The 576,716-nt window shown below is 37.6% G+C and overlaps 6 protein-coding genes and 1 long non-coding RNA gene across 8 annotated transcripts; 4 read left to right on the top strand and 3 right to left on the bottom strand.

The window, feature by feature from the left end:
- Positions 1-57,456: 57,456 nt before the first annotated feature.
- On the top strand, positions 57,457-59,328 carry LOC110484793 (SRY-box transcription factor 17). Its single transcript, XM_021555728.2, has 2 exons — positions 57,457-57,766; positions 58,029-59,328. Exons 1-2 carry the CDS (start codon positions 57,475-57,477, stop codon positions 58,952-58,954), a joined length of 1,218 nt encoding a protein of 405 aa, XP_021411403.1. The 5' UTR covers positions 57,457-57,474; the 3' UTR covers positions 58,955-59,328.
- A 7,302-nt stretch (positions 59,329-66,630) lies between these two features.
- SOX17 (SRY-box transcription factor 17) lies at positions 66,631-68,451 on the top strand. Its single transcript, XM_077787058.1, has 2 exons — positions 66,631-66,922; positions 67,185-68,451. The coding sequence occupies exons 1-2, from the start codon at positions 66,631-66,633 to the stop codon at positions 68,108-68,110; spliced, it is 1,218 nt and encodes a 405-aa protein (XP_077643184.1). The 3' UTR covers positions 68,111-68,451.
- Positions 68,452-122,918: 54,467 nt separating this feature from the next.
- RP1 (RP1 axonemal microtubule associated) lies at positions 122,919-284,291 on the top strand. The gene is made up of 57 exons (XM_077784119.1): positions 122,919-123,557; positions 124,920-125,091; positions 137,807-137,970; positions 139,896-139,982; positions 142,574-142,706; positions 147,143-147,294; positions 147,919-147,997; positions 148,655-148,730; positions 150,294-150,370; positions 150,457-150,488; positions 150,630-150,759; positions 151,828-151,931; positions 153,860-154,033; positions 154,776-154,988; positions 156,080-156,257; positions 157,918-158,049; positions 162,780-162,982; positions 166,124-166,213; positions 168,152-168,284; positions 168,550-168,701; positions 170,970-171,124; positions 173,692-173,750; positions 178,123-178,286; positions 186,730-186,955; positions 196,869-197,023; positions 197,662-197,740; positions 200,518-200,599; positions 202,669-202,724; positions 202,884-202,916; positions 208,772-208,941; positions 215,200-215,419; positions 216,691-216,845; positions 218,714-218,927; positions 220,214-220,404; positions 221,917-222,127; positions 227,273-227,424; positions 230,158-230,236; positions 231,732-231,863; positions 232,340-232,521; positions 233,057-233,143; positions 236,713-236,845; positions 239,452-239,591; positions 243,973-244,225; positions 250,620-250,861; positions 253,356-253,482; positions 255,108-255,256; positions 267,814-268,021; positions 269,570-269,629; positions 269,937-270,115; positions 270,668-270,890; positions 274,041-274,195; positions 274,333-274,408; positions 276,539-276,617; positions 276,828-277,113; positions 278,676-278,754; positions 281,483-281,558; positions 284,222-284,291. Exons 1-57 carry the CDS (start codon positions 122,919-122,921, stop codon positions 284,289-284,291), a joined length of 8,457 nt encoding a protein of 2,818 aa, XP_077640245.1.
- A 10,228-nt stretch (positions 284,292-294,519) lies between these two features.
- XKR4 (XK related 4) lies at positions 294,520-518,309 on the top strand. Of its 2 annotated transcripts, XR_002467809.3 has the most exons (4): positions 294,520-295,491; positions 429,617-429,816; positions 500,161-502,325; positions 502,933-518,309. XR_002467809.3 is itself a non-coding variant. In XM_021555686.3 (3 exons), the coding sequence occupies exons 1-3, from the start codon at positions 294,653-294,655 to the stop codon at positions 501,105-501,107; spliced, it is 1,986 nt and encodes a 661-aa protein (XP_021411361.1). In that variant the 5' UTR covers positions 294,520-294,652; the 3' UTR covers positions 501,108-518,309. The 2 variants fall into 2 exon arrangements, 1 of the variants encoding a protein (XP_021411361.1); XM_021555686.3 differs by having other exon boundaries at positions 500,161-518,309.
- Positions 478,303-484,357, bottom strand: LOC110484766 (uncharacterized). The gene is made up of 3 exons (XR_002467810.2): positions 484,227-484,357; positions 483,833-483,934; positions 478,303-478,330 (listed from the first exon to the last, which is right to left on the bottom strand). It is a non-coding gene; the product is annotated as an uncharacterized LOC110484766 (long non-coding RNA).
- A 12,697-nt stretch (positions 518,310-531,006) lies between the features above and the next one.
- On the bottom strand, positions 531,007-551,427 carry LOC110484765 (DGAT1/2-independent enzyme synthesizing storage lipids-like). The gene is made up of 7 exons (XM_021555687.2): positions 551,328-551,427; positions 547,396-547,726; positions 544,931-545,095; positions 539,427-539,620; positions 537,219-537,279; positions 535,288-535,427; positions 531,007-533,289 (listed from the first exon to the last, which is right to left on the bottom strand). The coding sequence occupies exons 2-7, from the start codon at positions 547,721-547,723 to the stop codon at positions 533,185-533,187; spliced, it is 993 nt and encodes a 330-aa protein (XP_021411362.1). The 5' UTR covers positions 547,724-547,726; positions 551,328-551,427; the 3' UTR covers positions 531,007-533,184.
- Positions 551,428-555,827: 4,400 nt separating this feature from the next.
- Positions 555,828-573,928, bottom strand: LOC110484805 (DGAT1/2-independent enzyme synthesizing storage lipids-like). Its single transcript, XM_031504181.2, has 7 exons — positions 573,870-573,928; positions 567,931-568,261; positions 566,804-566,968; positions 564,174-564,367; positions 558,478-558,538; positions 557,916-558,055; positions 555,828-556,033 (listed from the first exon to the last, which is right to left on the bottom strand). The coding sequence occupies exons 2-7, from the start codon at positions 568,214-568,216 to the stop codon at positions 555,929-555,931; spliced, it is 951 nt and encodes a 316-aa protein (XP_031360041.1). The 5' UTR covers positions 568,217-568,261; positions 573,870-573,928; the 3' UTR covers positions 555,828-555,928.
- Between the last annotated feature and the right edge of the window lie 2,788 nt (positions 573,929-576,716).

The raw sequence follows: 576,716 nt of genomic DNA, 5'->3' as shown, positions 1-576,716 counted from the left end.
TTGTAAATAGCCTCTCTCTCTATCTGTCTTGTAAGATCCCTTCAAACACAGAAAGGCCAGAATTATGTCACCCTGAAACTTTTCCCTCTTCAAGCTGAAGAATCCCAATTCTCTCAGCCTTTCCTCATAGGACAGGTACTCCATTCCTCTGATCAATGTGACATAAATCCTCTGGACTTGTTCCAATGGGTCCATGTCCTTCCTGTGCTGGGGACCCCAGAGCTGATGCAGTGCTGCAGGTGGGGTCTCACCAGACTGAGACAGAGGGGCAGAATCCCCTCCCCTTCCCTGCTGGCCAGGCTGCTTTTGTACAGCCCAGGAAACAACTGGCTTTTTTGGCTGTGAGCTTGCATTGCCAGGTCACCTCCAGTCTCTCCTCCTCCAGCACCCCCAAATCCTTCTCAGCAAGACTGTTCTCCATCTCTTCATCCCCAGCCTGTGCTGGTACTGGTGTGGCACTGACCCAGGTGCAGCCACTTGCACTTAGTCTTATTAAACCTCATGAGACAGCTGTGGGCCATTTTTTGAGCTTGTGAAATTAAATTCCTAGCTAGATTGAGCAGAACAAGGCAACCCAGCTGGAAGTTTTGTGGTAAGTGTTGAAAATTCCTTAGCAGGAAAACAAATTATTTTTCTTTAAATAAAATTGCTTATTTGACAGAACTTGGACTACTCAACAAAACTGTTTAGTGTTTATTTGAATATAGCTTTATGAGCATTGTTCATAGCAAAAGGAAAAATAAACTCATTGCTGTTAAAAAGCTATCCTTTAGGGGCAGTCATATACCAACATTCTGTTTTAACAGGAATAAGAAGTATCTACATGTACTAGCAGTGCTTTTTGAGAAAACAGCTGCATGGAACAGATGACAATGAATCTTTTTCAAAACACCATGGTGATTTCTAGTTCTTATTCAAATTCTCATCTTAATTAATCTATGATTAACTAATGAAATTATACATTTACACAGCAGGGCCCAGCCTTTATGCTTAATTTATAAAGGCCATGATATTTAAATTAAAACCATCAAAGTCTGGTAATTACAACTTCTTTTAGCAGTTAACACCTTCTCTTCAGAGGTAGTATTTGTACACCTTTTTAAACAGAAGCATTGTTTGTATAGGTATTTTAAGCAGAATTTCAAACTAAAACTACAGGGTTTGAAAAAACAACAAACTTCATGGATATACTGCTAAAAATTATATTCCATTTTCAATTCATGGGAGAAAATTTTTAATTACACTTCTTTCTTAGTTGTTTATCCTCTTTCCCTAAAAGCACTAATGATTTGAATTCAGAGATGTTGAAGGATAACACTTTTGTAGTACAGACCTGCTGATCTGGAACATGTATTATTAATGCCAAATTTCTAAAGATAGAAACAGCTGATAGTGCTCTTGTCATTCACAGCAGGTGAATCTAATACAAAATCTCCAGTCACTCTTGCATTCAACTAATATGTTGTTCTCAGATTGGACAATGGAACATTTTTCCTCAGAACACTTGAATTTCATTAATAATTTCTGATATATTCTGATAATCATTTTATTTTTAACTGAAAGAAACAAGAACACTGCCCACTATTGCTATAATTTTTAAAACAGAAAGAAAGCCTCAGGAGGTTAAAGATACAATTTTATGCAGAGTGAACTTGATTGGGTATCTTCTGAAGCTTTTGGTTTTAAACTGAAGTGCAGAACTCAGGTCAGGTTTCTTGCTGAAGCCTGATTGTTTAGTTTTATACCCTTTTGGAAACATAAGTTCATTTTCCTGTTATTCTGTGGCTGAATTGCCACCTGAGTCAGGAAAGAAATTATTTCTAGGATGGAAATGGAACTGAAGTTGTTGATAATCAAGATGTTCAGCTGTTTTACCATGGCTGGCAGCCAAGGACTAAGAGACCTCTGCAGAAAAAACCCTGTGTTAACAAATTTACATAGCTAGAGAGAAGAAAGAAACCTTCCAAAGGCCTTATAATATGCTAAGATTATACTATTTCTACAGAATATACTGTCCAGCATTTCCTTCCATTGTATTGTAGGTCTTCTTTGGGGTGGAGGCTAGAACCAGTTTCTTTAGGAGACATTAACAGTCTTCTTTCAAGCACCTGCTCTGAGTGAGTCTCAGAAGGATTCTATTATATATGGAAGCTAGAGAAGCTGTCATCAAAAACCTAATTCAAGACCTGAAGTAGCTTACATATGTACATACATACATATATATATACACACACATGTAAATTTGGAATGGCCTGTAGGTCTAGCTATAAAACATATAATAGCAAAAAACATATCTAGCTTGGAGCAAATACTTTGATTTTGTGCAAGACAGGTAATTTGGAAATTTCTTATTACAAACAAAACAAGTGTTACTCAAGTCCTTGTCTTTATTTGTATTGTATATTGTTGCTAAAATAAAATATAAAACTGCTTGTTGAATCTGAACAGAAAGTCCTAAAAGTCCTCATGAGATCAAAATGCTTAAATTTTAAAAATACCGTACTGATATTCATGTGAAGTGCTTTAATATCCACAAAACTATATATTCTGTCAGAAATGACAGAAAATTTCTAAACAGCTGTTGATATAAGTTGATGGTACATTTCATTTTTACTGAGCCACTAAAGACAACATAACTCTTTAAATAGTGCTAGTCCCTCTTTATAGATAATTTAAATAAAGCAGAAGGTGTGACAATTAAATACACACCAAATCCCAGGGACTTGAAAGATTTTTTGAACTTTCCTGCCTCCAAACAGAGGGCAACTTTATACTGAAAGCATTTAAGAAGGGACTTTCACTTGTGTATATTATTCTATAAATGAATCTTTCCAGCTTTCTTAGCTTTCTTCTCAGACCATAATACCTTCCTTTTATGAGTACTGCCACACCAGTGTAGGTCCTTTGTTGATTTGCTTCAGTTTGTCCCTATTGCAAATTTTAAAATGCATTATATGATGCATTATCCAGCTTGCTCTTTTTATACTTTGCACGTTAGGAAGATATGGAGGAGCTAATTATTTCACTTTCATTAATGAAATCCCCTTATACCAGACTTTAGAGCCACTGAGGTACAACCTACTCATCTTAGCAACCGTTCTTGTAGTGTTTGGGAATGGTATCATCCATCTTATATTTTGTATTTTTAGTTAGGACAATTCATTTACATAGCAAAACCCCACATGGTGAGTTTTAAGAAACTGTAAAATAAAATTCTTTAGAATACAGAAATAAAATCCTGATAGAGGATAGTGTGTCCAAACTCTCATTCTGAAGGTTTACAATTCCTATGTTGAAATTACTTCAGGCAAAAAAACTAAGTCAGAACCAAAGCTTGTCCAGCTAAGCCATTGCCATAGTCATACCAGTGAATTTTCTGCAGAATTCATGGTCCTGCATTGCCCATTCTGACTGGGTGTCAGGTTACCAACCCCAGTGCTAAAAAATATATGTATACCACAAGATCAGAACAAAACCAGCCATTTCGTTTAAAGCCATATATGCCAACAGTTTAGTCTGGATCCTCTATTGCAATACCTGAGGCATCCATAAATATTCTGCTTCCCTGACCCACCGCTCTGGCACAAAGGCACAAGTAAACACCAATTATATCTTGCATCAACAACAACTTTCATTAAATGCCAATGCATTAGTATGGTGGAGTAGAACTGGTTGCTGATGCTCAAAATTCAGGTATCAAGTTTGAACATCCACTTGATTACAGCTGCTCCTTGTAACGAAATTAGTCTAATTAAAATCATACAATTTAGTGACCTGATTGCAGCTTCTGGTTTGAATATTTTGTATTGTTTTAACAACTGAGTTTGCACTGATAATACCTAGAAAAAAAAGTGGGTGAAGAAATTCTATCTGGGACCACTGTTAAGAGATGGAAATAGGACAGTCCTGTAATATTTATTTTATTAGGGTATATCGTGGTCTATTAAGATGTGCCTTTTTAAGAAGGAAATGTTTTTCTCCATATATTTTAGCTCAAATGCCTATATAATATTTCTATTCAATTCCTTCAAATGAATAAAAATATATTAGTGGTGTAAACCTTTATGTTTAATGGCAGGGGGTAGGAAAAGCAGAGGGTGGAAATCAATCTTTCCTGAAAACATAATAGAGCAATAAAGGATACCCATGCTCAAGCACTGTTGGCTGCTTTATGATTTTTTTCTTGGTTCAAACAAAGCTTATTCAAAACAAGGATAAACATATCAATGCTAATTTTATATAAGACTCTTCCTTGTATAGTAATTTCACCTATTCTATTCATATGGCAAAGAGCAGGATTTCTTTGATCTCTTCCTGCCATCGATGTTTTGCCATTTAGGCTCCTACTTAATGCCTTTTGTTCTGGTATATATTTGCTAAAAGTGATAGATCATTCTGTTTATAATCTACATAACTGTCTATATTTCTGCCAGATGTCAGCTACTGTTCTTTCCTGTTAAAGTTCTCAGGAATATATCCCAGTAAATAACTCAGTACCAAATGACAACAAAATAAGTGGTGGTATCTTGGGTTCCCATGTGAAAATCTCAGTATGAATTGAGAATATTTAAGCTTCACTCATAATTATGTACTAAGAAAATAACCAAAATAAGGTGACTTCTGTGGAGTGGGATTTCTCTGAAGATGGTCATACATCAGGAAGATTAGTTGTTCTGCCGTACTCAGGATCATGAGATACAGTCCACACATCTATTATTGCTTGTTGGAATGAGAGATGATGCTCTCATGCCTGTCTGGGTTACTTGCTTACCTCCCTACTTGCTTAAACACCCCAGAAATATGTGACTTACTGCTGCTTTTCTGCCAAAATATTGCAGTCACCACATTCATCAGTCTTCTACAATCAGTACTACCTTATCCAATTCTACTACTTACCCAAATCTCTATTTTTGTCTTTAAAAGCATAAGAAACAGATTACTTTTTTATGGGTGGAACTAGGGTATGAATGACAAAAAGATATCTGTGACTTCACCAAAAGGAACTGAGGAAATTTTTCACATTAAACTGTTTTCTGTTTATTTGACATTATTAGTGCTTATCACAGTATCATTCAGGTCTTTTCAGGCTTTGTAAAAAAAACCCCAAGACCAAACCAAAACAACAACCAAATAAACAAACAAAACCACCAAAACAAAACAAATTATCTCTTTTTCTATTACCTGTCTGCCCAACTGGTGGCCTTTCTGTGATGGACAGTGAATCATCATACCTGCTGATAGACATGGGACCATCAAACACAGGAGTGTGTGTGTGTGTAATGTTTTCAACATTTGCCTAAAATAAAATCTGCTTAGCTCATTAATCTCATGCAGAATATTGTGACCTCTTTTTCCAAATGTTTGTAGTTATCTGTGATCTGCACCAGATGTCTAGGAAGATAAAACTGAAATTTTAAGTTATTAAGTGAGCGGAGAGGGTGTGTAACATGTCTGATACTGAAATGATACCTAAAACTTCATTTTCACTTCCTCATGGTAAGCTTGTTAATGCTATTACTAATTTTGCTAGAATTAGTATCCAGTATATCATCATACTTGCACTTTTCTCAAGCACTGAATTTCACTTTGCTTAAAAAACACAAAGCAATCTGGTGATGAAAGCATTTAAGAACAGATTAGGAAACCCTGGATTAGAAGTAGTCAGCAGCCACAGAAAATGGTGTTACACAAAGTGGGATGGAGAAATGCCTGGGGGAATTTTGTGGCTTCAGATCATTATCTAGTAAATCTCCTGAAAGCTCCTTAGAATTCCCAACCAAATTCTAATGGAAAACAACAGGCCCACTAAATAGTTCACCTTACAGTTTTATATCCCTTATTAAGCCAACTCCAGCCTTCAAGCAGGAGGTAAAGAGGTTTCAGCTAATCCAGCTGTTCTGATTTTTAAAATGGCATTTTTAGTTGAGATTTCTTCTGGTTCTCTACATTAAATAAGGCATATTTTTCAAACCATGTCTATAATAGCACACAAGAGGGAATAGGTAAATAGCTGTATCTGGTCTGAAAACATTTTTTTATGGAAGAAATTCAATAACTACAATTCAAAACAAGAAAATTAAGTAATATTTGACTATTAGGAAGACAACAAGCAGGGATAAGAAGATCAGGGAGGGCCCACAGAACTTAATTATTGGACTAAAGAAGTAAAAAAATTAAGCCTCTTTCCATTTACCTAAATATTTTTTAAAGGTATTTCTAAAGTATCCTCCAAACATCATTGTGCTGTTACTTTTTACATGATCAGATCCTCTGTCCTCCAACTTGGTCATCTGAATTTCAGTTTACTGTATCATTTTTCATCTGATATTACAGCCAACATACAGACTTAGTTTTGCTGGGTGTAATCTTATGAAAAATAGATTTTAGCTGTCTTCTTGGAAAGGAAAAGAAATGTGTTTGCTAGCCACAATACTGAGAAGAGCTGTCTACTTGGCTAATTAGACATATATTGGGTTTGGACAGCATATGTTTCTGTCTCTTCCCTAGGACTCTGCTACCTGTACATGGAGAAAAGTACCTGTAGAGGTAAAGCTGTCAAATTTAATTTATGGAAAGAAAAATTAGGCTGAACTTGATCATGCCTTTGAACATACCCCTTACTGTAAACAAAATATTGTTCTTTTCATGATGTATTAGCATTAACTTTTTATAGCTGCTGCATACACAGGGAGTTGTATGCATAGCAAATGGTAGCTGGCAAAGCTTTTTGAAGGCCTTGTTTGCTCTGACTTGCAGGATTTGTGGATATACTTTCAGTTCATTTATTTTGGCTTGTTCTTAAACTGTACTTTGATGTTCAAGTAAGTGTAAAAATTCATTTTGGGTGGAGCAACTCAATTTTGCCTCTGTTCCAAATTAATAAAAATCTCTAGATCATGCCAGAAACTGTCCTAGTTTTGCTCCAAACCTGATCTAAAATTGGGCCAGGTTTTGTCAGGCTCCACTAACTTTCCCATTATAGAAGTGCCACACAATGTTGCACAAGTTTTCTGTTAATGGCAGCAAAAAAGAATTACTTTTAGGCAAGTGTCATGCCATGAACCAAATTCTTCTCTCTTACTTCCATTTGAAAATGGTTAAGGTTATGGAATCACATGATTAAAAACCTTCTGGAATTTAGCTCTATATTTTTCACTTCTATAGAGAATGTAGCAAATAAAGAGTAGTTCATAAATTAAAGCTACCTCCCAATCTGCTTTTTCTGCCCCAGCAATACTTACTCAAAGCAGAACAGGTCTCATTGACCTTGGCAGCACAGGTAGGTAATATATTTTCACAAAAGTGAACTATTTTTTACTTTTCTCCAGCGGGAATAATCTTTGACTCTTCAAAGGTACTAAATACTCCAGTGTTTAAGATGTATTTTCAGTTTTCTCAAGTACTGATTTTTTCTTTATGTTCCTGTTGAACTGGTCTCTTTTGCTGTAGGTTGGACAAGATTCTTGGTTATTCTTCCATAATTCAAGAGAGTGCAGTTGAACAATCTCACTGGTTAATTTGGAATGAGTTCCTGTGCAGAGTCAGGCACGGATCCCAAAGCATGGGCACAAGTTTACTACCGTGAGTAATTGTAATTTTAGACAGGTTTTTGGAGCTGGTCCTGGTTTTGATATCTTGCTTTAATTAAATGCAGTGGGCACTGGCCTGCACCCTTTATGTTTTGGATGTCCTCATACAACAGTAAATGTTTTGGCTTCCATTTAAATATATAAGCATAAAATAATAGCAACAAAAATTGAAGTCTCTCTGTGTCTGAAGGTCATAAAACCACTGAGATGTGGCCATATATTTTTACATTAACTGATTTTGAGATCTAGTGAGGAATATTTGGACAGAATACTCCTTTTATTTCTTTCTTTTTGTTCTGAAAAATATTTTTAAAGTCAGAGGAACAGACAAAATCCTATAAAATTCATAGTGGAACCAAGAGAGACACTAACACTCTCTAGGCTACTTGATATTCCATGAACAATAAAATAAGAAGAATAAATGAGTTCTGAGACAAATATTAAGCAGTCTCATTCATCATCATGATTCCTGCATTTGGTATGGATCTGTTCTCTCTTTCATAGCTGTCCTACCAGATATCACTAAAATCATCTCTTTCAGCACCAGAATTTTTTTAGAGATAATCTTTCTAAACTACCAGAACTCAGGTTGCCAGGTTACCTTCAACACCCTCCCCTCCCCAGTATAAGTGAACACCAGAGCAAGATCTTCAACATCAGGAAGGAACAAAATTAATGATGAAATTGAAAATGAATGAACACTCAATTAGGCAAATAGCTCTCCTGCTGCCCTCATTTTCAAAGGAAAAATTTAAAATGTCTTTATTTCATCACAGCGTGGAACAGGAAGAAAATATAAATTCCCTCATTTTATGGGATGGGAAAATGACTTTGTCAACCCAGCTTAGATGGATTCTCTAACCTACTTTGAAAACCTTTGGTGGTGTAATACAGAGCAACAACCCAGGATTTCCCAGTGTAGGTGGCTCTTTACAAGTCGAATTTTGTTAGAGCTTTCCCTTTCTCCTTAAGTTGCTCCCTGACCTATTTCCCATTGGGCAGTATATCAGGAAGCAGGTGATGTTGGTGATGTTTGGAAACATACCAGTGCAAACTAAATGACTTGGATTCAGCTCTGGTATGGTGGAGCAAAACCAGCATTAAATCCGTTTCCTTTGGTGTGCCCAGGGTCAAACTAAATTGCTATAAACAAACCAGTCTGCATCCCAGAAGAAATGTTTATGTGAAATTGTACTTTCCCTGTTGCCTTCCCCTGCTTCCCTCTTCCCCTTACAAAACTGCTAGAAGCAAAATACAAGCACAGCAAATGAGGATTTTTTTTTTTTTCCCCAGTAAGTTTAAAGAGACAGTAGATGGGATTTTACACTTGTAGCTGTTCATCTTTGGAAAAGAGTGTAGTTGCTAAATACAAGAGGCTCTGCTGCTCCCTTTGCTGCTCAGTCCTCTCTCAGGCCTGATAGTGCTTCCTTCCTGACCTCTCGTGGCTTCCTGCCCTGAGCGTTATCGCAGCAAAAAACTTGACACTGTACTGGCCGTGCCACTTGGAATGCACTTAAATTCAGCAAATGGAAATACCCTTACCTTCACATTTACAAACAACTATCATCTGCAGATCACTCGGTAATTTCCTACTGATACCTTTTTTTTTTCCCTTTTAGATATGTGTTGAAATAGAGAAAAGAAGGAGAAAAATAAACACAAGAAGGAAAAAGGTCAAGTCCTACTCTTTCTTTTAGGCTCACTTTTCTGCAATCTGGGAATGCATCTCAGAATGATGAAATCAACATTGCAACTACTTTAACAGCCACTTGCCAGTTTAGATCACTTGAGCAATAGATCCCTGGATCTAAACACTTCAAAGGGAGAATATTGCAGAAGTTCAGTATGCAAACGAAATTAAGATGGTGCATCAAAATCTAATGTAATTGCAACCCCAGTGCAAACAATGCTAGTTTTACCCTAACAGGAACTAAAAAAACGCAATACCACAAGCAATACCTCATAGGACTGTAGGGATGTCAAAAGAACCATTCTACTGACTTTAGTTGACTAGACTCAGCTGTGCAGACTCTAATAACTTTTTAAATTAAAACACTGAATTTTCTAAAGAGAAGAGTTTAAGTTGCTGTCTGGCCAATTAGCCTTTAAGCCATGAGAAACAAGTTAACATCTAAATGTAGGAATAATCTATGGGTCACATATTTTAATTATAAAAACGTATTTTACAGAATTTCTCATGTGTACAGAGACCTGATTATTATCATATTTTAGGGTCAGAGGAGACTATTAACAACCACTAATGCAAACTCTGGCATTCACAAATCTTAAACATTATCAACTTTCAATTTGATTGCCATCATAAAAACTTCAGAATAACATTGTGTCAAATTCTCCTATGGGTGAATTTGGGAAGCATTCCAGTTATGTCAAATTCCATGAGTTTCCAGTCATCTCAACATTTTATGGTCTTCCTGGTACACTAAAGCACTGTCTACTATCAAAAGCATATTCCTATTGTACCTATTTGTAGTCCAAATACTTCACAGTCACTTTGAAAAAGTTCAGTAGATTGCCTTTTTAGTCCCTTTCTTCAAAGTCTATTTTCCAACTCCAAATTATTCTCTTGCTTTTAAAAATTATGTCCAAACTTTTCACGTATTTATCTGAAGTGCTAACATCAGAACCAGTCATAACATTTGAATAGTTATTTCCTTAATACAATATACAAGATGTGATATTACCATTTTATTCTTACTTAATACTCCCTGTTATTTATAGAGTTCCATGCTGCCTTGCAAGCCTATATTTCAAAAAAAAGTAGACTCAATTATAAATTCAGAATTGAATTAATATTGAATACATTTTATATCTGTAGTATTATTTTGTTAATCTAATCTAGGATTTTCAAGGTCAAAAAACTAATATCTACGTTTATCACTATTAGGAAATAAGGGGCTTGACTCCACTGAAGACAAATGTAGCAAACCTAAACATGGTTGGCAAAAATGAAAAAGAAAAATTGTTCTATGAAATTCCATATCAAATTACCTGAGATAATATGTTTAAATTTTAGGGGTATATTAGAATATATCAACATATTTTGAATTCAAAGTTTAATTAGATTTAATTTTTTTCTTCTCTTGACACCACTTAAGAAAAAATAATTGGAAAACATTTAAAGGATTGTCATGAGTGATTAAATAGTTATTTTAAAAATAGATTAATTCATTAAATTAACTTTTCATTAAATAATTTGATTTTTTGGAAAAAACTTATCAGATATTTGATAATATTTTTCTTGAGGTATAATTTTACTATATAAAAGTATCTATTTTTATATTATATGTTTATAATTGTTTATAACAACTAATAATATTAATAAGCTGAATAATATGGGTTAATTAGGAGATTTTGGTAAATTATTCTACATCGAAATCCCCCTATAACATATTTTTTTGATCTTGGTAACATACACACATATATTTATGTATGTAAATGCCATTATATTACTTTCTGCTTTCTTTTTCCATACCAGATTTTGGTAATATTTGCTAATCAATATTTTACGGAATATTTTCCTGTATTTTCCAATATTTGTAAATGTGCCATGAGACTTGTGAATGCTTTTGAAATACAAATATTTTATGGTAATGAGTGACAATGAGTGGATTTATTTCACAGCCTAAGCAATGGGGTCCAATCTCCCAATGTATGTGATTAAGCAAATTGAGCTGGCACCTCAGCCTCCCTTCAGTTCACAAAAGAAAGGATTCCTAAGTGGGAGTTCCCTGACCAATCTTTCCTTAGGAAAAAGAGATAGCAATACTTTAGAGTCATAACCTCATCCAGTTTAGGCACAACCTCCTTCCTGATTAGTCAGTTGGAACATTGTAATTAATGACATCATGGTAATGATGAGAGAAGAGTACCTGCATTAAAATACCCAGAAAAATGGTCAACCCAGAGGCTGGATTCTCTAAAATTAAACTTTTGACTGAACAATATTGTTTCTTTTTGACTGATTTTGCAAATAAGCTACTGGAATATTTAAAAAAAGGAATGTGCCTCACATATCTAAGAAAAATGGTATTGAGTGGCTTAAAATCTTCCATACTCTCTTAAATAAGCCTATCTGTAAAATGTCAAAGCATGAAGTTTTCCAGGAACTCTTGCATCAGCTTGAGGGATAAGGTTAGACAGAACATGCACCATTTAACTGGAATCCCCTTTATTTCCACACTTGGTAAGCTTAATTCCTAAGTGATCCTTAGTAATGCAACTCACACTTACTGACCAAAGTTTCTGGGTAATGTAACATGAATGTATTGCAAGGTTTGATCCAAAAAGAGATATGATAAACACTCTAGAGATTAATATAAAGAGAAAATACTTGAGCTTTCTGCTGAGGTTTGATATTGAGCACATCTGTCCCTGTGCCCTGCTCCATATTCCATTTGTGAATTTTAGGTTGAGGTTGTATTCTCTGGATCCCAGGATTGGGTACTGTATAAGAAGAGAGACTCTGTGGTTGGTCTTCCTCCTGATTTGTCCCAGATGAATTGATGGAAAGTGATGTAAAATGAGCAATTTAAAACTATATGTTCACTGGCCAAGGAAGATGAATTTGTATGTGGGCAAGTGAACAATGTTGTTCTTCACCAAAAAACCCACGAAAACCAAACAAAAACCCATTTCTACCTAAATTTAAATTGGAAACTTATTGCCTTTTATTTTGTATGTCATGGCCCTCAGAAAGTCACATGCAGCTGTCAATATATAGCATAAATGTGTATTTTTGATACAGGCAATTTTTTTAATTAACAAAAAACCACCATAGTCTGCAAAAAATTAATCTGACAAATGAAATACAGAATTAGGTTCTCTATTCTTACCTATTCAGCTAATTATGTAGTACCCATCACTACAGTATCTGATAGCTGCATAGTCATTCCTGGATTCTATTTTCATTAAATTCTCATGACACAGGGAAATAATCCTCACTTTAGAGTAAACAGTGATTCACTGATTTTCTGTTGAAGGTTAGTATTATGAACTGTAATATTTGAGGATGAAATATTATAAGGGATTTTTAACCTATACCACATTATGAACCATGGTAGTTGCTGGCAGTTGCTAAAATTAGACTACCTTACATATGGGAGTGCTTTTAAAAAAATCTGACTACTCTTATAACTACTAAAGAATTCTGAAATTCTATAATTTTATTCTGTGATATATGCTAGTGTGGTATCTGCTAAAGAAAGAATTTTTCTTTAAGACCTTTCTCCTAAAGCTAGAATAATGGTTATCCTTAAAAGACTGGTTTTGTACGAACATCTGTGTATTAACTCATTGGACACAATAGAAACTTATAAAACAAGGTAATCTTCACATTTGCAAAAGCTAGATAAGGCTGAAGGATTTTGAACTGTTCTAAAGAGAGCACGTCATGTGACAGTAGCTATTTAGGACAGTTTATGTCATAGGGAATAGGACTGAAATTAATGTGGATTTTTATCATGTCTTACTGTACTTCCCTCCAGATACTTAGTAGTAGTCTAATAGTGCTGTGCCAGAATTCCACGAGTTTATTAATATTCCCTACACATTGTGTTTGTTTCTGTTTTTTAAAGTTATTGCCAGATTATAGCCTGTCTGTGCCTGATAGTGGTTGTGTTTGTATATGAGCACAGGGTCATCTGATAACAAATTGTAGCACTGTGCGATAAGCAATGTTTAAAATGGGTGCACGCCAGAAACCTATGGCTCCCAGTATACTTTTAGAAAGTCCCATCAACAAAAGAAAGAGTTCAAGGTATTTCGGAAAAGGTCATTGATTACAACCAACTTCATGATCGTTCTGGATGTGTTCCTTCCTGCAGAGACATAATTACATTTGTTTTACAGTCAAACTTATTTTCAGCTTTGGGCAAGGACAATTGCTTTCAAATCTGATTTTTGACTCACATGTACTAGTTTAAGAAAGCTGTTAGCTCTGAGTCAGTGAAGAAGCAGTAATGGCCCTGAGATCTCCTTTGGACCTCTCAAGTTTGAATTTATAAATGAGTGTTGTAAGTAGCTAAAAAGAATTGAGCTTGCTGATCTTGATTTCTTCCAGGAATTATTTATTATACTGGAGTATCTTCCAGTACAAGGACTTTTCCCTGTCTTTTACTGCAGAAGTTCATGGATCTGTGTCATTTTCCTTTTTTAGTTTCAGCTGAAGCACAGCATTTTCTGAGAAAATCACCAGAGCTGTAATCCAAGTGAACCTGTGGTCTCTTTTGGATCCTATGAGGATTGGATAACCTTCCTCCTCTGCCTTCACTGAACTCTTTTACATATTGTGGTTGCAAGTATTTTGAACCTAACACAAAAAGATAGATGTTGTCATATTTCCAAGGTAGTACAAGGTGTCACAAAAGATAAATATTTTTCTTAAGTGTGACTCTTACCTAAAGAGTGCATTTATCTGTAAGGCTAAATTTATCTGCATTTATCTGTGGTCTTAACAGTAGGTAGTGGATGCCTCAGGCTTGTAATATTTGGGTTTACATCCCTGTTTGTGGTTAACCTGTTGTCAGAGTTGTATCATGACTGTTGTCCTAGATAGGAGTGGGAATAGTATCCAATGTGAACTGCACCAACACAAACAATATTTCAGATGCTTTCAGAGCCTTATGTTCACTGTAAATCTTCCTTATGTTAGTATGTCTTCATCTACCCTGTGTCTCTGTGCACAGCCTACGAGGATTGAAACAATTTGCCCCGATTCATTTTCATTAATTGAAGACATCAGTGTTTTGTTTTGTTCCTTTCTTTTTAATCATATACATTAGAAGTCAACCTGTCGATTAGCAACTTTACTACTACACTGTTTGAAAAAATGCATTGATCAAAGATTTTGATAGTCAATGGGGAAATCCTGTCAGGTTATGGAAATTTAGTTGATCCAGAAAGAAGATATAGACAGAGTATAAGACAGAGTTCTTTGCTTTTCTTTTAAAATGACAGTGGTTTCCACAGATACAAATATTATCATCTTTCTTTTAGTTAAATTTTACTATGACTATAGGAAAAGGGAATTGTGATTTTGTTTTCTCGGTTCCTTAATGTGCAAAACATGGGTAGAGGTTTTAGTAAAATTCTGTCTATTTAAAAAACTCACAACCACCAAGTTTTTGTTTGCTTGGTTTTTTTGATGACAAAAATACCAACAGATTCTTCTCTGAAGAAAAACACACTGTTGTGTATTTCACTGTTTGGAAACAGACCCTGCCTTGTGGCCATGAGTGCCACGTAGTGACAAAAATTCCAGTGCTCTTTTTACTGCTCCAGTTGAGTGATGACCAAAGAAATTGTCCAAATCAGAAGAAATACAGGGAGCCACAACACAACTGGGAAGAGGAAGGAAATGCCAGTAGAGGTAATGGCCACATCTGTGTCTACAGTGCTGAGCAGACCTGGCCTCTGGTCTGAAAGGAATAATCTGTCTCCCTTACAAAGAAAAGCAAATTTTATCCTCCCAAAACAACAAGGAAGATCTAATTCAGGGTCTATTAGAGCCAAGGGGAAGACTCACTCTAATTCCAGTACAATAATAATACACAATCTACTTTGAAAGCCTGAAACCAGTAATATTTTTTTTTTTACATTTGACTTGCGTGTTTTGCTGGTATGTTTCAATGTTAAACTACTCCATATCAGGACTAGTTGCTACAGTTTCCTCTGCAAGCTTCTTTTTTCTTCGTTTCTTTCAAAATAACATGCCATCTTTCCAACATAAACACCAAAGGGAAATAGATGAGCGAGTACGTAATCACAAAACTATCTCAGGCAGCAGGCTTCTGAAATGTGTTAAAACCTCAATCACAACATGCTTGTGCTCCTGCCAGTGCCTGATGAATATCCTTGCCATTTATCCTCTCTTCTGGCCACTTCCCTTGGAATACTTGAAATATAATTAGCTTTTTCAAACATAGTTTCCTATAAAACAGCTGCAGCCATTGTGCAGTTGTCCAAAAATAAGGTAATACATTGCACATAATATCCAAAAGGATTTATGCTAAGTTGTGCCTTTGTTAACTGAAAGACAAGTGTGAAATTAAATACATTTTTGTCTTTTTTTTTTTTTAATTGCAGGGAAAATCTCCAGAATTTCTATTGCTGGTGGTTTGTTGGGTTTTTTTCCCTTACATATAAATATTTGTGACTTAAAAAAGGGGCTCTGGGTGCCGTATTTTTGTGTACCTAACTTGCATGTTGATGCCCAGCATTACTTCTCTCAGCACCCTCCAGCAGCTGGGTCACTAAGAGGCTCCTGCAAGTCCCAGCTCTCTGCAGGAATTAACTGGTATGAGATCAGACTCTCCTGGTGCAGGTGAATGCCCTGAAAGACTCCAGAGCTTTTGGTAACCTCATGCATGTTCTACTTCTTCTGTCAGGAAAACCTGAAGAACAGATTTCACAATAAAAAGTTTCTTAGCCTATATTTTTTCATGGATCATAAAGCTGGAAAGTAGGGTAATCAGGTTTGAATACCTGTAAACCACATGGTATGTTTTTCTGATTTAAATATTATGTATTTCTAGACAAAAATACCCATGAAAAATTAAATCTGTGTCATTTATGTGTTAACAAGGGATGAAAAGGAATTATCAGGAAGGCAAAAATGCACTAAAATGTTTAGAACATGGAAAATATGCAGGACCATTTAACTTTTTCCTTTCACTCTCCTCTGTCACATTTTCCTTTCTGTTGCAAACTCCTTCTTCCTCTAGACTTCTATGTTGTCTTTGCAGTAGACCCATAAACTACAGAGCTGAGAAAAACCTTTGCATTGCTTTCTTTCAAAAGCTGAAATTGTAGCCCTGTATGAGCTTTCACTTTCTCAAGATAGATTTGTCTACTCTTTAATTTTTCTTACTATACCATTTATTTTTTTATAAGGTCCCAAATCACCTTGTGCCACAGCTTCATAGCTGCTTTGTGACACACATATGTCTCTACTCCTCATGTATTTCAAAGAGCACTGTAAGGCTGCAAGTTAAGAGGTTCCTTGAAATTCTTCTCGGAAAGACTTTTATCTCTGTCATTTGTGGCACGTACGTTTTGTAAATAAACTGGAGTTTTCACTTCCCTGCTTTGTTATTGGAAGCTGTGATTTGGGACTGGAGCCATTCTGTCCCTCTGTGAAAAGACACTTGTTTATGTGTTGTCTAGAATATTGGGGCCTGCTTGCCAGGGGATGTACAGTAGATGTGACATCTCAGCACAGCCTATTTTGTCTGCCCTTGCCCTGATTTAAACAGTTGGGTTGAGAAATATTATTTTTTCCCACAGCGGGTGTCTGCCAGTAAAAAAAGAAAACATTAGCTTATGCTTTTATACCAATCGGATGCTATAAACCTCTTGGTTTCACTTATGGATTTTCTACATAAACCTGATTTGGCATGATGTCTTCCAAGAGCAAAATTTTTATTCAGCTGAAATTTCTGTTTATAAAGTCCATCTGATCCGAATTCTGTAATATATAGAGTATTTAAATTGCATAACACCTTGCTAGCTACTAGAAGATAATAGTAGCTTAGAATTTTTTTGTTTCGGTTGGAGCATCCATTGCTTATCAGCTGACTTATAGAAAGGTGACATTTTAGTCCTGCAGGAATATGATCCTTGTGTCTTCCCTACTTGAGGCTGCTTAACATTTTGAGTCTGTTAATGAAATACTGTGGTAACACAGACCTATCTCTGAAATGGCACTGCTAAAGTAACAAATTAGGGGAGGAATACCTAGTTCAGGTGTAACAACTGTGAATAATTGGCCCTTTTCTATAGGCCTCGCATTTATAGCATAATTAAGGTAAAAATGAAGGTTAGGAATTTTCCTCTGCTCAGCTCAGACCTCATTCCATCCTCAGTCTGATCCTTGACTGAACCAACTTCAGCAACTCAGAGCACAATTCTACAGAGCAAGGGTTCTCAGAAAATGGCATACCATCCATATCTGTGTTAGAAAACAAATGTTCTTTGTGGCACAGAAAAACCTGAACTTTGGTAGCAACTGTATTTTCTGGAAATGGTGAGGAGAGATTTACTGTTCAAGATACACTCCATTTGTCCCGAGTATTCTTGAATACTATTTGTAGGACAACTCCAAAACTGCATTTTGCAGTAAAATTCAAAATAGTTGTGAATCTTTAGAAGTGATGAGCAAAACAGCTGCATTATGGGGTTAACACAAGAATCCTGGCTGAAAACAAAAGATTAATTAAAATTGTCTTTCTATAAAGCGATTATGACCTACTAGAATGTAAACTTTCGGAATAAAATTTCATTGGTTCGTATCTGTTTTAGTTCTCTCATTTGGTCTCTCATCAGATCTACAAAGTGCTGCTTTCTTATGACTAGAGATAATTATATAATGAAATCCCACATTATTTCATTGTTTTTCAGATTTTTATTCTACTGTACTGGGAAGTGATTTTCACATTGAATATTCTTCCTTCATCAAAGAAGAAGAAAACACCTTACAAGAGCTTTGCTTTCTCCTTAACAATAGATATCTAAACCCAACAAATTTTGATAAGCACAAATAACCACATTTCACTAAAATCACTCAGGTTCAGTTGACCTGTCATTTAAAAACCACTGTTTTCATTTTGGCATTACATTGAAACTGGGTCTCGTGCCATGAATCAGAGTTAAATCACGAGGAGGTGTATTTTAAAGTGACAGGTATAATTTCCAGACACAGCCTCATTGTTCTGAATTAAATAATTATCTGAGGACATAACCTAGCACTCTTTAATGTGACCTTGCTTGATAAACTCTCCCATGATGTTTTTTTAGTGCCTTAAATTATGTTTCATCTGGAATAAGTATTGGAAAAAGTATTAAGGAACATATTTAAAAAAAACAAACCCGGAAGACCAATTCTAACATTTTCTCAGCGAGACTGTGCTGAGAATATTCCAAAACCAGAAGTGAATGAGGGTCTTGCTCTCTCTGTTTGAGAGGCAAATAATCATGAGAGAAGTGGTGGTTCACTTTTCTTTTTCATGGGTCCTCCTGTCCTCACATGAGGAGTATCTGTGATTATTTGTTCACATAATTGTTTTTCAAGATACAAAATCATATCTTTAATACTGTAATCTTTCTATTTTTACTGCCTAAAAAAGTGTTGTGCCTGTATGTCTAAAAGAGCTTTGAAATATTTCTGTTATGAAAGACTGGTTACTGTGACAGCTGTGGTCACGACTGCTGTTGTGGTTAGGCAGGTCACTGGCAGTCCTGAATCAGTTCAGTAGAGCTTGGAGAGATTTTTTTTGCAGTTCAGATTTACTTTCTCTTATACTGTTCTCATAAGTTTGCTTGAAGTTAATTCCTATGATACCAGTTCAAGTTGCTCTTTACTGAGATTTGACCTGAGAATGCTAAGTAGGGAAAAACCAAAACTAAAAACCAACCAACCAACCAAAAGAAACCCCAAAAAAAAAACCACAGAAAAGAAGGAAATTTATCAATATGGGAGTATTTCCTAAATGGAAACAGATCTAATGGCACTCAAAGGACATTGATATATTGTAAACTTTCCTCATTTGCACTGCATAGGGTAACTGTCCTAAAGCAAGTAATTTTGCATACAACCAAGTTAGGAGATTCTTTTATGTTTTCTCTTGCCTGACTTCTGTAAGGTAACCTGGGAAACATGAGAACACTATAGAAATAAGCACCTTATTCCAGTTGATTACTAAAAGAGATGCTTGCAATGTCAACCCCACAAATTCAATGTGAATTTAATCTTCTCTCTTATCCATTTTGCCTTCTTAGTCTTCATTGCGTGTGACTGATCTGAGAAAGGACTATTAATAACTGAATCAGTACTTGAAGACAGTGTCTAGTGTAGCTAAATGAGGAAAGATATGTGTTTTCCAATCATCACCTTAGCTAAAGATGTGCAACAGAAAGTAGACATAATTGATTTCTTGGTGTGGCTTAATGTCACAAAAATTACTAAATGGTAGGGCTCACATTTTCTAGCCATACAGTAAAGATTTTTACTGCCAATCTGAGGAGACCAGGATATGTAGTGGAATTTTTTTTATCTGCACATATAAAATATCATCCAAAAGAATGACAGAGTTCTAGCCCAATCTCTTCCCAGCCAAAGAGGAATACATGTCTCACTTTTTCAGTGCCTCAATTACTTAATAACTTGTGTATCTCAATTTTTAGCATAGATTTTTTGATGTTACATAATATTAGACTTCAGCTTGGTACAGTGTTATGAAAAATGCTTTTAAGCACTATGACTCCTCTGATGGCTAGCAGTTGCAGCATTAAAAAAAAAAAATCAAATAGGATTACACCTCTATTGTTCTAATGAAAAGCAACTGATTGTCTCATTGAGAGTCCAGAATTCTGACAGAGACTTGTGGTCATTAGACATAACCTACCAAAATTGGTTTTTTTACTAAAACAAGGTGAGAAGACCCTAAAAAATAAATTAATAATTTCTGTAAAGTCTGACTAAAAGGTAAAGCCTGTCTGCCTATTTGTTTGCTTCATTTTGTTGAGGTTTATGCTGTTTTTGTTTTGTTTTGTTTAGAGTAATGTTTGTAGTTTCACATAGCATGAGCTTTAACTCACAATGACTTTGAGTGAAGTTTGAATTCTTCACTGCACAGGACAAGACTGAACATTGAAGTCAGATTGTGAAATAACGTAGATAGCTTTGAAAGTAAGATGACATAACACTTCAAAAGATAAATTCCAGTATGTTTCCTATTGTCTTTGTTGTCTAGGACTCAAAAATTAGCCTCTGACACCAGAATACCATCCAGTCAAAGTACCTGTAAAGCATTCAGTTATTAGTTGAACATGAAATCACTGAGAACATTTTTATTCATGTAACATAAGAAGACAAAACACATTTGTGTTGCTCTGTGTTTTGAATGTGCTGTTTATGGAGCTTTTTAATACCAGAAATGTCTTTGTGTGACTTCAGTTTAATTACAAAAAAGAAAATATTATATTGCAAATTAAAAAAAAAAAATATATGTGGCATTCTCCTTATTGTTTTATAGCAAACAGTAAACCAGAGAGGTATGGACTTTTTCATGCCTTCTGCTCCAAAGTGGAGAACTTTACAAAGTGGAAAGCTTTACAACACCTTTTAGGGGGGCTTGTATTTAGCACAATTTTCAACAAAATGTCACTTAACTGGAAATTTGATGCATTTTGTTTTTTAAACTGCAATACATTTTGTACCTGGCTCAGGACAGAAGTTATTCCAAGTCTTTAGAAAGTGTTTTAGAAGTTTTGTTTATTTTTAAAACTTCTTTCTTGATCAAGCAAGCAGAATCAATATATGAGATGTTTCTAAGATCCTGGAATGTAACTTTAAGAAATTACAACAGCTACAAATCAGGAGCCAAATCCCTGCCTTACACAAAATGTACCAGTGATAAATGAAGGTCTTACTGACCTAATAAAATGCTACAGATTGATATTCCTTTTGTTGAGCAGCCTGTAATTTCATTAATTTTATTGACAGTAATTAGAACAAGTTGAATTTATGGTGGCCATAAAGAAAAGTTAGTCAACCACATGAAAATGTCAGCATGCTCACTTTGGTATGAGAAGACTGAAGAGATTTTTTTGGGGGCGGTGGTTGCTGAGCTGCTGTCTTCATTTTGCTGTTGTGTTTGACAGAAATTTGTGAAGTCTAGGGAATGTTGTTTTCAGTGTCTCTTTACAGTTCTGTTGGTAAAACCGAAAATATATTTTTGTAGCCTTGTGACTTTGGACCTTTGGTGGCATTTCTTAAAATTGTTAAGAGAGTTCCTGGTAGAACTTTATGACACATCAAGCTGTCTATTCAGCTGGATTGTAAGAAGCAAACTTTAAATTAGGGCCTTCTGTTCTTCTTTCTGTGTGTGTTCAAGTAAGAATGTAATGAAACCGTGCATTTTTTTGAGCTGAGCAAGTTGCCAGTTCACTGGTTTGTTGGAGACTTGCCTGTGCTGAGAATGCAAGACCAGGCCTGCTTGTATTAAACACATGCCAAAATTTCTGTATATACCCGTGCAAAAAATTAGCACAGGTTGCTACTGGTGAAGAACTGTGCAAACAAGTAGGGGTAATACTATAATAAATTTCCTTGCCTAGACAGAACAGCACCTCCTCTAAAGAGTGAATGTGAAAATAGTGAGTGAATATAGGTCCATATGCTTATTTCTTCAAAATGGGCATCTTTTCTAAATAAACTAATGTTCTTATTTAGCACAAATTGTGAGTGAAGACTGTGTAGTTGAAACTAAGACATTTTAACTAGAAATTAACTGGAGATAACATATACAGAAAAAAATTCCTAAATCTTGTATCAGAATGATTCTGTACTAGAGGTGCTACTGGGTAGTAAAATACTTTCAAAATTCACCAGATCTCAGATCATGTCCTGAAAAAAATATGGGCAGATACATGAAAGTTGAAAATAAACTCCAGAAGGTCAGTGAAATCAACAAAATATTTTTGGTGAGAAAGTTTCAAAACAAAATTTCTAGAAGAGAAGTACTTTTAAGAATGAAACATTTACAATGCCAGGTCTTAAATATAGAAGGAAAGGATCCACTACAGCTGTGCCAGAGAGATGGTCGTAGTGGTTTGTTATAAAAGACATGAAAATTGTAAGAGAGTATGCAAAAGATCTCAAATTTTGGGAAATTTAAAAATCATGAAATCTTTGTTTACTTCCAGTACAAAACAAGTTTTTATTGCTGATTACATTGGACAAATTGGTTGAGCTTACCTTTCCTCTGTCCTACTCTCCCAGCTTGGAGGACAAGTGCTCTAGTGGTGAACTCACATAAAAATATGGAGGTTTTATTTGGGTCTTTCTGAAAAGGCTTTTAATTTCTATTTTAACTTGATGAACAGAAAAAAAAAAATGTTTGATGTCTCATTGCAGTAGCCATTTTCTTTTAGCTTCATCTCTCTGGTTCAGCTGAAATACCTCAGCCTTGAACCTCCCTTGGCACAGTAGTACAGGGGGTGGTAACAGAGTAATAGTATAGACAAGTGATGATTTAGTAACTCTTGTTTTTTAAGCTTGGTGGAATCAAATCTTAGCAAGACTTTCCTAAAGCAGATTTCTTGCTGGTGGCCTGTCTTCACTGCTTCTGTGGTTTAAGAAATTTAAATTAAATTCATAGTAGTATTACTGCATAACAGGTTATCTATAATCAGGAACCTTTTGCTATGATGAAACTATTTTAGAAACTATGAAGATATAAGCAGGATAGAATATTGGGTTTGGAAATGTATTTTAAAATTTTCCAAAGTCCTAAGATGGCTTTATTTATTCAAATATGCAGGTGTTACTCCCAATCAAATACTTGCTATGAAAAGAATTTCAAACATTTTAGAGAATGGCTGTATCACTGATATGATCCATCCTGTACAAGCTGATCCTCTGAAGAGTGAAAAATATCTAAATATGAAAAACTGATTGCTATAACTTGTTTCATAAAAATCAAACAAAATATTATCCATAATCAAAATATTAAATATGTTGCAAGTGGTCTCCATGGGGCAATGTTGTCTGAAAATACTATTTCTAGGTATGTACTGCATTAAACTATGACCTGTCCGTAGACTGCAAAATGAGTGTTAATTTATATGTATCTGCAATCTATTCTTTTTTTGTTGTTGTTGCCTGAGCTTCCCCAGTGCAATTGAAAACAATTTTAAATTCAGTTTATGTTGGGGAAGTTAATTAATGCATATAATTCTAAATGTGAAAAAAAGAAATGTGTTTAAAAAGGAAATAGTTACCCCTGGAATCCTGTGCATTTAGTGTACAAGAAGAGTAAATTGTCACTACCATGTTATAGATGCTGTTTGGAGTAATAGAAAACTTGGAGCAGTGCCTCTGAAACTATTCCAGTTAAACCTGCATTACTTTATTTCCTTACATTGTAATGCTGCAATGTCTGTCAGCAAAAATGTGTCAGCCTCCCCCTCGCCTGATTCCTTTGTGCAGATAAGGTATTTGAAAGTTGGTAGCTATGTATGAGATTGTGCCTGTGGTAGGGCTCCTATAGAGCTGGACACACACCAGATATAAAAATAAAGAGTGCACATAGAATTAAATCATTAAATTACATCTGCTACAACTTTGATACCGTTTTTTTCAGTTTACATTAAGCAAAGATATGGTCTGTATATCATTGAATCTTAGGAAGCAAGAAATATATATCCTCTAAGTGATTCATTTTGCTTTTAGACATACAAATATTTTTTCATCACCTAGATTTGCATTCTTGCCACCCTACTTCATTTGAAAAGAAACTTTATTTCCTTTGTTTTACTTATCTTGTCAAACCTTTGTACTATTGTTTTGATTTTTTACAAATAGAACAACTTTTCACTAAAAAACATCATCCTTCTCAAAAGTGGTAGGGATGAATTCCTGTTTATATATTTATATATAATTTCTGCTCTATATATTTAGCATAACCTCTGTTTTAGTGAATCAGCATGACTGTTTCTTTCATTGTACTATGGGTTCCTTTTTCCAGGAACTTTTCCTTTTCCTTTGAAAAGAAAGTACAGACTTTTCTGGGAAGCACAGCCTACCTGCAAGCCCCTCTCCATGCACTGGCACTCTGAATTTCCCTGTCCAGGTATCTGTCACAGGAACACAAAGATGACCAAGTGCAATGCAGAACTGCTTTTTTTCCTCTACCACTGTAGTACAAACCAACATTTTTCCAGGTTCTTCCCTTCATGTCCTCTCTTATGTGAGGTTGAAGGGCAAAGGAAAGGCAATGTTATGATCCAGGATGGCTTTTGCTGCTGTTCAGACCAGCCTTTTCTTAAGTATCTTTGATCTTGTGCAGCTGTTAAGGTTGCTATAATTTTGTGCTTATTTCTGACAAATAAGATACTGAATTTTGAACCAAAATATTCAAAAATATCTGCATATTCAATGTGGACTTCAGTCTTAAAAGAAAAAAAATGTCCTGCAGATCACATCTTTGAAAGGGAAGAGAACCTGAAAATTTATTTTTCTGCCGGAATTTTCTGCTGGAATTTCCTTCTTCCATCACACAACAGTGATCACACTGAAACTGATCACACTTTGCACTTTCTCAGGCCTCACCCAGGTGCCCAAACCACTCACTTTAAGGAATGAAAAAAATTCCTCTGAGTTTCTGGGTCATGGTGGGTGTTTTCTGAAGCTGAGGTTTTTCCAAATCTCACCAACAACTACAACACTCTTCTGAGTCATGTTGTAGAGTTTTAGTATTTAACAAATACTAAATTGTAAGAACATAGTAGCTATATTATTTGGCTGAGTGACTTGAAATTTCAGTTGTTTGGAAGAATGCCATGGCTCTATGTGTCATATAATTTTCATAAGTAAAATTAAGGAATTTCAGATACACATAATTTCCACCAGATTTTAAGCTATAATGTAATCAAGAGTCTCTGCCACTACTGAGTGTGCCACAAAATGCAGTAGTAGAGGTTAAAGAAGTCCTTTTCTGCCACTAGTTCTGAGCTACATAAGTTGGGCAGAGACAGCCCTCATGTTTTTCTTCTCCTTTTTCTGAAAGGCATTCTGAAGACAGGAATGCAACTTAAAATGCAAAGAGTTGAAGGGAAAGAAAGAGATGGCATGTGATGAGGGAGATCATAATGTTATTGGAGGGACAAAGGTGAGTTATAAAAACAGGAAGAAAATAAAAATTGCATTAAATTATTTAGAATTAGAAAGCAAATATGTAGGTCGGAATTGTGTGCTAAGTGAAAAATCTATAGAGCAATCAGAAAAATCTAGAAGTTGCTTTCCAGAACCTGGAAATAAAGCCAGTGCTGTCAAATTTCCTTATTTTACCCATATATGCTCTTCCTGCTCCCATCATATCAGTCCACAAGAGGGCTTAGCAGCTTGGGCTTTCTGCTGGTGTTGCTGAACCTGCCACTGGGCAGATGTGGAAGAGGCAGTGGTACTACAGGAAAATATGTGCACAGATCACTACTGTGTGTGGTGTGGATGGATGAGAATGCAGCAGAGAGACTGGGCTGATGGAGGAGCAGAATGCTGACAATAGGAGGAACCCATGAAAACCCTGAGAACATGCAAAGGAAGATACAGTTGAGATGTTGGTGTCAGGCTAAAAACAGTTTGAGAAATATTTTCAGAATTAATTTGATAAACTGCCTCTTGTTTGTAGTTACAAAACATATTGAGGCTTCAGCTCCCAGCTTTTTTCTGACCCCATTCTGCCACGTGCTCTGTGGGGCTTTTTGTTCTTGATGAAGTGCCATGTGATCTTTGTTACCTGCAGCTCTGAATATTGATTTCTGCTCTGTAGTGTGTTACTTCACAAGTCTCAAATCCACCAACCACTGCAAGACATTGATCACAAAATTCCTTGCCAACCACTTTGGTCTAAAATTATCACTTAAGCTATCACACCTGAACCCTGTGATGCTCTAACTTAGGCTTCTCTGGGTGAAAGGGCAGAGATGAAAGAATTCCAGCTAACTTACTGTTCTAATCCTTCTTGATCTCATGACAAACATTTATTTTTATACCTCTTCTGTTACTCCTTTTTATTCAAGAACCTTCCTTCTTTCACAATTCCAGCCTTCATCTGTTGGAGTACTACCAATTTTGCAAAGAATTTTTAATTTTCTTTCTGCAAGTTTTGGAAAGATGCTCTTAGTAAATTCTGTAGAAATCAACAGAACAGAATCTGTCTGTATTTTAATTAATATACAAATATAGGCTGCATCATCATTGGTACTATACAAAGTATTATAATAAAACGGCTTTTTGAAGGTGCTACAGAAGAGATCAAAAGCTTTCCAAAACGTGTTTGCATTTAGCCTGGACTAAATTCTGATTTCTGTCAAAATATGAAAATCTTTGTTTCACATCAATGAAATGGACAAGGAACAGCAAAATATTTTATTATCTTCCTCTTCATTTTCCTTTATTTCAAAAAATGACTAACAGTTTTCAAACATTGATATTAAGATATTTAGCAAAGCAGATCCTTGGTGAAAAGTAGTATAAGAATAGATCAATGTGAAACCAGAGCCCAAAGTTCTTTCTGCAGAAGGCTGCAGAAAATCTAACAATGGTAATACCCTCATTAATTTGTTGCTTAGAAAATTACGAGACCTGACTCTAATTCTTCCTGGTTTTAGATTAATTAGAAAGTATCTTGACTCTGCAAAGCCCATATCTTAAGTTCTTGTGCAGAGCTCCCTCCCTTTGGCATAGTAGTTCTTACTATTTGAGCCACATAGAATTTGCTGAAACACAAGTTATTCTGCACTTGTTTAGAATGGCTGGCAGAGCTGTAAGGCAGAGCAGGAGCCTGAGCTGGTAGAGAAAGTGGTGCCGCTATTGCTGCCGGGCAGAAAAATGCACCGATGTGGTACAACGCTGAATTCAGGTGACTCATTAAATTTAACTGCATTTTAATCTGTTCAGTGTCTAAGCTTACAGTGCCCCTTGCTGCCTAATTCCTTGGACTCCTACCTCTAATAGTAGCACGAGTGCGACTGTCGAAGTTTCCCTTGTATTGAATTTTAGAGTTAGCACCTGATTTTGAGATCAGCACCGACGCATGTACATATACACAGACATATCGCGGTCCGTCATGTTGTTTCTATCGTGTCTGCTTAAAGGAAGGAGCCGGAGAGGAGGAGACCGCCGCGATTCCTTGGGGAGCAGCGTGCCTGCAGGGCTGCCCCGGGGGCAGGCAGCGCTGCAGTGTCTGCGTTCACAATGCTGATGCAAGCCTGATAAAGCGTGTAGGTCACGGTCAGGAGTACCCGAGAGCGGACTGCGGCGTGAGAGCTGATGCTCCCCGCTAGCAGCCACTGTTTGCTTTTCGCTGTTGACTCAGAGCTGAGATGTTGTCTCTCGTTCCCAGGAAAGTGCCACCACCTTACGCTGTGCGTGCAAATATTTACTGGATCTTTGGACAAGCTGCTGGATCAGTGCAAAGCAGACAGGAGAAGCGCATGCAGACGGGTTACCATGGGGTCACGTCTAGGCTGCCAGCAGCTTTTATACATTGCCGCTGCATAAAAACAATGGGTGCCACAAGGAAGAGGTTAACCCTTTGGGATTTCATCTCTACTACAACTTCTATAGGAGTCAGCAGAATCCTGTGTGCTAGTTTCTGTTTCTCGATTGCTCAAAATAAGCAATGGCTTTTTTGTGTTCGTTGAGCTCCAAACATACTACGTAAAAGAATTGTGATGTTGTCATCCAGAATTAATAATTTTTAAATGTTCATATACCACTCTGATTATTTTAATATGCTGATACACGCAATAAAATATTTTATTTATGATTTTACCTCTTTTTAAAATGATCACTTCTTGGTGACTCTATTGGCTTGGCTGAGAAACTTGAGATAATTTAATTTATATTATATTCTCTTAGAACATATCAAAACTGTTTTAATCAAGCCAAGCTTTAAATAAGTTCCTATTTCTATTTTCTTTGAAGCCTTTCCCTTCTGAATGGCATGACTTAAAAAATATGGTGTGACAATAAAGTATTCTTCACACTTTCTTGATTAAAGAGAAGCTTGAAAATTCCAATCCTAGAAGTTCAAAATTAAAGACCAGTAAACCCCCTACTTTTTAGACATTAAATGTAAAGTTAGTGACATTGCTTATTTTTGAGATCTGCCTCAGAATACGAGTTGTCATTAAACTCAGGCAAAACAGTTTGAATTTTGGGGCTTTTGACATTTAACAATATATTGATTATGCATCCTGTGGACAAGGTCATACTCAACACATCTTTTCTGTGGATTCAGGTTAAGTGTAGAGCCTTAAATATAAAACCACCTCTGCATATGCTCTTTAGGAACTGAAGCCTTAGTGCTTAGAAGCTGCTATAGTGATTGTACATACTAAGACAATAAAAATAAAGTTACAAAAATAAAATAAACTCAAGTTATGTTGCTACTCAGAACTATTGCTCTATCAAATATTACTGCTATACCAAATAAATTTTTATTATTTAATAATAGCCTTTTGTAAATATTTTTTAAAAATAAATACAGGAAGGTAACTTACTGATGAAATACTCACTATTTTATCATAAAATGAAGCTATGAAGAAGTATTGCATATCATTTTTGAACTTATTTAATTCTAATGTAAAAATCAGGAAAATTATATATTTTTAATATTTATATAGAAATATGCTCCTAGTTTTACACTAATTTCCAATTATTTGAATAAATATCTAATATTCTTGAAAATGCAAATGTTGGCATTTTTACTATTTAGCTGAACCTACTGTTGTTCTATTTTCTACCCTTTCAAAAGAACACTTAAGGACATACTTGAGTCCAGTATGATGAGCATTTCTGTATATGCCTACAGGCATTTTAGTAGGTATAAGAGGTGTGTTCTTGGGGAAGCAGCCTGGGGTGTGAAATGAGGATTCTCTGGAGCAAAGGTAGCAGATGTTGGTTGTTCTGTATTATATTTTCTGATTGGTAAGGGTTTTTTTGCATGGTTTTGTACAGGGAAATAGCTTATCAAACTTTTAATATATTTGATTTATCACTACTGAAATGCATAACTCAAAAATTTACCCAACACAATACTTGCTGTGGGACTTGAAAGTTTTTTTTTTTTTTCAGAGAACCTGAAAAAATCAGAGCAAATGGTGGGTGGGAACACACTGATGCCACATCCTTGAACTCCTTTGTGTGTAAAGAACAATGTCCGTTTTAAACAGAACATATATCTTAAATAAACCTGGTAGAATTAAAGGGGGTAAAAATTAAGAGGATTTTAGAAATTGGCTGGTGAAGTGGATCTTTTCTTCTGTATGATGGGTGTCGGTGACAGTAGCTTGCCACTGTTTAAAAAGTGAATGTAATGTGCGTTTTGGGGTATGGAAATATGACTTCTCCCAATAATCCTGTCATCAGCTCATTTATTGCTTGTGACTTTAAATAGTTCCCTGAGAGCGCAGCGCGAACACCACAGCAAAGAGGGGGCGGGGTGGGGTGGGGAAATAGAGAGGGGACTCGTAAAGAAGAAGTCATAAAGTCTGGAGCTCTGGCCAGATTTCCTTTGGCAGGCGAGGTGCGGCCGGGCTGAGCGCGGCGCTGCCGGGGGCGCGGCCGCCCTCCCCGCAGAGCCAGCCCCGGGCTGGCCGGGGGCCAGGCCGCCAGACGCCAGCGCCGGGCTCCCAGCGCTGGGAGAGGCCGGCCCGCTCCCCTACAATGGCATTATCTCGGGCCAGGCTCGGCCGCAGAAACTCTCGATGCTTCCTGTCCCCGCAGCAGCGGCGCTCCGTGTCCGCTCTCCGCCGCCCGCCCGCACGCTCGGCAGCGCTCGCTGCCAGCCGAGCCGCCCAAACGCCGCGAGCCGCCTCTTTCCTGGGATTCACTGGCCCTGCGTGCTGTCATGCCCTGTATTTTTAGTCTCTTCTGTCACGATCCACAGGATCATGAGTCACGCGGGGAAAAGAGAATAAACTTCCATTTCAGGTTCTGAAATGGCAGGGCCTTATAGTAAAAAAAAATATATATAAAAACTCTTTAATAATCTAACACTTCTTTGCAAAAATTTAAATTTAATTTAAAAATATAAATTTAAAAAATTAAAATTTGATTTAAATTATGTCTAAAGGGAGCAAAATATTTAAAAACAATTCTTCTGTTTGGCTTAATATTTATTATGGTAAGGTTTTGAGAAATTGTTAGAATCATTTAAAGTGAGCTGTTTTATAGGCAGAAAACCTACTAAAACAGACCTCTTATTTTGCATCTTTAAAAAAAAAAACCTTCAGAACAAGTCCAATATTGCCTTTTATGCATGTTTCTGACTTGGTTTTGTCTCATACTCTTGAGAGCTATTATTTTCCCACTGGTGGGGAGAAAGAATGTGTTTCCGATTTCTATAAGATGTCTAGAAAATATTAGTAACTGAGTTATTAATAGTTATAAACATTTTCATTCATTATAATGTAGAAAATTAGTATCTGTTTAGAATTAATGCATTTTTAAAAGGAAGTTGTTTTAGAAAATATAATTTTATATATATATATATATATATATGCATGTGTGCATTTGTACTGTGGTATGATGCACCAGGGTCACCCACTTTCACTGAAATTAGATATTTGTCTAGCTAAATATCTTCCTGGTGGAAGGGGGGAATAGGCACTATCAATAGTAGTTAAAAAGCTTAACTTCTTACTTTGATTTCTATACAATAAGTGAATCTCATTGCAGAAAGACACAAATATCTTTCATGTTTACTAGTGCTTAGTCTTAAATATTTCCTTGCAAGCAAGAGAATGTCCATTATGTTAAGAGGACTGTAGAGAGAGGATAATTCATGTCTTATGAAGTGCAACACTTTTATTAAGACAGTAACTGTAGCATAGGTAAGGTCTATAATGTCATCACTGGTGTTGTGCAACTGTGAGATGATAAATATATATATAAGCCAGAAGTTTTAAAATGTTCCTTTTTTTCTCCAAAAAAGAGGCCATTATACCCATCATTCTTACCAGTCAGGGTAGTGCACTCATCATAGGATAACGTGGTTTTGTGTATATAGTTTGACTCAGACGGCATTATTTGGAAGAGGGCAGTTTGAAAGACCAAAGAAACAGAAAGAAATTTGTCATGTTTATAAACAGCTTAACACCCTTTTGATTTTTTATTTAATTCTTCTGTACTTTGCATTTTTATCTTAAAGGAATAAATTATTGACTTTCTTCTATCTCAGGGAACTTCTAGTAGAATTTCAAGTGTAGAAGGTATCCTGAGGGAGTGAAAGCATTTAGTATTTGCCATATATTTATTATTTGATCACTGGCTAAATCCCTGATTCTCCTTACAAAAAAGAAGGATGCAGTGGTTTTTCTGTGGTCTGGGAATACGACAGTCCCTCCTTGTACTGAATCTCATAGCTAAAAAAAATAGGATTCAGATTATTAAAATCAACATAATAGTTATGCAATCTATTAGATAGATTGTATAGACATACAAAATATGCAAGAACACATTGAGGTACTGCTTGTTCTAAATTGGTAATGAAAGTCCTGTGGTGTTTTATCAGTTATTTCAATGTGACCTTACTCATCAGTTTTATGAATGTTTTATTAATGTTTTATACTTATTTTTCTACTGGACCTGTAGTAAGACTAATATGATTTTTTTTAAGATTTAAAAAATATACTTTTTTTGCTGGTTTACTGAGAAATCATTCTTGCATTTGGATCTATACATGTAACATTTTTACAAAGGCAACTGTACTTTTAGAATCATATGCATGCCAATAAGATCAGTCCCTCCAGCTTGGTTCAAGTTAATTTTACTAATAAAAGGAAAAAAATCATCATTTTTGCACAAAAATTTTATCATGAACTTCTTTCACACGCTGTTACTTGCACAAGTGCAGTTTTTGCTGTGTTACAGCCCCATCAGACCATCTAGTCCTCCACTCTGAATTGCCAATTTGAAAATTAATTATTTCTGCAGGTTTCAGTACAAAAATTGGAAGTGTTTATAACTATCAGAATATTGGATGCAAGCAAATATTTTACATAAAAAATTTATCCATGCCAAAAATCCATGTATTTTTATTTGTTTTTTGAAAAGTGTCTAAAATATTATCTGAAAATAAGAGAATAATCTGAAAATATTAACTGGAAAAGAGTTTATAAAGTCACATCTATGGTTGCATCTTGCTCACTGGTTGAGATACAGCAGGTTTATGGTTCTTTCCCTTGCTTATATTTGGCATAATTTGGTTTTGTTTGTTTTATTTTTTCACTATGAAGACTTATAATGTTTCTTTTCTTAAATGAAGACTTGAAGAGAACTGGTTATTCACTGGTATATGAAATTCTTCATTCTTGGATTTCTGTCAGTGTACCTGTCTTGTCTATGCAAAAACCCCAACTGTAGTTGTATAGATAATTGTCTTAGTGCCTTATCATATGAATTACATTCTGTAAGAATAAATAGATATATGACTGACATCAAACCCATATTTCCAGGATCTGTAGAAAAATACTTATGTGACATAAAGGGGAAGCAGTATTTATCTGAATAATTAACATACATTGATCTTTTATTAACATACATTTTCTTCTGTTACATCTACAGAATCCATTGCAATTTATGGATTGTATTTATCTCTTTCTTCTGTCTATATATAACTTTAGCTCTTTCTGAGGATGGCATGTTTGTTCATTTAAATGTACTGAAGCTTATTTTCATGTTGCCGATTTGGTAATTGATAGCACAGGATTCAGTCATTGTTTACCTGGAAGTTTAGTCTTAGCAACTGATATGAAAATTTTTGTTATTGGGCTGTATTGATACCTCTCTTATTCTGTTTTAAACCAATTCTTGTCTGTCAAAACAAGCTAGAGCTTCATTTTGATTATCATGCAGATACATGTTTTGACTGCCTTTATCCCTTTATATATATATAAAATATATAGTAGATATATTTATATACATACATTTATATATAATATGCAAATATATATATATAACTATATAATATTTGCACATGATATTTTCTAATGCATTTGGTTTAAATATTTAGCTAGGAATAAAGGGCAATCAGTTCCATTAAAACTGACAACTCCATGTGATACACTAGAGCTGATCTGAGGTTTATGCAAGGTTAGCTTTTGCAGTAGTGGATAAATAGATGTGGAGAAAAGGAAGGGAGAGAAAAGGATATGGAGGCATCAATGAATACTTTGAAAGTCTGGACATAGAAAATAATAATTTCAGATGCGAAAGGTAAGGGATCAGCTGATGTTTCAGTGAATGAGAATGAAAGACATGCCTGAGAAATTGGCTTTCAGGGGGCTGTTGAAGATTTGGGCAGAATACAGACAGATACACTTCTGTCCTGGTCTCATTCTGCTGAAACACAGGATCTTTACCTTTTTAACCACTGCATGACTTTTCCTTACAGTCTTCAGTTGGCCCTGACTTCCTGGACTGCTGGGAAAAAGTAATAGAATAGATCCCTCCTGTGAGGAAAAGGTAATAATATTTTTGAATTCTTATATCTGCATAGCACGCACTTCAACAGCTGTTATAAAAGTGGTCAGAATTTGTACATCCCACCTCCATGTTGTCCTTGGTATAACTGCATACAGCATTGTGCTGTAAATTTTCACAAAGATTGCCATAGACATGTTGAAATTATTGGTCATTAGAATCATAACTTTTGATTTAAGAGGAAGACCTTATATAACACTTCTTGAGACTCTCCCTTGAGCTACTGAATGTGTGTGATTGTCAAAACCTTTATAGACCTGAGAATTACTCACTTTTAAAGTCAAGTCAGGAAGTGAAGTGACCAGACATTATTATTTTCCATAACTTAGGAGTCGAAAGATTTTAGTGAGAAATTGCAGGAATTCAGGAATTTTATTTTTGGGGGTTAGGGTTAGATTTAATTTTTTCAGGAAAATAATAATTAAAAAAAATAGTTATGCAGTTCTTGTGAGATTCCACTATTGCAAACAACTTAGTTTGTCAAATTTGGGATGTTTTGATGTTTGTGAGGCCTCCTGTTTTCATGCTACTTCCCATATCCAGGTCAAGGACAGGAGTGAAAGGCAGTCTTCCCATGACTGTTGAAGTCTCTTTGAGATAATTCCAGCACTTAACCAGTGTCTGACTAAGTTATTATTATAAACACATCACTATAAATTAAGATGAGAAAGAATGAGTGAATAAAGGGAAGAGGAAATGACTGAACTCATATTTCTGAAAATGCTCAAATGAAACAATTCTCAATGTGATGGAATTCTTGAAACTACTTTGAAATCCCTACTCCAGATTTATCTCTAGTGAAAATCTGAACCTGGTAGTGTCTTGTTATATGTGAATTTGGCCACTAGCTTTAAACAAATCCATTGCATACCTCCACCCTTTCCTCTGAAATGTCCCTCCTTAAAATACACCACTTGCAAAAGACTCATCGCGTTCAGTTACCATAAAGAGATTTGTTTGTCAGCTTAGTAACTGATCATCTAAACACAGCACATGGCAAGATTAAAAATAAACCAACATTGCACTTGGACTATAATACTTAATCATTTCCGATCAACTTTTCCATAAACGTGTGTTTATTTTATGTTTTGCTTCTTGGACTGTGCATGTAAATACAATGTGTGTTGCAAAATTATTCTTAGATGGATACTTAGGTTATAAGCTTTGGGGGACGGCAGTTTTGGTCATTGCTTTATGAAGCACTAAATTGGAATTATTATTTACTGAAATTGTTTGAAAGAATGGTAAAAAACTGTTTTAAAGCTACATAAAAACTTTCAAAAATGTCTGCTTTGAAAGGGTTTGGAGTTTTTTGGTGCAAAAGAGGGGAAATTTAGATTAGATGTATGGAAGAAATATTTGCTGTGAGGGTGATGAGGCGCAGGTTGCCCAGGAAGGTGGTGGATGCTCCATGCCTGGAAACCTGCAAGGCCAGGTTGGATAAAGCCCTGAGCAACCTGGACTAGTGGGAGGTATCTCTGGCCATGGCTGGGGGGATGGGACTGGATGATCTTTAAGGTCCCTTCAACCCCCTTAACATTCTATGATTATGTCTTCAGTCTGCCAGATGTTTTCAGAACCTGAAATGGAGAGCAGATGAGGAAAGGAGGCTCAGAGCTGAGGCTTTTAGGCCTCTGTTGTACATGTGAAACAGAGCATTTAAAATATTTTATTTCTGTGAGGAAGTATCTAAAAAGAGGGTCATGTGTCATATCAGAGGGATATTTTAGTCCTTAAGAATTACTACTTTCCACCTTTGCAGACTGTGTCAGATCTTGTTCAGCTTTAGTGGAGTTTTTATAAGGTAGCATTTTTTAATCAGTGTCAATAAGTGCTTGCCTTCTGTAGTACTAGTCTAAGTAAACTACCAATGTTTACACTAAAATTGATTCTGTTGCCTTAAGAGTTTTAAATTAACAAATATTTACAAACATATTCAACTGCAACTTTAGATTAGTAATGCCACAGATACATTTTCAGGTTCATTGAGTATGTTGTATCTGAAACCCAAAAGCCTATGTTTGGATAACACTATGATAACACTTAACACCTAGACTTTATTTTTCAAAATCAATAAATTAGTCACATGTGCAAAAGAATGAGTGCAAACCAGAAAAATATGGTAGAATTAGACACATTAATATTTTTTTAAAGATCTGGATGGGAAAACAACATTTACATAGTAATGGGAAATGTCTCTTATTTCATGCACAATTATATGGATAGTTAAAACCTGGTGGGAGAATTGTATTTTAATAAAACTTTTGCTATTAATAGTAAGTTTCTCTCTTCTTACATTTCAGCTTTAAATAAGAATGTAGTTAATAGGAAGCAATGAAAAATCCAACCAGCTACTTTGAAAAGCTTGTAGAATTGAGGTGATGATAAGTGTTGGACAGATAAGAAAATTCAGCACAAGATCAAGACAGAGATGGACAAATGCCAAGATAAACCAGTAACATTATAAAGAGATAATATATCACTTTTTTCATAGATATACATTTATTCACCTTGGGATACTCCCAATTATTTTTAGGACATTACTCATTTCCTAGATGACAGATTAGAGATGTTACATTGTCAAGTCCTTGTAACCAGTGAAGGAAAGTTATGGAAAACCCCTGTGTCCTTCTGCTTTCTTTAATTTGCTAGAAAATTGTCATGTCTCCAGACTTCTACTCTGAGGCCAAGAAATGTCCAGCATTTGAAATCAAATTAAATTATTTGTCCATCCAAGAGTCACAGTAGATGTCCTAAAGACCTTGCATGAAAATAGGATTTGGAAAAGGCCATGCAGATACTGTTTGCTATTCTTAGTAAGCAAGGTGATTGCATGTTTCAACTTTCACCTTTAAACCAGAAATTGTAATAGCAGACCTTGAGCAAAATAATCTCATCACTAAAAATATACTATTGTAACAATAATGTAGTTTTTTACAGCTAGATTTAAAAAGACAAATTCACTTACAAACAGATTACATCATCTGTACCTCAATTTGATTTCTGGAGCTAAAGGATATTTGACAAAGCAGTTGAAATCTCTTTGTTAATGTTTGAAAAGTAAATTTCTGTAAAAATATGAGTAAGAATCTGAAAGCAAAATATTTTATTGAATAGATATACAGCTTGAAACAATTCTTTTGGAGGAAGAGTAGTGTTATTTAAGGAATATCTACTGAAAACTTCAGTACATTCTCAAAAGAAAAATATCAATCTGAATACAAAATTTAGGCTTTTTATATGGAGACCTAGAGGTCTGCAGCACTGAAATGCCACTTATTTTTAATATCATTCATGCAAACCACTCAATTGCTTTTCAGAAGGATTTTGCTCAGTATCACAAAGCAGCCTTCAGTGCATCTATCCTGCATAGAACAGATGCTGTTATTTTCTGTGGTTTGGAAAGTGCTAATTATTTTACAGAAACTTACAGAGCTGGCAGTCTCACTCGCTTCAGATGTGACAGAAAAGAAAGCAGTAAACAAAAGATGTTAAGGGGAAGGAAAGTTGGAGGATGTGATTATAAGATGTAGTAATGCAGGAATTCTTGACCTTGGCACTGAAGTAATAAAAATTTGCAACTCAAAACTCATATGTGCATGAAGGTAAGTTTATTTTTAAATGAGAAGGTGTCTTTAGATGAAGTCACATTGGGTCTTTAAGGATTTTTGAAAATAAAAATGCTCCCCTTAACCTTTTAATTGACTACTCTCCTGTATGAAAAATGTCAGTTAAAAAAATTTAAAAGCTGTTTGACAGATGGAAGTCACTATGTTCTTTGTGAAATAACAGACTGCAACAGGGAGTGACAAACAGAAATATGTAATACAAAAAGGGAAAAGAAGATATTTCTGCCTTCTCAGTAGCCTGCTGTTTGTCCCATAAGAAGCAGATCTTACAGGACCTTTCTGCTCATTGAGTCATATTGACACCATGAGGGATATTGTTAATAATTTTCAAAGCTCTCTCACAGGTAAGGCTTTGGTTTTCCCCTATGAATGGATAGATGGAACAGAATTTTCCCACTCACTATACAATGCCCCCAAAAAATTACCTGACTCAACAATGATATGGATAAATATGTTAACATTTTATTATTTTAATGCTTATTGATAGCCTTTCTTTCATATGACACACTGAAAGTTTTTCTCTATGACATTTCAGTCAAAACATCACACACTGTAAGAATGTTGCAGGCACTTCAGGGGTATGAGAGATTTTTACTTTTTCAGAAATAGTTTTGCTTGATTTTGTGAAAATTTTTCTTTTACAGCACGTGCATTTTAGATTAACTTGTGGTCTATTAAAGGTTAAGAAAAATGCTGTTCTTAAAAGTATTCTTTTTCCCTTTTATGGATGAGCACCAGGCTTTAAGACATCAGTGTAAATAGAGTTTCCTGTTCCAGGGAAGTTTGGCTACTGCAGGAGCCCAAAGGTCCTTTGGGAAAAGCTTGATAGGAACTATGAGTTGAATGTGACCTGAGGCTCCAGGAACCGAAGAGCCAGAACTGAGGGAAACACATTTCACAGCCCTTTTGTGCAATCTTAAGTCCCAAAAGCACTTCTGGGAAAGTAAACCCTTCATCATACACACAGCATTTCTTGCTAGATGAGTACTTATGCTAATGGCTTTTAGAAATTGTTGTTATCTGTAGATCTGTGACTTCTTTCCTTGTAGCTTGCTGTAACTTCAAAAAAATCAGCAGATTTGCAGAAATGCTGAGAAGGAATAGAGATGCTGAACATTTCTCCATGGCTGCTAGGCATTGTGCAGTATCCAGTCCAAGCTGCATTTTTGCATTCATCACGTTCAGAAATTTTCTGAAATAGCCTTGAATTCCTACAAGAATTCTGTTCCATTAGAAATGCTAATTTATCAGAACTGTGTGTTTGTTTATTCAGAACTCAGTGTGGCATTTTTTTCTCCTCCTTTTCTCTCCCTCTCCCATTTACAGCTGGACAGAATTTTCTGGGCAGAAGGAAGGAGCAAAGTGAGATGATTTACTGTGATGCAGAGCAACCACCACACTTCTGTGTTAACAAGGTTGCTTGTGTGAATATCACTTGGCTGCTGCATTCCTTTCTTCACTTGACTAAGTTTGAATTGGAACTCTGTCACAGATTTTCCAATATGACATGAAATGAATCATACAACCTCAAACTCTGCTTTTTATCGTTTTAAAGGGAGTAAGAACACGCAGCGGGTTGTTTTGTTTTGCTGGGTGTGCTTTGGAAAACAAAGGCATTATCCCCTGTCTCTGAAAGTACTGCTGTAATGCAAATAATTGAAACATTAAAATAATATGGAATATTTGAGGAGCAACACTCAATTGTTTATTTAATGTTTCCATTTGCTTTCTTAGTACTGGTTTCTTTCTTTTAGCATTATCAAAAATAATGCTTCAAAAATTAATTAACATTTTGAAAGAACTCAAAATATATTTTGAAAAAATAAAGCAGATAAATTGCATTAATTGAAAGGATTGGAATGAAGTAATATATTCCAGCTTTTCCTCATAACTGCTCTTTGTGTTGCAAGAAGCTGTCATTTGGAAGTCTGAAGAATAACTTGCATCATTAGAAATTAATTCAGTTAGATTACCTCAATTTTATAATGCTGAAATTAAAAATCATACTTTTTTTTTTTTTGTGACCAAAACTCTAAAAACTAATGTTCTCTCTCATTCTCCAAACTTTGGGGATGTTAGGCAGTTTTCTATAAGCGTTATTCATGTGAAGAAAAACATTGGGCGTGTGCTTTCTAAAGACCTCAGTAAATCAACAAAGCTATACATAGCACAGTCTGATGTAGTTACCAGCTGATATTTCTGCAAAGACACTCGAAATGAGAGAGGAAATTCCAAACTTCCTTATTATTCCAACATGCTGAGCTTGCTAGTCAATAAAAGATTTCCAAGTTTTATTTAGTATATTGGTGGCATTTGGCTGGTTCCAATGGCATGTATCCTTTGTTTCCTACTCTGTGTTAGCTATTAACTGTTCATTAGAGTTGCATTTCTGAAACTCAATTTTTATTATATGAGATACAGCAATCAAACCGTTTCCATTTAAGCATCCCAGCTACATCTTCTTTTGCCTGTTAGCAGGCAAAACTAAAACTATTATATGTAATACTGCTTCTTTCCCTGTTGGCAGAAAGCAGTATTACAAATAATAGTTTCATGGAGAGTGTATCTCTTTTGTCTCTGCTTTTTGTTTTATTAAAGAATACTGAATGTAAAAGGGGACATTAATCCTAAATATTGAATATCTTTGGATTTCTCTTTTCAAGCTTTCATTCATATCATCATAAATCAGTCAGCTTCTGCAAACCCAGGCAATTTGAGGTGAAGAATAATGAAAAAAAAAAAAAAAAGATAAAATAATCAGGCTGATGGGAAAAAAATGTGGTTAGTAATTTAACAAAAAAACTCTCGGTTGGTATAATGGGGAATTAAACAAAAGCAAAATTAGTTTACTCATGTTAGTGGTTAGAAGGCTCATGTGATTAAATATATTGCCTTTGACTAGAATGGGCACATATTTAAACAAAATAGGAAATATCATCCTACTTCCCACACACAAGAAAGACACAATTGAAGAAAAATGCTAAATAATCCACGTGGATGTGGCTAAGATGTCAAAGAAAACCAACAGGCAAGGAGTGATTAATAGACAGTGGAGCAGACACTCAAAGAGACATTTAGTGGAAGGCTGTCTCTTACCTGGAAGGAAAAATCATTGCATAAATAAATTTGGTATTTAGCTCCCACCTTTACTCTCTGAGGTGCAATTTTCAGCTCTGTGCTGGGGCACAGTATCAGCACATTTCCAGCTGTGTAACTGTCAGCCAAGCACATGTACCTTTTGCATCCTTCTTTTTCCTTGCTTAGCAGATGTGACTCCATTTTAAAAACAACCATGTTTTATTTAGTGCATAAAGGTGCTAACAGCACCTTGAACTCAAATTAAGATTTTTAAATAAGAGGATTAGGATCTATTAGAAGACATGGAATGGTACTGACAGAATTTTCCCTTCAAAAATGCAGAGGCAGTTTAATTTTTCAGACATGAAAACATCCTAGAATTGTTGTCATGGCAAAAATTAAAGGCTCTGTATGTTAACTGTTAGATTCTTGTTGTTAATTTATCCTGTGGACAGTGTTCATTTTCATTTCCTTTTATTTTATTCTGCTTCAGATTTAAAAGCAAAACATTCCTTTTCAATTTTTCCAGGCAGAAGAGCAGTCAATACTTTTGTGGTAAGTTTTGTTGTTGTTGATATCATTGCTCCAAAATAAACAGCAAATTCCTGAAGTTGGAAGTTTTTCAGGATTCTTTGTATGCACTGCAATCCTGGATAAAATCACACTTAGCTACATCTGCTTATTTTTTATGCAGATAGTCTGGTTGGAATTGCTGTACAGCATTGTTGCCAGGTAATTCTGAAGCAGGAATGTACATACATTGTTCATAAACTCTTTGGCTTAAAATTCTTTAATCGTTCCCTTAAACAGCCTTAGAACAAGTTCTTTGTCAGACAATCATACCAAACTATAAAGCTTGTCAGAGTTCAAGTAGGCAGCATTTGATCATGGGGGTCCAAATTAAAAGCTGTTTTGCATAGCAGTGTGTGAGTTAGAGTGCAACATTTATTGAAGCAGAGCTGAGAGACTTCAGCAGAGAAGTCTTGAAGAAGAACCTGACCTGTCAGGTTCCATGATACTTGCAGAAAATATTTTCTGTTTGTATAACTCTGTGATTTCTATTCCTTAAACAGAATCTTCTGTAAACTTCTTGTGCATTAATACCTATTAGAAAATAAATCCCATGGATTTTTTTTATTGTTCTATTCTCACACTCTTTCTTGTAAATCTCTTATCAAATATTTCATGTTGTGCTTGGTCATAGCCAAGCACAGGGAAGCTCCAGGGAAAGGGTGCTTGAGCACAAGAGCCTATAAAATGAAATTACCTGTACCCTACTCTGGGCCACCATGGTACTCCTACAACTTGAGAGAAATTAGCCATATTTTTTAATATTTAATTTTCTACATTTTATTATCTAGGATACTCTCTTCACTCCCTCAAAGATGCGGTGTGTGTGTTTTCTTATTCCCATTTTGGTGTAAAATAAACAAAATTCCACAAATGTGTTCTTTCAATGTCAGTTTCATCTGTTTCAATAATAGCTGTTGTGTATTTGAGATATTCTTTGCAGTCAAATTTGTCACTGGCTTGATTCCAAATAACTGAGGGTAGTATGCTGAAATAAAATTCAAATATAAAGTCATAGGATTTGGCCAAAGCCATGTTTTTATGTGGACTGTGGCATTAGTCTCTTTAGCAAGTGGAAAAAGCAATAACTGATGCTGTGAATGTAACTGCCTAAGTATAGCAGTGAGCTGTAAAAGCTACAGTTATTACCAGAATTATTTTTTAATTGCTGAACTCACAAATTTTTGGAAGCATTCTTGGTGTGCTCTAGGTAAAAAAACAAAACAAGAAATAAAAAACAAAAAACAAGAAGACAAAACAAAATAAAAACAAGCAAACAAACAAAACCCCTAAACAAATCACTTTGTTTCTAAGGGAAATAAAAAATCTCCCTAGAAATTTCTATACAGTAAATCAAGTTGTTATCCTTTTGAAATTGTCAACAACATCCTGAATGCCAGCATGATCTTCCATCATACTTATTCCTATGCATCCATCTTCTGAAAAATGAGACTTTTTCCAATTTACAGTTAAATCCTCACAGGCCACTTTTTTTTCTTTGATTCCTCTAACTATGGGAAGCATGAGAAAGCTGACCTTCCATTTCCTCACCCTCTTCATTGTACATCAGAAGCTGGTATTTTTGTCTGCTGCAGTTCAGACAATGTCAAAGTGGAGGGGATCAAAAAAAAGAGAAAAAGAAAAACAATAACTAGGGCTGTCTGCCCATCCTTCCACTGTGTGAACAGGGAGGGTCTGAGGCAGTACTTTTCATGGGACAGGATTTCATAAAGACTTAACACATTTTAAAAATATTGCTTTGATACCTCAGTAAAATGGGTGATTTTGTGGGGGAGACTTTTAGAAGCGCTTCACAGTTATGCATTACTGTACATAGAATTGGTACCAGTGAAAGAAATATTTTTGTTTTAAGCATAGATACTAATGTAAACAAGGCTTTGGCTACTAATACTCAGATTCATAAGCACAGTTTTATAGTCCTATAGTTTTAAAAGGTTGGCTGATAGATCTGGACACATATTTTAGTTCTGTGAGTTTCTCATTAAATGAATTTCTATAGTGTTACTTACTTCATTAGATAGTGTTCTGTATTTAATGTCTGTGGCTATTCATCTTGGAAAGAGGGATGCACTACTTGAGCAGAAAAATGGTACCTATTTCCTAAAATTCTTAATAACATCAAAAGTAGTTTTACTGTTATTTGGTCATTTGATGATAGTCAGGCTTTTCAAGAGATGTTTTGTCTGTGATTCAATATGATTGCATCTTTATTTTGCTGAGAATTTTTTTAACTTTTCTAAAATCTGTATTTAAAATGGTAGTTATACATTAAGGTATAAGGTCACTTCAAAGACAGCTTAAAGAAACACAGGTTTAATTTTTTTTTATCTCTGTCACAAGGTTTATTTGTTGATTCTGAAGGAATTAAATTGATAAATGCAGTGCTCAGGTAGTACCCTGTGACATTTTAACCCGGGTTCAAAGCTTCTCTTGTGGTTCAGCTCCCTCAAAGAACCTTTGATGTTCTTACATTCATTCACCCCTCATTTGCTATTGTCTTAAGTATTTACTTTCTGGAGTTTATTTAGGTAAGGTATTCTAAGATGTAGCAGTGTATCTTAAAACAAAACTATGGTAGGATAGAGATGCTTACAGAGATGTTACTTATCTGTCATCTGTCAGGTACTTACATATAAATTGCAAGGTAAATACAAAACCTATATAATTCTGAATTATTAAATGGGAGGAAAAACCTGTATATTTCCTTGAAAGATATTTCTGTCATTTTCTCTTTTGTCTGCTTTTCAAATTTGAGTATTGGTTTTAACTTTATTAACTTCAACATTTGAGTTGAAAAAAAAATCCTTGAAACTCATTTGAAAAATAAAATTTTCAGAATATACTTACTTGGGTAGTCCTTATAATTTTAAATATTAGTTTTTCACAGCTTTGTGTGAGCAATTAGTAACATGTGTGTGCAAAAGATTTATTCTGTTCTGTTCACTGGAAATACTAAGTACCTCTTGAGGCATTTGATATCTGAGCTGACTGGGACATCTGCCTTATCCTCATCGCAAGGCTGACCAATAGCAATAATGTACATTCTGCATGAAGCTGAAAATTAAACTAGGAAGAAGTAGCATGGTTTGAGCATGCAATGCAAAATCAGAACTGGACAGTTACAATGTTTTCTCAAGGGGCATACTGCAAGAGATTGTTTACATAATTCCTGGGTATAAAATCTGTCTATTCTATTTTATTTTAGAAATGTTCCTTTCCCAATCCCTAAATGAACAAGGCTGTATCATCATGTTGAAATGGCAAAATAAAGATTTAAATATAAATGAAGATAAATTATCAAGTTCTAAAATGAAAGATAAATATTAGCATAATTTTTCATTTTACATTTCACTCAGAAAACTTAAGGCTAGAAGGAATTTCAGGGTCTGACTAGTCTTCCCCCTCCCAGGTTGCCCAGATGGGTTGTGGAGCCTCTATCCTGGACAGCTGGCTCTAGGTGGCTCTGCTCCAGCAGGAGATTTGGACCAGATGACCTCCAGAGGCCCCATCCAACCTCAACCAGTCTGTGATTCTGTGACCTGAAGCAAAATCAGTTGTGGGTGTGCCATTTATAACACCTATTTGTCAGCTTTATTTTAAAATAGATTTGATCTCTCTTTATAAAAAGTGGAATGCTTTATCCACAGACAATATATTCCAACTCTTCCCTGTCTTCAGCTTCTTCAAAACATTTTTCTTATCATTATAGCTAAATTTTTCTTAATGCAGGTTAACTATGAAATTATTGTCATAGTTAACTACCCTCAGTGGATATTAACCTAAACTGAACCAACTGTCTAGGGAGGTGAAAGCTCTTGTCTTTTGGAAGGTTGCTTCACAGGCTGGAGAGAACATGCACAGCTATGTGTGGTGGCTTTTTTCTCTTCTTTTCCTTTCAGCAGCATGATATTGTTGACTGGTGTTTACCTGTCATCTACAATTACACCTCATGACATTTTTCTCTGTTATTGTTTCTTACTTTTGTGTTCCTCGTATTTAATATAGTTTATTCATTGCAGCCCTACTAAAATATCTTGAATCTGTTCATGTTGAGTTTTATCTACTTTGTTTAGGCGATCTGTAAATGTAAAGATAATTTTAATTAGTAATGTTCTTGAAATTTCTTTATGCCCCTCCTCATTTTCTGAAAGTTTGTAAGTTTCATAAATATATACCCTCTTCAATCAGCTTGGGAAAAAGTTCATTTTTACAACTGGCTGATACATATAAAAAATTTAATCTAGAAAGCCTTCCATTTTGATAGTGAACCACTGATAAACAATGTCTGATTTTATTTTCCAAAGAAAATACACATAGAAAAATTTATGTTGAAATTCTTCTCTTTGTAAGATTTGCTACAGAGGAAAAAAGATATCTGTGAAACTTAGTGCAAACAACATGTATCTCTAATGACTATACTTATTTATAGAGGAAGGATTCAACATTTCTATGTAAATTATATTTAAAGGAAACTTTATATTTAGTTGTTGCTTGGAAGGGAGGTATAACTGCAGTTTAGTAATTTACAACTGGAATCACCTAGAGGTTAAAAATGTAAAATAAAATACACCTTTTTTCTCCTTGGGGGTTCTCTCTACTTATCTTTAACAAATTATTTCAAATTTCTTAGTTAAGAGCCTGAAATAAGGCAGTATGAAGTCACTGTGTAAACAAAACTATAAAGAGCCAAAAGAAATTATCTAAATTGGAATTTTACCCTTACTGAGTCAGCAGTACTTAGACAGCAGTAGCAGTGTAACTATAAAAAGTTACCTGACTAATCATTTGCTAGTTTGCTTTTCTTGTAATTAGAGATGTTGGTACAGTTTTAAAATTAATCTTTAGCCTGACATTGTGCTTTTTGTAGTGAAAACATGGAAAAAATAGGTACACTAGTACTGGTTATGTAGTCAAATGTAGTATACAGTAAATAGTGATTTATATACTATAGTGTATATATAAAATATAATGCCATCTTTGTTCTATGTGCATTGTTTGCAGCTTTGCAGCTTTCTAGCCTCAATATGAAAAAAGGTAATTAAACTTAAAAGAAAGGAGAGTCAAGCTGCAGTTCCAGAACAGCTCACAGGATGCTCAATAGAAATGAAGGTTTGGGTTCCTCATGACTCAGTTTCTTTTGGACTATTGATTTACCTTTTTCCCAGTTGACTGTAATCAACTTGTTATTACTAATCCCTCACCAGGCACCCCACCAAAGACAAATATGCTAAAGACTCCTAATGATGCTCTGATTCTGCCAGAGTTTTAACAGGAATGCAGGAGAAAGGGAGTCTAAAGCCAGTCCCTTTTAGTTCAGCATGGAACTATTCTTAAAATTGGAGAAGGGAAAGGGACAGGCACATGATCCATGGCTGCCTTCTGCTCTGCTGTGACTCTGGACAAGTTAGGTAGAACATGCGTTTGTCCTGAATTCCCAAAGGTCCAGATCAGTGTTAGTAATGCTGACATATCTTTGTAAAGCATTTGTCGGGTGAAAAATAGTATTTAAATGCCCTTTGGAGTGAGATGATATTAAAAAAAGCTGTGTTAGAAACAAAAGGCATGAATCCTTTTTTTCAGAATGTGCTTAGTTACAAGGTAGGAGCAGTAAGCAGAGTCCTGATAAACATCACTTCCCGTTGATCATCTAGTGTTTCAGTCACATAGGCATTCCCAAAGAGTATCTCCTTGAGTCTTGCTTTAATTCTTAATCCAATGGCCATTTGACTTGTGACAAAGGGTTGAAGCTGCAGCTGCTTCTGTGATCTTGGACTGCTCAGTTGTAAACTCTTGAAAATCTTCTGAAATTGTAGAAATCAGCTTCTTCCTTCCTGTGTGATTTTTCAGTTACCCTTGCAGTTATTCCATGGAACTGAGGTGTGGCTCCTCCTCTTAAGTTTATCAGAAAAAGGATTTAAATACTTCAAATCAAGAACTTTGGGGTTTTAATAGTTTGTTGTTGTGAAATTTATATAATTGATTTTGATTTGTTGTTTTCTGGAGAATCATCTTAATACTGTTAACCTCACATCTAACCCTTCTTTAAAGATTCAACCTGTTTATCCATTTTTAATTACTTTTACCAGAGCAGTGTAAAATAATTACTTCTTGAAAGACAATTTTCCCTAGTGAATGTATTACACTTGTAAAACAACTAGGATACATATATTGATTCTGGCTGGAAATTCAAAATGCAACCTTGAACACTTTGTGATCTTCCTAGTGGTGTGTTCAAATTACTTTTGGTGTCAAGTACTCTATTTAATTCACATTATCATTATTATTTAAATTATTTCTGTTAAAATATATTAAATTAATTTGTGACTAAGTTATATCACTGGTATTTGCAGAGATGGAAAAGTATTTTTTCACAGTATCTCTATCAAATTTTGTCATAGAAATATGTATTTCTACTCACCTCTTATTTCAGCATTGTTGGATAGATTCTGACCTACAACTATAAAAATAACTACTTTAATGCATGGCTATTTTGTTCATGAAATCACATTAAATACATGTGAACCTATAAACTCTTGTTGTGTGGGTAAAGAGGAGCAATAATCTCATTTGTGAAAGCAGCCAATAATCAGAAATCTCTGTCCTTGTCTTTATAATAAAAGTTTATTTTAATACTAATTAAGTATACATCTTGGACATCTGTATACCTCAGTATGACATTAGAAGTTTTTGCAAACTGTGCCATTGCAGCTATCTAAACATTCACTGCTTATAGCACTATATTAAAAACCCTGTTATTTTTTTACTATAGTACTATAGGAAAAAATACATGTCCTATACCTCTTCTGGTCACTATGATTTTAATTATTGATTATTAATATTGATTTTAATCCAATCAATTCAACACGTGAAAGTACATCTATAGTAAGCTGGGAGAGTATTTTTGCCAAGGCTGTGCAAGTAATCTGCTTCTGCTTCAGAGGGCATCTGAACATATATCACAATCTACCAGTTTTCAAATAGAGGTTTCTTGAATTTCTATTTTATTGAAAATCACTATCAGAGGAAAAATGGTTTTGAGTAATTTTTCTCTTTGGATAATAATTCATACTTACTAATCACTTGGGGGTAACTGAGCAGAAGTAGTTGCTATGGAAATTTTGAAACAAAATTTTGAAATTTTAAAATTTCACATTGAGCCAGTGACACAAAAGGCTGTGGCTTATAAAGACATGCAGAAAATCAGTAATCATACCACCAAAAGATCTGTAACATAATTCTTTATTGTAAAGATTGCCTGTGGAATATTTCACCATTTTGTGTGTGCTTAACACTTATAGCTCCTCTGAGCCAAAAAGCTGTATGCACCTGACAAAGGGATTTCCCAGATTCCATACTCATTCCTGTATGTAATTGAGTATGTGAATATCTTTATTTTATCTTCTTGTTTCAACTTGGTGCTGCTGTAAAGTGAAGTTCTGGTAGGCTGATGTCTAGCCAGAGCTGTGTTGAGATTCAGTATCTATGATGGACCAATGAGTCCCCATTAATGTGGAACCTTTCCAAAAACAGGTGATAGCCTGAGTTCTGTAATCACACCTTTAAATAAAAATTAGTTGACTGTATTTTAGGATGTTTCTGAAGCTACATACTGCAAAGAAAATTCTGAGAATTAGTTTAAAAAAAAAAAAATTGTACAGCTATTAATTAGCAATGTATGTAGTATAATTACTTACCCAGATCAAATCTTTGTTGCTTGGATTTTGATATGGAATTAGTCTGAGAAGTGGCAAAAAATGTGTGGCTGCACTATTGCAAACCTGAAAGGGAAATCTTAAAAGTTTTTGCACCAACAAATATGCCTTCCATGGAAAGGAAATAATCAATGGGGCTTGATTTTTACTTATCAATAGTTCAGGTCTGTGCTGTGGCATCTACTACTGCTGCCTCACAATATTTGTGAAAAGTGCTGAGGAAATGCATTAACCAGTAACTAGGAAACAAACATGAACACAGAAGACTCCAAAAGCAAAAGTAGTAACTTAAAAATATCTCATGACATTAAGAAAAGGAAAAGACAGATATCAGAAGGTATGAAACTATAGATAATCTTCTAGTGCCAGAAGCACATGCTTACTGATGTAACTATGTCTTTGCTGGCAAGATTTTCCTGTTTGCTTGCAAGATTTTGCTGTTTAGATAGGCAGCAGGGGAGATTTGCTGCTAAACAGATCATGTGCTTACCTGAGTAAAGATTTAAAAAAAAAAAAAAAAAAAAAAAAAAAAAGCCAAACCAAAAAAGCAAACCACCTAGCAACACAAAAAAAACCTCCCACTTGTACAGCTCTGCCAGGTTCTGAAAGCTGCCAAGGGACCTCTGTATCATGCCCTGTTCCAAACATTGTGTGCACACACAGTCTGGCCCTGGAAGGAGCTGCAGCTCCTTCCTGAGCAGGACATGTTCCAGTGTTAGCTATGAGCTCAGACTTAATTCTGTGCTTAGGTGAAATGCAAACTATATTGTTAACATTTTACAGTTGGACTTTAAAGAACGTATGAGATACACTAATATATTAGAAGGCTGATTCTCCCCTTGAGGAAAGGTAAAGTGAGAAGGGTCTTTCTTTGAAAATATTTTATTTTTCTATTGAAATAAGCAATACTTTTCTTGCAAGAACCTGGCTTAAAGTATTCAATGGCAATATATCATGAATACAGCCTAACAAATAGTAACAAGAAGCCTACCTACACAGTAAAAAATGTTTACCTCTGTCAGTGACATGCTGTAGATACATAACTGCTTTCTCCCAGATATATTCCATTTGAAAGTCCAATGAGGCAACTTCTTCAATAAAGAACATTTTGTGCTGCAGAAAGTACTAACCAAGCAGCTACAAAAACCCTTTACACTCTGTCCTTTCCTGTTCACAGTATGTCCGTGTGCCTCCCTTAGTTGGCAGCTACTCCTCCCAGCAGCTGTAGAGTTTTTAACGGGGTTATTCTGAGGACCCAGCAGTTTGGCTCTACTACAAATGTCGGCTTTTGGGGAAAATGGGCTCCCTCTGGTGAGTGGCTAAGTGGTTGTCAACTGAACTACCTTCGTGTTTTGGGGTTGTCTTAGTTCAGATTTTGGTTTCAAATGGTACCCTCACGGTGCTTGAGCACTTGCGTGTACTGATACATAATGTGTTCCTAGAGACTGTCAACACTCCTCATCTTGATTTCCTGGAGTAGCAGAGGGCTTGCAGTATAAATCTTGCAACTATTCACCAGGTGGGAGGGAAGGCTAGGAGACTGCTGCAAAGAGATGCCTATGGAAAATTAGGTATTACATTTGTGTCAGATCATTTTGGTGTGCTTCAGTTCCAACTCTGGCCTCTGTAGATGGTTAATATTTCTTAAGTATTTTTCCTTTCATCCTGTGCTGAGTGACTTACTACCTTTACTTTTTGCAGGATGCAAAAAGAAGCATGAATATGCAGTCCTTTTGTGACAAGTGTATTTATACACATAAACCCAGAAATTAAAGTTGTCTAGTAATCCACCTTGCTTCTTCAATTAAAACTTCTTCAGGCTGTGATGGTAGAGGTCTGTTGACACTGTATATCTAGTCCTGCATAAACTGTCTCCTAAACAAGACTTGACTAATTTTTTTAAAAACTGAAAAGGCCATTAAATTTGTCATTGAAACAAGGTTTATAAATTGCATGTTTGTGCAACTTTCATCTAGAACTCAGTTAAACAGGCATCCTATCTTAATGGAACAGGTAAACTGGAGATAGCTGGGTAGAAATTGTCTTAGATCTTGCAGGTTGTTTGCAGTAGGAGTGAGGATCTCTAGTCCTTGATCTAGCTACAGAGAAAGTTTGAAATTCCTAGTCTTCTTTTTTTAAGTTTTCGGTTCTGTGTGATAACCACTCTCTCATCCTTTCAGTAAATACCCTTCAAAAGGTGTTGTGAAGATAAAAAGGTGACGTTAAGGGGACAAAGCAAGAGGAAAGGGGACTTTCAGCCTTGGATTTTATTCAAACAGAAATAGGCCAGGCAAGTGAAATAGGTGTGACTGCTGAACTGCAGCTAGGTAATTCTGAACACACCTCAAGCCCAGGAAATAATGACTGGATCAAAAAAAACCACCCACCTGCATTGTTCACCTTGACTCAGAGGCTTGTGAATCTTAGCTGTCTTTTTTATATTGTTACTTCTTGTGCCAGGCATGATCCCATGAGGGGCTGTCCTTCTCTTTCACAGCTCAGTGGCAGCCAAAGGTGTTTAGAATACTGAATATTAATTGTTCTAGGCAGAAAAATTGTAGACTTCATTGTGCCCAATAGAAAAAGTAGACGTGTGTCAGTCAAAATACTGCAAATGTGGTAGTGTTAGAAACATGATCAGCTTGACTGCTTTGGATTTGGAATATGTACAAATCTTTTTGTTACAATCTGCAACTTTAAATTGTATTTAAATGGAACCTAGTTGAGACTTTAATTAATATTAATAAACTAATAAGAAAATAGTGAATATGAAAATAAAAAATCACTTTCTCCATTAAGATCACCCCACGAAAACAAATATCATAAAACAAAACAGCTGCAGCTATCAATAAATTAAACCAAACTAATTTCTCAAACCTTCCAATTGCCTGATGAGTGAGGTTTTTTTCTTTTTGTAGTTTATCTAACTAAATAAATGTAAAGTATCATCTATTGTACACTTAGTCACTGAATGTAATTGAAAAGATATTATGAAAATCCAGAACATTTCCACTGGGCACATTTAAAAATTAAAACCTTAAACAATTTGGTTTGTTTTTTGGTTTTGTTTTTTTTTTTTTTTTAATTTGCTAATCAATATCAAATTTTGTATTCTTATGTTTTGATTATAGAGAATTTTGGTAAGGTAACTGAACAGGTATTTGTAAACAATATTAATATTGCTTCTAATTTCAGGGATTATGAATTTATTTTAAAATTAATGTATCATATTGTCCATTTCAGAAAAAGGTTTTATCCGTCTTTAGTGTTGCTGAGGATCTGAATCCACTCCAAATTTCTGTGTGATCTTACCTGCTCTCCACTGCTGATTCATCACAACTACAAATGGGGAGATGTTGATGTTGATTAAGTATTTGTATTAGTGCTTCTAACTCACTTCTGCTAAATAGCTAGCATAGGATTATTTCCTTATGCTAAATCACTGATCATCTCTTCTGTAACAATAAGTAATTAGCATATTAGAAGTAACTACCCAGTTCCAAGTCCAGCTACTTTCTCATTTGTATAATAAAACACTTTTATTCTGGCTAAGACAAAGAACTTCACCCTTTGAAACTACTGTAAAATACTGCTGCCTACTAAATAAAGCAATGTATAAATATGTATTGCAAAACTGCAATCACATTACATACAGTGTAAAACCCACCTTCTAGAGAACTATCTATGATAGTCTTCTGGCCTTATTAAGAATATTCTAGGAGCTGAGTGATGCCAGTGAAGCTTTTTTTTTTTTTTTTCACTTCAGTGTATTGGTATCTAACATGTCAGAATAAATCTTACAGTAAAACAAGTTAGCAGTAGCTCCACTGACATAAAACCAGCATATATACAGAGGCTGGGCCAAATTGCCTAGGTCAAATCACATCTCTGAACTTTTGGAGTGGGTCCAGCATTGTATAAAGCATTCATTTTTTTCCTTTTTTTTTTTTTTTAATTTTATTTAATTACTTGTAGATACTTAAATGTTTAAAGTAACAGGACTTCTGTTCTTGGAAATTCAAGTGTAGGCTGGTCTCAGCTACTATACTGCTTCATGGTCTGTGTAACTCATTCTCAAACCAAAGGGCACAGAAGTCAGTATGAAGTTGGAAACTCATGTAATCAAACAGTTGACAAAGGAATATGCAACAGGTCAGTGATATTAGTCTCATTAATTTATATTAAAGAAGTATGTAAATTTATTCATATAAAGGGTGATGAGACTTAGGTCTAGATTATGCTGTTAAGCTGTTTGAGAGAAGTGTCGCTTCTATGCTTTACTCATGAAAATAATGTTATTTCAGAGTCATTCAAACTTTGCTTGGGTCTGTCTGGAAGAAGTATTACAGAAGTACTGAGCACTTGTACCAGTTGAACATGTCCCTTCCCACTGGTTCCCATATATTTGGTTTCTGCCTTCAGAAGGGGGCAGGGAAGGCGTTACAGGCGCCTTAGAGCCAAGCCCAAGCAGCCACGTCGGCGAGAGTTAACCCCTTCCTAGGAGAAGCCACGGTCCAGGCTCTCTCCTGCACTGCAGGTCCTCGGGACGTGTACCATCAGAATTCACCACTACCTTCATTGCAAAGCCCTTTCCTTCACACTAGGAAGTTTTGCTGACCGTCCTTCACTGCAGTGCTACGGGCATGGTACATGGCATTTTGTAGTTGAAAGAACGATGGATGGAAAGATATATGCATATGTATAAAGAATGTATTTCCTAGCACCGAGGAAAAAGGATGAGAGAAACAGGACGGTAATCCAAGGCTCTCCCTCCTGTGTGTTTGCCAGACCCAGGGCTGAGCCTGCCCAAAGGGAAGCACCGCAATCCCTGCACTACCCCGGGAGGGGAGCTGGCTGCTGCTGAGCCCCGTGTAGACAAACGCACGACATTTCTCTCCAGCCTCTTTCAGACTTCCCGCTTCAACTCGGCATCCCGGGGCTGCGGGAGGGCGAGCGGTCCCGAGGGGGAAAGGGCCGAGCGGGGCAGCAGCGGGGCCAGCCTGCCCGGCCGGGCACATCACCTGGCGGGGGCACCTCGTGTCCGCCGGGAGGCGAAAGCGCTCTTACCTCGGAATGGGAGTCGCGCACGTCCCGCTCCCCCCGCCGGACTCCCTTCAGTCCCAAAATGCGGGGACACCGTTGCTTAACACCCCCCCAGGCAGGCGCGCACGGATGCAGGGAGCTCGCTGTGCGAGGCCGTGCTGTCCCACAGCCGACTGCCCGTCCCCGAGCCCGCGGCGGCGGGACACGATTCCAGCCAAGCGGCTCCGCTTCGGATGCTGAGGGCAGCTGAGAGCCTCAAGCTTTCCTCAGGTCTGTGTGCATTTGCTGTAAAGCAACTTGCAGCTTAAAGTGAGACAGGTGACTTTCTAGATGCTGGGGTCAATTATTTTGCTGTAAAATAGTTAATGATGTTTCCATAATTAGAGTTTCTGAAAGGGATATTTTTCATTTTTGGGGTTTTGATTTTTTTCCCATTCAATAGTGGGTCCTTCCTGACCATTTGCAATACATTCACTTTCCTAACGCAAAGTCCCAGAAAGTCTTCATTCGGGGAGACTTGTTGTACTATGCAACGCTGTCTGGCTCGGCTGCTTTCATTTGGTGGTTTTGAATCGCTCTGAGGAGGCATAGTGTGCTGTCTTTAAATACACGGTTTGTAAAAAAAGGCTCTTGTCTTGGGAAACTGCTCGGTTTGCAGGAAACCCTCCGGATGTTTGCTGCTTTTCATGTGGCATTTGTGGTCGGCTCTGATAACGCTGGGAGCACCACTTCCAACACCGCATTCTGTAATGGACCTGAAATAGAAACACATCTCTCGCCGGAGGATCCCCACTCCGCGCCCCCGCGCTGTGTACCGGCGGGTTTAAAAGGTCAATAAATCAGAAGGATGAACTCTCGGTGGCATTGTTAGGTTGGGAAAGTTAACGAATGACCCCAGGAGTCGTGCGACCACGGAGGTTTCAGGAGTGTCAGAAGAAGCTCCCTATTAAACGCTGCGGGGAAGCGAAGTCTAAGCACAGAGGGCAACTGGACCCAGAAGCAGAGCAGTGCTGTGTGTTTTAGAGTTACAATTCGAAAATACCCAAACAGTAAAAATAAAATGGTAGAAAAGAAGGGAGATAATCCGTTTAGGACGCCAGGGGCACTTGAAGGGTCACAAATTGCCAACATTTTCTGTACAAACCAGAGAGCTTTTACTTTCTCGGCTGAGATTCAAAACACACCTTTCTTTCTTTGATCCCAGATCAATGAGCTGTAGAAACAGTTTCAACAAATCTCCCAAACAAAGTCGACGGCAGTTGCTTAGTTTATTACCTCATGTTCATTATATAGAAAAACATTTTCCTTTCTGTGGAAAGTGACAGCCCTAAAAATTTCTGCAAGCTTTATGTGCAAGCAGTCCCTCTACTCGCTGAACTTTTTCAGTAAGAGCCTCTACGGTATTTTTCCCCTTGGCTCAAGAAAATGTCTCTGCTAATTACAGTGAAAGGGAAATTTTGGCGTTTTAACAAGACCAACTGGTTAAAAAAAAGGTAATATTCTCTCCTACGGTTTAAACTCCTGGTTGGTCAGTCTTGTCCGAGTCAATAATGCAGCGTGAGCTGGGAGCTGCTCTGGGAAGCAATGGAAAAGGACCGGCTCCTTAGAGCAACGCTTTGCTGCCTACTTGGGTTTTGTTTTGTTTGGAAGTCATGTTGCTTATTCCCTCAGCTGAGTTATCTGCAGGGAAAAATACACATGCTTTCTTCACACATGAGTTTTCTTTAAACACGATTTTGATACTGTTTAATTCAGAATTTTCCCTGGGTATCGGCCGTGCGTCGGTGCGTGACCTGTCTCGGGGTGGCTGGCCTGGGACTGAGGGCTCTGAGTCCCGGCACGTCGGGTCGGGAAATGTCACAACCTCAGCCATAAAACTAAAGCCATTAGTACACCAGCCTTACCCAGGTATGCCCTAAGGTAGTGTCCCAAAGGCGCTGGACTAAAAACGAGTGAAAAAGCACTTTATTCCTGAGGAGCGTTGCTGATTATCGCCAGTTCTGGGCTGACGATCGGCTTTTCCAAGCGCAGTGTCACCGTTAATCTATTTTACAATCAATTCTAAGTGCATAATACTGTTGCAAGAATGGTGTTATTATATAATGGTTTGAGATTAATTTAAACACACATATATGTAGAACCACTGTTTTCACCTCTGCTGCTTTTTATAGCACGTAATATAAGTACAAAAAGCTGGGCTGTTTGAATCTCTGCCTCTGTGTTGGACAAGCACATGTGTTTGAACGGAGGAAAAGAAAATTAAAACTTTTTGGTTTGGTTTAGGCAGATCTCAGTCTTTTGATAATAGTTTCTGCTCCTTGCAACAGGGATAAATATGCTATACTATTATGCTAGAAACATATAGCTTGTTTATAATCCCTAGAAAGCACTAGGGAGCAGAAAGCTAAATGTATAAATGACTGGAAAATTGTCTTTACCTGTGTTAGCCCCTGGCAGTTCCTGTCCGCTACTGCGATCTTCTTTTTAAAGCATCTGTCCGTCAAGTGTAAAGGAGCAGGATTTACGTTGTGCGAAACAGGAAATTCAATGTTAGAATACGTTAATGGTTATTCTGACTTCATTCATTTAATTTCAGCGAGAATTCTTACAATATTGGTTTATTTGATCAAAGTGGCTACCCAAACAAAGGTGTCCTTAACAAAATAAACCCCTTTGATCTTGCGTTTAAAGCTGAGCGGTTTCTCAAATAAGCATTGATGCATTTAATAGCACCACATAACAATGCAAATATTAACCAAAGCGTCCATGAAAACTCCGTATTCTACATTAGTTTGTATGCCAAAGGAGAACATAAATGGTGTCGAGATAAAGTTCTGTTTATTCTGAAGTGATGTACATTTTTCAAACATCTGTTTGTAATTACAGATTATTTGGGCAAATCAGAGAAATCCTGATAAAGTAATGCAACAAGCAATAAGTACAGCAAAGTCCAAAGAATTAATAATGATTACAAGGAATATTAATGCTATGACAGACACTGAATAGCTTTATTAGGAAGTGTGAAAAAGTGAGAGAAGATATGTATCAAAGGGTTTACACTGGGTTCAGCATCCTACTGTCTAGGGATGCTGAGCTCATTCATGAACTTCAGAGGTGAAATATGCTCAAGTACGACTACAGAATAAGAAGGTGAAGTGTGAGGCACAGATGATGACTTCTCCTATTGTTCCCAAGCTACGTCCAAAATATAGCCGCAGGAGAAGCCGCTTGTGCCTCTCAGAGCGTTACAGGGTATCTCGGCACAGCTGTAAATACTCTGTCCCTTTCCCATCTTTTGGCTGTGCTGCGCTCAGGGATGTCCACCGGCGCACGGCCTCGCGGGCCGCTCTGCGCTGCCCCTGCGGAGGGCAGGGCTGAGCCGGCGGCGCTCACGAATGCGCTGCCGGTGCCCCGAGCCACACCCGGCACGGTGCCGCGGGGGCGGGGGCAGCGCTGGCGGGGGCGGAGGCCGCGATGCGCTCAGGTGCCGGGCCCCGCCGCGCCGGGAGGAGCCGCGGGGCCGCCCCGCGGGGCAGCGCCGCGGGAGCCACGGCCGCCGCCCGGCGGCGCGCCCGCCCCCGCCGCCCCATTGGCCGCGCCGCGGCTCAAATAGGGCCGGGCCGGGCGCCGGCTCCGGCAGCAGCGAGCGGGGTCCGAGTGCCGAGTGCGTCCTGCGGCCGGCCGCAGCTGCCGGCTTTGGCGGCGGTCGGCAGCGCAGCGCGTCCCGTCCCATCCCGTCCCGTCCCGTCCCGTCCCGGCGCGAGATGAGCAGCCCCGATGCGGGCTACGCCAGCAGCGACGACCAGGTGCAGGGGCGGTGCTCGCTGCCCATCATGATGCCGGCCATGTGCCCGTGGGCAGAGTCGCTGAGCCCGCTGGGCGAGGTGAAGGCGAAGGGCGGCGCGGCGGCGTCGGGGCCGTCGGGCGGCCGGAGCAAGGGCGAGGCGCGGATCCGGCGTCCCATGAACGCCTTCATGGTGTGGGCGAAGGACGAGCGCAAGCGGCTGGCGCAGCAAAACCCGGACCTGCACAACGCCGAGCTCAGCAAGATGCTGGGTGAGCACGGGAGGGCGAGGAGTCCCTAGAGGCGGGTCCAGAGGGCGAGGAGCCCGGGGGAAGCGCAGGATCGGTGGCGTGGGCGGCGAGCGGGGGGATCCGTGGGCTGTCGGGCCGGGGTCCCGGGGTGGCGGTCGCGTCCGAGGGCGAGCGAGGCTGGCGCACAGCCGGTGCGGGCTGCGGGCGGTGTCGGTATCGTGGGGAGCGGGCGTGGGTGCCGGTCGGTGAGCGGGCGGTCTGACGGTGTCGGTGGTGGGTGCAGGTAAATCGTGGAAGGCGCTGTCGCTGGCGGAGAAGCGTCCCTTCGTGGAGGAGGCGGAGCGGCTGCGGGTGCAGCACATGCAGGACCACCCGAACTACAAGTACCGGCCGCGGCGGCGGAAGCAGGTGAAGCGCCTGAAGCGGGTGGAGAGCGGCTTCCTGCAGCACGGCCTGGCGGAGGCGGCGGCGGCGGCGGCAGCGGCGGGGCCCGGGCTGGGCGGCGAGGTGGCCGGCGGCGGCAGGATGTGCGTGGAGGGCCTGGGACTGGCGTACGGCGAGCAGGGCTACGCGGCGGCGGGCGCGGGCCCCTACCGGGACTGTCCGCCGCTGGGCGCCGCGTTCGACGGCTACAGCCTGCCGACGCCGGACCCGTCGCCGCTGGACGCGGCGGAGAGCGAGGCGCCCTTCTTCGCGGCGGGGCTGCAGGAGGAGTGCGCGCTGGGGCCCTACGGCTACGGCCCGCACCCGGCGGCCGCCGAGTACCCGGCGGCGTCCGAGAGCCCGTCGGGCGCGGCGCTGCGGCGGCACCTGCCGCCCGCGGAGGCGCTGGGCGCGGGCGGGTCGCTGCAGGGGCTGCTGGGCTGCCCGGCGCCGCTGCACGCCTACTACGGGCAGTGCCAGCCGCCGGGCCCGGGCCGCGGCCCGCCGCCGCCGCCGCCGGGGGCCCTGGGGCAGCCGTCGCCGCCGCCCGAGGCGGCGCCGTGCCGGGAGCAGCTGGAGCAGCTGCGGCCGGAGGAGCTGCTGGGTGAAGTGGACCGCACGGAGTTCGAGCAGTACCTGCGCTTCGCCTGCAAGCCCGAGCTGGGGCTGCCCTACGGCGGCCACGACGCGGCCGCGCTGTCGGCGCCCGAGGGCGCGGGTCCCATCTCGTCGGCCGTGTCGGACGCCAGCAGCGCCGTCTACTACTGCGGCTACCCCGACTTGTGAGGGCTCGCTGGGCACGGCACGGACACTGGCAGGGAAGCGCCCGGCCCCGCTCCTATTTATGTAATTTATTTGAATCTTGAGAACTGACAGGGTATCCGTGACCTGCTCGAGGTTTAAAAGGTGATGTGCCATTTCGCTGTCCAGGTGGTGCAGGTTTTACCATCACTGTCCGACAGTTGCATATAAAACTGTTGCTGCGGTGGAATCATGATACTAGGGGCACACGAAGAATATAATTTCTGAGATCTTGTTAGAGATCTGCATGCTTTTGTATGTTTTACAGACTGCTGTGTTTTATATGATGGATTTGTACAGAATGATTTTGCACTTTTTCAATAAAGGGAAAATAATAAAACTGGTCTCTGATAACTCCTCCAAGAGGTCTTATCATCCTTTGTAATTGATTGTTAATGCCTTTTAAACTACTTTTGCAAGTGTCCCGTGCACTAAGCGTTAGGTTCTCTCACGCTTTGTAGACAGTCTTCCTATGTTTCTCCTGCTTCAGATATAGACAAAAATTTTAAGCCTTCAGTAACTGTCTACTTTAGGCTCTTGGTTTATTTTTTTTTTCACTTTATTGGTGCTTTTTTATAGTGATGATTAATATGACTGAATTAAAAAAAAAACCAAAACAAGATGCCTTTTACTTTTGACGTGTCAAAGGTCTCTATGAAAGCGCCTGCTGAAGTACATTAGGATTTCGTCCTTTTTTAATGGAAGCAGGGGCTCATTGATGAGACGGGTGGAGAAATGCTGGTTTAAGCACCTTCTGGGACAGAATGCCTTTCGTGTCCCTGTAGCTGCCTTGCTGTGCCGGCTCGAGCGGGTGGCTGTGTAGCAGATCTCCGTTGCGGTGAGCAAGATCTGTAAATCAGGATTCAAAGTAAGTGAAAAATTACAACATGAGCCTCCAAAGGGGGAGGCCGGCCGGGAGCAGCCCACTCGGCACCCTGCCACAGCGGCACCTTCATCCGTACCTCCCTGAATCTTACCTTTTTCTCTCCTAAAGAAATCCCTTGGTTAACATCATCGCATCTGGAAATAGAACTATCTCCGTGTTTGAGAAATGGGCACCCTGTCATTAAACTTGGGCGAAAAAAAAAAAAAAAAAAGACCTTTCCATTTAGATGTTAGTACTGAGTCCGGCTGTGGGATGGGACTGATAAATTAATTATGTCTATTGCTTAAATGGGGGGAGGAGGTAACAGTTATCAGGGTCGTTTGCTTCCTAAGATAAAGCTGTGGAGCTGAGCACCGGGGAGGAGGGGGCAGGGACCGAAGTGGCAGACTTACCCACTGATTACTCTGTCTTCCTCGAGGATGGGAAATTAAATTGGGTCCGTTTTCAAATTACAATTAAAGAGACTTACGTTTGCATCCGTGAAAGATAAAATAGATGCAAACTGCCTCAATCAATGAGATTTCAGAGCAGCCTCCTTGGCAAAAATCGACTCAGTCATTGTGCACTATTAGTGAGTCTTGAATCAAAAGGCATTCAGGCCTTTAATATTTAGTAAAATAGTCTGCTTTCTAGTTTCTTAATCTTCTCATTTTACTTTTCAGTCTTCAATTCTAAGAAATATACCTAAAATATCCATTCTGTCACTCTCTTCACTTCTCTCCCAACTGTGCGTGAGAAAAATGATGTAATTCTGAAATAGGTGATACTTCAGAACAGGGACATATATTTTCTTGATACTTTAATTTGGAAAAAAAAATACATATCTGAAACATAGATAGCTAAACCCAGGAAAAAAACGTGCATGAGAGATGGTTTCATGTTTGGTTGAGTTTTCCTTTTATTATGGTATTTAAACCTACAGGATTAAAATAATTTTGTCCTTTTCACACATATTCACAGCTTTCTGTAGGAAAATCACTTTGGCTAGTTTGGGAAATAAATCACAATAAGTTTTTCATAACTTCAGTCACCATTTCTTTTCATTTTTCCTTTAGGTGCAGGTTTTGCTCCCTTCTTTTATTCTTCACCCCAACTTGTCAGACAGCTGAAGCCCGAAGCAGACGTGAAACTGTAAGTGGCTCTTAATGAAGGTTGAAAACTTTCTTTTCTTCTTTTCTTTTTCTTTTTTCAAAAGGGAATTACACAAAACTGAAATAAATACACAGGTTTTGGTAAGAGTGTTGACCCACACAACAGTCCAACACACCACAAGAGTGTGTCAATCTGTGTGTGGTGAAGATGTGGCAGATCTTCCAGTAATCCTTTCCATAGAGCTTTTGCAGACTCAAGTCTAAGAAGCATTATTTTCCTGTATGTAGCCAGATGTGTAGCTCTATATTTTTTTTAGTTTTTCTTATGAGAAGAACGGTCTGAAGCTTGTTTGAAATGTCTGAAATGTGCAGAAGAATGCACTGCCAATATGCATGAAAGCAAAGTATTCTGAATCTCCATCCAAGCCCTACTTTCCTCAAAGCATCTTGACTTTCTGATTCTAAATTACAGACACCCAAATCTGTCCTGTAAGTCCTTTTGAAAGCATTAAACCTTCCTCACTCCCCATGAGTGCCTATCACAACAGGCACATTAAAAGAAGAAGCCCAAAATTATTAATTTTTTTTTCGCGAGTGCTTTCAGAATCAGGGTTCTCGCTGTCAGGCGGTGAAAGCAGTTGCTATGTGCCTCGAGGGCTTGTGGAGAAGGCTTTAAATGTGTGACAGAGACCGAGGTGGCTCCTGGCCGCATTCTACAGGCAGAGTCGGGGTCTGTCACTGCCACTCGATCAGCACACAGGGCAATACGCTCCCTAGAAACCGCGCTTCTGGTTTACTCTTAAAAAGTAAACCACAAAGACAGGATGGCGTCTGCAAAACATCTCTAACCTTACCCAAACTTTTTCTCTCTTTAAACAAAGGCATTACCTGGGCAGCGCCCTCCAGTCCCTTCCTACAGCAATGGTGAGTGCTCTCTGAAGTTCACAGAGATCACTTATACCCCAAAGCCCAGAATGTATTCAGCTCTTTGTCTTTTGTTTGGTTTTGGGGATTTTCTGTCCCTCTTTCATTAATTCACAATAAATCACTAGTAACGTTTCGATTTTTCTTAACACAGTCAGGTCCCTTATGTTGGTGTCACATTGCAGCTGGAAGAGTCATACCAAAGTATGTTGTTTTATTTCTGAGTGGGTTGGTTTGCTTGTGCGTGTGGGTTTTTTGTTTTGGTTTTTTGGTGTTTGTTTGCTTTGATTGGTTGGGTTTTTTTGGTTTTTAATTTTTTTGCTATTTTGATAATTTTGTGTGTGTGTGTGTGTGTGCTCTCTGTCTTGCTGAAGTATATGGATAGAAAAGTAAGTGGGTCTAATGTGCCTAAAAAGGGACTTCAGACCAAGGTATTAAATTGAAGTCAGCTCAAGGTTAGTCCATATAGGGCAGGTGGCAGGAAAGCCAGAAGGTCAAAATACCAACTAACTTGCTAACGCAAAGGAGCTGGAAATGTCAAGAAGCAGTGGTTTTGTGCTCTAAAAAGCAACAACAAAACAAAACAAAAAACCCAACCCATAACAAACAAACAAAAAAACCCCCAAAACACCCAAAACAACAACAAAAAAAACCCTCAAAAACCCAACCTCCCCATTAACATAGCAGATTTATGTTTCTGTCCATTTCTGTAGCTGCGTGCTTTTCCAGCTACAAAGATGGTAATCTCAGAGGACATTAGCAGCAATATTGCTGACGAATTTCTCCTTTTACACAAATTTAGTTTACTTATGTGGCAACCCTCTCCCAGTCGCTCCTGAGAAGGACGACAGAAGCCCCTGGCAAGTGTTAGCATGCCAGCACGGGATCCGGAGCCAATACCCGGGGCACAGCTGCGTGGGCGGCAGGGACAGGCCATTCGCAGCCTTGTGACAAGCGACATTAGCGTGCATCAGGTGGCTGACTGCGCTTATCGCTGCACTGAGGGACGAGAACGACTGGCAGAACTGTGAAACCCAGTAATTACACACCCACATTTGCTTAACGTTAAACAGTCAAGTAATGTGTTGACTAATTAAATGCTTGCGAGATCAGAATTCAGTCGCCCTCTTCAGATTTCCGTCTACAAAAATAAGAATTTCTTTCACCTCTCTCTGTGTTTGGACACAAACATAGTTTTAAATACCGCAACTGCCTGAGCATCTAAGAGAGTGTGCTGATCATCCAAGGCTTCTTGTAGACTGCTATATTTTAGTATTTTAAGTGTATAATTTTACCGTGAATTATTTACTCAGAAGGTCTGTCACATAGACTTCACCTAAGATATGAGTCTGGTTTCAGATCAAATGCTAAATAAATCCCCTTGCTCCTGATGACATCTGAGTGACTTCTCTCTGCTTTGGATGCTGCCAAACCTATCCTAGGTTTTGTCCATTGCACTAGGAAAAAACCCTCAATAGTCCACACCTTCTAAAAGAAAATTATTGCACTTTCTACACTGTAAAATGACAGATTATGAAGGCATTTACAAAGAAAGGGGTAGGTTATTTGTTTCCCTTCCCTGCTTTGAGGCTTGCAAAGCTACCCGGATGTCGCTGCTGTTAACCCTAACGCACAATCTGTTTCTGTTCTGGATTATAGGGTCCCATAGGTGCTTGTGACGCCCCAAGGGTGAAGATCGGGTGGCATTACATGCTTGTATGTATTTCTGGAACTCGTTTCAATTTTTTTTTTAATTTTGTTTTTCCCTCCTGATGTGTGCTGCTGAATCTCTATTTTTGCTGCTCGGAAGTCACTCGTGGAGCTGCTGGTGGTGAGGTAGAGCTGCTTTGGGGGACAGGCCCGACTCACTCATGCCGTCAGGTTGTTACGTGGTATGACTGACTGAACGAATTGCGTGGTGCAGTCCTTGTGGCTGCGTGATTCTGCTCGCCGGCACAATGACCCTGTTGACATGGTCAGCTGTGAATTGCCCCATTTCGCGTCTGCTGAAGAAAGCCTACGGCAAATTTGGGAGGTCGAGTGTCTCCTGCCCCAGTATTCGGCACTCATCCCCAGCGTGTTCCGAGCAGGGGCAGCGGGCACCAGTTACCAGGGTGACCGGGCTGGTACGGGAGGCCCAGCCCATGGGTGCAGCACCCAGCCCGCCGCCCTGAGCCCCCACCCGGCAGCCTCGGGGTAGGAAAGTCCGCGGTGGCCCCTCTGGAGCGCTGCCGAGCAGCGAGAACGACAGTGCAGTGGGGTGTATGGAGGGGTGAAACACGGATGGGGTCACCGTGCAGGCGGCCGGGAAGGGCAGCAGAGCGGCTCCAGGCTCAGAGACAGACGGTTAAAAGCAATGCAGACTTGTAAGACAGGTCCAGTCGTCCCTGTCCTCGAGGATGTCAGTATTTTCTCAAAAAAGAACTACTCCAAGTTAACTAGCTGCCTAGTTTTTATCCTAGGGAAATTTAAGGTACATGTCCAAATAATATAAGTGATCCTTTTTCATATTGTGTGTATGTGTGCGTGTTAAAAAACAGAGCAGGGAAGCTATTCTTGTTGGGATAGGACACAGGAAAATAGTTTTAAACTGAAAGAGGCTCCTTTTAGATATGCTAGAAAGAAGCAGGGTTACAACGAGGGTGGTAAAACACTGGAAGAGGTTGCCCAGAGAGGTTGTGGATGCCCCATCCTTGGAAGTGTTCAAGGCCAGGTTGGGTGGGGCTTTGAGCAACCTGGTCTAGCGGAAGGTGCTCCCGCTAGACAAGGGAGGGGGTTGGAATTAGATGATTTTTGAAGTCCCTTCCAACCCAAAGTAGTCTATGATTACTTCCTGTAGGTTAAAGGGTTAATATATAAATATATTCAGATATCTGTCCAAAATAAATTATTTCAAACTTGGTCTGACATCATTACCATTACCAATCGATTGTTTCCCAAATAGGTATTCTGCCCCCCAAACTTTTCCCAGCCTGCAGGCATTTACATTCTCTTTTCTGGGTTCCAGACCTATGTGGAAGATGAAGTACTCTAACTCATGATAGTGCGGCTCTTTATAAAGAACTAACACAGAATTTTATACTCTCGACTTCAAGCAAAACATGAACACAGAGACACCAGGAAAGAAATTGTATGAGTATTTAATTCCTATGTCCATCGCTGGAGAGAAGACTGGGGTTCCCCGACGGCAGGAATCTGTCGAGGGTGCTCCTGCTCCCTCTTCCCACCCAGGATTTACGGCAGTGCCTGGAGAGAGCCCAGCCCAGCCGCCCCACTTACGTGGTGGAGATAGGCTGTCAGGGAAGAGCGCGCCTTATTGGAGGGGGGAAAAAGGGCGTTAATGACCGGCAAACTTAATTAATGAGGGCAGGATTTATTCAGGTGGTGGGTTTCTTTTTTTTTTTTTTTTTTCTTTTTCCTAAATCGCCTGCAACTTCACGCCCTTTCTGTTCAGATAAGATGTGATCTCACGCATCAAGGAACAGATATGTCTTTCAGCTTGTCCAGTTATACTGGTGCACAAGAAAACGCGCCAAGAAACACATCCCAGGTTGTGCTAAGGTTCGCAAGTCTTGCGACTGCTCGTTTATGGGCAAACTTTCTCTGCATTCATCCTGCATGAAGTGTGGTACTGCTAACCCATCTTCCGAGGTACGCATTGAAAAATAGGGTTGTTGGTACTATCGAAAATACGATCGAATATTAGAAAACCGAAATGGGAAGAATTATTACAGTTTATGAGAATGTCCTATTTATCAAGACCTCTCTCAATATGATGGCAGTAGGATAGTTGTAAAAATAATTAAAACCGCTTCGAACTGTTATTGGGAAAAACAAACAGTAGTTGTCTTTACAACTACTCTATATATTCCGATAAAATGAGGGTCGCTTAATTTTGAAGACGTCGTGATTTAATAAAACCAACTTGCCAAGGAGGCAAAGCACAGAGAAAAAACTGATGGGCAAGGGGACCCTGCGAGGCAGCGACAGCGACAGCCAGACGGGAGAAAATCTGTCTCTCTTCAGCTACGACTCCTTATAGCTGCAAGCGGAGAAGCAACGAAGCATTCCCGCGCCGCTCCCTCGGAGCAGTTGGTTACAGGGGAAAGGAGCAGAGGAAGGGCAACAGGGGCGGTTCGGACTAAAGAGTAAGAAAGTGAAGTGTGAGGCACAGATGATGACTTGTCTTCTCATGACCAAGCTACGTCCAAAATATAGCCGCAGGAGAAGCCGCTTGTGCCTCTCAGAGCGTTACAGGGTATCTCGGCACAGCTGTAAATACTCTGTCCCTTTCCCATCTTTTGGCTGTGCTGCGCTCAGGGATGTCCACCGGCGCACGGCCTCGCGGGCCGCTCTGCGCTGCCCCTGCGGAGGGCAGGGCTGAGCCGGCGGCGCTCACGAATGCGCTGCCGGTGCCCCGAGCCACACCCGGCACGGTGCCGCGGGGGCGGGGGCAGCGCTGGCGGGGGCGGAGGCCGCGATGCGCTCAGGTGCCGGGCCCCGCCGCGCCGGGAGGAGCCGCGGGGCCGCCCCGCGGGGCAGCGCCGCGGGAGCCACGGCCGCCGCCCGGCGGCGCGCCCGCCCCCGCCGCCCCATTGGCCGCGCCGCGGCTCAAATAGGGCCGGGCCGGGCGCCGGCTCCGGCAGCAGCGAGCGGGGTCCGAGTGCCGAGTGCGTCCTGCGGCCGGCCGCAGCTGCCGGCTTTGGCGGCGGTCGGCAGCGCAGCGCGTCCCGTCCCATCCCGTCCCGTCCCGGCGCGAGATGAGCAGCCCCGATGCGGGCTACGCCAGCAGCGACGACCAGGTGCAGGGGCGGTGCTCGCTGCCCATCATGATGCCGGCCATGTGCCCGTGGGCAGAGTCGCTGAGCCCGCTGGGCGAGGCGAAGGCGAAGGGCGGCGCAGCGGCGTCGGGGCCGTCGGGCGGCCGGAGCAAGGGCGAGGCGCGGATCCGGCGTCCCATGAACGCCTTCATGGTGTGGGCGAAGGACGAGCGCAAGCGGCTGGCGCAGCAAAACCCGGACCTGCACAACGCCGAGCTCAGCAAGATGCTGGGTGAGCACGGGAGGGCGAGGAGTCCCTAGAGGCGGGTCCAGAGGGCGAGGAGCCCGGGGGAAGCGCAGGATCGGTGGCGTGGGCGGCGAGCGGGGGGATCCGTGGGCTGTCGGGCCGGGGTCCCGGGGTGGCGGTCGCGTCCGAGGGCGAGCGAGGCTGGCGCACAGCCGGTGCGGGCTGCGGGCGGTGTCGGTGTCGTGGGGAGCGGGCGTGGGTGCCGGTCGGTGAGCGGGCGGTCTGACGGTGTCGGTGGTGGGTGCAGGTAAATCGTGGAAGGCGCTGTCGCTGGCGGAGAAGCGTCCCTTCGTGGAGGAGGCGGAGCGGCTGCGGGTGCAGCACATGCAGGACCACCCGAACTACAAGTACCGGCCGCGGCGGCGGAAGCAGGTGAAGCGCCTGAAGCGGGTGGAGAGCGGCTTCCTGCAGCACGGCCTGGCGGAGGCGGCGGCGGCGGCGGCGGCGGCGGGGCCCGGGCTGGGCGGCGAGGTGGCCGGCGGCGGCAGGATGTGCGTGGAGGGCCTGGGACTGGCGTACGGCGAGCAGGGCTACGCGGCGGCGGGCGCGGGCCCCTACCGGGACTGTCCGCCGCTGGGCGCCGCGTTCGACGGCTACAGCCTGCCGACGCCGGACCCGTCGCCGCTGGACGCGGCGGAGAGCGAGGCGCCCTTCTTCGCGGCGGGGCTGCAGGAGGAGTGCGCGCTGGGGCCCTACGGCTACGGCCCGCACCCGGCGGCCGCCGAGTACCCGGCGGCGTCCGAGAGCCCGTCGGGCGCGGCGCTGCGGCGGCACCTGCCGCCCGCGGAGGCGCTGGGCGCGGGCGGGTCGCTGCAGGGGCTGCTGGGCTGCCCGGCGCCGCTGCACGCCTACTACGGGCAGTGCCAGCCGCCGGGCCCGGGCCGCGGCCCGCCGCCGCCGCCGCCGGGGGCCCTGGGGCAGCCGTCGCCGCCGCCCGAGGCGGCGCCGTGCCGGGAGCAGCTGGAGCAGCTGCGGCCGGAGGAGCTGCTGGGTGAAGTGGACCGCACGGAGTTCGAGCAGTACCTGCGCTTCGCCTGCAAGCCCGAGCTGGGGCTGCCCTACGGCGGCCACGACGCGGCCGCGCTGTCGGCGCCCGAGGGCGCGGGTCCCATCTCGTCGGCCGTGTCGGACGCCAGCAGCGCCGTCTACTACTGCGGCTACCCCGACTTGTGAGGGCTCGCTGGGCACGGCACGGACACTGGCAGGGAAGCGCCCGGCCCCGCTCCTATTTATGTAATTTATTTGAATCTCCTTGGGACAGTTTCACAGACTTTGTCTGGGTGGACATAAGCTGCTATCCTGGTGTCCTGCAGGCTACAGGCGTCGTTAGAAATGCTTTTCGTGTGGTGTTAACGAAATGTTTACATTTTTTTTTCCCCATTTCAATCATGTGCGTGATTATCAATATTTTTGCAGAATCAGCAGTCTTACATATTTGTCCAGAGCGTGTTTATCGTTGTGTTTTTAACTATATTGTGTTTTAGCATTTCCGGAAAATAAAGGAATGTACAGCTCTTTCTGTCATTCTTCTTGGTCACGTGGCTCTTGAGTGAGAGTAATTTTAAATTGAATTTATACTGCCCGAGGCAATGCTTTCCAAAGGCAGCTACGATTTGATTCTTTCACCATGACAATAGCTCTAAAATAGCCTCCAGGGCCTAAGGTGTTTTTTCCCCATGCATGGCTCTATTCTTATCACATAGCTTAATGGTCAGATCTCTGCTGCTGGTCTGTGTCTTGGAGTACAGAACATGTGATTCTACTTTTGTGCATTTTATATATTTTTTTTTCCCTTAATGCCAACTGAATTTGCATTAATTCATTGGGGAAAAAACCTCCAGTCTGCAGCAAAGGAATCTAAGTAAGTTTGAGATACTTATTTTAAAGTGGGCCTGGAAATACACTGGTTTTGGAAAATTGTATATGAGCAGGTGACTGCTGTATGTAGTGATTTTTGTTTGAACCAGAGGATTCACAGACAGGATTGAAGGTGCATGTAGAAATTACATTTCTTTCTGCCCACCTACCTTCAAGTCTGTTCATGCCATTTAGTGCCATGGGGGTTTCATGACCAGTTTATACCAGTGAGGAGAAAAAACAGTGCAGCTCAAGTGCTCATCTTGGCTACTTTCAAGGATCAGCTGACCATTGAAATGTTTTTATTTTGGCATGGTCACCTGTGCTGTTGTGCCACTTTTGCCACTGCAAGGGTACAACTGCATCATTGCTCTTCTGATGTTTGGAAGATGCTGGCTGGGGGTCTACTTACAATTATTGTGCTGGAGATTTTTAGATATTTTAATTTGCCAATGACAGTTCAAAAGTGATAGGCAACAATAAATATTTTTGGAAAGTGTACTTTATTCTACTTAGTCTACTATCCTCCAAATTTATTAGACTACTTAGTTGTGGGAGGAGAAATCCTGCAAAAAATCCATTTGTGCAGTTTATGCTTATAAATTGCAGAATTTTTTACAAAAATTATATGACGGTGACCATTTTTAAACCCATTATGGGCACAGAGCTTGCTATATTTTCAAACAAATCTAGTCAAAACATGGGATCAAATAATGTTTTATTTATTAATTCAGAAAATGTAATTTTATTTTGGTCTCAAGAAATCCCGATTATGTCCACTACCTCCAGTCTGGTTTTTAACAGCATGTCAATGAAGTACTAAAAAAATCACTTAACACAGCACTGCCTTCAGTGTCACAACATCTTCTCCTCTTCAACTTGACAGTGAGAGAAGTATGAAAGCCAGTGTATGATATTAAGGGGGTTGGATGCAGGATAGGAGATTAGGCTGTGTACATGTCACTGTTTTAAAAGCAGAGTCACTTCCACATAATATTTTTCGTCTAGATAGAAATATTTGATATTTTAGAATTGTAGGCTAGGAGAAGTCTAACAACAGTGAAAACTCTAGTTGAACAATTGGATTGTTCCAGTTGTCTCCTAGATGACCAGCCCTGCTGGTCACCATCATGGTAATCATACTCTACAGTTATGTGCTGCTAAAACTGTGGCAGGGATTCTTTCTCATACTCTTGCAGAAATGTTCTAAAAAAGCCCCTCGGAATAATAACAAAGACAAATTAGGTACTTTGAATAGATGTTTAGGTATATTGAAGTAGTATTAATTTTGTTTTATTGCTATTTTTGTATATTTATTCACTACATACATCCTAAGACATCTTTTTAATAGTACTGTAGTATAGCCTCAGTAGCTAGCTGAATTCTGTTATAAAATGCAATTAAAAATCCTCCTCCAGTAAAAGAAAATTTAAGAAGGGAAGTAAGCTTAAGTTAAAAAGTTCCAAAGTGAGGTTAAACAAATTCCAGGGTTAAGGTTACCAGCGCAGCTCCAATTAACCTCTAGTGAATACCATTATAATATCAGTATTAATTCTAAATGATACACACATTTTCTATGGAACTTCAATGCAGTTAATCCCTATCTTAAACAAGCCATAGTTTGAAGCCAAAATGCTCCCTAATTATAGCACTTAGATCACTTTTTCCTTCCCAACATCTAATTCCCAAGTCAATTTCCCGTTGCCTTGCAGTTACCATCTAATACTGATTTCTACCTAGAACTTCGTCCAGTATCTGCATGAAATGAAGCAGCAAATGAGGAATATCTCACCAAACTACAGCATCTAATCCACTGTGTGAGCCTGTTCTTTAATCTGGTGCACAGTGAAGGAACAAATATTGTCAGTGTGCTTTTGAGATAATAGTGTAGGAAGAAGAAATGATGCTGGGGCTGTGGAATAATTGGTTTGATTCTCATTCTGGGAATGACATCTGTTACTTTGCTTCTGTATTTTTTGTACCTTCCCTTTTGCTGTAGTCTCCTCTTGTACTCTGCCTGGTTTGCTCCTTTTTTTACACACATAAGCCTTTTTCCTTTTTTTTTAATAGGTTAATCACTCCCACCCGGTTCATCTATTCTTTCTATTCCCAAAATACTGAGCTTTTCCCCTTTGTCTGAAATCTACCTGTATTTTCTCCCTTTCCCTGGTGGCTTGCCTATTTTTTTTTTTTTTAACACCTATTTTTTTTTGTTTGTTTGTTTCTAGTTGCCCACTCTCTTTGTCCTTACTTCTGCTCCTCAGTGTTTCCTGATTGTTCCAGTCCCAACTGTGCCCTTTTTCTACCTCCTTGCAAGCTCCTATGAGGTAGCTTCATTTTTATAAGCTCTTTCTTCTGCCTTCCCACTTCACATTTCATGGTTTAATTCTTATTATTTTTAGTTTCTAGCTTCTTAAAGTTTCAACTTCGGACCTTAACAGCTTTCCATGGAGGAAATGTAATCACACCTCTTATATTGATGGACTGCTAAATATCAAAACTACTACAAAAGATCCAAACATTGATTTAATATGATTGAAAAAACAGATTTTCTCTTCCTCTATTTGCAGGAATATCTGACCAGCTTTAGCTGAAACTCTTGTACTCTGCTGGAGTCAGCTGACTAGCATGAAAAATTTGTGGTCCAAATGTGTTGCTAAAGCTGTAAAAAGCTGACTTCATGTTCTTTAAATGCAAACTTTTAGACGACTTTAGTTGCAGGCACCTGTATATCACTTTCAAAATCTTCTGAGTATAGTTCTCAAGCAAGTATTTTCACAAAGTCCTACGCAGGAATGTTCAAATTTGTCCTGTATTTGACGGCCACACGGAGCACTTTCTGGGCTGTGCGGGACGTGCTTGGCAGCTTGCCTTGTGTGCGGTGGGCACCGGGCTGGCTCCCGGGAGCGGCTGGGACCCGTCCCGGTGCGGGCTGGAGCGTCCCCCGCTCCGAGCCACAGCTGCTCTCCCGGAGCTGCTGCACGAGGGGTTTGTGGGCTGGAAAATGGGGTACGCCTTATCCCTGCTGGATCTTGGCTATCCCAGCCCACTCAGGTTATCTGAGCAGCTTCTGGAACTCTTAAAGGGACTGTTTTCTTCTGTCATGATAAATCAAGGGTCATCATATACCCAAGGCTGCCTGTGTGGTAAGCTGGAAATCAGAGTGTGGAAGCTTTTAGGTATTTTAAACACCTATAAAAAGTATTTTTATTCAGTTCCTTAGAGCTGTTCTGCAGACACCACATTGCTTTGACTAATTTTCCAAACTAATATTGTGAAAGCAATAATATTCCTTTTACAGCTATTATTAAATCTATTGATTGGTTTATTAAAAGTCTTAGTTTTTATTAAATGAATATGGACTTGGAAGAGGAATATATTAAGTATTTTAGCAATCACTATATTTATGGCTGCATATGCAATGATTACTACATTAATAAAAATTGGTATATAGATTTTAAATTTTGTGTTATAGATTGCAGTAAAAAATGGAGAAGACTAGGATAGTCAGTGGAGCATAAAAACTTTAACCATGGCATCATAATTTTAATGTCCAATTTACACTCATTGTCAGGTAAATTAAAAAACATTTTGTCTTATCCCAGTGTTTTAAAAATGCATTTAATTAAATGGGCACATGGTCATGTGGAGACAAGGGACTTCTCATGAGATGTCTTAATGTCCAGGTTGTATGGTGTATTTTGTATAGTTTGAGATTAATTGTAGTTCAAAGGTGTTTTTCTTAGATTTAATTCAATCATGAATATACCTTATGTATCACTACATATTGAAATTGCCACGCCTCTTAAAATATATTGATACAAGTTTTGAATTTTGAGGTAAAGAAACTGAAATACCCAAATGTCATGGTATATGTCACCTGATAGACATAAAATTGAAACACTACTCATGATGTCATGAATCCTTCAGTAGAAAGAATCTCAAAACAAAGAGTGTAAGGAGAAAATATACAACATTTCAAAGCAAATCTAGAAATGCCCTTTGAAATATCAGTAAGTATCTGAGACTTGAGCTACTGAGGCTCTTTTGTTATGACTCTGTTCTATCCTTTTAAAATAATTCATCTTTATATTATAGCTGTATTGTGATGCAAATTCCAGATACCTGACATTGAAAAATGTTGAAGTAAGATTTTAGAAACAAAGTTCTTCAGCAAAACAATTTTTTTGCTTTGTTTAAAGAAGGATACCGGCATCTTCTGCATTTTATTAAGCAATAGTTCAGAGAAAGTAAATTTCCATCCTTTTCCTTATCAGAGAGAACTCACTTCACAGAGTATTCCATAGAGTTATCAGGGGAATATAGTTTTTGTTCAAATTGAGGGTGGCCTCTACACTTACCCACAGAGAATATATTTAGGTACCAGCAAATCTTGGGTTCTTTCCAAGGCATTGTGGAATTACTTTATGGTGTCTGATTTACTTTAAAGCTTCTTGTTATTGCCACATAGAAAAAAATTTATCCTGCACACATCCTGTTTAAAACAAAAATTTGTCTTCTGTTGAACAAAGATAAAGAATATTAGAATGTTTTTCTGGGTAAAGGTTGTGTTCAAATTAACTGGAATGGTGAACCAATATTTGTGAATTCATGGAGCTGAACGGTTTGATACCATACAAATTCTGGTTTCAAATGCACAAATTAGTATTACTGGGGAATAGCTAAGGTAGAGTCAGGTTATGTAGTCTTGATTTTTTTTTCTTTTGGTTTACGCTTTCATTGTATTAATGAAAGGTGCCACTCCTACAAGTTTCTGTGAGCTAGGCTACATGTATTTCCTTGATTTACACATAGTGTTTCTGTATGTCAACCTATGACAGTTTTGCCTGTGCAAAATCAACAGTGAAAACTGGTTTCTCTGAGGGAGGTAAAGAAGATTTGCCCTCAGAAGAGTGCAATTTGTATAAATTTCTCATGCTTTTGAATTTGTTATGATGACTGAGAGTGAAATGCTGCAAAAACACTCACTAGTACTGATGCAAAAACCTTGAATCACAGTGTCCTGGGCTTGCTTTAAAAATAATGGATTCAATTCAGCGCTGATTTGGAGTTAGAGGTTAAACCCATAGAGAACTATTTAATGCATGGAAAACTTGCTAGAATTTGTCAAGATACAAATGCTGTTTGTTCTGTTCTCAGACAGAATTACCTAAGTTATTTCCCTATAAATACTACTGCAGAGCAGAATACTGGAGAAGGCCAAACCTGAGGCAAAACAAACAAACAAACAAACAAACAAAAAAAAAACAAACCCAAAAAAACAAATGAGAAAAGAGAATATCAATTTTGCTATTCCTGAATAGGTCAGAGTAATATCTCAGGGAATAACCCACTGGTTTGTACCTACTCATATATAGTCTGGAAATCCCTACAGGAGATGCAAAAAATAACAAGGGCTGTTATTTTGTTGCTGCATATTGAAGTGACCACAAGAGATCATCTCCTTTGATCAGTTCTTAGTGTCCTGCAAGGAATCTTAGGTGTGTTTAATTTACGAGTCTGATTTCCAATTACAGCCCTTAAAGGCTGCTCTACTAACTTCCCAGCAAGTGTAGCATCACTTAGACTCTGTATCATTAATGAGGGGCTTAGCTACTTTTACCCAGATGAGTTTCTTGTACTCAGGGGTGGGTATATTATATAAGCTTGGGTAATCACTTATCTTTTCAGTATAGTCTGTTCTGTAGTCATTTACAGGCTGTTCTAGTTGGGAGAGGCAGAAAACTAGGCTTTGTCTTTCAAAATCTGCAAAAAATCTCATCCAGATGAATTTAGTCTTAGGACAGACAATTTCCCAGAACAGCCTGTCACTCAGTGAAACATTTTCTTTAGAAAGTTGACAGCCTTGACAAGATGTCAAGAAAAGACTTAAATAAAAATTTTCTTCAGTGCAATCAAACTCAAGGCACCACTTCTAAAAGAAGAAAACAGTTGATTGGAAAACCTTGTTGTGAGGGTTTTACCCTGACTTATAAATCTGAGGTTTTTATTCCACTGTGTTCCAAGGTGACAAAAGAAGTCAAGTTAAGCTACTATTTTTTCAGGTTTAGTCCAGTTTTGCTCTTATAGTAGTGTTCATGGAACCCTCTGCTTAAAGTACCAGAACAGCAACGTGGAAGCACCTCACAACTTTTCTAGAGTGAAAATTGCTGCTACTAATTTGGCTTCATAATTTGCACATTTTAAACATGTGGAGTATAATCCGCATGATCTTTTCTGTTCTATTTATCTATTTTCTTTCTTCATAAAAAGAAAAAAAAAATCAAAGATGCACAAGGAAGCCTGAATAGCTGCTTTCCCATAGGAAGCTTCTTGATGAGAATGTAGTTAGGTTGATGCAAAGAAGCAGTCATACTGCCTCCCTTCCAGGGGAAGCCTCACCGGGGAACTAGATGGCCACTAGATGGCTGAGAAAGTAAAAGTAACACTTGACAACAATTTGTAGTAGCACAATCTTAATTTCTATAAAAGAAAGTTATGATTTAGATTAGATTTTATTATAAGATTAATGATTTATTATTAGATTTCTTTATTAAAAAGTTGCAATGTATTGTATGTAGTCTATGTTTAGAAGCAGAGAGGCAATTTCTTGCTTGTATAATTTATTTAGTTTTAGCAGAATTTTAAAAAATGGCATGGTGGTTACCTGAAACTTTTTAGGGCTAAGGGGTTTCAATGCATGAATACTCTTGCATTTCTAGCAACCTTAATACTGCCAGTCAGGATGAAGTATCTAGATTGACCTGGAATGCATGAAGTACTTCAGAGTGACTATTTTATGCTATCAAAATGTATGATCTGTGAATAATTCAGTCAATAAGAACTGACGGCTGTAGAGAAGCCACCTACAGCAGTAACACAACAAAACATGTTCAGACTTGTTCTGCTGCCTGACAACCTTGACATAATTGTGCTATTTCCTCTATTTGTCTAACATCCCCTGGCTACAACACACATCCTTGGGCAAGATTTTTCATTTCACCGTTCCCAAACGGCCTTCATGTAATTTGCTGTGCACACATGAGTGCAGTATTGCAGAAATAACTACGCAAATCCTCAGCGTCAGCAGGATAGTTAGTTGCCCTTCACCATCCACAATCCATTTGTTTGTTGCACTTTAGTTTGTATCTGTGTAACCCCACAGCTTTTCACTTTACACTATTACGAATTTATTTCACGTAGGAGAAATATTGGCTGCCTGTGTTCTCCTTTAGCTGTGGTCTGCTAATGGCAAGTGTGACTGGAAGTGCACACAAGATTAGAATTTTCCCTGAAGTGAAATACTAGAAATACACGTGATTCCTTCTGCAGTGTAACCTATACTGTTCCCCAGCTCTGCAAGCTGGAAAATAAGCACTCCCCTCTTCCTCAGGGAAAGACTGGGTTTCATTGCTGCTGTGTTTCCTGTATTAGTCACTTTTCCACTGAGAATCTCCAGAACACTTTTGCACTTGGTAGTGACAAGTAACTCCCCTTTCCTTTTGGTTTGCAGCCATGACAACAAGGTTACCACACCTAAAAGTGGTGCTGCCATTATTGGCACTCCTTCGTGGGCTAGAGTCTGGAACACTCTGTGGATGGCTTGCAACAGTAATATATATATTTCACAAGGTTATTAGGGAACCTTTTTTATATTCCAGATATTTTTCTCTCAATATAAATGTTTTTTGTATTTTATTGTGGTTAGAGAGCTGAAAGAAAACCCCACAGACTTTTCCTATGATCTCTTATCTCAGGTAAAATTGCATTCCTATAGAGAAAATCTTATCAAATGGTCTTCATAGGCAAATATGTATTGTGGTATATACTAATCTTTTCAGATACCTTTTCAGACTCTATTAATTTTTATTCATGGTTTAGAGAATCCTTACCTTTTCTAGGGATAAAATAACTAAATCTCAAAATAAGGAGCAGAATTTTTAAACATTGTATGTTTACAGTGGGTGACATTAAGATTGTCTTTAACTTAGTTAACTTTGTTGAATTTATATCAGCACTAAGACCACAGCACATTCTTGAGTTTCGGAAAAGTTTGTAATCATTCTGGTGTTCTATATTCTCATCTGCATCCTGACAAATACTCTCTCAATGTTTGCAATATAATTCTGAGTTTTGTGACTCAAATACCTTCCAGATAATGCTATACTATTCTAAACCTGAGGGCCTGACACAATCTGAGATGCCCTAGGGGTGGCTATTCAAGACAATAACACAAGGCTGGCACCTGCACCCTTGTAGGGGAGCATCCTGACTTGAGTATGCAATTGTTCCTGCAGCGTAAGTAGCTCCTTTTGGAGCTGAATTTATCACTGATCTGAGCCCTCCATAAGTTAAAACCTGTGAGTTATTCTGACCAGATAAAACTCAATTTCTGACGTTCCGTCTTCAGCTGCCTCAGGTGTTTTGTAAAATTACTCCAATTTGTAGATTGCCTGGAAATGCTCCAAGCTCCCCTTTGTGCCAACTGATGAATAACAATAACGGTGTTGTGACGTCCCGTATAAACAAACCACATGAACTTGACTCTTCATACTTCCTAAATTAGAACTGCAGTAACATCCAGGAATTACAGATATTTTCCAGTATCTATAACCTCTACGAGTTCTCATGGCTTACTTTAAAGCAAGAGAAACTAACTGATTTCCAAAGTTTATCTGTTATCCTTGATGACAGGAAGGCAAACAGTGTCACTTTCAACCATGAGTGTCTCAGCTTGGAAGGCTCATTTGTCAAACAAGTTTTTCCTCCTCTTCCAGCAGGAGCAAGGAGACCATCCCCTGAAGCATTGCACTGTATTTATAGCATCTTAAATACAAAGCACTGAGGAAGGAAAATTAATGGAAAATATAACAGTAGTCATGAGAGGACGAGAAAAATGATCCAAGTGGGAAGGTAACTAGGCAATTAAATTTGTCTATATTTGGCCTTTAAATCACTAGTTCTATACTTCTGGCTGTTAAAAATTTCAAAAATGATAGTTTGCAATGTCCAATTTTCTAAAAATAATGATGTTGGCACTGATGGAAACTGATTGTGCAAGAACCCCGAAGAAGATTCCCTGAAATAAAATAGGGACATGATATTTTTCTTAAGGAAAGCATGACATTTGCAAATCCTTTGGTCTAATGCTGATAATCAGAAAGATATTAAGCCAAACAATTAACATTACAAGTAGTGAGAGGATAAAGGAACAAAACAAAACCAGATTTTTCAAGAATAAATGTTATCAATTCAGCATGATTTCCTGTGATAGCAGAGTAAGTGCTTGAGTGTTTAAGGGAGAAGTAGTATATGCAGCTTGATGAAAGTAGAAGTTTTAAGGTTGTTACATGTTACTTCCCCTAAACTGGAGAGACATGGACCAGATTAAATCACAGATAATGACAGTTATCTATGCCTTTACCTATAAAAGTTCTTTCAGATGGAATCATTATACAGGCCCATTTCTTTACTTTTTTGTATTTAATAATGAGTCAGGAAATTTTAACAAAATGTCTGGATTTTGCTAGCTTGGGTAGGGCTGAAAACATTATAAATTATAAAATTAGAAGCTAAAATTATCCTGGTAATTTGGAGAAATAGCTTGATATCAGCAAGAAGAACTTCAATTAAGGAAAGCACAAATATAAATAAAATAATAACTGACTTTGTGAACTCTGTTACAAAGAACAGAGAATCTTAAGGGGGAGAATCTTAAGGCAACAGTTGAATGTGAATTAAGCCATTTATTCAGCAGAATACCGTGAGTTATGAATAGTTCTGTTAGAACAGTTTGAGTAGTTGCTGTTTCTTGGTGGAGAATTACTGCACCTCATCTGAGACATAATAACTGACTGCAGTTACATTCCCAGTCCCCTGCAGTGTAAAATAAAATACATTACCTTAATCACTTTCTTTTTTCATCACATTCCTACTGATCTGAATCAACAAAACTGCTGTATAAAAAAAGCAGAGGTCATCTTGGCAAGCATGAAGAAGAACACATGTGACTCCCAGGAGTTAATTATTTCACTATAAGAGACCTCAGGTGAGCACGGCATCTGTGTTTGCACACCACACTTGGAGAAAGAGATAACCTAAGGGTGGGAGCAGAGCTTTGAAAACATCATTTGTGAGTAGAGACTGAAGGCTCAATTTCTGCTTAAAAATGATGGTGACCATTAGCTCTCTTTGGTCACAAGGCAAAATTATTTGTCTAAACTTATTTCTCCCCCTAACATAAATGAAGTAACATTAATGTTTTCAATGCAAATGGAATTGTTCTGCATTTAAGAAATTGCTTTCACAATATAAAAATATGGTGTTATCAGTTAGTATTTCAGAGACTGTCATGACATGCATTTGGTGTTTTGCCTTATCACCAAAGCAACATTAAGTTCTTCAAATGTGTTATCAGGATACAACAGTAGGGATGCTCTCTTGTTTCTTTAATTGGACCCCAGCAGTGAGGGAATGGTGTGCAACAGACTGTGGGCAAAAGAACTGAGCTAGGTACAACTAAATACCACAGGGAATTCCTATCTGGTGGCTCCTCAGGGCAGCTCCCTAATCCAGCTGTACAGTAAGGGATTCCACCAGTTCCCTTTTCACTTGCTCCTCTAAATTAATTCCAGGTACTCAGCTCCCTCAGACTCCTCCCAATTTCACCATCAGTAACCTCACACACTCTTCCCCTGTACAGCACCTATACAGGAGCAGGCACCTCCTCTTGGCACTGGTAGGTAATATACTGTGCTGTTCATGAGATTATATATAATTTTACATAATTTAGTTTATTAAATATTTTACATGGTATTTCACAGGGAGCACCACATGCTGCCGAATATCTATAATCAGTTCCTGCAATATATGCTCTGTATGACTCCATTTTATAATTTGCATGAATATTTTTATATTAGTATTTTCATTAACAGGAGGAGTTATGCATGAAGGGGCACATCTTATTCTTAGAGGGTGACTGACCTCACTAATCTCTATAATGTGTGGTCAGAAAGTTAAAGTCATGGCTGTTTCTGCAAATTTAAAGTGAACATTTTTCTAGAGCAAAGATCAGACTTTGAATTTATATTTGATCTCACAGAGCAAGTGGGAAATTGTCAGTACAAAATTGGCTTGAATCTCACATTTTTACTCATGTAACATTATATTGTTTTAAGATTATCATCTGCATTGTGGAAGAGGACAACCAGAAAAGAGCCCACAGTAGATGCTGTATAATTAAGTACAATATAAAAGCTACCCAATTCAGAAAGGGATTGCAATTAAGAGACCAGCCATGATGAAAGTCAGAGATTTGAGTAAAGGAAGAATAATACTAATTTTTTTTTCCTATTTAAGAGAAGTTATGATTTTTGGAAGCATATAGGGAGCAAAACTAAGTATCACAGGATAATATTAGATAATATTATGTAAGATTTAGATAATATTACATAAAGTTTTACTTAGTGCAGGTTTCTTTAGTTGTAAATTTGACTTTATAATACTTGACCGCTTATTTCATTTGCAAAACAAACCTTTATTCAGTTTTCTGTATGCATTACAGTGGAAAGAAATGTGTATATATATGCATAAAAATATAAAAAATGATCACCTTTCATTCTTTCTCCCACTTCAGCTTACCTGGAAAAATGAATGGATAAGTATTTTTTACAACTTAGTGCATATTAAATAAAGTCCTTGGTACCTCTGTTTGCTGACAGTCTTCTGTAGAGAGTTCCTTAATAGCAAGGTGCTAGCTGTTGAACAGAGAAGGGCATGTCATGACAATCATAGAAATATTTAGGTTGGAAAAGACACTTTTTATCGAGGCCAACTGCTAACCCAGCACTGTCAAGCCCACACTAAACCGTGTCCCTGAGTGCCACATCTGCAGCTCTTTTAATTGTCTCCAGGGTGGTGAACCCACCACTCCCCTGGGTAGCCTGTTCCAATGCCTGGCAGTGCCTTCTGTGAAGAATTTTTTTCTTAACATCCAATCTAAACATCCCCTAGTACAACTTGAGTTTCCTCTCATTCTATCACTCGTTGCCTGGGAGAAGAGAATGAACCCCACCTCTACAAGCTCCTTTCAGGTAGCAGCAGGGTGATAGGGATCCATCTGAGCCTCCTTTTCTCCAGGCAGAACAAGCCCAGCTCCCTCAGGTGCTCCTCATAAGCTCCTGCCCCAGGCCCTCACCAGCTGTTGTCCTTCCATGGATACATCCAGCACCTCAAAGTCTTTGTAGCAGTGAGGGGTCCAAAACTGGACACAGGATTCAAGATGCTGCCACAGCAGTGCTGAGTACAAGATCCCTGCTGTAGCAGTTCTTTTTAGAGAAAAATAATAAGTGAATTTCAGGGAAAAATATCATAGCCCGAGAGCTGTTTTCCACTGCTGATAAAGCCTGCTCATTGTTGATGTTTTCAATCCATGTGTATCTGTGGATTTTTCTACAGTTATGCCTTCAGAAGAGAATGCAAAACAGAGATGACTTATGGTAAGTAAATTTTATTTAGTGTCTATTAGAGCCAAAGAAAATGACCTATATACACTCTACACTTGATTCTTAATTAGTCCTGTAGTGAATGTCCAGGTAGCAATCAATGGAAATGAAATGACTGTGTAGTATTTTGTGACATGAGAGATGGAGCATGGAAAACCTGGACTTGGACTGTGTAAACTCTCCCCAGTTGCTCATACTAATTTTATTGCCATGAACATGACTAATCCTAAAAGCACACACACACCTGATAACCTGTATGTACCTCAGACTAGGAAACAGGATCTCACTTAATTGGTGAGAAGATAGAAGAAAATGTTATTGGCTTGTCTCAAGATTTACTGGCTGTTTTCACAACTAAAAGCTTTGTAATTATTGACTTTAACCTTTTACAGGGACAGGTTATCATGTTATGCTCCTAGTTGCCAAATTTATTTAAATACATTGCAGTAGGGAGCAAATCTCTAAATCAAACATGGTAGTTGAATCATATTAGGAAAAAATCCCCAACAATATAAACAAATATCTACCATAGCCAGTCATGGTGAAGTATTTAAGTCTTCAGGAAATGTAAATTAGGTGTACATTTTCTTTAGATTAATAAAAACATTAAATTGGATTAAATTAGTTGTTTTCATCTTAAATGCATTTGCAGAAAAGGTGATAATATTATGTAAAGTTTTACTTAATGCAGGTTTCTTTAATTGTAGAAACTAAAGAAATGGGTGATGTAGATTTCTGTAGTTTCTTTAGTAAATTTGACTTTATAATACTGGACTGCTTCTTTAATTTATAAAACAAAGCTATATTTTGATTTTTTAAAAATTGTTTTATTCTTTCTTTAGAAGCACCATTAAAGTATTTTCTGGGAATATGTTTTATATTTTTTTTCATAATTCATTAATAACAGTTCTTGAATCTTGCTATTAGAAAGATTCACTGAAAGCCAGCCTCTGGGGTAAAGATTATTAATAGCAAACTTGAAAATAAAGTTCCTATTAATTTTAAAATACTCAAAGATGCATTTATGCCATATATGTGTGGAAATGGTTTTATTTGATTTGTGTTTCTCAAAAACTGAACAATTGGGCTCTTGAAAATAAGATATTAAATTGATAGAAATAGGCTAACAGCTGCTAGTCAGTTTTGAAAGCTTTGGTCTGTGTGTAACTGTTCTCTCATACACATCACTGCAGTACCCTGTCTTTAGAGACCTTTATAATGCTTGTGCAAGTGTAATGTGGAGTTTAACAAAATCAGTGTTGCATTGTTTGAAATACAGTAAATGCAAATGCTTGTCTTGTAGTATACCTTCATTTATTTTCTTTTATCTGTACACCCAACTTTCTGTAATGTTTTTCACTTGCAGAGTGGCCACCTATGGTGGCTGTTTATCCCAACGTGTATGCCCATGGGTAGGCAGCTTCCCTCTGTAATCCAAACAGAAATTTTCATTTAAACAAACCCAAGTCTGCTGATCCTATCTCAGCAGGTGTAAATTAAGAAACTTGTGAAATTGATGATAGCTTAGGGGCTTGCAAACTCCAGAGCTAAAATACTTGGCAAGATTGCATTAGGGACTGCTCTAATTAACAAAGGACATGCTAAACCAAAATAAAGGTAATTGCTGACAAATCATATTTAACTGGTGTAAAAACATTTTTCAAGATAAAACAAAATGGCATGCCCTCAATTCAGCAAATAGAAAAAATTATAATCACTGTAGAACCTTTTAATTACTAGAACCTTTTAATTAGTAGAACTGTTACTTCTACCTTAAAAAAGAGATGGTGAATTTTGTGCAGAAAATGAGTATAGGGCCACTTGGAGAAGAAAGAATCAAGAAGCCGATTAGTTTGGCATTTATGGGTCAAGTATTATGGTTCTCAAGTTTATAAAATTTGTCTTCCATTTGTCTGACATCCTGTTCTTGTATTCAAAGACCTCCCAAGTTAAAATCAGAAGTGTTGAAAAACTATTAAGAAGATACACTTTTTTTGATAGATACACAAATTATTTCATCTGGTGTTACTTGCAGAAGTCCAAATTAGAAAGAATACTTTACAAATAAAATGTAGTTCTGTGAGAAACTGTTAAGAGGTGGGATAGTGTAGAAAATTGCAGAGGGGAAGCCATTTTTTTCCTTTAATTCTTGATATCTTATCTCTCTGCGTACAGGTTTTGGCACATTTTGGGGCTGAGGGCTATAACCCATAAAATGCTGAAGTCAGTCTAGCTGTGTTTATCTTATGTGTCTGGGAAGACAGAGAAATTGTAAGGAACAGAAAGTCAGGAATTTTCTCAAAATGTACATCCTATCTTGAGTTTCTGCGCTTTGTCTGCTGTGTGTATCCTTTTTGGCAAAATAGTTTATATGTGGTAGATAATAAATGGAAACAATGTAATACAGATGAACAGTTATTTTGTGTCATGGCAATTATTTTTACTAGAACAGTTACTTCCATCCCATTTGCAGACATACACATAAACACGGACATTTATATTTTCTTTCTATGTTTTGCAAGCCCCTTCCCCAAATACTAGATTGATGTCTGCCCTCAATGTGATAACAGGACAAAAGCATTACTTGTGTTCAAAATTAGAAACTTTTTCAGTTTCAGTTTTTCAGTTAACTACTCTGGGTTGTATCTGTATATGTATATATGTATATATCATCCTGTATATGTAGCAGGATGTCTGCTTTTGAGTTCAGCACAATGGTTAAACTGCTGATTTTCTGCAAAGCTTGGCCTTCAGGAGGAATTTTTCTGAAGACTTGCTAACTGAGGCCTTAAAAGTCAGACTGTGTGCCCAAACAAAAACCCTCAACATAATGGAAGGCTGATGTGAAAGCAAAAGTGCTGTTGGAGCATATTTGAGTGTTCCATACTGGTTTGATGGGTTGAGGCTGGTGTTTGATGCCATGGGTGATGTAGATTTTCAAGTGTTGAGCTGAATAACTCATGTAGCATTTTAAGTCCAAAGTAGGACTTACTGCTCCACATCTTTTTTTGGGAGCAAGAGGATATTTTTACTGCATCATTTGGGTGATAGCTATGTTGCTGACTAATCCCTAAATGCTCCAGCTCATGGAGTTAAGTGTAATCTTGGCACAGTAGCTCCATGTGATCCAACATAACCCATTTCTCTCTGCTGCTGTCCTCAATGCAATTCTACACAATTGTAGAATTTGTAAAATCTAAGATCGATTGTACAGAATTTTCTAATTTTATACAGAATGTTTCTCCAACCTGTCTTGTCTGCACAAGGGCAAACTATGCTTTGTCTGCAGAATCACTTGGTCTTACCAGGATGTAAGAACTGTGGAAAAACACATGTGAGCCTCCTGGAGACAGCTGATGTGCTACGGAAAGGGAGGAGTCAAAGACCCTCAGTTTGTGGCTGTTTTGGTGACAATGTAGCCCTGCCATATGTTTACACTGGCTTAGATGGCAAGTACAAAACTAGTAATTTTTAGTGATTTAATAGAACAATAATTTCTTTCTGTTACATTATTAATAATAATAAAATGAGGCGGGGGGATTGGCATCACTTACTGATAAGGTAAATATGTTTCATTAAAAGCAAGTTGTAAACATAGAAACACAAGTGTGTGTTTGCAGGGCTGAAGGGAAGCCTGAACAAATGTGAGTTCTTAATTTCCTGGCATAACTTCTTGGGAAAAGATCTGTGGGAAATGGGGAATTTGCTGTCCATCTTTACCCGAGTGGAAGAACTGTTCTGCAAGAAAGTTCTGCTCAATGTTTGCCTATTCTGTTACAGAGCTGAGGTGTTTTTAGTGTTAATAAAACATGGTATAATGGCTAAAAACTCTGATTCCTTGCAATATAATTAAGCACACAATGCCAAAAAAGTTTGGATTTCAGGCTACTGCTGGGCCACCTGTCTTGGTTTCCTAACCTTCTGGCCTCTGTCTGCCCTTTAGATGACAGATTAGCTGTGAACATCCTCTATAAAAGGAAATAGTGTTCTATAAAATTCACACCAGGGTTTCCAATTTAGTACCAGTCAGGACATCCTAAAATAAAATTTGTTTCAAAAATAGGTTGAAGGGGGGATGTCAGGGTTAAAAGCAAACAATCCACTGATGTCAGTTAATTCTGTGAGAAAACATGCATGGAAAAGGGGTTTAGAGTCTTGTTCAGGTGCAGTAGTTTTTTTGCTGATGGGGAGTAAAGCAAGGCAAAACAATAATAGCATGTTCCATGAATCAAGAGTGATAAAGAAGAGTTCCTATAGAGCAAAACAGGAAGTTTAAAAAAGGCCAAACAATTGATCTGTGAGAACAGGAATGATATTTTAATTTTAACCTTTTTTGTTTTGGCTTTAATTTAGAATTTACAAAGTGATGCAAATCATTGCCAGTAGATAGCATTTTAGTGTATTCAATGCACACGTGTTCATACATGAAGAGATATGAAAATATTTTAAATACTTAATTTTCTTTCTGCAAATGAAATACTGGGAGTTTTAGATACCTGCGGTGTGTAAATCAGGATATTTGCTTACACTACTACTTGTTATCTTCCCGTATGTTTTCTTTCCCCGAGTCGTACTGCAAAACCTTTGTCTAAGCTTTTTCAAGAATTTTGTTCTAAGGACTTTCTTTGGTCAAAAATTGAACTGTACCATGGCATACAGCTTATCTAGGCATTTGAATCTTGAACACATTTATTTTTAAAATATTATTACCATTTGTCTATTTTAATAAGACATCCTTATGTAATTCATAATTAGATAAGATACAATCTGATAGTTTATCTGTGTCCTGTAGTGAAAATTATAGTAATATATAATTGAATAATGCATGATACAATATATTATGTAAGTGCATCAATTAAAAAAAAAACTGTATTACTTTAATATTCAGAATAATCTTAGAGTCTTATCTATTTCTCTTCAATATTGGGGAGAAATGGTTTAAGCAACAGGTAAGTGCTATCATTGTTAATATTTTTCTTCTGAATGTTTGGCTTCAACTTTCAGCCTTCGGGTCTTACTACATCTTTGTTACTAGCTTGAAAAATGTTGCAGTGCCTCTGTTTGCCATCCAGGCTCTTAAAGAAAATTATCAAATCATTGCTTCACCTCTTCTCTGTTAAGCTGAAAAGATTGAATCAATAAATCCTGCACTATCAAACCTCTAAATCATCTCTGTACACATTTTTTGATGCAATTGTTCTTGCTTAACATTATTTTTAACATACTAGCTTGAAAACAGGTTGTGCTTAAAAAAAAAAAATAAGGAAAGATGCAACACTGCCAAACATGGAGTTGAAGGAACTATTGTGCTCCTGATTTCTGCTCCTGTTTTGTAGTCTTCATTTTAAATATCTCAGAATCACAAAGGCCCCTCTGGGCACAGAATTCACTAAGACTCCATGTTAATTTGCCGACTCTTTTCAGTGTTTCTCATCACCAGAGCAGAAGTCATTGTCTTTGTTCCTATGCATGACTTTCATTTGCTTATCTTAAAACGAGTTGGAGTTGCTTGTGTCCATGTTACCATGTGATCTTGATTGCTCTGTGTCAGTGAACTCTACCCTTCTTGCCTTTTCCCAGTCTTCACATCTTCCCTAGTGACTTTTATTTCTTCCAGAAGTGTTAAGTTGGAGGTGATGAGAACTGTTCCTATAGATTCCCATTTAAAAAAGGTTTATGCCCTGATACCTTGTGGTTTTGTTAGTCCAGTGCTGAGCATACCCTGCATGTAAGCATGTACCAGTGCTTTTGGATGGGAGATACACAGCCAGCCTGGCTTTGGCTGCCATCTCAGCAAGAGTGATGAGAGCATTGGGTGGAGCAAGCATGAAACTGCTTTAATTTGGGGATCTGAACATGCTGCACTGGCTCGATTTGTTACTATCAGCTGGACTTGTAACAATATTAAAAAAAAATCTATCAAACCAGTTCCTATGATGTAACATAAACACACATAAATCAGCATGCAATTACTGTCCTTAGCTTTCTTACTCACTTAGTACTGCTGATGGCACTGTTTTATTTTATCCAGGAATTTTTAGATGTTGGCAGGTCCTATAGTATTGAAAATATCTCAGTTATATTTGCTGTTAATCATACAGACTGACTTTCCTTAAGTCTGAGTATTTTGTGGCATCCTCTGACCTGAAAATTGTGAAGCATTCCTCTGCCATTTGCTTTTCTAACACATGGTCCCAACCTGATTGAACAAATAATATCCAAATTTAAAGCTTTATATAGAAGCTTCCTTAAATATTTCTGAAAAAAAAAAATAGAATTTCACCAGCCTTAGGGTATGACTGTATCTGATTTATCATGCATAAAACAGGCTAGTGAGCTATTCATTGTACATTTCTTCTGTGCCCAAATTTTCACAAAAAAATTATGATAACACCATTACATTATCTTTATTCTTGGTTTACTTAAAAATAATTGTCACTTTTTACATTGCATTTATTTTATGATTCTTTTATGGTTTCTATGATTTTTTATGATTGTAATTAGATTTATTACATGTAAGTTTATTTACTTTTGGAATGATTTTTCTCTCAGATTGTGGCTTCTTGAGGAACTGTCTCATTTACAAATTATTATGCTTCAAAAATATTTTCTTGCAGCTATTGGTACTAAACTATGTTTAACTTTGTGGCGCTGAACCTTTAAGATAGCTGATACAGATATGAATCTTTATGTGCTTTTGTGTGCACGGTGTATACAGATAGATGGGGAGGGCTCTTTTGTGGTGTCTTTGGCAACATCAATTATGAAGTCTCTGACATGCTTCTTCTGCACCTTTTGTTTGGTCCTTAATTTCTGAAGATAAATTTTGAAGCACTGAGACCTGTTTATGCCTGTGAGGCATTGTAATGAGTGTAATTTTCTATGCAACAACAACAAAATAAAAGGTAAAACTCTTGATAACAAGATCTAGAAATGATAAATTGAACCTTATTGGCTCAGCTTTTATTATTAGTAATGTCTGCTAATCCTATCTAAGATTTCTGAATGGTCCCACTGTAACCCATATTTTCATGACTTTGGTTGCAATTTCACAGCTGTTCTTCCTCTTGAAGATGTGTACTTTTTAGAGGAGAGTGGATAACATCAAAGGAGACCTGCAGACTCTCCTTTCACATCCTTGATTGACTCAAGGTTTAGGCAATACCTCAGGGAAAGATGCTGCTGGGGGTCTCAAAGCAAGCTACATAATAAAAAAGTATCTGAGCTTTGAAAGTTCAGAGTGAACTTTAGTTGAGACCACGTTTTTTTGAATATAACACCCTGTAGTCTGATACAGAGCTGCTCGCTGCTGAAAGCCTTTTCCCTGCCCGATTGAGATGCAGGTTGCGCAGGACGCAGCATCTCCCCCTTCCCCACCGTCGGGCACAGCACCTCGGCTCTTCTCCCGGGAGCGCGGGGAACATTCCTCCCTCTGGATCCGGAGTGAAAACTTCAGCGCTTAGCCCGGCATCCCGTCTGAAGTGCTCCGGGGCACGGGAACCTGGCAATTGCCCGGCTGCTTTAGGATCACAGAACACACGATGTTCTGATTCAGCCCTCCACCTGAGGCAGGCAGAGAATAAAAAGAGGTAAATTTCTCTCCTTGCTTGATTAAGGCAGTTACCAACCCAAAACAGCCCAAAAGGCAGAAAGTCTGTATTATTTCCATTTCAAGTAATGCAGCTCCTTTATAAAAGCACAAATAAAAGGATCTTGTAGAAACAGTTTGTAAAACGAGGAATACTGGGAAAGTAGAACAACTCATCCTTGGCCACAGATGCTTGACCTCTGTATCCCTTTATTCGGATGGCTGCATTTTCACCTTTATTTATTTACTGCACTTGGACAAGAACAAGGGCACCCTGATGCTGCCTTTTTGTGCTTGGTTTAGTTTTGGTTTTTTTTATTTATTTTATTTTTCGTCTGTCATTGTGTTGTTCTCAGATATTTGTTGCATCTGTTTCCTGCTAAGGAAGCTTAGTGCTGCCTTTTGTCCAGCAGGTGGAAGACTTGCTGCAGTATGTATAGCTCAGCAGCCAGGCTATATATAAACATTTGAAAGAGGATACAGAAGGTTTAAGCCAGTGGGGCAAGGAGATGCTATCGAATTAATATTATTTTCAATTAATATTTTTTTTTTCCCAATCACTGTATTAGTCAAGGAGATAGAATGGTAAGAAAGGCAATCTCTGCACCAAAATCTGAACACCTGGAGATGCATCCAGGATGATGCCACTATGGTAAATCCCAGGACTAAAATTAGCTGTGTAAAGCCTGCTGGGTTTTGTTCTATATTCATTGTGTCATCACAGCTGTAAATATAACTCTTTTTGAGTTCATGGAATACACTTCCCATAAGCACTTGCAGTTGGCAGATTTAGAAAGACTTTCCTGAAGCACAGTGGGACAATACCATTACCTTTTATCATATTTTCTGATCATTTGAAAAAATTAGAGATATCTCTGTTTAGGTAATGTAGGGAAGGCCACAGGACTTACTGTGACTGATGTGCAACTGAGCAGACAAGATCTTGCTTCTGAACCTGTGAATATTACCCAGCCTGTTGCGTTATGTTGATCTTTTTAGAGATGCTCTAGAATGTGCTTAGAGATATCTGATACAGGCAGAAAGAGATGTTTAAATTTACTTTTAAGAAGTAATTAGCTGTGGGAAGAAATGTATCTGCATAAAGTAGCTAAGGGTTACTTTAAATAATATGTGGTATACATTGTATATATTAAAGTGAAGGAATTTATGAAGAGGTGAAATAAGATCTGTAGTGATTTTTTTGGCTATAAAGCTATTAAAAATCATAATGTGATTGGTATGAACTAAAGGAAAAATTGAAAAGTTATATTTTATGGATAAGGTAAGGTCTTGGTGTTGTGCAGAGAGCTGGAATGAGAACCAAGAATGAATGGATTTAACCTAATAGTACAGATATACTTTTGAGTACCTGGAATATGCCTGAAGTTGTGATCTTGGGTTTCAGATCTCAACGATTTCCAGTATTTCAATGACTTTGTGGCTTGGAATTAATAATTAGGCACAACATTGTTTTCATCTGACAGAGTGTGGTTATTTGGGAGATGAGGATGGTTGTGCTGATTTCAAGTGGATGAACAAATGCTACAGAAGAACAGGTTTTGGGGTGACAATGACATGTTGAGTGTTTTGAGAGGCCCTTTCAGAGAAAGGGGGAGACAAAAATGATGTGTTTCTGTTAGACTGTTAGATAAGATTGGCAGAAATTGTAGGAATCTGGCAAAGGGTAGGGAATGAAATTTGGTCATGACTCAAGGGAATAAATATACTTGTTTGTCAAGCCTGACTGTTTTTATCAAAGGTATTCATCTCTTACTCCTAAGAAAATTCAGATGGAAGATGATTGAGTTACCCTACTGAATGTCATAGCTACAAGGTAGGTTTTTAAATATGTTTTTTTCTAATTGTACAAAGGGTGATCTAGCTCTTCAGTGGTTTTGTATATAAAACTATTTCCACTTTTATGCTACTGTTTGCTCACCAAAAATTTAATATTTCGGTCATTTAGAATTCAGCATCCTGGGGTTGCAAAAATCCTACAGCTGTGTGTGCAATAGGAAAAGAAGCATGTTAGGAGTAGACTACTAGAGAGATACTCCTAACACTTATTACAATTCATGATGTAAATGTTGCGATAGATACATAATGTTCTTTCTTCAGGTCAATTATTGCATATTTTAAGCTCTGTTTGACTTGAAGAAGTAGTTCTTTGTTAATCTCTGTTTGCAATATGATGATACGCTATAGATGAGCAAGATGCTGTGCCTGGGCAGCCCCTCTGCTACTTGGGTCTCACATCTGTGAGATTGAGCTCACAAGAAGGATGAACGGCTCACAAGGGATTAGAATAGTGCTTCTGCTTGTTTTGTTGCTAAGAATGAGAATTTAAGGACTTAAGAGAGACATTACTGGATGAAACTTTCTGCTTGTTGCATCTTATTGAAGCAATTCAAGTGTGTGTTACATGATTTATAATGTTGGTATACAGAGAGAGGTGTGCAACCACTGCAGATGATTCAAGTGATAGGTATGCTTTTCTTTTAATAACAAAATATTATGAAACTCTTAGTCATTTTATTTAACTTATCACAGATGAACTTATCTGTAAGGTGGGAAACACTGTTCAGACAAACCCCGAAGCCTTTGTATTTGTTTGTGGAAGTTCTGTGGATTTACCTACAGCCATGAAAGATGATCTATGTTTTAGAGAAAATGTTTCTGTTCAGTGACAGTGAGCTGGGATCCCAGCTCTGCCCTTTCTTAGGTGAATAATCCTAGTCTTGTGCCAGACTCATGGAAATCACTTGGTTAGATTCTAGAGTCAGAACATATTTTTTTTCCTTTGCTTGCTTTGGCACAAAGCTTTAAGGGTGTGTCATTGATAGCTGTGATACAGATTTTGGCAAAGGAGGAAAAATAAAGCATTCAGATCAGCATTTTTGTTTCAGCTATGTATTTTCTCTGAATCAAAGAATATGAAGTAGAAGCACTTATTCTGACGACAGGGATGTCCCTCTCTTAAGACACTGGTAATACAGTAGCTGCTTGTTCCCCCCAGTTAAGTCAGATGCTTTCTCTGTGCCTGCTCTATGCTCCTGCCACTGGTTATATTGAAGAGCAGCATCAGCAATCAGCAGAGGAATTAGGTGTTGTTTTAAGCCCTGTGTTTCACTGTGGCGCCAAGTCAAGTACCCTGCTGGAGTTTAGTGTCTTCCAGACTATTTGACCTGTTTTAAAAATTGGTGTGAGAGGATACAAAAGCCCTAATTTAGAGAGCAGCAGAGTGTTTGACAGCAGATTCATGCGAGATCAGTATTCTGCCTTCTCTCTTAGTTGTTCTTCAACTAGTTCAGTACATTCTGCTTCTTATATCGTCAATATATCATTAATAAGGAGAAAGAAGAGGAACATTTTGGATTCATTGTTTCAATGTGTATGGCTTATGCTTGTTTTGCTGCTGGACATATGCTTGTGACTGGAAGTTTGGCATTTTATCAATCCCAAATCTTACTCAAAAAAGAAGGTGATATGTAGGATCTTTACTATTTTGTGCACAGAAACAGAGCATATCATAGGGGCAATGCTAATATTAATTTTAAAGCCCTTATAAATCTGCACATACCTTTTTAGTGCCACAGACTGTTATAAAGATGTATAAAACATGCCTGGTTTTATACAACTTGAAGTCATGAATCTAAGTATTTTTCATTTGGGTGCAATTCTCTGTTAGAAACAGATTTTCTTCCCTATTCTAGAAACTTGTACCGTATGGGCCTGTCTTAAATTTTGTCTTCTTTATATTTTCATTGTGGTGTAGCAGAACCTTTGGAGCATAATCAACACATTTATTTTTGGTAGAGTACTTTTACAGGACTGTAGAAACAGTCTGTCCTGTATAGCTGCCTACACTGGTGAGTGAGCCAGAAAACCTTTTAAATAAAAAAACAACTGCACAGTTTAACAGGGTATATGTTAAGATTAACCATAATTGTAATCAAATAGCCTTTCTAGTCATGTTCATCTGCCTTCATCTTTCTCAAACTTGAAATTCTTGAAGTGGCAAAGATGTAGTGTCTGACAGGCAATAGCATCACTGTGTTTGTGTACTTCCGTGTTGGCTTTTACAGGCATTGCACAACTGAGGCTGTTATGCCATTCATTGATTTTATGTAGCAAGACAGTGCTGTAGCTACCTCAGTAGATTGAACAGATTATCTGTGATAAGATTACTTATGAATGTCAGGGTGGGACACAAGCAGGTGGCTTTCTGAGGCCCTGACCTCTGGAGCTGCACAGCATCCCCAGGCAGTCCCTGTTCCCGGGCAGCTCTGGGGATCAGGCACCTCCCAGGGATGGGGAGCAGCCCTGCTGCAGCTCCTGGGGCAGGGTCTGGCAGCCCCAGGAGCTGCTGTGGCTGCTGAGCCCTGGACAGAGTGTGGGTCCTGGGTGCAGCTGGTCAGGGCAGGGAGCCCTCTTAGTGACATCAAAGCTCCAGCACTGAATGGCTGACTTGCTTCTTGATATTGAGTTTCATGCTGTCGTTGTTTTCAGGAGAGACCCTGTTAAAAAGACATGGGAAGAACTCAAAACCATCTGCAGTTTTGAAATGTGGAAAACCACAGAGCAGTTCACTGTATTTTTGGTAACAAGTACAGGTTTCTTCTGGAGGAAAACAGCTGCTGTATGAGACTTGAATCCTGATTGCAAGAGATAATTTGAAAGGTGTTAAAATGCCGCTGAATTTTTTATCTTCTGCCATATTATAGTTCACTCCTGCAAACAGGTATGACTTCATACACTATTTACTAGAATGCAGGGTATAAACGGGATGTTTTTTACATCAGCTGTTAAGTGGGAAGTGCTTGGGGATTGAAGTATACCAGGGGGATTAGAAACTTTATTTATGTACATCTTCAAAATTTTAACAGTTAAACTAGTGCAACTGTGCTTGAAAATCTTCAGTTAAAATTAATGAATACAAATCCAGGGTATTTTTTCTAATATCAGTTGACTCTAATTTGAGGCAGCAGGTATTAATACTTTGAGTGCCTTTTACAAGGCATAAGAAATTCACAGAAAGATACCTGAAAGGATATTTTTGTTAATTTGGTTTATTGAAACAGAAAAATTCTCTACAGTAATGGAATTTCAGTGGAAGTCTGGTAAAAAAAAAGTATTTGTGTCATTTGTCCAAATATACATTTATTCTTCGCAAAATATGTTGACAGATTTTGAACTTCAGTCCTTCATGCCAGTGGAGTACTTGGGGTCTGAACACACTGTGCCCTCTCTCTAATTAAAGTGAAATTTTCACTGAACAGTTCTTGTTTCTTCTGTGGCTAAGTAGGAGTTGTCTCTTGGCAGAGAATATTGATTTGGTGCATCAGTAGACTGTCAAATATTTCCTCTTTTACCTTGATACCAAATTTTATATTTTCATTCTATCTTTATTTTGCTTTCATTCCTGTTTTTTCTTCACATTCTGTTGACATTTACCTTTTTACATCAACAGTGAAGATAATGGCAAGGAGTAATTTGTTTTCTGACAGTATAGAATATTTTTCTTTTTTTTTCCTTTCAGTTATTTATGTTCTATTTCTATTATGTTTTCTTATGACTTTTTTATGGATTACTTTAAGATGTGCTTGCTACATGGTAAGTGCATATAGGGAGACTACAAGGGCTATTTCTAGAAGCAAATCTTGCCACCACACTGTGGTATTTGGCACAGGTGGCCTTGCAAAGATTGCTGCTTCTTTGATGTCTTATTGAAAACAGGCTTTGATGGGGTGGTGAGCGACAGGACCTTGTTCTAGGTTCTGGACACAGACTTTTCTTTGGTAATACACAAAGAGAGACATTGTACATCAGCCTGTGTCAACAGACAGAGCAGGACCTTAAGGGGTTCTGCAGTTTCCTTACTGCAGATGGAGGATGACTCCTGGCAGAGTTTGTCTAGCTTGCAGCTTGAATACTTTGTCATTTTTAGGACCCCAGTACAAAAAAAAGACAACAACAAACTGGAGTGTGTTCATGAAGGGCCACTGAGGCAGCTGGGGGAGCCTGTTTCATGTGATTTCATTGGGACAGTTTTTTTAGGGAGGAAAGGTCTCAATATTGATTTTCCTACAGCACAGGAGAAACACAAAGCCCTCTGACAGAGCAAAGAGACTTATTTCCCTGGGCAGAAAAATGAACCATGAGATTCTGCCCTCAGTGTAGCTGTGGGACTCAAGTGTGTGAAACCACACTTTAAATTTAGGGTAGAATCTCAATGCAGATTGCACTCCTCCCTTCACCCACTGGTGACCTCTCTGCAGGACCATTTCTATTACAGGACTCTCAGACCACTGAGAGATTTTTGCATTTGTGGTATCTGATGAGCCCTGATGTCATCGGGGATGAGAAGCTCTCTTTCACCTCTGGGTGGCACTGCTTAAAAATGCTTCTGTTTGCTTTAAAGATCTCTGTAGAAATTGTTTCACAACTACAGTAGCTGTCATCATCATGCACAACAGATAAACAGGTCAGTGCGGCAAGTTTCTGATCACAAACCACAGACACAGAGGGTGCTCAAGGGTTGTGTCACTTTGCATCCATTTTCTGTATACCACAATTTCAGGTTGCTGTTTTTCTGAACACATATTATTAGTATTCTGATTATTTTCCTGTATGTTCCTTGATAAAAAATTTAGTAGAGTTTTTACATGCACTGTTTATATGAAGTTACACTCACCTGCTGATAAATAATCAAGGGGGAATCAAAACAGGAAATACCATTCTGATCATCTCATCTACCTGTGATATATATTCTTACTGTGATATATGTTCTTACACATATCAAATATTATACCCTTCCACTGTCAGGGAAAGTTAAGAGTTGCATCTCCAAGCTTCTTAGAAGTCGTAATTGATCATCTGAAAGAAAAATCATGATATTAAAAAGAATTTTGGGTTTTCATTTTATTTGTATCTGGCTTGCAAGTTGTCAGGGCACTGCTGAGTTAGACTTTTCAGAACTGCCCATGTGACTACAATAAGTGGAGATACAGTTATTCTCAATGAAAGCTGAGAATCTCACTTTTTCTGGTATTTTAAGGAAGATAACACAGGCTACAGAAACCACAAGAGAACTGAGACCACTGGTTGTTTTTCCTAGACACAAGCTGTACAGATATTGTCACCTTTTACACCTTGGCTTCTATAATCCCATCTCAACAACGGGTCCTCTCTTTAAAGGAGAGAAAAGTTTAGGGCAGAAGCAGAGCAGTGTTCCCTAGATTCTGCAGCCATTTAGTTAGGTTGGAGAGAGGCTACGTTGTTCTGCATTTGAAACAGTCTGTCACTCATCTGTTGATGAAATGCAGAGGTAGCATGTGGGAGGAGGTCTGAAGATCAGATACACAGTGGGGGAAGGAGGAATTATTGCTCCACTTAAAAATAAAATCTTATGAGCTGAGTGTTTTTAATGGTAGATCACTGTAAATTTTGTAACTCTTAAAATAACTAATGTAGATTTAACTTACTTTATACTTCTCTGAATTTTTCCTTTTCTTCTAGTGCTGGAAAGAAAATCTGAAGAATACTGAAAAGAGAAGAAAAAATACCTCAGGACTTGGCCAGGATATATAAGCTTTGGTATCTTGCTCTTTAAAACCTGTTTCTATTTCAGAAAGAAGTTGTTGATCTACACACTGAAATATGAATACATTGTGTTGTGTATTTTAGGCATTATACCCTGATCCACCAACTTGTTCCTCTGTTTTCATGTAACTGCAAGAATTTAAATGAAACAATATTCTAACTACAGTGCTTTTCTGCAATATTCTCAGTAATACGTTATCATACCTGTCCGTAATTCCAAATGAGTAATATAGCCTTTTGTTACATAATTTCATAATTTGCATAGGTTGTTAGGGCTGAGTGTAGGATTTAGAATTGCTCTTAAGCTCTCCTAAATAAGATCTTGGATTTCCACAGTTCCTGAGCTTTCAGCAAGTCATGTATTCTTGAAACAGCAAAGCCTTTAACCTGATATCTAAATTTAGCAAATAAATCTGTACCACTGTGGTCAGAAGAATATGCCATTTCTTTCAGTTTCTGTACCCTCAAATAATTTGTCTCTCTGGTGCCTTAATTTTTGCATTTTCCCACATTTAATACATCTAATATGGTTTTGCATGAAAATCTTATAAAGGTTCATTAACTAAGGTTTGTACAATGTTTTGCACAATACTCACAAGCTATTATATGATTATAGGAGATGTAGAATAAGATCTTAAATAAACAACTTTCAAAAGATTTTCAAAAGCTCAAATATTTTTCTATAATGTTGAACTATATTGTGAAACAAAACATTTACAGATTACAGGATATCATTTGCACAGGACTCAAAGATTACCAACTGAAACTCTGACAATGGAATAATTAGGCTGTTGCTTAAGTATTCAACATGTGTTTGCTGTTGCCATAGGTAGTATAGAAAATTATACTGAGCTAACATCAACATTTATTTTCAGGTAGGGCAATAGCATTTGGAACACACTGTGGCTGGAATATGTGGGAGCAGAAAAAAGCAGTATCCATCACTTAAACAGTGTCTATCTGACTTTGGTTTTTCTCTCACCTATTATAACACTTCAAGGATAGCAGTTGCTAGCAACTTGCTTTCCAGCACCAGGTAATACCTCTTTCACTTGTCTCACAGTTATTATTCTAAGCATGCTATTATATCAGTAATATGAATTTATATTCTGATTACACTGCAGCATATTATATTTGTGGTTGTTTGGCTTTTGGTTGTTTTAAGAGATTGTCATTTTAACATTTTGATAAATGTTAATTTTTAAAAATTCATACATTGTTCTATCTGATATTTTCTCTGTCAGCCTAGGAAAGATGTATACCAATATTTTAAATTTGACTGGGAAAGTTAATCACATGTATACACACTCCATGTATATTTTTCTTACTCTTAATTCCATATCCACAGGATCAGTGGCCTGGTAACTTTCTTTGACTTCAGTCACAACCTCTTTTTTCTTCAGAAAGAGACTATTTTTATTTAAATGCTTAACCTTAGGTGTCCATATTTGAAAAAAATTATGTTAGTGATTATGAATATGCTTTCAAAATAGATCAGACTAGGAGATACCACTTAATTATAGGTCAGTACATGCTGCTAGAGCATGAGAATGAACAGTGCATATTGTGCTTTGTAACTGTCAACTGCATTTTTACCTATTGCATCTTTAGTCAATGCAGTACTTTGCTCTGTTGAAAGCTATTTTTTCAGAGTTGTTAGCAATTTCACTGCTTGAACATCTCAAATGAAATTAAAAGAGTTTAATTTGCAGAAACTTTGATTTAAAATGTTTGAAAATTCCTGTAAATGATATTGGAATATAGACAAACTAAAACCACAGCCTTACTAGCTTATGTGGTAAATTTTCTCCCACATTTTACTTAACTCATGAAAAAAGTAGTGTCTTATACTCAGGGGTTCCAGCAGTGATCTTGAGCACAGTAATTGTCTATTTTGTCTTTTTTTTTTTTTTTTTTTTTTTTAATATATATATATATCCTGTCACATAGTCTTATTGCCTCTTGGCTGAATATGGGATTTACATTACAGAGTAATGGTAGCTATTTGTCAGTGCTGCTATATAGGATTATAAATTCAAGTTCATGGATTTTTCTAGCCTGGCAAAATATATTAAGAGTATTCCATCCAAAATCCGTAAGAATGACATTGCTGAGTGACCAGATACATCTTAAAAATACTGCTTTCAGCACTGGAGAAAAACAGACAATAAAGCCTCTTCTTTCTCTCTAGACCGGTCTGAAAGATTTGCAGCAAAATGATCCAGCTTTGTGTGTCCCAAGCTCTTATTCTGGGAGATTGCATCTATGGCTGTGTACCTCCTTTAGGAACAGGATGACAAAACATAGAAGCTGTAGCTCTGTGTGATTATTGGAGAAAAACTTTGAAAAGCCTCCTGAGAGGCCAGATACTTGCTTTAGAAGCTTCTTTACTCAGACATCATGATGTGCTTGCTGTGTTAGTTGGGCTTTACTATGAATTTCCAGCAATTTGTTTGAAGTGTTCTGTTTTGAAAAGAGAACAAAGTCATATTCCTTCCACTAGAATTTTTTTAATTATACAGTTCTTGTTTTATTAACATTTCAGTTTTCACACAGCACATGCTGATGGAGACCACTCTTGTCTACACAGGAAAACCATAGAGTTATGAACAGTATAAACAGTAACATCAGCTGCAGAGCAAAGCCTACCTACCAGTGGGAAAGCAGGGTCTCACGGTGCTAGGCATTGTATGAACAACTTGTTGAACATGATTTCTGTCTCAGCACTCACTGGCTAAATATGGAGGGAAAGTGTGATGAAGGGATAGAAGCTTACCTGCCATACCCTCTAGGTCCTATTTTTTAATCTAAGTGACATGGTTTAGAAATATTGAACCATGAAGGACTGTAAGTATTAAGGTTGCAAAGCAGACTTTAAAGGTCTAAAAAGATAATCTAATTGATTAGGTGGAACCTCTTCAGTCAGGTACTTTATTTCTGTTTTGTAGTGCATGAAGCCAGTTTACTCAAAAGCAATAAGGTATCAATTTATGGCTAACACATGCAGTGGTTTCAGAAGATAAAAGACGTGTTTGATTGAAGGATTTGCTCTGTGTGAAGAAATAATTGTGTCAATTTTAATAGTATTAAATTGTTGCAAATAATTCTTGGACACAAGCCTTTGAAGTGCCAGGCTGGGAAAATGGTGTTTTTCCTTACATTTGGACTTGCATCTTGATGTAGAGAGATGTATTTTCTTGTTGCCAAAGAGCAAAGACGAAGGAGCATGTTTGGGTAATGCTATCACTGACCTCACTTTTGGACTCAGTAAATGGACACCAGTGTGTGAATGATCTTAGCTTTTTATATTGCTTTAGAATGAGAGACCTGTTGAGTTGTTTTGAAAGTCACACTCAAATTTTGTGTTGAAAAAATGAAAATATTTGTGCCCAATAGGACAAGAAACAATACGAAAAGCCATTAATCTCTCCAGATTAAGCAATAGTTAATGCATTTTACTGTGATTGGGATCATATGTACCTGCCTTATTGCAGATTGAATTCAGCAGTACAATTTTATTTCGATGTTGCTCCATCTTTGCTATGCAGAGATAGATTTGGAGCTGACATACATCTCAAAGCTGAGTATATAAACACAGAAAATTTGTCTTTGCCTTTCTAGATAAACAATTCTGGAGACTCAGAATTCTCCTGTGAGGTTCTTAGATCAGCGTCTTGGGACTGCAGACACAGTGGATGGATGGATTTAAGTGTTGATTGGTATGCTTAAAATGAAACTATATTCTACTTCTTTTGATTGTGCTTAGGGATGATTGCTAACACTAAGTGAACTGACATAGTCATATTCTTATTTATAGTGAAATTATCTTAACTAACCTAATGGTAGCAAAATACACACTCTCAGATGTTTATAAATCTTCTTTCCTACTATCTAAACAATTTTATTTACATATCAAATAGGAAGTGACTTGTTTGTCCAGTTATAAGCCTTTAAAAATGCCTTAAGGAGCCCCTTCCTTACTGAAGTGAATATTCAGTGCATTTACTCTTCATGCCATGGCAACACATGCTTTCAGTTTCTTGGAATGTGCTCTTCTTCCTTGGTATCAGTTGTGTCAGCACCACCTGGAAAATAAACAGCATCCTTGGAGACTGTAAACAAAACATGGGATAACCATAGAGCTTGTGTGATTGCATTTTGTGTTCTGGTGTGCGATAGAGATCACCCAGGAATGCCTTGTCAAGTCAGAGTTGCGCAGTATTCGGTGATACAAGTTGCAACCCATGTGATTTGACCCGAATGATAGCACAGAAAAAGTGTTTATTGTTGTGCAAGGAAGAGATTGTTTTAACAATAGAAATACAACTGAAAATAGATGATAGAAGAACTGTAAGATTGAGCTCTGTTTTTCTTTTTTTCCCTTATGCTTTCCTTATGAAATTCTTCAAATGAAAAAATAATTGTAAAATTTCCTTTTCTAACATGCACATATTATGTGGACAGTTCAAACAGACAATGCAAAACAAGGTGAAACTTTGATGACACATAGAAGAAATACCTGCTGATTGTTTAAAAACAGTTTGTAAAAGAGAATTTATTTCCCAAGAAAGTTTTATTGTAGACATATTAGAGCATAATTTTTAAAACCATTTTAATCCTCATAATTCCTTTTCTGTGTCTGTCCTGCTCTGCTGTTATGCTGGCCATAATCCTCCATATTTCATGAAAGCCTCTCCATTCAGTGGCATATTTCAGGAATTCTTTTCTGGTCCATTTAATCTCTCCCTGATCTTACAGGTGGGAGAGTGAGCAAGTGGCTTGGTCCACTGACCAAGTTGGTGGCTGAGATTAAACCATGACAGTGATACATTCTTCATTGTATTGGAAACTGCTCTGTTCAGATCTTAATTATGACTTAATCTGTGCTGGTATAGTTGACTAAAAAGAATAGCCTAAAGCAATGAGCAAGAAAAGAAACTACAATAAATTCAAACAGGAATTATACTGAGCATTAATTACTGTTTCTCACAACTGGCTTTCAGGCAGTGAATTTAAAGGAGAATGTTGAAAGCTTGGCATTTTTCCCCACAAAACTTGAAATTGTGAAAATCTTTATCATACCCATCATGGATGCTCAAAAGTATAAATAGATAAAGGAATAAGGAAAATCTAATGGAGAATATATTTATCAACAGCTGTTGAACACTATGATCTGTAAGCAACCTCTTAGAATGCCTCTCAGAATTTGGAATTTGGCAAGTTGGATGGGCCAGAGAAAGTATCTGTGATAGATGTTATATTTATTATCTTTCTACCTAAGATTCTGCTGATCAGAGATTCTTGCTAAGCTGCTTTTTGGTGTGGCTTAGCCCCAAAGGCTTAAGTTCAGAGATATTTTTTTTTCTTCACAAAGATGAAAACCTTGCTTTTGCCATCCTGACACAGGAGGATAGTAGCCAGTAAACGGTATTGTTGCTATGAAGGTCCAAATAAGTAATGATATTTTATCACAATGACTTAAAGCTAACTCTCCTTCCTCCACCCTCAGGTTTTGTTGACACATGACCCAACAGGACAGTTTTATTCTACCATATACCTAACGTGTCTGCTGCTGAAGCATTTCTGAAGACTACATGTCAGGGTGGAGCTGTAAGAGAAACCTTCAATCACAGATTGTTAGGGTGAACTGTTTGAAATGTGACACATTAGTAGCAGTGTTCAACGTTCCTTTTTAGCAGCACATTCCACATAATTTCTGTTCTGTACATGCCTTCTCTGCCCCTTAGCCACAGCACAGTGCTGTTTCGCGCCAGCATTGCTCCATCTGATGTACTTCTTTAGTAGATTGTAGGTAGTTCGGTGCTAGGCCTTAGCTTTGTAAATGTCACAAAGATGTCATTAATTTCTTTTGTGCCTAAATAAGAACACAGTCATCAGGAATAAAAAATTAATAGGAAACAATCGAACTGAGAAGACCAGAAAGAATGCAAGAACACAAGAAAATGTCCCAAAACTCCTGTATCTACTACTGCAGTTTCCAACAGCATGTCTGTGATACAGATCTTATCCCAGTGATTTACATTTGCCAAGCAGTAAAAATGTACTTTTTCAAACCAGTTGAATATGCAGGCCCACTCATCTTAAAAATAATTCAGCTTTGAGTTTGTATTTTTGTTCCTTTGACAGCTCTGTTACAAAGCAGTGCTCTTCTCAATATGAGGGTGCTTTGGTCCCCTTCTAAGTGATTATCTACTGTGCATCTTTTGTTAGTCTCTTCAGACAGCAAAGGTCCTGTTGTTATGTAGTGATCTAGGTCCCCAGAATCAGATGGTACATTCTGAGAAATTCAGACCATAATTGTGTTTTGTTCTAGTAGGACACATGGTGTAATAAGTTCAACATTATATTTGCACTTGGTTCCAAATATATTTTGACCTTGATTCTTTGCAGGAAGATGCTGAGGCCTTTATTCTAACAACATACTTCACTGTTAGAATCCGATACCTAAATTTCTTTTAAAGCTCAAAATTTACAGGAAGAAAAGGTCAAAGCAAGAGCTGAGAACTCAAACCTCATAATATAAAAAGCTTTAAAAATTTATTGAATTTTCTCATCAGCCTAAATTACAATTATTTTCTAAAGAAAAATTTTATCAGCATCTCAGAATCATCCAGAGAGAGGATTCTCTACTGCATTGTAAAATTTTAGATAAAAGCATTTTATAATTTTTTCATTAAGATACTGTACTATTTTAGCACACTTCATGTGCTATTTTAGTAAATAGAACATACTGTCTACCAACTGTGTAATTTATCCTACTTAACAGCTATACTTGTTCAGTTTAAGAAATTTGCTTAATTAGTTTATTTTATATAATTAGTCAGATCAGGAATGTAGCTGTTTCACATCAGTTTTGAGTTTCTGCATAATATTAACTCTGGTTAGTTATCATTCTAGTTATCATTTATCTTGTTTTTGAATTTTCAGAATTTTTATGAATTTCCATTTTGGCATTTTTATGAAAATAGGACAGAAGTGGTGTAGAGCTTCATTTATTGAAAAAAAGTACTTTTGAAATTTTTCTGCAATTAGAAAGCATTCAAACCCTGCTATGGATAAACAGGTAAAGGCATGTTTTATTGGAAGTCTGAGTGGAGTAACATCTAGAAAAGTTTGAGCAGGAGACAAATAATGTTGTTGAAAGCTGCTACACTAGACAGCTCATGCTAAGTTTGGTAGTAGTTGAAGGTGTTAAACATTGCACATGGTCTACCTGACTTAACCTTTTGGCTTTGGTCTTGTTAATCACTTAGGAGTTTTCCTCACTTTAATTTTGACTTCTGATAGGCCAGGCTATAAACATAAATTCATTTATGTACTTTAATCCACTGGGTCTTCCTGTCACATCAATTTGTAACGTATTATAATAGAAGCTGAACCATTCAGATAATAGGAGCTCTTCGATCAACACAGGGCACAATTCTCTGTGTTTGGATCATTTATAGCTCCACATTTATTATCATGTTGCTCCAGAACACTGAGTAATATCAGTTGGTAAATAAAATCCCAGGTAACTGAAGCAGGGCAAAAAGGATACTAGTGAACAGGAAATACTGAAAAGCTCTTGCCCGTTATGCAGTTTTCTTCATGTGAAAGATGCACATTCATGACCTTCCCTTTAGTTTTCTGGTTGAGAATTCCTTCTGTATTTCCAACTGATTCTAAATTTCTTGTTAGACTTGTTAGACAGTGGCCTGAGTGTTCTGTCTGTAGGTAAGTGATAAACCTAGACATCACTACTTGGGAAAGTGGCCTGCAGCTGAGACCTCCTCAGCAGCGCCACTTCTTGTGAGCATGACAGCTTGCCTTCTGCTGCCTTCCCACAGAATTTTCACTCAGGTTACCCAAAAGACATTTGATGGCCTGGTCACAGGTAGTCTTGAAGACAGACTAAAGCAGTAACATCTTTCATGTGGGAAAATGAGCTCCCTTAAAAAAAGGTTTGGATTGTGGTGGAAATAACATTTTTTTTTTACTTAGCTCAAATATGCTAATAGAACAACTTCTACCTTTCTGACTTTTCATCTTCTGAGGACAAGTTTCAGTAGAAAGGACAGTTTGTTGTTTCAGTTGAAAATTTACAACAATTTGTAGTGTTGAGTGTAAAACAAAAAGCTGATTTAAAATCTGTCATTAAACCAAAGAGCCTGTGCCATGCACATTTCTGCTTTTGGGAAGAAGAAAACAACATGTGACACAGAAAAATCAAAGTATTCATTACAATATTGGGGAATATATATACACTGTCCTGACAAGAACAGTTTCATGCCTTTGATATGATGGACAAATATGCACATAAAAATTACATTTTGGCTACTGGAAACTTAAGGAATTTGGATCAGTCTTGACTATCTTATTCAGACAGAACAAATTCCAGTCTTTGTAGTAACCAAGTAGAATCTTAATGAAAAAGTTTTTTCTGTGCAATTCTTTTGCAACTAAAATATTGTCAGTGTTGCATTCCTGTTGAAATTAGAACGCTAGATTTACTTTATTACACTCTTCTCTTAATGAGTGAGAATTCAAAGCATATTGTCAGCTACACTTTTAGGCAGACATTTTGCTTGAAGTACATTTTATCAACTTATAGGTGAACTTAAGCCAATTCAAAATATATTTCGTGGTTTAGCTTGTGACATTAAATTATTGGCCTTTCTACCATGGCAAAATTAAAAGAAATAAGGCTGTGACCATTTCATAAGAAGAGAGGGTGCCACTAGGACAGATGGCTTACTTGTGTTCAGATAGATAATTTTTTTTTGATGCAGTACAACACGTAGCAGCTTAGATGATGCACATTCTCTGCTTTCCAATTAGTCTTTCCAAAACTACCTTCAGGATTTGAATGTTCATTAACCTTGTTGTGAGAGCTGCTCAGACATCAGTCTTTAAAGGTTGGAACTGCAGTTATTTCAGTGAAAAATGAGAATCTAAACGTTGTGAGAGTTGCCTGCAGATTGTTTAATGATGACTTCAAAATAACAACAAGGGTAGTGAAAAAGAAATTAGCTAATTTATTCAGATTCTGACACAGCTTTTGTGCTGTTTTCAGACTGAGCTTGTGGTCCTTAAATTCCAATAGCTGTTATACAAACTTATATACCATGACAAAGCCTATCCTCATCTTTCTTTTGCAGGATTAAAAACTGTGAGTGAGCATGCATATCTAATGTTCTTAATTCATGATTTTGTGTGCTAAAACCCCCAGGCAATAACACATAATAAATCCTGCTGCCATTTGCACCTTAGTTTACTTGCTGTGTGATTAGAGATTACAGTAAATTTTAGAGAGGATTATTTGGATTTCTGGAAATGGGCTAGCCAGTAGGCAAGTTGCTTTCTCTTATATGCCAATGTCTGTTTAGAAGTCTTTGCATTTCAGTCCTCTGTCCATTATTACCCTGTGGAAAGATGTCAATAGGTGGCCCAGCAGCAATGGAGAGGAAGATTCTCTCCTTCTCCCTTTCCTGGAGACAGCTTTTGCTTTTTGGCTATTTCTGTGGCCCTGACACCTTGACCCTCATCTGATACATTTGCAACAGAAAATGACACATGGAACTATTATTTTGCCTCTAGACTGTTGCCTGTATGTGGATGAACAAATAATGCCTTAAAGCAGAAGGCTGTGCTGGTGAAATGACTTAATTTTTTTCTCCTCCCAGGTAGGAATAATTTCATTACTTTTTGCACTGAAATTGTATTCATTGGCTCTCTGCAGCTAAAAGGGATAAAAGTCCTGGGAACAAAGTTTACTTGGCATTTGTACATATTTAGAATGTGAAAGATATGTTTCCAAGTCTACAGATAGAAGGAAAAATTTAAGAAAAAACAATTCTCAGTACAAGAAAGACATGGACCTTCTGGCATGAGTCCAGCAAAGGGTCACTAAGATGATTAAGGGATTGGTGGAGCATCTAATATTTAAAGAGAGGCTGAGAGAGCTGCGTTTGGTTAGCCTTGAGAAAAGTCAGGGGGAGGTTGTTAATGCCTATAAATAGCTGGTGGGCAGGGAGTGAAGAAGATGAAGCCAAACTCTTCTTCAGTGGTATTTGGGGAAAAAAAACCAAAAAACCAGCACAAATGGAAATACAGGAAATTTCATTGAAACATATTCTTTTAATGTGAGGATGATGAAACACTGGCACAGGTTGCTCAGAGACAGTGGTGTCTCATCCTTGGAAATATTTAAAAGCCATAGACATGGTTCCAGGCAACCTGCTGTGGCTGACCCTGCTCTGGGCTGTGGGTTGGATTAGGTGACCTCCAGAGACACTTTCCAACATCAGCTGCTCCATGATTCCAAGTCAAAGCCCTTACAAACTGTCTTAATGGTCTGTTTATATTGATCTGAATGGACATCAATATCTGCTTGTTTATGTGTCTTAAGAGGCACTTGTAACAAATAAATGGATTTTTGACATACAGGCAATTTAGTCTGGATATTAAAGGACTAACTGATACTTCCTTTCTTGTAAAAGGCAACAATATTCCTTGTTCTGTTGGTGTAAGTCAATGCATTTGTCTGTATATTCTAGTCTAATTTTGCATCTATTTTAGAGTAATTATAGGTTATTACCGTTTTTATGAAACAAGAATTTGCACAACATTCATAATATTTGAGAAATTAGTCTGTGCTGGGATCTCGGGAAGTAAAAAAGCTGGAATATTTCCAGAAGATTATAAAATCTGGGTTTGTGTTATGATGTTCTCATGTAGAATCATAAATTTATTTGTTGTTGTGCAACATGAGTTTCTAAAGTCATCCTCTAAAGTTTAACCATCAACTTAATCTGAGCAGATGCAAAAATAATATTTTTCTTTCTTTCTTGCCTGGCTCAAAACCCAGTATGATCATTCAAGTGAAACAAATAAATAACTGTTTGCATTATAGGTAGTTAAAGAATAATACTATCAATCAATTCTGAAAATTAAGTCTGCAGCTCTATGTTTGTGTCACAGAAGTATTAATTCTCCTGAAGCTTTGTTCCGTCACAGGCCAAGTCAGAGTGAAAACCGTATGAAAAATGTTGAAGTTTGAAGTGAGTACACTGGGAAGTGATTTATCTCAGCAGGGAGGGAGCTAATCTCTTTCCAGTTTTTGTCTGGAAATTGATGGGTTTGTTTCATAGATAAGGCTCTGGCATCAAAGACAAACTGAAAAGAGGCACTGCAAAAGGCTTACGGGTGTGGACGGTATTTGTCAGTTCTAGCACAGGAGCAAATTTTGTCATCAGTTATAAATATCTTGATGAAGTTAAGTGATATGAATAATTTTTTATGACCTTTCAAAAGTACCCCTTTTTAGCTGTTCTCTCAGTCTGATATTAAAATGTGAGCAAATACAGAATGACACATGACTGAAGTTACAATTTTCAGATTTATATGTTTTGAGGTTGTCTTTGCCAGAGGTTGGGGTTGAAACAGAAATTTTCCTGAGCATTGTACAACCTAGAGCATTTTGCAATAGGATGTATTCCAGAAATATTGCAAACTTAATGCTTTAAAAAGTCAGTCTCATTCTTAGGTGTTAACTGAGAGCTCTTGAAATCACTGGCTCAAATTCACTGTTGGTATAATTTGTTTTACTCAAATCTCTACTTTTTAGAAAGAAACAGCAGGGTTCTGCAGGAGGAGTAAAATGGGCTTTTTTTTCCAGCATTTCTGTTTGTTGAAATTAACTCAACTTTGCCTGCCTAGAATGGACAGAGCTGCTCCCTCATGTCACAGATCTCTCAGGGTTTTTATTTTTCTGTCTCTGTGGGGCACCTTGTTTTGATATAACCCTTTCTTTTGAGTTTAAAGGAGTCTCTACTTTAGGACAGTAATAACAGAACAAAAGCCTCAGTAATGCAATTCTACTACTTCAAAAATTTTGGGAAAAAGATTTTTTTTCTCTCTATTTGTCCATCAACTTCACATTAGGATTCTGAACTGAGCAGGATGCGGTGGCTAAATTTGATTCTTAGATGGGTACAAATTTGCTATGCAGTGACTTCTTGTGACCTTAAACTCAATTTTCTTCAAATAGAAAAAGTTGCCCTTTTAAATTTAAATATATTGGGTAATTACTGACATTGTTGTGAGGAGGAAAGATTAAAGCAGTGATTTGACACATTCTTTGTGTAAGAGACATTACTCTTTATCAACATAAAGATACGAATCCTTCTTTTGACAATGTGAACTAATAATTTCAAAGAAGTACTTTTAATACTGAATAATGTTTGTTGGCTTTCTTTTGAGCATCTCTGTTACTACACCTGTGCTCTCCCAAAGGAATGCTTTACTTTTTCATGCTTTAGTAGTACCGAGTTACTTGTAGACATTTGTGGAAAAGCATGTTTGTAATATCACAGAAAGATCCACTTGATCTTCTGTTGTTGTAATTTGTTGCAGTTCCCTGGGCTTTTAGGAGAGTAAGGCCAGCTTATATCAGCTGCTATGTGGCAAACTTCCAGTTATGCATTTTTTATGTTCTTGTTTTAAATGTTAGAAAAAACAACATTTACTTTTTAAGATGTGATCATAATTCTGATTGTCCTTTTAAAGTCTAATCATGGTCTTTTCCCATCATGAAAGCATTTTTGGGATTTCAGTTGGGTTTTTTCTTCTCATTTTCTGTGAATCCAGAGTTAGTCTCAAAAGAGGAAAAAAATATTGGGCACCAACCAAGAAAAAATGTTCTGATCAGTTCAAAATATTTCATTTAAATGGTTTAATATGTTATTTTGATTGTGATTTTTCTTATTTTACCATTTTAAACATGTGGTAAGTTTCTAAAATAAGTGCCTTCAAACCAAAGAACAGAAATTTCATTTGCATTGAACAAAATTTCCTCTGAACAGTTTCAATTTAGACAACTTTGAGTTCAAAACCCTTGGTCTCAGTATTAGTTTTTGCATTTACTTGAATGGGATTACTTGGGCAAAGGATACAGTTTGTGTCCATTTGTGGACAGGTTGTCTGAAACCAGCCATACCAAGGCAAATATTGCTCTGACTAAAGACTTCCTATTATAAGAGTTTAGCCCTGAATCCTTTGAAGATAACTAAAGCAAAAAGTATTTTCAGCCTAATTTGTCCCTTATCTACATCTGCTGCTAGCAGGCATTGTGTTTAGAAAAGGAATATTTATGAGGCAGTAATTCTTATGAAACACCTTGATTTTCATCTAGATGAGCTGCACAAGCCAGGAGATGCAGTTCCTGAATTCAGGGATCTATGTTTCTCCTGGGGAGCTGCAGTGTGTTAGCCACTGCTGAGAGCCAAACACCCACCCTGCTGCTCACCCACTCCTCCTCAGGGGGCAGGGGAAGAAAATAGGATGAGGAAACTGGTGGGTTGAGATAAAGTTAGAGAAACTGCATACCAATTACTGTTCTGAGTAAAACAGCCCTGACTTGGGGAAAATGAATTTAATGTATTGCCAATGAAAATAGATTCAAGTAGTGGGAAACAAAGGAGAGCAATAAAACAAAACAGAATATTTTCTCTCCCTCTTCCAGGCTCAGCTTCCCTTCTCCCAGATCCTGCCACCCACTCCACAAGCAGTACAATGAGGCATAGGGATGGGCACAGTCAGTCCATAGCACATCCTCTCAGTCTCTCCTTCTATCTGATACCTTCCCTCTGCTCTAATTGGGTCCTTCCATGAGCTACAGTCCTATAGGGACAAAAACTGCTCTGGTATGAGCTCTTGCCAGCCCTCATTCAGATCTCTGCTTCAGTGTGGGCTGTTCAAGGAGCTGCAGGGGCGTTTCTGCTCCAGCATCTGTAGCACCTTCTCTCATTCTCTTGCATTGGTGCTAACACACTTGTTTCTCACTCCTTTTTTTTCTTCCTCCCCTGCCCATCCAGCATTTTTTTTCTTAAATATGTTGTCACGGATGTGTGAACATGATGGGTTTCTATGTGTCCTGTGTTAGGTGCTGGAGCTGACAGGAATCAGCTGTGTCCAGTGTAGGGCAGCCTCAGCCTCCTCCCATTCCTCCCTTTATCCCCCCTGCTATCAAAACCTTCGCATGGACAACCAATGCATGAGCCTGTCTGCAACCCTGACAATAGTGTTTTTATAAATAAAACAGGGATTATATCTTTGCTATATGACATAAAATGTAACATGGTATAAGACAGCTGCGGAAGTAACAAAATTTTGAACTTGATAGAATTAAAAAGCCCTTGCACTATCTATCTTATTCTGAGTGCACATACATAAACAATTAGGTCCTTTTAAAAGGACTGTTATTACTAGGTATTAAATATGCTTTTTGAAAGCAGATCAATTATGAGTCATTATTCCTTCTACGATTCTGTTCTCAAACTTTGAGATTTACACTTCTGTTCCCACTTGAATTGATAACAGAAACAAATATGTCTTGCATATTTGTGTAGTGTATGTAATGTGATGGGGAGCACATGCAATATGGAATGAAACTGAATTATTGATGATAGATGAAAGATAAAGCAAAATGTATCAGTACAACAAAGCTCTGATATATTTAAAATTAAGAAAATGCACAACTACATTGGGGAAGAACAAAAAACAGTGGTAAATTTCAAGCAAAATAATGGGAATTAAGAGCCTGATGGTATGTGCCTGTGTGGAGGGGACTTGGGTATAGCTCTGGTTTAGCACATTTTTTGGCCAAGATGGTTCTCACAAAAAAAAATGAGCCTAGTTTGAATTAGCTCCTTTTGTAGCATACAGGCATGTTTTATTATGTAGTACTCTCTCATCTTACCTTCTTGCTTCTGCAGCTATTTTTGGTTGCATCTTGACAGGGAACTTTTTTTTTGAGTTGCAAGCAAGTTTGTTGTTATTTATTGCAGTATAAACAACACAATGTATGTTAGGAATTATCTCTCTCAATTTATATTTTTAGTCTGAGAAAATCCTAGGAAGATCAGCAATTTAAGGGATATCAGTGGTAATAGAAAGAAGTATCTAACTGATATTTGTTTTTTAGCCCTGTAGTGGGGTCTTACAAAAATTATTTTTTGCCTCCGTTTTCCTCAGTTTCTGAAAGTAGGTAAAAATTAAGGACTAGTATCCAGAAAACACTCTGAACAATGCATATTACGTTTTTTTTCCCTGTAGTTCAAAAAGGTAAAGGAGTAACTCAGTTCAACTTGAGTTTATACATCTTGTAAAAATGATGCAATGACTTTAATAGCCTCTGATATCATAAGTTCATGGACGATGTGGCGTAACACGTACTGTGTTTTTCAAGCAGCAAGTCATCTTTCCAAAAGCAAAAATTAAGCCTAAAATAGCATTAAACCACTAAGACAGTCTAATTGCTAAGAGACAGTTCGCGTGACCAGATTATAGTATGTCGCTTCTTTTTAGATCAGTCTCTCCTAAGTAAACAGCCATCCTTCAGCAGCTGAGTATTTCCCTGTGGCAGTCTGCTAAGAAAAACACGAGGAGAGACCTACCCGACACCACTCTTTCCGCTGGCTGTGATTTATTTGGAGTCACAGGGGCTGCTTATCTGCCCAGATAGAGCTGCGGAGACTGCGCCTGCCCGCTTGCTCCCCGTGCAGGGTCCATTGTTCTGTCACAGCACTGCAGAGACTGCCAAGGGTTGACCTTGGCTCGTGACCTTATCAGAGGTGATTCTGTAAAAAATGTACTGGCTTGTTTCAGTACCATTCAAATAATTTTCTGCAAGTAGGTTTCTTTTCTTGACACGTTCTAAGTGGTAGCCACGACGATTATGATTCTAAGCAGAGGTTGCTCTGGAGGGGGTTTTGTTTCTGAGGAGTTTTCTATTTTTTCCATTCTCTAAGGCCTTGTGCTGTCTTCTGATTCTCTGAAGACAGAGATGCCTGTGCCTGAAAAAAGCAAGTGTCAGCTGCTGCTCTTCTGAAGAAAAGTGTAACTGCATAAATGTGCCTTTAGAATCCAATATTTTACTATAAAACATGCTTTATTTGTCACTGTGATAAGTTATCATTGCCAAAAGGGTTCAAGAATTGATCTGAATATATTTCTCCAATTTGGTATTCCTTTAGGCAGTATTAGATCTATATATAAATATACTGTTTTCCTTCAGCATAGTCTGAAAATCTGATCATTATTTCTCAAGTAGTGTTTGAAATTGTCAAGAAATTAAGGGACAATAACAAAAATTAAATCATTAAAATTTGTTATTTTTTAATTTGGAAAATTACTTGAAAATATATACTGCTCAATATTCAGTAGAGTGAAAATAACAGCATGAGTACATTTCACAGAGTAGCACAATATAATGCAGCTGTATCCTGAAGGGGAGTGGAGCACCTGTACATACCTTCTTTTCATCTGCAGTCACATTCACAGAATCAGAGAATGGGTCAGGTTGGAAGGGACCACATTGAGTTATCCGGTCCAACTTTCCTGTTCCTAGAGCACGTGGCACAGGAGTAGGTATCCAGATGATGTGGGCTCTCCCTGGTGAGGGAGAACCCACAACCTTTCTGGACAATCTGTTCCAGTTCATGGTCACCTGCACAGAACAGAAGTTCTTATATACAGGTGGAATTTCCTGTGCCTCAGTTTCTACCTGTTGCCTCTTGTTCTATTGGTTGATACCGCTGAGAAGAGCCTGTTGATGGGAGAAAGAAGGATTGTTTTGTCTGCCTTAAGTGAAGAATAATAAAAGTAAGAGGAAGGAAGCTTAGAAACATGTCAGCTTTCTGCTGCAATGGAGCAGCAGAAGCAGGAACCTTATAAACCTGTATTGACAGACAGGCCTTTCCACCACTGACCTTGCCTCAGTTTTTAATGATAGGTGAAACATTTTCTTCTAAGTGAATGCTTTTTCTTAGGTTTGTGGTATTTTATCATTGAAGAAACACCACAAGGATCAGTCTGGGGCCCAGTCTGATGAATAAATCCTTTCAATTAAATGGAAAAGGGACAGATCCTTTCCATTAAAAATTATATATACTGGATTTTATCTGTGTCAGGCACTGAATAGATGATTTGACTAAATTTGCTTAAGAGATAAAAAAAAAGATAGTGGGTTACCTATTTTTTAACTTGGCTAATGCATGCTTTTCCTTTTTTTTTAATAAATTTTTTAATATTTTATCTAGTCTAATGTTAATGTATCACAGGATGAAACCTTGAGTAGTCTTTCTTATGTTTTACTTAAAGAACTTGAAAACAGCAATGATACTACTTATCACTCTGTGGTCATGTATTCATCTCACAGACTTTCTACTAGCAAATAGTTTTATGGCTTTTGTTATTTAATTGTAGCTTGATTAAAAATTAACAACTTCAATACAAAAGTATTTTATTAAATAAAAATACATAATTTTGCTAGTGAACATTTAATTAAAATGAAGCAGTAAGTTTTGCTTATGTGTAATTTTTAGACAACATTACTGTGTAGAAAAAAATTTATTGGAAATATGTGGGGCTTGATTTACACAAGGGAAAACATTGATCTATGGAGAATTAGTGGTGATAGCAGGTAATATGATTTGATTATTTTTGAAGGAGGTGGACATTGCCTTTCTATTTTTTATTGAGTATATGTTAAAAAATGTTTATCAAGGTAATGTCATTTTTTTGGTATTATTTGAGATTAGAAATAAGCATTATGACAAAATTACAATGCAGAAAGAGAGGCTGGAAATCTCATAAAAAACCAAATATGGATCTAATTGGCTCAAAATTATATATATGTATAAGATCCTTTGGTAAAACACCAGTTCAGCATATGAGGGAGTTTAGAGCACTGTAGTTCCAAAGAAAAATAAAATGAAAGGGAAACAACAGATCTGGGAATTTACAAGAAAGACACCAGAAAATGACTATTTAATCTAAAATATATAAAAATAACTGAAGATATTTGAGTAGAGCTTCTCTTTGGGTGTAGGAATCTGTTTGTGTGTCTGCACATACCTAGTTAGACATAAATATGCATATGCAGAAATATCTACTTAAAATGTTTGTATGTAAGTGAGACTAAGTGCAGAAATGGCAAAACCAGGTCTCTTGGAGAGCTACAGTAACAGAAGTGGTGACTGACTTCAGCTTTAAAACTCAGCGTGGGAATCCTGGGCTGATACTAGGAACATATATTTGGTTCCATTTTTTACATCGAATGCTGCAAGTATGACAGCCAAAGAAAAGTCAGTGGTACTTGTTTTTTCTCAGATCTTCTTGCTTGTGCCTGCAGTTAACACAACTGAGCCAGACTTTTATTGGAGATTCAGGCACAGTGATAGAGTGGCTGGAGTGTTGGGTTGTTTCATCCAGGCATGCTCAGATTTGAGTTGGATATTTTGGCTTCTGAATCCTGAGCAGATACAGAGCCTTAGATGACAGGTCTGTACTTGACACTATTTTTATGTCTGTCAAAGAAATGGGTATTGAAACGAAGGCTTAAAATTAGGTGTGTCTTTCCACTGGGCATTTGTACCTGTGAAGTCTGTTGTGGAATTAGATGTTGTGCACCCATCAGTCTGTTCTTATACACAGCCTAGACAGGAGGAGCACTGAGCTTGCTCACTGACTCACAGGCTTAGATATATGGACTTAAATGCTTGCTCTACATCAGGCACTGAACTGGGTCTCTGGAGTGGAAAGATCCCTTTAACTGCTAGTCAGAGGAATAGAGGACAGCAACAGCTGGCTGCCTGGGCTGTGAGAGGAGATGGTCAGATTTCTTGAGGCAAGATTGGCAAAGTAGTGATGAGCTGTGCATTGCACCAAAGATAAGACATTAAGCAGCTTAGGGTTGTCAGAGCTGGAATGTACACGTGCCCAGCAAAGTTGTACTGTTAGCAATTTGGGAGCCTCAGGAGCCCGAGCACCTACAGGAATAGGCAGCAGATGTAATTTTTTACTTTAAAATTTTTTATTTTAATTTTGTAGGAGGCAAAACTGTAAAATATATAAGCCATCAAGGAAATAAGTCCAGATCCTAGCAAAAGGTTTTATGATGTCTTCCAGAAAGAACCAAAAGGTTCCCTCATAGTCACTTTAGTTTATGCCTCACAATGTCTCCACAAAATAGGAAAGCTGGCAAGGCTATTCTATGGGATTTCAGGTAGACAAACTGAAGCAAATGGCAAGGTAAGGTGATAACAGCTTGGTCAAGGAATTAATGTGCTGCTTGCTTAATTATTTTCTTTGGCCATGCTCTCTGGGAAATGCAAAGAATAATAGTTATAAATCAACAGATTGTTAAGAAATACAAAGAAAGTAAAAAATCACAAAAACGGGGTTGTGTGACAACCCTAGCTATCTTAATAAGTGAATTTTTCAGTAAAACATTAAGATTTTATAACCAATACAGTAAGAAATTTTTAATAAGCTGATAGCACTGATTAGATTTGCAGTTAGTGTAACATGACTTTTTTACAAATCATGGTGTGTTAAGGATGGTACACAGGCAACTGCATTATTAGTTTGGTGAAAGGGCTGTGCAGGTCATGAAGGCAAATATTCAAGGAAGAAAAGAAATTTTTTAAATGTTGTAAAATACAAAAACTAGTCCCTTTTTGTCCTATTTAAAGAATTTGAGAAGCTCTATAGGCATTCACATATCAGTGCAGTGATTTGTGTAAATATAATGAAAACAAAATGCAATCTAGGATTATTCTTTTTTCAGATGTTCACACAGAAAAAAAGTGTGAACATGGTTGACGCTTCCCTTCAGTTAATATATACTACAGAGCAGAAGGTAAGTGTAGATGATTCAATACATCTGAGGCAAGAAAATAAGGAAAACTAATCTGAGAATTGTGATGCATTTATATCTGAGGTAGGCTATACATACCAGAATTAAATTCTAGCTCACTTAAAGCTGATGGGTTAATTTGTACTTCTGGTAGGCCAGACATTTCCCAGAGGAATCTGTCTACTGCACACAAATGAGTATATACATTTGAGTTAAATGTAGTGGTGGTCAAAAACCAGAACAACTCAAACAGGAGTTCTTCAGTTCAGCTAACCATTCAGGCAGAGCTCTCCTAAAAGCAGAGCTCTGGTTTTATTTTGTTTTGTTTTCCTCCCCAGAGGCATACTTTTTTTCCTCATTCTGCATCCTCAGCTGTTGCTTATCAAATCTCTGTTGGAGAATTTAATGAATAAAAGTCTGTGAGGATTAACTTGATAAGAAGTTCATGTATATCAAAGAGTAAAATGCTGTTGTAATGTGATGGTTCAAAATCTTATCAGTAGTAACATATTAATAGTGCCACATTTTTTGGAAAGCTTTGCTGGAAAGGATGTAAACAGGCTGGGCACACTGCAGGGAACTTAACCCGGGCCTCTGCTTCTAATGCGATAATTTCCTTTTTAGCTTGATAGCAGTTTCCTAGTTCCATACTTTACTGTGTAGTCCAGTTAAAAAAAAAAAAAAAAAAGCAAGACTTAAACCAGAAATAGAAGAGGTTGCAGGGACTTGGAAATATAAGGCACATTATCAGCATTTTCTTGGGGCATGAGATCAACAGTAATAGTTTAACTGGTGTAGCAATTGCCCTTTCTAAAGAAGTGACTCACTCTTGAATGATAAAAATACTCAAGTGTTCACTGCTGCTCCCTATGGCTCTGACTTGAACAAAGGCTGTCCTTCAAGGACTGTAGGATTGCCAGGCAGGGAAGTCCTCATTGCACACACGGCCCTGACCCTGCTCCCACTCAGGATAATGCTGCAGAAAAGGCTGCTTATATTTCTCAACCTGGGATGCTGATTCTCTGCTAATGAAAAAAGAATGTATCAGCAAGCATGGAAATGTAATAGCTAACATACTTTTTCTTTCTTAAGAATCACTATCCTAGGTATGATAATGGTCCTGAGAAACACTGAGAACTTGCAGAAGGAGGTGGAAAATGGAGATTGTATTTAGGTACTTGTAACATTTAATCAGTTCAGTTACTGAAGCAAAGTCTATAGAAAAGGAGGAGTAATTGCTCAAAAATCAGGAAGTGTAGCGATAAAAATATTTGTTACAATTATTTTGATGCTGTATTTTTCTGGTCTCATGCAAAGGATTTTGGAGTCAGAAACTTTTGACTTTGAAAACTTTCACTAGGGCTTTGGTTCAGCCCAGGCTGGGCTGAACTCAGCAGGTTGTGTGCTTGCTTAGAGTGCTGGACTTAGGCCTTCTGCCTCATAGAATGGTGTTGCAGGCAAATGGCAGGCACTGGACCTTGAGCTGGCTGTGTCTCTTCCACTGCCTTCCCAGAGGACAACATTTGGGAAAAAATGGGAAAACTCCCACTGATGCCTGTGGTCATGAGAGTAGGTCCTCTGTACTTATCTGGCACTGTGTTCACAAAGAGCCAAACATGAGATTTCTTTTTGCTTCTTTTCAGTGAGAGAGAAGACCTCTCACTGAAACTTAGTGACAGTCTCACAGAGATATGGTCGTAATTCCAGTTATTGCTGAGTCAATAGCACTTAAAAAAATAGAACCAAAAGGGATATGGAGTACAGGTTAAGTGCAATATTTAGTATTAGCCTAGAACTAAAAATGTTTGAGGATAAACAGGCTTGTCATTTAAAAGTGAGACTGACAGCAACTCAGAAAAATTGTAAACATGCTTGCTGTTACAATTTTAATCAGTGAAATGTTTTCTCATGTGGCCTAATTTTGCTTGCTTCTATTTTCTGGACTGATTTTGTATTCCCCAATTTTTCTTTCCACAATGTTTACATACAAAGAACAACTGTTCTCCAGATATTAAGGCTAAATTCTTACTACAAAATTTTAATAATGGACATCAGCCAAGCTGTCCATGAGTGGATAAAAGGTGATTCTGTGTCAATATTGATTGCTTTAGGACAGTGATAATTTTTTTGTGCCTTGTTAGCTTTAAGCCTGAATAAAACATAATTTTACTGATGCTATTTTTACTATAAAGTTGATTTCTTCTATCTTTTCAAAATATATGAAGTGTTTGTAGTACAAGAATGAATGCAGTGGGCCTTTAAGCTACATATGTCTGGACAGAAGCTTTGCAAGCCTTTTGAAGTCTTAGAGAAATAAGAGGCATTTACACTGTCACATGGTGACACTTAATTGTCATCTTCACCAGGTCCCAGCAGTATGATCTCTTGAGTCCCCAGTCCTAGTGGTACATGGAAAGCACAGATGGATTAGCTGTTTATTGAAAGTGACTTTGCATGCACTGGAAAGTTAATGAGGGTAGCAACGATGTTTTAAATCCTACACTGTAGGGATATCCAAACCAGTATAAATTCCTGTTACAAGCATTTTAGTTTTAAGACATCAGAATAGAATTTGCACTTGTTCATCTTCTGAACAAGCATAAACAACAGAATACTGACTAGAATACAAATGCATTAGCTAAAATAGATTAAGGACCTAAAATATTATATTATGTTTATAGCAAAATATCTGTGCAATGTTATAATTTAATCTTTATTTGTACCTATGTATCTTATGAAAGTTGAACTGAAGTGGTATTTTGCAACAATAATAAATGCTGAATTCTCTACAAAGGAGACTGGTTAAAAATTCATTACAGTGGTAGTGTTTACTGAGCAGTGTTTTTGTTACTGTTCTACACAGCTAGTTTTGAGATCTTGGTGTAATCCTGATTAAGCAAAGAAGCTCCAAATCAGATTATACATCTGGTGGCAATTAGATGGAACCTGGGAACATAGTATTTCCACTGGAAAAAGAAAAAAAGTCCACATTCCATGGCATAACTAAAATACAGTTAAACATAAATCTCCTGTCTCTTCCTGAACTATATTCACACACATTAAAAGTCATGGCCTTTTTTAATGTAGAAATAAATAAGGCCTCATGGACAACAAAACTCCTTCAGACTGTCATGTTTTACTGACTATTGTTAGAGAAACTGTGCAACTATTTTCACTGAGTTATCTGAATAAAGAAAAATATGGGAGAATCTTTAGCACAAAGAGAATCAACTTGAGGAAGTGAGTGAGCAAAAGCAAGAATTAGTGGTAGCTAACAATTAGAGATATTTAATAAATAGTGTCAGATGGTGAGAGGTAGAACCTCCATTTTTAACATATTAAATTTTTTTATCCCTAAAGAATTTAGTTTGGATGATAAGCCTACTCTGACAACAAGGTAGATTAGATAACTCACATTCCCCACCCACATTTTTATTTTATGTGGTTATGTGACTCTCTTGAGCAGTCTAAGTAAATAGAAAATTATACAAATGAAATATTTAATAGGTAAATAGTGTTTTAATATGACAGGACTTGCTGGATGAGATGTTAGACATTCTGTTCTGAGCAGTGGCAGTCTGTGGTGAACCTGGACTGGTGACTCACATTAGCTGAGATTAAGCAAGTGGATTATGATGTTTTTCCTGGCTGAGCATACTTGAAATAAGACTAAGAATGTTGTTTCATGCGGCATAGACAACCACATGTACAATTTATAAATCTCTGAAAACAAGTTATATTCTCTTTTATTTACATAGGACTGTGGGTGAGTATGATAAAATTATTAAGTCATGCTTACCAGCTGTATAGCATTGAAGGTATTATGTATGTAGAACAAAGTGTTCCACTTAGTGTATTTTGAATTTAGATTTGCGCATGAATGTTGTGGTGGTTTTGTTTATAGAACTTAGGGAAAGATTAAATTCTGATTTCTGTTTGATTTTATTAGAGAATAAATTCCTCAGCATTTTAGTTGCCAAAGTATTTTAATAGACATCCTATTTCATGTAATATCACCTATTTATCAATTTTAGAATAATATAGTTAAAGTATTGATAGTATGTTTGTGATTAAATGAAAATATTTTATGGTGGCTTGTAATATGAAAAAGTAACTTCCATAATAAGTTGATTGTTCATTGTTGAAATGTTTTCTATTTGTAAAAGGTAATAATAAGGTATCTAAAAGATGCAGAAGCATTTTTGCTATTAAAATTAATGTTATAATCATGGTATGCCAAAGAAAGTCTTATCATCCATTTTGTTAAGGAAAACTTATTTTTCTTATTTTTGTACATTCAAATTATTTTGTGTTTACACTGAAAATTGTCTTTCTTCTTTATTGATATGTATTTTTCATCTCTGTCTTGGATTTCAGTATTTCCACAGTGTCAAGACTAAGTATAATAATTAGCTTTATGTAAAGTCTGCTTCTCTTTCAAATACTGATGTTTATGTAACTGAATGTTTTCCACAAGCACAAATATCTAGAACAGCTTCTGAGACTCTAATTCTAAAGTGATTAACATCAGTGGTCTCTTGAGAAAATCCACCTATTTTATCTCCTGTAAGAGTGAATAATCGAATCACACAGTTAAATGAAATTCCACTCAATTTTCACAAAGTGTAAGAAGCACAATAGAGAGCAGCTGAGGAGCTGTGATGGTTCATTTCTCTCTCTGGCCATTGTTGATAACAGAGCTTTTCCCCAGAGATCCTGGACTGGGCTCTCAAACTCCATCTTGGCCAGCTGAAATGGGGTAACATGACATTCAGTTCACTCAAGAAATTCTGTCATTGTGGCTTTCACTTAAGTAGAACATTTGGTCTGCAAAGAGAGTAGGAAAGTTTGTGTTGCAGCTAGGAACAAAAATGCCCTTATAGATTTCCTCTGGGCAGATCCAGCTAAGCAGAATGAGGCATGAAGCATGAAATGTCTGGTTCAAATTGTGTCCCTAGTCTAAACTCACTAATCAACCTCTCAATATAGAATTAGAGAGAAAATTTACTCAGCTAATGAGTAGATCTGCTAAAAAAAATGGACAACTGTAGCTCTCAGTGGTTTCAGTTGAAATGGGGCTCCTCCCTCCTACAGAAATAAGCCATTTCAGTAGCTGGGTTGTGTAAGCTTCTGCAGCCAACCTTCTTGCTTATTCCTTAATTAATTTTTTTTTTTTTTATTTTTCATTTTTAAGCTTTTAAAATGTATTTATTTATTTAAAATTGAATTGTGATTATTCAATTCATTCTTCGAGTACATCATTCTAGTGCAGACCTGTTGGGCTATTTTTTAGTTTTAGTACTTAGAGGAGTATATTTTACAGCAAAAATTATGTCTTATAATGTCTTATATTTCTTCCTGTGTTCTGATCAGTGCTCAAAATAATTAACTCTTAGTGAAGGCAAAACACCTGAGCTGAAGCAGTGTATTATTGCACTTCAGCTGAAGCAGTATTGGAAAAGCTGTAAGAACACAGTAAGATAAAATCTTGTCAAATCTTATCAACTTTATTTGAACCTTCACTGTCTTGAAGCAAAACATCTTCTTATCATTTTCAGAATTGATATGTGCAGTATTGAAATAATCAGAATACTGTGTTTCATAGCGTCATTAAAAAATACATGGTAACCAGAGATTGTTCCATTACTCAATATGGCAACTATATTAAGATTACATCATCAAAAAACTTAATTTATTTTGATGACAAGTGTTCCCTGAGCTGCTACGTAGCTTTTCAGTAAAGTCTACGAAAACTGTTTCCTTGAGGCTAGTTGACAATTTTTACCCTGTGTTCTAGTGAAAGTAAACTAATCATTAAGATAGTTATTTTAGTCACTTAAAGGGTTGTCATTACAGTATCTATAGTTAGATTGGATTAAAATGGAAAGATTGGTGCTCTATTTATAATCATGAAGACTATCAATATGGTTGTCAAACATAATTTGTTGTTTATAAGACCAGTATTTAAATGTTTTCATTTCAAGGCTACTTCTCCTGAAGAATACCTGAATTTTCTGTGTCCTTTTGAGGGACTTAAAGGCTTTTCTTTTGCTAAAAATGCCTTATTTTATCAGTAGTTTTTTCTTCTCAGTATAAATACAACTGTGTAGTAAATATGTGAGACAAAAAACTTGTAATAGAAAAGCAAATAATATGTCAATTTATGATAAAACTTCACTCTAACACATGTTTTGGGCCTTATTATGGTATAGTTATGTAAATCAGGAGATTTTCTCTATTTCCATGGTTTGGCTTGATATGAAACTAGTATATAAGATCAGACAGAATTGCATTGTCTTTCAGTTTAGCTATTTTGGACTAAAAAAAGCTTGTACCAAAGGACAGATTTCTTTCTCCTAATAAGGACTTTTCTTAAATATCTTAAATGTGAAATGTCATTAGCTTCATGCTTAAAGGATGGACTGAGAAACCACCTCCTTCTAAGAAACTGTCTCTTGTACCAAAACGATAAGAGATTTGAAATTACACGGGAGAGTTTGGGGAATACTTGCAAGTAGAGCTATGCTAACTTAATCTGACAGTATTGGAGTCTTTGTGAAATTTAGTGATAACAGCTTGAATCCATTTAAATCCAATGATTTTTGGCACAACACGCTGCTGTTGGTTTCTCATAAATCCTCTTCCTGCACCTTTCAAAATGTAGATCATGTTTTTACTAGTGACAGAGAAAGTTTTACATTCATCTTCTCTTTCTTCCAGATTGCTGTCAAAATGAGTGAAACACCTTCAAGCAGTTACTCAGCGAATCATCCAAACTCCTCCGAGAGCGAGCAGAGCTTATCCACGCGCCATTTCAATGTTACTGAACCTGTTGTGGCAAAACGGATTTGTTTCTATAAAAGTGGAGATCCCCAGTTTAATGGAATCAAAATGGTAGTTAATAGCAGGTCTTACAAGACATTCGATGCCTTGCTGGATAGTTTGTCCAAACGGGTCCCATTACCTTTTGGAGTAAGGAATATTAGTACACCAAGAGGGAGACACAGCATCACCAATTTGGAGGATCTGGAAGATGGAAAATCCTATATTTGCTCCCATCAGAGGAAAATGAAGCCCATCAACCTGGAACAGGCCAGCAAAAAGCCACTGCCCTGGCAGATCAGCAGGCCTGTCAGCGCTCGTCGTCGAGCTGTGCAATTAGCAAGGCAGAATGAAGATGGGTTTGGCCACCGAGAAAGCAGAATAACAACTCCCAAAAAGATGCTTGTTTTCAAAAATGGGGATGTAAGACTTAGGCGCACCATAGTTCTGGGAAAGAAAAATACACAAACATTTGAGGCCTTTCTGGATTATATAAGTGAGTTAATGCAATACCCAGTTGCAAAGCTCTATACCACTGATGGCAGAAAGGTGAGAAAAGGGATGAGTACTGACATTTGTTTTGTGATTTATTGTAGATTATTGTAAATAAAAAAGAAGTTGTATCCATGATTGAAACACGGTCCTGATGTATGAGCTGATGTGCTAAATTTCATCTGTTTGCTTTCCATGCTTTTTACCAGTTCAGAAGGGCTACTGGCTTGGAGGAAATATACTGGAATCTTGGCAACAGAGAGAAGTTAGTGAGGACACATTTCATTTTAAGGAAAAATGAAAAAACACTTTATTTTCTCTTACTCAGGCCTCTTTAAGGCATGCTCCCAACTATATACTTTTACCCATTTACAAAAACCTTCTTTTTGTCTTAATGTTGTTTATCTGGGATTTTAATGTTTGAGAACATGATAAATAGCATCTAATGTCTACAGGTACTTTTATCATTGCACAAATGCAGAGTGGTTTGCCATTAATGACTTAGAACTCTGACACCTTTTTGCCTATTATAGTTTCAAACCACGGGCCAGCTTCTCTACCTCTAAACTCAGATGGTGCAGCACTAATAATTCAGATTTTAGTCTCATGTGCTTTTGTATAATTTTATGTCAGTGATTTTTCTGTCTGTTGTTTAACCACAGGAAAACACTTATGGTTACATTTAGCAGGTATCTAGAAAGAGAAATCTGTGCAGAACTCAGAGAGTTCATAAGACATCTCCTGTTTACCATTCACTTTTTGAAATAATGTATTAGGTTGGGAAACTGTTCATATTACCTACAAGTTAGTGAAGTACGGTTTGTAAGCATTAATTTGCAATGTATTTTGGAATATGCAGTCAAAATTGTCAGACAAGGCTCTGAGCATCTTGATCCAGTCAGATCAGCTTTGAGTAGAGGGTTAGACTTCATGACCTCCAGAGGTCTTTTCCAAAGCTTAATACTTTGTGATGGTGTCCTATGTCCTTTGTAGAAGTATGAGTCAACTGCTTGTGCTGTATTCTGAATTTTTCCTCCATGTCTTCATATGTATATCTACTTCCAAATGCATATTTATATTTCATGACTATGAACTGTCACTGTGCAACAATGAAACAAAATTCCATGTGTAAACACTTAAATTGTAAGAAAATTTTGATCTGGATCCAAGTTGCTTCTTGAAGTAATTATCCAATATATTTATGTAACAAGATATATCCTCACAGAAATAGAATTGCCTTATAGGAATTGAAAAATTAATTCCGTGCTGTGATACATATTTAATAGATATTTAATAGTCTGCTGCAAATGAATGTAGAGACTAAGGAGAGAAGATATTAAAGCTTGAAAGGGATGAATCTCTTACACTATTTTTTGGTGGTTACTAAGGCAGAGAATTTAATGTTACTTTTTTTTCCAGGTTCCTAATCTTCAGGCCTTGATATTGTGCTCTGGAGCTGTAGTCGCAGCAGGGAGAGAGCCTTTTAAACCAAGCAATTATGAATCTCTTGGGTATTTGAGACCTGCTAAATTCCTTGGAATTGGAAATCGTGTGTACCCAAAAGTAAATGCCAAGTCAGAAAGTGAAAAGAGTAAGTTCTTTGAATTAATTTGTATTTTATTAATTTATCTCTCTTAGCATAAGACATAAACAGTGTCAATTTTACTAGGATCAAGGATATTCAGAAAGGCCAGTTGAAACTGTTTATATCTGATGTGACTCCTCTATAAGCTTATGAAAGATCAAAGTGTCAATTTTCTTTTTAAAATGCAAGTTTCTGCTAAGTACTTAGCTAGTATGCATATTTTGTTTCTGATAGACTTAGAAGATGGATGAAAATTTACAAGTATATTTCACTTTAATTTGTTTGATTGCCATTGTTATTAATTTTTTTGTGTCAGAATGAAGAACAACAGTGGTAAAAGTAAAACCTCAGGCTACTTCAGGCTCTCATTGAATTGCTTGGGCAAAACTTTTGTTCAGTTTTCAGAACTTAACAAGTGGAGATTTGGCTTGTCACGACTTACTCTTCTTCTCTTGTCACATGCTCCACATAAGTAGGAAAAGTAGCATAGCATCCATCCACTCAGAAATTCATCATGTTTTTGAAGCTGCTTTTGACCAAACAGAATATTATTCAGTCCTATATCCTTATAGCTGTTATATATTTTTTTAAAATAAGGTTAGGAAAAGATACACAAGTATATGCTTTCTCTTTGATTACTCACTGAATTGCTTCCCTGATAAGATCAGGAAGAGTGTGAAGTGGCCAGTGGATGATCAAGAGCATGAGGAGCTCTTGCAGAGAAGCCAGATGAATAGCCTGAGGAAACTAAAGCCAGATGAATAGCCTGAGGGAAATGAAATGCTGCAGTATCAGAGCTTTAGGTCCTGTGGGAATTCCTGACATTAGAGCATCCTGCCAGGCTGAGGTACTGTGTCCAGGATCTTCCTTAACCCAGAGGTACTCTTGCTACAGCTTCATGCTGTACTGGAGAACCAGGGAGCTCTGTAATTGTTACTGTACTGGGACTTTCTACAGTAACCCTGACAGTATCATGGAGCATTTAATATATGACATTTGATTTCCATTTGCTTGAGGGAGTTCCATTCACATTCCTTGCACTTTATTATCTCCCCACCAAGCTATTAATTTTAGTTTTTTTCAGCTTTCATGTACTTTGACTGGCACAGCTTGAAACCTGTTTGCAGAGCATAACTAATGAGGCAAGAGAGAATGAGTAAGAATGAAAGTTGAGAATGAAAGTTCTGCAGAAACAAAAATCCTACCTAGATTCTGCTTTGAGACAAAGACTGAGTCTTGCAATTGTAGAAAAACTGAGTTGTTGAATCTGATTATCTCCGGCTTCTAATTCTTAGTCAACAGCAATCACAAAAGGAGGGAGGAAAAAAAAAACCCTCTTTTTGTCTTCAACCTGAGAATTTAAAAAATATCAGGTGTAGGAGATAATCTTTGATGATATAAAAGCATGGAAAATGAAATTTCATCATCTTTGTTCCAAATTCATTTCCTGAGAGAGTAAAGGTGAGACTTTTTCTTTGTGAAGCAAAAGTTCTGGTCTGTGTTAGAGGAATTAGTACAAAGTTCTGTTTCTTATTTAGTTCATAGTAAAGCATATGCTTGAGAAGCTTGCAAAGCCATTTGTCTGAAGTTATAAACAAGCTTCTGTAACAGTAATATACTACTGGAAAAGTGAGACCAATTAAAAAAAACAAACCAACATAAATTCAAGAAATGTAGAGAAGTTAATATTACATGTGTTAAAATGCTTTTTGCAAGTGAAACCTATGTATTAAGTGATGGATTATATATATATTTAGATATCAGTAGCAATTGTTCATACCATAGTGTGGGTGTACCTGCACTGTTTCCCTTGCACACACAGAAGGCCTTGGAAGACAGCAAAACTTTATTCTTATGTTCTTTTAGCTCTCAACTCTTCAGCGACAACTGTGAGGGAGAGATAAAATAAATTTTTTAAAGACCCAAGTTATTGCATAGTAATCAAAACATATTGTGGGAATATATATTGTGTATGCTACCAGGTTTTGTGCCACATTCAAAAATCACTGAAGTCTAGAAGTATTCTCATAGGCTTTGCTGAGTTTTGCACCATTGTCTGCAGTACATATACACAAATGTGTTCCAAAATGTCATGATTTAACTTGAGATTTTACAAGAAGTTCAAGAACTTCAATGTTTACTTCTTCACAGAAGGATTGGATATGAACCCTTTCCTCACATGTTCATGACATTACAAAGAGTAGTTATTCTTGTACTGTAGATTGTTAGATTAAGCCCAAGGACATACATATTGACCTTGACTGACATGTTTTAGTACTAACTGTAAGAACTAATTGGAAGTGATATATTAATGATCACCAAAGCATGAAGAGGAAGTAAAGCTGGTAGCTTGAAGCCCAAACAAGTGGGCACCTCTGAATCCCTTGAAAAGCTCAAGGCAACCTCATCTCTTAATTAAGTATAAAAATGAGTAAAGTAAAATATGACACTTTTAAAAATAAAAAAGTATAATCTTTTTTAGACTTTGGAGCTTCAAATAAGACTGTAGTTCTGGCATTAGAAAGAACTTATTGTAAAATAAAAATAAGTTGACAAGCATTTAACTCCTTAATTCTTTATTAAGACTTTCTTACATATCTTTCCCTGAAAACTTCATAGATGAATAGCAAGATTACCCATTTTTTTCTGTACTTTCTAATGCAAAAAAAAAAAAAAAGTATGTAAAATAACAAACTTCATTAACATCTTTAATACTAATTTTTCTCCTTTCTTCTTTTTCATTTGTTGCCTGTCTGCTATCTCATCATCTGGATCCTTATCCATGATATTTGTCTGCTCTGCTTTCTGTCTACTGAATGAATCTGTGCTCTTTCAATGTAATTATTGGTAGTGAGAACTGAAATGGACTCTAGTTCAAGATCTCAGATATTCTCAGTTTGTTCTGATAAAGGATCCAGCAATGATAACAACTCAGAGTCTTCCTATGTTCTTGACAGCCATAATGGGATAGGAGGAAATCGGTCAGTTATTGGTGAAGATTTATCTGTGTCACGGTATCAAGATGACATTGAGAAATCTGTTCACATTAATCAAGATGGCAGTATCACAGTGGAAATGAAAGTTCGATTCAAAATTAAAGAGGAAGAAACCATTAAGTGGACAACCACTGTAAGTCGTGCTGGACTTTCTGATGACAAAAACATCTCCATTTGCAATTCTTCTGCAATGAAGGTGGAAGACTGCTCATCCAATATAAATATATCAGATTGTAAGAATCCAAAAGATGCTCCATTTTTGAAGAGCTGCAATAAAGAAGGGGAAGACTTATTACAGCAATCCAATGAGGAAGTGTCAGAAAAAGAATCAGAACCTGATTTGAAAACTGCTGATTGTAATGTCTCTAAGAACAATTCTGCAGATTTAGATGTAAGCAATGTACCTGAGGAAAATATTAAGCCTCACTTTTATAGGCCTCCCACCCCTGGGCCAAGGCGTGTTAGACAAAAGAAAGCAGTAGTTGAAAGTGTCACCTTGGTATCTGAGAAAGAGGTTCAAGAGAAGACAATAGGACAGTTTTCCTACAGTGAGGAAATAGAGAATGGAGAAAAAACATCTGAGTATTGCATGGTAGCTCATTCAAGCAGAAAAAAATCAAGTGTCAGTAATCCAAAGTTTAATGAGGTCAATGACAATGCTTTATTAAAGATGTCTTCAGAAAATATAAAGGAAGAAATGCTTTTTAAAGTAAGCCACAAAAGTAGTGAGTTAATAGAAACCACAAATAGGAAGATATTAGAAGTGCCTAATGAGAATGAATTGGTACAGAATATATTGGAGAAATCAGCTGTGGGACAAGGTGCATATAGTAGTTTAGTATCAACCTCCAAAGCCAACATCAGTGGTTTCACACCATTGTCAAAAACTTACCAGACAGCTAGACCAGGTACAGCAGATCACATCCACAAGTCATGTGATATTAAACAAATAAAAAGGTCAGTGAGTTCTTTCATTACATATTCAGAATTATGTCAGTCAAAAGAAGAAATAAAATGCCAAGCTGCTGATTTAGTAGGTGTTTCTCAGGATTCAGTGCATCCAGCCTGTGCTGGGCATAGCCAGAAGAAAGTGATGGCACCTCCATGTAGTAAGAGTCCAACGGAGAAAGTAAATCAAACAACTGGATTCTTTCCTACTGTTACTGAAAGTGAGACTCAAATCAATGCCAGGACTGAATCTGTGATGACAATGCCCATTGAGAATAACCAGCCTGCCTCATCCCTCACCAAAAATAAGAAGAAGAAAAGAAAATCATCTAGCTTTCTAGAGGAAGGTACATATGAAAGTCAAAAGCATCAAGAAATTTCAGGGATGATTAGAAGTGAGGGACTTCATATCACACAGGATTCCACAACAGAGGCTATGGATAAATATTCTGAAATGCCTCAGAAAAAAGGATCTGATTATTTTGTAAGAAACAATGATGGGTCTGCCAATTCAGACAAAACCATACATCCTGAAGGTGAGTTCAATCACCAGGATTTGGTGGAACAAAATGGATCACCGTCATCATCATCTAACAAAAAAAAAAGAAGTAATAACAAGAAGTTAGCCAAGGTAAAATTGAAGTCAGGCAAAAAAAGCAGTATCATTTCAACTGAAAAGAGTGAAGATGGTCTAATAACAGCTGATTCAAACAATGAATCTAAACACAGTCAGGATATGCTTAATACTGAGAAAGAAGGCACACATCTTATGACCAGTTCTTTCAAGCAGACACTTAACTCATCAAAGCTATTGTCAGAAGTGCCAAAAAATCTTAACTTTGAAAAAGAAAAGAATAATCTGGAACATTTGCTATCAAAGAAAGAGAAAAAGCAAAAGATGAAGAAAAATCTAGGTAAAGGTGTAAGTAAGAAAAATATGTTAGAAAGTGCCATTACACTAGAGGCTCTAAACCAGGAGTGTTTTCAAGAGAATGTTGTTGAGCATTCACGTGAAAACTACGTCCAAACTTGGCTGAAAAATTCATTCTCAAACTCTGTCTTACCTCCTATAAAGAAAAGAGAAGGGACTGCAGAGAATAGCAATGCCTGTTCTTCTCCTAAAGAAAATACTGATGCCTCTATAGAAAAAGAAGCTAGATTTAACACAAATAATATGCATGTAACTGGAAAAACACTTGGAGATAACCTAACAAGAAAACCATTAACGCCTATTGGTAAAGTGGGAATTCCAGAAGACTCAGACAAAGATTCAGATGAAAGACAAACTGACTCTTTGATTCATTCTAATGCATCTGTACTAGAAGAAGCCAAGTATTTACTAAAGGCGGAATTTCATCAGGATAGTAAGCTACATTTGTTTCATGAAGCACATGACAAGGATAAAAAGATGGCAGAAGTTGACATTCAAGTTACCAACCTATGTCAAATAAAAAGATCTGAAGTTGCTGTTCAAGCCGATTGCACAATTGTTAGTGAGAAAATTGGAATTGAAGTTCAGAATAACTGCATGTCTAACATGTTGCTGCATGAACTTCAATCAGCTTTGCTTGGTCTGCAGAAAGGACATAGTGGATGCGTTGGAAAATCTTGTGGGTTTTCAGATCTTTCTCCTGCAGCTTTTGGTTCTTCCTCCAATGCCCTCCTAGCTTGGCTACTTTTACTGAATCTGAGAGAGAGTTTGATTGGGACAATCACTGACAATGCGCAAAAAAATCCCTGTAGTTGTTCTGAAATCTTTACGCAGTTAAAATGTCTGAAACAAACTGCAGCTGTAGACCAAGCTGATGAGCTGAAGACTGTATTCTCACATCTCCAACAATCAACAGAAAATAACTTATTACACTTTAGGAAAGAACCTGAAAAGCAGGGCTCCACACATGAGAATATGCCCACATCGGAAATTCCTAATGATACACATTTGCATGAACATGAAGAATCAGTTGAGCCTTCTATTGCAATGGGCAGTGTCAATTCTGAAGAAGCTTTAAAATTAACTGGGGAATCAGAAAGCTGTTTTGATATAGAGAGGGATCTTTGTAAAGAAACAGAGACTTTAGACATGACTGCTCCCAAAACACAAGTAGATGGTCAATATAACAATATGATTTCAAATACCTGTAGCCTTCCATCAGCTGTAGAGACACCAGAAAGAAATGAAGAAATGCCTGGTAATTTATATGAAAAAACTCAAGATACCTCATTCATTAATGAAGAGTCAGAATCTTCAGTAGAACCTAACTCCACAGTTCACAGTGTAACTTCTAATGATAACAACTGTATTTTAGATCAGGATACTTCTGAGTTAGAAGGTGAAAAAGGCATTGTACCTGTTAGTACTGATAAAAGTGAAGATGAGGATGTTGATTCAAAGTCAGCAGATACTGACAAAACACCAAAACACCAACTTACACTAGATGCTGAAACCTCTGTAGAATGTAATAATGAGGATTATTCTGTACAGGGTGACAAAGAAGATGCAGAAATATCTGAGGAAACCTCTGACAGGTTATCTACAGTCTCTCCATTATCATTTCGTTATGAATCAAAGCAAATTACAGAATGTGACATGACCGAGGGAGAGCAGAAATTACAAGTAGAAGAACTGGAGAATAAAATGTGTTCTGACGCCTCTCAAATTAAAAAGTGCTTAAAAAGTCCTGCTACTTCAGACTGGTCAGATTACAGACCAGATACTGAAGAGAGTGATAATAACTTTAGGGCATCCAGTGACTTGACCAATGAAAGTGGAGAGGAAGCACTTGAAAAACATTATAATACTGGCTATGTAAAGAGAACTATTGAAAGACTCTATGGCAAGACAGAAGCTTCATTTAAGCCTGACTTTCACAAAGGATTTCCTTATATGTCAAAAGTATTTCAAGCAGATACTGAAGGATTCCACTCTGCAGTGGGGGAAAAAATAATTTATTTTTCTCAAGAATCTATGTCTTGTTCTGCAGAGAAATTGTCGCACTCCTCACTACCATCACAAGACTATCCAGTCAAAGAAAACACAGATGATAGTATATCAAGAAGAGAAAATACTCCTTTACCAGCACCACAATCTGCTCTTAACAGAGAAGAGACAAGTTATACTAATGACCATTTAGGGGAATCTCCAAATCAACATTGTCAACCTATCATTCAGGCTAGTGAAGACGAAGGAATATTGATAGATAAAGGCAAATGGCTTCTGAAAGAAAATCATTTGATAAGAAGATCACCACCTGAACGGAGTGGAATGTATGGTAATTTGGATACAACATCAATTGAAAGTGATGAAGTCCCATACTCTCACTTTGGCAATCTGGATCAGTACCCCGCCCTTGATGAGATACCTTCTTCAGAACTTGAAGACATGGTAAAACCCCCTGAAAATTTTTGCAGCTACTTCAATATGCCTCATAATAGTGATTCAGACCCCTTGCAGGATGAGTCAAATATAAAAGGCAAACCTAGTCGCAATGGTAAGATCCTTCCTGTACCAAACAAAGACAATACCAATCCATCAAGCATGGTAGGTTCTACTTCCACACAGGCTGACACCAATTTTTCAGCCTTTTCATCTGTAGAATTTAGATTGCCTGATAACAAGGTGCATCCATTGGAAAAACCTTCAAATGCTGTACCCATACAGTCTCAGCCAACAAATGTTAGTAATGTTGATAGAAGTGCTCTTCGTGAAGAAGATTCTCTGGATAGACTCCATGCGATATGTGGCCAACATTGTCCAATTCTGATGGTAACAGTAACACCAATTAATGAGGAACAGAGAGGATATGCCTACCAAAAGGCATCTGATATTGAGAACCAGCTGGGTTCATATTTGTTGGGCAAAAAGAGCAAACATTTAGAATGGTCAGGTCAAGACTTGACAGACAAAAATAATCATGTGTTTTTGAAGAATAACTCTATCAATAAGATTGTCAATAATATCTTTAAAAGGTTTTATGCTGATAACACCTTAGATTTTATTAGTAATTTTGGGATACTTGCATCCTCAACTTTGAAAGATACAAATATTTTAGGGGAGTTACAGATAACAAAGGATATGAATACAAACCCCATGGAAGCCAGAAATTGTCAAAACAGTGTATCCAAACACATACCCAGTGATCTTATCACAGGCACAAATACTGAGCTACCCAAAGGAAAGACATGTCAAACCTTAAGAATAAATTTAATTTCTATTGTTGTAGAAAAATGTTCTCCCATGTTGGCAGATCCAGAAGAAACCTGTCATTCTGAAACATTTCTGAGGTGTGACACTTCCTTAAATAGCATTGAACATAAAGCCTCTGAAAATCTGAAAAACAAAAATGCCTTTCCTACAGAAGAAGACAAAGAAGTAGTTTGCTCTTCTACAATGAAAAGTGGAAACGGTAAAAATGAGAAAGACTTGTAATAAAGATCATTACCTTAGTGAAAACATCTTTAGAAAAAGAAATCACATAATAAACTGCTGAACAGTGCAATCAATAAAACTCCCAGTGTGAATAACTAGATAGAAATAAGTTGCAATTGTATACCAGTGATGAAATAGAAATATTAATTAAACTTTTATGGGACCCACCCTACGAAGAAAATTGTTCTTCTAAGGCAATGATTTCTTGGCTAGGAAACAATTTTTCACTGAAATATGAACTGTGAAGAGGTAGTTGCATACCAATCATCTAATTTTAGAGAAATGATGGCTGCTTTTTTCAACTGAGAACTGAAATTTGTAATACGTGCCCAAGCTTTAAGATACGATATTGATATTCCAGGACATTAGAGGAGATTGAAAACTGCCTTTCAGTAGAAATGCTTTTCCCAGAAGAAAATCAACTGATACGTTTAATTTTAAATGAAAACTAGGAAGTACTCTTCAAATGCTGTAATACAATAACAAGTTGGAAAGAGAAGCCACGCTAATTTTATATGATATACATTATAAAATAGCTGTTTGAGATTTTAAAGGCCAGCTGTAGAACATGTATGTGAGTAAATAGATTTTTCCATGTAGGAGCATCCAGACACCAAATAAGGAGGCCTCTTTTTCTCAGAGGACACTAGAAAAGGGGCATATTTAGGAAGTGAGAATGGCAACTGTCAATGGATTTCCCGATTGCTCTTGCCATATTTATTTCCTTCTGAAACAGCACCACTTACTCTTTAAATTGTTCTACATACACTTAAAGTTTTAGTTGTGTGTTCTAACTTAATCTCTGTCTGTACTTTAGAGATTGTATTTGTGGTTTTGTTTTATTTTGGGTTTCTTTTTTTGTTTGATTTTTTGTAAATATGTTGAATTTTGAGAATCCAAGGCATATGCAATATGTTCCAGGATCTTTCAATCTGTTGTTAGAGTTTGGATACTTGTTTACAGCATTTTTTTAATACTACATGTATGTAGTAAGCACCTATGGTTTACAATTTTCAGTAAATGATGTTGCACATGAAATTGGAAAATATTTAAGGTATTTTGTGGTTAGGGAGAGTGTTTAGGTTTTTTGGTTAGATCTTATTTCCTAATACTGCACAGTGCCCCTCTTCATTGTTAATGAAGTCAGAGATATACCTGAAAAAATAAAGTGTTGCTTTTCAGGTAAAGAATGGCCATTCTGTACTCTTGAAGACTCTTGTCTCGAATAACTAGCATGTGCATGCTGTGATAAGTCCTGGGTCATGATCCTTTGGTTATCCAAAGGGACCTAATAAAAGGCTGATGCAAATTCCTCTTGGCCCAGAGCCCAAGATTATGTCTATGTGGGACAGAAGGCGCTTGGAAGGGAAGTAGAAGTTGGATGTGAAGCAAAAGGGGTTTGTAGCACAGGTAGGAAACCTAGAAGCACTGCTTAGTTTTTTTAGATGTCCAGTGGCTGATATATTCCCTCCTAAATAAATTATATATTTCTGTTGTTTGAAGCGGTGTCTACTATGTAATAAAATAATAACTCTAAATCAAGATGTATTGTCTAATATATTTTACACCAGATAGCTGTGTGTTATTTCCTATGCTGCCCTTGTTTCTGACATTCCTCTGTCTATCCCCACTTCCTTTGGTGTCCTCCTCCACACGTTTTAGAACTGCTCCAAGTGAGGAATCTCAATGGTATTTTTTCATCCCTTTACATGTTGATACAGAAATAAAACCTTTGTTTGAAAAATGCAACTCAAAATTGCTAGAATCCATCTGTATGTCATACAGAATTCTGTGCTGTAAATAATGTCTAAATTATAGGTAAATTAACAGCTATATATGTCTCCATCACAGTCTTTCTGCTGGATTTACAGCACTCTGTGCTGCATTCACAACACCTCAGTGTTTCCAGATCCAGGTTCAGGAGCCTTCAATCAGATCTTTATTACTGAGTTACTAAAGGTTACTGAGCAAACTAAGCATTGGAACATGAGATGTGAGGAACTCCCTCAGGACACAATTAGCAGAGATCATAGTAAGCAGTAAAATTAATATTAACTGAAAGACTTGGTTTTGATTTCTGTTAACTGAAAGAGAAGGAATAAAATGGTCACCTCAGAGCAGGACAAAAGGTTGACAGTGAGATGTACCATACTGTCATAGGATTTATATATTCATTAGTGGTACAGTGAAGATCAGAGAATTGTGGGATCATTTAGGTTAGTAAAGATCTCTGAGTCCACCCATTAACCCAGAATGGCAAAGTCCACCATTATTAAGCCATATCTCCAGGTGCTATATCTACACATCTAAATACCTTCAGGGCTGGGGACTCAACCGCTTCCCTGGACAGCCTCCAATGCTTGACAACCCTTTCAGTGAAGTAATTTGTCCTATTCAATCTGAAATCCAGTCTAAACCCCACCTGGTGCAACGTGAAGCAAAAATAGAGACTATAAGGTGTGTGAGATGCACAGATAAAATAAGATTGTTTTCATAGTTAAGATTGGAGAAGGCTGAAGAAAGAACCTCGCAATGCTAGAGGAATGCACTGATTGACAGAGGCAAAAACACCATGAGGAGTAATATGAGCTACTTTAATAGGATAGAAAAGCATTCTGTGAGTATTCTGAGTTTTATAGAGAGTATATCATACATCTGGAAGGAATTCAGTTTTTCTCTTGCCATAATTTAAAAAGAAACAGCCAACATAGCATACAGATCACAGTCCCAGAAACTCTTAGTTTATCTAGTTTATCTGCTTGCTAGAAGGAAATTACACAATTAGGTAAGTAATTCCACTTAGTAGTAAGTCTCATTTTAAATATTTTTCTCTGTAGTCATTACAGCTTCACCAGAGAGATGTTCTAGAGCTTGAGTCCTGCTTCTGATGTCTGTCTTGAATGTTTTCTAATTTCCATCCTCAGCATGCTCATGGTTATTTTATATACATGTGTCCCAAAGTCATCATAGTAATTTACTTTAAAAAGTCTTTTTCCTCGGTATCTATCAACAAAATCAGATATTTTCTCAAGTTTTTCTCCTATATAAATATTTTTTTCTATTTCCTCTAACCTGAAATGTATAAGTCATATTTCTCTTAATTATAAGGATGTCAGAGGAAAAGAAGATAATTTAATTTTTCAATGTATCACTATTAAACAAATACCTTGACTTTTATAGTACTAATAATAGAAAATGTCATTAATCTAATTGCAATGTTGATGCACTGTAAGAGTTATGGGGAATAGTTAATACAATTTTCTCACCTTGTGTCACAGATTAGGCCTAATCAGAACTAAGCCCCACTCAGCTGCTTGCTTAATTCCCTACCAGCAAGATTGGAGAGAGAAAAATAGAGAAGATTCATGGGTTGAGGCACACACAAGCAAAGCAAAACAAGGAATTCAATCACCAGCTAATTTGAGCTGAATTAATCATTTGGGTTTCAAGGGGCCTTAAGACCCACCTAGTTCCAGCACCCCTGCAGTTGTCAGGGATACCTTCCACTTAGACTCCATCCAGCCTGGTTTTGAGCACTTCCAGAGCTGAGACGTCCACAGCTTCTCTGCTTAACATATTCCAGTGCCTCACCACTCTCACAGTGAAGAATTTTCCCCTAATCTTTAATCTAAAACTGTTGTCTTTCAATTTGAAGCCATTGCCCCTCTTCCTGTACTACGTGCTCTTGTAAATAGTCCCTCTCCATCTTTCCTGTAGGCTTCTTTCAGTTACTGGAAGGCCACCCTGAAGTTTTCTTTTTTCCAGGCTGAATAAACCCAATTCTCTCAGACTTTCCTCCTAGCAGATCAGCTAGCTGACCTCATCTGGATTTTCTCCAACAGATCAAAGTTCTTCCTGTGCTGGTAAAGCTTCAGTGTGTTCCAAACAAGCTGTTACATCTGTGTAGCTGATCACACCTTTGCAGAGATACAGATCCTTTCTTAAACAGCTCTTTTTCAGTAGAGCTAATTTGCTTTCAGGGTCCCTAATGTTTAAAGTGACGAGTGCCAAGGCTGTCATTACACAGCACTGCATTGAGTAGAGCTAATATATTCTAAGTAAAGAGAACCCCGTATTTAATACAGTATTTCAAAACTGTCATTGAAAGGTGATATCTGTTCATTTAAATTTGACTTGGTCATATAGGACATTTAGAATAAAAGGTATGAATGCCGCCTGATGTTTCTTGACATGCCAAATATAGAAAACTCAATATTTGCCTGCTGTAATTTTGTGACACACATTTCTGTATTCATTGACACATTATTACTTAGAATTTTGATTACCAAATGCATTTTATTTAAGAATCTTGAGTTTAAGTAATTCAGCGAGTCTTTTTATCTTTTGATAGCTAGGAAATGGAATGTGTCAGTCCTCACCAGTGATGTACCATCTGCAGGAACAAGCTCAAAGGTTTATATTACATTGTATGGGGATCGTGGCAGTTCAGGTCCTCTTTTTCTTGATGGAGAGAAGGGAAAATTATTTCAGAGAGGCAATGAAGACATCTTCACAGTAAGTAATATATATTCATTGTGTTGCCCTCTTGCTTCCTGCCAGATCACATGACATTTCAAATTCTGTGTGATAAAAGGCAGCTTTTTGTGTATTGCCTATGTCTAGAAATGAGAAACAAGACTTAAATGTAGAGCTAAATTTAGTATCCTTTCCCACTCACTTATCCAAAATTTATTTGATTCAACATGTTTATTGTCTGTTGAAGAGCAACTACTGTTTTATTTGCATTGTGCCCAAGAAAATTTCAATAAACATACAACAGATACTTTTTTCATTTTCAAATTTGAAACAGGGCTACAATATTAAAAATTAAATGAGGAAGTGAAAAATTAGCATATGGAGTAAAATTTTAACCTTGTTAAACACCTGCTGCTTTATTGAAATAGAGGCAAATTTTATACCTGCAATAAATCTATCTGAAACTACTTCTGCTTACAGTTACACAAACAAATTCTTGCTCAGTCTTATAATGGGTGATTTAGGTGAGCCAGACTAGGTCCTTTATCACAATCTGCATAGCTTTAGTGTGTATATAGGGGCTGTCTACATGTGTCTGTTATAGGGCCATATGACAAACAGATGCTTCCATCATTAGTATCCAGTGTAGCAACTCCCCTTCTGAGAAAAGGTGTTTGATGCCAGCATTGATAAAGAGCTCACCTTTTCCACAGTTGCCTGTAGATGTTTGGGATGCAGGAAGTGCAGTTTTATCCCTTTCCTCAGAAGAATCCAGCACCCCTGATAAAAAAAATGTCATTCTCCATCCATGATATCAAAACCAGCCAGATTGAAAGGAGTGGATAAAACAAGTAAGCAGGTCTGACAGATTAAAAGACCCTCTTCACAGCAGATGTTGTTGGCTGTTTCCTGTTGCCATTACTGAAATTAATTTCACCACTTAAAAGTCACAATGACATTTAAGTGCAAAATATGGAGGACGGTCCATTGTTTGAGATCTAGGATTCCTCTGTTAGGCAAGCACCCATAGCATTGAATACAATTAAGGAGAGCCTACTCTGAAATGTATAGAAAGAGAAAAGGCTCTCTGAGTGCACTATATTTGCACATAACTGTGGTCTGTCCTCGCTGCTCTGCCTCTTTATAATTTATAACACCAAGTTCAGGAAAATCCATGATACAGGTAACTCAGTTCACACCCATCTATACAATGTCAATGAAAACATGCAAATTAATTCTATGGAAAACAACAAGAGAGAAAATCAAGCCTACATTGTAAAAAAATAAATTATACAGTGAGGAAGGAAGACTGATGGTGTACTTCCAGTTCCTTGAAGATAAGCTTTCTATTTCTACACTTAAGTTCATAGTAAGGTTGTTTGAATAACCTTCACATAAAGTTATTCCCTCAGCACCCTGTTATCTGTACTGGTCATATTCATACAGCCTGCCGAACAGCTAATCTTTCAAATACAGCTTTTTAACTTGATTTAATTGAATTGTTTTGTAAAAAGAAGCATCAAAGCTGAACACAATTGTTTCCAAAAAAATTGTAAGGCAGACACTCCTGGAGGGGTAGGGAGAAACTCAGAGGTATATGGGAGCCAAAATAATTTTTGGAGCAAGTTACTAGTATAGATGCTAAACTGAGACAGGTTTTATGGTCAAGACACTTTTGTTTTTTAGTTGTATGTATGGTCTCTATTCATCTCCCACTGAGGCAAATATTCAGCCAGGAATTACTGCAGGAACTTCCTGGATATTTAAATGGATTGGCAGGCCAATGTGATTTTTGAGAGCTCTCTTTTAGAAGACCCAAATATCTAAGAATTATCTGAAGTGAAATATGTTGGAAAGTCTGGTTTAAATGTCAGAATATTTAACTCCTCGAATTAAAAGTCTCACCTTATATTTACTAAATCAATTTCTGTCACATGTGTTTCATAATTATGTTTCTTTTACAGGTTAATACTAGGAACATAGGACATCTCTACAAAATTCGTATAGGACATACAAATGCAGGAAACTCCCCTGCCTGGCACTGCAAAGAGGTAAAAGCAATGAGGAAGAATTTTACCTGTCTGAAAGCAGTCACTATGACAGTGGGTTCAAAATATGAATAGAGGAAAAAAATCCCTAGGATTATATTAGCCTCATCAAATGCTTTCACCTTCATTTAAGGGATTACTTATGAAGGAATGGTTTTGTGTGGAGTTAAAGCAGCTTATGATGTCTGGGGTTGCCTGTTTGCAATTTAATATATTACATTTCTTTAAAAATGTGTGGCTGGGCAGCAAGGAAGACTGCTTAACTTAGCTGCTATAGTCTGAGTCTTCTACAGTCTTTGTATGCTACAAAGAATAGTGCCTGGAGTTTGTTTAAACCCTTGAAGTCATGGAACCCAGCCTAGACAAGTCCTCCCCAAATCTGTAGCTGATACCTATGGGTCCCTATGCACAGCACAAGAGTTACATTGCAAATGTTTCTAGTTTTGTGTCTCTGACAAGAAAAAGACAAGAGCTCCTTTTCCCTCCTTATGTAAAAAATATCTTGATGCAGGTTAAGCAAATATAATAAAGCAAAGAGAATGAGCTAGGTGCATTTCAAGGTTTGGTTAGGAAGCATGGTATAGAGGTTTCTGGACTGGAAATTAAAGGATCTGACTTTTATCCTAATATCCAGTGTGATACTATGTATGCCAATTATAGCCTATGCATGCCTGAAAACCTTCCATCTTTGTGGCAGAGCTTCTTATCTTTCAGTTAAGAGACTGCAGTTTATGAAGAGTTTTAGAAGCTGCTGGTAAACTCAATGTTTAAGTTATACTTCATGGTATATCTAGGTCTATCAAATGCAAAGTGCTCACTGAAGTAAAAATCTGTGGCTATGATGCTTACCTGGGCCCGTGACTCAGAAGGAAGAGATCTGAGAAGTGTTAACTGAAGTTTAGGCAAGATCTTGTGAGTTCACACCTCTAACCAGTTCATGTCTACACTGAAATATTGCCTATCTAGGACTAAACTGTTATCACTCTAAGAGATTTCCTAATAGAATTATAGGGATTATATATCTTTCAATTCAAGTGATTGATGACTGCTTGATTATAAAACTTAGCTATTAGTTTTCCAGCTGTACTGAGTTTTGGAGACAGACATTTAAAAATGAGACTGAGGAAGTCTAACAAAAAATAAAAGGAAAGAGAAAAAAATGAAAAGTTATTATTAACCTTCTTTCCACCTAGGATATATTAATTGAAATCAACAGTAAAATTTTAAACACTGCAACACTTCAGTGTGTCCACTAGTTATTTATTTATAAATTTTAATTGTCTTTTTATGGAATCTCAGTCAATCAGATACAGATTTTAGGGAGTGGTACCAGTGCCAGGTCATTCCTTCTTTGCAATTTTGGGCAGAAAATCAAAGAAAAGAAAAAAAACCAAAGGAAATACATTCAAACCTTACCGATAGTGTTTTTTATGGTTCAGAGACAAAGGAATACAGTCATTGATTTCTAGACTTCAAACAAGAGGAACAACCTACAGACACTTAGCATCACTGTTTCTTGGGAAACCTATATTTTTTTTGGGATTAACTAAAATGAAAAGAGCATTTTCTACAACTCAGAGCTTTTCTGGTAGTTATGTACATTAGTCCTCCATCAGGGTCCACATGGTTTCTGTGTCTGTATCTGCACCGAGATGATATCAGACCAGGAAAAAGTGCTGCTTTGCTAAGCCAAATTTCCCTTTCAGGTTTCATCACCAGATGCTGACAGGCTAAGGTGTTCCAGGTTTTTCAGATGAGAGGATTCTTTGTCTTTAAAGTTTAATATTCAAGCAGCAAAAGAGATAAAAATGTTTCCAGTAAATCTAAGTTTGTTCAATATTCAAATTAGGGAGATTAGATTCTGCAAAGCACAGGGTGGAACTACAAGTAGGAGTATTTTCCCTTCTCTCTGCCGATCCAAAATCTAGTGTAGATACGGGTATAAATTAGCATAATCAGGGACTATTAGAACATACAGCAGCCTCTGAAGTGCTTACTAAGGAATACTTTGAAGTACAAAGTAACCTCTTTTCCTCCTTCAGCGGGTTTGCATATGGTCTTTTTGCTGCTACATGCTTGAACCTGGGCATGGAAGAAAATAATGTAGGGCATTATGTAGGCCTCAATTGGTGCTGGGATTAGTTGGGGCACTTTATGGTTTATTTATGTCACAGGGAGTGCTGAAGAATTACAACCTGCCCCTTTAATTCCTGTTCTGATAAAAGTGTAAGGAATAGAGATACAAGCATTGACAAGCTTCCTGGTGAGAAGTTCTGTCTGTGGTAAGCCATGCCACCTAGTGCCAGCCCCCATGGATGTGCCAGCTGGAACAACAGCTGGAGCTTGTGGGAATGCTCCTGAGCTGACAAAAATGTGTTTCTTGGTTGCACCTGAGTTACTCTGCCCTGAGCTTTCAAATATGACAGTGAAAAGTCAAGTTTGGGCAGCTGGAGCAGAAATGCTCTAAACCCATAGTTTTGTGGTTATCTGCAAAGCTCTACCTGCACAGATTTCAACAGCATCCCACACATTTTATGTTCTGTTCATCTGCTCTGAGATCAGCAAGTTAAATTGGAATTGTTGGTGCTATTTAGGTGCAGTTGCTGAACCTTTTCTCAGGGGAGCAGTTCTCTTTCCCTGCAAACCGATGGCTGGCCAAGGACCAGTCTGATGGAGAAATATCTGTGGAGCTTCCTGTTTTACAGCAGGGTCAGCCTATTCTTCCAGGTAAGCACAATACAACATCAGCAAAGTCAGACCCCAGACTGTTGTCAGTACAGGTGAGTTCATTATTTTTCATCAGGCCCTCTATATTTTTGGCTGCCACAACACTTTTTCTACTTTGCTTTCTTCTTGCTACTCTGCATATTCCATATGCACAGTATACTGTGTACATTTTAACTGTAAAAAGTTAAAAAGCACTGAAAAGGAAATGAGGGAGACTTTAATGCTTTGAATTTCACATGTTCTTAAAGTGGACTCCTTGTTTGGTAAGATTTTCAGTGCTTATATTTGGTTTAAAATAAAGGCAATAGTAAAGACATGTCAGACGTAACCACCATGAAGGTAACATATGAGCCAGATCACAAACTCTGTTTTCAATAACTGAGAATTATAGCTCCAGTGTTGCTATTGCAGCTCCTGTTTAAGTGTCTTTATGGTAGGTGGCTCAGACTTCCAGAATAGTTTTAATTTTTGTATGTGGAATAAAACTTACGGAATAAATATTTCAGGAGGCTATAAGTGTTAAAATATACATTATTCACAGAGAGATTGTATTGTAATTCTAAAGGTGAATGATTCCAAAGGATATGAAAATAATTGGGTGTTGCTGTTGTTGCACAGTTTTAGTGTCCTGCTCTACCACACCAGTCCCTGATGTTGCTAATGATCCCTCTGCTTGATCAGTGAAAGGGGGTGGAAAGTCTGTGCTTATTCTTCCTGTCTCTCCAATTGGCATTGTCCTTTTCTGGACAATTTATAAGAAAATTACAAGAGCTTAGCAAGAACAATGTGTCCTGGGAGAGATGTGGGTGAAGGAGCAAGAATGCTGTGGCAGATTCTCATCCTATTGGGGTGTGATGCTAGAGGGAAAAATGCCGTAACACCACTGGTATTACTTGTGCTAGGACTTCACTAGAACAAGATCTACCTGGGACATGTCCTCTTCTCTTCCCCACAAAAGTCATATCAGCTGACGAGGACAAAACAAGATGAGAGAAACTTCCATTCTAAGTTATCTAAAAATTATGAAACCGCTTTTTCAGAGTGTTTAACAATTTATCAGTGCGTTATGGTGTGTCTATGATCCCTTGTGTTGATCTTGCAAAGTTGAAATTGTAACGAGTATTTCAGTGGTAACAGATATTGTGGGTGCAGGCTAGAGGAAGAGGATATATACAAATAAAATCGAGGGGCAAAAGTCTAGAAAATGGTCCATGGATGTGGGATAACATACCTTGGGGCGGTTACTCTTGTAATAAAGAGATGGGTGGCCTGGAGTTATATTTATGCTTCTCTGTGATGACTGAGCTCTGAGATTAAGAACCTGACAAGAAGATCATAAAAAACCAGGTTTGTGCCCCATAAGTATGTTTTAAGAGAAAAAGAATAATGGGAGAGATTTCCCCCAGTACTAGCAGATGTCAATGGCTCATAAGAGAAAGAGAGGCCCATCCACATTAACCAAAATGATTTTTGGTTTTGGGTGGTCATGATCTTCATGACAAAAGAAGCCTCAGACGCACTCAGCCTACTTCCTAACAGGTTTGGTCTTTTTGGTCAGGAGACCAATACTGTTTTTATAGGGGGACATAAAAACACAGTGATATAAAAGTCAAGTGCCTCCTCACCCCTTTGAATAAATGCTAATTAATGATAATTGACATACTGTATTGAATATACCCTATTTGCAGCGTATTTTCTTCCCCAAATGTTCTCTTGTTTAAATATCCTGAGATGTAGACCTCAGTTGGTTAGCAAATGGTGCTAAAAATGCCAAGATTCTGGATTCAATCCCTATATGGGCTGTTTACTTAAGAATTTTAGTCAATGATCCCTGTGGGTCCCTTCCAACACAGAATATTCTGTGACTCTCTGATCATCTTAATTTTTGGGCTCTTTCTGAGTAGCAACTTTCCTTGTTTCTGAAATGAAGGTACAATAAAAGATTTTTATTATGGAGTAATCTTCATGCATGAAAAGCACAAAGGCATGCTTACAACCAACCTCTCAATCTGCATTTTGTAGTTAACAATTTCTCTCTAACACAAGGGAGGAAGAAAAGAGCTTCTGTGCATTTCTACCAGCTTCAGTGTAAAAGGGGTCATGCAGAAGGCTTTGGAGAAGGCAGTTTCATCTCAGATTAGTAATTGAAAGACGGCCCCTATGTCTTTTTGCAAGTGTTATATTTCTGCATGAGACAGTGTAAAGGGAACACAGCTTTTAACTTCAGAGAAGATAGTTTGATAACAGAACAGTGAAGGGGTCTAGATTCAATGTGAAAGAGAGATGATGAGAGGCACTTTAAAACCAATTTCTGAATAAAAAGAGGCTGAAGCACTCTCTGATTTGACATTCTTTTTTATTCAAAGGAAAAACATGGGAATTAAACTGTTAAGAAGTGTTACATAGAGACTTTGTTGCTATAATGCTGGAGGAATGAGCAGCATTCCTTTGACGTTTTATCCTCTATCATTCTACTTTTTCCCTGTCTGCTCATGGTTTATGACACAGTCATTAATTATATCCTGAGAATAAATCAGGGATACACAGTGTTGGCAGCTGGTGGACCTTTGCTTTTCGTCTTGCAGGAATTTGAAAGTAGGTAGTTATTGAAAGAGGAAATTGTTGTAATAGAGCATTGTGGTCCTATGCATGGAATTGTTGGTCTAGAGACATTAATTCTCTCCTTCTTCTGTGGTCTGTTCATGAAATGTGTGTTCATGTGGGTGCTGCAAAGAAAAAGTTGGGCAGGTAAATAGATCAGGTGGTGACATGTGAAATTATGTGGGTAAAATGCTGTAGGAATTAACAGTTGCTAAATGAAAACTATGGTGAGTATTGAGACAGGCTTACACTGGGAAAGATAGTGCCTGATTATGCTGCTAGCTAAAGAGTGTCAAAAGCTTCTGTGTGTTAAATATGGCTGGCCTTTGCCACATATTTCAGAGGAGCTCAGAGGCTCTGGTCTCAAACTGAGTTAACTCTCATTCCAGAAGGAAACTAGCACTAGTGTTCTGTGAAGGCACGTTAAAACCTGTGCAGGCTGTTTAGTGTTTTTGCTAAATTATTACCATTATTCAAATTGAATTCTTTAAAGATAGCTTGTTTAGTAACAAACACAAAAAGCTCATTCAAATAAATGAGAGATAATAACAAAAAGAATAAGGATGAATGGAAAAATTGTAACACTGATCAGCCATCTAGCATAATTGCAGATATCTTCAGTGCTTATTAAAGGAAGGTGTTTGGCCATCAGAAGAGTGAGATCTGGAAGCAACCTCCTTCAGAGAATTGCAGCCAAGCTTCATAATGTGTTTCAAATAGAAACTGACAATTGAATGATGATAATGTTGATGTTGTTTCGAACCCAGTGGTTCAGAAACTCTTTTCTGCTTGCAAGACAGAGAAGCGCACGGACATCTACCCTTGGAAGAAGAGCTTGTGTGCCAGAAAATGAGGTTTTCTCTTCCCGTTTCATTCTTTCTGTACTTCATCTGGTCTAACAAAATATTGTTAGTGTATGTTGGCATAATTTTTTCTTTCCCATGTTAATACTGAACATTATGATTGTATGTTTTATCTTACTTCTGAATTTTAAGGAATTCCTACATCTGCATTTTAAGGAACACAGTTTTATACTGGTAGATATTTTTATGTAGATCATAAAATAGTCTTTAGCTTAATCATATTTTAATTCAAATTTAGTTTTACTTGAAATATCCATTCTTATTAAATAAAATTATTTATTGAATTAAATCTTAGTTGTTCCATTCTAAATGTATATACTTTAAAGAATTTCCATTTGGAATATAGAGAGATTACCTATCCCTGGAAACATTCAAAATCAGGCTGGACATGGTTCTGATGTAGCTGAGGATGTCCATGACCATGGCAAGGGCTAGATGGTCTTTAAAGGTCTTCCAAACCAAAGTATCCTATGATTTTGTCCTGCAGCATGAATTGCTAAAATAATAAAACAATGCAGTTTTCTGAGTTTTGAGGTCCTAGAAAGCTAAACTTATGGTGCTAGGTTTTAGTCTATTTGGTTAACCAGTGTATTCAAAATGTTAATGGCTCCAATTGTTTTTGTAGTTTTGATCTCATAGATTCTTATAGTGACAGTAATCTTGGACTTACATTATTTACTTTTCAGTTTATGATGATTTAAAATGATGGTGAAGGACCAAGATATGCTACTGGGCGTTTAGAACTAACTTCTCTTTGCATTCCCCACAAATGAGAGTCTGAGACACAATAATAAATGTAACAACCATAAAAAGCATAAAAGCAACTTTATATTTTATTTTATTGAATAGGATTTTTTAAGTTTTATACCCTGTCCTTGACACAGATATCTTTGGACTCCACAGCCAGCTAGATGTTATTGTAACTATATAATAGTGCTTGTGATATGAAAAGTTGTCATCTTTTATTGTCAGTGACTGTCTACAAAGTGCATGTGACAACTGGAGACCTGTGGAATGCTGGAACTGAGGCTGATATTTATATTTCTGTCTATGGAGAAAGAGGTGATACAGGATCAAGACAGCTGCTCAGGTCACAGAAACCCAAGAAATTTTTAAAAGGACAAGTAAGTGAAAAGGCATTTTTTGATATGTTTGTCTGGCTTTTCTCTCTTGGGTGGGTGGTAATTCCAAGAAAGGTGCAGTTAGAAAAGAGAGAACTACTACATTCCAATGGCTCCCCAAAATTCCCTAATTAAGTTCCAAATACTTTCTGAAGTCATGCAAGTGCTTTTGAAAGTGAGAATTTTCACTTATAAAATAGGTAAGCTGTGTACTTTTGGTTTTCATTCCTCTAAAAATTTGATCTAATAAACAAAGAGGAAATGAAATTTCATTTTATATCTGCATTTCTAATGTTGAACTCTGTTGTAATTGTAATTGTTTAGCCTTTGATGTTTTCAACAGGTTTCTCTTTCCTGACTCATCCCATTCATTTGAATGGCACTAGTCCCATAAGCAAAGTGATTGGGCTTGCTTCTACTTCTGTCTCAGGAAACCTGACCTTCCTGTTTTGCTCTCACTTTATCATCAGCTATTATTTCAAATGATGATCTGGACAAAAGTTATATTGACAAAGTTATAAGGGTTATATAAAACAAAGTCATAAGGGCTTTTGAGTCTTCAGAATTTCATGACTGAAGAATGCTGTGTATTTCAGATTTTTCTGAAATTCTGTTGGTTGATTACAGACTGACATCTTTGCTGTTGAAGCTGTGCACCTTGGATGTTTGTACAAGATTGTTATAGGACACAATGGACTTGGATCAGGTCAGAAATCTCACCTTTGCTCTACCCTTAACTATTATGTTAAGGACAGCATCTGATAGTAATTTTTTACTAATCCCTGTTAAAAACTGTGAGCAGGGGGAATGTTTTCATGTTAAGACATTGATTTTGCCTTGTATTAAAGTTAAAATGAGCTATTATAATTTTAGATGGATTAACATTATCAGTTGCACTGTAAAGATGCAATTGAAGATTTTTGTAACACTATCTTGTCATTAGACTCCCAATTAATAGTGAAACTTAAAATGCTTGCAGTCACAAGTTCTATTTTTCAAACTCTTGAACCTAAATACTAAACATAGCAACTTTGAGACATCATAAGCTACTATCTAATTTTATTGTTATTTTGATTGGCCAAACTAATAAGACTCATATGGTGGCAATGCTAAAGGACGGAGGGATGTAGCCAGGGAGAAACCCAGCAGCTTGCAGGCCCATAAGGAAGCTCTAGAGTACCTAGAGCAGGCACTATCCTCCCTCTAGCCATGAGGTTGGCTGTGACTCTTTAAATCTGCCAGTGGAGCTGCAGATTTTGCAGTTCCAGTAGAAGAGAGAAAACTATAGGAAGTCTGTCATAATTAAATGCATCAACTTTTCTCTCATGAACAATGTTCTGTCTTTTATTTTATTTCTTCTAAGGAAATGGATGGTTTCTGGACAAAGTTGTAATCAAGGATCCTATAACAGATTTGGATTATACTTTTCTTTGTCACAGGTTGGTTATGTTTGATTTGGGTTTTAGATTTTTAATAAATTTGTAACTACTCTTAGTTTTTCTACTGAAATGTCCTGTAAGGGGAAATATGTGTTTCCTAAGAAGCGAGTTGAGATGGTCTGATTCTTTTTGCAGCTCTAAGAGTTGTATCTGGTCAAACATCTGGTCTTTGAATTAGGGAGAAAGCAATAAAGCGTTCTGTGTGAGAACTTTCCATTCTTGCACCTTTTGAACTATTCAAGATAGGCTTTTATTACATATTTTCCATATCTAAAACCTTGTATCTGACACCAAGTGGATTTGTCTGTTCTTCCATGTCATGCAATGCAAGGCTTTCCAGAAGAGTGTCTTGCTGTCTCTTGGGCAAACTGTTCCTGATTTACTGAAGTTAGTATGGAGATTAGCTTGGGGTTCACTGAGCTCAGGATCAGACTTTAACATCCTGTGAAATGACAATCACAAATGTGGATGCCTGACCACATCCCCTTTACTCATTTGCTTTGAACCTGTCACTGAGCTGCAATGTAATTTGAAGCAATCCTAACTTTCCCTGCCTTTTCCCCTGCAGATGCTGCTGCTCTGATTCTTCTGTTCTATAACTCATTTACAGTTTTATCTATGCCTGATTAATTCTCAACACCTTGTGGAAAAATCTTAATCGATAAATATCAGTACAAATATTAGGAATGGTAAAGTCCAGTCACGTAAGAGTGTAGCTGCAGCTTGCCAGTGGCACCCCAATTCTATTTCCTCCTCTCACTTCTCTGAGTGAATAAATAACTGCCCGAGACAGCCCAGAGTGAGCGATGTGCACACTGAAACTGATTTATGTGTGAGTAAGGGCTCTCTGCCTATCAGATACAGCACCTCATCCTTGCCTGACCTAATTTTGAGTCTGTATTCTAGATGAGATGAACTGCTATGAAGAGATCTATAATGTTGGCTTCATACATAATTTAGGGAGAGTTCAAATCCATTTCAGGCAGAAAAATACAGAGTGTGTGCTAGTTATTGTTAGAGCTTGATGCGGTGCTTGCTATCTTGCTCTGAGTGTGTGAATGCTTTTGACTCAAATGGAGTTAGACTTAACTTGCATAAGTAGATGTGTACAAAGGCATTGTGCAACTATAGTTCAGACATTGTGAAAGTGTTGCCACTGTTGGGTTTGTCCCCTCGCATAGGGATTTTCAGGGCATGGAACTATTTGCATCTTGCTGTAGCCTTCTTGCAGACAGGAAGAGCAAACATCATGACCACTGCACAATTCATTATTGATCTGGGATGAATACGAGTTCTCTGATATGTAACAATTCAGTTAGGCCCTTTTACCTAGGTCTGGGAAAGCATTTATTTACGTTTCACCAAGAACAAGAAAGAAAAATAATTTTTTGCCAATGTTAATCTCTTTTTACTAAAGCTGGATTTTTGTATTGCTGTTTGTCAGCCTTGAGACTTTAATGCTTTATTTAATGAGACTTTAATAGCAAGTATTGTATAAAAGTGTCATGTATACTTTGGAAGTTACCAATAAAGGTTATTACTTAAAGGGGTTCTGGTTCTTAGGTGGCTGGATCAGGGACAAGATGACGGCAATATTTCTAGAGAACTGCCTGTGACAGATGCCAGCATGCTTCCAGGAAGTAAGTGAAAATTGGTGGGAAAGAAAACTGTCTCAAAGGAAATGAAGAATCTCTGTAAATTAATTACACTGTTTTTATCCTCACAGGACAAGAGCTGGAACTCAAGAGAGGAAAAGCTGTAAGAGTATACCCTTTTATTTTAATTTAAACCACTGAAATTATGCTTTGAGTGAAATCAGGTCAGTTGAATGCCTTGTATGACAAATTTCTGTGTATCATCTTCTTATAATTCTTCTCTGTTTGTTGTTTACAAAACTAGTGGGCTGCAGAAAAATGGAAATTTCGGAAAGGCGTTATACTTCAATTTTACAACAGGGTCACCCGTGGCTTCATTTGCCTCTACCCAGATAGCAGAGTTGATGCTCTTGGTGACAAGAAAAACAAACACGGTAAAGTATTTCCCCTGTGGATGTATGCATAAGAGATACAAGAAAGAAAGACTTTAATATTGAGATTCCTAAAATGGATAGGAGTAGATAATCATGCAAAACATTTTCCTTATTTAAAATATACATGTGTTAATAACTATAAGGACACAGAAAATATATGCTTAGTTTACACAAACACAAAAATTCTCACATGGTATCTTGCTACTGGCTTTCCTTTACCAAATTGAAAATCTTCCCATAGTCTGTAGTTTGATGCTCCCACAGAACTCACATGGCAAGGACAGCTAGAAAAAACTAGATCCATCTAAGATAACAAGTTCAAATTTAGGTAGAGTTTATTAATAAGGAGTATATATACATGTGTATATACATATATATATATATATATATATATATAATATATATATGTGTGTGTGTATGCATAAATTCATTTTATTCCATTTTTATAATATAAGCTGCATCTTACAAAACTGCAACATAATGGATTGGTAGAACAGTTGCTTAAAAAATCACTGTTGTGCCTGGGAACAATAAAAATGGCAAGAATTTGCCTTTCATCAGTATTTAGTAGCTATAAGAGTTAATTGTTTGGAAAATTGGCCAGATTTAAAATTTGAGAAGCCATGAGTTATGTTGCAGGATTTGCTTTACAAATTCTAATATGGATAGAGAAAATGAAGTCTCTTTTCTTACCTGAGAGCTTTATGTTCCCTACATCATCTGTTATTTATCATCTAAATTCATTGCTAGAGCCCAGTTCATTATGCTGGAGTTCTCAGCTCCTTTTTATGGATTTTTTTTTAAACATATGTGCTGATAAAAAGAAATTTGTTCCTTATCATTACCTCTCAGGGCTTTTCTCCTCAAGGCAGCAAAATAGACAGTAGTCCCTAGATGCCCTTTCTTGAACAAATGAGAGAATTTATTGATCAGAGAGGTCGAACTGTTGAGTTGAACACTTAATTAATTCTTTTTCCTTGAAAATTATAAACCATCAATTGCAATTAAATGCAAATATGAATTAATAGACTTTCATATTTCTGTCTTTTTTAAAAATTTAACTCTTAGGTCTTTTTCATGTAAATGTCAAAAGGAGAAATATATGTATATTCAGCAGTCATCAAATGCCATCTCTTGCTCTTGCTCTTGTCAGTGGCCGTGTAACTGGAAAGGTAGGAAATGCTGTTCCTGATTCCTGCTTCATAAAGATATGCCATTGTCTGATTAAAAAAAAGTTTTAAAAATCTGTCTAATAAATAACTGTACTTCCAATCAGATAGGAAGTGAAGAATTGCAGAACTGAACCCAGGAAATTACTGATACATAGGTGAATTTAGAGATAGGGGTTTGTTTTCTCACAGTTTACTTTTTATTTTTTGGTTAATTTATTTTGTTTAATTCAGAAATACCAGTCCATTCCAAGATGTCATTTATACTTTTTGCCACATGCTGACAAGCTACCTGGAATACCCTAATATCTCCTCTTTTCTGAAAAGGAAAAATTCTCTTGCTTTATTTTAAATGCCCCTTTTCCCTTTGTGTTTTTTATTTTTTTTCAAGTAACATGCCAGTCATAAGACAGCTGGTATAATCCAGGGTTTGTTTGGATGCATTTTGATTTGTTCTAGCACAGCTTCAAAGTTTTACTATAGCCTTTCCTCCTCAGCACTTCCAGTATACAAATAGATAAATGGAGCTGTAGAATTCAATTTCTTCTGATTGTAGAATCAGAGAATATCCTGAATTGAAAGGGACCTGCAAGGATCATGGAAATCTGACTTCTGGCCCTTCACAGGACAGCACCAAGAGTAGCATCACTTGCCTGAGAATGTTGTCCAAACACTTCCTGAGCTCCGTCAGGCTTGGTGCTGTGAGCACTCACTGGGAGCGCCTGTTCCGGCGGCCAGGCACTCTCTTTGTGAAGAACTTTTTCCTAATATCCAATTGGCATGACCTATCCCAGGAAATAGGAGTAATCCAGGTTCTTGTAAAGGAACGCCTTAGGGCTGGTTAGAGTGAAATGGCACTGGATGGTCAATGTGTGTAAATATTTGCACAGGGTTTAAATGAGGAGTGTAGGTGGGAATACCTCCCCTCCTGCAGTCCTCTGGTGAAAGGCCTCAGAAATGAGCCTGAGGGTGCTTTGGGAGTCTTTGATGTTTTATGACACCTGTAAGACATGATACCTGTTGCTCAGGCAGTGGAGGAACAAAAATGCAACACAAAATTGCAATCTGCCTTATAATACATACTTAATTGTACTTTGAGGACATGCTTACTCACTTGCTTCACAACTACTTCTAAAATTCATACACTTTTCCACTCACTTTTATAGATATATTGAATCTGATAGACAGCTCTTTTAGCTTTTTTTCAGAAGGTAGTGCCTTGAAAATGAAAAGTTTTCCTAGAAATATCAATTCTTTGTAGTCTTGAAATTTCTAAGATGATGTAAATAAGTATTATCAATTATTAGAGGGATTCTTAGCATTTTACATTGATCAAAATTCAGTTTTATTTAAATATGAGAATGGTGATGGGTTGATATGTTATGGGTTGAATTATTATATATTATATATTGATAAATGTTTTGATAAAATATTAAATTACATATTTTATAAAATGAGATCACAGAGCCTGCCAAGCTGAGCAGGAAAATATGGACTGTATTGTTTTACTCTTTCAAGTAATACTTCTGATTCTCTGAGTGTTTTCTGTGAGAGCAGTATAAATGAATGAGGGCATACACAAAGGCAAGAGAAGGTGAACTGGTGGCAAAGAGTTACCATGGCTCATTTCCTGTCTATGTCAGCTTCATACTTTTTTGCCATTTTTATAGGCTGTGATACATTCTCCAAGTGAGGCACCCAGGTATCTTTCATATTATTGCCAGATGTGTGTCATTGTACAATGAACTATTTCTGTCCACAGAGCCCACAATTTCACAATTGCAAATCTTAAAAAAGGAAAGATTTTGGTACTAGACTGCTAGTATTGTGGGAATTCGAACAGCACAGAAACTCTGTTGCGATGCTCTCTCTGTTGTTTGGATTTTGCCATATAGTTCATATAATTTATTATTCCTTCTTTAATATGTTAGGCCAAAGACAAGGCCTGCTGTGAGCTCCGTGTTCACTTACAACCAAACAGCCGTGCCATTCTCGAGTCAGCCAGCTACCCAGGTCACACCGTGGCTTTCAATCTCCAAGGCAAAGTAGCTGATGAAGCAACGGGATACGCTGGGCTTTCCAAAGAATTTGTTGTGCATGTCAAGGTAAGGTGGGAAGAGAAGAATTAGGAAGACCCTTCTAAAATTTGGTGTTCTAAAGCAGATTGTTTCTAACGGAGTTTCAGAGGTTTGCGAGGTAAAAAAAGGATCCTCTTCCACGAGGTGGAGCTCAGCTACAGTTTAACAGGTAGGCAGCCCTTGAGAAGGTTCCCTTTACTGCTCTCCCGGGATAGCGGTGCCGATGCTGCAGCTGGAACATGCAAATAGAGTGGGCAGTAACACAGAAAGATGAGACCCTGAACTTGCTAGTGAGACCTTCAAAAAGTAGCACATGAGAGCTGCTGTTGAAAAGAGACAAGTTCTTTAATTTGCCACTCTCCGTGTTCTCTGGATATTATGCTGAGCTGACTGAGCAAGAAAAAGCAGAGATGCTGCAAGTAGGGAAGGATTTCCACTGCTCTGGTTAGTGCCTGTGCAGAAAGCAGCAAATATTCAAAGACTGGAAGTATACTTGAATTACCCGAGACTGACTCTTTTATCTTTTATGCAAAGACATGCATGAGTAAGTGCTTAAAACTAAATGGTAGGAGCAGTTTCAGTTTCTTGAATTACTTGAGACTGACTCTTTGAGTGTACTTGAATTACTTAAGACTGAGTCTTTTATCTTTTATGCAAGGACATGCATGAGTAAGTGCTTAAAACTAAATGGTAGGAGCAGTATCAGTATCAAAATTTAATATGGAGAAAAGCTGTGCTGTTCACAGAGGACTTTTTTTCTGATCTAAAGGGTGTGTTTCATCATGGTGCCATCATTCTGCTCAACACAAGTCTCTGCCAGGCTCTGTCCCTTAGATCTGATGGGAGCTGCAGTGGAGCAGGTCAGCAGCAGCAGGAATCCTACTGGAAGGTGCATAAAATCGGCTCTGGACTCTGCATGTTCGAAAGTGTGCACAAACCAAGAATGTATCTGAAGATCAAAGATGACCAGTGTGATGGAACAGTAAGCAGTTATTGTTTGTATTTCCCTCTGCAGATAGTTTGAGTAAATTGTCAGTGATAGGAGAGACTAATTTTCTTGCATAAAAACTACAGAAATCTTTGTTCAGATTAAAAATGTTTCAAATATTTTCCTTCATTTGCCAAAGCAAAAGCAGAAAAAAATATAGCAAGAGAAGGTGTTGTGTCAATTTGGCAGTTGATGGAATCAGTAAAGATCTGATTTTATTATTAAACTATTGAGAATGTGGATGTAGTTAAAACTTATGTACTGCTAGATAGATGATGCAGATAAAACCCATTAAAGAATAACTAAGATGTGAGTGACTGAATACTTCACTGACTTTTAAAGTGTGATTCTGTTAATCTAAGTTAATAAATGTAAGAAATAGTTTTGCATAATTCTTATTTGGGAGTTTAAGACAACTGAATAAGAAATTGAACTGTGTAAGTACTCAGATATAAGGTCCATGAAAGTATTTTCATTGTCTCCAGTACACTTTCAGAGATTAAAATATTTGATCCATATTTTGAATATAGGCTTTGTGAGTATCTTATTTTTCAGCAGTGCTCCCACCAATGGATCAGGAAGTCCAGATAAAAAGTAACATTGAGTAAAGGTCTTGAAATTAAACTTGTAAATCCTATGAAATTGAGGAAAAAATGTGTTACATCTATTTAATACATGCTATATTATACAGCATTAGCAAATCTGGGCTATGAATATACTTTGTATAGAGATATCCTATGTGTTCTGATATAGATATTTTCACATTCCTTAATCCTCTGGAAACTGTTTAAGTGGGAAACTCCTTTGAATATATCCTAGCCCTTGCCTAAAGCCTAACAAATCAGAATGCTTTCACTTGGTCTTTCATTTACCTAACTTATGTGATTAGTCTTTCTGGTCATAAAGGAATAAACTGGGATTAGTTGCAGGTATGTCTCTGTGTGTGTAGTAATGTATCATGTTGTGAAGAATGTAAAGTTAATCTGAAATATTACTGGAAAGTAGTAATAATTAAGACTATTAAAAAGTTTTCTAGTTACATTAATTCAATTGTTGAATTCATGTTTCTGTTATCAATTTCTTAGGGCAAGGGTGATGAATACTGTCATTTTAAAATTGAGAAGAATTTGGAAACTGGATCTGTGAGTCTGGAATCAGTGCAAAATAAAGGGATATATGTTGGTCTTCTGCCAGATGGCCAAACTAAACCAGTTGTTAACACTGGAGAGAGAAATATCTTTTTCTACCCACAGGTCATCAAATGTATGTGATTCCTCAATAGCCTATGGTTTTATTCAGTAATTACTGTTTCTAATGGACAAAATTTAAAGCAGAAGTGTAAAATATATATTGACACATTTTGCCTTGGTTTCAGTAGCTTTAAAAGTGAAAATTTTATTTTCTTTTTTTTTTTAAATTTCTCCTACATATTCAGTTAGCTTGATTCCTTTATTTTAATAATAATAATACAGGAGATGTCAATTGTTTTACTACAAAGCTTTTGAAAATGAGAATTGAAACGGGGGACAAGATAAAGACAGCATTGACTTCCTGGGTGTATTCCCCATTCTGGGCACAGATTTTGGAAGCCTGGGAAGTGTTGTCTTGCTGCCAACTCTACCACGGTTTTTCTTGATTTTATAAGGATATTAGTACACTTTCAAGAAGGCCTGGTTGGAAGTGTTCAGTTTGTTTTTTAGTGATGTGAAATACATTGTACTCCCCATCCAGAATATTCATTATATTATTCCTCTTTCCCTTAGTCAGATTTGAGAGCTATTGCTCTCAAAATATTTCCTCAGTAGAGAGCTGATCTAATCAACTAGCCAGGACTCCGAAATTTGGTCTCAGCACACTCGGGATCACTGTCATTGGGTACCTGCTTGTCTTTTCCCCTTTCAGGAGAAAATAGTTTTTAATTTGGTGAAAAACTAGCTATGAAAGGTAGCCAACTGACTTAGATTATAACTGCAGAAAACACAATTCTACAGGAAATGTGTTCTTAACTGGTGGACTTCACAGCAGACATCAGGAAAAGAAACAACACGTGAAAAGGCTAAATGGACATCAGTTTGCACTTGAGAAGTTTCTTGGATTTTTTCCAAACAGAATCAGAACATACTTATCTTAACACAAAGAGTCTCAAAACCTACAACCACTCTTACAATTGCATATGTTCATATATACTGTTGTATATATATACAATTATACATATATACATATGTATATATGTGTACTGTGATGGAAGCATTATGAAAGTGACCACAAGCACATCCCTACTGTTCTGTCCCTGTTTGCTGCAGGGTGATAGAAATATTTTAATCGCTATGTCCTTGTAGAAATGAGGAAATTATTTTCCTTTATTAACCTTTGGAAAAGCAGTGTTTTCAATAGAAATTCTCAACAAGTCAGTGCTTACTGGAGTCATTAAATAAAGCTAAACATTACTTTGTTGCAGCCTTCAACCCTCCTGAATATTTATATAGTTGTCCACTAAAAGAATATAAAAAGGAACAAATATTTTCCATGCAAGCAATAAATATTGTTGGTCTGACATGTTCATATTAGCAATATCAATTTACTTTTTATTATTCAAATGGCCTCTAGCAATTTTCATTTCAGCATTTCCACTCTTAAGAAAACATATTGGTGGTGGAGAAGATTATTTTGGGGAAAGCTTCATGTTAACAAGTCATTTTATTCCTACATCAATGTTAAATTTTTGCTTAGATTTTTAAAACATTGAATGGACTTTAATTGGTATGTCAGTTCTGTTCCCAGTTTTTGTAGCATTCTGCTAACAATAGAGAAAGGATTTTGATGTCTATTGTGTGGAAGAACTGTGAGATCTGTTGTTAGCTTCTGAGAAAGAAAGAGCAAATGGCTTCCAGCTAGTTACAGATTTTACATTTCATTGTTTTAGTTGGCCGGGAAAAGCCTATGGGAACATCTGCAGCACCCAAACAAGAGAAGAAAGACTTCAGAGAATCTCAAATCCAATCAGCAGAAGCCCAGGAGCCAGTACCTCAAAGGCTTTCAACTTCCTCACCCTCAAGTAAGTGACAGTTTACAAACCAGCTGTGGTACATGTTTTATGCTTGTCCTCTGTGCCTGTTTGCAGAGACTTACCTTAGGAGGGACAATGAATGGCTTTTCTAGATTATTGGATTATGCACTCAAGCACACTACATAAAATGCATTTCCATTTGCTCTTTTTCTAAAAGGAGCATTGGAATGTGGTTTATTGATAAGACAACAATCAGCAGGTTGAGTAACTTGTTAAATAACTTCATTTTAAAAAATTAATTAGTAACCTATTGATTGAATATTTCTGTGGAAATTAAGAGGTTGATATGGTGGAGAACCCTATCTAAAGCTCACTGAAATAATGGAATATTTTTCATTTATGCTCTCACACTCATGTTTTCTGCTTTATGGTTCACTAGAGGAAAGAGGAAAGTTTTGATGCATTGCATGCTAGATTTATACTTATGATTTGGCAGGTAGGAGTTAGATAAACAATGTTCTGGTCATGCTCCTAGATTCATAGTCTAGCAGATATGTTTTTCTAGAATAAAATGCTTTCTCTTTAGCTAAAGAAGTTGCTTAAATAGTCTAATACAAGAATTTTTGGTATATTCAGCATTCAGCACCAAACTAAGGAACTAAACAACAAAACAAAACAGGGACTGATACATCTCTTAAAGAGTGGGGATGATCATATTTACTTCCTGTATCTCTTATTTCAATGTACCCAAAGACCCTGACAGTCTGAATCATGTAATTTCATTACAAAAAAGCAGATGGGGTAAATGGAAACTACAGAACTGCAAATATCACATGGAGGCACAGTCACATTTTGGAAACATATCTGTTACTATGAAAGAGATTTAAAGACAAGATTATATTGCAACTTCCAGTATGAGAGACATGCTTACTCAGTTACAGGTGTTCTCAAAGGCATTTATGCAGCAAATAATTCAGGTGTGTTGCTGATTTGGTTTTGAACTTGATCTTCTGATTATTTCAAGGTATATGTGAAAAGTTTGATTATGTGAACAAGACATTACATCTGTCATCCTTGTTCATAGGGTATAATGGGAAGTATCAAGCAAGATTTTAATTAAATTCAGTTCAACCAAAGTATTCTGGTTATAGTGAATCACTATAAATACTTAATTCTTTTTGGAAATATTTTTCCATTTTTAGCTCAAAACACCCAATATCTAATCTGTCAGACTTAGTCCTGTATCACTGTGTCACAAAGCCTTCCTGAAGTGTGGTGGTTTGTCAGCAGATATGCTGTGTCTGAAACCCATGACAACAATACACAAGCCATCAAACCTGTTTTCAAAGAAGCTGGATGTTTTTAGGTTTGGATACAAAGGATCCTTTTATAGAAGCAATATCTGCCGTGAAATTGGTTACATAGAGTCTATAGCACTTTGTAAGTAGTTTTTTCAGCATTCATAAATATAGATTCTGCTCATGGAAAATGAATAGAAATATCAAAGTTACTCTGTCTTTCAAATAAAATGATCATTTTTTAGTAAGACACTTTTCACTTAACATATGTCTTTTGACATGTACAGGTGAGCCTTGAGTTTTAAACTGATATTCATAAAATTCTTACTTTCTGTTTTTCACTCACAGTAAATATTTAGAAAAGGGTGCTGCTTGTACTGAGTATATAATAGAGCAGTGGTCTTTGCAGGCAAACTCAGAGCAGATTAGCTTTTAGCCTGACCAGACCCTCCTATTTATGTCTATGTCCGCTAACTGGTAGATGAATTTTGGTTTCTGTTTTAACAATTAATAATTGATTTAGGATTCATTAAACTGAAAGCCATGCTACAGCATTTGAGACTTCTCCTATTGCAGTGTGAGTTCTGTGTTCCTCAAGAAACTTCTTTCACTGTACAGAGATGATGTCAGGTCCCAGCTTTAACCTAATAGCTCAGATGTCATTAGCTTCCATGACACAAATGCAGTCTGTGACCCTGAGAACACCTCTATGGTTTGGTATTAACAAAGTGTATCTCTGAGAAATACTCTCTATATATCTATATATCCCCCACATTCCTTTCCTGTATGTCTGGCGTTATTAGTTGCTATTATTTTTTTAATATCTTTTACTTAGAATGTATAAATAAAATCTGATTTCATTTCCACCTCAGTTAACATTGGAAATGATGATACACAAAGGTATAATAAAAAATACATCCACTTTATTGCCCGAATGTCTGCTCCAGAGATTAGTTTTTCTGATGGTTCATTTTTTAAAAGTGTCACTCAAGCATATCATTTTCTCAGACAAGATAATTTTCCTTTTGTGTTACATTTAGGATAAGTAAGTAAATTTAAAAAAATGTATTTCTGTGAAGTTGTGGAAAGGGTTGTGACTTCAACGTTCTCATGCAGGCCTAATAGAATTAATTTTTGTCACAATAGATTTACAGCATGGTGTCATGAAGTGTGTAAAATCCCATGAGTAATGCAGGGCAACCATCAAATCTTCTTTTCAGACTGGAATATTTTTAGCCTGTAGCAAATCAATGCTACTGATTTCCATTTGTAAGAAGAGCCAGTAATTTATGAGGCAAAAAGCATTCCAAGCCTGTGAATTGTTTGTGCATTATTGTTCCAAGAGGTGGTAGTTTGAGGCTGCAGTAATTGTTTTGGGTGGCAACTGCCCAAGTCTGGAGTTCATGTCCTAACCACATGAAGCAACATGAGATTCCTTATGTTTCTTGAATACCTTTGCATTTTATGAACATTTTAATCTCTTTGATGTAAGAAAGTTGTAGTTTTGGATAGCTGGAAGGAAGTCTAGCTTTCAGAGTTATAGGTGAGAAGTTAGGTAACTACAGTTGCAGAAAATTGTATAGTCAAGTTCTCCAAAATGTTTATCATACCAAAGCAATTAGTTTGCTATAGTTCTTTCACTGAAAGTGAAAGTCACTGAAAGAGAAGTGTAATTAAGTTCTTTTTCTGGTGAACTCTAGATATTTGTCTCTTGCTTTATTATTGGAGTGTTGATTATTCTTTTTCCTGTCAAAATAATTTGCTCTCAGTCATGATGAAGAATACAATCAAATCAGCCAGTATTGCCTATTCTAAATCACTATGACCAATCCAAAGTCATATTACTTCTGTTAGAGGCACTGCTGTAAAAGTAATTTTACTACAGTTCTGAATTTCTTAAAAATTCATTAACCAAATATTATAATCTTTGCCAATGCTAAATTTCCTGTTGTTCTAGAAGCCAGTCCTTATTTATTGTAGACCTTTGTATGGATCCTAAGTCCTTTGCAATTCCTTGTGTTAATATTTCACATCAGTTAAGATATTAATGCTAGTGGATCATAATTCAGTTTTGGGGCTTTAGTTATCATGTTGATTTAAATATAGGACAACCTGATTACTCAACTGTATCATTCCTTTTGAATGCAACTTTTAAGAAAAAAGGGCTGCTGGTGATGATCGCTTTTTCATCAATTGCTTTTTTGTCTGGTTTTGGTTTGATTTTGTTTGGTCAAGTGTTTGGTTTTTTTTTTCCTTTCATGTAAGGGTGGTGTAATAAGTGAAGGGAAGAACTCCATCCAGAGAAACCCAGTACAGTATTTTAATCAAGCAAATAAAAAAGGAAAGGACTGTAATACCACTACATAACTTAGGCAGTGCAGCAGAAACATCCACAGTGATGCATTGGAAGTTTTTCAACAATTAATATTGGTGGCATATTAAAAATTCTCTTTGCAGTCACATGGAAAGTGCTTATGTGAACAATTTGGAAACCCCTGGAGGACACAGCATATTGGCAATGTGCATGTTCATATTTTCAAATTTGGGACTTATAACTGCCTCTTGTGTCAGAACAAACTATAAATTCCTGTCAGCAAGGATTCCCTCTTTTGGAGAGGGCTCCATGGTCATTGGAAAGTAGTGCTCCAGACATCTAATGTTTGTAATTTTCACTTTGATTAAATTACTCAAAACTAAATTCCTTTCCCCTAATAGAGTCTGATTTTTCCATATCTCCTGTGCAGAGGTGTCATTTGCTATCTCTGCATGTACATTTGTTTCTCTTAAGGGTAGATGGAAGATCACTGGGTTTTGCTCTAAAATGAAGCCTATATTTTACAAAATTTTATTTGCTTAGCCATTAGAGCTGTGAAATTTATCCATAAAGTGCTACTGTGCTGCTGTTGTCTCATTCATGCAGAGCATGCCTTAATCCAAATAATGGCACTGCATAAGTATGGTTAAGAAAAGCTATATCAAGGTATTTTTGATATTTTTCTTTTACAGTATTAGTTGCTATTTAATTTGAAGAAAGTTAATTTCCTGATTTCTTTTTTTATTTGAAATTAAAATTGTCTGTATTCCTAGACATGTGACTCTCCTAATGACGTCCCAACACAAGGTATTAGAGGAGAAATTTGACTTGTTTCTAAATGTCAGACTAAGAAACCAGAAATATCAATTTAATGGTCACAGTTCTGCACCACAGCATCCTTACTCTGCTCCAGAATATGTACAAAAAATATGACGATGGCGTGTGTGAGAGATAACTTGTTCTTTTCCAGCTGATTCTTGTAGCTCAACTAATCAGTACATTTTGGTCTAGACAAGAAACATAAATCAATCTTTTCAGACTATCTCACTTGCCATGAAAAAATACAATCCCCCTGCTGTTATGGCCTTCTTATGTGCTGAAGTTACAACAGCAACTGGCAGTTTCATGTCAATTTTCATCTCCCACTAACGTTCTGTATTTCACAGAGGAAATGAGAAATCCCCACGGTGGTGAGCGTCCCCTTCCTTTGGATGATGAATGGAGAGTGTCAATACTGACAGGAAATGCAGGAACTGAAGCAAGTGTCGCTCTTTGGATATATGGAGACAGAGGATTAACTGGACCAATAACTCTTGGCAAGGACAGCAGAAAGCAGCTGTTTTTTCCCATGCAGGAAGATGAATTTCAGGTAGCTAATGAAGGCTAAGAACATTATTTTAATAGGTACCTTTCCAAGGATTATCCTGGCATGTGAAAAGAAAATAATGTTTTTCTCCTATATTTACTGCATAAAATAAATCTGTATCTAATCTCCATGAATTCTGTGTTAAATCAACTTGTTATGTATAGTAAACAACAGAGGAAATATTCTTTCTTTTAAACCACCTCCTTCATATAGATGATCAAATGGGACAACTGCAGAAGTAAATTGATTTCTTTAAGGCAATTGATTTGAAACTAGCTTTAAAAACTATTTTGAAACAAGCTATGCCTGATATACGACTTGCATATTGTTTAGGGATCTTTAGTAATTAAGTTTTCAGGTATACAGTTTTCAAAGCATAATATAAAATATATGCTGTGGAACTCATTCAATTAAAGAAGAAAACCCATTTTAGAGCTGCCATATTATAAGTGATTGAAATGACAGAAATATTTACCTGTGGAATAACTAAAAGTCCAATGAAATCTATGTGTTACCATGTCGTGAAAACATAGGGTTTCTGCTTTTATTTAAGAATAACTCCACGTCTATCTTAATAAGGAAATTATGTCTAGGTAGACTGAGAGGAAATTACCAAAGGAGCTAAAATTTCTGTTTTGCTTAAACCTCTGTCTGAGATGCATGTAACATTGCTGTCTTCAGTAGCTAAAGCAGTCGTTACATATTTCATGATTTTTTCTGGACTCATCAACACTTCTAATACAATCTTCATACAATCCAAGATTGCTACTGTCAGTGATATTAATAATAATAATTCTCTCTATGAATAGGGCATAGGTAGGGAGACAAACTACCATAACATTCATTTTCTAAGCATATAGGCTATAGATTATGATCCACAGGGAATCCTGTTCTCCTAATTAGTAAATAATTTATAAGCAATGTTGGATAATGGCATGTTTGCAACGTTAATCCATATGTTCAGAAGAGATGGACCAATTTTTCTTCTCTAAAATGGATGTGGCCCATTATGGCTGTGTGCTGCAGATATTGATCTTGTGAGAGAGCAGGATCTTTCTCTCAGCACCTGGGGCTACTCCTAGGGTTTGTTACATCACATTGACACTATGGCTTTCAGGCATGAAACAGCAAATGTCATTGAAGTGCTTTTCACTCTTTAGTCTGCAAAAAAAGAAAAAAGAAAAAGTCTATGAGTAAGAGCTCTTTCTTCTCTTTTTCCCCTTAAACTTTATCCTGTACTTGTTTAACAGAACAGGTCTTGAAATGAGGATAGGGATGTAAGACATAAAAAAAGCTACATCTTCTTACCACTTCTGTCTTTGAACTTTTATGTTTTCACTGATATATTCTAGAACAGACAATACCAAATTTTATTTTTAAAGTAATCAACTTAATCACAGTTCTGTCCAGGAGTTCTAGGAAGAAAGCAGCTTCTGAAAGGCTAAAATAGTCCAGCAATTCGGAATTAGTTTAAAGTTCTTACCTTTCATTTATCAACAACATGTGCAACCATGAAATGTTTGAGTAGAGCTAACCTAAGAATTGAAAACCATTCAATAAGTGGCCTTCTCTTTCTTACCTTAGCTTACCCATGTGAGTTTTCATTGCCTGCTTTATCATTCCTAAGACAGTGCATGAGAAAAATCAAGACTACCAGAGTGCTACTTCTGGAAGACCTATACTTGTTTTAGGAAGAAAACATGCTTGCATTCTGACTCAGTCTACTACATTTTGTTTTGTGTTGTATTGATACATGAAATTATGTGCAACCTTTTTATTAACTAAAAGTCTGAAGAGGAATTTGTTAGAATAAACAGAGGACACGGTAGCCTTATATATGCAGTGAGCACCAGCTCTGTGAATGAGAATACCATATCCCATATTACTTGAGAAGTAGGTTAGTTTGTTAGTTTGTTTGTGAAATGAGGGAAAGACAATACCTGGGTATTTTTTTTTTCGATCAAACTGAATATATGCCCATTTGTTTGGTTAATGGAATTCGGTTGATGTAACAATATAATTTACTTGTGTGAAACCCAGAGATTCTGTCTCAAACCACCATTATGAAATTCCAATGTGCAATTCAACGTTCAGGAAATCCAAATAGAAGTTTTTTGCTTTTAGAAGTGTTTGACTAAAGCATGACAATGCTGTGACTATAACATAAAATATTCTTACATAAAAGCACAAAGAGCCAAAAGTTGATACAAGAAATCAAGGTAATTCTGGCCTCTGAAATGAGAAGAGTGCTTTTTGTTAATGAAAGTAAAGAATGAGTGGATAATATACTAGTAGGTGTTTCTAAGAGAATGAAGATAATTTTTATCCAATGCAAATAGCTTTTTCGATGTAAATGGTGGAAAGGAATAGGCTGTTACCAATCTTTTATGAATAGAATTATTATTTGAGAAATAACATAATAACACACTCTTCCTTTCCTAAAGGTACATTACAAATTATCTAAAATTATTTATGCTTGCTTCAAATAGTGGTTAAACTTCAAATGAACCCTAGATAAATGAGGGTTCATTTAAATTTTTGGAGATAGGGTTGCAGAGAATAGTTTTTATAAGTAAGAGCACACATAATGCTTGAAAAGGCAAATGAATGCAAATCATAGTCAGAAAGCAAATATAGCATCATTCTGAAGTTTTGCAGATGTTCTGTCAGCCCTTGGAAGCTATTCTTTGAGGTCTCCAAAATTTTATATCCTTCATGTTGACATATTAGGGTTTATGGTCATCTGTGCAGAATTATGAAAGATTTGTGACTTGTAGTCAGAGGATATAATTTTGTTTATAGGATGTTATTTTGTATTACTCATTTCTCTCATGAACAGCCCTCACCAACTTTTTTTACTCTTGAAACTTTGAAGAGTTCAAATACCTGCCAAATCATTCTCCTGGCAAGACTTGTGCCTCCAGTAGCTGTAATCTGGTCAAACTGGGACTCAGACAGCAATCTGCTTAGTCAAAACAGAAGCAATATGTTCTTTGAATCCTATAACCTCAAATCTGCCAATCAAATATGTGTTTTTTCTGAACACTCAGATACTACAGTGGTTCAGATAAATCTAGTATCAATTGCAAAGTTAACGATGTAATTCTATGTAGTGATATACTGTACTGTTCTGACTTTATTCAGGTTAAAATAAACAGCATTGGGAATATCTACAAGATAAGAATTGAACTTGATGGATTACCAAATGAGCAACCTGAGTGGAATTTACAGAGGGTGAGATTTTACAGTGATTTTGTTCCCTTTTAATTAAATTTATGTGAAATAAAGGCCCAACTTTTCATAAAGACATAGGTTTATGAATCAATAAATGCTGATTGGGATAAGTTCTTACTGAATTTTGTTCTTAGATTGCTGTGGAGATGACAAGAACTCTGATACAGTTCATGTTCTAAGGGATGAATTATGCGGGATTATTTTGGAATTATTCCTAATTCCTGCAGAGAACAATTTTATTGTATTGATGTGCTTGACTTAGTTTTGCCTTTTGAAAATTTGCCATACTCTTTGATTTTTCTTTGCTCTTCAGTGTGTGTTAGGGACAGTCTAGTTTTAAAAAATTGATGGAGCAGCAATCATTCCATGGCAACAACTTGCAAGGAATGAACAAAGTTTGCTTAAAGGTAAACAAAGTAAGTCATAACAGGCACCACCGTTTCATTTCATAATTATGAATATTTTCAGGGAAAAAAAAGCTGCTGGGTTTTTTCGATTTGGTGAATAAATTCTTCTTCTTTATTTTGTTTTAATTCTATTTTTCTCCTGATATTTAGGGATGTTCCCCAGACTAAATTTGTTCTAAATGCTTCTTAAGGCTGACACCCATGTAAAATGTATTTCAGAACTGGGATAAGAAATTTTTGTCTGTTTCTTGTGTTGAATTTGTAAAGGAAACAAGTTTATTCTTTTTCACTTGAATAATATTAAAAAGCTTGATTTAGGCAATCAGAATTAGGCAATAATAGCAGATTTTTACATTAACCCAAAGGTCTTAACTGAGAATGTAGTAAAACTGAATGTAAGCATAAATATTCCACTTTCCAGCCTGGTAGTTACTAAATATTTCTTTAATATTTTGCTCCAAGTTTAATAGGGTAAGCCAGGGATTTCAAAAACTTCATCTCAGATCAAGAAATAAACCATGTTGAAAGCTGTATTTTCCTGAAAAAGAAGTTAATATATGCAATTGTTATGAATCAGCAGGGGGGTCACTGCCAGTAAATATTAGAGATTAAAAATCAATGCTGCCAAAGTATTTAATGTTAGAATAAACACATGCTTTGGTGTTGAAAGCAGTGTTCATTTTACTTGAAATAATATTTTATTGGAAAAGTGAGATAGACACATCTATTGCCCTTATTCCCTTAGTGTTAGAATTTGGATGCAAGTATGTGTTTTCATAATTTTGTTTACAAGGCTTATGCATATTATATGCACACTCAGAAATGCAACTGCAGAAAGATAATTTTTGATTTTGTTTTGCTAGTCAAGACCTCTGGAAAACCCCTGTAGTAAGTATTGTAATTCAAGACCAACAAAACTGCTTTCATAAAAGATAATAGAGTGATGTAATTATAGGAAAAAAGGCAGCTATCTTACTATACAGCAGCAAATAACTCTAGAAATTAGAATTCTAACCATCTTAAGAATATATAGAGGGTGATGGTACCCAGGTTGTTTTTTGTTTTGCTGTAGAATAGTCAAAGAATATAAATTGATTTAATATTCCAATATATCCTCTACTTGTCAAAGTTCAGAAGGATGTAGATGATGAGTTTCATCCTGTTTTCATTCTAAAATAAAAAATCTGTGTCCATCTTTCCACATCTTCCAAAACCCCAGTGTCATGTAACAGCAGCTACCAGAAGGTTTTTAAGTCTTCAGTCCTCCAGGCAGTGTTACATAGAGGTGGTTTACTCCCTGAAACCAGACTTGATGGCATTTCAAATGGCAAACCCACAAATTTCAGCTACAGATTTGTTTGTTGCATAGTATTGGCCAAAATAAAAATATTTTCATACTGCAATTTTGTACACCATATATACTGATTGTGTTATTTTTTCTGAGATATAAAAAAATTATACAAAAATATGTTTTGCTGTTGAGAAGCAAAGCACTGGAACTGAGTTATATTTGGAATTGCATCTCCTTCAGGTGATACTGCAACATCTAAAGAGCAAGAAAACACTGAATTTTCCAGCAAACACATGGTTATCAAAGAATCGTGATGATAGAAATCTTCTATGTGAACTTCCAGTAGTGGAAGCTGGAAAACCTATCTATCCAAGTATGTGGTTTTTATTTATATATTGTTACAGTTATATAAAAAGTTATTTATATATTGGCTACCGGTTTTCAGTGTTAATGCCAACTGAATTGTGGTCCTAGCAATCTTAAAAGCAAATAGTTTGGCTGATTTCTGGAGAGTATCTTCCAGAAAACTAATTCCAGATCAGACATACTGACATTGTTATCATTAAGCTATAATAGTGACTAAAATTAGTTGTAATTACATATAACTTGAATTTTCTTATTTTGGTTATTTCTGGAAGTTGTTTTATACCATGTTTATGTCCACACCGGTGACTTGGAGCAAGCTGATACAGACTGTGCAGTTTATTTGTGTATCTATGGAAAAAGAGGAGATTCTGGTCTAAGACTTCTGCATAAAACTGGTACACCGGTGCCATTTCAGAGAGGAATGGTAAGTCTGAAAAACAGTTTGCTTAGCCTTGTGAATATAGTTAAGTAATTGTATACATATTATACAGGTTCCTAATAATAGTAATAGAGCAAACTACATAGGTTTAGCTAAATAACTTTTAAGAACTAAGGAAAATAAATATTTTTCTATTGACCCAGGATTTCATAGAATGAGTGAAAACATAGGCAGGAAAAGGGAAAGAAAAATTGTTTGAGGGCCTTACCCTCAGATGGTGAGAAGAGCTGCCTATGAATTTAAAACATGTAGTTTCAAAGTATGATGAGCTACAGATGGCTCCAAAAGACTGTACAGAAATTGTTCTCCATGATTTCAGATCTTTGTAGGTCCATTTGGTTATGTATTTATTTTACTGCATAATAGATTGTAAAGTATTGTGATTAATACAGGACAGACTTAAATTAATTTTTCTTTCAATTTATTGCCTCCTAGCTCTTCCAAAAGTAAAATATATGACATCCTGATTATCTGCAGTATGGTTAAATTGCAGGAATTACTGAATTTAATGTTATTTCTGCTACTAGCCACCTTGTGATTTGCTATTGAGCCTGTTTCTTCCTTTGTGGTCTTTGAGGATTAACACTTGTATGTATAACCAGTGGTATCAAGCTGTTAGTGTAACACTTAATTGCCAAATGAAAAGCAGTACCTAAAGTGCTAAAAATAGCCATAACCCACTGGGAAGCTCTAAATGTATCTATACTATTTAAAAATATATATGCTGTTACTAATGTATGAGAGATAAAATTCTATTCAAATTAAAATGCAGAATTTAAGTGGAATTTTCTGGGGGGCATTATTCTAGCCAGATTGATGGTCAGTTCAGCATATTATTTACACAGGGGCTAAGGGAAATGGTTCAAAGTGCACTTTGTTATGGAAATGGGTGAGTAAGACAGTGGATTGTTCAGAGCAGCAGAGCAGGGACTTGGATATATCATTTTTGGCAGAGATAGCAGAATGCTGACTTGAACAACTTTATTTCATCCCTGCCACAGATATTCTGAATTATATTGAGCAAATTGCTTAAAATAAAACTTTCCTGAGTGACCAAATTTTTCATGTTTATGTATTGCTGCATAAACAGTTTAACTTCTCTGAACAACCATAGCTGTAACTGAGTTCAAATAGAATTCTGCTCTGCACACCTAGTAAGCTCTTTGAAATGCTAAATATTTCAGTAAATTAACCCCTCTGTTTCTCAGTTGAAGCATCTTTGACAGCTTTTGGCAGCAAACTCCACACTTTAACTATGTAGGTAAATTATAAATATTATGCAGAAGGCCTTTCAAAAAAGAGATGAAGCCATCACAGAAAACCAGGGTGCTATGGGAGAAGTACAAAGGTGAAGTCACTGGGGAAATCAGTTCTATTTCATTGAGCTCTTTAGGTGTTTGCAGTAAATAATGCATAGAGACATAAAGATAATGAGGATAAAAAGAGATACTGATATCTGTTGTCCTCCTGAGCACACTTTGAGGCAGGAATCTTTCAGAGAGACTAGCTTGTGATCATATATTATCTATACACAAGGGATAAGTAGTCTTGCACAGGCAGTCTCAATTCTGCCATTTGCTGAGGACTGAGAACTTTACAGATATGAATTTTCCAGTGTATTTCTTTCCTTCATTTTCTTTATACTGAGAAGAATTATCTGGACCATTACATTTAGAGACAGAAAGCCTGTATGCTTTGTACTGGGACAGGAAATTATCAACCTGAACCTGATCAGCTTCATGCTTCTGTGAAAATAATTTCCAACTATAAGCACAGGCCTAAATGAATAACAAGGTGAAAATGCCATGTCAGATTTCAGTTTCTTTCAGCACAATAAATTGTAAGTAGAGGAGGTGAAACAAAAAAGAGAAAATTATAAGAAGGCCTGATTTAAAGTAATATCAACAAAAGTAATAACATCTTTAAGTCTTACTTACCTAGAGAAGAGTAATGTAAATGCTAAGGCATTGAAACAATACTAAAGGGTTGTGTGCAGCATTTTGCATGATGGCTGTAAAAGCCAAGTTTTTTGGGGATTAATGCTGCATCCTTATTTTGGCTGTGCCTTCTTATTTACTGTGACACTTCATCAAAAGACATTTAACTCTTCAGAACCAAACTCATTGAATACAGTCCAGCTGTTATGAAAACCAGTTGTACATTGTGGGAATTGATCAGGCTTTTAACACACTTCAGTTTTTGGACTGCCTTATTGGTGGCAAATTGCAGAGTGTTGTCTCCTCTGTCTCCCAGGTCAGTGTTTTTGAAGTGGAAGCTGTATCCCTTGGGAAGCTGCAGAAGGTGCTGTTGTGCTGTGAGGCCACTACCAAGTCCCAGCATTGGTACTGTGATAAAGTCATTGTCAGAGAAGCAGAGAGCAACTCGGAATATGTTTTCAATTGTGAAAGGTAGTTTTTACAACAATATTCTTAAATATTCTTCAATATGTATTGCTAAAAGTGTTGTGTCAATCGATGTACTGAATGTGAGTTTTTCTGGCAAAGATATTTTTTGATTATTTCACAGTTTCATAAAATCCACAAAGTGTGTTATTCCAGAGCAGATTGCTTGAATTAATTTTCTGTATGATGTGTAGCAAAGGTTAAACACTTATATTGAGTCTGTGTTGCTATAATTAAGAGTACAGCCTTATCTTAGAGGATCAGTGCTGTAAGTGTGTTTTACCTTTCAGGAAGGAAAGATAAAGCACATGAAATATTCTAAATTAAGTGTATTTCTAAGAGGGAAAGAAGATTTTCCATCCAAGACTGTCTTTACAACATAGCAGAGAGACAAATATGATGCCTGGTACTATTTTGTAGGTGTTCCATTTAAGTTATTAAATGAGCGTCTTAAAAGTCTATTGATAAACACTTCATTTTGCATTTTTAGAAAAATATGGTATTTCCACTTTTGGAGTTTCTACTTTACAGTCTCTCTCATAGGAGTATGCATGACTCAAGTGAAATAAAGAAAGTGAAAACAAACAATACCACTATGTGACAAGGCACCAGAATAAATAACATTTAATTAATAATATTTTATGAATGAATGTTGCCTAGCTATTTTGTCTGGATTTTAATGACCATGTTACATAACCTTGAACAGCTTCTTCCAATTCTTGGTGTCATATCCTCAAAAACAGGAATAAAGATGTTTTCTCACTTTGATTAACTCTCTAAATCTGAGATTTTTCTTCAACCAGTAAGATGCTTATAAATACAAGCATAAGACTGAGGATTTCTCTGAGCAGATTTGTATGCAGACCAGCTGCTGTTGCTAGCTATAGTTGCTACCTTTCTAAAAAAATATATAATATTTTATATGATATATTAAAAATATATCATATAATAATATATAACTATATATAATATAATTATATATACTATAATTATATATTATAATATAAATAGAATTATATATTATAATATATAATAAATATAAACATATAAAAATAAATAAATATTTATATTTAAATATAAATATAGATGTAAATATATACAACAATATATAATATAATAATATATAATAAATAAATAATATAAATAATATATAATATATAAAAATATATAATATATTAAAAAAATTTTCTTTGTGTCATAGCTATCTCTAGTGAGCAATATGGCTTAGGAATGATAAATGGCAGGGCACTTTGCTGTGTTAATTCTGTGATAATTAGCACCAGATGTTTATTATTCTGTGATAGAGAGTGTTAAAAAGAAACAAGTGTTTCTTTATAATGTCTAACTTCTCAACAAGGAAACCCTTCTACTGAAAAGGGATTAAAATAAGTCAGTGGTGGGGATCAGGTTCTATTCAAGCAGGGAGAAGGTTTTTAGTCTTCAGAAATCTAATTCAGTAATCTTCAGCTTCACGTTTATTTTATTTTACTGAGCTATTTTCTGATCCAGAACATGAAAAAAGTTCTGTCTTTGTTCTCATTTAACCAAAGGAACATAAGCATTTCATCTGTCTTAAAGACCTGATATTAGTTTCTGAACATCCAACACCTTCTACTCAATTTCAATTATACAGTATTTACTAGTTACTGATACCTTTTAGCATCAGAGATTTCAGAAGATACCTGTGCCATCAGTTTTTAGCAGAAGTAATAGAAATAAGTAGTTTAGTAAGAGAAAATTTATTTCTTAGGGAGTAGCTCTTATATGAATTGGCCAAGTAATGTTTTCAAGACAAAAAAAATTGGAAACTTTGTAAGTTGATCTGGACTTTTCTTGCCCAGCTTGTATTGGAATCCCAATAGGCTTCACAGGAGACTGAATGATTTAGGTCATTCCTGGAGAGTCTATGAAAGTGGATTGAGGAAATAAAAAACTACAGCTCAGGAGATTGGTGCATTTTTTTTCTGGTAAAAAAAGGAGTTGATTTTTTACCAAGCAAGAGGAAACAAAAGCTATTGATAATCCATGTCTGAATGAAAATTTTTCAAAATTATGCATAGCCTGGGGTAACATGACTATGAAATCTAAAGAATGCTTTCTTGATTTGTCATTTTTTGAGACTCATTTACCTGTCCTAAATTTATAGGATGAATAAGAAAGAGAAGTGTTTGGTTCCATCTTTATTTTAAACACTGAACTCTAGTTTTGAGAAATATTGCAATAGATACATACAAATTATACTTACCTCTCAATCCATAGTACTGAAAAAATGTTCTTTGCTATATTCTTGTGTTTAGCTATAGAAACAAGTAAAGTAGTGCCATATGAGTCTCTTAATATGATGCAAGTGTATTTTACACCTACATACCTCTTACATTTGTACAAAAGAAGTTTCTTTGTTGAGTCAAATAATTTCTACTGTAACATAAATCAAATACTAAAATTTTAGGAGTAGAGATCCATTGCTGTTAGGTGCATTCAATATGAAAATCAGATATGAACCATTCAGTTATATGGTAATGTAAATAAAAATTGATTCCTACCTGCTTTTATATTTTCTTTCGTATTCTTAGGTGGCTTCCATTTACGTCTCAAGGTATAACCCATTCAGAAATTGAACTGTACCCTCAAGGTAATATTTATTGTAACTTTATGGAAGTAAGAACAATAATTAGTAATCCTTTTCCTCTGGAGAAATCTGGGCAGATTTTGCACTGTAAATATCAGAGTTACCTGATTTTGAAGCTTGCTTTGCTATATTTCTGAGAGAACATGATTTATATAATTGATATAGGTGATAATGAGAAAGTAGTGCGGGAACGAATGAGAAAGAGTTTTCTTTTATTGGCTACAAAAACAATGTCTTTTTGATCTATTCTTTCAAACTTTTTCTGTAATATTAATGGAAATATCCTTTATTAATAGATTTTTTTTTTTGCAGAGTTTAAAAAAAATCAGCAGCTGAAAATGCAAGAAGCCAATGGTAAATACTGTTCTTGTTTTCTGATTTTAATGAAGACTGTTTCTGTTTCAGAACAAATTGCTTTACACATTTGTTGCAACTTGTATTTATTTTAAAACATTAATTATAGCAAACTATTTGGACACTTCAGTAAACCCTGAACTTCATATTTTAATTTAATAAGTAACTTTGTTTATGCTTTGTTTTTATTCTGTCATTTTTCTTTCGATAATGTTATTTTTCTTTCTGCTTTGAAGAATTCTTCTAGTACTTACTGGTGATCTATCTTAATTTCAGTTTTTTATAAGCTAACATTTAAAAACATGATTCTTTCTCCTGGCCTATATATAGTTTTGTTCTAAACAATAGTTTTTAATTTACTGTTTTACTTGTGATTTCATATTTGTTCAGGTTGACTTCTCTGTCCTGGCAACCAGAGCAGATTAAATTTTATTTCTTAATAACACATTAGAATTTTTCAGCTATGAGAAGTGCTTCATGCTGTAGGATGAACAAAGATCTAGAAGGTGTTGTGAGAAAGTTTGAAAATGTTTTTTCACAATTTGTTGTATCGATCAGAATATCCATGAGGATCCAAATGCTTTGTCCTAAACCTAGTTCCTATGGCAAGTGGGTAGCAATACAATTTTTGCCCAGTTATTTTATAAAACATTATAATCCTGTCCTGTTATAGGCTTTCTTTTGAATCACAAGTATCTTTGTCCTTTCTGCTTTCTATGCTTTTTCCAGCAGGCAGTAATTTGCTCTTTATTCATCACTCTTTGTGCTTTATCTGTTCCACACACCTCACTTTTGCATTCCCTGCTTTGAGAGATCTTCCCTTCCATAATTCAAATTCTGCACCTACAGATGGGTCTCTGGGCTGTGTCATTTAAGCTGTGGAAAAGGATCAACCAGAGCAAGGCAGCCAAAAGTGTATGTAACAAATAGCCTCTTGTTTGGGACACTTGGTAAAACATGCATCAGTGGGAAAAAAACTTGAAATTGTGCATTCTACACCTAGACCTAGAGGGACTGTTTAAATTCCTGGTTTAGTGGTTCATCTGAGAGTTTGTTAACTTATCTTTTTTTCCCATCAGCTTTTATATATATTGCATTTTCTTTCTGTGTCGCTTTTTAAAAAAACACAGAATTATTTTCCTAGGAAGCAGAGCTTTCTAGTGTATTGTAATGTTTCCAATAATATAGGAGATTGAAAAAAAAAAAACAACCAGAACAAAACATATGTCTAGACAGTCATCTGTGGCAAGTTACCACTTTCTGATGTCCCCAGAACCCCAGGTGATAGGTTGCACCTTTCCTCTATGTGTGCTAAAAGAAAGTTATGTCGTAACACCTTTATCTGTATTCTTTTCCTCTCAAAGTGTGTTCCTCTTCAGTCAGTAAGGAACTATTGGTACTCTAACTCACCAGAACAATCCAGCTTTTTATGCCAACATGAATTATGTTTTTGTAATACTTACTGTTTGCCTTTTCTATTTGGAAGCATGCAATGCACTGCAATTAGGATTTCTGTCATCAGAGAGATTAGAAATTTAAGGACTCTTTTCCTTTACTCACATGGTCTTTCAAAAACAAGTCCTTTCTATTTCTAGAAAAAGGGAACAAACCTCAAAGTCAGTATAGAGGAGTTCAAAACAAAACTCTTCATAATGATGCTTTTGGGGAAGTTTGATTCCCTTCTTTACCTTCGAGGGGTAGTTGTGTGTAAAATAATTTATAGATACTAAACTTATAATTGGGAGGTAGGAGCTGAAGTAGCTAGAAAAGACATCCTCAACAGTAACAACTGCATCATTTCAGAGCCCCACTGCTTAACAAAAGACAGACTTTGAGAGGGTAATACATTAGAAAGGGCCATCAAAACCACTTGAGGCACAATTAATCAATGAACATGTCAAAAAGAAAATACATTTTACCTGCTTTAAAAGGTGTATTTCTTTCTGAATGCTGCTTAAAATTCTAGGAGTAGTGGGTCATATTTTACCCCTTGTCTGCACCATCCTTCGTAAGCCCTTGTAAATGGAATAGTATTATTTTTCCAGTCGAATGGTTCAAAGGAACTTTGTCTTTGAGAAGTTAACATTATATTGCTTGAAAATGGAAAAGGCTGATTTTTTTGTAAACAAGCTCTTTTTCAATGGGGCAAGGAGCCCTTGCCTTATGCTCTTTTTTTCCACCATCGCTGTATAGAGGCTTTTCACTCTTCTAATTCATGTCTATCCTTTTGTTTTCTGGTGCTATGGTTCTTTTATCAAGAATGTGAGACTATAGAAAAAGCTGTGAAGATGCAGATTTTCAAAGGCACAAAAGAGTTTCTTACAAGCTAGAGTTTGATAATTCTTATTGAAAATTGGATAGTTCACTTCCTTTATGGAATTGTAGAATAGTTTGGGTTGGAAAAATCTTCAAAGATACCTAGTACAGACCCTGACATGGATAGGGACATCTTCCACTAGACTTGATTTCTCAAAGCCCAATCCAACCTGGCTTTAAACATTTCTAGAGATGGGACGTCCACAACTTCTTTGGACAACCTGTTCCAGTGTCTTACAATCCTTACAGTAAACAAACAAACAAACAAATATTCTTCATGTCTTATGTAAATCTACCTTCTTTCACTTTAAAACCATTCCCCCTTGACATATCACTACGTGTCCTTGTAAATGTCTTTGATTTTCTTTTAAGCCCCTTAATATATTGGAAGACTGTCAATAAGGTCTACCTGCCTGGAACCTTCTCTTGTCCAAGCTGAACAACAACTTTTTGTCACAGAGGAGGAACTCCAGCCCCTAGTAATTTTCATGGCCCTTCTCTGTGCCTGTTTCAACAGGTCTCCATCCTTCTTTTGTTGGGGAACCCAGAGCTGGATGCAATAATCCTGGTGGGGTCTCAACAGAGCAGAGTACAGGACACAATTTCTTCCCTCAGTCTGTGGGCCAGGTTTGATTGGACAGAACAAATGAGCTGTTGCTGTTTCTGAATTCCCAGCTGTGTATTTATGTGTATTTAAAATTCTATCACCTTCCCAAGCCAGACCTCTAAAGACTTGGAAAACAGGAAATCAAACTTCCTGCTCAAGTTCAATTTTTGTGGGGCAAATTACTGAATGATAATGAGGCTGGCCTAAGATAAATACTTCTGTTAGCAGATTTAAATCATGCAGGCATTACAGACAGCTTTCTACTAAGGAAACTGCAGCGTACGCTATGGCATTTATTTATAAGATGACTGTGGGCTGGTATTTCATTTGTTGTTTTTATTGAACAGAATGAATTTAAGTTGCACTGTGGAACTTGTTTCATACAGACAAAAGCTGCAATCAATGAGGGGTGGAGAAGCGTGCAATCCCATCTTTTCAGATGTAGAAATGCATTTTACAATTATGAATTGTTCTTTTTTAAAATAAGAATTATATTAAGCTGCTTTTGAATATTTAAATAATGTGCACATTGTATGGGAGCAGAAATGACATTTTAGTGTCAGGGAGCTTTATATAAAATGATTTTCAAATGAGTACTAATCTAATTCAGAATTTTCTACAAGAGCCTATTTTTTTAATGCTGATTTAAATATCATGGCCCCATCAGGCAAGTGGAACTCTGTTGATGTATCACATCAACATAAAATGAGAGGAAATTATATTTAATCAGATGCTTTGACATTTTTCCTGTTGCATTTCTTGGTTATACTATTGTCATAATCCAGATTCTGGGTGGTGTTCTGCTTCTGTGTTGACCATCAGGGTTATCACTAGAAATCTCGCTTAACTCTGTTCGTATTTCTTGCTTTAGCGCAGTGTCAACCTCCTCAATCCTTGATCCATAATTTGCTTAAGATGAGTTTGAATGATATAGTATTTGGCCAGTCCTATGTTGCCTCTCTTGACATCATTAACTTTCAGGTGCAGTGTAGTCATAGTCCTTGGGCCAAACTATGCTTTTATTTCCATCTTTCAAGTAAACTGCTTCTTATAAAGTAACATTTTTTAAAGCCTTTTTTTTTTTTTTAAACTTTACAGAAGGAGACTGGAAGATAACTGTAGTCACTGGGGATTTTGAAACAGCTGGCACAACAGCAACAGTATTCTTTTATGCTTATGGAGAAAACAAAGCTTCTGGTCCTATTATTTTGGGATCTGGGAAACAGCAGCTGTTTAATCCCAACAGTGAAGATACATTTAAGGTACAGTATGGCTGTTCCATAAACACCAGGGAATTAAAAATGTATGCAAAGTAGCTTTTCTCAAAAGTAAATAATAGAGGTAATAAAAAAGACTCAAAGAAACACGTAAGGATGATTAAGTAAGTATTTCTGAGGGCGTGGCTGACTTTTACAACTCTGAGTTTTGAATCCGGAGCTGTGTTCACAACTGCATGGGGCAGACTTCTCTCAGAATCTGCTTCATACTTGCATCTTCTTGATGTGCTAGTTTACATTAGATGTTCATTTGAAGAAGCAAAAAGAATATTCTTTACATTTATATATTAAGATAGTCTTGTTTATGGTTTGCATTACATATCCATCTTTTGAAGGGTCCATTGTAAATTCTTCCACAAACTTCCTTAGACTTCCACTGAAGCCCACTCTTGTGCAAACCTTTTTTTGGAGAAAGTAAGAAGGAAAGAGGAGGTGGGGGGTGGCTAGAAACAAGAGGTAAATCACAAAGATTAAGTTAACTCATGTGATTCAAATTAGTGTTGGCCTGTTCCTCCGAGCAAATGGAGACATTTCTCTCTGCTGACAAAAGTCTCTGAGATGTGCTTCAGAAACGTGACATTTCTCAGGACTTCTACAAGATCCTGTTATTCCTGCCATTTTCTCTACTTCATGCAGTTCCTCAGTCAGGACTGTACCTGTTGCAGTAGTTAAATCTGTGATATGTCACTTAGGTTTAAATAATTTATGTATAATAAACAGACGGTGGGCAATCAGTGACAGATGGGACAAAAAGTGTCTTTTGATACCAAAATCAGCCATATAGAAACTTTCTAGCACATTTTTTTCAAAAGGAAGTGTTAATTGATGCAGGGTGCTGGAAGAGATCAGCATAATATAATGGAAACAAATAAAAAAAGCCATGCCTCACAGAAACAATCAAAATACCATATAGTTTCAAAATCCTTGCCTTGTAGTCACACATACAAGCATAAGAAATCAGAGGGAAATGGCCCACAAAGAGAATGAGACCAAAGTGTATTGGATTGTCTTCATAAAAAAACAATAGTAGTCTGATAGAAAGCACTGTTAACTGTGTAGTGACTTGGATGCCTAAAAGTATACAATGAACATTCAATGAAGTTATAAATAATGAAAAAAGAAAGGTAATAAAACTTGAGTAAATCAGCTGGTACTCCTTTATAGCCTCCTGAGATTTCATTCTGGAACTTAATTTTAGTGTTGTTTCTATTGCTTTATAAAGCAAGTGAAACTTCATTAACTGTGACTATTTCTGATTAAGGTTTGCGTAAATGAAATTAAAAACTAGCCAAAGTCCATTGTAATTCAGGTATAATGTAACAAGGCTCTTACCCTTAGAGATTTCCGTGTGATAGCAGTACATGAAATTCATTGAAGGTAATTTACATTTTTGTGATGGGGAGAGTTCTTGTTTCTGACTGGAGTCCTGGGTTCTAGGTTTCCTCAAGACAGTCATCTGTACTCTATACAACATTTGCTCTTGTGGCTTAGAAATTTTTCCTACCAGATGGGTATATCAAGTATAAACAATATAGGAATAGGGATAAAACAGAATTTAAATCTGATGGATTTCCTTTCCTGCTCTGAATTGTCCCTGTGTGTTCAAACAAACTACTTCTGGGCTGTGATTTTCTGCTTCTGTTACTATTCAGGCATAGTTTTTAGGGCATAATTTTTCTGTTGAGAGCCATCCCTTCTCCAGTAGAGGAATATCAATCTACCATAAGTTACAGCTTTCATCACAACTCTGATCTGTTTCCTGCATCTTCCTCTGGTGCCATCACTGTACCTGAGTATTTCTCAGTATTTCAAAAATACTGATTTTGGCAGAATTCTGGCTTGCTCAAGATACCGGAGCTTTAATTATATTGTAAATTATATTGTCTGGAGCCCTGTATTCTGCATCATCATTCTTTGAAACATGCCGAATTATCTCTTATGACTATACACACTGTTTGATAAAGAAATTACTTTAAAAATATTCTTTTAATGTTTGGTCATGCTAAATATTCCCTTCTGTGTCAAAGAGAACTAAGCATAAGACTGTAAGCCTATTATCTTCTATAAAAACCAGCTGCAATCTCTCAATTTTTATTACTTCCATACATAATAATTCCATACCTTCAGGTACAAGTTCTGCTGTTCTAGTAATAATGAAGTCAGTAAAAACACTGACTGGTTCAGTATATCTGCTTTCAAAATACTGCTTGCCTTAGTGAAAGTGGCAGGACCTAGCATTTCCCTAGTAAGACTTTTTCCATTATTTGTTTTGTGAATTTGCTTCATTATCAGCTCTTCAATCTCTTTAGGGTGGTGTTGGTCTTAAGAATCTCAAGACATTGTCAATTTAAAAAAAAACCCACTATATTAAACTATTAGAAGTGCTGTAATTTTTTCTAAGAAATCTTCAGAATCTTCAGTTTAACCTTAGATTATATTTTGGGGTTGGTGTCTGTCTTTGTAAGGAAGGTAGCTGTTCCATGTTGGCAAGTACAGAACATGAAGTATGCATGATATTTTAGGACCATTGGAAACTGAAATCCATCCCTGATGTGATTTTTTTCTGCATGAGCTAATTTTTCTAACTTTTAAAGCTGGTGCCATATCTGTTTACATGTTTTAGAGTTTGTTCATCCACATAAACAATCCTTTAAGCACTCTATGGTCTAGGGTAAATAATACCAGAAAGTGATAGAGGCAGATGAAAAGCAGGACTCCTATATTACTTGAAGAGATACTTAATACCATAAAACTTAATAAATAGTGCTCCTATGATGAGACTGGTAAAGTGTTAAATACAGTCATTTTTCTTCCACTTTGTTTGTTAAGAGTGCACCTTCATGTTTTACTGCATCTCAAGAATGTGCTACACTTAGAACTTGATCTGTTGTTTTTCATTTTGGTTTCCTCCTGTTTAGATAAAATGATCAGTCATTTAAAATGACCTATATATGAATAATTAAAACTCCTTTCTTTAGAATTAGCCCTGCAGACTCTAAAAATCTGTTGTATTTCACTGTGAGCCTTTCATTCCTGTACTCTGGATCCATAGTCATTCTTTCATCAGTCAAAACTGAGATCTCCAAAGTAAAACGAGAAGCAGTGAGAAGAAAACTAAATGTTGCAAAAAATAGGTTGCAACAAATCCATTTTCATGCTTTTACTCATGATGTTCAAATAAGAGGTACTGAAATGAGCTCAGTTAGAATCCTTTGAGAGTGGGAATATTGCAAAAGTGAACATAAGCACTGATGTAGCGATCCACACTCTTAACTATGGGACTGACAATGCCTAAAAGCTGGACATTGCTTGTGTACTGCTATTTTCCAACTGTCCCTGCTTTCCATAATGACCATTTAGGTCCAGAAATAGTTGAATAAAACTTAGAGAAGCTCAGGGTTTAGTCAGATCTGCTTAAGGCAGCATAAAACAGTCATACCCATCACTGTTATTCCACTTGAAACTGTAACTGTGAAATGCATATGATAACAAGATGAACCTCATCCCTTACTGGGATGAAAGGGAGAAATATGTAAAATTATCTTCATCAGCTACAGGCTGTACATTAAAGAAAATTTAGCTTGTTCCAATAAACAACACAGAGCTCACAAAAAATCTTGGAGAAAAACACAGCTCAGCTCATCTTCAAGAAATGGGAGTGGGGAATGTGCTGTTACTTGTTAAGTAATTAGGCAGTATGTATTGCAGTATCTAGTGTGTGTGTGTGTGTATATGTATATATATATGAATATTTGTACTTGCTGTTGGCATAATTTGATTAACCCCACAGTAAAAATAAAGTTCTTCAAGAGCTTGAGTGCACTGGAAAAAAAGTGTTTTAACAGTCACTGTGCAATGAGCAGTATTTACCCAATCTATTTTTGTGACCAAAGCAGTATGAAGTAGGAAAAAATAATGCTGATCTTTGTGTGGCCTTTAATCCTACTCCTTACATCTCTATATCCACCCTTGTCATGACACTCTTACATTTCTGTGTGAGCACCTGTGACATATTCTACTTGCTGAGTTAGTATGTAACTGTGCCAAGTTTTTTGGGCACAAATAACAAATTGGCTGAATTCAGACATCTGGAAAAAGCAATCAGCATGAGTGGACCCTTTGTACTGTACTGGTATAATTGTTATTGTATTTTTGGCAGCAGTTATTAGCTGCATGTTCACAAATAAAAAATATCATCTGCTTCCAAAGATTTCTCTCTTATATGCCAGTGCTGTAGAAGTTAAACTGATGCAATCAATGATTTTTCTTTCTTTTGGGAATCCAACTGCTGTGCATGACTTCTCTGAAATTCTCTTAATGAAGTGGCCTTACATGAAATTAATAACTGTCTGCCAAGCACATTCTCTGGTGGGTGTGTTAGACATCAGGATTTTGGTGCAGCTGTCTCTGAAGTGTTGATTTATCCAAGTGATCTTCATGCTAGCCTGAGTTAATCTGAAAGAGATTGTAGATACTCTCTGCACAACAAGACAACAGTGATATTTTTTTACTTATTCTAGTAAATGAAAGAGAAATAGAGTAAATACATTTATTTTTTCCATATTTTTATGGAAGTATCTTTCCACTGGACCTTTTCCTGTTCAGACAAGGAACTTTACTTTTCACTTAGTTAAACATCTTAAGTACATGAAGATCGATCATACCAACTCCATTCAAAATATCACAGGTATGCTAGGGACCAAAAAGTGTATTTGCATAGCTCATTTAGAAATGGAATTAAAATTTATTCCTGGCATCCTCTTTAGGTAGAACTTTTTGCTGATAAACCTGGATTTCAATTATGCTTAGAGAAAAATTGTTAAATATGAGTTTTGTTAAGCTTCAATTTCAAAAATTAAGGCCAAGTTGTCTAACACATGATTTAATAAAAATACTCCCATTGCCTATGGTAAGATTATTTAGTCCTATAAATAGTAGCAATGAGCAAAGCTTATGGAGGTATTGTTTAGCAGGTCAGTCTAGCTTAACTGCTTGCAAACATTTAGAATATGACTAAATCAAAGATATTGTGTGTGAAAGCATGGCCCTTTTGAAAGTGGTGGACAGTTTTTTCAATAATTTTTACTGGTACTTGTGCCATGAAATATGATGTGATGTAACAGTGTAGAAAAATGTGTAACAGTGTAGAAAAATGTAACAGTGTAACAGTGCCTGTAACAGTGAAGAAAAATGCTACAAAGGCGATAGAATTACCACTATCATTTAGAATTACCACTATCATTGTAGTCACTATATTTTAAGCTTATTATGTGCTGTCACATAAGCAAGGTCTTTATGAGACCCATACCCTTTAGACCTTATGACAGGACTTAACACAAACTAATTAATGCAGCAGAAGGAGTTCCACAATCAACCAACAAGTTAACTTTAGATGATGATTCAAGTGTTTTGCAAAACCTTTTCATGGGAAGAGGCTGGCATTTGTAGAAGATTTCTCTAACAGGTCATCCCTAAGAGCATCACCATACCTGATGTTTGTGGTGTCTAGATCCCTTCGCTTCAATCTGTGTTTCCATGCCCTTGTTTGTCACCTCTGCAGTTTAGGTTTTATGTTCTATAGGTGGCTGATGTAAGCCACATCATAACAGAATTTGAGTTTCCCTCCATGTCCAAACTCTATTACATCACTGCAATTCATAATTTTTGATATCTCAATTAAATTTTAGAGAAGTAGCAAATAACACAAAATGAACAGAACATTTTAGAAAAAAAATACAGAATTTTGGAGTTGTGCCTTTTTCTGAGAATCTCAAAATTTATGAAAAGAGATTTGCAATGTCTCTGTAAGAGACATGAAAATGTTGTCCATGTATAGTTGAGAAACTGGAGCAAAATGGGTTTGTGAATTTTGTAGTTGCTCAGGAATCCTAAAGCAAATCCAGGAATAGAATCTAGCTGCTCAATTTTCAGAGCAATGCTTTAGTCCTGGAACTCATCCTTTCCTCTTTGGACATTTATTGCAGGCCTATCAGAATGGCTGTTTCCATATAAAAAGGAATACTACTTTTGCAGCTTTAGTTCCAACATCATAGAACAGCTAGACTGCAGTTTGTGTAAGCACGTTGTTTACAAGGGTGACAAAGTCAACTTTGTTCTGTAACTTTTTACAGAATGTTCTGGCTGTGAAAGTAGATTTCTAAATGCCAGGTTGTGTTCAAGTCATGCAGAAGTTCAAGGCAATTTATTCAACACAGGGAAGGAAAAATCAACCTCAAGACACTGTTTATGTTGTCAAAAGAATATCGTTAGCTCTACTGTGTTATGAGAATATTTTCCTCTGCATTTCACTGCAAGAGCAAATTTTGACTACATTTAATGGGATTCCAAGTGGCAAAAAATAACATGTTAGCAAGTCAATACCACTGAGAAACCAATATGATATCTGATCTGACATCAAGATTAATTGTTCCAAGCCTCAAATATGCAACTGGTACTGAAAATAAATGTCTAATTGTATTATATTGTCTTTCAGAACATCATATGCAATTGATTTCCCCTCTGCCATTGCCTAATTTCCACCTAAGAACATACATGACTTTTCTTCCCCAAGGTCACTAATAAACAATTATGCAGAAAACTAATATTATGCAAAAATTATAAGAGTATTACTAAGCCTGTTGTAACATGGGCAGTGTTCTGTGTTTTGAATTATTTTTGAGACTTTTCAGACACAGAAGTATGCCATTACCTCTAAGTCCAGCATAGTTTATAATACAAAACCCTCTTATTTTGTAAGTCAGTAGACAAGGATGCTTAATAATGTTTCCACTTTAGAATAATATGATAGATGAATATAATTTGAAGTTTTAGCTTTGCTTTTGAGCCAACTCATATGATACATACTAAAACTCACATATATATAAAATAGATATGCAAGGTTTCTTTATCAGTATTTCCATTTGCTTCATAGCCAAATGACTGATTAGCTGCTTCAGAAACTGAAAGGGGGTCTTTAACAGTTTCCTGGTCCTGACCAAGAATCATGGTAATTATTTTTGTATACAATAATCTGTGATGGCTGTGATGCTTCTCTTTCAACAGGGATTAAGCCAGAATTTTATCATGTACACAAGGTATCAGTGTTTTATTTACAAAATTGCCCTTTAACATTTCTGCACCACAAAGAGCAGCCACGAGAGCCCCACCTTTGTTGTTCACTAATACCATAATCCACTCAGTTTGCAATAAAGATTGAGAGTTCTAATACAGTTTATATTTATTTTCGAGGTAACCTTAGCAGTCTCCTGCCCACTGCAGAGGTCTCTGTTTTGCAGCTGGGTGACATTTTTTAGGGCAACTTAACCCATGTCCTGCCTATATTTGTGGCTTCAGAGTGGGTTTTTTTGGTCTGTTGTTGTAATTCTGCTGTGAGTATTAAGAGCATATCTTTGAGGTACATGGTTTTATTGCATTAATGCTATAATTGTATCTTCAGTTGGCACATCTTACTTTAACATACTGTTTTAATATAGCAAACCCTACTACAATGATTATGTCTCTATTCAGACTTTTTACTACTAGCATACATGTCATCCCCTCAGCCTGTGAGACTGAGTTTTGCCAGGCTTGCCTCAGGGATGTTTGTTTCCTTTTTGTTTTGATGTGAAATAGTACAAAATTGCTATAATAGTAAAGGAAACAACTCTTTTTTTGTTATTTTTTCACTTGGTGATTTTTTTCCCAATTACCATGACCTTTCAAACACAACACTGATAAAAAAAAAAAAGGTTGAAAGTGGTTAATCCTGCTTTTGTGCTTCGATTCCTGCCATCAGAATTGCCCAAAATACTTCTGCAACCCAAAACATAGTGGCTTTTATTTCAAGGCTGCAGTATTCAATGTGACATAGCCATGTTTTACTGTTTAAATTTGCTGCAGTGTAGCATCCCTGTAACATCAACACTTAGAAAAACAGTTAACCCTGGAACCAGAGCACATAAAAACATGAATCAATGAGAAAAGTAGCAGACAGATAAGTGGTAGGAATAATTAATAGGGCTCTGCTCATGGTAACTGTATGGACTTGTATCATTTGGTGTAGCAACGACTGAACTTAGTTCTGCTTGTTAAAGGATTTGTCTAGGAATAGAGATTTACATTATAGCACTAGAAAATGGATTCCTTGAAGACGTCTAGAAACAGACTGGATTCTCTGAGCCCTTTATTCACTTTAAATAATGGTGCACTGAAGTCAATAAAATTACACTTCCAGACTACTCCATATGTTTTTACTCTTTGTTTCTGGGATTCATTGTATATTAAGGCTTAGTTTTCTAACAAAACTCATTACTCTTGGCTATGTTAGCTGCACTGCACATTTAGCTTGCGTGCCCAGTATAAGGATGTCCAAAGACAACAGTGTAATTTGTTATTAAAATCTGGATTTTTTTTTTTTTTTTTTTAATAGATCAATCTCAGAGATCTTGGACAGCTATATAAAATCCGCATTGGCCATGACAACTCTGGAAATGATCCCAGCTGGTACCTGAAGCAAGTCAGACTTGAAAGAGTAGTCCCTGTTTCTGCTGAAGAGATTTGTCTCCCCATAGAGAGCTGGCTTTCTGAAGACAAGGATGAAGGTGATACATGGACAGAAGTGGCAATAAGAAACCCTGCAGAGGAGCTTTTACCATGTATGTGCTCAGTATTTTAGATCATGTGTTCATTAACCATTTCCTCTGAGTATATGACAGTTTTTCATTTCCTTCAGGACAACAAAAGCCCTCTTGCCCAAAAGCCAGTGTAACCATGAAGCAATCCCTTGCAGATATATTCTAGCTCCAGGAGAGGGAAGTGATCCTTTAACCCTACTCCTTTCCTTCCCAAAATCAGAATAATAGCTGTGCCCAGGGCATATTACCCTATAAAATATTTGATTTCTCAGAGTGCTCATACATCACTGGTAAATACTGCTCTTCAGAGAAAGACATCAGGTAGGAAATCAAGGTGTGTAATGTCATGTGGTATCCAGTTCATTTTAGCAAGTTTGAGGTCATCCTTTCTTGTCCTGAATAAAGCATACTTTACAATAAATCCATCATGTGAAGCATCACACACATGTTTTTCAAATCAGGCTTGAGTCACAGCCATTCACATAGAAATGGTTAGCTGCAGGATGACACTTTGGAACACCAAAGTTTATGACAGCTTTGATGCACTTTGTTCTCCCATCATATAAAGTTATTATTTAAAAAGTCCGGGGCCTTTATAGAAGAATAGGGATTCCGTATAATCACTACATGTGTCTTTTTTATTTTAATAGATTTTCTTTACATTAATAGAATGGCCAGTAATGTCTGACAGTGATATGTCTTACATAGATAGGTGCTACCATTTAGTAAATTGGATTCAAGCTGATTCAGTGAATTTTGCAAGGTGTGTGGGATTTAACATAAAAAAGATCACCCTGCATTTAATTGCAATCAAATAAATTGAGAAGAAAATATCCCAGAAGTGAAAACCCTTAAGTCCAAAGAATATAATTCTCTGAAAAAATTATTAAGACTGTGAATGTTTTATTGCAGAGGACAGAAGATGTTGAAAAACATGTATGAGCCAGCTCATATTTCTGCTTTGCTCTTTTCTTATTTTTTTTCAGAATTGTTATTAACTTCAATAAGTGATTTCAATAAAAGGAGGCTGATCAGGATGAACCAAGTTTTATGATCACTGACATGTACCACAGTACCATATGCCACTCACAGTGACATATATATCATTTACTGGTGCAATAAAAAATGGTGCAGAAGCCAGTTAATTTGTACAAACAATCAATTCAGCATCAATAATTCAAATCTGCATTATGCAGTCTGAAAAACTCATTCATAGAAAAGTACTAATATTCTGGTCTATATATATATTTATATATGAAAAATCAAGTCAGTTCTATCAAATGCTGGAAATATCTTTAAAAAGCAGCATATTTATGTAGTCTTTAATCATTGTATTGCTGCATATTTCCTTGTATTTGCAGGAAAGTTATTAAAATATATGTTTCAAGTATGAAAGAAAAGATACATTTCCAAAAGGACTTGGAAATATCTCAAAAAGTTAAGTTTTACTAATTAGTTATTGATTTTAGGAACATTTAAATTGAACATCAATACAAACTCAGCAAGGAGTCCAAAGCATTTTGTATTTATTTTCTCAAGAACAAGAAAATGAAACATTATCCATTTTAATTTCCCATTTAAAAGCTAATTGCTTACAAGTACTGAGCAAGCCACATCAAGTCACTTTCTCCAACAGAGGAAACTACATGCTGGCAATTACTTAATGAGGATTTGATATGATTTAGGAGTTTGTATTCTGTACTTTCAATTTAATCTGTGATCTTCTAGTGATAACAGATTTGTTTAAGTATAAAAGTAATGTGCTTGAAACTTTAAACAAAGCAAACAAATGTAAACTAAGCACAGAAGGCATTGGTCTTGTAATTGCTGTTCTTAAACACTTATCTCATTGCTCAGCTCCCCTCTCAGAAGAAATAGTAATTTTTACTTATTCTTTTTCTCCCTTTCCCCAGCTGAAATTTTCTATGCAACCAATATGGACCCAAAACCATGGAACAATTTTTTGACTCCTTGACTTTATTATTTTTCTAGCATCTTGTCTTAAGATCTGAATTTATTTCCTGCATCTGTTAGCTTTTCTTTACCTTCCTCTCTGAACTTACTTCTTATCCATTCAGATTTCTCACCTTGGTAGCCCTTGTTAGTTTTTCTCATTGCTCCTCAGTTGCCTAAAAAATCTGACACTAATCTGGTCTCCTAGTCCAAGTATTGATTTCAGTTCTTTATCAATCTCTCCATCACGCCAGTCTCAACTTCCTTTCTTAACTCAGGTTTCTTATCCCTCCAATGCAGGTCTGGTTTTGTCTTCTCTTTCCTTATTTTCCATGGCTTCTTTTTCTCTTCCTGTTACACCTTCTCTTTTGCTTTTCCAGCCCTGGGATCTAGAAAACACCTGCTCTGTCTTTGAAGTTGTCCCTGAATTCAGTATGCTGTTGTACTGTGTGATTCCTGGATGTTCCTTTCAGGTTTTTTTGATGGTTTGGTTGATTGGTTGGTTTGGTTTTGGTTTTTTTTTTTTTGTGATTCTTCTATGCAGTCTGTGCCTTTTTTTTTTTCCCTTTCTAGCAGTTCCAGATACATTTAGTTCACCAAATTTTACAGGTTTTCGGTTTTTACTTGTTGCTCCTTAGATATGGCTTCAACTCCTTGTTACACTCTGATGCACAAAATAAAAGTTATTCAACTATTTTCTAAGTGATAGGTATTGGAAATTAGTAATCATACCCTGAGTTGGGTAAATATTGAAATAAATCACTCAATGACAATAAGATAGAAGACTTTGAATGCTTTTGACTTAGCTTTCTGGCATAGGAATATTAGGGGGGGTCAGCCCAGATGTGCAGCTCAGAGTAGCTCAGTGAGGCTGCCACAGCTGCATGGCCCCAGGTCCAACCAGCAGCAAGGCTCAGCACATTCCCAGTCAACACTCACAGAGAGCACAGCTGTGTACCACACACCAATGTGTGCCAGCTGAAAAGATCACCCAGACACACAGAGCAGCTGCACAAACTCAGCCCCAGCAGCCTCATCCTGCTCCCCACTCTGGCTGAGCAGAACAGACGTCCAGCAGTGGGACTGTGTCTGTGTATAGGTGTGTACAGGGTAGATCCAACAGCTGGGCTCACACACTCTGCCTATCCCCAGTTGCCCCTGGATCCCAGTCTCTCCAGGTGCTGGCAACAGGACATAGGAGCCCCTGAGGCTGCAGACCTGCTCCAGCTTCTGGTACAGGCCATCTCCCTCATGCCCAACCCAGCAGGTCTCACCCCTAAAGATACCCACACCTCAGGGTGTCTCTGGCAGCTGAGTGGGACTCACCTGGTCCCTCCAACACTCGGCTGCTCATGTAGTCTTGCACTCAGAGAAATGGGCCTCTGACCCCTGGTTCCACTCCACTCACTGACAGTTTTATTCCCTTCAGTCTCTCAAGCTGCTGCCATGCAGGACTCCAAGTCCAGTTGCTGGTACTTGGACTCCCTACCCACACAAGCACACAGAGAACAGATGTGATCTATTTTTTAACACCACTTCCTTCCCAGGTCACCTAGATCCATCTGTTTCCCTGCCTTTAGTTCCTCTCCTAAATGTCTTACAAGTCCTCTGCAATCACAAAATCATCTTCTCTTCTGCCCTATATTGCATCTGATGCCTTGGGGCATCAAACCTCTTAAGTATGATAGGTACTCCAAGTTGCTCATCATGGTGGGTTTTATGCCCAGACTGAGACTCCTGGGACAGCCCTGCAGGGGCTGGCAGTGTGTTCCCTTTCTCTAAGTCTCTAAGGATTCCCACCTGCCCTTGTGCCCCTGTGATTGTGGAGAAGGGCTGTGATGGGCCTGGGAGAAGCCAGAGCAGGATGTTACCTGGACTGTCCCCTGCCTGTATTCCTCTGTACATGTGCAGAACTTTATCACAGATCCTAACAAGGGTTGTCTTCAGATATGGCTGAACTTTTGTTCTACAGGGGTACCTGATGCAAGAGGTATTGAATCTTCTTACTGCTATGTTTATATGAATATAAATGTCAAATGAGGATACAAAGGGGTAAATGTATCCTGTTCTTGTTCACATATTCAAAGGTATAACTGTATTGGTTCTCCAAGTAGAAAAGAATACTAAATCTTTGGAGCTGGAATTTTCCCTGCCTCTGTCTCAGTATTTGTCTTTTATTTCATTTCAGTACAGTGTGCAGGCAAATACAGAAAGGTTGGAAAGTGGCAATTGACTGAAATAGTGCAAAAGATGACCAAAGCAAATAGTAATAACATAAGTGTTATCTCTATAAAATTTTTATCCCTGTTCTATCACTCAGGAGGCACCAACTACATAAGTATATCGTCAAGCTTCTTTATAGTAAAATTCATTAGCAAGTGTGTTTTTTCAAAGCTGATAATTTTCTTTCATGTCATGAAGAATATATATATTTCCAGACTATTGCTCAAAATATTACTAGCAGAGATTAGAGAGCAGTTAGTGGAGATTAGAGTGAGAACAATAATTTTAATTGAAATGATACTGTTTTTGTATTTGTGTTTTCTAAATTAATATATGCACTACTTCTGAGGAAGATAGTCCCTCTTAACCAGTATCAGCCATTAAGAATTTGTTCTCTTTTGGCTTTAATGGTGCACTAACCTGTATCTTTACCCTTCATGGCAAAATGCCAAACACCCTTTATGAAAGCCAGGTGTAAACACCAAGTGACAAAACTAGAGATTCAACCTTGCTGTTTTGACAGATTGAGCCAAAATGACCATTTCATTCAAGTGGGCATGTCATATAGAAAAAAGGCAAAACCTGGAGCAATACTGTGCAATACCATTCTGGGATCTTGCTACGCCAGCATAAAGAGAGGACTGAATAGAAGCAGTTGGACAATTTTAATGTTGCGTGTCGTTTAACATCTCTCCAGGTTTTGTGCTCTTTGGCCAGTTTGTCTGTTTACACTGGCAGCCTGGTGGGAGTGAATTTGCTCAGTGAAGCACTCAGTGCTAAAATCCCACTTAGTTAAGTGTCCTATGGGCTCTTTATGGGAGTCGAGAGGGAAGTCTTCAGGCTTGTTCTAGTCTGTTCCCAGAGACTGACTGCCAGTTTGTGTCAAGATTGTTATCATTGGGCTCTTGGAATGTATTATCTGGTGTAGCTTCATCCAAAAAGGGCCTAGTTCTTTGTTCTAAAACCATTCCATGCTGCACACCAGAAAGAAGGAAGTAGAGCCAACCAGGTGATTCAGCAGTGTTGTAAGCAAACCAGTGTCACTAGGCACAGACAGCTATGGATCTTCAATTCATTTGCTTTTAACCAGAATTCTCAACTAATGACTGTACGTTTAGTGGAATTACTTTGAAAAGATCTGACAATGGGACAGAAGTTTGTACCAAAAGGAAGAGACCAATGTTTCTGCCATGAAAAGTTTCATTTTCAGATTCTCAACAATAAATTCTTCTTTAATCCTATTAGGTTTGTTTTCTTCTCCCAAAACATATCAACATACTAACTTAGTCTTTTGAGTGAAGCAACTGGAGGTATTTGCTTACTGTTTATATTTTCCAAAGGCAAGTGTCATAAGTCATTGAGTTCTGTACATTACTTCTTCAAAAGGAATTCATAATTATATACTGTGCCTGTGAACTGGGACTGATCTATCTCTTGTCATTGGTGAAGGCGCAGGTATATATCAATTTTCTGTATTGGAAACCCTGATTCTGGTCCACAGAATTGGAAATCTGGAAAAACGGGTTTTCCAACTCATGTTCTATTGCCCTTAGGTTACCTCTTCGTCATAACCAGGAAAATTTTCCTTCTTTTTTGTCCAAGGTAGTTCACTTCTTATGTTATCAATAGATGCCAGAAGCTGGAGCTGGGATTTAAAAAACTCCTGAAGTCTCATGATAGTATCTCAAAAGATAGAATTTTTATAGGCTGAGCAACTGGAAATTTGGTACTAGTACACTTGACTGCTCATATGACTCTATAGTATTTTTTATATATTTGGTTCTGTGATTTTTTAGCACAGTTATTATACTGCTTTAAAGTCTGCTTTTAGAAACTTCTCACCTCTGTCTGAAAACACTTTTGTTCCCTTTTTCATCTGTTTCTTCCATGCATCCATGTTACAGATTTTTCGGTTTGGTTTCTAGAGCTTATCTAAGGTTACCCTGTGAGCAATTTGAAGATTTCAATCACTTATTTTCTGAAAGGTTTCTTTTTTATTGAGTGCTAGCTGAGGTTTTTCCCCTGCTATTCTATATTAATTAATCCTCTTATATCCTTTATCAAAGTTACTGTGTTTTCCAAGACATTTCTGTTACTTTGATGTGCTCAACATTGGACAGATGCCTAGATGTGAGTCTCACAGGTCCCCCTCAATGCTGAAACCCTGTTTCCTGGCTTCTGTTGAGTGGCTGATTTTATGAAACAATTTTCAACTTTTTTTCTGGTTTTTTTTTTTTTTTTTTTTTTTTTTTTTTTTTTTGCCTATGGGTTTACCTCTCTCTGAATGTTGTGTCACCCCAGTTTACAGCTAGTGAGTGTAGTTACACTGAATCAGTATATAGTAAAATGAAATTACTACTAGAGAACAGGGGATCAGGCCATACATTTCTAATTTTCAGAGTTTTGGGATGGCTTTTTCTTCCTGCAGTGAAGGAGGTCTCTATTGCAGATGGGCCTGCAGCAGGGGCCTTAGAAGAGGTTGGTTACTCAAAAGAAATGAAAGCACAGTGTCAGAGGCTGAACACATTATCTAGGATTATTTCACTTTACTCTCTAAACAACAAACTGTGTTTTGTGAAAAATATACAGAAAACTGAAAATTGAAAAAATTTCACATATGGTGAGTCTTTTTGTCTCAGCAGTACATTCAATGAGTAGGTTTGTTCTGCTTGTATTGTCCCATCAAACAATTGGTGTACCTTGTTTTATCTGTTACAGAGTGGTACCATCACTCTTTTTCTTTGCTTTAAGCAATCTTTAGCTCAGGAGCCATTAGCACCACCACCTTTTGTAGCTGTTCTGCAATCTAGAGGAACTGCTTGATAAAACTTCAGCAATTTGAATCCTCTCAGTCTGGTCTGTGCCTAGTTTTCCATTTGCACAGAAAAGGTTTAATGTCCACAATCTATTTAGTAAATGTTTATATGACTGTGCAGGTGTTTCACCATAGTGGCCATGTTCACCATGTTCTAATTAGGCGTGTGTGCTGTGGAGAATGTTTTCCCTGCTTCATTTTTTGTGTGATTCTTATGAAATGCATTGTAACATATACTCAAGTTAAGGGGTATAAACATTCCTTTTTTTATCCTAATATAATAGCCTGTATTGTAGTAACGTATATTGATAGAAAAATTTAGAGCACAAACTGGTCTATTTTGTTAAGAAGGTTCCTGTATAAATAATGCAGATTGTGTAGCTTACATAAATGTCAGACCTAAGATTTTACAGATGGTGAGGGATGTATAGATGCAAGAAACTATGGAAAATATTTTCCAGTTTTCTACATTTCAAGATGTGAATGCTGTCTATTTCAGACTGATTTATTTAGGCTGATAGCAAAAAAAAGCTCTGTTTAATTATTAGATCATTATTGTCTCTCTGGTTACCACAGAGATGCACAGTGCTACAAAACGTAGTATAATTTATTTATCTGTTAATATCTTTGTGTTGTGTTATAAATACCTTTTGTTCTCTTCTCCTTTCATGGAGGAAAGGACTTGTTGATATTTTGGTTTTGTAAACAATTATTGTTAAATGGTTTCTTAAAAAGAAACCCTTGAATATGCTTTAAAATTGTGTTTATAGTTACTTAAATTTTTTATTTTTGATGATGGAAATTACTTGCAGTTGTAAGTAATACCGGTCTTTCTATATAAACAATCATAACATAAACACTCTATACCCTTCCATTTCCTCCCACAAATATTTTGCATTTTCAAAACTAAGAAAGTAAGTAAGACTGTAAAAGTGTGGAAGAGACTTCAAGTCAATATATCCCTTTTTCTACTACCTGCAGCATCTTGCTTCATGGGTAGTGCAGCCCTGTTATTGAAATATGTGGTCACAGATTATGATAATTTTTAGCATTTTTTGTTTGGAAATGTAATCTCTCTCCTTTTTCACTCCTAAAGATTTTTCCCCTTCATGATCAGCATGGCTCTTTGCTATGCTGCACATTTTCTGTCATAGTTTGCTACTATCCCTTATCCTCTGCCCTTTGGCCAGCTATGATTATATTAGCAGTTATGATATAAAATGTAATTTGGATATATAGCTCAATTATGCTAATTATCAGATCAATTTATCTTTGCTACTTGCTATTCATATCTAGAATTTGTTTTATCATGATTTATTAATGTTAAAAACCTTGAAACTACTTTTATAAGGCTCTTCAAATTTTTGAGGATATGTGTGAATTATTGAGATCATTTATATTTCACAAGCAATGCTGGTACACTAATGCATGGATGTGAGAGCTGCAATGAGTGCTTGAAATTACAGAAAATAATAAAATTGGTCAAGGAACACCACTTCTATTTAGAGTCCCAGTCATAATAGTGATAAAGAGTTGGAGACACGGTGTTTTCAGATAATTTTACACAGATTAAAATAACTACCTGAATTTGATTAAACATAGAGTCTATCCATAACATTTCTTCTATATTTTAATACATGTGGTGCTATTTTTCTCCTTCAAGTATTTGCAGTATTATTTTACTACTTGTTTATCGTCTCATGTGGGAATCAGGAGTAGCTGTTTTTCAGTGATAGTGGACAACATGATGTTTGAGTTTTATAAACTGACTTGGGAGCCAGTGAATAAAAAATGTATGAAATGTCAGATTCTAGTAGCTATCTGGTGGTGTAAAGGTAACAGTATTTTAACTAGTTTTTGTAGAGTATTGTCCAGTTTCAAGCATTTTGTTATATTGTTTTCATCTTTGTTTCTTCTTGAACGAATTCTGTTTGTTAGGATTTGTATTACCTTTCTTTGCTTCCAAGAACTGTTCAAATTATGCATAAATGAAACAGTAATCTTTTGTGTGATCTACTACATAGCAGCAGAAATGGCCAGCTGTGATTAGAAAAGAAAGACTGCATGGAAAAATTGCCATTAAAATATAAACAGGAATTTTTTTCTAAAGGCACAGAGAAAAAAACCTGAAATTAAGCATAATAGCATATGATCACTGCAAAGAATTTTTTAAAAATGAATTTGCATATCTGGATAGTAAAAAAAATAATATTAGTGTGGCATAGAACATCTTAAGACAGTAATTAAAAATATATTATATATTAATTTATTATTATATTATATTATATTATATTATATTATATTATATTATATTATATATTGCAAAATTCTTTGAAGATGTATATATTTTTTGTGTGTAAGATAATAATGTCTAGATTATAGGGAGAGGCATTAAAAAGTTGTAAATATATTTTAACTGAGAGCTGTTTTGAAAGCCCTATCATTCACTAGTGACAGATGTAGAAACCTTCAAAAGCAGGGTTCATTTTTTTATAGGTGTAGGAGCTGCTCATCTGCTTGTCTACCTTTGCATATGGGATGAAAATCTAAAACCTATTTTAAGATGAAATGAAGGTTAACAACCCAGATAATTGTTTTGCATAAATCTGGAGGTTGAAAATGCTTCGGTACCAGTGAAAAGTAGCTTTTATTTCAGATGATGACTCGATATATTAGGTGGTATCCCAGTAAATTGCAAAGAAACACTTTGTGAACTAGCAATGCATAACAATGTTCAGCATAATGGGGTTCTCCTAAGCTTGGTGTTATTATATTTTTGTGAAGAGAATTAAAAGATTTGAACCTAGAAGCTACAAATTCATGGATAGTTGTTGCTACTTGTAAACTTGAAAATCAGTAGAGTTTTCTGGAAAATTTTTGATGAGGAAACTTTTGAATCTTGTGCAAGCTGCAAGGATAATCTCAAGTTTTTTCTTCTTGTAGTGTTGGTGTATGAGGTCCATGTATACACAGGTGCTAAAGTTGGTGCTGAAACAGATTCCAGTGTTTATATCAACATCATTGGGACAAGAGGAGATGCTGGCAAAAGGAAGCTCCATAGGTCTAAGAATAATAATATTAAATTTCGACATGGACAGGTGAAGTAAAAACAATGTTGCTTCTGATAAATAAAATTAAATTATGGCTAGAAAACACTTTTGTCAAGAAATGTAAATATCTTTTTATTTACAAGGTTTATTCAAGCATTGGCTATTTGCTTTATTCAAAATTCCTTACATAATTGCATCATATAGATAATATTTATCTGTTTAATCAACCATTTTCTGAGAGCTTTAGATATTAGAATTTGGGTATTTTGGTCATTTGTATTGCACATATAGATAACATTCTAACAATATCATTGTTGTAGTCCTGAACAGATCATTGTACATTTGAGAAACAGGTTCTATTCTGTATTCCTGAGTATGTTTTACAAATTTGGTGAGGCACACAGGGCTGGAAAATACAATGTAGACACAACCAAGTAATTGAAATTAATCATTGTGTCATGCCAAATGTATCAGTGCTGTCCCTGTGGAGTAATTTTCAGGTGTTATTTACCTTAGAAAGTTTTAAAGGATCCTCCCTGTTTGGCCAGGATTAATATAAAACAACTATATTAATTTTGAAAACAAACAAACAAACAAAATATTACAAAGAAGCTTTTCTATACTATTAGAATCAAAGCAGTAGCTATGTTTAAGACTCTTATAACTCTCCTTGTATGGTTCCACAGATGGATATTTTCTGCATAAAAGCTGTCTCACTGGGAGACTTGGAGAGAGTTCTGATTAGCCATGATGGAGCTGGTCCAGGTAAGATTTAATTTCCTAGAGACCAGTCTGTTTTCAAGAGCTTTTTAAACCAAATGCACTTGTTTATGTTGTATGCTTCATAGAAAATGTGACAGAAGGTCTTGCAGTGATAAAAAGTCTTCCTGCAGGTTGATCACTGTGACGGGATGATGAAAAACTGTGGTAATGGACAGAAAAAAGGGCATGAGTTTAATGTCATATACTGTTATTCTGCTCTCTGTTTTCATGGTTATTTATAAGAAAGCATTTTTTATTTGCATGTAGAAAACTCTCAAAAGTGTGTCTCACACTGGTAAGACAATCTTTCACTAGACAGACAGTGAAAATTGTCCAGGAAGGAATTTAAGATATTCAGCAGCTGATTTGCTACCTGACAAAATTTGGGTAGCTATAGCACAAGGTCTTTGCTGCTTTGGGCATTTGTAGAAGATTTGATTATACATGTGATCTGTGAAAGTCCATGTGGAGGTGTTCCAGTGAGTCACATTGCATTAAGCTTGTAGGTTTTTGAGGAAAGAAGAAAGAATTTGGTAATGAGGTGAATTTTGGGTACAGGCTCTCAAAGAAGGCGACATCTCCCTGGAATTATGCAAATGAAGAGAAAGCTAGCATTTAAAAGCACCAAAAATGTAAATACTGCAAATATGCTTGCAGATTAATATCTAGGAAGAAGCTAAGTGAAGAAAAGGATTTTTAGGCAGTTCAGGGCTCCACTGATAACAGATTGGAAAAGCCCTTTTACCCTACTCCATTCTGAAATGTCCCCAGGCAACACCAATCTTGCTGTCTGTACTGCCCAAGGCTCTGAGCAGGTGTGTGACTGTTACAGAAACAGCCATAAAGTGGAGCCTTGGAATGCTGTGTAATCTTGTTTCCTGTAGTTCCATAGAGTTTGCTGCCTTCAGCAGTATGGATGATGGTGCACCTGAAAGTTTCGCATTGTCGTAACCCAATACATAACACAAGAGGCACTGTGGCGGAGCCTACCTCCCCTCTATTCCCCACAGCACCACACCATGCTCTTTTCTCTGATATCTCCTTTAACAGGCAGCAGAGGATCAGCATTACAAATCTGAAACCAAATTCAGCTACCTCAAGATGATTTTTGACATTGGAGTTCATATGTGTGGGTTCATATATGTGAAGGACTTTCTAAACAGTACAATGGATTGAATTCTATCTGTAACAAAATGTATGCCTTGGTCATTCAGAAGGTTTTTCATTGTACTCAGCACAGACAGATCTCACAGACATCTTTTGAACTGTACCTCAGGCTAGGCTTATATGGGGCTGAGGGGTTGAGAGCTGGAAAAAGATGGTTGCTCAGAGAGACTCAACCTTTTGGGGGTTGAGAAGGAGGAAGGAGGAGTCCTTCAGAGGTGGGGTACCTCTTTTTCTCATCATTTGCCTGAGTGACAGGACAGGAAGGCCTTAATTCTTGATTTGGCGTCTGTCTTGAAAGGATCCTAGAACATATGTTTTCTTTGGGGCTCCCATGCTGCAGGGCACAGATCTACTCCCACAGCTATTGTGAATGAGGAGAGTAAAGAACTTTTGTCCTAGAGAGGTTTGCTCCATGCACTACCTGGGGATGCCCTTTCTATGTGACAGAAACTGCTGCCTTCTAAAGACTTCCAAACTCAGATGCAGCCAGGATGCAAAGCATAAGGATAAATAGGATGATTGTTTCTGACCAAAACATCCTGCATGCCATTTTGCTGCAATGGTGTGAGCTGGGTAAAACCTTGTAAGCAATATGATAAATTGTGAGTGGTGCAGGTACAGTGAGATCAGGGTATTTGAGAAGGGCATCACAGGACAACCAAACCAGTCACTAGGATGGTCATTGGAAGTGATCTAAAAGATCAGCATGGATGTGCCAGCAGTTACTGCAGTAAGAGAAAAGATGAATTCAGTCATCCAGCAGAAGTGAGACTGCACAGTCCCATGCCTGCTGGTCTCATAGTAGCAAGGCTGAGTGTGTGTTCCCAGTTGACAAGCACACAAACACATTTCTAAGACACAAATGTATGCACATAGCTGGCCATGCAGACCAACACAGTCAGGAACTCAGCACGTACACAAACAGTACAAGTGGCCTTCCTCTGTTATCCTCTCCAGTTGAGCAGAACAACAATCCATCAATGTCAAATATAAAAAATATGTACAGGGTGGATGTACAAGGCCTCCAGTAGCTGGCCTTAGGCAGTCAGTCTTTCTGGCTGCTGGTTTTGGATCCTCAGTTTTGCCAGTTACTGGCACAAAGACAAAAAATCCCCTCCAAGGCTGTAGCCCCACTCCATTGGCACATGAGAGCATTCATTTTAAAGATTTGTTAATTAATATTTTTATATATGCAATAAGAAGTTCACTCACAGAGGACAAAAATTTCCAGCTTTCACACAAATCATATTTATGGGTATAAACATATTGGTCCCAACACCCTTGTGCCTGATTACAGGGAATAATCAAAAGATGTAGGCTGGGATGTGAATGGTGTTGACAGTTCAGAGATGTATGCATGTATTTGTCTCCAAGGGAAAAAACCACACCTCTTAAAATTAAAACAGGCAAAGGCAGAAAAGAATTGCATCTCTTAGGAGAGATGAAAAATAATAAAACTTTAATTCTGTTAATACATCTTATTTATTTAGATGAGATCTGCCTAAATATGATCTGTTTTTCTGCTAGAAAAAGATAATCTGGGCTTTTTTTCTTAAAATTTATTTTAAAAATAGTATGATTTCACATTATAAACTTTTGTCATTTCGGCACAGGCAGTGGATGGTTCCTGGATAAGATTGTCATCAAACATAAAGAAGGAGAGGAAGCTCACGAGGTTGTATTTCCTTGTAATAGGTATGTCATTCATGGAGAAAAAGAATTTGTTACCTGCCAGCAATGTAATGAAAAAATTTTAGAGCAGATATGTGCACACAAACTAGATGTTTGAACAATGCCCTGGAGTTTTTCAACATACAAGTAGTGCAAAATTTTGTAGCTGAAGACTAGGAAAAAGTTCCTATGTTGGCATAGAAGGGAGTAATAGCCTAATGCAGAGAAGTTCCAAACCAAATGTTGCATAAGAGGAAAGGTGCATGATATTTTTTTAATCTAAATTATATAGAAACCATGTAATATTAAATAAGTTTTCCGTTCTCAATCTTTTAAGAAGTACTGTGTGTAAAGATCTGAAATGACATAGTTGTCATTGTGGGATAACTTGCACAGTGGCAGTGCTGCCATGGTTGACTATAAACTCTCCCGCAGGAGAGGCAAGGAAGGAGGGGAGGTGAGGCAGCCCTGTATGTTAAGGGAGTATTTTGATTTTCCAGAGCTTGATGATGGTTGTGATAGAGTTGGGTGTTTATGGGTAAAGGGAAGAGGCCAGCAAGGCCAGTGCCATGATAGAACGGTCTAGGTCTGTTACAGACCAGCCAGCCAGGAGGAAGAGGCAGTCAAAATTTAATGTGAGCAGCTGGAAGAAATCTCACAATCACCAGCTGTTGTCTTGTGAGGGACTACAAATACAATGCAGCAGAGGAGGAGTTTAGGAGGTTCCCGGAGTCCATGGAAAAAACCTCCTGACAAAGTGAGGTAGCCAAGTACAGAAAATACCCACTGGATGAAGGAAAGATTGAGCCACTTAATGCCTTCTTCTCCTCAGTCTTCAACAGTATTTTCAGTTCTCCTTGTAGCCAGCCCCCTGAGCTAGAAGAAAGCAGTGGGAAGCAGAATGAACCCCACAATCTAAGCAGAGAGTCAGTGGCCTGCTGCAGCACTCAGACAAGTCTATTGGACTGGAAGTGATCCACACAAGGGTACTGAGGGGGATGCATTGGGTCACAACAGCCCCATGCAGTGCTGTAGACTTGGGGATGAGTGGCTGGAAAGCTGTCTGGTGGAAAAGGATCTGGGAGTGCTGGCCAACAGCCAGCTGAACACGAGCCAGTGTGTGCCCAGGTGAGCAAGAAGGCCAATGGCAGCCTGGCTTGGATCAGCAAAAGCGTACACCAAGGCTGTGATTGCCCCCTGCACTCAGCACTGGTGAAGCTGCATCTCAAATCCTGCATCCAGTTTTTGTCAACAATTGCTTTCTACTTTTAGAAACTGCTAGTGATCTTTTGTTTCTTAGGATGGAATGAGGAGATAGGTCTCAAAAGTTAATCAAGATATTTATTGCAAAAATGTTGAAATACAGTGGAGTTTAGACTTCATGCATAAGAGATTTATTCATAGAGTTTTGTTCCATACAAGAAATGAAATGTGTTATGGATCCTTGAGTTTAAACAAATACAACATCAACATGGAGTCGATAGAATAGAACCCGATAGTGAGCACGTATTTGTTTATTTTTAAATAAGTGAGGTTGGTGAAGATTGGGAAATATTATGTGAGTAAGAGGGTTCAACTGAAAGGAGTATGAATGTATGTTTGCAGTGAAATGATATTGCATAAAAGCTCCTTAAATTCACCAGTATAAAAGAAAATAAAGTAAGAAGTTCAGTTTGCTGCTGCAGATCTGCAAAAGTTTTAAAAACTTCCTGACCTACAGGTTTTGTATATAATTCTAAGTACAATAACTATAACTAACCACTGCTATAAAACTCCCTCACATGTACAGCTGAGTCTCTGAACCAATAAATAATTAGTATTTCATACAATGTACTCCATATAGTACTACTCACTTCATACAGCTACCATCAAAATTCTTATTTGCCTGGAGCAAATTGAACCAGATTCTTCTTATATGAATAAGGCCAACTGTGCTGAAGGTATAAAAGAATATTTGATCTTGGAAGTAGTTTTAAGGTGTAACTTGATAAAAGGTGTATAAAATATACTATTGGAGACAAAAGGTAATGATCAGATGATATATACTATACTAATAGTTTTTATTAATCTTATTTTTGTTTTCGCAATGAAAGATGGTTAGATGAATATCAAGATGATGGGAAAACAGAGAGGGAGCTAACTGCCAATAGTAAGTATTTTGTTAAAGAAAATTTAACACTAATTATAGGACTACAGTATATACTTAATGCCTAGTTATTACTAAAGAACCCTTTCAGATAAGACCATAACTTAAGAAAAAAGTAATAATAAAGCTAGCTCACAATTATTTTTCCGGTTCATATTTTAGAGCATGGCAGTTCAATGAAGTCATTTCTTAAAGGTAAGAGCTGTTTTCCAACCATTGTTTTCTATACCATAACTTTTGCTGTTTGAATTTAAATCAGTATTGCAAGAAATATGTGAGCAAATTATCTCATTTTTACGTGTATTTTCTTGTATATCAGCTGTGAGAGAACATGACAAACTGGCTGGCAATAGTCTTACAGGGAGGACTAGACCTTTATAAGCAATTGAGAAAAACCAGAAACCATTTCTGGTTTTCTTCCTACTTCTACTATTCTGTTCTGAAATCAAGCAGGAATTCCTCTGAGAAGAGATTCAAGTGTTCTTTTGTTTACCCCAATGTCACTGTCATTTAATACTTGGGGACAGGTCCCCTAGCAAACCTCAGCAAGTTGAAAAATATGTTGTGAAGTGTCACTGGAAACATTTTCAGGTCAAAATTCCAAAGTAGCCAGAAATAATGCAAGCTTAAACTCCAAATCCTCCAGCAAAGCTAAATGTTCTATATGCATTCAGTTGGCTAAATCTGCTTGAATTAATAAAAAGACATTATTAAAAAACTCCCCACTCAGCTGCTGTTTTTATATCTACAGTCTCATCCCTGTAATGCACTACTTACCATCTCCATGTTTCTTCTTAACCAGAAAAGAGAAACCAACTGACACACGTATTTTTTATGAACATTTAACTGTAAATGGCTATTCTGTGCAACTCTGTCTGGGAATTTAATGGGAACAACTAAATTTAAAAAAGTAGTGTTTCCATTTGTCCCTTAAAACAGTGACTTGCTTTCTGTAGGATAAATCCTAGTCTCTCAAACTAGTTCCAGTTTCAGCAAAAATTGAATCATTTGCATTCAATCAAACAGCTTAGTCAACAGCTTTATTATTCCACAAAAACATGACTTTGACAAGAGGAAAGTGATGAACTCAGGTAAAGACTTTCTCACAGAGAAAGTTGATTTTCACAAGTGACTTGCAATTGGATTCTGCATTCTGCTAAGTGCACACTTCTGAGTAACAGCCATAATATCTGTTTCACCTTATGTTCAGAAAATAGACTATACTACCAATTCAAAATTTTTTCCAGCAGTTTCATTTTTTCATTATGGTATAGTAAGCAGGCACAGATGCACAGGCTGCTCATTGCCTGTGAGTGTTAAGAGTGATCAGACTCAATATATTGATTATGAGGAGAAAGTAGTGACTTATCCTTAACCAGCTTTTGAAATGTCACACTCCCAAGATGTCCAGGAGGACCCAGACACCATTGAGACCAGAGCTTCTGAAAAAAGAGGTTATAAAAGAGAAGAACATTTTTATCTGTGAGTTAGCTGTATGACAGCTTAGCTTGAGCTGCTCTTCAGCCATCTTTGTTTTACCCATGGGCTCACTCCAGTGAGGAATTGAGACAGGTTAGAGGTTGGATTTTTATGCCTTACATGAAAAAGATGGTGGTTGGGACTGATTTTTCACAGTTTAATTTGTGTTGTCACATCAGTGGTCTCATAGACCATGCATGATTGAGCTTTGTAGGAGGGAACAATCACAAGAGGTTTGGAAAGATATCCTGTAGTGTTCTGTGTCATTCTATCAGGACTTGGTGCCAATGTCAGAGCTGGTAAGAGAACATTCCAGAGATACAGAGTCCTGGGAGAAAAAATAATTCCCTTAGATTTTCCTAGCGCCTGTAGCAGTGAAGATTCCACATGGTAGAATAGTGAAAAGCAGTCCCCTTCAGAGTGGGGGTGTAAACTTTCTATGTAACATAGATTTACTGAATAAGAGGCAAGTGGAAGTTCTGATGTTAGGAAGCCAATGTTTTAGGCACTCGTGGTCATATTCTGTATGAGCTGCACTCTGCAAATGGGCTTCAGGGAAAGTCATAAAGACTTGATTGGCATAATTCAGTGTTTGCTGATTTTCAGGGTAAGATCAATGTGCTTAGGTCAAGTTTAAAGCACCAGATACAGAACAAATTATAAGTCACTCTGAATGTGACTCAGAAATCTCATTTACTTTGGATGATGCTAGTAACATGTTCAACCACCTAGCCAAAGAAGAAACTTTGAAAGGCATGATAGCTAGGTAGGTTACTTGAGGGCTCTTTGTCCTTTTTCAGTCAGGCTGGCATTATGCCAGCTCTAATGAAGCATAGATCCCAGATCCCTGTGCCTGCTGCTGCTGGCTATGGATTCTGCCAAAATCCAGTCTGCCCATGTCAAGTTTTCTCAGTAACCTTTGTACATTTATACATTACAGAGAGGCTCTGGCAAATCAGCATAGGAATAGATTTATTTGTATGCCTCTGAATCCTCCTCATATATTTGATGCAAGATAAATAAAGTGTATTGCCCTGGTTGAGAGGGCAGATAGATGCTCTCAGCTCTCAAAAGAAGTTGATTTGAATGGGACTTTCTGTTACTTTCTAAAAGTTTCCTACATAGTAGGGATATTTTACTACTTTTTCCTTCTGTTTTCTCTATTTATTTTCCTTTTCTACTTCAAAATAGATGAGGTATCATAATAGCACATAGGAAAGAATTTTCTCTCAAAGCAAGGAGACAAGACACAGTATGTTCCAATGAAATCCTCACTGCAGTCAGCTAAAAGGAGCTGGCTTCTTGTAATGTGATGTCTGTAGGGTGTCCTGAGGTTTTGTGGATGGTAAATAAAGTGTAGTTCAGTAGCAGAGTTTGGTTAATAGATATTTATCGATTGGCTCTTCTGTTGTGCAAGGTTTTTGGTATTAAGTCTCATAGAAAATTTGTATCAAAGCAGAAAATATTCAGTATATTCTGCTGTGACTAATTTTGTTTTAGAATTATTCCCTACCTTGCAAGTACTGGATAATGGACTAAGCATAATCACAGGATTCCCAAATTTAAAGGGAATGGACCTGCTTCTAAAAAGCAAGAACAACAAAGTGTTTCTACTGCCAGATGAAGGCGGAAATCCTTAAGAAAAATAATTCAGCAGACTGACTGCTCTGCCTCCAGGCAGCACAAATTTCTACAATCTTCAGGAAATAAGCAACCAACTCCTACATCTTGCAAAGTGTGAATGTCATTCTAGGTCTTAAGACCAAAAAACACCAGAGTAAAAAAAACCCTGAAATAGTGTATTGTAAAAACAGTTCTGGAAATCCTTAAAAGATATATAAATAACTCATATTTTAAAAACCCAGAAAATAAACCTTCCTTTTTTAGCTTTCTGAATTATATGATGAAATGTTGACTTCAGGTTTTGTCATGCTCAGATTTCTATGTACAGAAATCATTGTGGGTTTGATTTTCATGGTTTTACTGAAGGAACTTTCAGGTTCCAGAGTGGTGGTTAAAGGAATTTCTGACAGGAAATTGTTATACTGATTCCATTTAATTTCTGAAAGTCAAGAAATGATCCCTAATTCTAACATATCTCTGGATAAATCTCTGTAATGTGAATAAGATTCGTGGTTATATCATTATAATAAAGAGAGAATTCTGGGACTTTTTTCCCCCAGAGTTCTGTTTTTCCCCTGCTATTCATTTTAGTGCTTCCTACATTGATGTCTCAAAGTAAATGGCTCTAGCTTTACACATAAGTTGTAGAAGTACAATAACACATGAACACAATAATCACTCTGAAAGGAAGTTAACACAGGTCAGTGATATCTGGGGAAAAGTCTTTTTTAATGTGCCACACAGATGAAACACAGAAAAATGACCTATTGAAGCCCAGCTGTCTCACTTCCACAACTTCACTCCTGGGGAGGTATAGAAATCACTGAACACAGTAAATACTTGGCATCAGTCTTCTGCCTCATGTAGCCTCCTCACCAAATAGATGTCTAAGTGAATAGAATATTAGACAAAGGATTTTTTGATTCTTCTGTCATGAGCAGTTTAAATGAATTTGTTGAACAGAGAGAAAATGCAGTCAGTCTCTGTTAGTTCATTTAATAATCTGTAGAAGCATTAGAAGTAAGTGTAGGACAATAAAGAATCACAGACATTAAGAGACCTTAAATCTGTAACCATTTATTTATTCCCTGGAAAACTCCTAACTGGTATCTTAGCCTTCCTACTGAAATAATAATTAAAAACACAATAATGGATATTAATTAAAATAAATCACCTTGCTCGAAATACCTTCTCTGAACATGCTGCCTCTTTGAGGAGGGAAACAACCAGTTATGCATCTGGGATTTCTCTTAAGTTAGGGCTTGATCTCTCCTGGAGCAGAGGGATAGTACAAAAAGAAAAAACAAATAAGCTCCACTTGAGAAATACAGAACTGCAAAATTATCTTAATTCCCCCTCTGCTGTGTTCCTGCAACAGCCTTCAAAATGGAGCCTGGTTGGACAGGATAAGAGATTCAGGGCTATGCTGGGAGTCTTTGTAAAAATTTGAAGCTCCTCATAAACCCTTGGAGTGCTCAGGAGAAGCAAAAGCTCAAATAATGCTTGACTTCACCAAGTGTGACACCCTGAAGAGTACCACATGCCAACCTGGCACAAGGAGATAAAATTCAAAGCTGGCACATATATCAAACAGCAAAAGTTCCTCATTAGGCAAAGTGTGGATCTTCCACACACTACATCTGACTCATTGCTGGAAATGACCTTAAAAAAAGAGTTCAGATGGAGGGATCCTTTCAGCTAGTGTGTTACTCAGAAGACTGGCTGTGAGATGAGTATTTGCCTGCTGTTTTGTAGCTGAGCCCAGAAGAGTCAGGGAACAGTAAGATGTAAGGCAGAAAAAGGTTCTATAACAGAGAAAAAAGCCCCAGGATTAGCTAAAAAAAAAAAAAAAGAAAAAAGAGGAAAATTATAAATTAAGGAAACCAGATCAGGCTTTCACCTAGTCTCCATCTTTAAGCAGGCAGAGAAAAACAAAAGGTAGGAAAATAGCACACAGTTCTGTAATAAAAAGTCACATCTAATTTATTTCTGAATTAAATTATTCTAAAATTCATTTTATCAGCATATTGTATTGTGGGATTACACATAATCACAAAATAGTTCTCTTTATATTTAGCAAACTATTTTATTATTACAGTATTAGCCACAGTCCAAACAAAAGCTTTTAATTTGCTTTCATTGTTAAGTTCCTCTTGCCTTTCAGGATCAAGTGTCTTTTCAACAAATAATACCTTTGAATTCAGAGGATGATTTACCTTCAAGCACTTAAGTAGCTTCCTAAACTATACTATCCTTCTAAGACACTGTATTTTCCCCACACATGGAGCAGCTTCCCAGTTGCATAGTGGACTTCTAACACTGTTACAAGTACAGGTGACTTACCAAAAAACAACCTTTAAAAGGCTCAAGCCATGAGGTGAGGTCAATGCAAATATCTCGTCAAGATTTCCTGAATTTTGTATTCGACCTCTAATGAGTGATCTGAGCAGACTGTACATGACAAATTATGTTAGAAAAATCTGAGAAAAAGAAGTTGAAGTTCCATTGTTTAGATAGTTATATATTAGCCAGCAGACCTTACAAATGTACCACATAGAAGTCTTTCAAAAAATTAATATTCTTTTCATGTTACATAAGAACATTCTAAGAACTGAAATTTATTAAAATAATTACTGTAATTAAAGTAACTATTTTGATACAGAGAATGCAAAAAACACCCCTAGGCAAAGTGTCTTTTCTCTGCTTCCTATGTATTAATTTCTGTTTTCATACCCACTTCAACAATTGTCTTGTGTTTATTAAGTCTGAGCTATACTTCAAGAGATTTAAAAAATTAATTATTAATTATTTATTTATAGTAAATGGGATGTAAACTCATAACTCTATAACTCTTCTTTCTGATAGTAACAACATTCATTGCTCTAGACTATTGATCCTAAAAATGTTTAATTGGTAGATTTATGCTAAAAATGTTTTTCCTGTTTTAGCACAATGGTGGAGAGTGTGGGTTAAAACAGATGGAGATTCCCCAGAGCCACAGGAATGTAAAAGGACCCTTGTGATTTATGGCTCAAAGGGCAAAAGTGATGAGCTTCTGCTTTCTCCACAAACCCCAGGATATGTGTGCTTTCTCCCCAGAGCAACTGATGAATTCATTGTAAGTCAGAAATATGCAGTACTGCAAAGAATTTATCATGACATTGCCCTCTACGATATAAATATAGATATTGATATAGATATATGTATATATGTATATGTGTGTGTGTGTGTATACATAACTACCATTATATATATACTGTTGATTTGTCTGCTAAAAAATGATGTAATTATTTACAAAGATGAAATGATGTAAGTATAGGTCTTGGGCCATCTCCTACTGTTAGTCCTGTTCTACTACAGCCACCTCCATAGATTCTTTTGTGGAATTTATTGCATTCACCAGCTCATCTTGCATTTTTTTCTAATTCCCTGAAGATTCTTGAGTTGAAGTTCATACAAAAGGCAATATACAATTATTTGTGAATGCAGAAGATGAAGGATTGGGCAGCACTCCCAGGGGACATAAGTGGGTTTTTCTTTCCTTCATTTCCATCTTTGTAAAGTAGTATCCACTCTCCACAGGGTTGTTCTGTCTCTCAGGCCAGCAGGCAGAGGATTTTTCTGTATAATCACAAATCACTGGAGAGTGCATTCATGCATATCAAAGTGTGGTGAACTCTGAAGCAATAGCTTATATATGGCCAGTATTAAAATCAACCCTAACACCATCCTGACCATTCATACACCTGACACACATGCTGATGATTTGAGAGGATTCATTTGAGGCACCCTTTTAATCTTCAAATTCTGTCCTGGCTTTATAGGCAGTCATTGCAAATTCTGTTGATTGTCATGAAGTACAGCTTCTAGCCAACAAGATGGGAGAAATAGCTTGCAATTTGAGGCAGTTTTATACAGCTCAGAAAGACTTTTCAATGGCTACAATGAACATTCTGAAAACAATGGAAAAGCTACATTTAGAAAATTATGTCAAAGCCTCATTGTAATGACCTGATCCAGGCTGAATTTTTAGTTTAAATAACAAGCTAAAGCAATTTAGGACCTTTATGGGGAGTAAATGAAAAGATAAAATGGCACTTCTTAAGGACAAGGAAGCAGCTGCTTATCAGAAAACACACAGGAAACACACTGAGCAACAAAACAAGCTTCCTATGCTATGCCATGAACATAAACTGAAGAGGTCAGTAGAGGCAGAATCTGTCTATGGAGCAGGAGCACCAGCTGACTGAATTTTGGCAAGCATCATTGCATAAAGCAGTGATGCTGCTACATCCAGCATGTTGGTAATTTCCCATGTGGCACTTATTCTTTGTTAAGGCTGCCTAATTTCAATGATTGGGTATTACACTAGGAGAAATTAGTATTTCTGTGTGTCAGTTGTGGTTGTCTCTCATAGTCTACCGTGCTTGGTACACAGTACATTACGGGTTGTAGCCTTCCACCCCAGCAGTTTTCTGAATGCTTGTTCATACTTTGCATAGACTTTGGGTTAGTGCCTGTATTTTCCCCACAGCTATTTGTGTCCTTGTTTTTATTGCTTTGTATGAAGAAGTTAGTACTATTTGAGCATTATTTACTGAGTGTGACATTTTATCTCTTTGTTGCATTGCTTACAGTGCAGCTTATAGAATAGCACTTCTGGTATAAAGGGGCATTTAGGGATTCATAAGTATCTCCATAAACACCTTCATACCTCTTTAGGTGCTTGAGACAATGAACCCATTTTTTTTTTGCTTTCCCTTTCTTTTTCTTACTAAGACTATGCAGAAGAATGCAGAAACTTCAGTTTTGTTTTCTCACTGTAGCAGCAGGCTGGAGGCATGAACGTGATATCACGAGGACAAGCTGTGAATTCAGCTTTCCAAAAAGCATGAATAAGTGAACTTTTAACCTTCCCCCAAGATCCTGGTTCTAGACAAACATCCTTAATAATATAGTGCAGTAAAAAGAACAACAGGTTATATGCTATAAGCAGCTCTCATAGTTTTGAAACAGTAAGCTTAATTTTTGATCTCAGAGATACATTTATTGCACATTGAGGACAGAAAGGCATGCAAATTCCTGATTTTACAGGTGTTCTTACATAAGTGTATGCAGAGATGTGTATCATATTCAGAATGATTTTTCCATCCAAAATATGCCAAATCAACTCCTATGAAAGAACAGGTGTAGTTTAATTGCACATAGCAAGCATAAAGAATAAATTAAAAGAGAGAAAATAGATGCATTCTCTTAGGTACAGTTGGGTTTTGGTAGTCTCAAAAATGAGTAGTATGGTAGTTGAGCTGCTTAAAAATAATTAATTTAATTAGAACATTAAAATAATTATTTTAATTATTTTTATTTTTAAAAAATAAATTGAAAAATTGGTGATTGCATCAATGTTATGAAATCTGACAGGAGTTGTAGCACTGAGGGCAGCATGGCAAGAAACCAGTGAAGTGGTAAAAGTTTTTCCTTGGTAGTCTGGTGATGATTGGAATCAATCATTGATCTTACATGGAATGAATAGATTTGTAAAGTATATGGGTCTTTCTCACAGTTATCTTTGTTTCTTGGCTGCTAGCAGAGTGAGTTTGTCAGAGTATGTCTTTGGAAGGTCCTGCTGTATCACACACATTCTGTTCTCCAGAGAATTTTAAAATACATGGCACAGAGTGTGAGATTAGGATGTCCAAAACTGTTGTCTGAAACACTAGCATGGGTAGTACAAAATGAGCAATAGTGCTCTTCAAGTAGGACTGTTGGTAAATACATGATAAATTCTGAATGTATTTTGTGTTAAGGATCAAAAAGGTGACAAACTTTCAAACCACATAATACAATTATCCAATTCCACAGTATGAGATGATGCTCCAAACAACAAGCAGAAGAATTTCTGGAGTATATGACAAATGGCTGTTCAGTTGAATTTTAGTAGGTTTGATGAAACCCTATTAAGTAGAATAATTTATGGGGTGGGTGGGTATGTGTGATTTGGTTTTTTTTTGTTTCTTTGTTTGTTTGTTTCTAACAGAGAAAATAATGAAAAGGAATTATATTTAAATATGCACCCAAACAGTAAAATTTACAAGGCTTTCATTACCCTAAGCACAATGTCTTTGAGAAGCCCTATGTGAGTTAAAAAGGAAAAACTTTAAAATGTTATGAAATTCTCTAATTATCTTTATCAGTTACCTGTCTCTGAAGCGCAGTAGCTCCTCCTAATTTTAAGAGCTATGCTCTTAAAGATTTAGGCATGTAATGGAAAACATATTGTGTTGTTTAGTATGTGACAAATCATGCCAACTCAGCTAAGATTTCAAGTTCTGAAGATTAGAGAAAACTATTAAGAATAAATAAGTGTGAAAAAATTAATCAAGAAATTATAATGAATGAGGTAAAGTATCCTCTTGCAAATATTCTTGTAAAAACAAATTTGCAAATATTCTTGCAAAAACAAATTTAAAACAAGGACATTCACTGGATATATGCTTTGATTATATGTCTGTCTCTGCTTCACAGCTCATGTTGCATCCATTAATAGACATTGGTGGAGGGAACAGACAATTTTGGATCTAAGATAGAATATCATATACCAAAGGAAAACTGCTTATACTAAATTGATCAGAAAAGGATTACAAGAATGATGTAATGGCAGCACTGGGTACAATGATGGATCTGAACAGAAAGGCTAATACTGGCCATAACTGTAAATGGAAAAACAAATCCATGGAAAATGGGGAACTATCTAATACCCTCATTTGAAAATAGCTGGTGTTTAATTCCACGGATCATAAACAGTATGATTATTAGTACTTGCTAGTTCCGTGGCAGTCAGGGAATTAATTGAAATTGTGATTCTAGAAACAAAATGGACAATTGTGGCTTTTAAATAGTCTATCCTGTATTTTGGGATTATTTTCCTATAAATCTCCTCTGTGCATTTCCTTCAAGGATTATAGCACATGTATTTATGACAATTTAGAATCCTAGTGAATTGCAAATTAGGGTAGCAGAAGACAAAGTAAAATATGAATTACATCTTGTCTTGTCACATAAAAATAACCAAGTTCTGTACTTTTGCAACTCCCAAATAGAGAGCTTTATGGAATAAGTTGTTCACAGCATTTAGAGTAGCTGTGCGATACAGTTATGAGATCCATGCATGAGAAAAAAATGTGCAGGAAATAATTTTAAAAGTCAGTAGTCTGGTTCTGAAAGAGAAGAAACAATTACTTTGTTGTCTGTGAAAGAACTGTAGTTTAGATGGGTGAAGAACCTGTGTACTCTCCTCTCAATGAACCCAAATAATTCCTGTTAAGTTTAATTAGGTGGAATGCATATTTTGCAAGGAATTAATCCACTTAGTCCACCTCAGCTAATGATACATAGCTAATGATATCCTTTGCAACATACACAGCATGAATGAAAAATCTTGATGCGAAACTCTGCCCACTTATTTCCCTTTTCACAGTGCAGGACTGGAGACCCAGTCAGGGACAGCTTTGATCTCTGTAAGCACGATGGCACAGAGACAGGCAGGGCAGGCTAGGCTTAGAGAGAGGACAAGTCTGGTGCCCTCTTTTCTTCAGTATAACTACTGCTGTGTGGCCTTTTTGTGTACTGTGGAGTTACAGTTCAGGAGCTGAGAGGCTCCGAGCAGCCCAGGGCTGTTATATGGGCAATGGAAAGGAACTCTTCTCTGCTCCTTGAACAATGCCCTGAGTCATGAAATTGTGTAGGAGTGGCATGGCAACCACTTATAATACCTCAAGAAATTCAGACTGGAAGGGATCTTTTAATCCATCAAATGCAATTCCTTCCTACTAAAGGCCTCTTTTCGTAAATTCTGCATCATAAACCCATCATAAAATTCCTGTAAAACAGTTTGGGCAGGGAGTTTTATTTTCAATTAATTATTCCTCTTCATACTCTGATATTTTACTATTTCTTATGTGCATAACAGTTACTAAAAATGATGTCCAACTCTTCCAAAATGACAAAGCACATTTTTTTAATACCTCTCTAATTAGAATTAGGTAGCTGGTACTTCACTACATGCTTGTGTTCACTGTGCAAATACACATGAACTAGCTTTAAGCAAGAGAGGTCAGCAGTGAAGGGCTGTCACGTTCAGAGCTCTGCTGAGAAGCAAAATAAATTGATCTGTTAGGTCTGTGCTCTGTCTTAGGAGCCAATCTGCTGGCGGTGCTGTCAGAGCCAAGGCATGATGGTGTAAGGCTAATTTCAGTTTATTATTGTGATGCTATAGGGTGCACAAAGGATTTATTCCCTGGAAAGTCACCAAATCTTATATTTTGACTGAGGTGGGGGAAAAAAAAGCATCAATGTGGGAGAAGAACAAAGCCACTGGCAATATTTTTTTTTATTAAGTATTTTGATACTTAATAAAAAAAAAATGTTGCCTTTAAAAATTGCTAGTTCTCAGTTGTTTCACTCAAAATCACTTCCCATCCTGTCTTTCTTGTAGCTACCCATTACATGGCTGCCACATTACTTCCCATTGTTCAGGAGACTTACCATGCAGTGGTTAATGTCATGCAAATCATTACTCACAATCAGCAACCAGTTATTGAATTTTCACATGTAGTATGGGAACAGGGCTGTGTTCTACACAATTATTTCTGTAACATATTTATTTTTATTCAGAAATATACCTTTCCTTTAATGAAGAATTGGTTGTAAAGTAGTTTTATGTTCTAGTCAAAACCATTTAGCAAAAGAGAATTTAGTAAAACTTCTTCACCAGTAGGGTTGTCAAGCACTGGGACAGGCTGACAAGGGCAGTGGTTGAAAAACCATCCTGGGGGTATTCACAAACATGCTGATGTAGCACTCAGGGACATGTTTTACTGGTGGATTTGGCAGTGCTGTGTTAACGGTTGGACTTGATTATCTTAAAGATTTTTTCCAACCTAAATAATTTTGTGATTCCAGGCTCATAGTAATCATCTTTAAATTAATACCTCACTTGGCTGCTGATATTAGAATCTTTAATCGTAAATGAATGTTCTCTTTATCTAGTAGGGTCACAACTTTCTCTGTTACCTTTTGTCTAAATAACCTAAATGCACAGATCTTACTAATTTTAGCTGTGACTCACTCCAAAGTTATCATGCTTACAGTACATATGCTTACAGAGTATCATGCTCGCAATACTAATAAAGGAGATAATCTCACCCATGATTATACCATGAAATAAAAATTATTGATTCTATCATCACACTTATACCAGCCTCAAACTTTTACATTATTTACCATTAAGTTTAGAAATCCTACACTGGGATTGGAGAAAATCTTTCTAAGTGAATCAGCCTTGACAGTACCCTCTTCCTCATGCTATTTGGTGCAGGTTGAGACTGGAGATCTGGGAGATGTATACAAGATTCGAGTCAGCTGTGATGATGTGCCAGGCTTTCAGGGCTGGCATCTGAAGTCTTTTCATTTACAAGAGTTGGATACGAAACAAGAACTGAACTTTGAGTGTAACTGCTGGCTCTCTCTTAAGAGAGGGAATAAGGAGCTGGTAAAAGAATTCCCCACAGTCACTGAAGACCAGAAAACTTTACCAGGTAAAAACACCAAGAAGACATAAGCACTGTAAATTAACTGTTTGAAAATATATCAGTGCCACAGATATAATATAGTGCTTTTTCTGGATTTGATGCCTTTAGTGGCTCTGTTGCACCTGTCTTCACATATGCACTGAAAGAATGTTGAAAATGATATTTTAATTTTCCAGTTAAATTGCATATTGAATTTTACAGTTGCCAAGTCTTCTGCATGATTTTAAATGAGAAAAACTGAACAATACAATTGGATGTTTTAGGGAAACAAACAGTTCAAAGCCATAGAAATTATTTGTTCTAGAGTTACTATTGAATTACATAGTTTACAATACCTTCACTTGCTGATATAAGTATCAGAAGTAAGGCTTATTTCACAGAAATAAGCCTTTTTTTCCTAAGGACTACTTTTTTTTGCCATGCTGAGAGGTCTCAGAGATGCCCTTGGAATGTGAAGACTTACATTTGTTCAGAAAATTTAGCAGTTACAGATGAGATAAAAGTAATTAGAGACATGACTGCTTTGCTAAACTAAAGTTCCAGAAGTTCAGATTCCTGAATACCCAACTCTATTAATGACCTTAAAAGAAAGTATAGTGTTACATTAGTTAAATGTTAACTCCGCAGAACTGTACATTAAAAATGACATTTGAAAAATTTTGGTTATATTTTTGTATGAGCCTGAATATATATGCAATTAAATGATCTTCTTCAGAAGAAAATCTGATCTGACTGTAAAAATGCATTCATACAGAACCAATATAAAGGCAAAGACTTTATAGTTTCATTCTTTAAGTTAATAAGTACATTTTGTAATTTTTTATACTTGTATGTCATGTCATGCATCCAGATGCTATGTTGCAACTGTTTCTTATTTAAATTTGCATAACCTTATTCTTTGACCTGTGCTAATTATCTATTTCAAAGATAATTCAGTTTTTAATTAGTTTTTAGTTTAGCTCCTGAACTAACTCAAATGAATTCTTATTTTGTAGATCTTGCACAATAAAACAGAATCAGGCAGAATTTGCCTACATTCATAAGTCTAAACTGTCCAATTTCCTTCAAATTTCAAAGAAAGTGAGTGGAAAGTCTTCATTGAGTTTAGCACAAAGAGATCAGATTATTTAATTCACTATGAAGCAGATTATTTTGCAGCTGCAGAAATAAAACAAAAATCTATAGTCTTACTAAATATTCTGTGTTGCTGCTTTATTTGTAAGTATAGCTTGTATTTAATCAGCTTTAATTTTTTTTTTTTTTTTTTTTTTGTACAGTCTATAAGTATGTTGTTTCTGTGCATATTGGTGACCGCTGGGGAGCAGGGACTTTTGCAAACGTTTATATCACTCTCTATGGCAAAAGAGGAGACACAGGTGTGAGGAAACTTCATACATCTCTAACAAAAGGAAGAAAATTTCAGAGAAATAAGGTAATGGCTCCATACCTCAGTCTTACATGTACAGGGGTTAGCACTGCATTAAGTGTTACTTAATGCCTGCTTGGATACATCTGGCTAGATATGCAAGAATTTGGAAACATTCACAGAATTTATCTTCCAGATATTCACAATAGACCAATTCCAGTGTTATTTATTTCCTATAGAAGAACACATCCATATGGCAATAAAGACTCCACATGAGCAATAGAAAGCAGATTAGTGGGGAGAACCTCTGTGATCATGCTTCTGACTTCTCTTCAAAATTTAGGACAGAACAGGGAGTAAAAAATTGAACAATTAGTGAAAAATTAGAGAAATTTCCACAAGACTTTTGCAGTCTATGATGTTTCTGAAATCCCACTTTGAAACACCAACTCAATATCAGCAAGTTTAGACAAAAAAAATCCACTTAGAAAAAGAATGCAAATAAACCCAGTGTTTCTAAATAATCTCTATAAATAAAATTCTTCTCTTGTGAATTAGACATTCACTCACTGAACAAGGATGTTTGAAAGTGTCCATTGTCAAGGAGAGGCTTAGATTTCTGTGAAATAATTTTATTAGATAACTGCCACAGCACTGGTTAGAGTAAAATTGGAATCAGTAATGAACTGAGACAATTTCTAAATTTCATTTCTGTGTACTTCTCAGAACTATGCCTATATAAGGAAGACAGCACTATAATGTAATTCTTTTAATTTATGTTCATACATGGATTTATTTCCTAAAATATCTTAATTAATTAAATTAATGATTTCTGCTCCCAATCTGCTGTTGGGTTCTGACTATTACTAGAAAAAAATAAGATCTTTCTGTTATATCTAAGTACTTTCACTATCAGTAGCAGAAAATTTGTTTCTCCAATATTTTATTTAAAAAGTAATAGGAAAAACACATAGGACTTTGACAACTACTGTATTCTTTTAGAGATGAGCTTGCTAATATCTTGGTTTTTTACTTGTTTTGACATCCAGTTTAGTTAGTGCCTACTACTGAATTATTTCATTTTTATTATGGTGTTAATTATATTCCTAGACTTTGCTGTTCAAACTCCAGTTTTTCATAACTTTCTAATCTTCAGCAGTTACTGTGAGGTCCATCTGGCCCCTGGTTGGGCCCTATACAGAACATCTGGCTTTCTTACAGAAATTTAGTGGGACATACAATTTCTTTCTTTGCATTACACATTTTTACTTATCTTGTCTTTCTGGTCTCTTTTCTCATCTATTGTTACTTGTGCTTCTCTCATGTCTATCTCTGCCTTCTCCATTCTGCTTCCCTTCCCATCTCTCATCTTTTACCCTTCACTTTCCTTTTAACTTCCTCCATTGCTCTTCTCAATTTGCTCCACAATTATTTTCATTCTGTAGGGAAAGTAAAAAGTCAGATTTTCTGACTACTGGAGAAGAATTATAAAGCTATCTTGGAGTAAAAACACTCTTCAGATTTCTAACTTTTGTTTAGAACTATTAATATCTGTATCTAGACTTGTATGATAAGCTTTAGAAATGTGATATCTAAAATATAGAAATTTCATTAGAACCAAAATCTTATAATAACTGACTGTCAGAAAGTTGAGGTATAATTTGTAAGCATATTACATTAAATGTAATATGAAATAATTGATGCAGTGATTCATATTGACCAAAGATCAAATGAAATTACAGTGCATAATTAATGATGAATATAGGATTAAATGTTAATTCTAATCAGTGTGTGCTTTCTTAGATTCAGCAGGGAGATGCCATGTTAAACTTCATAAGGAATCAGACTTTAAAAATTTTGAATTCTCAGATTAATTCAAGCCTATATTTTCCATGAAGTTTCAAGTAAAAATTCTGTATTTCCCTGTTTTGCAGGTGGATTCATTTTTGGTGGAAGCTGTTTCTCTGAGTCATTTGCAAAAAGTGGTCATAGGGCATGATGGAGAAGGCTATGGAGCAGGGATGTACCTCAAAATGGTAACAGTCAAGGAATCACAAGATTCAGACCAAGAATGGGTCTTTCCACTATGGAATTGGCTTGACACTCATCTGGGTTTGTGTGAGACTGTTTGTGAGATTGTAACAGTTGGTAAGTTCTGCAGAACTGACCTGCCCATTTTTATATGCATATATTTGACTACAGTTCATTTAGATGTCTATAGTATCCTTCTTTTATTGAAAATGTAATTTTTCAGTTTGATCTTAGTGTTATAGCACATCTGGTAAGGTCAAAGTTAGTATAATTCTGTCTTGTCAATGTGTTGCATATGGAACACCTGTCTTCCAAATTAAACACAGCATATTTAAATGAGAGATAAATAACCAAGCTTAGGATGTGCACCTCATGGGGATAAATAGCTTAAATTTTATGCACTATTTTTTGGCCTAGAATCTCATTTGAAATCTAAAGAAAAATTACTTCAGTGAAATGAGCCTAATCGTTACCTGTGAGAATATTCCGCAGCACAAAGCAGCAGTTCTGGTATGCTCGTTTCTGCTCATTTCACACCTACTTCTATTCCATGATTTGCACAAATCTAAACCTGGATGTACTTGGCAAAAGAACACTTACAGCAGGACCTCTAGTCATTCAGAAGTAGCAAAAGGTTTCTTGAATCCTGTGAAAAGAATTAAATGCAAAGGAAATGAACTACTGAACTTTGTTCAGAGGAAGTAAAACATAAGATATCCTTGATTCAGTTGTGTGGTTTTTTTAAGTTGTAGAAAGTAAATTTTCCTGAGCTGTTCCTCTTCATGGAATAATTTTCACTTTACCTAGACTGGTTAAAACAGAACTAAAATAAAGAATAACAATTAATGAAAAAAAAAAAAAAAAGAGAGGGAGTTAGTGATACTGATCTTCTGAGCATCTGGCAAACAACTTTGTGTGTTTGTTATAGGTTACCTGTCAGTCTCACACTATTACAACACCTATTATTTTGCTAGGTAACATCTGGTGACAAGAAAACTTCATTAGAATTTGTTCATTTTGCATTAGGTGCCTACATGCTACATATGGCTACATGCTCTTAAATGATAATTTACTTTAGTAACGCTGATTGCTTTTAAAAGAACATTACTTAGACTTCTAAAAGGTGACTAAATATTCTCTTAGCAATTACTTCCAAACATGACATTGGCATCAAAAATACCATTGAAATTAAAATTTAAACACAGAAAGAACATTAAGCTGCTAAATTCTTCACCAAAAAGATAATAAAGATATTGATGTGTTATTCTTAGTGAGCAGTTGCTATAGATACAACATAACCTGCAAAAAGAGCTTTATTTGTGTACTGTAAAGGCTGTGGTCCTGCTAGATTATATCATTCTCTCATGCTGTCATCTTTCCTTTTTTTTTTATGATTTTTAAAGGTAGAAGGTCGACTCTTAGTCCTAAACTACCTGAAATCAACATGAAGTCATCAGGTTTCTGGATAATGGATATCAGTGGATCTGACTTGAGTGCTGAAGAGGATCCAATACGCCTTTCTTTTATCTTCTACGGCAACCTGAGTCGCAAAAAGTTGCCACTTCAAGTCATAGGAAAAGCAATTCAGATCAAAGTACTTCAACCTTTTTTCTGTTGCAAGAAAAGCCTACGAATCATGTAGCCAATAATCCACTTAATTCTGAGATAAATTGTTTCTTTAAACTAAACTAGCAAATTGATTTTTAAGTCCTCTGTGTAGTTGGGCACAGATCATAATTTTTGTTTGTAGGTAGCAACACATGAACAACGGTTTCTGAATGAGCAAATTCTCCTAGTGTCTCATACTGAGAATGTTTAAGTGAGCGAATTGGTCCCTTGGTGCGCATTGCAGTGTATAGCACGCGGCAGGTACTGATTTACAGGCTTTGTTGATCCCACAAAAATCAGCAATTTGTAAGCATACAATATGCCATGGGATACTGTAGAGCTTTTGGGGCTGAGGATAGAGAAGGAAGAATCATAAATGAGATAAAATGCACAGAAGGTTAATTTTTCTCTTCTCTCTCATGTAATTTATTCATTCCTGCCATCAGTTTATCTGAACTGGTTTTTCTAGTATAGTTTCCCTTTTCCCCCCTGGTATTTATTGTCTCTTACTTTTTCCTCTTAATGAATTGAATTTTATGATTAAGCTAAAGAAATAATTTGTTGTATTTTGATGCTCCTCTTTTCTTTAGTGAAAGAGGAACTAAGCAGGTAGACTAACCACAAACATGATCCAAAATGAGGAGTACTCAGAGTGCTTTTCTGAGTTATTTCCAAGAACCTCTGGTGTGAAGATGGAAGTGTCCCTGTCAGAGGAAAGGCTGAAGTCAGGTCACATGGACTTGTACCATCTGAGGATATTTAAAATGAAAAAGCAGGGGAAAATTCCAAGAAGTATTGAATAGGAAAACACATCTCTTTTCTCTCTTTTTTTTAACTTACAGTGAAAAAAAATTTCTTTTAAACCACTAAGTATAATATCTAAGGCCTCCTCTGCTTTCACCTATTCAAGCAATGGTATGTCCTAGAGATGGTGCATTATCCCCAGTAGAAGTAGATAGGTTTTTTCTCTCAAGTATGAATGCAAGATTTTAATGTACGTCTTCTATGATCTAGAGTGAGGATGAAAGATCTCTTGGATGTTTCCTCAAAACTGGATTAGCTTTCTTTCAAATTTATGATTAATTGCATCACTTTTATTGTTGTAAGAAATATTTCTAACAGTGTCCAAAGTTTTAAAAATTGGCTAAATCTTCTGTGCCTGAAAACAATCTACTGAATTTGTGTAATATATATATATGAACATTGTGCCTTCTTCTGTGTATAAATTTCAGCAGTGACTGCCATTCCTTGTTCCTTAATATCAAACCTCAAGCATTCCCTCTCCTCATTCATGTTTTTAAATCAATTTTTTATGGATTAGAAATTAGTAATGTTGATCAGAAATTAGTAAAGTTTATTAGAAAATAGTACTAGTTATAAATCTGCTCCAATTTTTTAACTACTGAAGTTTGTTCAACTGTTGCATACAGCTGCCAACTATGTTTGTTCTGTCACAATTGAAATGAGATCCATTCATCTCGTCTTTCTCCTCACACAGGATGAACTGGCAGATATTGGCTCAATATACAAAGTTCAAGTAACTGGCCCACACAGTGAGCTAAAACAGCCATGGCACTTAGAGTCACTGCATATGAAGCACACAGGCACAAAGGAAGAGATGTATTTAGCTTTTGACTGCTGGTTCAACCCTAAGGAAGACAAATGTGTGGAGCTGCCAGCTCTCTATGCAGATCAGGAGCCTTTGCCTGGTAAGATATGTCCTTTTTTGTTACTGGGTCAGGATCTGTCTCTGGAATACCAATACATCTCTTTTGGGCTAAAAATACTGTGTGAAGATTTCCATAAGAATTTGATATTAAGTAATGTGATGGTTTTGTACATGCATTTACCACAAAAGAGAAATCATTGGTATGAGGATTATGAGAGATGCTCTAACTGGTGACCAAACACAGTATTTGGTTTCTTTCACATTAGATGATATTCCAGTTTTAACTCTTGATTATTTATTGTCTCTTCAAATTAATGCTATGTCAGCTGAAGATGAGTACAAAATATTATCTACTGTATGATACTATTTGTCTCTTCCTATTCACAAAGAAATGTATGTAATCTAGAAACAAAGTAAAGAAGAAAAAAATTGCAGACCCCCTACACAACAAAGGTAGACTTTTTAAAGTCTACCAGCCAAGAGATATTAGCCAGCAAAGATATATTTAAGAATTTCAATTACACTAGTGTTTTATTGATGTCAGTGAGAAATTCCTAGCACAGCAAGTGATACTCTACAAAAATACACATCAAGTTGCATGTTTCTCTGCTGTTAATAACACATGTGAACGATATGATGCCAGAGAGATAATTAAGTGATTTCTGCCAACCACCCCCAACCACTTCCCCTGGAACAACCAATTGTGTACTGATAACCTGATCACTACTACTTAAGGACAAGCTTTCCATTTATTCAGCTCATTAGAATAAAAAGGATTGATTGAGAAAGTAAAGATCATATATTGAGGCTTTTAGTGCCAGTTAAGAGGTTTATTGCTAGAGGCTATAGAACAAAGAGTGCCCTACTTAAATGGAAATTAATAGAAAAAGATGGAGGCAGCCCAGAAAAAGAAATAAAATAGACCACATGGACTTTTGCAGACCATTCTCTAAAGAGAGTTTCCTAAATCTTTCATCTAACTTAAAGCTGAAACTTGAAAGAAGCAGTAAAGACCCTTTAAATTTCTGGTTTTGTGTGGGTTTGCATAATTTAAAAAAAATTGTCACCTTGTATTCATGTACTGAAAAATCTTACCATTTTAGACTTTTGATCCATCAGATTCAAAAAACATTGAGTGTTCGATGTAATATGTGCTGGATTTACAATTATGAATATAGTAATTCTATACCTTATTAAAAGGCCCTATTTCCCTAATTTATTTAAGAAAAAATGAGAAGGACTGTAAATATGAACAATTATTTTCTGAATTCAAACTTGATAAATTTTTTACTGCATATAAAATGTCCAAAAATTTAAAAAAGTTAAAATTCTAGGATACACCTCTCAAAGCCTCTATAGTGCTAAGAGCCAAATGGAGATACTGTCTGAAAGCATTATTCTGATATGTAAAATAATTAATTATTGAGGTATATTAGAAATTTAGGGTGTTTTTCTTGGAAAATTTCAAGGAAAATATATATATATATATGCTCTCTTTCAAAAATGAATCTTCAGATAGGAGTATCTACCAGCCTAGAAAGTTTCTCACAAACCATTTTGTGGGGTCCCATGATTTACAACTGGAAGTGTTAATATCACTTTTATTCTTTGTGGTCCAAATACTACTTCAGTCTAAAATGTCTTCTTTGTTTTATTTTCATTTTATTCAAAGACACACACATAAGAAATTAATGCAATATAATAATAAAAAACCAATATGCATTTACTCTCCTATCTTTAATTTATGTTGTTTTTTTCTTTTTAAATGAACATCAGATGATTGCTTTCAGTTGCAATATGTTGTCTTACATCTGGAAGAGAAATTTTATAAATAGGATTGGGAAGAGCCAAAGAATGACAAGCTTGAACAGAACACCTTGTCTTAGTAGATTTTTGTTGTTGGGGTATGCTGTTCATACAGAACACAATGCTCCCAAACTCAGCGTAAAAACTTTTACCATATTTCCCAGCATCCCCTTTCTGTTATGACTCCTTTCATAGGGGCTACTTTGTATACTTTTAGTTCACTTAAATAGTGGAAAATTAATAGTAAATATTTGCTATGATTGCATTGGGCTTTAAATTATGCATCAATAGATTCATCAGATCCAGCTGAAAGTACTGACTCAGCAGAAACACTACATACATTTCTAAGCTAAGCTCATGGGTCTGTGTATTAATGATTCAAATATTAATGGACAAAAGCAGTAAAAATGTGAGCACTGTGCTTGCTCATCTACCCCCACAGAAATGGCCAGACACATGGACTAAAATATTTTGATCTTATTCATACAAGTAGCTTTTTGATTTCAACACATCCTCTCACATGGCCCAGTTACACAGATGAGGAAGGACTCTGAATCAACAACAGAGAAACTTCATATCCTAATTCCCCTAAAAGCAAAATGCCATTGGCTAAATACTAACTAAAGTGTCACCTGGACAGCTCATGTATTTTCAACCATCTGGAACTCTAGAAAGATCAAGTCTGTGTAGCTGTGCTGTCTTTAATTCAGCTATTTTGTCTTTTACCTGGCAGCACATATTTAACTCCCTTGAAGAAAGGAATAAGATATGTTAGGGCCCCAGGCTTGGAAAACTCTTGGTTTACTTCTTATTATCAAATATGAGTGATACCATCAATTACAAGAATTTTCCCAGTCCTTAGTTTAAATTATTTAAAAAATAATAGTCCCAGGTGGAGTCCCTGAAGCAAATATTGCTGCAGTGAAATAAAACTACATTTAAGCAGATTTTCTCAGACATAATTCTTATGAAATAAAAGGTAAAGACAAATAAATATATTTCAGAAGTTTATTGAAACTAGCAGAGTTTTACTGTCAGACTTATGCAGCCCTTATTATTTAATGAATCAATTTAAATATTAGTGTTACAGTCTACAACCTACTCTTTTAAATTGTTAATCCTGTTATGGGACCTTTTTGTTTTAGAGATAGAAAGAAATAGCTATACAAGATGTCACAATATTTGAATTCAGACCTTTTGATTATAACACTCAACATGAATAGCACCAACCTGTGAAAAGAGCTGTAAGAAAAGCTTAAAATAAATATCCTCAGAACATTTTTTCCCCTCCCTGTTTTCCTATCACCTACGCATAAAACTAAATGACAGCTTCAGCTTCTGGGTTCATTGAATCATTCTTAAACCTACTAGAACTTTCTCATAATTACAATGTTTTTAAAGAATGTACAGTTTGCTTAAAAATTTCTATTTTGGAAAAAATTTGATTGAAGAAGAAAAATATCCTGAGAATATCAGACATTTCCAGGATGTATACTCAGATATTCATGTATCCTGTGATGTACAGTAGACTGAAATATATGTTTCAGACTTGAATAATATGCATTTCTGTGCTCTCTAGCTTGTACTGTCAGCTGTGAAACTGAAAGTGCTTTGTTTCTTCTTGATTTCATGTCTGTCTAAAGCACCACTCCCCTCCTTTGCACACCAGAATTGCCTGGGAAAGCAGATATTGTAAAGCCAGCCAAGTTCCAGGGAGGGGCAGGAGGCAGAGTGAGGCTGGGAGTTTCTCCAGCATGTAAATGTCACATAGTCTAGATGTTTTCTGTGTTCTACCGCTACAGTGATGAAGGCTGTGGGAGAAAGGGCTGATAATTTTTGGCAGTCAAACATAGCTCAGGACTTGTAAAACACTGGATTTTAAGGCTGCTCAGTTCTTAAAAAAAAACAAACCAAAAAACAACGAAACAAACTCTTCATGTTTGTGATAAAAAAGTTCAAGAGATAATAAAAATGTTTTCAGATACATTCTTGCTTGGTACATGTGCACTGCTCATCACCTGCGCCCCAAATGTGGCTCTGCATTTTACAGTGGAGAAAAGTGTTGTCCTTGTAAAAATATTTAACAGTCATGTTTTACAAACATGTGTTGCTACAAGAGCATAGCTTTTATTCTTAGTCTGAAGAAATGATGCCTGTGGTTTGAAGCAGAGAAATATTTAGACCATCTAAATTTAGACTCCTGAGTTCTAGTGTTTATCTCTAGAATGTGTGGGAACCCATCAGAGGTGTTTTCTGTAGCACCTGCCTTCCCCTGCTGGCTACATAAGGATCTCAGTCCTAAAATAGCCACGAAAGTTAGATTCCTAAATTGACAGTGCCAGCTCATAACAAAAATGAGCCCAAATGAACACACTATACAAATGATACTTACTATTATAATTGAATTAGAGCACACAACATCAGAACGGAAATAAAATCTATCCCCAAAAAACCCTTCTTATTTTGTCCTGGGGTCCTTGTTGCTAAAATGATGCAAATAACAGTGAGCATTGAGATTGTGACCTGCTTCTGTTCAAGTGTTTCCTTGTTAATTGTTTCCATAGGAAACTCAGGGGCTGAAATAGGTCATTTAAAAAGTGAACATAGGAGATTTCCATGAAGTTTCATTGAGATGAATTCAGTCTGGCCTCATCTGCATCCCTATGTAGTGTGACAAAAAGAGGCAAGGAAGCAGAAGCTTTGTACAGGGGACATGTGTCTCTTCTAATCTCTGTACTATGACCACAGCTGAGAAACTCAGGAATACTTTCCCTTAAACTCAAAATTCAGTTATCTGACCTGTATTTGTGGGCTATTATATCAGTAATGGCAGGTTCTTTGGAGAATGATACAAAATATCAGGAGGCTTTTCTATTTATGTGTTAAAGCTGATGTTCAAAGAATTTTTAATTTATTATTTTTATTTTGTATTAACATATTTTAACTTAAAAACATTGTGATAGTATTATGCTCTAACCAGTGATAAATAAAAATAGAGGGATGGAAAATAAAAGAAATATCATTAAATAATAGAAAAAATTAGACTTTCTGAAGAGGATGCATGTATGTTTTTTTCTTATATGGAAGGGGGCAGTACACAAGAGATCCTGTTCCCCAGAGAGCAACAAGTAGCACTTATTTTCTGGGAGTGGTGGCAGACCAGAGCAAATCTTTAGCCTGTAATCCTGTTATGCAGCAAGAATGTGTTTTGGTTATGTGTATGTCACCAGAACTGAAGAGGCCTTGTTTGGTGGTACATTATGGGATTAGGGTGAAATCTGCAATTCTAAGAACTGGTATATAATGCAGGTGTCAGGCAAGATGACAAGTGTTTTCTCCTGCTGACTTTTTGGGTTTATTTTGTCTATTTTTCCTGAAGTTGTGGAGTATGAGATCCATTTGCACACAGGAGACCTGAAGAAGGCAGATGCCACTGGAGAGGTTTATCTTCGTATACTAGGAGAAAAAGGCGACTCGGGGAAGAGATGGCTTAACTCAAAAAACAGCCTGATCATTTTTGCTAGAGGGCAGGTAAAATAATGAGGAAAAATGTAACTGAATCTGTGTGTCTTTTTGTTAGAACTTATATTTTCAGAAAATCTTTTATGGCTAGAGTATCAAAAATATTAATGTTTTATATTCCGTATAATGATTGTCTCCATAGCTAACATATTTTTTTCAAGCATCATCACTGTTGTGCTACAGTAAAACAGTTAAGGTGATAAATTAATTCTGGATTGGACTAAATGACCTTTAAGAGTTCTGTTTTAATATTCCAGACTTCAAAGGCTGGGGAAACATCACTGCTTTATTAAAATATGCCAGTTTGTTAGAAATAATAATATTTCTGTAAGATAAATTTCTAGCCACTCCATCTAAAGTAGTCTATGAACTTACCTTGTTAACTTTCCTGAACACTGTCAGTGTTCCAAGAAGACTCTTATTTTTTTCACTTTTCAAAATTTTCCACTCACTTCTTGCTTTTTGGTAAACATACAGTTGCTTTTTGAGATTAAATGGCTTTTCCTAGAAGAGTAATTCCTTGAGTAGTTATTGGCAAAAGAACAAAGTAACTAAAACAGATTTCAGATCAAAAGGAAGCATCTCTTTCAAATCAGAAGAACTTGACTAGCTGATAGTTTATTAGATTCTAGTGTTTAGAATTTCAACTATGATTTTTTTTTTTTGTTTTGTTTTGTATTTTTGTTTTAAGGAAATTGTAAATGAAATACCTGGAAATCTTCTTTTAGGGAGGGTGGGAGAGAATATTTCACTCTTGCCAGCCAGCCTAGTGTAATTTCTTCTCTGGTGCAGAAAGCTAGAGAAATGTACTTGATATATGCTTCATTTATTCTTTACATATACCTATGTTTATTTTATCTGCTTTTCTTACTATTCTTGAAGATTCTAGAAGATACGAGGTTTTTGTATGAAAGGAAACCCAGATTTTAGTAATTATGTCCTCTGTATTTTCTTTCTCCATTGTGGAAGAGAATATGCATACCCAATGTCATGGTCATCAAGAACTGATCAAACTGGTAGATCAGTTCACAAGTTAAATCTGAAAATAATGACAGGATAGTAGCGCTCATTTTGCTTGAAGGAGTAATGTAGGGAGTTGTATAGATTAGTCTTTTTGATGATAACAGATAATAGTCCTGTGTAGTATGTCTTAAGGATAGTGTCAGAGAAATCAGAACAGCAAGACTGCCTGGTACAATGGATAAGGTATCAGTACAGGCTGGAAGAGGGACAGATTCCTCTTTCTTTCAAAATCTCAAACTGTCCCAACCTTTTAAAAAAACCTCTTTATTTTATAAGAATGTGTTACATTTTTGCCAAGAATAAAACTTGTAGAGAAAAACCTGAACAATAGCACTTGACTTCTGTGAATACTCATTCCTGTGGAAGTACTACTCATCTGCAAATTCACAAGGATTTTTTCTGTATAATCCAGATTCTGTGTCAGTTTTTGAACAGGCTTGTGCAGACTTGCTAAATCCTTCCTCTGAAATTCTAAAGGGCTTTTCTATATCCTAGGCTATAAGACCCTAATCTTCTTCGTATAGGAAAGATTTCGAGTAGCAACTCTTTGGATATTCAGTCTGTTGCAGTTCTCTTTACTCCAATGATGAATGCTCTGGTTTTAGTTATTGCTGTTTTTTCAAAATTATTCTTTTGATCAATATTATTCTCACAGTCATTGAAATTCTGGAACTGTGCCACTATGGGAACAATGCAAGGGTTTTATTATTTTTTTCCAAACCCAAAAACTACTCCCCAACTGTTATATTCAAACTTGAATTTTCAACCCAACTTCCCAAGACAACTGCTTCTGTGTTCAACAGAATAAATCATGAAATCACATGAAATAAAAGTCTTAGCTGTCGAGATTTAATTTTGCAGCTGGTTTCTCAAAAGATTAGATGAATCCATTCATAAACTGTATGCTTCCAAACCTCATTTTTTCAGGCCCACTTAAGAAAAGCCAATTAATATGCATTTTAAGCAATGTGCGCTCCCAGTGTCAATGCACATACTTCCGTGAGCTTTCCCAGAGATTACGAAGATGACTGTTCAAAGAGGAAGATGAGCATATATAGGCAGGAAGGTGAATAATCTATAGAGATTTATGATATAGAAAAAAGGAAAGGCTCCATGAAGTCTACTGATCATTCAAGTCTGTTGTATGTAGAAAATCTGGCCTATTGTAGAGATGATTTCAAGGAGACGTCCTTATCCCAAAAGCACAGTGGTTGAAATCTTTACAGATATAATTTACTTAATTCCCATTTGCATACCTAATTCCCACTAAATTAATTGTGAATTTTAGTGAAAATTAAATTGCTCCAGATTTTCAGAATTATTAGACATCTAGTATTTATCAGTTTCATTGCAAGTTAGGTTCTGGACCAAAGTAACTTTCAACACACTAAGATTTGTTTATTTCAGTCCATGAAGGTATGAGAAATGAGAATTTTATTGCTAATGTGTGTATCTGATTTTTCCAAAAATACTTCCTACTAAATACAGAGGCATTGTGAAACTCATAACTCATAATATCAACTGGATAAGAAAAGATAAGTTACAGTATATAATATTTCATTATGAAATCAAATAATTAAATGGCATAGATGAGATAAATTTGCTTCTATCAAGGTGCAAAACAATGATCAGACACACTAGGCTAAACTGATAAATACTCAAAACCAAACCCCTATTAAGTTAAACTAAAATATAATTTTAATTATTTTCATATTGCAGGTGGATATTTTCAAAATTAAATCTGTATACCTTGGCAAGTTGAATAAAGTTTGTGTTGGATTTAAAAGTCTAAGCAAAGGTTGGTATTTTTTTTGGTTAATGTAAGGTAATGATGTAGATTATTAGATTTACGTAATCCTAGTACTTCAAAAATGTCTGAAATTTAACACAAAAGTGTTAAAAAAATTTAGAAAACATGAAATTAATTTCCATTTTCTGTTGTTCATTATTTCTTTTGGATTATACATGTCAAGTATCCAGATTCAGCTGGATCTTGTGCAAGGGATTCCAAGGACATATAGCAATGTAAAATTGTAAATTTTAAATGAAATTGTTCTCCATTGAAGTTTCTATTTTTTATAAGCATAGTCAACAAAGCTTTTGTTTTTCATGAAGCAGTGTGCCATCATGCTTTTGAAACTTTTTAAAATTTTGACTTGCTGTACACTTTTAGATGATGGATATGTAAAAAAATGAATTTATTTTAGGGCTATATGCTTCTATGTAAAGATAAGAGCATAAAATTGGTTTATTAGATTGAGAAGTGGTACACAGAAGAGAGGCTGTTCTGGCCTCACAGGTTCTTGCCTTCTAATCCTGCATATGTGGGGTTGACTGGCAGATAAAAAGGCTGTATTGATGCCGCATGTTTTCTCATCCTACTGCTGACTCCAAAGCAGCTATTATAACTAAAAAACATTTGCTTATTTCTTGAAAATAAATATCAACAACAGAGAGTATCATGAATTGGTATTTTATTTAAGCTTTTGGCTACAATTTTGGCCCATTGTTTTTTAAAGACAAGAGAATAGAGATTCTACAGGTATTTTACTCCTGCAGGGTAATGTTGATAATGGAAATGATTGTTCCAGAGTATGATAACCTGAGTCTCTTGTTCCTTCTTCTTTTCTAAAAAAACCCCAAGATTACAAAATGACTTTGTAGGTTAAACTTGGACTCAGAAAAACAGGATGGGAGACTATTTCCTAGATGGTAACATTAAAATGAACAATACAACTTTCATTCACTTCAGCAAGACTGGGAATGTAACCAAGTTTACCAAGACTCAGAGATGTGACTCTTCAAATGCTTTGTTTCCAAACAATCATGGTTTCAAATCAAGATAAAACTAGCTGGTTTGTTCCTTATTATATAGAGTAGTATCTCCCCAGAAAGAAATTTCTGGATTTTCTAATGCCTAATGTCATAGAAATCCTGATCCTTTTTCCATTAGGACATTGATAATATAATTTCCTATTGGGGTTTCTTGTGTTTAGAGATTGCATACAGAAGCCTTTCTCTACTTTGAGTTGTAATAGATCATTACAGCAAATCTATCCCTACATTTAATTTCACAAGATCCGTAAAAACATTGACTATTTTGGATTGTAGTGGAACAAATAGAAACACATACACTTAGCCAATATATTTTCAGAAAATTTATTTCCTTAAGAAGTCTGTCAAAAGAAAACCTTCTATTGATTTGATGAAGGTAGAAACTTATGACTGCATACACAGAATATTTTGTTGCTTAAAAGGTATAAATTAATAATGTCCTATTTATTTTCAATCAGATAGGTGGTTTTTGGAAAAAATTCTTATAAAAGAAGTCTTCTACCCTTTTTCTGCACATGTTTTTTTTCACAATGGATGGATCAATAAACGCTCCAAGGAAGATTTTGTAGAAGTCGCAATTCCACTCAAAGGTAGTACAAGCAGAAATGTCCTTCACTTCCATTAGTCACTCCTGCATGGCAGAGCAGTTCACAGCTGGTATAAGGTTACTTCACACAATAGGAAGAACTTAGCATTGATACCCCAGTGGTGAGGGGCACAGTCCTGGACCAAGGTGAATCATGCCTTCTGTAAACAAAGGGGAAGAAATTATGCCTGGGATGGAGAAATGGCACAATTGAAAGAATCTCCTCTGGCAGGACATTTCCTGTCCTTGGAACAATACAAAGAGAAGAGGCATGGCCTCTGTGTGAGTGTGACATGGATCCACAAAGCCACTGGCCTGGTTTTCTACCCCTCCATGGGACTAACATGAATAATGAGGGGTTTGTGACTTTGTTGCCTGAATTTCCTGTGCTACATCCAGCACTACCAGGCAATGTAATCTTTTGGTTTATAATGCCTTATAACAAATATTGCTCTAAATATAGGTTTTCTTTTACTGCAGAAACATCTGTGACATCTCTTCCCATGGAAAATTTAGATACAAAAAGTAGAGGACAATGGCAAACATGGTTGCACTGCACACAAGTACCGGAAGATGTTCCTAACATTGAAATTGTTGCATTTGGAACAAAAGGGAAATCACCTACACAGAAAGTTCAAAATCTAAGCCATACTCCCTTTTTGGTTGGTTTCTTTTCTACTTCATACAAGTCTTACCAAAGAGTTTCAGTAAAATAAGGATTGTAGCCAATATGTATGACATTATGTGTACTGGTTGCTTGTCAGAGTTAATGTTTACACCTCTATGACTTAAATAAACACAGCTTGGAGAAGTTCTCACTGCTGGGCCAAAACATATCACTTAGGAGAACTCTCTTGAGGAAATGCCAAATTTGATGTGAAAAACCTCATTAACTTTGAATCAAGTGAGGAGAAAAGAACTGGCCTTGAAAAACAGAATTCAGTTGTACATTTCCTCCCTTTTGTTGTGCTGGCCTATGCTCTGCAACCATTTCCCTCAGTAAAAAATAGACATAATTTATGATACAAATGTTAGTCCAAATTAACTTGCACTCTTAATAGGACTTCCTCCTCCTAACACTAACCTCATTGACTAATATTATGACCTGTTGTATTTATCTTTTTTTTTGGGCTTAAAGTATGCCATGCAAACTGTTACATAATACATAAAGTTAATTATTACTATTTTTTTTAACAGTTGACTGTTGGTGATATTGGAGATATAACAAAAGTCTCCTTTGTGTTATGTGGTCCATCCTTGAGAAGAGGAATTAAACTTCACAAGGTATTCCAAATATAATGCATATAAACTTTCAATAGTTTTCAACATAACAGTAAATAACTTTTGTTGAGACACAGATGGTCTCAGTTACCTGGTATCTGCAGACGATTGCCTACAGCTTGCAGATCTCTTTGTGGGTAGCTCGACCTTGTTTGCACCTGTTGAAGTGCATGTTGTGATAGCTCTTCACTGGTGTGCACACCCATTATGCACATCATCCGTACATGGAAGACAGTGTTTCCTGCTGATGTTTGGAAATGTTAATTCCTGCATGGAAATACTGACAGTCTCCACACTCAGACCAACCTACCTGTGGAAGCCAATTAAGATAATATTCGGGGTCTATTCTTTGCAATATGGCCATCAGTGGGCCTCAAACCTCTGACTGTAGTTTAATAGGTCTTTAAGAATTGTCATAAAAAGGAGTGGAGAAGGGACTTAATGCTGTCAATCTTAAAATACAATTAGAATTTAAAAGTATTCTCAATACTTAAACTTGAAGGTTAATTCAAGGAAAAATTGTATCAATGAGCTCTGCCTATAGGCAAGGGCAAAAAACCCCACTGTGGACATAGCACTGAATTACTCTGAAGTAGAAGCATGCTTTCCTGAACTGTGCCACAGAGTCCCTTAACCCTGCTGTGGATTTGAAAGATCAAGGTGATTCCTTAAATGCATAGACTCCAGAAATCATTCTGATGGGAAATGCTAGAGACAGCTGCATTCCAGACTAAAATGTCAGTGGGTTTGTGGCACTCAAAGGAATGTTTTGTCTGAATTTATGAGTTCCTCTGGGGATAGAGGAGTTTATTTTACATTTTCTCCCCAAATGTGTTCTGCGTCAGCTAAATTGTGCTCTCCATTTAGGCTATAAAAATGGAAAGAATAGGTAAGCAAAGCTAATTTCTCATTTTAATATGCATCTCCAGGCCACTTGATAAAGCATTCCAAAAATATTTTGACACTATGTTTAATATATCCATTATGTAATATAAGGCTTCAGCCTCCAGACCTGGTGGCTCAAAACATGGCAGAAAATTCATAAATGTAATATTTTGTTTTCTGCTTTCTTTTCCAAAACAACTCTATGCAACTGGCTAAGTGATTTTTGTCTGTACTTTCAAATACTTCACAATTAATTTAATAATTGGTTTATTAGTAGTTATAAATTGTTGCAATCTACAAGAAGTCAGTAAGTTGCTATAGTCCTAAGTAGTTTCTTGTATGCATGTGCAACCCACAGCACAAGCCACATAACATCTATTGATTTTGCCATTAATATACTTATAATATCTAATGCTATTTTATTAGTCTATTTATAAATTAGTTATTCATGGAAGCATAATCTAAAATGTAACAAGCTGGTCTCACTCTAGTAGGATTCTTACAGTGCAGTAAAAAATAGAGATGCTGTATAGAAACAGAAAAATGACAGGCAGCAGTCAGGATGTGCAAGGATGTGAACCAGTGGTCAAACCCAGCCCCAACTAAATAAAATTACCTTCTTTGATTTCTGTCTATGTGAAAGAAATAATAGTCAAAGTTCCAGAATTTTCTCAGAAACACAGATTAAACTGCAAAAAGAAGATAAAATCCCTACGTTTTCATTTTGCTACTCTCTGTCTTCTCTATTTTGATGTTTACAGGGTTCTTCCAAGTACCAGAGTTTTTCCTGTTGTCTCCTACAGTTTTCTGCAAAATTCTGTAGTGAATTATATAACCTTAGCTAAAAATTATGTATTTTCTGTAGCTTCTGAAGATTTATTTAGTGTAGAATAAGTAGCTATTTCTTGCTCAAAACCAGTTTCTGGTCTTTCCTAAAATAGAATAGAAACCCATTTTTACATTTGTTTACAATATAGCAACACTATATGATTTGAAGATTAAGTTCACACTTAGATGTAATCTTAGAGCTAACAAGAATTTGTCAGGTAAGATTTATTTTAAGGCCAAAGTCTACATAAATCTGCACACCTCATTTTTATGAGTCCAGTTTCTGCAGGCTGTCTGCCTGCACATGGAGGTGAACCTTAGTGCAATTTTAAGACAGATAGGAGTTTGTGATATGTATGGATATTTAGGGTTGCACATATTGATAGAAGTTAGGGGAAAATATTTTTGTGTAAGAAGAAGTTATACATTTAATCTAAAAAAAATTTGTTCTTGCAAGTGCAAAAAACCCTTATTTTTGTAAATAATAGGACTGCAATTTTAGTAGAATTTAATACTACCTGAATAAATCTACCTTTTATCCAATTAATTAATGGTTTAATTCTGGAAATTGTTGTGGCGTATTGTTTACTTTCATCTAGAAGCCCTGTGACTTGTAAATCACTGGACAGAATGAATAAGCAGTAATGGAAAATGTTAGGTTATTGCATTTCTAAGAAGTCAAGGACAACACAGTCTGATGACAAAATTTTTGAGAACAAAACTGTCAAATTCCCAATAATTTCGTTTATGTCATTCAATTATAAAAATATTTATACACCTCACAGCTTGCAGTTCAAATCTGTGTCAGAAAACCTGTATTCAGGATTTCTAAACACTTGTATGTTTATTCTGTATGATGAACACAAAGTTTTGCTGTTGCAGCTGCTGTCAGTACTGTAAAGAAGTAGCCACAATAATTTTGGGAATCCCTGCCTAAGAATTCCAATTACTTACTGTCCTGATGAAATTAAGTTTTTGTTTCTTTTTGTTTCCTTTTGTTTTAAAGTCTTGAATATGCTATTTCTATACAAAGAGATCCTGAAGACTGAAGAAACTATTTCTGCAAACTTGCAGACATTGGCTATTTATGAAGTTCAATATTTCATGTAATAGTTACCACAAATGTTTCTGCATATACTTAATAGATTTTTACTCTGTATTTTATAACCTGACCTAGGATATGATCTGAGTTGACTTCCTGTGAATCTGATTTCCACCTTGACCCTCTCAGAGGAGATATGTGAGCTCCTAAGGCTGTGCTTCCTCAGCTGGTTTGGATGTTCTAAGTCCACACACTTGGAACCTAATTTCTTCCCTCTCCAATAAATATTTAAAGCCAAGTAGAATGAAGCTGGACCTAAGCTTGCCCATTCTATTGAAATTCATTCTTCAAATAATTTATTTCCACAGGTAGCCCTGAAAGACTGGACACCAATTTCTGCCAACTTTGAAAATCCTACCTGAGATATAGCAAGACTCATTTAAAAAAATAAAAAGCAGCAAACCAAATGTTTTTGCAAAATGGTCATATGCTATTAAGATTGATGTAACCGCGTTCATTCATTTGACATTCTGAAATTGCAAACACATACAGGTCAATTTAAGCTGTATCTCTCATTGGTTCTTTATAAATGAGTACTATGCTTGTGGCGATATACAGTGAAGAATACACCTATAAACATCAGGCTACAGAATTAGCAGCTTGAAGAAGCTGCTCTAACTGTTATTCAGAATCAGGTATCTGTTATAAAGTGTGTGCAGGAGTTAGTAAAAGGAAGAAATGTCAGTTTCTATTGTGATGGAAATAGGAAATTAAATAATTCAACTAAATTAATTTCTTTCTCTGATTCTGCCTGCAGCTTCAGCTAAAAGACTTGGACACTAAACAAGAGTTGAGCTTTCACACTGAAACCTCATATCTGTTTGGAGAAGATGGATCTGAGACCGTGGCAGAGCTTGCTGCGGTCAGACCAGACCAGCCACCACTCAGGGGTATGCTATTGAAATGAAAAATAAATACATGAGCAAATGCATGCACACACACAGAATTGTAAATTGCCTAATACGATGAACACAAGGCACAAGATTGCAAAGCATTTTATATATATTTTAAAAACACTCAAAATTACTTTTAACTATTCATTCAATAAACTGGAATCACAGAATCACTGAATCTTTAGGGTGGAAAAGATCTTCAAGATCATCAAAGCTCCAACCCATGCCCTAACACCTCAACTAAACCATGGCACTGAGTGCCACATCCAGTCTTTTTTTAAACACATCCGAGGATGGTGACTCCACCACCTCCCTAGGCAGACAATTCCAGTACTTTATCACTCTTTCCATAAAAACTTTTTCCTAATATCCAATCTATATTTCCCTTGGCACAGCTTCAGACTGTCCTCTGATTCTGTCAGCTGCTGCCTGGAGAAAGAGACCAACCCCCACCTGACTGCAACCACCTTTCAGGGAGTTGTAGAGAGTGATAAGTTGTAGAGTGACCTCTGAGTCTCCTTTCCTCCAGGATAAACAACCCCAGCTTCCTCAGCCATTCCTTACAGGGTTTGTGTTCCAAGCCCCTCACCAGCCCCGTTGCCTCCTCTGGACACACTCAAGCATTTAACGTTCTTCGCAAACTGAGGGGCCAGAACTGGACACAGCACTCAAGGTGTGGCCTCACCAGTGCTGAGTACAGGGGGAGAATGACCTCCCTGCTCCTGCTGGCCACACTATTCCTGATACAGGCCAGGACACCCTTGGCCTTCTTGGTCACCAGGGCACACTGCTGGCTCATGTTCAGTCAGCTGCTGACCAGTACTCCCGGGTCCCTTTCTGCCTGAGCACTGTCCAGCCACACCATCCCCAGCCTGTAGCACTGCAAGGGGTTGTTGTGGCCAAAATGCAGGACTCAGCACATGGATTTATTAAACTTCATCTTATTGGACTCTTCCCATCCATCCAACTGTTCCAGGTCTCTGCAAATTTACTAATGAAAGAGTCAATCCCCTCATTCATGTCATCAATACAAATATTGAACAGAATGGCCCCAGCACAGAGCCCTGAGGGACACCACTGGTGACTGTCCCCAGCTGGATGCAGCACCGTTCACCACCACTCTCTGGGCTTGGCCATCCAGCCAGTTCCTAACCCAGTGAAGAGTGCTCCTGTCCAAGCCTTGGGCTGCAGCTTTTCCAGCAGTGTGCTGTAGGAGACAGTGTCAAAGGCCCGCTGGAGTCCAAATAGACAACAGCAACAGCCTTTCCTGCATCCACCAGGTGTGTCATCTGGTCATAAAAAGAGACCAGGTTGGTCAAACATGACCTAACCCTCCTAAACCTATGCTGGCTTGGTCCGATACCCTGGCCATCCTGTAAGTGCTGTGCACAGGTATCTAGTTAAAGCATTTTCTTCTGCCTTAAAGCAACTGACATGTATTGTTTTCACTGGACTAAGTACCAATTTGAAAGTCTGAAAAACGCACAAAGCCCAGTTAGTATATTTGAATGACAGTTTTCAGAAAATGACTGATTTACACTTAATGAGGGACTAATTCACAGATTAAAAAAAAGCTGGAGCAAAGTCATAATGGCATGAATTACAAAGAGAAAATGCAGGGGCTTTTGAGGTATTCTTCAAGCCCCATTTCTGCCTCTGAAGCCATATTTCATTTCATCATTGTATTTAAAATATGATAACATCTTCCTTTGTTCAGATTATATTTTATGAAATATGTAGAAAATAATTCTCATTCATTACACTATGAACAGAAGTCTTGGTTAAAATATTTAAAACTTTTTGCATGTAATATCTAACTGGAGGCTAGACTGCAAATAGAAATATATCTTAAGAGTCTGTTATAGCATTTAATTCTTCACAGAACCCATTAAAAATCCTCTGTCATACTGCCTCAAGGAATATGTACTCATATTATAACTCATATATATACTCATAATATAACTCATGAGAGAAAAGTCATGGCAAGTCATCCTTTGTTGTGAAGAATAATAACAATGCATATTTGTAAAAATAGCTGAGCCATATCTGCTGAACATATTAAATCATGTTGGCCATAATTCTCAAAATATGAGATTGAAACACAGTTCAGTTGATCCAGAAAAAAAAGTGGTTTTCATCATATATGTCTGTTTTTTTTCCTTGGTAAAATGTTAGAGTCGTTAAATCCTAACTCAATTTAAGACCAATAATTCCTACAAGAACTCCTGTTTTTTGTGTTTTTTTTTTTTTTTTTTGTTTTTTTTTTTTTTTTTTTTTTTTTTTTTACAAAGCATGATAAAATCAGTCTGAGTCTTTCAGGTGATTCCAGAATCCAGAAGTAGAATATTTTCTTCTTCTGTAATGCAAGCATGGATTCTTGCATTGATTCATAAAAGACATTTCATCCCTAATGCTGTAGTGTGTGCTGTGAGATAGCTAGCATTCTATATGAAACTCAGAAAATTGATGTCAATTTCTATAACTTAATTCCTTGGTCTTGAAATTAATCTTGTACCTAAAATATATTGGTTTATAATGTTTTATAATTACATTTCTAATTATCTCATTTGGTAATATTTTGTGTTACTGATTTTTCATGGCAGAAGTCCTTTACATCATCAATGTCCATACAGGAACACTGCCTGCATCAGAAACAGATGCAAATGTATTTATCACAGTATTTGGAGAGAGGGGAGATTCCTGCAAAAGGAGACTAGGGCACTCACATTTTGAAAGAGGGCAGGTTGGTACTGAGTCATTTTCCTTACATGTTTTTTTTATTTATTTAATTTTATTATTTTCTAATTCCATATTTCTTTCCAATTATGAAATACCACCATGGATGTTACACTCTGGTAACCTGTGGAACGAATGTGCTACTTGCTAAGTATAAGCATTTTACCTGAATTGAGATTCCAGTTTAAGAATAGTTTGAGTACAAATAAATTTAAAATCCACAAACTCTCAGTAAATGTTCTTAGAATCTGGAACTCAATCCAATTATATATTAAATTCTATGGCCTAATTTTCATCCATTTGTGAAGCTAGTATAGAAATATCAGGTCTATTTTCTGTGACTGCTCCATTAATTTTTTTTTAATCACCCAGATGAAAGATTTTAAATGTATTAGCTACTATATGTTAATTAATCTGTTAAATTGCAAACAGGTAAACCTGGTTGTAAACATAACTGTCTGCTCAAGATAAATCCTATGAGATTTTCTGGTTAACCTTTGCTTATTACCATATTAATGATTATATCTGCACAGCATGCTCACCCATATCCTGAACTGAGAGCACTAGATCAATTAATCCTGTACAATGAAGCAGAATCCTCTGCTTTCATACTGTTTCTTATGCTCTTTTATGCCTGAGATGCCATAACTTTCCTAGGCAAACTGTTCTACTGCTTTCCTAGCCTTGCACTTAACTCTTCCTTCACTAGATTTATTATGTCTTCTTGAGCTTAGAAACTTAGAAACCAGCCACATCATTTTGTTCCAGTCATACTCTAGTCATTGATACTGTTTCTTCCATTAATTTGTATAAATTCTTCTATAGACATGATAAGTGTCCACAGTGTTGTATCAATTTAATTGCACTTGATCTGCTACCTGAGTAAAACTAAACTTTCACATATTATTTAAATCTCATTCCACATCTTCCTTTGGAAGACATGGTGAATGTTTTCTTCCATGTCATCTTCTCTTTGCTTCTCTCTTGCTTTATAGACCTCTACCCTCTGTGCACTTGTATTGCTGCATTGTTCTGTGCAAAGAAGAATGTCTCTTTAATCTTCCTACTTAGTCTTTTCTCTATGTTGTTCTGACTCTTCGATAATACTTCCTTTTTTTTCAGATGCCATTTTTTTCAGAATCCTGCTGTCTTAGTCCAACCTGTGCTATAACAATATAGGAAGAACTTTATGATGTTGATTGTCTGGATAATATTATTAAAAATACAGGTTAATCTTTGGTATTTCTGAGGGCAAATATTTATGGACAACTAGAAGGTTAATCAAAAATGTAAAGGCACATGGTCAGTGACATAATCTGGAAAAGAAGTCTAAAAAGAAATAATTCACGTGGCATTTCATACTGGTTGTTAATACAGAGTCAGTGATACAGCTGTTAGTGATAAAGAATTCACAGCCATTACACTGAGCTGCAGAGTGCTGAGTGTCTTCCCAAACAGATCCTTTGTTTTCAGGGAGCAATTTTTGTGCTGCAGACAATGAAAGTGTTCATCAGCTTAGGTATTTTGTGTGTTCACATTCTTCATTGTTCGATAGGTTCCTGGGAAAGAGTTGAGCAGTGGGATGGCAAAATGCTCTGACCATAATGAGCTATTTAAGGTAATAAATATTAAAACTGGTGGCAGAGTCTGCAGAAGAACCTCATACACAGTGAATGGGTAATAAAATGGCAGATTAAATTCTCTGTAGCTAAATGAAAAGCAGTAGCTGTGAGGAGGAATAACCCCTTAAATTTGCATGCAAAATGATGGGCTCTGAAATATGAAAGTAGTAGGATATCATCTCAGTAGAAGTAAAACAAAAGGAAAATCAAACAAAAAATTATTAGAAATTATTAAAAAACAAAAACAAACCCAAAAAATCCAGCCACTTCAAGGCATGAAACACAGTCATGCCTCCAAATGTGTTCACTAGTACAGATGCATAATAGACACTGTGTTTTGTTGATTCACTTGTCTTAAAAAGTGCAAGAAGAATGTCAAGTGGTATGAAATATCTTCCATACAAAGAACAGTGAAGTGAACACATATGGTTTAGTCTGGAAAGGAGATGATGATAAGAGGAAAGGTGAGTGAGATAAAAAAATATAAAATGGCATACAGAAAAGAAACATTTCTATTTCTTTGTGAAATAAAGGAGCTCAGGAGCATTCAATATAATGTGCAGGTGGCAGATTCAAAACAAAAGGAGGTGGCTTTTTGCTCAATGTGTAATTAATACATTTTACTTTCTGACACAAGATGTTGCAGATGGTAAAGACATATTGGTGCAAAAAGCCATTGCACATTGTCATGGAAGACAATTTTCCACTGAGACTGTTAAATGCAAAGATGTAATCTCTGGCTCAAGCAATCTCTGAACCACAAATTGGAAAAGGCTGAGAGACTTTATATTCAAGAAGCATCCCTATATATTTGCCCTGTTTTTCAGCTCTTCCATAGAAATCTGTTAGTGGTAGCTGTTGGCAACACTATACTAGATGGGCTAGATGGATTTGCAATTTAAAATACTACTACCAGTCTTACATTCCTTTTACATAGAAGTACATCAATAAAAACGTTGGAATTTTTTAGTTTAGTGAGAGATTCTAAGACTAGAAGGTGAAAGGACGGAATGTAAAAGGCAAGCTGTCTTGAGAGACAAGATTTTGTCAGCAATATCCCTGAAAAATGTGGAATGTAGAGGCAAAGAAAAAAAGTTAAGGAAACTTGATATATATATAAAAAAAAAATCTCTCTTGATTGAAAAAGAACATGAATATAAGGAAAATCTAGGAAGACAGAAAATTTCAACCAAGTGTAAGAAAACAGATTAAAATGGGTTTGCAAAACAGTTTAAACAAAATCCTTTTGGCTTTCATTAATTGTACTTCCAGTAGTGTGTTTAATACAGTTCCAAATATCTTTATACTGAAGGAAAAAAAGAAATGTAATAACATCAACCAAAAGTACATTCTTACTAATGCTGAGGGAGTAGGCAATTTAATGTATTATTATGAGAATTCATTGATAACAATGGGTGATTATGACCACTGTTGTTTAATGAATGTTAATTATTATCACAAAGAATGAAACTAATGATAGGTCCCTTTCTCAATTAGAGTTAGCTGTGAAGGAACATGAGTGTTAGCAATACAGAATATTTCCTGTAAGTCAAAGGTCATGTAGACTGACAGGAAAATTATATTTGGATTGGAACTACAAAGAATAAAATTAAAAAGCAATGAGTACTCCCAAAAAGTTATTTGCAAGATGTTCCTCCCAGCTAGATCTTATTTTGGGCTACATATACTTACATGCAGGGGTATATCTTGCCATGGTAACTGTTTGAGGATATCGTGGATATAACAAGGTATGAATGCTGGAAGTCCTAAGGCAGTGATAGGAATAATAACTTGGATGTATTCTTTTTCTGATCACATTGTGGAGAATAGTCTGATATCTGATACAGACAGGAAAATGGACAAGATGACATAATTCGTTCTAAAAATCATTTCTTCCTTCATTGCTTTCTGGTCCTCATCCTTTTTCCTGCCTGGTGGCAAATTGGCTGGCAACAAATAAAAATTATAGCGTCTGTTTCTACTATCCATCTGGGGTTTTTTTAATGTCACCCACACACATGGCCATGTATCTACCCACCCACTTATATTATCTTGCACAGAACACATTCATTCTCTCACTCACATAATTTATTCATCCCAACATGCACTAGTGCAGCTGCCATTTAGCTTTTGTTTACTGGTAGCCGTAGCAATATTTAAACAGATGTCTATTTACATCCGAGGAGCACATCAATTCTTGCCTGTATGCGTGTACAGCCTTAGTTATAGTTTCTAATGTCAGTATCTTCCTTTGTTTGCATAGTCATCCACAGTACTTCTGTTCAGAGTTGAATAATAGAACATTTCCTATTTGAATAATAGGATGTCTTAGAATGTAAAATACTTGAAAATGTTTTAAAATAAAATGCCTTATCTAAACAGAGATTTAAGTTATCAGGTTTATCCTTGTAACTTGAAGAACTCTCTTTGTTTCCTTTATGAAGGATTACTTGAACTTCAATTTTCATGAGCTTTCTCTAGATTTTTTGATCAAAGGTTTGTTTCTACCCAAAACAAGGGGAGGTTTTTGTTAGAAAACCTGAACTGCAGTGATCATATTGAAGAAAAGATGTATATATTCAAGGATCCACGTAGTTTCTGAACAGGTTGTCCAAATATGAATGTCAACCTATAACACTTTTCCATATTCTCAGAGAAAGATACTTCATCATTGAAAGGAATTTGTCTTTCTAAATGCAAACTTCTCAAAGACAGAAGATATATGGTCTAATCAGTTCACCATTCTTTTTGCCTCTATCTTCTCAGGTTTGTATCTCTGAAATTAGAGCAATAAACCTTGGACAGTTAAGCAAAGTGCTTGTTGAGCACCATAATGTGGGTTATGGAGCTGGATGGTACCTTGACCAAGTTGTCATCCATGAATCAGGCAAGACTGAAGAACAATATGTATTTCTTTGCCAGCAATGGTTAGACAGTGGAGTTGGTGATGCACAGATGGAACGAACATTGAAGCTTCTTGGAAAAGTCAGGAATGGAGTATTGACAGGAAAGATTTATGGTAAGGTCCAAAATCCTCAAAACTCCTTCCAGCTTTGGTTTTAATTGTAATCCATAATAATTTTTTTATTATTTTTAAAGTTGAAACCAAACTACAGAAACAGTATAGCTTGAATGTGAATTGCCTCTCTCACACCAATTGTCTCTACAAACAATTTCCTGAGATGGTAAATACAATTAAAATGCTCAGGGAAGAAAATCTAGAGCATAAGGGAGATATTAAGTGACAGAGACAATGAAGGTACTATGATTTTAGTTGAGGTTAGAAAAAAGCTGAAGCAGAAAGAAGTAGGTTGTTCCATATGGCATTCAATGCAGAGCAGAAGGCTCCTGCAACAGCGATGGAATCACAAGAGATACAAAAACTCTTTTAGCAAAATGCGATTTTCCCTTATGTTCATATATTTGCAGAAAGCATTTGATTTTATTTGCAGTTTTCTTTTTTACTTATATCAATGGCACAAGTTCTTGCAAACAGCTAGTTGACCTGAAGTCAATATTCTATCCAAACTGTTTAATTAACAAACAACCAAAATTCAGAAACAACTTAGACACTGAAAACATGCTTTGCCAGGATACTGTATTTTTTAGCTCTCTCATGTGTCTTTCTTGAAGAGGTGTAAAATGCTGGTTTGGGTCCATTTATGAAAACTGAATCAGAACTGATAGACCAAGCTATGTAAAGTTTAACTAATCTGGAGGAGTGAATTGGCATTCTGTATCAGCCATTTTGTAAACCGATCTTTATTAATTTCCATGATCCTGAATATTTCCTTTTATGTTCAGGGAATTTTATACTATACATAGTTGCAGATAAAACTAATAGATTATATCCTCATATTTAGTCATCTGTAGTTAGTCCACACATGAATATCGCATATCATCTAGGAAAACAGAAATAATGTTACTGATACTACAGAATAACAGAAAATCATGGAAATATAAGCATAGTATGAGCAGCTAGAGTAGTGACAATTTCAGAACAAGAAATAGCTATATTTCACCACTGCAAGTATTCTAGGTCTCTATTAAGTAGATTCCATAGGTGTCCTACATAGTCCATAGAGCAAGGTAGATGATCCCTGAGGGTAATTCAAAGAAGCACAAGATTGGTCAAAATCTGTCACATCTTTCTTCACTGATAATATGAAAAGTGAGAGAAACCTTGCATCCTTGTTTATGTACCTTGATTAATGTCTGAATATGGTTGTGTAAAAACAATTGCTTTCCTTGGTTTCCCACACACAGACATAGTCCTCAAAAATCTGAGTACAGATATGATAATAATTTCATGTCTATGGTTATTAATACTCAGTGCTGTATCTATTGAAAATAATTTTTAGTCTGGGTGCATAATAAATCCAGAAATAATATGACAAGTAAGCAGAGAGCCTAGAAGAATGGATAAATAAAAGACAAATCAGCAAAGAGCAATATACCCTAGGTGTGAGAACCCCGGGCTTGGTCTGGGGTCTCATGTGGTGGTGAAATTCCTCCTCCAACCCGTGCTTCCAATGAAAAACTCTGCAGCCTCTTGTTGTTCGGTCTCAAGGCAGTTTATTGAGAGTTATCTAAAAGATTGTCTTCTCGGGCTGCGGCTGTTTGGTCAGCAGCCCAGGCAGAGGCAAACACATACCCTGACATCCTCTCTGTCTGCTGTCTTCTTCTCTTCCCCTGCCCAGGGCTGCTGCTATCTTTTATATGATATATTACGTATAACATGTTTATAGTTTTCCCCCAATACCTACTACCTATATTACAAAGTGCTTTTCTACTCTAAACCAATCTGTGAGTGCCAACATCACCAAGAACATGGAGGCAAGGAAAGAGAAGAAGGAAGCACAGGATCAGCCCACTTTCCTCCATCTTAGAACTTCTGACTCCCATGTACAAAGTAAAACCCCCCTGTACAAGTGCTAAAACTCCCCTGTACAATACTAAAAAAATTTTCCCTCTGTTTTGTAACTACTTTTACTATACTATCTAACCCTTTGTGACTGCTTTTTCCACCTCCAAAGTTGGTAACTCATTCCATGGCTCAAACTCAAAATCACAGCTGTTTCCAGCTGCCTGCCAGGGTCTAAAATGCTTCTGACCAAGGCCTGGAATCTCTAAAAATGTCTGAGAGACATTTTGAGTTCCAACACCTAGGGGTCAGATGGATACCATGGAACTTACTAAATTTCAAGCTAAAACAGATTTTGTAAAGTAAGTCAAACAGTAATGGTTCTTCAACCCTTTACTCATTAAAAGAACCTTCAAAGGTGAGTAACTATTTAGGAACAATAGAGTGCAGACTGAAGATCATGTAGGTATAACCCTTAAACAAATGGAATACCTTGTCTCTCTTCTCATTAAGGAATCATAATGCTGGCCAGGGAAGCAAAAAGCACAGTTACTAATGGGATGAGCTTACTGGAAATCAGAATATTTGAAACATAAATTGAACTTTTAGTTCCATTTACTCAAGCAGTGACAATCAAGGTAGTTGTTAGTCCAGTGGCATATCTAATAACAAGGATTTAAAACAATTTTATGAAGACTTAACATCAGCAAACATAATGCCTCCACCTAAAGAATAGAAAGCATAACGTAGGTGACAATTTACCTAGTAATTGTTAAAATGAAAATCATTATAACACACTTTTGAAGAAATTAATAGTTGAGACAATAGAGGCAAATAGGAAATGAGAAGGAATGCACCATGGCTTTACTAAAGCTAGACTGTAAAACAAGAAGATACGACAGAAATGTTTTGCAGTAAGACAAATGTAATGACATTGAATCTGTCCAAATTCCTGTATTGAATTTTATTTTTTTTATGGCAAATTATTAGGTAATCACAAGAAAGTGAAAAGTAGTAGTAAAAAGAAGAATTGTAAAGAGCTGGAGAAGAGACAAGGAATATGTTAATGAGATCTTTTGTTGCTACAAAGCTGGGAGTGCTATCAGGACATGCAAAGGTTGGGAACTGAAGGACAGGAATTGAACAGAATTCTGTGGCAAGCAGCTTGTATACAATTAGGTGTAAACTCAACTAGCTATTTGAGCTCTCAATTCTGATACATGGTCCTAATTTCAATTGTTTTGGGGTTTTTTAAGAATTAGGAACCAAATAGTAACTAAGGGTCCAAAAACCAGTTTTGATCTGTATTGCCATGTTTTGTAATGATTTCTGCTACACAAATTCATCAGCAAGAGGACCGTGAAAAATATCTGGGTTTGTTATAAGATCACAGGATAACTTTGAGGCAGTAATGTGACATGGCTCTGGGGTTACTGTGACCCCACAGTGTATGTAGGCATTACCAGGGAAAATCTAATTGGATTACTGGCTTTACAGAGAAACTGTGATATTTCACCAGCAATGCTGTATGTTATTGTGGCCACCTGTCCAGAAGGACTAGATCAAATTGGAATAGTTGTAAAGAAGATATGATGACTGAAAAAATGGCAACTCTTTATTGTGAAAGAGTATTGGAAAAAAGTGACAGATTCAGAATAGCTAATGTAATGTTTAAAATGGACGAAGTAGTGATCTATCAAATTAATGGTGGTTTACACATCAAGGAGAGAGGAGAGTTATTTAAGCTAACAAAGTTGTCATAAAAATAAATGGTTTTCAGCAGTCCGCTAATGCCCTCCCAAGGGAATGAAAAGATTTCTGAGAAAGAAACAAAGAAATATTAGATTTTTAGCATTGCACTCTGTGTTGGGTTGACCCTGGATGGATCCAGGTGCCCATCAAGGTTGTTTATCCTTCCCCTCCTCAGCTGGATAGGAGAGAAAAAAAACACAACAAAAGGCTCATGAGTAAAGATAAAGACATGGACAGATCATTCAGCCGTTACTGCTGTGGACCAAACAAACTTGACTAGGGGAAATTAGCTTAATTAGAGTAGGATAATGAGAACTAAACCCAAATCTAAAAATACCTTTCATCTTTCTTCCTGGGCTAAAGTTTACTCCCAATTTTCTCTACCTCCTCCCATCCAGTTGTGTAGCAGGACAGGAAATTAAGCTTGCAGTAAATTTATCACATTGTCTCTATTACTCCTTCCTCTTCCACTCCAGCATGGAGTGACAAGAGATAGTCCTCCTCAAACTTCTCCAAAGTGAGGCCTTCCAATGTGCTGCAGTTCTTCCAGACCTGCTCCAGCATGGGCTCCTTCCATAGGATGTAGTCCTTCAGGAGTAAACCTGCTCCAGCACAGGCTCTCTCCATGAGGCCATAAGGTCCTGCTGGGAGTCTGCTCCAGTGCAGGCTCCCATGAGGTAACATCCTCTTTGGACATCATGGGATCCCCCATGGGCTGTGGGTGAATCCTCCACTGTGGACCTCCATGGGCCATAGGGACACAGCTGCCTCATTATGGTCTTCACCATGGGCTGCAGGGGAATCTCTGCTCACCCTCCATCTGCACTGACCTGAAGAACTGCAGAATTGTCTCTCTTGCATTTTTTCACTCTTCTCCAGCTACAATTATGCAAGTTCTTCTGCCTCACTTTCTTAAATTCCTTATCCCAGAGGTGCTCTCACCATCACTGATGGCTCAGCCTTGGCCAGGGGTGGGTCTGTCTTGGAGCAAGCAGGCATTGGCTCTGCTGCACAGGGAAGGTCTTCTAATGGCTTCTCACAGAAGCCATCACTGAAGCCCCCCTGCTACCAAAATGTGGCCACGCAAACCCAATACACTGTTTTATACTTAACTAAGGAGAAGGAAGGAAGCTGTTTTTAAATTGAATTTTAACAAATTTATCAGAAATTATACAATTTAATTCATATGTTATAGCAGCATATGGTGCTGTACTATCCAGCAGACATAGTCCTTCCATTCCTGGGCAGCTATATATTGATAGTTTAAGGCCAAGTATTTCAGTACTAAAGGGGTAAAATATCCTAGATTATCTCACATGAGATGTGATAAATTTTCATTTGACTTCCATTTTTTCACAACTATCATTGGTTTAATTTACATTTAATGTTCATAGGCATGAAAATAGATTTAGGATTATTCATGAAGTCATAACATTGAAGTTATTTTAGATGATTTTACAGATGGTGAGTACTAAATTTTTATGTCAACAAGTGCTGGATTTATGGTACAGATCCTCACCTGACCTAAAGCAATAAACCTTTATTCACATTAGTTATAGTAGGAGACAAATACTTTCCTGTTGCAGTTAGGAAGCTGAGGTGACTGAACATTCTGAAGCTGAGGTAGGAAGCTGGAGTTTATGAACATAAACTCCAGGAGTCTTTGATTCCATTACTCAGAGTAAAACAACCTGTTTTACAAAATAACTAATTGATATTATCAGATCAATACTGAACTAAGTCATGTTATTAAAAAAATTCTGTTCAATTCTGCAGCAGCCCAGGTGAACAAAAATTCTGATTTTCACAATTTTTTTAAAATTGGAACCATGACTTTGGTAACCCTGAATTTTTCATACATTCTATTAGCATGAATTAAAATATTAAAGCTAGTTAAATCAGTGACTTTTTTTGATGGAGTTCTTGATCTTCAAAACTGTCCTGTTGATTGAAGTTTTAACCAAATATCTGTTCCATACAAAGTTGCAGAAGTTACTTAGGAGTCTACCTGACATTCTGAGACTTCAGGGATCTGTCAATTCATCTCCAGTGCTTAAGTGACTAAATGCTTCAAAAAGACCTAGGAAAAATTCTCCTGGAGTGTTTCCTGAGTCCCTAAAGTAGACAAATCTGTGTGATGCTATATAGGACTATTTTTAATCTCTCAGCAAACATTACTTTTTCATAGAAGAAATGGATAAAGTTTTGTATTTTGCTGTCATGATAATTATGGTGAGGTGTGATAATAATATTCCTTTTCAAGAGCTGAACCAGTTGATCTCACCACCATATTCCTATAGTATGTATGCAGCATATTTTAACATGTTCATTTAAGTAAATCCCCAAAAAGTTAAAATGAAAATATTCTCTGACCAAAGGCAAACCTGATAACCAATATTATCTTGTAAAAAATATGCTGGTTTTGAATGGTGACTAGTGCAAAAAAATATTTGAAATCATCAGGGGATATTTATAAGGGTCAGGGGAAGAAATTAACAGATTGTCATGGCTCTTCACAAGTCTCTGATGTTGAACTGGGCAGTCTCATCTGCACTTTGTTCTTGGACTGGCACATCTCTAAAGTATCAGCTACCTCTATGAAAGCACTGATGTCCAAATTTGCTTTTCACTAAATCGATAACAGTGAGTGAACGTGTTATGTGCCAGTACTTGAGCTCAGTACAAAGGTAGGAATGGGTTGCTAGTCCCTCACTCCTCAGCCTGCTACAAATTGCTGTATTATTTTGGATATTCAGCAAACCCATTAATTTTTTTGTCTGCTGTTTTATTTCAACAGGGACTTGGGATATCCATGTCACAACTAGTGATATTTCTTCAAGTTCCGTGAACCCTATAATGTGTCTAACAGTATGTGGTGAAAAAGGAACTTGTACTTCAGTCATACTCCCCAAAGGATCCCTTAAAAAAGAGCAGATTTATGAGACTTCTATTGAACTAAGTAAGAAATTTAATACTATATTCAAAGTTCGCCTTGAAATTGAAGAAGCTGGAGAAGGAGAGACTTGGCATTGCCGTGAGGTAAAAATTAAAACCTAAAGTAATTATTTGTTTTGTCTCAATTATATATATATATTTTTTTTTCTTTCTATATTCTATTGTTATTTCTTCCAGTTTTCATTCCTGTCTGAGATTGCTAAATTTTTAATTTACAGAAGCTGCAACAGTTGTAGAGTGCTAACTTCAGAGACTGTTCAAAACACTAGGATAGCTATGGATAACAAAAATCTTATGAAATTGGATGGATTTCTGGAGAGCCATATATACAGATGTGCCATCATCTCTAGCATATCAAGTGATGTCTTTTCAGAACTGTACTCACTGGCATACATTGCAGTATTTACATAACTTCAAATTGGCTGTTACATGTTGTAGAGTCAGTGATCCATGGTGAATAATTAAGGCAGACACTAGAAATGCATTTTGATGAAACTATCTGCCTTTTATGTTGGCATGTGAAAAAAAGAAGTGAATAGCAAAAGTGACAATCTTTCTTCTGATATCCAGCTAAAACCTGACATCACACTGAAACTGCTGTGGCATTTCACTATACGAAGAGATGTCTTTATCTTCTTATGCTGGAAAAATAAAAACAATTATAAAGGAAAGATTAATCTTCTTTAAAATTGCAGACATGCTTTTGTCCATTAATGTTTCTATTTTATTCTTATTAAAAACTGGAGAAAAAATAATTTTTCTTCCCAATACATGGTATTACTGAGTTGAACTCCCTGACATTTAAATGGTAGGCAGGTTGTTAATTTCATCTTCATAGCCAGATGAAAAAGTCATGCAACAAATCTATCAAAATTAAGACTGCTTCTGGAGTATTGTAGAAGACAGTAAATCACAGGAAAAATTTCAGAACAGAAACTGGCAGCTGAAAACAGTGACATGTATTAGTCTGCTTTACTTCATTAGCTCAGAACAATCACTCAAAGCTCAGTTTAAGAGAAGTCAGCATCATTTACATAAATAAAGGAAAAGATGCACCCTTAAGTAGGAAGAGGTAGAGAAAGAAATTATAAATTTCCCTGCTTTGGGATACATGTCAATTATTTGGGTTTAAGGGAGACATTTCCTTTTATTCCATAATTTTTATAGCAGGACTGTCTGAATCCTTGTATAAAATAACTAGGTTGGTATAAGTGGTTGTAGATAATATCTGTTATTAAAGACAGCTTAGCAGTGTATTTACACTGCTGGTTAGAATCACCATGGTCATTTCTATGCTATTTTGTTTTGATTTTACAAGATTACATCTCCAGAAAGTCTGTGATTTCTGCATTCTATCAAAAGTAAATGCAGGTGTAGTTGGTTGAATTCCACATTTAGATTCAGACTTCATTGTTATAGCCATAACTCAAAATAATAATCCTTATTTTTTGAGGAAATTAGAAAATAATGCTTAGAAAAAAATTAATTAAGGTATGCCTTATTTCTGCAGCATGTAATAGCTAATATCTTCATTCTTGCTTCTTTAATTTCTTGAAGAAATAAAACACAGTAAATAAAATCTGAGTTTCAATAAACTGTTCAGGAATGTAGATATTATTATGAAAGGAAAATTGTTCTAGCATTATACTTCACAGTGCATTTAAAAAACTCCTTTCAGTGTGTCTGTCATAATGAAAAATACTGAGTCTTTCGAAGACAAAATAATGCTCCCATCTCCCAGTGACAATTCGTAACCAAAGTTGGTTTTGCTTACTAGCTTAAAGGTTTGGACATTTTAGTAAGTTAGTTCATGAAAAATTGAAATGGGTGAATTATATGGGCAATTTTTAAACCAGGGTTACTTCCTACAAAGTATTTTTAAATATGTTGTCTGTTCTAGGCTTAAATGGTTTAGAAAATAGGAATTTATCTCAGTGTAGCTGGTAGTACCATAGTGTTAAGATATCTCATTATTAAAACATGTTTTCTTAAAGAAAGAAGAAGCTTCTTAGTAGGATCACCATTTTCTTAGTTTATACACAATTTCATAGAGATTGAAATTAGTATCAAACTCTATATATTCAAGTGATACATATGTGCTGATATATATATATGTCAGAAAGTGTTCTTAATTTCTATATTTCAGTTTTTCCCAGAAACATTCCTTTTTCTTTCTCCTGTTACTTAGAATAAGAAAACATTCTGCACTGAAAAATATTGTGGCATATTGACATTTCTTACAAGCTGAAATGTGCCCATATCAACACTTCTTTTTCTTCCATATGCTGGATGAATAGGTTACATAAAGGAAACTTTTTGAACAATTTCAGGTTTTTTTCCTTCACTGCAGTCTCTGCAGCAAAAATGTTGACAACATTTTAATTACCTTTAATTGGGAAAGATATTTATTCCTTCTCATTTAAAAGGCTGTTTTAAAAAACATTTTAGAAAAATTATTTCATCTTAGTTTAAAATTTTGAAATTATGTGTCATAGCTATTTAATAGTTTGTATTTAGCTATAGTTTGCATTAGGGCACAACAGATGCTGAAATTATTTCTTTTTATTTCTTTGCTAAGGTAAAACTTCAACACAGAGAAACTAAAAATGTTCTAGAATTCCCTTTTTGTCATAACTTTGCTGATGAAGAAGGAGGAAGAGTGACTGAACTTCCAGTTCTTACAGCTGGGTCTCTTTTTCCAGCAGGTTTGTCATAAATTGGAAACACGTGGAGAGATTTGGTCAGTGATGATGTCCAATTTTCAGAGCAGTACCTGCAAAGGATTTTGCAGATATTTTCTGTTAATTTCTTCCTGATGATGCATGGCTAGGTCCAGTCCAGTCCAATGTTTAAAGCCAGTATCTTAGATCCTAAAACTGAGCATTGTGCACTCAAGTCTGATTGGTATCAGTTTGTGACACATAAAAGAGCAAGCATATGGCACTGAAACTATTAAAAGGGTTTTGAACAGTTCTCAGAGTTTAGCTTTTACTCAGTGATATAATTGGGTTCCTTCACAGACTGAGCAAGGGAAATACAGAGGAGATAACTCTTGTACTGTAATTTCAAGCAAGAAGGAGATCCATGCCCCTGCCAGCCCAAACAGCTCTCTTACTGTTTGTGTAGAATTGCAGACATTCTTTCTGTGACCCAGCAGTTGCATGTCATCCAACTCCATCAGAGTTGTGCCTTGGTCCCCTCAAGACTGAATATGTTTAGTTCTGTGTTTTTTATGAGGTTCTATAACCAAAGTTAGAGAAGAATGGAAGAACTCTTATCCTAAATGAATAGTCTACCATGATAATATCTTAGGCCACTCCAGGAGTTAAGGGTTTAGATCAAGCACAGAAGTAATCTGTACATTCTTGCCTCTTTTGCTGTGCTTTCAAAGCTGCTTTTCAAAGTTACAAAGCACTTAGGCAGAAGCTTCTTGAATATGAATTTGAGAAAATATCGATGGGAAACTCACTGGTAAAATTCTTTGCTTTTAAATACTTCTTAGATTTATTTATTTATGGAAGAACACAGATATTTAAATCTTTTAAAATGCTGCTCCTTTTTCTGAGGAGCATTTAACATGAGAAAAGGTACTTTTTCTTTACTTCTCCCCACATTTTTTTCTGCTTTTCAATTGAATGTTTTGGGGATGTGATCTCTTTCTTATTTTAGGGGCCATATCACCATTGTGTTATGCATTTCTCTGGGAGTACAAAGAGGAATTTTACATAAGCAGCTTTTCAAGGAGTATTCAGCTGAAGGGTTGTGTGTTCACACTGTGTGTTCTCTCACATGTAATTGCCTCTCCTGAGGCCAGTAACTCCAACTGGTACAGTGCAGAGTGAACAGACACTGACTGGACCATGATCCAGAAGAAATACAAGAGTTGCTTTCCTCCTGACAGAGGAAAAAAGCTTTCTTTGAACTCCATGAGGCTCTAAGCATAGATTTACTTGTTGAGTGATTTAGTATCATCCATAGCCTAGAAATTTTTTCATTGGAGTGTCATGTATTTAAATGCATGCAAGAGGTGATAAGAGTATTATTTACATGTTTTTATATCAACTTGTTATGTGTTTATTTTTAATTTTTTTTTCTTCTGCCTGGGTTTCAGGCCCACTCAAATTATTTAGCTTATTATTCATTATAATAGTTGCTCCTAAATTCTAATTACAATGCATCTATGTGTTTTTCCAAGCATTACACTATATTTTGGTCCTCTAATCACTCCAGACAGGATGAAAATTGAAAATGTAATAGAAATAATGTATTAAATAACATATGTTTCAACTGGTTTAGGTTTGGTAAACCTTTGCTCTCTTTTTCCCCACAGTGAAAATCTATGTTCTCTACATCACCACGGGAGCTATCCCTGGGTCAGGAACAGATGCAGATGTGTATGTCATGCTGCAAGGCTCCTTGGGAGATACTGGCAGAAGAAAGTTAATTAGAAAAGGAGATGAAACTTTCACTAAAGGAAAGGTATACTTATAAGTTCTGCAAGGTATTTTTCACTTTTAGAACCTGTCTAGTCACTGTGGATTTGGTAGGAATAAGGAAATCTACAAAGTCCAGTTCACAACACTCTGTGATTAAGCACGTGTCTATCAATATCTCAGTCTTATGGGGGAAATACCAATCCTTATGCAGCTAATGCTAGGAACAATGACAGCTAATAAAGTGACTATATCAATGCTTTTATATACAAATTTACATTCAAATTTTAATACCTCTTTTCTGCCCATGCCACTCTTCAACTATGCCACCTTTTCCCGATTTCTACTGTCTGCCCCTCAGTCTGACTCCTGGTCTCTCTCCAGGCTGTCACCACTACCCTCCATAGTTTTCTTTGGTGTACCAGGAGGGTCTTTCATTCACTGTCCAGGAGTGACTCTTGTAGCTCATAGACATAGATCAGTCAAGGTTCAATACTGCTGCCAGACATGCATTTCCTTGATGCATTGTCAGTATAAGCAGAAATTGGAGGGAGTTTAGGTGCTGAATGTGCTGCAGAAACATGGGTAGATTTACAAAAAAATGCATGTCTTTGACATAAAATCTTGTGCCCGTTGTAGAGGTCTAGACAGAGGGAGTAAAATTTTCAGCTGAAAAGATCACAAGGTATTTTGAACATGGAATAAAAAAATTGCTTGTATTTACTCTGGCTCTTTTTTGAAAACAAATTTGAGAATTGAAACAATTTTTAAAAGACTCTAAAACAAATATCTGTTACAGAAAATTTATGTTGGAATAGTTGAAGTTTAGAGAAAAATCCACCAGTGTCTTGTAACTAGTAAGTTATTTTTTTCTGTTGGTGTTGGCTGCCAAGAAAATGAGAGCTTCTCCAAGGATGTAAGCTTCCAAATCAGCCTAGACTGATAGCCAAAGCAGAGACATGGTATGGTATGTGTGATTAGAAGGAGCTCAGCTCCTAACTACCCCTAACCTCATCAATTCAGTGGGAATTGAAAGTGAGTATTATATTTCAGCCACTTGAAATACTTACTCATAAGAAAAATTGGAGAGTTTAAATCTTTATTTTTAAGGGATTAAATATTGTGGATAAGGCTACTCAGTTTTGGTAAAGCCATATTTGTCTTCCCTGAAGACAAATGCTGAAGTTCATGTTATGGTTTATTGATAAGCTGATTTAGCTGAATTTTATAGCCGCAGTCCTTTTGTCCTCATGACGTAAAGTTAGTTAAATATAAGTTTTACTAGATTCCTCCTTAAATCATAGTCCCACAGATTAATAATCTGATTTTTAGACTGGTAGTTTTTAATGAAGAGGGACCAGGGATGCACATCTAGAAATGTTGACTAAGTAAGCAGAAGTGAACCACAAAGATTTATAACCCAAAGGGTACTTTTATAGTATTAGCATCTACTTCAGTTTAGCTCAGAATTTGTCTCTCCTACAGAGTAAGATTCAGATCTGGCATGTAGCCATGTCTTCATTATTTATTTGACATTTTATAGGAGCACTGTGTGAATATAACACAGTATCATTATATTTCTAAATGTAGAAATCAGCACAGGAGGATTTTAAAGCTCTAAAAAGAAATGCTTGTAGATAAGTAATAGAGAAACACATAAAAGTCTTGATTCACTCAAAGTTCAGTGAAAATAAAGGTATTTGGTTAATTGAAAAGTATAAAATTATTCTGCAAGAAAGGCTCCTGCCTATGCAGCATTATTTTTTCATTATATGTTTTGGAAATTTCCCAATGTTTTCTTCCCTTTAAAAGTAATCTCCAAAAGGACTTTCAAGTGTAGAATGTCTCTTTCTATACCAGCCCAATCACATATTATGCCAAGAACCCCTGCAGACAGAGATTCTGCACTTGGTGGTTTAGGGGATTTTGAGTATAACAGGCAGAATTTGCATTTGGAATCTTAACAGTTGTTCTGACATTTTAAAATGTGCTTTTCCTTGCAATAATTTTTCCCCTGACTATACTGTAACAGCTAGTGAACTGGAACACTGTTTCTGTTCGAAAACACATCAAAATATGGTGTTAGTCTCACAGAATGTCAGGGCTGTTACAAGCAACAGTTTAGCCATGCAGAATTACATAGAAATATTTAAATATTCAGCAAAGTTTGCAGTGGATTGAAGATATTCTTCTCTCATCTAACACATTTTTATTTTCATGAGCTAAGTTACATGTTAGTAAAAGAGTGAATTAGAATCTTATATCTGAAAGGTTTCTTTGTGCCTTTCCAAAGTCCTTGCACCTGTGAGACCAACAGAGAACTTGTAGGTAAAGTAATGTGCATGATATGATTAATTCACCAGTAAGGCCCTGTAGCTCACCCCTGAGAAGGCAGTGCTGTCACCAGTGAGAGCTGAGCTTCTGGTGATCTCTCATACAAATGAGCATGAGGACTTGTCCTGCAACAACCATAGTCTTTCAAATTGTTATTACACTGATGCCTTGTTTGACATTCTCCTAAAAGCTGTGAGGACAGGCAACGCAATCTCAGCACACATCTTCATGCTTTCAGGAAATCCTAATAGTATTTATTCATTCTTTGTTTGTCAGTTTAAGCCTGATAGATGTTACCTGCTTATGAGCATTTTCTTGAACCAAGTATACTCGGTGCAGAAATTCTGTGAAAACCAGGGCCCACTTGTGTAAAATCCTTACAGTACCTCCATGTTGCTTCTGACACACAATATTTCTTTAGCAAATATAATTCTTGATGCTTCTTTATATGGCCTTTGATAGACTTGCTGTATGCTCTGTCCATATGGCTGTGAGTTATTCAAAAACTTCCTCTTTGAGAATGTGGGTTTTTTCAGATCAATTCCATCAAAAACAGTAAAGTACACTGAATATGTTATGACTGATATTTAAGTACTTTAATCTAGGCCCTATGAAATTGGCCAGTATTTTAAGTACTCCACTTTATAGAAGCACTAAATTCTCTGACAATTTTTGCTTCATTCTATTAGTATTTGAAAAGATATATTCTTTATCCTGCCCTATATTTAGACATCAACTGCTCAGGTTGGTGCCATGGTAACTGCAGCACATACAAAAATTTTCAGTGAGAGGTGACTGTTGGTGCTCAGTTTCAGTACTCACAGATTTAGCACTGACAATTAAAAAAATACTTCGGCAAAAAGTCCATGTGTGCCAGAACACACTATGAAGAATCAGAATGTGGGGCAGTGTCCTGAGGTCACAAGTAGGAAGCCAGTGATGTCCACATCCCACCACACTGACAGTGCTGCTATTTTGTGACTGCAGATAAACCTTCTCTTATGGAAAGTGTGCCTGACATAATGATTAAATAGGTGCCAAATGTCATTGATCCAAATGTATTAATCACAGCGCCAAGCTGTTGGCCAAGTTACTGTTATACTGAAATGAACACTACATCAATCTGGTCATCTTAGAATCATAGAATTGTTGAGGCTGGAAAAGACCTTTAAGATCAAGTCCAGCCATTGACACAGCACTGGTGAGTCCACCACTGAACAATGTCCCTGACTACATGTTTCCCTGGGCAGCCTGTTCCAATTTGACAATAATTTCATTGAAGAATTTTTTTCCAAATATCCAATCTATACCTCTCCAGGTGCAACTCAGAGTAATTTCCTCTTATGCTGTGGCTTGTTACCTGGGAGAAGAGACCAGCCCCAACCTGGTTGCAGCCAACCTTCCCCCCAGCCTCCTTCCTTTCAGTCAGTTATAGATAGCAATCACATCTCTCTGAGCCTTCTTTTCTCCAGAAGCCCCAGTTCTATCAGCTGCTCCTTACAGGATTTCTGGTCCAGACCCACCACCAGCTTCGTTCCCATTCTTTGGGGGAACTTGCTCCAGCACCTCAATACCTTTCTTGTAGAGAGGGGCCCAAATCTGAGCACAGAATTCAAGGTGTGGCCTCATCAGTGCTGAGTACAGGGGGACAACCACTGCCCTGATCCTGCTGGCCACCCTATTTCTGATGCATGCCAGGATGCCTTTGGCTGCCTTGGCCGCCTGGGCACATTCTGGCTCATGTTCAGTAGATGTCAACCAGAGCCTTCAGGTCCTTTTGCACCAGGCAGTTTTCCAGCCACTCCTGCCCAGTCCTGTAGCATTGCATGGGGTTTTGAGACCCAAGTGCAAGACATGGTACTTGGCCTGGCTGTACCTCATGCAGTTGGCCTTGGCCCTTTGATTCAGCCTGTCCAGACTCCTTTGCAGAGCCTTTCTGCCCTCTAGCAGATCAATATTCTCACCCAGCTTGGTGGTATCTGCAAACTGACTGAGGGTGCCCTTGATCCCCACATCCAAACCATCAGTAAAGATATTAAACAGGACTGGCCTGGCTGCTGAGCCCTGAGGAACGCCAGTAGTGACCAGCCACCAGCAGGATTTAATTCCATTCACCATTAACTCGTTCACTCCATTCTCTCTGGGCCTGGCCATCCAGTCAGACTTTACCCAGAGAAGAATGCACACATTGAAGCCATGAGCAGCCATTTTCTCTGGGACAATACTTGGGAGATTGTATCAAAGGCTTTCTTAAAGTCCAGCTTAACAAATTTCACAGCCTTTCTTTCATTCACTAAGGAGGTTGCTCTGTCATGGAAGGTCAGGTTGGTCAAGAAGGACCTGCCTTTCATAAAGCCATGATGGCTGAGCCCGATCCCCCTGTGTGTGTTGTATGATGGTACTCGAGGTGATCTGCACCATGACTTTCCCTGGCACATAGGTCAGGCCTGCAGTTCCCTGGATCCTCCTTCCAACCCTTCTTGTAGAGAGACGTTACATTTGCTAATTTCCTGTCAACTGGGACCTGTCCAGCTAGCTGGTACTGCTTGTAAGTGATGGATAGAGGTTTGGTGAGCACTTCTGCCAGCTCCCTAGGTACCCTTAGGTGAATCCCATCCAGCCACATATGTGTGTCTCTGTGCTGTAGCAGGTTGCTGGTCCTTTCCCCTTGGATTGTAGGGGCTTCATTCTGCTCCCTGCCTCTGTTTCACATCTCAGGGGGCTGGAAGATCAACTGATCTTGCTATTAGAGACTGAGGCAAAGATGGCAGTAAGTACTTCAACCTTTTCCTCAGGCTTTGCCAGCTCTCTTTGTGGCACTCGTGGTTGCTTGCACTCCCTCAGGGCTTCTTCTGTACATGGGGGGAGCTTGGCCACCACTGGTTCTGGTCCTGTGTCACCTGCTGTGGCCTGAGCTGCGGGTTCAGGGGGCTCTCTGCTACCCCTGAGGTTCCTTTGGGAATATCCCCCTTGTGCCACACTGCAGTGTTCAGCTGCTGATTGTGCCAGCACCGGAGTGGCTCACCTTGGCCACTTGACTGCTACTTTTGGTTACACCATGTTTAAATCCATTGAGTGGAAGGATTAATCAGATGGGAACTAGGAAAGTACAGAATACCATCACAGTGAAGGAAAGGCTGATGAAGGTTGTTAGTGAGGTGAAATGCAGAAAGAAGGAACATTACTAAAGCTTTATAACATCCTAGGAGACAGTGGCAAATACCTGAGTTATGTGCAGTTCTCACTGATACCTCCAGGATGGTATTTCACAGTCAGTGGTTACAATCAGTGAGAGATTTATAAGGGACAGAGTCAGAACATCCCACATTCTTGCAGAGTGAGAAAACTTGTAAAACTTTGCTGCAAAAAATTAAAAACTGGGAAAAATAAATTAACGCTAAAATTAACTGCAAGAGGAGAGTACTTCATTCTGTCTACATAGATCCTAAAAATAAATCATGTAAGTGACATTTCTAAAGCTGAAATGCATCTCCCTTACTTGACTGTATTGTACACATTTGTTCTAACATGATTGCTTAAGCATCTGCTGCAGAAAGGGAGTAATGGTTACCTTCTCTCTTCATTTGGACATTTATCTTAAAATGAAATTAGTTAACCTCAGAGAGTACCTGCTGCTCTTTTTGAAAGAAATTGTCTTATTATATAGACTTATTTTAGATAGGCCAAGTTGGGTAAGTGAATTTTATGTCCTGTTCATTTCAGGGTTTTGATAAACAAGGTAATTTTAAAAATAAAATGCAGCTAAATTTATTAGCTTTATTTATAAAAAAATCTTAAAATAGTTATGGCTAATACAAGCGTGCATTTTTCAGGAAATAAAATATTTAATCATTTTCCTCAATGCAGCAAGAACTAAGTTAAATTCTGTTCAAGTTAAATAGTTTAGAAAATATATCTAACTCCAAATGAATGGCTACCAGTGATGAAGTTTAAATCTATCTGGAAAGTTGTTTCAAAGCTTAAGGATACTTGTTTTTTCTTATAAATATTAGAGATTCACACTGTTTTCTGTCTAAATTTGTCTAACTTCTTGGAATTGAGTTTTTTCACACTTTTGACTACTAGTTTGGATAGCTCTCTTACACCAAATTTCTACTGCTTTTGACAGTATTTATGACAATAAGAAAATCCGTATGCCTTTGACAAGTTAAATAGATTATTCTGTTTGATTCACTGAAAGGAAGGCTTTCCAGTGATTTATGAACTCTCACAAATCTTTTCAGAGCACTCTTCAATTTAGCACCCTGCTTCTTCAAGTGTCATAACTGGAGATTGTATTTGCATAATCTCTGAAATCTTATTTTCTTCCAGATAAATCATGGAAATACTAAAGAGCATAAGCTTATTAACTGGTCTCACTGCAATGAGATGTGCTTGAAAATATTATCTTTTTTACAACTTCACTTGGAGACATACAAGTTAGACATTTTATTATCCCATTATTATATTTGATTATAGTGTCTTAATCAAAATATCATGCAATGATATACATTTCTGAAGTTGAAGAAAATGACATTCATGCTATTTTCTTTGCCTGTTAAACCAGATCTCAAACTTGGACTGTTATTAAATCAATCCAACAATCAGGCTACGTCAGATGCTATTGAATCTGTCCAAAGTGATGGCTGTCTTATGTTTGTTTGTGTTTTGTTGATCCTTTTGTTTGATTTTTAAATCTCTTTTGTTTGATATAATTTATGATTACAACTTTGGATGTGGCTGATGATACTGATCTATCTAGCAGTCCTTTTGCATTTTATTAAATACATTTTAAAGTCTGATTGAAATGTCTTTACCTAGTTAGCAGAATGTTTATAGCTACTGATCATTATAAGATGCCTCTATTCTTTCTTACTCCTGTTGCAGTTTTGTGCATATAAATCTCATTTCAAAAAGATTCCTTTCCAGTTATACTAAGATTATTAAGATCAGTGCAGGTTAAATATACTTGGGGCTTTTTACTACTCCTAATTCTTTCACTGATTCTTCACCAATCCTGTTGAAGACTGATAAACTATGATAAACGTGGGTTATCAGAGACCTCTAACGATTCATTCATTATAATCTACATTACTTTTTTCATGCAAAGAATTTATAGCTGAGAATTTAGCATAATACAAAAGCATGCTTGCAGAAATGTGAGTCTAGAAGGAAATTTGGGGTTGGCTTTTTCAGATGCAAGAAAACCCCTGTTTTTAAAGAAGGATAGAGAACACTACAAGGGTACAGTCAGAGGCACTGTCCATCCTTCCTCTGAGCTGAGCCAAGGCAGTACTTCTACCAATGCTTAATCATCACTGCTGCTTACCACCCAATATTTCCAACTCTGAGGTCAGCTGGCACAGTGACATACATTTGCTCTGTCCAAATGTTTATTTAGTTTAAGCAGTTTATATAATTTGTGATTTGGGCTTTTTCACTTGGTCTGTCTTGATAAAATTTTGCTGGAGCTGATTTTGTGGTTTTGATGACCTAACTAAAAAGGTGCTAACTTCCATCTAAGAGAAGGTAGTGATGTGACCAACATTTGGGACAGGGTGGAGAGATTCTGTTCAGCACAACTGGAAGAGCCCACAGGACCACAGTCTGAAGGGGCATAAGTATTTTCTCTTCTTTCTCATTTTACAGGATTGTTTACACACTGTTTCTGATTGGGCTCAGTGTTACATGGGCCTTTATTTTGCCTTCCTGTGTTAAAACTCCTTTGTTTTCAGTTTCTCCAGATTAGCGAGTGAGATCAAAATAATCAGGCAGCAAATCAATAGGTTCACTAAGCTTAATAGAAAAGGTCCTTTATCTAGACACTCTGACTCCTTTTCCAATAAAAGCCTATTAAAATGATACTAACATTAGCAGTATGGGAAATCACTTGTGCATACAGGTTGATGAAATGAAGCATATGGTGTGTCTTGACTTGCCATTTTCAGTTCTTCTGGGAATATCATCATTAACCAACCATCAAGTCTCAATACCAAGCCTGTAAAATGATTGGCATTTATAAAGGTAAATATTGCACAGTGACTGTTCAAATGCTTCTGTTACAAGAGCTATTGCAGCTGCTGCAGACAGTGATATGTTGCCAGCAATGTCACAGAAGAGTACTGAATAAAGTCATAATAAACTGGGTCATAGATTCAAAGAAAAGGCTCAAAGTGTGGATCCCTGGAAAAGAAATAAACATTTGAAGAAAATCTGGAAAGGAGTTAAGAAAAAACCCCAAATTTTAAATATTCTGAAAGGATTGCTAGAGTTATTCTTATAAAGGATTTTTTTAGTCCTTAGTTTCTTAGCCAGGAAAGTACCAAAAGAAGTACCAAAAGTACCAATTCTGCAATTTGCTAGGTCAGCTCTTCTGGCTCACAGAGAATGTGTGGCTCTACCATTGTCAATCTTAGCTGCTCAGACTGGGGAATATCTTTCTTTCTCCAGGCCATGTTAATTAAGAAAATTTAGTGGGCTGTACATACATATAAATTGCTTTAATGCTATTCTGAGAAAATTAAATATAAGCTCTGCTGAATTGGACAATATGTATTATTATCAATATTTAAGGTAACTTCTCAGTTCAAACCTAATTTGCTAGTAGTAACTAAAAAACAATTAACATTTTTTTCCCTAGGGGAAAATGATAAATTTCATATTCTATAGGTTTGCTTATCTTCTGTGTTTTTTCTTCCCATCTCTTCTCTTTTTGCAGAAGAATTAACCCTCCAGTAATTTAGAAGGTCGCCATTTGTAAGTCAAATAAAAGATAGAGTATCATGTGACATACAAGACCTGTGAACAACTCGAGTATTTAGAAAATTTTATGCCTAATCCATAGTCTCAGATGAATCTACAAAAATATTATCTAAATTATTAATAATAATTGAATTTCATAAAATTAGAATGAAATATATGTCATAATCTCTCTGTTTGCAGACAGCTTGAGAGGAGAAAAGTGAATTAAATTTAGCAAATAAATTATCTCGAGCCAATTGTTTTTAGTTCTAACAATTTTAGTTGCTGATCTTTCTCTGTTCTTTTTTGGTCTCTTGACTAAAATAAAGCTCATTACACTGTGTAGATTTTCAAATGTACACATAAAGATAAAATGTAATCTTGTCTGCAAGGTGAGTTTACCCCAGATGATACAATTTCTAGTCTATATTATAATAGTTCCTTAACTTCCCATTTATTAGTCTGCTAATTTGACCATGGATTTCTGAGATTTTACATCCTCTAAAGTGAGCTTGTTAAAATGGCACACTGACAAGTGATAAAGTGCTGTGTCTAGCACAAACCAAACATTCAAAGTCTTTACAAATGTTTATTCCATCAAAATATACTTATTTTCATAGAAAAAATGAATTGGAAACCCTTTTGCATCTTAACTAGTTTTATTTGTGGCAGGATCCTCCAGGTCATGGATAACCCATAGCACATGCTGTCCCTGATTAATTAAGTCACTAAATTAATAAGTACTAAGAATTTGGTAAGCATCAAACTTGGTGCAAGTCAGACTCAACTACTCTTCTGGGGACAGCACAAGTCTAGAAGCCAGCAGAATATTGTCTGTACTTTTCCTATATTCCTAACTCTTCTTTCCAAGAATGGATCACTGACAACAGATTTTTTTGGAGATGCGGATGATCATGCCACCAAATTAGTCATTTTCAGGAAAACTCTTTTCTTTTAAAAAGAAATTATTCCAACAAGTATCTGACAAGCGCTTTCTCATGTGTTTCCCATAAAACAATTGTGCTCGTTTCAGCTGGGGTGGAATTAATTTTCTGCACAGTGGCTGGTATGAGGCTCTGTTTTGGATTTTTGCTGAACACAGAGCTGATAATAGAGAAATGTTTTTGTTATCACTGGGCAGGACTTACACAGAGCCAAGGCCTTTCCTGCTTTTTGTTCTGCCACGCTGGTGAGAAGGCTGGGTGTTCATGGGAGGGTGGGAGGAGACACAGCCAGGACAGGTGACCCCAACTGACCAAAGGGATATTCCAGACCATGTGGCATCATGTTCAGTATAGAAAGTGGGGGAAGAAGGAGGAAGGGTGACATTTGGAGTCAAGGATGGCATTTGTCTTCCTAAGTAACCACTGCAAGTTCTGGGGCCCTGCTCTCCTGGATATGGCTGAGCACCTGCCTGCCTATGGGAAGCACTGAATTAATTCCTCATTTTGCTCTGGTTGTGTGCATGGCTGCTGCTTTCTCTATTAAACTTTATCTCAACCCACGAATTTTCTAGCTTTTACCATTTGCATTCTCTCCTTGATCTTGCTGGTGAGGGGGCTTGGATACTGCCTGGGGTTAAACCTCAACAATCATGCATTACTATAAGCATAATAATTTGCAAGAACTAGCAGCAATTTTAGGATAAATTTTTGCATTTTGTGAACTTAAAATATTTTTTTACTGACAGACACATGGGGTGTGTATGTTTCTTACTTCAGTCTGTGTTTGTCAGTCATCTCCTAACTGTGTGTATTTTTAATGTATTTCATTTAATAAGTGTAACAAATTCATTTTATTCAGGCATGATGGTATTACTTTACCAATCCAACTAAAACTGGAATAAAAGAGTGATCAACCTAATATCAAAATAAATGTAAATTAAGAGTTCAAATTAATGATATTCAATAATCAGATTAGTCCAATAGGTAATAAAATAAAATGGTTGTGTTGACACTAAACCTTAATTTTTTTATTTAGCTAAGGAACACATGAAGAGGAGCCTCTTTTCCTGCAGTTCTGCACTCCATCTAGAATTTCAGTCACTCCAATGTATTTGCTCTGCTGTTAAATTCACTAAGCCGCTGATAACCTTGACTCCTTGTGAGGAAGTACAGCTATTCAAGCACCTCTTTCAGATTTTTTCTTTAATGTCATTGTCTCATTTTTCCATTTCACATGATAGCGTAAGAGTGATAATGCACATTTGTTGATTAGATGGTACATTGTAGCAGTTTTTGACTAACATGACCTTTCTGTCTTGAAGTTACAGAGTAATTAGTAACAGATTGATTGTTATTTTTAGGACACTGTTAAAGGTGTGGTTCACAAACACACACACTTTCAAATTCATATGTACAGATACTAATGAAAAACAAGAAACAAAAGTTGAACAACAAATTTCAATTTTTTCTGTTTCTGGTGATTCTTTTTAAAGTGGATAGTCATATATTATCTGCAATTTTAAGCTCAATATTTGAGCTTATGCTGTGTCTTATTAAGTTGCAAGCTGGTTAGGCTCATCTTTGAGACACAAATCTTTCATCAGTTCTTCAGCTGGAAGACCTGTCCAGGAAAGACTAGAGGTGGAGCAAGAGGACTGCTATTCTCTGTTTCATCTCTGAATAAGCCTTTAGGGGTTGCTCTGGTAGAGCAACTTCAGTGTGAATTGCATTTGGAAGACTGCAAGACCTTTCAGGACTCAATCATTATTACTACCTATTCCCTTCAAAACCATCTTTACCTCTTTCAATCATGCTGGAAATTCCATAACAAATAACACTAGCTTTCAACATTTATCAATCCCAGTAGAAATAAGATGATAATTCATAAATCTATAAAGCAAAAAATGTGGAAAGTCTCTGTGTTGAGAATTTAATGTCTGTTTTTCTGATGAGTAAACAGGAAATAAGTGTAACACTCACAAAAAGCCAGAATCACATATTGTGAAATTGTTGAATGTCTGATGTATCACAATTTTCTTTAGGAATCTTACTTCATATTCTAAACATTGTAAAATTATTGTGGGTTTTTTAATTGATAGAGAATAGCAGAACTTATTTCAACATAGTTTTATTTAATATTTTTCCTTCCATTCAATTACTTATATTGAAACTAATCCTACAAGTTAATCCAAATCTGGAACCAAGTTTGTAATTCTTTAGAGATTCCTTCTGTGATGCTTGTTTCTACCTTTCTCATTCCCTGTATTTCATTTCTGAAATAGCCCTTGGGCTAATTAAGCATCAATTTTGGGAAGGAAAATTTCTCATTAAGTGAGCATAGGCAACTTATAGTTCTTTGTGGGCAAAAAGGGGATTTAACTGTAAATTGCAGAACCACAAAGGGAAGAAATACTTCTTAATGCAGACATTTAACATGGTTAAACTTGTCATCTCTGGTTCTGTTGTTATTTATTGAGTTAATAAAAAAATCCTGATTTTCTTTTCACTTTCATATTTCAAAATACCCTAATAATTTAGTTACATGATTCTGTTTCCGTATGACTTCTGATTCTGAATTTTTCAGGTGGATATTTTTCAAGTGGAGGCAGTAGATATTGGTATTCTGCACAGGATGGTTGTTGAAAAAGGGAGAGGCTCTGACTGGCTTCTGGAGAAGATTATTGTGAAAGAGTCAGCATCTTCAGGGACAGAAACACTGTTTATGGCTCAAACATGGCTTAAAGACAGACATGATGGAAAAAAATCTGCCTCAGTAATTCTGGATGCCACAGGTCAACACTATCTTCAAACTATCATCTGCTAAGAAATTCATTTCAAACTGGAGAATGCAGCTATATGATTTGCTTCTACAAACAAGTTGTGATTTAAAATATTCCAGTAGAACATTGTCATTATACAGGGAATTAGTGTGTCTGAACACTTTGAGTTTTAGTACCACTTAATAACCCCAATTTGCCAGAGGATAATTTCTGCTTTGTTACTCTAGGTTTTCAGTGGTGTAAATGCCAAGAAATCTGTCCTATTCCTTTTTTACAAAATCCTACCTCTCCAAGTCTTACTTCTACACCTACAAACTATTTTTTAAGCTTCTAATACCAATTGCTAGGCAGAGTGAAAGCAAGGTAAAAAGCAGGGAAAACTCTGTTTAAGCAGTGGAGAAAATTCCTCCATTGTATGCAAGATGACTAATTTACATTATTTATGCTACCCTGTTTGGACAGCTTTTGCCAGAAACTGGAGACACTTTTGACTGACACCATGTGAATAATCGGGCCACAGAGGAGCAGTTTTGATCCCACTGCCTGTGACTCTTTGTCAAGACAGGGAGGGAATGGACATCCTCCTTCCCTCCCTGTGTCATGGCTTCAGTCTAAGCGTGGCTTTCAACACAATCTGGTGTGCACATTCCAACCAGATCAGTAGGCACCAAAGCCCAGAATGTACCTCTAAGAGAGATATATTTATTCTCCTGCCTCTCAGAGAAGTTAATTGACATTACAGATGAGTCCTTGGATTGTAAAGCATATTCTAGATTTATTCTTTCTAACTCCCTGGGCATTTGCTGGCACCAGCAATAGCCTTTTGAGACTGAAAATTCAAGTTCAATCTATTTCCTCTGCTGTATGATCTCTAACTTTTGATCATTTGAAACCAGAAAAAGAAAAAAAAAAAAAAGGACGCAATTGTTCATGTGCAAAAGCAAATAATTTCAGCTTTGGTTAAGTTTGTATGTTGGGACATCTCTGAAAAAAACAAAACAAAACAAAACAAAAAATAACCTAAAAGGCAATATTTAGTTCCGTTTCTACTAAACTTAATTGATTTGGACAAATGTCCCTGTGAGTTTCCTTATACAATAATTGACAAATCCAGTCTTGGTTATGAACTCAAAAGAAGTTAGTTCAGGTTTACAGACAGATTTGATCTACACCAAATCCTGATGAAATCAGTGGGGACTCATATCTTTGGGAGGAACATCAACCTCTAGAATTGGCATTAAAGACATCCAATTAGTGCTCATTCATCCAGAGCAAAAATTGTACAAATGAAAGAGAAATGCTTTAAAATGAAAAATACTTGAGTCTTCATGTTACTACCATTTTCCTAGTAAAGAGCCAGCCCTACAGACAATTTATTTAATAGGATGATATTTAGATGATGCTTAAATGGAAAATCACACTGTACATTTCCTAGTTAAATCTTTAATCTAAATGATATAATACTCAGTCAATTGCCTCACTAGACATGAATACAGACCTTTATTATCATATAGATAATGTTTTACAAAAATAACAATTTTATCTTTTTTTTTTAATTAGAAGTTCGGGAGAGGAGGAGTACATCTGCCTGGCCTTTAGGAAGAGAGCAAATGAATTCAGGTATAACTTCTGTCATTACAATTACTGTTTTATTAATCAGTTCTGAAATAATAATGTGAGAATATTCTCATCACAATATGTCATTATACTTAGTAGTACTGACAATAGTTTTCCCTTTGTCATAGTAAAAAATGGTGACAAACTTAGGGAGCTGCTCAATAGCCAGGTGACATTCTTATAAAATTATGTTCCCCATGTAGAACAAGGCATGTCTTAGAAATTTTATGTCAGATAGCTTTGTTAATATATGAAAATAGAAACATCTTTAATATTTTTTCCTTTTGTTTTCTGTATTTTATTTGTTCAGAAGGCAGATGGAGGATTTATTTCACAAAGCATCAAGAAGAAACAAAATCAGAATTTGAAAAGTTGTCAGAAAATATATCCAAGATGGTTATGGTTTTTTATGGAAGCAACAGCAAGTCAAATCCAGTTACCATGGAAAACAAAGTGGAACATCAGACTGAGAACCAAATAACATATGATGTAAAATAATACATAGATTTGCCTATATTTAAATTTTCTTTGAGTTTTCTTTTAAAGAGAAGTAATCATATAGTGATGTAAATATTGTTTTTATTGTTTGTATTATTGTTTAAATATTCAAGAAAATCAGAGCTGAAATTTTCAGTTGCATACCATATTTTATTTTTAATTTCTGGCTTTCTCAAGTTGATGATCAAGCATATTCTTTTTTTCCCCCAACAAATAGTCATAGTTAATAATGCATGTCATTTTAAATGACATTAACATTACTTATTCACATTAGAAATCATTGGCATGTGTAATTTGAATTTGATAGAACAATTACAATGACTGCTCCTAGAGGATAAAGCTAAAATGTCCTTAAGTGCCTACAGTCAACCTGGTTCTGCTGCTTTTGAAGTGAATGGGACTTTTAGCACCAAGACTGATGCAAAGGGGTACAGGACTGCGCTGACTCCTTTAGAGCCAGCTTCCTCTCTTCCTGTAAACTACCTTTGCATTTATCTGCATACCTCTGTTTGGATGCTAACTCAATGCTTTGTTGATTCCTAGATACATTTGCCATCTGATTTGGGAATGCTTTATAAAGTGCGGCTTGGTCTCCAGAGTCTGGAAAACAACATATCCCAGTTGTCTCTTCGTCACTTTAAAATACAGAACACATCAACCCTGGATACCTTTAGTCTCACCATAAATAAAACACTTCCTCTTTCTCCTAATGGAGACAGATGGATTGAATTCCCTATACAGTGGCCATTAAAAGAAGCACTTTCTGGTAGGTATAAATCTACTTCAAAGCAGTAGAGTGGTTCAGGAGGTTAACATGTCCTAGTATTACAGTAGAAACCTTTATCAAAACAGAAATTTTTATTGTCTTTATTTAATGATTCATAGAGACTGGATAATAAGTTAAAAGGTATGAAAGAAAATATTACCCACTCAGCTTAATTTCTGTCCCATAAAGTGGGACGTGCAATATTCCCTTGATTGCACAGAAATGTTATTATATGCTACAAAGAACAGTTTCTTGCACTATTGTAATATTTCTACTCTCTTTTGTTTAGTTCTCAGCTGCTCATATTGCTGACATTAACAACATCATTTTTTATAGTTCATTTACTATTATGTGATTTTGTTGTTTGCAGATTCCAAACAAATATGAGTAAATAACAGCCCAAAACTATATATAAGCTTCAGCTTTATTACCTTTACATACTCCAAATATTTATGCCTCCTAAAATTAGCTCAACAATTCTTACATTTATCATCTTGTTTAAGTAAAATAAAAGAAATCTTTCAACCTAAAATCCACCCTGTTTCCTAATGTGATGTGTACTGAATGCTGCCATATGATGGAACAAATACTAACTTAATTAACAGACCAAATAATGATGCTTAATATTCAAATAATTTGTGCCTGGGTTTTATGCAGAAAAAAATTAAATATTTGGGTAAAAAATAAGTCAGCTCATCTAAAGTGAGCTGAAGTAGACGTAAAATGAACTACCCCACACACTTTGGATTGGAGCTTATGGCCCAGTTTCAGTGAGGTCTCTGCATCCAAAAGTAAGTATGTGAATAATCTCAGTAGAAGTAACAGAGGATGAATTTTGGGGTTATTTTGCATATTTTGGCTGCAATTGAAAATCTAAAATTTGTATCTGGTCTTTAGGTTTTATATTGCTTAGAGGTGTTATTTTGACTTGATAACTTACAGAGTATGGGTACAGAGCAGGGCTCAATGGCTTTCATCTCCTACACACAAGATTGAAACAAAGAGGACCTTCAGATTAACATAAAGCACATAAGTGCGCCCCTTGCAAAGGACTGATCACTGTCACATGCAGAAATATTCAGGATACAGGGACAAGTACACAGAAATGAGGAGAGAAAGATGCAGCACGGGTGATAAAAGTGGGGTGAGATTGGAGTCCTTATGACCTTGGCTCTGTCACTGACCTTTGTTGAAAAAATAATTTCCCCATTCTTTGTTTTCTTTTTTCTTTTTCTGGTTATATATTTGTTCTTTGCAACTATTCTGAAATCAAGAGACAAAAAAACATCACAAACAAGGAATAGGTGTTATGTTATCTATAAGTTCAAAATAGCTAATTTCTGTGGGTTTTATGTCTTTCCATCCATGTTTTAGATATTTTCAAGGAGGGATTTGTAACCACTGAAGAAAAAAAAGCTAGGAGAGTGATTCTCCCAATCTTTGCCATTTTTGTCTGAGTGAGCTTTAAGCAGCTCCACAGCAGGTGGTACACGTGGAGTTCAAAGTGATCTTTACAGACAACTTTACTTGCAATTTATTGTGAAAACCAGATATGCTTTTTGACAGCTTTCTAAACCTAATTTATTTTCTCCCTTTTATCAGCTAAAAGCAATACCAGTATTGTATTAATTGGAATGGAAAACAGCTAATCACACTCCCTATAACCAGAAGCCATGTGATGTTAAATTTCAGATACAGCTCTGTCATTCATAGAGTGCCTTAGTATTTTATCTCAGTTATATTTTCCTTTAAAAAAATATTGTGCTTTGGCTTGTGATGAAGCATTTGCTAATGGCTAATTGAAGCCATCAAAATGCAGTTGATATAGTACAGACCCTTGAGATCTGGCAGTGCACACTTGTGCCTTTGGGTGTATTAATGAGCAGAGGCCTCCGGCTGAGTATATACATAAGTAGTTTCCCTTTACTGTACCTTCCTTTGAGATGCTTACACCACAGGAATCCCCAGGGTTGACATGGTGCTGTCTCTCCCCTCTCACACACAGGGCAGTTCAGAAGGTCAATTTTGCACTGCTGTAGGTTTTAAGACAAAACAATTAAATATTGAAAAGGTGAAAAAAAAACTATTATGCTACTTTCAAGCTGATTATTCCCATAAATTTAACAGAGAGCCATAATTCATAATTCATATTGATATTATGAAATAATTAGAATTTTATACAATTAATGGATTTGTAACATTCATATATGTCACGCTTGTTGTATGTAATTTCTTTTCAGAGACCCATTTAATCTTTCCCCTTTCCAATTCATTCAGTGCACTAGAGAGATAAAAGCTTGGTTGCTACACTTGTGATCTGGTCACACTACCCAAAGACCACTATTTAAGCATTTTAGCCCTCCTACCCTTGCCTACATCAATCTCTCTCCATTGCCCTCTGTACAATGGACTCTCCCAGTGCTATCCTCTGTATGATCTGACCCAAAGTTCATGAATGCAACCTCTCCACTGGACTCCAGTGCACCAGGTCCATGACAAGTCACAGATATAACTTGCCTTGGCTGAACTCACCTGGAACCTCCAGCCAAGATGGGCAGAGGATGCACTGGTCAGATCATGCCTGAGCTACATCATATGTGCATCTTCCCCTAGTTCTCTCTCTGCCCCCTCTCCTGCACAGACTTTGGTCTTATGTTGTCCTCTTATTCTCATTCCTTCTCTGGCCCTTTCTCCTTCTGCCCCCAACTCAATCACCAGGATGGATCTCAGGTCTTTTTTACTGTTTGCTGCATCTGGGATTCTGGACAGCTCTGCCCTATGCAGATGCTGCAGAACCTGGTCAGAGAGGGCACTGCCTGAGCTGGGGCTGTGCTCAGCTTCTACCTTGTCCGCTCCTGTAGGGCAGGTCCACTTTTGCTGCTTTTTGACACAGTGATCCAGGAATTAAACCTTCAAAATGCAATCCTTTCATTTTTGTTTTGGGCTGGTCCAGCCTCACTTCTCAAATTTCAAATCTGGGAGGTGGTAGCAAAACAATTATGAAGAAAATTTTGCAAAAACTTGAGTTTTGCTATTATTTTCAAGTGCTTGAATTTTTATTAGATGTCTCTGTAGAATGCCATGTTGTCAAATAGGTGTTCAAGGTTGTGGCAAAACCTTAACAAAATATCTTTTTGCTTTATATTGCAGTGGTTACATATAATCTAACAGTATTTTCAAGAAATATTTTGAATGAGAGAAATTTAGTGCATATGACTGCATGCATATACGGTACTCGTGGTGACACAGGAGACAGATCCCTTCTCCAGTCATTGCAGAACGTACAGCAGGGAGAGAAAAATGAGGTACTCTGTCTTAAAGTATTTTAAAATTTACCCTTTAATCCATTTGTATACTTCCTACATATTATTTTCAAATTTTCCCATGAAAAGAAGTTAAGAAACATGGTTTTATCTTACAATACTGAATACTTTAATTTTAGTCACTTCTAGTTATCGTGGATGCTGTTGACTTGGGAGAGCTGGAGAAAATTGTTCTTTTGATCAGCAGTAAAACAGGTAAAATACTTTTTGCTTTCTAAATCAGTCATGTAAATCACACAGCTAACCTCCTCTTAAAGACAACAAAGTCACTGCCAGAGTTAAATCTTAGTTAATTCCTTTTGGCTATTTTTTCTAAAGCATAGTGTTTTATAAAGCAAAATCCTACATTTTGACAAATTAAAATCCTGGGATCTAAAGGTTATAATAGTATTGCATCAAGAAAGTAATTGAAGATGAATATAATTATATTCTGCACTTAATACATGTTCTACTAATAAGTTATCTAGGAGAATGATTATTACTCAAGTAAGAAATTGATATTGTTTAATTTTCCTTCTGTGAGTCAATTATTTTCACTGTTTCTCCCCCAGTTCAGTTTTCTCCCTGCAACACTCAGAGACAAATTTTACCTCTGTTTGGAAGTCAGCAAGTTTTGTCACTGAACTTCCTTAAAATTGTTTTGACTTCAATATCTCTCTGCTTTATCTGTAGGATGGCTATCATGCTACTAATTCAAAGAATTAATTATAAAGTTTTTTGAAATCCGTTAATGAAATTTGCTATATAATTGCAAATCATTAATATGCATTACACTTGACCATTTTCAGACAGTTTTCTAGGGAAGCAAGGGTTCTATGTTTGCACTTTATCCATCTTCTTTTTTTTTTGTTTGCTCATCTGGAGGCTCCTAATAAAAACCTTTTAGGCACAGCACCCAATTTCAACCAAGTATGTGAGGTGACATTTGGGCAGGGAGCATCCATGAGCTCCTTGGCTGGTCACACATCCTGTGCCCAGCACAGGCTGCCTTGGTCACCCCAGGGGGACACGTGTGGAGGTGCAGTTTCTCTGTAGGGGAAGGAGAAGGAAAACCCTGCCATGCTGCTGGCGGGAGCAAGGCGTGCAGTTCATGCTTTTGTTTCCCCGCAGCTTCAGCTGTGAAAGTTAACTACAGCCATCTGTCTGAGTGACAGTCACTGAATGTGGCAATTGTGTGTAGCCAAAGGGCACCATGGAGAATGAGACAAGCAAGTCTTTTCCATTCAGGTTTGAAAACACAATTCACAAAGGAGGGACATTGGGCTCATTGCCTCTGTTTGTGTTATGAAGAGAGAATCGGGATGATGTATAACAGATATTTCTTCCAAAGGAGTTACTTAGATGATAAAACACTTTAGATGAGTGAGGGTGTCCATATTGTAACTAGGCTTGTTTGAACTGAGGCTAGTTTAGACCAAGACTTTGAACCAAAAGTTCCAAACCCCATAAAATATCTTTAAAGTCAGATCTACCTTGCAGGACTGATCAGTTCAGGCAATGTTCTCTAGTGCATTTATACTTTCATTCCTTACCAGAGCAAATTTTTAAGATGAGATGGTTCATGATCCCTTCCTGAATCTTCTGACTCTCCCTATGCATGTATCTTGGCAGGTCATGAGGTATAACACAATGTCTTGGATTCCTCCACAGAAGTCTGATATCCTATTGATATAATTAAAGGGAGCTGGATAGTACTAGAAGAGATGCAGTTCGTTGAACAGATCTGAAGTTACAAATAATAGAAGGGAAAATGAATAGTCTTCATGACTAAGGAGTGGCAAGACACTCAGTCCATGCAGCTGAAGCCCCCAATAGAAAATTCAAAAAGGAGTGTAAGTCAGAGAGCAATTTTTCCCAAACAGCAGAGGGATACAATGAGCTGCCAAACTCCCCTCCTACCTGCCACCTAATGAGATCATCTTTGTGCTGCATGTGGAATAGGGCTCCAGTCCTCTTGTCAACCAGTCACTGAGGAGGAAGCAACAGACGTGTATTTCTGCTCTTCCTTCTCAAACGTGCCTGCCCGAGTCATGCTGAATCTTTTCTGCATGCCCGTCCAAGGACAGCGAGGACAGTACTCCTTTGCTTCACTAAGGACAGTACTCACTTTGCTTACTCCTAAATTTCTAAGTTGAGGTTTACAAATAGGAACAAAATAAAGAATCTTGTAGTTGTTCCAGCACTTTCAACTCAGTTGTTTGCATTCCTAAATTAATGAAAAAATGAAGTTTTCATATAGTAAGAATGCCATCATTATACCAACAACACTCTACCTAATTTTTGTCATGCAATGGAATGTTTTCACTATGATCTCCTTCTTTGCAGACTGCAAATTGGACATCAAAAAACTGCATGTGCAAGAAGCTGCAAAGGAGCATCCTATCTATGTATTTGAAGTGAATGAGTAAGTATATTGTGTAAAGCTAGTATTTTTTTTAATAGCACAATACTTGAAATTGCTGACACTGAATAAAAGTGACTGCCATAGAGTAATTCTTTCAATAGATATTTTAAAAATATGCCCATCTTTACCTGTTCCACATAAATTAATAGGATTTTTTTCATGTAACCTATTATTTACTTATCAAAAAATAAATGTGGTTCTGTTTTTCAGAGAATTTTCTGTGAATGCAAATAAGCCCAAAATACAGAGAGAAATTCCAAGATCTTTTGTTATTAGAGGAGAGGAACAAAAGAATGACATAGATAACAACTTGAATGAAGAAGGAAGTAAAGTAAAAAAATTGACAGAGTATACTATTAAAGTGTATACAGGTGACAAAAGGGGAGCAGGGACTGATGCCAATGTGCATATTATTTTATTTGGGAATGAGGAGAAATCTGAGGTATTTCAACTCTCTCAGTCACTGGAGCATCAGAACCCCTTTGAAAGAGGAAAGGTGAGTACACAGATTTTATAGGTCCATTTCTGTACCGGAAAAGCAGACATTAAATCTATGCAAGTTCCTTGGAAAACTTGAGGCATTTATTCTGTTTTCAACATCACTATATGAGGTATAGTCTTATCTTGCCCTGTGTTTCTTCTTTCCATGAGATTCACCAAGGAACATTTTACTTCTATTGTATCTATCTGTCTCTGCTGCTCTTCTGCCTATTAATCCCAAATATATCTTCATACTGCCTCCACTTAGTGCCCAGTTATGTATTTCCTCATTCTGAAATGCACAGCATGAGTTGCCTGAACATGTGTGTACACCATCCTGTGCTCTTGCACACACCTTGAATATTGTGCATGAGAACACATCAGTCTCTTACCTCCCATCATTTTACTTTGCCATGGAAACTGGTGCTGCGAGCATCCCTGGGTGTATAAGCCTAAAATCAGGTGAAATGGAACCATACACATCAGTCTGATTCTAAGATCCATCATGCTTTAGGCTGTTTATCAGAGACCCTTATTTCAGATACAGACATTTGAATAAGAATGCAGATTCTCTGCATGACGTCCTACTGCCTTAGCTGGATGTTTTCCTAATGTAACAAACATATTATTCTGGCAAAGAAATTGCTCTGTTTGGTCACCACCTGTGCAATGCAGTACAATGATGGTTACCCTTAAGTTAAAAAAAAAAAAAAAATATATATATATATATATTCTCTGTAACTTTCTCTTGTGAAGATATTGAATGGTAATGACTAAATAATTAGAACTCCAGTGAAAATATGTCCCTTAAGAGATCTACCTCATTATCTCCAGCAATATTAATCATCTTTTTACCTGGAATTAATCTAAGTTTCTTCAGCCAGGTTATCTGTGAGATAAAGACATTTACCCATGAATTGTCTTCCATACTGAGGAGGATAATAAATCTAGCTACCTACAGGCACAAGGAGCAAGTAAAAAAGTGTCTTCTGTAGTACTTCCGTTTGCCTGGTACTACACAGGAGGTGTCATTACCCTACAAAAAAGAACAGTAGATACATAGAAATCCTGTTAGCTATCCAGCTAAGTTGATGAATAGCCAGTGATGTCAAAGGTCTTAGGAAAAACAGATTTCTTTTTGAACATCTGCAATATGAAACAATGTAATATTTAAAATTAATATATATCATATTTAAGAGGAATAATGGTTAATGTAGTAAAAGCCTTTAACTTTTCTGTTCCTGAATTTTTATTTATGAATCGTATACTAAAACCATTTTAGAAGACTGCCAGTTGAGGATTCATGAGACCAAAAATGTTTTCACAGTAGATGAAAGTCAAGAAAGAGGTAGGAATTGTCATACTATAAGTTGAAAAATGAATTTTTTGTGTTGAAACTGGGACCTAATAGGAGAGAATGTGTGTCACACATCAGTTGGGAAAATAAGCCACATTAGTGGTTCTCTTATTCTGAACTTCTACTATTACACTTGAATTGGTCTCAGAAGTAACCTAGACAAATATGTAATCTTCCAAACATTATATCATATTTTTAATAATTATATTTTAATATTAAAGGTTGATACCTTCAAGATTAAGACAAAAAAATTAGGCAGCCTACGTTCAATTGAAATTGGCCACGATGGGAAAGGATTTGGTAAGTATTCTGTTTTCAGTAGTCGTGCAAACATCTTCTGCTTAAGGATCTGCCTGACATTTGGAAAGGTGCTTGAAGTCACACTGCTGCTACAGATAGCTAATACAAATCTGTGTACAAATGAGGTCAGCTTTACTGCCCTTGTTTTCACCCCCTCTATCACATTTCCCTTGACTATGCCACAATTCTTTTTCTAACAGATCTAGTTAAAATAAACCTCAGATAATTTTATCCTTCAAACATTGCTCAGCCAAACCCCTTATTAGATGTCTTAAATAAGATAGGATTGAATTTTCAAACTGCAGGCTTAACTTTCCATGATTTGAGCAAGTCTGGGGACTCTGATCAAAGCATGCTGTAGCTCCCTCTCACACCCATAGATCTCCTCTTGTAAAGCCTGAGAACACCAGTGTGCACCAGGTCCTGCCCTGATGTTAAGTTAGGAGGTAGCTATAGAACATAACCACACATGATGATGGAAAATGTTTCTGTGAACAGTAATCTCTAGACTCTGAATTTTACATAAAAATAAAATGGGAGACTCAGGCATATAATCTTTTTAGCTTACAGTTAATAGTGTTAAAAACCCTTAGGGATATGCAGCTATCAAGATATATACACACATACAGAGATATACAAACACATACACTGAATTTTCAGGGAATGCATAACTTGAATCAAAAAGGGTCTGATTGCATTAAGATATTCTAGTCAGGTGAAGTTTGCTTAACCCATCTCAAAGAAATAGGTTTAGGTTTAATAATATCTGATTAATCTAAGTTAATGAGGCATCATAAAGTTCCAAAGGGTTTATCATTTCTAGGATGAACCAATAAAAATTCTGCAATTCCTATTTGGAGAAAGTTGAACAGCTTTTTTATTTTCCTAACCACCCAGTCATGTCATATATTTCACGGTGTTGAAAACAGAAAAATCACTAAACCTGTTGAAATATCTATAATAAACAAGATTGTCCTGCTGACTTTCATCTTATTTGTGATAACTGCTATGCATGCACACAGTTCATCTTAGATCTGATGTGGGAAGGGAACTCCACAATTGCAGACTTATAGCACTGAGAGTTGCACAGAAGTCTGCAGGTGAAATAATAGATTGAACTTTTATTTCCTGAATCCTGATCTATCAACAATATTATTATTTTTCCTCTCTGTGTCCTGATCAACAGCACACAGCTGCTAATAGTGCCTTCCTAGCACAGCTGGTGTGTGTTGAGTCATCTTAGACATGACAACCTTCCTCTAAATATTTCTCTGAAATTACCTCCAAGTGTCTTTTGTCAAATCAGATGTTATCCCCACAAGCTTCCTGAAATGTTAGAGTACCTCTTTGAGATGTTCTGTTTGCTAATATATCCTAGCTACCTCTGGATTTCTCCATACCTGGAGACTTTAGTGAGGTCTGTTGGAGTTTTGTCAATAAAGGATGAAGCGTTAGATTTTAATCTTTGCAAGAGAGCAAACTTACCTTTCTATTCTTTTGTAAAGGGTCGTGTAAATTTGAGAGACTGTAACATTTTGCTGATGATCTTGACTCTGATTTAGAGATTTTGTGAAAGGTCATCTATTCCAAGTAGAGTCTATGGTATATTAAAGCATTCACAAGATTTCATTAAAAGAGTTTCAAAAGTACTTCACAATATCAATAAATGGATTTTGCGAATTGAAGGTGGAATACCTAGACACCCTTCATGGCCTACTTAACCCAGCTATTTTATTGAAAATGTCATTGAATAAAAAGAAACATTGCTGTACCTTTACATTTTATCCAAACTGACACTATTTGCAAATATTTTTATATTACATTTTTAGCATGTGCAATTAAAATTTAGTATTTACAAATAAAATATTTTATTGGTTTTAGCCTACTTAGTACTTCATGCAAATATTTGAAAACCAAAATAATTATATATGATCTAGTTCTTTATCTCTAGAACACGTAAAGAGTACTAAAATGTTGTCAATTGCCAGCAGTATGATCCCAATTAGTTTTAAAATGTTTTCCTTAAGTATTTGCATTGACAAACACAACTAAAGATATCAGCACAGACATTGTATATATAAAATAAAGTTTTGGTTTTAAAATATTAATATTTTGATATTCTATGAAATAAAATTCTATATCACAACAATTTAGGTATTTCTTCACACAAAAAACAGGAGATTAAATTAAAATATTTAGTATCTTAAAGCTGAAACAAATATGAGTGCTGACCTAAATGAAAATGCTATTCTAATTCATGAGTGCTGAAAAAATAGGGATATAAGAAGCATTCTGTTTCAACACTTGGTTCACATCCATATCAATATATTAATTAGAAAAAAGTAGTAGAATGCCCACTAGGGGTGCATTTTGAGTGCATTTCCAAGTACCTGAAAGGGCAAAATGGGTTTTCAAGAATGTATTAAATATTACCATGCACACTATTTCATTTGTCTTACTGCCTGTTCTATCCAATCTGGAAAAATAAGTTTTTAAAAAAATCCTCCATTACATTTTCTGTCAAAAACATCAAAGACCTTCCCTGTAAAACAAAGGGATGTTGATAGTAATTTGAATAATCTGTGTTTCAGTTTTATTATTGATGTTGAATTTACTTGGAAGTACTGAACAACATGGGGTTTGGGAAATGAAATTAGAAACCTTTCTTATGCTGTATTTGTGTTTTGATTATATTAAATTTGCTCTTTATTTTTTTTTCCTTCTACAGCAAGTGGCTGGTTTCTAGAAAAAGTGGAAATCACAGATGCAGCTAGGAATTCAACGCATTGCTTCAACTGTAACAGGTCAGTAGATCAGTCCATCATCACCCTGTACATGCTGTTTTCTTTTTCACAAATCTCTCAGTTGCTTCTGTCTGGTTTTCTAAGACAGTAATGATGTTTTTTTTCCAATGTTGTGTTCCTATCACTCCATCCCCAATGACGTTTGAACCCTTCAGCCAGCTTGAAACTAACTTGTCAGAAGAATTGTTAGAGGACAATGCTCGATTTTTCCACAGAATTAAAACTGGATGATTGTAGGAGAGAGAGAGAAAGAGCCATAATTTAATGCCTTTGCCAAGAGAAAGTATTCGTACATATTTTGAACACAAGAGGTAGATGGTGTCTGGTGAGCCATTATACAAGCATTAGCACATAAATAGCTCTGGCAAACATATCAGGGATAAGCAAACAGGCATGGAAGGAAATCAGAAAGGAGGACAGTGGAATATGGCAGCATAGATTAAAAACTCAAGGAATAAGTAATGTATTTTACTGAGCAAAGGCAACATTAAAACATTAGAATCCTTATGTTTCAATGCTTGCTTAGTAAGGGCCCAAGATACACTCATAAATAGGATAAAGACTAAAGAAAGCTTTATATAATATAATGTAAAACTGTAATGATCTAAATTTAGAAATATATTTAGGTAATGGGTTGCTTGGGTAAAGGGCTACTGATGTGCAAAAAGAAGGTGCACATCAGTCTGCATCAAACTGAAACAATACAATTTCAAAAATTGGAAATTAAATGGAAGGGTATACTTGGAGTGATTGTTCACTACAATATATCATTCACAGCTTGAAGAATTTCTGAATAAATAACTGATGCAAACATATTCATGTCATTCCAAGTGGAAATTAGCTTTTTAATGCATCTGGAGAACACAGAAGTGTGAAAATGTACAATCTACCTGTATCTAGAAAGAGGAATGTTACCTGGTAATCTGGAAACAGAAATGGTAGCCAAGAATATTTAATTTTATCCTTTCCCTAAATATTTCTGTAGACTTGACAATTAATGGAAGCCAAATCCCAGCCCCTGTGCCAAAAAAAGGTAACTTTTAAAGTTCTTGGATACTCAGTTTGTCTCTACAGTCTAAATCACGAGAGGGAGGGTCTTACTGACCTCAACACATTAAACTTCTTCCAACAGCAATAAACTTCCCTTGCTTCAGCTTCCTTCTAAGGCATGCTCAGATGCTCTCAAATCCTCTAAATACCTAAATCTAAGTTAGTGGGCATTAAGCAATGTTCTTAAACCACAAATATGGTTTCTCAGATGCACAACAAAATCCATGACAGGATTTTCAGGATTTGATGCCACTTCACCTCTTGCTTGTAAGGGTTCTCAGACCACACCAGTCAGAGGAAGATTCTTGCAGAAGATAGACTGCAGCAAACATTTTTTTCCAGATATTTGTGGTTTTTTTTCAATTTTATTTAGAATCTTCTAGTAAAATTGCAAAGATATATGAGAGACTGGCACACAGAAATTGAATCACATCATTGATATAAGTGAGTGACTGGCACAGATTGATCCTACATGCTGCTGATAAGAACATTCAACTGGGGCCTTGTTGGGCTATGTGCCTACCTTGAAGTGTATCAACCCACTCGTACTGGAAGTTATTTAGTAGGAGAGATTAGGAGGTTAACCCCAGGGCACTCAGTGACCCAGAGGTTCCTCAGATAGAGGAAACTCTAAGTTCATGGTCCTCTCCCAGCTGAGCCATGGAGGTCCTCATGGAGCTCCTCTTCTCATGGCCTACGGAGTGAATGGGAAATGGGCTCATTCTCTCCCACAAAAAAAGACTCCACCAATACAAATAATGTCTCTAAAAGACATTAATCACGGAGAAACCTGAATCCTTTGCTAACCCATTTAAATGCCTGTTATCTAGCTTTCCTAGGCTCTGTGACTTCCACTTACAGTTTTAGCTGCCAAAATCAGTTATGCTTCAGCTTGGACCTGTTTATCTTCAGCCATATCTCCCTGCTGCTGGATGGTGCAGCTTCAGATGCGAGTTACTTTCATGCTGTACTTACTGTCTGGGAATCCCTCCCACACATGTAGATATCAAATCACATAGACTGCCATAAACCTTCCAAAGTATAGAAGATTTTTAACTCTCTTTGGAAATTAATACCACTGTATACATGGTTCCAGTTAAAATCAGTCTACCCAAACTTTGGACTCAGGCTTGTTTCTCATATAATCAACAGTAAAAGCTCCATAGGTTCTTACAGAGCTAGGATTGGGCCCATCATGCAACTCAGTATTTTGTGAACCAACAAAGAGATATGGGAAAGAGAGTTCCTGGAATGAATTACAAGGACAATAACCTGCTATCACAGAACACATTTCCCTACTCTAAATTATCCTGATTTTATTGTCATTCTTTAGATCAATTTACTAGTTACCTATGTGACCAAAAAATGAAATTCATGTGTATTTCATAAATATATTAATAAAGTTAATTACACTTTAAATTTACACATATGTGAATACTAAACCAAAAATTTTAAAAGTCACTATTTTCTTCAGATTGTTGTTTTCTTCTCAACAAACCAATGTAAAAACTCTTAGAAAATCAAAAGTGCAGAACCAGGCTCTCACAAATTGTCTGTTTCTTAAGTTTTATATGTGCTGTGTCTATGACAGGTTTTTATGTTTTTCCCTTAAGGTGGCTCTCTGAAGATGAAAATGATGGCCTCACCGTAGTGCAGCTTTATCCACAGCTGCTTGATTTCTGATTCTTTCTGAGTGTGATGCTTCTCCAAATCCATGCTGATTTGATTTACTTGTCTTTTGTAATTCTGAAGGCATTGTAATTATTGTGAAGAAAAGTCAAAACAATGTATTAAAAACATCACAGTAAATGAAATATGTCTAATGTGAACACAGAATTCTGATCCTATTATAGATGCTCAAAAACTTTGCATGACAGAAATTTAGATATCAGAAACTTAAATCTGTAACATGTCTCTGTGGACTTGAACTGAGCAATCATAATTGTAGTAGGTAGTTACATATGTAGTAACATACTCAAATATTTGTGTTTCAGTAATGATTTGTGGGTAAGGTAAATTTAGCTCATTTCAAATCTATCAGTATGTATTTATTTGATTTTTTTTTTCATTTTCATCATTTATTAAAATTTAGATATTTAAAAAATAATTTCCCAAACAAACTGCAAAACCCTTCAGCCTTACTACATATTGCTTCTCTTAAGACCATAACAGAGAGTAAGAAAGATCTTGTTATTCAGAAGTTCACCCTGTGTTGGTAAGCCTGTCACTGACATTTGGTTGTACAATCTTGTAGCTGAGCCAGAACCTCAGCTGAGAATCTTTAGATCCAAAGGGTCTCTTAAGAGAGGCTGTTATCAGTGACACTGCAATAGCTTAGGCAGGCTTAGGCAGCTCCCTGCTCAGCTTGATGATTTTTGCAGTGCCTCTCCTTAGCTATCAAACCAGCTTTCCAGTGCTATATGTGTGAATGCCTTCATGTCAAAGAAAATCAACAAAAAAGGCCCATTTTTCTTTTTTTGCAAAAGCACACTAAAAAAAAAGTATCTAGCTATAAATGCACAAATTAATGTTTTATTTGGTAGGCTTTGATATTGCCAGAATTGACTTAGGAAGGATTTAGGATACAGACAAGTCTGAAATGTAATCAAGACTTGCACACCACCTGAAGTTTCATGTGTGTGACCAAAATACAAATATTTTATATAAGCTATGCAAGGCATCCCTCTCTTAATCAAGGACTTCACGTTTTGTACCTCCAAAATCTAAAATCTTTCTGAAGATCCAAATTTTAGACTTGTTTCACCCTCAAGCAATTACCATGTTCTTGGGCTCTCTATAATTATAAGAAATAAATGAGTTTTTAATCTGTGTTGATAAAACATTGTCTGACTGTCTTTTTTAATATGGTTAATGTTTATTTACTCACACTATTATGTGAAATTAGGACAGTTGGCTGACATCTGCATGAGTGATGAGATCTCTGTTGCTACCTTGACACAAGAATAAATAATAAATGCTTATATTTGGCCTTGGTAGGTAACATAACTTTTAAATATAATTTTTATCTACAAATGTCATCAAAAGGACAACTATTGTAAGGTGTGGATGTGGTCAGTGTGAGCAATGGAATGCCAAATTATTCTTTTTTTTTCTGTTGACACTCCTACCACACTCACTGGAATGGATTTGAAATTGTATCCCCAGAGCCCACAGCTCACTCACTTAGTATCAGTATTCATTACACTGAATCACTTGGTTGTGATCTATTATGTGATTTGTTTCATTATTATGTGTTTCATTAATAGTTTGTAATACTAGCTCCCTTTGATGCCATTTCTGATTTATCAAGTGTAAATAATGCCTTTCTAATCTGTTTTTCTTTACTAAGAGTGATACCCTTCTTCTGCAGCTGCCTTCCATACTTGAATTATTTTCTCTACCTATACAGTGTCCAAATCAGGTTTTGGATTTGCTTTCCTGGATCCAGAGCTGTGCACACAACTCTCTAACCCTTTCAATAATGGGACCAGCACTGCAGAGGGCTTCATTTCAAGAGCATCATGAGTGCTCACAGCACACAATACCAGGGGATTACACTTGGATAAGAAAATGTGAAATATAACCATATAACCCTCCCCACTCAGGTCTTGCTTAGAAGACATTCCAGTTAGCATACCTATCTTGTGACTTGTGCCAAATCCCAAACATGCTTCTTCCATATGATGTGGGCTGTGTTTGGCACAGAAGTCACTCAATCTCTGTCCCTTGCCAGTGGGATGATTTCTGGAAAAAATTGCTGGCCAAAGACAGGGACATTACAAAGGTGCCTCCTCGTGTGCACTCTGCTGTTCCTGCACAGCAAGGGTGCTGCCCTGCTTTTTTTCTTCCCAACACCCTGTCCTGCCTATGGAGAGCCTGGGCAGATACTGACACTACTGATGCTTCCATGGGGAACAGAGATGTAGCATGGAAAAGAGACTGCCTGGGTCAACAAGTAGTCCAGGAATTTGACACACAGAGTAGCCTTGGAAGGAGCAGTGAGGTAACTGAATCAGTTGGAGCAGGAAAGGCTGTAGTGGAGAGAAGGTTTGACTTCTACTGCCTCTGTTGCAACCTGACTAAAGGACTGTGAAAGAAGGCAGGCTAGAAGATTTTGCTGCTATTATTATTAAACATTTGATTATGCACTGCAGACAAAGACTGAAGTTAAATATTAGCCTGAAGCTGAAATACTTACCCTGCAGACCATATCATAGACTCTTAAAAAAAACCCCTAAGTCTGAAAATGTCCATTAGAGTCCAGTTAACTGTATCTTTTTTCCTCATCTGCCTCTCCTCATATGCTGGTATATGTCTATTAATAGGTTGATCTAGATACATTTCTTCCCTTTTAAGCCCTTAAGTGTCTCAGTTTCTTTTGCTGCTGATGTTAAGGATTTGAAAAAAATATAATCATGTTCTGACTGGCTCATTGGACCATTTAATATTCTCCCAGCAACTCCAAGTACTGTTTTTCTGAAACTCATCATACATAAGAAAGGATTCCTTCCTTTTAAGTACATATGAGCAGTTGTATTGCATCTATCCATCCTGTAGTTTGTCAGTTGTGGAAATGGCAAGAGAATAATAAAAAAGGGAGTACCAAGTGCTCCTTTGAGTTCCTTTAGACATCTTGGATGAATGTCATCTATTCCTTCATTGTTAGTATTTATAAATGTCTATGCAAATATAAACCCCCTCTGCTCACATACAGTCTGAAATGGTCCTTTGCACATCTCCATGAAGAAAGGCAGTAGACTGGAAAAGTTCATAAAATCCTCTGTACTTAGCTGTGCAAAGTAGTGTCATAACTTTCTGTGCTGTGGCTAAACCCTTTTCTTTTGCTTGAATGAAAATAATTTAAACAGTGAATCAAAAAGGGGAAAGAAAATGGGACTTTAAATTTTTTTTAAATTTTTGCAAATTCTTAATTACATCTTACAGTGTCAGAAGGCATGTTAATATTTCCTTAGGTATTCTAGAAATGCTTTTCCATTTATCATAAAAGGTGATGTCCCTGATAGTTGGTTTCTGCATGCACAATAGCAGCAAAAGAGTTGTCAGCATTGTACAAGGTTGCAAGCTTGCTTCCTTGCTGTCTTCCTATATCTCTGTCTTCTCCTATAATTCCTTATATATTTATGTCTATCTTTGATTATATATTTTAATGCAAGCTATGAAGCAACCTGAAAGGTGACTGACACCCATTTCTAAATAATAAATGTAAACTTAAGAAATCCTGAGTTAAATCTTAAAAAAATCCCAAGAAATAATTCCTTCTTTCATAGGTAATTGAAAAATCCCTATGCTATCTTCAAAGCATGGCTATTCTCTTTCTGCTTAAACCTGGAATATACCTATTAATCTATCTGGAGTGTACAGTTGAATCTATTTATATGTTTCTAATGTTTAGACATCTGGCAATATAATAAAACAAACTACAGCCACAATTCACCATGAAATTTAAATGTGTGCCCAAAATATCTTTGCCTAAAGAATACAGATAAAAAAATAATTTCAACTGCTCTGATTTATAGTCTTCCTTAATTTAAGTGTACACCTAAGAACCCCTCAACATTGGGTCTCTGAGATCTCATGTGGAGTGTGTGTGTGTTTTCATTTTCACATTAACCTTGGCATGCTACAGAAAAGAGCCCAAGGTGTACCAAATAACACATATCAATATCAGGGTGTTATAAAGCAAAGTAACTTCAGAAGCCAGGGAACCTTCCAGAGTATTATTTATAATTGCAAAAGAGGACTAACATACGGAGATACTGGATTCATCCCTCTTTCGTAAATTTGAAAGTATAGAGTTTGGAAAATATTTTTGTATGAATCTACATGTATACCCATAAATAAAATAATCTAAACCTAAAGAAAGAAACCAATTGCTGTTTATATTTTTTAAAAATAGATAGTATTTTAATATTCATTTTCTAAACAGTGTAATGTATTTCTGATTTGTGATTATGCTAATTTGCTGAAATGTCCTAATTGAAAGGAAATGTATCCTTCCTTTGTAATGAAGTATTTCAGGTATCAGATCATACAGTGGCATGTGCCTGTTAGAATGAAGCTAGTTGGGCAAAAAGACAATGAAGTATTTTAGTACATAAATGTTAAACACACAGCCTAGATTACAACTTCCACTGACACCTGTGTGTATAGTTTAAACATGAATCTATTAAAAATATCTAAAACCTATGAACATCTTGTAGAATGGTTCCTACTTGATGGTCTGAAAGAAATTGATTTCATGTGCATCTGTGCCTGAGGGCACTGTATTAACATGGAAAAAAGAAATCCAGTTCTATGGAAGACATAGGAGTAAGACTATATCTGAATGAGTGAATGAGAAAATAAATATTCATCAGATTCTCCATCAGGTCAAACCAGTTTTGTGTCAAACACATCTAGAGAGAGGAAAGTGCAGTGCAGGAAAAGACTGGGTGACTTTGGGAGAGAAATAATATTAGACAGGAGTGAGGGGTGAAAGGAAGGGAAGGGAAGGGAAGGGAAGGGAAGGGAAGGGAAGGGAAGGGAAGGGAAGGGAAGGGAAGGGAAGGGAAGGGAAGGGAAGGGAAGGGAAGGGAAGGGAAGGGAAGGGAAGGGAAGGGAAGGGAAGGGAAGGGAAGGGAAGGGAAGGGAAGGGAAGGGAAGGGAAGGGAAGGGAAGGGAATCCCTTTTGAATTAGGACTTCTTTGTTTCTAAGAGGGGCTGCTCAGGAGCTCTGCTCAGCATTGCAAACCCTGCCAGGACACTAGGATTATGCACAACTCCTTCTTGATGCAGAACTACTCCCTAAAGGACTGCCTAGAGTAAGAAATGCAGGCTTTTGTGCCAGAACACTTCCAGAGGATGTCAAGTCCAGGTACAATGAGCTTACTCTAATGCTTTGGTTGGTCTGAACTAGAAGAAAGTGCAGAAACTAAAGCACTAAACTGAAATTGCCAAAAGTAATGCCAAACAAAATCAAATATATTTTGGAATAATTTTAAAGGATGCATGCAAAAATTGATTAGACCTATAGGGTATAATGATATTCTAATGGCAAAATGAGAGGGTTACAAACAAAAGTTTGTGTGCATTTTGAAAAGGCAGTATGTATAGCACAACTACAGAAGAGATGCACATCTTAGGATGTGAAGAACTAAAAGATACTTTAGAGTAAAGATAAGAGGATTGGAAGCTTGTTTCTTGGACATTTAGGTTTGAGTTGATAATGGTCTACAATGAAACAGAAGGACATGTACACACAAAAAGTATTCCTAAAGTAGATCAAGATTCTAAGGGTCAAAAAAGGGAAACAGTTGTAACTCAGAAAAAAACAAAAGCAGTGATACCCATAAAAATGTCTTTAAAGAAAGGAGAGGAAAAAGGAAGTAATGAATAAAATCTCCTTCAGAGAAAAACTAGTTTTACATGAGAAATGAATGTACTTGGTTGTCTGTTCTTGGTTTATGAAATATGTATTTATGTCTGCGATCTCATTTTTGTCCTTCAATTATATTTTGTAATTAATAATTTCTGAGATTTAGGAACAACATTGGCTTGCTGAATGCATGCTGTTTTGTACACAATGTGTATACAAACACTTCTGGCCTTGATACAGCTCCACAGAAGTTATGCCAGTCTAACAGAGAGGAAATTTGGTTCTGTTGTTATTATCATTATTATTATTTGGGATCCTTTTCATTTGTTATCTTTAAAGAGAGAAAACAAACCAGAAGACATTCCTCTTATCAAGTATCAAACAGCCTTTAATTTAAGTTTAAATGTTCATCTATTGCACTGCCTTTCTTTAACAGACAGCTATTGTTAATATGAAAATCAGTGTGAAAGAATATTATTTCCCTCACAAATGCAACAGTAGCTGAATCCAAACAGAGCAAAGCTAGCCAACCAACAAAAAAAGCAAAAAGAGGAGAGGAGAGGAGAGGAGAGGAGAGGAGAGGAGAGGAGAGGAGAGGAGAGGAGAGGAGAGGAGAGGAGAGGAGAGGAGAGGAGAGGAGAGGAGAGGAGAGGAGAGGAGAGGAGAGGAGAGGAGAGGAGAGGAGAGGAGAGGAGAGGAGAGGAGAGGAGAGGAGAGGAGAGGAGAGGAGAGGAGAGGAGAGGAGAGGAGAGGAGAGGAGAGGAGAGGAGAGGAGAGGAGAGGAGAGGAGAGGAGAGGAGAGGAGAGGAGAGGAGAGGAGAGGGGAGGGGAGGGGAGGGGAGGGGAGGGGAGGGGAGGGGAGGGGAGGGGAGGGGAGGGGAGGGGAGGGGAGGGGAGGGGAGGGGAGGGGAGGGGAGGGGAGAGAGGAGAGGAGAGGAGAGGAGAGGAGAGGAGAGGAGAGGAGAGGAGAGGAGAGGAGAGGAGAGGAGAGGAGAGGAGAGGAGAGGAGAGGAGAGGAGAGGAGAGGAGAGGAGAGGAGAGGAGAGGAGAGGAGAGGAGAGGAGAGGAGAGGAGAGGAGAGGAGAGGAGAGGAGAGGAGAGGAGAGGAGAGGAGAGGAGAGGAGAGGAGAGGAGAGGAGAGGAGAGGAGAGGAGAGGAGAGGAGAGGGATATAAATATATTGAAAAGAAAGTGTAAAACTGTCCCCCCACCCACAACAAATTGTCTTACAAACAGAACACCTTTCAGATTTACCTTTCAGACATATCTCAGGTCTGAACCCACTATGGTGAACTGAAGTCTTCCTGGAAGATGGGTCAGCTCTAAGTTCTATAAAATTCTATCCTTTAGTGAAGTGGTTCAGGGCAAATATACCAAAAAATTTGTCCCACATATAGAACAGGAGGGGAGGATGTAGGGACACTTGGGCCCAGCAGTAACCTTTTCCAATGGCAAGCAGTGGAGAAGTCTTAAGCAGGGTCCCATGACTACTGAAGATGATGTACACTGAGACTGACCCCATTTATGTTCCTAAATATCTCCTGCATTGCTCAGAGCCGCCTTCTGCCCTTTTAGCATGCTGGACCCTCCATTTTATTCTCTCCTTTCCAAATCTGAGACCTTTGAGTTAGTCTTTACCTGCAGCCCAAGCTATTTAGGTTAGGATTTCAGCTCTAGGAGCACAGTTGTTTCTCTACAGTCACTCATGTATCACACTATAACCTCCATTAAACATTTGTGCCATGTTTTAGACCTGTATATGTAAAACAGACTCAATTAAAGTAACCTAAAGTGTACAGTAAACTATTTTATTGAAGACATAACTACAAGAAGGCTCTGGGGAAATCTTATAGCACCTTCCACTACTTGAACGGGACTACAAGAAATATGGAGAGGGACTTTTTACAAGGGCATGTAGTGACAGAACAAGTGGTAATGGCTTCAAACTGACAGAGGGCAGGTTTGATTAGATATTAGGGGGAAAGATACTGTGCGGTGGTGAGGAACCAGAACAGATTGTTCCCCAGAAAAGTTGGGGAGGCCGTATCACTGGTAGGATAGTGATTCAAGGACAGTTTGGACAGGGCTTTGAACAACCTAGTCAAGTGGAAGGTGTCCCTGGCCACAGCAGGGGATTGGAACTGGGATTGGAACTGAATGATCTTTAAAGTCCATTCAAACCCAAACCATTTATGAAATAGAGTAACACTGAAAACTTGTTGATTATAAACCACAAACTTGCAGTTAAATTAGCTTTATCATTAAGAATTTCTCTGCATCCAAGGTAATCCTGGAATCATAGAATGAATCATAGAATGGTTTGGGTTGAAAGGGACCTTAAGTGAACATATTGTATTATACATAGGTGCTGACTGAATTATTAAAAGATATCTTGAGAAAGAAGCAATTTGTATTTCAAGTCTCAGGCAGGAAAGATCATGTAGATTGTAATGAGAATAAAATACTGGGTTCCAAAAGGAATAAAGTGCAGTAATACCATTGTAACAGAGACTGCATAGCAAATGTGTATTATTTAAGAACCATTATGTGACAATGTAATTAAAAGACTCTTGTGTGATAACATGCAAAATAACTAGTCAAATTAGTTTCATGAATGCTTTTCACCTTCCAAAGTTTGATTTTTGTGTGTTCAGCACTCTGAATACTGTAATGCGTGCTGCAGTCTTTTCTTGAAATCTGGAGTATATATCAGTAAAAGCTAATTTCCGAAAGGCAATTTTATACTTATCACGTACATTTAAGAGTTAGAAGGCAGATTTCTCAGCTGTCCATATGACTTCTTCTGTTTAATTAATGAAGTTAAAGGGACTATATTTAGTCACAGAGCTTAATGTAACACTACCCTATCAGTCTCACTGTCATTCCTATTAAGATATTCCAGCAACGTGGCTGAACAAACTCACTGCTCTATTTTAAGAAGGGAGAGGGCACGCTCATAAAATATTGCAGAGGTTTAAAAAAAAAAAATTAAAAAGGTGAAGAGGTCAATTAGTTGTTCATCCCGTATGGTTGAAGATGCAGGAGCACAGAGAGGGCGAAAGGGCCAAGGGTGGGCGGTAAATGCGCTCCTACCCCGCCAGCAGCCCGAGCCCTGTGATTCCCGTGTGACTCTCGGAGGCCGGATGCTGGTGGCCTCCCGTGACCGGGTAGCCACCGTCCACTTGTGTCCCCCGCCGGGCTCCGAGGGCGACGGCTGCCGCGGGCCGCCCGGGGGAGTCTGTGTTCCGCGGCTGAGAGCGGCGCCGGCTCCGCCCGGGACAGCTGCTCCCGACCTCAGCTGCTCCCCAGCCCCGAGCTGGGAGCTGCCGACGGAGCCGGCAACTGCTGCCGAAACACTCGGGTGAGCTCTGAGAAGCGACCGCGCTCTGTGAGTAGCCAGGGCTGCGAGAAAAGGGGCGGGGAGTGGTGAAAGGCGTCGTGAGTTCGCCTGGGGAATTTTACGCCTAAAATACGATTTCTCCAGGTGGCGGAATAAAGCGGTGTCTCCTCACCTTCCCCCGAACGCCTCTGAGGCAGCGTGAGTCACGGCACAACCCGAGAACTGCATCTCGCAGCAGCGTTTCACAAAGTTAGGGAAGCGTCGGCAGCGCTTCCTACGGGACGGCCGGGACAGCGGCCGCCGCCCCGCGCGGGACTCGCCGCGCCGGGCGCTCGGCGCGGCTCCGCGGTGCGGGCTGGTCCCGCTGCGCGCGTCGGGCGGCACGGCGGGGCATCGCCGCCCCTAGCTGCCCCCAGTCACCGCGCTGGGGCGGCAGCGGCGGCGGCTCCCCCCGGGGCCGAGAATGCCCGCTCGGAGGGAGAAGCCCGGGGGGATCCCCGCCCTCCTGGCCGCCCCGTCCGCACCCACACGCGTTCCGCCGCTCCATCCCCGCGCCGGCGGGGCAGACGCAACCCAAACTATTCGGAGGACACCGGAGATCGGCAGCGGAGCCGGCGGCAGAGCCGCGACCCTCTGCTCCCGCAGTCCCGGCTCCGGGGCGAGCCGGCCACACCCCACCTCTCCCCGCCGACCCGCTCGCTCGCCGCCGCCGTGCACACCTCCCCGGGCCGGGCAGCAGAGACACCGGCTCCCCCCGCCGCCGCAGGGCCGTGCTCCGCACCCTCGGGGCAGCGCCGCGCCCTCCCCTCCCGGCCGCCGAGCGCCCCCTTCCCCGCCCCTGCGCCAGTGCCGGTGCCGGTGCCGGGCGGGGGGCGGTGGCAGCGAGGGAAGAGGGATGAGGTCATCCTCTTTCCCGGCGTCAGTCAGCTGGGTGGTGGCGGCGGCGGGTGCGGGCGGAGGCGGGCGGGGAGGCGGGTGCGGGATGCGCTGCTCCGGGCAGCGCAGCCCTGCCTGCTCCCGGCTCGAGCGGAGCGCGGCGGCGGCGGCCCCGGCACCGCCGGCCCTCGCGGAGGCGGCGGCGGGGCGGGCGGGCTGAGCGCGGCTCTCCGCAGACAGGCGGCGCTGCGGACGCGGCCGCCGCGGAGGAGCCGCCCGCGGGCGCGCAGCCCGGCGCGGAGCGGGGACAGGGAACGCGGGGACCGGCGGGTCCGCGGCGGCGCAGGGCGGGAGGCAGGAGTCAGGAGGCGGAGGAGGAGGAGCAGGAGGAGGCGCGGGATAAAGGAGCCCTCGCTGCTCCCGCTCGCTCTCCAGCGGGGCTGAGAGAAGCATCATGGCCGCGAAGTCGGACGGGCGGCGGAAGATGAAGAAGGGCGGCGAGGTGGCGTTCACGCCGCTGCAGAACTCCGAGCACTCGGGCTCCGTGCAGGCGCTGGCCCCGGGGCTGCCCGCGGGCGCCGGGCCGGGCGGCGGCAGCGACGACGATGAGGCGCCCGGGGGCGGGTGCTGCAGCGGCGGCGGCGGCGGGGACGGCTCGGGCGGCGGCTCCCGGTGCTGCTGCTGCTGCTGCAGCGGCGGCAGAGGAGGAGACGGCGGAGGGGGCGGTGGCGGGGGCTCCCGGGGCTCGGGCGGGGGCTCGTCCTCCTTGTGCCTGCGGCTGGGCAGGGAGCAGCGGCGCTACTCGCTGTGGGACTGCCTCTGGATCCTGGCCGCCCTGGCCGTGTACTTCGCGGACGTGGGCACCGACATCTGGCTGGCGGTCGACTACTACCTGCGGGGCCAGCGCTGGTGGTTCGGGCTCACCCTATTCTTCGTGCTGCTGGGCTCCCTCTCCGTGCAGGTCTTCAGCTTCCGCTGGTTCGCGCACGACTTCAGCACCGAGGACAGCGCCGCCGCCGCCGGGCACTGCCCCGCCGCCGAGAGCAAGCTGCTGGTGAGCAGCGGCTCCGCGGCCGCGGACATCGACGCCGCTCGCCCCAGCACGCCGCAGAGACAGGCGTCCACCGCCAGCAAGGGCAACGCCACCAACAGCAGCAGCAACAGCAGCAGCAACGCCGCCGGCAGCGGCGCCGCCGGTCCCCGCGCTGGCGGCGGCCGGTCCGCGTCCTGCGCCTTCTGCATCTGGCTCCTGCAGTCGCTCGTCCACATCCTGCAGCTGGGGCAGGTCTGGAGGTGAGGAGCAGGGCGAGGGCGGTGCGGGGCTGGGGGCTTGAGCCCCTGGCGACGGGGGAGCACGCCCGGCCGCGGGCGGGACTGCGCCCGGCGAGCGGCCGCCTGCCCCACCTCGGGGTTCCTCCTCGGGACAGCGGCCCCGGCCCTCCGGGCCGTCGGGGTGACCGGGCTCCCGCAGGGCTGACCGGGCGCGGGGTGCCGCGGGGAGTCCCGCCGGGTCCCGCAGCGTCCTGTGCTGCACAGGTGACCGCGCCGGGAAGCGCCCGGCTGCCTCCAGCCCGCGCAATGCCAGGTGCCCAGAACCACCTGGGAAACCTACGCCGGAGACTCGGTAAAATAAGGGAGCCGGTGGGGAAAAGCGGGCATACCCCGGTAATGCACATCTCCTGGTCTCCTCACATGCGGCCAGCACACCGTTGCCGCTAGCAGGGAACTTCACTGTCAGTGAAGTTACTTTCCCGTAACGCCCTGATGCCGTGTTTTGAGATTTATGTGTACAAATGCTGCAAAGTCATCTCCTTGCTATGCATATCCATTCTCTATATACGTGATATATTATAGGAACATATTCTAAATCAAACTTTTGAGTGGCAGTTCTCAAAACCATCTGCAAGTGACATACTCTGTATTATGGAAAGGATGTGCTGAAGTGGGTTGGGAAAGGCAGTTGCTGGAAAAGGAGATGACATCATAGTTTTCAAAAGTAAAGTTTGCCTTCAGGTTTAGCAGTTTCTGGGGAAGATTCATATGGAGGCTGAATGCCCTGCAAATACATTTAATGCTGCCTGAAAAGTGCAGAGTTCAGAAGGCATAGTGTATAAAGAGGTAAAACTTTCACATAAAATTTTGGAAGATAGATGCTCTGTTGAAGAAGGTCATGCAGTAGGGCAAGTGCACTAAAGCAACAGTGGAAAATACTTTCTGTGTTTCTTGTCTGATGCATGGAAAGAAATTATGTCATCCTTCTGTTTTGGAAACACTTGGGACTTTTCACAACTACTTCATTAGGGAGTTTAATTTGTTTTTACTGTAAGCTTCTAATGCTGGCACTTTAAATATCTGTCTCATCCTTTTGGGCAGAGTCTGTCTTTTTTGCTCCATCAGCACTGTATCCAGCTCAGTTCTGAATGTGGCCCTTTAGCATCAAGGAGTCCAAGTGCTGCTAGGTAATTGACCAAAGATCTTGGAATGCCACAACTAAGTACCTTTCGCTTAACAGAGTATTTGGTTCATTGTAACAAATTCAATTTTCTAAACTTGTGAAGCTAGCTAAAAGTTACAGGTGTGTTCATATTAACAATTACATGACTAGAAAGGGAAGAATATTTTGAACAAAAAAATGATGCTTTGTTTCAAATCTTGAATGCCTGTATGCTCCTTTATCTTCTACCCTCTACTTTGTTTAGCACAAGTTAAGTTAAGGACTTTCTGAATGTGATGGGTTTTTGTTTTTGTTACCCTACAGAGAAAGGAAAGTGACTACAGTGGCTTAAATTGTACTTAGAAATTCATGTTGTTATTCATACATATAAAAGTCAAACAGTGTGGATCATGCTGAGTGATAGAGAAGAGAGTTTTACAAGGTCTGGTGTCACGACTCTGTATTGGAGAACACAAAGAGCAGGGAGGGCTGTGGGTGGAGCAGGGTGGGATCCAATACTGTACAGCACTTCTGTCAGACGAGGCGTCTGGGGTTTAGAGCTCTCTGGCTGCTTGCTTTTTGATGAAGTACAGTGTCTTTTAACATAATATTTCCTCCTTGCAAAAGCACCTAGTCCTCTATAGTTAAAATTAGATGAGTCTCTTTTGATCATATGTAGCTTTTCTTCATGTTTTATGTGCAGCAGTGTAAGACTACTGGAATGTTAAACTGATGAGGTATGTTAGGACATTATTTATGATTTAGCCTGTTACACTTTTATTTTTTTCAGTGAAACAGAGCCGTCAAATTGCCTACTTGTCAGTAACTTTGTAGTATTTATTTACAGTTTTCCACAAACTTAGAAATTATATGGTCAGCAGTATGGAGTGCTTCACATCAGCACTTCATAATTGATTAAAGTGGCTCCATTTTAATTCTCTACATATATTCTTGATTAGGGAGAGCCTTTGGAGACAGCTACAGCTAATAATCAGTCCCAAAGAGAAGAGGTCACATCAAACCCTGAGAAACTCTGTACATAAGCATGGTGTCAGAACTAACATGATCTGTAGAAATTTTCTGGAAACAGCATCTCTAATCGGGCACTTAATAGTCCAGAAATTTTACCCCACTGTGTAACATTGGCACTGCCTTGAGAAAATAGCTCAAGCTATTTAGGCTGAAAGATGATCTAAAGTGTTTTCCAGTTGCCTGTGTTTGGAGACTTAACTCCTCCTTTGACACAGCTGAACAGACCGTGCTAAGCTGCCTGTGTGAGCCCCACAAGTGCACACGTGCTGGGGTCACCATCCCAACAGGTGACAAAACCTGTTACCCTTTGTTCAGTGCCTCTCATTATGTTTCTTCTTAGCTTTCAGATTTTTCCTTCTATTTTTCTTTTGCCCCTGGTTAAAGCTCTCCTTCAACTACATTTAAATTTTCTGTTACTTGTTGCAATGAAACTCCCACAAGTAAAAATGACAATAATATATCTGTCCTTTATAATGGAATGAGGATAAAGTTTGCTTGTGCCTGATTCTCAAGCTACTGAAATTGGTGATAATTTTGTTTTCATGTGGTATTTGTTGTATTTTGTCTTCTCTTAAAATTAATTGAATCCTGAGGTCTTCAATTTTCCTTTGTTTGTCCCATTGCCAAAGGTTTTGGGGGCAATGTTGTCAACTGCTTGTTTAAGGAAACCATCCTGAGGAAAGAGCAGTACAACTGACAATCTCAGTGCTCTTGCTATACTTGAATTAAATAAAAAAGTTGTAAAAATGTGGTTTTAATGATTAATTCTGTCAGAATGACTTTTAACACTTTCAAAGCTTTTCCTCTGAGATTAATTTTTTGTTTACAAACATACTGAAAGCCAGATCATTGAAAATTATTATGTGTTTATTTTAACTAAAATGTGCTAATGGGAAATGAATGAGGTCTTTAATGTGATATGGAACAATTTTGAAGTAAGCAATCTAAAATTACTGAAACAGTTTTTATTCCTTGAGTGTGAAAAAGAGGAGCTGCAGGAGCAGCTAAGCTGCCAATTAGTTCTGAATAAAATTGTATTTTTTTTTCTTTTGAAATTGGTCTAACTTCTCCCCAAAAAAATTTGGAATATCAAATAGTTCATTTTTGAAGAATATATATATATACATATATATATATTTCCCCTCTGTGGTTTGGCTGTTCATGGACCTCCTGATAGCAGTGTCCACCTTTTAAAATTCCAGTGAAATCTCTGAGGATCTGCTTGCCACAGCAGAGTGCAGGAACTATGCATTTTTTAGCAGCTAATTTCATGGTAAAATATGATCACTGATGACATTCTGCCTTGAGATAGATACACATGTTTCCTTATCCTTGCTTCTGGGGTGTTCTGCTGTTTACCAATATTTGGCCATGGAAACCACACTTGGAGCCCTCTTGTCCCAGGGAGGTGCTGAGAGAGATCTCTCTTATTAGTAGACTCTGGGGGGTAGGCAAGACACAGGGTGGTTTGCACAAGGAGGATGCAATACACAGGTTGTTTCTATCCCAGGGAAAGGAAAAAATGAAAGTGTGTGCTTTTAGAGTCTGTAAGGAGCTCTGTAGTGGTATATAAGCCAGTAGGATTCAGATGAACTGTTGCCCTTTGAGCCTGGCCTGAGAGTGTGTAACCACTGCCCTTGAGGATCCCTTTGGTTCACTAAACTTCACAGGCTTTGCCATGACTTTCAGATTTTGCTCTGGATAGCAGAACCTTGTGACTGGATGTAAGACATCAGAGCATTCATCTGGCATCTGTGGAGCTTTAAAAAATTAAAAATTTTAATTAAAAAAAAAAATCTGGCTGAAGTCCCTGTGGTCTGGCAGGATTCAGAAAGCCATGCTTCTGAAGCTGGGTACAGGGATCCTGTGAGCAACCCCTGGGAGGAGTGTGGGGTGGGAAGTTGAGTGAACAACAGGAGGAGACTGGAGGACTTAGTGGACTTAGTGGTGCCTGGATAGAAAGAAGTGGCTCTCTGAGACATTTCCTGTGCCTTGCAGCAGGGTGGTGTGAGCAGGCTGCCTTGGTGCTTGGGAGTTCCCACAGTGTCTGTCATTTTGTCTGACAGGCTGCAGTCATAGTGCCTGAAAGGGAACTGTCATGTTTCTGTAGCTAACAAAGCCAGAGGAAGGGTGAATCATTAGAAAGAAAAGGACTGGAAATTACCCTTTAAAATTATTTCTGGATAGCTGAAGCAATACTGAGCTAATTAAGTATATCCCTCACAACAGAGTAAGGGGGTTTGACTGAGACTTCCTAGCTCTATGGGAAACCACCTAGAGAAGGAGGAGGACACACCAAGTTACTTACTTATCCTTCCTGGTGGCATTGTCCAGGATCAGTGTCTTTTCCTAAGTGGATCCCATTCCCTGAGAAATGATGCTATAGATTGTCTATATCTGCTTATGTGTAGTACAAAGAAGCTGTTATTTTCCTCATCCTTCCTGGTTCTTATTCAGAAAAAAAAAAAAAAGGAGCTGGAGCAAGGTTGTAAAGGTGATGTCAGATTCTGAGACCAGGGTGAGTTGAAATTTCTCTGGTGCCCTGTGGAAACATTTTTCACAGGTCTGGATCGTCTGCTAAAGAAAGAAATGTCATTGCTTATGCTCATAAGCTTCACTTCTGCAATAACTTGACACTTTTAGAAGTAAAAAAGTAAAAAAAAAAAAAAAAAAAAAAGGAAAAAGGGTGTCTGCTCTGCATGTGAGAAATCCTGACGACTTCTTTGTGTGCTCACCACTGAGCATGACTGACACCCTAAACTGGAAGGGCGAGCGAGGAAGTTCAAATTAAGAAAAGCATTATTAGTCTTAGCTCAACTCCAAACTTAATTAGGTTAATTTCTTTTTTGCACTTTTGGTCTACATAGTAGTTTTTGACACTTTTATTCAGTAGCAATGTAGGAGTTTGGTGTAGTTATGTGGTCAATAATTCCAGCTGCCACTGGACTTCACGCTACGATGTGATAATATCTCAATCTGACACCAGTTTTTCTCACTGTTTTGAAATCTGCCAGATAATTTGTCACATGGAGTCCAAATTTATGAATCATAACCATTTCCTAGACAAGATTATTGCATATCCTCCCCATCTGTCTCTTAGTGTAGTGAAATGCTGCCACTCAGCAATGCCATATTTCTTTTCTTGAGATACTGCAGTGCTTGAGTTAAGATCCTACTGACTAACTATTTTGCTTGCTGTGTCTTTAGGTCTCAGGAAAGGTTATGGCCTGTCAAAAACAGGAAATAAAGTTGTGGATTTTTTCCCCTCTCAGCAGGATTAGAAGGGGCAGCCCAGCCTGTAAGTGGTCTGACCACATTTAAACTTTTGGTAATCTATTCATCAAAATAAATATTCAAAAATTTTTACTCTTTTCATTCCCTTTTTTTTTTTCCCTTTATTTTTTTCTTCTCTTTTCTGAAGACAGTGATATGCAGATAAAATCTGTGCCTTTCTTCTTTTTTTTTTGAAACACAGGAGTGAAGCTTTACTATGTTCTAAAAAATCTCTTACAAGTCTGCATACAAATCAGATTTGGTATTCAGTTTATTCTAATAACCTTAGCTATGTGTAAAAGATGCTGATGTACTTTTGAAGAAAGATAGTGTACTTTAATAATTAACATGCGTTCTCTCTGTAGAGAATATTTATCAGTTACATAAGTTTTCAGATTTTCAAAAGACCGCTTAAGCACTGATTTCTGATCACACAACTGGCTTAGCAGGAAAACTAATATTTTATACACAGAATGCTTTCTAGAAACTTATATATGAGAAGAATTTATATTTGCCTTTTTCCAAGAGTGGAAAATTGGTAAGATTACAGGGGTTTGTGTTTCAGAGGATTTGATGTCACCATATATAGATATTATTTTAGAGTCCTCTGGTGCTGTGAACAAATGACTATATGTACATTCCATTAATTCAAATAAATGCATTACATCATAATTTGTTTCTAAATGTTATAACCTTGCAGAAGGTTCTTGCAACCAGATGAAGGGTTTTTTTTTGTTTGGTTTTGTTTTTTATTGTTAAAATTTCTGTTACTTACATCAGAGAAAGTATTTATTTCTGAAAGGTCAGTTTGTATGGCCACATCTCTTGTGGGAAAGCAAGAACGTGTAACATCACAGCATAATCTGTAGCCTCAGTTATCCTCCTTCATTCTTTAGGTTATTTGCATCACAGTTTAACTTGTTCAGAAGAGTATTCTCCTTGTCAACTGGCTTAGTCATTGATATTTGTCCATAAGAACTGACTTGGCCACAAAGATACAAATGTTCTAATAAAACTAAAATTAAATCAATTCCTCTGTCACTTGGTGTTACCTTATTCTTCTGTCTCTCTGTTCCAATTAAGTAGCTTTTAATGTATAGCAGATAAATCACAACAGTGACTTACATTTTCAGTAAACAGGTTGTTTGGGAGGAATTTGTCAGGCGTAGACAAAATCAATAGCTCTTTTACTTGCACTTCAAGAAGAAATTTTTGTTTGCTAAAGTATATTTACAAAGTGCTACCTTTTTTGTCAACTTTAGCACAGCTGTCAGTTGTATGCATTATGTTGAGTGAATAGAGGCGTGGAAGGGGCAAACAGGCTATAAAAAGAACCACTTTGATTTACTTGATTTTTACAATGAAAAGAGGCTACATGAGGGAGCATGTAGAAAAGGAAGAAGGTTCTGAAAAGGCATGGGAATATCAATTAATACTCCTAACTATGTACCTAACTCCAGTTGGTTTCCTTTCGGGCACTGATCAAGGAGGAATTGTTTGAATAATTTCCTATGTGACTGCTTGAGAAACTGTAGAAGCAGGCAGGCAAACAGAAAATTCTGGGAAAATCCACACTAAAAATATTAGATACACAGAGAAAATGCTAGATAAACTCTGACTGCAGTGAGTAGTCATCTGAACAATGATAAATAAAAATGGGAGATATCAGTCTGGAATAAGCTGACAGGAAAGAGAGTACTCTAAAACATCTTTTCATAAATTGTAGAATTAAAAAATAATAGGTCTTGGGTATATATTTTTCCAAGAGGTTTTACCTGAATTTTCTGACAACCATAACATGAATTATCATCTCCCTGTGGGCTCTGGTTGCTGAAGTGGTTTCTTATCACTCTCCTTCTCATTCTGTTTCCCTGCCTGAATGGTTGAAATGGGTTATAATGTACTTTCTCCCTAAAGATAAAATAATTGCTATTTTCTGTTAGTATTTTCATTACCTTTCCTTTGACAACAAGCCTGTGTTGCTCAGTATGTTCATGGTAAAAGGCTTGTGTGGCAAGCCATATAAATCTTTTTGATTGGCAGGGATAATCAGTGGGGGTGGTTAATGTTATCAATCACAAATGATTTGATGTCACGAGTTGGAACACATGGAGCAAGACTGTTTTATGGGGTGTTTCCAAAGGAATTTTAGCAAGCAATGATATGACAGGTATATCTACTTTTTGTTCTTCTAAAGGTGGAAGGTGTGACTTAGATGAGACTAATGTACAAAGGATGGTGCCAGAGAAAGATGCAGATGTTTTATGGTAAATAAAAAGTGAATTAACCTACAGTTGGATGGACAGTTTTCCTTATCTCTGTCAGCAGTTATATATCGGATTGGTTTCTGCCCTTAAAAATGAAGGTTAGCTTTGCCAAAGTTTTCATGTAAACATCTGATGTATTCCAGGATCCCGCCAACTTCTTTGAGTGACACTTTCCCATGGATAGTACATAGGAGCAGTAGATTACTTCCTGCAGGACCAAGGAAAGTACCTTTAAATATCAAGCACCAGACATCAGCTATCTGTAGCAAGATCTATACATGCATAGAAAGCAATGAAAGCCACTATGCTGATATTTTCACATTTTAATAGTGGCTTGTGTGGAATGATAAGCTTTGTCATTATAAATGTGTGTGGGCTTTTATCTAAAGGAAGGGAATGGATGCAGTTGTGTCTTTTCTTATTATTCTTCAACCCTAACCTTTATAGTCTCACTTTATATGGAAATATTTATGTGAGATAGATCTATAATAGGAATTTGCTCTGAAAGCAGAATTTAGATGTTCTTCAGGCATATAGACCTGAAAAGATGACCTAGAAAATTTGGCCTAGCAGCCTTGTAAGGAAAGCCTTTTTACTGTGAGGGTGACAGAGGAGTGGAGCAAGCTGCCCAAAAAGTTTGTGAAATCTCCTTCTTTGCAGATATTCAAAACACGCCCGAATGTGATCCTATGCAACTTGCTCTGTGAACTTGATTTAGCAGATGTCTTGGACTGGATGGTCTCCAGAGGTTCCAGAGGTCCCTTCCTAGCCCAAACATTGTTATTCTGTGATTCTATATGAAGCTACGTGAGGAACTTAAACATAACGGACCATAATATTCAACTTGAAAGCTGCCTAAAGGCTTGTATTCCTGCCTTTTAGCTGTGTTCAGAACCTCCCCAGCACACACAGCCTGAGTTCCTCCTCATTTGAGCCCACTGCAAACCAGATGCTAGGCTGCAGTGGCACCAAAATCCCTTAGTGGATCCAGTTGGCAAGTGTTTAAACCTGCTTTATGAGCAATGACAAGCTTATATCCCCAACCAATATTGCAGACTCAGCCTTGTTTTATAGTACTGCAGAAATGTCCTTTGTGATTAGAATATTTGCTCAGGTTTTAGGAGATTTGAGTCCGCTGCCCTTTCCAGCTGTGAGGTGTAAATTCTTGTCTCCCTGATTGGTTTCTGCACTGATGCTTAGGCAAGGCTGGATGGGGACATTCCCTGCCCTTCCTTGCTGGAGTTGTGACATAACACTGACAGAGAAAGGTCATGTTTGTGAGGCCACAGAAGAAGACCTAATAAGGCCTTGTAATGAGATCAAAAACAGATTTCCCTTTCTTCTTTACAATTTAATTTTTTTCCTACCTTTTTCCACCCTTTAACCTTCTCTCTCTTACCCTAAAAGTACACTACCAGTATTTCTGTTTACAAACATTCATACTTCATGTATAGTATAACCACAAAGAGCACCATAATACAGATTTCCATGAAAATGCCTGCTTAAGCTTGTAGGAGTAGCTCCAGATTAACTGAATTAGCTGTAGGATTAGTTTATTCATTTTTTTTTTCATCAACCTTTCTTTGTCATCTGTAATCAATCTTAGAAAAAGAGATAGAAGAAAGTTGTTTTTGATGTATGCACCCTGTAGTTGTTCTACAATTTTTCTCTGCCATTTCTTGCAAAAGTGAATGAAATAACAATTATAAAACTGCAATTTAAAAATTGTTTGAGTTCCTGGTTCTTGCTCTGAGTTGATTTCCTGATACCATTTTTGTAGTTGATTTTTATCAACATAAGCAGAAATTTTGTGGCTGAAATAAAACCCAATCTTCATGTCCTAGCTTCTTATTTCCCAACTCACCTCAAGCTCCACAGCAAGTGGAGCCCAGCTTTTCAGTATGTATAATTTTGGTTGTCTTTTGGTTGCCTTTATTCTGTGTTTCACAAATTAAGAACTGTAGCTCCCCTTTACTTAAATGGAGTGGAGTTTTTTATATTATTTTTTCTTAAAAGAGAAGGATATTTAAAGGCTCAGTTTAGGTATTCAAAAGCTGAGTGCACTTCTGAAGATGTTATTATTTATTTATTTATTAATTATTTATTTATATTTGCAGTCTAGTCTATGGATATTATGAAAACTTATTTTTGTAATATACTTTGAGATATTCAGATGGAAAATGATCTAGGTAGAAACAATTCAAAATCAATTATCATTTCAATATGTCTGTCAAAACAGGTTTTAAGTTAAATATGTTGAAAACATGAGCATCTTTCTATAGTGGAGAGTATTGAGCAATTAAAGTAAGATTTTTATACTTTAAAGATTTCTTTCCACAAGGCTTTATGCTTATTACACCCAGAATATGCTATATAGCTTAAAAAAAGTTCTGTCCTTCACTCCATTTCCTTCACCTACTACTTTTGTTGCTTCAGGTTAGCTTACCCCCTTATCTTTTGAGCTCTTTTCCTTGTTTGTTAATTTGCTTTTTAAGCTGGATTCAATATGCTGTGGAAAACTGTCCTAAGGGTTAGGAATTTTTCTAAATTAAGTGGAGGAGCTAGAATCAACTTCAACCTTAAGCTTCTGAGCACCAGACATTTCAGCTTCAGAAACAATGATATGTGTGGGTGATAGCAGACAAATAGGCTGACGATAGAGCATTAGCATAGTATTGGTGGAAACTGGACTAAATGCAGAATTATTGAAAAAAAACCATAAGTGTAAACAGAGCTCATAAAATATTAAATGGATATGTTAAGTAAAGATTTGGTACTTGTAGGAGATTAACCCAAGTGAAGCCAAATACAGTGCAGAGGATAATTAATGTGGCAGAGAGAACTCAATAATAATGGCTTTGAACTTTTACAATTGTGTGTTAATGCATGTGTCAAAAGGAAGGATTGCATTTACAGTCAACAACCATTTGTTAGCAATTTTTACCACACAGGCAAATTAAGAACTCATGATAACATTGTATGAAAATTACCTTTCTGAACTAAGGGCTATGTTTAGTCCGTAAGTATGTTATTAATTTTATTTTTCTGTACCTAAAAAATAAAATTTTGGGCATGTACATTTTTCTATAACCTGTCTTCATTCTCTTTGTGTCACTTCTGTGGAGGAGCTACTCCATTAATAATCTAATTGGGTTAGAGAATTAATTACTTATTGGGAGTGTTCTCTTCATAGTTGGATTAAATCAAGAGAGCTTCTGAGAAAACTAGCATAGAGTGCAATATAAGTGACCCATCAATTCCTGAGTTTTTCTCATAAGAGGCTTGCTAAGCCCCTGATGGTTGGTTTGGAGAAGCAGAACATAAAATCCAAGGAACTGTGAAGAGTGTAGTTGAAATGGGATTGTTCCCTTGTCAGTTTGTACCTGTTACTCATGTGCTGTCAGGTAGACTGAGAATTCTGGCTTGTTTTGTGAGTTTATGAATGCTTTGCACTCATCAGTGAAAAAGTATATCTCCTGTAGAGAGAGAATTCCGATCTCCTGACCAAACTGTGAATTGGGCCATTGAAGGTTCTTCAAGTGGGACTTACCTGAAACAGCCCAGAGCAGTCTTTAATCTTTGTGTGCCCTCTTGTCTTCCAGTAGAGCTTAGTAACAGCTTCCAGCCTCACCCATGTTGAAAAGGTGGCAAGCTGAAAGAGGGCTCTCCTGTTCCTACAAAAACTTCCTACAAAAGCAGGGGGATGATATTCTGAGCAGGTGTGGGGATACTTCTGAAATAGAAGTAATGAAGAGTTGCTACTACTTCTGGTGGTTTAAGTGCATGTTTAAGATAGAGGAGTATTTGTAAGCAGGTGCCTTTCATAATTAATCCCAAAATCAATTTCAGACCTAGACTCAGTCCTTTTTCTTGAATCTAGTTCTCTTTACACTGCCCATATCTTTATTACACACTGTGCACTCACAAGGGAGTCAACTCATTCTCTGCTAAGAACCGGAATTTTTATACAGGTATATCTTTTATTAGGACAGGTGTATGGAATACCATACTGCATCAGAATTCATCTTAATTATCATTAATTCTTATGTTGTTTTTACAAATGGGAGACTTATAAAACAAAAAAAAAAAAACAGAAATTATATTTCTATATCTTTCTATTTGTTAAATATCAGGTACTCTGATTGGCTTTCTTGAAGTGCAGAAAGTATTAGATGGAAAGAATATTTTGAAAAATGTTGAGTGTCACCATAATTAAGTGTACTTCAGTAATGACAAGAAAAATTTTCCTAATGCATTCTACAGGTGGGAAATGGAGATGCATTACATGAAAAAAACCATAAAATTTCAAGTTTTTAATGTAATGCTATGTCTTAAAGGATTTTAAATATCCACAAAATGATTCATTGAGCTTTGAAACAATCGGAATTTACATAATCAGCGTGTATTAACACAGGATATTTTCAATACCTCAGCAAAACCTATACTCTTAGTTTTTAATTTTATATCAGCACCTAAGGAGAAAATATGGCCAGTAGCTTTATTTGACAGCTAGCACTAATATAGGAGTCAAATTTAAAAGGACACTGTACATACCCATCATCATAAGAAAAACCTTACAAATTTTCTTTTGAAGTTCACTTATGAATTCAGTTTGACTGTGTTAATGACTTGTACTGATTTCTTCAGTTTGAGCATTATGAGTCCAAATACTTATGGAAGGTATATTTTAAGCCTGAGTGCCAGAATATTAATCAAAACCTTAATTACTTATTCAGTAGTAATATTCACAATTCATATGGGTCTTACTTAATTTCATTACTCATCCAATCAAGGATCAGAAGCAATGACATATGATTTAAATAGCAAATTGTTTTGGATATTTCTAATTAGTAGGAACAAAGGATTGGTTATCAAAGAAATTAACTTTGGCACCTTGAAAACCAAGAATAACCTTGAAATAAGAATAAACTCAACATTCAAATCTGTTCATAGAAAATTTAATAAATGTTTTCATGCATGCTTACTATATATAAACAATTTGCAAATAAATAAATGACAGAAATATCATAGAAATATGTCTTCTAATGGCATTTCATAAATCATTCTTTGGAGAATTCTTCATGAACGGCAACCTTAATAGATGTGGAGAAGACAGCCGGATTTATGCTCACTTCAAGCAATTGTTTTGGGTATAAATATTGCCACTGTGACTCAAGAATGCATCTTATTTTGTTACCACATCTTTGAGTAATTAAAATCTAGTTTGGCCATAATGGAGAAAGTCTCCCACTGGATTTATCTTACTATGTAGGAGCCTGTCACTGCTTCATCTGTGCTTTCAATTCCCCATCCTCAAAACCTGTGAAGTCTTTTAAGGGGACAAGGCTTTGAAAAGTCTGCCTGCAAACTTGAAGGACCAGTGGGAGAACTGGGTCCTTCTCTCTGTCCTGCTGTCACTCCATGCTCTGCTAAGCATCCTTCATCTGCACTACAAGCCAAAGCTCTTTGATTCTGTGATCTACCACTCATGATGCCAGAGGAAGGTTGCTCTGTGGCTCCCTCGAAGTCGTATTTCTATGAGCAGTGCTGGATTCTAAAAGCAAGGAAGCACAAAGTCATGGGAATAGTTTAGGAATGATATTAATTGCCATCACTGAATGTATATGTACCTGGGATTTGTTGCAAGCAATTTCCTTACACAGGCTGTCCCACTTTATTTTTTTTTTTTTTTTTAACATGAACATATTTTTCACCTATAGATTTCACAATGAGAAGAAATCCATGACAAAATTAGGTAGAATCTTAGAACTGTCAGTCGTAGAAGTATCGTTAATTTCCTTTTTCTCTTGGCAAGTATTTTTATCATATTCAAGCATTAAGCTCTTAGAGAGAAATAATGTTCACTTCAAAAGCCACTTCCTCCTCAATAAATAATTCAGAATCATAGATTGTTCATGAGGAATTACCAACACACTAGTAGTAATTTAATATACCAAGCAATCGCTCTCACTTTAGCCTACATATGATTTAAATAGAATATGACAGTTTAGGGTCTCCATCTGCCCCATGGCATGTTGGAATCAAAGTTGGCAAGTGGTTGCAATATTCTCATATCTTCTGAAGAAGTGAATGAAAGTTGCATAATTCAGAGAGGATTTCCTAATTACATGCTAAATCAGAGTTTGCTTGCTTGTGTTCTGAATCCAAATTTGTAGTCCAGGACCAGCTTTAAAGCATGTGAATATTTTCTCTGAACATTGTTAACTAGCATCTCACAAACTTGTCACTTTTTTTTTTTTTTAACTTGTTATTATTTTGAGGCAGTGTTTCAGTATATTTGTTACCTTTGATTTATCCCATGGGTGAAAGGCTGAACCTACCCTTCCTGAACTGTCTGACACATGGGATCCATCAGCTGAGGACAACATGCTTTCTGGAAATTATACCTCTTTTGCTTTTTCAAAGAGTTGGTTTTCCCTTCCATTCCCTCTAGTACCCCAACACCACTGAGTGTTAGTTACTGGTTGAGCAAGATTTGTTTTTCTCACAGTCATAAATAACTGGTGAAAAAGAGACAAATTCCTTCTCACTCTAATGCTTTTGCCTGTTGATAGAAAAATGTAAAACTGGTAGTATATCAATGGCATACATATCATGTACTACTAGAACTGTCATATCTGAACTCAGATTGGGGCTTCTCTTTTCATACATTGCTTTTTCTGGAGTGGGTCAAATGTATTGACACTGGTTTCTCACAGATTTGGCATAAATTTTCTTCTGTTTTGACTGAATGACAGTAAGCACTCCTAAGAAGGTTTAGGACTATAATAATTTAAACCATAGCCATTTGTCTTCTATCCTTGGACATGGGTTTGTATGGAAGCAAGGGATGCCTACAACCAAGAAATGTTAAGTACAATGCTTCATTTTATGCCTTTGCCCTTTGTGTTCTCTAGTCTGTATCTTCTAGAAAGCCCTTTTTTAGGTAGCCTTCTATCTATGACAGATATAAAGTGAATTGTAATTGTCTTGGTGAAAAGAGGCAGTCCAGGACTGTATTTCTCCAGGAAAATAGCAGATTGAAATTGAGACTGAGGAGTAACATGCTTTCCCGTGTTCTTGTGAAGAAAATAATTGCCCTTCAAACTTCGACAGTGCTCTTCAATTCATCGGCTGATAAGGTAAAAAAATAGCCAGGATTTCTCTCAGAACCTGTTTGCCTACAAGGAAGGCTATAGCTGAGTAATTCTTTCTCCAAAGTTCCAATACAGGCTGAATAGATTTAGGAAAGATTCCATCTTCATAAAAATCCCTCCTTCCTGGAGGAAGGGTAAGGCCACAGGTTTTGGGTCATTGCTGTGAATGCAAATGTAATGCTGGTCTTGTTATTTAACTTCCTGGTTAACCTGGCCTTTCATCAGAACTCCACCAGGGATTTTCATTTTGGAGACAGTTTGCTGATCAAATGGCATGCATAGAAGGAGCAAGGAACATTAGGTCAGTGACATGTAGAAGTAAGGAACATTAGGTCAGTGGTGGATGTATTTCTACTTTGATTTAAAGTGTCTTTAAGATGTTCAGAAATGTCCTTTATGTTCCAGTGGGATAAGAGATTGGATGCATGATGGAGCACTGGTGATCAGCACATAACTCAGGAGGCGAGGGCATGTGTTTTGAAGCATCAGCTGCTATTGTGCAGCTGGTTAAAAGAGACATCTAAAGATGTATTCTTCTTGTCTGACTTAGAAGCTGGTCTCAGGTTGCTACTGACACACCTGGAAGAAAAACTTCAAACATATATCTATTTGTATAAAATAGGTGCAGAAGGAGGAAAATGGGGAAAATCAGGCTAGAACAATGGATCTAGAATTGTTAACAGGAATTTGGTTAGCAAAAAAACTCTAAGGTTTTCTTAACCTTAAAAAAGTGTCAATGGCACACTGCTCCGAGGATGGTGCTTGATCTGCCCAGTGGCTGAATGTTGTCCACAAGGAAAAAGGTGAAACATGGATACAGACCCATCAAAAGCCTGTGCAAGAAAAGAGAATAAGTGGAAACACCTGTTCAGGACTTGAATCATGTGAATTCATGATTGGAAGTAGGGACTTGTATGTTGTAGCTAGCAAGAAAAGAGAACTGAAATTAGTGACATGCTGGTATTCTACTGAGTATTAATGATATGATAACTTGAAAGAGTGGGATGAGTGTGTTTAAAAAGTAATTTTTTAGGAGGTCTGCAAAGGTGTTTTACCTGGCCTAGCATTGGACTGCTGGAGTAGTGTTGTGAAAAGGGAAGGGATTCCAGAAATCTTATGAAAATCTTATGAAAATGTTATCCATTGTGGGGATTTAAACTGCTTGAAAGAATCCTGGAAAGTACAACATATTAGTAACCATCATAGATGTTTTCATGTGGAGTCTAAGAGTCTTCATCAAGTTATTAATGTATTAGGATGTGTCACAGTGTTCTGTTTTTGATGGGGATATTTTAGAACTCTTAGAATTCCTCAGTAAGGAATAAGGACACTATGGAAGACTGATAACACTGAATAACCTTCAACAGCATGATGATAGATAACTTCTAAGTTTCTTGAAGAAATAAAGTTGTTACATGATTTGCTCTGTTTTATTTTGTTTTCCCAAAAGAGCAAAATTTTATAACTGAGGCAATTGGCTAGTAAGATAAATTTGCTCCTGAAAATAAAGAAATTATAAATTTCTTTGGAATTGGTAATACTAACACTGGGGGAATCTCAACATCAAAAAAAGAGAAAAAAAAAGGTAGGGTATAGCCCTTAAACAAAGTGTGTTTTTGCAACACCATTAGGAATCTTAAATAATGGCTTGCCACCTTGCCTCCTTTTATTTCCGAGTTGTTTAAGCAGCACTAAGGCTCAGAGGTCAAGAGGTTTGGAGATAAAAGTGAGACTTTCTAAAACTAAGCTGATCTGGACTTTACAGAAAAAAATATAGCAAAACACTCTTCAGCTATGTAATAGGGACTGAAAAAGGAAGACAGCTGTAATTTTATGAGGAGGGATATTAAAAACAATTTAGATAAACTTGGTGATTTCCCTAATTTTTCAGTAAAGACAATTCTATTATCATAGTGGTAAAGGGAAGACAGATAATGTATATGATGATAGTAAAACAGAAATAACCACAACTGCAATGTAAGCAACAGTAAATGAGGTTTTCTTAGAAAAATCAAAGGGAAATAATAATTCCAATTCCAGAATACTGAAAGGGCTGGTGAATTGCATCTGTGTTTTAAATCTGTTAGTATAAATGTAGCACCATAAGACTGGAGAACAGCTACATATGTAGGAAGCTGAGAAATAAAATCCTTCATTAACTATCCATCTATGAGTAAGTGATAAGTATCCTTTCCTTTAAAAACTTTTATAAAGACATACAGTTAAAGGACAAGGGGGGAAGAAATAAAGTGTGACAGGGTTTACTAAAGATTGGCACTGCCAGACTGAGCAGGGAACTTTCCCACTACTTTACTGAATTGTACAGCAAAAGGAAGTGTGTTGGATGTTTTCTGTTCGACTAGGAAAATTTTGTAATGTCCCCTGAAAGTTTTCAGTAGAGCAGGAAAAGAAGAGGAATAGCAACAGACTGTAGAGTATGAAAGGAATGAATTCAGTGGCAGGCGTGTTTAATTACAACCAATGGAGCTGATTTATGAGGGGCACTGTGGCCACAGCCGTGGTTTTGCTGAGTGACCCAAAGCTCATGGCACACTGAGAGCTCACATGCCTGCTGTTAGTCTCTTCTTTGACAGCCTCTCATCCAGGAGACATTTGTCTAAATCACTGCATTACCATTCTGCCAGAATTTCCAAATTATAGCCCTTTTTGTTTTCAAAATTCTGAATTTTATATCAGATAGAAGTTTGCATTTCACAGCCTAGTCTGAGCATACTGGGATTTTGTTTATTCTCCAGGCATGATCTGAACAGATATAAAAAAATTGCTGGTAGAAATACAGTCAAAACTAATTGAGTCTTTCTGCAGTTTAATTTTGCTCCACAGAGATGTATTGTCACATGCTATGAAATCAGGGAGTTTAAAAACTTCAGAGTCAATGATTAAAGCTTCCTTTAAACATCTTCTCAAATAGTATTTCAGCTTGTATATTTGTGGCATACCCTGAGACCACAGTTAAACTGGAGCTTTCCATATGTTGTGACATGCCAGAAAATCTTGCTTAGGCTTTGCTATGAAAATATATCTACAGGACCAAGTTTTTTCAATAGGTACAATATTCAGTTTAGATACCTAGTTGTGGTAAGGGTTTACTGGCTGCTCATCACCTTGGAGCATTCAGGTGTTTAGTTCTGCTTCTGCAAAGTGATGGAAGAAACTGCTGTCATTGAAGATTGAGTAATTTTATGTCATTTAGATCCAACATGTAGGGATAAACTACTCCAAACAAAAGCTAGCTTGGGTGTTTTACTTGCCCATGTGCCTCATACTTTGAAGGACTGCCTGCTTGGGGCTTTAGGGTACTTTTATTAGTTCCTGTGCTTGTGAGTTTTGTGTGTGTAAAATTTTGTAGTATCCTTAAATTAAAATGTGGAAATAATGTCATGTTACTGTGGAAATATCTTTATTTTAATTTTAATACTTTGAAACATTTTTACCTGCTGCTACAGAATAAGCATGACAGCCTGAGAATGAGACTAAATGTGAAAAATAATGGTATTGCATCACTGGGCCAGAATATATATTTCTTGTCTGCAATTGTAATGACATAGGTAATGTCAAATAGTGTTGAAGAACTTTCTTTAGAATGTGTTCAGTAGTGTTTGTTGACTGCTTCACACTAGAGCTTTTCTATCCTCAGATGTGGATGTGTTTCCTTTCCCTTGTGTTATGTAAATCTAGGTTCTAGGTGATTCAGAAACAGTAAATCTGAAAAATATGCTTATGTCTGAGCCTAGAATGCCCTCCCTCTTGTGCAGAGTGCCCTAAGTAATTAGGTAGTACTTTACTGAGTGTCAAACCAGTTTAAAGTACAAAAGGTGAGTGGGCACATTACCCTGCACGTTGGTCTGCAGGCAGGGGCACTCCTGCTTTACAATAATGTGTGTGACTCCTTTAATCAGCCTACTGACTCCAGTTCAGAAATTCACAAAGCACATAGTGTCTTAGTCAACCTAGGGGGAAAAATAAAATATAGAATCAGGCCATTAAGTTGTATAGTAAGGTTGCTAATAATAGTTGCAAAAGGGATTACTCAGTCACTGAGAGCAGTAGAGCAGTGGAACTTTTTTGTATCCAAAGAGTTGGTATTTTTGTTTGGTGAGTAATGCTTCAGCAGCCCTCACAGTGAGATGTGTACAAAGCTCTGGTCCTACAAGCACCATGCCATTTGTGCTCAGCAGAAATATAAAGAGATGAAGAATCTGGCCTGTGCTCACTAAACTCAGACAAATCCAGTCACATGAGTAAGGCAGAGAAATAGATGACTAAATAAATCAGGTATTAAGTGTGTGCAATGTGAAAAAAACATTGGTGTTTACATTGCTTCTTTTTCTTGGTTTTTTTTGGGTTTTTTTTTTTTTGTGTTTTTCTTTTGTTTGTTTGGTTTGTTTTTTTTTTTTTTTTTTCTTTTTTGGAAAGGTATCTATCATTCATTCAGATACAGCAGATATTGTTGGACCAAAAGACCCAATTATGAGTAGACATGAGGCACTTTGAGTGGCAGATTAGTTTGCCCTGTTAAACCATCCAGACTTGTACAGTCTGCTGATATTCTGTATTTATATATTTGATCTTAAAACCAACTTAAAAACTTTAAGAAGTCAACAAAACTTATTCCAGTTCTGCTTTATACTAGTGAAATTTTGCTGAAAAACAGGACACATTTCAATAGTGAGATTAGCTAGACTGTGAAATATTACCCCTCAGGGAAGACGTAGGAGACCAGTTGCATGGATCATTTAAATGCAATTAGAAAAACCAGCAGAGGATGGAGCCAGGCAATTCCCCCTCCCTGCCCTCCTTTGCTTCCTCCCCAAATAAGTTTGAAAAATGTCATTTGGGGAAATATAATGGAGTCAGGTTGAATTTAGCATGTAGTTTTGACTGAGAAGGGACAAATTTGAAGATCTTTTATTCTAGTAATTTTGTGAAAATGCCTGCACGTTAGGGAGGAAAGTTTCATGCTAAAAATGCAACTCGTCATTTTGAAATTTGGTGCTTTCATTTAGGAATTGGGTCATGCTTCTTCCAGGTTTATGCAAGAGCACATAATTATATTTTTCTTTTCCTGCTTCTTTCCTTCTCCAACATGAGATTTTAATTAAGTTTTTGGGGTTTTTTTTGGGTTATCACATTCAGACAATGAATCTGTTATTTGCACAGTTCTAGAATGAAAAGTCAGTTTCAGGCTGATAGAAGGACAGATTTTATGTTTTTTCCTGGGAGATCTCTTTTGTTCAGAGCCTGTGATTTACAGGTAGAGTTGGCTGTCTCAGCTTAAGTAATGCCTTTAGTAGCTTTCAAGTTTGATTTTTCTGAAAATCTGGTGATGTGTATCAACAACTTCAGTTTCAGTATGAGGTACATTTTTGCATTTCCTCTCAGAGTTAGGGTTTAAATATGTAAAATTTGGTGCTTAAAGCTAAAGCAGTTCTAAATAGAAGTAAAAGTGTGATAGACCAAGAGAGTTTTTAGTGGCTCTTAAGTCTTAGATTACTTTTCTGGACAGGGAAGAATTTTACCCATTGAGCTCTGGAAGGTTTTCTCCCATGCATCTTCCATTGTGGATGTCAAATTCTCTGACAGATAGGGAAAAATTGAAACCAGTGAGGCTTCATAAAAATAAGAATTTTTGGGGCTACTGGGACTAACACTGCAATATTTAGCAATCTATTTTGAAGCAGCAGATGTATAATTTGATATACATAACTTCATTAATCATATTCATATTTCTTTCTTAAATGGTGATTAAAAAGAAGTACTTAGAAATAAAAGTTGTCCACAAAAGCTTGGTTTTGTCTCATTACTTCAGAAAGGTGATGGTTTCCCCCTTCTGTTGCTGTCTGTTGTTAATTAGGGATGTAGAGATGGATGTGTAGAATTAGGTTGCACATAATCTCATCTGAATATTTAATCATAAATGATTAAGATGAAGATTTATAGCACAGATTTTGACATGCTGGCTGATAAAGCAAGGTTAATAGAGCTATATTCTCTCCAGTTATGGATCGTCTAGGACAGCAGGCAAGACAATAGTGTCTACAGACATTAGAGGGCAACAAGATCTCCAAGAATGTTCTTTCCCTTCTTTATTTTTAGAAAAAAATTCTGATTGTCTGATGTAATACTAGAAAGGTCCATGAAAGAAGATTTAAACAGAAAAAAAGCAAAATGGAAAGGCAAATTATTTCCTAATGAAACATACAGCTGTGGATTCTAATAAAAGGATTACAGCAGATCTGTTTTGTTTGAAAACTCTAGATGTTATTTGACGGAAAAATCTGCTAATGTGATGACCAAGGTCACATATTTTCCTATCCTGTCTAGTTGTACTTTTTTGGATTGAAGATTACTGAGTTGCATGTTCCACATGCTCTGTGGAGTATAAGACCATTGATGTCTCCATGAGCTGGGGATGGTTGCATGCATTTGCTACACAAACAACTGAAAAGTTATTAGGAAGTGCAGTAGTAACACAGTTATTAGTACATTTTTAATACAATATATTCTCTTATAATCTCCCTAAAAAAAGAATAATTGATTAAATATAACACTGCTCTAGAGGACCTGAACTGTCATTAGATAATACTTGATTTGCTGGAGGAAGAACTGAGATAAGTAAAAATATGCCACTGATTAAAAAAAAAATGGCAGGTATCATGAAAATTGAGCATCTACATCCAAAATTCAATCTGAAATTCAGTTCAGACACTATCTCTCTAGGAATGTTCTCTCTGGGAACATTTTGGACATCTTATTCTAAACTACATTTTTATGACTAAAAAAAGAAAAAAAAAAAAGGACCTGTAGAAATATCTCAGCATTAACAGAGTTGGTCAGCTTGTTCTGGGTCACCATAGCCCTGCCAAGGATCTAGAAATTAAGAAGTGTTCCGGAAATCTGTTGTGAGGATGCAGTGAGACAGAGAGTCAGCAAGGTTGCCAGTGGATATTTCTGGGATCAAAACCTCTGAAATCATGAGCTCAGGTGCTGTTTCAGGTTCTGTGGTACTTTGTGCAGGTGTAGCACGTGCCACTGATCACCTCATGGCTGTGTCAGAATGGGGCTTAGGACAGGGTACCCACAAGCAGCCGCTTTGGCCAAAGTGTATTACCACTTACGTCAATGAGATTTTTACCAGAGCCTTTAAAATGAGAGCTAGGAGATAGATTGACATTTTTTAAAATCTGTGGTATGGGGAATTCATAAAGACTGAATTTATTCTAGGAAACCTAATCTTGCATTCAGCTTGGAGGAGGGATTCTCCCCCAGGAGGGGAGTTGATGGCAGAAGATTGGTTATAGCTGCTTGATGCTTTGAATTATCGCCCTGGAAGAGCCCATCTCCTCTGCTGCCCGTAGGAGGAACCTAAGGAGTATGGGAAAAAGTCAGGCATTGTATATATCTCCCCAAGTGGCTTTCCCTGCTGTCTTCATTGTATATTTCTAGCCCTGGGCTGTTGTTGCTGTCCCTCTCTTGCATTTCCTGATATTCCTCCTGCCTACCCTTATCATTCTTGTACCCTGTTACCAGAATAAAGGTGGGGGTGTTACTTTTCCTGTTCATAAATGCCTTCTGTGTAACATTAATCCAACTCTGGTGGTCATATCCTGTGATATTGATGATGCAATTTGTGTGCAGGATAGAAAGATAGCTGTTCTGTGCCATAGGTAGCTGTCCTTTTTCATTTTGTAGGGCGTGGAGAAGATTTTTTTACCAGACTTCAAAACTTACAGCAGTAAATGAGCTGTTTAAGCCTTTTTGTACAAGCCATTGTTCTCTCTCTGTAAAGTCAAAAGAATTGACATATCTCATTAGTCTGTTAAGCAGTACAAAGATAAATGCTTTATCTATAAGAATGAATATAGATGATGATACCAATTATGTGGTAGGATTCATAAATGTAAACTATAGTGTCTATAAAGAGCTTTTGCTTATAAATTCTCATGATATTTTGGTTTAGTTTTTTATTTTCATAGACAATTTATTTTTCTACGTAAATGAATACTAATATTAAGTGGTCAGAGATGAAAACTATATACAATAAAACATAACTATTATCTGTTCTTTGTTAAGCAAAAACATGTTTAACTCCCATTTGGTTTCCTTCTTAAACAGTTGGATATTTTGATGTAATAGGGGTTTTGATGACTTTGTAAATAAGGTATGAGATGTCTGAAGTCTCATAGGCAAGTTGTGAATTGTGATCACTGTTCCTTACTGGCTACAAATTAATTATGAAGGTAAGCTCTGTTTGAGGTTTCTTTCTGCATTTTGTTCGGCTGGATATTTATTTACTCATGCAAAATGAAGTTTGATACACAAACAAAATCTTGGCATTTTTTTCTCAAGTATATATAGATGTATGTAAGGCAGAAAATGTGTTGTCAGCTCCCAGTTTATTTGAAATTCAGCCCGTCTCAGCAAATTCTTCTCCCTTATGTATTTGTATCATTTACCTCCCAAGTCTTGTCTTAGAATATGTTTCTATGGGTAATTACACTATGTAGCCCCATTTGAAAGCCTGCTGAGCAGGGCTGGACCTTTAACCTGCAAACTTTGTCAGGCAGAGACCGTAACTCAAGTGCTTATAAAATTTGTATCTTGGCAATGATGGGCAATATGCCTGGAATCATAAAAGAATAGCAGAAGGTAATGAGGGGATTTCCCAGAAATTAACACAATCAAGTAGGTTATCTGAGCTCCTGATGACATCATTTTGCATGGGGAATTGTGTGATGTCAGGTGAAGGGATGGCATATCCTAATAACTGGCTGCTTTACCCAGTGTATCAGCAGGACTAATAACAGATATTTCCTAGTCCTACAAGACTTTGTGCCTTTTATCATGGAGACATCATGTCTCCAGCAGCACTACCAAAAGACAGTCCGAGAGAGATTTGGGCTGTGTGCTTGAGAGTTAGTTAACACTGCTGAGCTGACAGCACTGACACAAGCCAGGAGTGAAGGTACTGGAGGTAGGCAGAGGTGAATGGTCAGTGTGTTAAGATATGGTCCCTGTAGCAGTCCTTCCTACGCAGTTCCTGAAGGGCAGCTCTAATAAATTCAGATGAGAGAGATGATGTTTTGTATGCACAACGCTACATTCATAAGAGAAAAGTAAACACTTTTTTGTTTTTCTGGTGAGTTCACAAAACTGCAGGCAAGTGACAGCATGATTTGGCAAAAAATAGATAAATAAATTGTTCATCTGTGTTGCCAATGTTAAAAGAGCAGATGTGAAAGATTTTCCTGAAAGAACTTTCTATTCATATGGTGAAGTCAGGAAGAGCATAATTAGAAGTTAACTAAAAATAAGAGCCAGTTTTCTTATTGACAGCTGTCAGCAAGCATCTGCACATCAAAAAAAAAATTATTTGACCCCAACATGTACTTCTAAAATTCTTAGCTTCTAAATTTATTCAGATGGGTCATGGTGTTGTTGGTTCTTTTGCTGCTAAGTGACACTAATTATTACATTTCCATTTTGAAGCAATTTTTGTTGCAGTACTTAGAAACTTAAAATCTTTACTGGTACTATTGGCAGGAAAATTACTTTTTCAAAGCAATTCTACTAAATGGAGTAAAATTTCCTAATAGCTTTTGATTAAAATAGTCTTTTTAAAAATTTATCAATTCTTTAAATATTTTCTTCAAGTGCTCAATTGCATTACTCCAACTTGAATGCTGTCAGTGCAAAATAAGGGACACTTGAATTCTGCCAAGAGGCAGCACCCCTTATGTTGTAGACAGTGAGGTAAATAATAGATTTTTTTATTTTTAAGAGATAGTTCTAGCCAAGAAAAAAAAGCTCCATATGCATCTGTGTCCCTGCAAGCATGCACAGACCTTCTCTGGTTGATTGTCATAAGAGAGAGAATAAGCAGGAGGATTAATGCACAGACCTACATATGATCATATTAACCACATTGAGATCCATTGTTTCACACTATTTTTACAGCTTTTTTCTGGTGCTGTGGGATGGCTTGAACTTCAGACAGTTATGAATATTGTCCCTTAATATTGGACTAGTTCCAATTTCCACCACAGGTATTTTGAAGCCTAATTTTCCAGCAGTAATGGCTGACAAGACAAGAGTTGCTTAATAGCTATGTATCATTTCAGTTGATGGAAATTAAGAAGTTTCCCTATGAACCCCCTTGATCCTGCCTGCTGTATGTGAGGAGGAATGGTGTGTACATTTGTGGGCCCAGAATGAAGTGCCTCGTGGCTCTTGGGGCCATCAAGCTCCACGACGCCGCCCATTGTCCTTCCTCCTGCTGTTTTGGTGCAAACCCTCATTGGGCCCTGCCTTGAAGGAGAAATAAACCCTTTGGATAACCTTCTCTGCATGTTTGTGAAGCTCACTAAATCCCCCTGCAACAAAAGCTGTTCAGACCACTTACTCAGTCAAGATCAGTGGTTTCAGCCTGTGATGGCAGCACGGTGCTCTTACTGGTGAGCTCTGCCTTGAATGACCCTCATGGAAGCAGGTGGGGAGCATGGACCTCCAACAGTACTGTGAAAAATAACAAGACAAAAAGCATGGCAGATGAAGTAAACAGTCAAAAATGGGGACAAGTAAAAATCTTATCTAGATCTGTGAATTATTTCAGTTTCCATCAATGCCAATAATAAACATATTAATTTCATCTGAATTTAATTCCAGGAGGCTTTAAGTATAATGTTTCAAGGAAAATGTTTATCAAATTACTTATTTTGTTTTAACTGATTGAGCTTAACACTTCATAAATGACAGAAATCAAATGAGTGTAGCTTTCTGACATGAATTTTAATTGTATCACTGCTCCATAGTCTATTTTTAAATTCTGAGAATCCTGGCCCAAGTCCAGCATCACAGTACTGTGTACTGGAACCCTCCAAAAAGGTAATCCAAATTAAATAGAAGTGTGAATCCACAGTGGATTAATTAAATGACATTAAACTCTCATGTGGATACTATGAATCAGAATTAAAAGTGTCTTGATTCAATTTAACTTAATTTCCAGAGAAAATGAGCTAATTAAGTGTGCTGCAATTTTGAATGAAAGTGTCTACACAGACATTTAATATGTTTTGACTAATCCACTTTAAAATTTAATTCAGTTAACTTTCCTGAGTGACCCTTGCACTGGCAAACCTTTAGTAACTTGATAAAAAGTCAAAAAAAGGCTAATGCTCAAAAAAAATAAAGACTGCTATTGCAACTAGTAGTTGAGACGATACTTGTATTGGAATTTTTGTGCAATTGAGAAAGCAGCTTTGTTTCTTTGGTCAAAAACTCTTCTTCATTAATATGATTTATTCTGTCAAAGAAAAGAAAAATAGTTGTGCAGCTCCAGAAGTGAAATACACGTGATGGTATAGTTAGTTGGTTTTGCCACAGGACGTTGCAATATATTATTTGTTTTGAATATCAGAGCAGGGAGATACCAAGTATTTCTGGTATTACAAAAAATGAGTAACAGTATTTCTCAAATAGTGAGTAGGATAGAGGAGTTCAGTTAACATTTTTTTATTTTGGAAAGAAATAACAGACCACTATGGACTTAATCCACTCTTGAAATGAGCTGGAAGGGAATTATTGAGATGAGGATGCCAAGAGAATACTGCCATGGTATACAGAAAAAGCAAATTATTCAGTAGCTTTCCATGATCAAATAGTGTGAGTTAGGAGGGTTTACAGTACTGCCAGGTAGAACTGTGAATGTGGATTGACGTCTGGACAACAGTGGAGAGGGGAATGGCAAGGAAGAAGAAGGGGAGGAGCACAGGTCTTTCAATGGCAGATTCCTGTGGCAGTGTCCCACCTTAGCCTGGGCCATAGGTCTCCTGAATGAGCTATGAAGCATTAACTGGATCTGACAAGGCTGAGGCTGGGGTGAAAGAAATGAAGAGTGACAAACCTCAGTTAGCCTTTCCCATAAGGGCCTCCCTGAGCCACTATCTGTCCCATTTTTCCTGGCACTGCTGTGATGCTTTGGACTTGTTGACCATCTTGGCTACAGGCATGGAAGGGAGATGTTGCCTCTTCCTTCAGCTGAATATAAACATGTAAGGAGAACCTGATTTAGTGCTATATGAGACCCAAGTACTATCAAGCAAAGAGCAGAAAGGCATGTTCACAATTGGCATGAGATAGGAAAAATATAAGGAAAAAGAGAGCTGCTGTCTTGAAGAAATAGTGCTTGCTCCACTGATGCAGAGACTAACATTTATCTTGGTCAGCTTTTTTTCTTGATTGATGTTTTATCATAAATTTTGTGGTAAGTAATTTGTAGATTCCCGGAGACTTCAGAACTCAGTGCTTTGTAATGGTAATGTGATACGAAGAAGCTACAGAGCTGAGAAAAAATCAAATGCGTGCTTTAATTGTACTTTGAATCAGTTCTTATTACCCACTTTTGTTATCCTCTGTCCATTGCAAGAGCCTTTAAGACCAACTGTCATCCTCCAAGCACTTACAGAAATTACAGCAGCTATTGCTAGTAAAACAGAGAAACAGGTGCATAAGAAAATGAGATTTTGAATGCCTGCTTTAATTTTACTGCAAGAATAAGCTCTGGAAACAAAGCTCTGATTGGAAAAGTGGAGAGAATCAAAAACGAGTTGCAAGAGTGTCTTCACTACATTTTTTAATTATGAGGAAATTTTGCCACATTTTCATTCTGTATTATTATCAGAGCACAATTTTCATGCTTTTCATATTCTAAAAACTCCAGAGTGACACACACATTTATTTCTAGTATTAAATTGTGCTGCTAAAGCACATTCTGTTTGGCATGACGTCCTTTCAGTTTAATTTTCTCCAAAAATCCATTTCATCTTTTCAGAATATAAATGGCATACCATTGACCCTTCAACTTCCTGCTATTCCCTCCTGCCTTCAGTACTCAGATGACTAAGTTGGGAACGTGTTCAAGTGGTGGCATCTGGCTCTTTGGGGAGCTCTGCGAGCAATTATGTTGGCAGCTTTACAGATGGCTCTTCATGCATTGTGGGGTGAATCTGAGCTTTTATCTTTTAGATTTCTGTGATTTGGAAGAACTTGCATGCTGGTAAATAACCACACTCTTCCCTTCTTGAGTATATGTTCAAGGCTAAACTAAACGCAGCTGCATTAAAACTCATTGTTTTATGAACCAGACACAAATAAAAACCATACAAGTGTTCAGCTACAAAGTTGTTTTTAAAGGCTTGGATACATTAATATCATCCTCCTTGACGACTTTGTTCTCTGTCTTCCATAAAACAGACATTGTCTCAGTAGCCAAGTATTTCCCAAATAGAAATTTAAGCACTAATCCTTGAAAGATAAACTGTTAGCTGTTTAAAGAGATTATTTTCTTCTAGTTCCCTTTAAAGACTAGTTGATTCAGGTGTGTCTGTAGGATTTTAAACCTGAATGCTTTGGAGTATTTTTTTTAAATAGATGTACATGTTAGACATATTTAGAATAATCAGAAGGTAGCCTTAACAAAAGGTTGCACTTTCTCAGAAAAAAGTCAGTTTACATGGAAGTAGAATGTGGGGACAAGCTGAAGTTCAGAGACCATTGATGGGTGCAAGACAGGGAAAGCTTCCAGAGTCCTCAGTCTTTGATTTTTCTTAACCTAAGCTAAAGTACAGAGACCAATTTGTTTTTATTTTTTGGACCATATCTGACCTGATGACAGGAAATTTATTAATGTCTTTTGGGGACATGGAGTTGTGTAGATAGGCAAGAATAAGGCTTGAAAATTTGTCAGGACAGGTTACAGAATTATTTGGAGCATCTAAAAGACATCCAAGTCTTAAATAAGATGTCTTCAACTGAAGATGTCTAATTTCATCTCCTTTCTTAGCTGAGTTCAGACGACAGCAGTGAAAATGTCACGACTGCACCTAAAACAGCAAATTCAGGGATTTGTGACATCAGAGCAGAGGGCAGTCTGGTCCAGTTTTTCACTTGTAGCCTATAAAGAGAATTGCTGATAGGGTTTGCCTGACATTCTGCCTAACTTCTTCCTGTCTAGAAGCAGTGCTTTTAATCAAACAAAAGGGCACAAGAGAAATCTAGACACTGAGGTTTTGCATTAGTGATTTCTATAGATAATGGATTTATAGATAATACCTACTTCAAATAAATCTGGCCTGGATCAAAACATTTACTAGATGCATTACTGACAAGATTACATATTGCCTGCTGGGATCTGAGATTGGTGAAATAAAGAGAGTGTTTTCCAGCAATCAATTTTTCTAGGTGTACAACTCCCTCAGGAGCAAAATGAGGTCCTTGGACTTGGAAATGAGGGAGAGAACCTCCCAGAAGTGCTGAAAAAAACTGTTTGAGAAAGATGATGTAACCTATGAAATCCTGGCATCAGGATGCTGTATCATTTGAGATGATTCTCTAGAATTGTCACTTTGATTAAAGCTGCTTGATTATAATATTTGATTGTAAGAAATTTTATTATGTGTTATTCGTGAAGCATTCCAGGATTGAGGAATTTTACATAGCATTTCTAATGAGATGGATTTTGAGCCAATACACCGTATCTGAGTTGCTATGAGTCCATAATCTCTTTTAATACTTAGAAACTTCTGACTAATCTTTTTCCAATTGTAAGAGTGTAATGTACTCATTTGAAAGATTAGCTGATATTTTGTAAGGATACCTAAAGTAAAATGTGAATCGGCTTAAAGGACTTAGCAGAAAGACAGAATTTGTGTATATCCCATAGAAGATTTTATTACAGCCTTTGAGGATCCTGTGTTCACGCTCTCTGTCAGAGCCAAGAGACAGTAAAAATCATTACTGGACTATGAAGGTCCTAGGACTTTCATGTGTCCTAGACAATTTGATTATTGAACTGTTACCTGGTTTTAAAGAGTTAATTTCTGCCTGACAACTGACACACAGAGGAACATGGCAATGGCCTTAGACAACCCTTCTCCTGGCATTGAAGAGAAAAAGTAAGAAACTAGCTAATTTTGAAGACAATCATGACTCTCCATTCCTGCTCCCCGAGGGAGAGAGAGGAATAAAACTGTCCAGACTCAGAAGGGCCAGACAGGGGCCTCAGGGAGAACTCTGAAGTTAGGGAAGATAAGATGTAACCTGGCTCTTGTGACAGTTTTCTCCAGTTGCTTATTCTTAAGGTTTCTAAAGAAGCTGAGTTTCTGAGCTCCTGTATTTATTATTCTGCCTTCTCTCCAGAGAGATGTCCCTTGCAGGTGTCAAACTCATTAGGACCTGCTAAAAAATGAGGCTGGTATACAGTGAAGACATCTAACTGATGAAGAACCCAGGACATTTCTTTGCTTTTAGGGTGCTCACCCTTGGAACACACCTTGATATTATTCTCTGATGAAACCTGGGTGTGTACCTCTGGTTTCTTTGCAAATAAGCCTGAGTATGTGAGTGGAAAGGAAGTTAAGGTACATACCAGCAGAGCAGTTGATCTCGGTGACAAGACCAGAACTTCAGGTAGGACTGTGCTGTGCATTTACCCCAGTGTTATAAGCAGTTGGGTGCTCTAGCTTGGTTGTCTCCAAATAGGGTCCACAGTCCACTGAGGTGTAGGCAGAAAACATATTTTGTACCATTAATAAGTTAAATAATAATAGCTTGTTTGTTTATTATACTAAATAATAAATACTATTTTAAATATTAATAAAATATTTTAAATAGTATTTATCTTTAGCTCATCCTTTTTTGTTTTAATTTTTGCGTACACTTTGCAATATGCATAATATATTAACATTAGTATAACTAATGAATGAATGAAATTTATTTTGCTGAAAATGTTTTTACTGATAGGTGTTCACCATCAAAAAAGTTTGGAAACCATTGCTGTAACTTATTTCTATAGGTGAAGGAAGATCAGGCCTTTCTATAAAGGAGGAAAAGATAAGTTACGTCTAAGAGGGTTGCCTTAGGAAAAGAGCCTCTGTAAAATCAAATGTACAGTCTCTCTGCTGTAGGTCTGCCAAGAATATATAAGTAATTTCTAATTGTAGAGTGCAATCAGGGAAAGATTTAGAAGAAGGAACATTTCCATCAGCATAGAAAAATCTCTTTATTTTCATGTTTAACTACTACTTAGTAAAAGTTAGTTTAAGTCTCATTATAATTATTTTAAAATCACTGCATTTACGCAGAAACAATGAATTACTAAGGGACTTAAATGCAATAACTCATTCCCTTAGGCAGGTAAGTTTCCTGATGGAAACTCAATTCCAAATTTGTAACAATAAAAACCAACAGAAAATGGTTTTGAGATATTTAATTTCTGATGTTAGGTATTATTAAAATAATTATGTGTACATATGTGTGTTATCTTTCTCAAAAAATCCCCTAGGCAGATGAAATCTCTTATGCATTGAGTAGAGCAGAAGCACAACCAACTTCATGGAGTTTTATCAGTAGAAAAGAATAGTATGAAAGACAAATGGGAAGCAAAATTCTAGCATTAATCCATAGGATCAATTTTACAAGGCATCTCTCTGTACTTGATTTAGAAAACAGTATGAATGCCATGAGAAACTTTAAAACTGCAAATAATTTGTTATTGGTTGAGGTACTTCAGGTTCTGAATGCCTGCTTCTTTTTGCACTGGAAAATGCACAACAAAACTCTCTATGCCCCCAGGTCTAAGGATCTACCTATAAAATAGAGAAAACCAGTAGAAGAATCACTTCTTATCTCCCTTTTGGGTCTTAATCTCTGCCATTAAATTGAGATATGGACACATAAAACACAGGCTAAGAGCAACATGCCAAAGTCTCCTACAATGTATGTATGTGTGTAAGGTCAGCCAGCATCAAAACCTATAAACAATAATTTCTAAACTCTCACCCAATAGCCCAGAGAAGAGAAGAGAAGAGATGCCACAGCCTGCAACATGCCCTGGCTTTAGCAGAGCTGGGTTTATTGACCTGCCAGAGTGAAAGGCAGGACCACAAAGGAAGGGAATCCCAGGGTCATGGTTTATGGAAGTGGATATTGTTAGACTGTGCCTTTTAGCTGCTTCCAGGTGACATTGTGTCGTTTGGAGAAGTTGATTCTCTGATTGTCTTGGCCCAAACCAGCTTTATGCCAATTTCCTTATCTTACTATTTGTATATGCTATAATACAGAAATCACATTCTACGTTATATTGGCCTCTGAAGAGTTTCGAGGCTATCTGTGTAGCATGTGTGACACAGGCAAGTCTGTGCTTTGCTAGCTTTGGTTTCCAAATGACTTAGAGGTATAATGTGTCAGCTGTTTAATCTGCAGAGTCATGGCATGAATAGCTAGAATAAGTTACTGGATGTTGCTATAAGTTAGATGAGCAATCCTTTTAATAAGGGGTCTAGAAACTTGAGGGCAGGCATCTCTTACTGTGCTTGAAAAAACAATGTGAGTGAAATAGAGGACGATTTTGGTGATATACCCATAGTTCTATGCATTCCATTGTGTAACTCAAAGAATTTTTAAGGTGAACACCCAGCACAGTAGCAAAACTGCCACTAGCAATATTTGATAAACTGAAGCTACAAAACACTTTGAGTAGTCACTATATGCTGTCAGCCCTGCTGCACTCTAGCTTGTGTCACATAATTCTCCTTTGAAGGTTTTGGGCCAATGATGCTTCTCCCAGATGCCTCATGCAGTGAATTCTTTCCTGCACCGTCTCCCATTGTCAGTTCTTTACATGATCCTTTCACTGGCTTTCCATGTTGTTCCACTGAAGAGGGAGAATGCATGCAACCCTGTAGCCTTTCATAGGTTAAGCAACAGCATACAGTGTCCAGTTAATTAAAAAATTAAATTACTATATTTAAATAAGATTTTCTTTCCCCTCAAAGACACATATTGAACTTGGAATGTGTAACTAAGATTAAAAAAAGCTCCAATCCAGGACTAATCCACATGATATATGATGGCGAGGCAAGTAGAAAATGTTAACAGTAGTTGTGGTTTGAAAATGGGGTCATTAATTGTGCTGACATTGGTGCAGTGTTGACAATTTGATCTTTAGGTGATCCCCATTGCCTTAAAAAAGATGAAATTTTAACTGTAATGAATTTCACAATTTGTTTCCTTCTATTTGTTGACTTTTTAAGATCAAGAACAATTACTTCAAGATTTTTCCTAAGCATATGGCTCAGAATTGTATTAGTTTTTAAAGACGTATTATTTTTATGTAATCTCATTATACCAGCCTTAGGGAAAATACCAATTATTGTGTGATTTGCATGAGTTGGCAACACTGAAATGGTAGTGTGGTAGGGTGCAGCGTATCATATGCTAATATCTCAGCACTGAGGTGACTAATCTGCTGTGTTAATTCTCTTTCAGTGGGGAATATCTTGAGAAACCCCTTTCTTGACAGTGCTAATCTCACTGCTGACCCTTTAAGTATCTTAAAAAAAAAATTCTTAAAAGCTTACAGAGAATAATGTGACAATATTTTTTGTTCTCTATCCTGGATCCCATGAGAAGTGATAAAAAGAATTGATATAGAGCAGACAAAAGAAAACCCATAGGCCAATGCTTTTTTTTTTTTTGATTACTTCATATTTTAAATATTACCACTCTTCACAGAAATCTTTCTAGAATTCTTTTAAATAACATTCATACCTCTCAAAATAGGCACCAAAACATATCTTTCTTTACCAGTTCTGTTAACACTCATGAATAATGAGTTAAAGCTCATTTTGTATGTTCATTTAGTGTTTCAATTTGCAAGTTGTAGGTTTTTATGGCGTTAAAGTATGCTGTGATTTATTGTCTTATAGATTTATTGTCCAAGGTAGAGACTGAGTAGACCAGTGGCATACAAGAGACTAAATTCTGTTGGCATTTACCCACATAAATTCAAGGAAGCTTTGCTGATTTTAATTAATAATACTGTACATTTGCACTGAGATCATGCCCACAAGCTTTCCTGATTAAAGCTAAACTGAAAGGGCAAATTAGGATTTGTTTAATTAATAGTCTGTAGTTCAAAATATTCTAATTCAGGATGAGATCTCCAAGAAGACTCATCTGTGAGCTGGGTTCCCAGACCACTCAGTGGAAATATTAATGCCAGTTAGCGTGAGACAATTCAGGGCCTTTGGAAACCTCCACTGAGTTTGTGTTAGTATTAAAGCTTTTGAAGTAAAAGCATCCCATGCTGGGTATTTTATAGGCAATGTGAGAGCATACAAGACACTGAAATGGTAGGTATAATGTGGAATTATACCTTGTAATCATGGAGTTGGATTCTGAAACAATAGAATTTGCCTATGTGGTCATGGGGATGGTGCTGTGCAGGGCCAGGAGTTGGATTCAATGATCCTTGTGGGTCCCTTCCAACTCAGCATATTCTGTGAAGCTGTGATTCTGGTATTTATTACATATGCATATTGCTATATTCATGATTTTATTTCAATATTTACTTCATAGAAGTATTCAAGGGCCCTGTCAAGATAAAGAAAGAAGACAAATAACTCTTCCAAATGGCTATTTTAAGACAAAAAGTAATCACTTGTACACAGTGGCCAAGAGGACCAAGAAATCTTCAAATTGGAGTGTCTGTTAAGAAGGACTTCCTGTGCAGAAAGAGGGAGTAAATAAAATTGATTTGCCCAAGTAGTGGTGCACAGCCTCTGTGGTGGTGTCATTTGGGCTATGGGAGTGGAACAGCAGGTAGGACAGGTTAGGTGAACATTTGTTCAGGTGTTTGATCTTGGAAAATCCTCACAGCTCTACTGAAATAATCCTAGTATTCTGGTAAGGACTAGGAAAACATCTCATTTCAGGCAGCTATTACAGCAAAATATTTATGAAAAAGTAAGGCATATAGTCCTGCAGTCTCTTTTCAGCTGAAGGAACAATGATGCTGAATGTATTTAATTTGAAATTAGAAATCTTCTGAATATTGGGATAATTATAGTTCTAGGGGTATATTAATGAATCTGTGTGAAGGAAGGCAGGGCTGAAAAATGGCTAATCAAAGCACAAGCTATTTTAAATGGATTCCAATTTTATCTCATGACCTTCATGAAAAATATGCAATATTTGTATCAGTAAATACTCTGCTTTTTTTGCTGGCTTGGCACTTCTAAAAATATTTTATCCTTTATACTCAGGAAATACAGAATACATAGCATTTTGGACTAAATAGGGGTCAGAATGCTTTTCTTATCACCACCTGTATTTGCAGAGTTATACCAGTGGTTGAAAACCACCAATTATTTTCAAGAAAGGTGGATTTGGGGCTACTTTAAAAACCAAACCAGAATGCTTTGTATTTTAAGGAACCAGTAAAGATCATCTTGTTCTAACCCCCTTCCATGGACAGGGACATTTTCTACTAAACCAGGTAACTCAAAACCCCATCCAACCTGTTCAGAGGTAATAAAAATAGAAGGGGAAAAGAAATTCCTACATAATATCAGTTAGGGTGACTTTTGACCACAAAGAAATATTTAAATATAGAAGCATTTTTTTTTGTAGTTTTATAAATGGATGAAGCCCCAAACCACTATAATCTCCTAATTAGTGGCTGCCCCTTGTGGTTCTTGGTGTTGTCTGGGGATGGAATAGCAGTGCTCTTATGAGGGACACTTTTACCCCAGTATAGAATGCCATGGTGGTACAATGAAAATAACAGCTTTTGCTTCTTTCTTTTGTATTCTCATTTGTGGCAGTTAGTCACACAAATGCTATGACTGATGAATTAAATCCTACTTATGGTGCTTCATGAATCCAACAACAACAACATCATTGCCACCTCCTCACAGATTCACAAAATCTTTACCCCATGCAAAGTTCTGCATTTTGTTCAGTGTAACACTTTGTGTCAGATGAAATGATAGAGTTTTCTGTGTAGAACTTCCAAGCATGTGGGTATTTGTTCTGTTTGTTCTGTGTATCACTTAATTTCATCAGTTCCTAGTCAACACAATAGTGTGAAAGTACTCAGCACCTTTCAGAAATTCTTAGTTTCTGATGGAACTTGGTTCGGTTTTTTGGTGGGTTTTGGTTTTTTTTTAGGGGTTTTGTTTGTTTATTTGTTTGCTGTTTTATTTTAACACATTTTCTTAGTTCTTTGAGTTTTGAAAGTGGGTGTGCTCTTCCTCCATCAAATTTTTGATACTTGACATTCCATGAAGAGCCCAAGAATCAGTCATGATCAGAAGAGCAGTTAGGTGGTCCTTAGCTACTGTAACAAGGGAAGAAGAGAATACAAAATTATCAAATTATCCCAATTTGATTTTTTTCTGTCACAGAAAGGGAGATAAGGGCTGCAAGAGAAAAAAAAAAAAAGATTTGTTGCATTAGCTTGCTTTATATATATTATCCTCCATTCCATTCTATGGTTATGTGCTAATTTTATAATAAACCTTTTTAGGAAACACTTCTCAAAAAATTTTGATCTGAGATGCTATCTTGATAAAAGCTGGAACATTTTCCTAACTTGTTTGTTTAAAAAGTTATTCTTAGTGATTTTCTATGAAATCCTGAATGAAATTCTTGTAGAACAGCAAGAAAAGCCAGTAGCAGTAGTAGCAGAGTGATCCAGATTTGCTTTGGAGATGTATGTTCAACAGTCTGGCTTATGGTAGATGCAGAAAGGGTTCATATATGTTTCCCCAATCAAAGAACTGAGCAGAGTATTGGCATGAATTTGGGTTTCTTTCACACTGTAGTATAAGTCTCTTTCAGTTTTATTTTTTCCCCATCAGAGTTCTCTTGCTTCACACAGATGCTGGGGAAGGGCAGGCTGATTCTAGGGAGCAGTTGGAAGAGCCAACATTCTTAATTTTGGCCCACTGAAATGTTAATTCAGTAGTATGCAATCAAATGGTTCCAATAAGTGTGATTAGCAGAGGTTTATTTGGTGTCAAGTCAAGCTTCAGGGAGATCCCTCACCTTCATTATCCTGTGTACCTACTCCCTTTTCCTGCCTCCCCTTGTCCATCTTTTATTTAGTATGTTTTCATTGGATATAGCAGTGGAATAAATATAATTTCTGAAGCCTTGGTTTTATATGGATTCTTTTTTACCATGTAGTTTTAGGTTTTAAGATGACAATGAAATGTCTCGCGTATTTTACAGAATCACTATAAAAATAGTACTAAGTTTATTTCAAGATTCATTCCTTTAATGTCTAAATTGTTTTTTTCTAAAGATCATTTCTTAGAAATATATTTTGTAATTTTGTAATTAAGTATAATATAGTATTTTACAACACCTGCTGTCTGTTAGCTCTTTAGCTAATTAACAGAAAGGAAAAATTTTAACTTTATACCTTTGTGATAAGTAAAATAAGAAAAAATATTTTCTTGTATAGTTTTCAGTTTCTTTTTTCTTTTTTTTTTTTTTTTTTTTTTTTGTTTGACTGAGAAAGCTGATAAAACTGTTTCTCCTTCTCAAGTCTTCACAGTCTTTGATTCCACAGTGGTTTGGCTCCAATGATTTGTTTCTTTCAGGCAATACACAGCAGGGCCTTGGACTCTTGGATCATAACTGGAATAAAAATTAAGATAATTTTAACCAAAAACCACAGGCACTTATCACTGGAAATCAAATAGAATTTCCATTAATGTGTAATAAAACTTGTCTGTTAGACTGGATACTAGACGGCAGCATAGCTGCTGCAAACTAAAATATTATTGACAGGGGATTAAAAATATCCAGTAGCCTGTTCTGAATGAAACAGAATAAATAGCTGCTGGTAGCAGACCTGTATAGAGGGACTTATTCCAGAGCCAAGGAGAGAAGACCTTTTGCCCTGAGTGATTAACTCACACCCTTGATTTCCTTGGTCTTAAATTGCCCACTGAGGGGTCACTGCCACCCATGGAAAGGTAAGTCATGCTGGTTCATTACTGCTTACAGTCACCCATCTCCAGGCATCACCAGCCAAGGTCCCTAAGCATCCCACAGCATCCTCACCTTGAAGCAAATCTCTAGGATCTTCCCTGACTTCCAGGATCTCTCCTTCAGCCAAGATCTTAAACTTTCCAGGCTAGAAATTGTGCCTGCCAATGGAGAGGGTGGGGGATGTAGCAACACGAGCTTTGCAGTTCCTTTCAATCCAAAACATTCTATGATTATATGATTCTTCTTTCTGAGACCACCTCCTCTGTTCACCAGTATTTTCTGACAACAGCTGCTTTATCCAGAACCCAAACCCTCAACTTCCCAGTCTGTATAGTCTCTGTGCACAAGCATGAAGTTCAACCAACCTCCTACTTGGTGGTTCTGTCTCATCTCTCCTTATTAATAGGAGGATTCAGGACATGCCAGTTCTGTTTAGCCCAGGTGCTGCTGAATTTTCCTCCAAGCTTGTACCAGTTATAGCTAGCAAGAGTAGGCTTCTGCTTAAGGACTCAGAAATTCAGTTTTGGACATTCATACCCTGCAATGTGCCTTGCATTCATTTACCAACTGCCTGTTAGTGTCCACAGGCCAAGCTATTTTTTCACCTACAATACCCATTTACATTGGCTAAACCCAAGAAAAATCTAAGGATTACAGGCTCCAGGATCTCACTTCCTATTTTCTTTGTAACTATTCTCCTAGCTATAATATTCTTAAACCAATTTGAATTTGTATCTGCAGAGTCTGTTAGCACCAGTATTTCTTATCTGTAAACAATCTGTTGTCTCTTTTTTGTCTTCATCTCAGCCCTTTATAGATTATGACAGAATTTGTGTTTCTCATATCCTCCTGGGTCTGTACCCAAATCAGCCTTCACATCCAATGTTCTCTCTGCTCTGCACACCCTTTTTTAATCTCAGCATTTAGCTATGTTAAGATACCTTTTCTGGTCTGAGAAATGATTGATATTCTTGGGTGCATTTTAACTGCACTGTACAAGGATGGGATCATGTGATTCTCATTAACATTTACAGGAGTTCTATAATTAAATCCCTGTGCAACACAATGAAAAAAATTTACCCTTCTATCTTATTTCCTTTGTTGGACTGTTGCATGCCATGTAGTTGGATTAGTCACAGTGTGTTAAGAGAAATGCAGAAGTACCACTTTCTTCTTTCTTCCTCTCTTTCCCTGCCACTAGAAATTGCCCCTTTTTAAAAGGGGAAATTCTTTCTTGTCAGTACTTATTATGCCAGAGTCAGGATGTGAGTTTTGAGTATAAAAGGCTGTTTCTTGCAGTTCCCTAATGCTGTCATATTTCCAGGACTTGTGCAACTTGGATGCATTCCCAGCACCTGCCATGTAGCTCCACAGATAATGGATTAAGTTTAATTTAGTGTCCCTACATAATGGAAGGAGGTCAAGGTTTTCATTTCATTTTGGTTCTTGGTTTGAAGCCACCCAGGCTGACGGTAGCCAGAATCATTACTAATTTGCAATTGCTTATGAAGAAACCACAATATTCTTTATAGAACTCCAAGTGGACAGGTGTCCACATGGCAATTAACAGTGAAGGAATTATTAGGGTCATTGTAAAGAAGCCAGAGATGATAGAGATTCTTGGCACTAGACAGACCTCTGACCCAAGGTCATGACTGCTCATGGTAAATGGTGAAAGCAAAATAATGGTATTGTAAAAAAGGTTTTATGTCATTGCGTAGGCAACCCTGATATTATGGCTCAATTAGATTCTTTTGCTTGTGCAATTATAGGCTTTCAGAGATTGTCACTTTATTATTTGTATATTGCAAAGAGAATGGGTAAATATCATTTATTCCTTCTCATTATAAGAGTCAGACTGGTCTTACTGTGATTTCTCCACTTCTGATTAGCTAATTGCACACTACTGTGCCAAAAGGAACAGCTTTGTCCACTGCATAAAGAATATTCCTATTTCTCATCTACATAAACTATAACTTGCCTTCAGATTCAATGCAATGGCTTAGCAGTCATCTGCTATTAAATGCTGAATCATTTGATTGCTGTTTCTGCAGTCTTTTGCTGACTCCAGTGATGCTTCAGCTCTTTGCTTCCTGGTCAAAACAAAGACCCAAATCAGAAGTGGCAGCAGCCAGTTAAGTACCATGATTATATTTTTACCATAGAGAAATCCTCAAGTTTTCACATGTTCTGAAGTCAAAACAAGCTTCAGGGAATTCAGATTAATCTTTTATTTCCACGTGGTTTCTCAGGTATTTTCATGTCTTTTCATATATGTGTATGTGTATATGAATTTGGGTTAATAACTTTTATCTCAGTGTTGACTAAAATGGTTGTTATATAAATTACAATCCACATTAAAAAATAAAATCATATTTTAAAAAAAGGTAATCTCAAGACTTAATTCAAAAAGAGTACCTACAATTCATTTGCTAAGGCAGAACAGACATAATGCAAAGTGGACCTTGGTCTCTTGAAAATTTTAAAAGGTTGTAGGGATTTTTCTTTCCTTTGCCAATTAAGACTGGAAGTCTGATTTACATAAATTGCATACCATGATATGAGAGTAGAAAAATCCATAGGGACAAAATATTCTAAACCTATTACTTTTTTTATTAATTTGACTTAACATTTTGAAGAAATACAATGTAAAAAACTAGGCTAATGCCGAAGAAAGCATTCCTAGAATGATAAAAACAAAATGCAAATTCCTGAGTGAATACTTAAACCTGAAAAGGCTATTAGTAAGCCCATCTGCTTGTTTATTTAGCCTAAATTAATGTAAAAGTTGACATAAATAAATTTTATTGTTTAAGTTACTTAATGAAATTTCTTTCAAATCCCAATAGAAATATTTCCTATCCTGATAATATATCCTGTTTTCCTGTGTGTTGCTATAGCCACCATTAGTTCTTGTAATGAACAGGTGTGTATTAAATTCCTCCTTCAAGTACACAGCAATTCACAATTGGTCTTTAATTTCTGTTGATTTTCTGCATTAAATCATAATCAATTTTTATGACTGAGATTTTTATATTTTAAAAAGTACCACTGAACATTATTTGCTCAAGTTTTTGACCAACTGGTAGGAATCACAGCTCAAATACAGTTAGCAAAATATACTGGTTCTTCAATATAAGGCACTACATATTACAGCAATTACTGTTATTTCATACATAAAGCAAGTCTTACCCTCTGATAACACTTTTACAATTACTTGGTCACTAAATTTTTGTCTTAAATTTTAGTGGAGAGGAAGTAAACTGCACTTCCAATCTTTTTTTGTGAATCAATCTTTCCCTATATGAAATGCATCTATTGTATAACCATTCTTAATGTGTGTTGTTTTACTATGATTTCAGTAATTATTTTGAATTGAGTTTTTACTGAAAGTAGAAACACCTGTCTAGCCTGCTTTCAAAAGCCTCAGAACTTAATTTACAAGTCAGTTAATGATTTCAGTGCATTTAATGTTCCAGTTGGTCACAGAAGAACGAATGTATTAATGACTATCCATTTTATTTGAAACTTCCTCTTTAACCAATCTTCATCTTCTACTTTTAATAAACTGTAGTTTATTAAAATAAGGTTTAGTGAGTTATTGGTCATTAATATGAAAGCAATAATTGCTTTTATTTTGCAAGCATTGCTGTAAAATATATCAATGATATTTCTGACTCGAGAAGGCTTTTTCAGTGAAAAGCAGTGAGTGAGTTTTCAGCCTTCAGGATTTCCTTTCCAACATAATGCACATATTGTTGCATAATAATTCCAACATGGAAATAATACTCTTCTTTTTGCCTGAGACCAAAAGTGTGTGCTATTAAACATAGTAAGATCAAAAAACATCCTATAGTTATATCTTCCATTTACACCTTCACTGAACACAGGTCAGCAGTAATGTTCCTGCTAGCAGAGGGAGATGCTTTTTTTGATAATGTTTTCACACTTATCAGTTATCTTTTTCCATGTAATAAGGCATTGTGTAGTGTCACTCGGGTACCTGGAGTCTGACTGCTGACTAGAATCTGCTCCTAATTGTGTTGAGAGGAGACGGATAAGATGAAAACTGCTCAGCAGCTCTGAGGGTGTGTTCTGTGAACACATGGGTTTGTTAGAGCACACATGCAAGGTAGTTAGTTTTGGTAATTCACTTCAGTTTGAGGATGCCTTCTCCAGTAGTGCTGCTTTTGGTTTTTCCTTGAAGAAAGATGAAAGAATGACCATAAGTATAAAATACGGTAAAGACTAGTTAGTAGACTTGCTACATGCAGTGCTGCCAGGACTCATCTGCTTCTGTTACTGAAATAAATTTGCTACTACAGTTTGTGCTAGCATCAAAGTACTGATTAAACTACAAGGGAGTGTATTGAATTCTGTTATAGCTTAAGTAGCATAAACAGCTTTGTTAATGACTTTGTTGCTAGATGCACATAACTACGCTTCATTGCAGTGTTGAGGTGCTTGAACCAAATTAATTAGCAATTAACTAGCAATTTAACTAACTCAAAAAAAACCCCAAACCAACTAAATAAATAAATTAATGTGGAAAATACACAAAGGCTACACCTGCACACTGAATGACAATTTACTCCTCTTCTTGGATAGTCTGCTTCAGAGCAGGGTGGGTTTGGCCCTGCTGTGCCATTGCCCCTTGGCACAAGCTTACCCAAGCCACTTCACTGCACATCTAGCCTGAGCGTCACAAGATGCAAACTTATCCTGCAGACTGCACTGTAAACTTCAAAGGAAACAGGGAGGATGTGGCCACCAGAAAAAACTAAATTTGAGTTTCTAAACAGAGAGTAACTTTCAAAGGTCGGTGCTTTTGCCATGTTAACTTCCACATAACTAATCTGGAGACACTTAACTTTTAACTCGGTGCAGTCATCTCTCCCTGTGGAAAAAAAAATAAAGATCTGAACCTTATATCTTTAACAAAACAGGTGACTCTTACAAAAACTGAGATGTTCAATTTATTGTATGGCAACAGTTATTTAGCTCAAAAAGGAAGGGAAAAAAGGAGCACTGCGTGCACCAGAAGGAAAGGAGCTTTGTTTAGCATTCCTATGATACACAATAGAGTTATCTTCTGAACCCCCAAAATACCAGTTAGTATATCCCAACTTGGCCAGAAGAAGAGGAGGCAAATGAGCCTGACAAATTCACTTCAAGCAGATTCAATGGTAGATATTTAGCAATGCTATAGAAATGCTCAACAATATTGCTTTTAAAATAAAAATATGGTTTTTTGCTTTGCCTGACAGAGATGAGCTGAGATAAAAGCAACTATGCCCCCAAAATGGGTTTTATTTATCTTTTACTGCTAGCTAACCGCTTAAGATCTCAGAGTTGATGAAGGTGGTAGATAAACAGTTGTGGTTAACATAGGTTCAAGGAAACCTTAAGACAGATGCTCTCTGTATTTACCTAGACTAACTATTATAAAACATCATATACATAATTGGCTTTAGTTAATCTGTTCAAGAAACATCGATCAGTTTCCTTATGTAATGTCTCTCTCCTAAAAGTGAAAGATACCTCTGTAAAAACTATTTCACTTCTGCAGTGTTAAAAATAAGGGTGATCTGGGGCTTTGTGTGACTGCCTCCTAACTCCAGCATTGCTTTCTGCCAGTGAAGCAGGACAGCCATATCTCTTCTGACTTTTATTAGCACAAATGAAGTTAACTGGAAGGTTTGATCTCTCTAAAGCAGTGTGTGCATATTTAGTAACACAAATGATTTAGAGCTATTGTTAAATCCCCCGAAGCATGCAAATTTTTGTTAAGCTTGATTAGTATTTGTTAGTTCCATATGTTCAAAATCTTTTCATTTTAGGCCGTCTGTTGTTCAGTAAGGAATTAATTTCCAATTTAATCTTTCTATACACAGTGTGTCCTTTACAGGTACAGTCCTATAATAAGATAGTATCAGTGCTTGTTAGAGATAGTAAATTATACTATGCATATTAAAGTAAAAAGTACATATTAAAATACAAAAACTAGCTCCGTGCCATCCACATGCATATTTTAAGTAGTATTTCCTTTTAAGTAGTATTATGCTTTCATAAATTACCTCTGGAGGACTTCTTTGTCATTTAAGAACCCTCAGTGTCTGTGGGCAGCAATTTCTCTCTCTTAGCACCAAACTTTTCTCAAATCTCCAGTTATGTGAGCTGTACATCTTTGAAAACTTCTGCTTTGAATTTTAGCTGCTGCAAACAATCTCTCCAAAAACAATCCTTAAATGAAAATTACAGATATTTATTTAAATTTTATCTATGTCCACTCTAACTGAGCATCTGAAGTTAGCCACCAATATTAGCAAAATTAGTTGGTAATTTTAAAAACTCAAACCCTAATGAGGGGGCTTTGCTTCTCTGTTTCTCTCTGTGTAGAATCCAGGTCTATATATTGCTGAAGAATGCAGCTTACTTGGTATCCTGTAGCCACTTAGAAGAAATATGTAGTTCAGGAAATTGGGCATTACCATTTGCTAAGTAGCTAACGGTGATCAGCAGCTTTGGAAAGAAGTTTCTTGACACGAGGTATGAAGGATTAAAGTCAAACCTTTCTTTTATGATTAACCTGTTCATTGATATCAAGGCTTTGTATCAGTTCATGCTATGCAATAGAATTATCATTCCTCTGACCAATATTGAGAGCAGACCAAGGTTTTTTTGCTATAGGCTTAATAAAACCAGTGGAGAACTAATTGTGGGAAGCAATTCTGCTGTTTGCATTTTTGTTGTAATTAGTAACACTGGAAAAACTTTTCTGTCTATTGGATGAATACCCTTTTAATTTTTTTTTTTTTTTGGCAGAACTTTCTTATTCAGTCCACAGGTGCAAAATGATTAACTGAAAGGTTAGAACAATGGCCAGATTTGCATGAGCTTATAAATGTCAGACGTAGGTCCAGTCTGGGTTGCTATTTGAAGTTATTTTTCTATGGGATTTTTTGTTTTAAATATCTGCATTTTCCACACATGAGGGGTCTTGGGTTGATTGGTTTCCTTGGTAACAGCTCTTTGCTCTGATTGCATAAGCACACTGGAGTGGTGCAGAGCAGATTACTACAGAAACACACTGAAATTTGATGTAATGGGATGTTGTCTGAGCTGTTACTCAGTTCTTAATTCCATTATCATTTATGTTATTCCCATTAATACTGCATTGTAGTGAAATAAAAAGCAGCTTACTTAAGATTAATCAAATTTCCTTTAACAAGTTAGCTGTTAGTTTCTGAAAGAAAATTTTTAAATGAATGAAGTTAACTTCACAAAACTCTGAATAAAATGTGCTGTCATGACTGGTGCAGAACACTTAATTCTTGGCAAATTAGTTTGCAAGATAAAAATATTTATACAGCTTAAATTTATGTTGATGGATTTTCTCAGTTGTTCTTTCTTCTTGGTCCACATAAGAGCTCCCTTGTGTAGTTTTAGAAAATACTCTGTCAGTCTTTGATAGTTTTCAGAATATATGTAATTTAATAGAAATTGCATTATTTTGAAGATTATTATTAAATCTAAAATGGTAGAGAGTTATTTCAATCAAGTGAGCTATAAACATGGCAATGAAATTTTTGAAATGGGTAAATTTAAAACTAAAAAGCGTTAGCTGCAAAAATTAGAAGAAATTGCATGGACGTGTTGTCAACTGTCACATGCCAGGTTGCTGTACTGGAGGCTTTTAAGTTTTCTGAGTCTTGTGAAACTTGTCAGACACAATGCCCAGCACTACCATGATGCTGAAAGAAAAGAATCTGTGATCAGTCCTAGAATATCTGTCTGTGGAAATGTGTAAGGATGTGCTTACAATAGCTGGCATGGCACTCTGGGTGAAGCCCTCATGTCCATGCTGCCAGAATTTCCCTTGTTTTTCTTTTGACTGGCTCACTAGAAATTCAAGTGGGTGAGGTACAGTCTGTGTCATGGCTTTGGGGCTTTTTATGCCCAAAAGAAGAGAATCTCTTTATGACCAAGAGATAATGTACCTCTCAAAGTAAATGAGAACAGCTGTGGGGTTTGCCTTGGAAACATGCCACTGATTGAAGTCAAAACCCCAAAGGAAGACACACTGAATATCCCCCAGAGCCCCAGGAATGAGGTCATTTTAATGTTTATAGATCAGTAGGCCAAAGGACATCTGAAAGCAGAACTGACCAGAAAGAAAACCTTTGAGCAGGGAGCAATTCTAACTGATAAAGGAATTGTATACATTTGAAGAGAAGCAGATCCTTATGTATTTTCCTTATTTTCTTCATCTTTTCTTGAATATAATTAGTATTTATGAGAGTCATGGGTGAGATCTGTGGCTAGTCCCTTTATTATTCTCTTTAGAGTAAAAGCACACTTTCTCATTCCTTTGTGTAGCCATTTTACCTCATGCATAGTCTAATAATTACAGTAGATGCTTCTGCAAAGGCAACAGAGCTGTCGTCTTGTCTTTACCTGTGACATTGAGAATGTCAGTTCCTTTCAAGTTGTTCACGCTTTGAGGCCTCTGAAACCCAGGAATAAGTCTGGGTTTTGTTTTGCTTTTGAGGAAATTCCACTCCTTCTAGCCCAATGCCTTCAAAGAAGATCTCCAAGGGGGATTTTCTGAAGTATCTCATTATTATTTCTTATTATTATTATTATTACTTCCATTTAAATAGGTCTTTCTAGCAAGGGACCTTCCCTTATTCCTGGCTAGAGACATGACACAACCTTGGTCAATTCTATCTACCCAGAAGTATTCAGTAAAGTAGAAATTTCATTAGCATAGACAAGATTTGTTAAGTAATACCCAGGCAGCCACACCACCACTGTCATATAGATGATCCTGAAAATCCCTCAGGTTAACTACTGAAATTGCTCCTTGAGTCAACTTCAGAGACTCAAATAGAGTATTATCAATATATAGGATAATGACAGCATCTGTAAAAACACGTTAGAAGCTCTTTCAGCATCTCAGTTTATTCAGAAAGATTATTTGCAATTTCATATACCTCTCCTGAGCCCCTTCCTTACTGCAGTTGTTAAAACAAGGTTGGATTTGCTCTGGTTGGGTTTTGTGACACTGTGGAACAGCCCATAAACAGCCATACTGTCACCAGTCAGCAGAAAACAAACTGTACCATAAGGTCAAGAAATGAGGTGTGGGCAGAAGGAATCACTTAAACCCTCTTTATCATGCTAAGAAACGTGAAAATGCATATGTAGAAAAGGAATGTTGACTTCCACATAAAAACACTATATAGAAGCAAGGCAAGAGACTGAACTGACTCTGGCTGTCTACTTACACATGGAAGACAATGGTATTCCATTGTGTGATTCCAGCTCAGGTTGTGTGGTATTCAGAGAGGAGCTTTCTCGTAAGGAGAATATACATTTCAGACTGCTAAGATCTTACTCAAATCTGGGTTCATAGAATCATCATAGAACCATAGAATGCTTTGGGTCGGAGGGGACCTTAAAGCTCATCTATTTCAAAGACTACTGCCATGGGCAGGGACAACTTTTCCTAGAGCAGAGCCCCATCTAACCTGGCCTTGAACACTTCCAGGAATGGGGCATCCACAAATTCTCTGGGCAACCTGTTCCTCACCACCCTCACATTAAAGAAATTTTTCCCAATGTCTAATCTAAACCCTCTCTCTTTTCATATTAATCCATTCCACCTTGGTTTGCCCCTTCTGCTTCCATACACACTTAATTGTGTTGATTTAGCCTGAACCTCCTTGAGCAGAGACTCTTCATACAGGGACTGTCTTGTGAGAACCCTGGTTTTAGTTGGTATTGCTTGGTGAAGATGTGTTACAAATAAATAGTGACATTGTACCAGGCATGAGGAAGGGTTAGAAAAGTTGACTTTGAAAAGTATTTGAACTATAAACTCAAACATGTCCAGCTTATAATTATTCAGAACTCAAACATGTCCAGCTTATAATTATTATTACTATTTAATATTGGCTATTATCTATTATTGTTTAAGATGATGCAGCATCTGATATTAAAAAAAAAACTATTTTTGGGGAGGTTGCAGCTTAGTCAGAAAACTCAACTTTTGATGAATATCAATTTTTCTGGAAAAATCAAATGACAGTTACAACTTTTTACAGCTAATCCTTTCCATGCTACCCATTGTCACATCAGGCTGGTACTGTCACATAGACCAACACAAATCCAAAGCAGCAACAAGTCAGTGGATGTAGATCTGCTTGCAGCTTCTGAGAGAGTGGATTTCACGTATCTCTGCCAGCAGAGGATTGGGAGTCTTAAGCTGCCTGGAGGCCATTGGCTGTGCAGTTGTGCTGCTGAAAGGCAGATGGTCTGTACAACATGCCATAACTCTGCCTTTTCTTCCCCTGTCAAGTGCAGGAGTGACACAGGCCTTGAAGCTGGAGGCAGCAGTACAGTCATTTTCCGTACTGCCCAGGCAGAACAAGCAAGGAAAATGTCTTCTTCATCTGAATTCTTCCTCTTCTTTCTTGGTTATCAAATTTTACACATAATTACTGAGCATGCGGTGTGGAACCCAATCTCTTTCTATCTCTAATGGTGTTTAAATATCTTGAAATATATAAAATATCATATTTCTGATTATTTTTCCCTCATAATAATTTTTCAAAAATAAATATTAACAATAGGGAGAGTGATCAAGATTCATGTGAAAGGTCAGAGTTAGGAAGGAAAAGAATGGCTAACCCACAGGAGGAAGGGGCTTAGTTGCTGCAGCAATGAACACTGCAAGTTCATTGTGCCTTTCTTTCTGCATAGTAAAACACATTACATAAAATGCAGCCTCTTCCAAGGTTTCTCTGAAGGATTCTGGAAGGATTAAATAGCCTATTCAGACATCTTGATGTCAGAAAAAAATATAATGGCACAAAGAATATAAAAGTAAATTGCACATTTTAGCTGTTAGACATACTTAAAAATGGGAGACAGTTATGTCTGTAGAAGTGAAGTATACCTGAAAAAATTATTTGTCAAGTTCCTTCTAGAGCCAGCGAGGTTGGCTATAAGGACTGTATAGTTTGGCTTAAACTGCTGAAAAAAAATTCTGCTATTTAAGGGTATGAAATCTGCCTATTCCCAATGTTCCTGACTGAAAAATTGCATTGATAATATCACATTACTTGCTGTAGTATGTGGCTAAGTATAAAGATATTTGAACAAATATTACTGTAGCTTAATAGAGAAACACTGACTTTACTTCTTAAACATATTATGTGTCCATTAAGAGTTCAACAGAATAGATTTTAATGCATCAAAAGAAGACTTTTGTGTTTAAAATCTGTCAATACTAAAAATTGACTGCTGAAATTAAACAGAATCTGACTACAGCTGCTGTCACTCAATGACTTCCAAATCAACATTAGTCATTCTATAATTAAAAGTTTTACCCTATGAAGTATGCACAGACTACTAAATACAGTTGTGTAGTCTAACCACCTTCAAAGAGATTTCTTATTGGAGAACTCCGTAAAACAAAGATTCCTCATCAAACTTTGCTGTTCTCTATATCTCATATTTATTTAGCATAAATAAGCTCTAATGATAAACCAAGGAAAGTTTCATTATTCAGTTGATATATATATTACACTTTATCTATATTTATGTCTTATTGTGGGTGGACTTTGGCCAGCTGCTAGGTGCCCACCAAGCCACCCTCTCACTTCTCTTTTTTTGGGGGGGAAAAAGAGAATAAAAACAGGATCAAAAACTAATGTATTGAGACAAAGGAAATGTAGTGAAGATTTAATCTTGGCTTTTCATCAGCAGGTGATTCCACCTAAGATTTCGTACATGTAGTGATTGCTTCAGAAGACAAACACCTTAACAGTTAATGCCTCTCCTCCTCCTTTCTCTTAGCTCTTATTGCTGAATATCATGTCTTATGCTATGGAGCCCTTGGTCAGCTGCCCTGGCTGTGTTCCCTCTCAACCCTTTGTCCACCCCCAGCCTGCTGGAGGAGGGGAGCAGAATGTTGGAGAGACATTGCTGGTGCTGAGCCAAAGATGCTCAGCAGTACCAAAACACTGGGTAGGTGTAGGTGTGCTACCTACACTTTTCAGCTGCCAAGGCAAAGCACAGCCCTGCAAGGACTGCTGTGGGGAGACTGGCTCCATCCTCAACACAGCCAGTACAATTACACTGAGCTGGGCTCCAGCTAGGATTTTTTTGCTGTAGCCAGGCTGGCTCTGCAGTGTAGACATGATTAAAAGTGATTTTGTGGTTAAAGAAAGGAGTGGTATAAAGAAATATAGATTGGGATGAATTCCTGCATCTGCTCCTACAAAATCTCCATATATTCCCTCTGTTTTTCTTACTAACACAGGGACAATGTCCTCCTGTCTGTGCTTTAATTACCACGTTAGATGACAGACTGGGTGGCAAAGGAGCTGACTTTTGGTACATTGCTACACACAGAAGCACTATAGGGTGATGCTCCTCATTTACTGCACCTCTGTGCTACTGCAGCAAAACTCATCTTCGCTAACGCTCTTAATTATATCAAAATAATCACTTACAATTCTGAATAAAGTGTTTGAATAAAATATTGATTAAGAATGTGCCATTTTCACAGGTTTAATCTATAGGTTGACTTTTTCTTGTCCTTGTGCCTTATCCCATTCTCTGTCCCTCAATTTCCTTGGCTGAACCATACTGGTTTCTGGAATTTAACTGTATAATTGCAGACCACTGGCAAATCCAGATTCACAGCTACAAGAAAATTTTCAGGCTATTTTTTACTGGTAATATTTACATTCAAACTTGCATGCAATATCAAGTCAACATTTGTAACTGCAAAAAATATTTTATTTCAAAGCCCTAGGTACCTCAAAGTTAAGGCACAACCAACTTTGTTATACTTGCCTATTGTCAATAGGGTTTTTAAAAGGCTTTCATCCACTAAAAGGAAAGAAACCACCATTTTTTATTAAATATGGAGTAAGAGTGATTATGGTCACAGGTAATTCTAGGATTTTGTGGAGCTTTTGACCTAAAAACAGAAAATGAGTTTATTCTAAAATACAAGTAGGAGAAGAAAGCCACTTCTACATTATTTTTCCCATTGACTTTTAAAAAGCCTCTACTTCCTTTAATGAAAATTATTTGAAGGGAGTCATAGGAATTAAAAAACAATCCATATTTCAAAGCTAGTATAGCCACAGAACCACAGGAGACATTTCAGTGTTGACAGTAACCAGAAAGAATCATCTTTAATGCTGATTTCAAAGATATCAGAAAAAATGCTTTTCTTTCAGGGAAAAATATAATTTGATAAAACATGCTGATAATATGAGTTGTTTCCCTTAATATTGTTAAAAGCAGATTACAACATGCAACTGAACATTAGCATCTATCTTCTCTCTGAATTGACAGAGAAGGGTAAGGACAGCTATGGCTGCTGACCAAACAGGGATGCAGTTGTGGCTCCTAAACTTTTGCAACTCTGAGTGGAAGCGTGTGCTGTAGGATGCATCAGAGAAGTGTTCTTACCCAAGGAATCATTTGTCCCTCATAATACCAAAAATACAGGTATATATCCAAAAAGACAAAATGCCATTTTTAGACCTATGAGGTTTTTTTAAAAATAAAGACCATGTATGGTTTAGTGATTGTACATGGTGTCAACTCATATACCTTGTGTCCTTTTCCTTATTCCTGACCAGGGGTTCAAACCAATATCCTTGGTTTGGATAGAATATACTGAAAAAGGCCCTGTATCCACATGCAAGGAAAACTTTTCGGTGAGGGAGATACTATCTTCAAACTTCTAGACCCATTCTCAGAATATTTAATTAGCCAGGTATTCAATAGATTTCTCCTCCTGGTCATAAAGATTGCTTTAAACCTTTCTTACATCACCATCAGCTGATAGCTTTCATATCTGGAACAGCAAAAATTGGTGGACAAAACACCATATTTTTTGTGGCTTTTCATCTTTTTTGAAAAGTATTGTACTCTACTGCCAGCTGTGTTTACTTTCCTAATGAAGTGAAACCTCCATACAGCTGCTTCTCGAGATCTTCCACGACACGACCATGGCTTCTCAGGGCTACAGAAGCACCATGGGCACCCCAAGGTCACAGCAATTTGTGAGGTCTTGCTCTTAGTTATGCAGGGCGTCTACAATGCTATAATGATGATTAGGTGACTGCTGAGGCAGGATTTTTGTAGTTACCAGAGGACATTTTAATAGAAAATTATTATTTTCGAAGCCATACTTACAAGTTTAAATTGTGTTGCTCCTGAATGGGAACTGTGCCTGTTTTTTTTTTTGTATTGATCATAATAAAGAAGCTGCCAAGGGGGTAAAAAAGGTTTTACTGTGTTGATTCTGTGAAGTTGCACAAAGTTTTTATGGAGTGATTAAAATATATGATAATTCATTATTTATCTATTATTCATTAATTTATTATTAACTATTATTATAATACATTATGTATTATTATAATGTATTATTACTAACATTTATTATTTATTAATTATTTATTAATTAATATATTAGAACACCACAATCTACAGTGAACCCATTTGAATTGTGGATAAATATTGTTTGTTGTTCCTTTTCCGTGGTGTATCACAATATTTTTCTTTCATTCTATATATTGGATTGGTGCATAAAGGACAAAAAGTTACTTTTTGCATAAAAAATGGTATGATTTCTACATGTGGGTATTAAAGCAAAAATATGTTTGAAGAAGTTATGCTTGCATTTGCATTTTATTCTTAGTTTTGAAATGCCCTTGAATTTTTTTTAATCAAATTCCCAAGGTTTTTTTTTGCTTCAGGAGCTGGATTTGGGTAAGGAATGGATTTCAGCAAGGACGGTGTAGAGGGAATATGAGCAAAGATTAATAGAAAGCATTTCTATACTGTCTACAGTTCCATTTCTTTACTCTGTATGTTGTTTTGAGGGACTTTTCTTGTTGAACTTTATTTTATTCTTAAATAGATATTGACTTCCTTAAACAAAGTGGACATGAAAGTTTTGCCTATTAGGTCTAGCATTATTTCTTCTTAAATTTGCATACTAAATAATGCCATAGAAAACATGTCAACATTTTCTAGTTAGCAGCAAATGATGATCAATGGTTCTATGATAATTAGTATGGCTGACAGTCAATCAAAGTGATGAAAATAAAAAGTCTGATCAAAAGATCTTTTTTTCTGTGCATTATAAATTAGCATAAACATAGCTATCCCTTCATAATTCCAGTAAATCAGAAAACACTGCTTTGACATGAAAAGAATTCTTATATGGTTAAAGGACAATGAAATTAATCCACTGCTTTATTAATATTTTTCTTATTTCCTTAGTTTAGATAATTTAAAAATAAAAAGCCTGTTGTTTGAGTGAGGAAGTTTTCATTGCTTGTTTTTAATGGCTGTGAAATTGTGCACATTGGCTGAACAATTGTTTTGAACCAACCAAGGTTAGTGAGGTCTTAGGAGCCAAATGACTGTGTCAAGAGAGAAAATAAATTAACTTAAAACCACTCACTCTCCATTTCTATCCCTGGATGTCTGGGAAACTGTGGAAATGGAGCTTTGACAGATCCCATGGACAAAACATTTTTACCTTGTAACCATGTCTGTTTTCAGCACAGCACCTGTGACTTGGATTTATTTAACTTCACTGCTGTTAGAGGGATGACTCATGATATTTTTAAGTGCTCACATGATTGAATCCTACTGTCTAACAATAGATCTTGTATAACAATAATAACGAAGAATACTGAAGACAAAACCTTATTACAAGATCCTCCTAGGTGAGAATGTTACTTTTAAGACTGAGGGGATGAGGATTAGAGTTGGGCCCTTAAGAGCTAAGAACATTAAGCATAGTGAAAGATCTGTTTTACCTGATCTCTATTAATATGCAGTGCATCCCAGGCCATCCCATAATTAAGGTGCTTCAATACAGAGAAATGTATTTCAATACCAAGTATTCCCTTTCATTATTATTAGTTGCTCATAACATGAGCTACCAAACATATAACTCTAGTTCTTTTCCTCCCAGCTTTTGTAGCCAAACCACATGTTGTGGTTTACTGGGTTCTTAATAAAACCCCTGTATTCCACTGGGAATGTTTGGTACATAAAGGCTGACCTTAGCAGCAGTGAAGTCCTGTTTTGAAATGTCAGGTGTCAGTTATGAGTGAAGTTAAGTAAAAAATAGGGTTGTGTCCTGGAAAATTGCCATTCACTAACTACATACTTTGCTGTGTTTTGCTGGTAGGGATGGGGTTACACACGAAACAATAATATTTTAAATTTTTAAAATATTTTTTTTATTTTGTTTAGAAGTATGTTGTCAGGTATGGTCAGGTTTTCATTTAATTTCTTTGATTCTTTTTGCTTATCATCAGTTTATCATGCTTTTTCTTCTTGCTTGGAAACTGCTATGTAGCTGAATAGATAATGAGCAAGTAAGCTTCAAATTTTTTTTTCTCTTAACAAATATACTGCATGCTTTGAACTTTTCTTTATGCCAATGAATATATGGGGAGTGCAGATCCTGTGCGCTCTGGACTTTTATATGTCATTGTAGTCAGCTGGCTTCGTGCCTGAAAATTGTGAAAATGGTTTACAAGGCAGAGCAGAAATCATTTTATCCTCTGAACATGATTTCAGAAGTGTAATTTACCAGCAATTAAAACCCCCCAAAATGTAAACTGAATTACTCTTCTCTTGGGATTCCTAACACCATTTAATTTGTGTTTGTTTTATCCTTTGGCATTTTATCTTCTAATAAGCCTTAGAGGGAGAATGGAGTATTAGATTTCTATTTAAAGGAAAGGACAAATAGAAGTAGAGTAAGTACACTCTAATGGCCAAAATTATTCAAGATTTTTGGCTTCAGCAGCATGGAAACAAACATCTGTATTTACTGTGTTGGAGAGGTTTGTTTGTTTTACAAAAGCATTTGCTAGAGATTTACTTACAGGTAATATTTATTTACTATCTCTTCTCTGTTTGAGTAGATACAAATTTCCTAAGGTTATTTATTTGTGGAACACCAGCTGTGTCGCTATACTTCTGACTCATCTTTCAGTATTTCTGTATTCTGATACTTTGAATATTTCCTTAATGGAGAAACTGAAATTTGCCTTAAATTCTTCTAGTTGTTCATTTATCAGGTCTGCCATGTGTGACCCACACAGTTTACTAATTTGGTCATCTGATGATGAAAAGTAAATATCAACATACTACCAAAACCACCACGAAAACAAACCAGATAAAACCAGAATTGTTTTTCTAAGATTATGTTGCCTTTTTCTAAATTAACACATGTCTTAACTGGATTTCTATTATTCTATCCAAATTTATAATTATAAAATTAGAGAAAAATGCTCTCATAAATGCTGATTTTAGTTTGCATTATTTTTTTTTACCAAGACACTTACATGTGTCTGGAAATGCCCTAGAGGAGCACAATCGCAGTGTTTGCAGTGTTATTAGTTTAGAAGGGTTTGCACTTTGTTGTACATTCTTTATACTTTTGTTGTCTTCAGGTCTGATTTTTATACATCAAAGTCCCAGAGATTATTCTGTCTTCTGTTTTAAGCTGTCTTCTCTCTAGAGACATATTCTGAAGAGAAGACTTGGAAGATTGAAGCAAACTCATTAAAGCCCCTAGTCTGCAAATATTTGCTTGGTATCCATCTATAAGTTGCTCTGTTTCCTCGCAATAGTAGGGTGAAGCATTGCCATAAACTTTCAGTTGGGGTTTCCCTTCAACATGCTCCATGCTGATGGAGTCTGACTTTGAGCTTGCTTCATTATGCATTAGCTGGAGGTCCAGATATGGAGAATTTCTTGGCCCCATATATATGTTCCATATATTTGACGGATGCTGGTAGGTTGGTGCTTTGCAAGAACAGGCACTTTAAAAATTACTGAAGTGTAAAACTCACAGGCTAGAAACTCCTTCTGCTTTTGTGACATACCTTGTAAGACCCTTCCAGCATGGTTACTGCACAGCCACATGATATCCAGAGGTGGATGGGCCAGACTCTGAGCATCTCCTGCCCAGGTGGAGGGAGTGAATCTTCCACCCAACCCACAGTCAGGAGCTGCCCTGGGTATCTGAATGGGAGTAGACTTGCACTGATAAACTGTTTCAATGTGAGTTTGAATCTGAGCTGTTGCTTGGATTATGTTCAAAATACAACCAGAATTAAGTTTTTGTATATTTGAGGAAATTTACATTAAATGGTGCCTATTTATTGGCTCATTCATTGTGCTTATCTTGGAAGGGGCTTATATGGGTACCTAGGGCCTGGAATGAGAAAAATTTCTGCCCATACAGACAAGCACTTGGGATTTTGGTGTGTTTCCCCAAGTGACTACAGTCTTTCCTTGATACTGCTTAATGTGTTTTTCTCAAAAGGAGAACAAAACTAATTGCTGAGACCTTTCTGTCCTAGGGGATGTGTCATGAACAGAAAAAAATATTCTTCACAGCCATTACCTTCTCATAGTTATTTCTTGCCAGACCCTCAAGGATAAACTGTCAGTGTCCGTATACAACAGATTATATAAGATCATCATTTTCCACTCCATATAAGACGTTACTGTGAAAGCTATATTCTGATATTAAATAAAAAATACTTTGTACTATATTAAGTCTTTCATACCAAGGCATAAAAGTGCTCTCTAGTGTTATTATTCATATTGAACAGAAGATTAAAATGAGCCATGCAAGGTGAGGCAATCTGCCCAAGGTTACAGGGAGTCAGCAGTTGTTATCCCAGCCCAAGACCTCTCCTGAAGTATAAGAAAAACTGATGTTTTGGTTGCAATTTAGTGCAAGAAAAGTTTCCTTCTAGTGTAGAATTAACACAGCAGGAGGAGTTGGGGGAGCCTATATGTCAGTACTTGGGATCAGATTACAAGACAGGGCTTTAATAAGCAGATGTGGTGCTTATCCAATAGGTGTACAAATGTAATTGTTGGGCAGAAGGGTAGCTAGGTTTTACAGAGTACAAATTAATGCAAGACAGAGATGCAGACAAAATTTTTTTCAGTGGTCATTTGCCAAAACTTGCAGACTGAGTTTAGGCAAAACTCTTTGCTAATCTAGCTAAAATGTTTTGTGCAATTTTTAGTCAATTCTTTTATTTTGGAGTGGTACTATCCTTCCTTCAAATGCTCATCTGAGGTTTGTACTGTGTTTTCTGTACTCACCCAATATTTTGGACCATCAAATAGAAAAGACCTATTATTTTTAGTATAGTAACTCAGAAAAAAAAAAAAAAAAACACAAGAAAAATTTTACTTGGAAGTAACCAAAAAAATTGTAGCATATTTTTGACAGACAACCAGTAGAAGGATTGTACATGATGTAAATAGGTTTATAATATTTATAGGTGTACTTTTGAGCAACATTGCTAATATCTCCGAAGCAAAGATAAAGAATTCTTATGAGCAGTGGATATCAGTTTGGATGATATTGCCAAGAGCTTTCTACACCCTTTTTTATTTTACTGTTCCCATTTCCACTTATTGCATGAGAGAGCTGACCCCAAACCCCCAAACAAGGAGCCTTGTGAAGCTTAGGAAACTGCCACAGCCATCACCAGCTGTGATGGCTGGCAGAGCCAGGGTAGTCCTGTGCTTGACCTTCCCTCTTCCCTTAGGTTTTGGGGAAGTTTGTCATGGTTCTGTGTCTGTGTGTGCCCCCTCTCCCCAGGCTGGCACCATGCTCAGAAGGTGGCCATCCTCCTCTTCCCACGTATAGTTATGTCCATATACATTACCTGACTTACCTGAATTGCTGTCTTGATAATTTACAGTGACTTTAGAGCTTTGAGAAATGTATGCCACATAGCATGCTAATCTGCTGTATTAATGTGAGTGATAAATTAGGCTTTCAGTCTCACTCTGCTGGCTGGAAAAAGACCTTTCTCATGCACTCAGTGCATTCCTTTTACCTAGCCTTTCAAAGAGACTCCATTTAGAACATTTCCATAATTCTAAGGTTTTTAGGGTAGTGGAATTTTAAGACCTCTGTAAAACTTTTTTACCAGCCATCACATGTCCTAAATTTCAAAATAATACATCAATTTTATAATGAAGTAATGATATTAGAACCATAATAGCTTCTGGAGAAGGAAACAAATAAACAAAATAAGATTTCTTTTTCATGTTAGAGAGTGGCTTCTGGCACCCACACAGGTCTGTCTTCTACAACATTAGTACTAACAGCAGATAACAAGGCTCATCCACAGAGGGACTTGAATGCTTGTTATTGCTGTAGAAATGAAATTGCAGCATTTAGGCACTATTGAGATTAAAATTTGCTGAACTACTGCTTAACTTACATCAGGTAACTGATACATTTACATTCCTGCCATGGAATCTGACTATCCTCCTTAAGATGCTAGCCTTGAGTTGTCTGACCTTTTGGAGGATTGTCTGTGCACCCATCTGTAACTTCTGCTTTTCATTATGATAAAGAGATTTTAAATAAATAATAGTTTTACTGAAGAATCTGACTAGTATAGAAATAAATATTTGCAGTAGTTTTGCAGAATAGTTATATGTAGGACAGAGAGAGATGACTTTTATAATCCAATGATGATATTGCTTAGTAGTCTTCCTTGTGTTAACTTAAGTTACTTTTTAATACTATCTCTACCATTGCAGCTTTCATCAGTGTCCTTTGTCTAGTAATTAATGCAGAAAGTAATTACAAATCCCAACAAACTCCATGAGCTGAGCAAAACCTGTGCCTGCTATTACCCTGGTCATTTCATTAGCCCTCATGGTCTAGCACAAGGTTTGGTGTCTCTGGGTAGTGCTGCATTGCTTTGCTTTGGCTTTCCAGCGTTCATCTGAGTAACATAGAACGGTCTCTATATGACATGTGATCATGATGCATAACAAAAGGTTGACCTAGCATACATTGAGCAGGTATGATTTGTAGGGTTTTTTAAAAGACTGTGGTTCAATGCAAGATGAACACTTTTTTCTGTTAATTTTTTTTTTAATTAACAGAACTTCCAACAAGCAAAAATATATTATTCTGTGGAACACTGTACCTATAATACAATCTTTTTGTCAAGGACCTTGCCACATAAAGGCTCAGTCCAGAAAGCTGTACTGAGGTAGATACTTAATGGTGGTCATACATATTAGGAATGGGCTATACACAGATAACTTTGTAAACAAAGGTATATTAAATATTGTATATTAAATTATGCTTTTCATTTCTACATTTTCTTACTGGAAAGAAGAACAATGATTTATTGCCTATTGATATAATGAGGTTGTACAAGCCAGTAGTTATTACTATTCACTACTGTGCATTAGCTGTACACAGGAATAAACCATGAGGCAATTGTCAGTTAGACTATTCCTTGCTTTACAGATTTGAATGCCTCGAACATTTATCTAGAAGTTACCTTAGTATGCTCCAAGAATCTAATGCCTGAAGCTGAGGTGAAAAGAGCTTTCTGTAAGATGTCATTCAGCCAGAGTTGCAGAATGAAGGTTGACAGCATCATGTGAGAGCCATACACCCGAACTGTCATTTTACTTTTCCAGGAGGAAAAAGATTTAAACATCCACTTTATATGCGTGATTGTTTTCTTATCTTTTTTCTCTTCTCTCTTGACCCTTCTGGAATATATTTTCTCCAGTTTCTTTGGGGCAAAGCCTTAGCACCCTGTAGGCTTTCTGTCAGACACTATGGTTTGCACTTGTGACCCAGCTGAGTGAACTATGAATGTGTAACTAGATAAATGTTTGAATCCTCACTAAATAACAGCTGTTCTCCACTAGTATAATGCCACTTACTGAAACAGAATTACTGAAGGTTTGTACTGAAATATGTGTTCCAAGAAAATTGATCCAAAAATTACCCATGCAAATACCTTACCTATTAGAATACAGCAAATTATAGTATGTGACTTACATCCTGTTCCTCTCTCTCCAGTCTGTAGAGAGTAATGTAATTCAGATTGAGGAGAGAATGCAATTTAAAAAATCTTCTGGAGTTATACTTTTGCTTATTTCTTGCCACAAAGCACATTCATGTGGTGATACCAATGCCTCTCTCTTGGCATTTAGTAGTTTATGATTTGGAGAAGAAGTACATGCTTATTTGAGAGTGTGGGTCCAGAAAAAGGAGTTCTTACACCTTTTCAACCTGTGCTACCCCCTCCATTATGTACAGCTCACCACATCTGGTTCATTTGTGAGGTAGTAATTCTAGATGAACTATCTCTGATGGCATTAAGTGTCAATGTAAATTGTGACAGAGCTGCTGTGACCATCTCTTCACCATGCAGATGTTCTGAATACATATGATGTGACATGGAGCTAGTTTGGTGGATTTTTATCAAAAATGCTTAAAGATATCTTTTAGCACCACTTCTCAAGTTGTGCACAATTAAAAAGAAAAATTATAATATAAAAATTATAATATAAAATTATAAAATACTTGCCAATAGCCTGTTTTACAAAGAAAAAATATTGTAGCATTCAATCTGTGGAATAGTTTGTAAAATGAAAGCTGCAGATTACGTTTTAGTCACTGGGGAGTTCTAAATAAACTGCTTTGGCCAAACTAGGAAAACCTGACTAGAGTCTGAAAATGTTTTCCGAGTCAGATCTTATTCCTGACCATTTACAGGGTGCAAAATTGCCTTCTGATTTCAGATATATTATGGTAGATGCCAGACTCAGAGATGTGGAGTGAAAGAATGAGAAACAATGGGTGCAAATCACTGCCAGGCATAAGGAACAAGTTTTTTGCCTTAATGGCAGTCAAACAGGAGGGTGGGTTACACAGAGAACTTGTGAAATCTCCATTCTTGAAGACATTCATAATGTGATTGGAAAAGACCCTGAGCAACCTGATATATCTTTAAAGTTGCCCCCAGTTAGAAGCCTAATGACCTCCATTAGGCCTTTTATACTGGCATTATTTTGTAGTTCCATGATTTTGACTTCTAAATGGAATTTTGAATTTCAGCAGATATCTCCATTTAGCTCTCATTAACACCGAGCATCTCATGTATGCAGAATGTGTACCATGCTGTGCTTGTGCATGGTTCATGTGTGCAAGGTCACTTGATGGAGAAGGCTTAGGTCATAGCAGAGGAAAATTTGGATTATTTTGGGGTTTCTTCAAGCACAAAGCTGGCAGCTCACGCTCTGCTGCACTTCATCATGGCAGGTCCCATCTGCTAGGGACATGAACCTTTGGAAAACATGAGCTATGGAGCATGACATTCACTGAAGAGTTGTGTCTGGCATATAGGATCCTTAGATGAGCATGAGGAGAATTATTAGCACTATTCTGCAAGCTCAAGCCAGGGAGCCATACTCAGCATGCCAGATTGAGGCTCACGCTCCTCTGCGTGACTGGTACCATGGAGAGCAATTGAAGAGGTAGCAGTGAGTCTCTTGCTGAATGCAGATTGCACAATCTAGTTTGCTCTGGCTGTGCTTCACACAGAAATACGTTCCTCTCAGAGGATCCCAAATATTTAATTCAGTCACTGGGTTCACTCTGAAGCAGCTCCACGGTCTATGTCAATGAAGAGTGTCATGCTGTAAAGTGCTTGGCCCCAGTTACCCTGGTTAAGCCATTTACAATAGTTCTGTAGGTACAGAAGCTGAACTTCTGTAAAGCTTCCATTTGGCACAGGAGAAATGGCCATTTTTTTCAGAATTTTCTACTGATGTTTGGTGTCATCATGGATTTATTTACTCCTAAAGTCTCATTGTAGCAAATTCTTATTTTATCTTTACCTAGTCCTGTCTGAAAACTTAGCTCCAAATATTCTTATATCTCATGAGCGATATAGCAAGTGGAGAGGATTCACATAGGTATACTTAATTTCTTTTCTCCTATACCTCCCAACTGCTTTGAAATTCAATAGGGGTATCAATTGCACATCCTCTTGCATGTGTCCTCTTGCTTTTTTGAAGTTAAAAATAGTGGCAATTTAATCACAGAATGTATTTGTACTAAGTTGAGATATGAAACATGTAAATGCATTCTGTTTGCAGTGTTTGATTCAGAAATATATTCTATGATCCAATATTATATCTGAACTTGTAAATATATATATATGTATGTATATGTGAATATATAAAATAGCCTTTAGATTAGATAAACATTTTCAGAAAAGGTTTTCTCATCTTCAAATTTTCTGAAGAAACTTTTGGTTTAATTCAGCTCTCAGAGTGCCATTTCATTATAAATCTAAATTATATGAGAATCATATATTTTGTTGGTTTTAGTTAAAAATAGGTTTTATTCATGGGATTCTTTGCTCTACCTTAGATTGTAAACTCCTTGGGTGGGAACTGTCACAAATAAGCTCTGCTGGGACTTTTGGTATGGTATTTACAATGGGAACAGTATTAAATAATGCCTATATTTTTTAAACGAGGCTTAGATGATGCTTAGGTGATGGTGGCTTTTTTTTGCTTTCTAAAATGATTTTCTCTTCATCAGGCTGCTCTGCGTGTGTATTCAGAACTAAATTGTAAAACTTTCCTTTTAATATGAGTCATTCTTTTGGAAACCTCTTACGCTTTCAGTGATGCTGATAGTGATGATGCCTTGCAGGATAACAAGAACATTGGTCTGTCTTGTATCACAGATAAAGTTATTTAATGAAGTTGTGAGTGTCAAAATCTTGCTGATAAATCATCATGATGAACACAGCTTGCTTTTCAAACTCCAGACTTTATTTACAGGGCTAACAATAATAGCTGTCTCCCCAGCTATGATATTGTTCATCTGTGATCACTGAGAAGCAATAAACACGGGCAAGAGGCATCTTTTGAAATATTATAGGATTCAAAGTATGAGACACATGCTAGAGTTCATTCTGTAACTCTTTACAACTCTGTAAATCAGGTGATGAAATACCATATATTTTCAATACAGTGCTGCATGGCTTGCTGAAAACAAGCCATGGCAACAAATTCTTTTTAGATTGTTATTACTCAGTTGTGAATCTGTTTGTCATTCCCACTATTGCCCAAGGAAAGTAGCACTGTTCTAAAAGACACTGCAGGTCTTTTGGTAGAAATTAGACAGGAGGTGTAAAAAGATTTCTGGTAAGGATGAATGAAAAGAGAATTATTTCAATATTGAAATTAAAGACCTTGCTACTTGGGTAGTATCTTTAATGCTCTTCCCTTCCCCTTTGTGTATCTTGTCAAAGAAACCAAATAAATCACTCTATCCTGTGCTTCACTGTCTCTAAGAATAAAGAATTAACTAAATGCTAGTACTGAAAAGTGCTTTGAGATTTACCAATAAAAGACTCCAGAGCAAGGTTATGTTTATTAATAAATAACAACAGTCATGAATAGAGGTGTTGGTGTAATGGGTGAGTAAGCAAGCTAATCTGTAATTTTATATGTATTTGGTCCAACAATTCCAGAAGGCACTCGGCCCCAAGAAATCTGTGGTAGGCTGTTACTACTTGGGTTTTTGGTCTTACTGGATCTTCAGCTGTTCAGATTCACAAAAATGGGCAAAGATCCTTGCACTACTGGGAAAATGTACCGTGTTTCAGTAGGAGATGGACAGCATTCCCCTTTCCTTTTCAATATTATCCCATGTGGTCTGTATACCTCTATCTTTGGAGAAGGCTAAAATACAGACTGGCTTAAAAAGACATAGTTTGCTACCTTCATTTATGGTGACATAAAGGTTTTAAATGTATATTCTATCTGTAATAACTGCTCCTGCTTTAAAATATGCTTTATCTGTTCACAAAAAAATGAAATGTTGCTTGTATAATCAAGCAAAGATGGTCTAGGTCATGAAGTAACCCTTTAGAAAACAGGATATACCCTCTCACTATTTCTGGTACTCCACCAAGTCCGTTTAGGATTAGCTTATGTATCCAGCCACAGCATTACATTTTCATCTTACCTTGGGATGGTATTTTTTTAAGCAGTGTATTACCTGTGTACCTCCTGATCTGCCATGTAGCTGTTTGCTAATTTCTGGTTGAAACTCAGGAGCTGTGGATTCTCAGGTAGTGTTGATGTTCTTCAGGTGGAAATTTAGAGCACTGGGTTACTAGCAATAGCCTTTGGTTTTGGAATGCTTTCTCTTTTTATTTAGTACATCTTCAAGATGCTGGTATTCTTCAGGGTATGCATCCTCTCTGTTTTATAATCTTGCTTTTGATAGAAGTTTCAGAACAGTTTATAAAAAATAGGAAAACAGAAAATTATTATTGTGGGTTATTTCTTTTATGAAGCTTATAGCAATGCATTGTTCATGGTAGTGAACTTATGTGTCTCAGACATGAGAAATATCATTTTTTTGTTGCTGGTGATCTAAGTACCATGCTTTATGATTCTTTTGTGTGCTTCTCTGAAAACCTCTCCAAGAGGAGCCATCAAGGCGAATCAAGCCAGCGGTGTCTGTCCCTCTCCAGCAATAAAGTAGAAGAGCACTTCATGTTTGTCATTCTAACAATGGAATTTTTATCACAGCATTTTGTACTTAAAGATAAAACTTTAATTATGTACTGTACAGCAATGTTGGTTTTTAGCAATATAGCTAAAGGATTAGATGACAGGATTAAATTTACTTAAAAATAAAAATCAGTGTGAGCACCATACTCTTGATGCTCCAGTTGTTAGTGTACTGCCCCTCATTCAGCTCTATTAGAAGGCTTATGTGAAAAGGATATTTTAATAATGAAAATATACTGATTTTAACTTTTGCATAGTTTCATGCTAAAAGATTTGACCAGTTAAGTTTTCAGAAGCCAGAAACCAGAAACCAGTGTATCCTTTTTAGAGAGAAAATCAGACCTTGAAAATTTCAATGGCCAATGAGAGGAGCTTCTACAGAGTGTTCCAAAAAGGCTGCTGTTTTTTAAAAAATAAACAAACCCACAAAATAGTTAATTAAACTTTACAGATGATGCATGTTCATCTGAGAATTTATTTTGGGAGCTGTAGAATGCATTTCCATATTTAAAGGGAGCATTTATCTGTAATATTCTAAGTCCCCTAATTTGCCCTTGCCATTTCAGGTAGCACCTAATAGAATGGAACAAAAGGAATATTATTTGGCAGTGCAACACCATGAGAATTTTCTGGCATTCAGTATTGTTCGACCCTGTAAAACCTTTTGGTATATATTCAAAGGAGGGTAATAACAGAAGTTTGGAACCTCCTTATCAGCATATGGCACAGAATACCAATAAGTCTTCTCAGTTTATTGGAATATAACTTGAATTTTTCCTACTAGTCTCTAGACTATGAGTGTATGAACTGAAATTGAACTGCTTTTGATAGTGAACTGTCCAGCTCTTCAGTGTCCATTCGGATATTTTCCATATCTTCTGGGTTCCTTGAGAATTTTTGCCTAAAATCCCATACTTTTCCTTAAGTTTGATGCATATTTCTTTTGCATTGCTCTTTATCAATAAGTATTCTGTTTCATCTATTCATCCACAAGAGATCAGTGCTCCTTCTAACTCTTCCTCTCTAAAATTAGGAAATTTAACCTAAATAATCCAGGTATCTAAAGCTCTTGCACTGAGTAATGAACCTCATGAAAACATGATTAATTTAAAGCAGACACCTACCCAGCATTCTATATTTATATTTTAAGAGTTTTCTACTTAGGGAAGAGTGATAGAGGTAAATAGTTTTAATGTCTATGGTAGTTTCATTGAAAGACTTCAGCGTGCAAGAGAGAAAGAAAAATGTGGAATTTCAGGAAATCAGAATTCTTTCCTCATTGGTAATGGGAGACTGACACTTTGTTATGAACTTTGCTACTTGCTCAACTTTTGATGTCATCAGACAGCATAGGCTGATTTTAGAAGGTCAGCTTTGGTAAGAAAATGTTATAGACTAAGTCACCAATTGGTCTTAAATTCATCTTGGAGATAAACTGCTTCCTTTGAATCCCTGTGAAACATTCTCATGAAGTCTTTAGCTGATTTAGAAGTAAATTAAATGCTAATCTTCTGAATACTTCCCTTGGAAGATTGAATCAAATCCTAGCAGATTTTTTTATAGCAAAGAAAATTTGTGATTCTGAAATTCTTTAAAGAGGATTCAAATTTTACCATTCATATTGACCAGCTGTGTTAGCTCAAAGAGCCAACGCTGACTTCCTCTCCTTTCAGACTGTATTTCAGGGGAGTGTTTGATTTTGACACAAGAAGCAGTGGTGTCTCCCAGACTACATTCAAAGAATATCAAGGCACAATAGAAGGATGTGCAATGAGTCTTCCCTAAAATTGTCATCTTTCAAGTGAGGTGACAAAGCCATTGAGACTTCAGTTGAAAAAATCCCTGCAACATCTATCACATTGAATAAATTTACTGTTTGTTGGTTTTCAGTCTATACTTGTTATTTTCTGCTCTTTTTTTGGTTTTGTTTTGGGGTATTTTTGTGGGTTTTTTTTTTCTTTGGTTGTTTTTTTCCTGAATGCTACAAGCAGTGTTTCTGTGTAAAGAGTGTGTAGCCCAGTTAAAGGAAGATTCTCCTTGGATTCTGCTTGGGTTTCACAAAGGAGAAAAGTGTTTGGGGAGAGATGAATTCGGCAAATGTATTCCACAGTACGTCATTTTACCTGAGGTGTTTTTATAGAATGAACCATATTTTTAGAAGGATCATTTTTAGAAGTAGTACATGCAAATTAGATTGTCTGTGTTATACATTGGGACAGGAAGAGCCAGATTCCCCTTATGTGGCTGATGCTACCAAAGTAGCTGGACTTAGAACAATGCCAAATGGAATCACCTTTTTCTTTCCACTGGCAAATGAAGATATGAGTCAGAACAGCCAGTAGATGTCAGTAAACACAAATCTGAATGAGAGAAGTCTGAAAATACTCTGCCTTTGGGGGAGTTTGGCTATTTAGTATTGAAAGGTGGTTTACATGGATGGTAAAAGACCATGAAGTGTCTCATAAAGGACCTGATTATTACATTTCTTCTGTATTGAAAGTGTATATGATAAGAACTTTTTATTTTCTTTTTTAACCATCTTTTGAAGGGTAGAGGGAAGATCATTCAGTTTGTGTTGGCAATTTCAATTTAGCAGGTGGGCAAGATTACATTTTGAACCCTCCCAGCTCACTGTGATTTTATGATACCAGTGCTTGACTTCAATAACTGGGAATAGGGAAGAGGAACTGCAGCAGTAGCTCCCAGGAGCTTACCCCTGCCTGAGCCTGCACTTCTTTGTTCAGTCCTGGTGTTCCCTCTACAAAAAGAAGAGCACTGAGGGAATAAACCATTTTAACCTACATCACTTTGAGACACTGACAGAAGTTATAGGAATATTTGATTCTTAAATTGTTTCTTTTCATGCTGAGCACTGACAGAGTTTAAGACAAATTTTAACACTGGCACCATTCAAAACTGTGTCCAGAGACTTCACCCTCTAATGCTTTTCCAGTTGCAGAGAACATCATCAGCAATTCTTCTGCTGATAAGAGCATTTTAATGACTCTGATTATGAGAAAAATACTTTTCAAAAGGTTTTAAAGAGCAGCTGCAGGATACAGCATGGTAAGACATTTATAGTACTTCCACCACACATTACTAATACACTAGGATAACTGTTGAATCAATTAATAATAGATTCAGGCCCTTCCCATGAGGAGATAGGCTATGCACTCTTCTAAATGGACCCATCAAAGAAAGTAATTATGGCACCCGTCTTTTATATAGCACTCATGCTTTGAGTAGGAACCATGCTGGGAGGACTCAGTCCTGGAGGTATTACTGTCCTCTGTGGATTCATTCAGTGGTCTCCACCTCAGTAAGAAAAAGATGATTTTCAGCCCCTTTAGCTGGGTAGTTGCAGCACACTTAAGCTCTGAAATGCCTCATGATGGAAGAGGAAAATTGGATATCTCCCATGTGTGTCATTCCAATCATGAAGATGTTACATTATAGACTGGTCTCAGCTGTGGTTTAAGATGTAATTTAACATACTCCTTCACTGGGAAAATGAAGAGTGGATTGGATTGGATTTTGGAGGCAGGTAGCTCTTCTTCAGCAGAGAATGAGGCTTTCTGGGTTTGGTGGCCTGAGATTACAGAATAACAGAATAAACTGAGTTGAAAGGACCCACAAGGATCATCAATTCCAGCTCCCAGCCCTGCACAGCACCATCCCCAAGAGTCACACCGTGTGCTCAAGAGTATTGTTGGTGTAGCACTGAATCAGGTACTTTAACTTAGGAGAGAAATAGGGCATCAGCTACAACACTGGAATAAGTGTTTCTGGGAAATAAGCTCTGGGCACTTAATTTTTTAAATGTGTTGGGTTTTTGAATTAATGTGCTGGGACATTTTGCCTTGTATTACATACTGCATGTGAGACCTGTATGCTTAATGCAGGTTTCTCAATTTCTATGTTGGCTATTGAGTGCAGGGGCTATGGAGCAATGATGTGTGATTGAGACTTCTTAACAGTGGACTAGGTTCTGTGAACTTTAGGATTTCTCCTATGATGTTAATAGTCATCCATCCATCCATCCATCCGTCCATCCACCTGTCCATCCACCCATCCATCCATCCATCCATCCATCCATCCATCCATCCATCCATCCATCCACCCATATGTGTTAAATGGCAAAAGGAAATGCAGACAAAACTCAATTTTTTCTCATTTCTGTTGCTGCTTAGAGCCTTTGTGAAGGTTGTATTTTAACCATACTTTAGATATGCTTCAGTCACTTCAGGTAAAAGAAGAAGGAAATAATTTTTATGTGAATTTTGAAAGCCTTCACTTCTGATTTATGCATCTTTTACCTCCATACGCCATCTCAGCTATCTTTGCTTCTTTTGTTTTCATACATGCAACTAAATTAAAGCAACTCAAATCTAATTTATTCAAAACAGAACATTATTTAGCTGCTTGCTTAAGGGTCATCAAACCAAATGGTATAAAGCAAAAAAGGTTCAAATCACAACTTTGCTTTCATTAAATCTTCGTATTTTCTTCCAAGCTTTGGGAAATGCTGTTCAGCTCAGCTGCTTGCACAAACAACCCAAAAACCGCAGATATTGTGATTTTTCCTTTTCAGAACTCTCTCAAGCTTCTGGTGATAGCCCCATTCATCTTCATTGCTAGTCTTTTGTTTTTCTCTGCCTTTTTCCAAAAGGGAAGAAGAAAAAAAAGTATTTGCTAGAGTAGTTATAGTCAAACAGCAATATTGTCCAATTAATAGCTCCAGGCACCATTCAATGAAAAGACTTCATCTCTGATTTTTTTCAGTTTCCTGATACCTTCATCTACACTAGTGTCCTCTAGTTTTAGCTTTAAAACCATTGGACCACATAAAGTGAGGTGCCTATGATACATGTTTTTATGTCTAATGTAAGTAAATAATGCAAGTATTGTTTTCCTTTCTCCTCACTCTTTCCTTTGTTCTCCCTGTATCTCTTACTTGTTGATTTACTTTGATAGAATTAATATGCCCTTTGCATATATTTCTGTTAACATATAGTTTCAAAGATTGAAATTGTATAAGCAAATATCTATTTCCAGTCCATCAAGATTTAACATGAGAGAAAATCCTGGTCTTAGGTTTTTCCATGAGTCACATTAGCCATACTAGAATTGAAACTTGCATGTTGTGTTACATTCATGTGAAAGCAAAGACAATTCTTTTTCCTCTGCTTCTATATTTTAGTACATCTTAAAAGTCAAAAAAAACCCCAACAAACCAGTAAAAAATTATTACCTTTGTGTACATGTATATGGATTTTCTATTTACAATGTCTCTTTTACTTGTAATTTTACAACAATCTGGTAGAAAAAAAGAAAAGAGGCCAGGAAGTCTCATACCATATTTCTATGCAGACTGCAAATTGAACTCAAATGAACACGTGTCAGGTAGGATTGAGTTGGATCAACTGTGCTGCTCTGAGTGAGATGAATGAAATGCAAATGTCTGTTTTGGTTCTGTATTACCCACTGCCAGGCAGATGGAAAGTCTTGTTGGGTGCCATTCATCAGGAAGGGGGAATGAATGAACTTGGAACAAGGGTCATCAATTAGAGCTGCCAAAGAGAGTGAGGAGTAGATAAGAGTCTCAAATGATTGAATGGCGTGTGATTACAACAGCAGTGGGAAAAACACATCCAAGATTACATTTCAGTCCAGGGAGGTCTGAAATAATGTTGCAGCATAAAAAACATGTACAGTCTATTAAATACAGTGGAAGTAACAGAGACTAAATTCACAACAATGCTTTGTAATTGTACACATAACTAAACCAGCAGACTAGCTAGCTCTGTTTGGAAAAATATGTGTTGCTAAGAATTTGAAAGCAGCAAGTCAAACTTATGCCTATCAGTTTCTGAGTTTCCCTATAAATTACAGGCTTTTTATTTCTATTCTTTTTTTCTTTTTCCTGAAACTGATATTCGAATGGCAGCACTGCAAATGGAAGAAAAAAATTCTCTGCCTTTTGTTCAGGCATGAGGCAGCTGAAATCAGTATTTCAGCAAAATACAACCTTTCTTCAAACATGAGAGCATATTGTAAACATTTTGCAACTGCTACAAAGAAGTCAACTTTAGATATAGATCTTACAAATCATCTGTTTTGACCATTTTTCAGTTCAAAGAAGCATTATTTCTTAGATTTAAAATGCTTGCATTTTTATCACTTGTTGCTCAAGCTGTTTTCCCATTGAGATAGCTCAGTACACCAAAAAAATAAGGCATTCTTGCTGCTAACAGAGAGGCACACTGAAACTTGATTTGGTTCTCATGGTATATTTGCCCAAAGAGAAATAGAACCAAATTTCAGAAGTAATCAGGATTTTTTAAAAGAAGCAAGTCAATATGTGAATGGAAGTTCCAGCCTCTTATTCAAGCACAGGAAGTCCTATCAGGCCTTTATTTTCTGCAGGTAAGACAGGAATGCAACAAAAAAAAAAGAGCTGGAAGTGCAGCCATCTTAGTGGATCAGTACCCACAGTTGAATTATTACTTATTTGCTTAATGTATCAATATAGCAGCAGACTTAGGTAATTTAGTAAAACACTGTCCTTATTTTCCTCATTAACATCCTTTATATGTCTTAATATGTGCACTATTTACATGTCCCTTTCTGTCCTTAGTCCATGTTGAACTACATAGGTCTGCCAGTTTTTCCTCACAACATTGTATTTCCAAACACCATACCTACCTAACAATTTCTGCTGCTGTCTTCTGAATTCTCTCTAGTGTGCTTGTCACTGCCTTACTATGTTTTGGGCAACAGCAGGCATGGTATTCCAGCTGTGTCAATACTAATTAAGTAGACCAGAAGGTTTTCTTCTGGATACATATGTGCAACATCATCCCGCTCTTAGTCCCTATTTGTCCGTAATCTGCTATTATTCCTGATCCCACTACTGTCTAGCAAGATGTTATTCATTTATTGATATACTTTGTATTTTTTGCCAAGTATGCTTGGATTTCATATGGTGGATCTCATAGGATCAAATTTGGGCTATTGCTTGAAATTCCCAGTACTACTGTGTTTTCATCATTCCTCTGCAATATCTGCAATTCTTGCCCTGTTTGTTCCATCATCATTGAAAAAGACTGATATGGATTTCAGGTGAAACCACACTGAGGTCTTTTTGGACAATTTCATTTTGACCAAACCCTATTTTAATAGGTCTTTGGGAGAGCTTTTTGCAAGCAGAAAATGTGCCATTATGAGGATTTCATCTAGAACATGTTTTCTAAGTCTATGGAAGTGTCTTACTGATTTCTTCATATTATGGGTTGCTTTACATAAAGTTAACCTTAATGACCTACTTAGGAGTGAAATTTTTGTTTAGGAGATAGAGAATTCAGTTGTATTTTGGGGACTTAGCAAAAAATGCTCAGAGTGCTGAAGTACTAAGCCACAAATTGAATGTTCTATTTAAATCTTTCTGCAACAAATCTGCTGTAACCCAGAACAAGGACATGCATATTCCAAATCTTGTCACAGTCTGATTCACTCAGAAATTTTAAAACTTTTCTTTTTTTTTTTTTTTTTTGGGAAGTCGAGAGAGGCCTCAGTCATTTTAAATATATTTTATTCTGTAAGTATTTTAGGCACTCAGTGGAGCAAGTGCCAGGTTATTATTGCGGTGCACACTATACTGAAATAGAAAAAAATACTGAATCCTGAAATTTCCATAAATCTATTTTCTTGAATATATAAAAAACAGTGACACTTTTGGGAAGCCAATGTTTTGAATAAAAAGTGAACTAGAAACATTCAGGTTTTGGTTAGACAATTATGTCTAAAAAATTATGTGAATATTCTTGGCTTGTTTTGTTTTCTACAAGGCAAGTGTCATTAATTCCAGCACAGTATTTTCAGTAAGTTCTTCAGTCAGTGAGATCTGTGTGGCCCAACAGAAGAGTTTAGATATAATTTATAAGTAAATCCAGTATACAGATGACAAAACCACCAGGTAGACTAGCAAATTGGCTGTAATTCCTGGATTCACATCTCTAGATGAGGTAATGGTTTTTGGCTTGACAGTCTGTGCTGCAGAAGTGACATTTTTTGCAGAGCTGTAGCTTCAATATTTGCAGAATAATATTACCCTTGTCTTTTAAAACTGTTCTGTAATGGGGTTTTATTTTGGTGGGTTTTTTAGTTTTTTGTTTGTTTGTTTGTTTGTTTGTTGTTTTTTTTTTTTTTTGTCAGGGCCTGCTTCAATCAGTTTTACTGGAACTTGAAATGCAAATTTTTTGAGACTTTTGACAAATATTTTTTATCAAAGGGCATGAAGGTACATTCAGAAAGTTCATTCATAGTTACATGCATCATTCATGATTTTTATTCACATATAATCTCCTATTTGTTTTGAAAGCTTGCTTCCAAATATTCCATTGTGTAGAAAATGCCCCAGAGCACATTCCTTTTACAAGTAATACAGTCTTTTATAGGTCGCTTCTAATTTGGACACTTCACTGAACACAGCTGCCACAATTAGAGTCAGATTTGTGATTTTCTTCATTGTATGGTACCAGTGTGAATGATACATAAACACAGCTGGCCTGAATGCAGATTTCTTCACATGATGATGCCTATCAACAGCAGCAGTATTTCTGAGGCACTGACCCACAGAGGCCAAATTAAAAATCAGATTAAGCATCATAAATGCAACTTCATTACTATTCATGTTTTGAAAATTATGCAGTGATATGATTTATATAAGAAAACTGACTGAATGTCCCTGACTGAAGAAGTGCATAAGTCAACAAAAGGTTTCCAAAGAAATTTAGGCATAAACAATCCCCAGCTCCTGCAGATGTAAATATTGTTTCAATAGAGGATGATATTGTACGAAAGTCTCCTTCCCTGTCTGTGTGCTATTGAATAAAAATTTTCACTAAAATTACATGAAAGTTCTGTTAAATTTATTTTAAATATATTTATTTGTGCATGTGCTAAGCTCTACAGTGACCAGCAGAAATTGCTTATTCTGGGAACTTAGTGTCTACAGATTTCTCTAGAGATAGCATCTGCAGATTGTGTTTCCAAAATTTCAATGGCATTTGGACTGCGTTTAGAATAAAATTATTCTGCTATCAAAAGTGGTAAGGGGAGAGACTAAAAGGAGAATCAAAAGTAAGAAAACTAGAGCAGAAGGAGTCAAACAATGAGCACATGGCTTAGAGTCACTTTCTTAGAGTGAGTGAGGGAAATGGAGTGAATTTGGACTTTGCAGTAACAGAGCTTGGGTTTTTTCTGTAAAATGCCTTTTAATCTTCTGTAAAATTTGAAAGTTTCTGAATGGCACAAAGCAGCTCAGAAAAAGAGTTTCAGGATCAAGACAGCTTAATTTTCTTTTGTGAACCTGAATTCTATACCTGCCATAAGTTCTATAGAACACTAGATAGATCTTTTAAACCAGATCTCCACAAATGGACACTGATTGCATCTGTTCTTTTTTTCTGGGTACTCAGCTGAATTCATGAACTCCTGGTTTATGCCCACTCAAGGGGGGTGGAAACTTATACCTGAATTTCCAAGCAGTTCCTTACAAATAGGAGGAGTTATTATACTATATATATAATCAGAGAAGTGATCAGAAAATAAATCAGCTAATATATGTGAATAATTTAAGTATCACAGTGAAAAACACTGAGGAAAAGGGAGTGAGGATGCTGATTCTGTTATTGGAGCATGGATGGTCAGGAAGCATGAAACACAATGGCACAGGACCATATACCAACCTGGAAGATGACACAAATGAGAAACTGAAGCTTGTCCAGCTGATTTTTAGCAGAGCACTCTTCCTGTTAACTGAATACAACAGTGGTCCTGAGGGAAAAAACAGTGCATGAATGTGTAATTACAAGCCTGTGCCATAATGTGTATAACCAAAGGGACTAGATTAATTTTGCACAGTCAACCTTTCTTCTGACAATGCCAAACTGAAATGCAGGATTAGGAGGGGGAAGCACAGGACCTGATCTTTTGGTAGTTCTCCTGCGATTAAAAAAAAAGTGTTCAATAACAACTCTGAGCATTTATTTATACGTAATAACATCCCTGATCCTTTCAGTGCTGGAGTTTTATGTTTGTTAATTTATTTTACTAATGCTGTACTATTTGCGTTTAATGTAGCAATGTACTAATTATTTCAAAAACATGAACTTCAGGTTACACAGGTATTTAGCAAGAGAGAAGCAATGTATGTAGGACAAATCAGAGTAATGCAACAATTTCCTTCATAGTCTGCAGGGCCAAGGAGAATAAAATTGCTTGTTTAATATTCAAATCTGCTATGAAATCTCTTAGCAGACCTTTCTCCAATAACTCCTAGAGCTTGCTCAGAGACACAGGATGCTCAGGAGTGGGAGGAGGCATTTGTATTTCTCTCTGTTATGAGGTAGTCTGTGAGGTTACTGTGAGGAGCAATGGGTATTCTCACTAGGGGAGGCTGAACGTGAGGATCCTACATCACAGCCTGTTTCTCTTGTGGCCTCTGTGTGTCAATGGCTCTGTGCTCTGAGATCCTCCAGGGCTCTTTTCCAGTCAATAGTATCAATCCAGGAAGACACGCAAGGTCACTTGATGACTGTGGACATCCAAGTGACTAAGCCTGGGTTTTAATTTATATCAATGTCTTACTGTGCTACCATGTGCTTAAAATTCCAGAAGATGAACAAGAGAGATTGGCTTAGGTTTTGGTTTTGTTTTCTTTCACCGGCTGTATGGATCCTATGAGCAGCACTGTTAGCCTTGTCCAGTATTCTCCCCAACACACTCTGATGATCCACTGAGTTCAGTACAACATGTAATTCTTCTATACCTGCACTTGAACTTTGGACCAAATACTTAGCAAGGAAATAAAAATGTTAATAAAAAAACCAGAACACTTAATGCAATTCACCTTGGTTTTGCAGAGTTAATCCTCTAGGAGAGGAAGATTTGCTTTATTTTCAGTTCAGAATTGATTATGACGGTTTTTCAATTTTTATCAATGCAATGTTTTTAGAAAGGAATTTAAGTCCCAATTAAGGTATTTATTTTAAAGTCAAACTCATGACTAAGTGGGGGATTTTTAGCTTTCAATTTCAGTCATCATAATTTCTTTTTTTTCCAAGATATGCACTGGAGCAGGTCCCACAAGGAGGGTTATAAAGTGTACATTAATTGTAGCTCACACTGCTATTTGCTTTTTCTTAATGAAGAAAAAAGTGCAGTGATAGGGATTTCTTCCCATTATCTCATATTTATAACTTAGATTCCTCCATGACAAGAAAAGCTTTCCTCAGATTGCCAGAACATCTGGCAGCTTCATATTCTTCTCTTAATGTCCCTGGATTTGGTCTAGCTGCTATAAGATCATATAAAGAACAGCCCAGCCAGCAAAGGAGAATGCCAGGTGGGGTTTGTGACATACTTCCAAAGACATTACAGTCATTCTATCCCACAGAGGGATGAGTGGTATATTCACAGAGATATATTTTTCTATCTGGGTGGCTCTAAGGTCATGAAGTACAGTGTGTGTAATGGAATACACACATTTGAAATGTCTTGTCAAGATGCTAAAATTATCAACATTTCAACAGAGGGATGGAGAGGAGCTCTGTAGAATCAAATGTGCTCCTGCGGTTTTCATCGTGCCCAGCCTTTGTATAGCCTTGCCACAATCTCATTTCTTTTATATGCATTTATATTTGGTTCAGAGATTTTTATGAGAAGTAGCATGTAATATTCTGTTTAAAAATAATGCTGTCTTAATCTCCTATTTTAGAAAAATATTTTGTATTCTTATGATCAGTAACATTTCAGCATTTAAATTTATTAATGGTAACTTTGTAAGATAGGAAAGCTTTATTGTTTCCTCTTAGGGATAGCAATGAAAAGCAAAATGACATGATGTCAGTCAGACTTGAACACTGAAGTAGAATAGGCTGAGATATGTAGCAAGCCAAAGTTTTGACTTAAATCTGAATTCACATTGCTAGTATAACATTGCCAAACAAGATCATATACTTAAATGATAAAAGCAAATTTGACTACAGTATCATCTACTTTGTGATGTGCTGACTATAAATGTGTTTCAGGTGTTTGATGGCTGGAATAAAGAGAAAAGTTCCTTTCATGAATAGACATTTGTCTTCCCAGGATAATCTTTCCATCATGCTTCTGAAAAACCACTTTCCCATGAGATTCTCCTGAAAACTAAGCACTCTTCCTAATGGTCATAGCCTTCTCTTTATATTCTTTGCACTTTTTTTCTGCTGTTTTTTTTTTTTTTTTTGGCAGGGTGAGGTTTGGTTGGCTTTTTGCTTTTTTGCTGTTTTTAACTACTGGTTATGAGCAGACCAATTGGCTTCAAAACAAACCATGGCAGTGATTATAGTTTGGCAGTATGTACAGAGAACCTATTGACATGAAAACATAGGCTAAAAAGAATTTGGCTATTAAAATGGACTAGAAGTTGTGTTTATGATGTCTTTGACAAAAAAAAAAAAAAAAAAAAATCGAACTTTTTTTTTTTCCTTCCCCAAAGAAAGGATATAAGAATCCAGGAAAGACAAAGATGAAGACCATTTGCAGTTTTCTTCTGATTGATAGGATTTAGATAGGAGTTTGACTTAAATCTGGAAATTTGAGAGTCAATGCTGCTGCCAAAAAATTAAACAATATTATTTTTTCTGTTTCACTGGATACCCTTTCACTTCATGTTTATGATTTCTAACTTCTGTTTTCATGCTTCCACCTGAATTATTTTGTATATTTTTATTCTCCTCTGCTTTAATAGGTATGAATTGAAAATAACTGAAAAATGGTTCATTCCAAAGCAATTACGCTTAATTTACTATTTTTTTGCAAAATAATATTTCCTTGTTACCACTGACAACAATATCTGCCACTGAGAGCAGTAGCTAACAGCATCTGGGCATAAATCCCTCCCCTTATTAGGAGAGTTTCAGCCCATGTCCTTTGCCATTGGAAGACAATGCCTTTAGCACCAGTCTGCATAGGACACTGGGAAGAGCTTATCTTAGGCTCTCTCCTTGAAAACTGTTCTTTAACTTAACCTGATCTGCACTAAGAAGAAAGGAAGAGTCTAAGACCTGAATTCTTCTTTTTATATCAATAGCAGAAATTGAGAAATGAACTGAGGTTATAGGTCCTTACCTGTTTCTCAAGTCCTGTTAATGTAACCCTCTGTTCAGCAGGCAAAGTAAAACATCACTTCTGTTTTAGTATCATTCCTGTTTCTTTCACTGAGCTGACAGCAATAGTATTTTCCAATTATACTCATGGACAGAAGGTTTTTTTCTTTTCTAAAAAGTGTTCTCATTTCTCTGCCATGAGCACCTCCATTGGTTCAGCAATACTCTTTCTGAAAGGAGTAACTAACTCTGTGTACAATATTGCAGTTGAGAATGATAGAGTCATACAGCAAACTACATTTATGATCTCTTAGAAGTGCATGCCACTTATGTATGATGCTTCTTGTTTTAAATGGGGTGGGTTCACAGACTGAAAGAAATTCAAGCTCAATTCTTCAGTGGCTTTTATAGCAAAGATGCTTTTAAATTATCAGGTTTATCACTTGATTTTGTGTTTGTGACTCTTCTGTTTTGGAAGGTGTGGCAAACATAAAATACAGTACACCTCAGTAAAAGACTGTACCATTAGGTTTAATGAGTGTGAGCAAGGCACAGGATCAGAGATTTCTGAAAGAACAATAGACCTTCATGTATAGATCTGGTTTATTGCCTTGTCCTACACTATAAAATTTTAACTGGCCAGGAGTTCCATCTCAGGCAGTAAGATAACCAGTATGTGGCCTTTATAGAGGGAATTTTTAATTTGTTTTTATTCTTTTGATATACAAGCTTCTAACCATGGCAAACATGCTCTGTAGCATAACTAGCTGAGTGGGAGCAAGCTGTTCAAGTTTGATAACTCTGGAGCCTCTTAACCCTTAAAAACATGTCAGCTTATTTTATGTAGAGTTTATATCAGATCTCAGCTGACTACTGATAATTTAAGCAAACATGCATATGCATATGAAGTCAGAAATTTGACTTCTGGTGAAGCTTGTCTCTGTGAACTTTTACAATACCTTGTGGACTGCAACTTGGAGTATTTATTGTTACTTCTTGATTTAAAGACATGAAAAAGAGAGGCTATGATCCAGTCTGCCTAAATCTTGCCTACAATAGGATTAGAATGCTTTAACCCTGCTGCATCCTAGACACTGATCCAGACTGCTTACTTAGTAAGGCTATTAAATCCAGGAGGCAGTGAAATTCATTAGATGTAGTCTGAATGTTTCCCTAGGCACTAACATTTTGTCAGTGCACAGAAGAGCCTTTCTTTCTGAGGAATTGAGTGACAAAATGTATATTGCAATCAAAAACAAAGCAGAAAGGTATCAGAAGCAAGAAGTCCCAAATATTAGTGTGATATGTCTGTCTGGCTTCTTGTTATACGAGGAGAGTACTGGGAAGGCAGAAGGAGATGGGATCTAAGTTCCTGCCCTTGGTTATCAGGGTGTGATTTAATGAGAAATGCATAAATAAGTCCTCTCAGAACTGAATTTTTTAACTAATAACTTGGACTTGGGCTTTTCCAGCATTTGCCCCCTTTCAACATTCTGGACACAGTGACATATTTGGACACAGCTCTCCATTGGGCAATCACTAGGCCACTTTTCTGAGACATGACCTCAGATCTGATCAGATAGCCTGGCATTCAGATCTTCATTTCTTTCACACATTTTTATTGCCAATGCAGTTCTGTGAAGTGCCACCACTCTGTGGACTGAGTGAATGGAGCAGTGCAAAATTTTCCTTTAGTTTCCTGTGATCTCAGTTGAAAAGATGTAGACATTATTTAAGTACACAGAATTCATTATATCTGGAAATGCCTGAATTTCATATATTAGCAGGACAAAAGGAAAAAAGGCAAGCTAGGTAGGCTACATACACAAGTCTTCAAAGGTATCTGACTCCATTGACTTGTAGAGAAGCTGGGCAAGCTAAACTGCCTTTCCTCGCCAAACACGTAAAACTGAGATGATGCAATATCCAAATTTGAGCAGGCTGGATAATACCCTGAAAAACAAAGTTCTGTGGCCAGATGGTTGAATGAAATGGCATGAGTCTCCTGCGGTATGAATATTGCAAATGGCAAAATTTCATGTCACCCTTGCCAAGGAGAAATTTTGTATAATGAACCTTATTGCTGGAGGGAGGAGTCACGTGTACAACCTTTTCTCAGACGCTGCATGAACTCCTTCATCCAGAAGGTGCAACAGTCTATTTATTCCTTCTGCACTGTTTTTAATGTACTGCTCTGTCTGAGAAATACAGCTTGAAATTGTTTTGGTAAATCCAGATACACTTCTATATTTCACCACCAATAGATTATCATGATGTTCAGGAACAATGAGCAGCAGATCTGTGTCTGACATATTTTTATATCTTGCCCTACCTCCACAAGCCAATGGGTTTTTTAAGTGTTATTCCTAGATAACTGCTAATCTAAGGTCTACACCTTAGTAGGTGTAGAGTGAATGCTTTAAAGCGTGAACAGCTCACATATGGAGAGGCCTCTGAATTTTTAGGAGGGTTGAGAAAGAAGTAGTCATATTTGTTTGGGAAGGGGATAGGAGTGCTTTGTTTTTCCCTATTGAGCATCACATTTCTGCTTCTCTTTTAAGGAACTGAAAAAGTCAATGACATTGAGTTGTACATACCTTATCAAATTTGACCTATTTGAAAAATCCCACATGGACTTCACAAAATGCTTTCTCACAGAGGATGGTTTGGTGAAAGCATATCATAACCTACTGAACAGAGTCTGTTCAGATTCCTTAGGAGTCCTTGAATGTTTGCCAGGGTCACCAAATGCACTGCCACTATCTTGAGCTGAGCTCACAGATGCTGCTTTGTTTGTGCTCAAATAATCTTTAAATTATTAAGTATGGTGGTCCTCCATATGCTGAGGAAGAGCTTTGTTCTTCCTGTTCTCAAGTCTGTTTGGATATGAGTGATAGAGGCATTTCTTTTATCTGTGAATTGTTTGGGCTGTTAAGAACATTTACCTTTTTGTCCAGAGTTATCTGAATAACTGATATCTGATCTGGATTAGTTGCCCATCTGCAAGAGCACATAAATACTTTGAGTTTGTATCAACTTTTATACAGTGAGATTCCAACCTGTGAGAACTTTAATGAAATCTCTTTTTTATCCTAGTTCCATATAAAAATCGTGTTTTGCTTCTAAGAAGGGAGATGCAAATTAATTTCAGTTTATAATACATAGCAACCTCTAACACTTAAAAAATCATTATACTGGGGATCTTTTTCAATCAGAAAAAGAGGATTGGACTACTACTAATCTGCATATACCTTTCATTTTGTAGGCTTGTATTCTAACCTTTAACAGGGAGTTCCTATATATTTTTTGAGGTTTGGCCCTTTCATGATGTGGAGTATCTGTACAAAAATTTCTACTTTTAAGACATATCACTGCTTTTTTTACACTTCTTTCCTTTAATAGTGAATATTAACTCAAAACACTGTGTTTTCAAGGCACTTAACCACTCTGGTATAAAATATTTGACATCCCTCTTAGGTCTCAATCGTTTGTTAAGGTAAGATTTGGCAGGCTAAAATTTGGCAAGACTGAACTTTATGCCTCCTGAAGATTTTAATGTGTTTCTATGGAGGTGGAATTCTCTTCTGATTACTGGTTAAAATAATTATTTGTCTGCACACTTAAAATTAATATTTTGCTGATTTTTTGACTTTTGTATAAAATACTGATGATGTTGCTATGATCCTTTAAGTAACTGCAGTAATCCTCTAACTTATGCTGCAGTTCATTTCATCCTTAACCTTTTGATTTATTATATAAATAAACTAAACTGAAAAAAAGTTCATTGAAAAGCCAAATCACCTCTTCCCTGAAGATTTTTCAGGTTTAGTCAAGAGCTTTACCAACAAAAAAAAAAAATCCCTTTCTACCACTGAGGGTTAAGAGGAGGGTCAGGGAAGGCTGTTTGCTGAAACGCAGTGTTTTAAAGGGTTGAGTGAGTTCATTTGGGTGATCACCTAACCAGTGGGGCTGGTTTCTTCCTCATACTTTGCCTCACAGAAACCCTTCCTCATCACTTCTCTGGTCTTCTGCTCAGAGGTGGTCTGAGCCTGAGAGGTGTTTGGGGAGATGCAGGGTTTTGTCAGCCTCACTAATACCTTGAGGTGTCTGGGAATCAGGGCTGTGTGGAAACTCGTAGGACTGGGTCCTGCACGTGCTGCCTGTGTGGTGCCAGATCAGGAGGCAGCATAAACATGCCAAATGAGTCAGAACTAGGCTGTGTGTCATTTAGGACAGCTTTGTAGCCTTAGGTCAGCTTCATGCCAGCTGCATAAGGACAGGTGATATTAGCCTGATAAATGTGTATTTCTGTGTATTTTCTTAACCGGATGAATGCTTTATGTGCTTTATTAATTTATATATTAATATTTATAATTTGGGATTAATAGGATCTGTAATACCAAACTGTCAGTATTTATTGTTTATAGCATTTCATAACTGGGGTGTCTACTTTTATCTTAATTGTTACAAATCTGACTAACATGTGTAGTTCTTTCTGTTTTCCCAAATGGCATTCTGAGAAAGCATCCCTACCCGAAACATATATTTTTCCAATTTGAAATGAAATTTTTGTAAATATTGACTTTGTTAACAGTATGGGAATTGTGAGTTCTGAACATCTCTACTGATGATGGCGATAAAATTAATTTCCTTTATGGATTCCATGTCACTGGTTTTAAATGTCTAATTGCCTTTTTGGAAGAAGCAGAAGGTGCTGTTCTGTAACAGTGTGAGAAATTCAGGGTGTTTGTTTTTTTTCTTTTCTTTATTTAATACCTTATAGCCATCCTCTGGTAGAATTACAGAAACATGGTTCCAGCTGTGCTACTCAGCTTCTGTAAGCAGAATTAAAATTGCACCTAAATGGTTTAATTGCCCTTCAGTTTTTAATATTGCAAACTCAAGCTGTGACTTAATTTTTTTAAAATCTGTAAATATAGGTCCTGTATTTATTAGTGCTTTTTTGTTCTTATTTATGTTGTGGGTTGTAGGCAGAAAGATAAGATATGTACCTCAAAAGACCTACTTTTGGTGGATGTCGCTTTTCAAAGCTGGTAATTGACTCAATTTTTGTACCTAGGGTGACTCACTGGATTTTGATTAATGTTTAAAAAGAAGGCAACACTCATTAAATACAAAGTAGCTGTTATCAAGCTACTATAAATGAACCCTTGTGGAGGTTATTGAATTTCATTTTACATATCAGCAACAGCCGATCCCTTCAGAGAGTTCCTGTTCAGCTCCTTACAGCACCAAGAACCTGATTTTTTAAAAAATACAACTGAGGGGTCGAATCTTAAATGTTTTTGGAAATAGAAGCCTCCTGGAGCCACTGGGAAATTATTAGCTGTAGGCAAAATCAGGGATAATAAATTGGACGATGTCTTCTAATTTAAGATCTGTGATTTTGAGTAGAATAGAGTTCATTGAGTAGATTTCTACTATTTTGTGTTTAACGAAAGCCTTCTCCAGATGAAAAGGTGCAGTCAGGCTCATCCTTTATAGAGGCTGGTCCTTCTGTGAAAGCCTAGATTAAATAGATATTTTTCTGTCTTGGATGAAAGGCATTTTAGTAATTGCTATGAAGACGTAACGTGCACATGGCCATACTTACATATTTATTTTGACAGGGAATTATTCTGTCTGCTATTCTCGTTTAATTTTCTCCTGAAGGGAAGGAAGGAGACAAACATCTACATTTTCTCTCTTTTAGTGCTACCTTAAAGTTGAATGAGTATTCAACAGTGGAACTTCTTATTGCAAAATCAGCAAAAACCTGTTCAAAGTCTATGAAACTATGAATTTCTGTCATTTCATAGCTCAGAAGATATTATTATTCTTTTAGCATAATGGATAGAATCTGATTGCTTATGCTAAATAACCTAGACATCAGCCAGATGCTGTCACAGACTTCACAAAGTGGTGTAGTGAGCACAATATAGTGCTTCTATAATGGAAAAGCATATGTTTTTCAATTTTATTGCTGGATGAGGAAAGCGTGTTTAGCTCATCCTATCCTGTTTGCAGGCTGAGATAAAAGCATAGGCATTTTTCATGGAAAGAGGCAAACACCTGAATGAATTATGGCAATGCAGTGATTGGATTTTTCTATTTATAGTTCAACAGTGGCCCTAAAGACTCAATAAACTCCTCTCAGGGAATCATACCTTTTGCTTACAATATTATTACATTTTTCATCTCCATATCTTCATTAAAATATAGACTGGTATATTTTGACTCCTCCTGTCAAAATGCTATTAAAATGAGTTGGTTAGCTGTTAAAATAGAAGACACTTCAACAAGAATGTAGCTGCTGTTAATAATATGATTTGCAATTGCAGGCTAAGGTTCATTCATGTCATGAATGTCAAAGGAATGGTAGCAGAATGGAATTCAGTGTAGTCAGACAGTGCTGTCTTATCTCTATGAATCTGTGTTGACTTTCTCTCTTTTTCCTTTCTTGCTTCTCCCTCTTTTTTTCCACTTCCCATCTTTGTTGTGCTTTCAGAAACAAGGCATTACAAATAAAAAAAAATTTTGTTTTCTAAAAACAAAATTGATAACAGTGTCTCCCTGCTAGACCTGTATGTTATTTAGTAGCTTAGAAAAGACTAAAGTACAAGCAGCATTAATTTTACTTCTTATTCTAAATCACCACTCAGGTGATAGACAAGCTTCTCATTCTAAAACTACATCTCTCTGCAGAAACCTATGATCATAAAAGCAATAAAACCATGAGAAACGGATTAAGTTGAAGAGAAGATTATCATTCCATATCCTTAGAGATAGTTTTAAAATCTCCATCACACTACAAGAAGAAAACTTGTGCTGTGCTTCTCTCAATTTCTCTTTGTGCAAGAACACTGCAATGAAAATCATCTCCAGTGCTTTCACTGAGCAGAATATAACTTCCAATAAGTGATTCCCAACAAAATGCACTGTTCATGTGATGAGACAAAAGTTTTTTATTCCAAATAAGGATTCTTTGGATATAGTCCAGTTTGAGTAAACACAGTTCTGTCTGTCATCCTCCTTCTACGCTCTGGATTCTGTTCATCTAATTCAGGTTTATGATGGAAGATTAGCAGATCAAACCAAAGATACACACACAGAGAATATTTTATATTGTAAACTGCCCAGGAACAGTTGTTTTCTGATCTTGACATGGAGTCAAGGTTGATGACACTAAATTAGCAAAGGAGATAAAAAGAAATGAGTAATATGAGTAGTGGTAGTCCAGATTTTTTGGCTTTATCTCTGTTAATGATTGCATTCACCATCTCAGCCTCTAGATAATGAAATGTGTTGTAGCATTAGCCTGTGTTGTATATGAGGGCAGGGCTGAGATGCAGGTCCTTGATGAGCAGACTCAGGTGATGTAAGCACCCTGGAGAGGAAATGTCCTCCTTCCAGATCATCCTCACTTCCACATTTCTACATCAGGTCTGTAGGAGCACACGTATTTCATAAAGGGAGAAGTCTTGGTTATGCGTAAGTGTTGCATTTGAGGTCTGGATGAGGTGACGATGGCAGCTTGCTGGGTTCAGGAGGCTCCGTGCTCTTTTTAAATGAAGAGCACTTCTGCTAAATGATTGCACCTTACTGTACAAGATAGTTCTACTTAAAATGATCGTAAGCCAAAGGATATCCAGGAAAACATCCTGGTTTAAGGCGCTGTCACACACTGAACTTGTCAAAGAGTGCACTGATGCCAAAGGCAATTTTGCAAGCAGTAAGGTTCACAGAACATGCTACAGCAAGTTGATTTGTAAGGAATGCTTGATCTTTGCAAACACACATTTTAAGCTGATTGCCATCTTCTTATGCATTATATGTGAAGCATTCTGGATTTTTCCAGAAGAGATAGTATTTCAATATCAAATTATCTGGCAAATATACCACATAATTATGCTGTAAAAGTAGTCTTGATTAAAAAGTGACCAGGTAAGATTAAACATCTTTAGCAAAGGATACAGCAGGATGCAACAACTATAAAGGCAAAAAAAAAAAAAAAAAGGAATAAATTCATAGTTATAACTCCCTTTGAGTGCAAATACTGAGTTTGGGTCCTGATTACTGAAAAGTTTCTTCCTATTCATATGATATAGTAGTTGCTGTGTCTTTGAGTGCCATGTTAAGGAAATGTCTGACAGAACAAAGTTTCATCCTGAATTTCTCATTCCTTGGGGCAAAGTTCCCTGATTCAGAATGTGCTGTGTTTGATTAAATCTTCTGCAAAACCAAAGCAGAGTTCAAAAGAGGAGCATCTATTTCCCTGACGGCATCAGCAGTGTCTGATGGAAAAGTCTCTTTCACCAAGCAGTTGCAAGGCTCAGGGGAATTCTGGTTTTCTGGAACTACAGAAACGTTTGCATTTAGTCTCATTTTGACCAAAATGAGACTTGGTAACAACAGGGAAAAATATCCCTTTCCTGCCATCAGGAAATCCTACTTAACAGCTCTGTCTGCAGCTCATGCTGGAGATGACACACTTGTGGTGTCCAGAGGTTGGGCTGTAGGGAGTTTCCAAAGAGGAGCTGGAATCTGTGTTAAGCCTGTAGCCGAAGTCCAACTGTGCCACCCCCTGTTACTTGTGAAAGCCTTGGTTATTTCTTTCACAGGGCTTTTTCTTGTGAAGGGAGCAGTGGTTAGCACATTGAAGGCTTTGACTGACACAGTAATTGGAACCAGAGTTAGTAGGAAATAGACATTTTAAATCTGTGCATAATTCCAACATTTGGAACGTAGGTTGCTGGCAGATTTGTGCTACTGTGAAATGGAAAGAAACCCCAAATTTCAGGTTCTTATGAAAGAGACATTCCTTTTTCTTCTCATTAACTCCAGTATAAGTGCTGATGGTTTGGAGTTTTTTCATTAGTGCAGCATCCATATAAAATTTAAAAATTACATCAGCTGCAGGCATCTAATTAATATTAAAGTTTAATAGCTTAAAAGCATGAATCAATGTTATCAAAATTTCACTTTTGATTTTCTTCCATTGAAAAGCAACATTGACAGTCAACATAATCTCATAAAACTAATAAATTTCTTATAGGTGCATTTTTGAAAGAAAACTGTGTTGCTTTATTATAACAAATATTTTCTTGGCAGTCGAGAGCCAGCTTGTCAAGTACTTTACTTCTAAAAGTGATATTGCTTGCTGTTAAGTTTTGTATTTGGCCAAGGCTTCCATTTGATATGCCTAGTGTTTTATTTAAAGATTATTTTAAAATCTAAATAAATGTATTTGTGGGTAGATATTTGTCAAGAAACTGAATGTTAGAATGAGTATTAGCAAGCCCTGTGATTTCTGCCAGGTAGCAAATAATTAATGTCTCCTTGATATGTGACTAATGCTTGTGAAAATGCACATTTGCAATGTCAACTTGAATCTTCCTGTTACTACTTTAACAGGCATTTGTGTACTAGAGACATCTCTGCAAAGATGTATTCTATGGGTGCAGTAAATATGCACGGCAAAAAAAGTGAATGCAATCATTAACAGAGATAAAGCCAAAAAATCTGGACTACCACTAATGCACAACCTCATGAGCAAAGAATTTCTACTCCTTTTTTAAAATATGATGGAACTGAGAAAAGGAAAGATGTGGAGGACCATGTGGAAGTGGAAATGAAAAATAACTGAAGGGAATGAACAAGAAATTATTGATGACATGGCAGTTAGGTTGGGTCACTTCCCTCCTGAGAAGAGCCAAAAGGACCGCAGGGAAGAATGCACAAGAGGCAGCGGCAGACAGTTTGTACCCTGAAACAAGAAGCAGTCTACTCCAGACAAAGGCTTGTGCTATAGTATGGTGCTCAGAAACTCTCTAAAATCACTTTGATGAAAAAGAATACCCATTTCCATCTGGCAGAGGATAAAAAATAAAAAAAACATACTGACAGCACTGTGTCCTGAGAGTTCTTTGGTTCTTAAGCATACATGGTGCTCATGCCTATGTTCTGTGCCTTGTGCCAGCTTTTATCTCACTCATCATGGGCTCTTGCTCCTTCTATGGCTCCAGGGTTGACGTGGCCAAGTAGAACACAGAACAGAATAGAATGTTCAATAGTGTTCAATTTTAAGACAAGTGCCAAATATACATGTGTACTAAGGACTCTATCACAGCCTGACAGTTCATTGATATGTAGGGGAATGTATTTCCCCAGCCTTCACATTTTTCTTTTTCTTTTTCTTTGTTTTTTTTTTTTTTTTTTCTAAAGAAACTCAGCATTAAAATTTCTCATCACAGCAGTAGCATTCTCTGATTTAATTTATTCTAAAGCTTTAATTACTTTCTAACAGATAGTCTGACAAAATTTCTTCTGAGTTGCAAACACCTGCAATTTGTCCAGGGACCAAGGTCAACAAAAGCCAAGGCACAGTGATCATTTAGCCCTACACAGGGTTTTCTGGTGGGACTCCTCCACTGCTGGGATTTTCTATTACCTTTCTGATGTTCTTACCCATCATGTAGAAGATTCCACTAGCTAGTCTGTAATCACTTTCAGATGTATTCCTGTGAGGTCTGTGGTCACTTAGACCAACATCACACAGATTTTACCTGCTCAGGGTTTGCAGAGAGCATGATTGCATCATGCCTGCACAAGTCTTTGCTCTCAGGCAGATTCATTACCCTGGGCACAGCACCAGAGCAGCCCAGCAGCAGGGAAAAATCTCTTGGTGCTATTCCTCCCTTGTCTTTTCTCCCCAGGAGAGCAGTGCAGATAGAAGGAGGAGTTGGAGATGGAACAGAGTGGGCAAATTTGTTCTTATGTGAGCCTGAAAATAAAAAAAAAAAAGTGAACCTCACCCCCACCAAAAAAAAACCAAAAAAAACCCCAAAAACAAAAAACCAACCAGACAAACAAAAAACAAAACAAAAAAAAAAAACACAAGAAACCTCAACCAAACAAATTTTAAAAAGCCACTCTGAAAAATACCCCAAAAAGGAAAAGAAAACACAGCAAAGTGTAGGGTGGATTTGCTCAAGACTGTTTGAATTCTGCAGATGAAATGCTGTGGATGTCTGCACTGAGTCAGACTGCCAGAGCTAGAGGCATTTGGGAATTATGTGTGTTGTCAGACGCAGATCTCCTGTCTCCAGGGGAGGTCTTTGACCTGGAAGGGCCCTGGGAGCCTTGGTATTGCCACATTAGAAGGCAGCTGTATGTGTGCCTTCACATACATTTGGAATAAGGTTTTTAAATTGCACCTTTTAAGCATTCTCTTTCAAGTCTAATTTTTAATTATTTCACCAATAATTTATTCCAGATTTTCAGGAAGCATTTCAGCCTTGCCTTCTTCCTTTGCTCCTTCTTCAGTTTCCAAGGAATGGAGTTTTACCAGTGAAACTCTTGGAAGGCATTGTTATGAAACAACACACCTGACTAGATGCAGAGCTGTTGTTTAGCACAGGTGAAGATTTAGCACCACAAATAGACTGAAATAAGATTTTATGACTTGTTTGACCAATGCAGTCAAACTGCACTGTTGAGATATCAAATACAGCAAATAATTTAATGATTGATCCACAGAAGGAAAAAATGCATCAAATATATTTGAATTCTAAACTGAAGGGAATTGCAATCTGTTTGCAGGTATTTTGCAATGTGTACATGGGGGTACAAATTGTACTCTAAAATTATTCAGTCATTCATAATCACAGTCAAGAAAAATACCTTCCTCAAGAAGAATAGGAGGAAGAATAGCATTAATCTTAAGGAAGGGTTGAATCACTGAACCTGGAAACTAGACCAGTAAACTCGAGTGATGGAAGGCAGATGCTGCTCTTTGGCACTGAAGTGCTTCCATATTGCATCAAATTATCAGAATTCTGCAGAGAGCTGGAGGAGGGCAGTGACCCTCAAGCCATTTTATACACAAAGTTCCAAAGCTTCTCATGTTTCTTATGATCATTTTCTGATTTCCTCTCATCTTCCAAACAGGAGGAAGAAGTACAAGGAAAAAAGTACCCAAAAACAATGTCAAAATAGGTGATGTGCTTTTCCTTCATGATAAATTAAATTTTGTATTCCTCATTCCCTTTCAGTTTTTGTTATCAATATTTACTGCTCAACTCTAATTTTTCATTAAATATCATTTATACTGAAACTGGGTTAGTGGTAGGAATATCTATGCATGAATATTTTGTCAAATTGGAAATTGCTGAGTGCAGCTCAGAGTAAATTTGAGTTCATTACTAAATTAAGCTGCCCTGATTACAGTTTTATTTTGTAATGGTTTCTGCATTTATACTAGATATGGGGCTAACCTGAGTGCCACACATTTTCACAGTGTAGACTGGGCCTTATCATGTGTTAATTTCAATTGCTTGATCGTACCCATTGGGTCACATATGTGCACATTGACCACATAGCTCCTTGCAGGTTGGCTTCCAAAGTCCATATTTACTGGCATTTAGCTGTTATTTTACTCCCTGTTGCAAAAACTTACCCTTACTGTCTTCAGTACAGTGACACTGTATGTGTACAGGAGGAATTTCAAGGAAAGGTGTCCAAAAAATGTCTAGCTGATGTAAGTCCTGTAAATGAGTCAAAAGTGAAATGGGATAGATGTGTTTAAGACGGGGGGCAGTACCTCAGTACCTGAGGTTGTGAGGGTGGCTGGTCAGCCAAGGTGGATGTCACATCTCTTGTCTTCACATCTTGTTCTCAAGCATCCATAACTGCTGGTACTGATCATCTAACTCAGATCAAAGTAGCCCATGCTCTATCGTCAAAACCAGTCCAGTTTCATGCTCCCTCTTAGCTATTTGCATTTATTTAGCTGTATTCCCTTCTCTGCTTTGGGTGGCAAGCTTCCCATCCCTCCTCCCAGCTGTGATATATCTAATGCAGGATGTTAAGGTCCACTCAAGGCTTGCCCACAGGAGTGGTGTGACTGGTGTTGAAATATGTGTTCCTCCACCTGAACCATGGTCCCCTTCCAAGTCTCACTGGTTCTCTGTGTCTCAAGACACAGGGCAGAGCTATGGGACCTGAAGTTTAAATGGCTTTTCAGCTCATCAGTGGTAGAGACATACATATCCAGGGAGTATTCCTGATCTAGGAGTATTGGAAGCTGGACAGCATGTGGGTGACAGCTCAAGATGCCAATGGGATGTCCTTGTCAAACATCAGGAGCTGGATACCAGGCTGCACTGGCTGTGCACATACTTATAATGAAGCAAGGCCAAAGCACGAGCATAGGATTGCCCTCACCATGAGCCTCATCCCTGAGAGCTTTGGCATGGGCCAGCTGTCACTTCCATACAAGATCAAGGGCAGGCATTGATGTGACTGGTCGCTAACACAATGCCAAAGGACATTTGACATATGGGTAAGGTCTCAAACCACATTATTTTCTAGTACAAATGCAGCCACAGATTCTTCAAAATGAAAGAAAATGTTTCTAAGGCTCCCAGCCCTGATCACTCAGTCATGCTCTCACACTGTGCAGTGATGACACAGAGCTGACTGTTAAGAGATGACCATGCAGTGTCTTTGATTTTCTCTATGAATACTCCTTTCCAGACTATTGGGCTGAGCAAAGCTTCTAACAGAGTGGAAACACATGAGTCACTGTTACTTACCTAGGTCAATAGATAATGGGGCCCCCTGTTTAGCAAATGTATTATTGAAGAGGATTTTGGTTATAGATTTTTCACAGATCTATGATTTCCATGAAAATATCGTTACGGAGAACAGCTTCTTCAAAAGAAAACTTTTCTCCTCATTAGACAATAACAAGCAGGAAGGAACAGGTCAAAAAGGCAAAATTTTACATCTATTGTTTTTCCTAAATGTACCACTTTTTCTCATAGAATTAAATAGCATTGTCTCAGCCTTGATCCTCTGTGTCCCGTCAAGGTCTCCTGAGCCTGACTTTTTATTTCTTTTGGGACTTGCATTTCAGGAATACCTACCAAAATAATGTCAGTGTTGCAGTTATCAAAATACTCATGCAATTTTGCTGAAAATAAGCTCTGAGGAGTCATCATCTTGGTTTTCAGAGCAACTGAGGCTAGCTGAAGACATTAACTTTTGGATCGTACAGGCAAAAGCTGCATGTAGATCTAAATTGTTCTTTAAATGTTGACACAATAACTCCCAATTTAGCAAATTTTACTAAAATATTCATAAAGTCAAAAAAGTAGAGGTATACTCCTTCACTTTTTTTTCTCAGCAGGGCTTGGTTTTGTTTTTTGGGGTTTGGGGTTTTTTTGGGTTGGTTGGTTGGTACTCGAATTATCATGCAACCTTTTCTAATTCTCACCTCCTCCTTCATGAACTCCTTCATTCCACTACTGAAGTTAGTCTGTTCATACTGAGTTTAACTTTCAGCTGAATTTTCCTGGCTCTTCAGATTTTGTGTACTCTCTGAGCTAAGTGCTAGGCTAGCAGGCAGATGCAGGGGTGCTGAGAAGCAGCCTACACTGCTTCACATAAGACTATCCCAGGAGTATCAAGCCAGCCTCCAATGGTTGCCTCAAGGGTATGGCCAGGCTTCAATCTTGGGCCTTAGCAATAAAATGTTACCTGTCAGGCATACCATTTATTAATTGCAGGCTATGCGTCCCAAACTGGAGCCACACTGGAGCTCTTTTCAAGCCACATATAGCTGAGCAATTTTGGCTTGGTGATTCTGAAGTGAGACACATTGCATAAGCCATGTGTGCTAATATGTGTGGGAGGAAATGTGAAATGTTGCATACATTAAATTCTGTTGTATAAGGGTGGTGCCTATGATGAAATCTTGCCTGAGACTAACTGATACTACAGGGTCTCACAAATCTAGGTTTTGGGTGCTAGATACAGCTTCATTATGGCAGTTGAAAGAAAAGCTAATCTGGTTTAGAAATGTGTAGCAGTATTCCCATTGTCTTGCCTGTAGAGTGATTCTGCAGTCAAACTCTTTTGTTTTCTTTCTTTTTCTGTTTTTTTCCACTCCTCCACACCAAGCCCTGATCAAGATTTCACTAAAGTTATGACAAGGCTTCCCAGAAATTGATATGTCTCTTTCAGATTCAGATTTTGGCCTATAAATAGAATAAAGGATGACATTGAACATAATGAAGAGTGCATATAATATCACATATTTAATCTGGTAATGGTGCTGAAAAGTGGTAATTGAGGATTGGTAACATGAATCATTTACAAATGTGTTATCAATTCTATGAATATTCTTATGGGCTCTATATAGAGTCAGTGCCAATTAATAGGGGCACCTGAGCTCCAAGACAAATGTGTTGGCAGGTATCTAGGACACGAGCATTCTTCAAGTTAAATCTTCCTCATTTAATGGCTCCTAGATTAGGACATAAGCTCTTCCTTGTGGATAGCTACACTGGGAAAGAATCTGCTATCATGTCTAGTAGTAAATCTAACTGATCAACCATGGGAATGTGATTTACTTGCTTATTTATTTATGAGTGCTGGACTCTTTAACTCTAGATGAAACTGAGGGAACTCAGCCACTGTGAACATCAGGCTTAAATTAATACAGACAGTCTGAGCCTCACATGAGAAAACTGAGGTTGTGTATTTAATACCAGACTGAAAATACTTGACATAGTTCAGGTCTCTTTATACTGTGTGTAGAGAGGTATAAGGAAACAAAGTATGTGTGCACTCGGCATAGAAATTTCAGGTTTTCTGCTCAGAAAATATTTATATCTCTTCCTGGGAGGCTAAGCCCAAAATTCCTCTATGATTAAATGGTAAGAGCTCCTGTTGGCAAAGTTGTCAGATGTGTGTTAATATATGGTGCTCTGGTGGAGTTAATTTAGGCTTTTGATACTTACTAAACTGCAAAGGATTTGTTTCTCAGTGGTCAGATGTCATCTTTGATCCAGGAAGATTTAGCTTAAAGACCTTTTCCTCTGTTTTTGGCAAGCAATCGAATCCAGCTTTCTTTCATGGTCTTCTGAGAAACATACCAAGATTATCAGGATTTCTAATGCTTCACATTTTCCCCTTGTATTTATTGAAGCTCACAGAGTCCAACTTGTTCTGCAAAAGTATATGAGGAGCTGGAACTTCATGTTGTGGTAAGAAAAAAGTCAATTTCAACTAAAGTATAAAAAATTGGCAATTAGGAGGTATTCCTTGCTAGAAAGCCTGTGGAAATTCTCCAAGGTTCTGTTTCTTGATCAAAAGAGCTGAATTGAATGTATTAAATGGTATGGGATATGGTTTACAGCACTACTTTTCTCAGAAATTTGGAAGAGGACTTCAAAATAACATGCCTTTTCCTCACCTGCCTTGTCTCTTGATGCAGTATTCTATCATTCCAAAGTGTGTTTTGGTTTTCTTGAGGCAAAATGAAAAGTGGGGCAGTCCATGGCCAGTGTATTTGACCTTACTACCTCTGCAGTAGTTGTCTCCTCCTACCCAGAGCTACGCCAGTCAGGTTGTCAAATTCCCCTTCTGCTCCCTGCCTTTCTGAAAGGGCTCAAATTCACTGTCTCCATTTTAGCACATTTTAAGCAGCAGTTTTAGTTTTCAAATGCTTTCTTTCCCTTGTGAAGCCTTGTCCTTTTACACTCTGATGGTTCACCTTTTAATCTTAGCAGTGTAAACTCTTTGTGTCCTCACTGTTTTGACTGTCCATCCATAGGCTAAGATATTACTGGAATTTATTTAAATTACTTACACCGTTTTTCCTGGAGGCCTTTGGAAAATGTGGCTGGGAGCTTGGAAAAAAGAGCTGATCCAAAAGGCAGGCTGTAAAGGAAATAGAGAAGTCCCTGTGAATATATGGTTACACACTGATTATCTTCTTCCATTTGTTGATCAGCCAAATCATCACATTATGTGAAATAGGGTTGGAAGCAAGTTCAATGCCTTTAGAGGGTCTACAGAATCCTCTCTTCTGACCCACACATTGGAAGTGATGGGTACAAATACAGGAAAAGTGTAGAAACTAGTGTAGGAACCAGTGTATTTCCTTGGCTGGCATTATGTTTCTAGATAAATGAATGACTTAAAATTGTTTGGAGATGTAGCAAAGCTTATTTACAGCTCTATTGATTTTTATCATGAGTGCCATTATTGCCTTTCCAGCCTTAGATGAATGATCAGTAATTTACACAAATAAAAGCAGCGTATGTTTGTGCTCAGGGAAGGAAGAGAGCTAGTGCAAGATATATGACCACTGACAATTAAAATTAATTTTTAAACATTTCTTATTACAATGATATACCCAATTTTTAAGTTCAGCTATTGATGTAGATTCTGTAATTCATTTAATCAGCAGAAAAGAAAAAAACAGTGTAAATAAACAAGAGATGAAATGATACAAGCCTGGAGTGGGGTGTTAGAGACATGAGATCTCTTTCCAACACTGCCAGCATTTGGTTGATGCCAGGCTGTTTGAATTTTTTTCTCATTGCACTTTTTTTCTGCCATATTCAAACCTTTGTGGACCATAGTTTACTTAATGCAGTTTTGAAAAATTGGTGAAATGGATCCCAGTTCCTGTCAGCGTGAGTTAAAATAATGCAAAATTAAAATCCTACACCTATTACTTAAATTTATCTTACAGCACTAGATTAAGATGGAGAGATAAAATTCTACTACAATTAATAGATACATATTACATATGGCAACCACTCTAATTAATCTGACACAATGCTCTTTAAATGTTTCCATTAAATCACTTTTAAAAGGACTTATCAAGAAGCTGAATCTAGCAACTGTGTTAGGACTGCAGTAGTTCTTTTGTTTAGTGTTAGCATTGCACTCTTACCCAAATGTGTTTATCTGTCTTGTATCTGAGATGAGCCAATACTGCCCTAGTTAGAGATGAAGCTCCTTCTGGACAAACTACCTTCTTAAAATGAGATTTTCATGGTCTTAACTTCTGTTCATATGAAAAGTTTATGTGTAAACCACAGGGTAAAAGAAAAACCAAAACTCTTTCTGAGGAAGAAATGAGTATACAGGTGAAAAAACAAATTTAATAATTCTTAATTATAGAAGTGGCATGACCTAAAATATAGTTACTGCAGAGTAGAAAATAATTGTTTAATTTAGAGTATAAAATGTATTTATGTGATTTAGGCTTGATTAATTATTAAATTTGTAGTTTAGGAAAATTATATTACATAAAATACAGGGAATGAGGATAATTTACCCGGAAAACCATGTGCAATCAACTTAGAGCAATTTTTGTTCTGAAAGGGCATTGGTATAAAGTGATAAACAAGTAATGGCCTTTCAGACAGACAAATGAGAAACCCTGTTATCTCTTTTTTTTTTCCTCGATCCTGCTGTAGAATGCTTTATTTCAGGCTTGCAATGGATCTTGTACTTTTTAGTGCTAACTTTGGTTGCAGAGCTTAGATCCACTTCTCCACTCAGTGATTTGAACCCATGGGAAGCACAGCCATGCATTTTTCTTTCCAGGCAGCACAGCACACTATCACAGAACTGAATCATGGAATCATTAAGATTGGAAAAGACCTCCAAGATCATCAAGTCAAACCTTTGGCCAAAATGATAGAAACAAACACCCAAAAATACTTATTTTATCTTTCAAAAAACACACTTGGGTTAGATTTCTTGGATTCACAGTTGGATTTGGCAGCTTTGCAGTTTTTAATTTATTTCGGCTAGTGGAGCCTTTTCCTACTCCGATCCACATAAAATTGTCGTGTTTATCCTTACATTTTTCTTTACATGGAGACAGAGCCATGGCAGAACCCTTGCTCATAATGACACAGCAAATGCAAATTTAAGACTCAAACCCAAGCCTGCTCCATTCCATAGATAGTTGTAATTATATAAATATGGCTCAACTAATGTGATTGGAAAACTAGTGTTATTCATGACTAAGCAGCAGAGTAGAAGTGTGGAGAATGAAGGACCAACACAACCACGCAGTGAAAGGAGGGAAGCCCCCACACAGATGATGTGTTTGTTTAAATCTGAGTCGTAGGCAGGTCTTCTGTCAGTAAAGCACATGCTTAAAGTTATGTGGTTCAGGACATTCAGGTGCTTGTGAACAGTCACTCTCCAAAATGCCTGTTGGCTTCTTCCAGAAGTGCAGTGTTCTGAATAACCCCAGGACACTAAGTACCATCAAGATGTAACACAATTACGGGAACTGTTCAAGGCCAGACTGGATGGGGCTCTGTGCAACCTGGTCTAGTGAAGTTGTCCCTGCCCATGGCAGGGGGGCTGGAACAAGATAGTCTTTAAGATTCCTCCCAAACCAACCCACTCTATGATTTTATGAAAATTGAGTCAGGTCAGGACACAAGTACAGTGCACCAAAAATGCCCTGTAACTTGATGGAGTCAGCAATTAAGATGGACGTATGGAAAGTGAAAGGTAAAAGTTTTGAAAGGCATGGGAACCCAGGATTAAACTCAGGCTGCCTGGTGTTTCCATTCTGAGGCCAGCTTTCTCACATAAAAATTTGGAATGCAAATTGACAGAACAGTCTGGAAAAAAAAATCAGCTAAGCCAGGAAAAAAAAAAGCATGGGAAGATCAATGCTATTGCTCTCCAAAAGGCTTCATTTAATGTTTTGCTGGAAGACAACAAGGCTTTGTTTTTGGTCTCTCCTTTGTATGTTCTTTTCACCAATTCAGAGAACTAGAAGATATGTTCAACACTAGATTATTGCTGTCTAGGCTATTTTACAAAAAATTTAATGCACAAGAATTTGCACTGGTGCTAGGTTGTGATAAAACCAATTCCCAGTTACGTGTCACAAATAGTACAGGAGGATGCTTATAATATTTTTTTAAAATAAACCATTAAATCAGATATTTACTCATTTTCTCATTGGAGGCTACTCTGAATTGTAGTGACTTGCAACAGGATTATGCAATAAAGTACAGGATGGTATAAAAATGACAAAACTATAGATTGAACAGAGAGAAAACTATATCTTTGTTCTTTTGGGAGCAATTGGGTTTTGGGGTCATGAGGCCTTTTGCGTCCATTTCTTATTGGAATTTCAAAAGGTGGGTCTAGGAAAACTGTAAAGTTATTACAGACAACTTAGCAAAAAAAAAAAAAAATTGGTGCATATGTGCATATGTCAATTAATGCCTTGAATGGTCTCTGTAATTAGCTATGGCTGGCTGAGGGCAATCACTCCCCAGGTTACTGACTTCTGAACTCTTTGGAGAGAATCTGTGCCCTAAGCACTGTTGTCACAATAAAGACATGCTGGGAACTCGTGGGTTGCCTGGGAATCTGCTCTGACCTGCTTCTTTTGAACATCACAAATTGCCTTTTCCTCCTCTTGGCTCCTTATCTTGCCTTCTGCAAGTGTTAACATAGATCTGTTGCTGCCTTACATCATTTTTCCAGGCTCAGCTCCTTTTTTGGGATATTCTTTCCCATTGAAATTTTGTGAACAGCAGGTTTTGGCCTGATGGCTGACTGTATTCCTAAACTTGGTTTGTATACTGTGCTTATGGACCCTGACAGCCTCACTTTCTCATTGTATCAGTCACTTTTACCCCTCATCTACTCTAGGCTTATTCTGCATTTCCCCCCATTTGTTTTACCAGTATTTGGGACAGTATCTCTGGCTGAGCACTTCAGCAAGTGACAAGCCAGGCAGGCTGTGGATTTCTCCATCTCCTACTGCACAGAAGGAACATCAGCATGGCATTAGAGAGCATAGTCTGATTACAGAACATGTAATTCAAATCACTAATACAGTTAATATCCTTTTCCTATATAATTTTATTCCTATATGTGATACTTAAACCTCTAGCCCATAGCACAAATCGGATAACAGTGAGAGTGTGACAGGAGATTGCTCCACTTTGCTACAATTTCCATTCTGCATTAATAAAAAACTGTGGATTGATAATTCTACCTCAGTTCCAAAGATGCCTCTTCTCAGAGGGAACCTGGCATGTAGTTATATATTTGAAGATGTTCCCATGAATATTGCTTACAGGAAGATGCCTTCAGGACATTCATGGTGGAAAGGATATTATCTGTGTTCTGTGTCTGTATCAGCTTTATGGATGATCCCCACTCTTGCTTAGGCTCCCTTTTGGCTGTTACAAGTGGTTTACATGCTTCATGCTCTGAACTAGAAGCAGGCAGAGTCCCAGAGAAACACAAATGCTTTTGTTCCAGTAAAGTAACCTGCATACTTTTACGGCTTACAGAATGTGAATATAAAATCTAAAAGGCTGCCAAAGATGCTAGGGAAGGTTTGGTCTGTTAATATAATACAAATCCTCCCTTTAAATGTAGCAATTAATGCAAGAAAAATTGGAAATTTTAAAAGTTTTGTGAAGAGAGGTATGCATTTCCCCTGTGCATTAGAGGAAGCTGTATAGACACTCAGGAGAATCTGGCTAGTAATACTTTCTTTGCTCTCTAAGTAGTAGCAGTAGAAGAATTTACAAGGTAGTAATTAGAAGAAAATTAGTCTTATACTAATGTAATTTACCATCAATATAGTCTGTTTTGCACTTGGTGCATGGTTTCTCATCCCATAGAATGTTATAAAAACATATCTGAGAGAAAATCTAGACTTCCCTTGTCTTTTTTCTTATTTGCTTTAGAAGCAAATATTTAATTTGAACAAGTTGTGGATGATAAAAGTTAACTGGAGTAATGGAGTAACAGGTAATGGAGCCTTGTCTCCAGGTGAGCATTTAGCAGCCTCACAGTGCCCTAGTGTCACACAAACTGGTAACTGGCTCCAAGTAATTGCTCTTGGCTCTATTCTTCTTTCCTCATCCATGATGAAGGGGGGCCTCCTTCCCCAGAACTGAGTACGTTGCATCATCAATACCTGCCTGCTCCTTCTCCTCTGTGTCTCTGTTCCTGCTGGGTGTGCTGGCTGTGGACCATGGATTTCATTGTCCTAATTCCCTTTGCTGAATGCTGACCAGGGCAGTGGCAGCAAGACTGGAGGGAATTGAACAGCACATCCTGCCCTAGAGAGGTGCTAAAGAGGAAGAAGTGCTTATATCAGCAAAATCACCACTGTTGCCAAATATTTAGCTGCAGTTTATGAGTATAAGGAAGTCTTGCCATGTGTGAGAAGGTAAGATTAGGCCCTAATTAAAAAACTGCAGGGGAATCGTTGCACGAGTCAATGTGCAACACCCATGAGAGGAAAAATCAAATTAGGATGGAAAAGTTTCATTGAGGCAACTGAGACCGTATCTGACATGCTACTTAGACTGATCCTGCTGTGCAGGAGCCAGAGAATTTTTTTTAACACTAGAAACATTGTGAGAGAGGGTGCAGGACTATCTGAAACTTGTGCCTTCTCTTCTCTGGTAGGTTCCCCTATTTGAAAATGCCACAGTAATTGAAAATACAACCAAATGAGACCTTGTTATTTGGACACACTGAATATCCAGGAGCATGCAGATTGTGATTCAGTAGATTGGTGGGCAGGGCATTCCACTGGGAGGTGGAATGGGTTTGAGGTTTTGCTCCAGGAAACATTTGTATCCTTGACTTGACATATAAATTTGAATCCTATATTTTGCAGGGAAAAAACTTTCAAACTGGTCCAAGCTGATATTTTTTTTCATTGTGTAACATAAGTTTCATTAATATTACTGCCCCTAACTGCATGTCTTAGTCTTTGATTTTAAATCATAGCAGATCCTGTTTACATTATCAGTCCATTATACATCCTGAAGCAAAGTTCAGGAAATTAAAACAAAACCTTTCAGTAAAATATATTTTGCAAAATTTGAAATAGTGAAACAAGTATGGAGTTTCAGAAAGCTTTCAGAAGTAAAATTTTAAAAAATTGTATTTTTTCATGATACATTTAAGAAAAACTATACAAAAGCAGTATTTTTAATCTTAAAAGTTCTGTTTCAGGAGTCAGTAGTAAGTTATATTCTATTTACTGCTCTAAAAGGCAGTAACAAAACCCAGTCAAGAATTCTAATTTTTAAATTAGCATTATTAGAAAGGGAAGTAGCATCAAGGAGCTTGTTACACTTGTCTAGCTGGTTTTAGCTAGGGATGAATGAGAAAATCTCTTGGAGTAGCCTCAGTGATGATCAGATCTCACCCCATGATGCCCATGGCAGTGCCTTTTATCTGGACCACTGAAGGGAGAAAATCTCTCTATTTTCTGCTACACATGACCATGGTTCATACCACACAGCCTTTCTAATAAGGGAGCTACTTGAATAACATTGAATGTCTCTAATAAATCAGTAAATGAAGAGAATTTTTATAACATTATCTACTTAACTGGTCTCATTTAGTTTTTTTCCTAGAATTCTAAATGAAATGCTATTAAAATGAATGTAATTAATTTATGTTCCAGCTATTTAAAATTAGCTGCTTACCTAAAGACTATAGGAATATAACTGCTCTTTAATGAGAGCATGGCTCAGAGTTTCATTTGGACTTTTAAAATAAGAGGGTAACTAGAGCACTGATAACAAAGTATGTGTTCCTCAGAAACAAGAGAAGTCACTTGTCCATCTGTTTACACCAATTACATGGACCCTCTTAAAGCTCTCTTTGTGTTCTGTATCTTCTTCAGGTGCGTCTGCTCAGGTCTGGGTTTGCTACCTCAGATGCCATTGCTGTGCTAAACTGGCCTTTGAGGCTATTATTCAGGATGTGAAATTCCAGGATGCAGTTTCCTGGATGATGATGCTCATAGGTGTCTTGCCCCTTTGGCACTGCTGTCAGGTTGCCTCATGCTGGACCAGCTGCATTCCTCCTGCCAGTCACAGGGTAATGAGAGGCACTGAGACAGCTGCAGCTTGTAAAAATCATATGAAACTGAGTTCAATGTCAGTGCAGTGTCTGTACTTACATAATAGGAGAAAACAGTGCCTGAAGGGAAAAATTTAGGCCTCCCAGCTAATTGTTGGGTGATCTCTTTAGCTTTTGTTATTCAGGAAACAAAACTAGGTGGGTATGGTGGTATCTTCAGATTTTAAAATATACATTTGTCCATAGCAAAGTTAAGGGGTAATTAGAAGCTTTTCTATAATTCTAAGTTCCGTAAATTCAAAATTTTATTTTTAAACCATTATATTACTAGGTGTAAAATGTGGTGGAAATAGAGTTCATTAAGTATATGAATTCAATAGAAATGGTACATGGTCTATCACTAAGCAGAAGTTCTCCTACCACCAATTGGTACACACCAATATGAGCAGACTGCTGCAAAATCCACCTCAATCACAGTTATGCAGTGTATCAGGGAAAAGAGGTGTTGGGACTGGTTCTGGTTACTCTAAGCAAAAGCAGGGGAGAGAACAAGGGCACAGCCTGAATGCTCCTGAGGGAAGAACTATAGAGAAACAAGGATGTAAGGATGGTCAGGGCAGGTGAGCTTTCTGATGCCCCCATCCTATAGCCATTCTTTCGTGCTCAGTATGTTCAGGCAATACATGAAGAGTGGAGGGATGTCATCAGACTATGATGTGAGTGTACCCAAAACACCACTGCTTTCCTGGGAGACATGCAAGGAGAAAAATGGCAGGGTTTGTTTTGAATCACAGAAGCATAGTATCAGTCATAGAATGCTTTGAGTTAGGAAGAATCTCAAGGATCATCTGGCTCCAACCCCACTGCCATCAGTGGGGCAGGGACATCTTTCACAAGATCACTTTTCTCAGAGCTCTATGCAGCTTGTCCCTGAACACTTCTAGAATTCTTTAGTCACTGTAATGATTTCTTCTTTGAAATACATGTGTAAATTATGAGTTACTTTATTTTAAAATGGGTATTACTATGCATGACTCAGTTTTGCAGTGCTTCAGAGAGAGAGTTTTCCTTTGTCTTCAAAATACTATCAGTGCCCGTTATGTTGTCAGTGAAGTGCTGTAACTTAAGTCAGAAATAGAATATGATTAAGCTATGGTGAGGATAGGCAGAGGAGAGAGAAATCAGACTTCATCTACAGCAATTCCCAAATTGCCATAAGACTCTTGGTTATGTAAGGATTGAATTGTCTGAGATTTAATCTAAAAAGTGAAGCCTTGTCATTATGTATTAAGAAATCTCTTGCATCCACTTTATTCTTTGATATTTATTCTTGAATCACTGAAACAATCAGGACTAGGGAATAGACAATTAAAGGGAGAATTGCACTACTAAACACTGTGTAGTGATTATTCAGTCTGGTAAAATTTTTTTCCCCTGATATATTTGTATTAGATGGTACAAATACATCTAACTTCTAGGAGACTATCACAGCTGAACACTATGTTTCCAAGATGCTCCATGGAATGAATATATCTCTCAAAACTATTTACAGTTTTATAGGTGAACTGTGAACCATCATCTCTGAATCTGTTCATAAACTGCTATAGACACTTACTCCAATGCCTCTCAAATGCCTCATATTTTGAGGGCTGTTGCTCATATTGTCTCTAAAGTTGCCCATACTCCACCAAACCTAGTATCCCTCTAGTATCCCAAGTATCTTCTCTGTTATGAAAAACTGCACACTGTAATTAACGTATCAAAGTTCATGTAGAGATAGCTGGTTATGAAGATATTAATTGCAGAAGATATGAATTCTCTGGTTTTTGTTGTTTCCTGCACTATTTTGTGTTACACAGAGCCTAAACCACAGGAGGGATGTGTTCAGTTCTGTGCCCAGCAGCCTTAACCCCTGATTTACAGACCTGCCAGGGCACAGGGTGACTGTCCCCATCCCAGCTTCATCATCAGCCTTGGGCTGTCACGTAGCCAAGGTGCACAGCAGAGCCAGCAGATGGAAAGTGCTCCTGGCCTCAGAGTTCAGCTGGACCTGTGATGTCTTAGATTAAATTTTTTGACATGAGATTTTGATACTTGTCACTCAGATTTCTGTCAGAAGTTAACTGCTTTTTCTTGTGTCTACTGCTGTAATTTCATTTTTAGCATGTGCACAAGTGGCCAAACCAAACCGTGACAAATCTGGCAGTGTTCAGTGTGTTTAGAACCTTCCTGGCCAGCAGATCATTCCCTGTGCTGTTAATCATAATGTGCATGTGGCCAAACAGCCATGTCCTGGAAGCCCAGCTGTGGGTGCTGCCCACACATTGGCTATGGCCAGCAGCAATTTAGGCAGGACCAGTGGTAATGCAGTCTGTCAAATGCTGTTATCTGAAATATAGGCTCTCAGTGCAGGAACAGATCAGAACTCATTTTGTCTGCTGGCAAAATGCTACTGTGCCACTAAGTTATGACATGGCTAAACTGACCATCAAAGATCTTCAGATTTAAGATTAAGTAGAAGAAGAGCGGAGGGAAAGAAGGGTGCAGTGGGAAGTTAGGGGTATGTTGGTACTCAAGCTGAAAAATCTTCATGGTGGATGTGCAGCAGAGTGATGTTTGTTGAGTGGTGATGGCACGGAGTTAGGATTTGGGTCACACAGTGTCTGAGCAGCATGGTTGAACACGACTGCACTTTGAGCATAACACAAGTGGACCTTGACTAGTCTGGTGGCAAATAGCAAACCAGGCAAATATCAGATGGGCATGAGTCTTAGATCCCTCACCAGATTAGCAAATTTGATGTTTACAGTATTTCTCATCTTGTCTTGGTAGCCAATTTTATCAGCTGGTGGTAGAAAATCAACCTCATTAAGGCAAATGCTGAGATGTACTCTCTGTGTATTAGAACCAGCTGCTGCCCTGTGCCCATGACACAGAAGCAGTGGTGTACACCCAAGGACACATGGGAGATGATTTGAAAGTGAAAAGCACACACAGCTGGTTTAAAAGCATTCAGCAGAGCAAGCACCATCTATGGTTGCATGGGGTATAGCTCGTAAGTCCACACCAAAGAGGCAGTAAGTTCTCAAAGAACAGAGACCTGAAAATAAATGCCTCAACAGCTAAAAAAAAAAAAAAAAAAAAAAAAAAAAAAAAAAAAAAAGAGGAATTCCAGGTGGATCAGGGAAAAGTTACACACAGTAGGTGCTGAAGAAGGTGACTGCTCTGAAATGTCTAAGGAGGAGTTTTGTGGACTTACACACTCAAAACCAGCAGCATGTAAAACTTTTTGCAGTGCAGTCAGCAGTGGGAGGAATGTTCTAAGCTTCCCAAGCAGGCTGCTGGGCCTTACCAATGTACTTGACATGGCCACTTACTTCCAAAGTTGCTCCCATAGCTCAGATTCCTGCCCTCATGCGAGGAACTGCAGGAATGTAGGCTCAGTGCTCGTGCATCCGGCAGTTGGCAGGGAAGGTGAAATGGAGAGCAAGTAGCAAACTCACTACCCACCCTTTCTTAGCAATCATTAAAGTGTCATTTCACACTTTTCCCCGTAGCTGCAGGCAGAAACGTTGCTGCTAATTTTCAGCTCCCTGCTAACACTTAAATTAAAGCTCTAGAGAGACTTGGTTGGGTTTTTTAACACCTGAGTGGTTGTTTGACAGCTTGCAAAGTAGCAGCTGAATACTGGTGAGGCTGAGAACGAGGTGTTGTCCAAGGGTAAATACGTGTGGCAGGGAGGCAGGGTAAATTCACAACAAAAATAGAATGTACTGACCTGGGAATGAGGATGCTTGAAACAAAATTGCTGCAGGCAAACCTGTTCTGAGAGTATAAAGACCAAAACAAGCTCCTTTGCCTTGCTGATGTGTTTGGTAGACCTTAATATGACCTTCGAAGAGTGGTATGCTTCAAAAACAAGGGTTGAGAGACAGGGGTCTAGGCTGGGGGACTTAAATAAAAGCCAGGATGGAGTTCAAACCCTAGTTTTTAACCTGACATATCGCACAGAATGAATGCCACAATGATATGTAAGAGTCAGATGGAGGGGAGCACGTCTTCATCTCTCCACAAAAAGCTGCTTTGAGCATGAATTATCAGTGTGAGATCACACGCCTTCCTGCTGAAAGCTGCCCTGTTGACCTGATAAAATATTCTCTATTATGGGAAAAAAAAAAATTTGCTGAACTTGATATTCCAGAAGCTGTGGTTGACAACAAGCAGCAACACAGGCTGATAGTACCAGGAAGCCAACTAATTTCTGCAAGGATTTAATATGAGGCTCTTCCACTGATACTGCAGCTTTGGACACACAAATTATAGTGAACTGTGGATAAAGTCATAAAGGAGATGAGGGAATATCAGAACTTTGCAAGTTGGGTCAAATAATGAGACTACATATGCTTATTCACTGTTACATGTTTTCTGTGGGGGTTAAGAGACATATGTTGACCCTACATTGTAAATTTGTCAAAAAGTTTGCAACATATTGAGAAACTGCATCTGATCCAAATCAGCGATACTAAGAGCTCTGTGTGTAGCTGTTGGACTGTTATTAAAATTGTGTTAATCAAAAGCCTAAAAGGTAGTGTGTGTAAAAAGAGGTTTACATTGCTTTTCTAAAAATTTAAATTTTAAAATTATTAAAGATGTAAATAAAAAAATCTTCAGAAATTCAGCATTTGAGTTTCTGCTGTCTACATTTTTTACATTTATGCAATAGATACCTGGAGAACATAAGAACATCAGGTGCTGCCTTGTCTTGGGCAGAGGGGAACATAATTTTAATACTTTTTTATGATATTAGCATAATGTAAAATGTGAAACATTGCCGCAAAAGATATGGCTCATTTTATTTAAGTGAAGACTTAGCTCATTTACTCATTACTGTCTGTAAAAATAATTTATAAATTACTAAGCAGTCCTTGACAGGGAATGATACTTTTTTTAAGCACCTGTTTTGAATTATTGTAAGCAATTTCCATTTTATTCCTTTTCTAAATAAAGCAGCACTCACCTACCCCAAAGCTGAATGCAGCCTTCAAGCTCAAGTATTACAAGCACAAAGGAGAAACTTAGGGCAGAACTGTATCTTCCTGTGATTTGTAATGCATTATTTCACTGTTTCTTGGCTCATCCCTGCATGTTATAAATAGGAGCACTGCTCTAAAGCAAGTCGGTTTATAAATTTGACTCAAATACCCACTTGTCACCCTCTTTTCCTGGTGATGATTGTGCAGAATATAGTCCCCTTTGGCTCTTTTGCAGCTCTGAATGCTCCCTTGCAGGACTAGTGTGACAGCTGCTAAAACAGATGCCAGACTCTGTACGATACCGTATTTTTTGTGTATAAACCTGAAGTAGTTTGTGTTAAACATAGCAACACTGCCACTGCACGACCAGGCCATTTCCTCCGTGGTTTAGCAGTAAAACAAAGTTATTCATGTGTATGGGTGAGATTGTGGGAAGTTTACCTCTTTGTTTTTAGTACCTATTTTTCTAATATTTTAGCAGGTGCTTTCTCTTCCCTGGTAAGATCATGTCTCTGCTTCTCATTTTTTTGCATTATAAGAATATGTCACAGTACTTCACTCATTCTTAGCTAGTTTGTAATTGTTTTTTTGGAAGTACAGGTGAAATCACAGAACATTATTTGTCTCATGATCTTCTGGCCATCTGAAGGTCTCTCTGAAACAGCACTTCCAAATGTATAGCACTTCAGAGCTGAAGTAGGGTCAATGGGTGTACATGCCATGTGAGAATAATTTCTGCTTACTTTGTTTTTATGCTGGTTTTTTTTTACTCAGTAAAGTATTTAGCATACATCCCATTAGCATAAGTAGGAGCACATAGCAGTATATCACTGTTAAGCTGTACTTACTGAGGCTTTTAAAATTATAATATTTAAAGCATCAAACTTTTTATGATACTTTTTGCAATATATAAAAGTGACTATTATTTCCACATATTGTTATTTAAGCCTAGCCTTTCTCAAAGAAAAATCTTTCCTATTAACTCACAATTTTTAGCAGCTGTTTGCAGATTAAATATTCCCAGGATTTTTTTCTTAATACATAAATTGGAACAGTGTTCCTAAGCTTTTCAACTTGGCAAAGTCTTAATCAATTATTTATGATTTCCTTCCACTTACTGTAGATGTAAGAACAAAGAATATATCCACAGTAGCAAGAAGGACATATAAGCTTATGTTCATGCATCTGTTTGGAGAGGTTAACAGATTATTTGACCTTGAATGACTGGGGAATGTGTGTAGAATTGGAAAGCAGCATTCTCTCTGCTTTATAATATAATAAAATTTACAGTACTTCAAGTGACCCTGATTTATTCTCACTGTCCTTCTGTGTTTTTGACCCTTTGGTTCAGAAATAGTGCCCTAAATCCTTATTAAAGTATCCTTTGCATCAAATTGTACTTGAATGCCAAGGGACAAATGACATTGAACATAAAGGAGCCAAAGTGAAGAACAGTTTGGGTTTAGACACTTTTCAGTGTTCTTGGCAATATGTCTTACTGAGTAATGCTTTAAAGGCATAGTTCTGCATTCTTTCAAAATTATATTCACTACCACATGAGAAGGATGAAACCCTGAAGTCTACTTAGAGGTTAGTGTAGAAGAGTTAGATTGAAGATGTACTTACTCTTCAATGCATTACTACTGGGGGAGAAAATCATGCATACGTATTGGTATCTTGTTTAAACATACATGATGAAATTTAAGGAAAGATTATTTTTTTCTGTGTAATTCCAAGTCTAATTTTATATGGGCATGGGCCTTTTTACTGCCTTGGAATGAAGGCAAACTAAACTGGTATCTTCTTGCCGCATGGGCAGAAACAAGCTTTCATCTGTCCATGGACTATGCAGGCCAAACATACGCACAAAAGTCTTCTGTCCTGCTGAGGCACACTGAGTAAAACACAGCTCCTGGGTCAGTGTTGATGCTGAACTCTACCATGATTCTTGGCTGTAGCTCGTGACTGTATGACAGTGTTCTTTATAATAAGGCATGGAGCAAACTCTAATGCCCAAAGGTAGCTGTACACATCTCTAGCTCTAAAATTAGGAATCTCCCTTAGCTCAGGTTTGTAGTGTGTCCGCTGAGACATCCTGTGCTCTCTTTGAACATCACCGTTTACTCCGAGGATCTCCATAATGCAGTGTAGCCACTAAGACCTTTTCTGCATAACCCGAGTGTAAAAATTATTGGCATAACTCCTCTATGTGTTTAGCAGTGTGGTGGTTACTGAGTGCACCTTTTCAATCCTCAGCTTCCTAATTTTTAAAACAGTTTTAATGATATGGATCCACTTCAGAGGCCAAAGTACAAATTCTTAATGATACATTTATGTAAAGTACTATTAAGATGGCCATCTGGCAAAGGACAGATTCTGGCTTGCAGCCCTTTGTTCTTTCATTGGGCCATTCTGTTGCTATTTTTCAATGTCTCTGAGTTTCCAGACAGGTCTGCAAGCCTAGCAAACCTTTTAACACCTCTGAAAGCTGGGGAAGCTAAAAAATCCACAGCAGCTCTTGCAGAACACAAGGGAAATGAAGAACAAGACTCCCAAATTCTCTAAAATCGCAGAGTTTTTGTTGCTATTATCCCCAATTGTTCCCCATAGGAACGGATGGCAGTTCACGGATTATTGAGCCTGTTGCCTGCAAACACAGCCAACCATATAATAGAGTAATAGTCCAAAAGAGGGCAGAGGAAAAGCCAGCCTGTGTGTGCTACACCAGCCACCACAAATTCCTGTCTGTAAATTAAAAATCTCTCAGAATTACAGTGTCACATGAAGAGAGTGTTACACAGAGACCCTGCATCCCCACAGCACTGTGGGCTTTGCCAAAGGGCCACGGTACAGAAGGAAGCAAGTTCCTCCATGCTTTTGCCTCTTAAAGGATAATGGTCCACAGCCTAACCTGTAATTCTTCCTCCCTTCAAATATGGTCACAGGTGTCTTACCTCTGAACACACAGGTTAGAAAAAACTAACTGGAAAACATGAGGTTTCTCAGCTCTGCCACGTAACCTGCACTTCCTGCCACAAGCCCAGCATCCTGCCTAAGCTGCAGATACATCATCAAAGGATGTTTTGCTGCATCCAATGGAGAAGTGGAGAGAGTGCAGTTCTTTCTTCCTTCATTGCTGCAGTCGAAACCCTGAGTCAGAGGAAGGCAGGTTCGAAATGTGATTTCAAAGCAGTTTGATTATGACTTTGCATTAGTGCCTATCATAGAAGATGAGACATATTCTCCTATTATAACTCTTCTTTTTGCAAATGAAATCTAGGCATAATGGAAGATGAGGTGTTCAAAAATTGAGCAGTAGAATAAACTGCAATTAAACAGTGGGTCTAGCCACTGTTCATACAAGAATTACAGGGATGCTGGAGAAGTGCCTGAGCTGCTGATAAAAATGTAGTTTAATGTTAGAGTCAATTACTTATCAACAGCCCTGATTTGCAACAAATACTATGCTCTTAAACAAGAAAATTAGGGGGTCGCTTGAGGGGCATAAAGCACTTACATTAGGATCCAGAGCAATAGATTAAAAAAGCAAAGCCTAGCCTATGAAACACTAAACTAAGCATGATACAATAAATACAAATCACTCCAGCTTCTATGAAGAAAAATCTTACTAATTTCATAGAATTTTAGCCTGTCATTACAACTGCAGAAAATATTGTGTCAGCAGGATCTTTATATAGACTTTTGAAAATACTTTCCCAAAGTTCTCTAAACAGGATTCTATGTCTGGCATTTGTCATACCATGAGGCTGTCTAAGGCAGGAAAGTAAGTATTATTGGAGATATAAGAAACAAGTAACTTTTGTAGAGGATATGCCAAGGAGGAAATAAAATAAATGCTCCAGATACGTGCATGCTATTTTATGGATCTTTTCTGTTATCTGAATTACTCTTTCTAGGCTTCTTAGAAAACAATTATACCATCTCAGTGCTACTGCACCAGGAGAGTGGACAAATCCAGCTATGGCTCTGTGATCTTGATAAGGTTTTGCCAGTGGTATCTAAAGAAATTAAGTACTCATGGTTGGCCAGCCCAAAATAAAGCAGTTATATAGACTGTAAACTGGCTGAGGGGAAAAAAGAGGAGCTATAGACAGCTTCTGGTCAGTATGGAAGTAGGTTAATTACCAGCTTTTTCCAGGGCATTGTACAAAGACTGATGACCCACATGTGTTTTAATAACCTAAGAGTGAAATGAGATTGTGTAGGATCTAAGAATAAGTATTAGATTATTCCCAAATGAATATGATAATGAAAAGCTGTCTTCTTTTTAGACATAAGTAAGGTCAACACCAAATGTGAGAAAAACCAAGAAATACATAGCGTTAAGATTCTTTTCCCATATTATTAGTTTATCTTTAATCCATACCAAACATCATAGCCACTTGTCATCTTGATATACATTGCCAAGACAGTGTAAGGATCTGTCAGTTTAAAGACCCTGTTCCTGATTTCAAAGATACTGAAAATCTTGTCTTAGCAATGAAGAATTCAAGCTGAAAGGAAACCTGAAAAGCTGTTAAAGGTTGGCTTGTGTGAGCAGCTGTCTGTAGAGACAAGCTGGCATAGAAAGCCCAGCAGAATTGGGCCATTTTGTTCCAGAAAAATGCAAAGTTAAATATGCACACAATATGGTATTGATATTCTTCTCCTGGAAACCTTGCTTCTAAAACCTTTTTAAATAACTTGAATGAATGATCTTGAGGCTTTTTCTCATTGTCCCAGAGGGAGCAGGAAAAGAATCTCTTGAGTCTATTGCACTCCAGTATGTGTCAAGATGCTCACAAATGCTCAGAGGGCTGCTGCCTGGGTCTGAGTGTTTTTACTTTGAGTAAAAGCACCAAGACATGAAAACTAAAACCCTGGTAAGATGCACTCTGAGAGAGAAGACACTAATGAGCTTCAATTTGTTGGGTTGAAACAGCACTTTATTGGAATACTTGTGGGAATGTAAATTCATACAGGCTTGTATGAAATAATATGTTTCAGAAGGGAAAATTGTACCAGCTCACTCAAGTGCATGAGTTCTTCATATTTTTAGCAAACAATGTCCTCATTAGTCACTACAAAACCTTTTGAAGTTTATTTGCAAAGTACATCAGCTTTCAAGATTCAGTAAAAGTCAAGAAAACTGATGTGTCTGCATGCATGGATTTTACTCAGAAGAGGGAACAGTTTGTCAGTAGATTCTGGAATATGCAGGCAGATTAGACAGTATAATCAATGGGAAAGTCCTTGGTGTATACTCTGTATGCACCAACTGGGCACTCTAGAAGTTTAAATATTTGTATCATAAAATAAATTAAATGAGAAACCAAAATGTGCATCAGTGAAATGAAAAACCCATGCTACTAAGTCCAGAGTAAACAATAATTTAATAAAATTTGTTTTAGTTATACTTATTCTCACAGTTTTCTGGTCTGGACCATGTAGGATAACTGAAATTTCTAGGGGATAAAAACCAAAACAAAAGTAAACAAAAACAAAACCAAAAACACCTTAAAAACCACCAAAAATAAAGATGAACCCCCCCCCCACAAAAAAAAAAAAAACAAAAAAAAAACAACAAAAAAAAAAAAAAAAAAAAAAAAAAAAAAAAAAAAAAACCCCACCAAACCAATAAACACCAGGAAACTAACAAAGTTATGTAAGCATCTTTAAAATATTTTTCTTTTTCCTGACGAAAATTGTGTAAGAGTATAGTCTGGAAAGTATTTAAGAACTTGGTGAATAAATAGATCTGAATCGTAAATCTACCTGCTGGTAACACAAAGATCTGAACACATGGAAAAGCTACATGATATACACAAGTGAAAAAAACCAGTGAAATATCTCATGCTTTTTCTGTAAATCAAACATGGAATACAGTCCCTGATATGTTTTTTCCACCTCATAAGTTAGAATAGTTTAACTTCTGCCTTAGAATTGAAAGCAATAGTTGAAAATGTGAACTTGACATTTTAAACAGTAAAGGCAGCTGCTGAACACATCTCTTTACTATATTTTCTTGCTTGCAGTTGGAGTGTGTAAATTCCCGGGTTATAAAAGAACAAAATAGAGGTGCAGTAGTTCAAACTACATTTTTATTACTGTCACCTGAATTTTCAGTTTCACCATGTATTGCCTGGAGGAGCCTGGGAGTGCAAGGGAGCAGAATTCCAGTAATGTCCTTAATCCACTGCCTCTATAGCTGAAAAATATACAAGTGATGCTGGTCTATTGAACCATCAAGCTTACTGACAGCACTAGACATTCATGCTGATGGTAAGACTAATCAAATGCATGATGAAGAAGCCACATCATTCTAATGGTATTTGAAGTAAAATTCAAGATAGTAATAGTGGTTGCAAACTAGGAAAATGTGTTTTAAAAGGTCATAGATTGATTCCCCATTGAGATATAAAGATCCTCAATGTATGCTAATGATCACCAAAATAGAACTTTGGACTTAGTAATGTCACCTTAGGATCTGGTGGTTCAGAAAGTATGAAGTAGAGGACAAAGGCAAGCTTGCACTCATGAGAAATGATTCAGAAATAGAAAAATAAGTGTATAATAGGAGAGTGAGATATAATTCTACTTATGCTTTGCTAAATTCAAATCTAAGTCAAATATTGGTGTAATCGCACTGGTATGGATAGAACTGCTACAGATATAATAAATCTTTGTATATTAAAGAAAATCAGTCAGATTTTTTGCCTATTATTTTGAACACAGATGATCTGTGTCCATTTTTTTTCAAATAAAGGCACTCAAGCAAAACTGCATTAGAGGAGATACTGAGCTTCTATGGTTCCTGATTATGTCAGTTTAAGGCTACTTTACCTCTAAGGGCACTAGCCATACAATGCATTAATGGATTTTTTTTCTCTGGTTGCCACAGTTTTGGTCTGGTTTATAGGCCTAGAGAAGCTCATGCTATGGAGAAAAAGAAAGGAGATATAGCTGTTGAAATCCCTGAAAAATCTACTCTGTATTTAGCTGAATTCTCTTAATTTTCATGAGTGATTGCATTTTTAAAAAGTGTTGCTCATTTTGGTCCTGTATCTTCATTGTTTGAGATTTTAAGGAAGGTTTTAATAAAAGAAAGTAATTAAAGAGTACTACATTCAGGAAAAGTGTAAGATTAGCCTGTCTAAATTAATTAATGAATTTTAAGTAAGCGTTTTTAATATACAGAGAAACCTACATATTTTCGGAATCTGTTCACTCCAAAAAGCACAATATCAAGTATTGAAGCATCCTATCCCCATTTATGTCAGATGTTGTAATTTAAGTGTCAAGAATCCTAGATTGCCACAATAATTGCTTTCAGCACTTCTGTTAATGCACAGTCACTTTTGAAAGGTACACAATTACAGGATTTTTTGTATCCTTTGAAATGGAGGGCTGGGGAGTTTCTGTCTATAGTTATGCTGCTATAATTCCTCCTGTATCTGGCACTGCTGAGGCCACACCTCAAATCCTCTGTTCACTTTTGGGCTCTTCACTATGAGAAAGAGATTGAGGTGATGGGGTGAGTCCAGAGAAGGCAACATAGCTGGCAGAGTCTGGAGCACGAGTCTTATGAGAAGTGGCTGAGGGAACCAAGCCTGTTTCACCTGAAAAAAACGGAAGTTTAGAGCGGTTTTTATCATTTACAGCTGTAGAGAAACCTGAAAGGAGATTCTAGTGAAGTACAGGTTAGCCTCTTCTCCCAGGCAACAAGGAATGGGGCTAGAGGAAATGGCCTCAAGTTGCACAAGGGGAGGTTTTGATTGGATATAAGAAAAATTTCTTTGTTGAATGGGCTGTTAAGCACTGGAACAGGCTACCCAGGGAAGTAGTGCAATCACCATCCCTGGAGGTATTATAAAAACACATAGATGTTTTGGGGAGATGCTTGAGTGATGGACTTGGCAGTGTTGGGTTAATGGTTAGACTTAATGATTTTAAAGGTCTTTTCCTAAGACTAAATATTTCAAAGAATTATACTATAAAAAAAGCCCCATTTGTTATGGAAAAAAAAGCTGAAAAAGTATGTTTTCAAGATTTCATTAAGTTTAAGACAAACTAACAAATTATTTAGTTTATACATACTGCAATGCTGAAGTCAGTACCCTTGCCCACTCCTCATTTTAAACTTTGCAAGACTAATTTTTCAGGCCTTTTCCTATTTGTTTGGATCTCAAAGAGGGTAGTAATTGATTACAGCATTGCAAGGCTTTTAAAGGGTAGGATATTAATTTCACTACCTGTTCTGAGTGAATATGAGGTAGCATCAGGTATTAACACAGTTTCAAAAACACATATTTTTATGTATCCATGTCTCTATGTGTATATAGTGTGTTGTTTTCTGTGTTTTCTATTTATAAAAAAGCAGAACAGGTCTACTTCCACAACTTAAATATTCAAATTACTGTTGGAAGAATAAATATTTAAATGTTTCAAATCCATCCAGTACCTATGTAGCTCTGATTTTAGAATTTTAGGCCAAAACTATTAAGTTCTGTATCATATTCCCAGATTTTGCTAAGAATATAAGTGGAATGAACAGGATTGTTTTAATTTATAAGCCACTGCCAAAGCCTAAAAAGATATTCAGGATAAAATCTCTGGAACAAGATGTAACAGCATTTTTGAAAAAAATAGGACTTTTTTCAGTACATGCATTAAGAGTCAATTTTACTGGAAAGAGGCCAAATTTGTTTGCTGCAGCCAAAGAGTAAGGTGGGTTTGGATGAATGAAAACAGAGATAAAGGCAGTCTTATACTGTTCATAGCTAATGAATTTCTCGGGTACAAATTTAATATTAAGTGCAGATTGCATCTGCAATGGTTCTTGGGGGAATTCAAGAGGATATTGTATTTTATGGGGATGATAATTTAAAAGAATGTCTGGTCAGGATGCAATTAATAACCATTGGAAACTGTAGTGTACATTAAAAGGCAAGGGAGAAAACCAGGTAGCAGTGTTCATTAGGAAGTATCTGTGATTGCCATGAATGGAATGGACACATGCAATTTTGATTTATAATCAGGATCTACTGTGAAGTGATTATTTTCTTTGTCAAAATTGAATTGGTAGGAGCCTTACTTGCATCTAGCTCTTTTAGAAGAACTAGAACAGTCCTCTGCTAACTCATTAATTTACTGAGTGAAAAATGAGGCTTAAAAAGAGTTCAAAATGGAGGAACAAGGCGGGATGAAGTCCCTGGTCATTTTTCTGCTGTTCTGTTTCATTTAACTGGTAATTGTATTCCTGTGCATAAATTTATCTATCAAGCATGGTACATAGGCATTCTGTGAGTGTGTGGACAGTGTGTTTGTTCATACACGTGTTTGTGTATAAGGTAACTGTACGTGTGAGACGGAAGCATTTTTAGCCCTAAAAAGAAGTAAGCTTCATGTTGCTTACTTTGATTCTTTTCCTCTTTTAAATATGCCAGGTTTTCCTTCTCCATTCTAGATGCTTCGAGATGGGTGGTGTTTTGAGGAAAGAGTGGGAGAGAAAAGAGGGGTTTGGGAAGATGGGCTGGTGTTGACAACTTGCTAATGAAATTTTGGCTTTAAAACTCATCGAGGATTTCTGTGAGATAATCTGGAAAAAAAAAAAAAAAGAGGTTCCTCTTAGCATGACATTTTAAATATAATATCTTTAACTTATATAGCACCTGCTTTCCCAGGGAGCTAGTATTTTGCAGATTCTAATTTAATTAGCTTCCGAACATACCTACAATGTTACTGAACAGTACCATTCCCACACAGACATGATGGGAGATGTACAAGGAGAGAAAGCTACTGTACTGAACCAGACTTAATAATCTTGTGTCACCTTAAGCACACGAGAATTCTTGGGGGGAAATGCATACTGAGAAGGTATCTGAAATCTCATCTGCTTTTTGTTACGTAGTGAATGCTGAAAATTAGCTGCTGTTTCTTGGTAATTGTCTAAACGCTGTAGAAAGAGTAACTGGACCAATGTATAGTGTGGTGGGCAGAGTACAGTGCAGGGAATGCATTGGCTTCTTGAAGATTCTCCACCACCTGGGCTATCCCAGCCCCAGTTTGATGCCCCCTGGAAGCTACTAGACAGAAGACTGAGGTTATAACCAACACTGGGCCCACATCAGAGTAGCAGGGATGTAAATTACAGTACATCCCATATGGATGGACAAGAGCAAGGAGAAGATATGGAGCTATTCGGCTGGGACAGGGTGGTGGTAGCTCTGGGCATTACCATTGGTTTAGTGTTCCTAGTGGATGAAACTAAAGATTTCACTGGTTGTTTTTTCCACAGAGGAGTAGTCAAGATTTTCATCAGTCTTCAGCTAAAGGTGTTTAATTGAGTTGCATTCAATTCTATGAGCACACCTGCTTTTTGTGGACCTCTGCCTTCTCTTTTGTATTGAGTATATTGTTAGCCTATCTCCATTTAAGTGATTCTGCAAGTTAATGAGAAATATACAGAATGAGAATTAGGACTGTATTTTTCTCACTGCTGAGGCCAATCTTTAGAGCATTTCCTCCCTCCTGCTCAAAGTGTTTCCCTTTGTCATCAGGCTAGAGTTCAAATCAAGCCAGGAAGATAGAGATGGATGAAACCACATAGATTTGCCTTGGAACAGCAGTCCAAATGTGAAAAGCTTAACAGGAGCTTAGTCAAATTCCTCAGTTCATTAAAATTAATTTGGAGATGCAAGAGGATCATCAGTCTTCTTTATGACTTTTGGCATTCCCTGTGTCTCGTTGAGGTCCATGCATTGCCAACATAGGCCAGATTCCCAGACTGATGAAATTTGTTTCATCAGTTTCCAGGCCTGCTTGATATAGCAGAGCCCCAGACTGTGAAAAAAAAAATGTTGAAAGCCAGCTGAATGAAGGGATTTGGACTGGCTTATTCAGGGCAGGCTTTTTTTTGTTTGTTTGTTTATTTGCTTTTCATTTTGAATAGCAGAGACCAAGTTAACTTCTTTTTAATCTACTCTTAGACAAAGTGGCTGAAGCCTACCTATGGCAGCTTAATGCTAAATGCCAGATTCACCCCTGTGGGCAGTGAGGTGCAGCAGAAACATTGAGAGTCAGATCTGATTGTAGCATGAGAAAGGTACCATGAACTCTGTTCAGTCCAGGGAATTAGCACAAGAGCCTGGGGTTCACAGGGAGGAACTGCACTCTGCAAAGTAGACTGGCATGAGAAACAGCCTGGGGCCTGTTCTTTGTTTGTGTCTGAACTTCCTGAACTTACCATTTTGGTGGATTTAAGTGGGAGAACTTTGATTGAGGTCAACTCAGTTCTTTGTCTTCAATTACCTTGAAGAGTTTTTTTGAAGATCAGTCTGCTTCTGAGGAAAAAAATGTCAAGACATAAGCATGCAGAATCCTTTAGAGGGTCCAGTAGATGTGTAATGGTGTGGTAATGACATGTCAGTGTGTATGCATGGGACATGTACACACACATATGGCTGTATATACAATCCTGAGTCTGTCCCATTTTACTAATCTGTCTCAATATTTAAAGGAAATTAGAGGTCTTAGTCCTGGTGATTTCAGTAAAATTTGGGCCTCTGCCAATGCTTTCTGGGAAGTGGGATGTTTCAGTGTTTGGTGAAGATGTAGCTATAATGTGCTTCTAACTTAAGGTAGTCTGGAGCCAAGTTTAATCAGATACACATTAGTGAATGGAATGCACTTTCCAAATTATGAAATTCTGGTTGGACCACTCAGTGTAAAATAAGAAAATCAGTGTAGATGTTACTAAAGCAAAGGTGGGAGTTGAGGGCAGAGACTGCCAAGAAGCAGTAAATGTATTTTGTGGAAAACCCACTGATTCTTTGTCTGTGACATTTACTTTGCTTGCCACCTCTGTAACATTTTCCCCTAGGAAGTCGTAAGATCACATTGACCTGTATGATCCAACCATGTGGTCAGGAAAGGAAAAAAAAAAAAAAAAAAAAGATAAAAACACATTTGTGAAAATATCTAAATAGTTGGTACAAAAAGAAGAGATATTCTGCATTCTTTTTCAAACTTAATTTTAAAAGCAAATAAAAAGAGTGAATGATGGCCTTTATCTTGACCTAGGGTCTCAGTCCTTCACAAGCATATCATGCCAGTCTGCTGTTTGGTTTAGAACTTGCACAACAGCATGGAAGAAAAAATCACAAGTCCTTAGAGACAGCACTGATCATCACTGTATTTTACAAGGAAAGTAAGTATTCTTTTGTGGAGTTCTTTTTGGTCTTTTTGCTGTTAGGCCCATTTTCACAAGGACAAGCTGGAAAAACAGAATGTTAGAAGAAGACCATTCATAAATATATCCCAAAACCAGAAAAAATATCTTGTTTTCAAGTAATTTATACCACAAAATAAGACCTTTAATTCTTCAGTTAAAAAAAAAAAAAAATTGCAGGGCATTGAATTAATTAATGCAGCAGAGTTATTTATTACCTTTATGTGCCTGGTATAAGTTAATAAGAAACAGAGGGGGTTCTCTGGAGCAAAGTTAGCCATATTTGACCAACATGTCAGCTCAAATGCATTTTGATACCTGTGTTTCAAATGTCAGTAAAAGGTAGGGGGTTTCTAAGTAGAAAAAGTGAAGTATACCCTGGGGAAATATGACAAGGAAAAACTGCATCCTTGGAGCCACCAAGGTCTTTCCAGTAACTGAAGATGTCCTGCCATGGCATTGGGACTCCATTCAAGTGCTGGCTGATGTGGTTCGACCTTCCTCCTCCCTTTGTCCATGGCTTGTTCTCTTGCCTCTCCCTGCGCTTCTAGTGCTTTGTGATCCTCATGAGGCCATTTCAGCATGCTAAGATGACAAAAATCAAACACAAATTACATTAGAAAAACAGGTATAGTGGTGACCTGCATGACTTGGTGAAATAGCTTAGCACAGGTTCAGCCACATTCAGGAGCTGGTGTGAAGGAGGGAGCTGGTTTGCACAGTCAGGATTCATGCATGCTGGACATCAACAGATCAATGCAGGTGTCCCTGTAACCATGGCTTTAAATGCTTTTTTCAAAATGGTCTTCAAATAACAGGGTCATATTTGTTACACATCTCTGTAGGTGCAAGCCAAGTAAATGTGACCAGAGAAATGGAGGACAGTAGCAGGAAACCTTTCAGATCATTATAATTGTCTTCTTACATGAAAAGATGCTCTGAGAAAGTAAAGAAATCCTGCCAGAAGCAAACATGTCAAAGCCCCTAGAAAAACAATAGAATCAAGCATGTCTGGAACTGCGGCAATTGTCTGGAAAAGGTGTTTCACTTCCTTCAAGTGTTGCTTTTTTTTTTTCCAAAGACCAGTTCTCAAACTTAATTAGTATTCCTAAGACATAAAAGACCTTCTCTGACATGAAAAATGGTAAAAGACATGTAGAAAGCAAATGTGTTACCTTAGCTACCTGTTTGGGGTGACATTTTAAATATAGAAAATAAAGTTGACAGAATTATAGTGACCTTTCAGCCTGAGCAAATAAAATAACATCTGCCAGAAGTAAATGGCTGCCTCTAGCTGTAGGAAATGATATGCATCTTTGAACTCTAATACACAGGCCTTTGGTAGAGTTAGCTTTAGTAATGCTTACTGGGCCTTAGAAATTTATTTTGCTGCAGAGCATGGAATGTTAAAATCCCAAGAATATGGTGCAAGTGCCAAGGGACCCACAGAGACCAGCTATGGTTGTGGGTGTGGCAAACCATCTTCATGGTCTTTCACCCTCTTAATCCCTCACAAGTTCCTTGTTTTCTTGAGAGGAACCAGAAGGAGCTGTTCACTGTATCGCTGTATATTTTCTTTATGTTCTCTATACGTGCACGTTTCTGTGTATAGAAGCAGTCTTGTGAGTTACATTACCTCTTTTTGAATTTCCTCTGGAAACCAAGGACATATGTGTGGCCTGGGAGCCAACAGCAATCAGGCAGATTTCTGTTAGAAAGGAAACTGGTAGGTCTAAAAAGGGAAAGCTTCTCTTTAAAATAATCTGCATAGGAAAATAGAAAAATAATTTAATTGCAAAAATTACTTTTTCCTGCTTTCCCAAGCTCTTTTAGCTTCTGGTCTCATCTTTACCAGCAGATAAAGCAAATTCTTAATTGTGCTTTTGAAAAGCTGAGAAGAGCAGCTTGAAGTTTTTAATGCCTCCTTTATCAAGCACATTTACATCCCTCTCCACCTTCACCTCAAATACTCCTTAAATTCAGAGTTATTACAAATGTGGAAAAGCCAGTTCTGCACTTGGATAACTGGGATACACAGAGGAAGGAAATGTCAGGAAGATGGTGGTATTTTACCTAGCTAACTTAGAAGGCAAGCAGGTCCCATGAATTGCAACTGTAATTAGCCAAAACCACTGAATTTCTTAATGGTTTCCAGAGGTTAAAGGAAGTTCATGCAATTTGCTGTCTGTATTAATATGAATAGTTTCCAATTTAAGCAAATAATGCTAAACAGACTTATAATTATTATTAATAGTATTATTATTAGTGTTATGTATTACCTCAGTTGCACATAGGATTCTGAGAAAATTTTTATTCATTATGCAAAGATCTAGGAAGATATGTCTCATATTTCTTTGGAAAAGTCATAAAGTCTAGGCTGAGAATCAGACTTGTAGCATGTGGCATTTTGGAAATGAGGTGTCAGTCTAAATAAGGAATTTTATCACTGGCATCTGTCATATATCTGAGGGATTTTCAGTGACGGACATGGATAGTTAAAAGATCTATCTGCTTCCTAAACATACTTTTTGAATTTTTTGTTTACTTGTAATCTTTCATTTTCACAAATTCCATACTTACAAATCTGACCAGAAGACCTAACAATCTCATCTTAGTTTTTGTATAAACCTTCCATTATGAAATGTCTGGCCTAGTATGTGAGGGGAGAATAGTGGATATTTTCTACTTAGACTTTAGCAGGGCTTTTGACACTGTAGAGGAGCTGGTAAAGTGTGGCCTGAAGTAGGTAAAGCTGGAGAGGTCGATTGAAAACTAACCAACAGCTGATCTCAAAGGGCTTTGACTGTGGCATGAAATCTATTTAGAGCCCAGCAAATAGTTGGGCTCTGACCTAGAGGTCAGTGTTGGCTCTGCTCCTGTTTAGCATCTTGAGAACAATTACATGATCTGGATGATGGGGCACAGTGTGTCCTCAGCAAGTTTGCTAATGTCACAAACCTGGGAGGAATGGCTGCCACACCAGAGGGTCCTCTACAGGTTGGAGAAATGGAACTTCATGAAATTCAAAAAGGAGAATGCAAAGTCCTGCACCTGGGGAGGAACCACCCCATGCACCAGTAAATACTGGGGAATGTACTCTGATGGAGTATATCCTCTGCTGGAGGGCAGCTTCTCAGAAAAGAACCTGTGGGTCCTGGGGGGCACCAAGTTGAGCATCAGCCAGCATGTTCTTGCAGCAAAGAATGATAATGGTGTCCCATGCAGCATCAGACAAAGGGCTGCCTGCTGCTTGAAGGAGGTGATCCTACTCCTCTACTCAGCACTGCTGGGGCCATGCCTGGAGTGTTGTGTTCTGTTCTGGTCTCCCCAGTACAAGAAAGCTGTAGAGTTCTGGACAGAGTCTGACACAGGGCCACAAAGATACTTAAAGGACAGGAGCATCGCTCTTCTGAGGAAAGGCTGGGCTGCTTAACACAAAGAAATGACCCAGGGACCACCTCACATACCTCACCTCACCTCCTGGAAGAAGGGCAGAGTCAGGCTCTTTTCAGTGGTGCCCAGTGACTGGATTAGAGTCAATGGGAACAAAATGAAACTCAGGACATTCCCTCTGAACATCAGGAAGCATTTTGTGAGGGTGACAAAGCACTTGGACAATTTGCTCTGCTCTAAAATGTTGTGGAGTCTCCATCTTTGGAGATGTCCAAAAGCTGTCTGGACATGCTCTTAGCAACCTGCTCTAGGCAATGGCTCTCCTTGATCAGATGACCTCCAGAGACCCCTTCCAACCTCAGCTATTCTATGATTAAGACTGCAATGGAAGGGTGAAGCAGATCACACAAAGTTTGCCAGTTTCCATAGATATACCATGGGCAAAGTAGGGTTTGGATATCCTTCATAGCTCTTTTAACCTTCATTGAGTTTAGAAGAATTAGAACTGGGGGGTGTTTTCTGCCTGGGTGCAAAGGGATAGTGCCAGATGCTTTGTGGAGCACAAGTGTTCCCTCCAGAAGTCCCAAAAGAGCCTTCCAGCTCTGGCATATCCCTGCTCACCCTGGTGGGGGGCGAATGGCCCTATTGTTCCTGGCAAGTCCCTGTCCAGTCTGATCACCTTAAAAGCATTCCTGTTCTACATCAGGCTTTTAATTTCAGCAATTTTCATTGTGATAATGAGTTCAGACATGATACTGAAAATGCTTCTCTTGTTTACATGCATGCGTATGTCCATTTGGGCCTTACAGCACACAGATTTTAGGTTTGTTTAGTTGTGTTTGTAGCATTTCAACGGTATGGTCTCCCAAGTTTTACAAGCCTTCTATCAGATGTTATATCCTCCTCTTCTGGAATAAGATGCCTAAACTTCAGGGAAATGACAGATTATACATATGCATATCTATGCAAATACTGTTGTGTTTTGTGCTGCAAAACTGATCTTACATCCAGCTAAAATGAATATTAAAAAATGTTCATAGACCAAACTTTAATGGAATCTTTTCAAAACTTTCTTTATTCCTTCCATAGGAAAGAAAAATCTTTCTTAATTCTTGTTTCATGCCTGTGTTATCTCTGCCTTCTTTTCTGAATAAGTTTTTAAACAAAATGGCTGTTGAATTCAGACTCAGTCTCAGCACATATAAATTCATGCCCTTTGATACAAGCCATTCTGTGAAGCATTTTGCTTCAAAGCACTTTACTATCCTTGTGTGCTTCTTGTATTTTGTGCTATTTTTTAAGATGGAACTAATATTGGAATATAGAACTCCAGTTTGACTGAAAACTGTAGATCTCTAATGACCACAGTTTTCTTTCAAGTCCTACTTGTAATTGCTGTCTTGCCAGTTCATGTTATTTTCTCCATTGGTCTGTATGCTGCCAGCATGTCATCTCTTATATCCCTTCTTTTTTTTCTATAATATATTGATAAGGGCCAATCTAGGAGGTCATAAACTGGCAAAATTCCCTCTAGATTTCTCGGAATTTTTTTTCATAGACACCATTTGGATTTGGCCTATGGGAATTGATGAAAAGCTGACATGAAAATGCTGTCATTTGCCCTAGAGCTTTTTCAATAGGCAAAACTCAGGCCAGAAATTTTATTCCTAAGATTTCTGAATACTAGATTTGCAAAGCACACAGATATAGTGCACGGTGAGGTGTTCAGCTTGGTATTCAAAACCATTTCTTTGTGAGATGCTTTTCAGCCCTCCTAATGCTATTTGTGGCAAATTTGTTTTTGAATTGATTCTTATATAAAATTCTTCAAGCAGGCAACATTTAAAGAACATTCTCCATTAGTCCAGACAACTGATAAGCACCAAGAGGAAGTTAGCCTGAATTCCCGTCAAATAACACTAACAGCTATTTGAATATCACATAAAGATCACACAAGCACTGCCTGTCTATATCTTAATGAGTGACTAATCCTAAATTATTTCCTGAGTGTTTATAGATTGCTCCTTCCAAACAATGACCAAACAATTTATTAGGAGTTTTTTACTGCAGGATTAGCTAATGGCTTCTCCTGAATGCTTCAAAAGAAAAAGCTGAAGCAGAGACTGCTATATAAATAGCATGAATAAAAAGTTATTTACAGCAAGATATTTCCAAACTGAATTCTCAGTTGTGTGTTTTCTCTGAGCCAGAAAGAGCAAGCAGGTCCTATAAAAGCTCTTATAAGCAATTTGGAAGGTTTTTTGGAGGAAGGAAGGGGAAGGTTGGCAATAGTTCAGTTTTACTGGTTAGTGAAGGCAGCTAGCTCCTGCTGTTTCACAGTGTGAAATTACATGCTAGGCCCCCAGAGTGACACAACCCAGATTCATCCTGGCACACACCAGTGGTCATGAAAGAAAGATGTTTATATGGAAGGAAACACATTACATTTTGTCTGTGGGGATAAAATATAGCATCCACCCTAGCCATTCTGATTGTCTAGAGTTTGTACTACTATTGCTACTCTTGACTTTTGCAAAAGATACTGCAGGCATCTCCTCATCTTTAAAAATGCAATTTTTGTCCTAGATCAAAGAAATGACAATTGTCTGCTCTTGTTCTGTGAAAGTTGTCGCTGGAAGGCTGCATAATCAGCAGGCAGACCAATCTACTTAATTTATCAAAGGCATCAGAGAAAACGACAAACAACATGGGTTCTTGCGAATACTCATGTAAAGGTAATCCCTCTTCCAGATGGTGAGGTTGACCATGAAGTTGAGAACTTGAGCACTGAAGGGTTCCCTTACAAAGCAGTTGTGACTGGCACAGGAATGCTCAAGGGTATTTACCTCACCAGCTGCTCTGCTGCTCCACTTCTGTGTTGAGCCCTCCTTTGTGAACTGTTCAGACTGACAAATAGCTCATGTCCCTATGGACCTGGGCTGAGAGATGGATGCTGGGAGAAACTCAGCTGTCCCAGAGGGGCCTGAGCATCTCCCTGTGTGCAGTGTGAATGATAAACACTGGTACCCAGGGGAAGAGCCTATCTCCAGACTGCAAGGTCTCCAGCCACACAACACTGGTTTGCAGAATGTGCTGTGATACCTTTTACTCCCGTGAAAACAGTGGTAAGATAGGCAAAGGGTTCTTAATACCTTTTACTGGTCTTATCCTTTTGTGTTGATGGGAGGCTGCCTGGCTACTTCTCCAGAGATCTGGGATATACACCTGGTGCCCCAAGCTGAGAAGCCAGAAATGCTGTTCTCCATCTGTGCCCAATCTTACCTCCACAAGCAGTCCTTTCTTCAAGTGCAATCAAATAGGTGATTGGGACACAGGTGCATCTTCCTTGCCAGTCTCACATGGCAGGTCCCAGGACCATTTCCAAGGGCTATCATCATAAGTCTGTCAGACCTGGGAGGTAACAGGGAAACAATTCAATTCCTGCTGCAGCCCCAGGGGCTGATGAAGTGAGGATGCCTATGATAATGATTATATTCCTGTGACAGCTGCATGGTACAGATCCTTGGCCATGACTAATTGCCTTTCCAGGGAATGCCTGGAGCTCCTTGGGGGATTCTGTGCTTTTCTGATTCCTGATTCTTCTTGATATTTCCAGACTGAGACAGAGGCAAACCAGGATTTACTTCTTGGGGTGCTTTAGGATGACTAACAGGCAGACAGGCTTAGAAGCAAATGAAAAATATGACATGAGGAGGAAGGGAGGAAAAGAAATAAAGTCCCTGTAAACCACTATTGGTTGGAAATCTCAGCTCTTCTTCACAGGACAGATAGAGCCTTCCACTCGGTCACCCCCAACACCATGTAAAGCTGCAGGGAGGAAACCAGAGACAATTGCAGAGCAAGCTGTGAATTAGGATTTTAGCTGATCTCTTTAGAGTGCCCTGGCATTTACCATGAGAGCCATATTTTCCTAACAGCTTCAGTGGACTATTCCTTCAGGAAGCCCATAAGGACCCTTTTGACAAAGCAGGAAAGCCCTCAGTTTCTCAGAGGACACAGAGCAGGGCAGATATCTAATCTCTCGGGAAGCTGCTTCCCCTTAGGGGTCTGATCTCACTTGGGCATCACTTCCAGGGCTGCAGCCTTGACATATAGCAAAATCCAGTGTTTCCCACAAGTGGAAACCAAGGAAGCCTCTGAGAATCCCTGAGACCCAAAGGGATTTCATCAGCTTTTGATGAAGCAATGCCTGTAGTTAAAGAGCATGCAGGTGTTCAATGCCTTGCAGGAAATGACAATGCAGTAAAACTTCTTAGCTGACCTGCTAAACATGTCTAAATGGTCTTGTCCCATGATTGAAACAGGAAAGGCAGTTGTTATGCAGCACCAGTGGCAATGCCTGGTGATGAAACTATGAAAAACAAAGCTATACACATCTGCAACATACTGTGAATTTTTTTATTATTTCACTTCTGCATTCTCCTTTTCAATTCTGGCCGGTAGCTGATAGTGCAAAAAAATTCACCGATGTTTACTCCTAAGTATCTAGGCAGCATCTAGAGGAGCTGTGGCCATTGGCTATGTCATACTTCCTGACAAGGTTATGCCACTGTATCACTGGCAGTGTCACCATCAGCTGCCTGTCCAATGGGTCCATGGCCACCAAGCTCCATCTGCTCCCACCTTTGGTCCCCAGCACCATACAAAGGGAAAGCTGACCCAGGGATGAGCACCACAGGCACAGCAGGGGCAGCCTTAGCAGCACAGGACTTCACAGGCTGACTGGGATGCAACAGAGCCTCCAGGCTGACAGGGAGCCCTGGGAGGCAAGTGCATCCTGGGAATATCCCAGTTTTGAGAGGAGAAACATGGAGACAATTAAGCTAAACAGCAAATGTGCAGGGGTACTTCCATCTGATCTGGCAGCATGTGCCAGGCATGCTCTGGTGATATCACCTCACTGTGTGCAGAGGAAGAGGGTTTTCTGCCTGCCTCACCTGAGTCTGCAGGGTACAGAGAAAAGGAAGGGACAGTAAATTGCTGTAAAGCTAGAGGGGTCCTGGCAGAGGACAGCTCAGCACTCATGCTGTTCAGTGCAAGCATCCAGGCTGCAGCTCATTCCCATACAAGGAGATTTGTTTCCTGGAGATTTGTGGCCTCATACATACATGGTTGAATCCCACAGTGGTCTGAGCAGTGGAGCTGAGCAGCTGTACCCCAAGGGTGAGGACAGTTAGTAGGGGAGAAGGTTGCATCAGAAATTTCTTTAGACTGCCCTGCCTTCTCCTCATTAAACCTGAACCTAGTCCAACTTAGTCCTGCCATTTCTCTCCATCACTGGTTCACAAACTGGAGGTCTGCAGTTTGCACATGTCAGGAAAGGAAGGAAAGTGCTGGGTATGACTGGCTACAGTTGGGGAATTCATAAAGTAGCTAAATTCAGATGGCCATAAAAATTTAGATGACCATAAAATGCTGCTGTAATACGACTCATGGCTGTTTGAGAAGGATCACCCAGTCAGAGAAGATGCTGGGGAATGCTTTATAGATAGTAATGAAACAGATGTAATCATTTTATTTATGCTCATAAAGTGCCTTGCTTTATATTATAGGAAGTAAAGCAGTTATTTTTCTGATCTCTTAAATACTACAAAGTAAAATTAAATACAAGGAGGTAGGTTTTGTTTTTTATCTTTGTAGGGTATGCATATTCTGGAAATCAGCCTTTTAATGTCTCTTATGATGAAATATTCCCTAGTGGGATCTGTCCTCACATGGAACACATCTCAGTGACACAGATGAGGATGCTGCACTCATAATTTAAAGTGAATTAAGTCCAGGCTTTTGACTGCTGGTAAATTGCCAGAACCATGCTTAGTTGGACAAGTTTTGGTCACTGCTGTGCTCCAGAATGCATTTCAGTTTCCTTTTGCACATTAAACCTTAATGGTCACATCAAAAATAATTTGATTGGAAAACTAAAAGTTGGCTGTTTTTTCCTTCCTAGAATAAAGAATTAAAATTGAAGGGATTTGCTTGTTTCTTCAGAACAAAAAGAATAAGCATTAGCATGTACTACTAATGCAGTCAGTATTCCTTCTAAAGAAACTTTTTAAATTTAAGTATTCAGGCACACCTAATAAAAAGGCACACAGGAAGTAAAATAGAACAATCTGTTGTTATTTAACATAGCAAATACTGTTGAGATACAAACACAGTTAAGTTTTCTTTGGTAACTAAGCAACAGAAGAAAATACCACTTATCCAAATTGCTGTTTATTCTACTGATTTTTAGCTTTGCAGTAGTGATTTTCATCCTTTACACCTCAAACACAGAAAGAACAACTGTTTAATATATTGTTTGATGCAGGGGCAAATTAGGCATCAGAATAAATGTCTAGGACTGCTCCAAATAGCCATTAATGACTTTTGGTCTTCTCACAAATTCTTCAGTAGATTATGCAACATAAGCAGGCATCCTCTACAGACTTAGGCAATTGCAATAAAATGGACTACATGAGGCATGAAATCAGAATTATTTCATTTTTCCAAAGAATGCAAATGGTCTCTTATTCATGTGTATCATCCTAAGGACTTCTTAGATAAAGCACATGGTAACAATGTAGTCTTTGACACTTCCAAACTGAAGACTTTTTTCTAAACCCATATATATTATCATCAGATGGATAATTTCATTATGGTAAAAATCTGTAGCAAGTGCTCAGAGCCATAGTCAGACTGGACTCACATATGGCTCTGCACTTGCATATGCACATACTTGTTGTGCAAGCTGTCTAAATGAGCAGCAGATAAACATAAATTTTCAAAACCTAGAAAATCTAAATTTGTAGCTAAAGATTTGCAAAAGTTGTAGGACTGGAAGAAAGGAGGTAAAAGCAAATAGCAAATTTCAGGATAAGAATCTCAGAGGAGCTCAGAAGACTGGAAGACACTGACTGAGCCCAAGTATGTGCAGCAAGAACAGTCATGTCCCACACACTTGGGAACAACATGTAATAAGGGTTTGGTTTCTCCTTTCCACTTATAATAAGTCTAATCTATCTGTATGAAAAAGAATGGTGTCTGTAAAACATAATGGACCAGCTTTTGAAATAATTTCTTAGAAGCAATGGGCATAAATGACACCCAGATACTATGAAGTAAACTGGGGAAAAACTCAAGCTCTTTAACTCACTGCCAAAAGCATCTTCAGTTTCAATGATACCAGGGTACTCACCGAAGGTCTTTTTTAATAGAGTAGATGAATTGTAGCCAGGTTGGAAATTCTTAGCACAGGTGCCAGTGGCACTAAATACTCTTCCAGAATAACTGACTCTGAAGATTTTTCTCCTGTTTGGTAGTATTTTGGGAGCCTCCTAGCCTGCCTTGTACTGGAGCAAGACCTGGGGAGAATTTTCTAAGAATAAGGGAAAAAGGAGTTAAAATTTTCTTCACACAAGAAAAAGGCACATCCAGTGATGGGCTTCCAAAATATCAGCTGGATTTGAGTGTGCTGACTGAAAGTTACACCTTGCTCCTGCAGAAAGGTATTATGTTGGTCAGCTGCCAACTCCTGAGGAGCAAATTCTGTAAGATTATTTTCATTGATCCTAGTTAATCAAGCAGTGGTTGTACAGTACTTTAAACACTTTAAATATTTGGTATTATCATCTTATTATACTACCTCATCTCAATTAAATGCATAAGTGGGCATGCTTTAATCATAAGTGAATTTTTACCAGAATTATTTCAAATATATGTTTTTTGTCTGTGCTGACAATCCTCAATACTGGTATGTGAACCTGGAACAAAATGAGGCCTCTTGATTTTGGAAATACTGGAGAACCACTGTCTTATCAGAATTAATGTCTCTTTCCCTAGAACCAAAACACATCTTTTTCCCAAATACAAATCTAGGAAATTTTTTATTTTTATTTGTCTTGCATCTTGGGCACCTGCTGTGGACACAAGGATTAGCCTGGTTTTCTGGTTTTTATTTTACTGCCTTCCATCATTAATATAATGGAAAAAGAATGTCACTTGTGGTCTTGTCTCAGATACACATCCTTAAGGGTTATGCTTTATCAAGGTCTGTATACTGTGCTGTGTGATGCACTGGAATAAATTATGACAATTAAATGCTGAAAAATTCTCTACTTCCTTCAAAGGTTAAGACATTAAGACTCAAATAATGATACATATGTTGCCATCTGATTATCAGTGATATAGTGCTTCTCACTCCATTGTATTAATTCTGAATATAAGCTTCTTTAAATCAGCATTGATAACGCAAGCTGTGGTCTGTCTTCATAAAAAAAAAAAAAAAAAAAAAAAAAAAAAAAAAAACAACAAGGTTTTGATATTGCTTTTTCATAGTACATTTCATAGAATCACAGACTGAAAGAATGGTTTGAGTTGGAAGGGACCCTGAAGATCATCCAGATCCAATTCCTTGTCATAGGCAGGGACAGCTTCCCCTAGACCAGGTTGCTAAGATCCTGATCCAGTCTGGCCTTGAGTACTTTCAGGGATGGGGCATTGACAACTTCTCTGGGCAACCTCTTCCTGTGTCTCAACTACCTTTGCAATGAATAATTTTTTCCTTATAACTAATTTAAACCTACCCTCTTTCAGTTTGAAACCATAACCTTCAGCCTCCTTCAGGTACTGGAAGGCCACAATAAGATCTCCCTGCATGGAGCCTTCTCTTCCCCAGGCTGAACAACCTCAACTCTCTCAGTCTGACTTCACAGGTTTCATAATCATCTAACTGCAAAATCTCTGAGAAAATCAGTTATGTCCAAGGTCTTCTACACAAACAAGACAGCTATGAAATCATAGGGTCTTTTTGTGGAGTGGGTGGAGTGGTGTCTTTTTATTTGGCTATACTTTTCTAGTGAAATAAGAAACTGTAAGATCAACTTGATTTGTTAGACAAAGTAGTTACTTTACTAGATGGCAATATTGCTACCACACTTCCCATTTCTGCTTCTTTCCCCCTTTTTTGTCAGTTACTCTAACTCTCAATTCTTCACTCTTTTTCATCTTTTTTTATATCAATTAAATGCTCTTTGGGAACATGGGTAGGCAGTTTTTGTATATTTGTAATATACCAGCAGAAGACCGTAGTTGACCGAATGCAATCACAACCAAAATAACATTCACATCTGCTCTTTCATCAATTTACAGAAGACATTTTGCAATGCAGAACTCTATACTAGGTTTTCTGTGTCTTTCTGGAATAACTGTATATAAGAATCACAACCTGGACTCACATAAAAATGTGGATTTCTACCAAAACAATACCAGAACACCAAAATGTAGAAACCCTTTACATCAGGAACTACCTCTGACTGTGTCTGTATGGCATTTGCTGACAATAGGCCTCCAGTGAGGGTGTTTGAAGTGGAATTGCATAATGCATATATATATAAAATGGAATGTGTCATTGCTGCAGTGTTAAGCTATATTTGGAAGCCACTACAACAAAGCACTTTCTCTCCTTTTTTTTTTTATTCTATATTTCACTATCAGAATAAATTGTCTTTGATATATGAATCATTTTATGAGACCTTTTTATTTTAATAACTGCTAATTTGCACACCTAACATCAATTGCTGGTGGAATTAATTGTGGATGCAAATCAGAATGTTTAGCTGTCTAATCACCTGATTGTTCCTATAAATCAGTGACAGCAATTATGTGTGTAAATGTTCATTTCAGCCTACAATTAATTTGGCCAAAATTGAAAGGACAAAAAAAAAAATACCACCCTTGGCTGAAATTTGGTCCCCACTGTGTAAAACCAGAAAGTATCTTCCTCCTCTACATCTTGTGTTTAAATTGCAGAGAACTAAATAGACAAAGAGCAATGATTCCCCAGTCCCCAATAACTCACTGCCAGTGTTTCACAATAAAGTGCAATGGGAGAGGAAATATTTCCATACGGGTTCATTAATCACAATATATTTGCCATGCACAACCACTCTGCAGAGCAGGTAAAGAACCCTAGGGGTCCTCACCTGCCACAGTATGTCATTTTTGTAATAGAAAAAGTATTTTTTGTACAAATGCCGTAGAGCTGAAGTTGCAGATGGCTCCACTGGCAGAGCTAGAGCCTCCTGGTACAATTTTCAGCAGCCACAGCTCCTTTAGGAATTTATAGCAAGGCTTAGTGATATCTTAAAAGAATGATGCTGAAGATGCTGTCTGCTCCCACTATGTGCAATATTCCAAGGTGTGCCCATTGGGAGGACATCTTAGGCAGGACAAACAAACCCCACCCAAACAATAAACTGCAGAAGGAAATACAAGCCTTACCTGTCCCTGCTGTGCTGCAGGACTTTAATGAGAGGTCCAGGAACAATTAAATGGATCGTGACTGAGAACCTGTGGGTCCAATGGACCCCATTAACAGAACTGTGCAGCAAAAGATGTCTTTCCAGCTCAGTGGCTTTCAGATCTGGGCAGCAGGCCATTCCACTTTACCTAACCCCAAAGACACCAGAGAGCCCCAGTTATCCCATCACACTCTGACCCATCTAGACCTGCTCAGTGTTTTCCATGAGAGTTACAGTTGGTGTCTTGTTTACTGTACCTTTGTGGTCTCAATCTCTGAGCAGTTCATTGCTTCTTCACTCCCACACAGGACTTTGATAAAATTCAAAGCCACCTGGTGTGATTTTAATTTAAATGTGAGTTTAATGTGTTTTCCTTTTATATTGCTGTGATGTGCATTGTCAAGAGAAATGCTGCAGGCTCAGATCTGTCCTCTCAGCTGTTTCTCTGTACTACTCCCTGGTTTTGTCTGGTGAATATTCCTGAATAAAAACTGCTCCTCTGCTGTAGAGTGTGCATTGGGTACAAGGGTACATTGGGTCACTCTTCAAGGGGGCAACCAAGTCTTGGGCTCTTTGCCAGTCAGAAGCCAAAAGTCTTCTCATCAGAATAAGACACCTGTAGAGTTACAGCTGAGCAAAGATTAAAGGTTGCATGAAACATTTGTAAAAAGATATTTTGCAATTCACCATGTACCACCAGTTATGAAAAGGGTTTTAAGACAAGAAATTGTGGAAAGAAGAAATACAGAAATGCTTTATCTTAACTAATTAAAACAATTCATATTGAAAGTGGTTAAAGTTTATTAAACTTTTTCTAATTATAAAATAGAATCTCACTTAAAAAATTGCTGTGAAAACATATTGAAACTATCATGAGAAAATAATGTCAGGAGCAGGATATGAAAGATACATCAAGAAAAAGAGAAACAAAGATCCACATCAGTTAGTAGCCCCCCAGGATACTACTGTAGGACACAAGGCACCCTGATGCAAGGCAATACCTTAATCTTGAAAATTTTTCATTAAGTCAGACTGGTAATTTTTTTCAGCCAGCCTTAATTAGTTTGGAACTAAAATTGTAGGAACAATATGGGAGCTTTTCTGACACAGAATATCTGAGATCAGATCAGAATAACAGAACGGATCAAAGGCCACCCAGAGTGATCACTGCGCTGTGACTCAGGTGTGCCATGGGAGGCTGCTGCACACTCTGCAAGGGTCACCACAGGCATCACAGCATCTGGGTACTAGCCTTCAGAAGACCTCCCTTGCTTCCTAAAACCACTCATTGCTCCTGCACCCACCAAGATCTACTTAATGAGCTGGTAGCCAGGTGTTTCCCTGCTGATCGTACAGGCCACGGGAGCTGACAGTCTTTGCCCATTGTCCCCTTTATCTGCTGGTTACTACGGGGTGCAGAGCAGCCTGTTGGGTTCCTGGCTCCTGCTGCTGCTTACTGCTACTGCTGCATGGGAGCTACCATAGTGAGTCACTTCTGATCTCCAAGGGAACCCACAGCCAGATCTCCACACCTTCTAAAATAGGAACTCACACCTACATCTTCTCTCTGACTAAAATAATCAAACTATGAGAAAAAAGCATGATACATTTGGCAGTATCTTAAATATTCAATGCTTTAGATGGGTGGAAAAGCAGGACAATAAGCTTAGCCATAGCAGAGCTACAGGCTAAGATCGCCTCAGAGTTGCAGTGCAGGTGGTCCTCCAAGTCCTAATACAGCCATGCAGAAGAAGATTAGTTCTTACAGGTTCCCATTAAAGAGTCAGTTCTGTTCCTCTCATTATTTGCAAAACCTCGGAGGAAAGCCATATAACCAAGATATCACCCACATATTTCAAATTAGAAAACTGGGTCCTTGAAAGAAATACTATTTAAAAAAAGACAAGGCTAAGCTTTCTTAATGGCCTTATTAAGGCTAGTCTTGTCTTCAGTTTAGTTTACTCTTATCACATCAACTCTTATAAATTGAAATACAACAACCTTTTAAAATAAATGTTCGTTATTTTGAAGTACATTGAACAAAATATTATTTGCAAGCAGAAGCATAACCGGTAAAATGTCATTCTGTGCTTCTATAACCATTCTCTTTAATTTCCAGGTATTTTCACACAATGTACTTGGGTATCCGGAGTCGACAGAGTGGAGAGAATGACAGATGGCGGTTTTATTGGAAAATGGTGTATGAGTATGCAGATGTGAGTATGCTGCATTTGCTAGCCACCTTTCTGGAAAGTGCACCACAGCTGGTCCTGCAACTCTGTATTGTTGTACAGACTCGTACACTCCAGGCTCTCCAAGGTAGGGGTTCATTTAATCTATTTATTTTTTACAATTTTTGGAAGATGTAATTTCCACACATACATATTTATCCTTGGTTCAGACTGCTGTGTGCCTTGTAGTCCTGGCATAAGAGCAGATCTTGCCTGCTAGTTGCTATTTAGCTGTTAACATTAACTCTGTCAAGAAAGCATGTATTATTAGAGGGTTTTTTAGCCTTTCTTAATGGCCCTGGGTTGTGGGTAGGATTTAAAATATTTTGCTTTCTGCATGTCCTTGTAATAGAAGAGCTCTTCTGATTATCCACTAGGCCAATGTGAAAATTGCATCAATCAAACTATTACTCTTCTCCCTATGCTTTTTTCTCTGAATGTTCAAAACCCTGCAAACTGCAGTAATGAGGTTTATATGGCATTATGCAAAACAGGAGATAGCACAGGAGATAACAGCAATTCTGTGAAGAAAATGCCAATGTTTATGTCCATCAGTTCTCTGCTGTTGTTACCTGAAATAATACAAATAATCCCTCAAGTACTACTCATTCCTTCACACTCTAGGTTTCCTTCTAAAGTTGGTGCTTTCAGCAAGTGTGGTTACTTCTTTAAAATAGTAAATCCATGCATATGTCCTGCTATATGGCTTTGTCAGTCAGTGATACAGATATTAGAATATCTCATTCACTATTGCTTTCTTCATGCTGCTTTTGGCTACTTGACAGCTGTCCTTTTGTATTGTGCCATTGGTTTGCCTTATGGCTGCACCTGGACAGAATTCTTTAGCAAGGGAATGAAGTGAATGAGACCTTGGAATCCAGAAGAGAACAAAAATGCCATGAGGCAGTGATAAGTGAATGGAGGAGGGGAGAATTGGAGGGACAGAGGGAGAAAGGAAAAGCAGAATTTTGTCATTTACTTTTAAAGAACAGCTCATGTACTTACCACTGTACAAGAAGAAAATATGACAAATCCTTGCTCCAAGAAAATGTTGGTTCTGGTTAGCTTATTATGAGTAACATGCAGTGAGTCTGATTAGATAAAAAATGGCTGGGCATAAAGTGGGTAATTGTGTGAAGATCTTGATCCTGGGCAATTTCCTGTGGATAAATCAGAGGCTTCACTTTTACAGAGCTCTGAACTGTCATGTAATAAAGAGATGTATTTCTTCCTGTATTTTTGTTTCATTAGATATAAAACTCTGCCACCTTAATGGGAAAAGAAAACCAAAGTTTCTATTTTAATTAGCTGGTGCTCTGTACAAGGAAGTTTACCTATGCACTTCCTACTGCTATTTCTCAAAATTATGAGGCCCTACACCAACAAATTCAAACTATTATCATTGCGGAGAAGGTATTATCACTTCAAGATTTGTCTCCCCAGAAAAAGTGAGTCCAGAAAAAGACTTAGAAGAACATAGATAGAATACTGTATGGTCAGCTGTAATCTAGCTATCTTCATAAAATATTAATACAGAATGCCTCTCATCCTCATTTTAGTGCAATAATAGCTGTCTCTGAGAAATGAGCCTAGTGAGTATACAGTAAGTCTGTGATACACTGCAAGTGGTTGTTAATTAGAGAAGACCTGAAATGCCTCAATTTAAAAGGCAAAAATGGCTCCTGCACCCTGCAATCAGCTCTGTGAAACCTATATATCAGAAACCAGAAAGTAATAAAACTATAATTATGGATTTCAGCTGAGAAGGTTGAAGGTATTTACTTATGCTCTCTTCCCCCATTTTTTTCCAACTTCCACTGAGAAAAGGAAAAAAAAACTAAGAAAATTAAACAAGGTGCTAGAATTTTCTTAATCTGTAGTACCATTATTCTCTCATGATAAAAGCTAATATGTTTTAACATCTTGCCAGCTGTGAAAATCCTTTCTCTGTTTTCTCTCCTTTTAAAAAGAAATTATAAGGCTAATGCATTACACCATAGGATGGTGGATTAGCTGTGAGGCTGCATAACAAGAACATAATTTTTCTCAGTGGTATCATGCTACAAATGGGTGTTTTAAAAGGCCCAGCCATAAGGCATTTGCTTCAGCTAGCTGTCCGCTCACTGAGCCTGTTAGAGAGATTTCCAACATGGATCAATAAACACAGTGTTTGATTGATTTTCTTTGTTTAGGGAAAGCTACTGGATGTTTGTATTGTTGTTCTGTTAGTTCTCTGTCCCACAGGACAAAGTTACTATGAGAATTGTTAAGTGACATCGCTGGTCCATGTTCTTAAGAGTTTATGACTTTCACAAACCACAAATTTGGCATGGGAAATGAATGGTCTATAACCAAGGTATTTCTAATATTAATCCATTAATTACTGCAAGAAAAACTTTTAAGTATTTTTATTTATGAAATTCTATATTTTCAATTCAAAATGCAACAAAATAGCATTATTCCCAACAGGACAATGCTATCAGCATCAATGAAGATTTTGTAATGGGTGTTGGCTTGGTTTACACTATTTCTTGTTTCAGTAACTAAACCATGCTAATCAAGATAAGAAATATGTGCAGATCTGTACATGGATCTTGATGGGGATCATGAACATTATTGTGCAATATCTGCAAAACCGTCCCTCTCAATCTCCCATGCACTGCAGTAAGGACCACTTCAAAAGCCCTGAGGACACACCACAGGGATCCTTTAGCATTTGCCTGGGGTCCCCAAGCATGAATTTTAAAAATGCAGTGTAAGCTTCTAGCAAGGATTGTGTGCCCTGTATCATGACCCTGAAGCAGAGCAAGGCTTGTGTGGGAGGCCATTGACAGACCTCTCTTCTGCATCCTCATCCAGAGATATCCAAGTAATAGTAAAACAATAGCTAAATTATCACCTAAAAACCTGATTCTTCTTTAAGATTTCATCAAAACTGGCAAATTTAGAGGCAATGTTCATTCTTATTCTGCCTGCAACCAGAAGCCAGGCCTCACCTGAGTGGAAGAAGTGAAATTGCTTGTGTGGGAAGCTGATGATTTCTTGGTACAAATTTCTCAAGAAGACAAACAACTTCAGTTTGACAGTAGACTAAACTAGAGCTGTGCTAATACCCCTATTACCTTCACCTTTTCCACTCTGGTGATTCCTTTGAGTTTGAAGAAATATCTGCTTTCTAGAAGGCTGACTGATGTGCCTTGAAATAGGTAATTCCTTCCTCTTCTCACAGGAGTCAGCTCCTCCTGCCTTTGCTCTGAGCACAGCCTGGGACAGGGGGATATAAACAATGGGGAATGCCAGCCCTGAGGAGGCAAGGGAGGACAGAGCATCAGAGTAGGTAAGGAAGGTCAGGCCTGTCCCTTTATGTGGTACCTTATCTTGGAGTCCTGCCCACAGACTAGCAGCCATCCATTGGCACTCTTTTACCTACTTCAGTTTTCCCACTATGACATTTGATTTTAGAAAGGCTTCTTATCTTAAATGAGTAAACTCCCAGCAAGTAAAAAATCCTTCTGACCATCTGGTTGGAAAGAGACTCCCATTGGTTATCATACAGATAATACTTTCCTATTCAAGGTATGGTGTTCTAACCACATCTAGAAGAGCACATAGACAAGATTACTCCCTGGATTTACCACAGATTTCATTATTTATACTGTATTAATTAACACTTTGCTTCAATTATAGATTAGCTTCTCATTCCTGTTTACTGCATTGACAATTTTTTCTTTATCAGCCCCTAGGAGGTTTGTTCTGGCTTCTCCATACAGTGCTATTAATCAAAGTCTCTATCAAAGTTTAATCAAAGTCTAATCAAAGTTTATGTCATATAAAGCTGCATTTCTTAATGGGGACTGACAGTAGTGCCAGAAGCAAAACGAAAAGTTCAGACCAGTTTATAAATTCATCAAGTTTCATTGAAGTCACCTCACACCACAGAGCTACTGGCTTCTGCTGAAAAATGCATTTCCAGGAAATCTCCCTGGTCAAACATTTTCAACTCTGATGGAAACCCTACACTGCTCTTATGCTGACACCGCAGCCAAACAAACATTTGCAGTGCCACCAAGAACCATTCTCCAGTCCTTCTACTCCAAACAAATTGCTGTTGCTGCCTGAGCTGAAGAAGAAGCTGAGAGACTGGATAGCAGTTTATGACATGGCTGATAGGTCCTAACCTTATCTGGCAGAAGCAAATTATGTTTTTCACTAGTTGTTTAAAAAATCTTATGGCAAAGCTCAATGTTGTGCATCAGGAATTCAGACTTTTCATATCAGCACAGTAAACTGAAAATCATTTAGGTCTACAACTTTTTTGTGAACAACATTATGCTCTTGCACAGCTTTTCTTTTTTTTGTTGCTTTCACAGCAATTTTGGATTGCTCTGTAAAATGCTGCCTACATTTGCAGTGCCCTATAAATAAATAAATAAATAAAATACATAATTCTGATGCAATATTTTATACAATTCAGTGTATATTTATATGGAAATCAGGTGCAGCATTTGAGTTCTGGGCAAGTTGTCATTACTTTTTTCTGTGTTGTCAAGGTTCTGCACCACTGCAGTCCAGCACTCAAACTTTCCACAGAGAAACTAAAATTGAGCAACCTATAGTTACAACTTCTGCTTGATACTTGGCAAAACAGATTTCCAGTGACAAGGATCAACAAGTATGATCTATTATGGAGTAAATGTGTTTTCTGGAAATGACTCTTAAACTGATCCGCAGGTCCTTTTGCAAATTTTCAAAATGTTATCTTGTGCTTATTAGGATAGAGGCATCATATTAGCATACACTTGTTTCTGATAGCCTAGGAGAGGACTTCCTGAAGGCAATCATGTCATATAATCCATTTCATAGCCTGATTACAATCTTAAAACTAGTTATACCCTTGGTATCTAATATACCAGTTGAAAGTTTAATTCTCTGATTGATATAGAGCTGCCAATGCCTGTCCGGACTTTTTAATTTTATCAGCAGTCTGTGCATATTTATTCTAGTGCCATCCCTGTTTTTACACTTGTTCCCTAAGGAAATGGGGTTTGTACAGTTATATAGCCAATTCTGTCCATCAGTCCAGCTTTTAAGAACTTTTGATACATTGCAGTATTTCAATCAGTATGAGAGAACAACCACCATCTCAAAGATAATTATGTTTTCTTAAATGTAACAAAAAACAGTCAATGCAAAGAAAAAATAAATAAAAAATAATTATAATTTTTAAAAATATTTTTTTAAAAATAGAGAGCCCCACTACAAGGAAAAACAGTCAGACTCCAGCCAATATTTTTTTATTACATGCCAGCCACCAGTCATCCCAAATATGCATCCTTCCAGACAAGGGATTGCACTGCTTTCCCCTGCCCAGTGGGACTGTTGTGAGTGACAAATGGGATTGGGGAATCAGAGATACTTTGATGGAAAAGTGGAATCATTCCTCCTGCTATCATTCTTTCATCTCATGAGAGATTCTGAATTTTCTTCATAGATTTTTCTTCCTCAGCCCCAGTCTGAATTAATCTTTGGTGTATACAGATGACCAAGGCTGCACAGAAGACACCACATCACATTTATCCATATTTTTCATGGCAATATCTCACTAGGTATGATCTAGGGTTGTAATTCCCTCTTCACTCAGGTATTGGACTAGTTAATTCTAGTTATTTCATCATCCTTTAAAACACACAAGCTCTTCTAGTGTCACATCACTCTAAAGAGGCTTCAATTACATTAAAAAAATGTATTAGCAACTAAATGCATGTAATGAAATTTCATCTCTTTTCTACTTTTCCAGCCTGCAAGGTGCTCCTGATTTCTTCATGTATCTCTCTCCTTTCCTACATTGACAATATCTCCCAAACACTTACTAGTACATTATGTTTTAAAAAAAGGTCATTAAGAGAAGTGTTCAGACAAGATTGGTTCCACGTGTAATCAGTATTGAAAAAGTAAGAGTAACTCTACTCCACCTCAAGGGTTCTTTATTAGCATTTCAACATAATCTGCAATATCTTTCTTTAATTAGTTATTTTACCTGCCTTATTTCTCCTCTACTATTCCCTAATCTCTCAAGCATCACCAACACTTTCTCATTAGCATTGTAGTCACCATTTTGCTATTTGATAGATTTGCTACATTTTACTTGTTGAGAAAGGGGTTATAAAAGAAAGATATTGAGCTGTGAGGAATCCAATGTTCCTGAAAGTTGTCCCTGCCCATGGCAGAGATTTGGAACTAGATGACCTCTAAGGTCCCTTCCAATCCAAGCCATCCTGTGGTTCTAGATTTACCTTTGTTTTCAGTTAGTTATTGCATTAAAAGCCACACTAAAGCTTTGTGTTTTATTGAAGCCTGCACTGTAGCCCTGCTTCAGCCAGGTACTTGTGAAATGCCTCCTTTTCAGTCATGTGGCACCACTTCTGAGACACTTCTCACCAACAACAGGATTTCTTACATTGGCTTATTTTGAATCCTGAGACAGAGAGGTTTTGGTTGTATTGGGTGAAAACAAGGAACTTTCAGTTTTGCTTCCATCTACAGTAATACAAATTTCCTTTCTGTTCTTATTTTCTATCAGCTAGCTCTGTCTTTCAGCTCTTATTTCAAGAGCCCATATGGAAAATTGTCCTATAAAATACTACTTTTATTGCTCATCATTCTTTTTTTCATTTCCATCAAAGAACCATTTCTGAGGTAGGCTTTGAGGCTTTTTTTCTGAAAGTTTTTAGGTTTCAGCGTTCAGAAGCTCACAAAATTCTTCTGTGCCTTGCCTCAAAGAAAATCCAAGTCTCCCCCACAGAGAAGTGGGGAACAAAACAATTAACTTATGCTGCCTTCAGTAATTTCTCTAAAATTCTGTTAGACTTACTAGCAGATCTATTTTTGTTTATCCCTCTATTGTATATCAATTAAACCAACATTTATGTGATTCAACTCTATTTTGCTACAATTAGATGTCCTGTAACAACCTCTATACTTTCCATAACTAAGTTTAGAAATAATCCTCTCTGCTTTCTCTCAGAAAAGCTGTCAGTTGTCACACTCTGGAATATCTGGGCTGCCTTCAGCAACACTTGTTCTCCAGCCTATATCTGACAAATCGGAGGCTGCCATAACGAGACAATTCTGTGCAGAATTTCTCCCTGTAATAATGGTTTGAACAGCTCAATCCACGTCCAAATTTAACTCTGGAATTCTACAGCAGACTCTAGCTACCCACAATCTTTCCCCAAAGTGATTTTGTATGCAAACAGAATCTGTTTTATCAGGGAACCCTTTCTGAAACATCCTGCTGTCATTCCATTCACACACACTGCTTTTGCCATTATTTCCATCTTTTCTGAATACCAGCTCTCTTTCAGTACCCATGTCCAGGGAATTATTATGAGGCCATGGGTGTTTCTGTAACCTTATAATTCTTTTTGTAACCCTTCTAATGCTTTATGTCCTGTGTTTATTTCCTGTGTTTCCTGATGTCGTGTCCTTGTCCATTCATCTATCTAAAAGTATGATGCATCAGTACAACTTGTAAAAGTAAGATGCAATGTACACAGGTATTGTCTTCTTAATAAACCCATTTTACAGGACCTCAACCCCTGAAAGTCAATCAGAGATGATTAGTGAACATTTTTTTTTCTGTTTGACTGCAGTGAAATAATTCTAATTCCTCTAGCAGCCTTAGTAATGAGGGGAACTACATCAAACATTTTCTCATAAATAATATCTTCTGGTGACTCTGGTTTTTACTGAGTTTATGCTGATATCTTTATCCTTGTTTATTACGTATTAACTGGTCATAAAAAAAACAGAGGATGACTATGTAGACATATAAATGTGAGTTTGCACTATGATGCAAAAAAATATAATTTGTGAAGCTCTGCCGTTCATTTAACCTTTTTTTCCACTCATTACATCATAGCAAAATGAATAAACTATTGAGGTCATTCTGAGTGAACAGCAATAAGGCTTCATAACATACCAGCATAACATCTTCATATGTAATTTTAATAGAAAAAAGGTCATTAATAACTGTATTAAGAAGATTTAGTACACATTTTACTGCTACTCTTTTTGCCCTCATTCTTCTCACATTAGTTATCCTAGCTACATTTCCAGATAGAGGTGTCTCTAGCTAAGCTTCCAAAACCTGTTGGAAGGTCTCAATAAATCAGATGGTTACCAAAGATAGTAGGTAGGTGCCTCCTTTATTAAATTTTGAAAAATCATGACATATATTTGGATATTCAAACAGAACTTTAGGTACATATTTTTTTCATACCTTAGAGGTATTATGCCAGTCTGAAAGAAAAGAATTATACATGGTTTTATAAACTTATGTTTTCATAAGAATATAATTTAAAGATTGGGTTCTCAAGATTTTTTGATGCAGTTTGTTCAAGTACCAAGCTGATAATCTCACCTCTGGATGATATTTCCAGCTCACACCAATTGAGTGTCTTGTCACAGAACAAAAGAATGAGATAGGTCAAAGGGTCCTCAATCAGTCATCTGGTCCAAACCCTCCTGGAAGCACAACCATATTCAAAAATCTATCAGGTTCCTCAGGGCCATGTCTGTTTGAGTTTTGTGCACTTCTGTGGTTGCTGAGCCCACAGCCTCTCTGGGTGAACTGTACCAGTGCTCACCACCGTGGCAAAAATCTCTTTTCTTATAGTAAATCAGATTTTCTCTTGCTGCGATTTTGACTCATTGTGTGCCTCTAAGTTTGAGGGTTTTGTATAATTCTCCTTTTAGGAAGAAGAAAATGGCAATTAGATATCTCCTCTTGGTTAACAGTCCTCTCTACCAGTCCTCCCTCAGGCGACACAAACCCAGCTCAGGCACCATAGCCCCTAACATTGTGGCTATGAGTGAACAAGAGAAGGCTTACAGACGTTATATACCTGGACTTCTGCAAGACCTTTGATATGATTCCCCACAATATCCCTCTCTCTAAATTGAAAAAAGATGGGGTTGATGAGTAGACTGCTAGATGGACAAGAGAGTGGTTGGATGGTCACATCAACAGGGAAGTGGTCAGTGGCTCAGAATCCTGATGGACATCAGTGGCGAGTGCTGTTCCTCAGGGGTCCATATTGGGGCCAGTGTTATTTAATGTCTTCATAGACAAAGGGATTGAGTACACCCTCAGCAAATCTGCAGATGACACCAAGCTGAGTGATGCAGCTGACACACCTGAAGGGCAGGATGCCACCCTGAGGGATCTGGACAAGCTTGCAAAGTGGGGCCATGAGAAGCTCATGAGGTTTAATAAGACCAGGTGCTGGTGCTGCACCTGGGTCAGGTGGGGTGATACTGGGGTGTTGATATCCCCAGTATCAGTGTGGGCTGGGGGATGAACAGATTCAGAGCAACCCTGATAAGAAGGACTTGGGGGTGCTGGTGAGTGTGAGCCTGGACATGATCTGGCTATGTGCGTTCACTGCCTAGAAAATCAACCATATCCCATGCTGGGTCACAAGCAGGATGGCCAGCAGGGCAAGGGAGGGAATTCTTCCCCTCTGCTCTGCTCTGGTGAGATCCCACCTGGAGTGCTGCATCAGCTCTGGGGTCCACAGCATAGAAGGGACATGGACCTGTTGGTGTGAGTCCAAAGGAGGCCATCAAGTTGATCAGAGAGATGGAGAACGCCCTACAAGGAAAGTATAAGAGAATTAGGATTGTTCAGGATGGAATTAGGATGACCTAGTTGTGGCCTTTCAGTACCCAAAAGAGGCCTACAAGGCAGATGTAGACAGACCATTTATGAGAGTATGGACTGATATTCTATGACGCTCTTGTTTCAGTGACTGGCCGTGCTCCAGTTTGTGCAAGTATTTCCAGTACTGGTGGCCCAAAGTGATATGAACATGAAAGAGTTTTCTTTTGCCTTTCTAAGTCTTTTTTGTCACTCCTCTCAATTTTCTGAGATCACTCTGCAGGGCAGCCCTGCTCTCCTGTGATCAGCTGCTCCCCTCTGATGGATCCAGGTTTTATGGGTGTTATGAGACTGGAGGTATTGTGAAAATAAATTCTTTACTGCTGCAGAGAATGGCAAAAGAAAAAACCAACAAAAATTATTTCCACATTATCTACAGATTTTTTAATTTAATAGTGGCTTCAGAAAGCTGTTAATGTATACACAGTGGTAAAGATAGCCTGAGACACAAAGTAGTGCATTTAGTTTCTGCAAGTGTGATATACTGCCTACACACTGAATTTTATTTGTTGGGGAATGTCAGAAAGTTGGTGGCATATCCTTCTGCTCCCTTTTTGTTGTGCTATAAGTGAACTTGCCAAGGAAAAGATTTCCAATTTCATTTTTGGGTTCTTGTGTTTTTTATGACTAGTAAGTTTGCTTGAGGATGGGAAAAAAAGTGATGCATGCTTGGCACAGAAAACACTTTCCTGTGTCTAATATAGCAGTGAGAAATTTTAGTCGTGATTGTGTCTTACCCAAAGAGTGCACAATACCTCAAAGATAAGAATTAATGTGAATTCATCATGCAGTGACCTTTAAATCTTCAGTCACAGAGCCAAAGTGCATGTCCAGCTTCACACAAAAACCATACATCTGAAATTTTCTGTCATTTTCATTGCTAGTGCATGTTAGTGCACGTTAGTTTGTTAATCTGCAGATTTTTTCTTTTCCAAAATTAACCTGAAAACTAATCTTTTCTGATAAGAGTGATTTTAGCTGCAAGTTGCATGTCAAAGTGGGAATGCAGGTTTTAAATGTGCCTCACATGACATCCAAGTTTAGTTGTATACAGAATATTCTAAAAATGATGAAATTTGTATGGGATTTCATATCTGTAACTAGTTTTATAAATATTAGTATTTTTCAGCTGTGTGTTAGATGAGTATTGAGCTGCAAATATAAAAATCTTATTGTATTTTTGCTTTGTGCTCAGAGTTTTGCCAGTATCAGTGAACAACCAGTGTTACTGTGAGACTCAAACAAAAGGTCCAGTCAGGCACAAGAAGTTCACCCCTGTGGGCACTTTCTCACTGAACTCAGTGGAACTGTTTTAATGAATAAAATCTACTTGCTGGTCTGGGATTTATAGGAGCATTGTTTTACCAAAAGGTATTAAGTAGCTGTCTTTTATGTTAAGCATGACATTCTACCTAACCTAGTGGGTATAAAAACCTATTAAGTGTATTGTATTAGTTTTTGGTTTCCTAACTAAATTATAATGAAAATTAATTTAAAATATTTTTCTTTTTCCAGTGGGTGTTATTTCTCACAGTATGTCAGTTAATAAAGTGGTAAACTGTGTTCTGTTCTCTGTATATAATGAACACAGTTTAAAAACAAATCATTAACAGCTTTTGTGTTACTGCTGAAGAGAAAATTTCTAGTTTTAGTTTTGAGTGGGGCTTTTAGCATATCATTTGTGCATGGATGGCAGTGTGCTCTTGGGAGTTAAATAGCTTGGGCAGGAAGAATCTCATGGTATGAGGTTACTCAATTACTATTGATCCCAGGCCCTTATAGCTAATAGACACTGCCTCTGAGTGTTCTTCCCCACCTTCTGGTCATTTCAAGATGCAGAGGAATTCTTCTATACTCACATAATTGAGTCAAAAGTGTGAATTGAATCCTCCCTCAGTGTGACTTTTCCTGGCACAGCCACAAGTAGTGCTCCCTGTCATCCTCCAGCAGCCCTCCAGGATTGTCACAGAGTTTTGCAGGAGCCCTGACAGCTGCAACCTCCCTGGAGCTCCTATCCAGTGAAACCAGGAAGACCCAGGAGCCCCGTGGCAGGGTCAGAGAGCAGCAGAGAGACTGATTGGGAGTAACCTGCAGGTTCTGGGCCCTGGGACCATGGGGATTTCAGGGCTCACGTCTAGCAGAGAGCAGCAGCAACAAACCCCATCTGCCAGCTGCTGTATTGCTCTGAGCATGGCTGCAGCCGTGTCCCCGGCAGTGGGGACAACAGAGTGACTCACTAAAAACCGCCCAATTCGCTGCAGTTTTCAGTCTGCAAAATGAAATAAACTAACCCCGATCTCATGCTTTATGCTGTACTAAAATCTGCAGTAGCTCAGGGGATGCTTCGTGAGCTGTGCTGTCGTCCCCATCACAGGGGCAGTGAATGATGGGGTGTACCCCTCCTTCAGCCATCTGCTGCCACCCAGGTGTCAAAACCCTCTGAAAGCTTATGCAATTTCAGGCTGTTTTCAGTTTTTAATGAGTGCCCTTGGTGCTCTTATAGTCTCCTTCCTGTTCTCTGGATAAATGTGTTGAGTGATTAATCATCACCAGAAATAGATAGATAGATAGATAGATAGATAGATAGATAGATAGATAGATAGATAGATAGATAGATAGATTATTGATAGAGAGACAGAAAAGAGCTGTTCAAGCACCATCTAGCTAGACTGGATCTTTGCCAGGTCTCCCATGCCATAGAAAGACATTCAGAGCTCATTTTGAGCTCCAAGGTTAGTCACTCTTGGTAATGAAGCTAAATAAGTAAGATGCCCCAAAGCCATAAAAAAAATCAGTTCTGGTGATCTTCTTGATCCTGACCCTAAGTGACATGGTAGCATTTACTGTCTGTATATTCATAGCAGCTTGTCATCTTTAAATATAGCTCAAAACGTAACTGCTTTCCTCAGTAACCAGGCTCTGTGCTGGTTTTGCTCAGCAGAAGGCAGAAAATGTGCAACTTGAGTCCAAGGCAACAGTAAACTGAAAATGGCTCCCCATGCCTTTTCTTCAGACCCACTGTAGTCCCAGTTGGTCTCTCTCACGCCATGAGACCAGGACTCTCATCTAGAGGTTTTCAATGATGTATTTTCACCTGCAAGCACAGTAGACACTAAAATCATCTGCAGTAAAAAGAAATTCTGCTAGGGGATGAATATTTTATTTATTTTTTCTTGGCATTTCCTTTAAAAAGCGTGATTTTACTTTCCACCCCTATGGAGTCAGTTTCGTTATAAAGAGCTCAGAAATACCTGAAAGTATCTTGAATGGTGATTCAATGGGAAAGAAATGGGGTTACAATCATTTGCTTGAAAAGAAATCCAAAGGTGTTCTCTGTTTTTAAGGGGTTTTCTTTCACTTCCTTGATAATGAGTGTAGCAGCAAAATCGGGAAAACAAGCTGGGAAATTTGCATGATGTAGTCATACACCTGGCTGACTCATTTTCACACCTGCTCTGGGGTGGTTCACTTTCAGCCACTTCAATGCCATTCCTTGAGAGGCAGAGCCATGCAAACAAGGGCAGAAACAGGCCTTTGGCTTCCCAGCAGCAGCACATCCTGTGGCAGAAGCCTTTGGAGCCAGATGGGTTTTCTGAGCATCCATTGCAATTGAATTGATATTTTAAGCTAACACATGTTTAGATGAGAGAGGCTCACAACACATCACTTACAATACACGGCTGATTGCTTCATGACAGAAGCAGCTAAATGCTGTAATGGGGAAGGTGGTATCAGCATTTCACTTCTAAATTTTGATTCTCAATTACTTAAAGTAGCTGTAAGAATTCACTTTTAGCTGAGGCTTGAACAAAGACATGGGCCAAGACCCAGAGCAATCTAAAAAGCAGTAGGAGTTTATTCCTTTATGAAAGGCTTCCTAGTATGAAAAGGTTTAAATATAAGAGGGCAGCAAAATCTGCTACCCCAAAGGCAGGGTCCTGTGTTTGTTTCTGAAACTGAGAAACAATTGAGGCAATGAGAATGAACAGAGCTTTGAAAAAAAACTCTTCTGAAAAGATCAGCTGGATAAAATGTACAGAGCTGCAAATGATCTCTAGGAAAGCACATTAGCTATACTTCACCTAACATGAAAGTTGAAGGACCACTAAGTTGAACAGTGGCAAAGTGTGTTGAGGAAGTGTTATCTTTAAAACCTTTGCCTGTATAAGGTATCCCTTTGTTGTCAGGTATCACTGAGGCCAAGCACAATTGGTAAAGGTGATCAAGGATTGAAGAACATTATTATTATTATTGTTATTATGAGTACTATTATTATTCAGCATTCTAACAGCAAATGCTCACAATCCAGCTATTGTGTCTTTCAGAGTTCTGCTTTCTGAGATAGAAAAAGCATTTTTTCTTCATGGCAGGCTATTCCTGAACTCTTTATTGTAGAATTTTTTTATACCATTCAGTGAAGTGTCTTGCTCTAGTTGTCATCAGCAAATGAAGTAGCAAGTCCATCAAAACTGACTTGTGTTATGTTTGTTTCTTTGTTACTACACTTGGGGAACTCTTATGCATCAAGGGCTCTTTTTTTTCTCTCCTACTCAAGATCTCATCAATAGCAGTCATCAAGACCAAGTCTTTCAGATTATATATTCAGAAGTATTTAAACTGGCTCTGCAGAATGAATTGGGAAGATCAGACCCTTTAAGAATATCTTCTGCTTTGGCAGTATCTGTACATACTGTTAGTCAATTTCCAGATTTGATTTTAAGTAGAACATTCTTTAAGCAGTGTTGAAACAGAGGAGACAGAGAGCTGCATATACAAAAGCTAAAAGATTGAAAGCTATTATAGAAGATGGTTACACAAATATGGGAACATGAGTAATTTGTAGAACAAAGTCTTCAGCTAAGAAAGGATTCCAGTTAGAGACTTTCACACATTTTTCTACATATGAGCTGTACCTGCTATTAAGTAAAATAGTCCTGCTGGGAAGGCTATAGAAAGATGTTTCTCAGATACCAAATTTCTGGTTCAAAGAACTGTATATTAAAATTTGCCAAGTATTTAAAGAGAGAAGATAAGATCTGAAATCTTTGGAAAGCTAGAATGTAATGAAGAGAAAACCAGGCTTTTAGATCACATCTTTTGGGTGATATTTTGGGGGATTTATTCCTATAACACATCAATAACCTGTTACTTTGAAAAAAACTTTAAAAATTGCATGTCTAAAGTTAGGAAAGGGGATCCATTAAGCACAAAAATATGTAATCTGCTTTCTATATTATGTGTAACTTAGAAAAAAATATGCAATTATGTGTTTGTAAATACATTGAGCCAGCAGAGGAATTTTCTAAATACTTGTTGATCCAAAGAACATCCTAACCCACTAAAAAACTGAAACCATATATTATTGAAAAGCATGAAAATATTTTAGTCTTTTTATGATATCCTGTGAAATCATTAATACCTTGTACTCTCGTAAAAGTAATAATCCAGTCACAAGATATTTTACAACTTAAAGGACTTTCATGACTCCCTTAATAAGCACTACAAAATCATTACCTAATTTTGAATATCTATTTCTTTAAATAAATACATGTCTGGAGTACAATTATGTTTTCTTTAATTTTTTGCTCTTTCATTGATGTATCTTTTACCTATCATTCTATGAACTTACTTATGAGTCTACATTTTTGTTGCCTGATAAAATGGCCAAAAGGAATATTTTTTTTCCTTTAAGGATAGTATTAATTAGCTAAGTAATGTTTAGTTTTTGATTGCTTCCCTCATAAGGACACAAAAACACACATATCATTTCATTAGCACCTCACCAATGAGTGTTGAAATGTTTATTAGTTCTTGACAGTGGCTATTTGATGCTGGTTCCAGTTAAGCACTATTGCCTAAATATTCATTCCCTGGTTTATTAATCCATGGTGACAAGTCCTATTTCCTCCTTTTTGTCCTCCCCTCTATTCATCCACCCAAACACACTTTTTCCCCGCTGTTGTTTGCAAAAGACAATGACAATGTTTTAATGACAATGTCATAAATTTTGAAGAAAAGGGAGGTAACACTTTCAAGCAGTATTTCTGTTGTCAAAACCAGATGCTTTAGCTCCTGAGTGTCTTTGTATATAATCATTTCAATATGTTCAGCTCTCTAAAACCATTACCAAGGCTGTAATGGCACAACTCACATGGTGTTTTTATTATGGCTTCTCCCAATAGTTAATGTCATGTTGTCAGATGATGAGGAATATATTTGGATCACAAAACTCACTCTCCTGGTAGGAAACACTAAGAAACCATACTTTGCAAACAGTACTATGCTACAAAATGCAAACCAATAATCAACAAATATTAGTGTTATGTCATTAACTATGTACAAAGCAAGGCAAGAATGGACAAACTGTGCAGTGTAGCTCATGAATTTATGGGTGGAGGGGCTTAGGACTGAGATTTGAGATTTCTGTGCAAGCTGGCACTGAATTTGCATTTTTCCCCAGCAGGGGCATGAGAAATGTGCCCTCTTCTCCTCACCCAGGACTGAGAATTCATGCTGCATGTAAGTATCCTAAAAGCTACATATGTTTGGCAGGAGTCTGCATATCTGCTAACATTTCCTTTAAACAACTGCAAGAAAAAATGAGGTTTAAAAGAAAAAAGCAGTAGCTACGTGCATGATCATAAATTGCTTTAGCCTGTTTGTTTCCATGTCCCAGTAAGCTTCAGGGTTTCACCAGAGAATGTAAATTGAAACTGACTGCAACAGTTGGCTTTAGATTTTGTTGTCAGGGAGCAGTATTCATTTGCCTCAGTGCCTGATTTCTGTTGCCTTTCTGCTTAAGAGAAAAAGAACAAAAGGAGATAAGGAGGCAGATTGGGTGAGCATGGCTTAGCAATTAAAATGCGCTAAAATTATACCTTCTTTCTGCTCTGAAGTGCCATAACCCCAGGATACGAAAACTAGATTTAGAATAGCAGAAATGTGCTGTTATGAGTGGGGAAGAAAGAGGCAACAGATAAAGGTACTGGCCAGCAGAGTACAAGCATGCAACTGAGCTGCCAAACCTTAATTTACATTTTAATTCTCCCCCTACACAAGCTTTGCTCAAAGCCATTGTGAGGAAGGGTGGATCTGAGTCCTTCTGCAACACTGCTGAAGAAAAGCACAAGGCCCATATCTTTTATTCCAGCCAAGATTCCATCTTGGAATTGTCCCCAAACCTGCAGTTGGGCAGTACCCAGGCCTGACAGCAGCCTTGCAGAAGCATGGCCTTGACCCCTGCTTAGCACTGCCCCCGGGGATCCCATCCACACCTCCCACCCTGCTGTAACTCCTGTTACAGTCCTGGGCCCCTTTCATGGGTGTCTGACATAGGAGAGGGAGGACACAAGGGAATTCTACTAAGATTTCACAATAGAAGTTCAGTTTCACCTTCGGTTCTTGACAGACAGTGATTTGCTCTGTTTTGGCTCAGGTTCAGGTTCATTTCAGCTCAGTGATTTTCACTTATGCTTCTCAGACATCATCTACTGTCACAGGGTTACTGTTGTTGCCCTTTTCCCAACCTGGAAATGAAACTCAAGATAATTTTAGTGAGGAGGTAATATAAAAGGGGATCTTTATTTAAAGGCCTTCAGAGGCAATTATGGAAAGATGTCCACAAAAGCCCTGCCCAGGGGTGAGTACATTTTTATATATTTTAAGTAATTGTCATAATTGATTAAAAGCACCAATTAGGAGAACAAGCGCTGATGCAATTCCCCCCCAGGTCAAGCCCCTTTTCTGGAGCCCCTTGTTCAGCACTAGCTGCACTTTGTCCATGAGAATGTATCTCCAAGAGTTGTTCTCAGCCTTGCTTCCCAGGAAGAACCAAGGAAGAACCAAGATATCACAGAGCTTTGAACCCCCTGAGGCTTGAGCTCTGGACTTTGTTTTGTCTTTCTGCCTAGGGAAAGGCCAGGGAAAAGTCCTGGGAAAACAAGTCACTAATACAATAGGTGATGGAGTTACAAATTTATGCGTGAAGAATAAAGAAAACATGTAAAAGGAAAAAAAAGGCAAAACCTAAAGGGCATCACTGTGAGATATTATTTTAGAGGATTCTGGTGGAATATGCCAATGCTCTCAAATAACCATTGATCATCTGGCTCAGGCTCCTCTTCTGACTTGTATATTAAATGAGCTGACATTTGTTTCAGCTCATTTTGTTTTTTTCCAGAATTCAAGCTATCTCAAATGAGCTTGTTTTAGGAATGTTCTTTCTTTCTGGTCTCTGCTTAGATGGGGGGCTTCATATTCCACTGGTCTCAGTGATCCACTGTTTGTATAGATACTCATCTGAATATCCAATTCTTCTTGGCATTAGTTTTTGTGCAAGAACATGCACAGTTAGGTCAACAAGAGAGAAAGGGTGTCTTAAACTAGGTATTCCTCAGGCACTTGTAGAAGAAAATTTTGCCTGAAATAAACATTATGCCAAATGGAGACATGTCAAGTGTCTGAGCATGCTTTTTAGATTCTCATGTAAAGAAATTACTGGAAACTGCTCAAAAATTGGCAAGGTGTTTTTGTAATTCTTTTTCTAATTTGGAACATAAAGTGTCAACATTGTCCTGCTTACACTATACTGATAAAACTGATGGCCCAATACTTTAATCTCTACCATCAACTGCCATGGGAGCTGCCTGAACAATGGCTTTATTATGTGTGGAAAATTTCACACCATGAAAGTGTCCCCAAATACTTAATAGAGTTATATAAAACAATCTCAGTAAATAATACCAGAAAATAAATAAATTTAAAATATTTAGGCAAAGGAAAGCAGAAATCATTCAAATAGTTAGACATGCAGCACAGAGCTAGGCAGTAAATGATGCCTGGTATTTCTTTTGAAAATACCTAAAACAGTTGTTTTGGTTTTTTTCCATTTTCTCTCTAAAATACCTATATTACCTCTCAAGAAAGCTAAAGAGAATTAGTGTCATAAACAAGCAGCCTGGAGTCTAAAAGAGGCAGCTACACAGAGTTTCAAGAAACCATCCAGTCGTGGTGTAACAAGATACTTAAATCAGTCCATGTGATTAGAGTTATTCAGCTGTGGAAAGCTGAGCATGTATTTAAATACCTTGCTGAATTGTGAAGATGATACTGAGGAAACTGCATGTTAAGGGTGGAATTAATCTTGTTGAACTACAGTTCTGTTTAAAAGTTAGATGTTCTGTTTAAGCTACCTTGATAACCAGTTAAGAGAGACAGGCGCCTGAAGGACATTCTTTCTTGAGGGGCATCTAATATAGATGGGATGACTTAACCCATAGATAATCACACATTTTTCATTGGACTAGAAATTAGCTACCTGGAGCTCAGATAGTCAGTATCTCACTTAAACATAGCTAAAATTTAGGGAGATGGACACATATTTACTTCTTATATGTCTTTCACTGCAAGATATATGCTTGAAAAATTTGTGAAGAGAGATTTCTCACGGCTTTGTGCACATACCAGGTATTTGCATTGCTGTGGAATCGAAGAAATTTTGAATTCCTTTACCACAGAATTTTTCTTGCATTATCACACAAGAATAAACTAAAAGTTGAGTATGAAAAAAAGATGCTGCACTTAAAAAAATTACAGCTGAACCCGTGGAAGTTGTGTGTCACACCTGCTGTAATAAGAAAGACAGGAAATGTTTGTGACTTAATACTGCTACAGGTCATACAGCGAATTATAATATCTATTGTGCCCTAAAAAATGACAGTGCTGCTCTCTGGGGAAGGAACAACTTGTTCCACCTGCCACAAGATCAGCCTTTCAGCCTTGTACAAATGCTCCAATATGTTACCTTGGGATTATCCTCATATAACTGGTTTGCCTAATTCAAACTGGCAGACACAATCTGAATTCAGTGAATCAGAAGATACACGAGATTTCATCAGTGAGATCATTTGAGTAGATTAACTCAGACACTACCAACCTCTGTCAGCTTCTGAGAACTCTTGGGACAAAGGAGGTAAAGGACAGAGGCCAAACAAAACTGCTTGATTGCAAGTGCCTGCATCCCACTGTACCAGAGGCATGCATGAGGTAACTGGTTTTCTAGGGATGAAATATAAAATGTCTGGCCCATCCTTAGATCCTGGGTTAACAGGTTCTCACAGGCAGACATGTCATTTGCAGAGCTTGCAGAACAACTTACAGTTCTTCTTATAAGAGTTATAAATGCCTCATTTATACTGTAGACATAACTTCACTGTCTCAAAATCTTAATAACAATTGAATAACAAAATGCAAACATTATACTTTGTCGGCATAAAAAAAACAACAATTATATTAAAGATCCTACGGCATAGCTCATTTGTATTAATAATTTCTACTTTTCAATCAAGCTGTACAAGATGCCAAGTTAATTATTTTAAATACTTTTCAGTCTTGGCACTTTATTTGAAGTTCAAATGGAAGTGAGGAGAGAAACAAAGAGCAGAGAAATGGAAAATCCTTCACCATCAAATAATTGAAGCATATGACAGGAGAGGCTTTATGAGGAAAAAGCCCTAAGGAAATTTTGGGAGGTTTTACTAGCTTGTTCAATGGTGAACCATCCAAAACTAAAATGCCTGAAAAGTTGGAGGCTGAACAGCTTAAGATAGACTGTGCACACAGAAACATTGCAATGTCAACTGCTGCAAGAGGCATAAATTATGCATTTCTGATGTGTCTCTATAGGCCTTGTAACCTTCTTGCAACCCTTAGGGCGCTCATTATCTGCAGGAGCAATTAACAGACAGTATCTTGCAGCTAGCGTGATTTCTTACCTTTAGAGTTATTTCAAATAAAATAAAAAGGAGGCTAATAGAGCCAAGGAGGCCTGAGCTGTGAAGTTGCTTCTGAAGTATATTGGATAGAAATAATCAGTGAATTGAAGGTACATGGTGCCAGGAAGGCTGGATTATGTCTGGCTAGTTTTGCTTGCTGAATCTTTTATGTTTCAGATAGATATTGTTGTTCCTGTGAGAGATTATGCAAGTGACACAAGTAATGGAAAATGCCTTCATTAATTCTGAAAGGAAAGGCCCAACTTCCCTTACTTCAGCTTCTTCAAGCTGATTAATCAAAAGATCTGTTTTTTCTAACCAGCAAGAATAAATTAAAGTCAACAAAGGTAAAAAAGCACACTTAAGACTAGTCTTAGAAAAAGAAGCTCTAGGGACCAACAATCTGCTTAACTCCCCAAACCCAGCAGAAATTTTTCAAAATTTAAGATATATTAATAGCTTAGGAAAAAATAAAGATCAAGTGCAAACTACATAATTCTAAGATAAAATTTGAACAAAACTGCTTATTTTAAATCATCAAAAAACTAAATTAAATGTTTCTTATCTGAAAGAGCAGATTGTTGAATACAAATCAGTCCTATATTATGATTTCTCTAGAGCTGTCCAATTGCAATATGGAAATCCATGACAATGTTTAATATACAGAGCCTGGCACAGTTCTATGTGTTCCTTTAGTGTTAAATGTGATGCACCATCATTTTTTTTAGCAGTAACATACTTTATTTTCAGTACCTTCCTAATGCATGAAAATCATCCCAAAGGCTACCATGCACTGAGGTACATTATAAAAGCCACATACCTTTAAAAATAAATTACTAAATATCTGGTTTAAAAAAACAAAACAGATTTTCAAAATATATACAAAAATGTTTATTACTGCCATATACCATTAGCCCACACAAGCCACTGTTGTCTAAGAGTGTCTTTCTATTGTTTCATAATGAGTTTATGCTGAGTCGGAAATGGGATTTGTATATCTTCCTACACCATACAGACCTGCTGATTTCACTGATGATCCAGGTGGAGTCAGGGTTCTGGCTTCCACTACAAGATTGACATTTGAAGTTTCAAGTTATTAGGATTGAGGACATTTTTCTCCTGTAAACTACAAAAATGCTTACAAGGAAAATCTTGGAGCCATTCTGTTCACCTGAAATTTATCATCACTCACGTGAGGCCAGGATTTCTCCAGCAGAAAAAACAAAACCAGATAAGAACTGAGACTGGATTTTTGCAGCAACATGATTTTATTCTTACCAAAATTATTTACAAAAAAACTATTGAGCCTAAACACTATGTTCAATTTATGGTAAAAAGTGAAATTTCATCTTACATGTTGAAACACCAGTATATTTATTAATTTCTAAAGTGTAAATGATAATGAGATTTCAGAAGCAGAAAGGGTGTTATTGAGCTTGTAAGGAGGGGGATATATTTTGGCAGGCTGGTTATCATTTAGCACAGCAAAGTCAATCATCTGACTCTGGATGTTGCTCCCCTTCACTATAGGGGTTAGAGAACACAGATCAGGAGGAGGGCAGTCAGAAAGTCACGGCTTTGGTCTTGGGGGATTTCAATTACTCAGGTATTGATTAGGATTACTGTTATGCAAAAGGCATAGAGAGGAACACATTTGCAAAGGTTGACCAGGGTTGCTTTCTTTAGCCATTGTTGAGGTGACTACATAATGAGAGCTTATTTAGAACCTTTTCCTAACAGTTGTGAGCTCTGATACATAGAGTTCAGGAAACAGCAAGACCTTTCTGGGTCTGCTTTATGGCTGGGAAGCACAGCACTTTTTTCCTATCACAACTGCCACCATTCCTTCCAGAAACTCCCTACCAGCTCCCTTGTGACAAATGACCTTATGATTTCCAAAGATCTTTTGCTCCATTCATTTTGTCAGAATGTCTCTACCCTGACTAAACTCCTTAAAAAGTCAGATTTACATCACAAGCATACTACTGACAGAAGCTTACAGAGACAAATGTATCTCTGTGTGTGTGTGTGTGTGTGTGTGTGTGTAAATACTAAGTCATATCTTAATACTATAAGTTTTTTGGGAACAATGCTTTATATTTCTTCAAAAGAAGACCCATAATTAGGTGGAACATCCTCAAAAATTACCATAATGGCAGTTAAATAACCAGTGTGGTATGGATGTGAAATCATCAAATTATAGCCTTTGCCAAACAGGTCAATAAAAATGGAATCATAGTCAGAATAGGAGCCACCTCTACTATTGAAGAGTTTACTCACTGTAAACAGAGTGCTTCTTAGTCATCACAACACTTTCCAGGAGTTTCATTAAACTGAGGGCTGCTTCAAGGCCAAGGAGCCCAGGTCACACGTTCAATTAATCCCATATATTTTTTAAATACTTGAACAGTGTGTTAATTTAAGGCTCAGCGCTACTTTTAGATATTCAGCCTCAAAGCCTCACTAATAGAGGATGTTTATTTCTTCATTTTGGGGAAGTAGAACGTGAAACAGCTGATATTGCTTCTAACTCTGCTGTTTATTGAGCATCTCTGTGCCCCACTTTAGCCAAAGGTGATTCCTCTGCAATTAAAATGGAATTTCAACTGTTTCCAGCCTGTCATTCATGCAGCTTCTCTGACTGAGTCTGTAATGAGTAGTTTGGGTCCAGCTAGCTCATTCGTGTGTGGAATCAAGAAGTTCCAGCTTTTCCCTGGTACATCAGGAATGCTGTTGTTTATCAGCTGCTGCTCGTGCACGTTCAGTCTGGGAGGGAAATTTCTCCAGAGGCTAGAACAAGGTCTCAGTAACAGGTCAGATCTATTTTGGGGGATTTTGAAAGACGCAAAGCATTTGTGAGCACAAGTATCTCCTAAAACACGTTGGCATAGCTCGGTGGTACAATTCCAAGCTGAGCTATGATTTCCCACTCCTTCAGGCCACACAGACGCTTGTGGCAGAGAAACCAGCAGTCTCCTCATGCCTGCTGGAAGAAACGGTCCAGAAAAATCCTCCTGGGTGCGTCATTCGCGCTGGAGACAGGGAACGGGACAATTCTTTCGCAGACCCTGGTTTATGTGCGGAAAGCCTTGCTAGTCGCTCGGGCTTCACTGAGGCGTTCGCGGGAGCGCGGGGCTGCCGAGCGCGGGCCCCGCCGCGGCGCCGCAGCGCCCCCTGGCGCGGGCCCGGCCGCGGAGCCGGCGCCCCTCAGGGACCGCCCGCGGACAGAGCGGGGCCTCGGCTCCGCGCCCTGTCCTGGCGGCGCTAAGAACCTGCTGGGGGACTTGTGGCACTGCTGAGGAGCAGAGAGGAGGATGGCTCCAGCAGCTCAAAGCACAGGCTTTGGTGTTTTGGGCACCTGCCTGAGAGAACAGCTGAGGAACATTGGGAGAGACTTGGAAGTTCAGACTTGGAAGTTCTGTTCTGCTGGCGCTCTTTAGGATGGCTAGGGATTGAATTGATGCCCTGATGGGCACATCATCTAGAGTGTATCAAGCTGAAAAAAAACAAATGGGAGTTCAGGTCAAACTTCATTCCTTGCATCTGTGAGAGACAATATACCACCAAAACACAGCAATCCAGCTGGGTGAAGGGGAAGCTGAAAGCAGCTATAAACAGAGGAAGATGAGCAGGAGGATCTACCAAAGGAGTGGTCATGTGGGCTTGCAGTTCTTTGGGTGCTTTGCTCATCCTGCTGGCTTCTTCAGCTTTCTTGCTGGGGCTGCTAATGCATGGTGTGCATATGAAACTGTTCCAAACTGCCAAAAGAAAGCACAGCAAGGCACATTTTTTTATATCGTTTGGCAAAAAAAAAAAAAAAAAACAAAAAAAAAACCACAAAAAACCCCCAAAAAACCCCCAAAAAACAAAAAACAACAACAACAACAAAAAACCAAACAACAACAACAAAAAATAAACCAAGGAAAAAACCAGACTCGACACATAGTATATAGTCAGTGCATCAAAATTCATACCTGCTGTTTAGGAAGAGATATGCACACATTTATTACCAGCTTTAAATTCTTTATAATATCAAATGTAGCTGTATCAAATCCCAGAGGGACTCCGCTGCAGAAAAAGGGAAATATATTGCATCAGTATTTCATTATACAGACCACTGATCACAAAACACATCTACTCTAGGTTTACCCCAGAATCCCTACCTAACACATTGTTCACTCAGAACAAATGCAAGTTCCAGAGTCTCAGGAAAGGGAGTTTAAACCACAGTCTTTCACTGTGGCATCTTATTCCCTGAAGATAATTAGCACACTTCACAAATCTCTGATTAAAGTTGTCTTTTTTTTCTTCTTCTTCTGTTAATCTTATCCTGTCTAGTGGTCTGAACACTGTAAAAATGACAATGCATTCATTAAGTTAATGGTTTTGTGGAGTGAGGTATAGCATGTCTTCTGTATTTGCTGGCTTCCCTAAGAACTACCTCTGCAACCAGATGTTGTCTACCATGATTACATTTTAGAATATAGGAACCTTCAGTTTCGTTATAACAAGCTGAGAGTAAATGGTCTAGGAGCACACTGGCAAGGTATTTCCTCATCCCCAGAGGTGCCATCTGGCATGTCTGAACCTCTTTATGTTCCCATTGAGATGTTAGTACGGGGAAGAGGAGATGGGGGTGCAAGAGTCAAGCAAGACAACTTATTTTAAAAATGGTAATTTGATACGTCAAGGCACTAGTTCCTGAAATAAATATAGTTTTATGCTTCCAAATATTGAGAGATTTAGGCAGTTAAGAGATCATGATGTCTATGGTAATGGACATCTAGAGTGACATTAAGTTTGTTCTCTTCATACTGCATAAAGAAGGTCTGAAATATGATTAAACCAAAAGAGTATTTTTTAAATACCCACTTTACACAGGCATAAAACACTTCAAGAGGCATAAAGCAATGAGAAATCAAATTATAGTAATGGAGAGAGCAGTGGTGTGCAGGAACACTACACTATTCAGCAACAAAATGGTTACAGTACAATGCAAATTGTTCACTTTAACATTCAAGTTGCCTGTTCTTGCCCCTGGTTGCATAACAAACTCAGACTCAGATACTGATTGCTTTCTACATTGAAACAGTGTTCAGCTAGATTACTATTGTTCAGACTTTTTCAGGAAATTTAGAGAGGTTTATGCTGTTAAATCAAAATTCTAGTTTCCTGTTTTGATTCAAACTATACAAATTCAGAGCAGAACAGAGCATTTGTGTTAAATAAGTTAATACATGAAAGCATTCTGTTTTCTTCTCACAAATGGTCTGCTAGAGCTACAATTTCAACAGTGTCTCTTTCATGATATCTTGTCTTTTGAAGCTGAAATTCAAAGTGTGACTTTGAGAACATAAAGACTAGAAATTGGAATCAGAGGGTATACCACAAAAGTTTTTATAAAAGAGTAACAGAAAGTTGAAGAAGTTTTAAGTAAGCAGGATTCTGCTAAGGCACATACAGAAATTATTGTAAGAATTCCTTTCGTTCTCTTTCATTAGTATTTTGCATTAAGATAATATTTATAATTACTTGTCAAATTTGCTAAACTGGGCTATGTGCCATCACTACATATACTAAAAGCAGTAGCTCATAGTGAATTAAAACATGTGGAGGTCAAAGCAAAAACATAAAAAAATGTAAAGGGAAGATAAGTAGTCCATTTGCCACCACTGAATATAATAAAGTTTCATAGGTTGTCATCTCCTTACCTATCCATGGAGATGAGATGGGAGGAAGCACAAAAAGAGGAGAACAAAAGAGAGGATAATTTTGTTATGGATACAGGTATTTTATTGAAGTTCTTGCTGTAAGTGAAGAGACACTATAAAAGAGCAACAAGAAGACGTGGGCTGATGGACAATGAGGAGCTGTATTCTGGGCAAAGCAGAGGCAGAGTAGATGAGATAAGTGTGATGACAGTTATGAGGAGGATGTGACAGGTTTTGTCCTCAACAAGATGGCAAATTCATTGGGATAGGGAGCAGAGTATTTGGGGTTTGTATAAGTTAGTATAAGTAATAATGATGGGGATTTTCTTTAAAATGGCTCCAAGTGGCCGTCTGATCTCTTTTCTGATGGCTAGTGCTGGCTAGCACAGTAGAACTGTTGACCATAGTTTACTAGAATCTGGATAAAGGAACAAAAGTCAAAAGCCTCTTAGAAACTCAACACTGCAAGAGCTGAAGAGCTCAGTGCAAGATCAAGTGCCCTGGAGTACCTCCCTCTATGGCATGAGTACTGCCACAAGGGCTCCTTTCCCACCTTTGCATTTATTTATTCAACCACAGCAGCCTTAGATTTCCATCTATCATACCTTTGTAACACAAAACACTTTTGCTTTTGTAAGCAAAGCTTAAGAAATCACCCCCTCCCAGACACCTGGGAACTAAAAGCTGTTGGCTGCTACATTACAGTTTGGTCACAAATCTGGAGCTAGTTCTGCAATATTCACTTAACTGGCAGTGTGGCTTTGAAACAAGCAACCACTCTTCTCTTTGTGTTCCTCAATTTCCCTTTGACCTACTTGTGTGAGTGTCACAGTGTAAGGCAGCCCCAAGCCTGACAGGAGGCACTCCTCTGCATCTTTGTGTGAAGCCCTGCTGCATTCAGGAGGGCAGGAAATGCCCTAGGTCATGTCAGCTACCTAAAACAGTGGTGAGGATGCTCTGCCCTGATCACAGCAGGTACAATGCCTGCTGCCCTCTGCCTCCTTTCACTGGGCTGTCTATTATAATTGTAAAGGATGGTGCCCTTAGTATGGAAATGACAAGCTGGGAGCTAAGCTGTGCATTAAACATGGGCACACCAGAGGTGTATCACTGATGGTGTAAGGGGGTGAAATGCTAGTTGACTGGACAGGCTCAAAAAAGACAAAAAGAACAGGGTGACCAGGTTGTAAAGTGAAACTCAAAGTGCTGAGAAGTTGCAGGTCATACTCAGGGAAGAAAAAAATAGGATTGGAAACAGGAACTTGTCAGCATTGGAATCATTCATGTGGAGGATCAGAAATTTATCCATTGAAAGGAAGTCAGAAAATGAGATTGCTAATTTAAGAAATGGCTAATGCATCACCAAATTATTTTTTGATAACCAGTATCTGGCAGATATGTATGAACAGAAAGCAGCAGCAAGAATTATTCATGGCTGGAAGTTAGGAGATATATGGGACAGAAACTCTAAAGATTAGCTTTAAGCTGTTATGGTGACAGTGAAGCAAGTGACAGCAAGAACTTAGAGAGAAGAAAGCCCCAAGAAGAATTTTGAAGTTTTTGTGCAATATAGTGATGAGCCTTCCAAGATGAGAGGTCTATCAGAGGAAGAGAGACTGTGCACAGGGAAAGATCTGTTTAGTACAACATCAAGTAGAACAGCTGCTCAGCTGCAGCTGACCCAGCTCTGTAGGGACCAGGCAGAACAATACAAAGAGAATCAAAAATGCATCTGAACACTGACAGGAGGCTGAAGCACTTCTGGTCAAAGAGCTTCATTTCATTTATTGAATCCCGGCACAAACCAGCTACAATGATCCACTGATCTACTGTCTACAAGGTAGTACAAGATCCCTTACTGATACCAGTCATGTAGACAGGGTTAAAATGCCTCCTGAGATGTGGAAAGAAATTACTGAACACAAGTCAGGCCAAGAGAGGGGTCCTGCTATTTCTAGTAGTGCAATATCATGTTACAGTGCACCATCCAGGAGAGGTGAAAAGGGTCCAGAACCAAGCAGAGGAATATCCACTACAGATACACAAACCTGCATAAATCCCTAATGGAGTTTGTAAATCTATGTGTGCAGATTTGTGTGCCTTGGATAGCTGGCTACAAAACTGAATGAAAACCAATGGCCCCAGATTTCCTCCCACAATTGTTAGGAGAAGAAACAAAAGATCACAAAATCACAGACTAGATGAAGATGAAGGAAACTTCTGGTGATAATTTAGTCAAACCCTCTCACTCAAAGCAGGGCCATAAGTGACAGACCTGAACCATTTTCAGACAGTTTTTGGGTATGTCCCAGTATGGAGACCACAGCCTCTCTGTACACCCTGTTCCGATGTTCCATGGAACAGTAAAAATCTACTGAAATTTTTTTCTACAGTAAAAAAAAATGTGTTTGTTTACAGAGGGAACATCCTGTGTTTCAGTTTGTGCTCATTGACTCTTCTCCTGAACATCACTGAGAAGAGTCTGGTTCCATTTCTTCACACTCTTCCCTCAGTTATTTATATACATGAAAAAGATTCCCCACCAAACCTTCTATTTATGAAAATCCTTTATGTAGAAAACCTATCAGATTGCCATAAGTCTGCATAAACTCTTAATAAAAAATCTAGAGTGTGGGAGAAGGAAAGAATGTTGTGCTGGATGAGGAAAAAGAGATCTTTGCCAAGACAGCCTTTCTTTTAGAAGGCTAGGAGGAAACTTATCTGGTTTCTGGGATCTTTGCAGGCCACACCAGTAATATTTCCCTCTCTGTTTCAAAAACAGCATGTTCAAGCACCTGCTCAAAGAACCCTGGGAGACAGAGGTTGGATTTACTTGCACTGTGGGCAGAGAGCAACAGGACTGTTGCACCAGTGATGGATGAGCAGGTGTCCAGGTGTCCAGTGCCACCATCAGGACCTCACATGTTAGGGAGGAGAACTTCTTTGTGGAATGGCACATACAAAAGAAAGTGTTGTGTTAAAACAAACTTCCATGCAGGAAACCATAATAAATTAATTGAATAGCTAATTTGAGATTGAAAAAGGAAGCCTCTGAAGACTATTTACTGTAACAATGACTACAATATAATGTATGGAAATCATGCAATTTTTCCTGAAATGAAAAGTTGGTTGGTTCCAATGCCAATACAGCTTGTTTAAGATCAAAATATTAGGTCGTAAAATTCTTTCATTGCAGTAATAGATAAATTTAATTTCCTTTTCTAGAGTTTTTTTATCTTTCCTTATCTACTCTCTGGGACATGGCTTGCTGCTATTCTGACCAAATCATGGAGATGCTGCAACCCAGCCTGGTTCCAGAAGTCATCACCAAAACAGGATTGCAGAAATAGAATATAATATTAGTAGAATAGTTGTAAATTAGGGATATAATTGAGCAAAAGTATATTATGTAGAAACTTGATTTCACAAAGATTATTAAAAGACAATGATACTGTGCCCACTCCAATAAATATGCCAATAAGTAAGTCTGAGAAGTAAAATTATTAGTTGAGGAAGGACATTCATTTTCTCTCTTTTATGCCTGAGTCTTTATAGCAAGTAGGAACTGGAGTGAAAAGTTATCTGTGTCTTTAGATATTAGGGTTTGGTTTTTTTTTTTTGTATCTGTTGAAAAAAATTACTTCAGATTGTTTACGGCAAGATCTTTCTATGCAGTCATCAAAATAAGTTGGCTATGCTGATTAGTGTTACAACAATAAAGGTAAAGGTAAAAGGTTGGTTAGTTTTATAGAGCTTTTCTGCAGTTTTCTGCACATTTAAACTTTGGGATATAATTAAAGACAACTTTGGTTAAATGTACATTTCAATGTTAAAATTTACAATCAAGCTGCCAATTAAATAATCCCTCAGTTTTTCTTTTTAATTAACAAAATCATATTTTAAATAGACATCTCTTGTGTTTCTATGCATGACAGAAAAATATGCATAATGCTCCTTACACTTTGGTAAAAGTTTCATGCATTTGGGGTAAAATCCTAGTGTAGTGGGTTGATCCTGGCCAGCAGCCAAGTACCCACACAACCATTTACTCCTCTTCCCTCCTCCAGGAGTACAGGGAATAGAACAGGGGAAGTAAACCCAAGAAAGCTCCTGATAGTTAAAAAAAGATAGCTTAATAAGTGAAGCAAAGAGGGGGGAACTATACTGCTGCTGCAAAGACAATCACTCACCAGCTTCCAAAAGCAAAGTGATGCCCAGCCAGTCTGAGCAACAGTCACCTTGGAAGCCAAAATCCCTTCAGATCCCCATGATGAACTGTCCACTTGTTCTGGTAACATCTGTGTTGGATAGCTCTATACTAGAGGTAAAACGTGGGAAAACAGAAAAAGCAGGTCCATATTGATACAAGTAGGGGCTGTGATGGAGCCCTGGGAAACTGACGCCCCGTTTCTGTGAGGGACAGTGACACCGAAGGCACATTTAATCTCTGGACAGGGGGTGCTAGAAGGTGCAGTGGTGCTAGAAGCCAGGAGAGGGAGTCTGAGCCCAGGAGAAGGAAAGAACGATGGGAAGAATCCTCCCCACCTGCTTCCTTGGTGCTGGGACACATGATGGGGGCAGCAGAAAAGCCAGACTCAGATCATTCCCCAGAGAGTGTGCCTGTGTGTAACCTTCCACCCTCACCCAACAGCCAGGTCGGCAGCCTCTCACCTTAAACATCTGTTTTTCAGTGGCCTCATCAGCCACACAACAGTAAGTGTGTTTTACACTTGGGCTATTAATTACTGTGACCCTTTTGCTTGTTAACATCGGATATGCTGTATTGAAGTGCTTGCATATCTACTGAAATTTTAAATCTTTAAATAGTTTGTCGATGTATCTATATATATACACACACACACGTGATTAATTGTACCAGTGACTAAATAAATCTATTTTTATCCAATCCTGTGATTCAACAGGCATTCACCCTCAGTTTTCTACTGACATACACAAATTTAGTTGAAATGAAAGCAACTCTTTAACCATATTTATAAAATAGAAATGGTGCAGGTTGTGGATGCATGTAATTTCTGCACTATATTTCTTTAATTCTCTGTACTGTAGCCATGAAATAATGCCTAAAGAGTTCATTAATTTAAAATAGTGTGCATAGTATGTTAACTTTTGGAAAATCAGACTAAGACCAAGGAACAGCAATTTGTTCTTTTGTTTTGTATTTGTCTTAAACCCAAATGATCTCAGTGGGGGCATTTTTACACATTCAAATTAAGTTCAGGCCAGAGCCTGCTTTTGAAAATTCTAATTTGGTTTTCAAAATAGGTATCATCCTTGTGTCAAATTTATTTTGAGACTTGAAATGTTCATGCACTGGTCTCTGGAACTACTTTATCTTCTTTAGTTGCCCTATCATTCTCCTTCTTGAACCCTCAGTGATAGTTATCTTTTTCCTGACATCAACATGTGATCCTTTTGAAACTATGAGTAGCTTAAAAATCAATTTTACTGGTGCCTGGGTGAGGGTTGAAGACCAAAGAGGAAACAGTTTGAGACCAGCCTGAGAAATACCTACAAGTGGTTTCTAATAATCTTTATCTTTTCTTGCCCCTCACAAGGCAGCCATCACCTCAGCGCTACATGTGTTTTCCTAACAATTGTTGTTACTCCACCACAGATAACAAGTTTGACCTCACTTTGGTCGCCCTTGTGATGATGATGTGGATTTTTTGTGAAGAGCACTTGTCTGCAAGGAGTGGTGGGAGGCATCTCAGCACAGGGTACCTGCTGGAGGCCCTCTGCCTCCAGGGCAGGTCCCCGTTCCTGAGCAGGCTGGAAGGATCTGTTCTAAACCTGGCTGGAATGCTTTAGCAGTGTGGTTAATGTATAAAATCATGCTGCTTCATTTTGCTCATCCTTTCTAAACACAGATAATCACTCTCAGTTGAAGACCAGGTGCACAGAAATAGGTTAGGTTGGTGCTGACATTTCCAGAAGTCAGGTGAGGTCAGTGTGGGGTAAAGGAGTGTTTTGTACCCCTTCACATGTGATAGCTTCACTCATTTCTTCTCTATGTACCTTAAGCTGATGAGGAATGTATTGCAATAAGTTGTATGTCAGCCTTGGAGCACTGCCTTGCTACTGGATTTCCTCAGGTTTCTTTGACTTTGTTGGACTTTTGCTCTTCAGAAAGGACAAATTTTCCCTGTTCCGTACCTTCCCCTCACACAGCAGACAAAAATAAATGAACTTCCTGTGTTTTGGTAGCATTTGACACCCACTACAGGGTTATGGTGGGTCACCTTTGAAAAGTAGTGACAGCAAAGTTTCTAGGAGACTGATGTACTTAGGATTTTTTTTAATGACATTTTTATTTAATCTCTGTTTCCTGTCTACCATGTCCTGTAGGGCAAATCTCAAAAAACCACAAACTTGTCATTTGCCAAGAAGGCCTATTCTCAGATGAAAACACAAATTAAATGTTTTGGAATTATGATGAACTCTGGAGCTGAGGGCAGACAAGTGTGCACATAATGTTTCCATTACTTTTGTCTTCTTTAAATTAAAGCTTGATGAGAGCCAATGTCAGTGTCCTCACCATTGCAAGAAGACAGTACTTTACCCAGAAGAGTGAAGGTAGTCAGTGCCTCAAAATGGGAAAAGTTAAGACACAGAGTAGGTATGTAAGAAATACTAGACCTAAGGCAAAGGCACATTGTGCCCACCCACTCTCTGAACACAGATAAAGATGTGATTTTTCACCTGTGTTACTTTATTGAAAGGATGTGAGAAACTTTCATAGAAAGGCAGGCTAAACTGGCTATACTTTCCAAAAATGACAGAGAGAAAGTGAGCAAAGTATAACCACAGGAAAAAAAAAAAAAAAAAAAAAAAAAAAAAAAGGAAGAGTTACATACACATTTCTCCATTAAAATAGGCTTCCACAATTTGTTTTTTATTGATTGAGAAATCTTTACAATTCGCCAGATTCTTTAGTGGTATTTATTCATACCACAATGTAATGCTATCTGTTTGTCTGAATATGTATTATCTATGAATAATCTCTTAATGTAGTAAGAAAAATTCTGCCAAGTAGATTTGAATATTCTTTTAATACAAATACTTTAGTTCCAGCTTGATACAGAAGTATCTACATGATAGTCTGTTTCACTTGAAAATACATTGTCTAAATACATTTGCTTAGTCTTGGTGAGAATGAAGAAAAGTAAATCTTTGATTCCTTTCTTTATTATTAATGTTCCAGCTGCTCTGTTAAGTTAGGGACAAATCAAGTGAGAAATGTTTAAAGTCTCAAATGTAGCATCTTAAAAAGAAGTTATGACAGTTTTAATGCATTAAATGAACAAATAGTAATAGCTGTTTCTGCAGTGGTGTACATGGTAAAATCTGTGTATCAGTTTCAGAATGAGTTTCAAAGGTGTTTTGCAAAAGCCAGGTAAAAAAAGTGTCACAGAACTTGTTGATGATGTCCTTTCCATGTTATCCTGCAATACAGTATTTTGAGTGTACTTTGGGTTTACTTTATATGGCTTTACTTTAGGAGATGCAATAAACCATACAAAAAAAAATTCCACTTTGTTATACTAAGCATAAGTTTGTCTCCAGAAAGTTTACAATGCAGATTAGGCTGAACTTTGTGTGGCCTGATGTGACTGTTAATCTTTCCTTTTCGCGTTTTAGTTTTTCTACTACAACTTGGAAATTGCAGCTATAATAACACAGAAAGGTGTTCCCTTTCTTTCGGGTTTTTTTCTCCTGTTCTTCCTTTCCCAAGATCTCTTTTTCTGCTCATACAAAGCTGAATTGCAGATACCACTGATGGATATCAGCATCTTTCACAGAGTCTCCATTCCAATTGCAGATGCTACCTACCAGGGTAAAGCTGACACTCATGTTTGTGCACAGACAGGAATAACAGTGTTTTAAGGAATAACTGAATGAACAACTGGTACTAAAATAAGTTGTAATTGCTGATAGTTCAAATGCAGGTAAAAAACCATCTTCACATGCAGGTAAATAAACCAGCTTCTCTGATCCTGTAACTTTCTTATTTAGCAGAAAAAGATGAGTGAAGATAAGCTTAGAAAGACACAGGACCTGCTGTCCTTAATACACAGGTTTTTCTCTGTGATGTCATCAGAGATTTAACATGATCCTGGGCAAGCCATTCAATTTCAGTGCATCTCTTTCTTTATCTGAGAAGGTGAGGATGAAGCATGCCTGCCTTACAGTACAATGGGAAAGGAACACTGGTAATTCATATCTCAAGCATCATGGGAGAGTCTGTTAGAATTGAGAAGGATTGATATTTATTTTTCTCTTAAATCCAGCATTTTATCCATCTCTTGAAATACAATGCACACAAGCACAACAAGACAATTATTTCCTAATATATCCAAGATAGTCATATGCACGTGTAGTACTGCACAAGTGTGTCTATAGAGATCAGCTTCATCGACTGTCTAATTTCATATAATCAGGGAGGCATAATCTGGATCTCTCCACACCCTTATTACCCTCTAAAAGCTTCTAAAATATTTAACTCTTCTCACTGTGGACTCAGCTAAGAAATGTAAGCAACACCATAGCAAACACTCTGTACAGAGTAATTTTTGCATAGGATAAACCTTTCAAGCAGTGATATCTTTGCATACTCACAAATACAAATGCACAAAAATATAGACTGTATATATGAAGAGTGATAAACACAATCTCTAGTAATAAAGTTCCTTGCATTGCCTATCTGGTAGTTGTTAATGAAAAGAGTGTAATGCCATGGTATTTCTCTTTCAGGTGTTTTTAGAGGTTGAAAGTATTGTCTTTCATTTGCTGACATAATATACCCCAACTGCATGATCCTGGAGATAAATAACAGACTTCCATATCTGTTTCATCCATAGCCAAGCCAATTCAAGCATTCCCTGACTTTCATGTAAATCACAGAGTCACTGGGGTTGGAAGTGACCTCTGCTCAAAACAGTAGTAGCCATATGGTCATACCAGGCTGGTCACATCAGGCTGCTGAAGGCTTTATCCAGTCAGATATTGAACATTTCTGAAGGTGGAGACTGTAAAACCACCCTGGGCAGCCTGTGTCACTGTCTTACTGTCCTCATGGGGAAAAAGGTTTTTAGTTCTGTTCAGCTTGAAACTCCTGTGTTTCAACTTAACATCATTGCCTTCATCCTTCCCCCTTGCACTTCTGTGAAGAGCCTGGCTCCATCTTATTGATGATCTTATAGGTTCTCCAGTCTGAACAAGCCCTGGTCCTGCAGCATCTTCTCACATGGTAAGGGGTCCAGCCCCTGGCTATCTCAGTAAACTTCTGTTGAACTCAGTCCAGTTGATCAATGTATCTTTAACTGGGGCTCCAAACTGTACATGTAGATATGTATGTATATATATATATATATATATATACACACACACACACATATATATGTACATGTGGCCTAACAGGTGCTGCATAAATGGAGTCACCAGCTCCTTCAATTTACAGGCTGTGCTTCTAATGACACTGCTCAAGGATGCCATTCAACAAGGAAACATGGGGACCACTTATGTCTGCCATGGTCCTCTGGGCCTCTTCATTGGAGCTACTCCTCCGCCAGTCTCTCCCCAGTCTGCATTGCTGCCAGCCATTCTTCCTTTCCAGGAGCAGGACTATGCTGCTCTTACTGAATTTCATGTTTCCTGTTACCCTGTTCCTCCAGCCTGTCCAGGAAGCAGCCCTGCCTTGGAGCATGTTAGCTGGCCCCTCAATTTGGTGCCATCAGCTGATCTGATGAGCGAGCTGTGTTGCATCCTCCACATGATGGACAAAGACACAGAGGTCCCAGGACAGACTCCTCTGATGCTCTGCTTCTCACCAGCCTCCAGACAGAATACAACCCATTAAGCACCAGCCTCTGGGCCCAGCCATCCAACCCTCACTCTCTCTTTGTGCAGAGCTAATCCTGTTGAAAAACAACATGGGCAAAAACAGTTTTGGCTGGATGACATAACTGATTTGCTGCAGAGCCATGATTTCAGATATGCTGTGACAACACTAGGGGAGGTGTGGCGGTGTAAACCAGTTCAAGGCAGGGAGGGTGGCAACTTCTTAAACCAGCTTAAATGGCACCACTTAATGTATGAACTAGTGGCATCCACTAAATGTTAAATTAGTAATCCCTTATACCACACAATAATGCATAAGAAGCTTTTTTATCTGTGGGCTTGTAAAAATTTTCTACAGCTTCCTAGACAAAATATTTGTGTATTCAGGGAGAAAATTACATACTTGCAGCAATTAATATTTTAACCAACTGGCACCACTGCTAGTCTACTGTTACAGTAGACAGAGTTACTGTAAACAGAGTATTACAGTACTGCAGTTACAGTAAACAGAGTAGGATTTGCATTTCTTTTGGTCTGTGTTGTACTCTGCCTTCATTTGCTAGGCTATTGTTTCTTCTCAAGTGAAATTAGTATGCAAACAAAGTTTGGAGGAGAAGGTTGTTAGATTTTTCTAAACATTTGTCCAGAGTAATAGAAGTCCATGGCACAACCAAAGTCTGTACAAATTTCCCATATCCTACTTGTAGTGCCTTAATGATTATGATTTTTTTTGTAAGTGCCCAAAGATATGTTCTTCCATGCACTACCTCAATAAGAAACAAGAGAAACCAAACTCCCACCACTGTTTGTTTTATAAACCAAGCCTAAAATATTTTAAAACCTAAGAAATTAAAATTAAAAAGAGCAAAAGATCTGTCATGCTTTGTGCTTCTAATGAGTATATGAGAGTTACTTTGTGTTTATAATGAAAAATTACTTGGGATTAGATTTTGACTCTCTTTTAATTCAAGTAAATGTTCCAGAAACTTTTTCTGCATAACATGTGCTTCAAATATTTTTTTTTTTTTTCTTTTTTTGGAAGTGCCAATTGAGGACTGCTACTGTATGGTGTGATAGAGCCTATGGGGATCACAGTTCTAAGAATGGCATGCAATCCACTTATTTCTTGTCTAAATGAATTTCAAATAGCATTGGAAGTATGATGCTCTGAGGATAGAAGTGGAATTGTTGTGTATAAAGGTATTGTTTCCCTCTACAAACACTACACTAAAGTAAATTAGTTTCTTAAAGTAGCAGGTTTTACAGCCTACAGCTAAGAATTACAAGTATTAAGGAGATGAAGGCAAAGGTTACAAAAGTGTACTGGGCAGAAGGCAGTGCATGCATCACTGTCACCTTAAGTTTTATCATAGAAATCCCAGTGTTCCATGTACCTCTATATGCAACATAAACTCATAAATTAATATGACGTATTTAAATTGTACATTTGAGCTCACTCTGCTAGTCTATGTGAACTCTCTGAAGAGATCAAGAGAGCGTGCTCAGATCATAAACACAATACAAATACTTTAATGCCTGATAGCAGTTGTGCTTCAATCCTATTGATCAGTCTTGTCATGTGATAGCACTCCACTGTATTACCCAAACTTTTTATGGTACACATGCTTCTGTCCCATGCTAATAAACTAGTCAGGTCACTTGTTGCAACAGCTTCAGCATCACCTCCAAACTGCACTCCTTCAGGTCTAAACCTGTTGTTTCTTTCAGCAGTGCCTGGGTGCCTCCCAGAGTGGGGGTGGTTGTAATCATGCACCCCTGCGTCCATTGTACCACTTGTAATTTCTTCTTCTTGCAAATTTATATAAGGACAGAGGTGCAAAAATGCTACAGCAGTGGGAGATGTGACTTTCCAGTTCAGAATCATAGTGGCATATTTGCCATCAAATGCAAGTTTGGCACCTACGTGGTTTTTTTGCATGCTCTTTCCCAGTGCTCTTTCCCATTCCTCATCCCTGCTCTGTAATTCACCAGGTTCTGTTGTTAAATTATGATTCCCATATGCTGTTTTCTCAAGAAAATCAATCCAGTTTTCTAGATTACATGCAAAGCATTTAATGACAAACATATTTTGTAATATTTGTAGATTAGACCCTTTATTTTCCTTTATTTTTGTATACATTAGTCATTAGCTCAGCAGAAGTGTCAAAAACTAGTAATTCATATTCAGTGATCTATGTAGAAAAGTGATGGAGCTTCTGTCATAGGAACCTGAGGCACTGCACCTGATGAAAGTGAGGGTCATGTTAAGACCAATAATTTATTTCTGACAGTGCCCAGTAGGAGACATACTTAGGGGAACTATGTAGGAAATATTGTTCCCTCCTGTTGACAGGCTCTCCTCTGTGTTGCACAACAGGAGCATGGGAATCAGTGATCATCAATTGAAACAAGAGGTGTTCTGGCTGTATGTAAGAGGGAACAAAAAGTTCATCAAGAAGACAATTAATCATGGATCAGATTATCCAGAGAGGTTGTGAACCCTTCCTCCTTGGAGATTATCAAAAGACTTGAATCTCTTGGCTTGTATTCAGTGTTGATGCTGCTCTGAGCAGAAGTTTGACTAGGTCACCTAGGTCCCTCATTGATTCTAGAAACCTTGTAGGAGTAATTGTCTCTTTTGCAATCAGAGAGCTATCACATCTCTGAGCAGTTCTCGCCCTGATTGCACGTGTCTAAATCTGTTTTTCATTAAATGAACAGCTGCAGTTTTGTTTTTTCTAAAGGCAACAGTATTTAGACTATAATTTCATAGAATTTTATTCAGTCAAAGACCATGATTATTTTTATTCAAACATTTGCTCAAATGTCACCTTTAGATTCATGGACTGGCAGCAGTAGCTATATAACAGAAATGAGTAACATTTCAAATACACCTTCTGTGGAAACAAGTGATCTTGGTTAAAAAGTTTTAATTATGGCCCCTTGGGGGCCATAACTCATTACTAATAACTTCAGTAGTTTTGTGAGATGCAACTGCTATTGGTATTTGCCCTGCTTTCTACAATAATGCAATATCCTTTTGTTGATGATATGAACGCCCAGTAATTGCATCCTGTTTCTCCTTTATCCATGTGTCCATGGACTTTAGTAACAATAAGAAGTACTTAAGTATTATTAAGTTAATTGCATATTCAAAGTAATATAGAAACAGTTTGAGAGTTTGGGGTTTTTAGTCTTTGTTGATGCAATGCTTAGAATTTCTAGAGCAAGCTAGAAAATAACTGCAGAGAAGTATCTTGGCAATTACAGCTAGGACCAGAAGGCCTACTCAGTATGAAAAAGCATGTATGCCCCATGCAGTAGTTCTGACAAGGCTAAAGCAGAGCACAGCTGATTTGCTTGTAAGCACAGGATGTTGTGAACCTTCATTCCAGAGGAGACCACTTCAACACATTTTTGCATTGTGAAGGGAATAATTTAAGAAAAGGATTCTGTTCATATATATTGATTTCAGACTTCAAGATGAGCATTTTTGCCTATTGTTTTTGAAAATAAACCATGAAGCTGAAGATATACAATGTCTGCCAGATTTCAAAGGATATGAGCCCATTGACAATCCAGGTGTAGTTCCTTTCTTTTGGTAGAACTTGACTTGAGATAACGAAACTAAAAGATTTCCTGTCATGTTTGATGAAGAGAATGCAAAAATCATTTGTCCTTTACAATGTCCTCGGAGGCAAAGAAGGAATTTCAGAGACTGTCCAACATGGCTTTGATGAAAAAGTAATTAAAGTCACTGACAGAGCTGTCCACATGTTTGAATCAGATAACAGTGTAATTGACTGTAATGGTGCCTGTGCTGAAGGACAGTAATCAGAAGATAGATGTGGCTGAAAACAAATTTGCTAAGAGAAATTTTATTGGCATTTCAAGACAATATTAATAAGTCAAAAAGTTAATTTTACTTTACACAAGAGCTAAGTAGGCTATGTTGTGCTGATTTTTGAAGAGAAATAAGAACAAAACTCAGTATCTAGATGGTTTTATCTTTTTTTCATAATAATAACCTGCTATTCATATTTTACAGTTACTATTATCACCTCCTTCATTTTGCAGTGGGAATCACATGTGCATCATGCATACACCTCAACATCTCTACCAACAGCAACTGACTTTGCAAGTCCTGCTGATGGGCCATCAAGCCTACATCAGACTCATCACAGTATACAGTGTTTTTTAGGGGCCCATCTTCTCCCTCTCAAGGATGAGTAGAAACTAATTTTAACTATAGATAATTCTGTAATTTTCAGGCAAAGAAGTCAGTTTGACATACTCCTCTTAGCCTGATTGAATTAATTTTAAATGCTTTGGCAGCTTTTCACTATGCTGCTCTTAAAAGAATTGGAGATAATGACACAACTTACAGCTGATCTCAATCCTTCTTCGAAAGGAAGAAAATAGCAACCCCCTACAATAATCACAGCCAACCTAATTCTTTGTGCAGCTTTAATTGCTTCTTTCCTCCCCCTAGATTTTTGTCAATTTAGGCTCAAATGGTTATTTTGAGATGTAAAGTAACCAAGCATACATATTCTGTTTTTTTAACAACTCTAGGTTTTCTGGGCATGCTTAAAAACCACAGATGTTTTCTAATTCCTACATAAATTTTTACAAGATTTGATGTTCTCAAGCAACATTGAGAAGTTCCTTCATTGAACTACATAGATAGCCCATTTCTGTCTCAAATAATATTATTTTAGAGGAGTCAGGGTGACATAGTGTGAGTGCAACTATAAACCATCTGTCCTATTCTCCTTTATTGCAGTTTTGTGCAGCTGTCATTCATGACCAACCAGTCTAAGCTGTGCAAAGAACACAATACCTAAACACCACTACAGCCTTTACCCAAATGGTCTTTGAGCCTCTAACAAATATGCAAGGGGTGTTGCTTTTTCAGCTTGTGCATCATCTAAATAATTGATTATTCTTTTCTCAGCCTTCAAGCACCTCTAAACAATGGGTAGCATGGCATAGCAGGACAGGTTACTGCTCCCCATTCTTTCCTTGTATAACAGCTGGGAAAAAAAATCTGGTTTTGTCCCTGAAACTCAATGCATGTTGGAGTATTATGGTCAAAGTTCTATGTCAGTCAGCAGTGTGTCAGTCCTAGGAAAGCTTTTGCTCCTTACTAAGTCAAAAGAGCACCAAGACACCTTTCTATGAACCAGGGTTCAGCCCTAAATTTCAGGTGCACAATTCTTATGGTTGCTGAAGTAGGACACTAATGTCACTTTTAAGAATATCTTGAATTTAAATTACTGGCAGCAAAAGCAGTACATTTTTAATTTGTACATTAAGTTGATTATATTTGAAAGAAACAAACCATTACCCTTACTTTTCTTGCAATATTGTTCTTCCAGTACCTTTGCAGTAAAGAACCATTCTTGAGGCACCATTTTTAAAGAAATCTGCAGTCAGCACGTAAATAGTCAGCATGTAATTTAATTTACATATAAACCAATCATTTGTACACCTAAGCAGTAGAAATCCACACACCCACACTTTTATGTATCTTAAGTGATGCAGACAACTTCTGAGTTCATAATTTTTTTATTCAAATTCAGCCTGTATCCATGAGATATGTTTCAAAGCAACCTATTCAACCTATTCATTTCTGCCCCCCCTCCTGAAGCTGATCACTCACATTTGTGTTGTAGCTACTTATGACATTAACCTCAAAACTGGATAACTTAAATGATCAAGGTTTTTAAACTCCTGTTTCTCTCAAAGCCTGCTTCATAATGTAGATATTTCTGAAGTTGAGGTGAAGGTCAAGGTGTATGGGGGAGACAGAAGAGATAAAAGTTAAATCAGTGTTGTTACTGAATAAAACATACGTGGGATGAGACTTTTATCCATTAAAAACACAAGTTTGGAAAAAAAATATAACCATTTTAAATATAAACCAATTAAAGAAAAAAAAAAGTCACCCTAGCACTCTACAGTCAGTTCTTTGTAGATGACTGTATTGATCTTTCAAATTTGTATTTCTCCTATAGACTGTGCTTCAGCAGAATCCTTAAACAAGTTATTTGCCTTAGGTATTTGAATGCTTTTATTGGAGTTTATTATAAATAAAATACACTTCACTTCAAACACTTTCCTAAAGGTACCCACATTTATTTGATTGTTTAAAGTTGTATATTTGTCTATGCATTCATCTGAATTTGGGCACTCTTAATTGTCCGTGTTAGGGACTATATAGCTGATAAGTATTCTTGAGCACATCTTATGGAATGAAAGTTCTGTTCATTCTTAAAGATAGCACTTTTAAGAGTAGTGTAGGACAGGACAGGAAAGGAAAGACAAGATCTTTTGACATAAGAAGACCACCAGTAGCATTTCTAATGTTTACCCGGTAAAAGTAATCATAAAATAAGGATTTCTCAGGTTGCTGAGAGCATCAGGAAATCAACATTTGCAATGTGTTTAGGTGTGCACATGACTGTTACCTTGAAATAAGTGTAACTGACATAACCTTAGATGAGTAACTTGGCAGGAATTAATTCTTCACTTAAGATTTTATCAGCAGCTCTTAATATCTGTAGTGACCATTGCCTGGCTGCAAACTATTGAGTCTGTCTACAAAGAGCTTGGTTAATCAGAGTCTTGCCAGTACTATCAAAGAAGCTCTTAGAAGTGAGATCTCTCTAGTGCATTTAAAAAATGCACTAGAGAGATTGAATGTTACCTTTGAATGATGTAACCTTCATTTAGCAATTCCAAGCATTCCATTCACTGTATAAGTCCTCTTAACAGCTGCGATGGCAGTGATGATTCAGTCCATGATGTGTTTATCTGATCCACACTCAACAGATGCATTTGAGCTGTTTCACATCCATGCAGCACCTAAGTAGTGCACTGTCTAACTGTGTTTACCTCAGCTGGTGCTGAGAAAACCAAAGCAGCTTCTTTTGCTACCTTTCCAGAGCAAAAACATTTGTTTCCTTTGCAAAAGCATTGCTAACCCACAATGGGCAAACTGTAGAGGAATGAAAGGAGGGGGAACTTAGCCAGTTCTCACGCACAGGTTGGGAAAATGGCTGATATCTAGAGAGTTATTATTGAGCCTAGCGCAACACCCATTTGTACCAACTTAACCTCTGACATGGCCTTCACAGGGAAGGTGTGTTGCTGTTGAAGGGGATTGCTATTAAAGGGGATTTCTGGGGATGGAAGAATGGATAGATGGAAGCCCCGAGGCTTACACCAGCCATTCAGTGCATTGCCCCAGTATTGCAGTGGCCCACAGAAAACTGGGCTAGGCTGTGAACACAAGACAAGAAAGCGTTGCCCTTTCTTCTGCTTCTGGCAAATGAAAAATTATTTATTGCCGCACCTAGTAATCCGGCATTCATCGTGCTTACGTACCAAAATCTTGCTGTGTGTCCACTGTATCCACTTGCATAAATCAACTATACTTGTAATTGGGATTTCTAGAGGAGTCTGAAGCCATGTGTTTGAAATTGCACTGAGTTACTTCTAACGAAGTTATGTTAGCAGAACCTTTTAATATTAGTGGAGAAATATCATGCTTACATTTAAACTGCTTTTTCTACTCAACTTTCAAATGTTAGGAAAAATCCTTTTGAGTCTCTATACATACTCACTGTTCAGCTTAATTGAAATACTTGGATAAAAGTGAGACCAAATCTTTAGCATTGAGACATTCAACCAGAATAACTAAATTTTCATAGCACCTCTTAATTGCTTCGGAATCTGACCTAATCTGGCCCTACTTAGTTTACAGAATCTTCAGAGTCAAGTATGAGAAAGATCTAATCTCTAGTAGGCTGTAAATAAAATTCACGTACAGTAATGATGTCAGCTTACACTGGAAAATCCAAGTAATATTATTAGTATTTATATTTCATATTTAATTGGAAAATTTAACTATTCTTACATAAGAGCCAAAGGTCATGAAAGACTTTGCAGCAAAAATATATCAATCTAAAAGTTATTAATTTGTTTTGGTTTAGACTTGGATCAATAATATGTTGTGTATCACATTAGGAAGTACATAGTAGAATGTCATCTTGCAGTTGTGCCTAGTGCCTAGTTTTCTACAGTGCTGCTTAGCAAATCTGAATTCTTTAGCTCAGGCTGTAGTGTTGTAGTATTGTAGCATGTTCTTTTGTTTGGTTGGTTGTTTCGTTTTAACTACAGTGTTCCTCAGTTTAAATTCTCAAGGGTTTGGCTAGCATGGATATCCTTTGGACAGTATCAAAATACTTCCACTACATAGCACTTCAGTGGTAGATACTATATGAAGCTTTACTCTTATGAAACACACAGCTTACACTTTCTTCAGAACCTATTCAGAAACTATAAGATGTAAATAGGACTCATGCACAAATCCAGCAGAAAACCCTTAGGAAAATTCTTTCTAGTTCTGTCACTAAAACAAAATGAGTTTTTAGACTCTAGGGTCTCTCTCTGATATACCTTACCACAGGTAAGGTTGATGCCTGTCAACTAATGAAATATGGCTTAGTTTAAGAACATTTTTCCACACCTGGATGTCTGTCTGATATCCAGATTCTAAATCAAACAAAGCTTTGTGCCTTGGGCTGTGCCTCAGTAAACCCTACTCTTTAATTAAGCAACAGTATCAGAGATCATCCACATCAGGTAAACACTGTATTACTTCTTTTAAATATTTACCTGGTACCCGAGGAACATTTGGGAGTTTTTGAATCAAAGAAACATCAGAATTAGAAATTCAAAATCTTTTTGTGAGAAAAAATAATTATTGCATGCTTAATTGTTTGTTCTTTGCATTTAACTTTTCTTATCTAAAAAGCCATTTAACAGTTAAAATTTTCTAAGACTCTGTATTAATCCAGATCAGAGAAAAATAGTACAATTTGCCACTATAGTACTGTTTTTCCCATTGATATGAAATGGTGCTCGTAGATGGGACAACCCTGGAATGAATATCAGCTTCAGTTTCCATTTAGTATTCCCAATGAATAATGTTTACAATCTAGATACATTATAGTGCTTCTCCTACCCTGCCAAATGTTATATTTTCAGCAACAAGAGGCAGAATTTTCCCTGAGACTATGCTTTTTTTCTGCAATTTAATTAATTCAGAAAATCCCATGTTCACTGGCCATGAAGCAGCACTATAAGCTTATGTGTTTGTTGAAGTCATATTCTTGGTGAATTATTACTATGGCAATTGGGAAAAGTTTCTCTGTTGCCGTTGCCTCAATAGCAGGCACTACTATGTTATCTTGAATATTTCTGCAACTCGTTACTGTCTTTTATTCTTCCTCACAGATTTGCAGATGAATAGTCAGAGAAACTTTCATATGCATCCACATAAACAATGGTTTGGTTTGCTGGTCACAAATGGACTTAGAAAGCTGGTCCCAATGGTCATTAGCTGGGCTTTCCTCATTAGTTATTTTGTAGATAAAATATCTCAGATCTATACTATCCTCAAAATGGTACTGAAACAATACCAATCTGATTGGAATCTGAATGTGGAAAAGAAGTTGCACAACCTATTCACCCATTCCTGGCAGCAGAAGGGACAAATTACAAACACTGATTCTCACAGGCCTATGAGAAGCTATGAACTCTTCCTGTGAAAGGCAGTGGAGGTCTAACAAGATGGGTGGCATGGTCCTTACATTTTTCCTCTTTTGTCCTCTGGCAAAACCTGAGTTCCTAAGGGTAGCTGCTCTCCTGGCATGAGGTCTTTTTAGTATGGATTACAAGTAGATGTGATGTGCTCACAGTTGTGTGGTGTTCTGTAAGAGGCATGCATAAATCCATCCAGACTGAAAGGTGATAAATGGAGAAAAGCTCATAGAGATAGCAAATTATCTTACTGACATTAGCAAACAAGCACAATTTGCATCACAGGTATATACAGTATTCTTCTGCTTTGGCTTCCTATAACCAACTGCATTTCCTTGCGCTTTTAGGGCATTTAAGCACAGTGTCTAATCTCACATCGTCATTGCAGAGTTCAGTCTCTCACCACATAGCAGGCTCAGATACCAAAATAGCTCAGGAAGCAAGACTTCTCCATGTTCTGTCTTTCAAGTAATATGCCAAAATAACAGCTGTTATCACTTCTAAGTTGAGTCATTTGGTACAACCCATTTTTTACTGTTGCAACTGGTATTGCTGAAGTACTGCAACTCCATTGGTACAGGTTTGTGCATTTGGCAAAATGCCCTTCATTATGACCTTCTGAGCTCTAGGCTGAATGTCCTAGGTGAATAAGGTCTGTGTTGTCTTATAAACTCTCTGGAAAACTCACCTTTGCACAAGTTTCGTATAGAGGGATCTAGGCATAGTGACTAGGATTTATTTATTTGTCACAGCGTTTACTGTTGGCTGGGGGAGACACTAGACTGATTATGAGATTAAATGACATGAAAATACCCAGACCATGGGACAGAAACTTACTTGTGCTAAGAATCTAAATAATATAATAATTAGTAATTCTTCACAACAAAGTAATGTATCCTATGTATGTTTTTGATAGAAGCATGTTCTATCAGTTAGGTGAAAGATGTATTTATGACCCATGAATCAGAGTTGGCCTGGCCATCAAGGGAAGCAGAAAAGCTAGACTTTATACAAGATATCCTTAGTGAAATTATATTGAAATGGGTCAGGATAAAAAATGTCTGATAAAAAATCTAAAGCTCCACTAGTGCAAAGGCTCCTCTTGCCCCACTTGGTCACCATAAAGGAGAGAACTTCCACCATGCCATTTATAACATCATTCAGGCAGTGCAAATTGATCAGAAATGTGCCATTTACCCAGTTGACAAAATCTATTTTTTTATAAGATGAAAATTAATGTGCTGAGCAAGGTGCTGCTATAACTAAGGTGAGCGTTGTAGTCTATTCAAATAGCAAACCCTTCAGACTCCATACAATAGAGCTGTATTATTTCCAATAACACAGGTTTTTCCAGGTAGAAGGTTCCTTCATTTTTTTTCCCCATAAATTGCAGCCAAGGCTTACTGAGATAAGGTGTTTTCTCAGCATTCATTGCTATGTGCTGTAACAGTACAAGATATTGAATATGTCTTTTTTTCTGCATGTATTTTCAACTGGTGCTCTATACTACAGTGCGCATTGCTCTCATTACAGAATGTCTCTTGTGATGAAGTTCTGGAGAAGCTGGCCATCCTTGCCAAGAAAACAGTGACAGATTGACATATACGTACATAGCCCCTCTGTTAACCAGTGGGGAAATTTCTATATTTCTATTATTTGTATAGGAAATAGCATGGAACTGCTACTGGAAAAGAACAACTTGTTCCATGGACCCTCATGCTAAAGTACCTATCACTAGTACTTGCCAAAGCTAATTGAAATGCGGTTCAGAATACAATATCCTGACAAGTTTTTTTTTCAGAAATGCCTAATTGCCAAACCTATTACAATGGCCCAAGTAAGCAGCATTTAGGGACTTTGAGGGCAGTAGGTCCTGTACACATCCTGTTGATTTCACCATCAATTCAAAATAATTGCGCCTCTTAAAAGGAAATGTCAGTTCTCCATTGTTATTTTCTGGTGGAAACCAGGGAAAAAAAATAATCTAATAATGAAAGAAGTTCAGGTAAGCAGGTTTAACAGCTTCTTTTTCTTTCTATGCAAAGCCACTGCAAAGGTACATGTTGAAATTTTATGGGGTTTTTAACTGTTTTCTTAACTCCTTTGATTCTTCCTACAAACTACATCAGCAGGCCTTATGTCTCAAACTTCATTGGTTTATAAACAGAGATACTGAGTAGCTGATATATTGGAGGCTTCCATTTTGTCATGTTATTTCCTGTGTCTATAAGACGTATATGCAAATCTTCTGACTTTAATCATCCTCGTTATCTTCCAGTTTCTTCCCTCTTTAACAGGATGGACCTGACATATTGGTGTGTGCTGTGATAATTGTGCAGTCTCAGAAACTGAGACTAAAGTACGAATAATCTCACATGAAAGCTTCTGTTGTGTCTGCTATAAGCTCAGTTCAGATGAGTTCAAAGGTAACTTGGTTTCGTTTGGTGTTGGTATTTTGTCCTCCAGAATCTCAGTTTAGTTATATCTAAAGTTCCTAATTCCCGTAGTTATTAAGTAAATTGAAGCAACTCCAGTTGAAGAAAGTGATGTGTGCCTGTGTTTGCAGAAATTCTGAATAAATGGTGTTGAGCATCATGAAATATCTTTGTTGTGTCAATGTGTTGTCAGGTTTTTAGTGGTAGTTATTGAATGGAGACCAGTCTATCAGCTATGGCACTGCTCTTTACAGTGTATGAAAATGAAGACTGGCAAATAAATAGAAAGTATTGTACAGGCAGACCTTTTGGTATCATCTTTAGGGAGTTTCTGGAAAGCTGTGTCATCTTTCTCCTTCATCTTTCTGACTGGAACAGCCTATTGTGCAGCAGGAAAAACGTAATATTGGCTTTTGTCCACCAGGGATGAGTCAATCACATGTGGGGCCTGATTCAGCTCTGCAGTCTCTGTCCTAGTGGCAGCTCCTCTTCTCTGGAGAACAAAAGAAGATGCATTATTACATCAAAGTCATTCAACTGACACTCAAAAGCTGGGTTGAAATAAAGGCAGATTAATAATGAAAGCAAAAGCTATACACAAAAGTAAATCAAAACAAGGAATTAATTCAGTTCTTCCAATGGGCAGGCAGGTGTTCAGCCATCCCAGGAGACCAGGGCTTCATCACAGCAACTTGGGAAGACAAACACCATCACTCCAAACATCCACCCATCCTGCTTTTTCCCTTCCTTTCTGCACTGAACATGCTGCCACATGGTCTGGAATATCCCTTTGGTCAGTTGGGGTCACCTCTCCTGGCTGTGCCTCCTCCCAGGCATCTCCAGCCTCCTCACCAGTGTGACAACACAAAAGGCAGGAAAGGCCCTGGCTCTGTGCAAGCCAAGCCACCTCTGTATTATCATCACTGTGTCCAGCACAAATCCAAAACACAGCCACTGGGAAGAAATTTAATCCTTCCTCAGCCAAAACCAGCACAGCCTGCCAGAAAGAATAGGTGGAGCATGGGGGGACATGCTCACACCAGGAAATGGTGCTGCAGAGCTGTGCAAATGATGTACAGTCTCAACCATACCCTGCAACACAGAACCACACATTTTACCAGCTGGTCTGGTAGAAGGTACTGGAGATGACTCAGCTTTACTGGTAAGCCTACCTTGGCCAGTATGGAATTTTCTGGTTCTGTTTTAGCCTGCACAAGGCAGAACATTTTTCTTTTGAACTAACTTTCTTTTTTTAGCAATGCTTAAGGGCGATTTTTTCTTTCAAGGCTTTTTTTCTGCCAAGACCTTTCTTATTTTTAGACTGTTATAAAAACACTCTACAAGGAAAAGAAGCGTGTAGATTTTAACTTGGGTGAAAGAATTTTCCTTAATTTTTGGTGAATTTTTAAAATTTATATCTTCAGTGATCAGATGCTATTGCTATTACATTTTTATGTATCAATCAAGTTGAACAATCTGGTTTTGCAGAGTTATATGGACATGTTGTTTGCTTCTCTGAATTGTACTTCTGTGATCATCACAACACATTTCTGTGAAAAAGAACACTGCATATTGTCAAACATATTAAGTGTTATTAAGAACAGTTCCAGGGGTCCTTACAATAACCCTGAACAAGGCTGCTAATGTAGGAAGAGGAAAATTCTACCTGGTAAGAATAAGGATATATAAACAATGGCCTACCACTTCTCTTTAATTCACTGGATATTAACAAAGTGGTGTATTTTTATCTTGGACTACATGTGGCTGGTATAAGTTTTACCCTCTATACTGGGTCAGGGGTTTTTGTTAATTTCATTTTTTTATCTTTGTCTCCATGCAATATGCTTCTGAAATATCACAGCAGATATCTGTATGCATTTGCAGATTATTGATGGGCTTAAGACAAAAAGAGTGATGCTTTCTGCAAAATATTCTTGACCGCAGAATTATCTGTTCTTCTTAGCAAGAGAACACAGAACCCTGTAGAAAAGGAAGGAGCTTTTCTACACAGCTCTATGGGAGGAGACATGGGGAAATGGATTAATCTTGCAACTTCTCCTGGAGGCCATTGCGCTGGTGGGGACAGCTGGAGTTTCACAGGATTTAAGGGCCAACTATCTGTATATCCCCAGCCATTAAAATTTACCTAGATATCTTTTACCAAGGACAAAGACTTGAGCCAGATTGCATTTGGTTTCTAAAAATACCTAACCTGGCTGCATGGAGAGAAAGATAAACTAATGGTTCATCACTGCCGAACATTAAAAAAGACGCTTAAGCCACGTTTCTTAAAGAAGTCTCTCCATTTTTAATTTATAAAATGAGAATATAGATGTTTAAGGCTCAGTCATAAATACTGAGGGAACTTTAAATGAGAGAGTTTTTTGACAGTGTAGGCTCTACTAGCTGGAAGACGAGTACATACCAAACTGAATTTACTGACACTCATCTCATATTTGCTTAGGAGATTGTCTCAGAACAGATGAGTGTGAGACATGTTTATTTTAAGTCTGCACAAAATTAGACCTTGCAAATCTTTTTGAGAATTTTTGCAGGCTTGTCTAGAGTGACTAGGTGCCTTGCCTTTTTCAACTAATACTGTACTTAAAACATGTTTATAATAAATGTACTTGCATGCTATCTAATATAAATAATTGACTACTTAGAATAAATATTCATGATCTCAGGCATAAAACTCACTGAGGACTAAGTCAGTTGTGAGCCTGTTCCTGATGTTAACATCCATATCACTGACCTTCCGACAGTACCCTGCAGATTTTCCACCCTACCAGTTTAAGCTGTAAATTTTCATCCAAATAAGCAACTGCCTGTTTTCCTGATTTACCCACAGCTCTTCCTCTTGTGTTGTGTTCAGCCATTTGGCATCCACAGGATGTCAGAGCATATCATAAGTGAAGAGGGTTAACCTTTCAAAATTGTTTGCCTCCATATGTGACCAGTTTTTGCAGCACTGCAGTATTGTAGCCTAACCTCTAAGTATAGCCCTTAGATGTGTTTCTAGGAACACCGGCTTATAAATAAATACAGTTGACAGTCTGCTGATCACAAGCCTATATTTACCACAGAGAAGTTGACATGATGTCATGAAGGATTTGACAATTAACCTTGAAAATTCCCCAAGTAGTTTCAACATCTATTGAAATTTTTTCTGAATAAAACAAAAATTTTAAAATAAGAAACTTATGGCACAGGGTTCATTTAGATTACAGAAAATAATCACAAACTGTGAGGGTTAAAAAATAATTTCACTTCCATCAGAATAATGGATAGGATTTTCAAACATATTCTGGGCTTGCTATTTGATGTTTCAGCTGGGCAAACATTACTGAAGCAGTTTTTTATACTGCTGCTTCTTCTGAGCATTTGTATTAAGTTAATTCAGAAGAAAAGTTGGCCATGTTTACTTTCCCTCCTGGAAGGTCATTCTAATGGTGCTTTATCCTTAACTTGGATTTTTCATTGAGTTCTATTTTTTAAGTAAGAGCTTCAGCACAGAAGCAAGCTTGTGACTACATGACTGACGGAAGGAAGAAAAAAGATACACAGGTATCTTAGCTGCATAAAACCCTAGAAACAGTATAGAAAGCTTTTAACAGTTAGCAGAAGAGCACTACCACTGAAAACATAGTTCAAGTCTTAGGAAAATTAATTTTCCCAGACAGGCAGTGAAGAAGTTCTCAGCAAGGGACTGGGTCAATATTTCCTCAGGTTACATTTCCAAAATTGTAACTGAATTGGAGCTGGCACTAAGGATTCAACATAAGGGTTTATTTTGAGCTGTAGTAGGCGTCTTACAGCAAACTTAACAACAATGATATTTTTAGATGTGGAGATCTTGGCCCATAGGATTTCATCTGAAGTCCTTTAATGTCTAATGCCCAATGACATCAGGGGTGTTAAGCACTTAATTACTGCTGAAGCTTAAGTTACTTTTGAAACTGGAAACCAGACATTTCACAAATTTCTTTTGATGGATTTAACATGACTCAGATCCTATTGAGTTATGCATTTCCTTTCCACCTCATTGTACCAGGGGTCAACAAACAAGAAGTTTTACCCTAAGGTGAAATGTTGGCGAGTACAGCCAGAACAAGAGAGAATTGTATTAAAAATCAGCTCTTTATGCTCCTCAGCAGTACTCTTTTCCTTCCGTGTGACTATGTGCCTCTACTGAAAAGCGGCTCTGGTGAGCCTTATTTTTCCTCACAGAAAGACTCACGGGTGTTTTCTGGTTGCTTACAATACATTAAACCTTTGCTCCCTCCCTTACTGTCTTCTCTCACAAACATTTAACTTATGTGGATCTCTAAGGCTTTGATACTTCTCAGCTGAGGAAAGAGCCTTGCATTGCTTGGCAGGCTGACCTATTTCACAGACACAGGCAATTACTCCCACCACGGAGCAGCCTTTAATTCACAGCCAGGGACTGCAGAAGAGTTTTCTGGTGTGCAGCAATCCCCTGATGCCCTGGAAGGCAAGCAGCTGTTCCCTCCTGTGCAAAGACTCTGGCCTTGAGGAAGGCGACGTGGCTACACTCCTCCAAAGCTTATCAGCTGAATCAATAATCCTTTAAAACTGTTAGCAGCAAAGGCAAATGACAGCCACCTTCAAGCTCCTTTAATTTCTGCCAGGATAATGTGTTGGCAAACTCCCTCAATCTGTCCTCCTACTCTGAAGGCCAAGGACCTGCATTACCCATGGCAAATATGTGTGATTATGTAAGTGTCTGTCTTCAAAAGTGCAAAGGGTTCTTTTCATTCATTTCATCATGGGAAAGCAAAAATGAGCAAGCTAATTATATTAGCAACTTATTTAATTAATTGAAAATTTAGCCAAGGTATGTGGTGTTTGCCTTTCAAGATGTAAAGGCATGCTTGTGGATGCCTGCTGCATTGAGCCCACCTGGACTAGCATCCCATTTTTCCTCAGTTCTGTTATCATGCATGCCTTATAAAGTCATTTATTATACAAATTGGCTACTTCAATTCCTTTTCCTGGATGGTGTTTGCATTTTTAAAATGTAGTGTGGAGTGTTTGCTCATTAGTCAGTATTCTTTAGCTGTCACTCAAAATAGCTGCATGACTTGATTCCCTTCTGGTTAAGAAAAATTAACAGAGAAGCTGCCAGTCAAGTTTACCAAACAGTCCAACAATAGAGAAACTGTAAGCTCAGAATATTCTCCAGTTTCTGTAATTATACACTGAGCAGAGTAATAGAATAATTGGCATTCATTACATGAGTTTAAGCATTCACATTATAGACTTCTATTTTGAGGACATTATTACCATGCAGTAATAATTCAGTTTAGCTTGGTGATACCTAGAATACAATAGCTTTTGTAAAGTAAGGGAAATTTGTTAATATTCTACTTGCAAATATGCCATTAAAATTGCTGCTTGATTCCTAAAATGCAAAAGAAGTTTTTAAAGACAAGAGGCAAATCTTGATTATTTCAGAAAATAACTGATTTAGGCAAATATACTTATTTAGACATTGCTGCTAGTAAATTGCTATTTAAATATCAGAATATATACCCTGTATAGCTCAGAAGTTCCAGATGTGGATGTGAAATGTGCCATTGGACAAAAATGATAAATTCAAGTTGAAGTGTTTGATTGAATAATTGTACTGAGTATATGAGGTAAAATATTTTAAAAAGGTCCATAAGGATTTAGTGAACCAAATACTGCTAATGACCCATAGAATTTATGCTCATAAATTTATGCTCACAGAATTTATGGTCAGTCCTCAAGTCTCTCAGATGAGGAAAGCCACTGGAATTTTGTGCCTCTACAAAACTAATATAAGAAGAATTAATTCACCTAGAAGTCATTGCCAGTGAATTAGCACAAAACCCATTAGAAGTTTGTGTGCACAAATGTGAAATCTTGAACAAATATATCACCACTGTGACAATCTTGTGAATGGCATCTAAGGTTGGAAAAACTCCAGGAAAACGTCTCTCATACTCACCCAAAGGCATGCCAGTGTTCGCAGCAGGCATTCTCAGCATGCTTGAAACACAGTGGTTAAACACTCTCCTGGGTGAGCACAGGCACGAACCATCACCTCCAGCTGTAAGAAGATAAACTAAGCCCTTCTTGATTTAGAATGTAGAAAGCTTCTAAGTTGGTAAGACAGCTTGATTTATATAGCTCTTGCGAAATGGCAGTTGTGATAATTCTGAATTATAGTTGCTAGCCAAGTGCTTGAAAGAATGAAATAAATACCTGTCACTGCCCACAACTGTAAAAAGCATCATTCAAAAACATTCTCTCCTTCATGCTTTCACCTATTTTCAAAGCCCAGTTGCTTTTGATAGATTAAGTGGAAGTCAACTGGCTTCCAAAATATAAAAGTTGTATACCTTTTTGGTAAACTGGTCGTTCAGGAAAGAAGTTTCTGAAGATCCAGCTCAATGCTGACGAGCCAATATCTGCAGTGCAGGCACAGGTTGTAGTGCTGGCTCATGGGCAGCGGCGCTCGAGTCCGCTGGTAAACACAGCACTGATGCAGGCAGATAATTCCATGTGAAAGTTTAGCCAAGGAATCTGCTGCCAAGTGGTACTGAGGTGCCACCAGAGCCATGCTCTCTGTGCCTCAGATAATAGACTCTGCTTTAAAACTTCTGGGTTCCTACTCTTGAAAATGCTTTGTAGATTGATATTTCAGGCAAATCATTCAGCTCCTTTTTCTCTGGTTCATGCTTCAGGAAAATGGGTGTCATACCAACATTCTTCATCATCTATTTTAAGAATAATGCAGCTGCAGAGAATACTAAAATATTTTGAGAAAAGGTGTTAGATCTATGAAGAATTGTTAAATGTCCCATTCACGGGAACACGCTCATTCTGGGAGCTACTTTGCTCCTCTTGAAGAGCTTAGAGGAATACAATGGAGCTATAAGGGGAAATTTTGTCACCTTTTCAGCATGGATAAAGATGAGGGAATCTTATACTAGGGACAGAAATTATGTGTTTTATTAACTGAATATTGTCAGACACAATTTTTTGTACAAACATTACTTGCATTTCCCAGAAGCCTCTGAGGTACTCAGTTTGTGAACTCTTTTCATGAACTCTATGAACTGAGAATAGGCTGTGTTGAGATCATGCCTATGACTTTATCTATTTTAATGTTAAATTATAAATTTATGGATATAGGTACTCTGTGAATAGCATAAATTATTTTAATGCAGACAGAAACACAGTGTGACAGCAAATACTTACAAATATATTCCTGCAGTCTACAGAACTTTACCTGATTACTTGACTATTGTATTCAGAGTTCCCTCACCTCATTATGAGAAAGAGAAGTAATAAAAATGTATAGAGGCACAGGGCAGGGGTTATTCTGATAACATAATTAAGGAAACAAGAGTGCTAGTCAGAACAGAAGAAAGTGAATTGAAATGCCCCAGATAATGAAGGCTGCTTTGGAAAAACTAGGAAGCTGTGAATTTCATTGCTGACTTGATAGTTATTCCCACAAGCAGACCTTTGTCCTCAATATGACATCTTGTATTAAAATATGAGGCAGGTAGCACCAGTAAAACTTGCTTTAAAATTCAGAAGAATATTCGTTTCCTATGAAATTCTTTGCTGTAGCAGGATCTTTTAACAAAAAAACCCCAAATTTAAAAATAACAGTTACCAGGACTTTAAAAAAAAAAAAAAAAATTCTGTCTCCTTAAGGAAAGCAGATGAGCTGGCCTGGGGGAAAGCCTGAAGAACAGCAAATAGGTGCTACCTGTGTGTGACTACACACAGGCTGGAAACCAGAGCAGTGAGTTGCTAGGACAGGTTGCTGCTGCCAAGAGGAGTGAGCATGAGAGGGCAGCTGTCTGGTTTTATGATGGACCACAACACATTCCTGACCCAGACATCTCTGATCTCAATCCTCCAGTCATCAAGAGGTTTTATCTAAATGCAGATACCTGGGCACCCTGTCCCTGTGCTGGAATGGGTACAGGGATGTGGAGATACCAGATGAGATGGACATAGGAAGGGAGGAGGAGGGCTAAGAATCTGGAGCACCTGTACAGAAAACAAATATATGAGCCAGGAAACCTGCAGGAAAGCAAGAAATATAAGGAGCATTGAGAAAAAAAAAAAAAAACAGTTTGAAAACATTACAGATGAGGTGACAAAGAGAAAAGGAAGGTGTCTCAGGCAGCATTTGGGAGGGAGGTGATGCTGAATCATTTTGGGGTCAGAAACAGTAGAAGGAAAATGAAATGGACAAGATGTTTAATCTATGATTAATGGTAGTTATTTTGTGAGAGGAGAAAAAAGAGTTTAGTAGCTCAGAAAGATAAATGAAATCACACTCTTTCCCCTCATTAGACATTGCTTTTCAAGAACAAAGGAAAATATCTAAACAACTTTGTATTCGTATCCTGTTCTAAACATAATCAAAACAAAATTTCTGTCTCCTGTTTGCCAGATCAGGTTACAATTTGAAAAAAAAAAATTAATAATTTAACTATGCTATGTTTCTGCAAAAGTGATACATTTATTCCTTGGCTAGTATCAATGCTTGTAATATGTTGTTTCAAAACAGCCCAAAATAGCTATAGAAAAATCTGAAACTTATTTCAGTATAACCAGGCCAGAAGTGTGAAGAGTTCAAATTAAATGATAGAAGCTCAAAATATAATTCATCTTGGTATCCTAACATTAAATCTTGTAGAGATATAGAGACAATCTACTTGCACAATGAATGGGTTTCTGATTAATGTGAAATATTTTTTCCCACCAGTGCCAGAGTTTTTGGGAAAAGGTATTTTGCATGTGCTCTAGTAAGAACTACATATATTAACAAAAAAAAAAATTGTCTAACCTATTTACTTCATGTCTCTGTGGAAGATCATTTACTCAACTAGATCATGGCACTTTTTTTTCTCTAACTGGAAAGCTGAAATCTTTGAAGTGTATTTTCATATTACCTTTCAAATCTCAAAATGGGATATTAGTTTGTCATGGTGTTGGTTTTGACTCTGCTTGACAGTGTGTTTAAGGCAAGGCTCAGAGGGCTTTCTGTGAGCTTTGTTTTCTAAAGAATAGTTAAATAGTTATGTTCATAATTGACTGAGAGGGACAAGTTATCTAAGTGCAGCAGCAGAGATAAGCTACTTTTCTGCAGGCTGAATGAAGAATCATTCACAGTTGCATATCCAAACAACTACCAGAGCTGAAGGGAAATAGCATACACACTACCTTGTTTCCTTTCCAAATCAAAATTAATAAGGTGGACCAGAGTAATGATATTCTATTAGTCTAGTATATTCACCAATATGTTTAGAACTACTTCTTCGGGTCTTTTATCAGGTGTTGCTACTACTGCTGATGTTGAGAAAATACTGGATTTTGATCTCAAATTGTTTACTTCGGTAACTGTTATAGATTGAATGCTTTATTACTGTTATTCTCTTTGTTAAAATGTCCAGGTGATGTGAATTGATAACTTCTTGATCATCAGTGTCATAAAAATGGCTTGCTACTCTGCTGTCAGTTCAAAAAACAATAAATCAAATAAATATTAGGTATGCAGTGGACTGTCACTCCCCCCTTTGTGTCTGCAGAGAATCTGATTTACAGTCACACTGGTGTAAAACTAATACTCATTTATCTGCACTTTGAGGTGGATGTCCAGTAATCCTTCAAACATGATCTAAGTCTTCAAGTTCTGTTTGCAGGGCTCTCTTTGTGTTCTATGTCCAGCCTGAGCTATTTCATGTTCCAGCCTGGAGGGCCCTGCTGTGTACGTCTGTTGACACTGAAACATTACATTTTAACAAAAATATTGGAGACGTAGATGAGTTCCAGAAAAGGAGAGTGCCTATTAATATACATTCTTCAAGCAGCAGAAATAATGAAATCTCATTTCCTGCCTTAACCACTGCCCTGAGAATATATCCATTTTTTTTCTCAGATCCCGTGGTTGTCACACTGTGCTGTTCACTCCCTGCTTTATTCTAAGTTCTCTCTCATGACTTTGGGTTTGGATGCCTAAGAAGCAATATCTGCTGGGATTAGCTCAAAGTTACATTTTTGTGAATTTGCTAGCTGCCAGGGACATATTTATTCAGTTATTAATTGGTCCCTAGCTGTTGCAATAAAAAGGCCTGAAGGCATAAAAATGTCTGAAATTCAAGCATAAAAATGAAATTACTTAAGTCCACTATACTTTAAGTGGGAACATTTCTTTTGGCTCTTCTTTAGCTGCTGTGCATCCTAAACCTCACAGGACTTAGTATCTTTGAGACATCTGTTTCTGTGTCAAATTCTGTTGAAATCAGTTGGTCATTCTTAACAATTGCCATAGAGCACACTGATGTGCAGATGCATAAAGAAACAAATCTAAAAATTTTAAAAGTGTGCACAGAAATAAACATTAGTATAGATTATCCTAACTTTAATTCAGCAGAAAATAATAGAAATGTCAACTCTGTACTCAGGTAACAAAGAATTAGAAGTGACACAGTAGAATTCTGCAAACCTTTTTGTTTATTGGATATCAGGTCTTGTTACCCAGACCTGTTATCATTCACTGACAAGCTCAGAAGTTAGAATGATCACAGCAACATGAATAATGTATAAATATTTTTTAAGTTCATTTGACTTAAAATCACGCAAGATTTTAAAGCAGGAAGGAGTAGACCTCATTTAAAGTATACTAAAATCTGTCATCTAGGTGGATATGGAAAGAATAAGTGAGGGAATGCTCAGGAGCACCTACTAAATGCCTGTCCTTGCTCTCATCTTGTTTGATAGCCTTATGGATGATGACATGTATCATTTGCCAGCTGGGTTTCCAGTGACTGGCATTTCCAGGCTTTGCACAGAGATGTGATGGTAGCTGATAGTGCTTGGGACAGCTGCCATCACAGGCCGATCTAACTGACTGATCAAAACTTATCACAACCAACTAATTATGGTTTAATACAGGAAAGCGTCTTTTACAATCAGACACACAAACTACACCCATAGGATGGGAAATTGTCTTTCTTAGAAAACAGTAATTCAGAAAATGGCATAGCAGGAAAGAGAAGAGCTTTTTTGTAAGATCTCGGTGTCAAGTTGACACTTTGAACCTTATATTGATCCATGCATGAAAAGGAAAAAAAGAGATACAGTAGAGATATTAAAAAGATCAAACCACTTTGAAAAACCACCAATAAGACCACTGTGCCCTGTTCTGTGACTCACACTTCCTGAAGGAAGGAGCTACTCAAGGAAATTCAAAGGACAGGAGAAAAATGGTCTCAGAGGCCATCAATCAACCATTGGGATATAAGTCTTTTAGGAACTCATAAGCCTAGAATATTGGGGAAAGGTTGAAGTAGTAATTCAATCACTCTCTCTGGGTACTTATACATTTGGAAAAAAAAAAAAGCTTAATGACAGGAACCAGGGGAACTTTTTCAATCTTCTAGACAAGCAGCAGAAATGAAAATTAGATTCATTTAAACTTGCAAAAAGAAGTAGATTTTTGGCACAAGCCACCGATAAATATTGGAAAAGCTTTTCAGAGGAAATTTTGAGACATTATTTTGCTTGATATATTCAAATTGCCCCATTTTCTGTGCATGTAGTTTGTATCTCTAAATATGCCATACATACAGAATGTGTGTAATACTTACCTGCATATGTCATGTGCATATATTCCAACTATATCACTCATAGGTAGATATATAGCTGCAGATCTTCCTTACTGTAAATGAATAACTTTGCAACTAATATTGAAGACAAAGATGTAAATATGAGACCTAAAATAATCCAAGGATGGTACGTGCTGGAAGCAGAATTAATCTTCAAAATACACTGAATATTCTTCAAAACAGTTTGTTAGGCTTTGCTTCAATTTACATTATCTCCACAGTAGGTGAAAATATGGATTTTCTTTTGAGATGAAGGAGAAGAGGTTAGTAATTGCTTTTTCACTAACAGAAAAATAAGTCTATTTAATGAATTACTGTGAAAATACACTTGAACTTTTTTGAAGTGAAAGAAACATAGCGAAGAGTTTGATCCAAAGGAAACTTCTTCAGTTCATGTACTAACATGAACTAACAGCTCCAGTTTTTCCTTTGCTAAGTGGGATTGAACAAATTCTAAATTGATTTCTTTTTCAGAGTGACACTAATTGTGTTTTGTCCCTGAGCATCATATCAGAAATTATCCTCAACATCTCTTTTGAGCTTAGAGAAGGTTAAATGGCAAACACAAAAAAATGCTACATATACAAAATATTTCTTAGACAAATTGTATCAAATAAGGTACTAACTTCAGAACAATTTTAACGTGCAAGTGAGAGAAATATCAGTTCCTTAATGAGGGCTGAAATTTATAGCCTTTCAGAAAGTCAATATGAGCCTATGAACCATTGAAAGCCAATCCTAAAATCATGACTTAAGATTTAAGGGCCCCATGCTATTTTTGCACAGAGTCAATATTTTTTTGTCAGTGACCTGGTCCCTTGTAATTGATTTGTAATACAAGTTAGTATAAGGCATTTGGAATATTTTTCATGCCAAAATGCATCTTGGCTTCTAGTCTTATCTGTGTTGGATGCCTCAGGTGTATTTGAAATATTGATTTAGCCCTTCCTTTTGCAAATCCTCAGCAGACATTTCTACAGCCAGTGTGATAGTGCTATTTGTTGTTTAGGCTCTCAAAAGAGATAGTTTGAATTTTCCAGATACTATTTCTGATATGTTCAACCATTTTTCAGCCAGTAGGATCATTTGAAGCTGTTTTGCTTGTATGATGCTTGCAGAAAACACATCAGAAGTCTTGGTTAATAGTAAAAATCTGTATCTTTCATCAGCTCATTTCAGGCTTAGGAAAATTGTCTTCAGCTATTTAGTACTGAGGTCTTCTGAGTAAAAAACCAACACCCTGGAAACCTTTAATTTTTAAAACTCTGAAGGTCCATTAAATATTATGCTTAAGTCATTTGAACTCTACAAAACTTCAGCCAAATCAATGGCTGAAGGTAGATAAATTCAGACTGGAAGAAAAAGTGCATATTTAAAGTCAAGGTAAATATCCTTTGGAAGGATGTTTTGTCCCTTATTTGAAACTTTGGAATTCTTATTCACTTCTTTGAACACAGTTATAGGATTCACTCAGTGCTGTGGCTTGAATTTTACACAAATTGTTATTGTGCTATCTCACTTTCAATATATCTGTACATCTATGAAGTGAAGTATCAAATTCTTTATGTTTCACTAAAAAAAATAAGATGGTGAATTTGTTGTGGCTATGTTAAACTAAAACACAAAAATTTTATAGGTACTTCGTTTTCCAGAATGTGTACTTTTCTCTACAGACATTGAAAAACTGTATTTGTAGTAACCTTCCAATTCTCCTGGGTATTTGGTGCATTCTTCTCCCATATCCTCTCATTAAACCTCAGGAAATATTGTGGCAGCTTTGATTTTCTCAGACATTCATTTCTGAGGCAGCCTGTACATTGTAGGTCACTGGCAGGTGGCAAGACACCCTTCAGGGGAAGGAGGGTTTACAGTATTTTGAGGAATGTTTAATGTACCCCTGTGCAAGGAAAAAATAATTTCCTTGAGTGGTCATGGAGGGAACAGATACAACCTGGACCCTAAAGCCATGACCACATGTACAGTTTGTGCATGCAAAAATATATTGCCTTAAGGGGATTCATGTGATAGGTTGACCTTGGACTGCAGACAGACACCCCCCCAGCTGTTCATTTGCTCTGCTTCCTCAACAGGACAGGGTGATAAAAGAGGATAAAAACCTTGTGGGCTGGGGTAAAGGCAGGCAGATACTTCACCAGTTACTACCACAGGCAAAACAGATTCAACCTCCAATATAATAATTAATATATTTTATTGCCAGTGAAAACATGTGGATAGTGAGAAACATGAACTAATTAAAGCAAGATTTCCCCCCTATATTCCCTTTTTACCAGAATAAACTTCATTCTTTCATCCCTGACCCTTCTGCCTTCCCCTTCCATGTGGAACAGGATGAAGGGAAATGGGGAGTTGCAGTCAGTCTGTAACATTTTCTCTCTCCTGCTTCTTTCTCCTCATACTTTTCCCCTGCTTCAGCATGGTATCTCTCCTACACAGTAGAGTTCCTTCAAGAAAAAACTGCTCCGATGTGGAGTCTCCAAAGGCCATACTTTCCTTCAATAAATATGCAGAGGCTGCAGGCTGTAAATACTCTCCATCCTGGCTCTTCACAGGCAGTGGGAAATTGCCTGCTCTATAATGATTCTCTTCCAGAGTTACCTAGAGAACCTCATCTCCTTCCTTCTTTCTCAACTCAGTGCTTACATGTGCTTACAGTGCTCTCTCAACCTTACTTCCCCCCCTCCTCTGCCTTTAATTTTTAAATGGAGGTTTTTTAAATGTCCATTCTTAAATGTGTTTTCCAGAGGCACCAACATATTGGCTGATGGGCTCAGCTGCATTCTGGGGTGGATCACTTTGGAGCTCGCTGAAACTTGCTGGAAATAACATGTGTTATTTCTAGTTATTTCCAGTCCAACACCATGACTGGAAATAACTGGAAATAACACATGGGACAGGCTCTGACCTCTCCTCATGGAGGCCACCCCATATATCCCCCTGCCAACACTTGGGCACCTGACACTCAATTAGAAAACAGTTAGAAAATAATTAGAAAACAGTTTCATAGCAACTCGATTAGGAAACCAATATTGTTTGTAGCATCACCATGCTTTCACTTCAACAGACTTATTTCCAAATTTTGTAACCATTTCAGTTCTAGTTTTCTATTGCTGCTCTGAGAGTTGTTGCCCCTTTTTGATGTGTGGGTTCAGTCCACACCTGCAGCAGTGCCAAGTCACCCACTAACATCTGGCAGGTTCCTACCCTGTGAGGTGAGAAGGATGGCATACAAACCTTGGGGCAGGTGACATAGTGACTTTGCAAAAGAAGCAAATACTAATACTACTTTCCTCTCTATTTGTGCTTATGCACTCTCATAGACTAAGTAATATATATATATATATTTTAATTGTGTATTCTTTAATAGAAGACTTAAATAATCTAAATGGCCTTTACTGTGTCATGGTAGGGGGGGGTGGGGGGTTGGGGTGGTTCACTTTAATATTTTTCCAAAGCATTTCCTATTTAAAAAGTTCCAGTTGATCTTGTTAGATGCCATGGAAAGAAAATCTGTGAGGCTGGTTCCTCCAGCCACAGTGAAATATATGAAGATAGAATTTATACAGAAGCTGCGTAAGCAAAAGCATATAAAAGCTCAACAGAAGAGTACTGGTGAAATCATGTGGGCCAGCAGAAAGTCATTTCCTCAAGAGTTAGTTTCTAACAGGATTCCTTACGTGTCTAGTAAGCCCCATCTTTTTATTTTTCCCCTGCTGGGTGGCAGGGAGAAGGGCTGCTGCTGCTGCCATAGGCGCTGTGGAAGGGTCCATGCACGCAGGGCATTGGACAGGGCAGTGCAGGTGGAGCTGTCTCCCATAGATGGTGCCCTAGATTTAACTTAGCATTAGGGTGTCATGATGTTTCTTAAGAGTTAATGGCAGAGGATTTGCTCTGCTTGGAGTCGCTGTATCCTCCAAATAATCCCTTGATTTTTGTAACCTACTTGCAGCAGGCTCAAGCCATTGAAAGCCCTGAAATGTAGAAATCATGGAAATGAGCCTGGAGTCAGTGGGCATGTTTGTGCTACACATACTTCACTGGAATAAAAGACACCAAATTACCTAACAGACAAGGAGTCTAGCTGTGAAAGTACAGAATTTAAGTTTAGATTCCTAACAGGCAAAATGATCTCATGCTGTCTTGCCAAGCCTGGCAGCACAGCACACATGAGTACCTGGCCATTGTCACTGCCAGTGAAGGACTCGGACTTGATTGGTGTCTAATGATGACTCCTAAACTGAAAGTTTTCAGTATAACACATCTTTAGTGGAGCAAGAAACTAACAAATCTTAGAAAAATGTAATTGAAGGGGAAGATATCACCCAGCATGTGAGCTAGTAACCGGCCTTAGCTGGGGTATTCTGACAATGAGACTTCCATTCAAGGGTCTGAAACAGCCAATTACTTCTACAGGTAGAGGAGAAGGTAGTGGAGTTTTTGGTGTCTGTGAAGAAAGAGAGATCTCAATTACTTACTGTGGTCTTTTGAAAGACAGGAGACAGCCAGCTTTGTGGTCCCTGCATACCAGGTTGCCTCTCTCTATCTATGTTGATTTATTCATAGTTTCTAATGCAATTCCTGAAACATTAACAACAAAAACTGGGTAAAAGAGTTAGTTTGGATTTAGGGGCAAGGCAAAGGGGAACTGTGATTGATTTTATCTTGAAATAAAATTATAACCATCATCCATGTATTTAAAGCTATGACCAGCTCAGCAGAAGTTTCTCAACACTGTCTGAAAGTTAGATTTGCTAAGGTGGATAAGATTCTGAGTGCAGCAAGAAATAAATCATTAGGCAGGCACAGACCCTAAGTGCTAAAGATACATACGATAAGCCAAACTTTTGCCAGTTAACCATGTTCCTCTACAGAGTCCAAATCACTGCTGGTAAAATATTAGGAGTAGGTAAAAGGAGTAAGGTTGAAAGTAATACAATACATAGGGAAATGACAAGTTGCTGTGGAGAGGCAAATTAAAGAAGCAGCTGGAAGTTGTAACACCAGAAGTGTCTATTGAAAGCAGCCAAGAAGAATAATGGGAGACATTATTGTTATATATATATATATATATACACACATATGCTAGCATGTTCTATGAATATTGTGTAATACATAGGAGGAGTAATATCAGGTGTAATTCTGATTTACATTTCAACAAGGAAAAGTTCCAGACATGCATTATGCTGCACTAATCTACCTCAGTATGCAGTGGAAGAAAGTTAAACTGAATGTTGGCAAGCTGATTAAACCATCTGTGTTGCCTTGAAAATCCCCAGCTATGAATGAAGCCTGTGGCAAAAACTGGAAATGTGAACCACTGGAGACTCATCCTCAGACACTGACACTCCCATGTTTGTGGGTAGGAAACAGGCTGAGTGTAAAACCACAGGAGTGGAACATTTCAGTTGGGTCCATTTCACCCTAGACACAATCAGATATAGTGGGAGTCAAGAAAAAATAAAAAAGTGCTTTTCTGACCTCGGGAAGCTTATTTCATTTGAACAAAAAGCCTTGATCTTGGTTTTGAAGCTTTTATCTTTCAAAGCTGCCTGTGTCCTGAACTACATATGGAATCACAGTATGTACACCATGACATACATTGCTGTCATACACTGTGTTTGGGAACAAAAGAATTAGTGCAGAAACCCACAGACTATTTTCAAGCTGCCTGCAAGGCTGCCTCCACGTGAATCTTTAGCTTGTGCCTATACTTGCAGAGCAGTGTGGCAAAAGATGTGTAAATATAGCAAGGCATTTTCTGAAGTTGAAGGGATAGAGTCATGATGTGCTATTTCCTAAAGGACTTAAATATGAATATTAGAGGTCCTTGGCTGTGGTTCAGAGAAGCACCTGGAAACTTGGATACATGTAATGTCACTTCTCCAGCTGAGAAGGAAAACCAAAAAATAGACTTTCTTAAAATAATATTTCAAAGTCTCACATCCCAGGCACTGTTGTCACACCTAGATGTCCTACTGCATTTGGTATTCCTGATTTTAGATTAATTTACTCCTGGAAATGGTGAGATGAGTACAAGTTTTAAAGGAAGGATGAAGCAGACAGATGCCTTGGCAAGAGTTTGATTTCTGAAATCATGTTGAATGTCAAGGAGCAATTTCTCAGATCAGTTCATTTATTTGTAGGGCTTCCAGCTGACTTGAGCTGTTCTGTCCTTATGATATATAGGATTTATGTACTGATATGTTTAGAAAAAAAGTCATTTATGAACCTGGATATACCTTTAATTTTTCAAGTCCAAATTGGGTTTCTCACAAATGCCATTGAGGAGAATTCAATTTATTCTCATCTAGTTATTCAAGCTTGCTTTCTTCCTTGAAACAATATTACATTTGTGAATGTATTCATCTCTCTATACATTATCTTTTCCCTCATATGCATTTACTTTCACTCGTGAAAGTCATGTGTGTTAGTTTTTTATCTTGTCTTTAATGAGCTGTAGTTCATTGTAATGTATTATATTTAAAGTATCTGTAGAGAAATGCCACAATCTATAAAATGCAAGCACATATCATATATGGGGAAATTAATAATTTCAGGGAAAGAAATTAAAGTTGTGATTAAAAATTAAAAATATATAGAAAAATATATAGAAATATAGAATATAGAATATAGAAATATATAGAAAAATATATAGAAATTAAAGTTATTATTGAATCAAAGCAATCCTGGTCTTTGTTTATCAGAAAGTATGATATGCTCTCACTATGTTAAGAACATCTGGAACTCATCTGTAATTAACAAGATGTCATTCCTTTACACAAATAATATAATTAAGTATATGCAAACCATTCAGAGAATAAAAGAGGCCGAATTGTATTTTTCACTCTAAACAGATTATAATTAATTCCTGGCAGAATGTTGTCCTGATACAATGCACTATTTTCTTGCTGTTGTGGCTATTGTGGATGGGCTGTGCTGCAAAGGCTGAAAGTGGGTATGTACACTCCCACTCTTTTCTATTTAGAGTATTTCAGGTGCCCACTTTAGAACCATACAAAAGCATCCTTTTGCTGATGTAAATTGTGATGTTTTTCCTGTGCAAAGCCTGCATTTCTTTCCTCTTCAGGACAGAACTTTAGAAATCAAATCATATACTGTGGAAAATGTTTAAAGGTTCAGCTTTAGAAAAGAAAGAAACAGGAGCATGCTTTCATGCTTCCTAAGGCCATTTTAGAGAATTCCTGCTTTCCAGTTCTTGTAGAGTCTGTAGTGGGTGTGCTTATAGTTGCTTGTGTACATATTCACTAGGAATGGCTATTTAGTCTTAATTTCCAAGATCAAGGAACTAAATATAAGACTGATAACACAAGAAGTGAAATACACCAGAAAGCTGCTGCAGTATCCAAGAAGTGTGCAGAGACTGCAGATGAGCAAGTGGGAAAGCTGGTTCATGAACAGTGGCCCCATAGATCTTGTCCAATTTCTGTTCATTTCTGAGTGGGAAATAAGTCTTCCTGACTGCACCTGCATTGCTAAAATTTTTGTTTGATAGTAATGGAAATTTTTTTATTTCCTCTTTGAAATAGGGTTAAAGATGTTTATATGAATATATACTCAGCAAAGGCATCAATATATTCTAATTAATGAATTATCCATCTAGGGCTACAATAATTCACTTTATTTCTAACCACTCCCAGTGAATTATTTATATAGTGACATTTATTAGCAAACTGCCATTTGCATCACTTTTACATCATTCTTTTCATTATTAATTTACTTTCAATAATTCTTTAGTGCTTGGTCTCATCAATAAAGAAAAATGAATGGAGCCCATGAAGCATTTAACTTTATCTTAATTCTATATCCCTAATAGCATTGCCAATAGCAAAGAGCAGATACATAATATATTAACTGGCAATTCCTCCCTTTTGTACATTCCCTAGTCTCCTTTTCTCTCCTGTAAGCCAGTATCCCTGAGTTTGTTCTGTAAAAGCAGATGATGATTCCCTATTAATGACTATTTGAATAACAGAATTACATAGCTATTGTACTTGCGTCTTATGTCCCAGACAGTGACTATGAATTAATTAGCATTAGAACAGTGGAAATTCCTATGAGTTTAACATTGTATTTTGTGTGCATTATTGAATGATTTTACACTTCCTAATGCAAAAGTGATTATATCTCTTCAAACCTCTGAGGGAGTATGTGAGGTCGTTAAAGTTAGATTTGCAAAGAAAATATATGGATTTCTTGCTCACATTATTTTTTCCTGTGCTGATAATGCTATTCTTGAGTTCTTGTTCAGAGTGGCTTGTCTGTATAGAAAGATTCTTTATCCTCTTCATCTACCTTTCCCAAATTTTCATTTCATGAGGGAAATGAACTGTGTTTTTTTAAATACTTAAAACATTCCTACAGGAAAATTTCAGCTCCCAGGGTTGTCATTGGCGATAATGGATACAGAAAGTCAGCTCACTGTGAAAAAGCAAATGTACATATCAGAAATGAAAACACCAATTTATACCATGTCTCTTTCCTGTCTTCATTGCTGATAGCTTATTTTGTCCATAAAGGAAGATTCCAGAAGTAACTGCGATGGTTTTTCACGTAGGCTTTTGCATGGGGAGAAAAATTATGAAGTTTTATTAAAAAATCTCCCTGGAATCCTAAGTTTGCTTTATATTTCTGCTGTTTGTTTGTTATTACTTTTATTTTTAAAGTGAGGGGGTTTTCAATTCATGGAAGCTCACAACATTATTAGCACCCTGCCAGAGAGGGAGAAACACAGGCAAACAGAATGCCTCCTGAAAGCAATGAATCTCTTTGTACTACTCACTGAGCCAAATCTTAGTGCGTTATGCTAAATGAATTGTTTAAATAGATTTTATCTCCATTAACTTATGTTTTTTCTCTTTTAAAATAATCTTTATTTGTTTTCTTTCAAAGTAAATAGCAACATGTATTTAGGCTTAAATTTACTATTTTTATTAATACAACTTCTTAAAATTTAAAATATTTAAGTAATATATTCTTGATTGCTAAGTTCTAAAAAAAAGATGTTTAATTAGGAAGAAAAATACTGGCTATGCATCCAGACCAAAGCTTTTGAAATTATTAAGCAGCTTTTAAGAACAGACAAAAGAACTGTTTTCTTCATGTCAGTTTGATTTACTTCAATAACTAGTTCAAAGCTAAGGAACTGCTTAGAAATAGAATAAGCTGAAGCATCATTATCATTAAATGGCCTATGAATAAATTCTCGGTCTGGGATCCTGAGAGTTATGAATTCATTCATTAGCTGTATGTAAAATTAGCTTTGGTAGTAAACCAGTTTTAAATATAAAATGCTTGATACATTTTTCCTCTGTATACAACATTTATTGCAAATTTATTTAAATAATAAATAGACTTGAAAGGCAAGGATTTTGCATTTCAATTGCAATTCCCATTTCCATCCAAAGCAGCTGGATACAAGTAGTAAGTAAATTAAAATTAATCTTCTAGTAAAGAAAAATTATAATTAATTTCTACCAGAATGCTATGTAAGTATTTATCATTTGAATAATTGTGCTGAACTATACCATTTTTGAAATGGGAGTGTAAGGTGTTTTTCTGGTAGTGTATGGAAGCAACATATTAGTTTAAAAGTCAGATTTGTTTCAAAACAGCATTTTTATTCCTAAATTTACCTACTGACAAGAATCAAATTCTCTTGAGGAGAAAAGAATAACACATATTTAAAATAAGTATAGAAAGGTCTATTTTTTCAATAACTGTTTTACAGTTTTTGTATTTTCACAAAGCCAATGTTTTAGATCTTACGAGAAATAATTTCATATTGAATGCTTTAAATATTTGTCAGGTTTTACTAAAATATTATAGTTTGGAGCCTTGTAAATAGGCAATTCTGTGATATATTGGAGATAGAATGGCTATATAAATTAAAATATATAGCCCCCTACTTTAGGAGCATCTTTACTCACTATTTTAATTCAAAGAATTTAATTTAAAGAATTCCAAAATTTAAAAAAAAAAATTAATTTCCAGATGGAAGAAAACAAGTTCTGATATTTTCTACTTACTAAAATTCTGCTTAAAACTGGTGAAAATATCAAAATGGGCATTTTCTTTCCTCAGCAAGAGTGAGGCATTCAGTTTAAATTTCAGTATAACAAGAGTAACAGACATTTATTTTGAACATGTAGATTTATGCTCACATTGTTTTTGATTTAGTTTATATGTAGATGATCCTGGCATTTTAATTAGAAAGGCTTTTTTAATGGCTTATCAAAATCAGAAAATTCATATTCTTTCTTGAAAACATAAACCAGAGTAGGTCCTCTTAAATCACACAGCTGACAGAGACACCTATTCCTGACTTGCTCAAAGTTATGAATTAATCAGTTTGTTTCAGATATGTAATTGCTAGGGAAGAGGTTCAGAGTGTGGTTTAATAGCTGCTCTTATTTGTGTGTTATCCAGCATTGGGCAATGAAATCTCAGCAGCAAAGGTTCATTTCTCGGAGCTAAAGGAGAAGGAAGAGTTTTTATTGTGCCAGTAGTGGAGAACATATTTAAAGCAGCAAGGATCTCATTGTTTTCAGCCAAGTGCTGGCATACTAATTATGCCTTAACTACATCTCCTGTTTCCTCCTAGGTCTTACTGCTGCAGCATCCCTTGTATCCCTGGCTTGGGCTTTGGCTTCCTACCAAAAGGCCCTCCGTGACTCCCGCGATGACAAGAAACCCATCAGTTACATGGCTGTTATAATCCAGTTTTGCTGGCACTTCTTCACGATTGCAGCAAGGGTCATTACTTTTGCTCTCTTTGCCTCGGTTTTCCAGCTGTACTTTGGGATCTTCATCGTGCTGCACTGGTGCATCATGACCTTCTGGATCGTTCACTGCGAGACAGAGTTTTGCATCACTAAATGGGAGGAGATAGTTTTCGACATGGTTGTTGGGATAATCTATATCTTCAGCTGGTTCAATGTCAAGGAAGGAAGGACACGCTGTAGGCTTTTCATTTACTATTTTGTCATCCTCTTAGAAAACACCGCCTTGAGTGTTCTCTGGTATCTGTACAAGGCCCCTCCAATCTCCGATGCATTTGCCATACCAGCACTGTGTGTAGTGTTCAGCAGCTTTTTAACAGGCATTGTTTTTATGCTAATGTACTATGCCTTCTTTCACCCCAATGGACCAAGGTTTGGGCAGTCACCAAGCTGTGCTTGTGAAGACCCTGCCGCTGCCTTCACCCTTCCCCCAGAAGTGGCCACAAGCACACTGCGCTCCATCTCCAACAACCGGAGCGTCACGAGCGAGCGGGATCAAAAGTTTGCGGAGAGGGATGGGTGTGTGCCTGTGTTTCAGGTGAGACCCACTGCACCATCCACACCTTCCTCCCGGCCACCAAGGATTGAGGAGTCTGTCATTAAAATCGATCTGTTCAGGAACAGGTACCCAGCATGGGAGAGACACGTGTTGGACAGGAGCCTGAGGAAGGCGATCTTAGCGTTTGAATGTTCCCCTGCTCCTCCACGGCTACAGTATAAAGATGATGCCCTTATTCAGGAGCGCTTGGAATATGAAACCACATTGTAAACAAAGCAAAAACACAGCTTGGAGCAGCTCCAACGTTACAGTTCAAATGAAGGGTTGACAGTAGGGCTGTAGGAACAGCTAAACTGCATATGACAAGTAGAGCAACAGCCTATAGTGTTCTTAGTCTGGCTATCATCATGATTATCATTTGATCCACTGTGTGCAGTCTGTCTGCAGGACGCTGATACAGCAGCATCATCTAAAAGCCTCAAAAAAACCCTAACCCTGACCCACACATATAAATCAATTACATCAGCGGGGGAACTCACCCACCCCCCTTACTGCTATGAAACTCTGACTGCACAGTACTTACAATCAAACCAATATAAAGGCTCTGACAAGAGCTTTCAGCTTCAGCCTGTAGTGCATTTTATTTTAGAAATTAATGATTGATATTTCCATAATCAATGGCAAAAACAAAAAAAAAACCACACCTTTTCAAAAATAACAAACTGTAGCACACAGTGTTGCTGTTAGGAAAATTGTTTTCTGGGGCAAAAACCAGGAGTTTAGTAGTCTTCAACACTCCCATAAATCAACCATTCCGGTTAGAACAGGTTTGCAAAATACTTCTTAATTAAAAAGAAACATCATCCTGTTTATAAGGCTGTCAATGGAAAATAAACTAAATTCTGATTAGCTAAGTCATTAAAATTAACTCTACCAGAACTGTTTGTTTTCTGTGGAATTTCAAAGTCCTTTTTAAATGCAATTTAACTTATTGATATTATTTTCAACAGAAAATCTATGCAGCTCACTTCTGGTTTTGAGGAGAAATAAGGAGCTCTAGCACGTAGTGATATTCATTAAATGATAATCATGATTCAGTGTTCAATTTGCAAAAAAAAAAAAGAAAATGTAAAAGAACAAGTATAGTTTTCATATTCTAAACTTTTTGGAGGACCCCTTTCAGATATTTCAGAAGAAACCACAAGGAGCTGAACACACTGAAACTTCTCTGTTTCAGGACTGAGAATGCATGATTCAGTGTGTGAATGTATGCAGGTGTGACAAGAGACTGACATGCCATACCCTTCTAGTGCCAAATATTGCATAACTGCAAGGTTGATATTGCCTGAGGGACACAACAAGTGGCACAAGCCCTACCAGAAAAAGAAGCAGGAAAGACCAACCAAGCTCTCAATGTGTAGAGACAGCTCTGATTTTTCCCACTCAAGGTGAAAATGATGTCTTTTAAAGGCTTTCAGCCACCTCTTAGTAAGTATGTATAATATAATAATATAAACAAGTTATGTGGAAGAGCTTTTTCTGCCTGTTCAAGACTGGTGCCCAGACATGTCTAAAAATTAGAATCTCTTGTAACAGAGTGCTTTTGATGCAAGCTTTTGGGTTTTAAATACCTCCCTAAATCTATCTAAAGGTATTATACTTTATGTTAAAAGTATCCCCTGATGGTGCTTTCAGATGCATTAAAGGTGCAAGTCAAACTTTGATAGTATTTTTTTTAAAGCTGGTGCAGAGTGAAAAACTCATGGATTATTTCAATATTTTTGTAAAGTAAAAATATGGTATAAAAGGTTACTTTTTATAAACCTCAAATCTTTTAATACATTTCATTCTCTTTATAGCTTAGATTTTAAGAATTGGTCCATGAATTTTATCAAATGGCTTTTACAGGTTGACATAAACCTGATTTTCACACATTATGGATTTGTTTTGCAGTGTAATGCCATATGAAAGCCTACATGGGTACTTTTAGAATACTCTATAAACTGTGGATCCTGCTTCAAATGTAAGTGGCTTGTAAAAACACCAAGTGATTCCATGAGAAATAATTTGCTATAACTATTTCCATCCATTTTAGGAGAGCAAAGCAGAACTGAAGAGTTACTCTTGTAAATGGCATTGTCAGGATGGAGAAGACCTTATAATTGGACTGTCAAATATATCCAGTGTAGTCACTGCTGTGTATGCTGCTGGGTAAATTTCTGTCTTTCCTATTACAAATATTTGTACTATGAAATGGCCAAGGTTACACAGACTATGTTTATTTGTATGCATTCAATTATCCATTTTTAATGTTGGCTTTTTTTATTAGTGAAATATACGATACCTGTTGTTCTTTGCTAGGGCGAGTTCCTCTAAACAAAAACCTTTGGAAGTGCAGGAATCTGCAAAGCAGAGGCAACTTTACACAGACAGAAAAAATTTATGCTTCAGGGGTTTCTTAGATATTTTCAAATCAAGCAATGGCCAACTGCCTCTATATTTTTTTTTTAATAAAACAAATCTTTGATAGTCCAAACCTGAAGCTTTTTACAAAGTGATTACCCTTTCCATGATGGAGATCCAGCTGATTATTCAGAGAAAAGCACTCATGTTTTTTCAGAAAATATAGCACTGCAAGAACTGATAAAAAAAGATTTTGGAAGCAAGTCCTTTGTCCTGTCATATTCAATAGGCCCTTCACTCCAGAATCCAGTTCTAGTTCACAAAAGGGAATTGCTGGTTTTCTTCACAAAGAAAGCAAGTTTAAGTGATGTGAGGGTTTCTTTTGGAGTCAGTTTGAAGTGTTTGCTGCTGCTTTAGCAACTGGGAAATGGAAGCCTGAGTGAGGCACAGTGGGCAGCCTTCTCAAGCTTCAGGCTCCCCCCAGCAGGCTCCTGGGGAGAGGGGCAGCATCGCTGCTGTCAGCGAGGCTCTGCCTCTTCTGATGCTCCTCTCAGCCTCTCACTCTTCCTCAGAGCTGGGACCCCTTCGGCCAGGCTTACAGAATTCAAGAAATGTTGCTTCATATGGAATTTAAAGGGTTAAGGTCTTCACCAGTGCTTGCATTGCAAGATTTCCAAAGAAGGTTTGGGATGAATTTGCTTGATTTGCTTTTATTTTGTTTCAGAAGGAAGGACACAGGTGTTATTTATCTGTGCGGTTTTTCATGCCTAGGATTTATTTTCTTTATCTCACAGCATTTTTAATTTTTTAAACTAATGTTTGCAAAAATGTTTATCTTGAGCATACTACTGCAGGATGTGAGTTCAGAGTGACATATATATGTGTTTGTGCATATATATTTATATATATGCAGCACTACATATATACACCTTGTCCTCAGAATTCAATACGGTGGTTTGAGGCAGGGATAGAAGTTCTTATACACTAAGTCAAAATTTGCTCTCCAAAATCTTGCCCTATTACATTCATAACATCAGTGTTACCTACACTGAGAACAGGGCAGTGACTGAAATCTAAACACTCTGATGACTGCATAGACAGTTTCCTAATTTGCATTGCTGTGAGTTGTCACATTAAGAGCTGTAAGAATTTTTATACAAATTGCCAAGAATAAACATAGTTCATGCTGAAATTCCATTATGGCCTTATGGACAGTTAATAATCAATATGCACTCTTCTTTTTGCCACAGACAGTTCTAAAATCAATAAAGCTCAACTGAGACAGCAATAGCAAAAATATAAAAAAAAAAGACTTGTAAAAACCATGAAATTTTGCTTTTGAAATAATGAAAACATCAGGCCTTTCACATTTCACATAAGAACACAGGAATATAAAAAATCATATTTTCATATTTACATTTTGGCAAAAAAAAGCAATCACATCTATTTGCTAGAAATGAGACTTACAGGAGCATTGTTCTAATGAGCCAAACACACATAGCAGTAGACTTAATGGTAATTTATCTGGTTAAAAACATGGTTCTAAAATTTTGAGAGCTGTGGATTTGTCTGTTGCAGAAAAGACAATTCAACTATTATCACTAATTAAATAAAGGTAATGTGCACCCATGTTCATTTTAAAAACATGCAAGAAAATGTAAGAGAAAACTTTTTACTTATTTTAAAAGCTGTTTATTCTGTAATGGGATAATTTTTTTTAAAAGGTTCTTTACAAATATGTGCAATACTTTCTTTTCATGCATATTTAATAATGATAATACTAATTTCCAGTTTTGTTTATGTCAATTTAAATATGCTTCTTGTGACAGAACAATGTTTCTTTGCTTGAGTTATATGGACTTGATGACATATATACAATATTTTCATGTCAAATCAACAAATTTTCTGTTAACTAATTTTTATAAAATTGGAGAAAATTTTCCTTCCAAAATTTAATGCTAGGTCTAATCTGCCTGATTTTAATCAGAGAAGGAGACTTACATATTTATTGGTGATTTAATTTTTAATACGTGGCAAATGGCTATTAAACCTGTATTAGTTTAAAACATATGATGGTCTTTCCAATACATCATTATTTTCCCAAAAGAGCAATTCATAAGTGGTACTAAAAGTAGAAGTGCTGCTTTATTTGGAAAGGGACTCCCAATAATGCAATATGTTCATTTACTTTTTATTGGCCAGCAAAATATTCACAACTGGACTGCTGGGCTTTTTAGAATACAAATTAAACAAGTTTGGAGTGTTTGTGATTTGATCGTATCATTCCTAAGGAGCCTTAAAAGTGGCACTGTACTGAATTTTATTTGGCTCTGCCAGTGATTCAGCTTCCAAAGCCACTGCCCTTTCTTTGCTCCCTGCCTGAAGCTGTGCAATCCAGAGTGACTGAGATGCTGTGATTTACTCTGTACCCCCTGCACTGCCTGTACAATGCCAAGGAAAAGACTTCAGCAGATTTCCTGGGGTCCTACTGCTGCCTCTCTTACTTCTGTGCATGGTGGGAAGCAGAGTAAATTGCGTCTGTCCATCCATTTAAACAAGCGTGTGTAAGCTAAACCTTTACAAAATGTGTGTGATGAAATTAATCCATAGATCTACAAGCCCAAAACTGCAATTACTAATTCTGCAATGTAACAACACAGGACATGGGAAGAATTGTCTAAATACACAATAAGCCATTTAATTTCACTACTTGTAGCAATTATACTAGCTCACATAGAGCTCATCCTCTCAGCAGAAAGCCAAATGGAGTAAGTGGCAAACAGCCATTTGTGTACCAGAGACATTAAGTTATAAAATCCTCACTTGACTGTTTATAGGACTATGTCTTTTCATTACAGCAATGAATCCATTCCTCTTTATTCTGATAAAAGAGATAAAATGCAAAATGAGAACAGATTCTTTTAAATCTGGGAATAAAAAAAAAAATGACACAACAAATTACTGCATTTCCCCTGTAGTGATTTTTTAAAACACATTCTGCCATCATTTTCACCTGGCTGCAAATAGCTGAGTGATCTGCTTCTGATATGCTTTCTCACATCTGGTATGAGCAGATTTCATTACAGGAGAGACAGGGATGACATTACAAAGCCTTGTTCATGCAAAGTTAGGGGAATGGTGCCACTATGAAGACATCATTTACAAAGCTGCTTTAATACACAAAGAGTCTCACGGCATTTTACCTCAGTGACCTCAGTTCAGGACCTTGGTGAGATTTCTTCACTGCTATGAATATACAAAATCAGGCCCTGGCCTAGAGTGAACTACAGGAATTCAGACCATGGTAGTAGAAGTCTTCACCTCTTCACTCCAAACTGAAGTCAGCTGGAGATTTGCTTAATGCCAAAAAGCCTGCATGGCACTTGGCTCAGCCTGAAATACATACACTAAACTTAGTGCTGACTCAGCATGAATCAAAGATTTCTTACTCCTTCCTTTTTAGTTCAAACATTCGAGATTATTCCCGCTTTGACTGAGTTGCTGTTTTGTGATCCTTTTAAGAAGACTTTGAAAAAACATCTCTGAAACCAGTCATTTCCAGTGATTCTTACAAAAGCCCATTCCTGGCCAATACATTAATTAAAAGGAACCTTTTCTAACTGTGTAAGCTTGGCTCCTGTACTTACATTTTGCTCTAAATGCTTAGCATTTAATTCTGACCCAGATGATCTTATATACCCATTAGTAGACCCTGTGCCTGCTCTAAATCCTAGGGCAAAGACAACAGATATGCAAGATTCAGGACAAAAGGTCCTCTTCAGCACACTTGGGGGTGATTTGCATGAGTCAGAGAAGTCAGACAGAAGCTTGTGTATAATCACAACAGTCTTATACATACAGTTGTTATATTCATTGAGGGAGATTTAAAGAAATTATAAGTGACCAACTAATAGAAAGATCAAATATCAACTTCTATATGCAAGGCGGTGTAAAATAAAATCAGCCAAGAAACTTTAAAGTGTAACCAAAAATCTCCTTTCAAGGAATGGTTGGAATAAATTTTAAAATGTAACAGATTTGTCAATGTAACAAAATACAACATTCATAGAAAGAAAGATATGATTTCTGTAAGTTTTCTCTATCTGTAGGTTTCAGCCTCTTACTTCAGATAGCTCTGGAAACAATTGCTTCTGGCATGCCTGCAGCTCTAGGAATGCTAGCAGCTTTTCTACGCAAAATCCGTTCTCCTGTAGGAAAGTCCACATCCTTTTAACAAAGCATAGAGTTTGGGGTAGTTTTTTCCACTGAACTAAACCTCACAAAAGCTTTTTTTTAGTATTAAATAGGTGTGTCCATTCAGCACTTAGCATGTAATGGTACTGCAAAACAGAATTTCACAGATCAGTGATTTCCTCAAGGTAAAAAGGCTGCTGGTTGAATGTCTAGAAGAACCAGCAAAGACATAACACAGTGCCAAGGCAAGGCATAGGCTGTGTTTGTGTGCTACAAGTCTGCTCAGGGTAAGGCCTGGTCATAGTCCAGCACTCTCTTCCCCACCTCATGCACCAAAGAGCTCACAAAAGAGAGGAAAACCATGTGCATGGGCTGAATGAAAGCCACAACACTTGAGACCAGATACCGGGCACATTGCAGCACAGGTGTAGATATTGGCACAGGCACGTCAGGGGTCTCAGGCTCATACTATTCCTCCAAACTGCACAAACTATGAGCTCCTGAACATTTTCAATGCCAGATATTCAAGGACCGAAGATTTGCCTCCTGGGCTTGGTCAGATACAACTTGGTCTTCACAGCACAAAGTTAACTCAGCTGCTATCTCCCACCTAAACCTGCCAGGATCTTCTGAGCAGGCATCCTCCTGTCCCTTTTACCTGAAATAATTGGGTCCTCTGTGGTGCTATCAGATGGAGCTTTGCACTGAAATACTCTTGAGGGCTTTTCAGCAGTTAATTGGTGGTAAGCAGAGACCAAGTGGAGAGCCAGATTCAGTGATCTCTTCAGCTAGCAATGATTCATATCTTTAGCTGCTATCTCTCAGGGGAAGGATATAGGGCTGCATGCTGGTGAGGAGAAGGGCAATTCTCTCTGCCTCATATTTTGAGCTGTTCTTCCTCTTTATGGAAAATGTAAACGTGGACATACAAATGTAGACATGTGCAGCGTAGACACACGTCTAGTATTTTGACATGTTCAGTCTCTTTAGTGTTGAGGACACTGAAATTGCTGAGCACATTCAGTGCCATTGCCTACACGCAGCCAGAGTAATGTCTGCAGAAAACATCTGGGGCAGAAGCAAAAATCACTTTGCTCACCTTCCAACCTGACCAAAAGCTGTATGAACATGGTTAGCACTGTGAAAAAGCCTGAATCTCTACATGCTGCCTTGAACCAGGTCTATTAATGCACTGTGTGCTGTTCTGGCCAGGTTCACATGGTTTTTCTTTGGAGCTCAGACAGATTTTGTATGGACACCAGAGCTGCACTTGTAGCTTATCAGTAGCTCCCTGAGCCCAAGTTTCACTTTGAGATTCCAGCTACTTTGCCAAACAAAGATCAGTTTGGGCTAAGAAAAGGGCAGACAGGATCTATGCTATCTAGCAAAGCATATGGAGCAGACTTGGTTTCTCTGGACCATAGCTGTGTGCAAATTGCCCAGGTTGTGGTGAATGCAAGACATTCAGTGTCCACACCACACTATAATGAATATTCTATGTGAAAGTGTTTGGTTTTATCATAGTAAAAATAGTAGGACCTTATCACATGCCTGGGAGCAAATTTACAATTTCAAATGCATTTTATATATCTGTGTGTGTGTGTGTGTGTGTGTGTGTGTGTATACACATGACAGTGAGTCCTGAGATTCTGTTAGGATTCGATCATACAGTTTATTTAAATCTTAAGCCTAAAACTAAAAAAAAAAAAAAAAAAAAAAAGATCAGGAGCATTGTCATCAAGGATAACCAAGTAGAAACTGCAAAAATTATATTATTGGAAAATACATTGTAGTCATTATTGGAGACACCCTTGTGATTTAGTGTGCCAGCACTTTAAGAAAAAGTTATGGAGAAAATATGTCTAATGCTGTACTTCATATCTTAAATATTTTCGTAAAAGACTAGAGCAGGGATAATTGTGTAAAATAAAAAAATATTTATCACATTTACTTAAGGAAGAAAACAATCATATAGAAAAATGGCAAAGGGATCAATTAAACTTTTGTTTCATGTAATGTAATGTTGGTTGTATTTGTTTCACTATCAGTTATCATTCTTAGTAACTTATGAAGGAAATAACCTGCAATAATTAGGATGGTTTACTTTCATTTTGACTGAAGAACGCTAATTGGGTTTGTTATCCAACACATGCAATTTCCTGATGCAAGCTGTTGGAAGGAAAGACTTGCTCTTGCACAGATTATGTACTGAAGATAAATTTCAAATGCATGCATTTGAAAATGATCCCCAGTTTAAATGTATCATGCATATGCAGTAACTATTTCTGAAATTCTAACTACTGATGTTTTTCAATATGTTCTGCTTTATTATGTGTCAATCCCAGATTGTTTCCCTGAAAATATTTTATGAGAATTCATATTAAATTTTATGCAGCTGAGAAAGAGACTACTAGACAGTGAAGGCACTTGCTTCTTTGAAGTTCAGATATATGTCTAGAGTTCCTGACCTGTGTCACTATTCACCATTAAGGACAATGTTTGAAAAAATTAGTACGTTTCCAGCGAGACCTGTTATATGGTCATGGAGATCTAAAATTGTCATGAGTGGGTAAGATAATGGCAGTAACTACAGAGGAAGAGTTCAAAAGTAGTCACTAATGACTTTCAGCATCATTCCCTGAATTTCTGCTTTGGGACACACATTGTCCTCCTGTCAGTCAGCATCCACGTGTGCTGGGATCACTCCTGGCACCTGCACTGTGGTGTCCACTCTGGCTCAAAGTGCAGGCAGCTTGTTTCCAGCTCCAGTTTTCCCTGGGTTATTGGGCTGGCCCATGGGACATATTTCACTGAGAACACTTAAGCTATCGGTGAGACTGCCACACCAATCTGGACAGGATTTAGCCTTTAGATATCACTATATGGACAATGAAAAATCTTCCTTTGTCAGCAGAGAGGGCAGCTGCCACTATTTATAGTCACAAAGTGCCAACATATTGCCATGTATTTGTGGTTGTTATTGATTCCTTCTTTTTCATTTTATTGGAACTGCTTAGAACTTGTCGAGCTGCACCCAGGTTGATTTGCAGCTAATTAATTCAACAGACATTTTTAATCTTGCAAATGTGTGGCTTGTAATACAGTAATCAAGGCCCTATGAGCAAACATTAATCAGTTCAGAAGGAAAAGAAAAACCATTGTTAGCTGTGTTCAGTGAGGTCCCCACATTGGAAAGAGAGATCTAGAAGAAATGCAACATTAATAAGTCATCCTAGCTAAGATTTCATCATTAATCTTGTGAAACATCTGTCTATTTGATTCATTTCATATATGCAAGGAGTTGTATTTTAAAGAGGATTCATAGGGTTGAGACAGCTTTATTTACCATCAAGGTGAAACTGGCCAAATTTCCTTCTGGTCATTGATACATCTTATCAGCCAAAAAGCCATTCTATCCAGCAGCAGTATAATTTCATTTTTGAGATGGCTGTACTGATTGTTCAACTCTTTATCCTGGGGAAATTACTGTAAAAAAACCATACTTCCTTTAGCAACAGCAGTAAGAACTGGGTGAATGAATGAAGAAAATACTGGTTTTCACTGCTTTTAACACACAGGTAGATTTTGGCTACTTTGACATGAAGCAGAAGGTTAAAAAAATAAACAATGCTGCTTACAGTGGTATCTGAATAATGGAGGGTTTGTGATTAGCAAAGCACTTAATTTTTTTTCATCATCAGAAACAGTGTAGCTTAGTACACTTACAGTTTTATAAAAATCAGCAAGAATGAGTGGTTTAATATTTAACTCTGGTACTTGTAGGAACACAATTATGGCAACATGAGACTCAGCAAGGGCTCTGGCTTGGGACCCTCCTGATACAGAATTTTCAGGTGGGATGAAGTCACAGACCCCTCCAGTCAGGCTGCACAGGGCACACATGTTTTTGTGGAAGCGTCTCCTCAAGTGACCTTAGCAGGGAGGCCAAACATCAAAAAGACATGAAAGAAAAAGGATGATTCCCCTGGTCAAGATTAAGAGATATTTGTGAAACACTGTGGAAAAGCTGCCCCTGCTGTTTCAGTGGATAAAAGGAGGAGCAGACTTTTAACAGGAAAAAAAAAAAAAAAAACCAAAACTCAAACCAACAAACCTTGATGCCAAAATACTATTTATGGCGCAATTACTCTCTCCTCGGGGAAAGACATTGACTGAGAAAATTCTTTATGTGTTACAAACTAACTGAAACACACCGGGAGACAGTGAAAGATACTTCTTATATATAACTTTGTTGCTCTTGACAGAGCTGTTTATTAGCAGTAAGATACAAAAGGGTCTCAGACTAAGGCCCGGGAGACGAGGATTTTGTATGGCAGTTATGCCAGTGATCATTAGATTTAGAAATTATAGATCTTTATAATAGATTATGGGTAAAAAACCTAATTACCTTCCTTATGGAGGATAAATCTCAGATGGCTTCCACAAGAAATATAAGGTTTAGAACAGGCTCAAAACATGGTATTTTCTGTATATGAAGTATTACAGGCTTGGTGTTGCTCTGGTTGTGCATTTTCTTATGCTCTCAATTTCTCCCACAGTACATCCATGAGCAGATAGTGGATTTGCAGGTGCATGTTCCTTTATTGCTAACAGTCCTCACATCCACTTCGTCATGCACAGCTGAGGAACACACACATGGGACAGTATAAATTTTTAGAGCAGGAAAAGAAATGGAGAGAATGGAGATCAGTAGATATGGCAGAAGCCTTATAATGAGGAAAGAGCCCTGAAGCTTTAGAGTAGGTGAGCCTTTATAGCATTTGTTCATGCTCAGGTATTCTGCCACTCAGCTCCTCACGGAAATTACTGCTGAAAGACTTCCAGTTATATTAGATGTTATCATAAATTCTTGCTTGTTTAGTAGCAGAAACTATCTCACCCTGATTTAAGTAGAAAACACTGTGGAGTTATCTGCAACCTCATGCATGATCTGTAAGTGTAGGATATTACAATAAATCTGTTTTATTCAAAGATTTACTCAGAAAAGTTGGCAAAGTTTATTAGATACTGTTCTGATGTTTTTCCTTGCTTCCATTTTTTTCTTGCATGTATGAGTCTCATATGAAAACCTCACCAATGAGAAAAGGTAATGCTCAGGTTATCTAAGAAAATTTCTCATGTCATAGTACAAAACTCAAAAATCCCTTTGCATAACACCTGGCTATGGGGTAACTTCTATAATTAAGATGGAAAACAGTTAAAAATGCAAAAACTGAAGTAATTTTCTCAATTGCAAAGCAGAAAATTTATTAAAGACAGCTGTCATATCCTGATTTTACTTCAGGTCAGCTTGTTTTACTTCATCATTCCAAAGCCTTGGTATGTGCCCATAGCAACCTAAAAATCAGTATCTTTTGTTTCTGAGGTAATTTCTGACTCACAGGACAGCTCATAATAGGGATCATGTTGAATTAGCAAACAAGGATCTGCTGTTCCATGCAGTTCTTCTTTACCAGGACTGCAGTTCCTTTAAATCAATCGCTATTGATTCTCAAGGGCAGAAACTGTCCCCTGTGTAATTTGTTCTGCTTGAGGGGACAGATATTTTGCTGTATCTTCTCTGAGTTCTGTATTATTAACAAGGTAATGTTTATTCTAACAAATGAGAATCACTGTATGTTCCTGCAGGTGCTATTCTGTGTATAAGAAAGTCTCAACAGGGGCAGCAACCTCTGTTGTTCTTCCCTTGCTCACCTGCCTCTTTAATCAAATGTTAACTTAACAACTGTTATTTCACATGCTGCAGAGCCAAGCAAAACCCACTTTGGCTTCTGGATTTGACCTGTGGCATTAGCAAATGGGAGATTCATCTTCTCACTGTAAGCCGAGTACAGTGGAAATGGCACTCTCTGGGATGCAATAAGTATTGCTCATTATCATATCGGTTTTATAGCAATTTTCCAGGGTACAGCTATGCTTTCAAACTTTGTGCAGCTTCTGTAATCTTCGTGATTAAAAACAAAAAACAAAAAGCAAAAAACAAGAAAGGAAAGGAAAGAAGGAAAGGAAAGGAAAGGAAAGGAAAGGAAAGGAAAGGAAAGGAAAGGAAAGGAAAGGAAAGGAAAGGAAAGGAAAGGAAAGGAAAGGAAAGGAAAGGAAAGGAAAGGAAAGGAAAGGAAAGGAAAGGAAAGGAAAGGAAAGGAAAGGAAAGGAAAGGAAAGGAAAGGAAAGGAAAGGAAAGGAAAGGAAAGGAAAGGAAAGGAAAGGAAAGGAAAGGAAAGGAAAGGAAAGGAAAGGAAAGGAAAGGAAAGGAGGAAAGGATTCCCCAACTTTTAATTGTTCTTCCTCAGCATGCATTTTTCTCTTGAAATTTGCAATGTGCAAGGAGCAAATCATTTAATTCACATTGAATATTTCAAATGGTTTCCTGCAACATATATTAATTAACCCAGTAATAATTTAAAAGAGCATATTCTCCCTTTGTTACAGCAAAATTTATATTAATATAAGGCTAACTAATTTGTGTGTTCTTCCACCCTCCATTTCTTAATATGCAGAGCTCCAAGTCTGTTTTCAGGTTGACTGCTGGATTTGATTCGGTTTGGGGAAATGTGCTGAAGTGTTTCTAGACTATTAGTGAATCAAGAGAGCCTTCCAGAGCAATTTTAGATGAGGCAAATGATTGTAAAAGACAGACTTGACAACAATTGTGCTGACAAAATCATCTTCAATGATTTTTTTACTGCTAAGCAAAAAAAAAAAAAAAAAAAAAAAAAAAAAAAAAAAAAGCCAACAAAAAGATATTCTTAGAAGACAAATGGAGGAACTTTGCCTGGTGCACATATCAGTAAGTCACACTTACACCAATGCTCTGTCCAGAGCATTTATTATACTGGGATTTGCTTTGATTACAGGGAGTTTATAGACACAAAGGGCTTCCCTGATGATCCACCACAGAAAATGAATTACTTTCTTTTGACTTTAGTGGAGTCCATAAGCCCCACGAGAAGGCACATGGGCATTTTGGTTTTAAATTTTGTAGTGCCAGTCTAAGTAAAATTTATTTTTTAAGGAATTTCTTAAGTAGCTAGTTTACAGTGCACTAGAACATTACTGTCAAGTGAAATTTTCAGTCTTTCTGCACCCAATACTGTTCTGGATAAGTTTTTGAAAATGTCTTAGGAAGAAATATCAGACTTTATATTAAAAAAAGTCTACTGGAAATAATACTAAAACATTTCTAGGTCTTCCAATTCTGTTAGTCACTGGATGAGGCCAAGATACCTCACTGGATTCCAGGATAAATGAAAATGTCTATTTAAATTTTCAGAAAGCTTGTGAATATATTAATTATATTTTAATATTTTCTATTAAATAAAAACTGTCACTTGAGCTATATATTTCAATTTCAGTTTCAAGACAAACATATATCTTTCTGTAGAAAGCTCAAGTCACTGGATTCCAGGGAAAAACTTGGGAAGTGAAATTTTATCCTAAGCTGAGGCAAGAGTCCTGTTTTTCTACCCAGCCTTCTATCTAGCCCTCCATTATACTTGCCTGTCTTTCTTCACCACTAAAATCCCTGAAAATGGACCTAGCATTTGTATCCTGACAAATTTCATCACATTCTTTACTGCTGGGTCATACAACAGTTGGACAGAGGCAGATCAGTGGCACAAGAATAGGGATGAGGCAGGTGCAGGTAAACCTCTTCCAGTTTCTCCAATGGCTACCAATGACACAACTGAATTGGTAATGGGAAGGGGGGACTGCTTCTTCTTGGGGCAAGTGTTGGTTGTGAGTACTGAGATGAAGAAATATTTGTATTTTGAAAGGAAATGTGGCAAATGATAGTTATGACACAGTGGAGAGGATGTCGTCATATGTCAAGTACTCACAATGCTAACACACTGAAACATCAAGCTGGATTCCCTACACTGTACAGGATTACCTTTTCTGTTGTTTCGCATGCTGAAAAATGATTTTTGCATCCACTGTAGAAGTGTGCCTTTTAGCATCTTTGTGTTTTATGAAATCAGACCCAAAAAAATATTTCTCCGCTCTTTAAAATCAGAGCATTTTTTTCTGCTTAGGTTTACCTAAAACTATAAAAACTTGACTTCTCTGAGAAAGTCCCTCTCATGATTAAAAAATCTGAGCAACAGAGCAGAAATTTCTGACAAAAATTTTGAGGAAAGCTGTTATATCATGCCACTTCAAGAAATCTCACAGTCCAGTCTTTTAATTTTCCATCTAGTTCTAGCAGAAAAAATTAAAAGGCCATAATGTGCAGGATGTCCAAAAGTAATTGGCCTTTACCATGTCTGCCACCATAGTACATAAATTCAGCACTCTGTGAACATTAGCGACTCCTTAATTTGGGTTGCCAGAGATTCAGTTAGCTAAAATCACACATCACTTTTGAAAGTTATATTTCCAATACAGTGAGCTTAGATGGATAAAATTAAAGGAGAAAAGGCGGGGGTGGGGGGAGTAAATAAAGGGCTTCAGGATTTCCTTGTTTAATAGAAAATAAGGATAAGAAATGGCACATGCACACAGTTCAGAAGGACACATCCTACTTTTTCACAGGCCAATTAAAAAATAAAGGAAAACCACTCACATCAGAACTATTTCAGTTTGTGCTGCTCACTGTTGCGATGGTCCTCAAGCCAGGTGCAGAATTCATGATAGCAAATTGCACACACCCATATTGTGGCCATGAGCACAGGGGTCTAACAGTAGGGCTCAGAAGAGCTGGCACATTGCATGTTTTAAGGTGATTTCAGTTTTAAGTTGCTGTTGTTGAAGACAGGAACACATGTCCAAATTGATCTGTCTCCTACAAGTAGGCAGGTATTTTGTGAATTTTATTCCCAGAGCTTGAAGACTTTCCATGCACCTGGGCACTCCATTTGGGCATTTTGTTAAATAAATTTGTATGCTTGTCTTTCTAGACAGGAATGGAAGGGAAAGCTGGATCTGCCTCTGTGCCAGGGGCTGTTGGTGGAGCCCTGGGACCATGATGTGAGCCAAAATCCCAATTCATCCTCAGTGGACTGAAGCAAACCCTTTCTTGGAGACTGTCCTGTCTCCTGGAGTGGTAACACTGCCCCCTCTCCAGATGAGCAAAGGTCCCCGTGAGAGCTGAAATGCAATGGTGCTGGGCACAGGGAGAGGCCAATGAGGAGCTGTGGCTGTGCTCCAAAGTGGAAGCTGATCCTCTCTTTGGTGCACAGGGGCACTGCCTGGGCTACACGCCAGCTCTGCAGGAACGTCTTGTGTGGGATCCCCACCACATGGGCACATCCCACATGGATCCAGGCATGTGTGTACATCCCAGGCAGGCTCCCAGGACATCTATCCAATCAGTCACCAGGAGGCACGGGCACAGGACCCCTGGCCCTGTCACTCTCAGGTGAGCTCAGTAGAGAATGGGTGTGTAGAAGTTCACCCCAGGTGTGATGGTGATGCTTCCAGGCACACACGGTGGCTGACATACCTTCAGGCACTCACAGTATATTTCTACCTTCCAGGAGCTTCATTCCCAGAGATCAACCAGATCTCGTATGATGCCTGATAAAAAGTAAATGACTTCCTAATGCTAAATAAAGCCTGTAAAAAAATGCACATGCAAATACACTCAAATACTTGAAATTAAAACTCCAATAGTATATTCTGTTTTGATTCGTATGTTATTACTACTTTTTTTCTCAGAAGTCATAAATTTTCCTGCTTTAAGTTGTTGTCTGATATAAAATTAATTCCAAGTGAGTGGGTTTTTACTGTATATGTCCTTGTTTTAGTTTTCCAGTTATTTTTCATAAATACATTTTACATCTAACTACCTCAGCTGCCTTTTGTTTTGTTTTGGCGCATATGAAGTCATGCACTTTCTATATTTGGGGATTTGGGGGGAGGAATTAGTTCCATTTTGAATAACCAGGTTCAAAGCCATGTTGATCAATTTATAGAGGAGATCAGTTTAAGAAGTCATAATTATTGACAGTTGCAGAACATACATTTTATTTTTAGGTTGTGTTGGGGTATAGTTTAACAAAAAAACACCATAAGCTGCTTATTAATTTGCCTTAAAAATCTATGCTCTTTCCTATTCAAGTTGTGTTCTTTAATTCTTCTCTTGTACACAATTTATGTGACAAAGACTAACATAACAGTTGGCAGATAAACAGCAAATTGAACAGAGTGGACCAATAGTTTCTCAGTTGTCTGTTGTAAACTGTTGCATTATACACTGATTGTGCTAAAAGAATTGTTACTGTGCTTATACTCCTTAGTCACCACTGCGGAAATAAAGTGATGGAAGATCACATTTGTGTTTATGGAACAGTGTAGATGTCCCCTCCCCCCCACCCCAGTACAAGCACAGTGACTATAGGTGAATGATAATCATTGCAGAACTTTGTGCTTTGACTTGTAAACATTGTAAAAATGTATTTGGCATTTTATTTGAAATGAAGAATCGAAATAGTTATTAAAAAAAAAGAAAAATAAAAATAAATCTTCCTGTAAATATATATATTCTGAATCCATGTATACAAACATTCCTTTAGAGTTCAGATTGTGAAGAGTGTCTTTATTGGCTAGAGACCGCTGCCTCCTGTGGTGGAGGTTACATGTGCTATAGTAAAGAACACAGTGTGTGAAGTAATTGATGTACTGCAGTACCATAGTTATTTTGGTCTGTTAAGTAAGTTGCAATTTGTGATGAAATGAAGTTGAAAGTAGTGCTTCATACTAACAAATTTCCTTGGTTACAACTTGATTTTTCTTGTAAAACTTAAAAGGGAAACTTGAAAATTTTATATATTTGGATTTTGTAGATTTTTTTTTTTATTTTATTGCAACACAAGGTACCAAAATCATTAAATAAAGTACACTGTGGTCATTTTACCCTGTCCCTTGAGTCCTTTCTAAAACTTTTTTTTATCCTAGTGGATCAGAAAAAGGATGATAACCTTTCTGAAGTTATTAGCAAAGAAGATAAAAGTTAGTCTAGCTTGGACAATGGTTTGGAGCAGATATCTCTAGAGATCTCCACCAGTAATTATTTTATGTTTCTAGGCAGTATTACCACAGGAGCTCCCATCCCTGAACATGAGAGTGATGCAAGCAGCTCCTAGGTTACCCCTGGGACTGGGAGAAGACTTTACTTGGAACTTGGACAACCTTACAGGTGGTTGTCCCAGCAGGGACACCCAGGAAGCCATGAGATACCCCAGCAGGCATCTTTCCCAGAGCAGCACAAGAGGATGCTCTTGCCATCATGGATGGGGCTCTTTGTGCTGTTTTGAAAGAATGCCTCCAAAACAGCTGCCCTCACCCAGGGAACAGGCCAGCAGAAACCCAGGATTCTTCTGTCACCTGACAATAGCCTCAGTCACAGGAGACAGAAGAAGGTGCTTTGTTGTTTTTACACCCCCTTCAGACCCATGAAATGAGTATCATAGTGATACTCATTAAACAGTGGAGAACAGAGAGCTGAGCTTCAACCCAGTCTTGTCTTGACCCCGATAACTGGGAAAACACCCAGGGAAGGTGCAGATTGTTCTACCTCTGCCTCCTGGGTAACTGCTTAAACCTATTAAAATTATTACACAAGTTGTTGCTGTCTTTGGCAACATCTCCAATATCCTTGATAGCCTGCTTGGAATTCATTGCCACACTTGTGTGTGCAATGCCACCTCAAGCAGCAGCCAAAGTTTGTGCAAGAAAGACAAGCTCCTAGATCCCTCAGCCTTTCTGTCCCACAGCCATACTCCCACTCCTTCTTAGACACTGCTTCTTAGCCTTCCTCAGGTGATCAAGAAAGGGAGATGAGGGGAAAATAACCTACAAAACAATTAAATAATTCATGGATCTAAAGAGGCGAAAGGATAAATGTGTATATATCTTTGGTAAGGTGAATTTGCCATCAGGAATGATATGTGACTGATAGATTCCCAGAGGGTTTGCTTCTCATGTGTGTCTGTAGTGTGGCTAAGGATTTGAAGGGAGTAGTTTGTTATTTTAACTTGGAAAAGCTTGATGAAGGAAGTGCAGCCCAGCAGCACTACTGGGACTGTTTAGGATGAGTCCTAAATCCTCAGTCCCTGTAACCCTCTGAATCCCCACCAAAGGCTCCAAAACTAGTAGACAAGTAATAAAAGCATACTTTAAAATATTTTTTCCCCCTAGCATGGTTTCCTGCTTCTCTCTTCAAATGTAGGCTGCACAGGACACATTAACTGGGTGGGCTGCTGCCACAGTGTCTGGTTAGCTTGGGGTAAAAGGGATTTATTTTGCATCATTTTATGCAAATTATTTACCTCTAGGGAAAAAGCTTTCTTCAGGGGACTTTTGATGAAAATCTACATGAAAGAATCAGAGCAGCTTCTTCTTAGGCTGAACAAAGGTAGTAGACAGTTTAATTAGATTCTTTACAACAGAAGGGGAGAAAAAAAAATCAAGTGGCTTGAAAAGTGCTTATTCATAGAAGTTCTTGTCTCTCCTGCCTTAAAAGAATTGCCATGTCTATAGTTTCAGGGGAAAAAAAAAAGAAAATCTGAAAACAAACAGGGATTTGGTAATAAAAGTCCCAGGTGTCTTGGCAAAGATATTCAAGCAGGGCTTTTCTCCTACTTTACTTAGTTTGGGAGTTAGTAAGAGGTTGAGCTTCATACTGTGCTAACAATGTACCTAGAGATCTGTGTGCATAGGAAGGAGCAGTCTTCCTACTATAGCAATTGGAAACTTGGAAAGGTAGATTAGAGATTAGAAGGTTTTTATTTTCCTCCTGAATGTTGCACAGGTATAAGAAGCATTTGTTTAGTGATTTCAGAAACAAAGCTGGAAAGCAGAAAAGTAAGTACTGATGTACAGTACTTTTGCTGTGGGAGTATTTCAGACCCATGGTCAAGCACAGAACCTCAGGTGAATTTCATGTGAAGATGGGCTGGAACCCTACCCTCAGGCATGGTTTTGGGCTAAGCAAACTTGAAGTTCACTACTCTCTACAGTGTGTTTTCCACAAAATAATGCATTTTTAAACTACTTTACATTAGAGTTATTCTCAGGTGCTCACGTGCACTCTGTTCCAAGGGCAAGAGAGCTCAGATTGCTGACAAAACCCCGGAGGATATAGAGCCAGGCTGACTGGGAGGGTGGCTTTCCCTGCCTTTGCTGCCACCTAGCACAGCGGGCTGTGCGTGTTGTGGGCTTCAGGGGCTGTTCTCCATTGCTAGGCTTCATCCAAGGCAGGAGGATTTCTCATCCACAAAAAGCTACACAAAAAAAATTGATGCTCACACTTACCATGTCTTTCAGCAACCAGGTCATTTATTGTAAATCAGGTTCTTGTCGAGTGCTGTGAGCACAACCTTTGCTGCCATGATCACACCCAAGGTACGTGCCTTGCTTCTCACTGCTGTGTGACTGCTACATGTGCTCACAGGACTTTGTCAACCAAGTTGACCACTTTATAGAAGTCAAGATCTCTGTTAACATTCCAAAGCATGGAAGAATAAGCTTAAGAACACTACTGTTATAAGTAATTGGAACTGAGCTCATGGTTTATTAAAGCTATTATGGTTTCCTGCAGGTCATCACCAAACTATTTCATAGTTTGAAGCATGTTAGCCTTGTACTAATTTTAAATTTTTGATGTCTGTAAAGACAGTAAGCAGCCCAAATTTAGAATTTCATCAATTATTGAAACTCCACCAATCCTTTCAATATGGACCTAACTTCATTTTAGCATCCATGAATAGTGGGGTTCTAGCTGCTGCTATAGTAATTCCTCTATATCTTCACCAGCATTGACCCTACTTGATTCCTACATTCCTGTGCACTCTTCCAGCTGGCCAGTAGATCCATCACTGCAGTGGAATTAATGTAGTTTCTCTTCCCTAGGTGTAGTTTCTCACTCTTGTAGTGAGACAAGAGGCACCATGGCCAGCCTCAGCTCAGCCACCCTCTGCAAACCAGCTATTTCACAACTGGTAGTTCAATGAAAGTAAGAGAGAACATCTGGAGTCTCCTTCAGATTGAGTGAGCAGCATTACACAACTCTATTTCACATTTATCCCTACTGATCTTTTTTTCTTGTCTGATGATTTTGTAACTCTTCCAAGATTGTGCTTTTAAGGCATTTTCTTTTTATATGCATTTCTTCATTTATTTTAAATGCCCATTTGTCTCTGATATTTGTTTTTGTGTTTTCTTTTGGGGATTTGTTTTCCTTTGGGCTCTGCCTGCCATCTGTTATGTTTGAGATTACATTTCAAGTTCTGTCACCTCTCTGTGCTAAGTTTGATTCCAGCTGACTGTGCTGGTGCAGCATTTGTGAGAAGATCTGTGGTCACGTTACAGGTAACATTTTGTGATGTTTTGTCAGAATTTGACGTCCTGAGCAATGTTCTAACAATGTCCTGATAAAAGCAGGAAAATTAGGCCATCTCCCATCTTCCCTGTCTGGTAGTGTTTTGTTAGGTACCCTGTGCCATCTTCTGCCTACCCCAGGATCTGTTTCTGTTTCACCCCAGGATCTGTTGTGCTGACTTGGAATTTCTGTGACTTTTATATGTGCCCATATTTTAAAATCTAGAAAAACCCAACCCAAAATAAGGAAACCCTTCTTTAGCTGTTCCATAAGGTCCTAGAACATTCCCCATTTCCCAAGAACATAAATAACTGCCATGTGCTTAAACTCTGCTTTACCATGAATCACGTAGCATGTCTTAATGATCTCCTTTAATGACATCTCCAATTATCTTACCCCTGTGAGAAGCTTACACTGTGCAGGGTGTGCTGTACTTGTAAAGCAAAAATGAGGTTGAAGCTTCAGTTCATTTAATGGTTTAAAGGTAGAAATGGGCTGCTTTGCCTCCTATGAGAAGCACTGGTGCTCACACAGGGGTTAGAGCTCTCCCCTCTCTGCCCCAGCTGATGGCAGGCAGGGCATTACAGGCTATGAAGAATAATTATGCCTCATGGTTATATCTTTCTTCAAAGCAGCATCAGCTCCTATGTGTGACTCATAATTAATAATGAATCAAATTTACCCTTTAGATGGACTTTTGGTTATATATCTGACCCATCTCATATTGAAAATTATAATTATCCAACTTTGTTCCATTTATGTAGTTATCAATTTCTTACATTCCATCCCATCACCTGATCCCAAACTGTTACTCTGTGGTGATGAGACATGAGATTTCAGGGACAGTAATTTGTTCAACACCCTAATGGGATGGGATTTCGTCATACTGGTGCATTATCTAGCACATAAAATTATTTCACCTTGCCTGTAGAGCACCTCTGTGAGGTTTTGTTGCAGAAAGAATTTCAAGGTGAAATTTCTTTGAAGTTTGTTCTCCTTGCATAGATGTCTAGAATCAGACATCTTCAGAAAATATGCAATTAAATGAGAAATGTTCTTGGAAATTTGGAGATCCAAAGAATGTGTCCTTGGTATTCATTCTCAGTGCTCAGTTGAATGTCTGAAACACCATGATGGTGAGACTTAAAATGTGGGCTGGGGAGGAGGGAATGGAAAGGATCATTTCTGCTCCTGTCTGAACCTGTCTCCCAGCCCCTACAGGAGGTCACCTCTGGCTTCTGCCCATTTTAAAGGCTCTCATGCGTCCTGCTCAGCTCCTCCTGATCATTGCTGCTTTGTCTGGATTTGTCTCACCTACCATGCAGCCCTGTGGAATTGCACAAGAGCAAGCTGGACTTAATACTCCTCACCAGTGCATGGTTTGGATGGTACCATGGCTAATGGTCTGATCCAGCATGGCACATCTGCTCCCTCAGCAGTGACTGGGAGTCACTGCACTGTGTTTCCAATCAGGTATGCCATTGCCCTGGTAGTGCATGCAAATAGGACATGAGAAACCTCCATTTTAAATTCAACTTTTTCAACATTGCTTTGAATACAGATCTCCTAAAACCTTTTCTTTACCTAACTTTTCTTGCATAGATAATTCATTTTTACCAGCAGCCTATGCTACAGGATGCTTCTGACTGTGCAAAGAGATAATATACTCTCTTTTTATTTCTGCCTGAAGCAGAATTAAAATAGGAAGTGAAATTTTGGTTGCACTTTTATCCTTTGGAGTAGTTTTTCTTATATGCACATGTACAACCTCTTTTGAGATTATAGCTCTTATATTTCCTAAAGGAAGACTCAGGAAAAAACAGGGCAACCTTTGAGAAAAACAAAAAATCTTGGAAGAACATAAAAGCCTCGTGTTCATTACAGTTTGCCTTGAAGACTTTATCTGACATTTCTCTGAAACCTGAGTTATCAGAAGCAGTCGTTTGCTCTGCATTATCTACTACCTCGATTCAAAGGAAGTACTAAAGCAGTGCTATTTGAATTCAGACAGGAAGACAGGCTCAAGGGAGATGCTCTGCCTCTTGTGAAGGCAGCTGCTTAGGGGCAAGAAAGAAGAGAAGCTTCTAGGCTCAGGATCTCTCTGTTATTTATCTTTAACTGCCTGGGACAAATAAACAAAAACTGTGGCTATGTGTCAAGGCATGAGTGCACAGATCAAACTGTGCAGCACGAGTAAGCAGAGCCAGCATGGACATACAGCTGGTCAGGCATGGTAGGGAGGGCAAGAAATGGAGCTGGGCACTGTGTCCTGCTGCCTTGCCAGAGCTGAGCTTTTATACATGGCAGGGCAGTGCTCCTTGTTCTGCCACTTTCCAGGTCTCACATGTCTGGTTTGTAAGCAGGGGCTGCAAAGAGAACTTTTTCATACTGGCTTTTTCAGTCTACATCAGGCTGCAACTGGGTCCCTGTGTGCCAGCTCACAGTGCTGCTGGCTCGGACGGCGCACGGCGCCAGTCTGAGCTCTTCCTGCGAGCTGTCAGAACGCGGATGCAGCATCTGCTGGGAGTGCTCAGAGGTGCTCAGCCAGTGTTCAAAGGAATGATCTCTGCTTCAGAAATGTGTGTTTCCACTTGTGCCAAGGCAGCAATACTTTTAAATTCCCTGTGCCCTTATTGTTCCTGACATTGGAAACACTAACTGCAAACTTAATTACTGCCAATATGCTTGAGAGGAAAGAATGAAAAAACAGAATCCAAAGTGTTAGCAAACCTTTTCACAGTGCAAGATTCCCTGTTCAAAGATCCTTCCTTTCCTTGCCCTCAGATGCCAGCAAAGGAGATGCAATGTTTGGGGTTTTCCATTATACGCATTACAGCATTTTTATGTGTGAACTGAGCAGAATTAACCCCATGGGGTGGGCAGCTTCCAGGCTGGCCAGGGGAAACATCTTAAGGAATTGGGCATATAAAAAAAATTTCCTTTCCTCTTACAAAGTAGAATAACTTCACTATCTAAGCAACACTGAGATATCCTAGAATATCCTGAGTTAGAAGGAACCCACAAGATCATCAAGTCCAACTCCCTGTCCTGCACAGCACCATCCCCATGAGTCACACTACGTGCCTGAGAGCACTGTCTAAATGCCTCTTGAACTCTGCCAGGCCTGGTGCTGTGGCCACTTCCCTGGACAGCCTGTTCAAGTGCTCAACCACTTTTTGAGAGAAGAACCTTTTCTTAATATCCAACCTAAATTTCCCATGACACAACTTCAGACTATTCCCTGTCACTGGTCATCAGGAAGAAGAGATTGATCCCTGTCCCTTTTCTTCCCCTCCTGATTTGTAGTCTGCAATGATGTCTCCCCTCAGCGTCTGCTTTTGTAGGCTGAATAAACCAAGTGACCTCAGCTATTTCTCATGCATCTTGCATTTTGACAGCTTTTCTAACTTAAGACAATCTGCCTTGTTAAGTTAATGTCTGTGCTAGTGGCAGGTAAAGTTGTTGATTTTATACTAGGGTGGTTGCAATGGGGTAGCACTGCTCACTAAACAAAAAACTTATGTAATGAAGAGAAAGGGGGAGAAAACGGGGAGAAAGCTTCAGCTTTTCTGCTAGAATTTAAGGTAAACCCAGCATACACACGGAGCAGTATGGGATGCCAGGAAGGGAAATTTGGGTCATGGGCATATGAATTACCTGGAGCCAGTGATGTTTTCTTCATTTGACTTACTAATTTGCTTCATGAAGCTGCCAACACTTGCTGCACCTCTTAAAATTGACTTCACCCCACCCCAGCAGTGGCACATTTACATTGGGCTGAATCACCATCACCTTCTCCAACACATCCTGCTTGTGCTCAGCCAAACATCTTTTCCTCTCTCCAGTTGCAAAATAGTAGCTGCTCCCAGTGGTTGAGTATTAAATCTGATTACATTTGATGGAAGCAGGCCCTCATTCTGTCCCAAAAGAGCTGATACTACAGACTCACGTGTTTCCCTTTGACTGCCTGTCTCTGCTGCTGTCTCTTGCCTGGCACACTGCCTAGAAAGGAGGAGGGACTGTTGAAACAGGACAGCCTGCCAAAGAAATCAAGCTTCTTCAGAAGAAAAGTCCCAGTATGAAAATTTCAGTCTTTTATGGGATGTCCCCTTTCTGCAGGTGAAATACACTTTTATATTTGAAAATACCAGGTTTCTTCATTGTGAAATCTGTTAGTCCTGTGTGGCTTTTTTTTTTCTTTGGAGGAGTGCAGGAATATTCTGATATACATAATACAAAAAATATTTGTTGAGGTGGAAACATTATTCAGGAACCTGTGTTTCTGGCCCCAGTGTGAGCATGCTGTTAACATAGATGCTGTCTCCTACTTTAGATATTGGAAATGGGGTCCAGATCCTCAGAAAGGCAAATTAATTGATAAAAATTTCCTATAGACCTAGTTCCAACAATTGCAGAGATTTGCATTAACATTAGGAGCTTGGGCTACAGAAATAATTATTTTCTTGCTATCTATTTTTGCTACATGATTTAAGGGACAATCTGTTAGAAACCAGCACATCTATAGAAACTGCTTGGTTCACCAGCTAATAAAAATGTTTAAGTGTAATAATGACAAAGCAAGCATAACTGATATCATCTTGACATTTGCAAAGCCCAGGTGGATTAGATAATAATGGTTTGCTATTTGCCTTGCATCAGCAGCTGAAGTAGGTTCCATGCTCCTGTTTATACCAAAGAAACAGGGCATCACAAAAAACCACATGTCCACTTACCTATGCTGCTGTATAAAGCCAGACAATATCTGGCCCTGCAGCCATTAATGTAAGATATTATGAGTTAAGAAACTAATGATGGATTGATGCATTCCAACAGCTGAGATCTTCTGGCAGCCTTTTTAGGTCAGCTTTCTACTCTCATTCTTTCTTGAAGTATGTTTTTGGGCCCTGCTGGGTGTTTAGCTGCCCACATGCCAGGCTCTTCTGACTAACCTTGCTGCAGACAGCAACAAAAGCCATCCTCCAAATATAAATGCTTGTCAAACTGTACATCCACTGGCTCAAAAGGAGAGCTTTGCAAATGAAGCACTGGGCTCGGAGTAACCAAACCAATCTAAAAGTGGTTTCAGCACAAATTCAGACCCTTTGCTGCACCAGGAGGGTGGAATAAATCACATAGTGTGTCTGTTAGTTCATTTATTACAGCTGCTATGCAGAAACTTATTGCCTCCCAGAAACAGTATTTGTGCATAATGTAGGATGACAGAAAAATGCCAGAAGTTCTTTATACAAAGCTTCCTCTCCTCTTAGAAAAGCATCCTTCCCTTATCAAGTTTGCCCTCTATGAGGATCTTAAGAAGGTGGTGGGATGTGCACAAAGACCCGAACTTTAATGACATTAGCTCCTCAGCTGTAACTTCCTGTGTCTGTCTGGCCACACCTGAGCTGAACAAGATATTCCAGGGCACAAGAGGCACTGGAAACAGGGTGGCTGGGTCAGCCAGGCTGCTGCCTCTTCCCCTGGCTGCTCTGCAAAGGCAGCCCAGCGCAGCACCACACCACACACTGCTACAGGCCAGGGGAAGCACCAGTGCTTGAGCTTGCCTCACCCCCTCTGAAGGCAAAGCTTTAGTGGGATTTAAGCCTTGTCCTGAAGACCCTGGGTATCATCACAGGGAATGCATGCATGAAAGATTTTGGCAGAGACAAGTGGCAGAGAGACAAAATGGGTAGCAAGCATGACTACTAGACCACAAGCCTGCAGGTGGCAATACCTGATGATAGTGTAATGTAGCACTGACTACTAGACATCTTCCTCTACATGCTATGGAGTTACCCTTTGCTCCAAACAGGCCCTGAGGGCTCCTGAGGTCTTCTCCTGAGCTTGCTCCTCCAGGATAAATGCCCTCATCACTGCTCAACTCAGACAGCAACCTTGGTCCTGGAAATGCCATCAAAGCTGCCATACTTCTGTGCTGGTGCCAGGTTTTGCAAGGAGAAAAAGAAGCCAGGAAGTTTTATTTTCATAAATGTGACTCAGGATTGCCGAGAGTCAAGATTCCAAAAGCAGTTTCGGCTATGTGTGTGCTTGCTTCAGCTGTGAGACTTGGTTTATATTTTCATTAATGCCTTCAGAGACTGAGCCAAGCTGCAGTCAGCCTTTTCCCTCAAGCTTGTTCTCACAAAGCCTGATCAAAAACCAAAATTTCTGTCTGGAAAGTGGAAATCTATTGTAAAAAGCATTAACCAAGCAAAACTGAAAATGCTGTGCCCACTAGTTAAGAAAATTAATCCACAGCATAATGAACAGAAGAAAATCAATTCTTTTCTAAATGGACAGGATGCTTTAAAGGTTTTGGTGGATCAGTCAGGAAAGTGTTTTTCAGATGGAGGGAGAATTCTGATCATTAAAGAAGTGTCTGGAGAGCTGACAACTTCCTTATAGAAATAAGAGCTCAGAAATGTTTCTAGGTACCTTTGGCAGATTTAAAATAGATCAGGGAGGTTTAAGTTGGACATTAGAGAAAATGTCTTCGCAGAAATGGTGTTTGGGCATTGGAATGGGCTGCCCAAGGAGGTGGTAGAGTCACCGTCCCTGGAGGTGTTTAAAAAAAGATTGGACATGTGGCACTCAATGCCATGGTCTGGTTGACATGGTGGTGTTGGGTTATAGGTTGGACTTGATAATCTCAAAGGTCTGTTCCAATCTAATTGATTCTGTGATTCTGTAAAAGAGAACTAACAAATGTTCATCGGGGCCTCTGTTTCTGTTCCCAGTTTGGAAGTAACTGAAAGAAAAATAAATTGCTCTGAGCAAAGTGTAGACCTAAGAAAACACTACTGAATGAAGCAGAAAAGCAAATCCATCCAGAATATATGAAGATTAGCCCCATCTGCATCCAAATTCATCTGCCACAAATTCTGTATAAAGATGACACAAAATTGTAAATTCCTACCCTCCCTGATGTTTGGAACATTGTGTTTCTCATTAAAAGTAATTTGGTAAAAATGGTTCAATTTCTTGCCTTTTATTTTTTTAAACTTTCAAAATCTTGCCTGAATAATACATATTTTGTCAGAACTTTGGCATCTCATGTTTCCAAAGCATGGCATAGTTTTAGCCATGTTTTTAGTTTTTAGGAAAACAAGAGCCAAAGGTGATTTGATGAGTTGTGCTGCATTCACTCATTACAGTCACTAGTACCAAGGGACAAGGCCCAGTGGAACAGGAACTGATCTACAACAGCTGACTCAGCTCCATGGTGGGGAAAAAAATATTTGGTCTGCTTTATATATGCAGCCTAATTCCAAATGACATTTCACCTTGTAATGTTTCACACACAGGCAAAAGCGAGAACTGTTAGTAAACACTTCAAGTTTTAAGAAAAGGCTCCCTACAGTTCAAAAGTTTGTTACATCTTTCTGACTAATTTTATGACATAAAGAGGTAATTCTAACAATTTTAAAATGTTTCAGGAAGCAACATATGGTATGCATGCGATATATGCTGTGACAAAATTCAAGGTTGCAAGTGTCAAATCTGCAACCATCTGTGCAATGCAAAAATTATGTAAAAAAAAAAAAAAAAAAAAAGCAGACCAGCAAATACTACTGCAAATAACCCATTATGAGAAAAGTGTCATGGAATCATAGAACAGTTTGGTTTGGAAGAGGTCCTCAAAGAAGTCCTCCAGTTCCAATCCCTCTGTCATGGGCAGGAACACCTTCTACCAGAGCAGGTTGCTCAAAGCCCTATCCAGCCTTGCCTTGAACACTTCCAGGGATGAGGCCTCCACAGCTTTTTCTGGGCAACCTGTTCCAGTGTCTCACCACTCTCACAGTAAAGAGTTTCTCCCTAATATCTAATCTAAACCTGATCTCTTTGGTTTACAGCCATTCCCCCTTGTCCTGTCACTACATGGTCTCGTGAAAAGTCCCTCTCCAGCTTTCTTGTACCTGCCTTCAGGTACTGGGAGGTGCTCCAGTGCCCCTCTGGAGCCTTCTCTTCTCCAGGCTGAATAACCCCAAATCTCTTGGCCTGTCTTCATACGAGAGATACCCCGGCCCTCTACTTGCCTTCATAATTTTGAGACTATAACTCATTTTGACTAGTCCTGAGCTTAAAAAAAAAAAAAGTGAAGAAAATAGAAAAGTATCATCAGATTGTCTCTTTTAAGTTTTAGCAGACACGAAGAATGATCTTACTTAACACGTATTTTCAGCGCTACTATGCTCATGTAGCAATTCCACCCACTTCCACATTTACTTTTGGTAAGGTAATTTTTTGATGCCCAAATAATACCAAGAGAAGCATCCTAGTGTCCATGATGGTCTTAATAATCCCATGATGGGATTAAGCACTGTAGACATAACACATTGTCATCAGCAGTATCTTCTCCACAGAATAATAGGATGAAGCAACATAATGCTATACTTTACAGCAAACCCCATACCGGATGAGCCACACAGTTGTGTTGACAGTGCTGATTAACTGCTCTACCTTGCATTTGCAAAGATTAATTTCATATGAAAGCAGCCTAATAATAGATGTTCAGACTGAGCTCTGCTATTACACAACAGGACAGTAGATTGGCCAGTAGGAGATTTGGGTCTTGTTGAGAGATAATGATGAAGACCTGTCAGTACAGCAGTTGCTCTACTTCCAAACAACCTAAAAATGCATATCCTGCTTATGCTGCTCACATGGTGAAACATGTAATATCTTCAGTGTATCTAAAGGCCACCCAGACAATCAGTGGTTTAGTCTAACCCTGCTAAAATTCCCTTTGAATACTTCTGTTTGATGCACAGTAAACCAAATCAGCTAAAAGGATGCCAGGTCTATAAACTTACTTGTGAGAGTATCTATCCATGTCTGCCTCTTTTTCAATAAAACTAAGCAGTCAATCATTCATACCCCAAATATGTACAAATAAACCTTAGTAGTCAGTATTTATAGCCTATTTTCTGTGGCAAAACTTTTAACTGAAGTGGTACTGCAGTGCTTGTATTGTGAAGGCCCTCTGCAGCACAGACTGCAACTATTAAAACTCAGACCTTATTGTTTATGTGACTTTTTTCCTTTATTCCACTGGTGTCTGAATTATTTTTCATTTCATTCCTTATGGGGTTTTGTTCCTTCCATCTCTATTCAGACGCTGCAAGGCAAGAAGGGCATCTCAGGGGTAGGACATGCTGCTCAAAACCACTCAAGGTTCAGCAGGACAGGCCATATCATTCCATTTAATTCAAATACAACACAAAACTTCAGAAGTCTGTTCCAGTTGTCAATTTTATTCAAAAGGTGTCATTTATATATTTTTAATATATAGAAATAAATATGAAAGGCCTCTACAAATATGAACACTTAAGAGAGTACCAATACTGTCCTTCATTTTTTATACTGATCTTTTAATACATAAAGGGACAAAACTGCAGCAAATAATCCACACACTTAATAAATTTTACAAAATCTCTGATAACAATGTCTGTCCAGGTCTAATAGAACCTTTTAGATTGAGCTCTCTTTTACATACATGCAAACTCAACACAAAATATGTTCAGCTTTGAGATGTTCACAACACAGACTGATGTACATTTTTATCAAGATGGACATCAAAAAAAGCATACTTAAGTTATATTTCAATGCAGGAATTTAGCATTATCATTTTTAATGATATGCTGTGTTAACAGTATTTTTGAAACACAGTCCAATAAATTAAAAGGAACACAATCTTGCCTTCAAGTAAAACCCAAGTCATTGAAAAAACTTCAGAATGGGCATTTGTTTTTAGATACCATGACACTTTCCAAAGCTTTAAAAAATTTAACACCACGTAAAATGTTTTTGGTAAAAAATAATATCATTAAGTAAGCCTTTTGCTTCCTGTGAACCACATTTGACAATTTCCCATAAAGTGATATTTCTCTAACATAGGGCATCACCCACATGCAGTTATGCAATAACACTAATTTACACATTTAAAAGAGCATAAAGCAAAGTATGTGCTTAAATGGTGAGAGGAATTACTACTATATCAAATAAAACTGCTCCTTCAAATGTTGGCTACTGGGTATTTTTCGGGAAGGTGTATTTTTTTTAAGAAAAGGTCACACCCCAACAATATTGAAAGGCAACCACATCATATAGCAAAAACCTCTTTTTTCTGAAGGAGTTTGTCCTCATCCCAAAACTAAAAAGTTCCCAGATGTTAATTTAAGAACTGTAGACCAAAATTCCTGGAAATTAGAAGAAATATTTCAGATATTTCCTATATGGCAAATAAAATCATAGGCTTTAGCTAAGAAAAAAATATAATTTGCTGGAAGTGCACAAAAGCCCAATCTTACATTTCTCTCCTGTTGATTCAATTATTTCCACTTAAGTATACAGAACTCCCTCTCCTTCATTATTTAACTGACATAAATAACTGTTCAAAGAATACATTTAATAGTTTATCCATATACTAAATCTTAAAGGTATTTGGGAATGCCAATTCTGTTTTTCAAAAGAGCTACTGCTTTTACAGTGTTGTAACAATTTTCTCTTTCCATCAAAATAAAGATTTTTGAGCTCATATTACTAAACAGTATTCTCATTTTTACTTCTTGATGTTCGAATGCTTGGCTCATTGTTTCAAAAGAGAATTTGTAGATTAATTGAGAAATAAATGGGATAAGTCTCTACTCATGGGCAGATATCCAATATGCCTTGGCTTGCAATAGCAGTTGTGTTGTAGGGTTCCCATCCACAGCATCAGAGTGGTTTCCATAACAAACCTCCTTGGATCACTGTAGTTCTCTAATCAATTTTCATTCCTCTGAACCCTTTCTGAGCTCACCCAGCAAAACTAAACACTTTGCAACATAGGTTTTGCAGGCACTGCTAGAGGTTCTACAGGCCAAAAGTGGTGGACTGCTTCCCAGCAGTGTGAGAGTAACAATCTCAGCAAAGTTCTCATAATGTTGTATGGCATTCATCTGGCCCACAAAACCTTCTTGCAATGATGATGGTCAAAACATTAAGACTCCAGCTCTGCACAGGGTTTGACATTCAGGTTAGAGATCCATAATGTTAGGGATGGGAGACAATAACAGACCAAAAGGAAGACAGACCATATACATAAAGGCTTGCAAGTATTATTTGGGGAAAAAAAAAAAAAACAACAAACCAAAAAACAAACAAACAAAAAAACAAAATCAACAACCCAGACACTTCCAAGGTAGGAATGCATTTATCAAAAATTAAACTTTGCCCCATTATGAATGATTTGACGTTTGGGTTCCTGAGCTTGATACTGGACAGGGGAAAGGGCAAGGGTAAGTGAATTTTACAGCAGTATCATTAGGACAGTATTTAAAACCTATTATTAGAAGAATTAATAATTTACAAATGTGACTTTAAGAATATTATAACTAAATAGTAGTTATAGAAGTTTAAGTCCAGAAGACCTTAATCATCTTTCTTTTGTGTTTGAAATCGTTCCATTAGAGCCCTAAATATATTTCCTGGTATTTTCTGATGTTTTTCTATGAGAGCTTGGACTGCTGCTTTTGTCTGTAGGGAAAGAGAAAAGGTTTTGGTCAGAAAACTTCATCTTCATACTGCTCATATAATAACACAATTCCTAAGCTCTATTTAATCCTTTCAAATATCACAGAACTATTGCAAGTTCAAAATATTGTTCTTCCATATTTACCCCCATAGGACATGATTGTGAGAACACTGTCAAGAAACAGACTAACAAACTGGTATCTCTTATGTGTGGTAGCTGTGTTCATAAGCTGTATTTGTGATACACAAAAGTCAAAAAACAGTAAATTCATGAAGAGACTTAGGTCTATAAAGCATGTTAAACAGCTGCATGTTGTACTGCAACTCAAACTTCTACCTATGCCCAGGCTTACACCAATAACACTTTTCCAGTGGGCATCACCTTTGCTTCTACACATGCTCAGAAGCGGCACGGGAAATACCAAGCAGACTTGACTTGTACAAGGTAATGCCCTCTGGACCCAAGGCCCCTGAAGGATCTGGTCCTGTGACACATGCTCAGGCCACTTAGCTGCATGTGACAACAGACTTCACTTTCACTCAAAAAACAAACAGGCCAAGGAGTGTACAGTAGTTACTTTTATTATATAAAAGCTCTATAGGGAACATTCAAAAGCAGGGCAACATGCAAAAGCTGTGGTGAGAACACATCTCCTATTCTGCCTAGACAATCACAGGCTAGGGAATTCTTAAGGCCTGAAACAGAAGAACAGATAATTATTTGTCTCTGTAAACCAGTGGTCAGCAAGTGCAGATGTTGGTAGAATGCTTATTGGTACAAGCTCCCATTGTTTATATGAAGTAAGTAATCAACTGTTATGTCCTTGGAGAAGGACTTCATACATCTGGTCTTAGGTGACTCTACAGATCTAAAATTTGTATTAGGTAAAAAAAATTGAGCTTTATTGTTTGCTCTATATAATGGGAAAATGCATACTGTGCCACAGCCCAAAACATGAGATACAACTTCAAAATAATCTCAATAAGATTCTAGGGAATTTGCGCTCTAGGGGTTTTATCTAGCAGAATCTGAACTTAAGTCAGAAAAAAGTGAGGGTTGGCATAAATGTAAGATGTCAACACCTGTCTGAAAGTAACTTAAACACATTCTCTGCTAAAAGCCAGCAGTTTTGAAGTCTGTCATAGTGACCCCACAAAAGAAACAACCAGTGCTCCATAACCAGGGCCTAAGATATTGCAGACAAACATTTTAAGAGTCTTTTTGCAGAGACCTAATCATAGGATAAACAGGCAAAGAGAGACAACTGAACTGACACCTGCATGATCAAGAAAAGTCTCTCTCTCAAGAGAAGTTTTCAGAATATTGTAAGTGACCATCTGTGGAGTTTTCAAAAATACCTACTTCGACCCACTCCATCTCACTGCTCCACCACTTAACTGGTTTATGTCTTTGCACTGTGAAATCTATTAATAAACTGAATAAACATGAGGATCTGAAAATCCTTTCTATAAAGGCATCTAAATCTTAATTACAGGAACATTTAGAAGTTAAATTGCTGGGCTAGAAACTGGACAAAATAGAAACACACTAGACAAAGCAGTGAAATTATTTATATTTTTCTTTTATTGTATGTAATTCCAACAGTTTGTGAACATAGATTTGCTATGTTTGAAAGGCTTCCTCAGCATCTTTCTGAAAACACCGGGAAGCAGAATGCTTCCTTCTTGGTTGAAGTGCTTCTCTCTATCAACTGAGAGCTGTCTTGTCTGACCAAACTTCTTCAGTCTTTAAAGCAAATTGTTTCTCAAAGCAAATATAGGGTGCAATTAACTATAAAAGACCTAGAACATCTGCAAATTGTAGTAATAAAAATATGGTATCTAAGAACGACATTCAGACTTAGGCAAGTACAAAACTTACCATGATTCCACCAATTTCTGTAACTGGCTCCTAGACAGAAGTCACTTGACAAGACTATTGCAGTGGTTTTTACAGAACAGTCGGTATTTTAAATGTACATATATAAATAACTATCTTACCTTTGCAGCTAGTTCCTCAGCAGTCATATTTGGTTCATATGGAATGGGTTCTCCAATAAATGTACGAAGCTTGACAGGAAACCCCCCGTACAGAGGAACTACTGGCAATCTAGTACGCTCATATAGTGACCTAAGTATTTCTAATGTGAAAAAATGTAGTTGAAAACAGGAGAAAGAAAGGTGGGGAAGGGAGAAGGGGAGTGGGGGAGGGTAAAGAAGGGAAGAGAGAAAGAGAAAGAGAGACACTGGGATTATTCTGTAAAGTTTTTTGTCCCCATTATGTCTGAACATTGAAACTGGCTTGCAAAGTAATATAGCTCCCAACCCAGACTCTCAAATAATGTGTCATCTCAAGTGCTATCCTACCTTGACTTTTATTTCCTAAAAGCTGCATTAATGCTTATATCAGACTTATTTCTACCCTAACTTGATGTGAAATCTTTCCTCCAAAGAGTAGCTGAAACGAGAAGAAAGAGGAGAAAAATTCAATAGCTGCCTCTCTGGAGAGGAAGAGAATCCTATGCAATACAGGTTACAGGTTCAGCTCATTTGACAAGTTAGCATTAGAAACTAGTATTGGAAAACTACATGTCCAGTCCCACTGAGGTCTGTAGGATCAGAAATAGCCTTATCTGCCTAAAAGTCACTCATGCTAACATACTGAATTGCTCTTTCAGATCACACACTGGTAGCAGTTAAATAACATAAAAAGAGAGAAAAAACAGGTATTTCAAACAGCTCTAGGAGGACACATCCTTCTCCACATGCTGCTTCTAAGCGTTTATCCCAAATGTACCCAGAAGAGAGTCTTTGAAAAATGTGCACTAATGCTATCTTTCTCAATTTCAGACAAGAAACTCCATTAACTGGCATGCTGGCATGAGAAAATCCTTACTGCTCAAGATGTGGAATTTTCTGTACACAACCTATAAAAACAAAGACACAACTACTGAAAGTAGAGTAACACCTCCAGTGACCAAGAAATTGCACTTCTCTAGCAACTCTGCTGTAGAATGCAAGTAGCATAAATTATTTTGGCTTCAAAATTTCTTCTGTTTGGGATTCTCCTGAACACAGCAACAATTAATTGCTGTTTATTTTTGTACAACATGACAAATGTGTGAATTATTCCAGCTTCAGTATCTGATGCCTTGGCTTTCTCATACAATATATAGCATGAGTGGGAGAGAAACAGAATTGTGTTGCACTGCAGCCCTCTGATGAAGGTGATGATGCCTTACTTGAAGCAGAACATGTGGTGTGGAGATGTGTTCAGGCCCCTCTGCTAGATAGTAACTAAGAGATATAAAAAAAAGGGAGTTTAACACCAGCAAATGAACAGATATGTGGGCATCTAATCATCCCAGAGATGGACCCCTCAGACACAATACCCATCTATTCATGTTCAGACTGCAAGTTCCATAGAGATAAGGAAGGAGAGCTGCCAAATGCAAGGTTTTGTGAGGAACCACAGGTCTAGTGCAGAATATAAAAGCAACTACAGATTAAATGTAGTTCAAACTTTAAGTACAGGTAGAAGTGTAAACACAGAAACTTTAGGAGAACAGGAATAATGTATTAGTTGCCAACTTGTTTGCTTTGCTTCTTAACAGACAGCAGAAACCTAGGGTTGGCCTAGCAGATATAAGCAGAGGAAAAAAGTACTTTAAATCTTCCTGCCTTTTTCTGTGTCCTTTTTTCTTTCTTCTACTTCTTGTTCAGAAGAACACTGTTATGTGGAAAATAACCTAGATGAGCTAATATCACATCTAATGATAATATTAAATCCTAGTATCTCTGAACTCTACCAGAGAGCAAACATCAAGAAACAAGGCTGTGTTAAATCTCAAATTTATATGAGGATTATTTCTACAGAGATAGGCTAAACACACATGGAAAAATAAACTACAGAAAAATAGAAAATATCTTACTTATTCCTCCTAATGTCCTAAAGCCTTCTCGGACATTTTGTGTAAACATAGGAATGATGGGCTAGGAGGGAAAAAAAATAGTTAAGAATTTAAGGAAGATAGAGCTATCTAAAAAACTTCTACCTCACTTAAACTCAACAGGCAAATTAACTTAAGAAGTGTTTCTCAGACAAGAATATATAGAGAGTAAAACAGGTATTCTGAAGTTCTTCTGTGACCTTCTGCCATGAGGTTTCAAACTGGAGAATACCACAAGATTTCAGTGAGTCACTGTTTCAACAAGTCTATCTTCTCAGAGCAGTCCAGAATTTCAGAACCTATGGAACTTTTAGGCATCCCTCTCCCCATCTAGCAGTGTTTGCACAGTTGTGACTGAAGTGCTTAAACCTCTTACCTAATTTGTAATTATGCTCAAAGGGAAGGATTCACAGGATTGGAACACTAAACTTGTCTGATTCCTCTCTGTGCTGATGGTATTGTTTCACACTTGATGTGTCATATTCAATACATGTCCATGACTTATTTCTGCTGATAAGTACTTGGAATGGTGTTGAATATTTCAAGTTTTTATTGCTGTTTTTAAAATTACAAACAGCTGTCAAGATTTACAAGAACTATGAGGGGGTCATCTACTATATAAAGTTTTTTGATAGCATTTTATAGTATGTGCCCATTGTACACAGCATCGTCATAAATACAGAACTCTTCATGGGATTTTCATGAACTCAAATTCTTTTAAACTTTTTAAAGCCAAGCATGGGGATGAGCTAGCACATATAACTTTTCAGACATGCCTGAAGTTGGGGTTTTGTGAGAGGGAAAAAAAAAAGTCTGTTAATAATTACAAATAAGAAGTACAATTGCCTATACTGAATGCATACAAATATATTTATTCTAGAACAATCTTATTTGGAACATATTACTTTTGACATAGAGGTAGAAATTTTTGTTCATATGACAGAAATTCTGGCAAAAAACCTGCTGAAATAAGACAACTTCAACAAGTTGAAGGCTCCAGTTTTAGACACATTCTTCTTTCCATGAGGAGTTCTGCTTATGATTCAAGGTGACTTAGAAGTTCATCTTTAATCTAAATAAAGATGTTTTTCCCAGTTTCAGCCTGTGTCTGACACTCTTTCTATTTTACTGCATCTCTTGGGGTTTTTTTTTAGAGGGGATGAAGCTACAAGACCCTTGTGAGTGCATAAAGGAACACACATGCAATACAATAAATGCAACTAGTACAATCATAGTTGAATCTCAAGTATGGCCTTTCACATGCTATTGTAATACATTAGTCAAATCTAAACTTGTTGAAAATACCTGTTTAAACAGTGTTATTTTCCTTGTGAGAAAAGTGATGCACACTTGGGTCTTAAAAGTATTCTATTTCTGTATAAAATCCAGAGATTTAAGTAGTTCGTCTTTGACAGTAACTAAATATAAAACTCCTGGTGTGAGACTTGCTTTTAAATTAGGTATATGCAGACCTACGGACATATGACACATCTTCCAAGTATAAATCTAGAACAAGAGTGACTCTGAAATGATTACTAAAATAGTTCAATATACTCAAATGTATCACACACTGTTGTCCCTTAACAGTTGGTCCTCTGTGAATAACTACCTGCCTGCTGACCAAGCCCTGTGCTGTACATTAGAACTGAAGAGTTCACACCAGTGACCAGCCCTGGACATCCCTCACTGCCATAAAATACCAATACAGTAGGAAGTGTCGGTGAGTCTACACCCTGCTGGTCACACCACACTTCAGTGACAGAACAAACAGACACAATGAGTTGGACTCCATGATCCTGATGGTCCCTCCCAACTCAGCACATTCTGTGACTCTGGTATGTAGGGTTGTTTCCCAACCATGCTGGTCAGGGAGGGCTAGACCATCACAATACCAACCAGGTATGTATAAAACAGCATATGCTTATAAGGAGAAACCATTCCGTATTTCATCTCTTGTTCTTTTGAACTCTGGACTTCCTAACCACACTATTCTTAGCTGATTCATAAGCCTTCTTATCTATCAAAAGTGACAAAAAGAGTCTTGAAATGTAATTGTTAGAGCAAGTAGACCATACTCATGACTGTCAGAAATCTAACATCAAATACATGATAAACAAAACAGCTTTCTCTGGAAGAAAGTACTAACAACTTAGCTTTCTTTGCTTCTCTTCCATTATGTGTCATACTTACCACTTTTGCATCAATGGCCACCTGAGCAAAGCCCTTGCGATCACTCCACAAAATAGTGTACATTTCATCACTGAAGAGTGCTTCCCGAACTCCACCTGGGGCAATGGCTAACAGATGGCCCTTCTCCAGAGTCCTGACACAAGCTTCTTTTGGTCCATGTATAACTCCCAATACCTCAAGTAGTATTCTAAAACCTGTAGGGTTAAGATAACATGAATTCTGAAAATGTTAATTCATACTACCATTGAGTACAGATTCCCAGCAAGGAACACTATGGCTAAAACTTAATTGTCTAATAAGCTGTAGTCCCCAGTCCCCAAGAGGGACTGAAGCATTAAGTCTAACTTACAGGTTTTGGTCTGCAAAGTTGAAGATTTAGGGGTTTTAGTGGCTTTTTGTCATAGTAAAGTCAAGTGTTATCCCACAGTCAGGACTAAACTGAAAAAGAACTGCCAAGCACTCTGCGATATCTTTCACATGTCCCTTTGAAGGAACTATTTGACTCAAGGGCACTGGCTCCTTGCTCTGGCTCTACTGCTCAAACATAGCACAGCCCAAATAGAGAGCAACAAGAAGCAAAACCAGGAAATAGTTGTGGTTCTGTTTTGTGAACTTCAGTAAAGAACAGTAGTGCATAAGAAGGAGAATAAAAAAGAAAATGCATTGTTCTCTGCATAAGGGATCATTGCAGCAATTGACTCTGGTTTAGTCTGGATGGTATTTCATACAGAGGCATCTGGTAAGCCTCAACTGGGTACACTCACCTTCTGTTAATATTGTAAGTGAAGTTTTTGACCTAAAGTTACATAAACTCCTCTTATCACCTTGAATTTGACATGTCACTCAGACTGTACTCCTCAAGAGACAGAACATGAAAAATTTGCTACAAGCATCAAAAGGAAAACATCTGATCAATTTAGACAATTAACCTATCATTAAAGAACATAACTACTACAGACCTCTGCACGAAGTAAGTCCTGTTTGGTTGGTTCAATAGATTTTAAACCTTATGTTTTATGAGTAGTGTTGTAGCAGTACCAAAATGGTAACTTTGGATGACTGGGTGGTAAGGGAAACATTACTTCTCTTTCTTGAAGTTTCCCATTGAAGCAAACAACCTTATCAGCCACAAAGAACTGATCTAGTTAAGTTCGCCTCTTAATAACAAATGAATAGCTGTGACTATGAACACACATTTGCTACATACACACACATACTTGCTAAAGGAGAGTGCAAACAAAGTTAAGAATACAGAGGTCTGTCTTCTCTTATAGCTTGCATAAACTAAGGGCTTAGGAAGAAAAGCATGAGGCAAGACATTATTAGTTTATTCTTAACTAAACTCTGATCTCTAACTAGTCTTTTTATCTGGTGTGAGTATAATTACTCCCAACTCATCTCTATACCCAATCAGGATCTGTCCATACACACAGCCACAGAACACACGCTGCATTACACCTGTCTCATATTTTGCTGTGCCTGCCTCACACACTGCTGATGACACTCAGTTTTCATTAAGTAGCATTTGCATGGGAGAACACCTGAAACAGAGTTTACCTAATTGAAATTAATTTCTTTCAGGTGCTTTTTTTTTGTGGGATTTTCAATAGCTGATTTTTACAATGCTTGATATTTCCAAACTAATTGAAGCTCTCTGGAATGTACCTGGTGGTAAAAAGCTGTCTGTCTCTAAGTACTTTCTGTTAGTGAGCTCAGGAGACAGACAAAACAGTCATGAAAAGGGTTGAGATGAGCAGGAAAAGAGACTCCAAGGAAGCAAAGACTGTGACAACACTGTTTCTGCATTGGATACAATGAGGAAGGGATGAGGGGGAGGTTGTGTGTGACAAAGCAAACACCATGAGTCAGTCCAGTTCATATACCAGTAAAAAAAATAACAGAATATTGACAGAATACAGACAAAAAAAAAAAATGTACTACAGAATAGTTGTCCAGGGAGGTTTTAAGTCCTCACAAAATTTCTCAGCTGTATTTCCTCTCTTGACTTTTAGTATCAACTTTATATTCTGAGCTGTACTTCACAGCCCTGCCAGCAGATCACACATTACTATTGATATCTGTGCTTCAGTACCAAAGAAGTACCTGGCTCCCTTAAAGCAGCTGAGAGACAGAATCTGACACAATGGCCCAGAAAGGACAGCCAGGGTACCTGTGTCCAAGGCAAAGGTCACCAGAAAGTTAGAAGAAACACTGGGGTAGTACCAGGTAGCACTGCATGAAAGGAATCAAGAATCTGTTTTTCCATTTTAAACAAAAACAACTCTCAGAATTATCTAAACACAATTTTTCAGCCATGCAGAACATGTTCTTCCAGACACCAAGAAGTTCAAACTTAATTTTATTCCACGGTTCAACCTGAACTCTGCCCTTTGCCCCAGCATACTCTTCTCCTATTTTCCACAAGGCTGTATGGGCAGAAATGTTTGAAAACCCTTTGGAGAGTACCCAGTAAAGCATGTAACACTGTTTTCAATTTGTGCACTATGTACATTTTTCTATCTTGACCATAACATCACGGCTGTCAGCTGCTGGATAGCAGGATGGCACGGATGTCATAATTTTCCCATGGTTGACCTTTAGGACCCCAGACAGAGAGGAACCATTCAGATTATTGAATCCAACTTTCCATAACTGTAGATAATCACACAAATATATCTGCAGAGTATCCAGTCCACAAGATACTTTGCAATATCTTGTGCATGTAAGATGCCAAAGGTCCTTTCCTCTGGAACATTACAGGAAAGGGACTGTCTTAGTCACATAAAATAACAGGCAACCATTTAAAGAGGGCTTTCAAATGACTTAAGGAAGTAAAAATGGCCCATACTATAGCAGAGGATGATGGAGAAGAACACAAGTGAAATCTCAATCCTCTCTGAATGCTTTGGGAAAAGACTTTCTCCTAAACTTAGAGAAATTAATGTTTTTCTGAACACTACACAGCTAAGAGTCTAAAGGAACCAGAAAGCTGGAATACTGAGTTTGTTTTTCCCTGTGGCTAACCTCTAGTTATAAAAGAAGGAAAAAAGAATTTACATGACCATATTTCATATCCTTCTTCTCCAAAAATGCAAGAAAAGCATACTTAATACTGACACAACTCTGACACATCCGTATGTGTCTAACAGACTCCGTAAATGCACCACCATCCCTTCCCATTTCCCCTGCATTGAGCACAACTTTGGTTAAAACATCTTCTGAAAAGCATCCAATTTAATCTGAACACTTAATCAAGATCAGACAGCCTTAGTATTAGGATAAAATTACACAGTCTTTCTGGTTTGATTCACAAGGGAAGCAGCATCTACCCAAGTTGCCAGTCATAGATTACTGTGCTTATTTTGAAACAATCCACAACATTTTCTGGGCTCTTTGGACTTGTCTCCCTGAACAGCCTTAATTCCTTCACAGAATCAGAGAATTATGTAGATTAGAAGGAAGCTCTGGAGGTCATTTAGTCCAGCCTCCCACTCAAAGCGGGTTCAACTAGATCAGGCTATTCAGAGCCCCACCCAGTGGAGTTTTGAAAGTCTGCAAGATGGAGATTCCTCAACTTGCCTAAGCAATCTGTTCAGGTGTCTGATCTCTCTCATGGTAAAATACCTTTCCACATGTCTAATCAAAATTTCCTGTGTTGCAACTTGTTTCTGTTACTTCTCAATCTATCACTGTGCACCTGTGAGCAGAGTCTGACTCCCTCTTGTCCCCACCCTCCCACTAGGTCGCTGAAGACAGTAATAGTATCTTTCCCCACCCTTATCTGGAACACACCAAACAAATCCAGTTCTCTCATCCTCTCCTTGTACACTGTGTGCTCCAGATCCCCATCATCCACTGATGACCTTGTACGAGGGAGTCCAAAACTGGACACCATGTCACAGGATGTGCTTGCACAGGTGCCATACCAAAGGAAAAAAATTTCTTCACTACTGTAGCACTATTCATGCTACAAAAAGCTCACCATGCAGTTCATCTTTGCTGTAAGGGCACATTGCCAACTCACATCCAGCTTGTTGTCCACTAGAATCCTAAGTCCTCTTTTATCCAGAGATCAGTTGCACAGAATTGCTCTATCCCAGATGCACAAATCTACATTTGCTTTTGTTGAACTTCATAATATTTTACCAGTTGAATTTTATGAAGTCATTCTGAGAACAAGCTTTAATGCCCAGTATATCAGCAGCTTCCCCAGTTTGGTATCATCAGTGAATTTCCTGTGCAAGCTCCAGGTCCTCATCCAGGGGTACTATAGAAACTGTAAGCAGCAGTGGCCTCAGTATCATTCCCTGAGGAATGCCTGTAGCTGTTAGCTAGATGTTGTACCGCTAAAACCAGTTCTTCAAGATCAGCCATTCAGCAAGACGTTTCTGCAATGCTACTGAATGATATTTGGGGGACTCATAAGTATACTCCCACTTAGAGCCTTATTTTTAAGCAGAAAAGGAGTAAAACATAATGCCCCATTTGATAAACATCTGTGCCTATAAAGACACAATATGGAGTCAAATCTGCATCACAAAGTAAGTTATATTAGACATATGCATGCAAAAGATTTGATAACCACTGATAAATGAATCTGTTGGCAAAAGCAGTTGTAGAGGCAAAGCCATACTGTAATCAGTATGAAAAAGTTCTTTTCAGGGACTAAGGCTGAAATAAATCTATACCAACAAAAAGATTTTCCTACATGAGTTGGTCCTACTAACAGCACCAGTACACTACAGAATGCTGCTTGTCATTCATTTTGTGAATTGATAGGCCTTTAATCACAAACCAAACTTGAGAAAGAAAGAGGGTACTACTGTATTTCACAAAGACAAAAAAACAAACCCATCACATAATAATTTCACCAGCTGGCAGTGCATTTCACTAGGCTACTCAGCCAAAATCTTGCCCTAAACGTGTTTTTCATTTTCTACCTGCTTCACCTCAAGTCTCACACAAACATGTTGAACACTTCTCTAGCTTTCCTCCAAAACAGATTCTACTTGAAACAGTCTTCCTGGGCACGGGTACCACTGCCAGCCAGCCTCAACTGGCAAAGAGTTGGGTGGGATAAGAAAATGCATTGTCTCTCCAGACTAGTATTCAACTTCAATATGCAACTTACAGGGTATTTTTTCTAAACAAGTTTGATTTTTAATCAGTTCACACCACTCATTCTGCCTATGTTAATGTCTTATTGAAATCTTTGCTAATGATTTATACAGAGAACGCTGCTTCTTCTACAATCTCCTTCTCTTTGTTTCTAAACACCCTAGAGTCATTGGAAGGTGTTGCCTTAGCAGGACTATGTCCTATCCTTGCATAGACCAGTCTCACTCCTGTTTGTAAAGAACATGCTCAGTTTCAAAACTTGCACTAAATTTGTCTGAATGTCTGTTCTGAAAGCTGTGCTCCTGCAACACGGTTTTTATTAATTACACAATTAAAAAATTAAAATAAAAATTCCAAAACTGCTTGCTTATAATGAAGTATGTTACCTGGTAATCTAAAGACAAAATGATCAGCTACTACGCTGCAGCACCTCTTCTTCATTACATGAAGTCTAGCTGAGAAATAGATATAGTCAACGGGAGTAGCTCCATGATAAAACACAACAAGTCCTGGTCCTTGAGGAATATTTTCAACACCATGCAGCTCATAACCTGTTAGGAGTTAAAAATGTAACAGATGTTAAATTTTTATACAATTGTATCCCAAATAAACTAACTTGCAGCAAGCTGGCAAACTGAAACCAACATGGATTGACAAGTGGTTAGAGCAAACTGACCAATGACAAGTCAAGAGCTAACTTGCAGTATCTACAAGAAGTACAAGTTGCTTCATAGAGAATACAAGTTTCATTTAAGGTACCACACAGAAAAAGAGCAAAAAAACCCAACATTAAAACAAAACACCCAGTTGCACTATTTCAAACTGTATCATTTATCCTTATTTTTTCAGTTCACTATTTTCAGGGCTGCAAAGTCCTCAGAATCAATCATTCAAGAGAAATCAAAATACGGACTGGAGTGGAGAAACAACTATTTCAAGCTATTATTAATCTCTCAAAGTTCATTACCATCAGTGATTGTTTTAGAAGATTTGACATGACAGCACCCACTTTCATGTCTCCTTTTACTCCAGGACATGTAGCTTATCTTTGCTACTTCTCTCCAAGTTACACCTGTTCTAGCTTTCCATCACTATATACTAAAAGCTAGTTGGGACTATATATATCTAGCTGCAAAATACATAAACACACATAAGCTTCTTCCTGACCTCACATTTCTGTTCAAGTTACAGGGCATAATACATTTAATTAACACAAAAGGCATCAGTATAGAACATACTAAGTTAACACCCAGTAGTACTGTTAACAATCAAAAACAAAACACAGAAAAAAAACCCTCAACCAAATCCTGTTACTTCTTCCAAAGAAGGTCTGCAATTCTTATTCCATTAATTTAAATCTGAAGTTAACTCTTGGCTCTTCTCCCTCTGTTTTACTTTGTATGCCTGTGGAGCTGCAACACATTGCAAGTGTGTCCCATCCCAAGGGACCACTAACTGTGTTGAAGCCAGCAATTGACACACATGGCATTGGCATAATACATGTAAAGTTACAGGTATCAATCACCAGGTTTGGGCGTTGGTTTGGGGCTTTTAAGTTGTAGGGTTGTTTTTTTATTAATGCTGTTAGATTTCAGGATGGAAAGTTGTTCTTATGATATCCTGATCAATCAAGTGGGGGAAAAAATAACTGGAAAACGTTTAATTCTTTAGCAAGACAAGTGTATAGATAAGAGGGAAGCAGCTGGCAGGGCAGAAAAAAGTCACAGCTCTCAATAAGGGACCGGATAAGAATCTTCTTGCACAAATAAAATGTCAGTCCTTATGAAAAGGAAAAGTTACTAAGGATTAAAAGAGCCAAAGCCTTAAAAAATAATTTTCTTGTGAAAAAAAAGTAAATAACTTTTTATTGTGAAGTGAGCATTTTAAGCTCTTTGATGTAGCAGTTGATTTTGATGTAGTGTAGTTTCCTAGATTTGAAAGTTACATCTTAGTCTTACAAAGCCCATCTGATACAGCTGCTGCACCATCTGGTTATCAATGCCTTGAAAACCCGCTTCCCTTTGACTAGAGAACAAATAGAGATGATTTTCAAGGATTTATTCTTTATGTAAATTGTTCTTAAGTATTTCTTTCTCCTTTAGCTGCATCTAGACTGAATTCTCTGAAAGAGACTTACGATTTCCTTAGAGGGAAAAGCCAAATCATTTATTAAGTCTGTCTTTATAAAGAAATAATAGCAGAAGGACAAAGAACAAGGCCCTTAGTTTTGACATTCTAGTAGAGAAAGTAGCAGTCAAAAATATAAAGATAAATAAAAAAGTAGAGTTCTGTAACACTGTCAGGGTCTGAAGGTAATTTCAAGAAGCAACTAAATGCTCCTTTTAGCCGTCATTTGGCATTTCATGTAAGACTGGTTAAGTGAAATTAAATTATGCTAACGTGCTGGCTGACACACTAGCTATCAAGAAACTGGCATTTAACTTCTAGTCTTCACATATTAACCCTGAAATGATACAATTAATTGATCTAGTTTTTAACACAACACATATTTCAGGTCTTCCTCAAATGAGGAAATCCAGGAATTGTTACAAAAAGCAAAAAATGGAAAAAAAGGCACTTAAAAAAATTTTGCATATATTCTACCAGAACAGAGATGTCACTTTATAGCAGCAAAGGAATAAATGCATACGACAAAAAACTTACATTCAAAAAAGTCTCAATGTCCTTTTTTTTTTTCTCAAGCATCACTGACTCATGAACCAAAAAAAAAAAAACTGGCCTGAATTGGCATGCACCAGCAGCAACAATCAGGCATATCTTGATAATCTTGAAAGCTAAATGAGGAATAAGAGCTTCAGAATTTTTTAATGGAAGGTCAGATCTCACTTACCATGCCATATTCTCCCATGTCCATCCCATATGGTTGCCAACATTTCTCTTGCACCTATCCAAACGTCATGGGAATAAGCTTCCTTTATTTCATTCTTCCTTTTATAAATATGAAGCCAGAGGATGGAAACATAGAAGAGAATGACAATAACTCCTGGAAGTACAAAGACTACTACAAGTGGAAAAAGCAACCATAGAATGTAGAATACGTAACTCAGATAATCTCCGATATCCTCCACACCAGTCCATTCTTCCAGAATGTAAGTCAGGCAAGTTAAATAGGACATAGATGTTGGTCCTGCAGTACAGGATTCATTTCCACCTGTCATCTCCTGTTTAAAATAAAATTAAAAAAAAATATATTAATGAATCTTCCAAAAATATAGATCTGCCTATACTGTTTAATCATATAATTAACCTCTCTGATGCATTTTATTCATATACCATCTACCTCACATCCCAGCAGTACCTAATAGAAACATAACAGTTCACACTGTTAACTTTTAAGTCATAACAGTTCACACTGTTAACTCACACACAGCAAAACTTTTACTCGATCTTTATAGTCCTTTTCTTTTAGGTATTGGAAATGCTGACAATTCTAATGGAGAAAGATGGTGCAATTGCTTAATTTCAGACTAGGATTTTATATCATTGAAAATTGCACAACTTGCACAGACTCAGAACATTTATACTGTTACCAATACCAACTAATACTGAATTTTTGAATTTCAGAAAGTGGAATTGATTAGTCTAATTTATTGTTACAATAAAATAAAACCTTCTCTCAAGCACTAACTACAACAGGAAAAAACACAATCTCAAATCCAGTGCTTTAAGAAAAACCTACTCACTATAACCCTAGAACATCTCAGGAAGAAGATTCTCTCACATAAGAAAGTCTCAGCCCTGGAAAGATCTTAATTTGTATCCAGAAATTCACTAATAGCGACATATCAAGAACCAAAGCACAACACAGAGACAGCAGAAAAGACAAAAGGGAAAAGAGTTCACAAAGTCCCCTTCAGAGTTTTAACTGCTCTGGCTTTACTGTGTCTAAGAATCTCTCCACTCCAATGCCTGCTCCTAAAAAGTTACCAGCCCACAGAAGTCAAGCCTGCAACTTCAGGCTTACTGTAACTCTGGAGAAACATTTTTTTCTTAGCTTTGTACAATTTAAGGGACAACTTGCTATTCACTTCACCTTACAAATACAGGACAGCCTGAATGCTTGGCTATTTTAGTGCTTGAACAGCAAACCTAGTACTTCCGGGTACAAAAATTATTCTAGGCTAGAAAAAAATGGTTGATCAATATCCCAAGTTCTGCTAGTCAGGACCAAGAAGAAAAAAATGTTGCAACTGTAAAATAGGCTTGTAGAGAAAAAATGGAAGAACAGCATTTCTAAAAATGAAACTAATCTAAGTTTCAAGTTGCTGTGTTTTGTTTATTAGAATGTGACTTACAGCAGGTATGACTGCAAAGCTCCTATGCCCAGACAAACATGTATGCCTAATATTCCTTTATCTTGCTCTGTTTTTACAAGAAACAAGAGACCAAAATATAGAAGAAAATATTGCTTTCAGAACACTGGTGACAACAAAAATTACACAGCAGATCAGTTTTACTCCACATTTGTTAAGGAACATTGAAACACATACTAGAGTAGAACTCATTTCACTTATTTTCCTATCTGAATTTTCCCTCAGTTTATGAGAGAGCAAGGATGTCCATTTTCCTTTGGTTTTGGAAATTGGCCTCTACCCACATTAGTCAAGATAACTAGCTCCTATTAATGAGAAAAAAGCTGATCTTTGCTCCCACAATCCGTGGCTGTTCCAAACTAATTCAGGCTTACAACATTTTGCTCCTCAGCATGTTCTTGAGGACAAGTGTGACGGGCAGCCAATTCATCTCCAGCCACGTATAAGCACATAGGATTAGTGACATGCCCTCCACTGAATTCATGAACCTGTCTTTGTGGTGTGAATTAGGGGGAAAGAGTGTGTGGGAGAGCAAGAGAAAGTTCTTTTTCATTCTAGTTGCCAGAGGTGAACTCCAGAACCTGTCAGGCAGCAAACACCCACAGCAAGTATAGGAAACACAACTTGTGAGACCAAGCAAGATTTAGGAGTAGTATTCAACACCACAATCAGTCTGTTATGCCTGGACTTCTCCAATGGCTTCAGCTACTACCTAGAGAACAATATGGAGCATGGGTTATGGCACAGAAGCATTTTTTCCAAAACTGAGATGTGATTATGTAGCTTAGAAGAAGGCTTATAGCTTTCTCTCCCACTTATTATATACTTTAAATGGTTTATGGCTTTCCCCAAACCCTCCATCAAGTAAATTTAAAGTCCTGTTCACACATGTCAGTCTTGCAAAATATTACGTGTCCTTTTGCCTGTAATGTTCAGTGCAATACTTCAAATGCAATCATCACAGTTTTTAAAGTTTACTTGCATATCTGTGTGCTAACCTGCAACAGAAACTAAGACCTAACATATTCTGTGTTACCAGCCACAGAGGTAAGAGCTAAGGCACTGACCTTCCTTAGGAATAGTAAAATCTACCCTGAAAAATGCTGCTTCCTCATCTTGAGGAGCATCACAGGATAATTGATACTAGAAGTTATACTGTCCAACCTCTTCCTAACTAGCCAATTAATTCAGGTTGCTCAATGACATATCCAGTCCAGTCTATCCAGTAGTATCTCCATGGACAGACATCCCACAGCTTCTTTGGTCACCTAATCCAGTGCTTGAATACCTTCATGGTGCAAATACTTTATTTGAGTTCTAGAGCTCCCCTTATACCTTGTGTCTGTTGCCTCCTGTCCCTTTGCTGTGAAGATTCTACTTCCTACATTCGTTAAGAGCAGCAGTAAGGTCATCACAATGTGGGTACTATGGCAGTGAAGAAAGGAAGGCACATTATGATCCAAAAAAAGCCTGCAAGTTCCACATTGAACACAGGTTCAACATAGTTCTTGCATGCCACTAACAAACAACAACACTGGTCTGTTCCAGCTTGCTGTTGAGCAGTTCAAAATACACATTTTTAAGTTCTAAGTTGCTAATGCAGCAGCTTACATTTTTCATTAGTTCACAAAGACACAATTTCCCATTTGACTAACAGCGCACACCAACTTATGCTTACACTTCAAGCTTTATGATGTGGAAACAAGGCTAACACACAATTTCTGTCACTGATTTCTAGCACATGACCCAGAAAGTCCTTAACTAAACTACAACGGAGGCCTTCAGCTGCAGTCAGGAGATGCTGGGGCAACTGAGACCCTACTGATCAGGATAGGAGCGATTACAGCCAGCAGCTCGCTCCGCTGTAAACGACACACGGCACGATTTCGGCATGCATATGCAATGTGCAAGTGAAACCTCTGGAGGACAGCCCAGTGTTTCCAAACTAGAAAGACGCTGCGAAGCAGCAGCTACGACACGTCCCTGCCAAGAGAAACACACGGCTACGGAGGGCGTTCCTACCTCAATTAGCACTGCCACTACACGCACAGCAAAAAACAAAAACCAAAACAAACCAAAAATACCAGAAGACTCTGACAATGCTGCTAATGTCACCTACGACAGGAGAGACCTAGAAGTCGGAAGATGGTTTAGCCCTTGTTTCGGCCCAGGAACTGGGCGGGCTCCCGTGCCGGCCGGTCAGGTTCCTTCAGCCGGAGCGGGTCGGGGCTCGCTCCGGGCAAGCAGGACACGGCCCCGGCCCGGCTGCCCCACGGAGCGGCCCCGGCTCCCATCGCTCCGCCCGCAGCCCCGGTGGCTAAGGCAAGGCCCCGGGCTCGCCGGTGACCGGGGCCACCACGGCGAGTCACCTCCCGCCCAGGCACCCGCGGGGCGGCGGCGGGGCCAGGCCCGGGCCGGACCCTCCACCCGCCCGGCAGCGCCCGCTCACCTTGCCCTGGCGGCGGCGGGACCGGCTCCGGCCCCGCGTCCCTGCCGGGGTCCGGTTTTACTCTCCGCCCGCCGCCCCCGCGGAGGCCGGGTGCCCGCGGGGCGGCCGGGCCGGGGCGGTCCCGGCGGCGCGGCGGGGGCGGGCGGGCGCCCTGCGGAGCGGGGCCGGCGGCGGGGGCGCGCAGGGCCGCGGGAACTCCGCGCCGCCGGGGGCGCGGCAGCCGCCCGGACCCGCGTGCGGCACGCACCGCCCGCCGCTTCCGCCGCGGCGGCACGGCCTGGGCGCCGCCAGGGGGCGCGCGTTCCCCGCGAGCGGGCGGGGCGGGGCGGCGGAGGGCGCCGCCTGGCGGCGCGGGCAGCAGCCCGGAACCACGGAATTCCTGAGGGGATTGGGCTGGGAAAGACCTCCGAGATCATGGAGACCAACCTATGACCGAACACCAGTTGGACAGCTGGACCGCAGCACTGACTGCCACGTCCAGCCTTTCCTTAAACACCTTCAGAGACTCCACCACGCCCTGGACAGCCCATTCCAATGTCTAATCTGCGGAGAAATCCCTCCTCATGTCCCACCTAAACCTCCCCTGGTGCAGCTGGAGACTGTCCTCTCATGATGTCACTGCTTGCCTGGGGAAAGAGGCGGAATCCCAACCGGCTGCAACCTCCTCTCAGGGAGTTGCGGAGATTGATAAAGTCACCCCTGAGTCTCTATTTCTCCAGATTAAACAACCCCAGCTCCAGGCACCCACTGTCCCCCCTCCTGCCTGTGCATACCCAGCCGCCCCTTCCTCGGTACCTCCAGCTGGCTGCAGTCCTCCTTCTCCAACCCCGCCGGTGTTGCCACAGCAGCAGCAGCATCCATACCTGGTACCCACTGCAGTACCTCAGCCTTCAGACACTGTGGTGCGGACACGGCATTCACGGCGCTGTTACGGCATTCCTGACTGCCCAAGAGCTGTGGATGTAATCCCTGGATTTACATATAAAAAATTAAAAAAGGAAAAAAAAAAATCAGTCAAAGAAGTAAGTAGTGTTCCAGTGACACTGGATGCAGCTCCAAATGCATGGGTATTGATGCATATACCCTACCTGCTAGGATGGCATGGAACACTGCCATGGCTGCGCCCTCAGCCTTTGGTGGGATGAACTTGGCCAGTTCTTCCAAATCCCCTCCTGCTGTGCCCTTCTGACCAGTTCTCTTCTATGCATACATCATCTCCCTGTTGGACATCTGCAGCTGCTCAGCTGAGCAGTTGCACACAGTTTGCCATGTAACTGTTTCCATTGTCTTCCAATTAATAAATGTGCAGTTGTACACGCTCTTTACTGTGTAACTGCTTCCACTGTCATCCAATTAATTAATTGGTCACAGCCCCAAGCCTGCCAGAGCTCAAGAGGAATTTGGACAGGCACATGGTGTGACTCTTGTGGCTGTCCTGTGGAGGGCCAGGAGCTGGAGCTTGATGATACTTCTGGGTGCCTTCCAATTCCAGATATTCTATGATTCTATGGTTTTATTAATTTACTGTGTTATCAGTATCATATTCTTCCCCAATGCAAAATCTTGTAGTTTGAGCTGGTTAAACCTTACACACAAAAAGCTACAAAAACAGATTTTTCCTGCATTATTTACTGGGAAAAATATACCTAACAAAAGTCATAAATACTGTTTTCATTTTGAGGCAGGCACAGGTCTTTTGCTGGTTTTCATTTCTTTTTCTGAAGTATGATGGAGAGGCTAAAAAATAAGTGCACCAAGGGAGTGATTTGATCTGCAATTACATTTCTATTTGTATGACAAGAACTCTAATTTCTCTAAAACCAGTTTTTAGTTGTAGTTTCTAGAATATTGCTGTAAAAAGAGTAAAAATCTAGAGTGTGTCACTAAAATAATATAACAGCTTATTATTACAGCAGTACTATAATGTCTGTGGAAAAATTGTTTACAATTTTTTATTAGTAAAATAACATAGATCATTCAAAATCTCTTGTTTCTCAGTAACAATTTTGTCTATCATCTTGAGATCCTGGAAAATACTCTTAGACAACTGTGACAGGAGACAACAAATATAAATTATTTTTTACCTAGAGAAGCTGCACAGTGGTGCTGCTAGAAGATGTAATAGCCCAGGAAAAACTTAAACCTTGTTAGAAAATATAAACAGCTGCTGAAATAGAGGAGATAGATGTCATCCAGAACTCTAACAGATAGAGACAGAAATATCTGCTTTGAAAGATAATTAACACACTGATTACATATCTCCTGCCCAAGGTTAGTGCTCCATTGTGAGTTGCAGCACAGCTCCTAGCATCGTGTATCAGAGAGCATGGAATTTGAAAGGTTGTGCAAATTCTGATTACTAAAGTGGTCACAGAATCAGAATCGTTAAGTTGGAAAGGAAGTTCAAGACCATTGAGTCCAAACAATAACCTAAGTCTGCCTAGCCCACTACAAAACCATATCCACAAGTGCCACATCTTCTAAATGCCTCCTGGAATGGTGACTTCACCACTGCCCTGGGCAGCCTGTTCCAATGATTGACAACCCTCTCAGTGAAAAAATTTTGACTGATATCCAATCTAAACCTTTCCCAGCACAGCTTCCTTTTCCTCTTGTTCTGTCCCTTGCTACCTGGGAGTAGAAACCGACTCCCACCTGGCCACAACCATGCTTTCAGGTAAGGTGTTGGTCCCCACATAGGCTCCTTTTCTCCAGGCTAAACAACCCCACCGCCCTCAGATTTTCCTCATAAGACTTGCGCTCCAGACCCTTTACTAGCTTCACTGCCCTTCTTTGGACACATTCCATAATGGTATAAATGTACTTGAAAAACAGGATAGTCAGACAATGATTCTGTCTAGTCCTTCTACAGTTTCTGCAATACAAAGAAAGCCTTCAGACTCAGGTTACTTCTAATTCCTCTTGCTTCTTCATCTGTGTCCATTTTAGTATTCTATAACCTTTTCCTTTAGTTCCTTTTCTCCCTTGAAAGCTCAGGCTTTGAATTTTAGCTTGTATCACTGCAGTGCAGCATGTAAGACTTCATGGTTTGAATACCTGCTTATGTCCAGGCATATCAGTCTGCATCTTGATCTGCTTAGTTCATCATCTCCTATGCATGCTGAGTCTCTGCTGGGAGAAAAATCTTTCTGCCTGTATACTGCAGTTAGAGTTAAGGTGTTCAAGTAAAGATGCCTGAATCTTAAGACAGATTTGAGGGTTGACAGGATTCCTGTCTTTTTGGTCCAGGGAAATAACTCACCAGTCCATCCTTCTCCCTTCACCAGATGTGCAAGAAATACTTGTGAAGAGGCAGAGTCAGGGAAGAATTTATTTTAATCCAATGAGCAGATTTAGTTTTCTACTGAAAAATGGGCAAACATTACATATATTTCCTTAGATGCTATGTAACCTTTTAGGATGTTGAAAGATAATATACATATTAAACGTACATGAAGGAAAATGAGGCACAAAAAATACCTATCTTGGTCTTTGAAGTTAAGACTTGGTTGCATTTAGTGGCCTATTCAATAGATTACATAAAGTTGTCCCACTCCCACCAGTAACAACATCCTGTAAAAACACAGCCTGTAAAAACACATTCTGCTTTGTACTAACTTTCAGTTTTCCACAAGTTGCATTAGGAAGACAAGACTGCCTTTCCAAACAGGATTTTGGTTCAATGTGTACCGGCAGTGTTGCAGAACTGCATTTTTAGGCAAACCACCAATGATGATAAGCCTCAAAGATGCATTGCCTGAGAAAGCTCCCCCTGAGCCTGTTCACTGGGAGATTTGAGTAAATACAGGACAACCATACTGCACACACCATATCCAGGGGTTTTCAGGCTGGGGCAGCCTCATCCACTGAACAGCTATGGTGTGGTGCAATAGAGCATGCACAAACCAGATCAGACTTGAAACTACTTTCTACATGTATTTGCAATATTTGCTACACTGAACTAAAGCTTTTTTTCCCCTCTCTTTGAGAGACCTTTTTCCGTGGGGAAGAATTCTTGGATGCAAACAGTTCTGCTTTCCAGGGTACGCACTAGTAAGCTGATGTGTTTGAAGGAGTCTAACATCCGTTTTAATGGGATTGTTTCTTTTTGTAGTCTGTAGGAGAATGGTGTAAGCAGTAGCTGATTATCTAAAGCAAGACAGTTTGTTCTGACATGTCTTCCTTGGGGTCATCAGGGAAGGTGCCCCCCATGAGGTGGTCTCTGGTGGGACAACACCAGCCCTGAGGCCCTGCTCTCAGACCAGACTGTACTCAAAGCACAAACGCACAGATCTAGACAACACCACTAAAGCTCTTGGATATAAGTACAAACTTGTTTTAGCAACCAGGAAAATCTTGGCTGCATGATTTCTGTCAGGGGAATTTAGCTGATGCATTGCTATTATACATATGTAATCTTCATCAATCTTTCTTATTTCAGGATATTCTCAAAGATATGGGGTAACTTTCAAGAGGTTAATTGTTTTCTTCCACCAAATCTGTTGAAATTTGTAATTTAAACTGGTTAACACTGTCACCAGTGCTGTAGGACATTGTTTTTTACTGTATGCTGTAAAACCAATGCAATAAACATGAGCATTCTAATCACTTTTATGACGTTTATCAAATCTCTCCAGTAAAGCCTTCCATATGTTGCCTGGGATTGTTTGGTGCTTGCTTATGAGAGCCTGGACAGCAGTCTTTGTCTGAAAAGAAAAGAGAAATTTGCCTTCACAGATCTATTTTATGCATGGAAGAAAAGTATAATCACTAACTTCTCAGAGGTTCAAGAGGGAAAATTCACACATAGCTCTACTGTAAGAAAAAAAAATTGTTGTTTATATTAACTAGCTGTCCTAACGACATATTTCTTGGAATAGAAAGGAGCAAAAACAATGACTGCATTTTCGGTAGGCTCCAACTATTGAGATTTATCAAATGTGGTCATTACTTAGTCAAAGTAGCCTTTAACACTTGAAAACATTAAGTTTCTGCAATCCCCCATCCCTGAAAATGTTCATCAAAAAATGATGGATAAAGCCTGACTCACCTCATCTGATCTTATTGCTGACCTATCACGGACAAGGAATTTGGAGTAGGAACCTCTACTGTTGTCTGTTCTTCCCAACATGAATTTTCCCATCATTTTATCATATACACTATGCACATAATAAGAAAATTCATAATACTCTTTACATAAGAGTCAAACGCAAGTTTAGGAAGAGAATGAATATAATATTCTACTTCTTATTTCTAAAGTAAATAAGAAATTATCTACTTTTGGTTTACTTTGTGTATTTAAACTTGAAATAAGGGTAGCTACATACTCCACTGATCTACCCCAGAGTTACAGTAGAACATCCCTGTGAATATAATAAAAGAGTAGCTGAACCTTTCCTGATAGATTCATGTCCTATCTCCTTTGCAGGGCAGGATCAGACAAAGGTCAGCCAGGCCACTGCTCACCTTAAACCTCATTTAAATTACCTTTTTTTAAAGTAATATCAGCCACAGAAGACCTAACTGTACTCCCACCAAAGTGGGTGGTGGTCAAAGGGGCAGCCAAACACATGCCTTAGTAAGGTAAATCAATATAATGGGAAATTTCAATTTCACTTTTGCAGGTACACAAAATACTGTTCCCCTAAAATACAATAATATAAATAGCCATAACGGCAGTCACATTGCTTCCAGCCTCCTAAAGGTGTTAAGAGTAAACTACAGCTCGCTGGGGCTGTTCCCTTGTAACAGACCAAACCTGTCTTTTTGGTTTCACTTTTGTGAAGCTCAGCACAACCTGTAGTAGACCCTTGAAAAAGGATAAAAGAAAACAAAAGAAGAAAAGCCAGCCTTGTTTGAAAAAAGAAAAGCCAGCATCTTTTTGGGGGCAGCAAGGTGTTTTTTAGTAAGTGATTTCTGAGAGCTGATTTGTTTGTGTATTTCTAGGTGGTAGCAGATTTTTTTTCTCGTAAAATCCTCCTTTCATCTTCTGTAAAAAATTTTAAACCTATACTTTCAGTTTAGCTTTATATTTTGAAAAATGCTTAAACTCTGGATCTATAAATACTTTTATGCTCTTGGGCACCATTAATTTCACCAAACTGTAGGTATTCGACATATTTTTATATTTTGGATTCAACTTTTTAACATTTTCACTTTGACAATGAAACTGAAGCTCTTGAAGAACTTTGCTTCTAGACCCCTATGCTATTTGGTGAAGATTCTCAAAGTTATTTGCTATTGATTAAATTTATTTTCATAGTTACTGAAAACTGCATTTAAAACATAATTTACATCATTTCAAAATTAATATCAAAGTTATCAAAGGCATGGGAGAAACAAAGTTAACAAGGAGACAGAGCTCATATATTTGGAAAAGATGAGGGCATCCAAATCAACTCTTACTATGCCAATATTTACTGGCAGGTATTTGTACATTAAATGATCCCAAACCTCAACTGCCCATAGCATATAATAAAGACAGTAATAAAGACAAAGCATATTTGTCTTTATTCAAGCATGCAAAAAACTGCACCTATAGTACAGAGCAAAGTATGTAGTTCAATATTGCAAGGAGAGAGAACTTACCTTTTCAGCTAATTCTTCTGCAGTTATATTCGGGTCATAAGGGATTGGCTTCCCAATGTATGTGCGAAATTTAACTGGAAGTCCTCCATATGGAGGAGTAAAAGGCAATCGAGTGCTTTCATATAACTGTCTAAAAAATCCTGAAATGGTTTATGGGAGAAAAAAGTGAGATTATAGTCACAGTAAACACAATTCAAACATGAATCTGATTCATGTAGAATACTTCTTACAAATCCATGCTTTATATGATAGTTAGGAAGTTACATGATTGAAACAATTGTCCACCAAAACAAAGCTTGATAGACTTAATAGAGCAGAGAAATAAGTCTGCATTAAAGAACTAAGTCACACAAACCAGTTATGTAAAGCTATTTCCAAATTTGAGCTACCTCTGACTCCCAGCAAGTGTTAGAGAATCCAAGTAAGCAGAAGTCTGAAAAGTAAAATCTAAGATAAAAGCAAGAGAAATCTGAGAGAAAAGAGATAAGATAAAAGCAAGAGAAATCTGAGAGAAAAGAGATAAAACATTCAAAATACATAAAAAATATTTTTAAGTTCTTACTTCTTTCTTTAAACATCCTATAGCCTTCACGGACATTTTGAGTATACATTGGAATGATGGGCTAAAGAAGTAGAAAAAGAAATAAAAAGGTGGAAATGTTATACCAGGTTTGAATTTCTGATGTAGTTCTTGTTAATGCAGCTAAGAAAATCACTCAAATACAGGGGGTAATTACCAGTCAGTTAAGTAGTAAACAAGGAATCTTGATTTTAAAAACTCCAGAATATAAATAAAATGCTATTTTTCAGCTGCCATAAACATCTGTTTTAAAGTCACTATCTGTAAATAAAATGACTGACATTGTCTGTGTTACATATTTACTGCAATATCACTGACTGGAACATAAAACAAATTTCCATGGTTTCTTTGTCTAAAGCTTTCATCATGAGTGGTGAATAGGGAAGTATTGAGTTTGTGAAGTCTTGCAGAAAGCAAGCAGACATTCATGGCTGGCTCATCTCATCTGCTTCTCAAATAGGGTCTAACTGAAGCAGTAATGTTTGGATAAAACTTCACTGGAAAAGACTTCTCCAGATCCCTGGGACAAAAAGAGGCAATTGTGTGTCCTCACTGACCTGGACTACACCTTCTGGTGGGCGGATCCTTAGGCACTTACAGAACAAGTTCACTTCATCATTGTGACTGAGAAGAGACACGCTTGAGATACCTGCTTGAAACAGTCATGCCTTACAGCCTGAGGTTGGATTGTGTAGTTTGTAGACAGATTGACAGTAGTTGTATCCATATATACAAAGACTTTTTTCTCCTCTATTGTCCCTTTTCCTTTTTCTGAAATTTTAGTTTGAACAGGTTGTTGGAACAACTTGTCCAGAAGGTAATGAAGGAAGACTTTTGTGCTGCTAAGAATCACTACCACAGAACAGAAGCTGCAGGATGAGAAAAAAACAAGCAAGAAAAAGACCTAACTAACTCACAGTGATAGAAAGCATTAAAAGGAAAAAATACCTGAGAGAGAGAAAAAGTATCAAACATGCATAAAGCTATAATAGTAAACCTTTCAGAATGCAAAATTAAGAGAAATTATTAGAAATAAACCCTTAAAAAGTAATCACTAATTTCTTCTAAAAATATATAAGTACTGGACACTAAAAATAACATACTTTGTTTCAGCTGTTATTTGAATACTGTACATCTAAGACCTAAAATATTTGAAACCTATCTGTCACACAGACAAAACACTTTAAATTTTAGGAATAGTACAAGAGAAACATATGGTAGTCTATAAAGAAATCTGGCAACTACAGAAGTTACTCTCATACAACAATCAGCAACTGAGGTGAAGGGTAGGGAGCAACATTCAATCCCTAAGCTGGAAAACACAGGTATGCACATAAAATCTTATATTTTTAAAAGAGCACAACCAGACCTGCAGTAACCAACACATTTATACTTGCTGTGCTGGAACTAAGCAGGATCATCCCCAGCCAGCTTGAAAATCACAGAATTACAGGATATTAGAGGTTGGAAGAGACCTCTGGAGATCACGTAGTTCAAACCCCTTGCCCATACAAGAGAATTTTATAAATCATTGTTCCTGTTTATTTTTCACCTAACTCAACTTGAAGGATTTTTTTTGGCACAGATAAAATTCAGGGAGCTTCAGAAATTATCATTCCTCCCCATTAGCCAGTTAAAACCAAGCCATAGACAGAGTATTTCTGAAAGTCATGGATTAATTTGACTGAGACAAATACATATCCCAGAGGTACACTGAGTCATAACATTAAACAGCAACACTCTCTGACTCCTGTTAAGCAGAGTAGTTGCACAAAATGAAAGGGAAACAAATGTGGAAACTTTACAGATAAGTACTGAGGCTGAAACTACCTTCCTTGTTTGCTTTTCTTCAACTTTTCTGGGGCTGAACTGTTGAACTTCTGTAATATTGTATGATGGATGGGAATGTCTATTCATATATAAAGTAGGTTTTGTCTTGAAATCCCCATTCAAGTAATCTGCGACAGGTTATAAACCACCATATAGTCATTTTATAAAGTGTGTGTAGTTCTTTGGTTAAGGGCTACACTGTATGGAGAAAATTTTTTATAATACCCTTATAATTCTATCTTGCTTTTATTAATGATATCTGAATAACTATTAGCAAATTTATATTAATTGCTACATAATAGAACAAGTTCTGATATCTGGATGAGTCTACCCCCAGTGTACTTTGTTTTTGTGGCCAGATTTTGGTAGAGGGGGAGCTACAGGGGTGGCTTCTATGAGAAGCTGGCAGAAGCTTTCCCCATGTCTGGCAGAGCCAGTGTCAGCCAGGATGGATTAGCTGTGTGCCAAGGCCAAGCCCATCAGGAATGATCATAACACCTCTGTGGTAACATATTTAAGAAGGAAAATATTTATTGTGCATATGTAATTGCAGAGAGAACAGGGTGAGAAAATGTGAGAGGAACAGCCCTGCAAACACCAAGGTCAGTGCAGGAGGAAGTGCAGGAGGTGCTCCAGAGCACAGATTCCCTTGCAGCCCATGGTGAGGCAGCTGTGCCCCTGCAGCCCACGTAAGACGATAGCAATGGAGAGATCCAGCTGCAGCCCATAGAGGAGGCCCACACCAGAGCATGGGTGCCTGAAAGAGGGCTGTGTAGCTGTAGAAAAGTGCTGGAGCAGGCTCCTGGCAGTGATCTGCAGACCCATGGAGAGAGAAGTCCACAGAGCAGGTTTCCTGGAAGGGACTTGTGACCCTGAGGGGGACCCTCTTCTGGAGCAGGCTGTGCCTGGAGGACTGCACCCTGTGGAAGAGTGATTCATGTTCATGGAGAATCTGTTGCCCAGGGGACGGACTCAATTTGAAGTTTATCTCCTGTGGTATGGACCCCATGCTAGAACAGGAGAAGGACTCCTCTCTGAGCAGTGGCAGAAACTACATGTGATGAACTGGCCATGACCCCCATTCCCCATCTGCCTGTGCCACTGCAGGGAAGGAGGTAGAGCCAAGGAAGAAGGGAGAGGTGGGGCAAGAGGCGGTTTTAAGACTTTTATTTTACTTCTCATTGTCATGCTCTGATTTTGTTGCCAATATATGCAATTAATATCCCTAAGTTGAGTCTGGTTTGCCCATAATGGTATTCAGTGAGTGATTTTTCCCAGTCCTTATCTCCGCTCATGAATCTTTTGCTTTATTTTCTCTCCCCTGTCCACTTGCGGAGGGCAGTGAGAGAGCCTTTGATGGGTGCCTGGCATCCACCACACCCCAGTCTTTGGTCAGCCAGGAAGACTAATCTGGCCAGTATTGAAAAGGATGCAGCTGGAACAAATAACCAAATTTGAAATGTGTCAAAAGATGAGATCCAGTGACTACTGTGGACCTAACTTTATGTAATATTCCCCCTCTACTCTTAAATGCACAGTGTTTTTTAAGTGTTTAGTTATCTAAGGTTTGCCTGATTCCAGACTCCCAGAGAAATATCAATGATGCCCAAAGTTCAGTGAAGCTTGCAAGCTAATTACAGCAACATCTGCCATACAGGGATCTAGTCAGACTTCCCAATCATAAAAAACCTCAAGACCCTTTCACACTGCAAGAACCTTACCCTCAAAGAATACCCAATTCAATAAATAAAATTTTAAAAACCCCCATCAAAAACCAAACACAAATTTGGTCAAGAAAAGGAGGTAACAATTTTATGTGCTACTGTTCAGGTATTTCCATGTGCTTCTATATTATGGAAGACTAATAGAATTAGGAAAATTACTGGCAAGGATTCTTGTGATGCGTTTTGATCAGGGTGTCGATCTATGTAAGGGCACTCAGTTTTTAATTCAATTTCTATTTAAAAATCCACAACTTGTTACATTTCATTACTGTAAAGTTCCAGGTGAAGGGAGAACATCTGGCAAAGGTTTGTCCAGATGTTTGGAGTAGCTTGAAAGACAGATGAAAGAAAAATCAATAGAAATCTCTCAAGTTTTTTAAGTGACAACTCTTTCTGTTTCAGCATATTATTCATTTAATACATAAGAAGACTATTAGGGAACTCAAGATGCCCATATGAATTTGACTGAGTTTATCCCATTCACATTCTGGTACTTTCCCAGTAGTGGTGGTGTACAGGCCCACACAGTATGTGAAGTATTATGACTAACATTTACCTTTTTGGAAAAAAGGGATGGGAAAGGGAGCAGAAGCACATAAAACCTAAAAGGCCATATAAGACAATATGTGGAAACAAGATTCCAGGCCTAAAATTATTTTATCCATTGGGTAAATGCCCCTAAGTTTATTCTAGTATTTAATTATCTCCTCACAATAATTTAGAGATAGATTTATGAAGAAATATTAACCTGAAGCATGCATTTTGCAACTTCAGATCCTTTCTACTAGGAGCCATAGCACAAGTGACCAAAACAAAGTTTGAGAAGCAACAAATCAGATGAAGTGCAAAAGAGATATAACTACACAAAAGGAATGTTAAGAAATTAAAGTTTCATGAGAAGAACTCAACTCCCTATACAGCTTCTCCTATATAGACAGAAAGCTTTATGTAGAAGATCAAAGGGCACTGCAAGTGATGAGATATTCATTAGAATGTGAGGAAAAAGTGATGGTTGTGCAGTTCATGAGAAAGCAGCAGAAAGTGCTGAACAGATGAAGCTGGATTTGCACCAGTATTGTCAGACACAAAAATCACTAGGTATGGTAAGTCTAAATTAAGGCAGAAAACTTGTGTCTAGATGTGGTGATGATGATGGGGAGTGGCAGTTAGAAAAAAGACAGGTTTGCTGCTCTTTCAGCTTCATGCCAAATAAAATAATTTCCCAGAGACTGCATCACAGTCTCCCAAGTATATTTAGCTATAAGAAGTCACAGCTAATCACAGAAGTTTGCATTTGTAGATCATCCATATGGAAACTAACTGAAACCTTGGCCATGAGTATATAGATGGAGTGCAAATCAAGAGAAGTGCACATCTAGAGGATGCTGAGACTATGACATCCACACTGAACACATTTCAGTGTGCTGTTTTTATCTAGAACTAATTCTTGTTTGGCACCATTGGCTGAAGACCATTTGACACTGGAGTATTAGGTTCCTATTTTGGTTTAGTTTCAGCCAGAAGGAATGCAGCTTCAGTATTCTAACATGTTCCTTGATATGAATGAAAGCATGGTGAGAGAAATACACAAATTGCTTCAAAAGTGCCCACGATTCAAACTCAGACACTGATGTAGATACACCTTAAGTTAGTTGATGCAATCTTCCACAAACATGAAGAAAAGTAAAGGTAAATGAGAAGAAAGATAAGGATAATGCATTAAAGAGCCATAAGAAAATTACTAGATATGTGAAAGATAAAGATGCAAATCTATTAGGATAGGAAAAAATAATGAAACCTTAGGACAGTATGGAGAAGGACCACAGTGAAGATTCCTGAAATAAAGTCAAGATGAAACACTGGATGCCTGCATGATGGAACTGTAGACATAGAACCACAGAGATAGATGCTTTGAAACAGTAAGAAAAATCTTGACAGTTCCACAAAACTCTTGCTCCTTGTAAATGAATGTGCTCGAGGAAAGTGATGGGGAAAGGAAATGAAATCTTCATTTCCCACCCATTTCCTCTGGAAGATTTTCCAACAAATGCTCCTAAGCTGCATTTTTTAATGAAGCAGATATGCAGACAGCACAGACTGGGATTGGTAACGTACGGCACTCACCACTTTTGCTTCTAGAGCGACCTGAGCAAAGCCTTTTCGATTTCCCCACACGAGCTGATAGCTTTCGTCACTGAACAGAGCTTCTCGAACTCCACCTGGTGAGATGGACACCAAGTACCCATTCTTCAGGGCACCAAGACACTCCTCCCTCGTACCTGGTATAACACCCGTCACTGCCAACAATAATCTGAGTCCTGAAATAAATAAGGAGCAAATGTACATTTAATATAACAATATATGTTTGCAGCATCAGATTACAGCTACATTAAAATCTAGTAACTATATATTTAGGCTAAGACATATTTTTATAAAGGAAGTAAGACACATATAGAGTAAATGCTGGCAAAATTATAAATACATGACAATATTTTTGACCAAATATTATGAAGTTTAACAATCTTGTCAGGAACATTTAAATTAAAAAATGCTTCCACATCCTATCTTTCATAATTATCAATCAAATTATGTAAACAAAACTTGTATGTCATAGCTAGAAATCAGAAAATAAGCACCTATTCCTCTCTCCTTCTTTTTATATATTTTAATACAGAAAAAATAATCAGTACAATAAAGATTACTACAAAAATAAATACCTGACAAGCTACTATTTTGGTCTTCTTTTAAAATATGACGTTTAGCATTTTAAAGATTGAGGTTTTGAGTTGTTTAATTGAGTATTTTGTGGTTAAATTGCAAACTATGTGGATCAAACTGAACGGCTTTAAGACTCTCAAGATGCATGAATGAAAGAAACTAGCAGGGCTATTTCAGCACCACATGAATAAATTCACCACAGCAAATCTCCTTCCTCTATTTCCATAACTGGGATTTCTCTAAAAGACAGAGCCATAGGAGTGCTCTATGCTTTCTAATATTATCTTGATATTTCAAATATATCAGTTTGGAACTCTGATAGAAAGCAAACAAGCATTTCCACAAAATTCAAGTTCCCTGTTCAAAGAGAATAGTTTGAAAATATATATTTTTTTATATTAATAAATGGAAGTAACAGCTCTGGACTGACAGAGGTCTGCAACAAAAACTTTGGAAAACAATAGGTAACACAGTGCTGAATCCTGTAATTTAATTGTATTTAATCTTATTCAAGGTATCATAATTGATAGATCTTTCTGCCAAAGACAGATGTTGACTTTGTTTAATCTTTTTGTGAACTCATTTCTGTTTCATCCTCAAGTCAGGAATGCCATATTGTTATTAAGCCAAGCCATTTGCTTGGCTTTAAAACTTTTGAGAATTATAATATTTCACGTGAAAGTATTACTACTTCTTATTCTCCTTTTCTAGGTCTCATGGAATTTTTTAAACTTCAGTGATGCAAGGCTTCTGTCTGATGTCCTAGCTCTTCAAGGGAAGCCATGCCACACCTCTGAATCATCCTTGTCCTTTTATTTTTGTAACTTTATTACTTAAGCAGCTAATACTTTATTACTAACAGCTATTCTGAGATAGAGTTATTAATTCACAAGAAGAATTCTCCTGTAACTACAATTAATCCTGTAAATAAACTGAACTGAGGTCCAGCTCATGAGCATTTTTTAAACAACCAGTCTGGGAAATGTAACATTTCTTTGCAAAAAGTAAGCATAGTAGAGCAAAAGAAGGTTAGAGAGGAATTTCACTTTTAGCCACATCTTCTGCTACTGCAGTGAGGAGGTCTAACTTCAATTATTTAAAGTCTTTCTTAGCAGATGTCCTTTTACAGCCTTTTTGAAGGCTAACACAGCATTTGACACATTTTGTTGCTCTAGCATGAACATAATGAAATCAATATGTTATGTACACACCAGTAGTCCAGGAATTGCACAGCTGGGAGCGTTGCTTAGTCTTAATAAATGTGTATTTTATATTTGTAATAAAAATCTGTGCTAAGGACACTTCAATTTGAACAGTACCCTCTTATTTAACCCTTAAGAAAGGAGTCTGCTTCGCAATGTTTTGCTAAACTCTCTCTTTTTGTGAGGGTACTCTTAAAAGCCAATCATCATTTGATGACTTCTTACTTCTTATGTACTCACTCAGTACTACACAGTATTTACTAAATAGGACTTAAAATTATTGTAATCTTTCTAGGAGTGCCTGAATATGGTTTTAGCATCAAATTTACTGGAGTTTATAATACTTGTTTTCAGGAAAACTTTGTTTTCCAAATAGTGTCCTTCTAAATAGCTTCCTCTATTGTCTATTATTAAAACAGCTTTCAATATTAGTGGCATAAAGGTGCCTTTAAATAATTCCCCTGCTATTCCTTCTGGATGATCTTCTTTATGGCTTGTTTTTCTAAAATTGAATTATCTTTGCTTCTCTGTATCTTCTCCTGACCAGTCAGCACTAGGTCAATAGTAGATTCCTATCCAGCACTTTCTACTGAGGGATGACATTCCATCCCAAAAGGATAATGTGTCTATTTGTTGACTTTGGAGGGTTTACAAATGTTTTCACTGAAAAGATAGGATATGCTACTCTGTTTGTCCTCTTACATCTACCAACTTTTAGTTAAAAAATCTAAAAGTAGTCTTCTAGTTTAAAAGTTCTCTTGCAACTATAGGAAATGTAAAGTTCACCAGTTAGGTGAATTCAGGAACCTTAAATACAAGAGAACACATTCTTACCTGGTAAACGAAACACAAAATGATCAGCTACTGACAGGCAAAGTCTTCTCTTCCACAGAAACAGTCTAGACAAAAAGTAAAGGTAATCTATAGGAATAGCTCCATGGTAATACACAAGAATGCCTGGTCCTTCTGGGAGGTTTTTCACACCATGAAGCTCATAACCTGTTTGGGATGGAAAGCAATACACTGTCAATGATACCTGTAAATCATCTGACAGTTTAGAGAAAACTTGTTACTTTGTAAAGTGACCTTCAGAGACGTGTGAAAGCCTCTGTAGTAGCTTTCAAAATAATTAATTCTGGATGGATCTTTTGGTCAATAGCACAGAGAAAGTCCCTCAGACACCACAGCACAGTAGACTGATTTGTTGGTCAGTTTAATCATGAGATCAGACCTGCACCTGACATTTTTCTTAGTGAGGGAACTCAAACTATTATTTCCCATTAGGAACTTCTTGTAAATAGTACAATAATAATACTTTTTAAAAAAAATTAGTAACTAGTGTGAAAATGCTTCATTTTCAGAAATAGTGGCCAGCAGTCTGGATACTTTCCTGAAATCTGGAAGTATGACTCTCCATTCTGTGTCAATGAAAGTGAAGAGTTCGGGATTTTCCATAATAAAGTGTTCCTCTTTTAGAGAAGTTGAGATTTTTAACTTGAAACCATAATCTTTAAGAATCCCAAAAAGAGGTTCTCTCCCCAAGAGTTAAATATATTCACTTCACAGCGGGAGGGAATTTCCTCACAGACATGCACTTCTATTAATCCTTGTCATGATTCTTCCTACATTTGGTTCAGGTTTCAGGTGGAGCCAGATTAGAAGCTAATGTATATAAAGGCTTGGGAAAGACACAGCTTTTGCCAACTAAGAATTCTGCTCCACCTTGTCTGCCTTCATTTCCATCCCTGCTACAGCTCCTGCCATGAGCCATTTGGATGGGATGGGAGTAGACGGAGTCCTAGGAGCACATGGAGAAAGTTTTATACTGCAGGTTGTTCAAAGAAGCCATACAAAGTATAATAAATGTAACTTACTTGATTTCATATGGAAGAAAAAATGAAAACTTCTGTTTTTACCATTTACTGTAATTCAATGCTTCAGACAAGTCATGTTGTACTTACCGTGCCATACTCTTGCATATATATCCCAAAAGCTTGCTATAGTTTTTCTTACACGATTCCAAACATCACTCAAGGGATCTGCTTTTAACTCATTGTTCCTCTGATATATTAAAAGCAAAATATTAGTAAGGTAAATGAAAACGACAATTGTTAAAGGAACTATAAAAAAAACTAATATTGCACTGATTGTCAGTGAGGCAATGATCAGATGAAAAAAGTATTTCTTCAGGAACTCCACAACAGTCCATTCTTCCAGAGCATAGAAAAGGAAGCTGAGGCTGGTCATTGGTAACTGTCCTGAAGCACAGGATTCTTGTCTGCCTATCTTGTCCTGCATGGAGAAAAAAAAAAAAAAAAAAAAAAAAAAAAAAAAAAAAAAAAAAAAAAAAGGAAAAAAAACCAAACCAGCTGTAGTTTCTTAATTTATGAAAACAGGTTTCTGTAAATACACCTGATCCTTATTTTGGTACAGCACAGGTTCAAACATTTTGTGTCTCTCTGTCATGCTAAGATAGCTGCTGACTAGGAGATTGTCCACATATTTATGGAATAGGGGCTGAAACAAGAAGGACTGGAGCTCAACAAAGCCTCAGGATCCCTGCAACATGGCTGATCAGATGATTTCTCTCAGAAGAGAGTAAGTGGATGGTATTTTAGCAGGGGAGTGTGCAGCTGAAGGGACAGCAGCAAAACCAAGGCAGTCATGGCTTCTTCACAAGGTCTGGAAGTCTGGGACAACACTTGGTACTGCTGCTAACACCAGGAAAAGCAGCTTTTCACCCCTCATCCATACAACACATCTTTCTTTCAGATGTTCCAGCCCTAGCAAAGGCCAGGAGAGCTCCATGGTATGTTTTCCACATGCAACTCCCTAGTTTGTCCATTCCTACAGCTGACCCTGCCTGCCTGACAGCAGGCAGTGGTTACACTGGAATGCAAGAGCACTCCAGCATCACTGGCTGCTTCAAAGATTCTTGAGAATTAGCCAGAGATTTAAACATTGCAATCCAGCTCACTAATCCATAACTGAATACAGATTTTCTTTGCCTCAGTCAGGTTGCTACTTGTTTAATGAGCTCCACTACCAGAACAAGTACCTACAAGAAACAGATCATAAGTGCCAAAGTCAGCGCCAGGATCAGAAAATACAGCAAGCTCAGACTTCTCTGACTTTACTTGCTCAGTGGGGTACTTATATGAGCAAACCTGCTGTACACTTCTGTTTTCCTTCTTTGAAGCTTTGGGTAGAATTTAGGGGTGAACTGGCATAAGGCACAGCTCCCTTCAGAATTACAGATGACAAGGAGTCAAACAGCAAAAGTGGAAAGCAGACATGAACAAGCATTAGAGTCTAACATGCATCAAGGCAGGCAAGCCCCATGACAAACCCTGCAGAATGAGTAGCTGCAGTAGATATACATTTGGTCTCACACAACCCAATGAAACCTGTCCTTATCTGAAACCCTTTGAATTCCACATTGGCCACCAAAAAGGACCACTTGGTTTAACCCCAGTAGGCAGCTGAGCACCACACAGCCACTCACTCGCTCCCCACTGCAGTGAGATGGGTGAGAGAATCAGAAGATTAGAAGTGCAAAAACTCTTGGTTTAAGATAAAGGCAGTTTCATAGGTAGAACACAAGCTGCAAGGATAGCAAACAAAACGCAAGCAAGCACTGTGTTAAAAGATGCTCAATGTGGTAAAAACAAATTAAATCAGTATGATAAAATGTAACAAGAATTAATATAGAATTGTTTATATCCTGATGACTGGTGCCTCACTAAGTTATAGGAAAATCCAGATATTTTTACTGAAAAGAGATTTTACCACTAACATGAAAGAAAAAAAGTAATATCTGTTTAGACAGTGTTTAAGGAGGATAAAATTGATGGTGTGGTGCTCTCTATAGTAAGTTATTGTTTATAAAGTCCTGATAAGAGCAAGGACTACAAATCCTCAATGTATGCAAAGCTCTATGCTGACAGAGCCCAGGTGAAGGCCATGTTAAGGGGGCTTGCCTCAGGCTACTGAATCAGAAATACTGAGCAGTATTTGGAATAATTTGTTCAGCCTGCAACACAGAGTGAAGAAAGTGAGTAGATTTTGTATTGCTATTGGGTGTTCAGATCTGGAACACAGACTACTACAGCCAGCAGCAAAAGTGTTTAAAATCACAGATAAAATATCTATATCCATAACAAGTGAATCAATAATAAACTCTATATGATATGGGGATTAATTTGGATATACAGATCACTGATGAACAAGAGATCATATAATCTACCAACAAGATTTAAGATGATTCCAAAGTCCCCAAGCACAAGTAATTGCAGACTGAACAGCCAGATAAACTTCTGGCAAGATAACTGAGAAGCTGGTAACTGATGCCACTCATTCTTATTTTGCGGGAAACAGACCTTGTAAACAAATTCACTTCCATTCTTTGAAGACATTAGAGGTTGAATAGCTTGTACAGGTTTCATGCACATATAGTTTTAACAGCTTCTTAAAGAGTCACTTTAAGTCACACATGAGCTGCTACTTGAAAGTCATCCTTCCACCAGTGCTTCACTCTATGTTCCTACCCCAGACTGCTCTCCCTCAGCATCTCCTGTCTCCCTGCTAAAGGGATGACATTGAAAATGCTGGCACAAGCAAAATTGCTCTTGGGAACAGCCCAAACTTAGGTTGGCATATGGGTGTTATGCATGTATATTACAAATGCTACTTGACATTCTTATTAAGAAATAAATTTCTTTGACATGGAGCACATATGCAAAGAATGATGTCATTGACTAGCGTGACAACAAAGTATCCGTCAGTGGTCGACTCTCTACCAAATAGGAACTGAATCTTGGTCCTACATTATTCAGCATTTTCAGAATTTTCTTCTAATATTAATAGGATGTTTATATTGATCAGTTTTAACAATGTAATATTCCACCGATTCCTCTTTCGCCAACCCAATTGCTATGTAGCAGAAAATTACTTGCTAGCTGGAAAACCACTATCCTTAACTTTGTTAGCTCACAGACTACAATATAAATTAACATTCCATTAATTTCTGATTTTAAGCTCAATATAGACACCAGAAAAGAAAGCTTTACAAAGAAGGCAAATTGCAGCAATGTGCAAAATCGTATTTTTTTAAAACCTATAAAACAGATTTAACATTACAGATTTGGCCAAAGATATCTGAAAGTAGCTGTGTATATACAGGGTTCCTGTATATACACGCCTTCCACCAATAAGCTGGATGGGTGGGATGCAAGTTAATTCAACATCATTCCAGCTGAATCCAAGGGTATAAAAAGAATAAATGATTGACTGATTGAGAAAAAACTAGAAGCAGCATAGCTTCTTCTGGAAATTGGGTACTCAACCATGGTTCAGTTACTGCTGTCACAGTTCAGTTGCAGACTACCTCCAATATTTCATAAGAAAAGAATGAATTCCAATCACTGAAATCTGGATCCTGGTATTTGGACTATATGATGCAAACCCAACATGGTAAATGCATCCCTCTACTGTCAGTATATCAAGGGGCTACAGCAGGACAGGACATAATTTTTTCCATGTTCTGCTGGCTATGTCTCTCCAGTCCCCTGTAGAAACCCCAAATACAATTTTGAACCAGCCTTTCTATCAAACACCATATATGAAATTATTATAATTGTATGAGTGCCTATTGCAAGCCTGTTACTAACAATCTCCTTGATTATGCACTAGGAGATAGTGCAGGAGTACTACCACAAAGTAAACACATTTATTTATAATGGCTTTGATTCGCCCCAAATGTCAAATTTAAGAGAGACATTTCTCTTCTGCTTTTATCAAACCTGAGCCAGGAGCATCTCCAACATATTTCAATAATGAATATAATCTAAAAGGTTAACAAGTGATTATAGTGTCATATTATTTAACAAAAATATCCAAACAAACATTTTTTAAATTCTCTACATTTTTCTTATCTTATCTAGTGATGAACTTGAAGTTACTGTTCTGAGTGATTTCATTGTTCTTATAGAGAATAACTTGTGTGTTGACATGTGAGGTATTTGGGCTCCACCTCTAAAGCATATCAAATTCCAGAGTAATCACTGTATGTACAGTGTAAAATTACAGATCATGACAGAGAAAGACAGAACTACTGTCTCCCTCCTTAGAGAGGAGCTCCCCTTTCAACAAAAGTCTCCTGTAGTACAAGTTGTTCAGATCCTAAGGTCTTGCTGAAGCATCATTTACTGATAAGGATAATCTTACCAACACTATAATCCCAGGGAAGAACAAAGCTGTCACAAGAGACTTATTACATTAAAATTAAAACCTTGTAGCTGGCTTTCAGTCATGACTGAAGAGTCATAATCTTGGTCCTGCTCACTAGCTTGCTCTTGGCAATAAGTCTAGCACAGTAAGAAGATGTTTTACACAGAAGCAAGTGTAAGGTAACTGAAGAGTCTCGGAGAGAGAATTTTTTGACACTTGCTTTCTTGTGGCAGGCGCCTACTCTTTGCTCAAACTCAATTGTTCTGTTTCATGAGGACAATCATCTAACAGTTACAATTCTGCATTTTGCTTTTCAGTGTAAATGAAATTCCAGTTTTATATTTCTTAGAGATTTTGTAGCAGTTCCATGGAAAATAATTCTCCTGCTGGTCTCACCTGGCCACCATCCACTTTATTTATCTCCATAAATCCACCCATCTTGTACCCTCCTGTGTTTGTAGAGCTTCCCCCACCTTCAGCATATCCATCCCAAAAATGAACAGTCTATCCCCTCCAGACAGACACTATTGGCCATTACAGTCCTCAGCCTCCCAGAATTTTGCAGCCATTCTACCTTTTTCACACACTGAGGATGCTAAATCCAGAACACTCTTTCCCATTTACAGCTTAGCAAACATGAATAACTGAATTCCCACTTGTGTTTGATTGAGCATGTGGGTATTAGGGATTACCCCCAGCTGAGCATCCTTGCTCAGTTTGGTTTCCAGAAATGTGGCAGTTTAGAGCTAGAAGAATAAAATCATAGAATTGTTTGGGTTGGAAAGGACCTTAAAGAGCATCTGGTTTCAAACCCCCCCTGCCATGGGGCAGCGACATCTTCTAGCCCATGTTGCTCAAAGCCAAATCAACCTGACCTTCAACACTGCCAATGATGTGGCATCCACAACTGTTCTAGTGCAACCTGGTACAGTGTCTTATCATTCTCACAGTAAACTTCTTCCTGATATTTAATCTAAACTACCTTCTTTCAATTCAAAGCCATTCCCTCTTGTCCTGCTGGTTACATGCCTATGTAGAAAGTCCCTCTCCTGCCCTCTTGTAGGTCCTTTTCACACACTAAAAGGCTGAAAGGAGATTCCCCAAGGCTTCCTCCTCATCAGGCTGAACAATCCCAATTCTCTCACCCTGTCTTCGCAAGACAGTCCTCTGATCATCTTTGTGATCTTCCCAATACCTGTTCCAACAGGCCCATGTCTTTACTATGCTGGGTCAGCACTCCAGGTGATGGCCCACACCTGCAACAGAGTCGAGGGGCAGAATCACCTCCGTCACCCTGCTGGCCACAAGGCTTGGGATCCAGCCCAGGATGTATTTGGATTTCCTGACCTGTGAGCACACATAGTCGGGTGTACGAAGGGGGTATACAAGGAGCGGTGTCTGAGTTCAAATCTGGTACTCGTCCCGCTCAGGCACAAGTAAAACACTGCAAGTGCCCAACTTTTTTTTATTTTTTTTTATTTTTTCTTCACCTGGAAATGTCATTTAACATTTCCAAACGTCAATACCGCAAAGACGGGGGGGTTTCCTCAATGCCTGGCGCTAAGGGCCCCTAAGAGCAGATCGTTGCTGAAGCAGGGGAGTGCTGGAACGCGGCTGGACCTGGACCTGCCCCGCCACCCACCGTCCCGTCCCGAGCCCCCGCCCCGCTCACCTGCCCGCGGCGGCGGCGCCGTCCCGGACCCCGCGGCTGAGCCCCGTCCCGGGATAAGCGCCCCGCCGCCCCCGCAGCCGGGACCAGGAGGCGGAGCTGCGCCTGGCAGGCACAGCAGGCTCCGCGCCCAGATCTCCATGTCACTCTTCAACGATAAAAATCCCGGGACGGGCGTCGGGAGCCCCGCCTGGGCGCGCTGGGATGGAGGAGCCGCTTCCCATCGCAGGGGAACGCGGGGCGCGCAGAGCCCTCTGCGCCCTTCCCTTCTTGGAAGAAAGAAGGCTCCCAGGACGTGCTTCCAGCCAATTCATGTCTGCGTTGATCGAGGGAACTTTCCGGCAGTGTCATTGACTGCTAAATTGAGAAAATGCGCTGGTTTTGCAAAGGAAATAGCCTCTTTTAAATGGCTTAGAGACTTGGGTGTCACACAGACTTGGGATATAATTGAAGCAGAACGCAGCACATGCTAATATGGCTAAATTCAGCAAAAGAAAGGTGAAATGTAATAAATACCTTTATGTAGTACTGCTGTTCACCCTCTTATATCGTGGAGGTCTTTTTTAAACTGATACAAAAAGTAGGTTTCAATTTTGAAGTTCAGGAAATAGTTAATCCAACCTGTTTAAAGCAGGTGATTGAATTTCATTGATTTGATTTGGTACAGAACAAGAAATGGGCTTCCATGAAGTAAAATGCATGACTGCAGTACATTGCTTCCCCCCATTGCAGTGCTGTAGCTGTGGTCCGGGGGAAGGGGACACAAACCTGCAAAAAAAGCATCCACCATTGATGCTTTTCTGTTGCCTTCTGGTTTTTATGGCACAAGACATATTTGTTCAGTAATGTGTTTTCTTGTGAGAGAATAAATATTCATTGATATTCCTTGCCTAGCATGAAGCAGCAAATCATTGGAAAAGTGGTTTTGCTAGTAGACACTTTGATATAATGCAGATAGAAAGTATTTGAGAGGCAAAAGTACATTTAGATGATCAGTGCAGAGAGCAAAAGTGTTGTATGTAACACTTATCAGCACTTACCAACACTTAACAACATCAAATGTAGCTGAAGTTTTTTTGTTTTGTTTGCATCTGTTTTGTTTTCTTTGTGTTTGCATGATGGTGTACTATCATCCAAAGAGTCAGGATGGAAATGCAAGAACTAAAACTACTATTGAAGAACAGAAACAGAATGGAACAGCAACATGATAATATGGATATTTAAAAATACATTGGAATAAATAGGACTGAATAGCATTGTGTGAAGAAAAAAAAATGCACTGCTATCTTTGCTTTTCTTTCTCATTTTTATTCTTGAGAGTCATCTTGAAGAAAAACTGGTATGAGGCTTTTTTCAGAGTATTTTTATGAATCTGATATGGGCTTCTATCAGCAGATTTGCATATGAAGAGAGATTTCTAATGAAAGGCAAAACTACTCTGAGGAATCCATGCCATTAAATGAAATCAGAATTTAAGTATTTGGATCTCAGGGAGTGGGAAATTATAATAAATAGACACAAAATCAGCCTGGAGTTTTTAGGTAAAATAATGGTAAAAATTTTAGAAAGTTTCCAAAATTTCTAGAGATACCTGGTGTACAATGTGTATTATCATTACTATAAAGATTCTACAAGAAATGGAGCAGAAGGAACTGATTGGTATAATGAACTGTGTCATGTGAATCAGAAGCAGATGTTAAACTTAAGCTAAAAATAAAAGTAGCAATCAAGGTGAGATAAATATAAAAAGTTAATAGAGCTGAAAAAGTACTTTGCTCTAATTTTGAATTAAGGAAATGAGATGGAGAATTGGCAGATTGATCATAAAGATGAAGGAGGAGAAATAATAAAATGGAATGAAAAATCAAGATTCAGACATGGTAAGAAGAGAACCAGTACACTTTCTCAATCTATGCAAGAACAGTCTATCAGATTTCATTCCAGGCCCAGTAGTAAGGAGTTTCTAGTAGCTTTGTGGAGTTTAGAATACCAAGTGATGAAGAATAGCAAACTGAACACTTATATTTGAGAAATTAGGAATAATTAGGAGTCTCCTCTATTCTGCACTACCCAGTGTGTTCCAGACCAAAAAGTGTTAAGAAAACAGGAATTCAACATGTGGAGAAATGGTAAACTCATTTCCTTTTCTAATTGTTAATGTTGCCAGGCAGTCCTGCCAATGGCATGAGGCCATGGGAAGAGTAAATATAACCTTAGGGCTTATCTTACAATGTTCCAGGTAGGATTACTGAAGTGTTACAGCTAACATTGAAGGCATGGCTGAAATCTCTGAAATATTTTATATAATTCTATTTCTTCCTTGTTTACATACATCTATTTAGATTGAAACAAGTACAGAAAACACACCAAAGGATGAGGCAGAGAATGTGACTTTTTTAACCTACCAAAATGAAATTTAAAATGGGATATAGCTATTGCTGTTAAATAATTTTGGTAGTAAGAAGGTAAAAAAGTAACTCAGTTAAAGGTCAGTTAAAGCATAGAATAAATGAGAGTTAATGACAGTATAACTTTGGCACATTTTATATTCCAGTAATTTTTCCAGCAAGAAAAACTGAAGTTATGAATCTGTTTACAAGAGAAGTAATAGTTTCTACTGCTATTTGAAAGTTGGAAATAAATAGGTTACAGAATTTGGCAGTCCGAGTCTGGTGTTGTTTGCATGACACTCCAGGTGAGTTGTGCTGAGAGCTGGCTCCCCTTCAGCAAGGATGATTCCAGTAGAACATGGAATGATTAATCCTTTTAGTAGCTGGTCACAAGTGGTGTTCCCCAGGGTTCAGTGCTGGGGTCTGTCCTTTTTAATACCTTCACGGATGACCTGATGAG

The sequence above is a fragment of the Lonchura striata genome, chromosome 1 (assembly GCF_046129695.1).
Source record: "Lonchura striata isolate bLonStr1 chromosome 1, bLonStr1.mat, whole genome shotgun sequence".
Taxonomy (NCBI): Eukaryota; Metazoa; Chordata; class Aves; order Passeriformes; family Estrildidae; genus Lonchura; species Lonchura striata.
Note: the sequence above shows the minus strand (reverse complement) of the source record. Positions and strands in the feature narration are given on the sequence as shown.

Coding starts and splice junctions, on each gene's coding strand:
- XKR4 (XM_021555686.3), top strand. CDS start 294,653: ATGGCCGCGAAGTCGGACGGGCGGCGGAAGATGAAGAAGGGCGGCGAG. Junction 295,492..429,616: donor CAGCTGGGGCAGGTCTGGAG/GTGAGGAGCAGG, acceptor TTTAATTTCCAG/GTATTTTCACACAATGTACT. Junction 429,817..500,160: donor TACACTCCAGGCTCTCCAAG/GTAGGGGTTCAT, acceptor GTTTCCTCCTAG/GTCTTACTGCTGCAGCATCC.
- LOC110484805 (XM_031504181.2), bottom strand. CDS start 568,216: ATGACCAGCCTCAGCTTCCTTTTCTATGCTCTGGAAGAATGGACTGTT. Junction 558,539..564,173: donor TCGCTCTAGAAGCAAAAGTG/GTGAGTGCCGTA, acceptor CTACTTCTTTAG/CCCATCATTCCAATGTATAC. Junction 556,034..557,915: donor CAGAAGAATTAGCTGAAAAG/GTAAGTTCTCTC, acceptor TTTTCTTTTCAG/ACAAAGACTGCTGTCCAGGC.
- SOX17 (XM_077787058.1), top strand. CDS start 66,631: ATGAGCAGCCCCGATGCGGGCTACGCCAGCAGCGACGACCAGGTGCAG. Junction 66,923..67,184: donor CGAGCTCAGCAAGATGCTGG/GTGAGCACGGGA, acceptor TGGTGGGTGCAG/GTAAATCGTGGAAGGCGCTG.
- RP1 (XM_077784119.1), top strand. CDS start 122,919: ATGAGTGAAACACCTTCAAGCAGTTACTCAGCGAATCATCCAAACTCC. Junction 215,420..216,690: donor AGACCAGAAAACTTTACCAG/GTAAAAACACCA, acceptor TTTTTTGTACAG/TCTATAAGTATGTTGTTTCT. Junction 270,891..274,040: donor ATTAAAAGAAGCACTTTCTG/GTAGGTATAAAT, acceptor TTTATATTGCAG/TGGTTACATATAATCTAACA.
- LOC110484793 (XM_021555728.2), top strand. CDS start 57,475: ATGAGCAGCCCCGATGCGGGCTACGCCAGCAGCGACGACCAGGTGCAG. Junction 57,767..58,028: donor CGAGCTCAGCAAGATGCTGG/GTGAGCACGGGA, acceptor TGGTGGGTGCAG/GTAAATCGTGGAAGGCGCTG.
- LOC110484765 (XM_021555687.2), bottom strand. CDS start 547,723: ATGACAGGTGGAAATGAATCCTGTACTGCAGGACCAACATCTATGTCC. Junction 545,096..547,395: donor ACATGGGAGAATATGGCATG/GTAAGTGAGATC, acceptor AACTCCTAACAG/GTTATGAGCTGCATGGTGTT. Junction 533,290..535,287: donor CTGAGGAACTAGCTGCAAAG/GTAAGATAGTTA, acceptor CTTTCCCTACAG/ACAAAAGCAGCAGTCCAAGC.